Source organism: Schistocerca americana, chromosome 2 (genome assembly GCF_021461395.2).
Source record: "Schistocerca americana isolate TAMUIC-IGC-003095 chromosome 2, iqSchAmer2.1, whole genome shotgun sequence".
NCBI classification, from domain to species: domain Eukaryota; kingdom Metazoa; phylum Arthropoda; class Insecta; order Orthoptera; family Acrididae; genus Schistocerca; species Schistocerca americana.
The window spans coordinates 955,151,789-955,728,504 of record NC_060120.1 but is presented as its reverse complement, the minus strand read 5'-3'; the positions used below and the strand labels follow the sequence as shown (position 1 = coordinate 955,728,504).

The window sequence follows — 576,716 nt, the reverse complement described above, 5'->3', positions numbered from 1 at the left end:
CATTTACACAGATTTCATAACTCTTAAAGTACGATTCTCAGCTTATTGATCATAAACATACCTCAACAGCATAATACACATTGTCATCATAACAATATCATAAAAACTCAGCAAAATCTCAAAAACGTCATAGCTTTCTGCAATAATTTCAAAACCTAAAGAAAATACTCTGCTCATTTCAATAGTGTCATCTACCTCAAACGTACATTAAAATCATGATCCCATACCAAACACATCATTCAAAGCTCTTATACTATCACAATGTTTCCGAAAAAATATGAACAGTTCACAAAGTACAGACAAAATACAATTTCATATGTGTGAAGTTATCCAACTGTGTAATTATGCAAACATGTGTCACTGACGTAGTAAAAAAAATTTTGTTTCTCTGTTAAATTATCAGACAGCTGTGTAATTCTGTGATAGAGAAATATGGTACCGATGTGTAAAGTTGTATAAGCAAATACCATATTAGCTAGGTCTCTTTGTGCTTGCCAGACACACGGTACACAAAGTAAGCATGTACTCCCTGAGGATTAATGTAATTATACCCTCAGGTGTTACAGTTTACAGCAATGGAATGAAATGTATCACAGAAACCTTTGTATCATTGTAATTCAAAAATCTTTAAAAATAAATGTTTTAAGTACAAAATCAATCACTCAAATACGTGTACTGTAGGGCTAAACTGTGCGTCTTGTTGTAAGATAATCTCTGTCACTACTTAACGGTAAAAATGTGCTAAGTGTAGTAATTATCGTCGTCCGTAAGTAAAGTTCTGTAGAAGTCAATGTACTTACCTCGTAATAAACAAAAGTGAAATGCTATGCGTATAGATATCGTAGTTATTACATACAGTACCGTGACAAGAAAGTACTATACTGTAATGTACTGTTGTGCTACGAAAAAGGCTGTCTCATTGTAGCTATACCACAAAAGTTACTACTAAAACATGTTTTACTTTCCAGAAGAATTCAGAAAAACTGTGCAGATATAAAACAGATACAGCGCAAAAGCAACAATGTAAATCGTGTCACATATTAGTAGCATCGTGATACAATCGTGTAGCTGTAAAAGAAACCAAATACTAAGTCATCGGTAATTTCACATAAAGTACTTTAAATAAAGAATGTCTTTTCAAGTAAACCAAAATGTTGCATTAAAATCTCATTAACAGTATATGTTCTAAGTATGTAAGCTGTATATTCGTTATGTAATCGTGCAACTAACAAGGAAGAATGTACAAATAACAACACTGTGTCGTCTGTTCACTACAACAATGCATTTGTAAATACTTGTCTAAGTTCCCTAGGTTCTTGGCTGGATAGTTAACTTTAAAACATAGTTACATGTTAACAGTTTGTAAGTGTGACAAAGAGTACCAGTAACGTGAAGTGAAAAATTTTATAGCAAAGACTAAGTTAAAAAACAGATTATCATTCAAGAAACGGTTTTACATGTGAAATGTGGTGTAAACCTTTACTCTTCCTAGTACGCAGAGTTTCAACTTCAACGCAATTATCATGTGGTATTTGTCGGATTCTGTAAGGTCCATTGTAAACTAGAAAGAATTTGTGACTCAAGTGTTTCTTCTTATGTGACAATGAATGAGCCTTAATGAGAACTTTCTGACCAATATATAATTTCTTTGCATGTACTTTACCATATAGTTTTCTCCTTTTGTCTGCTGCAGATTTTATATTTATAATAGCCAAATCAATTATGTCTTTGTGTCGAAGTTTACGTGTTTTCGGGAAAGGTACAAGCTCTCTGATTCTGTTCGGTGGTTCTTCATTCTTCAGTACAAGAGTAGGTGGTAAAGCAGTGGAGTCATGAGGCATTTCATTCAGCACGTTATGAAATAAGTGTAAATAGCTGTCCCAGTGCTGATGCTTTTCTGTGACAATGAAGTCTGCAAAGCTTATTGATTTCTTTCATAATCCGTTCGGAGAGGTTACAATGTGGTGAGTACAATGAAATAAAAACAGGTTTGATTTTATGATTCCGAAGCATGCGTGACCAAACAGCAGATCTGAATTGCAGTCCGTTATCTGAAATGACTTTACGAATGTGTCCCATTCACATAAGAAATTTTTGACAAAGGCGTTGGATACAGACCGTCCAGTGGCTTTACGTAACGGTGTGAAAGAAACAAATTTTGAAGTAAGTTCAACAGCGACTAGAACGTACGAAAATCCATTAGATGTTCTGACAAGCGGTCCCAAGAGATCAACAGCAGCAAATTCTTTTAATTTAGAAGGAATGATAGGAGACAGTGGAGCACGATGGGAGATAGTAGATGGTTTAGCCTTTTGACAAAGTTTACAAATAGACAAGACTCTTCGTATTCTCTTTTCCATATTATTAAAATAAGAAGTCGTTCGAAGAATATGATAACATTTTCGTGGGCCCAAAATGTGCATAGCTGAAATGAATATACCTAATGAGCTTATTAACAAAATCGTCAGGAATGCAAAGTACCCATACCTTGTCATCAACAGTGCAGCGTTTGAACAGTATGTTGATTCTAACCAGATAATAATGCCAAATCTGCGTGTGTGACTTTTCATGCCATTTGCTTTAGATGTCTTTCCAAATCGGATCTTTATCTTGTTCATGAGCAATGTCCTTTAAAGATGTGGTGATGAAGTTTTCAAAGGCGACTTTCTGAATGTAAAGAATACCGAAATTTTTTTCGAGGTTGCCTTCTGTGTTACTTTTCTCAAGCCCAGCCGGTGCGCGTGACAGTGCGTCCACAACAATGTTCTCCTTGCCGGGAATGTAGACTATTGTGAAGTTGAATTCTTGCAGAAACAAGCCCAACGTTTCAACCTGTCATGATTTAATTTTGAAGACATAAGAAATTGTAATGCACGATGATCACTGTATACTTTTACGTGCTTACCAGAAAGAAAGAAACGGAATTTGTTAAATGCCCAAACGATAGCTAAAGCTTCTAATTCAGTAACGGAATGATTTTTTTCAGATTTTGTTAGCACTCGGCTAGCAAAAGCAATGGTTTTCTGAACGGTAGTGTCATTTTCTATAGCTTCTTGAAATAAATGGGCACCAAGACCGACTTTAGAAGAATCCGTGCTAAGGCAGAAATCTTGTGACAGATCTGGATGAGCTAGTATTGGCGCGTTAAGTAGCGATTCTTTCAAAGAATTTAATTCCAACTGTGCTTGTTCGTCCCAGTTCCAAATAATATATTTCCAGTGAGAGAACAAAGTTTTGGTGTAACTAGAATTTGCATATTCAGAAAACGACGGTAAAAATTTACGAGACCTAGAAAACTGCGGACTTGTTTTTTTGTGGATGGAACTGGAATGGCTCTGATTGCTTCTAACTTTTCAGGATCCCGCTGAATTCCTTCAGAAGAAATAATATGTCCCAAAAACCTCACCTTTGACCTACAGAATTCAGACTTTTCCAAGTTAACAGTAATTCCAGATTCTTCAAAAATACGTAACAAACTGTTGAGGATGCGATTATGTTGTTCCCATGAAGCTTCTGCTATTAGAATATCGTCCACATATAAGGTGATGTGACGTTTTAAGAACTCAGGTAATGTGGAATTTAGCCCGCGAATGAATGCTGCCGAAGAAATGTTCAAACCAAAAGGAAGTTTCCGAAATTGATAACAAACGCCGAAACAAAGAAGAGTTGTGTATTTTCTACATTCTGGATGAAGTTCGATCTGATAAAAGCTGGATCTGAGATCAATAGAAGACAACACTTTTACCCAATTAAAATTTTGAAGAAGTTCTTCCATCGTTTGCCGCCTGTCTGTTTCAAGAATAATGATAGTATAGGTTTGTCTCGAATCTAAGACAAGCCTGATCGATCCATTTTTCTTCTCAACAACATGTAATGGATTGCTGTATGAGCTTAATGCAGGCTCAATAATGCCCTCGTCAAGCATAGATTGTATTTCTGTTCTAACACAGTCGCTATAATGTGCCGGAATTACGTATGGTCTAACACAAAATTTAGTATGCTCACGAACACGAAATTGGTATTGTAATCCCTTCATTGTTCCTGTTTTGTGAGTGAAAACTGTGGAATGTGCTTGTAAAATCTCAAAAAGGTCTTGCCTATCAGTGTCATTACAGTTCTCAATTGTTTGAATTTTATTCTGAATTAACTCATTAGTATCAAATGCGCCGTCGATATCATCCCTGTCAGTACTTGCAGAGTGATTGTTAGTGTCAAGTTCCGTCGAAAATCCGAACTGTTGTCTAACAGGAGGTAAAGCCGATTAATATCTTCGTCATGGTTTGAGAGCCAATCTTCAAATTTTAAATCTATTGATTTACCTTCTTTCTCTAAACCTATTTCAGCATCGTTAAAGTTTAAGATTGCTTTGTATTCATTCAAAAAGTCTACTCCCAATATAATTTCCGTCGACAATAATGGAACAATAAGAAAATTCATAGAGAAGCGGTGGCTTTGACAAGAGAATCCTAAGCTGGTTTGTTGGCGTACATCTACACTTTTTCTAAAGATTGCACCTTGTAATTTAATCTTACGTAACGGAAGTGTAGAGCAATCGTTCGATTTGTTGCATTTGCTACAGGCTGTTTCACTAATTACTGAAATGGGACTGCCAGAGTCAAGTACTGCCGTAAATGTTACGTCATTTACTGTTTTGTGAATCACAGGATATGCAATGTTGTTATGTTTTACGTCGTGTTCCTGGAGTAAGATGTTCCTAGTGTCTTCCACTTTTACGTAATTACTAGCTACGGCAGCTGCGTCGTCAGTTTCATAAGTACGTTTTGTGGCTCCCAGCGGTATGAGTCATTGCCTATTGTGTCTTTCTTGGCGTGCGTCGTTATTGGGATTTGGAGACTACAAACTCACCTTGTCAAGAGGGTCCTGCCCTGTTTGAAACCCGCCAGTTCTGATGAAATTCAGGTCTGTCGTTACGATTATATCGTCTGTCGTCATGTCGGTAGATTCCATAGTTTCTTTCTTGTTGGTCACGTGGGTGAGAATTTCTCCCTGAATCGTAACTGTGCGCTGGACCGTTGCGTCTGAAGTTATTCTGTCTCCCTTCATAGTAATTATTTTGGATCCCATATTGTCTGTTTCTCTGATTGTCTCTGTGATAGTCATTACTGCGGAGAGGCGATCTTTCCCTGTAATTATTACTACTCTGCCAACGGTTGTCATAAGGGTGGTGTCTGTTTTGGTCACGATTTGTGTTGTGAGAATAGCCTTGTCGTGTCCAGTTATTATTTCTTTCATCGCGGAATTGTGACGGATGTGACCTGTAATTGTTGTGTTCCTGTTTTCGCGTTCCACGATTGTCAGTGTCAATTTCTAATTCTTGTAAGAGTCCCTGAAAAGTTTCAAAGTCGTCTTTGGAACGTCCTGCCAAAATAATGTGTCGTAAATGTACAGATAGTCTGATTAAGCAAATGCGGATGAGTTCTGAGGGGCTGTATGGGTTTGACAGATACTGATTCTTATGCAACATGTCTTCAAAATATTTCACAAGACTGGAAAATTCAGATTGTTCGAAATGTTTCATCATTATGATGCTATGTTTTACTCGGTCTTGTGTAGCTTGAGACCAGTATGCTGAGAAGAAGGCATGATGAAATTCTCCTTCACTGCGGCAATCGTGAATGACCGATCGCATTCTTACAGCTGGTTCATACTCTAAATAGCCACATATAAATTCTAATCTGTTCTCTAATGACCAGTTGGGGGGGAAACAATGAGAGAATTGATGGAGCCATGCTTGTGGATGAATGTCGTTGCCAGAATTCTGAAATGTTTTGAATTTGCGTGTAGTAATGAACAGCTTATAGTCAAAATCATCGTGTCGGCGAGTCGCATGTCGGTCATTGTTGCGTCGTTTCGGCGGCTCCATTTCAAAATTCGGTGCACCTTGCCAATTTCTTTCATAATTTCCGAAATGCGCTGTGTTATTATTTTGCGGCTTTTCCGTATTTCTAAGTCCCTCTTCCCGTGTTGGAGCACGAGTGTCCTCTGAAATACGTAATTCTTGTATTACCTGTGTCAGCTGATCTTGTACTTCTCGGATTTCTCTTTGGTGTTGTGTATTAATTTGATTCTGATTTTGTTTGAAGTTCCTAATTTGTTCATACTCTTCTCTGTCATTAAAGACTACCGGTCTTGTGTCATTCAGATTATCATCTACCTTCGTAGATAAATTATTTAGCTGATCCGAAAGTTCAACTACTTTCTCTGATAATGAGCTAATTTCCTCCATGTGTCTTTCTGAACCAATTTTCAGAGTATCTACTGTGTCCTGTAAGTTTTTCTGAGTTTTTGCAAGTTGCGTAACCATATCAGTAGATGCAACTGAGTCAATTTTAGCTTGCAAGGTCTCATGATTTTCATGAACAATAGTTTGCAGTTCTTTTATGGCTGCTTCGTGATTCTGTAATGCATTTTCATGTCGCGAAAAAATAGGTTGAAAATGCTCACAAATTTGTGTTTTTACGTCATTACAGACTTTTTGACATTTCGATTCAATGTTATGTAACTCAGTAGTTAAATCTTCACGTGCTTGTTCAAGTGTGGTGTCTAACTTTTGAAGCTTTTGCTGTGTTTGTCTCTGATTTTCTTCCATTGTGTCTAACTGTTGCTGTGTTTGTCTCTGGTGTTGTTCCATTGTCTCTAACTTTTGAAGATTTTGTTCTATTGTGTCTAACTTTTGAAGATTTTGTTCCATTGTGTCTAACTTTGGAAGGTTTTGTCCCATTTGTTTCTGATTTTGTTCAAGCGTTGTGTCCAACTTTTGTAGCCTTTGTCCCATTTGTTGCATTAACTGTAATAACAATGCACTAGTGTCTGAAACATGTTCCTCGGTGCTTTTCAGCAGTGAAGTTGCACTGACAATATTCACATTCTGACAAGCAGAAAATGTGTCTTGACTTATTTGAGAAAACGGTGAGGACCCAAAACCTGAATCTGCAGTATTTGCAAGATTGTGTCCTGTCATTCACGGTTCCTGAGGTGGGCTGTTGCCCAGCGATCGATCGATTATGCTTCCCTGTTCACTAATTGTTTCATTGTCTACACCATTGTTTGCCACCTGCTCCATTTCCCTATGCACAATTACCAAATTACTATGTTGAACATTAGTTAATTCATTACACGTTTGCGTTAACACACTGCTTTCGTCTTCACTGCCATTTCTCAGTTTGCTTTGGAGCCTAGTATTACGTTTTTCACAGGCCATTATTGTCACAATATTTCACACGACAACACAGAAAAGCACAATTTGAAGAGCAAAATAAGAAAACACATTAACATAATACTGAAAATAATATCTCGTTAATTGCAAGTGCAGCTGTGAAATACTTTGTGCAAATCTACATGCATGCCACAACTGTTTTACTGTACAACAATGAAAAACTACAACTACAAAAGAAATTCTCTCTATAATTACGTGCTAGCAATAAACAATAGCTATACTAATTACACAAAGTACAAGAAAAAATCAGAAGATTCCAGGGAGGTATCCTGGCAGGGTCGCCATATGAAATGTCCCCTTGGAAAAATTAGTGAAGACTGTGCTTAACTGACACACAATATTTTTGGCGAAACGCGATCTGACTTTCAGTAATCCCTACAAAAGAATGACCCTGACTAACATTAACCTATACGTTTCACAAATCACTTACCTCACAAAAATCTTTGTTACTCGAACTACTGCAAAACAGCGAGCGCCACTACTGCCAGCTAAACAAAAGATTCAAACTACAGAAGGCACTAACTACTGATAGGCATAGTTAGCAAATGAAAGATTTTAATAGAGAACAAAAAATGTATTTACCTTAATAGTCATAATATATATAGCAGTTCATGACATCCATGCTTACAAATCTACTGTTTCCGATGGACACACCTCCAGATTATCCATTCTCAAAAATCCGCCATCTCACTTCCCCACATCCACCACTGCTGGCAGCTCACCTCCAACTGCGCAACACTATGCGCTGTTAACATCCAGCTGCCCAACACTACAATGGCAGACAACAATGCAAACTAGCCACAGACTGCACACAACACAGCCAGAGATTTTCATACAGAGCGCTACGTGGCGTTACCAATATAGGAAAACATAAACAGCCTACTTACACAAGTAAATGAAGAAAGGCAGCGCGTTTTTGTTATCAAATAACGTCTTCATCAATTACTTTAGTTTTAATGTAATCTACGAGTAACTGCTGATGTTTCATATTAACATGAAAAGGATTCTGTAGACAGGGAAAGAACCGTGTTGGGTTTGTATCTCCGTCACAGAACTTCACATCATGCACTTCATCTTTAAATGCATGCACACTTTGTTACTTCAGAATAGAGGTATATCAGACATCTTTTGTGGTTAATTAATAGGGACGAATGGGTCTTGACAGAAGTCCCGGTTTATTACAAAAGTTGTTTTCTTTTATTTTCAAGTTTAGATCTGGTTACTGGTATTGGCAAAAACTTCGGTAACTCATGACTCTTCATGGCTAGTCATCCATATGATATGATTAGATTAGATTACATTAGATTAATTCTTGCTTCACAGATCATGAATACAGTATTTCGTAAAGATGTGGAATGTGTCATTCTAATAAATGATTTCTTTACATACCATGATTCAATTTCTTTACAATTCTTTACACTCTCTCTCTCTCTCTCTCTCTCTCTCTCTCTAGCCGGCCGGTGTGGCCATGCGGTTCTAGGCGCTTCAGTCTGGAACCGCGTGACTGCTACGGTCGCAGGCTCGAATCCTGCCTCGGGCATGGATGTATGTGATGTACTTAGGTTAGTTAGGTTTAAGTAGTTCTAAGTTCTAGGGGACTGATGACCATAGATGTTAAATCCCATAGTGCTCAGAGACATTTGAACCATTTGAACCATCTCTCTCTCTCTCTCTCTCTCTCTCTCTCTCTCTCTCTCTCTCTGTCTCTCTCTCTCTGTCACACACACACACACACACACACACACACATACACATTCTTTTGTTATTTTTATTTGTTTGTTGTGCTCGACTATCGGCGAGGCACGAAAACGTCTGTGAATGAGCTTCTTAGTTTTGAGTACACTTACGAAAGAAATATAAAAACAGTTATGAGAGTTATTGATTTATGATGCTTAGTTTGCAGTCAGTTCTGGGTATTATTATCATCTAGCTACTGCCGAGAAAATGCGATATGTCAGGAATGACTGTTAGTTTGCGTCAGTCACGAAATCTTTGCTTAGCCTGCATGACCTGGGTTTGAATCCAAATGCAGAACGAGCCGGTTCGTCGTGTCATTTGAAGTTCATACATATTCTCAAGTAGCTGCTCATGACTAACTTAAATTTTTAATGTCATGTTGTGTTAAATAATAAGTACGGTATGTTACTTTGTAGAGGAAATCATGAATACGAAGAACTTAATAAATGCATTACCCATCTGACGTAATAATGAGAGAGGTAACATTTCAGGTATGTCATTTATTGTAATGAATGTGAGCTTACAAGCCTTAAGGACAGTCTTATCTGTGATAAGATTTTCCCTGATCTTTTTAATATCGTAGTATTACTTTACATCTTGAGTTATTGGAATACAGAATAGTGTTTTCTAGTGTTGACTTGTTGGCACCATTTTCAATAGTCAAACGACTGTACCAAGGAGAGATTAGAGCACCTGCTAGACAGCTGCGTTATGTGGGTTGCATGCGAATCAGGCGAAATGCAATTCAGGTCGTTCGGATACTTTTGAGCACGACTGTACATGGTGAAAGACCCCCTGGATATGGTACAGTTAAAATTTACTTAAAAGAAAAGATGAAACAGCAATAATGGTGGAAGCAAAGATCGACCATAAGCGTTGGAAAAGACATTAATTATGAATGCGCGGTAAAGAGCAGGCAAATGAACAAAATACATCATTCACTTTTTATTTGTACCTGATTTTGTTTCTCTCTCTCTCGTATGAAGAAGGATGGTTAAGACGTATTGCTCGAAGTATGGCGTGCTACGAGTGTTTTATATTATATGCAATTCTAGATAAGAGTATTACAGTATTAAGCATTTTTATTGAAGTGAAGTGGAGCCAAGTTGGGAGGATTTCCTTCATCTTGAAAGGCACTGGTGTCCTTGGAGTGAGCTGCCTGCATCTACAATTGAAATGTAGGAGAGAACGTCCGTGGTCCTATTACATAAGATTAACAGAAGTATAAGAGCTTTCAGAAAACGACAAATATGTTGTTGTTGTGGTCTTCAGTCCAGAGACTGGTTTGATGCAGCTCTGCATGCTACTCTATCCTGTGCAAGCTTCTTCATCTCCCAGTACGTACTGCAGCCTACGTCCCTCTGAATCTGCTTAGTGTAATCATCTCCTGGTCTCCCTCTACGATTTTTACCCTCCACGCAGCCCTCCAATACTAAATTGGTGATCCCTTGATGCCTCAGAACATGTCCTACACTCCATACAAATACTTTCAGAAACGATTTCCTGACACTTAAATCTATACTCGATGTTAACAAATTTCTCTTCTTCAGAAACGCTTTCCTAGCCATCGCCAGTCTACATTTTATATCCTTTCTACTTCGACCATCATCAGTTATTTTGCTCCCCTAATAGCAAAACTCCTTTACTACTATAAGTGTCTCATTTCCTAATCTAACTCCCTCAGCATCACCCGAGTTAACTCGACTACATTCCATTATCCTCGTTTTGCCTTTGTTGATGTTCATCTTATGTCATCCTTTCAAAACACTGTCCTTTCCGTCCAACTGCTCTTCCAAGTCCTTTGCTGTCTCTGACAGAGTTAGAATGTCATCGGCGAAACCAAAAGTTTTTATTTCTTCTCCATGAATTTTAATACCTACTCCGAATTTTTCTTTTGTTTCCGTTACTGCTTTCTCAATACACAGATTGAATAACATCGGGGAGAGGACACAAGCCTGTCTCATTCCCTTCGCAACCACTGCTTCCCTTTCACGTCCCTCGACTCATATAACTGCCATCTGGTTTCTGTACAAATTGTAAATAGCCTTTCGCTCCCTGTATTCTACCCCTGCCACCTTCAGAATTTGAAAGAGAGTATTCCAGTCAACATTGTCAAACGCTTTCTCTAAGTCTGCAAATGTTGGAAAAGTAGGTCTGCCTTTTCTTAATCTACCTTCTAAAATAAGTCGTAGGGGCAGTATTGCCTCACGTGTTCCCATATTTCTACGGAATCCAAACTGATCTTCCCCGAGGTCGGCTTGTACAAGTTTTTCCTTTCGTCTGCAAAGAATTCGCGTTAGTATTTTGCAGCCGTGACTTATTAAACTGATAGTTTATATATAATTAAAATATATATAGTGATGGACACACGCACAAAAAAAAAGAAGCGACTCAAGGTAAAGTGAATGAAGAATAGCACAATTTCGTACACACAGAACATTTATTAATAATGCAATTTTATTACCCTTAAATTTTTTTCATTTTAATTATATGTCATCATTTTTTTGTTATTATAATACAGACTCCTTCTTGGTGCTGCAATTTTTTTCCTGCCAGTGTATCTTTTATTCAACTAGATGCTGAAGAACTGCTACGCTGTTCACAAATTGTAGCGGCCGTGGTTAGCTAAACAGCCCCGACACGGGCGTGTGTTTGTGTACATTGAACACTTGCCTGTAGAGCTAGCTCCTAATAGACTGATGTAATGTTCGGCACCAACTAGCATCACGGAACTAATCTCGAATTATAAAAAGATTCCCAGGAGACGGCGGCATATAAAACCGTCCTGGTGGTCTTCACTGGTTGGCGGGCTGGAAGCTCTTCATTGGTCATGGCGACCTTCAAAGTCCCCCTCACGGTGCTCGTTCCGGCTCCAGCATTATCGATAAGTTGCGATATTACAGCAGCGAACAAGTCTGAAAGGACAGCCATATACAGAAGCAATTAGTCAGATTGTGACAGCAGTTAAACCATAGACTTCATCAAATTGAAACAGGTGTCTCGATCAGCTGATATCAGGCGTCTGCTGGAAGTATCATCGTCATCATTATCATCAATGTACAATCCCAGTTTCCTGGGGACCGTCAGTCATCCTCTTTCATTTCACTCCATCCACATACACCCTGTAAGGACGAGCATTATCCACCTATCCTCTAGCAGCGAAGTCGTTCTTGATCGTCAACCAATGGGTTCTGGGTCTTCCTAGAGGACATTTCCCTTCCATCTCTCACAGGCTCCTATCTCATCACGTACCCGTATCCACCCTTCCTCATTCCCCCCGCCCTCCCTCCCCCCCTCCCCCAGGTACTAAGCCTTGACGTCTGTGGAGTCTCTGCACGCATTGTTCCAGACAACCCTTTGATCATATTTCACCATCATATGCACAGCTTTCCTCGCTGCACACAGACAAGTGCAGAGATTTTCATACCCACCGTTTTCTCTACTGTTTTATCAAAGTACACTGTTCCTCATATCTCTCTTGTCTGAACAACGTGGCAGAAACGCACCTTCCCATCGTAGCAAAATCCTCTATGTCCTACTCCATCCTTCAGCCACTTTTTCGAAGTTCTTCTCAGCAGAAACCTCACTCTGAGTAACAACGCACACTATGTTACAGAACACAATAACATCTCGAGCTTCAGAAGACAGTCAAAGACATATCTACTGAAGCAACAATACTGATTACCACTGTCCCTCTATGCACTAGTTATCTTTCCTTGTACACCCTTCTTTCCAACCAGATCTTCCTCATCTCCCAGTACTGTTAGCTGGTGTAGTCTCCTTAAATTTCCTTTCCCCATAACTCTTTATACTAGAAAACGTCTATTTTATACACCTATAAATTCTTTTTATATCTGTCACTATCATCATTATTATAATTCTTTCTGTATTATTATTATTATTATTATTATTAGTGACAGCAGCAGAAGTAGAATCACTGCTAGTACTAACTTTATTTGTTCATAGTCAGTATTACTTACTCGAAATGTCCCTACAAACTTTCATTTCAATACTATCTGCATATTAAAATTGTTATTTCTTAGGTAACTACGATGTAAAAAGGTATCTTATGTGTAAAACCCTGGTTAGGCGTAAGAAAGGGTTTGATGGCCCTGGTGAGATCAGGTTAAGTAAATAAACTCTCCCAAGAAAAAAACTGTGGCCCTTTGTTTCCAAAATTAATTAGGTGAATTTGCAGGTGAAGCAAAGAAGTGACACCATTACCATGCAGATGTGAATAGCTTTCCACGTCAGCCCAATCAACGGAGACCAAAACAGGTCGAATAGAGGCCATGATTTGCACAGTCGCAAATTTTTACTCGGTAGTAAGAGGGAAGAGACAGGGGATCCAGTATCACAATCAGAATTTAGAAGAGTTTTAGAAGACTTAAAATCAAATAAGGCAGAATGGATAGATAACATTCCATCGGAACTTCTAAAATCATTGGGGGAAGTGGCAACAAAACTATTATTCAGGTTGATGTGTAGAACGTATGAGTCTGGAGGTATACCATCAGACTTCCGAAAACATCATCCACACAGCTCCGAAGATTGCAAGAGCTAACAAGTGCGAGAATTATTGCACAATCAGCTAAACAGCACTTGCATCCAAGTTGCTGACAAGAATAATATGGAGAGGAAAGGAAAAGAAAATTGAGGATCTGTTAGATGACTATCAGTTTGGCTTCAGGATGGGTAAAGGCCCCAGAAAGGCAGTGCTGACGTTGTGGTTGATAATGAGAGCAAGGCTGAAAAAACAGTCAAGACACGTTAATAGGATTTGTCGATCTCGAAAAAGCATTCGATAATGAGAAATTGCGCAAAGTGTTCGAAATTCTGAGAAAAATCCGGGTAAGCTATTGGAAAAGACGGGTAATGTACAATATGTACAAGAACCAAGAGGGAACAATTAGACAGGAAGAAGAAGAATGAAGTGCCCAGATAAATAAGGGTGTAAGCCAGGGATCTAGTTTGTGGCCCCTTCTGTTTAGTCTATACATCGCATCAGTAATGACGGAAATAAAAGAAAAGTTCAAGTGGTGGTTTAAAATTCAGGGTGAAAGAACATCAATGGTAAGGTTCGCTGATGACATTGCTATCCTCAGTGAAAGTGAAGAAGTATTACATGATCTGCTGAAGGAAATGACAGTCCAATGAGTACAGAATATGGACTGAAAGTAAATCAAAGAAAGACAAAGGTAATTAGAAGTAACAGAAATGGTAGTAGCGAGAAAGTTAACAAAGGAAATTGGTGATTGCAAAGTTGACAAAATTAAGGAATTCTGCTGCCTTGGAAGCAGAATAACCTATGATGGACAAAGCAAGAATAAAAATCTGAGTAGCACAGGCAAAAAGGATATTACTGGCCAGGAGAAGTCTTCTAGTATCAAACATAGGTCTTAATTTGAGGAAGACATTTCTGAAAATGTAGGTTTAGAGCACAGCATTGTATGGCAGTGAGACATAGACTGTGGGAAAACCATAATAGTAGAGAATAGAAACGTCTGAAATGTGGTGCTGCAGAAGAATGTTGAAAATTAGATGTACTGCTAAGGTAATGAATGAGGAGGTTCTCTGCAGAAATATACGGAAAAAACTGACGACAACAACAACGGACAGGATATAGGACATCTGTTAAGACATCAGGGATTAACTTCCATGGGACTAGAGGGAGCTTTTGAGGGTAAAAACTAGAGAGGAAGACAGAGATTGGAGATGCAGCCAGTAAATAATTGAGGATGTAGGTTTGAAGCCCCACTCAGAGGAAAAGGTTTGCACAGGAGAGGAATTCGTGGCGGACCGCATCAAACCAGTCGCAAGACTAATGACTCAAAAAAGGGGTAGTGTCTTGAACAACATACTAAAAATACTCATCGGATAAGGCTGAGCGAGGAGTCGAAAGTGGAGTGTTTAAAGATAACCTTTTCTTGTTTTCTAGGAATAATTCCAAAGTCGTAGGCTCTAGCGAAGACACTTTCGGTACAAAACTAAAAGTTATAACATTTTCTACAAAAAATATCTTATTCATTTTTTCTCAACGATTTATTGTGTGGCGTCGATAGTTACGATGTCACAACGTAGGTGCAAGCTCTCGTAAGTTGGCACTACGAGAGAAGACTAACTACGCCGACCATAGCGCCCCCTGGCCGACGCTGTGGAGCTGAGCGAGTGCCGTCTTCATTTATGGGCATTTCATCAAGAAGAGACGGCCTGGAAATATCGCTTCTACTATCGAGTGGGCTAGCTTGCTATTGAGACTTTGTATTAGTTGCGTTCAGTTAAAGTTTGGACAGCAACGAGTATTTGTTAGTTTTGAGATTATACAGAAAAGTCATCCCAACTTCACAGGGATTTAGACATGGAGTACGGCTTCACACCTACGTGCTCATCATAGCCAAAGTTCTGTACACATTTGATATTTACTTGTGTTTTTTGACTCTATTAAAACCGTTAAAGTTACCTGCAGTACCAAAGTGCTTCACCTCTCCTGATCCTACTCGCTTCCTCCAGTCTCAGCCTATATTACAGAAGCAGTTCACAGGAGCAGACCCACGCACCGCCTATCCAGGCGGGATAGAAAAAATTGTCTGCGCAAGGAAGGGATTTAAAAATCGTAGATTGTCGAAAATAGCATTTTAATGGTATAACGTTATTCTTCAAGCAAAATGAAGTGGGTTAAGACGTAATATTAAATGTCTGTAGGACATCTGGGCAACGGCTTTGCCATAGTGGGTACACCGGTTCCTGTGAGATCACCGCAGTTAAGCGCTGTCGGGCGTGGTCGGCACTTGGATGGGTGACCATCCAGCCGCCATGCGCTGTTGCCATTTTTCGGGGTGCACTCAGCCTCGTGATGCCCATTGAGGAGCTACTCGACCGAATAGTAGCGGCTTCGGCCAAGAATACCTTCATAACGACCGAGAGAGCGGTGTGCTGACCCCACGGCCCTCCTATCCGCATCCTCCACTGAAGATGACACGGCGGTCGCATGGTCCTGGTAGGCCACTCGTGGCCTGAAGACGGAGTGCTGTAGGACATCTAAGTGCAATATGGCCGTATTAAAGGATAAATTGTACTCTCGGGATGTAATTGGCTGGAAGAGGAAGCGGTGGAGGGTAGAAGCGTGAGGGAAGGAGGTCGTCTAAACGTGGTCGAATGCTTCCGACACTAACACCCCATCTACAGTATATCACAATAAGCAACCACGCTCTTTCACAATCGTACCGACGCTTCCGCAGCGCACCTTGCAAATCACTGGCGAGCCAGTGTGTAGACAGGCGCGAGGAGTGTTTTATTTCCACAAAATGCGTTCACCCTATGCGGGAGACAGATATCAGTTACTTATAAAACTAACGTAAAAAGCGGATACGGGCAGAACTAAGTAATCTCCGCATCTTGCTCTGCACTGTTAGAGGGAAATTTAGTTTTATTCGTCCTCTATGGAAGCAGTAGCCTTTTTTCCGCACCAAAAGCGCTTCTCTCTCTTCAGTTTACAGATAGGCTATATCACCCCAGCTTTTCCTGTCCAGTTCTCTTATGTGAGCAGACAAAATATCTTTATTGTACCCGTGTTTATATCGCAGAGTTATTCTCAAATTGTTAACTGAATTCCTATCTGCATTGCTAAGTGAATTTTGATATAAAATAAGTTCCTGTAAACAAAGGACGTGAAATGTTAAAATCGTGAGTGTGATGTTCTCAGTGACCTATTCAGGGTGATTTAGTTGCCCCTATCTAGAAGTTTTATGCGACCCGCAACGCCTTCAATAACCATGCACGAGTTTTTCACACTCTCTCCCTCGCTACGCGCAAACTATTAGCCCCACAGAAAAAGTGATCAGAACTCTTTCGTAGCATATTTAATGTAATTAAATTTTGCACTAGGATATGTTTCCGCTGCACGGTTTTCTAGCTATTCAAGTAAAACGCTCTTGAAGGTGTAATGTTTCCATAAGATGAGGTTCAAAAGCGATAAAGTATTTTATATTCCGGGCGAGAAGGAGTGCCACGTCCCCGGCACGAAACCGGATTCGTGCCGACGTGCAATGAACCGGCCAGTCTGTGATGGTTTTTAGGCAGTTTTCCGTCTGCCTCGGCGAATGCAGGCTGGTTCCCCTTATTCAGCCTCAGTTACACTATGTCGGCGATTGCTGCGCAAACAAGTTCTCCACGTACGCGTAACCACCATTACTCTACCACGCAAACATAGGGGTTAACACTCGTCTGGTGTGAGACGTTCCCTGGTGGGGTCCACCGGGGGCCGAACCGCACAGTAACCATGGGTTCGGTCTGGGGCGGCGGAGGGGTGAAGTGGACTGCGGTAGTCGTCGTGGGGTTGTGGACCACTGCGGCTGCAGAGGGGACGGAGTCTCTCCGTCGTTTCTAGGTCCCCGGTTAACATACAATACAATACAAAGTCTTGAATTATGTTTGATACCCTTCTAATTGCAAAGACAAACAAGCACAAGTGTAGAGAATCATCAGCGTAGCTTCGACAATACACTTGAAAGAGCCGGCCGCTGTGACCGAGCGGTTCTAAGCGCTTCAGCCCGGAATCGCGCTGCTGCTACGGTCGCAGGTTCGAATCCTGCCTCAGGCATGGATGTGTGTGATGTCCTTAGGTTAGTTAGGTTTAAGTAGTTCGAAGTCTAGGGGACTGATGACCTCCGATGTTAAGTCCCATAATGCTTAGAGCCATTTGAACCATTCTTGAAAGACATTGAGTAATCACTTATGATAATCTTGTTTTGCCACCTTGTGAGAAATTCTATAATTGGGCTAAAAAAACAGTACTTTGAATACCCCGTGTCCTCATCTGTTGCATTTCAGTGAGAAAAGGGACAAAACTGAAAAGAAGTTGCAATCTCACAAGCCATCAGTGCTGCCTAGTCCCCTCGCTCATTCATATTTCCTATCCTACATGCAACCTCTCTCTTCATTCGCAGGAAGTTGGATCAAAAAATCTGTTTTATATGCATTTGACTGTGGATTCAGTGGAACTTACTTTGAAACTCAAGAGCTGGAGCCATCAAGTGTCTATCGCACTGAAGAGTGTAACATTCTTTCATTATCTATTCGACAATTCGATGTCAGTGTCTCCACTATCGATGAATGGAATATTTTTCACATTATGGAAGCATCAAACGTGCCGGGTGATCAGTCTCTTAATGCAACCGCCAGGCGCCGGATTTTGTTGCCCGACCGACAGCCAGCTGGAGGTCGCTCATGTGTGGAATGTATTACTCCACGGCTACGGGGCCTTTGTTTGATTTGATTGCACGAGTTTATTAGGCGATGCAGTACATGGTATGGAATGAAAAGTTAAATGGAGAAATACAACTATTCAATTCGGTAAAGAGTATTCATAAGTGGGTACAGAAACAGCGTTTGCAGTAAGGAGATTATTTCAAGAAGAATTTCCTGATGTTAAGTTTCCTAATCGGAGTACGATTAATCGACTGATAAATAAATTTCGTGAAACGGGAAGTTTTCTTGACAGGAAACATAGACATCCACGTACAGTACTCATGGAACAAACTCTGGATAATACTGGGCATGCCGTCCGGGGTGGCCGAGCGGTTCTAGGCGCTACAGTCTGGAACCGCGCGACCGCTACGGTCGCAAGTTCGAATCCTGCCTCGGGCATGGATGTGTGTGATGTCCTTAGGTTTAATTAGTTCTAAGTTATAGGGGACTGATGACCTCAGAAGTTAAGTCCCATAGTGCTCAGAGCCAATACTGGACATGCTCTGGAAAGATCTCCTGGAAAATCAGTTGAGTGTCTTTCTCAGCAAATGGGAATTTCCTATGGCTCTATTCAAACGGTCACAAAGTTACTGAAGCTACAGCCATACAAAGTCACTGCAGTGCAAGAACTTAAATCGAGTGGCCCTGCACAAAGGTTGCAGATTTATTTCTTGAATAGGGTCCATGGCAGAGAAAATTACCTTCACCTAACTTTTTTTTGGATGAATCATGATTCCATCAAAGAGTATATGCTAACTCACAAAAACGGTTTTTGGAGTTGTGAAAGGCCTAACGTAATAAACGAGGCCCGCCTGCATGATAAAAAAAAAAGTGTGTGCTGTGCTATTAGAGGTGACAGAATAATAGACCCTATTTTTTATCCCAGGAAACAATTAATAGAGAGAGATATGTGGAAAACATTTTACCGTCTCTTTTCAGTTATTTAACTGAGAGATGACGCGCTTTCACGATCTTTCAGCAGGACTCTGTGACAGCATCTACAGCCAACTTCTCTTTGCAGGAAATTCATCAACTGTTTCTTTTGAAAACCCTTGTCGCCAGTTTTGTAAAGACCCTGTCGCTACTGCTGTGGAGACCGAGATGCCAGTGTTGTTACGGTAGGCCGAGTTTGTAAGTTCGTGAAACGGCTTCTTGTAGAGTACACCGCTAAGACCATTTCTTCCTGCCGCTATTACACAGCTGCGCCTCAGGGTCATATAACCTATAGGAGAATGAAGGTTCTACAACACTGCAACAAATTAGTAACAAAGTCACGCAAATGAGTTGAAAAGGTTTACTTATCTTTGTGACTTATTGAATGAATATGTCTGCGACTCTGCGAGTAATATATCACAAAACGGTCCTGAATAGCTGTGTGCAAATAATCATAGCTAAATTTCTCAGTGCACAACAAATGAAATTACAACAACTGTCTGTTTACTTCTAAGAGTTCACTAAACGACGTATCCCGGTCTAACTCAGCCCTCGACGATGACATTTAACCAAGTGGGCTAGAGCTGCTCCTCTGTCTTCCGAGTAGGCCTCTGTCCGTTGTCGTCCAGTCATTGGCGGATAGTATTCGGCCGGCAGTTTGTCGAGGTGAAGTCGATATTTTCACCTTCAGCGCCGCCCGTGGCGCTGGTGGAACTCGGGCAAGTGGCGAGTCTCTATGGCACTGGCATCAGCTCGCATATTTACGCTCGTGACGCCTTTGCCCTGGCTATGTCCTGTTCGGACGACACAGCAGTATCAGTATACAGTTATCAGTAACAATATATAGTCGTTCCCCCGATTTAACACCCCTGAGATTTTTATCGCCGCGCGGGGTAGCCGCGTGGTCTTGGGCGCCTTGTCACGGTCCGCGTGGCTCCCCCCGTCAGAAGTTCGAGTCCTTCCTCGGGCATGGGTGTGTGTGTTGTCCTTAGCGTAAGTTATTTTAAGTTAGGTTAATCAGTGCGTAAGCTTAGCGACCGATGACCTCTGTAGTTTGTAACCTCCCCAGAAAAATAAAAGATAATATTCAAATGTAAATGGACATAGAGCCAAGTGTAACCTTCCCACAAAAATATGAAAATGAAAAGAATTGAATAGAATTGCAAATAGTGCCAAATGTTAGCTTCCCACAGTAATAAAACTCAATGATAATAAAAATGTGCAAAAATGTTAAGTCCGCACAAAATTAACGTTAAGATGAACCTGAAAAATTTTATAAGGGCAGCTGCGCTGACCTTAGGCACTGTGCAATAATTATCCTGATAAATTGATTCTGGGAGGAAAAGCCTAGGAAATATTGTTTCAATTGGAATGATTCCTTTTTTTTTAAAAAAAAAAAAAACGATTGCTTTGAAAACAAAATTATTATTGGGGCATTTCTTGAACAAATTAATTACAATTGACTGATGTTATTGGCTGAGCGCAATGCTGCTTCATTACCTTATTTAACAATATACCTCGTCCCGAACCTTGACCAGAGACCCATGTCGACGCCCGTCGACTCCTCACACACGACTCCGACAGGCAACTCGCAACTGAACTACATGCTCTCGCGACTCGCTACGTACAACTACTGCACTCACGCGCGGTCAAGCGCAGACTAGCAACGATAAACAACTCTCTGGTCAGAGATTCTGTCATGCCTCGCCATCGCTGGTTGAAGCGTACGCGTTTCATAACCCTCCACTGGGGGGGGGGGGGGGGGGGGGTCAAAAATTTGGCAGCGATGGTGAGTCATTTGGACTTGCCATGAGCAACAAATTTTTTCAGAATTAATTAACTTTTACAATCACAGAATATTCAGGTGTAGAACATGAATTAAATGTGGTGCACATGCACCGAGTACAAAACATATTAGGCAATGACAAAATGTGAGTACAAGACATATTAACAGATGACATAAGTGCAGACGCACTGAAAAACTCTTTAGCATTTTCACAACAAATAAACATAATGGCAAAAAATCATGTTGACAAGTGACATAAGTGCCCATGCACTGCAGTTCAGAACATATCAGCAAATCAAAATGTACATACAATGAGTAGTAATCATGTTATAAAATGACAAAAGTGCACACGCACTGAAATTCAGAATATATCAGCAAATCACAAAATGTATATACAATAAGTAGAAATCATATTAGAAAAATGACAAAAGTGCACTCGCACTGTAGTTTAGAATATATCAGCAAATCGAAATGTACATACGATGAGTAGTAATCATGTTAGAAAATAACAAAAGTGCACTCGCACTGTAGTTCGAAAAAAATGTATAGGCCATGAATACAAATGATGTTGGCAAAAAAATGATTTTCACTATGTTACAAGAATTAGGATAGGAAAGGGAAGGATTGCATCATGGTTGTAGCACTTTAGGTTGTACGCAGCTGCACTGAAAGTCCATATCTTTCCACAGAAGTACAACACCAAGTGAGACAATCTGAAGTTCTTTTCCCAGAAGTATTTATCAGCGTACCCAAGACACTGAAATGTCGTAGTAATATTCCATGTTATCATTTTGGCAGTACATCAGGTACACCAAACAGTGCGACCATAATAACGTCTCCATCGCTCACGGTGGTGGACAGCATGTCGCGTCAACACCACGCTCTTACAAGGCACACCAACGTAGAATTAGTGCAAAAACCAAAATATAGTGCTCCATGATCAAGAGGATATACAGGACAAATGGATATTGCAGTAATTCAGGGTAGTTAGGTCAGAAGGTGAAGGACATTACGTCACATGCAAGTCTTCATTGGGAATTACATTAGTAGTTTGCGGCATTCATAGCCCAGTTATTGAACATTTCTGTACCATGTATGTAGTATTACAGAAAAATTTTCATTAATTGATTTACAGACAACATTGTCATTGGTCATTTCAATACCGTAATCAGTAGCGTTCATTTCCCAGTTACAAAGCATAATCAGTAGCATTCATTTCCTTGTTACAAAGCATTATTAGTAGCATTCATTTCGTAGTTACAAAGCATTATTAATCATTGCTCATTTAAATACAGTAATCATCTCATTACAGTAATCAGTAGCATTCTTTTCCCAGTTACAAAGCATAATCAGTAGCATTCATTTCCTTGTTACAAAGCATAATTAGTAGCATTCATTTCCTAGTTACAAAGCATAATTAATTAATCATTGGTCATTTAAATACAGTAATCATCTCAACACAGTAATCAGTAGAATTCTTTATTCAAGTGACATATTATCCATAGCTGATCAGCATTACTCAGAACTCTCTTAAACTGGTATCATTATTTGGGACTGGTAATACATTTTTTTGTTAGCAATGCATTGCGTTGGGTAATTATAGGGGAAAGCAAGAGAGAAAAATTTGCTTCTGGGTTGTTGGTGTAAATGAAAATGTGTAATGTCATTCGTCATGAGTCCGCTGTTGCAAGATTATGAAACAAGTAGAGTATATGTAATCACATTCATAAATGATATAGATTTAATGGACAACTGCTTATAGCACATTAATTTCATAAATAATTTCTCCTGCGAAAATATACAAAAAATGGATTATTAAGCTGAAAGAAGAAATGCATTTTATGCTGAAAAGTAGTGAACTTCGAATTAACAGGTAGTGAAATGTGTATAAAAATGTGTTCCATAGCTGTCCTTTCCAAAACCTTCCGTCATTATACTATGCAATATAACACCTGCTGTCAAAGCAAACTGCAACAAATACTTAAATAACTACATAGCATAAATACATAACTTCAACAATATCCTCATCTGTAAAGAAAAAACTTCATTATCCATCACTTCATTATCATAACTCCATTATTATCATCACCTGTAAAGAAAAACTTCATTATCCATAGTAGCATATTCTTCATCATTATTCATCAGCATTCATTATCATTTGCAAAAAAATCACTTCATTACTCATTACATAACTATTCCTTATCTCTAGCATATTTCATCGCTAAAACTAAGATGTGTAGTTCTGTCTGACAGCTTGCATCAATCGCCTTGTATTCTGAAAGAAAAAATTAGTTAAGACTGCTATTCTACGATGTGTATAGTATATTCTTGTTAATGCTTGTTAATCCTGATCCATTTACTCTTCATCACGAGGTTTGCATCTTCTTTCGTTCATTCCGAAGATGAAATTCCCATTTCTGTTTAATTTATTTCTTTCTGAAATTGATGAACAAAGATTAATGTCTTGCATTTACATCATATACTCATTAAATAATGACTGGTTTATGGTAGCATAATTAAGCATACAGCATAACATGACAGAAAACGTAATATGAAAAAAAATAGACAGTATTCAAATGCAAAAATGTACACAGAATATCACAATGCAGCAGCAAAAAATGTAAAACAGTCACGATTTTGAGTTATCATAGGGCAAAAATGTCAAAGTCAACTGGTGTGTGTTATATCTTAATTATTTCACAGTGCATATGAAAACAATCGTACATACATAAAAAAAAATGATGACAACAAATGTGACCTTCTTTGAGTTCACCTTGTATGTTGTGTGGTTAGTAGAGGCGAGAATTAAAGACTTTAATGGAGAGAGAATTTAATAAAATTAATATGTCACTAGATAAAATTGCATAATTATTCATAAGATACGTAAGTTTCTTTGGAAAAAATGTGCACAGTCTGATATGTAACGACAAGAAGAACGACCTGCTAACCTTACCTTGCCGGGCACTTGCCAAGAAAAAATACGATAATCATCAATAAGTAGTCACATAAATATAATTGCAGAAATAGTCATAAATGTGTAAATTCATCTGGAAAAATATGCACGGTCTGATGTGTAACGACAAGAAGAGCGACCTGCTAACGTTACCTTGCTGGGCACTTGCCAAGAAAAAATACGATAATCATCAATAATTAGTCATGTGAATATAATTGCATAAGTGAGCATAAAAATTAGTAAATGGCTTCATAGTATGTTAAATCATAAAGTGTCTTCATTCAATAAAGGGTTTAATATTGGAGACATGGTGGTTGCCTTTACTTTTTCTGGTTCTCAAGAGTTTCGACGTATACAACATTGGGGTGAGGAATGCTGCGAATCCGATATGGACCTGCGTATAGAAGTTCAAATTTACTGCACTTACCTTTTATTCTGCTGGATAAATAGTGTGTACGTACTAATATCTTCTGTCCAATGTGAAAGTCACGCCGTATACAAACTTGTTTTTGTTGTCTTCTCCGGCGCTCTGCGGCACGTTTGATGTTGCTCAGCGCAATGTCAATTATTTCATGGTGTCGTAGTCGACGACATGTAGGAAAGTTTACTAATTCTGTAATTTTGTTAGGTGGTTCTACATTTTTCAGTATAACAGACGGGGATAGCATAGTAGATTCATTTGGTATGGAATTAATTACATCTTGGAATGAGAATATGTGAGTGTCCCAATCAATACGTCTTTTGTGGCAGTATATTCTACACAGTTTACCAATTTCTTTCATTAATCGTTCACAAGGGTTCGAAGAAGCATGGTACCTGGATATATAGATCGGAGAAATGTTTCTAGTTCGCAACATACGTGTCCATATAGCAGAACGAAATTGTGATCCATTGTCAGAAATTACTTTCAACACATGCCCTACATGAAATAGAAAATGCTTTAGAAATGCTTTCGAAACGGTTTTAGCAGTAGCTTTGCGTAACGGAGTGAAAGTAACAAATTTTGAAGTGAGCTCAACAGCGACAAAGATGTAGCAGAAACCTCTATTAGTTCTCGGAATTGGACCAAAAATGTCTACAGCAGCCATATGTCTCAATTTAACGGGTACAATGGGATATAATGGAGGAATATGTGATGTTGTGTCTGACTTAGCTTTCTGGCAGATTTTACATGACGCTAAAACTCGTCGTATACGTTTCTCCATGTTGGTAAAATAACATTTCTGTCTCAGTATAAGAAAACATTTTCTGGCTCCGTAATGTGCGTAACTTAAATGAGTATACCAGATTAATTTGTTAACCAGTTCGTCAGGAATGCATAATAACCAATTGTTGCTGTCAGGATGAGAGCAGCGAAACAGAATGTCATTGCGTACAGTGTAATGGTTTCTAATGGTAACATTATTCCTATCTTGCCATAGGTGTTTAATTTCTTTCCACACGTTGTCTTTACTTTGCTCTCGTGCTATGTTCTGTAATGATGATGAAATAAAATTTTCAAATGCAACTTGTTGAATGTACATCACGCTGAAATTTGCTTTGCAGAAGTTGGTTGCGATGTCTTGCTGATTGTTGCCGAGAAAACGAGATAGTGGGTCTGTTACAACATTTTGTGTGCCGGGAATGTGAACTATTGTAAAATTAAATTCCTGTAAATAAAGCTTCCATCTGCTTAATCTGTCGTGTGTCAATTTAGCTGAAAGTAAAAATTGTATCGCTCTGTGGTCTGTGTAAACGGTGGTATGTCTGCCATAAAGTAAGTGCCGAAATCTCGTAAAAGCCCATACAACACATAATGTTTCCAGTTCTGTAACGGAATAATTTCGTTCAGCAGGTGACAGAATGCGACTTGCAAATGCGATGTTTTTAATTATTGTAGAGCCATCTTCTTCAATTTCCTGAAAAATATGTACGCCTAAAGCGGTGTTAGAACTGTCGGTGGCAATGGAAAAATTTCTAGTAAGATCTGGGTGCGATAAAAGTGGTGCATTCAACAAAGCATGTTTCAGGTTCATAAATTCAGAATGTGCTTGCTTATCCCAGGACCAAATAGTGTTTTTACCTGTCAATTGGCATAATCTAGGTGTGTCTAAAGCAGAGTGATGAATAAATTTACGAAAAAAGTTAATTAATCCCAAAAAGCTGCGTAGTTGTTTCTTCGTTGTAGGAACAGTAATGTCACGTAGAGCTTGAAGTTTTTCCGGATCAGGCGCAATGCCTTCTGCTGAAATTACGTGTCCAAGAAATTTTATAGAAGTTTTGCCAAAGTGCGATTTACTGAGATTAACTGTGAGTCCTTGTGCATGAAAGGTTTGAAACAGTTGTTCTAAAATCAGATTGTGTTCAGACCAGTTAGCTTCTGCAATAAGAATGTCATCTACATACGTCATTAAGTTCTGTCGGAAGTATTCTGTTCAAACCGCGAATAAAAGCAGCAGATGAAATTGTTAAGCCGAACGGTAATTTACGAAATTGATAACAATCGCCAAAACAGAGAAGAGCTGTATACTTTCTGCAATTCGGATGAAGCTGAATTTGCCAAAACCCCGATTTTAAATCTAATGTAGAATAAATAGCAGTACCATGAAATTTTTGTAGAAGTTCTTCTAGTGTCTGTGGTCGATCTGTTTCATTAATAATAATGTCATTGACGTGACGTGATACCAGTACGAGGCGAAGTGACCCATCTTTTTTCTGAACAATATGTAGCGGGTTTATGTACGGACTAACTGCTGGTTCAATAATTCCTTGGTCAAGCATATCCTGCAATTCTTTCTTAACCTGTTCTCTATGAATATATGGAATGGGATAATGCTTTGCTTTAAATGTGTCGTGCTGTTTGACTTGAAATTCATACATAAAACCGGACATAGTACCAGGAATGTTGTCGAAAACTGGAGCTTGCTGTAAAAGAATTTTGTGTGGTTGCGTGCGTTCGTCGTCTGTACTTGCACTGCTTTGTTTAACTTTATCAAAAATCATCTGCATTACGTCGTAGTCAGCTTCGTCTGGAGTGTTATAGTTATGTACGTACGTATCTGTGAACAATGTGGAATTGCAGTCTATGCTACGTGATTCGGAAATGACCTCTGTGCGATTAATTGTTTGTTCTTCTGCAGACAAAGAGTGCTGAAATTCTAAAGCCAATTGTAGATTTTCATCCTTTAGCATTAAATAGGAATTTTGAAAATCAATAACTGCGTCGTGTTGTACCAGAAAATTCGTACCTAAAATAACGTCTGTCGTCAGTAACGGAAAAATCCAAAAATTTGAGTGAAATGTGAGCCCAGCAATGCAAAATGATAAATGTGTCTGTAATTTAACGTCTACTCCTTTATTCGATACTGCTCCTTTTACTTTCGTTTTGCCTAATGGTAATGTAGGATAGGTATTCTCTTTGTTACACACGTTAAAAGTTTCTTCATTTATTACTGACAGGTGATCCGGATTCGATTACTGCTGAAAATTTCGATGAACCAATTTTAATTTCGATGACAGGATGTGAAATGGTTTTCTGAACAACTGGTCTTTCCTGTAAAAGAGTGTCTCGGATGTCGTCAAAAGTAATAACATTTTCGTGAACAACATTCTGCGCGTCTAAAGTAGTGCTTGTGTTACTGGAAGATGCGACCTGTACAGTATCTAGTCATATTCCATCTGACGTGCCATTATTGTCAGGACGATTCTGTGGCATTTCGACTATTTGAACTGTTCTATTGTTTCTTCCAGACGTATTATGCTCTGGATGATACCTACTGTCGGGTTCATTCATGAGAATATGTTCTTGCGGATGATTTTGCTGTTGGTGAGACCGACTGTTGTTATATGTACGCTGAAAATTTTGCTCATTATTTTTATGTCTGTCGTGATAGTCATTCCTATACGGTGCATTGCGATAGGAATTGAAGTACTGTGTTTTCTGCACGTAGTTATTTCCTTGCTGGCGTGCGTTACTATTTGTTGTACCTGGGACTATACGTGCACGCGGCGAAACATTAAAGCTTGGCTGACCTTGTGCATTACATTGTTGGTTAGGCATGCCAACCGGCTGACCTTCATGCTGTTGTGGTGGAAAACGTCCATTGTTACCAAAATGTGGTTCCTGTTGCTGATAATTTTGACGATATTGATAATTAGAATTTTGTCTCTTATTAAAGTTCTGATGGTTGTCGTTCCTAAAGCGTCTGTTACTTTTACTATTGTAATTACGTGACTGATTGTAATTACTGTAAGTTTGTTGGCCTTGGTTATTATATAAAAAATTTTTGTTTATAAAGGAATAATCCGATTGCTGTACTTCCAGAAGCTGTAACAGATCTCTGAATGCCGAAATGTTTTCCTTTTGCTGACCCGTTAGAAGCGACACTCTTAATAATCGTGGTAATTTAGAGATACATAATTGAATAAGTGCAGATTCGCTATAAGGTTCGCTTAAATACTGATTTTGTTGGACCATGTGCTCAAAAAATTGCGTGACAGTAGAAAAATTTGAGTTTTCATAATTTGGTAAACTAATTAATTGATCTTTTTTTTCCGCACTGTGTCGTCTTCGACCAGTACGCTGACAGAAAAGCACTCTGAAATTCTTCTACCGAATAGCATTGCCTCGTGATCAGTCTCATACGAGTTGCCGGTTCGCCTTCCAAAAAATTGCAAATAAATTCAAGTTTATGCGTTACGGGCCAAGTCGGTGGAAAAGCAAAGCTATATTGTTGTATCCAATCTAGCGGATGAATCTGTGTTTTGTCATTTTTAAACACTTTAAATTTTCTCACTGACAGAGAATGTTTGTAATCAAAATTATCGTCTCTGTATGACGGAACAGGTTCTGTATTGTAAGAGAAACTATTTGTCTGTGTCTGTTCTGAATCTAAGTCCCGTACTCTCTGCAGATTACCCAAGTTATACGCGCTGCGTGAGTCTGACAAATGTTCACTAAGTGGCGTCTGCTGTAATGTGTTGAACGTTGAGATATTTTTTATCTCTGTTACTTCTTGCTGTAAACATGACAATTTTCTACGTAAGGTGTTATTAGGTGAATCAATCTCATTGATTGTCTGTTGTAGATTTTGAAATTCAGGTGTTTGATTAAATGAAATCGGTGCAGTATCGTCTGATTTATACTCATTATTACTTTCAATAACATCAATATGACTGGCCAGTTCATCATATTTTTCAGTCAGTATTTTTACCTGATCATCAGTTTTAGTGTCAGAGGCATTAATCTGTTTTTGCGTTTTACGTGTGGTTTCGTTCAGTTTTTTAACGTCAGCTTTGATGTCATCGGAATCCTGTGTTAGTTCTAATTGTTCGAGTCTGTCGGTCACTGTTTGAATATCTACTGTGTGTGTATCTGTTTTTGATTTAAGATCAGAAATTTCTTCACGTAATTCGGTGTTCAACTGTTCGCTGGTATTAATTTTGTCCGATACTGTAGCAATATTGTTGTCCACGTATGTTTTTGCCTTCGTGAACAATTTACGTTTGTCTTCTTGTCTCTGTGCTGTGATTGTTTCCATTACTTGTCGTTTTACTTTATTTTGATCCTGTATGAATTTGCGGAAACGCATATCACTGTTTTGTATGTGGTGATTAAAACGCTCGTCAATTTGAGTGTTCTGTTGTTCGAATTTCGCGTCTGTCTTTGCGTCCATTGTGCGCGAAAGTTCTGCTGTCATTAATTTAAACTCGTCGCATAATTGTGTAGCTTTTTCAGAGCATTGTTTACCGACTGTACTAATTTCGTCTCTGAGTGATTCTGCTGCAGCTGTTTGCATATCCCTTAATTCTTGAGCAACAGATCTAATTTCTTCGCTACTTTTTCTTGAACAAGCCTCAATTTCCTCACGTAACTGTTCCTTAGTGTCATGACACTGCGCGGCAACGGCTCTAATCTGTTCACTAAGCTGTCTGGAATTGTTGTCTAATTTTTCATTAAAGTATTGTTTGAGTTTTTCGTTATCTTGTTTGTTATCTTCACTCTGTTGTCTGACCTGTTCACTAAGTTGTTTGAGATCTTCATTATTATTGTCTAGTTTTTCATTCCGTTGTTTGGAATTGTTATCTAGTTTTTCAATACGTTCATTAATTCGTAGCAACAATGCCATAATTGGATCCGACACAAAATTAGCATTTCTATTCTCTGTGCTGTTTAATGGTGGATCTGGAATTGTCTCGCTTTCTGTAACCATTTGGTTATTCTGAGATTTACAGAAAGGTTTGCCAGTCGAATGTACACTGTCAGTCACTATTACGGAATTAAATAAATCCGTCGTACTTTCAGTACACTGTCCATTTTCATTAGAAAAATTTGTCTGTACGTTACTTGAATTTTCCAAACCGGGTGTGTTAAGCTGGGCAGCGCTCATTACAATAGAGCGCCCCGCGTCATCAATTGTCGTCAAATTAACAGAGGAGACAATTGAGTTCGTTTGTTCATCATTAAGATAAAGATCATCATTAGTGGTTGGAACGCACTGAATGTCCGTGAACGAAGGGTTGTCATCATTACACTGCGTGTCACAATTACTATCGGTCAAGTTGTTTAATTCGGTTATTTCACTCATTATACCTCGCGATGCACTATTAATAGACTTTCGCGGGATTTTTACACAAATCACACTTATTCACAAATGAAACAAAGACAATGCAAAATTCAACAAATACAAGTACAACAAAGAGCAACGAATTGCCTATGACCTGTGAAAGAAAGTCATAAAATTAGTAAAAGCGTTGCGCCAAATGCTAATTATATTTTAGTAAATAAGAGCAGATATCTGGCTACTTTTCAGAAGATTCTCAAAGAAATACGATCCTGGACCGGATGTCGCCAAGTGTAACCTCCCCACAAAAATAAAAGATATTATTCATATGTAAATGGACATAGAGCCAAGTGTAACCTTCCCACAAAAATATGAAAATGAAAAGAATTGAATAGAATTGCAAATAGTGCCAAATGTTAGCTTCCCACAGTAATAAAACTCAATGATAATAAAAATGTGCAAAAATGTTAAGTCCGCACAAAATCAACGTTAAGGTGAACCTGAAAAATTTTATAAGGGCAGCTGCGCTGACCTTAGGCCCTGTGCAATAATTAACCTGATAAATTGATTCTGGGAGGAAAAGCCTAGGAAATATTGTTTCAATTGGAATGATTCCTTTTTTTTTAAAAAAAACGATTGCTTTGAAAACAAAATTATTATTGGGGCATTTCTTGAACAAATTAATTACAATTGACTGATGTTATTGGCTGAGCGCAATGCTGCTTCATTACCTTATTTAACAATATACCTCGTCCCGAACCTTGACCAGAGACCCATGTAGGCGCCCGCCGCCTCCTCACACACGACTCCGACAGGCAACTCGCAACTGAACTACATGCTCTCGCGACTCGCTACGTACAACTACTGCACTCACGCGCGGTCAAGCGCAGACTAACAACGATAAACAACTCTCTGGTCAGAGATTCTGTCATGCCTCGCCATCGCTGGTTGAAACGTACGCGTTTCAAGTTTGGTCCCATAAGACCTTACCACAAAAAAAGATCTCTGGTGGGCATTAAAAGACAAAGTGTCCAAATAATTTCACAGTCTTTAGATGAAATTAAAACTAACTTCATCAACAAATTACTGCTGTTTCTCAGAGGGAACTGCAGAGTGTAATGAGCAGTTTCCTAAATAGGTGTCAGCGCAACTGGAGCAACAAAGGGAGGCAGTTTCAGTAACTCCTTGCTTAATACAGAGGGGCCCAAAAAAAATGTATCCACTGTTTAAAAGTCCATAACTGGCAAACTAATTGATGGAGTTGTCTCATCTTTGGTAGTGTAATAGTTTGTAGTTCCGGCAATCGCCATACAAGCGTTGTATTGCGTTGTTTTGTTTTGTCAGATGACAGTCGCCAGATAGTCAATGTTTTGTTTTTAGTTGCACCTAGTTACTCGAGTAAACATGGCTGACGCAAGGCTCACTTTCGATGAAAGGAAGTCAGTTTTGAAGTGGTATTTTAAGTACGAAAACATTAATGGGGTTCAACGGAAATGGCGAAATGCGTATCAAATAGAGCCACCGACACGTTTAACGATTCGTCGCATTCGAGACAAATTTGAAGCCGAAGGCTGTGTTAAAAATGTACACAAACAACGATCTGGACGACCTGTAACAGTAACAAGTCCAGCTAACTCCCGTCGTGTGTTACAACAATTCACTCGCTCACCACAGAAGTTGTGAGACAGTGTGCCCGTGAAACTGGAGTGAGTCGCTCAAGTGTTGGGCGAATTTTGAAGACAGCGGGGTGAAAGTGCTGCATCCCACGGTTGCTACACGCAATGAACGAGGACGATCCAGATCGTAGAATGGAGTACTGCTTGTGGTTTACTAACATGGTGGCCAACGATGAAGAGTTTGCAGAGATGATTGTGTGGTTTGATGAGGCACAGCTCAAACTCAGTGGTACAGTAAATCACCACAATTGCATCTACTTGGCCGCCGAAAGTCCGAACGTCCATGTAGACAAAGCCGTGAATTTTCCAGGAGTAAATTTGTGGTGTGGGTTGTCTAACCGGGGCTTGATTGGGCCATTCTTCTTTGACGGCACAGTTACCGGTGAGGTGTACCTTCAGAAGCTTCAGACATCCATTTTACCTGCCATCCGAGACTTGTATGGAGACGGAAGAGTTTAGTTTCAACAAGATGGTGCCCCAGTCCACTACCAAAATCGTGTTAGGGCTTATCTTGACGAAAATCTACCAGGAAGATGGATAGCCCATAGAGGTGCTGTGGAGTATCCACCACGTTCCCCAGACCTAACTCCTCTGGACTTTTACCTGTGGGGAGCACTAAAGGACGTCGTTTATCGACAAAATGGTTCAAATGGCTCTGAGCACTATGGGACTCAACTGCTGTGGTCATAAGTCCCCTAGAACTTAGAACTACTTAAACCTAACTAACCTAAGGACAGCACACAACACCCAGCCATCACGAGGCAGAGAAAATCCCTGACCCCGCCGGGAATCGAACCCGGGAACCCGGGCGTGGGAAGCGAGAACGCTACCGCACGACCACGAGATGCGGGCTATCGACAAAAGCCACGCACATTGGATGAACTTCGAGAATCCATCGTACCTTCATGTGCAAATACCCAACTGAACACGTTGCAGTCAGTATTTCGTGCTGCAGTTCGGCGGCATCGTTTGTGTGTGGATGTTAATGGTGACCATTTCGAACACCTACAGTGAAATCTTTAAGCTGGAGTTTGAGCTACACTTTCACCAAACATGAGACAACTCCGTCAATTAGTTTGCAAGTTATGTACTTTTAAACAGTGGATACATTTTTTGGACCCTTCTGTATATGTCTGTAATTTACTTTTCTTTTTAAGTCTTTATGTTATGTATGTTAGAAATAACTGACACGACAAACTGTACTATATTCGCTGCGGGCGTCCTTTCACCGGCGCCCTGGGAACAGCAGCTGGGCTCGCCGGCCGGCCGCACGCCGCGAAAATTATTCCGGTAACAAATGATCACCCTATCATCAACTAGCCCACCACTAGAAGAGGTGCAGGTGCTTAAATTGCCTCCCTCCGTCACAAAAGTAAGCTACCTAGGTGTTAAGGAACTTCGGATATTTGAACATCGTACAAGCAATGCATTGCGCAGTTTACTGTTCTTGACTTTAACATGAACAGTCCCATTTCAACCAACACATTGACACTCCCCTTGCAAGATATGCTGTGGCTCCTCTTTTCGCAGCTCACTCTGCAGGTGCCATCAAATCCGTGCAGATGCTGTGTGGCACATGCTGGGGTACGTGTACGAACTATGCACCAATACCTGATCTCCAAAATGATGGCCGACGCTTGTGGCCGCGGGGTTCTAGGCGCTTCAGTCCGGAACCGCACTGCTGCTACGGTCGCAGGTTGGAATCCTGCCTCGGACATGGATGTGTGTGTTGTCCTTAGGTTAGTTAGGTTTAAGTAGTTCTAAGTCTAGGGGACTGATGACCTCAGATGTTAAGTCCCATAGTGCTTAGAGCCATTTGACCCATTTGAACCAAAATGATGATGACAGTCACGATACAGTTGTTGATTATAGAAATGGGCACCTTCAGGCTAAGATGATTTTTTACAAGAAATAATGGTGATTTACTGTTAGTTCAAGGTACTTGTATAATTGAAATTAAACGTTAATTTGATACCGTTCACATATTATTTTCAATAATCAGTGATTTATTTTTATTAATCCCAAAGAAAAAAATGATACATATTTTGTAGGAAATCTGATATACACTGAGGTGACAAAAGTCATGGGATACCTTCTAATATCTTGTCGAACAGCCGAGCGGGGTTTCCGCGCGGTCTGACGCCCCTTGTCACGGTCAGTAGAGCTACCCCGTCGGAGGTTCGAGTCCACCCTCGGTCATGGGTGTGTATGTTGTCCATAGCATAAGTTAGTTTAAGTTAGATTAAGTAGTGTGTAGGCTTAGGGACGGATGAACCCAGCAGTTTTGTCCCGTAAGACCTTACCACACATTTCCATTTTTTTTTTCTTTCCGGACAAGTGGTTGAAAGTCCCCTGCAGAAAAACTGAGCAATGCTGCCTCTCTAGCCGTCCATAACTACGAAAGTGTTGCCAGTGCAGAATTTTGTGCACGAACTGACCTCTCCATTATGTCCTAGAAATATTCGATGGGATTCATGTCAGGCGATCTGGATCGCCAAATTATTCGCTCGAATTATCCAGAATGTTCTTTAAACCAAAGGAGAACAACTGTGGAACAGTGACATGGTGTATTGTCATCCACAAAAATTCCACCGTTGAATGGCTGCAGAACGTCTCCAGGTAGCTGAACATCACCGTTTCCTGTCAGTGACCATTTCAGTTCAACTTGAGGATCCAGACGATTCCATGCAAATACAGCCCACACCACTATGGAGCCACCACCAGCTTGTTGGCAACCTGGGTCCATGGTTTCACCGGGTTTGTGCCTGACTCGAACCCTACTATCAGCTCTTACCAACTCAAATCGGGACTCGTCTGACCAGGCCACGGTTTCAAGTTGTCGAGTGTCCAACCGATATGGTCACGACCCAGGCGAGGCACTGCTGGCTATGTCGTCCTGTTAGCGAAGGCACTCGGGTCGGTCATCTGCTGCCATAGCCCATTAACGGCACATTTCGATGCAGTGTCGTAACGGATTCGTTCGTCGTACGTCCCACATTGATTTCTGCGGTTATTTCACTCCGTGTCGCTTGTCTATTAGCACTGACAACTCTGCGCAAACGCCGTTGCCCTTTGTCGTTGCTCGTGATGAAAGGTAAGGCCCGAAATTTAATATTCCCGCGCACTCTTTACACTGTGGATCTCGGAATATTGAATATCCTAACGATTTCCGACATGGAATGTCCCATGCGTCTAGCTCCAAGTACCACTCCACGTTCAGAGTCTGTTAATGCCCGTGTGCGGTTATAATCGCGTTGTAAAGCTTTTCACATGTATCACCTATGTAAAAAGACAGCTCCGCCGATACACCTCCCTTTTACACCTGTTGCACGCGATACTACCGCCATTTGCACAAGTGCATATCGTTACCCCATGACATCCATCACCTCATTGTAGTTTAATTTTGTACTCGGACACGTTTTCTCTGGAGGTCGCAGATTTCGAGATATTCAAGAAAAATGTAAAAAAATAACCTTTAAACGCATTTCCACTCTAGTGTTCACCCTTAACCGATCAGGATTCTTAGTACCTTGTTCATGACGCTCTCTGTCACCACTGTACAAAAACATGCGACGACACGAATTACTTCCCATATTTTCCATCGTTGACTGGGCTGTTTGAGAGAATTTTTGTGTCTAAATGTTACGAACTGAATGATAAGGCTCATTATACAGGGTGGCCAGAAACAGCCAGCACAGGTCGTAGAGGTGTTGTAGGGTTGGTTGTGCTGAGAAACAATTATTCAGGAAAAAATTCGGTACACTGCGCCACTATAGAGTTAATTAGCACTGAGGTTAGCCAATCAGGTCGTTGCACGCGCAGATCCAAACGGCCCTCCAGAGATAGTGTGGCCAAACGTGACGATGAGGGGAGAGGTGATTCGTGTGACCCGTCAACCAACAACTCTTACAGAATTGCATGAACAACTCGGTCAGGCGTGGCGTAGCGTTTCTGAAAACAGTATTCGCCATATATACGATCAGCTGAATGCCAGAGACAGTGCCTGCATTACCACCTGTGTAGGTTACACCACGTACTAAAATGCGTGTTTCCATATGGGTCGATGCCCAGTAATGCAGAATTGCTTGAGCTTTTGACCTGTAAATGTAATATTTCATATGCTCCGTATGCACTGTTGCAACAATAAATCTTGAGTGAAGTGGAAACCTCTGTAAGAGTTTACTAATTTTTTCCGGAAATATACACGGTGATTTTTTCCACCGTGTACAAACTCAAGGGGTTGGTCGATGAGAAGATACGGAACAAAAAATTTCTAATGATGTTCGGAAATGTATGGTTTCCTTACTGGAGACAATTTATTCAGTCATACTTTGTTACAGAAACTGCCACCTAACATCCGCTGTACCACGCAGCTACGGCTACAGTATGCATGGTGTCCACCTAGAGGGTGGTACTGTTCCTGATACGTCATGCCCCAGCGCTCTCTCCTGCCGTAGTAATTGGTAATGTTGCGTCCGATTCACTTCCCTTGCTGACACACTTTGTGGTGTAAAGCGTTGTACATAATGGTTCCGTATTCTAATAGAGAGCTTGCCGACATGGTGTTTACGTACAGGAAGGCGAATGGCAACGGGTGGCAGGCAACAACATTGTATCGGAAGACCTATTCCCGCCGACAACAATCACAGCATTCATTGTTTGCAAACAGTGTTTCGCCGTTCGTCTGGTACAGGATCGTTTCAGGAAGCAGGAAATCATGAAGGACGTACCCGGAATGTTGGGTCACAAGACTTGCAGGAAAACGTGATTAACGCTGTGGAAGCCGACCGTCGTGTCCGTACCAGGCAGGGTAAGCCACACGACCGTGTGTAACATTGGTTCAAAATGGTTCAAATGGCTCTGAGCACTATGGGATTTAACATCTGAGGTCATCTGTCCCCTAGAACTTAGAACTACTTAAACCTAACTAACCTAAGGACATAACACGAGCCGTTTTGTCACTGGTTTCTTCACCAGGCAACCAATTCTAGGATTTGTGTCATCCATCCTATTCACAGATGAGGCCACGTTTACGTGAAGTGGTATCTTCAACTTTCACTAAAAGTCATCAGTGGGATAGTAGGCAGAACCCGCACGGTATGGTGACAGCGAATCACCAGCATCGATGCGCTCGGAACGTGTGAGCTGGGCTGATTGGCGACCGTATTTAGGCACCAGTCTTCCTCCCACGTCGCCTAACAGGCCGGAACTATCGGCGTTTCTTGCGGGTGGCTTTGCCTCTCCTGCTGGAAGAAGTGCAATTGATGATTCGAAGGATTATGTGGCTGCTACATGATGGTGCTCCAGCCCACTCCGCCGTTAAAGCCCGGACGCATTTCATCCGTGTCTTCCCTGGTCGATGGATCAGATGACGGGTCCAGTTGCATGGCCTGCTCGTTATCGGATACTAACCCGTGCTATTTCTGGTTATGAGGCCATCTCAAAAGTATCGTGTTTGCAGAGCCCATTCCATATGTAGAGACAATGAAGCAGCGCATTCATGCTGTCTGGGAACACTGTTCGGATGCAGCCTGGCCGATGTGAACGTGTGAGACAACATGCTATGTCGCGTAAACGCATGCCCTGAGGCATATGGAAACCATTTTCAAGACATACTGTAACTGTGGCTGCATGTTACAGCGTATATTAGATTGCAGTCTCTGTAACAATGTATGATTGAATCAATGGTCTCCAGTGTGGAAACCATGCATTTTCGGATATAAGTTCATTAGACCTTTCTTGTTCCGTATTCTCTCATCGATCAATCCCTAGAGTCTGTACACGGTGGAAATATCACCCTGTATACACAAACAGTAGTCAGACCTGGAAGAGAACTGTGGTGTCACCGCCAGACACCACACTTGCTAGGTGGTAGCCTTTAAATTGGCCGCGGTCCGGTAGTATACGTCGGACCCACGTGTCGCCACTATCAGTGATTGCAGACCGAGAGCCGCCACACGGCAGGTCTAGAGAGACGTCCTAGCACTCGCCCCAGTTGTACAGCCGACTTTGCTAGCGATGGTTCACTGGCAAATTACGCTCTCATTTGCCGAGACGATAGTTAGCATAGCCTTCAGCTACGTCATTTGCTACGACCTAGCAAGGCGCCATTATCATTTGCTATTTATCTTGTGATGCATGTACCGTCAGACCGATGTTTACCAATTATGGATTAAAGTTAAGTATTCCAGAAGCTACGTACTTTTTTTACTAGACTCAACTCCTTTAACTGTTCCAGACCTCACGCCAGCCTGCGTGAGCTTAAACGCGTGCCTTTCGGCTATCTCATAGTGGCTTGGCTGTCTTGCCAAGTCACAACAAGAACATTCTAGCGAACTGAGTTACATAGACCAATCTTCAGTTCGTTTTCTGGCAACTTTCAGTAATTACGTTATGACATCAGTTAATGCAGACGAAAGAGGAATGTCACAGACGTATGGCAGGTGCTGGTACGACGGAAGCAGGATGTACGTGTAATTGTGCGGAAAGTCAGTAACACTTATCATCTTATCACCTTTAGGCCTTGCAGATGTCTGAAACGCAGTTACCGTCCCCAAGATATTACGCATTAAAACCAATAAAGCTGCAGTTCATCCCACCAGTTGATGATGATGACGAGGTCCCATACTCCGAGGAGCGTAGGAGACGATGCGGGAAATGAAATCGACAAAACAACACCCAGACAACTAGAGGCAGGAAAAATGCCCGACCCCGCCGGAAACGAACCCGGGACCCCGCGCACGGGAAGCGAGAACGCTACCGCAAGACCACGAGTTAGTAATAAGAATAACTTTCAGAATAATTACCATTAATGTCGAATGATTAAATTCAAAAAATAAAATTGCAATATTGACTCTGACCTCGAACGTTTAGTTGCAAAGTAAATATTGTTGCGTAAAGGTATAGCCACGTGCAGCTTGTCACCGTAAAGTTTTACCCGCAATGTCAATATTCTCGCAGGCTACATACAAAGTAATATCGCCATTGGATAACTGCAGGGAAAAGTTAACAACTTTTCCACTTACTTTCCACTTGATATGTTCCAGGGGAAGAGCGAGTCTAACAAGGGGCAAGGACAGTATTTTTGTGAGCTACCTGTTTCTGGGGGTACGTTGACGCTACGTTTATGGAGCGACCACATGGACTGGACGCCTCCAGCCGTTTGTTGGATCATTTTAATTGACTTCAAGTCAGCATCAAGTTCGTAATTCAGGACGAAAGGAATGGGTAGTTTCCTTTTCTGGGCGCTTTGGTCTACATAAAAGATGATGGGAGTCCGGGAAACAGTGTTTATAGAAAATCAATGCATACGGCCTGCATCTACATGCGATGAGTTGTGGTCGACCGTACCAACACAAGGGGGTCCTGAAGACGTTTGTAAGAAGGACTTATGCCATCTCGAGTGCAGAAACGTTGACATAAGAAATAGAACATCTCGAGCACACGTTCAAGTAGAATGGCTACCCTGACAATCAGATCCGTCGTGATTTGTAGTCCGGAACTTTGTCGGAACCAATGGAAGAGGTATATTGATCCGTTGCTTTCCTTCCTCAAGTTATTAGCGAGTCCTCCAATATGCGAAGGATTTTAAAATGATAATATAAACGTGTGTTTGTCCCCCTGCAAGATTGGGGCTCTCCTTGGGTAGGCTGAAGACGATCTACGAATGAGGAAACTGAGTGTTTACAGAATCCCTTGCCATTATGGGAAACCATACCTTATTGGCCAACTGGTTCGCCCGTTAACGACAGATGTTTTGAGCACCATCACCACACCTGATCACTCAAGGTTGGGTAATCGGCAGTGGCAGAGCATTATCCTACCGTCCGCCCCGATAGCTGAGTGGCCAGCGTGATGGAATGCCGTGCAAAGGGGCCCGGGTGCGATTCCCGGCTGGGTCGGATATTTTCTCCGCTCAGGGACTGGGTGCTTTGTTGTCCTGATCATTATCATCTCGTCTCCATCGACACACAACTCGCAGAAGTGGCGTCAACAAAAAGACTTACATCACACGACATTACATTACATTGTTCTACCGACGGACAGAGAATGATGTATGATGGGAGACGGACAGTCAGGCAGATCCCAGATTGAGATTCATTGGAAAAATCCTCGGGAATGCGGTCCATCAACAAAGAAAGTAGCTTACAAAACACTCGTTCGACTAATATTTGATGAACGATCGTCTGTGTCCGATGTGTACCAGATAGCTTTTATAGAAGAAATAAAAAACATCCATGTTACAGTCTCGTTTAGTAAGTGCCAGAGCGTCACTGAGATTCTCCGATGGCAGACGCAGCAAGAGAATCGTTCTGCGTACGTTATAGTCTACTCTCAAAACTCCGAGAATGTATGTTCCTAGAAGCGACAAGAAATACACTACTGGCCATTAAAATTGCTACACCACGAAGATGACGTGCTACCGACAGGAAGAAGGTACTGTGATATGCAAATGATTAGCTTTTCAGAGCATTCACACAAGGCTGGCGCCGGTGGCGACACCCACAACGTGCTGAAGTGAGGAAAGTTTCCAACCGATTTCTCACACACAAACAGCAGTTGACCGACGTTGCCTGGTGAAACGTTGTTGTGATGCCTCGTGTAAGGAGGGGAAATGCTTACCATCACTTTTCCGACTTCGATAAAGGTCGGATTCTAGCCTATCGCGATTGCGGTTTATCGTATCGTGACATTGCTGCTCGCGTTGGTCGAGGTCCAATGACTGTTAGCAGAATATGGAATCGGTGGGTTCAGGAGGGTAATACGGAACGCCGTGCTGGATCCCAACGGCCTCGTATCACTAGCAATCAAGATGAGAGGCATCTTATCCGCATGGCTATAACGGATCGTGTAACCACGTCTCGATCCCTGAGTTAACAGATGGGGACGTTTGCAAGACAACAACCATCTGCACGAACAGTTAGACGACGTTTGCAGCAACATGGACTATCAGCTCGGAGACCATGGCTGCGTTTACCCTTGACGCTGCATCACAGACAGGAGCGCCTGTGATGGTGTACTCAACGACGAACCTGGATGCACGAATGGCAAAACGTCATTTGTTCGGATGATTCCAGTTTTTGTTTACAGCATCATGATGGTCGCATTCGTGTTTGGCGACATCGCGGTGAACGCACATTGCAAGCGTGTATTCATCATGGCCATACTGGCGTATCACCCGGCGTGATGGTATGGGGTGCCACTGGTTACAAGTCTCGGTCACCTCTTCTTCGCACTGACGGCACTTTGAACAGTGGACGTTACATTTCAGATGTGTTACGACTCGTGGCTCTACCCTTCATTCGATCTCTGCGAAACCCTACATTTCAGCAGGATAATGCACGACCGCATGTTGCAGGTCCTGTACGGGCCTTTATGGATACAGAAAATGTTCGACTGCTGCCCTGCCCAACACATTCTCCAGATCTCTCACCAATTGAAAACGTCTGGTCAATGGTGGCCGAGCAACTGGCTCGTCACAATACGCCAGTCACTACTCTTGATGAACTGTGGTATCATGTTGAAGCTGCATGGGCAGCTGTACCTGTACACGCCGTCCAAGCTCTATCTGACTCAATGCCCAGGTGTATCACGGCCGTTATTACGGCCAGAGGTGATTGTTCTGGGTACTGATTTCTCAGGATCTATGCACCCAAATTGCGTGAAAATGTAATCACATGTCAGATCTAGTATAATATATTTGACCAATGAATACCCGTTTATCATATGCATTTCTTCTTGGTGTAGCAATTTTAATGGCTAGTAGTGTATTTAACTCGCGAAAAGACCATGAAGATAATATTAGAGAGATTCGTACGAACAGGGGCGCTTACCAGCAATCTTTCTTCTCGCGAACCTTACGCGACTGGAGTAGGAACATGTGAAGCGCCGAAGGTACACAAAGCACTCTCCCCTATGTACCGTAAGGTGACTTCCGCGGAATAGTTGTAGATGAAGAAAAGTTGTTCCTGCATCTCACTGTAAGGGACTGTTTCTCAAAGTAATCGATTGAAATTATACTGGCAGATAATATTATAAAAAGAAAGAAGTGGTTCCCTCAGCTAAATCCGGCCGTAGTGGCCAAGCGGTACTCGGCGCTACAGTCTGGAGCCGCACGACCGCTACGACCGCAGGTTCGAGTCCTACCTCGGGCATGGATGTGTGTGATGTCCTTAGGTTAGTCAGGTTTAAGTAGTTCTAAGTTCTAGGGGACTGATGACCTTAGAAGTTAAGTCCCATAGTGCTCAGAGGCATCTGAACCATTTTGAACCTCAGCTAAGCCTGAAACCACGTTTTATCAGATATCAAAAAGTAACAGTCGGTGACTCGAACGCAGGGCCGGCTGAAGAACATTTTTCCACACAAGTGACTTACCTTGGTGCCCCCCCCCCCCCCCCAAAGCCCATTTTTTCTTGTACACTTTGACACGTGTCGGTTTTCGCTAATTGTGATACACACGGTCACTGTATACGTATCTTGCTTTTCGGTCCCCTTGTGCACCAGCCGGCGTGTTGTGTTGGACTGAACTTAAACCGACCCTACTCGCCTGTGTACTTCGTAGCGAGTCAACTTTTATGCCAACTTTCGCCAATGGGGCACTCTTTTTATCTTCACTTTGCCTTCTGGGCTAATAGGCAACAGTCTCTCTGGCAGGCATTTCTGTTCTCCGCGCAATATTTTTCCCGCTCTTTTAGCGAGTGGTTGTCCATGAAGATGAACGTAATGGCTACTGATGTAATGGCTAAATATGGCTACATTTGTGATTCTAAAAGTTCTTTAAATCACACAAAGCGTTCTTGATGCTGGAGCCGGTTTGGGAAGGAGCACGTGACTTAGAAACCGACGTGCTGTACTTATGGCGAGTGGCCTACACGTGAGTCCACCTCGAAATGATCCTTATCAGTTACACGCAGGTAGAGTGCAGAGGTTAGATTACGAGCAGTGATCTATTCCAAGTGAACATTGCACCCCCGCCCCCCCTGAAGCGATGATCTTACTTGGCCCATAGACCATACTTATACCACGACAAATATTGTAATGAATTACCCTGATTAATTAGACTGGCTTGGCTGCCTGTACAGATAAACGCATGGTAATAACTGCAACAAAGAAGACGAATTCGTTTTCATCCGATTAGAGGATTCTGGTAAGCATATAGAGCCCCTCGACACATCGGTCAAATACCTTGTGGCGATAGCAAGAAACAGTTGTATCGATACACTTATCCCATCCACCAATCCGTTCCGTGTAGCCTCAGCAGCATTGCACTCGATCCTTCCTACAACAAAGACGAAGCTACAGGCAGCTCAGAATCCTCCTTATCACCTGGTCAAACTATGCACGTTGTAGTTGCCATGTAGGGAAATTGAAAGACATTTTGATTTTCAATCATACGACGAAAAGCGGATACACACCATCAATAATCGACTTGGCCACCGTCATATTTACACTATGGGTAACACTGTCGGCTGTCACCCACCTTGCAGCAAAATTTAATGTAATTGCTGCCGTTTATTGTTCTGTGTTGTGTGCTGTTGTGACTTTTTTTAAATTATGGATAAGTTTGAAACGAGAAAGAAGTGGAAAATCGATTTTGATTCACACATTAGCGTTATGGTGCGTAAAAATATGTGGCACTACTATAATAGCCTGCTTACCTGTCTAAAGCAGTTTAGTGTTAGGACTGGAGTCGTTATTTGGAGGCGGGTGGACTTATGGGTTTGTAATATTCCAGTATTTCACAAGGCAACGGAGCGGTAAAGAGCATTACAAATAACATTACATTAAAATCAGCGCATAATAGTAGACGTGGATTTGCCTGTCTCCTAAATATCGATGGTTGAGTTTCTATAAAAATAATTCGCTCAAAATTGTATCAGCAGTAGCCCAAATGGCAAAATACTGCCCAATCTGGTCACCCGGGAAATACCCAGTTATGAAAACCATTTCCGATGCGTATCGATGGAGAGGGGTTTGTGATGAGTTGAAGGGGTATGCGATGACAGAACATTCTGTAGTTAGTTCATTTCTAAAAGTTTACTTTAGCGAGCCGACTGCACACTGCATTCACGCCGCCCCCCGCCCCCCCTCCCCGCGCCCCCTCGCCTTTCGTCAAAATGGACGCTCGTCTTACACTATAGTAACTGTATCCAGGAATTCCACGCATAATTAAATCTTAAAAATATCATGCACTATCAAATGACCAAACATGCACAATTAAAGAAAAACATGCAATATCAGAATTTCTTCTGCTATTGTGATGCATTTGATTTTATTTTAAAACAATGTACAACAACCAGTTTTACACAATCACCACCGACTGTGATAGGTCTGCGCGTTGAGATGCTGAGCTGCCAGTCCCTGGATTCGGGAAGAGAGGTGGTTCGAATCCAACCGCCGACAACCTTGAAAATGGGTTTCTATGGTTCCCCATTTCCAATTTAGCCAAATGCTAGGGTTGGTACATTTCTATAGGCCACAGCCAATTCCTTCTCAATTCCTTTCTTTCCTGACAGATTACAATTCCCTTGAAGATGTAGCCTGTCTGCTTAAATCAAAAGAGCTGCATCAAAGGCGAGCCGAACATCTCTTAGGAGACTCCCGGCACTAAAAGCCGTACGACAATTAAATAATAATCAAAATTATCCTCACTGAGGCTCATGCATTTATCTGCCGGGATATTCTTTACTGCAGTAAATCATCTTTCTACATGTTAAGAAGTGATAGATGCCATATAAATGAAGAAATTTGGGAAATTGTAAGGTTGAATACTTCCACATCCTTTGCCTTTTGACTCTCTGTCGAACAGAATAACATCAGAACTGTTTAATCCAGCAGCCTGTCGGTAATATAACGGAGTTCCAAAAATATACGTTCGTCCATTCCTCATCACTTCCTCAGCTCAGATCCAGACTGAAAGAGGCAGAGTGTAATATGACCTTGGAGGATTAAGAGAAATTAGAGCATGACTACTTCTTGTTGGTTTGCCAGAATAAGGCACTCCCAACTAACGAGATTATGCTTTTGCTTCGTGAAAACTCCGTATCATTGTCGAATAAAATGGTTTATCGTTCTTTATGGAAATTCCATATTTTGTGGAGCAAAATTCAGGAAATACGCTATTAGGCACAACAGCGTTATATTATGCACTAAAGACAAAAAAGGTGAGCTATATTCAGGATTAAAGTGTAAAATTTATCATATAAAGTATTAAAAAATCAAAATATGCAATATCCGTAAATTTATAATCATGCAACAAAAAATTATGGTTATTTGGTATTATTAAGACATACCAAAATCCTGTAGTTTTTCTTTGCGTCTTTGTACATTTTTATGTTATAGAAAATGAATGATGTAAGAGTTTGAGAAGTCTACGTAACATATACAAGACACGCATTTAAATGAATATCCCGGTTCTAGTAATAACTAACTGAAGTAAGCTTGATTGCAGGTTACACTGTACATACGTTCCTTTTTTATTTTTTTATTTTTTTTTTTTTTTGCAACAATCTATCGTACATGAATTTTAAGCACTATTTCTGCAATTCTGTTATGTAAATGGCCAGCTGACTCGATGATGAAAAATGTAGGAGAAAAAATGATTTCACTATTACGGGAACGAAGAAATATCCAACTTACCGCTTTGCCACCAACATTTTCAACTGCCATCACCAGTCAAGGTAGTTGTGCAGTGTCGTTTAACAGGAAACAAATATTGCGTATCGAAAACATGTGACCAGTTACAGTCAAACATCAACTTGTCACGGCTGTGGATAGATACTAGGGACACTCTTGTACACTATTATGTTAATATTCAAATGATGATGTATTTGTTATATGCATGACAGTACATTATTCCTCTATGGACATAAAGTGCGAAAAATCTTCACTCCAATGGTGTATTTTAGAACTAACCGAGGGATCAATTTTCGCCATATCACAATGGACTTTTAGAGCTTAAAACCGATGTATTGTTGGTAATAGATGAGAATACACCAAGAAAGAGGGGTAGAAGCTGCACTTCATGATAAACTGAAGTTTTATCGGATTGATGGTATAGACAACCAACGGATATGAACCCGAATAATACAGAAAAGTGTACTTAGCAATTTAACCAGTGTAGTCCAGGAGCAATGTTCTGACTCGGTTTCCCCGAGACCCAGTCGTAGATCCACTATTGTTCCTCATGTATCTTCTGTATAATACACAATAGACAGATATTCTTCTTTTTTTAGATGACACTAGTACTGTAATAACCCAAGCATACATGCAGTAGCAGAAGAAATGGTAAACAGTACTCTTAAAAGCATTACTGGCTGTTTTCTGCGAATGATCTCATCCTCAATTAAAAAATAAAAAATAAATAAAAAGGCATTCAGCTTTGCACTTCCAGGGGTACTACGACAAAAAGTGTAACACACAGCGAGGAATTAACAAATAGGGTGGAGACTTCACAATTCTTAGGTGTCCACATCTATGTGAATTTAAACTGGAAAAAGCACGTTTTGGAACTCCTAAAACAACTTAGTTCAGCCATATTTGCACTTTGAATCATTGCAAATCTTCGGGAGAGACAAATCAGGAAAGTGACGTATTTTACATTCGATAACGTCATATGGAGTAATGTTCTGGGGTAACTCATTTTTAAGAAAAAACGTCTTCGTTGCTCAAAAACGTGCTGCCAGAATAACATATGGTGGTCACCCAAGATTATCCTGTAAATATCTGTTTGGGAAGCTGTGCATTATGGCTGCTGCTTCACAGCATAATTATTCCTTCATGAAGTTAGTTGTAAATAACCCATCGAGTTCAAAACGAATGATGGTATACATGTTTACAATACGTGCAGAAAAAATAACATTCATTACTCCACGTTAAGAATGTATTGAACACAAAAAGGGATGCACAATACTGCAGCTACAGCAGAGAGCAAAGCAAAACCCGGAAAAAAACTGAAAAAGTTTATCCTTGAGAATTCCTATTCCACAGAAGAACTTCTATTATTGTAATGTGTAAAAGATTGTGGGTACGAATTGCTATCTCACATCTGCGGATTTAATAAAGAAAATTTGTAAATGTTCAGCATGTAGCCATTTGCACAAATTAATTAGCAATGTGAATCTAAAATGATTTGGTGCAAATCATTACGGTTTACCATGCAAGTGATCCATGAAACATGAAACTCCTTAATAATGCAAACCATTTAGATAAAGTGAAGTGGCATGTGGTACTTCGCTTCCAGCAGCAGTGGTAATGTCTGAGCCATGTGCGACCAATCCATATGGCGAAAGTAGTCACCTAGACTGGACTGCTGCAGCTGCAATACTAATTACGTAAATTTATTATTCAGATGTGTTAATTAAAACTTAATTACTACTCTGAAAATGACCAACAGATTTGTAAGGTGTCAGGCAAATCCAACACCTTCCATGAAAACCCTGACATGATAAGCAAATCCAGTAGTATGTCACATAGCTCCGAATAAATCGTGACATTAAATTAACCAAAGTAATACGAGTACCCAGTGAGCAAATGGAATACCACAGACTAATACAAGAATGCTTAAATGCATGTCATACCTTCCCACCGTGAGACAGACGCAGTTCCGAGGGGAGAAACGAGAACAGAAGCCGAGAGCAGAACCGTGTTAAGCTGGAAGGCCCTACGATACGGGACGGACACCCAAGACGCCAGCTAACCGCTAGGACCACACCCCAGCTGCAAGTTTTAGTGTGAGACTTTCTCGCATCTCTGTTACGTCAGGACCACCCCCCAGCCCATGTTAAAAGATAGAGCCCTCCAGAAGAACAGTATAGATCTTACGATAATACAAAAAGGGCCACCCCAACCGCAAGTTTTAGCGTGAGACTTTTTCACGTCTCTGTTACGTCAGGACCACCCCCAGCCCATGTTAATAGATAGAGCCCTCCAGAAGAACAGTATAGATCGTACGATAACGCTAAAAGGACCACACCAGCTGCAAGTTTTAGCGTGAGAGTTTTTCGCGTCTCTGTTACGTTGCAAACTTTAAAAACATTGCCCCACCACGAAAAGTATAACGTTTCTCGTTGGATGGACAGAATTTTTGTAGGCAGAGCTTAAGGTTAACATTAAGACCCTGGTTGGTCAGATGAAAACACAGCCAGATAGTTTTTTTTTTAACCAACTTCGGTAAATTGTAGTAAGGAGAAGTTAGGAGGGAGTTGCTTCCGAGACGGCGAGGTGAGCGGAGCTGTGCTGTCCGCCGCCCCCTGACGAACACCGACGATGTAATGAACGCACATGATGCCACATAACAGCGCATAAAGCTTCACTCAGAACTGCAGAGGTCTCATCTGTTACACCCCCTTTTTACGTAATACTAGAGTCGATCGTCAATTAAAGCTCATGGTGTTCACATTTGCCACTTGAAGTAAAAGTCTGAAACGCGATGATTTTTCTGTTATATAGATATTGAGAAGCCACATCAGCCACTGTAATTTACGACAAGTTAGATAAGTAATTAAAGATGATTGAGGGTCACTGTAGACCATTTTGATAGTTTTCTCGTTTGTGAAAGTTAATTTAAACCTAGATTATAGATGTGATATGGCATAGGTCAATCTTCGATCCATTGTAGAACTTGGAAACCCATTCAGGGAATATTCGTTCACATTTTTGTTGAACGCAGTTGGTTTTTACCATCCTGTATTAAAACATCTCCTTTTATCAATAGTGCAATTTATAAACAATGTTTTGTGAGTAGAATAAAACTTCCAGTGGTAAACCTAATTGCTTTTTCGACGTTATTTTACCAGCTAACTAAAAATAGGAAAGCCTTGAACCCCTTCCACTAAATTTAGTTAGTATTAAGATTCTTTTACAGGGAGTGCAGTGGAGCTGATGCTGAAATCATTAAATATTTGGTTATATCATCGCTAGTCTCACTGAACTCTTCTGAACTCTACATGTCATGTGTGGTCTGGCGTCTCCTTACCAGCAACAGGTCCCAGGTTCAAACTAGTCAATTCCCTAAAAAACACGCTCAGAGTGTCGTTGCGCGAAAGTGGTAGGGAGACACGACTTAGAACAAACAGACACCACGCAGAATGTTAGAGATTAAAAGCAACTTTTGAAATCACTGAAGGGATTTGACACAAGAACTGATGTACCTCATTTAGCAAGTGGAAGCCAAGGTTTCATACCCTCACAACTTTGAATTAATACTGTATACACACTGGTGTGAAAAACGTAAAGATGAAAGTAAATTTCGCATGTTGTGTCACTGCCAAGAAACATAGCTCGATGAAATTTGGATGATACATAGAAAGAACTGCTACAGTATAGAAAAAAAAAGTAAAGGAAAGAAACCGTCTATGAGACGAACAGAAATGACACTCTTATTTAAAGACAGTAAGTACACTGAAATATCCACGATCCATGATTGTACCCTGGATATTACAGAAGGTGGGGCATAGTTCTTAATAGGGTGCGTCATCACCATGGACAGCATTGCATTTGGTGAAACATCCTCCCACGCTAGCCACAAGGTTGGTAAGGAGTTCTTGCGGTGGGGCTTTGTATGCCTCCACCAGTGCAGTTGATAACTGCCGGCTGGTCGTTGGTGCTGTCGTCGTGCTGCAGTACACCTTGCCAATGCGCCCCTCATGTGCTCTCTGCTTAATGGGAGTGACGTATTGGGATTGAGGCTTGACACTGGTTTTATCCTGCCCACCTATACTGGTTGAAAATCATCCCTTGTGGACTCTGTGATCAGGACACAGCAGTGGCGGATCTGAACCACGTCATACTGGCATGTACCAAGTACTTGCAAACTATTTAAAAGTTGCAGATATCCAGGTCTGACTTACAAGTTGTGCGAATCCGGTCCTCCGATGGAACCAGCCTGGATCGATTACTGGCACATCTGTTTGCGTTTTTACTTTCCATTTTAATTAAGAAACACTGGAAAGGTCACTCTCAGCTACAAAAATTTGAAAAAAAATGTTACTCACGTAAATATCACTTGTTTACTTCTTTGTAATATATACGACACTTTCATTTTAGGAAAAAATTTAAACCCTGTAGCAGTTTTTGCAGTTGCGTCATTTAAATTCTCTAATGTACTTTTAAAAGCAGCTTAAACAACATATAAAATTAGCATATTGTAAGTAGGCTGTATAGGTTTTTTATTGGTAACGCCACCTCTGTATGAAAATCACTGACTGTGCTGTGTGCAGTCTGTGGCGGCTTTGCATTGTTGTAATACTCGTCATTGTAGTGTTAGGCAGCTGGCTGTGAACAGCGCGTAGCGTTGCGCAGTTGGAGGTGAGCCGCCAGCAGTGGTGGATGTGGGGAGAGAGATGGCGGAGTTTTGTAATTTGTGATGAACTGCTATATATATTATGACTTTTGATGATATCAAGGTAAATACATTGTTTGTTCTCTATTAATATCTTTCATTTTGCTAACTATCCCTATCAGTAGTTAGTGCCTTCAGTAGTTTGAATCTTTTATTTAGCTGGCAGTAGTGGCGCTCGCTGTATTGCAGTAGCTTGAGTAGCGAAGATTTTTGTGAGGTAAGTGATTTGTGAAACTTATAGCTTAATGTTAGTCAGGGCCATTCTTTTGTAGGTATTTTTGAAAGTCAGATTGCGTTGCGCTAAAAAAAAATATTGTGTATCAGCTTAAGGACAGTCGTGTATAAATTGTTCAAAGGGGACGTTTCATAATTTAAAGTGCTTTCTGAGAGATACCAGATGACACAGAGGTTAGTTTATGTGACAGCTACACGATTTTTATCACGACGCTACTAATGAGTGACAATTTACAATGTTGCTTTTGCGGTGTATCTGTTTTATATCTGCACAGTTTTCTGAATTCTTCTGTAAAGAAAAACATGTTTTAGTAGTAACTTTTGTGGTATAGCAACAATGAGACAGCCTTTTTCGTGGCACAACAATACGTTACTGTACAGTACTTTCTTCATCACGCCAATAAGCATAATAACTACGATATCTATACGCAAAGCATTTCACTTTTGTTTATCATGAGGTAAGTACATTGACTTCTGCAGAACTTAGCTTTCGGAGGACGATAACTACGACACTTCCACAGAGATTATGTTACAAGATGCACAGTTTAGCGCTACAGTACACGTATTTGAGTGATCAATTTTATACTTAAAACATTTATTTTTAAAGATTTTTGAATTACAAAGAAAGTTTTCCGTGATATATTTCATTCCATTGGTGTAATCTGTAACACCTGAGGGTATAATTACATTAATCCTCAGGGGGGTACACGCTTACTTTGTGTACCATGTGTGTGGCAACCACAAGGAACCCAGCTAATATGGTATTTGCTTATACAACTTTACACATCGGTACCATATTTCTCTAACACACAAATTACACAGCTATCTGATCACGTGACTGAGAGATAAACTTTTTTTTATTACATCAGTGACAGATGTTTACGCAATTACACAGTTGGATAACTTCACACTTATGAAATTGTACTTTGTCTGTACTTTGTGAAATGCTCATATTTTTTCGGAACCATTGTGATACTATGAGAGCTTTGAATGATATATTTGGTAAGGGAGCATGATTTTAAAGTACGTTTGAGGTGGATGACACTATTGAAATGAGCAGAGAATTTTTTTAGGTTTTGAAATTATTGGAGGAAGCTATGACGATTTTGAGAATTGACTGAGATGTTATGATATTATTACGACGACGATGTGTACTATGCTGTTGAGATATGTTTATGATCAATAAGATGATGCTACCGTATATGAGGAATAAGAAGTATGTTGGAAACCAAGAAGCGTACTTTAAGAGTTATGAAATGTGTGTAAATGCGTGACTGTATCACAATGCTGACGAATATTCTATTTGGACACTTATATTTATAGGGTTTTGTTTCTACACATTTGCAACGCAAATTCTCGACCCGTGAAATTTTGTATATGAGACTGTCACAGTAGCGGAAACTGCTGTCGTAAATATTTCCGTAAGAAAGTTAAGTGACCACCTGCACGTAATGCGTCGTGGGCACGCAGCTGTGTCAGACGCCGGGAGAACAAGTCATTAGTGAGTGCCTCATCAGAAGCACAGGAAGAATAAAAGAAAGGGGAGGCCATTGTCCTCGCTATTGACATTTCCTTGTTGAAAGCATACTGTGGAGCTCGTAATTTGTGATATACACTAAAATGCCTAATGAAATGATTAGAAACATTTTACATCTATTTTCTTTGTAGTTAAGAGATTGCTCATTTTGTTTAATATCTGGTTTCCAGCTGTGTTGCAGCATTGGTTTTATAAAATAAACTTAAATGCATCTGCTAATGTGAACACTTTCTGTCAACAGATTTATTAAATAAGTATTTTCTGATCTACATTCTTCGAAAAAGGAGTTCTTGGAATGGAGAGAACAATAAGAAGGGACTAATAACAGTAACTGCATCTATAATTTTCTTTTCAAGTACTTGGTAATTTCTTTTGTAGAATAATTTGTGGTGCACCACTTTAATTACATAGACATTAAGATGTGAATATACATTTCCCTTATCTGCATTGTTGTTTTTACTGTAATATTTTTTCTGCTTGAGCTATGTCATGTTTAGGTATACGGGTAAGTTACTGCTGTTTGCCAGGCATAGTGTTACTGAATTTGACTTTGTGTTACTCTGCTAAGCCAGTTTACTACTGATTTATTTTTCTTGTTGCTGCACATTGGCTCATATTAGTTGTAATGTTGCATTGCTTGGTAATTTAGATTTACTGTAGCTTGCTTTGCAATTTTCCATTTTTTTGGTCATTGCTGTTTGTGTTACTTATTTTGTGCTGCTGCATTGCCTCGTCCCTTAGTTTAGCATCTGAGCTCAGTAGATTTAAGTTAGCTTAAGAGGGGGTAGACTATATAAGAAACTGACTATGGAGAATGGGTAAAGAATGCATTGCGAAGTTATATGAAAAAGATTTGTGCCCAAATGAGTATTGTACAATCAGAAATAATTATTCTGAAAGAAATATGAACAGAATACAGAAAGCAGGCTTAGATAGGACTTTTTGGGAATAATGATGAACAAAGGGAGATCTCCATGCAAAATACTGCAGTAAAACAAAGCCTGTCCTTTCCTTTTGTGTTATCCCACTATATGTTTGTGTACCCTTGTGTATTTGTTTTCTTCCTGTCTCTGTGTACTGTTTCATAGAACTTTTTTCTCTTTTAATATTAAGCTACATTCACTATGATGAGGAATACTGTTATCCTCGAATATAATTGGCATTAATAATACGTTATTTACTTTGTAAAGATGTTAGACATTATTAATTCTGTTCTGTCTAATGCTCATGTGTGAAGTTGATGTTTCAAAAGTTATTGTGATCTTTTATGTATGTACTCATGTCATAATTCCACTGATGTATATGTTAGTTCGATTCTTTTGTAAAGCCTGTACTACAAATGTTATCTGTATTGCTATGTTTTTAATGATGTATTCTGTACCTTTGTTATTGTATTCTCATGTTATAAAATTGTAATTGACACCAGTTTATCAAACTAAGTAACTTGTAAGCATTCATTTCACTGCACACATTTCCATTGGTCATAGTATATGGACAATATGTGAGAAGTAGGGACTGATAGTGTTTGCACGTGTGTTAATGATTCAGCAAGGGACTGGATAACAGCATTGCTGGTTCTAAGGACAATTCCAAAAACTTTGTGAGTGCACAAGTGGTGGTTTATGGACTTGCTACATTATCCGCAAGACTCTTCAGTGGTGATTGTGCACCTGCACAGTCACAACAGATGGCTGCTGGCCATGTCTACCAGGACTACAGTGGGTCTGCTCTGTGATGACCTACCCACCAATATTCTTCAAAACTTCGACTGACTCTGCTGTGGGTTTGCTCTGTTGTGGCGCATTATCTGTCAGCATGTCAAGAGTCAGCACTGTCTTTTCGTTGGAAGGACAACGCTATTTCTTCAAGACTGCATGGAAATCCACTACTTTCTTCTACTGCTCAGACTTTGAGAAAAACACTACTATTTTACAGTAATGAACGATCAGGACTGTCTTTATGGACTGTGAGAAAATTTTAGCTTTTGACCAACATTGTATCAATAAGTGTGTGCATTTGATTTCTTTGTTATTGTAATTATGAAATTTTTTTTTCAAATCTGTATTGGCCACTGCCCAAACCAATTTGTAAAATTTTTTGTGGGGAGCATGGGGGCTATGTAAGTAGGCTGTATAGGTTTTTTATTGGTATCGCCACCTCTGTATGAAAACCACTGACTGTGCTGTGTGCAGTCTGTGGCTGCTTTGCATTGTTGTAATACTCGCCATTGTAGTGTTAGGCAGCTGGCTGTGAACAGCGCGTAGCGTTGCGCAGTTGGAGGTGAGCCGCCAGCAGTGGTGGATGTGGGGAGAGAGATGGCGGAGTTTTGTAATTTGTGATGAACTGCTATATATATTATGACTTTTGATGATATCAAGGTAAATACATTGTTTGTTCTCTATTAATATCTTTCATTTTGCTAACTATCCCTATCAGTAGTTAGTGCCTTCAGTAGTTTGAATCTTTTATTTAGCTGGCAGTAGTGGCGCTCACTGTATTGCAGTAGCTTGAGTAGCGAAGATTCTTGTGAGGTAAGTGATTTGTGAAACTTATAGCTTAATGTTAGTCAGGGCCATTCTTTTGTAGGGATTTTTGAAAGTCAGATTGCGTTGCGCTAAAAAAAAATATTGTGTATCAGCTTAAGGACAGTCGTGTGTAAATTGTTCAAAGGGGACGTTTCAGATACACTCCTGGAAATGGAAAAAAGAACACATTGACGTCGGTGTGTCAGACCCACCATACTTGCTCCGGACACTGCGAGAGGGCTGTACAAGCAATGATCACACGCATGGCACAGCAGACACACCAGGAACCGCGGTGTTGGCCGTCGAATGGCGCTAGCTGCGCTGCATTTGTGCACCGCCGCCGTCAGTGTCAGCCAGTTTGCCGCGGCATACGGAGCTCCATCGCAGTCTTTAACACTGGTAGCATGCCGCGACAGCGTGGACGTGAACCGTATGTGCAGTTGACGGACTTTGAGCGAGGGCGTATAGTGGGCATGCGGGAGGCCGGGTGGACGTACCGCCGAATTGCTCAACACGTGGGGCGTGAGGTCTTCACAGTACATCGATGTTGTCGCCAGTGGTCGGCGGAAGGTGCACGTGCCCGTCGACCTGGGACCGGACCGCAGCGACGCACGGATGCACGCCAAGACCGTAGGATCCTACGCAGTGCCGTAGGGGACCGCACCGCCACTTCCCAGCAAATTAGGGACACTGTTGCTCCTGGGGTATCGGCGAGGACCATTCGCAACCGTCTCCATGAAGCTGGGCTACGGTCCCGCACACCGTTAGGCCGTCTTCCGCTCACGCCCCAACATCGTACAGCCCGCCTCCAGTGGTGTCGCGACAGGCGTGAATGGAGGGACGAATGGAGACGTGTCGTCTTCAGCGATGAGAGTCGCTTCTGCCTTGGTGCCAATGATGGTCGTATCCGTGTTTGGCGCCGTGCAGGTGAGCGCCACAATCAGGACTGCATACGACCGAGGCACACAGGGCCAACACCCGGCATCATGGTGTGGGGAGCGATCTCCTACACTGGCCGTACACCACTGGTGATCGTCGAGGGGACACTGAATAGTGCACGGTACATCCAAACCGTCATCGAACCCATCGTTCTACCATTCCTAGACCGGCAAGGGAGCTTACTGTTCCAACAGGACAATGCACGTCCGCATGTATCCCGTGCCACCCAACGTGCTCTAGAAGGTGTAAGTCAACTATCCTGGCCAGCAAGATCTCCGGATCTGTCCCCCATTGAGCATGTTTGGGACTGGATGAAGCGTCGTCTCACGCGGTCTGCACGTCCAGCACGAACGCTGGTCCAACTGAGGCGCCAGGTGGAAATGGCATGGCAAGCCGTTCCACAGGACTACACCCAGCATCTCTACGATCGTCTCCATGGGAGAATAGCAGCCTGCATTGCTGCGAAAGGTGGATATACACTGTACTAGTGCCGACATTGTGCATGCTCTGTTGCCTGTGTCTATGCGCCTGTGGTTCTGTCAGTGTGATCATGTGATGTATCTGACCCCAGGAATGTGTCAACAAAGTTTCCCCTTCCTGGGACAATGAATTCACGGTGTTCTTATTTCAATTTCCAGGAGTGTATAAAAGTAGCACATGTTCTGCAAGAATTTAAAAGCAGTTTTTGTTGTTTAAAGTACTATGTTCTTGTGGATACAAAAAAACAAGAAATACATTACTGTAGCCTGCCTCATAACAATAATAATAATAATAAAATAAATTGTTATAATACTGGTAATAATAATAGTAATAATAATTATAATTATTAAAATTATTATTATTTCTCTTTCCTCTCTCAGATATAATGTCTGGTTAAAAAGGGAAAGTGACGCAGACTTTGATCAAGCGTGACTTCCTTTTAACTGTACGGTATATGTTACATTGCATTTAGGAATTGCATTTAGGTATTGTAATTGAACATGTATCAATAATTACAGATTTCTGTAGTCATATATATACGTTTGGATGTAGCTGTATTACGTTGATGTACTGGTGGATATTGTGTGGTATGACTCCTGTAGTTGACAGTATTATTGGTAGGATGTCAACTTTATCCTGATGCCACATGTCTTTGACTTCCTCAGCCAGTTGGATGTATTTTTCAATTTCTTCTCCTGTTTTCTTCCGTACATTTGTTGTACTGGGTATGGATATTTCGATTAGTTGTGTTAATTTCTTCTTTTTATTGGTGAGTATGATGTCAGGTTTGTTATGTGGTGTTTTTTTATCTGTTATAATGGTTCTGTTCCAGTATAATTTGTATTCATCATTCTGCAGTACATTTTGGGGTGCATACTTGTGTGTGGGAACGTGTTATTTTATTAGTTTATGTTGTATGTCAAGTTGTTGATGTATTATTTTTGCTACATTGTCATGTCTTCTGGTGTATTCTGTATTTGCTAGTATTGTACATCCACTTGTGATGTGATCTACTGTTTCCATTTGCTGTTTGCAAAGTCTGCATTTATCTGTTGTGGTATTGGGATCTTTAATAATATGCTTGCTGTAATATCCGGTGTTTATTGTTTGATTGTGTATTGCAATCATAAATCCTTCCATCTCACTGTATATATTGCCTTTTCTTAGCCTTGTGTCGGATGCGTCTTGATCGATGTGTGGCTGGGTTAGATGATATGGGTGTTTGCCATGTAGTGTTTTTCTTCTCCAATTTACTTTCTTTGTATCTGTTGATATGTGATCTAAAGGGTTGTAGAAGTGATTATGAAATTAAAATGGTGTAGCTGATGTGTTTGTATTGAGTGATTGCTTTGTGTATTTTGCTAGTTTTTTCTCTTTCTATAAAGAATTTTCTTAAATTGTCTACCCGTCCATAATGTAGGTTTTTTATGTCGATAAATCTCCTTCCTCTTTCCTTTCTGCTTAATGTGAATCTTTTTGTTGCTGAATGTATGTGATGTATTCTACATTTGTGGCATTGTGATCGTGTAAGTGTATTGAGTGCTTCTAGTTCTGTGTTACTCCATTTCACTACTCCAGATGAATAGGTCATTATTGCTATAACATAAGTATTTATAGCTTTTGTCTTGTTTCTTGCTGTCAATTCTGTTTTCAGTATTTTTGTTAGTCTTTGTCTATATTTTTCTTTTAGTTCTTCTTTAATATTTGTATTATCTATTCCTATTTTATGCCTGTATCCTAGATATTTATAGGCATCTGTTTTTTCCATCACTTCAATGCAGTCGCCATGGTTATCCAATAAGTAATCTTCTTGTTTAGTGTGTTTTCCCTTGACTATGCTATTTTTCTTACATTTGTCTGTTCCAAAAGCCATATTTATATCATTGCTGAATACTTCTGTTATCTTTAGTAATTGGTTGAGTTGTTGATTTGTTGCTGCCAGTAATTTTAGATCATCCATGTATAGCAAATGTGTGATTTTGTGTTGGTATGTTCCAGTAATATTATATCCATAATTTGTATTATTTAGCATGTTGGATAGTGGGTTCAGAGCAAGGCAGAACCAGAAAGGACTTAATGAGTCTCCTTGGTATATTCCACGCTTATCTGTATTGGCTGAGATGTGATATTATTTGAACTTGTTTGGATATTAAGTGTGGTTTTCCAATTTGTCATTACTATGTTTAGGAACTGTATCAATTTAGGATCTACTTTGTATATTACCAATATCTGTAGTAACCATGAGTGGGGTACACTATCAAAATCTTTTTGGTAATCAATGTATGCGTAGTGTAGTGACCTTTGTTTCGTTTTAGCTTGATATGTCACCTCTGCATCTATTATCAGTTGCTCTTTACATCCTTGTGCTCCTTTGCGGTAGCCTTTTTGTTCTTAATTTATAATTTTGTTCTGTGTTGTATGTGTCATTAATTTCTGTGTAATGACTGAAGTCAGTATTTTGTATATGGTTGGTAGGCATGTTATGGGGCGATATTTTGCTGGGTTTGGTGTGTCTGCTTGATCTTTAGGTTTCAGATAAGTTATTCCTTGTGTATCAGGGACTGTGTATGGGTCTGCAATGTAACTGTTAAATAATTTAGTTAGATGTGAATGTGCTGAGGTGAACTTCTTTAACCAGAAATTTGCTATTTTATCTTTCCCAGCGGCTTTCCAATTGTGCATAGAATTAATTGCTCGGGTGACTTCATGTTGCAAAATTATCACTTCAGGCATTTGTGGTATCATCTTGTATGGGTCTGTTTCTGCTTGTATCCATCGTGCATGTCTGTTATGTTGTACCGGGTTTAACCCTATGTTGCTCCAGAAGTGTTCCATGTCTGTTATGTTTGGTGGATTGTCTATTTTGATGTGTGTGTTATCTATTGTCTGATAAAATTTCTTTTGGCTTGTGTTGAATGTTTGGTTTTGTTTCCTTCTATTTTCACTTTTCTTGTATCTTCTAAGTCGTTTGGCCAATGCTTGTAATTTCTGCTTCTTTTCATCTAATTGCTCTATCGTTTCTTGTTGTGAGATTTTACCTAACCTTTTCCGTTTTTTGTCTGATATTTCATTTCTTATGAATTGTGTTAGCTGTCCGATATCTTTTCTCAGTTTTTCTATTTTGATCTGTAGCCTGTGTTGCCATGCCGGTTTTGTGGTTTTTTTCTATGTGTTGGTTGGTTCTGATCTCTGCCTAGTGTGTATATTTAGTGCAGTGAGTGCTCCTATATAAACCAGTAGTGGTAACTCATCCATAGTTGTATTTTCATTTATTTTATTTTGTATGATTGTGTTGATAGTTGTTGTTGTTTCGACTTGTGGGTTATTTGGGGGTCTATGCAAGAATGGTCTAATGTCTGTATTTGTGTCTTTGTATTCTATATATGTCAGCTGAAATTTTTCTTCTATATCTAACATGTGTGTCACTTCGTGTTCTACTTGTGCTTGTTCTGGTGGCTGTCTTAAGATTTCGTTTTCCTCTGATTGTTTAATTGATGCTTGTTGTTCTTTGTTTGTTTGCTCTGGGATGTTTGAGTCCATTACTGTATTTTCTTCTTCTTCTGATTGCACATTATTTTGTTCCAGTATTTGTTGTACTTGTTGTTTGATGTTTTCTGACTGGGGTATTCTGTTATTTTTGATTATTACACGGATCTGATCAGCTAGTCGTTGTTCTGTTAGAAATTTTAATTCTGGGTATCTGGTAATAAATGTTGTGTATACTTGTGACCTGTATCCAGTTTTGTTGGTTCCTAAGTTTGTTGCTTGGTAATAACAGAACATGAGGTGTTGCCTAACTTCATCTGACCATCTCATCCTCTGTCTTTGTTTTCCTTCTAGAGTGGTTGCCGGAAGCATATCCTGCAAAACACCTCTATTTGGATTTAAACCATTTGCCGTGTGGCTAGCAGTGTCGTTAGCATTGTGGATGGGCACAGGGTTCAAGTGTCGTCCCCGACCATGACAGCGCTTTTCCGAGGCTTCATTAGTTCTGTCCTGAACCAACTACTCACACTAAAAGGGAGGTTAGCCCTATTAGTGGTTTGTTCTTTTCGTCGCCTTTTACTACTGGCAGAAAATACCGGAGGCCTATTCTTTTCCCGGGCCTCCACGGGGTTTATTATTATTATTATTATTATTATTATTAATTCCTTCTTAACGTAAATAACTTGAAGGATATGTTGACAGTGGTGAAGCTATGTATCAACATATGTAAGACACTGTAATCCATTGTAAATCAGTACAATAATAGATCTAGTTAAAAATATTATAGCTCAGTTTGTGGAACACTTGTCCCATGTCCCAAGTTCCAAGTCGAATACCACCCCATTCTGCACCAAATAATTTGGCATACTCTGCCATTGTATTTCACACGTATGTGTGGCACTCACAGGGGCAGCCTTCCATAAGCATGTACTATGGTTTACCTGTACATCTTCTCCACATTTCTGAACCAATCACAGGTAGTTTCTGGTTGCCTATCTCAGGGGCAGCTGTAGTTCATGGAGAATAAGCGAATCCTGAACTCGAACCTGATAGCCATGCAGTATCTTCTTCGACCAGTGCACACCTGTGGGGACAAAATACGGTCAAAAGGTATGTATGGGAGTTGTAGCCCAGACAGTAAGTTAATAGATTCTTCATCAGAAAATATGTAGCCTCCTTTATAATTTCCCCAGCTTATAGTAACTGATTCAAACAGATTCATTGAAAAAATAGGTTACCGTTCCTCCTCACTGGCTGGGCTGTAAGGACCATCCATATTTCGTCTCTTCTAATAGTGAACTGCACGTCCAAAAAGCAGCTGAAAATACATGAACTTCTAAGTCTCTCTAACCTAACACCAACAACTGAATACATATGGGCTGTTAAGTCTCTCTCTCTCTCTCTCTCTCTTCAACACTGCAACAGCTGAGCTTTAATGTTACGTCTGATGTAAAATATGCTAATTATTTTCGATATAGCAATAAACTGACTGTTAAGTCTCTGACACTGCAAATGCATGAACTGCTGTGACTCTCACAAATGAACAGTCGCGTTTTATGGGAAATACGTACGATGGAATAAAACATATTACAACTTAATGTTGCAAAATAACATGTATTATTGTACATATTTTGATGCAGATTTCATAAATTGTCGCCGTGCGGGATTAGCCGAGCGGTCTAAGGCGCTGCAGTCATGGACTGTGCGGCTGGTCCCTTCAGAGGTTCGAGTCCTCCCTCAGGCAGGGGTGTGTGTGTTTGTCCTTAGAATAATTTCAGTTAATTAGTGTGTAAGCTTAGGGACTGATGACCTTAGCAGTTAAGTCCTATAAGATTTCACAAACATTATAAATTGTCAATATATGTTTTATCCCCTATTCATTGTCCAAAGCAAAGTCATCCTTTGTTTTTCCTCATCGACCCCAATCATCACCTTGCATATTTTTCAAATAACTGCATTTTATATGATTTAAATTTGGCATGTATTACATGCCAACAAACTAGAACAGTATAGATGCGGTTATGCCACCTACAAACACAATTTGTCTGGACTTCCTGTTTATAGAGCTAATACTAGCAGACTTAAGTATGTAACACACATACACACACTAAAACGCTTTTCCATTTCCTTCTCCTCATGAACTTTATGTTCCAACACATACTCACGAAAGAGCACTTTAACATTTGTGAAACCTTTAGAAAAGAGATTGGGAACCAAAGGCAACCTTTGGAGCAGGTCAGACTTTAACACAATGGTTCAGATGTGTACATCCCCTGTGTACCTTGATACAATATTTATTTAAGAACTGTTTTATCTTACAGAGGCACAGCCGAGCATGAATTCAACACTGTCCACTGAAATACATGGGACGCCGGTCAGAAGCACCTTGGATATATATAGCCGACAGCTTATAAACATGCAGCAAAATTTTTGGCAGATTTGAAGTTACTGCATTAACACAATTTTTAACAAATTCTAATAAGTGAATCCTTTAAAACCAAAATGAACACGGATAGACAAAATTAATATATGGGCAAATGCCCTATTATCAAAATACTAATAACCTTGAAACTGGTGAGCGCAGCGAGTGTAGCTCCCAGCTGAACTTACCGGAGACCTTGGGCACTGCCCCTTTAGTGATATTGTTTTTGTACATAAATAGACCAATACAGAAAAACATGCAGAATTAACGAATCTTAGCCTTTTTAAAATCATACAACCATCTAAATACTACAACATCTTAATCTTTTCAGGCTTGAATTTCATCTGAAGGTAGGAAAAGTTTCCCATATCTGGTAATGCTCTTAGGGGATCTTTTAATGATTTTAGATGCAAGATTTATACAAAAATATGTACTCGTTTTGAAAGCATACTTTGTACACTTGGCTTCATTTTATGGACTGAAGTAACTACTTACGAAATATTCTCTATTGTTGTGAATAGTAAAATGATCATTCAATAATCACAATGCAAAATAACAATCACAATATTCAATTATACAATGGAACATAGCGAACCAACCACATCTGTGTATTCTGCTGGTCAGACGTTGCTGCACAGTGCTACATTGACTTGCTGATAATTTTATAGCGATGTCCAAAAGTTGGCAACACTTGCGCCTGATGAAAAGCCTGAACATTCGCTTATGTGTACATCAGGTTTACATTGGGAAAAAATACTTCCGTTGGAGTCGAGACACAATGAAGTTGATGTAAACATTTGTAGCCAGAGGGTCTGAAAGGGTTAATCTGCTACATAATAAGCAACTTAGTGTCTGTCGCCGTTTTTCTTTAAAACACAGTCCACACCAAGCTAGGTGTCGAGCACTGCACTAGTTTCAGAAAAATAGCCATAATATACAGAAAGTACCAAGTATGTTAAGCCTCTATCAGTTACGTCAAACAAGTAATTCACAGGCGTATAATTAATGAATTTTAACGAGTGTCACGCACAGGGAAAGCACCAGCTCCAAAACAAATTTAGCAAACTATGCACAGTGGTAGGAAACCCAAGGAAATCCGGACATGTTACAGAATGGGCTTTACGAATCCGCTACTGAGTAAATGCATTTCAGTTGTCCTGATGCTGAGCAAGCGCTTAAAGAACACTTTAGGTAAGTTTCCACAGCACCGACGGGCTACAGGGGCCCCACGCAGTACGTACAACCACAGAACTTAAGCCTCGCCTGTTTCCTGACTCCCTTGCATCATGCCCATGCCCAATGCCAACAATTTTCACAGGCGTCCACAACAAAAGAAAGACAGAGTTGAAGACTATGCAGTTTTAATGTTCCCTGAGAGCCCCTCAACAAGGGTACCTCATGCACACAAATAACTGCCTGTACTAATTCCACCATATGCAAACAGCACTCGCGCCACTTTTTTTGAAAAGGAAAAAAAGGACACGTAAGAGAGCGCATGCGATCCTGCAGGATCATAAGGGATCCCCAAATATTATAGTCTGGCAGTGAGTAACCCAAGGAGCTCAGCCCAAAAATACGGAACGAATAGAATCAAGTCCAGCCCACAAGTCCACGGGTGCAGCTTATCACTACACGCCCGGCCAGGCAGCAACGCAGCGACCTGCCGATCCATAAGCGACTCGGCAGACCATTTCGGAACTGCCACCTGCTTGACAACACGAGCCTAGCGATCCAGCACGTGACCTCAGCGACTCCAAAATGCTTGCTGTTGAGCTTAGAGTCAATGCCCGCTGTGTCCAGCGACTGACCTCTTGCCTGATCTGTGAAGCCTAAAGTACACTACCGGCCATTAAAATTGCTACACCAAGAAGAAATGCAGATGATAAACGGGTATTCATTAGACAAATATATTATACTAGAACTGACATGTGATTGCATTTTCACCCAATTTGGGTGCATAGATCCTGAGAAATCACTACCCAGAACAACCACCTCTGGCTGTAATAACGGCCTTGATACGCCTGGGCATTGAGTCAAACAGAGCTTGGATGGCGTGTACAGGTACAGCTGCCCATGCAGCTTCAACACGATACCACAGTTCATCAAGAGTAGTGACTGGCGTATTGTGACGAGCCAGTTGCTCGGCCACCATTGACCAGACGTTTTCAGTTGGTGAGAGATCTGGAGAATGTGTTGGCCATGGCAGCATTCGAACATTTTCTGTATCCCGAAAGGCCCGTACAGGACCTGCAACATCGGTCGTGCATTATCTTGCTGAAAAGTAGAGTTTCGCAGGGATCGAAAGAAGGGTAAAGCCACGGGACGTAACACATCTGAAATGTAACGTCCACTGTTCATAGTGCCGTCAATGCGAACAAGAGGTGATCGAGACGTGTAACCAATGGCACCCCATACCATCACGCCGGGTGATACGCCAGTACGGCGATGACGAATACACGCTTCCAATGTGCGTTCACCGCCATGTCGCCAAACACGGATGCGACCATCATGATGCTGCAAACAGAACCTGGATTCATCCTAAGAAATGACGTTTTGCCATTCGTGCACCCAGTTCGTCCTTAAGTACACCATCGCAGGCGCTCCTGTCTGTGATGCAGCGTCAAGGGTAACCTCAGCCATGGTCTCCAAGCTGATAGTCCATGCTGCTGCAAACGTTGTCGAATTGTTCGTGCAGGTGGTTGTTGTCCTGCAAATGTTTCGATCTGTTGACTCAGGGATGGAGACTTGGCTGCACGATCCGTTACAGCCAAACGGATAAGATGCCTGTCATCTGGACTGCTGGTGATATGAGGCCGTTAGGATCCAGCACGGCGTTACGTATTACCCTCCTGAACCCACCGATTCCATATTCTGCTAACAGTCATTGGATCTCGACCAACGCGAGCAGCAATGTCGCGATACGATAAACCGCAACCGCGATAGGTTACAAATGGTTCAAATGGCTCTGAGCACTATGGGACTTAACATCTGAGGTCATCACGCCCCTAGAACTTAGAACTACTTAAACGTAACTAACCTAAGGATATCACACAAATCCATGCCCGAGGCAGGATTCGAAACTGGAACCGTAGCGGTTGCGCGGTTCCAGACTGTAGCGCCTAGAACTGCTCGGCCACTCCGGCCAGCGATAGGCTACAATCCGACCTTTATCAAAGTCGGAAACGTGATGGTCTGTATTTCTCCTCCTTACACGAGGCATCACAACGTTTCACCAGGCAACGCCGGTCAACTGCTGTTGTGTATGAGAAATCGGTTGGAAACTTTCCTCATGTCAGCACGTTGTAGGTGTCGCCACCGGCGCCAACCTTGTGTGAATGCTCTGAAAAGCTATCATTTACATATCACAGCATCTTCTTCCTGTCGGTTAAATTTCGCATCTGTAGCACGTCATCTTCGAGTTGTAGCAATTTTAATGGCCAGTTGTGTAGTTTTCGCAGGGGTACACACGCATAGCATCTAACAAGAGGCTAAAATCTTTGCGTCAGCGGTGCGCTGCTGGATCGTATCGATACGACCGTATCAATATGTACATCATATATTGAGTCTGACCACAGTGAACCATACTATAGAGTACATGAGGCACAGGCTCACAACACTTGGATGCTTTAAATACAGAGTGAACATTAATAAAACCGACAAACTGCAGGGGCAGATTCGTGACTGCAAGTGGAGGAAAAATGTTCTTATGAACACGTGTCGGAAAATGCATCAGTAGATGGCGCTGACGAACAAAGGTTCCTCCGACCAAGTAAGGTGTTTGTAGCCAACATATGACGATTATGTACATGGATGATGCCAGTCTGGTAAAGGTTACTTCTTCGGTAAAGAGGACTGATGGCAGATATCCCATAATTGTAATGGTCTGGTGCAAAAACTATCGAAACAATCCTTTACGTACAGGGAAGTCCGCTACTGATAATCCTTGCACCCTTTGCATGTGATGTGGATGGTAGCAGTTGTCATGAAGGATGCAGATAATAGTACTCGAAACTTCCTGGAAGATTAGAACTGTGTGCCGGACCGAGACTCGAACTCGGGACCTTTGCCTTTCACGGGCAAGTGCTCTACCAACCGAGCTACCCAAGCACGACTCACGTCCCGTCCACACAGCATCAATACCGCCACTACCTCGTCTCCTACTTCCCAAACTTCAAAGAAGCTCTCCTGCGAACCTTGCAGAACTAGCACTCCTGGAAGAAAGGATATTGCGGAAACATGGCTTAGCCACAGCCTTGGGGATGTGTCTAGGATGATATTTTCACTCTACAGCGGAGTGTGCACTGATACGAAAATTCTTGACAGATTAAAACTGTGTGCCGGACCGAGACTCGAACTCGGGACATTTGCTTTTGCCGGCAAGTGCTCTACCAACTGAGGAATAGTGCTTCGGCTTACACCATGTTGGCGTGCCACTTGCCTTGAGCTTGTATTAGGATGCATCTCAATATCCTGTAGAGGTTGGTCCTCCAAATCTGGTGTGCGCACAGTCCGCCACCTCACTGCCCGTTAGTCTGTGTGAAAAGACCCTTGATCACCCAAATGCCCAAGAAGGGCTCGAAATATTTTGTGATATGGTTGGTGTCTCTGATGATACTTGTTTTGGTATAGGCATGCTGCCTCTCGACCGTTTCCATCTGCTAAGCCGTACGCAAACACTGATCTCGGATTGTTCTCGGCATAAGTACCAGACCATTCTGCTGCTTACAGTACGCCTGCAACACACAAGTAACGTTCGTCACGTAGTCAGAGGAACATTCATTTGTCAACGCCTCTGCCATGGCAACGATGCTTGTCCAGACTGAGGTCCGTAGGACCTTTTTTCTTGCGTTTACAGTCAGGAATCCATCCCCGCAGTTTGTCGGTTTTTTAATTTCCACCCCGTATATGCACTGAGCTGTTTCTTGAAATGTTGACTACAAATTAGCCCCCTATGCAAGTTGATAGTGGATACACTGTTGCTCGTGTTGCAGCTGGAGACGTCGATGTCCTGGAGGAATTGATGGTAGTCGGTTGTCATCCAATCCTCGGTTTATTTGAGGCCGCTGCTCAACTGGTTGTACTCCATCTAAATGAACTGCCCCGCAGTATCTTGCCAGTGTTTCTACAGTTCTACCACAACTTCAAATTCTACATTACGTGCTGTAGCGACATTACCACAATTAAGTCTGCTGGTGGACATTTGATACATAAAGGTGGGCAGCAACATTCTGAAACGATTTAACTTGATGGCTGAACTGTCAACACACACACACGCGCGCGCGCGCGCAAGCACACACCCAAGTGAGCTGTGGTGTCAGTGAAATGGGGAGGGCGATAGCGGCACTATGGAAACTAGAGCTTCACAACTACACTACTGGCCATTAAAAAAGTTACACCACGAAGATGACGTGCTACAGACGCGAAATTTAACCGACAAGAAGAAGATGCTGTGATATGCAAATTATTAGCTTTTCAGAGCATTCACACAAGGTTGGCGCCGGTGGCGACACCTACTACGTGATGGCATGAAGAAAGTTTCCAACCGATTTCTCATACACAAACAGCAGTTGACCGGCGTTGCCTGGTGAAATGATGTTGTGATGCCTCGTGTAAGGAGGAGAAATGCGTACCATCACGTTTCCGACTTTGATAAAGTTCGGATTGTAGCCTATCACGGTTGCGGTTTGTCGTATAGCGACATTGCTGCTCGCGTTGGTCGAGATCCTTGACTGTTAGCAGAATATGGAATCGGTGGGTTCAGGAGGGTAATACGGAACGCCGTGCTGGATCCCAACGGCCTCGTATCACTAGCAGTCGAGATGACAGGCATTTTATCCGCATGGCTGTACTGGATCGTGCAGCCACGTCTCGATCCCTGAGTCAACAGATGGGGACGTTTGCAAGACAACAACCACCTGCACGAACAGTTCGACGACGTTTGCAGCAGTATGGACTATCAGCTCGGAGTCCATGGCTGCGGATACACTTAACGCTGCATCACAGACTGGAGTGCCTGCGATGGTGTACTCAACGACGAACCTGGGTGCACGAATGGCAAAACGTCATTTTTTCGGATGAGTCCAGGTTCTGTTTACAGCATCATGATGGTCGCATCCGTGTTTGGCGACATGGCAGTGACGCACATTGGAAGCGTGTATTCGTCATCGCCATACTGGCGTATCACTCGGCGTGATGGTATGGGGTGCCATTGGTTACGCGTCTCGGTCACCTCTTTTTGGCACTGACGGCACTTTAACCAGTGGACGTTAGATTTCAGATGTGTTACGACCCGTGGCTCTACCCTTCATTCGATCCCTACATTTCAGCAGGGTAATGAACGACCGCATGTTGCAGGTCCTGTAAGGACCTTTCTGGATACAGAAAATGTTCGACTGCTGCCCTGCCCAACAGATTCTCCAGATCTCTCACCAACTGAAAACGTCTTGTCAGTGGTGGCCGAGCAACTGGCTCGTCACAGTACGCCAGTCACTACTCTTGATGAACTGTGGTATAAAGCTGCATGGGCAGCTGTACCTGTGCACGCCATCCAAGCTCTATTTGACTAAATGCTCAGGCGTATCAAGGCCGTTATTATAACCAGAGGTGGTTGTTCTGGGTACTGATTTCTCAGGATCTATGCACCCAAATTGCTTGAAAATGTAATCACATGTCATTTCTAGTATGATATATTTGTCCAATGAATACCCGTTTATCATCTGCGTTTTTTCTTGGTGTAGCAAGTTTAATGGCCAGTAGTGTATATGAGTACGGAAAGGAGGTCAGGTAACCATGTAGACTGTGTCAATGAGATCCGACGTCACAGGCGAGGCGTCCTGGAAGTAACCTGGCAATGTGTACTGCCAGAAACAGCTCCAGCAACCACTACAGTAAAGCCATTACATTCCTAAAACAGCATACTTCTGTGTTGCTCCATTCCTGATTATGGAAATAACAACAAGCGTGTGTGACTAAGACATAGACGGCCTGCGTGCGTTTCGATTGGTCAGCGGCGATTGTGAAACTCGGACTGTGAAATAAAGATCTATAACAAATTTCTGTGTTAAATCACAAGCTCAGAAGTGAACGAAGATATCGCTGAACATCTTATCTATTTTATAAAAAGTGGTGAGACACATGACTAAGAGAAACTTTTGTATGTCTTCCTCAGTCAAAGAATATAAGACCATCAGACTCGGAGCTATAATACACAGCCGCAGAATAGATCCCATGTTTGACTCTGTGGAAGACTGTCTAACTGTATTAAACATTGACAAATAGTATTTAAAATGTACGAATCACTTCTAAGCCGTGCACAATACGGAACAGTTGCTGTGTTTTTACATTCTGGCTACAGAAACAGTAAGAATACCTGGAATTTGACGTGTAAAACTTGCCGAAAGAGAAAATATTACAAAATGTGTTCTGTCTATCTACAGCTTTAATTATTTAGGTGTAAAATGTGTGGGGACCCCAAAATAGGTATAAGTGTTATATTAAAGCATTTTGGACAGTTCGAGTGAATGGTTTGGCCTCCCAAATCGCCCGACATAAATGCCATTAAACGTTTATTGGACATATCGAGAGATCAGTTCGTGCAAAAATCCTGCTCCGGAAACACTTTCGCAATTATGGTCAGCTACAGAGGCAGCATGGCTCAGTATTTCTGCAGGGGACTTGCAACGACTTGTTGAGTCCATGCCACGTCGAGATGCTGCACTACGCCTGGTGACACAGTATCAGGAGGTATCCCGTGACTTTCGTCATCTGAGTTATAATATTATTGGGCTTACTGTCGTATGAAAGCTATTAAGTACCCTTGGAAAGGCATTCACTAAGCTACGTATTAAATGATCAGCTTATAAGACGAGACATTTGGTTTATATAATTTACGTAAATGTAAAGATGCGCATCTAGCGCAAACGCTAATATATCGACTGCGCAGTCAGAGAAACATTTTAACAGAAGCTGAACTGAGCGTTCCGCTTCGATCTAAATAAAAAATATGACGGTAAAAACTTTTGTAGATCTTCAGTTTTTATCGCACTTCTCCTTGTAATGTGAAAGGGTAAAAAATGTCGATTGTGAGCCATAAAAACGAGCGGTCTTGCCAGCGTGCAGACAGCAGTTATTAATTGGTCAACTTCAAGTAATTTATGTTCGATACTGTAAATCGGCAAGTTATTGTTATTATAAAAGTGTTAAACAGTGAAAGAATTGCACCGAAAGAAAGAGAAAGATAATGAGTGTAATTTTTTATATAGTCGTGAACCAAGAAGCGATCACAAGACGGGCTGAAATCTTATCGCACCAACATAGTCAGAAAATTACTTATGTAAGTTATACTGTTCATAAATAAGCCTTAACTGCTTGTGAGAATTATTTCAATATATTTAGGGTTTACCAGAATTCTTATTCTATTCTTTTCCTTTTTTTACCTCAATGTCAGATTATTTTTATAACTGTCAATCAGCCTTTACTACAGCAGAGAATACTGCGGCATTCTGGTCGTAGACAGAAGGCCGATCCTTGTTTTCTATACAACTCATAGCCGCCCCATTTATTAATGATTTCATTTGCGAATGCAGTTTGTATTGTTCACAGTTAAAGGTCCCTTAGGTAATTATAAAATTCATACTGATTACGTAATGGAATCCGGGTTGTTCTTTTCCAAATAATAGAAGCCTTTGCGTAATCAGAACTAGCCTCCTTCTGTGAACGGTCAGGAGCCGACCAAAAGACGGACGTCTTCAGCCTCTTTCGTATTTCCCGTGGCAAAGCTGGGCCAAACTGAAAACACGACATTCTAGTATGAAATACAACACCTATATAAGTGTTAGATTAAAACTGAAAAAATTGTAATATATCAGTATTTAATTTATTTTTTCATCATACCAGAGAGTGTACAACAAAACTCAGAGACGACGAAGTGGCGTGGAGCGGGAGGGATAAGTAACGGCACAGTCCCACGAGACTGGAAGCTCGTAAGCCGTCCACCGATCAGAAGCAAAGCGCCGTTACGTCGCAGTCTCACGAGGTGATTTGCTCGTGGGCAGCAGCGTGAAGATACTGAAAGCGATGCCTTCGGGAGCGGCTAACGGGAGTGTAGCGTCGTACGGGGCTCATGGCGAGAGCGAGATGACAGTTTGACGAGCAGTGGCAGGAGTATGGTCCGTTTCAGAGACTCTTAGCGGCTGATCGCCGGTCGGAGCTCCGAGAGTAACTGGCTTTTGAAGGGTAGAGCACCGACCTAAGGAGACGTCCGCGGAAGGATACATGAGCGCTGCCACGTTTGCTTGTGGCCGCGCGGAGTGGGTGCCTGCCGCTGCAGCAATGTGTACGATGATCCGCACTGCACGCTACATGGGGCGCCCACGGACGCTGTGGCCTCTGCATTTGATTTGACGGTACTCACGTCAGTGACTATGAAAGTAATGTGTGACACTTGTTTTGACATCGAAATATGTACATATCAGTCCAGGGCAAGTGAACTGTGCTAAAATTTAGTTTAGAATGGAAATTTGTGGAACTCAAACTACAGGATGCGAAACTCAGGCGAGCAGCAACGAACAATTCGTCTGCGAGAAAGCAATCCTTTTTCAATGAAATTTACGTATGCTATCTGACTGTAGTAGATTAAAACTGAAGAAAATGCAAAAAGGTGGGAATTTAAGGAGATGGGACCTGGATAAACTGAAAGAACTAGAGGTTGTACAGAGTTTCAAGGAGAGCATAAGGGAACAATCGACAGGAATGGGGGAAAGAAGTACAGTAGAAGAAGAATGGGTAGCTCTGAGAGATGAAGTAGTGAAGGCAGCAGAGGATCAAGTAGGTAGAAAGACGAGAGCTAGTAGAATTCCTTGGGTAACAGAAGAAATATTGAACTTAATTGATGAAAGGAGAAAATATAAAATTGCAGTAAATGAAGCAGGCAAAAAGGAATACAGACGTCTCAAAAATGAGGTCGACAGGAAGTGCAAAATGGGTAAGCAGGGATGGCTAGAAGACAAATGTAAGGATGTAGAGGCTTATCTCACTAGGGGTAAGATAGATACTGCCTGCAGGAAAATTAAAGAGATCTTTGGAGAAAAGAGAACCACTTGTATGAATATCAAGAGCTCAGATGGAAACCCAGTTCTAAGCAAAGAAGGGAAAGCAGAAAGGTGGAAGGAGTATATAGAGGGTCTATACAAGGGCGATGTACTTGAGGACAATATTATGGAAATGGAAGAGGAGGTAGATGAAGATGAAATGGGAGATACGATACTGCGTGAAGAGTTTGACAGAGCACTGAGAGACCTGAGTCGAAACAAGGCCCCGGTAGTAGACAACATTCCATTAGAACTACTGATGGCCATGGGAGAGCCAGTCCTGACAAAACTCTACCATCTGGTGAGCAAGATGTATGAGACAGGCAAAATACCCCCAGACTTCAAGAAGAATATAATAATTCCAATCCCAAAGAAAGCAGTTGTTGACATATGTGAAAATTACCGAACTATCAGTTTAATAAATCACAGCTGCAAAATACTAACGCGAATTCTTTACAGACGAATGGAAAAACTGGTAGAAGACGACCTTGGGGAATATCAGTTTGGATTCCGTAGAAATATTGGAACACGTGAGGCAATACTGACCTTATGACTTATCTTAGAAGATAGATTAAGGAAAGGCAAACCTACGTTTCTAGCATTTGTACACTTAAAGAAAGCTTTTGACAATGTTGACTGGAATACTCTCTTTCAAATTCTAAAGGTGGCAGGTGTAAAATACAGGGAGCGAAAGGCTATTTACAATTTGTACAGAAACCAGATGGCAGTTATAAGACTCGAGGGGCATGAAAGGGAAGCAGTGGTTGGGAAAGGAGTGAGACAGGGTTGTAGCCTCTCCCCGATGTTATTCAATCTGTATATTGAGCAAGAGTAAAGGAAACAAAAGAAAAATTTGGAGTAGGTATTAAAATTCATGGAGAAGAAATAAAAACTTTGAGGTTCGCCGATGACATTGTAATTCTATCAGAGACAGCAAAGGACTTGGAAGAGCAGTTGAATGGAACGGACAGTGTCTTGAAAGGAGGATATAAGATGAACATCAACAAAAGCAAAACGAGGATTATGGAATGTAGTCGAATTAAGTCGGGTGATGCTGAGGGAATTAGATTAGGAAATGAGACACTTAAAGTAGTAAAGGAGTTTTGCTATTTGGGGAGCAAAATAACTGATGACGGTCGAAGTAGAGAAGATATAAAATGTAGACTGGCAATGGCAAGGAAAGCGTTTCTGAAGAAGAGAAATTTGTTAACATCGAGTATTGATTTAAGTGTCAGGAAGTCGTTTCTGAAAGTGTTTGTATGGAGTGTAGCCATGTATGGAAGTGAAACATGGACGATAAATAGTTTGGACAAGAAGAGAATAGAAGCTTTCTAAATGTGGTGCTACAGAAGAATGCTGAAGATTAGATGGGTAGATCACATAACTAATGATGGAGTATTGAATAGAACTGGGGAGAAGAGGAGTATGTGGCACAACTCGACAAAAAGAAGGGACCGGTTAGTAGGACATGTTCTGAGGCATCAAGGGCTCACAAACTTAGCATTGGAGGGCAGCGTGGAGGGTAAAAATCGTAGAGGGAGACCAAGAGATGAATACACTAAGCAGATTCAGAAGGATGTGGGTTGCAGTAATTACTGGGAGATGAAGATGCTTGCACAGGATAGGGTAGCATGGAGAGCTGCATCAAACCAGTCTCAGGACTGAAGACCACAACAACAATAACATCTGACTGTAAAACAAATGACTAGATTAAAATGTTGACCCTGAATATTTCCAATCTTTATGTTTAGTCTTGTAAACAACATAAAAATTAACGAATCTGACTTTCTGAAAAACTGCTTGAAAATTCACAAGGTAGGACTTTACTGAAATCTTTTACTGGTATTGATCCTCAGAACCACTGCTAATATTTTCACAGACGCACTTTGGCAGTCGCTGTACATTACAGTGGACATCAGCTTTGACGGTAATTAAATTTATTGGCACGGAACGCTCATCTGTTCTGCAACCTGCTACTATTGAAATAATGATGATACTCAAAACTCAGGTTTCATAAGCCATACTTGCTATCTGCATTGCAAGACGGTATATTACCAATTTTTAAAAACTGCTCCTCAGTACACAACTCGCGATGAGCAATGCGACTATGCGGGGTCATGAAAATAATGAAAATGACGGGCTAATATTAATGGCAGGTAAATGAGAACAAGACTCCAAGGTAAATTATGCTTCATTAAGCCATGACAACAGTACATCTTCTCTTAAAGTTTTTACACTTACACAAATTAGCAAAATATTCCTTAATAACTTTCCCTTGTGCAATTACTTTCCTTAACAATTCTTTCGACTGTAAGACAAAATCATATGTTGCATTACAAAATTTCTACAGTAAATTAGAACCATAGCAATGTTCTAATAACAAGAAATTATACAGCTACAAATATCTAAAAAAAATTGAATTACCGTTGTTTTATCGGTCTTCCACTAATATAGTCTCTTTTTTTTCCTCAGAACAATTTAGAACAACGTTGCCGGACTGTCCAACACACACTGCTACTCTCTTCAAAAGAAGTAACCTCTCTGACTAACATCTGTGGTCTCAAGAACAGACTTACTAAGAATATGATTATATCGATAGTACACAGGTTGACCGCATTTATCAAATTCGCAACTTCATTCACATTTATGGGCAAAACTTCTTAAAAATCGTCATAGCAAATTCGACAGTCCCCGTTCAACTCTTCTATTGACAAGATCAGTGACTCTTGTATTGAGAAACATCCTCCAGGTTGACGCACGGGCCGGCCCGCCACGCATATTCGTAACTGTGGAGGCCTAGCATGCAGGGGGGTAGCTCCGTCTATTCCACATTAAACATTCAAGTAATAATTATGTGATAGTACTTTAAACTTAGATCAACTGAGAGGGGGGGGGGGTGAATTGCTTAAACATTAAATATGCCATTTTAAACTTAGTGACACTAGGGTCGCCGTTTTAAACTTAACACAACTGGATTTTTTTTAAATTTCACATCATATATATCTTAGGAAAACAGTTCTCATCCCACCGTCTTGGATTTTCTAATTTCTTACCGTTTAACCCTCCTGCCACCAGGTTTATTTTTTCTCATTGAGTACCAATGGCGTCAAACAGATCGCAAGTAAATTTCAGCGGATGTAATGCCAATATTTTAATGAAGTAACATGAAAACATACATTACAGTTGTTCATTGCAATAGTAAAGACTTTATTTTCATAAATATTACTTTCAAGAAACAGTAAGGGATTTAGACTGGAGTCGTATTGACCCCAGTGGTAATAGGAAGGGTACAACAACACCTCATGCAAGAAACCCTAACAATTGGTACAAAAATAAGCGGTAAATAATATTTTCATTGTTGCATGTGTTTTGTATAACAGCAGCTGTTCAGCATAACATTCATGAGTCCATTTCCAAACATGTTACATTCTACAAACAAACAACATCAGTTAGGGTCAAACTGATTCCAGTGGTATCCTGTGCAAAAATCATTAATACATTTTCATGTGTGGCAAAGACAAAACGAAACATCACTGGATATAACCGACTCAGAGGGAGAAGCTCATATACACTGCTCAAAAAAAGTTTTTAATACTCTCGTAAAATGTAGTCTATAATACTAGAGGTCTCACTGACCTAGGCACTTCATGCATTATCCAGTTAAAGCACGTACATTGGACGGTATTTACTACTGGTATGCTGTCTGGTCGTTTCCCAGTTACGTTAACATACCGCTGCCGCAGCGGCACATTGCGAGCAGTCAAATATCAACAACAGCTTCATTCAGTTTGTGTTCAACAATGCAGTAACATGCCACATAGAGGCATAGAACACTTTGATAGAGTCGGGATAGTGCCTTTACTTTCAGTAGGCCACACAGCAAGATGTCGATCGGCTACATGTCACTCAAAGTGGTGTATCTAACGTGTGGGAAAAGTATAGAGAGACGGAACTGTGAACGATAGGCCTCGCAGTGGTCGTCCTCGTATGATAACGCCAATGCAGGATCGCTTCCTCGAACTGCCGGCTCACAGGTGCCCAACATCAGCTGCCAGAAACAATGAAAATTACTTCTCCCAGGCAACAAGGATTCGTATTTTAGACCAAACAGTGCTCTAAAGATTGCATCAGGGTGGTCTTCATTCCAGAAGACCAATGAGATGTTTTGCACTAAACCAACATAACCGACGTAATTGAAGAACCTGGGTTCTTGCACGTCAACATTGGGCCATTGCTGAATAGAGTAATGTCATGTTTGCTGAAGAGACCAAAATTAGTTTGGCGAAGTGCTAGACCACACTAGGAACCCTGCCTGTTGTTTTCAGTTTGCTGGTGGAAGTAGAATGTTCCGTGCGGCAATTATGATTGGACGGCGAACCCCTCTAATTCCCACCGACGGCAATTTAACTGGTCCTCTATACCTTCAAGAGGTCCTACAAACGATTGTAAGGCCCTACACAAGGGAAGTTGGTGACAACTTCATCCTAGTCGATGACACTGCAAAACCGCACCGCATTCCAGCAGTATCTCGGTATCTGCAAAGATGCAACATCAACCGAATGCATTGGCCAGCACTGTCCCCAGACATGAATACAACTGAGGATGTATGGGACCTGTTGAAAGTGGCCATTGCACAATGTACGAATCCACCTGACAATCTTCAGGACCGCACTGTACCTGCCATTGACCTGTGGGACCCCAAACCCTAAGATAAACTTGATGGTCTCATCCAGACCATGCCTCACATAGTAGAATAACCTATTCGTGTGCAGTGGTTATATACTCACTGCTAATGACTGATAATCATCATGATGAGATAAAGATTTCCGGTGTTTTTGATTTCTGGGTGTACACTTAGGAGAGAGCCTGCTTTGTTTTGTAATGAGTTTTTGTAACTAACCAAAATCATTCTTCTTTTCAGAATGCATTCTTCTTCTTCTTCTTCTTCTTCTTCTTCTTCTTCTTCTTTCGAATGGGCCAGCTAAGGGCCACGATATTCAGCTTTTCAGCCTGGAGAAGGACTTGATGTTTGCCCAGTAATCCCGCATTCTCTGGCTGTGTTTCTCCTTTCTCTCCTTTGTCCAAAGGGCGACGGTCTTTTTACGGTGTGATCTGTCCTGAAACCTCTTTTCTTTTAGTATCCTTCTGAGAGGTGCTCGGTGTCACTTTCAGTTATGTTCAGTTTTTGAATGTCTTTCTTGACTTCTATCAGCCATGGTGTCACGGGCTTTCTGCTCTTCCAGTAGTTGAGTAGTCGGTTGACTAGTCTTGTTTGGTCCATCCTTGTGATATGTCCACAGAAAGCGAGACGTCTCTTCCTGGCTACATCTGTGATTTTCTCAGTATGATTGTATAGCTCCTGGTTTGTTTGTCTTCTGTACTCATCATCTATTTTGACCGGTCCCAGAATTTTTCTCAGGATCTTCATCTCCTGAATCTCTAGTTTATCTGTCAAGCTTTTCCTGTTCAGATTCAAGCATTCTGAGGCATATAGGGTTTCAGGGCCAAAAAGTGTTTGGTAGTGTTCTAGTTTGGAATTATGAGACAGGCATTTCTTATTATAGATGTTCTTGGTTAATCGATATGCTAATTGTAACTTACACTACTGGCCATTAAAATTGCTACACCACGAGGATGACATGCTACAGACGTGAAATTTAAGCGACAGGAAGAAGATGCTGTGATATGCAAATGATTAGCTTTTCAGAGCATTCACACAAGGTTGGCGACGGTGTCGACACCTACAATGTGCTGACATCAGGAAAGTTTCCAACCGATTTCTCATACACAAACAGCAGTTGACCGGCGTTGCCTGGTGAAACGTTGTCGTGATGCCTCGTGTAAGGAGAAGAAATGCGTACCATCACGTTTCCGACTTTGATAAAGGTCGGATTGTAGCCTATCACGATTGCAGTTTATCGTATCGCAACATTGCTGCTCGCGTTGGTCGAGATTCAATGACTGTAGAATATGGGTTCAGTGGGTTCATGAGGGTAATACGGAACGCCGTGCTGGATCCCAACGGCTTCGTATCACTCGCAGTCGAGATGACAGGCATCTTATCCGCATGGCTGTAACGGAGCGTGAGGCCACGTCTTGATCCCTGAGTCAACAGATGGGGACGTTTGCAAAACAACAATAATCTGCACGAACAGTTCGACGAAGTTTGCAGCAGCATGGACAATCAGCTCGGAGACCATGGCTGCAGTTACCCTTGACGCTGCATCACAGACAGGAGCGCCTGCGATGGTGTACTCAACGGCGAACCTGGATGCACGAATGTCAAACCGTCATTTTTTCGGACGAGTCCAGGTTCTGTTTACAGCATCATGATGATCGCATCAGTGTTTGGCGACATCGCGTTGAACGCACATTGGAAGCGTGTATTTGTCATCGCCATACTGGCGTATCACCTGGCGTGATGGTATGGGGTGCCATTGGTTACACATCTCGGTCACCTCTTCTTCGCATTGACGGCAGTTTGAACAGTGGACATTACATTTCAGATGTGTTACGACCCGTGGATCTACCCTTCATTCGATCCCTGCGAAACCCTACATTTCAGCAGGATAATGCACGATCACATGTTAAAGGTCCTGTACTGGCCTTTCTGGATACAGAAAATGTTCGACTGCTGCCCTGGCCAGCACATTCTCCAGATCTCTCACCAAAACGTTCAAAACGTCTGGTCAATGGTGGCCGAGCAACTGGCTCATCACAATACGCCAGTCATTACTCTTGATGAACTGTGGTATTGTGTTGAAACTGCATGAGCAGCTGTACCTGTACACGCCATCCAAGCTCTGTTTCATTCAATGCCCAGGCGCATCATGGCCGTTATTACGGCCAGAGGTGGTTGTTCTGGGTACTGATTTCTCAGGATCTATGCACCCTAATTGCGTGAAAATGTAATCGCATGTCATTTCTAGTATAATATATTTGTCCAATGAATACCCGTTTAGCCTGGCCGGTGTGACCGTGCGGTTCTAGGTGCTTCAGTTAGGAACCACGTGACAGCTACGGTCGCAGGTTCGAATCCTGCCTCGGGCATGGATGTGTGTGATGTCATTAAGTTAGTTAGGTTTTAGTAGCTACGTTCTAGGGGACTGATGACCACAGATGTTAAGTCCCATAGGGCTCAGAGCCATTTGAACCATTTGAATACCCGTTTATCTGCATTTCTCTTGTTGTAGCAATTTTAATGGCCAGTAGTGTATTAATCAGAGTTGTTAGTGCTGTTCCTTCTGATAGATTAGGTTCCAACCATTCTCCTAGATACTTGAATCTGTCAACTTTCTCAATTTGATCTTGTTCCAGCTGTAGTTCACTGGGAGTATCACTGATATTGGTGCGGTATTTTGTCTTTTCGAGTGACAACTGAAGTCCTACCTAGGCAGCCTGGAGTTCGAGCATGTTGAGCTGCTTTACTGCTACTTCCACTGAGCTTGCTGTAAGTGCCAGATCATCTGCGAAAGCTAAACAGTCTACTACTAGTCCCTTCCGTTTATGTCCCAAGTAAATACCGCTCGGTATATTTTGTACTTCCATTTCTTTTCGCCACTCTCTGCTCACCTTGTCCAGTGCACAGTTGAAGAGAAGAGGTGAAAGTCCATCTCCCTGTCTACCTCCTGTATTTATTTCAAAGCTTTCTGAAAGTGTTCCCCTGAACTTTACTCGTGACCTAGTGTTACTCAGGGTCTTTTGGATAAGGCTGTGGGTTTTCGGAAGGCATTATGCTTATTCTTTAATAAGGTATTGTAAAAACCGCAATAGGTGTACTATAAGAAGTCATCGTAGCAAACTCCATGATATTCCGAACCTTTGTTGAGGTGTGTATTTTGAAAATAATAATTTTGAAAAACATGGAGATACATATTTCCAATGTGCTTATGGGATCACACAGACCTCAGTGGTACTAGTAGGGTTACACATAGGTCATGTGACCTAGCTGCACCAATCTGGATTCTAAACTTAGCGCAAGTGACATGAGTAGTCCTGGCAATCATGCAGTCTACAGAAAATCCAAATGGCTCTGAGCACTATGGGACTTAACTTCTGAGGTCATCAGTCCCCTAGAACTTAGAACTACTTAAACCTAACTAACCTAAGGACATCACACACATCCAGGCCCGAGGCAGGATTCGAACCTGCGACCGCAGCGGTCGCGCGGTTCCAGACTGTAGCGTGCACCACTGAACTGTGATGTCAGGGAAGACGCAGAGTTTTTTATTTTCCCATCGTTTTAAACTTAGGTCATATGCCTATGCCCATCATCTAGGATTTTAAACGTAGCGCAAATTGGGGGAGAAATGGGAGGCAGAGGAGGCGGAAATCTGGAATGTCTGCATGACGTCATTGGGAAACATATCAGAAATTGGCTAATCACTTTCTGCATTGGAATCATATAGCACAACTGAAAATTTAGTTCACTCGAAATTAATTTAAAATAATCTATCGTATTCGACCTTTGGTGCCGGCCGAAGTGGCCGTGCGGTTAAAGGCGCTGCAGTCTGGAACCGCAAGGCCGCTACGGTCGCAGGTTCGAATCCTGCCTCGGGCATGGATGTTTGTGATGTCCTTAGGTTAGTTAGGTTTAACTAGTTCTAAGTTCTGGGGGACTAATGACCTCAGAAGTTGAGTCCCATAGCGCTCAGAGCCATTTGAACCATTTGAACCACCTTTGGTCCCTCGACTTTACTTTAAATGTTCTTGTGGATAAACAATATCAAAACACCTAGCTTTGGGTTCCTTAATAGTATAAAATTTTAGTAATTATTTCACGAAAATTTGGGCATTCCGTAATAATTCATACGCCCACCACATGTCTGTGTGAGATCACGTTTCTAACCATGCATAAAAGTGTGACGACAACGACGCCACGTTGATCGCAGTATCGTTCATACTTGACAGGTTGTAGTTAGAGTGAGCTGTAAGCTTTTATCATGACGTTTCTCTTTAAAAATACGAAATACATTGTTTAAGGGAAATATTTGCACAAAATGGTGTCCAGCCGCTTTACTCTTCAAAAGAGTACAAGAATGTGAAAAAAGTAACACGAGTATTTAACTACTCTGACGTTTCATTAGCATACTGCCCGTAGAAGAGACGGATCTGTATGACTGTCCCACACAGTTCATCGTTCCAGATAGCTCTGCAGAAGCACAACATTCCCCAGTGGCGCCGTATTTTTTGGAGCCATCCATCAGTCAACCGGACAGTCTCGCAGCAGACTCGGAAACGTGCTGCAGTAATCCCATTAAGAGAGTCGGAGAAAATTTCCTGTTTTTCTACTGGCCTCAGAGTGCACTAGCCACCAGTGAGGTCCAAGTGCGCGCGATTGTCGCGAAAATTTAATTATTCCCTATAATTGCTGAACGCAGATGTGTAGAGTGACCATGAACTATTGTTAATCGAAAACAGCGAAAGGAACATAGACAAAAACAAAGACCAGCTGCATGTTTTTCTGACACAACACACACATCAGTTTTAAGAGTAAAGATTTACGGTTCGTGTGCTCGGGCCTCTGTAGTTCTTTCGCCGTGATTTATTCCTAGGAACTTGTCTATGTCTCGATTATTTCATTACCCTATCGCTGTGTAAGTAGAAGCCATATCCACACGGCTTCTCGTCGAAGTGAAGTCCAGAAGTCTCATCGTATTATCAGCGGAGTATCAGTAGTGTCTTCGTATTACATTTCGACAAGTTAAGTACTTGCCAGAAGGTGACAGGTAGAAACTTGTCGAAAGTTCGCTTTACAATGACTTTATTGATGGCCTGGTTAGCCGAGAGGACTTCGTCAGACTATATGCTAACTCACTTTCTCCTCGAATATATCACAGATTTCAAAGAACCAGCTTTCGGAGAGGAATCAGTGGTTAATCTTCAGACTGCTGCATAGTGCTCTTGTAGGGAATATGAACATAAAATTACACCAATATTATTACAAGCAAGGTATTAACCAATACCTTGATGGCAAGATACATTTAAAAAATTGTACAGCTCAGTCAAAAATCTCAGTTACAGTACAAATAACATCTACATGTGACGAGAATTTCTTCACTTGAAGCATGTTTTTCATTTTGCGTTAGAAGACAGACAAAGCGTTTCACGAGACAACATGTGGAGGTTAGGACGCCGAGGAAACTACACTGGCGGAAAAAAATCACAACACCAAAAAATAATTAATGTAGATTAATGAAAATTTGGGAATACATTTGTCTAGGTAACATATTTAAGTAATTAACATTGGAAGATCACAAAGATACACTGATCAGCCAGAACATCATGACCACCGACTTATTATCAACATAAACCCGTCCAGGCGATAGCAGCGTCACCTGGAGAGGAATGTATGCTAGTCAGACACACGCACGGTGCATGTCGTATCAGTGAGCGTGCTGTCCGTGTGTAGGATGGGGAAGCTGCGCGATCTATTTTGTTTCACCGAGGGCAGACTATGATGACCCGGAGGCTCGGTAGAGCATTTCGGAAACTGCACGAATTGTCGGGCGTTCGAGGAGTGTTGTGGTGTCTACAACACGTGGCGAAACCAAGGTGAAACCATGTCCTGACTTCGTGGGGCTGGGCGGTAACCCGTTATTACAGATGTCGGAACTGTGGCAGAACTAACATCAGACTTTAATGATGCGCAGAGATAAGTGTGTCTGAAGATGCAGTGTACTGAACACTAACGGTGGACCTCCACAGTCGACGATCGATGTGTCTGCCAATGCTAACAGCAGCGTTGCATGGTCTGATGAATTACTATACGATGCTCATCAAGCCAAGGGGAGGGCGCGAATCCGTAGTCTTCCAGGGGAACAACTTCTTGACACCTGTACTGCGGGGTGGAGACCAGCAGGCGGCTCCATTATGCTTTGGGGCGCATTCACGAGAACATGCATGAGTCCAGTGGAGTTCGTGCAAGGCTCCATGACGGCCAAAGAGTATCGTACATTGGTTGACGACCACGTACACCCGTTCATAACGATCATGTTGCCCAACGGCTGTGGAATTTTTCAACAAGATAATGCACTTACACATTAAAATATGCACAAAAATACACTAAATATACACTAAGTGAAGTGATTGTACTTGTGTTTCTTGTAGTAAATTATTAAATATGTATCCACGTCTTTCAGAAAGGTCATCCTTACGTCTGTCAAAATAATTTCCAAATTTGAAAAAAACCCTCTGTGTCACATCTTGGTACGAAGCAGAAATTCATTGCTGGAATGTCGCTTGCAAAATAATCCTCGAAAAGTGCGTCCGGAATCATAATGTCTGATATAATGTTTTCCTTTAACCCACAAATTTAACAGCAAGCAAGCATATGGCGATTTTGAAACGTACTAAAAAACTTAATTACAGTATTTCATATAAATTGAGGGAATCACACATTACTATAGATATTGCAACGGCTTTAACGACTGAGCGTTTCATCTTAAATTTTGCTTTTTAAGAAGTGATAGCGGCTGGTTCCAAGCTGGGTTTCAGATTGCGTGAAACATTGATCCGTTTTTACATTCAAGTCACGCAGCCAGTGAGAGTTGTCGTAGAAATAAACTCTATTTGTATGCATTCTTAAATTTTGTTCTCACTGATGACCACATCTTAGTAATAATTCACAGTGCAGCTGATCCCGGCGGAAGTTCGAGTCCTCCCTCAGGCATGGGTGTGTGTGTTCGTCCTTAGGATAATTCAGGTTAAGTAGTGTGTAAGCTTAGGGACTGATGACCTTAGCAGTAAAGTCCCATCAGACTTCACACACATTTGAACATTTTTAATAGTTCACAACAGTTGCGAGAGAAGCCCAGCTGACTTGATATTACTATCAAGTCAATTACTAACCATGCAAGATTAGGCATATAATTTAATACATTCTATCCAACGATAAACAAAACGGGGACAAGACAGTTTAATTGCAAAAGCATTCTTTTAAAAATCACTCTCCTAAATCTTCATTTTCTTGCATTTTGAGGACCAGAGACATTCACCAGTTTCTCCATGTCGAGCGAACATTCATGTCTTTTCGCTGCTATTATGACAAGACCACTTACCCGCTCGATGCTCATTGAGAATGTGAGATTTTTTTAAATGATGCTTAACTTGTAAAAGCTACGTTCTGCAGAAGCTAGAGACAATGGCACGGACAAAAATATTCTTAACGCAATTGTTACATTTAGGAAAACGCCTTACAAGTTCATTTCGAAGATGTACTGAATTACTTTTAAACATGTCTTCGCAGTTTGTGGAAGCATAGTTGACAGCAGTTCCTATTCGTTTGCAAGATCCTGCGAATTTATGTCTCCTGAATGGATTTCATGATCTCTCAAAGCTTCTGCAAGTTTTCTACATCCTTTGTTGAAATATTATTTTTTGTCGCCAAGCTCTTAACGTCAAAAATAACACTGAACACATCACAGCAGTAATTCAGATGCTGAGACCGTTCCTACAAAGACATAATAGCGGGGTTTTCAACAACATAGAAGTTTACCCTCGTACTGTTCTCTTTCCCTGGAATGGGTTCATCCTTATTTTCGTAAGAAATCTGCCTATAATTCATCTGGATTCTGTTAACCCAGCGACATTTCCTAAAGATACAACCAATTCCTCCGTTCTTTCTTTTCCTTTTCAAAATCTTGGCTCTGTGTTCTTCATCTACATCTACATCTACAGCTATGTCTACATGGTTCCTCCGAAATTCACACTTAAGTGCCTGGCAGAGGGTTCATCGAACCATTTACATACCACACTTCTCTACCATCTCACTCTCGAATGGCGCGTGAGGAAAAGGAACATTTAAATCTTTCCGTGCAAGCTCTGATTTCTCCTATTTTATTATGATGGTCATTTCTCCCTGCGTAGGTGGGTGTCAACAAAATATTTTCGCATTAGGAAGAGAAAGTTGGTGACTGAAATTTTGTAAGTAGATCTCGCCGCAAAGAAAACCGCCTTTGTTGCAGTGACTGCCACCCCAACTCGCGTATCGTATCAGTGACACCTCACCCCTACTGCGTGATAACACGAAACGAGCTGCCCTTCTTTGCACTTTTTCGATGTCCTCCGAATCAATCCTACCTTGTAAGGATCCCATACCGTGCAGCAGTATTCCAGCGGAGAACGGACAAGAGTAATGTAGGCTGTCTCTTTAGTGGGTTTGTTGTATCTTCTAAGTGTTCTGCCAACAAAGTGCAGTCTTTGATCCGCCTTCCCCACAAAATTATCTCTGTGATCTTTCCAGTTTAAGTTGCTCGTAACTGTAATTCCTAGGTATTTAGTCGAATTGACAGCCCTTAGATTTGTGCGATTTATCGTATACCCAAAATTAATCAGATTTCTTTTAATACCCATGTGGATGACCTCGCACTTTTCTTTGTTTATTACCAGTTGCCACTTTTCGCACCACACAGAAATTCTCTCTAGATCATTTTGTAATTGGAATTGATAGTCTGATAATTTTACTAGACCGTAAATTACAGCGTCATCTGCAAACACTCTAAGGGGGCTGCTCAGATTATCACCTAGATCATTTATGTAAATCAGGAACAGCAGAGGGCCTATGACACTACCTTGCGGAACGCCAGATGTAACTTCTGTTCTACTCGATGATTTGCCGTCTATCACTACGAACCGTGACCTCTCTGTGAGGAAATCACGAATCCAGTCACACAACTGAGACGATACTTCATATGCACGCAATTTGATTAATAGTCGCTTGTGAGGAACGGTGTAAATTACACTGAGTGTTGATTTTATTAATTTGACTGTAGTGTCTAATTGCATATCTTCTCGCTGAACTGCTTTATGGACTCTGTGACATGGTAAAGGGCATTATGCCATACCTACAGCACACAAAGAAAAATTAAATTTTGAGATATCTTTCAAGAGGTTAGCTGCTTCACTGAAGCACAATGGATTATTTTCGCATCTGTTCGTTAATTCTGTTAATGCAAGTATTATGTTATTAAGATCACATCTTACAAGCCCACACTTTCAATCCTAGCCTCCCATCTTGTATCACGCAGCGGCTTCAGAGTCAGGTGTATGTGATTCTTGACTGCTTCCCAGCGCTTCAAAAAGGCAGAAAATAATGTAAACTATACCAAAAGTGTAGCTCGACTATAGATAATTTAACTGCATCACTAACAACCAAGTTAAAGCTATGAGCAGCGAAGGATATAATGAGCTCTTGGAATTTCTTCGATGATACAAGCTTGAGTACCACTCTTCTTGCCCTTCATGTTGCTCCAGTTGTCACACGAGGAAGTACAGTACATACTGACGAAACTAAAATGAGCTCTATATATATATATATATATGTACTCGATTCACCGCCAGTTGGCCCAATTGAATAGCGTTCTCGCTTCCCACGCCCGGGTTCCCGGGTTCGATTCCCAGCGGGGTCAGGGATTTTCTCTGCCTCGTGATGACTGGGTGTTGTGTGCTGTCCTTAGGTTAGTTAGGTTTAAGTAGTTCTAAGTTCTAGGGGACTGATGCCCATAGATGTTAAGTCCCATAGTGCTCAGAGCCATTTGAACCATTTTTGAACCCAATTGAAGGAAGGTAATGTTGACTTCGGTGCTTGTGTTGACATGTGACTCATTGCTCTACAGTACTAGCATCAAGCACATCAGCACGTAGCATCAACAGGTTAGTGTTCATCACGAACGTGGTTTTGCAGTCAGTGCAATGTTTACAAATGCAGAGTTGGCAGATGTCCATTTGATGTATGGATTAGCACGGGGCAATAGCCGTGGCGCGGTACGTTTGTATCGAGACAGATTTCCAGAACGTAGGTGTCCCGACAGGAAGACGTTCGAAGCAATTGATCGGCGTCTTAGGAAGCACGGAACATTCCAGCCTATGACTCGCGACTGGGGAAGACGTAGAACGACGAGGACACCTGCAATGGACGAGGCAATTCTTCGTTGACGATAACCCTAATGTCAGCGTCAGAGAAGTTGCTGCTGTACAAGGTAACGTTGACCACGTCGCTGTATGGAGAGTGCTACGGGAGAACCAGTTGTTTCCGTACAATGTACAGCAGCTGATTGGCCTCCACGGGTACACTTCTGCGAATGGTTCATCCAACAATGTGTCAATCCTCATTTCAGTGCAAATGTTCTCTTTACGGATGAGGCTTCATTCCAACGTGATCAAATTGTAAATTTTCACAATCAACATGTGTGGGCTGACGAGAATCCGCACGCAATTGTGCAATCACGTCATCAACACAGATTTTCTGTGAACGTTTGGGCAGGCATTGTTGGTGATGTCTTGATTGGGCCCCATGTTCTTCCACCTACGCTCAATGGAGCACGTTATCATGATTTCATACGAGATACTCTTCCTGTGCTGCTGGAACACGTGTCTTTACAAATACGACACAACATGTGGTTCATGCACGATGGAGCTCCTGCACATTTCAGTCGAAGTGTTCGTACGCTTCTCAACAACAGATTCGGTGACCGATGGATTGGTAGAGGCAGACCAATTCCATGGCCTCCACGCTCTCCTGACCTCAACCATCTTGACTTTCATTTATGGGTGCATTTGAAAGCTTTGTCTACGCAACCCCGGTACCAAATGTAGATACTCTTCGTGCTCGTATTGTGGACGGCTGTGATACAATATGCCATTCTCCAGGGCTGCATCATGGATTCCATGTGATGGAGGCTGGATGCATGTATCCTCGCTAGCGGAGGACATTTTGAACATTTCCTGTAACAAAGTGTTTGAAGTCACGCTGGTCCGTTCTGTTGCTGTGTGTTTCCATTCCATGATTAATGTGATTTGAAGAGAAGTAATAAAATGAGCTCTAACATGGAAAGTAAGCGTTTCCGGACATATGTCCACATAACATATTTTCTTTCTTTGTGTGTGAGGAATGTTTCCTGAAAGTTTGGCCGTACCTTTTTGTAACACCCTGTATGTATATATATATATATATATATATATATATATATATATATATATATATATATATGTGTGTGTGTGTGTGTGTGTGTGTGTGTGTGCTTAAATTTAACTGCCTGAATCATAGTCCACATCCATTGCTTGTATTGAAGATGAAAATGAGTAGTAAAGTTACCCACCAATGAAAGAACGTAAATAAAATGAGGCTTCTATGCAACATATATGTGCAGTTAATGGTTTGAAATCGATTTTGGTATAACTAAAGTCATCAGAGCAAAGTTATTTCAAATAATTAATTTTATGCCACTGCACAACTGGCATTATTCAAGGCAAGATATAATTTAATTAAGTAGACATCAGGGCCAAAAGTTGATTTTTCAGTACCATCTTAATGCCATTGCACAAACGGCACTATTCTCTTAAACTTGATTGCTGAGTCAAATACATGTATCATTACTGGCAAAAATGGAGGAGCGCAAGAAACAAGTTCACAGACGCAGTCAGATACAGGTTTGTTGAATAATTAATTTGGAACAATTTTATCTTTGATATTTTCACTAATTAAAAAGGAAACAATTTTGGGTGAGATACTTTCACTTTTAAAAACAATTTTATCCATGATACTTTCAATATAAAAGCCACGTTCACTTAACTTTTACATCATTTACAGCATGACAAAACCAATGGAAAACAATAAAACACGTTCTTGTCTCTCCATCCACAGCAGATGTGACACCTTTTTCACTGACACCTTGCGGCCGTTCTTAGTTGCCCTTATCCTAAAATTCAGTATCCGAGATCGCAAACATCGTCGACAACCTAAAAGCCATTACCTTTCTTTGATGATTTTCTTTCGTCTTGGGGATCTACGCCTGCTCTGGTTTCTTCCCCAGTAAAATTATCATTTATTTCCGCTAGTGGAACAGTTTCATCAGCCACTATTTCTTGCTTGCACTAAGAGTACGATTCTTCTGCACTGTCGACTGTTGAATCTTTAGTAACACTACATTATTTCACATTACACTGAACATTGACTTAAACACAATGAGATCGATCTAAAAATTTAATAAACCTATTTACCACAGGTGCTCTCTTAGAGTGTCATACCTACGCTTTCCTTTTTAGCAGCCATCTTATGATATAGCATAAAACAAATCACATGCTCCAATAGCACCAGACACAGACCACAAAATGCATTCGTACTTCACACCTGAGTAAGTTGCTGAACCAAGACACCGGAAACATTAGGTCAATTTACTCAAAAGCTCCTGCCTGTGAATTAGGAGTGGAAATCCCAAACTACTTGCTGGCCTAAACGGTGCCACTTTGCCCTAGCTGGCACGGCGTTCCGCGCGGGTCAGCGACAGCAAACGTTTCTGTTGTTTCCGTAGAGGCCGGCTACCGACTGAGACAAGGAAATCCCTATTTTCATCGGTTCACTGCCGCAGTATTCGTCAAAACTGTCCGGTGTAAGAAAAAATAGAATCAACAATAAGGGTGACGTTGCAGGGAATATACCGAATGAATGAAAAGACGTGGTTGTGCGCCTGTAGAGTATCCTATGACGTCCTTGGAATATGTCCACATGACTCTTCAATGCCCCTGAAAAGATGTTACGCAATTTCGTGCAAAGAAACATTCCCTAAATTTTTGAGTAATGGTTCGGGATGGAAAGAATCTTTTACTGTTTTTCAATACAGATCATAGTCAGTCATAAATTTTCAATATGAAGTTCGTGGGAGCCAAGGAGCACGTTTTATCTAATCCGTGTACTGATCATACGAATCTTGGACATATCTCGTAGCGCAAAAAAATGGTTCAAATGGCTCTGAGCACTATGGGACTCAACTGCTGTGGTCATAAGTCCCCTAGAACTTAGAACTACTTAAACCTAACTAACCTAAGAACATCACACACATCCATGCCCGAGGCAGGATTCGAACCTACGATCGTAGCGGTCGTGCGGTTCCAGACTGTAGCGCCTTTAACCGCTCGGCCACTCCGGCCGGCTCTCGTAGCGCAACTGGGCACCAGAGACTGCCGTCTTCCAAGATGACTTCCGAATCCTCACCTAACTGCGGCTGTGCGTGAATGAAGGAATAAATTGTACTCTGAGTAAGCTATACTAGACAGCTAAATCGTTATCAAAACAGTACTGTCCAATGGTGCATAATTCCTCATTTCGGTCATAATCAGTGAATAGTTCTATGAAACAGACACTTGAGTAACTGATTTAGAGATGGCAGCTGTGTCGAAAGGAGGGCGTTCCTGCAGCCTCCACGAACGGAATTATGTGACGTGTCACGTGAGTGAGGTGACGTCAGACTTTCTTCTGGTCGACGCCATGACAGTCGACCGAACGACGGGCAGTACGCACGATATCGGGGTATTTCACCGCAGCCTGATCGAGGTGGTGTGCAGACATTTTCAAGTGCCCAAGTGTCAAGGACGTACAGTGAGTACCTTGCAAAGGAAGAAACAGCCGCCGACAGAATCGGGAATTGTAACAGCACGTAGACTGGCCTAACTACAGAAAACTTCACGTCAGTTCATTTCTCGTGACAACAAAAACGACATGCGGCCACCCGTATCATACAAAACCACCATCCTAGCGGTACAGAAGTAGCTATCCCACAAATGAGTAAATGTAGCAAATACATAAGACAACATAATCTAAGTTTATTTGTTATCATGCTGCCCCCAGTAGCTGATGGACAGACAGCACGGTAGCTCAGCGTGTTCGGTCAGAGGGTTAGCTACTCTCTGTAATAAAAAAAACTGAGTGAATGGATCAACAAAGAACGTAAATGGGTGTCTTCGGACATCCGCCCTGAACAAATTCCACGAACAATATACACTCCTGGAAATTGAAATAAGAACACCGTGAATTCATTGTCCCAGGAAGGGGAAACTTTATTGACACATTCCTGGGGTCAGATACATCACATGATCACACTGACAGAACCACAGGCACATAGACACAGGCAACAGAGCATGCACAATGTCGGCACTAGTACAGTGTATATCCACCTTTCGCAGCAATGCAGGCTGCTATTCTCCCATGGAGACGATCGTAGAGATGCTGGATGTAGTCCTGTGGAACGGCTTGCCATGCCATTTCCACCTGGCGCCTCAGTTGGACCAGCGTTCGTGCTGGGCGTGCAGACCGCGTGAGACGACGCATCATCCAGTCCCAAACATGCTCAATGGGGGACAGATCCGGAGATCTTGCTGGCCAGGGTAGTTGACTTACACCTTCTAGAGCACGTTGGGTGGCACAGGATACATGCGGACGTGCATTGTCCTGTTGGAACAGCAAGTTCCCTTGCCGGTCTAGGAATGGTAGAACGATGGGTTCGATGACGGTTTGGATGTACCGTGCACTATTCAGTGTCCCCTCGACGATCACCAGTGGTGTACGGCCAGTGTAGGAGATCGCTCCCCACACCATGATGCCGGGTGTTGGCCCTGTGTGCCTCGGTCGTATGCAGTCCTGATTGTGGCACTCACCTGCACGGCGCCAAACACGCATACGACCATCATTGGCACCAAGGCAGAAGCGACTCTCATCGCTGAAGACGACACGTCTCCATTCGTCCCTCCATTCACGCCTGTCGCGACACCACTGGAGGCGGGCTGCACGATGTTGGGGCGTGAGCGGAAGACGGCCTAACGGTGTGCGGGACCGTAGCCCAGCTTCATGGAGACGGTTGCGAATGGTCCTCGCCGATACCCCAGGAGCAACAGTGTCCCTAATTTGCTGGGAAGTGGCGGTGCGGTCCCCTACGGCACTGCGTAGGATCCTACGGTCTTGGCGTGCATCCGTGCGTCGCTGCGGTCCGGTCCCAGGTCGATGGGCACGTGCACCTTCCGCCGACCACTGGCGACAACATCGATGTACTGTGGAGACCTCACGCCCCACGTGTTGAGCAATTCGGCGGTACGTCCACCCGGCCTCCCGCATGCCCACTATACGCCCTCGCTCAAAGTCCGTCAACTGCACATACGGTTCACGTCCACGCTGTCGCGGCATGCTACCAGTGTTAAAGACTGCAATGGAGCTCCGTATGCCACGGCAAACTGGCTGACACTGACGGCGGCGGTGTACAAATGCTGCGCAGCTAGCGCCATTCGACGCCCAACACCGCGGTTCCTGGTGTGTCCGCTGTGCCGTGCATGTGATCATTGCTTGTACAGCCCTCTCGCAGTGTCCGGAGCAAGTATGGTGGGTCTGACACACCGGTGTCAATGTGTTCTTTTTTCCATTTCCAGGAGTGTAGAACAAAATGAGATTAAAAAGAAATGGTCAGCGCGACAGAATGTCAATCCAAAGGGCTCGGTTTCGATTCCAGGCTGTGTCGGATATTTTCTCCGCTCAGGGACTGAGTGTTGTGTTGTCCTAATCATCATCATTTCATCCCCATCGATGCACAAGTCGCCAAACTGGCGTCACATCAAAAGACTTGCACCTGGCGAACGGTCTATCCGACGGGAGGCCCTAGTCACACATTTACATTTTGCCTGGCGCAGTGCTGCTATTTGACATGACATGGACTCAACAAGTCGTTGAAAGTCACCTGCAGAAATATTGAGCCATGGTGCCGCTATAGCTGTCCAAAATTGCTGAAGTGTTGCCGGTTCAGGACCTGACCTCTCGGATTATGTCCCATAAATGTCCGATGATATTCATCTTGGGCGACCTGAGTGGCCAAATCATTCACTCAAATTGTCCAGAATGTTCTTCAAACCAGTCGTGAACAAATGTGATCTGGTGATGTGGAACGCTGTAATCCATAAAAACTCCATCGTTGCTTGGGAATATGAAGTCCATTAATAGTTGAAAATGGTCTCCAAGTAGCCGAACATAACTATATCCAGTTAGTGATCGGTTCAGTCGCATCTGAAGACCCAACCCATTCGATGTAAACACAGCCCACACCATTAAGGAACAACCACCAGTTTGCACAATGCCTTCTTGACAACTTGAGTCCATGGCTTTGTGTGGTCTGCACCACACTCGAATCCTACCATCAGGCCTTACGAGGTGCACTCAAGTTCTAAGGCCTCGGATTTTTTTTCTCCGGACTGGAAAGAGATAGAAACATGCGCATTGTTTTAAAATGAGGCCGCGTTCATTGTCAATACGTCCCAGAGATGGCAGCACCGTACGTCAGATGGAATTTTACCGCCAGCGGCGAGAATGAGAACTGTTTTAAATACTTAAAATGGCGACGTTTTCCTTACTTGAACAGGGTGCAATCATTCGTTTTCTGAATTTGCGTGGTGTGAAACCAATTGAAATTCATTGACAGTTGAGGGAGACATGTGGTGATGGAGTTATGGATGTGTGGAAAGTGCGTTCGTAGGTGCGACAGTTTAATGACGGCAGAACATCGTGTGACAACAAACCGAAACAACCTCGAGCTCGCACAAGCCGGTCTGACGACATGATCGAGAAAGTGGAGCTAATTGTTTTGGGGGATCGCCGAATGATTGTTGAATAGATCGCCTCCAGAGTTGGCATTTTTGTGGGTTCTGTGCACACAATCCTGCATGACGACCTGAAAATGAGAAAAGTGTCATCCAGGTGGGTGCCACGAATGCTGATGGACGACCACGTGGCTGCCCGCGTGGCATGTTGCCAAGCAATGTTGACGCACAACGACAGCATCAATGGGACTTTCTTTTCGTCGGTTGTGACAATGGATGAGACGTGGATGCCATTTTTCAATTCAGAAACAAAGCGCCAGTCAGCTCAATGGAAGCACACAGATTCACCGCCACCAAAAAAATTTCGGGTAACCGCCAGTGCTGAAAAAATGATGGTGTCCATGTTGTGGGACAGCAAGGGCGTAATCCTTACCCATTTCGTTCCAAAGGGCACTACGGTAGCAGGTGCATCCTATGAAAATGTTTTGAAGAACAAATTCCTTTCTGCACTGCAACAAAAACGTCCGGGAAGGGCTGCGCGTGTGCTGTTTCACCAAGACAACGCACCCGCACATCGAGCTAACGTTACGCAGTAGTTTCTTCGTGATAACAACTTTGAAGTGATTCCTCATGCTCCCTACTCACTTGACCTGGCTCCTAGTGACTTTTGGCTTTTTCCAACAATGAAAGACACTCTCCGTGGCCGCACATTCACCAGCCGTGCTGCTATTGCCTCAGCGATTTTCCAGTGGTCAAAACAGACTCCTAAAGAAGCCTTCGCCGCTGCCATGGAATCATGGCGTCAGCATTGTGAAAAATGTGTACGTCTGCAGGGCGATTACGTCGAGAAGTAACGCCAGTTTCATCGATTTCGGGTGAGTAGTTAATTAGAAAAAAAATCGGAGGCCTTAGAACTTGAATGCACCTCGTACCAACTGAAATCCGGACGCATCTGATGAGGCCACGGCTTTCCACTCGTCTATGGTCCAGCCGATATGGTCACGAGTGTAGGAGAGGCGCTGAAAACGATGTGCTGTCAGAAAAGACACTCGCGTCGATCGTCTGCTGCCACAGCCTATTAACGCCAGATTTATCCGCATTGTCTTGACGGTTATATTAGTCGTACGTCTCACATTGATTTCCGCGGTTATTTCACACAGTGTTGCTTGTCTGTTAGCACTGACAACTCTACGCAAACGCCGCTGCTGTTGGTCATTAAGTGAAGGCCATTGGCCATTTCGTTGTCCCTGGTGGGAGGTAATGCCTGAAATTTGGTATTCTCAGCACATTCTTGACTCTGTGGATCTCGTAATAATGAATTCTCTAACGATTTCCGAAATTGAATGTCCCATGCGTCTAGCTTTAACTGTCATTCTGCGTTGAAAGTCTTTTAATTCCCCTCGTGCGACCATAATCATGTCAGAAACCTTTTCACACGAATCACCTGAGTGCAAATGACCGCTCCGCCAATGCAATGTCCTTTTATACCCTGTGTACCCGATACTTCCGCCATCTATATATGTGCATATCGCTATCCCACGACTTTTGCCACCCCAGTGTATGTATCGCCAGGTTCAAGTAGCTTATGATCTATCGTGTCAATATGCTACAAGTGGTATTCCAAAATGAGACTTATTTAAACATGAATTAAATATTGTTATAAGTCTCTTACAAGCATCTGCTGTATCTTCAAAAAAAAAAGCATACCTGAACCTTCTTTGAAAGCAGCAGAAATTCCTTTTCTGCCCCTCATTTCACTTACGCTCGTCATACTCTAAATGCAGTCCAGGTACTTCTTAAGAGGCTAAACTTTATCATCACAGAGTGCGGCACTAAGCAGGAAATCGTCTGTACGACTTCTACTCAGAAGAGGTCCACAGTCTAACTTTCCAAAAATGCTTTTAGATCGTTTTCCTGTGAAATTCCACTTGCATCACTTATACTCTGAGGGCCTCAAATATTATTTATTACATGTTGGCACCTTTAAGTACGAATTTTAGGTTGCGATTTTCAAAACTATAGTGACAGTCTAAGAAGATGTGAATTGAATTTGTGTTAGGGAGGGCATTGGACTTCGATAGTCCGTGCAGCTATGTTAGCTATAATGGCTAGCACGCCTGCCTAGTAAATAAGGAGATCTTGGTTCGTTCAAGTCCCGGCCATGGTATAAATTTTAATTCATTTCTTCAATTTTCATCACTATCGTGCAATTTTTTTTTTGTCAGTACGCCAGACATAAACTTTCTGCATATACACTATTTGAGAATGGTCTGTAAGGCCAACGCCAACGGCCTTGCCTCAGTGGTAACACCGGTTCCCGTCAGATCACCGAAATTAAGCGTTGTCGAGCTGGGCTAGCACTTGGATGGATGACCATCCGGTCTGCCGAGCGCTGTTGGCAAGCGGAGTGCACTCAGCCCATGTGAGGCAAACTGAGGAATTACTTGATGAGAAGTAACGGCTCCGGTCTCGGAAACTGACATACGGCCGGGAGAGCGGTGTGCTGACCACACGTCCCTCCAGATCCGCATCAGTGACGCCTGTGGGCTGAGGATGACACGGCGGCCGGTCGGTACCTTTGGGCCTTTATGGCTGTTCGGGAGGAGTTTGGTTTTTTTTTAGTTCTGTAAGGCCGAAACTGACCAGCTGTGCCTAATTAAATAAAGCAAGTACTTGGGTACAGCAACCGATGTGGAAACTGTCTTGGGAAACTGGTTCGACAGTCCACACTCAATGGAAATATTCTAAACCTTGGAGCTTCAAACGGGCTTGACAATATCGACGGTGTCAATATCGAGACAAGGATTAGTGTTCAAGATGTCATCATGGCGACGACGGTTACAAAAGTTAATAAATCCTTCAACAAGGCTAGGATAGGATTTTTGCTAGAAAGCGAAGATAAGCGGTTGTTAGGGTCCCACTTAGAAAATTAATGGACATCTTTTAGTTCCAGTATGGTAGACGTAGAAGAATTACGGGCAAAGTTTAACCAGGTTAAAAATCGCACCCTGGAGAAATATGTGGATTAAGGACGGAAAATGACCACCATGGCTTGATAACAAAATTCGGATATTGTTGAGGAAACAGAAAGTGTGGCATACTCGGTGTAAAAAAGAACGCGCAAACGGTGGCAGGCAAAAGTTAATAGAAATCTGTGCGTCCGTAAAAAGATCGATGGGCGAAGCATACTACTGCCACCGTCATACCTCAGCAAAAAATCTGGGCGAGAACTCGAAAAAATTCTGGGCCTACGAAAAATCGCTAAATGGGTCGAATGCTTCTAACTAGTCAGCCATTGGTCAATCTGGTGTGACAGTAGAAGACAGCAAAAAGAAAGTCGAAGTTTTAAATCTCGCGTTTAAGATATCAGTCACGGATCAGGATCATACAAACATACCGTCTTTTGACCGTTGTACAGACTTCCGAATGGAGGACATATAGATGAAAACAAGTAGGTCGCCAGGTTCGGATGCAATCCCAGTTCGGTTGTACAGAAAGTACTCTGTGGCGTTAGCCTCTTACATAGCTTTCACGTACCGCGAATCTCTCGCCCCGCTGAATGTCTCACGTGACTGCAAAGAAGGGAAGGGTGAAAAAAAGGGCCACAAAATTACAGACTAATATCTTTAATACTGTTCTGCAGTCAACACGTAGTGCATAGTGGGGCTATCACACTATTATAGAAACAATTCAAAAGCCAACATCGCTTAAATACTGTTTACTGGATAACCGGTTTCAGCACACTAAAGCTGCCATCATCGGATCTGTGAAGATACAACATGACAGGTTTGAGGGAGGGCTTACACCACTTACACTATATACATTACTATTAGTACAGTACCACATACCTGAATGTAGATTAACATTTGTAAACCATTTGGATATAACGATACATGAGTCAGACCAGCTGATATAAAATCACTGTCACAAAAAATAAAAAACAATTGTTCTCATGGTCATCCTTTCCATAAGATACGTAAAACTGCAGCCACAATATAAAACTATTTGGTACATGATCGTATGTATAGTATGTACAGTAAGTGTATGCGAAAATGTTCTTTGCATGGGTATTCGATTAGCAGTAATAGTAAGGTTGTATTGTAGTAGTAATGAGTGGTTATACCGTGGGACTGTGTGTGCACTGCTTGGACAGCGCTATCTAGTGGCCGGTTGTGAAACACTAGAATCGTAGCAGGTATACGAGCGCGGAATAGGGCAGTGTGGTGCCGACCGTTGTTAGTCGAGTAGGGTCATGTATCATATACTTTCATATTGTGGCTGCAGTTTTACATATCTTATGGAAAAGAATGTCCATGAAAGTAGTTGTTTTCTATTTTTTGTGACAATGATTTTATATCAGGCTGGTCTGCCTCATATATCATTACATCCAAATGGTTTACAAATGTTAATCTAAACTCAGGTATGTGGTACTGTGCTAATAGTAATGGAGTGTGACAGGACCGCTTTTATTCCCTATTTACATAAATGAACTGATGGATCGTGTCAGCAGCACTCTCTGTTTGCTGATGACGTTGTGGCGCACGGGAAGGTGCCGTCGTTAAGTGTTTGAAGAAAGATACTAGACGCCTTCCAAAAAATTCCTAGTTGGTGTGATGAACAGTAGCTTGTTCTAAATGTAGAAAAATGTAAGTTAATGCATATGAGTAGGAAAATAATCCCGTAATTAGTAGTGTAGTGCTTGACACAGTAATCTCGACAAATTATTTACGTGGATGTTGCACGGCGATGTGAAATGAAACTTGCACGTAAGGGCGGTAGCAGTGATGTCGAATGGTCGACTTCGGTGTATTGGAGGCATCTTAGTGTTGCTCATATTTAAAGCAGTCCACGCATAGAACACTAGAGTGTCCCGTTATTGAGTACTATTTAAGTGTTTGGGATCCCTATCAGAACACAGCTTAGTGCCGCTGTGGCTTGCGGAGTATGTATGAAGATGTGCACGGTCCAGTCACGTTATTGTGACCACCGCCTATGTTCGTCGTCAACGTGCAATTAACACTCACAAACGGCAGGTGGTACCACTAGCAGTGGAGGGTATATAAAGCGTGTCGGGGGGATGCGACAGACAGTGCAGTCGCTGTCGTAACGTGGAAACGGAGCGATTTATCTGAAGGCCAAATCGGCAAATTGTTATACCGGAGCCAAGATAGCCCCAGAGGGTCGGCAACCCATATTACACCACAGAGGACAAGGTTGTCTATGACCAAGGCGTACCCAAAAGCACCGCGGTAAACACTGGCTGTTTACATACATGATAATGGAAACAGACATTCCGAGCACTACCTCCTGCAGGGGGAGCTCGAGCCACGGCCTGCAGGAAGTATCACTACGCCAAAAGCTTATTGGCTGGAGACAGCTATTTAGCGGCTAGAACCAGCCCCAAAGCTCAGTTCACGCCAGATGCCGACTTCGTGTACTGCGACTGTTGGAGATTACGTCTTCGTCTCTGAATTGGACTGTTACTAGTGTGTGGGTGTTTTACCATGAACCTTTGTGGAAAATTAGAAATGAACATTTGTTTGGCTCAATTAGGAGACTTTTACTGGCATCGTTATTGTTACCTTTCGATTGTTGTTCAGTCATCAACTTCGTGAACGTACGTCAATAAAAGTTGTGTTTGTGAAAAATTTCTAATTGTCAGTCACAAGTCATTGGCTTTCGGGCCAAGGGTGGAAGCGTTTTCGAAACGGCGAAGTTTGTAAACTGTTTGCGTGCCGCTGTGTTCAGAGAATGCCGCGCATGGCAAAATGGCGCTATCCTTAACCGACGCCAAGACAACTGTGGTGCATCATGGACCATAATGCCAGGTGTGAACGGTGGCTGTAGATATGTGTACGGGTGAATAGACTGCAACTGTTGAGCAGCTCACCGGCCAGATAAACCAAGGTGCTACCAACAGTGCCTCATTGTCTCCTCAACGACCGTTCAACGAACGTTGCTGGGTATGGGCCTCCGAACCAGGTGCCTCGTTCATGAACCTGTGATCACTGCTGTTCATCGGTGATGAAGACTGTAATTTTCACGCCAGTACCTCAGCTGGACGTCTTCTGAATGGCGACAGGTGGCCTTTTCAGATGGCTCACATTTTATGCTCTATCGAACAAGTGGCAGTTGGCATATACAGCCCTATAATAATCATCGGAAGAGTCCAGGCCGGAGGAAGGTGCGTTATGGTCTGTGGAATGTTTTCGTCTCAGGGTGATCTCGTTGTTATAGAAGATACACTAGGTCAACACAAGTATGCGTCTGTCCTTGGAGACCATGGTCACCCCTGAACGCGCTGAAGGCACAAAGGATCAACGCAAGTATGCGTCTACCATGGAAAACATGTTCATCCCTGAATGCGCTTTGTTTTCTTCCTCAGCACGTAGGCATCTACCAGCAGGAGAATGGAATATGTCACACAGCTCACAGTGTACATGCATGGTTCGATAAGCAGCAGGAGGAGTTTACTATACTCCCCTGGCCACCAAACTTCCCGGATTTAAACACAGTCGAGAATCTGTGGGATCACGTCGATCGGGCTTTACACGCCATGGATCGACATCCGAGAAGCGCAGAGCAGCTGGCCACCCACTAAAGTTGGCATAGTTCCACATCCCTGTCGGTACCTTGCAGTACCTCAGTGACTCTTTCTTCACATTTCGCAATGGCCCGGGTTGCAGAAGGTGGTTATTCAGGTTATAACAGGTGGTCACATTAACGTAGATGTATGACAGGACAGGTCTGTCGACAAATCTTTATGAACAGACACATAACGACTACCGTCATCTGCCCCCCGATCAATGAATCGCCTCCTCGCTTCCGTCAGCTGTGCATTCTCAAACAACTGCCAAGTGGCTACGCTCCCCTCCTCTCAGACAGGCAGGTGCGCTTGCGTACGCGACTTCCCTCGGTTCCCAGAGGACTATACTGTCATCATATTAACAAATTTCTATTTTTCGCTTGCTATTGTCAGTCTGCTTTTTATGTTGTTTCTAATTCTACCGACGTCATGAATTTTTCCTGCTCAAATAACGAAACTCATTACTATTTAGTGTCACTTATTTCCTGGTCTAATTCCTTGAATAATACCTGATTTAATTTCACTACGTTCCATTAACCTTGTTTTACTTCTGTTAGTATTCAGCTTTTACCCTGTTCTTGGAGCCACTAGTCATTCAGTCCAACTGCTCTTAGGCAGTCGATTGCCTTCTCTGACAGAATTAAAATTCAGCATCAGATCTGTGTATTTTTATCTTTCCTCCCTGAAGCTTAACTCGTTTACCAAATTTGTCTTGGTTTATTTTACTACTTTCTCATATGTGCAGACTGAATAACATCGCGGGTAGGTTGCAGCCCTATCTCAGTCGTTTCTCAACTGCTCCTTCCGTTTGATGCCCTTGTAGTCTTTATAACCACAGTCCGATTTCAGTGCAAGTTGTAGATAAAATTTCGCTACATCTGTTTAATCGCTGCTTGTGTCAGCATTCCGAAGAGGGTGTTCCAGTCAGCATTTTCAAAAGTTTTCTCTATATCTGTAAATGCTATAGAAGTAATTGCGTATTTCTTCATTCCACTTTCAAAGGTAAGTTGTAGAGTCAGCATTGCCTCGCGTGTTCTTGCATCTCTCCGAAAACCAAAATGATCCTCCCCGAGGTCGGCTTCTACTAGTTTTTCCATTCTCCTATAAATAATTCGTGTCAGTATTTTTCAAACATGCTAGCTAGGGCATAATCACCTATGGCAAGATAACACACACCAACAAGCGACAAACTTCAGCAAGCCCCTGCATATCAGCAACGTTGACTGGAAATACCAGCTGCTACTAAAGCCGACCAACAGGCTACAGCAGGGAAAACGACGAGCTCATCCACTGACGCACAAACAAATCACCATTATTACCCTACACTGTGCATCTGATATATGGCATATCGGACATAAAACGATGATGAACCTACTGTTACAGGTTTGCTGACGCTGACCGAGAGATCAACACCGGCACCCAGCAGCAGCCGCCGAGTAACAGCACCGCACAACGTCAGAGGTATCGACCTGCATGATACCCACTACTAACAAAGCCTACCCTTGCATGACCTGTCGCAGGTAGCAAGACATCCGATAGTGCCCTTTCCACCCGACCTAACTATCGCAGATGTTATTTTCCCTTGGCTCTTGCCTTGGCACTTTTCTTCCTCTTCCCTTCAAATCGCTACCCTTCGTTCGACTTTCGACGCAATCTATCTACAGATGAGCGCGTATTAATGGTTAACCTTAACCAGACGTACGCAAACATCGCAGTACCCACATCTTGCGACACCACACTTTAGTGAAAACTAACTCTTGTGCAGAGATGGCAGTAGACCTTTTGAGTTGGCCATCATGCCGGTGTGGGCGTGGAGGCGCTCCACCTCTTCTAAAATTTTTCAAACATGACTTATTAAACATCGTTTGGTAATATTCGTATCTGTCAACACCTGCCTTCTGTGCAACTGGTATTATTACATTCTTCTTGAATTCTGAGAGTATTTCGCCAGTCACATTTACCTCGTCTACCAAAAGGAATAGTTTTGTCGTGGCTGGCTCTCCCATGGACTTCGGTAATTCTGAGGGAAAGTCGTCCAGTCCAGAGGCACTAGGTATTAAAGTGCCTTGTCAAATTTTTCACACAAGATCGTACCTCCCACGTCATTATTATCTGCTTCCAGTTTGATAATGCTGTCTCGTATTTGTTTTCCTCGAAGTAATAACAACTGTTCTACAGAATTCGGGGACGAGCCAGGTAAAGTAACACAACATATTAACTGCTTAATGGAAATGACTGAAAGTGCGGGATCATGTTGCCAGAGGTCTACCAGTGCTGCACAGGAAATTGGTCATTACAAGAGGTGAAATCATCGTGGCCGAATGAGGCTGCCGAAGACGAGAAAAGACAGTGTAAGACATGCGGCGAGCAGTTTCGGTGCACTGTGGTAATGTTCTTCATTACAACACGGCCCGGAGACAACGTTTGGACGGTTTCATATGGGGAAGAATCATGAGGAAACTGGAAAAGGACAACTGTGAGGAGTATAACCCAGGAGTTTGGCACTGATCACACATTTTATCACGTGCGTGGGAAGCATTCGGAACCACAGGTACTGCTACTCAAAGGAGAGGAGGCGGTGACCATGGTCTGTTGCGGCATCAGAAGATCGCTACGTTTGTTATCTGAGTCTGTTGTCTACATCCACATCAACGTCTACATACATACTCCGCAAGCCACATTTCGCGATTACTAAATGATCCTGTGACGAAGCTCGCTGCTCTCTGTTGGATCTCTCTCTCTCTCTTCTATCAACCCTATCTGGAACGGATCCCACACCGGTGAGCAGTATTCGAACAGTGGGTGGACAACTGTACTGTAACCTACTTCCTTTGTTTTCGGATTGCATTTCCTTAGGATTCTTCCAATGAACCTCAGTCTAGCATCTGCTTTACCGACGATTAATTTTATATGGTCATTCCATTTTAAATCACTCCTAATGCCTATTCCCAGATAATTTATGGAATTAACTGCTTCCAGTTGCTGAGCTGTTATATTGTAGCTAAATGATAAAAGATCTTTCGTTCTATGTCGGATATAAGAGGACTCGACTCACTCAGAGAGGAGAGTGAGTACACGAGTTCGCAAGAATAACTACTGACTCGTGGCATTCCCGCTTCGTACGCAATCGTTTTGAAAGAAGTTTTCGCCATTAAACTATAAATGACTATTCATTTATTTCACAAAAAAAATGTGTTTGGCTTTATAGCTATTCTCAAGTGCAAGTTGAAATGTTATAAAACGCCCGACCTGCCTAAATGACAGACGCAAGTTGTATACCAATACAACGACTCATCGATTAGCAGTAAATATTATTGTTTACACATACATTTCTATAGATACAACTTTTTCGAAGAGTGCTGTAAATTTATTTTAATACCTCTACATAGGATGTCTAACAATGATGATGACATATACATACTTTCGAGACACTACCGAGTCTGTAAAAACAGTGCCATAAAAGATGACATGAAGCTTAAGTGCAGTTTCTCAATGATGAGTCATTGATAAAATAAATTGTAGAAATGAATGATAGGTTACTGAAAACTCGCTATTAACCCATACACGCAACTTGCCATGACCAAATGAAAACAGAAATAGAGTGTTTTTTGTCATAGTGATGTAACAATGTCATTGCTCTGTGCCCAGTTTTCGTATGCCGCAGCAGGTACACCGCTTGACAATTGCTAAGGAACAGAGACATTGTTGCTAGACAGGAATAATCTCAGGCAACGTTGGACGACATGAAACACAGTACATACGTAACAGAGGTGGAGTGGTATATTTGTAATGAAGAATGGTACAGATTTCACCACATTGAAAAGCAGGATAACAAGAGATAAATAACTTTCATGTACGACGCAGATCAGACTCCCAACGCAAAGGTCGATATCGGACTACCATCCCTGGGCACTAACGTACATTTTGTACCTGCTATTTATTCTGGCTGCCAAAATGTTGAGGAGTCCTTGAGGGACATTGTCCCACTCTTCTCTCAAGGCGGTTTTTCACTTTTTGGACGGTTATAGGTGGGGCTGTTCGTTGAGGAACACATCCGCCAAGAGCATCCCAGGGATGCAAGTTTAGGACCGAGCGGCATGCAGCCATTGTATACGTTCATTATTTTCACTTTCCAGTGTGTCCGACTTCTCACTAGTCCTGTGTAGGAGGGCATTGTAGTCCATAAACAGAAAATTGGGACCTATCGCGTCCTTAAACATATAGACATGATTCAGAACAATCTCCATACAAAAACCCTGTGCTGTAATAGTACCTCGTGCAAAGGTAGGCAGCGGTGTTCGGCCATTGTTCATAATACCTGCCCAAGCCATAATGCCTAGGCCACGCCGAATTCGTTCATGATCATTCTGTGGTGTGTAACGTGTTTGCGGCAGTGCCAAGAGCGTAGGGGCTGGACCAGCGAGGAATGGGATCGCATGCTCTTCTCAGATGAGAGAAAATTCGGTCTCAGTCGTTATTCTGGACGTACCTTCACATGGTGGGAAGTAGGAATACGTGATGTACCTAGGAACTTGTCGAACATGATAGTTTTGGTGGTTCATGTGTTACGGTGAGTGGAGGCATAATGTTGCGTGTGAAGACCGGCCTCCAAAAACTTTGAACACGGTACATTCACTGATCAAAGTTGTTTTGACACTGTACTTCTTCCCCATGTGCTTCTTTCCAGGGATGTATTCATCCCAGACTTCGTTTTTATGATTGGTAATACGGGACCGCGTCGAACAGCGCAGGTGGTGGAGATCTTGGAACGAGAGGATGTTCAGCAAATGAGTGACCTGCCCCCCACCCCAGGGGGACTTGCCCCGAGGTACCGACCCAAACAGACGTGTGCTGCCTCAGCGGCTGGTAGCAGATGACAGAACTGGCAGCGGTTGCGTTGGCTGAGGAAGCAGTGGCAGTAGCAGACAAATCAACAAAAACGAAGGCAGCTCTACGGGAGTCCCCGAGACCAGCGTCTCTGACTCAGACACCCCTTAGTTGTTTTTTCTCGTTCACCCTTTGCAGCACGCCTTCATCGGCTATAATTCACCAGAGCGACTCTCCCGGTATTTGGTAGGAATCTTCGATGTTAAGGCCCCGATTCACTGGCGGAGTGGTCCGCCGGACTGGTGCATGGACTCATTTGTCTGTGTGTGGTCACTAGCGATCGTCTGCAGACTCTACCTGGCATCCATACAGCCACAGACCAGTATAATGACAGAGTGTTGGTTTGCATTCAGAGGTCGGATTAAGTAGGTAGCGGCCACCCGTATGTAGCACACCGACCATATACGGGCAGTGTAACGCAGCAGCACTGACAACAGGTGAGTATACGATGTTACTGTAATAAATCGACAAGGCCAACACAATGTTGTCAGGCAGGTTAGCTTGCTGCAGCAGTGAACTCAGTGGTACTGCACAGACTAATGCAGCAAGGGGCAAGGCATATTTCCACACTGATAGTGACAGCAGTGTTTTAGGATACGTGACTGGTAGTGGCACGTAAGGACAAGTGCAATGATGCAGGCATAACTACTCGACATTGTTGTAATGGAGTTATTCTTAGCCTCACAGCCTAAGATGATAGGACTGTGCCGGTGAAGGATGCACATGGACCTGTCAGTAGAGGTCACCGGTTCAACGCCACAGCAGGGCATGAGCTCTAGGCACTAGGGCCACCATCGGGTACACGCCACTGTAGCGGGGACCACGCAGCTGGCTTACGTAACGAGGCCACTGGCAGGGTGGGGTACCGCTTCAGTATCACGGGGTGAACAGCGGCCAGTTCAGTGGAGTTTAAAGACCATCTGGACACTGAAGCGGTGTATCAGGCAGCGCAGATGTGTCAGTAAGGAATTTGTTACATTTGCAGCTGAATTCCTCTGGAGTCTCCTGGGCTCCCACCTCAGCTCCACTACCCACTCACACCATTGTGACTCATAGATGCTCTGCACTGAGGGCGCTGTAGGTGGAACAGACGGACATAGATCGGTTTTGGAGAGAGTGGAGAAAATGAGTAGATGAACAGGAAAAACTGTGAAGTACTGGAAATGGAGGAAACGTAAGCAGACTTGGCCGAGCGATTCTAGGCGCTTCAGCCTGGAACCACGCGGCTGCTACGGTTGCAGGTTCGAAACCTGCCTCGGGCATAGATGTGTGTGATGTCCTTACGTTAGTTAGATTTAAATGGTTCTAAGTTCTAGGGGACTGATGACCTCAGAAGTTAAGTCCCATAGTGCTCAGAGTCATTTCAACCATTTGAAAGCTGACTGGATGGAACATACACTACGAGGAGAGGAAAACGAACCATATCAATAGCTATCGCAGGTAGAAGGGAAGAACAGAATAAAATAGGACGAAGAGAGTAAAAATGCTGGATGAAGTGAAAAGAGGAAGATACGATACTATGGAAGAGTTAGTTTGGAACAGGATCCGGCGGAAACAGCAATTGTGTCAGAAATCTACCAGTAGGCAGAGCAGCTTGTGATGCTGGGGGCCTAAGAAAACCTAGCTGCTTGATAGCCGTTACGTCACGTAGACTTGAAGGTAAAATTAGGCTGGTGACCCTCATATACGTTCTTCGAGGATAGGAGAGAGCTAGACAACCTTAAGAGGGTTTGCTGGTTTAGTGATGCCTGTCAGTGGTGTCTAAAGATAAATTGGTGTTTAGAAAGACTGCGATTCATGGAAGAAAGGATACTTTTCTTATGGACTATAACGAAATGGAAGAGCACATTTGCGACAAAATTAAGGGTGTCATGGTTGAAATATTGTAAACAGCACAGCGGTCAATGGGCTGCTCCAGTGCAAATTGGACACAGCGAGATGGACACCAATATGGAACAGTACTTTCAAATACTCATGATCTGATAAGGCGCTGCTAAAATGCAACTGGTGTTAGATCCGATTCTGTCAAGAAAATGAATTTTGTCTACTACAGTCGGCTTTGTAGAAAGTTCGTTTTTCTCTCTGGCACCCTCATTTTATGATGATGGTGATGATGATGATGTGATCTGCCCATCAACCTGGTCCATCACTGCCAGTCCTGCATTCTGCAGTCCTCCCAGTTTCCCTCCACCCTCCTCGTAGCTGTGGACCAACTACTTATTTTGATGTTGTCAATTAACCGGTACATTCTCCTACCTCTGATCTTATTCCCAGTCACCACTTTTTCTTGTGTATCCTTCATTACAAAGTCTCTTCTCATCCAGTGTCTTAGCCAATTTCTTTTCCCTCTATAAACTGTTTACAGTATTTGTCTTTTACCGATCACTGTTCGTAACATACTCTCAAAATGGTTCAAATGGCTCTGAGCACTATGGGACTTAACTTCTGAGGTCATCAGTCCCCTAGAACTTAGAACTACTTAAACCTAACAAACCTAAGGACATCACACACAACCATGCCCGAGGCAGGATTCGAACCTGCGACTGTAGCGGTCGCGCAGTTCCAGTCTGAAACGCCTAGAACCGCTCGGTCACACCGGCCGGCAACGTACTCTCATTCCTTACTTTATCAGCGCATTTCAGACCTTCGATTTTACGTCAGATCCACATATCAAAAGCCTCTCAGCGTTTCTGCTCACCCTGAGGCAGTGTCCACGTTTTGACACACTCCATACAAAACACTTCACTAACCCTTTCCTTTAGTGTTTATTTAACGGACCACAGATAATACTCCTCCTTTGTAAAACATTTCTTTTTGCAACAGCTAGCCTTCTTGTTATTTCTTCATTACATGTCATGTTATTGACTGTTTTGCATCCTAGGTACCTGTAGTAGGTACCAGTACTCCATCAGCGACTAGGTAAGGCGTTATAATTTAATTAACATATTTTTGGAAACTCAGGGATACCGCCTAGCATTTTACACACAAGTGGGACACCTGTTTAGGTGGTCATCTTCTCTGTTTTTATTCTTGTCGATCTGAATCATTTTTATATAATTTTAGTTTTATTTTCTAATTACTTTCAATTCCCTTTCTCTGAGAGATAGGGCCGAGCTGTTTGAGAACGTCTTGGTTGCTTATTTCACCCCTTGTTATTTTCTATATATACAGAAGATCTGGCAAAGAGGGTGGGCAGCGACCTGCGGCTGGCCGGCCGTCGTGGCCGAGCGGTTCTAGGCGCTTCAGTCTGGAACCGCGCTACCGCTACGGTTGCAGGTTCGAATCCTGCCTCGGGCATGGATGTGTGTGATGTCCTTGGGTTAGTTAGGTTTAAGTAGTTCTAAGTTCTAGGGGACTGATGACCACAGATGTTAAGTCCCATAGCGCTCAGAGTCATTTGAATCATTTTTCGATCTGCGGCTGTTTGATGATGGTGATGATGATGCTGTGGTGTATGGGCAGGTGTCGTCGTTGAATGACTGTAGGACAGAAGATGACGTAGACAAAATTGTTACTTGTTGTGATGAATGCCAGCTAGCTCTAAACGTAGACAAATGTAAGACATTGCAGATGAGTAAGAAAAATAATACCGCATTAGTAGTATGTTGCTCGACACAGTCACGTCAAATATCCGTGCAGGACGTTGTAAAGCGATATGAAATGGAACGAGCATGCAGGACTGTAGTAGGGAAGGCAAATGGTTTATTGGGAGAATTTTAAGAAAGTGTGGTTCATCTATAAAGGAGGCCGTGTGTAGGACACTAGTGCGATCTGTTCTTCAGTACTGCTCGAGTGTTTGGGAACTGCACCAGATCGCATTAAAGAAAGACGTGAGAGCACGGGTTGCTATATTTGTTACTGGTAGCTTCGAACAACACGTTACTATTACAGAGATGTTTCGGGTACTCAGATGAGAATCCCTGGAGGGAATCATCGAGTAAAACAGAAGTAATATCCGACTTTCCCCAAGGAGGTGTTACAGGCCCTCTATTGTTCCTGATCTATGTTAACGACATAGGAGACAATCTGAGTAGCCGTCTTATATTGTTTGCAGATGATGCTGTCATTTACCGTCTTGTAAAGTCATCAGATGATCAAAACGAATTGCAAAATGATTTAGATAAGATAGTGGCAATTGACACTGAATAAGGAAAAGTGTAAAGTTATTCACATGAGTACTAAAAGAAATCAGCTAAATTTCCATTACACGATACATCACACAAATGTGAAGGCTGTAAATTCAACTAAATACTTAGGGATTACAATTACAAATAACCTAAATTGGAACGATAACATAGATAATATTGTGGGTAGAGCAAACCAAAGACGACGATTCATTGGCAAAACACTTAGAAGATGCAACAGGTCTACTAAAGAGACTGCTTACAACACGCTTGTCCGCTCTATTCTGAAGTATTGCTGTGCGGTGTGGGATCCGCATCAGGTGGGACTGACGGATGACATCGGAAAAGTACAAAGAAGGGCAGCTCGTTTTGTATTATCGCGGAATAGGGGAAATAGTGTCACAGACGTGATACGTGAATTGGGGTGGCAATCATTAAAACAAAGGCGTTTTTCCTTGCGACGGGGTCTTCTCATGAAATTCCAATCACCAGTTTTCTCCTCCGATTGCGAAAACATTCTGTTGGCACCCACCTACATAGGAAGAAATGATCATCACGATAAAATAAGAGAAATCAGGGCTCGCACAGAAAAATTTAAGTGCTAGTTTTTCCCGCGTGCCGTTCGAGAGTGGAACGGTAGAGAGACAGCTTGAAGATGGTTCACTGAACCCTCTGCCAGGCACTTTATTGTGAATAGCAGAGTAATCACATAGATGTAGATAGATGCAGAAGCTGACTTTCTGTTTGAGGAAACCTGTTGAGAAAATTTAGAAAACCGTCACTTGAAGCTGACTGTGGCACGATTACACTGCAGCCAACGTAGATTTCGCGCAAGAACCGCGAAGGTAAGTGCAATTAGGTGGGCATATAGGCAGTCGTCTTTCCATCTCTGTGTTTGCTGGTGGAGCAGGAAAGGAAATGACTAGCTCTGGTACCCTCCGTCATGCACCGTACGGTGGCTTGCGGAGTATGCATGTAGCCGTAGATGTATGTTATGTATTTTCCTTTCCTGTATTGTGCTACATTTCATATTGGATTTTATTTAACATTTAAGCATCTTAAATTTATATATATCTTACACTTACACATTTTAATTTATTACGTATAATGGTTTCATATACGTTATAGCCTTATATGTCTTGTTATGCGTTTTATTGTTAGTGTCGATGTATTTGATATTTAATTGATTAATTTTTACTATGGAGATTTCTCTATTATTTAGTGTTATTGTGTTATGCTAGGTCACATGTTTTCAGTGCTGTGTGGTGCAGGGAAATTGGGTTTGCACTAATCTTAGCTTCTATATTGTTTGCCGGCCGGTGTGGCCGTGCGGTTCTAGGCGCTTCAGTCTGGAACCGTGTGACCGCTACGGTCGCAGGTTCGAATCCTGCCTCGGGCATGGATGTGTGTGATGTCCTTAGGTTAGTTAGGTTTAAGTAGTTCTACGTTCTAGGGGACTGATGACCTCAGAAGTTAAGTCCCATAGTGCTCAGAGCCATTCTATATTGTTTTTATTGTCGTAAGGTTGTCGTACGGTCTCTCAAATAACAACGAAGCAGCTTCAATCGTATTAAACAGCTGGAACAGAAGAGGTAAAGTGAAATACGGGTTAGGCGGACTCCGTAAAGAGCGAGCGCTCATTGAATTTAGTGTTGAGTTGCGGGAAGGTGCATTACGGAAGTAGTATTTCTGAAAGGCAGCTCCTTTGACAAACTTGCGGTTCAGAGACAAAAGACGTCTCCCGCCGTTGATTTCGCTTGCGCCCGCTCACAAAGAGGCCAGAGAGCCAAGTTTCGATTCCTCTTCCTAACTAAACTTTACCGGGCTTACTCGTTGTTTATCCCCTGTGAAGTTTTCAGAAAAGTTCGTAGTTCAGCGATTTCCTCACCAGTCCGGAGAATGTTTCTCCGCGCAGCGATTTGTCATGGAGGGCGGACTACGTTTCTTGCCCGCTAGAGTGGGCGAGATACGAAGAAAATGACGCACTCTATGTTTACTTTCTGGTAATGGCCTGTCGTATCGCAGTATAAGAACTGATGCAGGAAGGTGACTTCTGTTGAGGGTAAGACGTACGGAGACCATAAATCACCAGAATGATATTGTTACCAGTACAGTATAAGAGAGGTCAACACCAAAGTTTTCATTCTTAAACCACTCGCAATTTCTTTGATAGTTTTCTGTCAAACTTGGGCTGGTCGAATAGTTTCAGCCCCCCCCCCCTCCCCTCCACGCTCCACACGCTCCACAAAGCCCCTCATTTCTTTAATGAATCGAACTCTAATGTATAAAACTGCTTAAAACGTCTGATTAAAAATGAGTTAAGGTGTTAAATATTTGACGTAAGGCATGTGAAACCTTTATGGTAGAAAACATTGTAGTTCTTTATGCATCTCAGTGTTTACGACGTCATATCTCCTGAACTAATTGTCGTACAGTGATATATTTTGCGTATATAATCAGGGTTATACGTGGATCGTGGATACTGCCAACAAAATTTGTTGCGAATACAATTAGTATAAAGAAGGAATGAATTAGAACTTCATGCCTGATGATGAAGTTTTACTGCGTCGATTGCGAAAATGCAGCAAGCGGTAAACTTTTTTCTTTCATCATTCTGGAGTTGGTTTCAGAGAGAAAAAGTTTCGAAAAGGTTTGACGTTATGTGTAAAGGTTATTGGAAGTCGCTAAGTCCTCTCAGTTTCAAATACTGAATGAATACAGTCTGGCTAATTTTGTGAACCATGAATTATACTGCCTCTAGAAATGTACCGGTACACACTGCCTTACTTTAATACTTCACTTATTGTGTTAAACCTTTAATCTAAGATTATACCTCTTAGCGAATTGATTATGACAGCATTTTAAAATTTTTAATTTCGGTATGAAGTACTGAATAATTAGATTTTGGTTGCTCCTGGAAGTTGTTAGATAGACAACCGAGCTGCGCATTCTCAAACGTGGAAAATGGTGGGATAAAAGGGTAAAGCAGCCGGTAACGCATCAGCGGAAGCATTCGCCGAAAAATCAAGGAGAGAACCCGAAGACAAAACAAAGTTACTATCAGAAAATGATGCCTACACATTTCCTTGGGTGAGTCTGGTGACAGATTAAGAAGAGCAGCTGAGAGGCTAACAACCTTTGTTTTCCAGTGCGAGGTAGTATTAGACATAATGAGAAGACTGCTGTTCATTGTACAGTGAGGGGTGCCAAAGGTGGACTGAAGTCTGGGTGCTACGAATTGCAAAAAGGTTTATTTCTTTGACCCTGGAATGTTTGGTTTTGGAATTTAAGTTCACATTGACTTTGTAAATTGTGGTATTTATGGTTTGGACTTGTGTGTGGTGCTTGGAGGGTCAGAGTGCAACGTAGTACACAGGAGAAGGGAGACTGATGTAGTTGGTTTCCAGCACATGCTTACAGAGGAAGATACTGTGAAGTGGCTTCAGCAAAAGTGTGATGGTGTTACTCTTGCTGGGAAAAAGAATTGAAAACTGAAATTGCATCTGTCTTTCAATTCAAATACGTAAAAAAATAGTTAAACAGAAGCGGACAAGACCGTTAATACAGACCTGTGAGGTGGTGCACGACTCATAAGTAGCCAGTTCGATTCCTGATGGTGGGAAGAAATTTTCTCCAACAATATTTGGTCATCAAGGGGATATGGTGGAGTAAAGTTTATAGTAATGGACGTTATACTAATCTGATGTATGAAGTTCCCAACATCTCCGGGGTGTCTCATGTAATAATGGCTACTGACACTGTTGATTGTGATCAGATGGGGTCATTAATCTCGGTGGTCATATTGGTGTTGCTCAAGTTGAATATGCTATCAGACGTCACTAGCTTTCACCCTTTCCCTTCCTTCATCATACAACAAACAAATCTCACTACACACACGCACACATATACACACAGTACAATCACTTACAATCAACAGAAACAGTTAGGACAGAACTGCCACACACCGCGAGGAAAAGGGCCATTGAGAGGGGATTAGCCGGCTGAAAAACCCTTTGGTGTCTCCCTGTCAGCAATGCAGTACAAGTCTTCTCTTTTAGAGTAATTCTACGAAGGGCATTCAGTAAATAAGACATCACATTTTTCTCCACCATCTCCAGTTAAAAACATGCGAATTTGTTGTGGGACATCGTGGAATATTGCCGCGTCAATCCTTACAGTTTCACGAAATTCCGATTGGTGACGGCGCTACATGTAGTCTTCAAAGTAGCGTTTGTAATGGAGATGCATTCGACGCACAGAGCTGCCATTGCGCTTCTTTTGGCAGAAACCAGACCGTCGCAGGTATTCATAGGCGCTTCCAGAATGTTTACGAAGTCCTGGAAGTGAACAAAAGCACGATGAATCGTCGTGCGAAACATCTGCCATCATCTCACACCTGTCCAATCTCCTGCATGCCACCTGGCCTCAAACAGTTATCACTCCTCCATGGCATCCATCGCCAAAAAAATGCAAACGAATTTCTGCTTCTCCACGACAAAGCAAGGCCTCACGCAAGCCCGTGCACCCGAGAGGAGCCCTCAAAACTTCATTGGACTGTTCCTCCTCATCCACCCTACAGTCTGAATCTCGCACCTTCCAGCTTCCATCTGCTTGGCCCAACGGAGGATGCTCTATGCGTGAATCAGTACGTGGGTGATGGGGAACCTATTGGTGCAGCAAGACCTTGGCTCTGGCGTCTACCAGCGGAGTGGTACAACGCCGATATACAAATCCTCCTAGTAAAGTGGCGTAAGGCTGTCGCATTGAACAGAGATTATGTGGGAAAATAGGGTTTAGTAAGCAAAAGAGTGGGGAATAACGTGATGTATTGGGATGCTGAATAAAACCAATCTGCTTTCAGAAAGAAATGTGTTGCATTACTTACTGAACGGCCGTCATATTTTACACATACCTCTGCATGTATGTCTATATGCAACACACCAGTACAAAACGTATGAGAGAAGAGATTTCTGTGGAATGGGACAAACACTATCTGATCAAAAGTATCCGGACCCTGTGAGTGGATATTAATACAGGGAACGTCCACACTTCGCGTTTATGACGGGTTGAACTCTGCTAGGGACATTTTCAGTGACATGTCTGAATGTCTGTGGAAGAATGACAGGCGTCAAGAGCCAAACCCAGACAAGATAGTGACGTTGAACGCTGGGATATGGAGTCAAGTCATCATTCAAATTCATCTCGAAGGTGTTCCATTGGGTTCAGGTTGACTCTGGAGAGGCCAACCATTTTCAGGAATGTCTGCCTTACAGATAGTGTTTTATGACAAGCAGGGTTGTCATGCTGATACAAACCTCATTGTCTCTGACCTGATTCTTTACTGTGCACAGTGCAAATGTGTTCATATCCTTTCTAATGCTGGGTTTTATTAATCATAATAAAGTGACCACATCGTAACCACAAAAGTCTCCCTCGTATTGTAACACCACTTCCTCCAAACTTCGCAGTTGATAATATATATATATATATATATATATATATATATATATATATATATATATATATATATATATATACCGGTGGTCCATTGATCGTGACCGGGCCAAATATCATACGAAATAAGCGCCAAACGAAAATACTACAAAGAACGAAACTTGTCTAGCTTGAAGGGGGAAACCAGATAACGCTACGGTTGGCCCACTAGATGGCGCTGCCATAGGTCAAACGGATATCAACTGCGTTTGTTAAAATAGGAACCCCCATTTTTTATTACATACTCGTGTAGAATGTAAAGAAATATGAATGTTTCAGTTGGACCACGCTTTGTGATAGATGGCGCTGTAATAGTCACAAACATATGGCTCACAATTTTAGATGAACACTTGGTAACATGAAGGTTTTTTTAATTAAAATACAGAACGTAGATTGGTTCAAACTCGCCTATCGCATCCATCTCCCCTCACCCACACGGATCCTGTACGACCTCATTCCGTTCCCCCACCTCCTCCTTTTCCTTGAAAGAATACGGATCCTCTACACCTCCCATAAACTCGATCCTCCTCACCCGCTTGTCTCCCCCATCCTCTCGCGCCCCCGCCCGCTGCCGCACCTGTATTCCCACGTCCCACCCGGTCTCCATCTCTCCACCCTCCTTACCCTCTCCCAAGGTGGTTTCCGCCAGCTCCCCCTCCCTGATGATGCTCTCCTCCCCACCATCTACCCCTCCTATCAACTTTGATCCTCCCCTCCCACTTCCTGTGTTTTTTTTCCTTTGGGCACCCTCCCTCCCTTCTCTGTCCTTTTCCCCCCGATCCCCCCTCCTCCACCCCCCTTCCCCTGGGCTTCCCTCCCCTTTCCTCCCTTCCTTCTTCCCCCCTCTCTCCCCCGCCCTTGGCATCTCTGCTCTCCCCTCTCCCTCTCCCACCCGCCTCCTCCTCTCTTGGCAGGTCCCCGGACTCGTACACGCTCAGTGGAAATTCGCGCGCCGGAGATCATCGCCATCAGTGTCTCGTGTGTGTGTGTGCCTTCGTTTTGTGTTTAGTGTTCTTTCGCTGTCACGCCACCACTGTTCACCTGTGCCGTCGCAGTCGTCCGAGTTTTGTGCGCCGTGTCAACAGGTTTTAGTGTTTTTTCTTGTCCAGTGTGAATGGCTTCGTGTATATTGTTTTACGTGTCTACAGTTTTTGCCCACCATTTTTATTGTATTATCTGTACCTCCTTTATGTCATATATATTGTACCACTCGCAGCTGCAGAGCAGCGTACTATGCTGCTGACAGCCCACCTTTGTACAAGGTGATTAAAATAACAATAAAGAAAAAAAAATTGGTACAAATGGCTCTGAGCACTATGGGACTAAACATCTATGGTCATCAGTCCCCTAGAACTTAGAACTACTTAAACCTAACTAACCTAAGGACATCACACAACACCCAGTCATCACGAGGCAGAGAAAATCCCTGACCCCGCCGGGAATCGAACCCGGGCGCGGGAAGAACGTAGGTAATTTTGAACATTTTATTCCGGTTGTTCCAATGTGATACATGTACCTTTGTGAACTTATCATTCCTGAGAACGCATGCTGTTACAGCGTGATTACCTGTAAATACCACATTAATGCAATAAATGCTCAAAACGATGTCCATCAACCTCAATGCGTTTGGCAATACGTGTGGCAACATTCCTCTCAACAGCGAGTAGTTCGTCTTCCGTAGTGTTCGCACATGCAGTGACAATGCGCTGACGCATGTTGTCAGGCGTTGTCGGTGAATCACGATAGCAAATATCCTTCAACTTTCCCCACAGAAAGAAATCCGGGGAAGTCAGATCCGGTGAACGTGCGGGCCATGGTATGGTGCTTCGACGACCGATCCACCTGTCATGAAATATACTATTCAATACCGTTTCAACCGCACGCGTGCTATGTGCCGGACATCCATCATGTTGGAAGTACATCGCCATTATGTCATGCAGTGAAACATCTTGTAGTAACATCGCTAGAACATTACGAAGGAAATCAGCATATATTGCATCATTTAGATTCCCATCGACAAAATGGAGGCCAATTATCCATCCTCCCATAATGCCCCACCATACATTAACACGCCAAGGTCGTTGATGTTCCACTTGTCGCAGCCATCGTGGATTTTCCGTTGCCTAATAGTGCATATTATGCCGGTTTACGTTATCGCTGTTGGTGAATGACGCTTCGACGCTAAATAGAACGCGTGCAAAAAATCTGTCATCATCCCGTAATTTGTCTGGTGCCAGTGGCACAACTGTACACGACGTTCAAAGTCGTCGACATGCAATTCCTGGTGCATAGAAATATGGTAAAGGGTGCAGTCGATGTTGATGTATCATTCTCAACACCGACGTTTTTGAGATTCCCGATTCTCGCGCAATTTGTCTACTACTGATGTGCGGATTAGCCGCGACAGCAGCTAAAACACCTACTTCGGCATCATCTTTTGTTGCAGGTCGTGGTTGACGTTTCACATGTGGCTGAACACTTCCTGTTTCCTTAAATAACGTAACGATCCGGCGAACGGTCCGGACATTTGGATGATGTCGTGCAGGATACCGAGCAGCATACATAGCACACGCCCGTTGGGCATTTTGATCACAATAGCCATACATCAAGACGATATCGACCTTTTCCGCAATTGGTAAACGGTCCATTTTAACACGGGTAATGTATCACGAAGCAAATACCGTTCGCACTGGCGGAATGTTACGTGATACCACGTACTTATACGTTTGTGACTATTACAGCGCCATCTATCACAAAGCGAGAAAAGTGGTCCAACTAAAACATTCATATTTATTTACGTACTACACGAATACGTAATAAAAATGGGGGTTCGTATTTAAACAAACGCAGTTGATATTCGATTGACCTATATATGGCAGGCAAAGTTCTTCACACTTTTACAAAACCCAAGTTCTTAAATCAATCTGTCGTCCACTATCGGGTGACATCACTCTTCACCCCACCTCAAGTGTCATATAGCGTCTACTACAGAAATGAGTTTCTTGTGAGGATATGCTCGACCATTGCGCCCCATTCTTTTTAGCTACCTATACACAGTCACTGCGTGCATGGCGATTCTTGTCTGTCAGTGCAAGAGCTCTGCCAGGTCTCGGTTTAGCTGTCGTTGCTCCTTTGGGTTTCCAGTTCACATTTCCACCAGCAACAGTCGACTTGGGTAGCTTTAGAATGGCTGAAAATTCCCCAATGGATTTACTACTCAGGTGATGTCCCATGATTAGTCCACATTCACAGCCAACGAGTTCTCCAAACCAACTCATTCTTCTTTCACTGCCTCTCCTTTTATACTGCCAAGTCCACCTCTCAAGACACGTAGTGGCCAATTCCAGGGTACATAGGGGTGTCTGGATGTGTCTGATAAGACGGTAAATGGGTTGTATAAAAACTTGTCAGAACACTGTTTTAATTCAGACTCTATTGTCACACGTTCACCTTGTAACACGCCCTCAATATGGTCGCTCCGCATCTAAACCAATTTCCCCCACACAAATCGAAGGTGTCGTACGCCGTCAGCGCGTCCATCTCCGTCAGTGTCTCGCAAGGATTGCCCTATGGCACAGGTGACGTCTTCTCTTCTGTTGTAACGTGTGTGCCATGAAGAGATTCCCTGATTTTAGGGAACAGGTCGTAATCACATGGACTCATACAAGGTGAATACTGTGAATGTTCCAGAATCTCCCATCCACATGTACGCAGAAGCGCCTGCATGGGCTTCTCCATGTGGCTTTTTCGTGGATGATGAAGATGTCTGGTTTTTGGGGCGCTCAACTGCACGGTTATCAGCGGCTGTACAAATTCCCAGTCTCTCCACTGTTCAAGAATGATGATGAAATGATGAAGACAACACAAACACCCAGTCATTTCGAGGCAGGTGAAAATCTCTGACCGCATTTTCACTGAGGATGATGGATTCACAATATTCATGACCTAACCATACATCACTGAATAGTGAGCAGATGGTCACTGCAGCTTCCTACTGAAATTTCTTGCGACATCATATTCGTCCTACACTGAGAAGAAATCGACAGTACGTTCTGGCACTGAATCCCATCATCCTTCATGACAGTGCACTATGTCATATGGCAAACCTTGTGCAGGAGTTCATGCATGTGTGGGGTAAGAGATACTGGAACATCCACCATATTCACCCAATATGAGTCCATGTGATTACAGCCTCTTTGCGGCACACACTACACTGCAAGAGAAGGTATCAAACACGCCATGGGGTGGTTCTTGAGAGACACCAACAGAGATGGACGCACTGATGGTGTACGATGCCTTCCATTCGTGTGGGGGAAAGTGATCAAGATGTGGGACGTTTATATTGAGGGCATGTAATACGGTGAATATCTGTCAATAAAGTCTGGAAAGAATTATAGCAGTGTTGCCACAACTTTGTATCTAACCCATGCATAAACTTGATAAAACTCTTTCATTTTAATTAGCAGCCTGGGGATTCACAAAAATTGTTCTCATTACCGTTGCGACTTCTTAGCAGGTCGCCATCAGCTGCTAGTTGTCATTATTTTGTAATTTAGTTTCTAATGTACTAATCTCCCACTTTTTCTCTCATGTTAAACAGATCATCTGATTTTGACTTTCTATTTAATCTAAACCAGTAGCGTAACGTTTCGTGTAAACAAAATAACTTATTTTCTTGCAATATGGTCGCTGTGCCCCTTCAGTCTGTGTAAAAAGCGTAACATTCTCGATCTTGTGTCACGCTGCGTGTAGAGAGAACCAATACATACATTCTTTTGGCAGTCTTTCGGAACTTGGTGGAGACGGCAAGAAAAGAGTTTTTTTTTTTTTTTCTTAAAGGAAGTGATTTTCAACACACAGTTGTACTAATTACCTTTCACTGCAACCAATTCTGTTCTGCATCTAACATATTCATTGTAGATAAAACATCACACATTAACTGAATATCATGTTACTTTGTGGTTCCAAGTGATATTTTACGTCTTTATGTTTATTTTTCCTTAGATCATATTACATGCTGTCAGACACAAGTCTTAAACACGCAGGAACAGGCAGGTTCTTGCGTTACTGGACTGGTTAGAGTTGTACACAGATATACACACATATAAAGAAATATTTATACTATGTATAAAAACAAAAAGTACATAGAATTACTTTTGCACCCACATATATGGCTAAATATACATTCAGAGTCGGCCTTCATGGAGATTTATTCCTTTGTTATACATGTTTTCCTTTTTTCATTACAGTACTGTTTCATTTTTTCTAATGTGCGGATTGCCCTGGTCTTTGTGTAATCTACCCCAACACTTAGTGTGCAAGGAGTGGTCTAAAAGGAAAATATTAAGCCTCTGAACCCAAGCCCTGTCAGGTAGGGAGATCCCGGATATTCCCACTGTTAGACATCAGAAGAACAACTGTTATCGGTGTACCTAAAATACGCCAATGAGGAAGGGGGACCACTATTTTGGGATAAACAAATGGTCTGTTCCCTGTACATAGAAATTTTTTATTACGTTAATTACTACACACTTTCGGGTTCAGGGTGCGAAAATGATAATCTTAGGAAAATCCTATACAGTCTAAGAAGATCCCGTGTCAAAAATATAAGGCAAGAAAAGTATATTCATCAAATTTAACAAAACTTAACACGAAAAAATGTGACGAAAGTGCAAGTAGAAATCTCTACTGAAATTTCCGTCAGATATATTCAAGTAGTAATCTCAGCTGAAATTTCCGTCAGATATATTCATTCTGACAGCGTAAACTAAGGTACTGAAGCTGGGCAATGTTCCATATCGCCTGTATGACTTATCCGAATTTAGACTCCACGCTGACGTGGCTGTCACCAGTACGAAGGAATTCTAGCTATTACTCCAATCTTATCTGAAGTGAAAGCACTTCAACATTCAGTGTCTCAGCAATGCGTCATTTAACTTCCGAAGTGTGCAGCAACAGTGGCGGCGGTGGTCGGCTGTAGCGTGCGGCGTGTCTTGTTGCCGTCAACCTAATAACAGTATGCTGGCCTCTGACTAAATTTAACCAGTCGGAAACTTCCCTAAGTTTCAGTGACGTGGAAGACTGCATGTGTTCCTAGGCTAAGACAAACTGGCTCTGTACACTCCCCAATGCTGGGAGATGTGCACAATACTGCCCTCAAAGTTCTCGTAAGAATGTTAACTTGAATGAATCGTCTCGTTTTCTCCGCTTTGGGGATTTACGAGGTAATCAGCACAAATATGACTGAAACAGAGCCTAGTGAACCAAAAAAGTTCACAGAAAAATCTCTTTCTGCGTCAACACAGGGCGTTAAGCGTCCTCTATATCTCTTTTGTTACACAACCTTCCCTTCTACAATAACCTATGAAACATTCCCTTAGAATTTCTATCTCTTGCTTAATAATAACAAATGAAATCTTCCCTTTGAAATTAATTCTCCTTCTCAATAATAATAAGTGCAATCTTCGCATACAAATTTAAATGATGCTTATTAAAAGTGATTTGCTGATTATTTCGACGAAACATAGAATGTGTCCCTGTCGTGGCCCTCAGTCGTTGCCTGCAATAACCCACAACTGTTCCTTACCTTTTTTTCTGTTACTGGATCGCCGTCTGACTTCTACATCGAACTGCGACATGAAAATACTTACTCTGTTTTACTATACTCTATTAACTGCTGGTGGGCTGTCATAATAAGTGGCTGTATTTATTACCAAAGCTGAGGGTATTCTTTAATAGCAAAGGTGACGTTATTCTTTAATTAATTTGACTCAAGTTCTGTAATTCATACTTAAATTTTTTCTTGACAACAATAAAATTTTGCATAGTTTTACGTTGATGGTTATTGGGATGGATTATAATCAGTAATGCAATATTGCTGGCAAAAATTTATTATATTCTGAAAATGATTCTTCAGATATTTACTGTTGGTAATGAAATGATTTTACAAACATTCAAATGGGACTTACTTTTTACAATAATCTTACAACTAGCATTGCGCATACATACCTTCAGTAGTCTTGAGTTTCCCAAAAAAAAAAAATTCAATAATATTAGTTCCTCTTCTGATAATAGTTAGCTGATGTCTCTGTATATCCGTTTATAATCCCCTGCAAATCGTAGCTGGTGGCTGGCAGGCACACCGCTCCTCTAAACCTCTCGCTTCAGACCTGCTACCGACTGGCTTCACATCTCGCTTACTAATGACTTCCTACGAACGCTAAAGTGCGGTCTCTCCCGCCAACAATGCCTTCTGGTGCAGACATCCCTGCTACCATTACAAAACGTATCAATGCGCGGTCTTTCCCGCTCTTTTCTTAAAATGTATCCATACGCGGTGTCTCCTGCCCTTTTTAAAATTGTATCAATGTGCGGTCTCTCTCGCCAACAGTACTTTGGTGCAGACATTCCCTGCTACCACAATTATTTCCAAAATGACAAATATTAATTATACCTACTTAACCCTATTAATAAAATATAAACATCTTTCATAAATTGTGGTTTGACAAGAGACAACAGATATACACACGTCTTACAACTGTCGTGAACTTCCCCGGCTGAACCGCGGTCTTGCCTCACACCAACACCGGTAGCGGCCAATGGCAGCGCTTGGTACATTCCGTATTTGCTTGTTCGAGCCAATCAGAACTTTCCTAGTAAACTTCTAAGTCACAATAACGTCACCTTCTCTCTCCTCGTCTTCCTTTCGTTCAATCAGCGTCCGAGGTTTTGTTGTTGAGTTTAAGTTTCGTCAGAGCAGGTGTCTTTAGATGTGAAGCCCACGCGCTATTCATGACAGGATTACATGATCCGAGTGTTTACAAAAACTCCTAAGCAGAGGGTTTTTTGCACCTGCCTTAGATACACGCAGAGGCGAGATCCCAGACCACTGTCGTCTTATATTAGGTCCCTGCAATGTGGGTCGGTTTGCTGCGCCTCGCAAATGTTTCTTAAATTTCCATGTCGCGCTTTTGATTCCTCACCTAAGCGACTGGCCCCTTTCACTTCAGTTACACGTTACTATAAAAATGTACGCATTTACCTGCATGCAAATTAAGAAGGGACCATTAATACCATGTACACGAAATCCACGTATGTGTCCATTCCCCATTGTACTCCTCATTATGCAATTTAAGCTAACTACATCAGAAGTACTGCATGTAACATATCAATCGAATCGGCATGTCGTGGAGAATCACATGTGAGGCGGTAAAATAACCTGCCACCTTACAGTTTGTCTACTAATAATAACAGTATTTAACAAAAAACAAAAAAACTCACATTGCCAATATCGTAGTATAACTGCTTTTACAGGGTCCTTCTTTAGTAGATACTTGTCATATAATAATCATTCCTTTATTCAAGGATACCGAACAACGTTTCTTTGTGTGTGTGTGTGTGTGTGTGTGTGTGTGTGTGTGTGTGTGCGTGTGCGTGTGCTGAAATTCTTAACATTTTGGCCGCTCTAACTTTTTCTCAGCTAGATTCTCTTGGCTGTAATTTTAGAATACACTTTACAGCTTTCTTTTGGAGCTTAGTCAGTATTTCTGTGTGTTTGCTGGCAGCACCACCCCAAACCAGCACACAGTATAAGTACAAACCTGTGGCACCGTAGTATGTCCTTAATAATGTGCCCCGAATACTGTGTTAGACATTTTGGTGATTAGGGATATGTCTGAACTCATTTTAGGACATAAATTATAACCGTATTTTATCATGGACAAGTGGTTGTCTATTACCACACCAAGAAACTTGTAACTGCATTTCCTTTGTCTGTCTGTATTCTCAACTATGAAGCTGATATTTTCATTGTGAACATTTCTCGTGACATGGATCTGTGTGTACAGTGTCTTTGTTCATTTATGAATAAATTTTAAGTGCTGAGATACTGGGGATGCATTTTCCACATTCGGGGCAACTCTTCTCCCCATTTCATTCCTAGTGCCACGACTAGCCAGAAGAGATGTATCATCAGCATACAAGATGATATTTGCACCCTCTGGTCTACTCACATCGTTTAAGTAAAGAACGAAAAGCAGTTGATCAAGCACTCCGTTCTTTATTTTTATTTTTACCTTTGGCCTTTGGATATGATCCATTCAGCCACTCTGTCACACAAGCTATGCTACAGATTAAATGACTCATACAAACTTGCACACACACACATGTTAACCATCACTGATACAGAAAACGTATATTGGCTGTAAACGTAGTAACTGTGCAAGGTTCAAAATGGTTCAAATGGCTCTGAGCACTATGGGACTCAACTTCTGAGGTCATTAGTCCCCTAGAACTTAGAACTAGTTAAACCTAACTAACCTAAGGACATCACAAACATCCATGCCCGAGGCAGGATTCGAACCTGCGACCGTAGCGGGCTTGCGGTTCCAGACTGCAGCGCCTTTAACCGCACGGCCACTTCGGCCGGCTACTGTTCAAGGTGAATCACCTAAAACTTGCACTGCAAATATTGCGGAAATTGAAAGCGCTACTGACGCGTGGTTTTCACAGAATGGATTGGTAGTCAGGTGCTTGTTAAGCAACCAACGGATTGTAATAATACTTAGAAAGTGTATTTTCGTGCTAATATACTCTTTTTAGTTGGAATAGTGCCTATTGATATCAACAAACTGAAAGTAGGGTAAATTTGAATGTCAGTGGTGTCTGTCGCACGATTCTAGTGCGAGTCGTTTACGAGATATCAGACTTTGAGAAGTTCCCACACCAGCACTTGTACAATATCTGTGGTAGCACACACTAAAGAACAACACAAGTGCATACACTAGTGATGTGGATTCTGACCAGTAAAGAGACAACTGATCATCACAGGTTGTGTGTAAAATGACTACCGGCAGTAGCAATACGCGCTAGCAGTATGGTATGGAGATACTGCTGCGCACGTGATAGCATATTAGCCGAAATGTTCGAGCAGGCTGCAGTAATACTTGCTGCATATCATCAGGAGTAGTTGGTATGTTCTCGTAGACAGCTCTTTTTGCTTTCCCCATAGAAAAAATTTACATGCGTAAATCCAAGGTACAGGTCCGGTGTGTCCAGTCCAACGATTTGCAAACAACTCTTGAAGACATGGCACAGTACTTCGTGATACAGGCTGGACAGCCATCACGTTGGTATCGCAGGTTCCTTATAATTTGCAGAGAACGTCTTCTAACAACCGCGAGAGATGGTCTGTTAGGAGGCTGTGATACTTGTATGTGTTCAGTGTTCTGTCTATGAAAAATGGACCTGTGAGCTGATGGTTCACTATACCACACCAAACGTTCAGAGTCCACGGGCGCTGACGTTCCACCTGACCAAAGCATTGGGAACTGTCAACAGACCAATAGTGCATGTTTCGGCAATTTACCTGGCCATGATTGGTAAATGTGGCTTCATCACTAAACAAGACACATGTTACGTCTCAAGTATCCTTTCTTAATGCCCATGTATAGAAGTTAACAAGGGTCTCATAATCGTTTTCCTGCAGCTTTTAATGGGAGAGAAGTGATACAGATGGACCCTACGTCGATGGAGAACGCGTAGGGTAGAATGCAGATCAACTGCAACTGCATCAAGAACATTAATTTTCCCTTCTTCTGTTGTCACTTGTGTCTTTCTGTTACGTCGTCTAGGTGTTACACTACCACTTTCACGTAATTCTTTAAGGAGGTTGATAAATAACTGCTGAGGTGGTTGACGTCTGTTTGGATGCCTTGTTGGAGCCGGCCAGTGTGGCCGAGCGGTTCTAGGCGCTTCAGTCTGGAACCGCGCGACCGCTACGGTCGCAGGTTCGAATCCTGCCTCGGGCATGGATGTGTGTGGTGTCCTTAGGTTAGTTAGGTTTAAGTAGATTTAAGTATAGGGGACTGATGACCTCAGATGTTAACTCCCATAGTGCTCAGAGCCATTTGGATGCCTTGTTGCATACACGCTTCAAGAGCGAACTACATTCTACCGAACTCTCCATACACCATACGCACAGTGGCTTTTTCTGCATTGGTAAATCCCATTGTCCACTCACCACCTACTGCTTGAATTGTCAGACACTAACTGACTAGCAAGTCACAATGCACTCAAGGAACGCACAAGCACACTGTAAGCGAACATAACGACGTCATACCCACCAACGACGCAAGCTGAACGGCAGAAATAAGCGTAACTTCTCAGAATACGATATCTCGTAAAAGACTCGCACTAGAATCCTGCAACAAACACCACTGACATTCTAATTTACCTAACTTTTAGTCTGTTAATATCAATAGCTATTGTTCCTTTTAACAAAATGTATGTTTGCACAAAAATACACTTTCTAAGTATTTTACAATTTATTGGTTAACAATACTAGCTCCTGACTGCCAGTTCATTCTGCGAAACTCGCATATCAGTAGCACTTTCCATTTCCGCAATATCTGCGGTGCACGTTTTAGTTGTTTCACTCTGACGTGCTTAGCCGCTGTAAAGTTATATGTATCTTTATACAGAGTCACATCATCACTACTATACCCCAGAATAAAAACGACAGTCAAAGCAGCTGATTTTCCGCCACCAAAGAAAGCAAAGACAATTCCTTCGGTGGGAGAGGTCATTGCATCAGTGTTCTGGGATGCGAAGGGGATTCTGTTTGCGGGTTATCTCCCCACTGGGCAAACAGTTACTGTAGAATACAATGCTAACCTCCTGGACAAACTGCAACAAAAGATACGCGAAAAAAGGCCAAGTTTAGTCAGGAAGAAAGTCATCTCCCATCAAGACAGTGCGTGCCCTCACACAAGTGCCGTCGCCATGGCAAAATTATACGAACTAAGGTATTAATTGTTGCCACACCTGCCTCATTCACCTGATATGGCTCCGTCAGACTTCAATGCGCGGTCTTTCCCGCTCTTTTCTTAAAATGTATCCATACGCGGTGTCTCCTGCCCTTTTTAAAATTGTATCAATGTGCGGTCTCTCTCGCCAACAGTACTTTGGTGCAGACATTCCCTGCTACCACAATTATTTCCAAAATGACAAATATTAATTATACCTACTTAACCCTATTAATAAAATATAAACATCTTTCATAAATTGTGGTTTGACAAGAGACAACAGATATACACACGTCTTACAACTGTCGTGAACTTCCCCGGCTGAACCGCGGTCTTGCCTCACACCAACACCGGTAGCGGCCAATGGCAGCGCTTGGTACATTCCGTATTTGCTTGTTCGAGCCAATCAGAACTTTCCTAGTAAACTTCTAAGTCACAATAACGTCAACTTCCCTCTCCTCGTCTTCCTTTCGTTCAATCAGCGTCCGAGGTTTTGTTGTTGAGTTTAAGTTTCGTCAGAGCAGGTGTCTTTAGATGTGAAGCCCACGCGCTATTCATGACAGGATTACATGATCCGAGTGTTTACAAAAACTCCTAAGCAGAGGGTTTTTTGCACCTGCCTTAGATACACGCAGAGGCGAGATCCCAGACCACTGTCGTCTTATATTAGGTCCCTGCAATGTGGGTCGGTTTGCTGCGCCTCGCAAATGTTTCTTAAATTTCCATGTCGCGCTTTTGATTCCTCACCTAAGCGACTGGCCCCTTTCACTTCAGTTACACGTTACTATAAAAATGTACGCATTTACCTGCATGCAAATTAAGAAGGGATCATTAATACCATGTACACGAAATCCACGTATGTGTCCATTCCCCATTGTACTCCTCATTATGCAATCTAAGCTAACTACATCAGAAGTACTGCATGTAACATATCAATCGAATCGGCATGTCGTGGAGAATCACATGTGAGGCGGTAAAATAATCTGCCACCTTACAGTTTGTCTACTAATAATAACAGTATTTAACAAAAAACAAAAAAACTCACATTGCCAATATCGTAGTATAACTGCTTTTACAGGGTCCTTCTTTAGTAGATTCAGTCTTTTACTTGTCATATAATAATCATTCCTTTATTCAAGGATACCGAACAACGTTTCTTTGTGTGTGTGTGTGTGTGTGTGTGTGTGTGTGTGTGTGTGTGTGTGCGCGTGCTGAAATTCTTAACATTTTGGCCGCTCTAACTTTTTCTCAGCTAGATTCTCTTGGCTGTAATTTTAGAATACACTTTACAGCTTTCTTTTGGAGCTTAGTCAGTATTTCTGTGTGTTTGTTGGCAGCACCACCCCAAACCAGCACACAGTATAAGTACAAACCTGTGGCACCGTAGTATGTCCTTAATAATGTGCCCCGAATACTGTGTTAGACATTTTGGTGATTAGGGATATGTCTGAACTCATTTTAGGACATAAATTATTAACGTATTTTATCGTGGGCAAGTGGTTGTCTATTACCACATCAAGAAACTGGTAACTGCTTTTCTTTTGTCTGTCTGTATTCTCAACTTTGAAGCTGATATTTTCATTGTGAACATTTCTGGTGACATGGATCTGTATGTACATTGTCTTTGTTCCATTTACGAATAAATTTTAAGTTCTGGGATACTGGGGTTGCATTTTCCACATTCGGGGCAACTCTTCTCCCCATTTCATTCCTAATGCCACGACTAGCCAGAAGAGATGTATCGTCAGCATACGAGATGATATTTGCACCCTCTGGTCTACTCACATCGATTGCGTAAAGAACGAAAAGCAGTTGATCAAGCACACCGTTCTTTATTTTTATTTTTACCTTTGACCTTTGGATATGATCCATTCAGCCGCTCTGTCACACAAGATATGCTACAGATTAAATGACTTGCACAAACTTGCACACACGCATGTTACCCATCACTTACACAGAAAACGTACATTGGCTATAAACGTAGTAACTGTGCAAAGTGAATCACCTAAAACTTGCACTGCAAATATTGCGGAAATTGAAAGCGCTACTGACGCGTGGTTTTCGCAGAATGGATTGATAGTCAGGTGCTTCTTAAGCAACCAACGGATTGTAATAATACTTCGAAAGTGTATTTTTGTGCTAATATACACTTTTTATATGCAACAGTGCCTATTAATATCAACAAACTGAAAGTACGGTAAATTTGAATGTCAGTGGTGTCTGTTGCACGATACTAGTGCAAGTCGTTTACGAGATATCAGACTTTGAGAAGTTCCCACACCAGCAGTTGTACAATATCTGTGGTAGCACACACTAAAGAACAACACAAGTGCATACACTAGTGATGTTGATTCTGACCAGTAACGAGACAACTGGTCATCACAGTGTGTGTGTAAAATGACCACCGGCAGTAGCAATACGCGCTAGCAGTATGGTATGGATATACTGCTGCGCACGTGATAGCATATTAGCCGAAATGTTCGAGCAGGCTGCAGTAATACTTGCTGCATATCATCAGGAGTAGTTGGTATGTTCTCGTAGACAGCTCTTTTTGCTTTCCCCATAGAAAAAATTTACATGCGTAAATCCAAGGTACAGGTCCGGTGTGTCCAGTCAAACGATTTGCAAACAACTCTTGAAGACATGGCACAGTACTTCGTGATACAGGCTGGACAGCCATCACGTTGGTATCGCAGGTTCCTTATAATTTGCAGAGAACGTCTTCTAACATCCGCGAGAGATGGTCTGTTAGGAGGCTGTGATACTTGTGTGTGTTGAGTGTTCTGTCTATGAAAAATGGGCCTGTGAGCTGATGGTTCACTATACCACACCAAACGTTCAGAGTCCACGGGCGCTGACGTTCCACCTGACCAAAGCATTGGGAACTGTCAACAGACCAATAGTGCATGTTTCGGCAATTTACCTGGCCATGATTGGTAAATGTGGCTTCATCACTAAACAAGACACATGTTACGTTTCAAGTATCCTTTCTTAATGCCCATGTATAGAAGTTAACAAGGGTCTCATAACCGTTTTCCTGCAGCTTTTAATGGGAGAGAAGTGATACGGATGGACCCTACGTCGATGGAGAACGCGTAGGGCAGAACGCAGATCAACTGCAACTGCATCAAGAACATTAATTTTCCCTTCTTCTGTTGTCACTTGTGTCTTTCTGTTACGTCGTCTAGGTGTTACACTACCACTTTCACGTAATTCTTTAAGGAGGTTGATAAATAACTGCTGAGGTGGTTGACGTCTGTTTGGATGCCTTGTTGGCGCCGGCCGGTGTGGCCGAGCGGTTCTAGGCGCTTCAGTCTGGAACCGCGCGACCGCTACGGTCGCAGGTTCGAATCCTGCCTCGGGTATGGATGTGTGTGGTGTCCTTAGGTTAGTTGGGTTTAAGTAGGTTTAAGTATAGGGGACTGATGACCTCAGATGTTAAGTCCCATAGTGCTCAGAGCCATTTGGATGCCTTGTTGCATACACGCTTCAAGAGCGAACTACATTCTACCGAACTCTCCATACACCATACGCACAGTGGCTTTTTCTGCATTGGTAAATCCCATTGTCCACTCACGACCTACTGCTTGAATTGTCAGACACTAACTAACTAGCAAGTCACAATGCACTCAAGGAACGCACAAGCACACTGTAAGCGAACATAACGACATCATACCCACCAACTACGCAAGCTGAACGGCAGAAATAAGCGTAACTTCTCAGAATACGATATCTCGTAAAAGACTCGCACTAGAATCCTGCAACAAACACCACTGACATTCTAATTTACCTAACTTTTAGTCTGTTAATATCAATAGCTATTGTTCCTTTTAACAAAATGTATGTTTGCACAAAAATACACTTTCTAAGTATTTTACAATTTATTGGTTAACAATACTAGCTCCTGACTGCCAGTTCATTCTGCGAAACTCGCATATCAGTAGCACTTTCCATTTCCGCAATATCTGCGGTGCACGTTTTAGTTGTTTCACTCTGACGTGCTTAGCCGCTGTAAAGTTATATGTATCTTTATACAGAGTCACATCATCACTACTATACCCCAGAATAAAAACGACAGTCAAAGCAGCTGATCTTCCGCCACCAAAGAAAGCAAAGACAATTCCTTCGGTGGGAGAGGTCATTGCATCAGTGTTCTGGGATGCGAAGGGGATTCTGTTTGCGGGTTATCTCCCCACTGGGCAAACAGTTACTGTAGAATACAATGCTAACCTCCTGGACAAATTGCAACAAAAGATACGCGAAAAAAGGCCAAGTTTAGCCAGGGAGAAAGTCATCTCCCATCAAGACAGTGCGTGCCCTCACACAAGTGCCGTCGCCATGGCAAAATTATACGAACTAAGGTATTAATTGTTGCCACACCTGCCTCATTCACCTGATATGGCTCCGTCAGACTTCCATCTCTTCCCAAAACTGAAAATTTTTCTTGGTGGACGAAAATTCACTTCAAACGAAGAATTGATAGCCGGAGTTGACACCTATTTTGCAGGCCTGGAGAAAACTCATTTTCAATATGGGATCAAAGCACTGGAACATCGCTGGACCAAATGCATTAATCTACAAGGAAACTACATTGAAAACAAAAAAAAAACTTTCAGTAGTGTAAGTACTTTTTTCTGTTCCGTTTCGAGAATTTTCAACCACAATCGTATAATCCGGCACACCAAGTAACTGTTAGTATCATCCACAAAATAATTCAGTATGAGCAGCAATGCTGTCAGAATAATGGCTGTATCTTTATCAAAGCCGTCAGGACATACAAGTTCCGCTATTACTGCAGTGAGCTCCTCTGTAAGTACCGAGGCTTCCGGAGGAAGTTGGAATTGGCAACTACACCGTGTCTGTTCGTCGTAATATGCGCCTCCAGCGCCATCTGAAGTATGTGATCCGTCTTTGCAGAGATCGTTTCCATGTTCCTATCCGCTTATGAAGTTCTGTAACAGTTGCGGGCTCCATATTACGCTCCACGCATCGCGTATCCGTCCGAATGACTAACTCTTTTGCCGTATTCCTGTATTCCATCATGAAACAGCGATGGCGCAGGACTGTTGCAGTTGGCTGACATAGTTGTTACAAATCCCAAAGTAATATGTTATTAATGGCAGATTGTTAAAAAATCGTAGTCTACTACTGAAGCATTTCTCTGCGAACATCCGAATTCTCGAAAACAAAGGATCTTGCACAAATTATGCGCATTTGGGTAGATACGAGGGGCGTTTGAAAAGTCAGAGCAAAGTCAGAGAGATGGCACCACCGGCGCGTATCGAGGTCATGTTTAGTTAGTAGCATCTTTGGAAAGAACGCACGCCAAATTTCAGCCATATTGGTCTATTTCTTTGTGTTTGACATTCGTGTGAATCAAGGAAGTCGAGTGATTGTCAAAAAATGGAAAAAAGAAGAATTTCGTGTGGTGATTAAACATTACTTTATGAAAGGCAAAATACCTCAGGAGACTAAAGAGAAGCTTGATAAACATTACGGTGACTCTGCACCCTCGATTAGAACAGTTTATAAGTGGTTTCTAAATTTTTAGAGTGGCCATATGGGCACAAGTGATGCTGAACGTTCTGGACGCCCTGTGTAGGTTACGATTCCAGAAATCATTGATAAAATCTATGATATGGTGATGGATGACAGAAGAGTTAAGATGCGTGAGATTGCTAGTGCTGTGGGTATCTCGAATAAATGAGTACATAATATTTTGCATAAACATTTGGACATGAGAAAGCTATCTGCAAGATGGGTTCCGCGACTGGTCACGCTTGATCAAAAACGGAATCGTGTGAAGTGTTGCAAGGATGGTTTGCAGCTGTTCAGGAAGAATCCGCAGGACCTTAAGCGTAGTTTCGTCACTGCGTATGAAACATGGATACATTACTGTACTCCTGAGACCAAACAACAATCTAAACAATGGGTTACCAAGGGAGAATCTGCACCAAAAAATGCGAAGACCAGTCCTTCGGCCGGAAAGGCTATGGCAACTGTCTTTTGGGATTCGCAAGCGATAATCCTCATCGACTATCTGGGAAAAGGTAAAAATATTACAGGTACATATTATACATCGTTAATGGACCGTTTGAAAACCGAGCTGCAAGAAAAACGCCGGCGATTGGACCGCAAAAACGTCCTTTTCCATCACGACAATGCACCAACACACACCTCAGCAGCTGTGGTTAATTAATGGAAATAGGATTCCAACTCGTTTCACATCCCCCCTATTCTCCAGACTTGCGTCCCTCGGATTACTATTTGTTGCCCAATTTGAAGAAATGGCTGGCGGGACAAAGATTTTATTCAAACGAGGAGATGATTGCAGCAACTAACAGTTATTTTGCAGACTTGGACAATTCCTATTATTCGGAAGGTATCAACAAATTAGAACAGCGTTGGACGAAGTGTGTAAGTCTAAAAGGGGACTATGTCAAAAAATAGGTTTACCCCTAACACCTAAGTAGTTTTTATTTTTGCACGGACTTTTCAAACGCCCCTCGTATTTGGAGCCAATGTACTGTCTTCTGAGTTGAAGTGAAGGCGTATTAGCTTCGGCAAGAAGAACATTCGTGGGAGTTGACCGAAGAGCACCAGTGGTTAACACACCGGACTCGCATTCTGAAGGTCGACGGTTCAAACCCGCGTAGGACCATCCAGAGTTAGATTACCCTAAATGCCGGGATGGTACCTTTGAAAGCCCACGGCCAATTTCCTTCCCCATCCTTCCATAATCCGAGCTTGCGCTCCGTCTCTAATGATCTCGTTGGCGACGAGACGTTAACATTAATTCCTTCTCCTCCTCCTCCTCCCCTCAACAAAGAGCACCCGAGCAGCAGCATATGATCGCTTCATATTGGTATTTGTCAAGCGTTTGTAGGACAGGATCAGTGGCCGAACCATAGCAAATGCGGTCATAGTACATATACCGCCGGATACGATATGCAGCTACAAATCTCTGCTGCCGTTTTGTTTCCTGTGTTCCCTGTGGTCGAATAGTGGGCGACTTGCATTCGCACTTTCGGTAAGTTCACCGAACATTAATATTCGTGTTGATTCCACCAACTTTCGACCGGTGGCGCTTCGCTGTTTCAGTGCTCGGCTGACCAGAAAGGTCAGTCAGGCGTATAAGTAGGCAGTGCACTGTATGTGAGCGATGGAAGTTGTGATGACAAGTGAAAAGGGCAGGAAACTGTTAGGTACAGATGGTTACAAATTCTGTTTCCGTCGATGATGTTGACAGATACAAGTGTACGAGCAGAACATGTAAGTGTTTTGTGAAATGAAATTCATTAAACTGTATTGTTCGCCCCCACTTGAGGCCATAATCACGAAAAGGATGGCTCTGGTATATAAAACCGACAAAGATTCAGTAACATTGTGAAGAGAAAGGCTGAAGAAAATTTGTGTGAGCACCCTTCCAAACTTATACAACTGGAGTTAGCTAATATGATACTGACACTGTCACAACTCAGGATCTGGTTCGAATAAGGAAATATATTAATGCCATTCGATCACGCAGTTGCTCAATAGCTTACTGTAACTACATGATGCTCACGCTAGAATTTTTTTTCCATGCACAGAGGAGAACGTTTTTTTCTTCGTGAAAGACACTGAAATCAATGTTGTGGGTTTCGTGTCAAAGTAGTTTGAATTTTCTGAAACAGTAGAGAATTTTATTTACGGATGGTATCTTGGGACCTCCGACAGCGACCCTAAGCTGTTCCGGTAAATATTTATAATACGTGGGATAAATGAAAAACTACTTCCCGTTTTTATGACACATAGAAGGAAGGTCCTTAACTGCAAATAACACCAATCCGGACATTATAAACGTTAACTATGAGACGGCAATCGCTTACGTTTGGCCCCTTTGGCCCCAAACGAATATAAAGGGCTGTAGATTTCACCTCGGGCAGATTCGAGGTCTATTAAGAAGTTCCAGAACTTTGTTCACAAAATTTTTCCTCGCTTACCTTTTACTTATTGGGCATGGTCTGCTTCGAAATACTCCTCTCGGCAATTGATACATAGCTCTGAATGCCGTTTCCACTTCCGGAAGCATTCTTGGTACGCCTTATGACGGGTCGCGCGAAGCACCGTCTGCGAATTTACTTTTATCTCGCCTGTCGTTGCAAATCTTCGTTCTTTCGGCGGGGTTTTCAACTTTGAAAATTAAAAAAAAAGTCCGCATTGCCCACGTCTGGAGAATACATAGGATGGAACAGCGTAGTGATTTCGTTTTTTGTGCAGTAGTCACGCAACAATATAGATGAATGTTTGGGTGCGTATCGTGACGCAAGAGCCATGAATTGTCTCTCCACATTTCACGCCGTTTCCTTCTCACATTTTCTCGCAGGCGCCGCAACAGGTCCCGATAGTACCATCGATTAACAGTTTGTCCCTGTGGCACGAATTCATAGGGAACCAATCCTTCAAAGTCAAGGAAAACTATCAGCATGGCTTTCACATTTGACCTGCCCTGACGAGTCTTTTTTTTTGGGAGTGGGGGGTGGGGGGGGGGGGGGGACCTTTCCCGACCTATTGTGAAGATCGAACTCACGTCTCACCACCAATTACCCACCAATTACGATTGTCTCGTAAGGAACGTCTCGTTCTCATTTGCGCGGTAAAAAAAAAAGCTCTTCACAGATTGCGAGGCGAAGGTCTTTCTGGTCTTGACTCATGAGCCGTGGGACGAACTCGGCAGCAACATGATGCATTCAAAGTTGCTGTGACAGGATTTCCTGACATAATCCAACTGAAATGTTACATTCATCTGCAACCTCGGACAGTCGGTCCTCCATTGGCAAGCACAATTTCGTTGACGTTCATGACATGAGCGTCGTCGGTCGAAAGGCGTGCTGAACGAGGGTCATCTTTAACTTCCGTTCTGTCTCCAGCCAGAAGCTTTTAGTCAATGCCCAAAGGGTAAACACTGCTTTACCCACATCGACTGATATTCAAGCTGCGCGAGGAACGGCCATTGTTAAACCGTGTGAACCATTCGTAACACCGAGTACGGCTTAAGCACTCATCACCGTAGGCTTCATGCATCATTTGGTGAGTGTGTTTTCTTGAGTTTCACACAAAATTTAATGGAGATGCGCTGCTCCTCTAACGCTGTCATCTCGAAATTTGCAAACTGTGCGACACACCGTTCTACTCAATACAGCACTGAACAATAACTAATATACATACAACAATGAAACTTCCGTCAGTTCCACATTAAACACACGCGTGTGCAGTGATGCCAACCGCATTTCGCTCCAACACGCCATTGGCGCGAAATTACGAATGTTCCGAAATGTTTTGAACAGACGTCGTATGGTGGGGGAATATCCAATCAATGGGAATGTCAAATGATTTTAATTGAAAAAGATCTGAAATCGGAAAACTTAACTTTATTTGGACCGCCTTTCCTGCCCCCTGACCAAAATGAAGATTGCTTCGTCGAAGACCTAATGTCCTGCAGATCTCTGAATGTCTTTTTTTATGATTTACAACATACCTACATTCTTGCCGACAGCGACTTTCCACCCATTATGTGTGCCGACGTTAGCAGTACTTTTGAACGAACGAGTAACTGCTGTGAGGCATTCCACTCTAAACTGAACGCTCAATTTTACTCTTCCAATCCCCACATATACCATCTGCTAGAGACATTGAAGTTTGTTCAAAGTGAAACATACATTAAAATGAGAAGCGAAAAGAAAACTACTCGCAAAAAAATATGTGAGACAAAAAAACTGTATAAAAGCGTAAGGTGGCAGTATTTTGCACCTTACAGTGTTCGATTTACACCCCGTGCCAAGTGATTAATTGGGAAATTAATGATTCATGATTAATTAGGAACTATTTGAAGGGTTCTGTATCTTTTATGAGGACATTTGAATGTGACTGACATCGTCAGCTACACTTTACCACTAATCCTTAACGTGCAGTGCATGATGGGTGGTTGGTTGTGTTGTCAAAGATCGTGAGCTCAGAGGAAGTGGTGTGGGGTCGCTGCGGCACGGCATTCAAAGGCGGTTTCCCAGTCCAGCTTTCTGCGAGAGGTCCCACAGGGACATGCGGGGCGCCTCATTATCCTTTCATTCTAGAGCAGTCAGCAGCCTCACAGACAGGATCGCGAGAGTGCGGACACAATGTGCACCTCAGCCCGGTCGTGCCTTGCAGTCGTGTCTGGAAATTTCGTTGAACAATAGAGAGGAAGTTTGGAATTTTGTAAGCAGCCGTTTGCTCGTCGGTCATGTAAGCTAGGCTGCTTTCGGCGAAGTTTTCACTGAATGGCCTCCTAGTAGTGGAAATTTGTTTATGTGGTAAAGTAGGGATAAATTCTAGAAGTTTCGACAGGAGAAACCAAACTGAGGTCGGTTGTCGGTCGGCGTTCAGAAGAATGAGCAGACAGAGACTATATACAAGGAATTCTGTGATAGCTATTCGCCGCTCGCACGTAAGGGGCAGGAAATCAGACGTCTGCTCGAGAGTTTTGGCAGAGGGTCTTCCATCTGGACGCTCGTGAGGAACGGACATCTTCCGTGACAGACTACAGAAGGATTTGTTGTTTTTTCGACCTCAGGCGAACTTTATATTTTTGGCGAGCAGTTAGGCCGCATCACTTGCTATACACTTAGACGATCCTGAACTTCGCCTTTCTGGCTGCGAGTTCTCGTCTACTACGCAGCACGCGCTGATCTTCAGACAACTTCTCTTGTTATACGGTACTTTCTCGCAGAGATGTTTCTGAACTTCGCCGTTCTGGGTGGGAGTTCACGTCTCTCGTCTTTTGGGTGCAGCGGAGCTACAAGCCAGTATTCAGATTTAGAAGTTTATGGAACGCAGTCTGCTGTCCATGGTCTTGTATTTTAGCTTTCAGAATATTCTGAAGGGCCGCCGCTTCGCGGACTGCGCACATTTCTTCGAGAATCGTCACTCCGTTTCACTATCATTCATGGTGACGATGTGATTTCGCTCTAGCATTTTACGGCTGTTAAAGTAAATTGCTGTGTTCACTATTAACGTATTTATCTCCACTGAGGTTTCGTACCAATTGTTTGGGAGTTCTTTGGTTCAAATGGTTCAAATGGCTCTGAGCACTATGGTACTTAACTTCTGAGGTCATCAGTCCCCTAGAACTTAGAACTACTTAAACCTAACTAACCTGAGGACATCACACACATCCATGCCCGAGGCAGGATTCGAACCTGCGACCGTAGCGGTCGCGCGGCTCCAGACTGTAGCGCCTAGAACCGCTCGGCCACCACGGCCGGCGGGAGTTCTTTCTCCAGGAGTTTTGAACTAAGGTGATATCAGTCATTTCCCATTTTATTTCACAGATCACGTACCCAAAAACAGGACAGAACAAGGCATTTGATCGCTCTGTTAGTTTAGAGTGACTTTTATTTTGTTTTATGTGTCAGTTGGACGATTATGTCATTGTATCATCTTCATTCAAATGAGTTCTGTCTTAAAATAAATTTGTACAGTGCAGAATTGCTTTTATTTTTTTAGTAGAGATTAGTTTCGCTTCACCATTGATTTTTTTTATATTGTGCTATTTTTTCTATTAATAATGTTCAGATCCGACAGTTGATTTGGATGAGCTTAGGGACGAGAATAAAATCTGAATATCCTAGAAAATAACTGAACAATCAATGGAATATACTTTAGTCCTAGGATAGTTAACGTGATAGAACTCTTCATTGTTGTCGGTTAGGTATTGTTTCTAATGACTACCTCCATGAGTATTTATAAGTGAGAGGGCGACTCTTCATATCGCGTTAGCTAAATCCGATGCGCAACTTCAAACCCTTGTAGGTACCTTTGGATTGTCTGCCTCCATCTTTACCGAGATAAGAGGTGTATAACACACACCCACTAAACCCACAAACCAGGAGAGATGTTAGAAAAGAACAAATGGAAAATCTGTCAAATTTAACTATTACGCAGTATGAATATCTTCAAAACATCTGCTTCAAGTTTCTACCACATTTTATTACTCATACTCGAAAATTGCAACTCTGCTTGCACTATGCTTACATTATGAGAATATCAAAAAGCCAAACATTTTTAACCATACCTACCGCATGTAGACAGTTCCAAGTGTGTGTAAAACGGGAAGGGAAACGTTATGGCACTGTTGATAGATTATGGGAATCAACACGTACGCTATGGAAAATTTGATGGGATCTAATTGGAATCAACACGGTCGCTGTAGGATACGCACGGTTACAGCTAATGGGAACCAAGCGTCATCCACCTGTTTCAGAATCAGTTCTGGGTCAGCCCAACACACACACTTTAATCAGCATCCACCTATCTCCTGTAATTGAATGCAAACTTCCTTTGTTACTCTACACTGCCGGGGAATAACGAATACTCAGTGCGAATGCTGAACATCAACATTTTTGTTTCTGAGTCATCAGTCTTCTAACTGGTTTGATGCAGCCAGTCACGAGTTCCTCTTCTGTGCTAACCTTTTCATATCAGAGTAGCACTTACAACCTACGTCCTCAATTATTTGCTGGGTGCATTCCAATCTCTGTTTACCTCTACAGTTTCTACCCTCTACAGCTCGCTCTAGCACCATGGAAGTTATTCCGTGATTTCTTAAGGGATGTACTTCCATACTCCCCCTTCTTCATGTCAGTGTTTTCCATATATTCCTTTCCTCGCCTTTTCACCGGAGAACCTCCTCATTCCTTACCTTATCAGTCCACCTAATGTCCAATTTTTCGCCCAATTTTCAACACTCTTCCATTGCACCACATCTCAAATGCTTTGATTCTCTTCTGTTCCGGTTTTACCACTGTCAGTAGTTCACCGTCACACATTGCTGAGCTCAAAACGTACGTTCTCAGAAATTTCTTCCTCAATTAAGGCCTATTGTTGGTACCAGTAGACTTACGTGGCCAGGAGAGACCTGTCTACTTCTACTAGTCTTCTTTTTATGCCCTTCTTGCTCCGTCCGTCATGAATTACTCTGCTGCCTACGTACCAGAATTCCTTAACTTCGTCTTCTTCGTGATCACCAATCCTGATGTTATGTTACTCTCTGTTCTCATTTCTGCTACTTCTCATTACTTTCACCGTCCTTCGATTTTCTCTCAATCCATTTTCTGTACTCATTGGACTATCCTTCTATTCAGCAGGTCCTGTAATTCTTCTTCACTTTCACTCAGAAGACCAATGTCATCAGCGAATCTTACCATAGATATCCTTTCACCTTTAATTTTAATTCGACTCATAACCTTTCTTTTATTTTTGTCATTGCTTCTTCGTGTATATGAGGGGCGTTTGAAAAGTCCGTGCAAAGTCGGAGAGATGGTTGATTCAAATGGCTCTGAGCACTATGGAACTTAACTGCTGAGGCCATCAGTCCCCTAGAACTTAGAACTACTTAAATCTAACTAACCTAAGCACATCACACACATCCATGCCCGAGGCAGGATTCGAACCTGCGACTGTAGCGGCCGCGCGGTTCCAGACTGTAGCGCCTAGAACCGCTCGGCCACTCCGGCCGGCTCCGAGAGATGGCAGCACCGGCGCATATCGAGGTCATGTTTAGTCAGTAGCATCTCTGGAAAGAACACACAACAAGTTTCAGGCATATTGGTCAATTTCTTTGTGCCTGGCATTCGTGTGATCAAGGGAGTCGAGTGATTGTCAAAAAATGGACGAAAAAGAATTTCGTGTGGTGATTAAACATTACTTTATGAAAGGCAAAACGCCTCAGGAGACTAAAGAGAAGCTTGATAAACATTACGGTGACCCCGAACCTTCGATTAGAATAGTTTATAAGTGGTTTCAAAATTTTCGCAGTGGCCATATGGGCACAAGTGATGCTGGACGTTCTGGATGCCCTGTCGAGGTTACGACTCCAGAAATCATTGATAAAATCCATGATATGGTGATTGAGGACAGAAGAGTGAGATTGCTAGTGCTGTGGGCATCTCGAATGAACGGATACATAACATTTTGCATAAATATTTGGACAAGAGAAAGCTATCCAGAAGATGGGTTCCGGGATTTCTCACACTTGACCAAAAACGGAATCGTCTGAAGTGTTGCAAGGATGTTTTGCAGGTGTTCAGGAAGAATCCGGAGGATTTTAAGCGGCGTTTCGTCACTGTGGATGAAACATTGATACATAACTATACTCCTGAGACCAAAGAACAATCTAAACAAAGGGTTACCAAGGAAGAATCTGCACCAAAAAAGGCGAAGACCATTCCTGGGTCCGGAAAGGTTATGGCGATTGTCTTTTGGGATTTGCAAGGAATAATCCTCAACAACTATCTGGAAAAGGGTAAAACTATTACAGGTGCATATTATTCATCGTTATTGGACCGTTTCAGAACCGAGCTGCAAGAAAAACGCCGGCGATTGGACCGCAAAAAGGTCATTTTCCATCACGACAATGCACCAGCACACACATCAGCAGTTATGGACGCAAAATAGTCTAAATAGGATTCCAACTCGTTTCACATCCCCCCTATTCTCCAGACTATTTGTTGCCCAATTTGAAGAAATGGCTGGCGGGACAAAGATCTTATTGAAACGAGGTGATTTCAGCAGCTAATAACTATTTGTCAGACTTGGACAATTCCTATTATTCGGGAGGGATCAACAAATTAGAATAGTGTTGGACGAAGTGTGGAAGTCTAAAAGGAGACTATGTCGAAAAATAAAAAAGGTTTACACCAAACACGCAAGTAGTTTTTATTTTTGCACGGACTTTTCAAACGCCCCTCGTAGGTTGAACAGTAGGGGCAAAATCACTGTCTTACACCCCTTTTAATCCGAGCACTTCGTTCTTGTTTTTGCACTCTTATTGTTGTCTCTTGGCCCTTATACGTACTGTATATCACCCGTCTTTCCCTACAGCTTACCCCTATTTTTCTCAGAATTTAGAATGCCAGTTGACATTGTCGATCGCTTTTTCCAGGTCGACAGATCCTATGAATGTGTCATGATTTTTCTTTAGTCTTGATTTCATTATCAACTGCAACGTCAGCTGTGTCTCTCTGGCGCCTTTACCTTTTCTAAAGCCAAACTGCGTGTCATATAACAGATCCTCAATTTTCTTTTCCTTTCTTCTGTATATTTTTCTTGTCAGCAACTTGGATGCATGAGCTGCTAAGCTGATTCTGCGATAATTCTCGCATTGTGGGAATTGTGTGGATGACGCTTTTCCGAAAGTCAGATGGTACATTGCCAGACACACATTCTACACGCCAACATGAATTGCCGTTTTGTTGCCACCTCCTCCGATGGTTTTAGAAATTCTGATCAGATGTCATCCGTCCGTTATGTCTTAATCGATCTTAAGTCTTCTAAAGCTCTTTTAAATGCTGATTCTAATACTGGATCCTTTATGACTTATATATCGACCCCTGCTTCTTCATCACGTAATCAGACAAGTCTTCTCTCTCGTAGAGACCATGAAAAGTGGCTACACTGAGCCACAGCGCCAGAGATTGCGCCAAAGAGTATTATTCAGCCGCCTCCACTGGCAGTGTCTGTCGAGGTCTCGTAGTAGTCAGTGCTTGGGGAGAGCTCGTAGTGTCAGTGCCTGTCAAGAACTCGTAGTAGTCAGTGCTTGGGGAGAACTCGTGGGAGTCAGCGCTTGCTGAGATGTGATACTGAAAAGTTCTTGTTGAGATGTGCTAGTAGAGAGTCGGTATGGTGATATATTGTAATGTTTAGAGTGCTTTTCATCAATATAAACGAAGGTAAAAAAAAAAAAAATTCTTTTCTCTCTCATTATTTCAGTGTCCTGAATAATGCGTCATTACAGGTTCAGTCAACAAAGCATCTGGCGTGTGTTCTTGTATTAGAGTGTAATTCTGGGTTTCTTGCGCAATTATAGTATTTCTATTTTTTTTAATTACTTCAGTATAAATGATATTTAAAATTTCTTGTCTTTTTGAAGAAGAACCGTGCCAGATGTGTACGTTGAGTCACACTCCCACACACAGAACAATTACACTTGTGCTTTGGTTTCGTAGGTTTTATAGTTGCTGGGGACTTAATTAATTAATTGTGTTAACAGAAAATTTTCATTTCATTCCTTGTTGTTGTTCTATGCAGTCAGATTGCGTAATAATACTAGTCAGGGCCAACCGTTTACGAGACTTGCGTAATCGGACTTACAGCTACCAAAAATTAAAATTATTTGCATTATATTTAATTAAGCCCCCATGCACGTGACGACCGCTGCTTCGGATCGTCCCTTGGAATTCTTCTGATTGTAAAAATAGTAGACAGTAGTATTGTTGTAGTAATTTGTAGTTAGTAATTGTAGTCTATTTTGCATGTGTAGATTCTTCTAATGGTATTTTCCAAAATTTAAATTTGTTGTCTTGTCTATGGGTTTGACAATTTAGTGCAATTATTTCAATTGTTCGTTAATCGTGTTTGAGAGAAACATCTCGTGTGAATGGTATTGTTGGAGATGAGGAGTCATTGTGTGTAATTTTCGTACAGTGACGAGTTTTGTATGTTTTGTAAATGATTACGCGATCGATGAAAAAGGCGAAAATGATGAATAGTGAGAATGACGAAATTGTTGACATGGCGAACTCGCCAACACAGGACAACAGTATGATGAATAATGGAGTTGAAAACAAAGTAATAAGTCGGGAAAATAGTCCGGAGCCATTTCAAAAATTTTCTCAATCAGAAAATTCACAGAATACGAGATTAACGATAGAAGATTCTGAAATAGTATCGAACAGAGATAGCTTTATGGCTATGCAGAAGGAAGTTAGTTTTGCGGGAAATGTTAGGGGCGAAAAGAATTTCGAACCGGGTAATATGGAGCAGTTGATGGGTGCTATATTATATTTGGGATCACAGATGGGAAATTTGGGATCACAAATAGGAACAATTAAAACTGAGATGGGAACTTTGAGATCTGAATTAAAAACAGAGATGGGAACAATGGGATCACAGTTACGATCTGAATTTAAAACAGAGATAGGAACAATTAAAACAGAGATGGGAACTTTGGGATCTGAATTAAAAAATGATATGGGAACAATGGAAACACAGTTTAGATCTGAATTAAAAATACAGATGGGGACAATGGAAACACGGTTAGGATCTGAATTAAAAGCAGTGGCAACACGTTTAGAAACAGAGATGGAAACAATGGAAACACGGTTAGACTCACGAATAGGGACATGTTTCAAAAATATGAAAGATGAATTAAAGAAAGAAATCAGAGAAGAAGTACAACCGATTTTGTATTCTCACAATAATAGATTAATTGCAGTAGAGATTAGACAAAAAGGAACAGGATAGAGAACAGGAGGAAAGAGATCGCGTGATAGTACAGAAATTTTGAGAGTTAAATTTACAACGCGTACACGATAAGGAAGAAATATTTGAGAGAATCGAGGAATCCATACCAAATGACAGAATAAATAATCTAACACAACAATATGAACAGTTAACTACCAAATGTGTCAATACTGACACCCGAGTCGCGACACTTACGGAAGACATAAATAAACAGAAATAAAAAATAGGTGACTTATCGGAAAGAGTTGAGGAGATTTCAGATAAATTGACAAGTCTTAGTTTAAATGGGGACAGAGATTCGGATGATACAGCTCCATTACCATTTGCAGAAACCGAAGAGTACCAGAACATAAATAGACATGTTGAAAATCAGGGAAAATTTAATGAACGCGTTAAAAGGGAAGTTGAGGCATTACGAAAGCAAGTCAAACAAATTGAAGGCGAAATCGTAGGAAAAGACAGCAAAAGAAATATGGAATCACAGATAGCAGAGGGGTTTGAAGAAAGTAATTTGTTTCATGTACGGGATCCAACAAGAGAGCGCCAGGCGCGTGAATTTAACAATAATCGTCATTGTGACTGGGACAGACGCGGTAGGTCTTTGTCGCCACGAGGCGAAAACTTTGACTATAAACACTTTTTGACTGTTCGGAAATTTAAGATCTTCCGCAATTCTAAGAATGACATACATCCATGTGTATGGTTAGATCAATTTATGTACGCACTTCCACTAAATTGGCCATTAAGACACAAACTGGAAATTATGTGCGGCTATTAAAGTCCTCAGGGGATTCACTACACTAAGTGAATATGTGCCGTAGCGTGCATAGGGCCCCGAGCTGTAGTGGTGCAAATTTCCCTTTTAGTTTTCTGCACCGCTGCCTACTCTTTTACTATTCATTGCATCTGTCAAACCAACTCTTCGACTATCAATCTATCTAGTGAGTATGTAAACAATAACCGGATATGACTAATTTACCCAAAAGTGACTTCGGAAATTACCGTTTGGACTTACTATATTTTCTGCAGCATTCATTCGTAGCTTAAACGAAATTTTACCTGTTTATCTTCGTAACAATATTACTTCATATGTTGACGATATTCTTATTGCTAAACGTTCTGGGAGTGAGCACAACAAAATTTTGGATTCATTATTACGTATCTTTGCAAGAGTTGGCATTACTGTGAACTTGGAAAAATCTGAATTTGGATGTTCACAGGTGAAATTTCTCGGTCACATTATTTCTACAGAAGGTATTCGTCCTGATCCAGAGAAATTAGATGCTATTCGTAATTATGCTGTTCCTACCACAAAACGTGATGTTCGTAGTTTCCTTGGTGTCTGTAATTTTCTTAGACACTTTGTTAGATTGGACGATTTGGCCACACCTCGTTTTTGCGATCTATCTGGAAAGTTCTTTTTTTAAACGAAAATCGGTCGACAGCTCTGTTTGGTTAGTTTGTATTCCTGATGAGTGGGTTAATAAGCTGATTTGGTATACGCATTTCAGTTATGCACACTTTGGTCCCAGAAAATGCTTTCAAAAATTACAGGAAAATTGCTACTTCAGTAATATGGAAAAACGTATTCGATCTGTTCTGGCCAAATGCAAATTATGTCAAAAGGCTAAGCCGCCAACAATTTCTCACAGAGCACCGTTGTTTCCTATCATTCCAGCGAAATTAAAGGACATGGCTGCAGTCGATTTGTTCGGTCCAGTGGTTCGATCTACTAATGGTTTTGCGTACATTTTCGTAGCAGTGGAACTGACATCAAAATATGTGTGTCTTACACCTTTACGCAAAGCAACAGCTCGTTCAGTATCTAACGCTTTCATCAAACAATTCCTTAAAGAAGTTGGTCATGTTGATAAGGTTATATCAGATAATGGATCACAGTTTCGTTCTAAAATTTGGCTTCGTACTCTACGGCGTCGTAAAATTAAACCAATTTTCATTTCACTTTTTCACCCTCAATCTAACGCTTCAGAGAGATGGATGAAGGAAATCAATAAATTGTGTCGACTTTATTGTCATCAGAATCACAGAACTTGGGATCAGTATCTTCATATTTTTCAAAACATTCTGAATGAACTTCCTAATGACTCAACTTCTTTACCGCCAATACTGATATTAAAAAACAAAGCACCGACAAATCGCATTTCTGAAATCGTTCCTTTTCCGCCTTCACGGAAACTGCGGCATTCTGAAGTTGTCAATCTGGCTCTACAAAATATTGCATCTGCGGCTGCTAGAAGAGAGAAATCAGCTAAACATCCTGGTCGTTTAAAAATTTTGTCAGTTGGTCAAAAGGTGTTAATTAAGTCTCATCGTTTATCTCACAAAGGAAAAGGCTTGTGTCGCAAATTTTTTCTGCTTTATAACGGTCCATATAGAATTCGCAAAATTATTCATGATAACACTGTTGAAGTAGAAACTCTTAAATCACGACGCTCTAAGGGAATACATCATATATCAAACGTTAAAATTTTTGTGGAATGACATACTTGTGAGAAACTAACAGCTACGTGTAAACACGCAGAGAATACAAGGATACCGCGCTGTGTTTTGGCGGCGGCATATACTCAAAGCAACAGTGAAGTCTGCGCGCCGCACAGGGCAGTCGTTGACCGCAAACAATTGCTTCCTACGTCACGCGCCTACAGCTGATCGAGCGCTCAGTGCGAATGCACCGACAGCCGTAAACAAATACACAGTCTAATCTCTTCGACTAAATTCAGTATAAAGCTATAGTGACTTGATGAATTATGTTATTAACATTCAGTATTTTTCAGGATACGGTTCTATAAAATATTTAAGAACTTCAGGTAAATTCTGTGTGTCTCCGACGTTAAGAGGACTTGCTATCGAGAAAATTTCAGAAAGAATGTAATTTCCAAGAAGAAACTAATAAACTAAAAAGGTAACTATTAATTGAGTTTATTTTTCAGGTAACATATTTCCACTTAGGTACGTACTTTAGACGTAATTTGCTGCTCGCGATTACGTGATTCATACTTTGTGCTAATTTCATGTTCTATGAATTTACTTGTGAAGCGACGTGCTTGCGTACGTTAACTGATTTTGACAATGATTATTAATGAACTGGGTTGTAACTTGTGTATATTATGCATCGCTTGGCTGCACTGCTTTTTCACTGATGTCATATTCTTTAATTATGTGCCTGCTGTGCTTATTTATTTAAATTATAATTGTCAACTGATTAGTTGTGCTGATATGTATGTAAGTTATACTTTGTGATTTATCTACTTGCGCCTTCATGTTTACTTATTAAGATTACATATAGCCGGCCGATGTGGCCGAGCGGTTCTAGGCGGTTCAGTCTGGAACCGCGCGACCGCTACGGTCGCAGGTTCGAATCCTGCCTCGGGCATGGGTGTGTGTGATGTCCTTAGGTTAGTTAGGTTTAAGTAGTTCTAAGTTCTAGGGGACTGATGACCTCAGATGTTAAGTCCCATAGTGCTCAGAGCCATAAGATTACATATGAACATTTATTTGCTTATGCTGATATGATGCTAATGACCTGTTTATTACGTAAGATATATGTTTACTGCTATGCGTATGGATTGCATATTTATACATTTCTGTTTGTTGTCACAACTACTCTTTAATTTGGTATATAGCAATGCTGATGTACAGTGTACGAACATAGAGTTTAGGTCACACTATTGTATTAATTATAGATTGTTCGCTTGGCAGAGCCTCGTTGTAAGAATTGTGCTGCATCCACTTGTTGACATTCTGTTCTCTACTGGTGTATTTACTCGCTATTGCATGTTTTGCTTACGCTCAGTGCCTTATATTTTTAAGATAGGAAAATGAACTGCTATAATTCGACATCAACGACATTAGTACAAGAAACTTCATAGAAGTCACATGAGCTGGAGGTTTTATGAAAGCTGTATAAATGTATGCTAATAGGAAGGAAGCTAACGACATGACATACCAAAACTAGGTTTAGACCATTGACAGTTATTACACTGCATTTTTCGTGAGCAATTGAAATAGGACGTGACACTTGACACAAGAAATACTCCACATGTTTGCTTCTGTTTGCCATAATTCTTGAAGTGGTGTACACACTGTGAAATATTATGATCATTCACACTCCGTAATCGTACTTAATTACTGAGAATTATTCGAACTAAGTCTGTTAGAGGTCATGTATGCATTTCTTTTGTTTATAATTCATAATGAGTAGAAGATTTGGGTCAGATGGGTCATTCACACTCCGTAATCGTACTTAATTACTGAGAATTATTCGAACTAAGTCTGTTAGAGGTCATGTATGCATTTCTTTTGTTTATAATTCATAATGAGTAGAAGATTTGGGTCAGATGGATTACACAGAGGTTGTGTGTTGACAGTGTGTCTTCGGATTGTATGGGATGATGAGGTTTGCATTAGGATTTTATCTGTACTTGTTCGAGGAGACTGACTAGAGGAAAGAGTTGTTATGGAAGTGAAATGATATTGGCGATAAGGTTTATATGTGTCGACGTATTGAAGAGGTATTATTGAGGTATTGAGATTATATGAAGTTGATGATTATTGGAGTTTTTGTGGACAAGAGGTAAGGTAAATGATATTGATGATAAGATTTATATGTATCGACGTAAGAGGTATTATTGAAGTATTGAGATTATGTGATGCTGATGATTATTGGAGTTTTGCTGTATAAGAAGTAAAGTAAGTGAGGAGCATTTTTTTTTTTTTTGTTGGTCTATATGGAACAAGGAGGATGAAGATAGTAGACTAGAACACTCAAGTAGGAGGAAGATAGTCTATACACACACTGTGTTAAATCACTAAGCAGTATATACTTTTTTTTGGAGAGAGGAAGTAATTGCATATCTTGGCTCACTGACAGTTGTTCAGCAACAGTACATTTGATCTGGCCTGGCAAACATTGGTCTTGACGTGATGACTATGACGTTGACTTAAATATTATTGACTGTTATACATTGCTGCCACTACTACTTGATACACATGATGAACATCAGATTTTGACAGAATTGCATTTACACAGTTAACACTATTCAGTTACACAGTAGTACTTAATGTGGATGAAAGATGAGTGAGTGTGTTTTGTGTGTTTTCCTTTCCTAATCCTACCCACCTATCTCCTAAATATTATTTTATTTGTATGTAGTGGCTTGCACTGACACCCATAAATATTATAGGTTTACTGGTATTTGCGTATTTGTAATAGTTAATATGACAATTATCTGACATCATTTGTGTGTTTGTTATGATTTGTATGTTTAGTGTAAAAGCATTTGTATGTGGATTCAAACTATTGTTCATGCCTGAACTCTCTGATTAGTGATGGTGAATATTATGAACTGTTACCTGCACTTTTTCAACATAATGGGTGACACTTAGAAATGATTAATTTCTGCTGATGAACTGTGTGATTAGGATAGTGAATATTATGGACTGTTACTTGTACTTCTTCTACATGATTGGTGCCACTAGGACATGTTTAATTTGTGCTTATAAACTCTGATGAGCAGTGTGATCAGTGATAGTGAATATTATGGACTGTTACTTGTACTTTTTCTACATGATTGGTGCCACTAGGACATGTTTAATTTCTGCTTACAAACTCTGATGAACAGTGTGATCAGTGATAGTGAATATTATGGACTGCTCTCTGGACCTGCTCATCATTGCTAGATGCAACTGATGGACTGCTTTTACTGAAATAATGTCACTTGTTGGTGTCTGCACCTGCTCAAAATTACTGGGTGCCACTGATGAACTGCTTCTACTGACATAATGTCACTTGTTGGTGTCTGCACCTGTTCAACATTGCTGGGTGCCACTAATGGAACTGCTTCTGCTGAGAAATGTGACTTGTTGCTGTGTGCACCTGTTCAACATTGCTGGGTGCCACTGATGGCTGCTTCTACTGAAATAATGTCACTTGTTGGTGTCTGCACCTGTCAACATTACTGGGTGCCACTGATGAACTGCTTCTACTGAAATAATGTCACTTGTTGCTGTGTGTACCTGCTCAACATTACTGGGAGCCACTGAAGGACTGCTTTTTACTGAAATAATGTGACTTGTTGCTGTGTGCACCTGTTCAACATTGCTGGGTGCCACTAATAAACTGCTTCTACTGAAATAATGTCACTTGTTGGTGTCTGCACCTGTCAACATTACTGGGTGCCACTGATGGACTGCTTCTACTGAAATAATGTCACTTGTTGGTGTCTGCACCTGTCAACATTACTGGGTGCCACTGATGAACTGCTTCTACTGAAATAATGTCACTTGTTGCTGTGTGTACCTGCTCAACATTACTGGGAGCCACTGAAGGACTGCGTTTTACTGAAATAATGTGACTTGTTGCTGTGTGCACCTGTTCAACATTGCTGGGTGCCACTAATGAACTGCTTCTACTGAAATAATGTCACTTGTTGGTGTCTGCACCTGTCAACATTACTGGGTGCCACTGATGGACTGCTTCTACTGAAATGATGTCAGTTGTTGGTGTCTGCACCTGTTCAACATTGCTGGGTGCCACTAATGGAACTGCTTCTGCTGAGAAATGTGACTTGTTGCTGTGTGTACCTGTTCAACATTATTGGGTGCCACTGATGAACTGCTTCTACTGAAATGATGTCACTTGTTGGTGTTTGCACCTGTTCAACATTGCTGGGTGCCACAGATGGAACTGCTTCTACTGAAATAATGTCACTTGTTGCTGTCTGCACCTGTTCAACATTGCTGGGTGCCACTGATGGAACTGCTTCTATTGAAATGATGTCACTTGTTGGTGTCTGCACCTGTTCAACAATGCTGGGTGTCACTATTGGAACTGCTTCCACTGACATAATGTCACTTGTTGGTGTCTGCACCTGTTCAACTTTATTGGGTGCCACTGATGAACTGCTTCTACTGAAATAATGTCACTTGTTGGTGTCTGCACCTGCTCAACATTGCTGGGTGCCAATGATGGACTGCTTCTACTGAAATGAAGTCACTTGTTGGTGTCTGCACCTGCTCAATATTGCTGGGTGCCACTGATAGACTGCTTCTACTGAAATAATGTCACTTGTTGGTGTCTGCACCTGTTCAACATTACTGGGTGCCACTGATGGAACTGCTTATACTGAAATAATGTCACTTGTTGGTGTGTGTACCTGCTCAACATTACTGGGTGCCACTGATGAAACTGCTTTTACTAAAATGATGTCACTTGTTGGTGTTTGCACCTGTTGACCATCGCTGGGTGCTACTACTGGAACTAATCATTGAAAGCATTTTATGTGAACATTTGTATAAACTGATTTTTTGTGTATTGTGTGAACTATTATGTAAAGTCACATGTAGAAAAGAATTTGTATTGCTTACTGTATTTTATATAGTAGGTTATTGAAAGGTCAGTGCAAAGCCAAAATTTTATCTAATTATGTGATATTTAGGTATTAATATTATCTTTTATTTTTGTCCGTATTTTTGTGGACGAATTTGGTGGTATTTTCACCACCAATGCTGGCAAAAATACCATCAAATTCTGGCCCGTGGAGGAGGGGCATATGAAAGGTGGCTACACTGAGCCACAGCGCCAGAGATTGCGCCAAAGAGTATTATTCAGCCGCCTCCACTGGCAGTGTCTGTCGAGGTCTCGTAGTAGTCAGTGCTTGAGGAGAGCTCGTAGTGTCAGTGCCTGTCAAGAACTCGTATTAGTCAGTGCTTGGGGAGAACTCGTGGGAGTCAGCGCTTGCTGAGATGTGATACTGAAAAGTTCTTGTTGAGATGTGCTAGTAGAGAGTCGGTATGGTGATATATTGTAACGTTTAGAGTGCTTTTCATCAATATAAACGAAGGTAAAAAAAAAAAAATTTCTTTTCTCTCTCATTATTTCAGTGTCCTGAATAATGCGTCATTACAGGTTCAGTCAACAAAGCATCTGGCGTGTGTTCTTGTATTAGAGTGTAATTCTGGGTTTCTTGCGCAATTATAGTATTTCTATTTTTTTTAATTACTTCAGTATAAATGATATTTAAAATTTCTTGTCTTTTTGAAGAAGAACCGTGCCAGATGTGTACGTTGAGTCACACTCCCACACACAGAACAATTACACTTGTGCTTTGGTTTCGTAGGTTTTATAGTTGCTGGGGACTTAATTAATTAATTGTGTTAACAGAAAATTTTCATTTCATTCCTTGTTGTTGTTCTATGCAGTCAGATTGCGTAATAATACTAGTCAGGGCCAACCGTTTACGAGACTTGCGTAATCGGACTTACAGCTACCAAAAATTAAAATTATTTGCATTATAATTAATTAAGCCCCCATGCAACCATCACCGTACTGTTTCCAGCTGGCTGCTCTGTCCTCTCCATTTAACAATTGAATTCCAATTGCACTCTTACTGTTACAGCTTTTGCTTTCAATTTCGCCAAGTTTGTTTTGCTTTTATATATTCCCTCTGACAGTCATTTCTTTTTTATATTTTTTTCACAATTTTCATGCAGCCGTTTCAACTTAGCTTCCCAGCGCATCCCACTGCACTGAATTTGAACATTTAAAATCAGATTCTTAAAGCTGAGCCGCGCACGATGTAATATTTCTTAAGAGCTTGCGTTGTATGCGCCTATCACTTGGATCTCCCACGCCCACAGGAGGTGGTGGCAGCCGGCTGAAACGCTACGCGCAGGCGCATCGGTCTGACGCGTGATTCCGCTGCACCGGGGACGGACAATGGCACTCCGCGGGTTCCGGATTTCCTGCACCTGCCTTTGGGCCGCACTAATTGATGGAACATGTTTCCGGAGCGCCGTTGTTTGTAGCTAATAGCCTGTCTCACGGGCAGTGACTCCGGACAACGGCTTCGTAACTAACGCACCTACCGCTTGTCACCGCCAGACACCATACTGCATTTATTGCGGTATCAGTGGTAATAAGCCTGTGGTCCCTAATTGTAAGGGCTGGGATACACATGCGAGTTTTTTGCTCCCAGACAGTTCGGTACTCTCTGTTATTACTCGAAAAATTGTTTACACTAGGGGCGAATTTTCGCAGGTAATACACTACCAGCCATTAAAATTGCTACACCAAGAAGAAAGGCAGACGGTAAACGGGTATTCATTGGACAAATATATTATACTAGAACTGACATGTGATTACATTTTCACGCAATTTCGGTGCATAGATGCTGAGCAATCAGTACCCAGAACAACCACCTCTGGCCGTAATAACGGCCTTCATACGCCTGAGCATTGAGTCAAATATAGCTTGGATGACGTGTACAGGTACAGCTGCCCATGCAGCTTCAACACGATACCACAGTTCATCAAGAGTAGTGACTGGCGTATTGTGACGAGCCAGTTGCTCGGCCACCATTGACCAGATGTTTTCAGTTGGTGAGAGGTCTGGAGAATGTGCTGGCCAGGGCAGCAGTCAAACATTTTCTGTATTCAGAAAGGCCCGTGCAGGACCTGCAACAAGCGGTCGTGCATTATCCTGCTGAACTGTAGGGTTTCGCAGGGATCGAATGAAGGGTAGAGCCACGGGTCGTAACACATCTGAAATGTAACGTCCACTGTTCAAAGTCCCGTCAATACGAACAACAGGTGACCGAGACGTGTAACCAATGGCACCCCGTATCATCACGCCGGGTGATACGCCAGTATGGCGATGACGAACACACGCTTCCAATGTGCGTTTACCGCGATGTCGCCAAACACGGATGTGAACATCATGATGCTGAAAATAGAACCTGGATTCACCCGAAAAAACGACGTTTTGCCACTCGTGCACCCAGGTTCGTCGTTAAGTACACCATCGCAGGCGCACCTGTCTGTGATGCGGCGTCAAGGGTAACCGCAGGCATGGTCTCCGAGCTGATAGTCCATGCTGCTGCAAACGTCTTAGAACTTTTCGTACAGATGGTTGTTGTCTTGCAAACGTCCCCATCTGTTGACTCAGGGATCGAGACGTGGGTGCACGATCCGTTACAGCCATGCGGATAAGATGCCTGTCGTCTCGACTGCTAGTGATACGAGGCCATTGGGATCCAGCACAGCATTCCGTATTACCCTCCTGAACCCACCGATTCCATATTCTGCTAACAGTCTCTGGATCTCGACCAATGCGAGCACCAATGTCGCGATATGATAAACCGCAATTGCGGTAGCCTACAATCGGACCTTTATCAAAGTCGGAAACGTGATGGTACGCATTTCTCCTCCTTACACGAGGTATCACAACAAAGTTTTACCAGGCAACGCCGGTCAACTGCTGTCTGTGTATGAGAAATCGGTTGGAAACTTTCCTCATGACAGCACGTTGTAGGTGTCGCCACCGGCGCCAACCTTGTGTGAATGCTCTGAAAAGCTAATCATTTGCGTATGGCAGCATCTTCTTCCTGTCGGTTAAATTTCGCGTCTGTAGCACGCCATCTTCGTGGTGTAGCAATTTTAATGGCCAGTAGTGTAACTGTCTGATAGTTCCTTGCGAATGCTTTCTGCAAGTGTCTCAGCGTCTTGCGGGAGCAGATGTCGGAAGCATTTGGTCACATCAGGGTGACAGTGTCTGTGAGAGCTGAGTGATCACTCTCCGCGAGATTCTGCTGTCGTGGTTCTGTGCATGAAGGAAGAGGTGGCGATGGAAGAGCGTCGGGCTGCAGACGCACTTTTAACACTTTTAGAGGCAAAACAAAAAATAAAGTAAACGACACTGTTCGTGTTGGGTAAAAGGGCGGATCACATAGTTGGTTGGTTGGTTGATTCGGGGAAGGGACCAAACAGCGAGGTCATCGGTCCCATCGGATTAGAGAAGGATGGGGAAGGAAGTCAGCCGTGCCCTTTCAAAGGAACCATCCCGATATCTGGCTGAAACGATTTAGGGAAATCACGGAAAACCTGAATCATGATGATCGTTCGGGAGTTTGAACTGTCGTCCTCCCCAATGGGGGTCCAGTGTGCTAACCACTGCGCCACCTCGCTTGGTCGGTCATATGGCCAGATGAATTTGGAGCACGCAAGAATCTCATTGTAGAGCTTTTGATGGGAAATCCACGTCAATATCGTAAGTTTACGAGAATGACAGCGATGGAGAAGGAAGAAACACTCTTTATAATTGGACCCAAATTTAGCAATGTAAATACTACTATGCGGAAAGCCCGTTACTGTTAAGGACAGGTGTGTTCTGACACTAATATTTCCAGCATCAGCTACGTTTATTCTCTTTAATATTTCGTAAAGTAACAGTTACGATGAAATAACAGGACACCAATTTCGTCTTGACATCCATAGACATTCAAAGCCAAATAGGGCGAATGTCTGATAAATGAAGTGTTTGCGGACAGATATTTATTGGCACGTTTTTGCTTGTATTTACTTAAGAACCTACTCATGAATTCCTGAAGATCTGCCCTTCAACACTCAATACACAAATATAATCAATAAATCCCAAGTCATATAAAATTATAGATACCGCAGTATTTCTCGAAGCTAAATGACGATTTTTCGAGTTCCAAAACGATTGCTTTCAAACACATCTTAACTTGTTTCTCTTTTCATAACATGTAAGCTTTCACGACCGGCGTCTTCATTAATTAAAACATCCGAGCTGAATTGCCGTGGTCCATATATAAAACTTCTTCTCCTTCCTGACGTTTCGTTCCCTACTGCGGGCAACATCTTCCGAGGTGAGTCGGCGACTGGCTGCTAGGCGCTGGAGGTCCCGCTTATATAGAACGCTTAGATGGCGCCACCACTCATCACGTGCTTTCGACTTTTAAACTATCTCTGGCTAGTGCTATCTCTTTCGATTATAGGTAATCGATTGTCACTTCGTTGGTGCAAAGTCGACCGCCATATCTTGTCTAGTTTTAATCCTTCTTCTTTTTGTTCTTCTTTCCCTTTGTTAAGTACTCAACGTCACAATACTACTTTGCCTGATTCCTTGAATTGTAGATATTCTGGTAAATTTCTACTGAGGAAGTTAAAAACTGTAGCCATTTCAGCCAAAAAAACTTTGCATCTTATCTCAATTCCTGTACCCAGTAACTGTACATTCCACAACGGTGGCTTTCCTGCGTAGAAACTAATTAAAGCACATTTTATCCTGAGTCCATTTCCTGGTAGCTTTCTTCATTCCTTTTTTTACGGTACAGGTTTGTAGAGCAACTTTTTGCAGCAGTGATGTGGTACACTGGGCAGCACACTACTCTTCCGTATGTATTTCCTTATTAACGTGGGATCGAGTCACTTCAGTAACAGATTTCTTTTATTTTTGATGGTTTTTTTTCTATATTATATATCTATGATGTTTTTATATGTTATTTGCTGGGTAGCGTTGTTTAAGTCTCAAACTATCGAAATAGACTAACTGCTAGTGCTGTTCTCTTAGGAGGTAAAACGGGCAATTTCTTCGCTCAGAAACGCGCCACGGCCACAAATTATGGTTAAAAACACGCAGTATCGAGGGTAGTGTTATTTATTGTTTGCATGGGTGCGGTGAAATATTTACCAAGATGTGGTAATGTATAAACTTTGAAATGTGGCACAAATCTGGGAAACAATGTGGCCCCCTAGCACTTTCAGAGTACTCTCAGCTCTCTCGACAATGCCGGTATATTTTTTCTTGTCTGACAGTTACGGCGAGCAGCTTTCGAGCGGTGGAGGCTGTCGTCTACATGAGAGGTCTGAACTCGCAGAGCGCAACATTTGGGATCATCCCCAACTCTAGGACACAACCGTCGAACTGAATCACGACGCTTTTTACACAGCAAGCATTACTCGCTAAAGCTTTGTGCGAGGGAGAATTCTCACGTGTTTACCGAGCTTAAACTCGCCAACTTCCTTCCTATGTTCTCAAAATATTTTGAGGGAGTAGCTTGTGTTGTTGTGGTCTTCAGTCCGAAGGTTTGTTTCATGCACCTCTCCAAACTGGTCTCTCCTGTATAGCCTCTTTATCTCTGAACAAATACAGCAAACTACATCCGTTTAGAGCTTCATTTGTGTGGACATATTGTCCGTAGCTGCTTTAGAATTCCTGTGAGTATTTTCGTTCTGTCGTTAGAAATACAAAAAAACGCGTGTTTTTATCACAAGGGGTGTTTCGTTTTATTAAGGTAAAGCATCGTCAGTGGTCTGTAATTAAAGATATTTGTAATTTCATTTGTTTCTGAGATCGAAAAAAAAATTCGTTAACGATGTGTCGGTCTTTAGTTAGGGCGGTTTCCACTTTGTTTCTCGCCTACATCGGGAGATGCCGTCTGCTTGCACATCTTTGGAGTGTTTTCTTCGTTAGACACTGATACCTGTTGTCTAATTTTTAGCTGCTCTGCATAAATATGCGTTTCTCACGTTTTACACAGCACACCACTGTTTTCTTTTTTTTATACTTCTAAGTATGTTTGTGGTTTGTGTTTTGTAGTGTTGCCAACATAACGTTGCCACCAGTTTGCCTTTGATCTATACTCTTTTTTCTGTTTTCTCTTATGGCAAGCATTACATGGGCTTACGGGTCTTATTCGTTGAGCTCCATTATTTAGAAAACTGACGCATTTTTCAAGATTTCCTCTTGCGTTCACGAACCAGTCCCCTTAAAACTTTACGACAAAACGAAGAGGTGGCCAGGATATATGAACGTGCCATATGGTTCAAGATGGACAGGATTAGCGGGCCTGTAGCTCGATCTCAAACATCTCTGACCTCAATCTCCTGGTTTTTTTTCTGGATTCATGCAAAAAAGTGGAGCGAATAACACTCCCATTTTACGGTTGTAGAACTGCAGCTGCTAACTGTACGACTTTCTCGAGATTTACAAGATGATCCTGCACTGTTGGAAATAATTAGTTTTGAAATAATTCGTAATCCACCACAGTATCGCATCCAGATATGGGGACGAATGCATGGAACACCTCCTTTGACTGGTACACGTGTACAGTAATTATAACATGTTACGTGCTGAAGCAACATTGTATTTCTTGTTAAGGTAGACCATAGTAAAATATGAGCTCAATTAAGTCGGGATCACATTTCGAATACAGTGGTAGTAACAACTGTATTTCATACTGATGTCAGTGGCGGTTCGCAACCACATATTCATAGTTATCTTGCAAACGACTGGTTTGCAGACCCCTGTTATTCGCACATTGTTGCTTCTACTAATGTAAATTTTCACATGTCTCAGTTTTCTTTATTAATTAGATACATGCTGTTGGTAAATATGGCGTAAAACGCGTTTCTGTCGGACTCATCTTGATCATTAAGCAGACATGCAGTAAATTTTGACCTCTTAAACAACATTCATGAGCTTGCTTCTGTGAGCACGGCGAAAGACTGACAGATAATTTTATGCAAATTGAACGTAGAGGGAAGAAAGAAAAGGAAAGGGACAGAACTAATAATATCAGCTGCAACCGGGTCTTATGCGAAAACAGGAGCGAGCAGTGAAAAGCTCTGGCAGATGGGGACTCGAACCCAGTATCTCCCATTCACTGGGCAGTTGTGTTAATCACTGCGCCACTCGGACACGGTGTTCATTACCAATGTGTGGGCTATCTCAGCACGCTTCCTGGCCGACTTACAATCCTACCCAGCACCACCTATCTGCAGTCCTTGATCATGTCCCGCATGCTCGCTTATTTTGGATTACCGCTGGAGGTTGAACATAAATGTGCTTCCTCACGAAGGTTGTGGATTCACTGGTCATTGATCCGAACCGGTTATACACACATCAAAAAAAGTTTTGCATCATCCCGGTTCCCAGACCTCCTGAAAATAGAAGTTGACTGTGGATATTGTCGCCGGCCGCTGTGACCGAGCAGTTCTAGGTGCTTCAGTCCGGAACAGCGCTGCTACCGTCGCAGGTTCGAATCCGGCCTCAGGCAAGAATGTGTGTGATGTCCTTAGGTTAGTTAGGTTTAGGTAGTTCTATGTCTAGGGGACTGATGACCTCAGATATTAAGTCTCATAGTGCTTCAAGCCATTTGAACCATTTGTGGATATTGTATCAGAGACACAATCCTTTTGACTGTCCAGAGATGTCACTAAACCCGCCCAAAGATGTAAACAACCATGCATGAAGACAGCGCCTATCAGACGGAAGGGGTCCGACACCCGGTAAGTTCCAGTCATTCCACCAGGAAGGAGGTACACGGCTTGTGTTCTCTGTACTTCAACCAAGCCTAGACGGTCAATACTGCGGTTCGATCGCGTCCGCATTGTTACTTTGTGCCAGGAAGGGCTCTCAACAAAGGAAGTGTCCAGGCGTCTTGGAGTGAACCAACATGGAGGAGATACAGAGAGACAGGAACTGTCGATGACATGCCTCGCTCAGGCCGCCCAAGGGCTGCTACTGCAGTGGATGACCGCTACCTACGGATTATGGCTCGGAGGAACCCTCACAGCAACGCCACCATGTTGAATAATGCTTTTCGTGCAGCCACAGGACGTCGTATTACGACTCATACTGTGCGCAATAGGCTGCAACTTCACTCCCTACTTCCATGGAGAGGTCCATCTTTGCAACCACTACACCAAGTAGCGCGGTACAAATGGGCCCAACAACATGCCGAATGGACCCTTCAGGACTGGCATCACGTTCTCTTCACCGATGAGTGTCGCATATGCCTTCAACCACACAATCGTCGGAGACCTGTTTGGGGGCAACCTTGTCAGGCTGAACGCCTTGGACACAATCCAGCAAGTGCAGCAAGGTGGAGGTTCCCTGCTGTTTTGCGGTGGCTTTATGTGGGGCCGATGTAGTCCACCGGTGGTCATGGAAGGCGCCGTAATGGCTGTGCGATACGTGAATGCCATCCTCCGACCGATAGTGCAATCATATCGGCAGCATATTGGCGAGGCATTCGTCTTCATGGACGACAATTCGCGCGCCCAAATGGTTCAAATGGCTCTGAGCACTATGCGACTTAACCTCTGAGGTCATCAGTCGCCCAGAACTTAGAACTAATTAAACTTAACTAACTTAAGGACATCACACACATCCATGCCCGAGGCAGGATTCGAACCTGTGACCGTAGCGCCTAGAACCGCACGGCCACCCCGGCCAGTCTCGCGCGCCCATCTTGCACATCTCGTGAATGACATCCTTCAGGATAACGACATCACTCGACTAGAATGGTCAGCATGTTATTCAGACATGAACCCTATCGAACCCGCCTGGGATCGATTGAAAATGGCTGTTTATGGACGACGTGACCCACCAACCACTCTGAGGGATCTACACCGAATCACCGTTGAGGAGTGGGACAATCTGGACCAACAGTGCCTTGATGAACTTGTGGATAGTATGCCACAACGAATACAGGCGTGCATTAATGCAAGAGGACGTGTTACTGGGTACTAGAGGTACCGGTGTGTACGGCAATGTGGACCACCATCTCTGAAGGTCTCACTGTATGGTGGTACAACAAGCAATGTGTCGTTTTCATGAGCCATAAAAAGGGCGGAAATGATGTTTATGTTGACCTCTATTCCAGTTTTCTGTACAGGTTCCGGAACTCTCGGAACGAAGGCGATGCAAAACTTTTTTTGGTGTGTGTGTGTGAATGCATGGCGTCTGTTCTTTCAGACATGTTCTAAAGAACAGACACTACGCGTTCATATGACAGATAAGTTTTTATTTATGCTGTCCACATAATGTTTGCATGTGGTAGAAAGCTCCCAAAATAACGTGATTCTTCATGTAGGTTGATGAAGTTTCAGACCAAGAATTATCGACGAAGTAATGGGGATGATTCATCACTCGAACAGACTTAGCCATTGACCATTTTACGCGAGTATCTGACTGCAACGAACTTTAGTGGTAGTGTACAGTTCTATGTCGCTATACACTAATTCAAGACAGGCAAACGCGCTCGCAGTTCCCAGAGAAACACATATGAGGGGCGGATCGAGGATATGCACACTGAACGTTCCCAATGAGATGAGTAGCACGGGACTGCACAGTGTTCTGATCCGATTTTTCCTTTGTGCTGCCCATTAGTTAAGGTCCATTGTACAAAAAGCTAAGTTCACTGTAATTTGGACTCTGTAGGGAAAAAGGAAGCCGCGCCCCTAGACCCCTCCTTTTGGGGAAAAAACAAGAAATCGCACAACACTCTTATTTTTTATCTCAAAAATTATTGTTTAAAAATTTGTGATTAGCCGATAATTCCTCCACTTTCAGTTTAATTCTTCACACTGCTTTATTAATTGTAATAACACAATCTACAAAGCTACTACATACAATGTTTGTGAGGCAAATAGGACGACAAAATCAGATTTGCTCCAAAAATTCTCGTTCTTTGAAAAGATCTCTTCTTATGCCCTGGACACTTAAGACAATTCTCATGTACAACGTGAAGATAGCGGGCGTTGATTGTTTCTGGGGGAATTATTTACTGTACTCTTCAATGAGCCTAAGGCACCTCTCGACTGAATCAATTACACCTTTCAGTTTAATATCTAGTGTTGATAAAATATTCATTTCCGTACCACTACGAATGATCTGTATTAAGAAACTCGGCAGTCGAATCAAATATAGTCAAAAATTAACCACAATTATGTTTTAAAAGCTACATTTTTCACATTGTTTACAAAATAACCTTTCCCCTTTAAAATATTCTCCATTACAGCTAAAACATTTATCGCACCGGTGCTTCCACCGTTCGAAACTTTTTTTTTTGTTTGTCATCCTTAGAAATGACTGACAGCTCCTCCTTCGCTTTTGTCCTGACTTCTTCAATTTTGCCAAATCGGTGTCCTTTCATGCCCCTTTTCATGCGCGGAAATAAGAAAAAGTATACCGAGGCAGGTCAGGCGAATAAGGCGTGTGGGGCAGCAGAACCATGTCACTTTTAGCCAAAAACGATCAGAGATGGCTGTTTGTGCGGCTGCGTTGTCGTGTTGGAAGAACCAGCCTCCTGTCTGCCACAAATCGGATCTTTTTCGACGAACATCGTTGTACAGTATTCTTTAAACTTCCGAATAAAAGGTTTGATTGACCATCCCTCCTGGGGAAACAAACTCTGAATGAACTACGCCCTTGGAGTCAAAAAAGCAAATCAGCATTCTTTTGATGTTTGATTTGACTTGACGACATCTTTTTGGATGGGGCGACGATGACGTCTTCCCGGCTGGGGTGGCCGAGCGGTTCTAAGCGCTACAGTCTGGAACCGCGCGACCGCTACGGTCGCACGTTCGAATCCTGCCTCGGGCATGAATGTGTGTGATGTCCTTAGGTTAGTTAGGTTTAAGTAGTTCTAAGTTCTAGGGGACTGATGACCTCACAAGTTAAGTCCCATAGTGCTCAGAGCCATTTGAACCAATTTTTGATGACGTCTTCCGTTGGCTTCACATTTGCTTTGTTCCTGGGTTGTAACCATAGCACCATGAGACATCACCAGTAACGAACTTTGACAGAAAATCTGGATCAGTTTCAAGCTGTTGTCCAAAGCACGACATTTTTCAAATCGACTTTCCTTTTGATTGTCAGTCAGACCTTGAGGAACAACCTTGGAGGCAACCCTTTTCATTCCCAAATCTTCCTTTACTATTCACTGAACGGAGCTCCAAGATGAACCATTAACGTCTGATAGTTGACAAATTATTTGTCGACGGTCTGTGAGCACAAGCTCTCGATTTTTTTCAATATTTTCGTCGATTCGTGCAGATGATGGACTTGTAGAATGAGGTTTGTCATCAATCGACATGTGGCCATTTTTAAATCGAGCAAACCACTCGTAGTCTTGATTTTTTCCCATAGCGTAATCTTGGTAAGCTGTTTTCAACATTACAACAGTTTCGGCAACTTTTTTACCGAGTAGAAAACAAAATTTCACAGCTGCACATTGTTCAATTAAACTTACCACTATAAAAAACGAAAGAAGAGCACAACAGTGCTAACAAAAACAATCACTGCAGATGAACAGAACAAGCAAGGTCGACAACACAGGCGCACTGAAGTAGCAATGAGTTGGGTTATACACGCCTAACGGCAGAAATGCGTAGTACACAAGCCACGCCCACGGCAATGTTATTCCGGTTTTTTTTTATCCCCACGTATAAAAATTCTCTCATTATAAATAGAGTCGTATGGCATGGATGACTGGGAGATCGAGAAGGCAGGTTCAGCGGCCTAATCGGAAAAGTTTACCCTATCCTTTGCGCGCTTTCCTTCGCGAAGTGCGACAGCTGTATGCATAAGTGTATCTGTTAAGTGTAAATATTTTGTGTTTATGTGTGTGTGTGTGTGTGTGTGTGTGTGTGTATGTGCGTGTATGTGTGGGTGCAGCGTGGCGTCATGTTCGTGTCGGAGACGAGAAAAGGGAGAGGGTGCCGGCATATAGCCTGCTCCTCTCGAAAAGCACCAAGAACCCTGCCAAGCTTAACGTCCTCTTCCAATAGACGGATCACCATCAACAGTGTCGCATGTCATCAGTTTATGAGATACTGCGGAGATGTTTGGAATTTAATCCAGGACATTGGCTCAAACCCCCCCCCCCGCTCCCTGTCCCTTCTGCCGCAAAGGCAAGGGGAAAATTGTCAAAAGGGAGCGGTGTATCCAAATAGTTTCCATCCAAGTGCTGGTCACGACTGACGGTAGTTAACTTCGGTGATCTGACGGGAACCGGCGTATCCACCTTGGCACGGAACAGCAGACACGACCACCGAGACTGGTGGTCTTTGAGCCAATGTCCTGGATTAAATTCCAAACATCTCCGCAGTGTCTCATTAACTGAGGACGTGCGACATTGTTGACGGTGGTCCGTCCGTTGGATGTGGATGTAAAAGCTTGGCCGTCCTCTTTGTGCTCTTCGAGAGGGGCGGGCTGTGGGCTCTCATTACGAAACAATGGCTGAATATTATGTGGGTAACTTGCGCTCCGTTTTAAGACAAACTAGTTTTTCACGCACCTCAGTGTTTATAAAGTCATGCCTCCTGAAATATGTGTTGTAAAATGATATAATTATGCAGGTATATTCAGTGGTACGCGTGGGTACCGTCTGCAAAGCGTGTTGCGAATAGAGTTAGCAGTAAAGAAGTAATAAATTGAAACGTCATTCCTGATAGTGAAATTTCACTGCTAAAACAATCAAAAATCTAGTAAACGAGAAACTTCTTTGCTTTCAATATTTTGTGTGAATAGCTGGAGGGGAAGAGCGGCAATGGTGTCAGTGAGAAAGAGTTTCGAAAAGGTCTAAAATTATCTGCAAAGTTTGCTGGAAATCACTAAGAGCTCTCATTCTCAAACACTGGATGAAAATAGTCTCGGTAGTTTGCCCGCCATGAGTTACACTGCCTCAAGGTACGAGATACACACATTTTCTAAGGTTAATACTTGACCTATTGTGCTAAGGATTTAAAGTAAGACTGTATCTCTTAATGAGTGAATTATGATAGCATTTTAAATTTTTAATTTCGGTCAATAATTAAGTTCATCTTAATTATTGAAATTTTTGTTGCCTCTGGAAATATTTGAAGAGCCACGTGACTTTAAAAAGAGAGGAACAACAGCGGAAATTCTGCGTGTTGAATAAAAAGCTTCGGCTGTTAAAGTCCTTTATTGATAGGTCACTATCGGTTTCGCACTCTTAAAATGCATCATCAGATAATATTATCTTTTAAATCATACAAGAAAAACAGCTATAGCCAAGTTCCATTGTTCACCCTCGAAGCAATATAAATAAGTAATTCGCTGTAAAAAGGTGGGCCCGAAAGACTGCCCAGGAAGCTAACACGACTCGAAGCCCAGTGTTACCTCCCTGAGTAGTCTACAGACAAGATTAACCACTCATTTTAACTTGTACCAGCGAACTACAGTTGTTAATATTTGGTTTAGGACTAAAGCAAGAGCGATTATTAGAATGAAAATATTTACTGACAAAAATAATGAAATAATCCCTCTGTCTTTAGTCCCAAACAACTGTCATGTTTGGATACAGACTGAGATACTTTATAGTTGCACTATTCTAAAATCTTTGACCCTATAAAAATTTCACAGCCTCATATATTTATCTTTGAACACGACGATGGCGTAATATCCAAAAACAGGTTTGTAAAATAATAAATGTTACAGAATAACACACCAGTTTTCCATTCATAATGTATAAAATTTTCTACCAAAAATAACGGAATAGTCAATACGAAAACCTCCACTCTTTTAAGTGAAAGCATTCCATGCACGCTGCGACATTATCTATTGTTTATTTATTTATTCGTTCGGGTCATCTAGGACCACATTAAATCTTGCTGCACTTAGCACTGAGCTGGTTTTTTTCTGAGCCCAGATTTCCGTCAATTGTTGTGAGTGGGCCTATTTGCACTCTTCTGTCCGAAGAACTCAGTGTCTTCTTTTCGGTTGCTCGTCTCGGGTTATTTATTCCGTATTTCACTACCTTCTTTCGGAAAAGAACTCTGTCAAAAGCATCTTCGGGTTTCGTATATAGCATCTGGAGGTCTTCTTTCGTGTTTTTAAATCATAGCGTCGTAGTTTTTGGTTTTGAATCAAAAAAGAGCAATATATTTTTGATTAACCTATTTCCGCCCATTCGTTTGAGGTGACCGTAAAATCGTGCACCCCTTTTACGAATTGTGTCTGCAATTTTTCCTATTTTACTGTAGACTTCCTTGTTGGGTCTGTTTTGATGGATGCCATTCTTGTACTTAGATCCTAGGATTCTTCTAATGATTTTGCGCTCTTTCCTCTCCAACTCTTCCAGGAGTCTTTTATCACCGTTTAGGAATAAGGTTTCGGCTGCTTACAAAACTACTGGCTTCAAAATTGTTTCGTAGTGGCGTATCTTAGTGTTACGGGAAAGGCATTTCTCGTTGTAGATCGTGCGGGATGTTTTGTAAGCTGTTTCTAGTTTGCGTATCCGTCCCCTAAGCACTTCCTTGTCCAGTCCATTTTTCATGATGATCTCACCCACGTACTTAAATTTGTCTACCCGCGCGATGACCCCAAATTTCTTACGGAGTTTTGGTGACGTGTCTTTAAAGTTAGTCATGACTTTTGTTTTCTCAAATTATATTTGCAGACCAGTTTATTCAGCGATATCTTTTAACAGCTCGATTTGAGCTCTAGCGGTGTCTACGTCGTTTGACAGAATGGCAATGCATCGGCAAAAGCCAAACAGTTTACTTCGTTTCCCTTCGATTTGATTCCAATTCGGAACGGGCTATAGTTGGTTTCCATTAATCTTTCGCACCAGGTTCTGATGATTCTTTCAAGGACGCAGTTGAAAAGCACTGGAGACAGGCCATCACTTTGCCTGACCACTGTTTTGACATCAAAGGAATCCGAGAGACACCCGAGGAATTTTAATTTGGATTTTGTATCTCTTAGGGTAGCTCTAATTAATGCGTGCAGTTTAAGGTAAACTCCGAACTCATTTAGCATGTTCAGCAAGACCTAGCGGTCTATGGAGTTGTATGCCTTCTTGAAGTCCATAAGACTCACACGTAATGGTTGGACCTTAGAGTGTAATATCTGACTATTATCTGTTATATATAACATTCACTTGTTTTCTACGACACAGATAACCTGACAGATATTTACTTTTCTCGGGTTTATTTTCATGCACACCTGTTGATATAGCGAATCTTTCCATATAACTGAACTCTACATAAACCATTTTGACAGGGCCTTATGATCTAAAACCAGCTTGTATGAAGTATTCTCCCAGGAGAAAACGTTTCTAGCAAAACAGTGGCAAAACAGCAGTATTTTACAAGTATAGTTAGAGATCAATTATCTGCTGTACTTATTTGAAACTAGCAACATGAGTTTAAGTTGTAATTTTCGTGTTTAGTATTCCCGTATTTCAGCCTAAATTGTGCACAATTCGTCACCTAACTCCATTTCAACAAATATAAGTTAATAAACGTGTATTCAGCAGGAACATGCAGCCATAAAATTTAGGTTGTGGTCGAGGTAAATGCGCAAGGCTCGCTTCTGCTTCTGTTTACTTTCGCATAAACGACTTGCTAGGAACATATTGTGGTTAGAGTTACGAACGCAGGCGGCGTGCTCTGGGAAAGGCAGTATTGCATTCCTAAAGGTGCACGGCGGCTTCGACATGCTCTTGTAACGACTATAGTGTATTGCTGAGGTCTGACAAAAACCTCCTTTTTGTGCTTTGTGCATGAAGGAAGTCTTTTTTTAACTACACCTCTCCCTTCTTTATGTATCATTTATCGCTTAACGCCACGAGAAGCCATAAATACATGCAACAAATCCAACAACTGCATCGGTAGTTTGGAGAAGGGAACAAGCGCCAGGAAACTGACTTTTTTGCACCAATCGTGTGTTAGCATGTAGACGCAGATTGTGAGATATGAAAAAGCCTTAATCGGGCTTGGAACTATTGCTGGTTTGAAGGCGGAAACAAAACCCAGTTTCAAATTCGCTCACACTTGTGGTCGTATCTGCTGTTCAGCTGTTTAAAACCTCGGGTTTGCACTGTATCAACTTAATTGTCTGATGTTTAATGTCGGACGTCTGAATTCATGTATTTAACATCAAAAGTAAATGCATAATATTTGTTGATATAAAAGATGTCCTAAACGCTTTAAAAGCGACATAGTTTGGCGCTTCTAACGTGTTGTCATGTTTTTTGTTGTAGGCCTATGTTTCCTGACGAAGTATGTAGCAAGCTGTTGTTGAAAATAATCATTATGGATCCTAAGATTAAAGAATTTCACGTTTTCATAATCGCAACAACACTTCAGTGCATTTCCTCCTTGCATTGGTTGCTCTTTGTCGATTTACGAAAATAAATTAGTACTTCCCATTACGAGAGCACTTCTTTCTTCAATATGATCGCAGTATTTGGACTGCGAAGAAGGAAATCAAACAACTCGACAGAATTTAAACACCACATCAACACACTCATTTGATTCAATCCTCAAGAAAGACAAGATTCAGTTTTAAATCCGTGCTTAAAGTATGCGGAACTTCAAGAACTGGTGGCCTAAGTTCCAAGTAAAATCAACAAAGTTTCTGGAAAAGTCATCGTTTTCGATTTCCATGAAAAGGTTGTTAGAATGCTTCTTATCTAAATGTTATTTAACCGTATCTTTCAGCGGTGAAAAATACTTTCGTGCTGCAAAGGAACAGCACAGGAGTCCCTCACATTCCGACAGAAATAGCGTACAGTGGAATAATTCAGATATAAGGCAAGAAGATCCAGGATGTACGTAAGATAGTTACATATTTCCATATGAGTACAGATCATTTTATGGAGAGCTGTTGATGCGACCAACAACAGCTGCTGCAGAGGATGGAGAAAGTGAAGGGCAGTGATGACTTTCATAGCAAATTTCATAGATCATGCTTTCAAAACGTGAGAAGTGTCGACATTTCCTGTAAATATTATGAACTGTTTCTGATGTTGTAACAAGAAGTTTCAATGTCTAAGTCATAACCAGTTTTAAGAACGGAACAAATCCTCAGCTTTTAATGTCGCTTCAGAACAAACCAATTCTTATTTCCAAGGTACTGACGTAAGAGGTTAATGTAAAGAATCTTATATAACTGTTTGGTTAACACAAAATTAAAAGTATAAACAGGAGCAAGTCGTTTTATATTTCCATTAAAAAAGAGGTTTCTGATTCGTTCCCTTCTTCAATTATAAAGAGTGTTATTAGCTAAATGGTTCGTTACCGTGACGGTTAAAGTTTACACTTACAACGATCTTCAAAACGCATCTTCACGTCGGATGTACAAAAGGTAGTTAAACTCGTCCACCTTTATTCGAGAATCCTGTTGTAAATGGACAAAGCGCTCTCGAGAAGCTACGTGAAATAATACATACATGAACACTCAATTGAAATTCCCGCCTCTGAGCTGTTTGCAGGCTGCTTCTGCCAGGGACGGACAGATGGCGCACACGTCCAATGTTGCTCGGGGAAAGTTCCCGCAACTGCCGCGAGATGCCGTTGACTACGAAGTACGAATGTTTCAGCTTAAAGCTGCTGCAACTGTTCGCAGACGAATCAGTAAAAAATCATTATAAAACAATACACTGAGACTATAAAAATAAAATTTATTTACTTATTGTATTAGTGTCTGGACTATGAAATAAAAGTTCAATGCGGTTGATTTAGGAATTGCAGTAATGTATCTTACATGAATGTGCAATTGTCACACCAGTTTCAGTCTAGTTAATCATTTGCGGCACAGTTTGCTCTGCCGCCGATTTTCTGACTATTTTCAGGTTGCTCATCGCTAGCGCGCTATTACTGAATTGAACAAAGAAGTGACCGGATGCAGTCACCAAAGTTCGGTTTGGTCGACTTAAATGTGACAGGATGGTCTATTATCTACTTTTTTTTTTATAAATGAAATGCGCTAGTTTGCTTTTGTTCTACAGTATTACTTTTATTGTGTTAACCGGTTTTCGGCTTACAAGGCTACCTTCAAACATTTTCTGAGTATTGTCACTAAAGAAATTATAATGTTTGTAAACAACATTGGAATAGAAGTTATACGCGCAGAGTTAACATTCGGCGCGGTGTCTGGTGGGAGCGACTGTACATGGAAAATGCCTTTACGATCGCTCCCAGCAGCCACCGCGCCGACCGTCAACTGTGCTTGGGGATACAAAATACATGTCTAGACTAATGTACAGTAAATAACAGCTTTGACACTGTGGTGGTAAAGCAATGTAAAAAGTAAAAAAAAATTAAACTTTTTTTTGTTCTAAATTGTTCGATTGGTAATCACTTGCTATCCTCAGGTAAATAATTTTAGGGCCACCATTGGGAAGCTGTTCTGTGTCTTAGTTAACCACAATTTGGTATGTCTATGCCGTCTTTATTGCGAGTGCTGTGATGATGAACTTCATTTACTTTCTGTGGAATTAACGATTTGCCTGTGTGAACAAAGTAACAGAAAAAATATTGGCTGAAAACAGTCGTAATTTCTAATCTGGAAAAAAATTGGTTTACAATGGTCAGTGTTTTTGTTTGCGATAATGATCCTCGCTGCTTTCTTTTGCAAAAATAGCATATTCTCGGAGCCAGCATAATGGCCTCACAACAATAGCCCCACATCTGATGTAGCTGTGGAACACTGCATAATAAGAGGCGAGGTAAAAAAGTAACGAATTTTTTTTATTTCACGGGCTTTTACATCCGATTTTTCAAAAAAGAAAAATTGTCTTGTTGGCACACATATTCCTGATCTATGTTTGCATTTCCAGGTGCTTTGGTATTTAGTTTATTGTTAGTTCAAGTGCTCGGCGAATTTTAACGTTCTAAAAAGATAGATCAAAGAATTTCCAATAAATTTTACTTGAAAAATGAAATAAAGAGCAGCGCCGTATTCGAAATGTTGACTGGCTTTTGGCGATTCTACTATGAGTAAGACAAGAGCTTTTTCGGATATTTTGCGCATGAAACGTGCAACAACAAAGTTTGTTCCTAAATTGTTAAATTTCGACCAAAAACGACGTCGCGTAGACATCATTCAGAAATTACTAAATGAAGTCGACAACGATCCAGAACTTCTAAAAAAGGCTCTGACAGACGACGACACATGGATATACGGATATGACGTCGAAACCAAGGCCCAATCGCCCTAATGAAAACTGCCTCAAGAACCAAGACCGAAAAAACTTCTACAGGTGACTCACATGTGAAGAATCTTCTCACTGTTCTCTTCGATTACTATGGGATACTGCTAAGTGAATTCCAGCCTTTTGGTCGCAGGCCGCAGCTCGCGGCCGTGCGGTAGCTTTCCCGCTTCCCACGCCCGGGTTCCCGGGTTCGATTCCCGGTGGGGTCATGGATTTTCTCTGCCTCGTGATGACTGGGTGTTGTGTGCTGTCCTTAGGTTAGTTAGGTGTAAGTAGTTCTAAGTTCTAGGGGACTTATGGCCATAGATGTTAAGTCCCATAGTGCTCAGAGCCATTTGAACCTTTTGGTCGTAGTCACGTGGAAGTTACACGCCACTCACGTGAAGCAATTCGAACACGTGATTTTTTGACCAAAAAAAAAAAAAAGGATATGTTGCCTCAACCACCGCATTCGCCGGAAAATGGGGCCCTGCTACTTCTTTCTTTTTCAGAGGCGAAACAGAACCACGAAAAGATATCGTTATGCTGCCACTGACGAGACAAAAACAGTTGAACGAGCTGAACACCATAACGAACACTCAGTTCCTGAAGCGCTGCCATAAGTATACTACACTGAAGCGTCAAAGAAACTGTTATAGGTAGGCGTATTCAAACACAGAGATACGCAAAGAGGCAGAATACGGCGCTGCGGTCGGCAACGCCTGTATAACACAAGTGTCTGGGGCAGTTGTTGGATCGATTACCGCTACTACAATGGCAGATTATCAAGATTTAAGTCAGTTTGGACGTGGTGTTATACTCGGCGCACGAGCGATGGGATACGGCACCTCCGAGGTGGCGACGAAGTGGTGGTTTTCCCGTACGACCATCTCACGAGTGTACCGTGAATATCAGGAATCCGGTAAAACATCAGATCTCCGACAGCGCTGCAGCCGGAAAAAGATCCTGCAAGAACGGGACCAACGACGACTGAAGAGAATCGTTCAGCATTACAGAAGAACATCACTTCCGCCAAGTGCTGCAGATTTCAATGTGGACCATCAACAAGTGTCAGCGTACGAATCATTGATATGGGCTTTCGGAGCCGAAGGCCTACTCGTGTAACCTTGACGACTGCACGACACACAGCTTTAAACCTCGCCTGGGCCCGTCAACACCGACACTCGACTGTTGATGACTGGAAACATGTTGCCTGGTCGGACGGATCTGGTTTCAAATTGCAGCGAGCGGGTGGACGTGTACGTATGGTGACAACCTCATGAATCCATGGACCCTGCGTGTCAACAGGGGACTGTCCAAGTTGGTGAAGGCTCTGCAATGGTGTGGGACGTGTGCAATCTACATCTACACCTACATCCATACTCCGCAAGCCACCTGACGGTGTGTGGCGGAGGGTACCCTGAGTACCTCTATCCGTTGGGATGATATGGGACCCCTGATACGTCTAGAGACGACTCTGGCAGGTGACACGTACTTAAGCATCGTGTCTGATCACCTGTATGATCCATTCATGTCCACTGTGCATTCCGGCGGACTTGGGCAATTCCGACAGGACAATGTAACTCTCCACAATTCCAGAATTGCTTCAGAGTGGCTGCAGGAACACTCTTCTGAGTACTTCCGCTGCCACCAAACTCCCCAGATATGAACGTTATTGAACGTATCTGGGATGCCTTGCAGCGTGCTGTTCAGAAGAGATCTCCAACCTGTCGTACTCTTACGGATTTATGGACAGCCCTGCAGCATTAATGGAGTCACTTCCCTCCAGCACTACTTCAGACATTAGTCGAGTCCACGCCAGTGTGTTTTGCGGTACTTCTGCGTGCTCACAGGGGCCCTACACGATATTAGACAGGTGTACCAGTTTCTTTGGCTCTTCAGTGTATACCTGAGGGGGATGACTTTGAAGGCGAAAAAGCTTATGTTGATGAATAAACAAAGATTCCTTACGAAAAAAAAAATTCCATTACTTTTTTATCACACCTCGTATGCTGCTGGTATGTACTGTTCTGATATTAGGCTTCTTAGTTTCCTTAAGGGGTATAGAACCCATAAGAGCTTGGAACATACATGTTTAGTGTGCTGTTGCCAGGTTAACATGGTATCAATGTAAAAGCCCAGAAGCTTAACAGCTGCTGCGTCACCCAGCGCTCCAGTTATCACCGAGGCTGCATATCATCCACTGTGTTTTGTCTTCATTAATTTTCATCTTCTTCGTCACAAACAAGGCCTTGGACTCGCCGAATAGGACTCCTGCTTGTTGAATATGGCTCAAATGGCTCTGAGCACTATGGGACTCAACTGCTGTGGTCATCAGTCCCCTACAACTTAGAACTAATTAAACCTAACTAACCTAAGGACATCACACACATCCCTGCCCGAGGCAGGATTCGAACCTGCGACCGTAGCAGCAGCGCGTCTCCGGACTGGAGCGCCTAGAACCACACGACCACCGCGGCCGGCGCTTGTTGAATAGCCTGAACTAAGTTCTCCCCTTTTGAGAACACAGTTGTATCATCTGAAAACTGCAAGAAGTGCCCATTGGAGCTAACCTATGTCACTAATGAAAATTAAGATCGACAGAAGCCCTGTAGCAGCCTTTGTTTTAACTACATTTCACCCGAGTCTGATCCTGGAACAGATACGATCTCTCGTCTGTTATTTAAGTAGGATTCGATAACTTGTAGAATAGGTCCCCAATATGAGAACGAAGTCTCTTGCGATGGTTCTGTTCTGTAAAACAATGTCGGACTTCTTTCCGCGTCCATTCAGGGTAAAACCTCGAAATTTCGACGATGTCCACCATCGTCTTCATCAGGACTGTCAAAATTGCTGCCTTGGTGGCCTTACATAGGCCAATGACGGCTTCTGATTGGTCGGTCGTTTTGTGATGCTGTCGCAGATGGTGTCAACGTCTGCGCTGGTGGCATCATAGCTCCAACCATAGCGTAAACATTACGACGAATATCTCTGGCTCTTCTCTGCATCGAGAGCTCGCTCCTATGCATCGCTATTATTATATCTGCCACATCTGAAGGATTTCTCACACGTTCTTATTTCTACAGCCTCTTTAATTATAGAGTCCCAGTATGTGGGAGCCTGAGACAAAATTTTTGTTTCTTCAAACAATATTTTATGTGTTGATGTTCTGCACAGCGATCGGAAACGGTGCGGATGATCTTACCAATGTTATCTGCTTCCGCACTCACATGGTGCGTTGTAAACCCCAGGAATCCTGAGACCGATACCGTCCTTAACAGGGCGTAGTACCTGCTTTATCTTCTTAGGGGATCGGAAAATACATATGATTCCTCGTCTTCCCAGGACTCTCCCTATTTTGCTGGATGTAGCGCCGTAGAAGGGAAGGAACGCAGTCGGTGGTTACCCCAACACAACATGATTTTAACTTGCTTAGCAGGGACTAATGTAGGATACAATCAAATGCCTTACTAAGCGCACAAAGTACAAGTGCTATAGACCCATTGTCTTCAAAATCATGACTATTATATGTAACTAAGTACTGCCGTTTTTGTCGACTTGCCCTTCGAAAAGCTGTGCTGCATGTTATAAAAGAGATTATTTCCTTCACAGTAACTTAACGGCTCATTATGGATTCCACCACCTTAGCAAGCACTGGTATCATAGATGTGGCCCTCTAGCTTGACACTTCATGTGGATTACCTTTATTGCAAACTGGTACTGTGCATGCTACTTTCAGGAAGTCTGGAAGTTCCTTGGCATGAAAGCATTTATTTATCACTACTGTCAGTGGTTGAGCAATTTCATAGATTATGGTTTTTAATGGAGTACAGTCCGCCCCTGGAAGCTGAGTGGTCAGCGCGACGGAATGTTAAACCTAACGGCCCGGGTTCGACTCCCGGCTAGGTCGGAGATTTTCTCCGTTCAGGGACTGGGTGCTGTGTTGTCCTTATCATCATCGTTTCATCCCCATCGACACGCAAGTCGCCGAAGTGGCGTCAACTCGAAAGACTTGCACCAGGTGAACGGTCTACCCGACGGGAGGCCCTAGCCACACGGCGTTTCCATTTTCAATAAAGTACAGGACATCCCATAAATATCAGGGCTTCCTGAGTATTTGTAGTGTTTTCCAATTTTTTGTTATGTCTTTTGAATACGCTCTTTCTCATCCACATTGCCATGCTGCATTTAATCCCAAATTTCGCAACAACTGCACAGCCTGTTCCAAAGACAGAATTTACATATACTGTGATTTCCACTGCGTTTATAAAATGTTCATTAAATTCATCTGGACTGCAAGAATTAGAACAAGAGGTGGGCTTTTGCCTGTGTTCATTAACCAGATCCCACACTACTTTGCAACGATTGTGTGCTTCTTCAATAAATCTCGTATTGCTTTCCTTCTTTGCTTTCTCTACTCTTTTATGTACATCTTTATGGCCTTCAAATAATTGCTGTATAGTCTTCCCTTTATGCCAATACCTTTAGTGGCTTTGATTTTATGATGTAATAGTTGCACAATGCGTTTTATTTCAGCTGACCTACGGGTATATCACTTCCTTACTCTGACAGTTTTCTCTGTGTGTCTAGATTCGGATTTTGGATGTCTCTTGCTTTTCAGTGGAAAAATTTCATGAAATTTGGCTTTAAGCGTCTGGAACATGGAACTGAATATATCACTTGATACCAATTCTTCAGACATTTGATGCCAATGTGTAGAAGACACTGTAGTTTTGAAATCATCTAAACATTTTTTTGTAATAATTCTACTTGTAAAGATATAATTTGAATAACAGCTGGTAATTTGTTGTGTACTTGCTGAGTTTGCCCATAGCTTTATGACTACCGCACTGTGATTTTGTGCAAGCATAGGGTCAACCACCTTTACTTGCTAGTTCCAGTTATTTGGGTGTGTGACAGTTGTACAGCGACTGACATCTCGTCTTGTTGGCAGATGACTTGCCAAAAACAATCCGTAGCTGCTTACTAAGTTCATAAAAACTCTTTCTTTGTAAACGATATGGATTTTGAAGTCCCCTCATTAGGCAATTCTTGCTCACAGACGCACTAGATGACAAGGACAGCTTTCCAATTGGCTGATGAAGTTTTCAAAATGAAACTACAGTTAAGTTAGCATATGTCAGTCCCGAAACAGCCAATTCTAAGTCCAAGTCCACACAGAAGTCATTTATGTCAATTTTATTGGCACTGAACTTACTATTTGCATACACAGGCATGCCACCATAAACAGAAGTTCCTCTGCATCATGCATTCACTATTTCCAGATATTCAGTACATCTGTAGCATTCTGTTTGTGGTTGATCCAGCCAGTGTTCACACGCACAAAATACATCGGGTCTCACTTCCTCAACAAACAATGGCAATGTGTCGAGTTTTGTTCTACGGCACTGCACATTTGCACTGACTGTGACTAAGTTTGCGTTTTTTCCAGTTGTGATATTTCCTTTTCTATTGGAATACTCTTGATCTTGGGATTTTATCGCACTGGAACACTTGTCATCCTCCGGAATAAAAAGCGTCTCATTACAATGTTCTTGTGCCATACATTGTTTTCCACTATTTTATCTTTTAAGTCGAGATGAACGCCAATTTTGAAGCTATTGTTTAATCCCTTCGTTTACAGTCTTTCAAATGAATAACTATTGTGACTCGGGGAAGTGTTCTGTAAGAAAATAGTTACTGCACCAATTGTCGTGCCACCTTTTAGTTTACCAAGGTGGAACATGGTTCATTTTTCGCCATACAACATTCCATTTTCGTCACTAGTACGTAATATGACTTTGCTCTTGTTTTTACTTACTGGTATTTTCAAACGTTTGCGCTGTATTCTTGAAAGTAGGCCTACACTGTTCACCAGATTTTCCATTTTGTAGCACAGTCTTCTACGATAGTTCACTGCCTTGAATTTTCTCATGTTGAGAAATTAGAATGAGGAGCAATCCGTTTCACTTGATAAAATATTGTCAATAGTTAAAAAATCGCATAAATTCGTCTTTATTTATGTTTGACAACCAGTTTCTATAGATGTGTTCTGCCCCCTTTAGCAGAGTGGTCAGCGCGGCGGAATGCCACGCCAAGGGGCCCGGGATCGATTCCCAGCTGTGGCAGGAGATTTTCTCCGCTCAGGGACTGGGTGTTGTGTTGTCCTCATCATCTTTTTATCCCCATCTCCGACGCACAAGTCGCCCAATGTGGCGTCGAATGCAATAAGTACTTGCCCTCAGCGTCTGAACTTCCCCGAATGGGGGACTCCCGGCCCACAATGCCGTAAACTCATTTCCATTTCTACAGATATGACTGTCATCTTCTGGTCTGTAGTATTTAAGCGAACTTGGACACTGCAAATTAATTACATCGTTTATATCCTTTTGCTGTGTTGCAGTGGTTTCGGCTAGCTCGTCCTATATATATATATATATATATATATTTTTTTTTTTTTTTTTTTTTTTTTTTTTTTTTTTTTTTTTTTTTAGTCGAATTACTTCTTCCTCAAATTTTGATCTTCAGCCGGCCGAAGAAGTGGCCGTTCGGTTAAAGGCGCTGCAGTCTGGAACCGCAAGACCGCTACGGTCGCAGGTTCGAATCCTGCCTCCGGCATGGATGTTTGTGATGTCCTTAGGTTAGTTAGGTTTAACTAGTTCTAAGTTCTAGGGGACTAATGACCTCAGCAGTTGAGTCCCATAGTGCTCAGAGCCATTTGAACCATTTTTTTTTTTATCTTCATGGAATGCCAATCTGCTGTAGCTTGCTAACTGGTTCTGAGTGCGTATTTCATTAAACAGAGTTTAGGAATGTATAAAATGTTTGTTCGCATGAGTATCTTCTGCAACAAACACATGTTATCAATTATTTTTGGTTTATCCATTTTAATGTACTTCAGTTAATTAGAGAGTATTTTACACCAGGTGCATTTCGCTTTTATTTAAGAAGCATCTTCCGTCGTCATTCTGGAAATATGGATGTGTAATATGTTCGCATATTTCAGTTTTTGTAGGTGAAAAACTGTGTTTTTGTATGAAGTGGGGTACAATTTACCTACGGTGTTTCTGTCTCTTGTCCATACATTCTGCAAACGCAGCTTTTCCAGACTGAGTTTCCAAAATTCCCCCAAAGCAGAAAAAAAAATTTACCAAATGGTATAGTTTCGGTACCTTTTCCCAAATATCTTAAACCGTTATTTGTTATCAGCGTTGGCAGTTTGATGAGGTAGAATTATGTGTTCAGGGCCGTAAAATTATCGAACGTATCCAAAAATTATAGTATATAAACTAAAATTTTTAATTGTAAATAAAAATAATAGCCTGACCAGAAAACATAAAAAACCTTCTCTAGGGATGCCATATTTGCTTTCTTCACTATTCTGTTGATTTGCCATTAGCGCAACTCTTAAATCTCACTTTGCAACTCGGCATGTCTATCCATTATGCTACTGTCGGAACACAAAACCCGTGTCTGCGTTTCTTTACCTAACCGCCGATCTGTCATTACCTTAGATTTAAATACAACAAATCATATCAACACCTACATGTTTTCAAAAGATCCTCAATATTTGAAACTGCATATACGAATAGGATATACATTATAATGTAAAACTTGTCAAATACAAGCTTCAACTAAAACGACCAAATCCAGTGTGGCGTTTCTTCAGAACTCGATACACCCGCGGAAGTCGATAGAAATCTCACTCGGTCGAAACTGGGCATGTGCAAATCATAGTGACGTCACGCAAAGGTATCAATGCGGTGAGCTTAACGTCTCCCACAAAACGAAAGGTGGGTCGATCGATTTGACAAGATAATACCATCTAGTGAATTTCTATACAACTAAGTATGTGTTGTTTGAACTAAAATATCAGAGATGACATTCATTAGTAGTACGGCTAGGCAGATAAAATACTTTCCCAATTTTCCCGGTATTGAAATTTCCTTCCCTAAGCGTCCGTTTCCCCAAAAGTTCCCCCCAAAAAATATTTTTCCCCAAAATTGCAAAAAGCACCCCAATCCGAAGTCGCTATGCCCGATCGTTGTTAGCGGAGGTTGAAGTTGAAAGAAACTCACCGTGCAAGGAAGTTTCTTTCGGCGTTACTCTCCGTTATTCAAGGAAGGAAAAAGCAGTGGTTTGCATAACATGTAAACAACACAGCCCACATTTCGTGTCTGAGAACATCGGCCGATGCGACCGAAGAAAACAAACAGATTTAAATTCCATCCACTGTCGTCCAAAGTCGTACGAGCTCTGAGATCGGTTGTATTGTGACCGAGCATGTACTTGTGTACTGATTTGAAAAGATCGCCCGACGTCGTCGGCGGAATCAACCGATGCCGGTGCCGGTGCCACTGTGGCCGCAGTGTACGAAACGTACATAAAAAGAACCCCTTGATACTTATTGCAATCAAGCATTTCAGTATAGCATGTTGGCCCGCCTTTGGCGGATGATCACCAGGTAATCGCGGTGCCAGAGGGCGCGGCGCCGCCTCTGTCTCTGTGCCATTCCAGCCATGCTGCGGCGAGCGACCCACGTGCCACGCTTGAGGCGGCTCCACTGCGCTCGCCACACCAAAGGCAACCGCCAGACCGCGCCAGCAGCGGACGCCAACCGCAATCCATGCAGGCCGCTGGCTGGTGGTGGTTCGTGGGACGCCGACAGATGGCAACACCAGTTTACTCCGTCCCGCAAATATTTGAAAACCGCTCTCGTGCGGTCGTTTTCGAATATCAAACACCACTCGCAACGCTCTAACAACGTAGCGAACCAATTCACACACATTAATATCGAAGTAGGGGTTTATTGGTTTTCAGGAACGGATTTTCCCTCCCTCCCTCTCTGTCTCTCCCTCCCCCCTCTCTCTCTCTCTCTCTCTCTCTCTCTCTCTCTCTCTCTCTCTCTCTCTCTCTCGGGTTTTCGTGGCGTAATTGATTAATGGAGTGCATTTGAGGTGTCGAGTCGAGTTGTTGATTCCTTTTCTTGCTGCATACTTTGACCGATCTAGTCGTCTCCCTCATGTGGCGCCAACTGAGTTACGCGTACTCACCACCTGGACTAGGGGGCAGTATGGATAATAGAACATCTCGCAGCACCTGAAGAAGACTCGCAGAAAATTACTGTCAGCGACTCGGCTGAACACCTGAAAACACACCATCATATACAACCGTTCGCTCGACGAAAAATCCGTACCCAAAGACTGGAAAGTTGCACAGGTCACACCAATATTCAACGAAGGTAGTTAGGAGTAATCGACTAAATTACAAGGCCATATCATTAACGTCGATATGCAGCAGGATTTTAGAACATATACTGTGTTTGAACATTATGAATTACCTCGAAGAAAACGGTCTATTGGCACACTGTCAACATGGGTTTAGAAAACATCGTTCCTGTGAAACAGTACTATCTCTTTGTTCACATAAGTGTTGAGTGCTACTGACAAGGGATTTCAGATCGATTCCGTATTTCTGGATTTCCGGAAGGCACTGTACCACGCAAGCGGCTCGTAGTGAAATTGCATGCTTATGGAATATCGTCTCAGTTATGTGACTGGATTTGTGATTTCCTGTCAGAGAGGTCACAGTTCGAAGTAATTGACGGAAAGTCTTCGAGTAAAACAGAAGTGATTTCTGGCGTTCCCCAAGGTAGTGTTATAGGCCCTTTGCTGTTCCTTATCTACATTAACGATTTTGGAGACAATCTGAGCAGCCGTCTTCGGTTGTTTGCAGATTACGCTGTCGTTTACCCACGAGTAAAGTCATGAGAAGACCAAAACAAACTGCAAAACGATTTAGAAAAGATATCTGAATGGTGCGAAAAGTGGCAGTTGACCCTAAATAACGAAAAGTGTGAGGTCATCCACTTGAGTGCTAAGAGGAACTCGTTAAACTTCGGTTACACGATAAATCATTCTAATCTAAAAGCCGTAAATTCAACTAAATACCTAGGTATTACAATTACGAACAACTGAAAATTGAAATGAACACATAGAAAATGTTATGGGGAAGGCTAACCAAAGACTGCGTTTTATTGGCAGGACACTTAGAAAATGTAACAGGTCTACTAAGGAGATTGCCTACATTATGCTTGTCCGTCCTCTTTTAGAATACTGTTGCGCGGTGTGAGATCCTTACCAGATAGGACTGACGGAGTACATCGAAAAATTTCAAAGGCGTCATCTGCACGTTTTCTATTATCGCAAAATATGGGAGAGAGTGTCACAGAAATGATACAGAATTTGGGTTGGACATCATTAAAAGAAAGGCGTTTTTCGTTGCGACGGAATCTTCTCACGAAGTTTCAATCACCAACTTTCTCCTCCGAATATGAAAATATTTTGTTGACGCCGATCTACATAGGGAGGAACGATCACCAAGATGAAATAAGAAAGATACAGCTGTTCATTCCTTCTTCGAGCTATACGAGATTGGAATAATAGAGAATTGTGAAGGTGGTTCGATGAACCCTCTGCCAGGCACTTAAATGTGATTTGCAGAGTATCCATGTAGAGGTAGATGTAGATGTGTAGTCCACTATGCACTGGCGCCCGTTGTAAATCAGTAAAGGCTTTCCTTTAGCGCTCTCGGTGAATTCCATGATCTCAGCACTAAAACATGGAAAACTACTTGCCAGTCAGAGGTCAACAGCAGTACTGAACTCTGGGAGAAAGCCACGCACACTACGAACTGGTGCAGGGACAGGGAACTTCGTAGGAAATATGCTTTGGCCTTGCCCAGAATACGTCGCAGGTAGCGGCTGACACGCTGGTGTATCTTACTTCTGGAACACCATGTCCACAACCTACAGTGTCCTGAGCTCCGTACAAATGTCAGCACATTCCTTCTCCGTACAAGTGTCACTCCGTGCAAGTGTCACAAATTCCATTCACTTACCTCAGTGTCAAGATCAACCAACAAAACCTTATAAAACAAAACATCGCAACGAAAATTCAAGCCGGCGTAGGTTGTTGGCTGGTGATGTAAACGAGGAGGGAGTACGTGGACAGAGTGCTCGCAGCAGACTCCAACTAGCTGTGGATACGGTGTACAGTCACACCAACAGCAAAGCGGCTGATTGTATTGGCTGCGAGTTTAAGACACTTGCTAAGTGCACCATTATAAGCTCTGTCCAGCCATACAGATTCACTTTTTCTGTGGCTTCTAAAAATTGCATGAAACGAATTCTTGATTGGCCCCACGACCAATTTCCTTCCCCCTTCTAGCTAGTTCTCCATCTCTAATGATCTCGACATTGACGGGTCTTCGAACTTGGCTGTAGAGTTTGGGTGTCCAACTTCATGAAAAATATATATTATGTCTTAGGTGAGCTAGTTACAGCAGCTCTGTCATTATCATTAGGTTTTCAACTTTGAATGCACGGATAATAACGAATAAATAGCGCCAGTGACAAATCTTATCTTGTTTTACGTTTCATCTAAGCATCGCATTACCGTCATGCCCTCGTAAATTAGATTTGATTTATGAATTTTACCGTCACAATAAATGCTCGTGTTATAGTATCATGGTGCAACATGAATTGGGTCCTGTAACTGTCGTAGCAGTACAGCAGCAGAAGCAGCAGCAGTTTTCTTCATCCGTGGATCACTTTTGCGAGGATATTGTGGAACTACAATTTAAGAACAACAAAAACAAAATAATCCTTACATTCGTTTCATCCCTGGTGTACAACACTCGTTTGCAGATAAGACATTTAATTATGACATTGCTCAGTCTTTGTTCACTCCCAGTCACTACACAGACTACATATATTATTTCATAACGTAACACTACACATACTCTGTGTTGACGTCAGGACTTTGGGGATGCCTAGTTAATTCACGTCAGAGAACAGGGCTAATTAGCATACTTTAAGATTAGACAACCGAATGTCCCGTTGCAACCCCACCAAAAGATATACAGGGTGTCCGAAAAGTCTTTCCCTGATTACATAAATTGATAACTTAGGCTAGAAGTAAGATATAAATATGAAACTGGTGTCTAATTATTTACAAAATATCAAAGTTTTTTTTCACACATCAGTAAACTCCCACATGAGCACCCTAGGTAGCACGTAGCACATCTAGGCGATATTCAGTTTCCGTACACACATTAGCCAACATCACTGGAGGGATCGATTCAACGACTGTGGTTATCCGTTGCCGCAGGGTTTCAAGATCTGATACACGTGTTCGGTAGACCTCTTCCTTGACATAACCCCATAAAAAGAAGTCTAATGAGGTTATGTCAGGAGAGCGTGGAGGCCAAACCGTTGGCCCATCACGACCAATCCACCGCCCAGGAAAGGTCATATCGAGATAGGCACGGACGTCCAAACCCCAATGAGGCGGTGCACCGTCTTGCTGAAACAACACATCGGGCTGATACTGAAGCAGCTGAGAAACAGCATACAGTTGCAACTTGTCCAGATACACTGCAGATGTGATGGTAGCCTTAGCGAAGAAGAATGACCCTATAATTCGATCGTGCAATAGCGCGCACCAAACATTCACTTTTGGACTGCTTCTGGTGCACTCCATGACCTCGCCAGGGGGTTGTGAACGCCAAATGCGCACATTATGGCGATTCACTACTCCACTGACAAAAAAGGTCGCTTCTTCGGAAAAGGAAATTCGTCTGAGATAACCATCACCGTCCTCAAGACGTGCACTTTGTATGCACGAAACAATAAACGTTGGTGTAAAATGTCATGGAGAGAGCTTTTGGCGTCTGTAATTCACGTGAGGCCCTGCGCACCGATTTCTTCGGACTTCGCAGAAAAGACTGCCTTACAGTTTCCACCCTGTCTGCTGAGGTTCTTGGTCGACCAGACCTCGGAAGGTCAGCAACCGATCCTGTGTTCTTGAACCTATCATACCAGGCTTTAATGCTCTTGACATCAGGTGGATTCCCTCCATGTTGTCTGGAAGTGTCTCTGCACTGTGGTTGATGATCGTGTCTCATGGTATCACAGGACACACTGTGCCTTCTCCTGATTAGTTAACATGGCTTCTTGGGCACTGCACCTCATCCACTACTCACTTACTGCGAACCTAAAACAGAAAAAAAACTTTGATAGTTGTAAACAGTTCGACACAAGTTTTTAAAAAAAATGGTTCAAATGGCTCTAAGCACTATGGGACTCAACATCTGAGGTCATCAATCCCCTAGAACTTAGAACTACTTAAACCTAACTAACCTAAGGACATCACACACATCCATGCCCGAGGCAGGATTCGAACCTGCGACCGTAGCCGTCGCGCGGCTCCAGACTGTAGCGCCTAGAACCGCTCGGTCACAACGGCCGGCCTCAAGTTTCATATTTGTATCTTACTTCTAGCCTGAGTTATCACTTTATGTAATCAGGGAAAGACTTTTAGGACACCCTGTATTATTATTTTTTTGTTTCTTTTGAGAGCAAACAATAAATATTTGGTGGTAACACAGACAGTCATTGTTTTGCATTCATCTTAGAGTGCTGGGTTAGAAATATATGCCAGGCTAGGGCAACTGCAGTTGTTATTGATTAAGCCTATTAGAAGAATTACAGTGCTGGTAATTTGACTGGAAAAAATATATATGTTTCATCCTCAGTAGTCAGTCGTTTTCTTTACAAAATGGATTAGCATGAAATATACTTAAAATAATTTTGTCTAGTATGCAGTTTTTAAATCGTGCGCTGAGCTAATATCTTACTTCCTTGTATTAGTCGGAGCAATGGGACATTTCTATTGCAGGCAGGTGCTTAACTAGGGCCACAATTACTGATTGTACGCAAGTAACATAACTTTCCTTGGAGATTTTTGTTTAGGCCCTAAATGGGGTAGTTGGGGTAGTTCACTCGAGCCACATTATTAGAACAAACTTACAATATTGATGGACTTTAGTACTCGCACTTGGAGATTGTCAAATAAATTATCAGTAAAATCCTCCTTCTTTTCAGAAAGGCTGCCGCCACATAGTATACTTGAAGGTAAAGAAAGAGAAAGAAACCACACTGAAATACCATAATAAACAAGTAATATTAATGTGACTTTATGGTATAACTTTGCGTGTTTTCAGAATTAAAATCCCACTGAAGATGGCAAAACGCTGTTCAAGCTGGTCTCAGACAAAATAGTGTTATACACAAACGCAGGCGCTCAAACCCCACATGGTTTATTTGCAGACTCTGAACATTCTACAGAGAAGAAAAAACGTTCAGCGAGTGCTAAACTGTAAATGTCTCTTCCTGTCTTGCACAAGTGCAGAACTTCAAGGGAGCTCTCTGCAGGAAACCCAATTTTTTGAGCCACTGCCATTACAGTGACGTGCAACTCATCATACAGCATTATCTTATTTCTTGAATCATGGCCAGGTTTCGACTCGTTGTGGTCGCTTCGGGTCATATTTTCCTCGCGCGACTCATTCCGCTTGCAATTTCGCAATACGGCTTATCATTAACACTTTGGTCGTTACTGTCACTGACCGTCCGTGGTTTAGCTGTGTGCCACTAACGTTTCCTGCTGACTGACAAAAAGCATGCAAAGTTCAGAGGGTCTCCTTAACGCTACAGTTCCACCCATTATCTATTATACGTTTCTTTGCGTGTCCTATAATTGCCAGGTCTTTCACGTTCTCTCCACAGTTGCATTACTGTCTATGGTATAAATTAAAATCTTAGCGGATAGCATTAGTTTCGGGACCTTTGCCTTTCACGGGCAAGTGCTCTACCGGTAGAGCACTTGCCCGCAAAAGGCAAAGGTCCCGAGTTCGAGTCTTGGTCCGGCACACAGTTCTAATCTGCCAGGAAGTTTCATATCAGCGCACACTCCGCTGTAGAGTGAAAATTTCATTCTAGCATTAGTTTCAATTTCTGTTTTTTACAGGTGATGCGGTTGTCTATGTTGTGCTACAATCCGTTCCAGCTGTGTTATCGCTGTCCTCAAAAACTGACTGTATCCATGGTTCCCGAGTCTTCCGTGTCAACTTTTTCTCGTATTCCTGTTGCTGTCACATACTACTTCCCATGTACAGCTGCACTACAATTGGTTCAAATGACTCTGAGCACTATGGGACTCAACATCTGACGTCATCAGTCCCCTAGACTTAGAACTACTTAAACCTAACTAACCTAAGGACATCACACACATCCATGCCCGAGGCAGGATTCGAACCTGCGACCGTAGCAGCAGCGCGGTTCCGGACTGAAGCGCCTAGAACCTCTCGGCCACAACGGCCGGCTAGCTGCACTACATGTACAAGCAATTTTAGAATACGTGGAGAGAAGTGATGTCATGAAACATGAGCAGAAGTGACATAAAAAGGGTAAAATTACTAAAATTGACGGAAAGTACACATAAATTGAGGGAAAATACGCCAAAATGCGGGAAACTGAGGAAGAATGACGGAGTGCTTGGTGCAGGAAAATTCTTGCGTATGGGAACGAGTACGTGCCAGCAAGAGGAATACGAAAAAAAGTTGACACGGAAGCACAAGGAACCGGGGAAACAGTCATTTCTCTTGGGCAGCGATAAGAGGGCTGGAATAGATTACTTAAAGTGGATGACCACCAGATGTAGAGTTAAATTTATATATGTCGGATCACAATCCAGGCGTGATTCTAAAGTTATCGGCAACCACCTTACAGATTTTTATGAAGTGTCCTTAACTAAAGAGCACTGTATTAGGAACTTGGGGTCCTCAGTATGCAAATACAGAACAGATCGCATGTTTGACCCTGTGAAAGACTGTTTACGTGCTTTTAGCTCTAACAAAGAGTATTTACAATGTGCTTCTCTGAACTCTCTGCCAATCACAACCACACGGTGTCAGTTAAAAAATACCTTACAGAGCAGTTGCTGCGTGTTTTGAACAACATTCTGCTGTATTTCTATTGAGGTAAGAGGGATATATACAACTGACTGCTGTCTTTGTCGCTTTCGTGGAAAAGAAAAACATCTGCTTCTAAATTGACATCTGCGTTAAATTATGATAGAAAGTAGATGGAGTAATCGGTTGAGGGGGGTTGTAACGAGGTATGATTTAATAGTAGACTGATGACGCATTCTAGAAAGAGGGAGATGTTGCGGCTGGCCGTTTATCACACATTTAACTATTTTTTTTCCGTCGTTCTGCGTTCGACACGTATACAACTGCGTGTTCTGTGTGTGACTTAGAGCGCTATCTACCAGTGTCTCGCTGCCTCACTGTCAAATGTCACCAGATTGGCGGTAATATTCAATTATGATCACACTGATAAATATGTGGCTGGTTTCGCAGGATGGCTCTGCCTGGCATGTGGGTGCGTTGTGGAGGTAGCTGGAATGAATTGGACATATCTGGCTTAAGGCACAAGCCTCTGCTGAGCCTCCTGAAGCAGTTAGGCAGGGCATGGGGATGCAGTTGACCTCGCCTTGTCCCATTCTGGGCAGGTGAATAACGAACTAATACTCAGTACGTGTTGGGTGCCCTCATGATCGTGTGTGTTGTGAGTAGTCTCCGATTTTTATGTGTATATTTGAGAATATTGAAACGTCCCCTTAGAAAAGTTAATGAATTACTGTGCTGATAAACCTCTTACATTATTTGATTTTCAAACAGCTGAGCAGAACTGAACGTACTCAGACATTTCGCTCTTTACCTATCCTGATGAACACTAAACTGACACACAAATATTTTTAGCGCAACGCAACCTGTCTTTCAAAAATCCCTACAGAAGAATGGCCCTGACTAACAATAACCTATACCTTTCACGAATCACTTACCTCACAAAAATCTTCGTTACTCCTAACTACTGCAATACAACGAGCGACCCTACTACCAGCTAAATAAAAGATTCAAACTACTGAAGGCACTAACTACTGATAGGCATAGTTAGCAAATGAAAGATTTTGATAAAGAACAAAAAATGTATTTACCTTAATAGTCTTCAAAAGTCATAATGCGAGGTGTGGCTAGAAAAAAACCGGACTAGTACTGGTGAAACAATAAAACAAATGCAATAAGGCTGAAAGTCGCGTGGCCTGTCACGTGACTCCCGCTCCGCCTACTGCTCGAGTTTCATCTGCCTCCTGCACTCAGTCTGCCCGTGGCGTCTGTTTTAAGTAGTTGACGTTTTGTCTGTGCGTCGGAAAATGTTGAGTGTACAGAAAGAACAGCGTGTTAACTTCAAATTTTGTTTCAAACTAGGAAAATCTGCAAGTGAAACGTTTGTAATGTTACAAGTGTACGGCGATTATTGTTTATCGCGAACACAAGTGTTTGAGTGGTTTAAACGATTTAAAGATGGCCGCGAAGACACCAGTGATGACACTCGCACTGGCAGACCATTGTCAGCAAAAACTGATGCAAACATTGAAAAAATCGGTAAACTTGTTCGACAAGATCGCCGTTTAACAATCAGAGCAGTGTCTGAGTTAACAGGAGTTGACAAGGAAAGTGTTAGGCAGATTCTTCATGAAAGTTTCAACATGAACAAAGTGTGTTCAAAAATGGTTCCAAAGTGTCTCACAATTGAAGAGAAGGAACGCCGAAGAATGATTTGTTCTGACATCCCGGAAAACATTGAAAGTGATCCCACCTTCTTACAAAATGTTATTACTTGCGATGAATCGTGGTTTTTTACTTACGATCCCGAAACTAAACGCCAATCGATGCATTGGAAAACTCCTGGTTCTCCATGACAAAAAAAAGCACGAATGTCAAAATCGAAATTCAAGGCAATGATGATTGTTTTTTTTTGACATCAAAGGGATTGTGCACATTGATTGGGTACCAGAGGGACAAACAGTGAATCAGCATTACTACATTAGCGTCCTGGCTACCCTACGTGAGCGAGTACGGAGAAAACGGAACGATTTGTGGAGAAAAAAGTCATGGATCCTTCACCAAGACAATGCCCCAGCTCACAGTGCAGTGCGTTGTCAGTGAAGACGTTTTTGGCAAGACACAACATTCCCATCTTAGATCATCCACCCTACTCACCTGATTTGGCCCCCTGTGATTTTTTTCTTTTCCCTAAAGTCAAGTCAGCTTTGAAAGGAACTAGATTTGAGACTGTTGAAGCAGTAAAAGGAAAAGCGACGGAAGTAATGTATGGACTTACCGAAAATGATCTGCAGCATTGCTATGAACAGTGGAAAATTCGTATGGAGCGGTGTAGAGACCGAGGAGGAGAGTACATTGAAGAAGATAACATGAAATTGTAAATAATTGTTTTTTCCAGCATCAGTCCGGTTTTTTTCTAGCCGCACCTCGTATATATAGCAGTTCATGGCATCTAGTCTTACAAATTTTGTGTCTCTGATGGACACACGTCCAGATCATCCGCTCTCAAAACTCCGCCATTTCTCTCCCCAATTCCACCACTGCTGGCGGCTCACCTCCAACTGCGCAACGGTACGCGCTGTTAACAGCCAACTGCCCAACACTATAATAGCAAATTCCAACAATGCAAACCAGCCACAGACAGCACAGTCAGTGATTCTCATACAGTGCGCTACATGGCGTTACCAACATAAAAACCTAAACAGCCTACTTACAATATTCAATATCGATTACTGTAAGTGTTGGAGCTGGATATATTGATAACATCCGAATTCCTACCACTTCATTCATCCTGGACACCCTCCATGGCCAGGCATTCCTCCTGGCGGGTTGGTTCTAGCTGCAGATCTGGCGTGATCACTGAGATGCCTGTCCATGGCGGCAACTTGCGCTGCACGATCTCTGGCCTGGGGCACTGTGTGTGGTCATCGGGACATGAGCGCATGGGATGTATGAGTGCTTCAGTGATCTCTGACATCTAACTGTGACAATTACTACTACAGAATGGAATGTGGTTTTAGTGTCGAGTGATTAATGCTTTTGAATACAGTTCAATGGCCTCTGTCTTGCAGCAGAAAGATGGGAGTGGTTTGTTGTTGCTACTGTTCCACAATGTGGTAGACTCTTCCTCCTCCTACTCCTCCTCCTCATCATTCTTCATCCTGGTGGAGCTTCCTGGTGTAGCTGAGAGAACGAACTAAGGGATTATATAGTGATTTCCAAATCCAATCATGACATCAAATTCCTGATTGATCAATTCATTTTTTTGCATAGGCTTCCGTGGCCAGAGTCAGTCGATATAAAAGTTTTCTGGGTATGGTACCGCGTCATGATCTATAAAACTACTGCTGCTGGAGAAAAACCAACGTTTCGGCCACGGTTGCAGCGCCCTTGACCCAGAAGAAGGCCGCTGCAACCGTGGCCGAAACGTTGGCTTTTCGCCAGCAGCAGTAGTGTTTTACATTATGACGCGGTACCATACACAGAAAACTTTTATGTCGATCAATTTATTGTTTCTGATAGTGGTATTGTGAGCAGACACACCAATCCGACCCTATGCCCAGTCTCCTGCAAATTGTTTAAGGAGATTGCTTTCAATTGAGCTGAAATTTGAAATTTTCAGCTACCTCCAGCGTAATGGATTCCCTGCCAAACGACCTACCTGTGCCAGTATCTAACAGAGTTTGGAAACGGGATGGTTGCAGGCTCGAATCCCAGAATTTCCCACAACATATACCAGTTCTAGCATCCACCAATAGGAAACAAGGAAAAACTATCCCACCCAGAAGGTATAGATTTAATTAATTGGCGGATCAATTTCATAAAGTGGGGGTAGTGCAAATGGACTGTTTACAAGACATCCACAGCTGGGGATTTATCAGATATCCATTCCATTTTTCAAGACAAAAGAGGGATTAGTGCGGTACATGACAGATGCTCACAGAGAGAGAGGGAGAGTAAGAGAGAAAGAGAGCATGTGTTTCGACAGGAATTCTCCAGGTATCAATATGAAAGAGTTCTGAGTCCGAAATTCCACACCCCAAGTCTTAGAACGTTACACTTTCGTTTTTTATTCAGTCTTCCTCTCCAACACTGATTGAGTCTTTCTCCCACCAATTTCCAGTTGGAGGATGAGAGAGGGCCGGGGCAGAGGGGAGGGCAGTATGATTTCCCAGAGGGGTAGGGATTAATTAATTTATCGATTTAATTACTTAGTCAATAAGTTTTATATCAAAAGAGTGCTTGTATCGGCGAGGCTGAAGGGGGAGGAGATGGCGATTTCCCAGAGGAGTAGGGGGGATGGAGGGGGAGGGGTGAGGGGTTTCCCATAAGGATGAACTATCCCCATGGGGTCACAGGTAGCTGCTCTATGTGCTCACCCTGCTGCAGAGATACTGACTGAGTTACTTCATCATACTACTGGCAAAGCACACTGGGAAAGGCAACGTCAGCATCCCTCCTCTCTTCAATCCCCTCCTCCCCTCCCCTCACCCCTCTCGTTACTTCCCTTCAGACAAATCATCAGGTGGCAGCAAATAGTGGGTCATACAGCCATTAACAGAACAGTTGGGTGGAAGGGGGAGAAGTGGGGGGGGGGGGGGGGTCAGCCATCTTAAATAAATTCATCTACAATGCAGTGTGAGGCAGAACCACTTTGCCCTACTACTGGCATGTATATCTGAACTACTGTTGTTGGTGTAGGTATGCTGTCCTTTCTGATGAGAATAACCCTGTCACCGAACTGTTCACAGTAACACACTCTGTGCCCCACCTCCCTATTCATAACGAATTCTACCGCTGTTGTACCATTTTGTGCAGCTGCTGATATTACCCTATACTTGTCTGACCAGAAATCCTTGTATTCTTTCAGTTTAATTTCACAGACCCCCCACTATATTTAGACTGAGCCTTAGCATTTCTCTTTGTAGATTTTCTAACTTCTCTTCGGCATTCAAACGTCCACCATTCCACGCCCCAAGTCTTAGAACGTTACACTTTCGTTTTTTATTCTGTCTTTCTCTCATGGCCACGTCCCACTTGGCAGTTCACTCCCCGAGATCCGAGTGGGAGACTAGTCGGGAATCTTTTCAATGGAGAGATCAACATGACACCTTTTTCAATTACAGGCCACATGTCCTGTGGGTATACATTAGGTGCCTTTAAAGTAGTAGTTTCCATTGTCTTCTGCATCCTCATGCTGTTGATCACTGCTGATACCTCCGTCTCTTAGGGACAGTTTCCTATCCTAAGGGCAAGAGAGTGCCCTGAACCCCTGTTCGCTCCTGCGCCTTCTTTGAGAAGGTCATTGGCAGCACAAGAGTGACTTCTTATGCTGGAAGTCTTCGGCCACCATTGCCGATCACGGAGCCAGTTTTCGATGTCGTTAAAAGATTTGAAGTGTTGATCTGAAAGGCCATGCTGCATGGACCGAAGCAAATGGTAATCGGAAGGGACGATGTCTGCTGAATGCGGCGGGTATTTCTTCAAGGTTTCCTTCACTTGATTTGCAACGTTTAATTTGGCATTGTCATGTAGCAGAATGACTTTGTCACGTCTCTGAGAATACTGCGGGCGTTTGTCTTGTAACTGCGCTAATCAAATTGAGCAATTGTGCTTCGTAGCGTTCAGAATCCTAACCCGGTTGAAGCGGTGCACCACACCGGCCAGGTCACATTTTGTCATTCACCTCAAAACTGTTGTCTTTGAATCGTCGAAACCAATCTCCGTGCGTCGTTACCGTCAGAGCGCGTTCCCCGTACGCTTCCACTAACAAACGATGACTTTCCGCAGTAGATTTCTTGAGATGAAAGCAAAAGATTAACACTTGGTGCAAATGCTATATTGTATGTACAGGGTGCCAATTATTGAACTATATGAAAAAAACGTTAATGTTTCAAACTACGGTGTGCACACTCTTTATTGAACTCGTAAACGTCACTACAGATATTCGGATTTGGGTTATGACGTGTTCGATATACCTGCCATCATTGGCCATGATGTGGCGCGCACGAATTCGCTATTCGTACGCCACACATTCTGTATGGGCCAATGAAATGTCGGAACATCGATGACCTTCTGAATGGCTTTTCTCAGCTCAGTAAAGGTTCTAGGGTTATTTCTGTACACCTTGTCTTTAATACAGCCCCCCCCCCCCCAAAAGGAGTCGCAAATATTCAGATCCGGAGAGTATGGCGGCCAATCGAGGCCCATGCCTGTGGTCTCTGGGTACCCCAGAGCCAGAATGCGGTCCCCAAAGTGCTCCTCCAGGACATCACACACTTTCCTGCTTCGATGCGGTCAAGCTCCGTCTTGCTTGAACGACATGTTGTCGAAATCAGGATCATTTTGGATAATTTAGATGAAATTATCTTCCAAACCTTCACGCACCGTTCGGTAGTCACCGTGCCATCAAAGAATATCCACCGATTACTGCATGACTGGATATTGCACACCACACAGTCACTTGTTGAGGTTGAAGAGACTTCTCGACCGCGAAATCCAGATTCTCAGTCCCCCAAATGCGTTACGCGACCCTCCACGCAGCTGGATCATCATCAGGTAGGAGAAGATACACATTGAGTGAGCTGACATGACTAAGTTCGATTCTCGGTGGAACAACATGATATACGTGAAGACATACCTGGATGATGAAGCGTAAGGAGAGTAGCGACACACCCTTCTGCATCCTGTATGAAGCATTTTTTTTTCGTTTTCCCCATATACATTACCTCGGTGTAGGAACGTGCCGAGATATTGTTTTCTTTTTCTCAGAGCACGATGCGGTGCTAGATACATTTATTTTTGTTGCGGTATAAAGTAAAACCACATTAAGAATGTATTAAAAACAGTAAATAAAAATAAATAATAATTCCCACAAAAGATTTCCCCTTCCCATCCCTGATTCCTTGACGGACGAGGGGGACACTGCGACCAGGCCTCGGGTTACGACCCCTGATCGCTCTGCCTTCCCCGCCCTCCCCGAAGATTTTCTAAAAAAAATAAAAATAAAATAAAAAAATGCGCCAGTTATGCTTATTGTCGAGCCCATACAAATGAAAGTTGGCTTCTTTGCTAAACCACCACGCTAATCAGCATCAAGCCCCGCGGTCAACAGTGCGGTTTGAACGCCATAACGCTAACCGTTCAGAAGTTATGACGATTTTATTTCATATAGTTCTGTAATTGTCACCCTGTACAAAAGTCGGCAAGTTCAACGCACCTAACAGGTGGGAAGGGAGTGCGACAGGGTTGTAGCCTCTCCCCGATGTTATTCAATCTGTATATTGAGCAAGCAGTAAAGGAAACAAAAGAAAAGTTCGGAGTAGGCATTAAAATCCATGGAGAAGAAATAAAAACTTTGAGGTTTGCCGATGACATTGTAATTCTGTCAGAGACAGCAAGGGACTTGGAAGAGCAGTTTAATGGAATGGACAGTGTCTTGAAAGGAGGATATAAGATGAACATCAACAAAAGCAAAACGAGGATAATGGAATGTAGTCGAATTAAATCAGGTGATGCTGAGGGAATTAGATTAGGAAATGAGACACTTAAAGTAGTAAAGGAGTTTTGCTATTTGGCGAGCAAAATAACTGATGATGGTCGAAGTAGAGAGGATATAAAATGTAGACTGGCAATGGCAAGGAAAGCGTTTCTGAAGAAGAGAAATTTGTTTACATCGAGTATTGATTTAAGTGTCAGGAAGTCATTTCTGAAAGTATTTGTATGGAGTGTAGCCATGTACGGAAGTGAAACATGGACGATAAATAGTTTGGACAAGAAGAGAATATAAGCTTTCGAAATGTGGTGCTACAGAAGGATGCTGAAGATTAGATGGGTAGATCACATAACTAATCAGGAAGTATTGAATAGAATTGGGGAGAAGAGGAGTTTGTGGCACAACTTGACTATAAGAAGGGATCGGTTGGTAGGACATGTTCTGAGGCATCAGGGGATCACAAATTTAGCATTGGAGGGCAGTGTGGAGGGTAAAAATCGTAGAGGGAGACCAAGAGATGAATACACTAAGCAGATTCAGAAGGATGTAAGTTGCAGTAGGTACTGGGAGATGAAGAAGCTTGCACAGGATAGAGTAGAATGGAGAGCTGCATCAAACCAGTCTCAGGACTGAAGACCACAAGAACACAACAACAGGTGTGTTCTTTACACTCAGTTGGAAAATCACTCACAGATCTGAAAGCCTAGTATTTCTACTGTTAAACAGGTCTCGTCTCGCTGTTCGCTATGCTGCACCAGTACAACCACTGCTCCCTCTTCGTTAACATCGAGGTTCATTCAATACCCAATACCGTACCTTTGGTACACAGGGATATTCCGTGATGATGTTACAAACTTTCAGGGTTAGTGGAGAAGGATAAATGTACCAATCTGAGGTAAGAGATCGTAATGTGCAAACGACTAAGTTGAAAGCTATAAGCGAAGGTCGCGTTTACACCTTTGACAGTGAAATACCTGTACCGGTACTGTTGTTGATAAGACTGTAGTGCAGGAAACCTTCAGAGGTGGTACTATGGAACAAAACAAAAAAGGAGTTTCTAGTAAACATGGGCACTAACATACTTGTCTTAAGAGGTATGAGCACCTGTTCATCTTCTTTACTGTGAAACGTGACTCCTCTGTTAAACACGTGCCCGTATCTCTCAAATTATACATTTCAGGGCCCATATTTACCGGACGTCTGTCCCTTGTTTAGGTCGATACTACCGCCTCCAAAAATATGATTTGTTCCGCAGTATCGAAGATCAGCAAGCATTCATACCTCTCAAGGTATGCATTTTAGAGCCTATGTTTACCAGATTTTTGTTTTGTTTTGTTTTGATCCATACTGTTCTTGTCGGGGTCCTCATTCTGAAGACTGGTTTGATGCAGCTCGCCATGCTGCTCTAGCCTGTGCAAGCATCTTCATCACCAAACGACTACTGCAACCTACAGCCTTCTGAATCTGCTTAGTATATTCATCTCTTGCTCTCCTTCTACGATTTTTACCCTCGCACTTTCCTCCAATACTAAATTCATGATCCCCTGATATCTCACAATGTGTCCTACCAACTGATCCCTTCTTCTAGTCAGGTTCTGTTGCTTTTCTGATCAGTTCTATTCAGTACCTCCTCATCAGTTACGTGATCTACCCACTTAATTTTCAGCATTGATCTGTAGCACCACATTTCGAAAGCTTCCATTCTCTTCTTCTCTGGCCGGCCGCGGTGGTCTCGCGGTTCTAGGCGCTCAGTCGGGAGCCGCGCGACTGCTACGGTCGCAGGTTCGAATCCTGCCTCGGGCATGGATGTGTGTGATGTCCTTAGGTTAGTTAAGTTTAAGTAGTTCTAAGTTCTAGGGGACTGATGACCTCAGATGTTAAGTCCCATAGTGCTTGGAGCCATTTTTTCTTCTTCTCTAAACTGTTTCTCGTCCATTTTTCGCTTCCATACAAGGCAACATTCTAGGCAAATACCTTCAGAAAAGACTTCTTAATACTTAAATCTACATTCGATGTTAACAAATTTCTTTTCTTCAGAAACGTGTTTCTTGCCGTTTCCAGTCTACTTTTATATCCTCTCTACTTCGACCATCATCATTTATTTTGCTACCCTAATAGCAAAACTCTTCCACCACTTTAAGTGTCTCATTTCCTAATCTATTTCTCACAGCGTCAACTGTTTTAATTTGACTACATTCGGTTATCCTTGTCTTGCTTTTGTTGATATTCATCTTATAGCCTCGTTTCAAGACACTGTCCTTTCCGTTTAACTGCTCTCCCAAGACCTTCGCTGTTTCTGACAGAATTACAATGTCATCGGCAAACTTCAAAGTTCTTATTTCCTCTCCCTTAACTTTAATTCACATTCCTAATTTCCCTTTGGTTTCCTTTACTCCTTGCTCAACGTACAGACTGCGTAACATCGGTGACAGGCTACAACCATGTCTCATTTCCTTCTCAAGCACCTCTTCGCTTTCGTGCCACTCGACTCTTATAACTGCATAAGTCGAACAAAGCCTTTCGCTCCGTTCCCTATATTTTATCTTCAGAATTTCAAAGAGAGTCAACGTTTTCAAAAGTTTTCTCTAAGTCTGCAAATGCTATAAACGTAGTCTTGGTTTTCCTTAACCTATCCTCTAAAGTAACTCGTAGGGGCAGTATCGCTTTGCTGTTCCTGCATTTATCGATATTATCACCTCTGAAAGTTGCCTACCAACATTACCAGTACATACAGGGTGATTCACGAAGATACGCAAATATTGTAATATGTCATTCTACAAGTAGAACTAAAGAAAAAAGTTCATATAAACACAGGTACGCAGTGTATAGTTACGGAGTTACGACTAATAAAAGGTTTTCCCTGAAATTTAGCAAAAAATGATTCTAATGGCTCTGAGCACTATGGGACTTAACATCTGTGGTCATCAGTCCCCTAGAACTTAGAACTACTTAAACCTAACTAACCTAAGGACTTCACACACATCCATGCCCGAGGCAGGATTCGAACCTGCGACCGTAGTAGTCGCGCGGTTCCGGACTGAGCGCCTGGAACCGCTAGACCACCGCGGCCGGCGAAATTTAGCAACTTCGCTGATATGAAGCCATCGCAAAACTGTGCGAGGTTAAAGTAAAGCATGATTTCCATTTATTTTGTAGTTATTGGTCTGGTGAATTTAATAAAACATGTCCCAGACGTGTACCTGCAGTAGTTTTCCAGAACATCCAGACAAGCGAAGAATAATTTCATAAAACCTCTTAATTTATTAACTACTTGGCCCAATTTGTTTTCTAAATTCCAGACAATTGCACAAAGTTTTCAACAGAAGTTGTAGAGAATTTAATTTTGAAAAAGTGATGGTAATAAAGTTAACTGAAACTGTATGACTGTGTCAGATAATCTGCTTTTATTAATACCATATCACACGTGAATTCGTGTTAAACCGGAAAAAACAAGGCTCAGTGTTGAGGAAGTTGTACAGTGTACATACAATTTTACAATACATTCACAATAAATGTCTAAAAATGTCTCCACCGAGTTCAATGCATTTAGCTGCACGTATATGAACAGATTTTGTTCCCCCTTTCAGTTTCACAGGGTTGTTCTTAATTTCGTCTATTGCATTCATAATGCGAGCAAGTAATGCCTCACGTGTGTTAACTTTGTCCTCATAAACTACATCTTTCATCCATCCCCATACACAAAAATCCATCGGTGTGGGGGACGTGGGTGGCCACAGACGTGTAGCACCACGACCAATCCATTTCTGAGGAAAATGCTCATTTAAATGTGTAGTAACGGCGTTGGTGAAATGTGGAGGCGCGCCGTCATCTTTAAAATACATTTGCAATCGCGTGGCAAGTGGAACATCTTCGAGCAAGCGGGGCATTTCTTCTTGAAGGAATTGTAAGTACGTTTCGCGAGTTAGACGTCCTGGGAAATGAATGGTCCAATGAAGTGTGTTTTAATTATACCATACCACACATTTATGCTAAATCGCTGCTGGAAATTGCGTTGCACTGCTGCATGTGGGTTTGCTTCAGACCATACTTGTTCATTACGTGAATTGTTTATACCACCTCGAGTAAACTGTGCCTCATCAGTAAATTAAATGTATTTGTGTAACTGCCGATTAGTATTTAACCAGTTGCACAACTCCAAACGAAGTGCAGGATCTCCCGGATGTAAATGATGCACTTTTTGTTTACGGTAAGGACACAGGTTACTGTACTTCGGTGCCTTACCTTAGACTGTGAAATGCCTAATCGTTGAGAGATACGTTGTGTACTGGTACCTAGGCTACGTTGAACAGCATCCATAATATTCTCATCATCGTCTTTATGTATTGAGCGCTCGTACTGATTATGACGCTAGGTAGAGGACCCGTCTCCCGTAACATTCGAAATACTCCGCTAAGGCCGCTTTCACACTATACGGTTTTGACCGTACGGCAAAAAGCCGTACGGCTGTAGGTGTGAAGAAATGTATGGCGCCTTTCACATTATACGGCGACGGCAAAATGCCGCTGCCGTGCCGTGCTGCAGCCGTGTCTTGCCACTACAACAGACGGTCGCCGTACGGCAAGTTCGACAACAGTGGCCTACGTGACTAAGTGCATGCTTTCACACTGGACGGTTTTGAGCCGTACGGCGTCGACTAGTTCGTTGTAGTGTCGTTTTATTCATTTGTGTTTATTCTTGTTTACTGAAAAGTGTAGAAGAATGGATGAAATTGATACTGAACTTTTGATAACCTTGGTGGAAGTAAGACCTGTTCTGTGGGACAAAACTCTAGATGCGTATAGAGATCGTATTGCTACAAAGAATGCTTGGCGGGAAGTTTGCGTAGCACTGAAGCAAGATTTTGATGAGATGGAAGACAAAGATAAAAATGCGTTTGGTAAGTATTTATTTAATATATTAATATTACATTTAATACGTTTTAAACAGTTTTTATTTAACGTTATAAATTTTATTCTAAAAGTAAATCGTTTGTTTATAAGTAAATTACTGCTACCAGTCACGTTTTTTTTGTTTTGTTTATATTTTGCACGACGCGTTTCGGGAAATAATTCCCATCCTTAAGTGCGTTTTTCTCTAAGTTTTCATCATGTGTGGTGTCTTTTTATGTGTCAGGTCTTGCATTCTGTTTTCTTTACTGTAATTTATAAGAGAAACACGCACAAGACCTCACAAATAAAAAAACACTACACATAATGAAAACTTAGAGAAAAAAACGCACTTGAAGATCGGAATTATTTCCCGAAACGCGTCGTACAAAATATAAACAAAACGATTAAAAACGTGAGTGGTAGCAGTAATTTATTTATAAAGAAAACTATTTACTATACAGTCGCAGGCTTTCACAAACAATCTACAAAAAGGAAAAGGCTTGTTAATTTATATCTTTGACATCTGCCATGACACGCTTCCAGCATTTGTCATAAAATATTTACAAAGAGTGTTCCTTATGGCGTTGGCTGTCAGTCCTCCTCTTATGTTGGCATCTTGGGCTAAGTCTTCCAAACCAGTGAAGGATGTGGTGTCTTCAATTATAAATCCATCTCTCTGACGTACAAAATTGTGTAAAACAATGCAAGCTTTAACCATTTTTACTGCAAAATCTGGATGAACATTTAAAGGTCGGTGAAACAACCGCCACTTATTGGTGAGGATGCCAAAAGCACATTCCACATACCTCCTTGCTCTGCACAAACGGTAATTAAATACACGTTTCTCAACTGTCAAGTTTGTTCCCCCAAAAGGCCGGAGCAAATGCGTGTGTAGGCCAAATGCTGCGTCTCCCACGAAGAAGTAGGGTACTTTTGGACCTTCCGTACCAGGCAGACATTGGACGTCTGGAAATTCCAGGGAATTACTTTCTATTGACTTCCATAAACTGGACCGTCTGAACACTGAAGAGTCACAGTCTTTGCCATAACTTCCTACGTCGACATAAATGAACCTGTAGTTGGAATCCGCTACAGCCATCAGAACCACAGAAAAGTATTCTTTGTAATTGAAGTACATTGATCCGCTATTAAATGGGGCAGTAAGACGGATATGTTTTCCATCCACCGCTCCTAAGCAGTGGGGGAAATTAGCAGTACGTTCAAATCCAGCCGCTATTGATTCCCATACCTCTTTGGTCGGTCTTTGTATACATTCTTCCCGCAGTGATGACCAAATTGCTGTGCATACATCATTAACCACTTTACTTGCTGTAGAAATCCCAATTCTGTACTGGAAATGTAAGTCAGTGAAGGAACAACCGCTTGCCAGATACCTGAACAAAACGAAAAAAAATCAGTGACATTTAGTTTGCAGTGGACATTTTTTGTTACAGTTTTGCTTTTTTCTATACAAAATTAAAATGTTTTCATACAGTTTTGTTTTCTTTTGATGTAGGTATAGAAGTAATACGGAGGTGGACCAATCTACGAGACTCCTTTGTGAAGTCAAACATAAAAATTCAAGCTGCGAAAAAAAGTGGCTCAGCAGCAAAGAAAATGAAAAAGTATGTATATTCTGATCAGCTGCAGTTTCTAAAAAAGCTGTATGATGCTCGAGAGACGGAGGACAGTTTTCAATCGGAACGCACCGCCAGACTGGAAGAAGATATAGAAACGCAGGGCTCCGTCGAAAATACTGAGAATGTTTCTGGGCCATTTGATACAGCACCCACACAACAAACATCCAAAAGCGAGTGCCATACAAACAGAAAACATAGAAAACCTGATGCAATCGAAATGAAAATATTACGAGCTCTGGAAGAAGACAAACCTTGCAGCAAAATGTCATTTTTACTTAGTCTGAAGCCTCATCTGGAAAAATTTGATGAACAGGATTATCTTCAGTTTCAGATGGGAGTCCTCAAAGTTATAGAAAATATATATGAAAGGAGAAATATATTGACAGCTCAACCTCCTCCATTTACCCATTACACACCTCCCATGCCCTATAATAATAGATTTCAAGCTTATTCTTATTCACCTATGGAAAATGCTGCTCCAATATCCTCTTACCATACGCATCAGATTCGTCCTCCTCCAGCTGCACCAAACCCAACTACTTTTCTCGAACAACCATTACAGACTTCTCAAGGTCGCAGTTCTTATCAACGAATTAATAAAGTGCCACCACCATACCCTTCGCCTTCCACAAGTAGCCATGAAGGCCCACCATCAACAACGCAGTTCTACAACGTTTTTGCAGAGAGCCTGTCGCCACAAAGTGACAGTACAGTCAGTCCTGCTACAAACTCTTTGGTTTCAACTGCTGATATTGATATTGACTTTTCTACTTCATAATCTGAGCGTAATAAAAATGTAAAACACAAATAAATAAGTAAATAAACAGAACTAGTTTTTATGTATTAAATTACCTTAACGTGATAGCCAGCATTTGAACAGGTTGGATGCAATTGCGGAATTGTGTGTTTTGTCGTTGTAACACATCCTTTAGTTTTCTATGTAATTCGTCAAACGAGGTAATAGACATTCGGAAATAGTTAAAGAATTTATTTCCGTCGTTCCTCAAATCTTCAAAGAGTGTATAAAATAAACCCACTTCGTCTCTTCTCTGGTTAATGGGGTGTACCCACAAAAGACGACCTTTTCTTTTGCGGCGACGATGAAGCAACCACAAAGCAACAACTCGTTTACGGTTCATCTTGATACACACATTAAGCAAACTGAATAGACACCAACAACTGGTCACGTCAAAAAGCCGTGTAATGTGAAAGCAACACAGGCACGGCTAAAACTCGTACGGCTTTTTGCCGTACGGTCAAAACCGTATAGTGTGAAAGCGGCGTAACGGTTCAGCATTCGGAATCCTCCAAAGTTGGATAACGTACGCGATATTCGTTAACTTCAACTGTAGCATTACCATCAAATTTGCCGCAAATAAACACCATTTCGGCGTATTCCTCTGTCGTAAATTTGAAAGGCATCCCTATTTCATAAATAATCTACAAAATACAACAGTTACTATGTGGTTTCACTTTGACTGAACAATACATATAACTAGCTCGTTTCAAGATTAGGAAACAACTGAAACAACTCACCAACGGTTTCCAACAATGACGTAAACGTTTCTACATTCCGAATGGAAAGTAAACAAATTTACTTGTATAATAATCTTTGCTTCTCTGGATGTTCTGGAAAACTACTGAGATATACGTCTGGGATAATGTTTTATTAGATTCACAAGAGCAATAACAACAAAATAAATAATAACTTCGTACAGTTTTGCCATAGCTTCATATTAGCGAAGTTGCTAAATTTCGGGCAAAGTCTTTCATGAGCCGTGACTCCGTAATTAAACATTTGCGGACCTATGTTTAAATGAACTTTTTTCTTTAGTTTTACCTGGAGAACAGCATATTAAAATCTTTGCATATCTTCGTGAATCACCCTGTATATTCCACTGTCAGAGGTATCAGAACCATTTACGCTCCTAACTTTCGACTCTGTCGTTTCTGCTCCAGGGTGTATTACCTCGAATTGATACTTTTACCTTCCTCCATCATCCCTGCCAAGTTTGTAAGATCTTCACGGAATCAGCCCATATAAAGGGTTCTACAGCCCATATAAAGGGTTCTAATATACATCAGGAGTTTCAGAATTTTATTTTATTATTTTTATTTTATTTTTTTAAATGGTACTGTATATTCTTTTGCGGACACTCTGTTTAATATACACTATGTGATCAGAAGTGTCCCGACAGCTCCAAAAACATACGTTTTTCATATTAGGTGCATTGTGCTGACACGTACTGCCAGGTACTCCATATCAGCGACCTCAGTAGTCATTAGACGTCGTGAGGGAGCTGAATGGGGCGCTCCGCGCAACTCATGGACTTTGAACGTGGTCAGCTGATTGGGTATCACAAGTGTCATAAGTCTGTATGCGAGATTTCCACACTCCTAAAAATCCTTAGATCCACTGTGTTAGTGAAGTGCAATTGTGAAGGGACACGTACAGTACAAAAGCGTATAGGCCGACCTCGTCTATTGACTGACAGACACCGCTGACAGTTGAAAGAGTGTTTTAATGTGTAATAGGGAGAAATCTGTCCAAACCATCACACCGAAATTCCAAACTACATCAGGATCTACTGCAGGTATTATGACAGTTACGCAGGAGGTGAGAAAACTTGGATTGCATGGTCGAGTGGCTGCTCATAAGCCACATATCACGCCAGTTCAAATGTGTGTGAAATCTTATGGGACTTCTAAGGTCATCAATCCCTAACCTTACACACTACTTAACCTAAATTATCCTAAGGACAAACACACACACACACACACACACACACACACACACACGCGCGCGCGCGCATGCCCTAGGGAGGACTCGAACGTCCGCCGGGATCAGCCGCACAGTCCATGACTATCACGCCAGTAAATGCCAAGCGACGCCTCGCTTGGTGTAAGGAGCGTAAACATTGGACGACTGAACAGTGGAAAAACGTTGTGTGGAGTGACGAATCATGATACACAATGTGGCGATCCGATGGCAGGGTGTGGGCATGGCGAATGTCCGGTGAACGTCATCTGCCAGCTTGTGTAGTGCCAACGGTAAAATTCGGAGGCGGCTGAGTTATAATGTGGTCGTGTTTTACATGGAAGGAGCTTGCACTCCTTGTTGTTTTGCGTGGTACTATCACAGCACAGGCCTACATTGATATTTTAAGCACCTTCTTGCTTCCCACTGTTGAAGAGCAATTCGGGGATGGCGATTGCATCTTTCAGCACGATCGAGCACCTGTTCACAACGCACGGCCTGTGGCGGAGCGGCTACAAGACAATAACATCCCTGTAATGGACTGGCCTGGACAGTCATGACCTGAATCCAATAAGACACCTTGGGGATGTTTAGGAACGCCGGTTTCGTTCAAAAATGGTTCACATTGTTCTGAGCACTATGGGACATAAAATCTGAGGTCATCAGTCCCCTAGAACTTAGAACTACTTAAACCTAACTAACCTAAGGACATCACACACATCCATGCCTGAGTCGGGATTCGTCGACCGTAGCGGTCGCACTGTTCCAGACTGAAGCACCTAGAACCACTCGGCCACAGCGGCCGCCTGTCAACTTCGTGCCAGGCCTCACCGACCGACATCGATACCTCTCCTCAGAGCAGCACTCCGTGAAGAATGGGCTGCCATTCCCCAAGAAACCTTCCAGCTCCTGATTGAACGTATGCCTGCGAGAGTGGAAGCTGTCATCGAGGCTTAGGGTGGGCCAACACCATACTGAATTCCAGCATTACCGATGGAGGGCGCCACGAACTTGTAAGTCGTTTCCTGCCAGGTGTCTGGATACTTTTGATCACACAGTGTATAACCAACGTCTCATCTGACAAAGCCAGAAAACACCAAGTGGTGAGGTGTTTCAAAGAATAACAGTAGCACACAGTACGACTGGAGTCCATGCAACGAGTACATATGCATCGACATGTGAAATGTGTATGAGGCTAGGGCCTCCTGTCGGGTAGACCGGTCGCTAGGTGCAAATCGTTTTAGTTAAATCCACTTCGGCAAACTGCGTGTCGATGAGGATGTGTTGTTGAAGACAACACGACACCCACTACCCGACTGAGAAAATCTCCGGCACGGCCGTAAATCGAACTCGGGTCCCCGCACGGCATTCTTCCGCGCTGACCACTTACCGGTGGAGGTGGAGTCGCCGAAATATTAGGCTCGAGAATAGGGTGGATGCCCTGGCTGTACGCACGAAAACATTCCAGCAGTGTTCCCAGGATATTGGGCGCCCAGCCTAAGGAGATGCAGCGTGCAATCTGACCGGCCGGCCGAGACGGCGGGTAATTGGAACCCAGCGCTGTGGCTGATGAGTCACGACCCGCTGGTCGCGTGTCAGGGCAGCGGGTCACGCCCCGCCAGTTGACCGCTGCGGCCGCGTCCACTCCACCTCCGCCTCCGCCCCCACCACCGCCCCCGCCAGCAGCCACCGGACACCGCTGCGAGGCGGCCAGCCTTTGTTCTCGTGGCTCGACTCGGCGGATGGCCTTCCGCTGCTGTAACCAGCTACCAGACACCACCTGTTATAGTGGCTGCCGTTCAGTAGCTGCGCCTGTTTCGTACAAGCTCTACACTCGTTTGCTAAACAAGTAACAAGCATAATTATGTTATCATATGCCTTCTTCGTCACATCAGACAACACACCCACAAGGAAGAGCGATACTTTCTCATTTCTTAATTCTACATCTAAAACTCCGGCCGGCCAACATATATATATAAGTTGGCCGGCCGGAGTGGCTGAGCGGTTCTAGGCGCTACAGTCTGGAGCCGCGCGACCGCTACGGCGCAGGTTCGAATCCTGCCTCGGGCATGGATGTGTGTGATTTCCTTAGGTTAGTTACGTTTAAATTGTTCTAAGTACTAGGGGACTGATGACCTCAGAAGTTAAATCTCATAGTGCTCAGAACCATGTGAACCATATATAGGCCGGCCGGTGTGGCCGTGCGGTTCTAAGCGCGTCAGTTTGGAACCGCGTGACCGCTACGGTCGCAGGTTCGACTCCTGCCTCGGGCATGGATGTGTGTGATGTCGTTAGGTTTAAGTAGTTCTAAGTTCTAGGGGACTGATGACCTCAGTAGTTAAGTCCCATAGTGCTCAGAGCCATTTGAACCATTTGAACCATATATACAAGTTTTAATTAATTGCGGAAAATGAGAAGGATGAAAGTATACGAGTAAAAAAATTGTGTATTTTTACAAAATGAGGCTTTTACTACTTCTGAATATAACCTCCACTAATAGTAATACACTTGTCCCAGTGATAAACTAGGTTTTTTATACCTGAAGCAAAGAATTCTTTGCCTTGTTGTTTAAGCCACTTCCCATAGATCATTTCACCTCTTCGTTGTTGCTGAACATTTATCCACGTTTCCGTATTTTACGGACTACATCTACATCTACATGGATACTCTGCAAATTACATTTAAGTGCCTGGCAGAGGGTTCATCCAACCACTTTCACAATTCTCTATTATTCCAATCTCGTATAACGCGCGGAAAGAACGAACAACTATATCTTTCCGTACGAGCTTTGATTTCCCTTATTTTATCTTGGTGATCGTTCCTCCCTATATAGGTCGGTGTCAACAAAATATTTTCGCATTCAGAGGAGAAAGTTGGTGATTGGAATTTCGTGAGAGGACTGCGTCGCAACTAAAAACGCCTTTCTTTTAATGATGTCCAGCCCAAATCCTGTATCATTGCTGTGACACTCTCTCCCATATTTCGCGATAATACAAAACGTGCTGCCTTTCTTTGAACTTTTTCGATGTTCTCTGTCAGTCCCATCTGGTAAGGATCCCACATCGCGCAGCAGCATTCTAAAAGAGAACTGACAAGCGTAGTGTAGGCAGTCTCCTTAGTAGATCTGTTACATTTTCTATGTGTCCTGCCAATAAGACGCAGTCTTTGGTTAGCCTTCCCCACAACATTTTCTGTGTGTTCCTTCCTGTTTAAGTAGTTTGTAAGTGTAATGCCTAGGAATTTAGTTGAATCTACGGCTTTTAGATTAGACTACAAGATCACTTACAAAAAAAAAAGACTCCAAAATTGAGTCGTGCCTTACACTCGAAATTAATATGAAAATGTCGAGTGTCTGATTTAAAATTCCCGCAAGTCTTAAAAACGGCCATGAATTCGGTGTTACGGGCAACTTATCTCTATTTGACAACATTGGATTAAACTGGCAGCAGCTGTGCACCGATGCGACGAACATGAGTTGCGGGGATTCACCCGCTTGCTGACAGTCTTCCTCCCGCACCGCCGTCACAAACACATAACAGTGTCTAGAATATGATGAGTCATTGCAGTCTATGGTGCCAATGAACTTGAATTGAAAGCGATTTGTGTTATCGGTAACAGTACAATATTTTTGTTAGCAGCTAGTCTCGTAATGGAAAAATATAAAAGGTATCCGTATGATGACGGCTATAAATTGAAAGTAACAGCATATGCAGAAGAACATCGAAACAGAGTAGCTGAGCGACATTTCGGCCGTCCACCGACAGAGAAAACCATTCGCGGGTGGCGGACTAGTAAAGAAAATCTTTAAAAAAATACGGAAGGCTAAATGTGCAAATAGAGAACTGAAAGCAAAATGGCCAAAAGTAGAGGATGACGTATGGAAATGGGTTCAAGGACACCGTCCAAATGGCATTCGAATTAATACAAAAATGATTCAAATATATGCCCGTCAGATAGCGCTATAGTGGAACTTGACAGACCTTAAGGGTTTCAAAATGGTTCAAATGGCTCTGAGCACTATGGGACTCAACTGCTGAGGTCATTAGTCCCCTAGAACTTAGAACTAGTTAAACCTAACTAACCTAAGGACATCACAAACATCCATGCCCGAGGCAGGATTCGAACCTGCGACCGTAGCGGTCCCGCGGTTCCAGACTGCAGCGCCTTTAACCGCACGGTCACTTCGGCCGGCCTTAAGGGTTTAGACGGTAGGTGCCACGATCATGGACTTAGCATCCGAACCAAAATTAAAATATCTCAGAAAATGGAACAAGAGTATAACGAGAATAAATTAGCTTTCCATCGATTTATTATTCAACATCGAAAGAAAACCTGTGGAACTAAACCAAATAGCGAATATGGACGAAACTCCTCTGACATTTGATGTGCCAAGTAACAGAACTGTCGCCATGAAAGGTGCTAAAACTGTAACTATGGAAACAAGTGAACATGAAAAAATGCACTACACTGTTGTCCTTTCTTGATGAGATGACAGTCCTAAATTTAATCCAGTGATCATTTTCAAGCGCAAAACAATGCCAAAACCTTGTTAAATACCACAAGGTGTTGCTGTTCTGCCTCGGACATGGATGTGTGTGATGTCCTTAGGTTAGTTAGGTTTAAGTAGTTCTAAGTTCTAGGGGACTGATGACCTCAGAAGTTAAGTCCCATAGTGCTCAGAGCCATTTGAACCATTTTTGTTGTTGTTCACGTACATGACAATGGTTGGATGAACGAGGCTGGTATGAAATTATGGATTAACGGAGTGTGGCAGAGAAGCAAAGGTACTTTATTGAAAAAGAGTTCTCTTTATTGAAGGAGAGTTCTCTTCTTCTGCTAGGTCAGTTTAATAGTCATTTGAAAAATTTTGCGAATTAGAATTTGAGACGGAAATACAGAGCTTGCTGTTATACCAGGATGACTGACTTATCAATTGCAAAGTCTTGATGTCCAGCCGCGTGGTCTGGGGCGTCTTGTCGCGTTGTGCCCCCCCCCCCCCCCCCCCCACCTGCCCCCTGCCCCGTCGGGGGTCGAGGCCTTCCTCGGCCGTGAGTGTGTGTGTGTTGTCCTTAGCGTAATTTAGTTTAAGTTAGATTAAGTAGTGTGTAAGCTTAGGGACCTCTGACCTCAGCAGTTTGGTCCCGTAACATCTTACCACAAATTTCTAAATTTCTTGATGTTTCGATAAATAAACAATTTACAGCGTGTATTAGAGAGGAATGGAACAAATGGCTGATGGATGAAACCCAACATGAATACACGCTGAAGGGAGTTTTAAAAAGACCTACAATCAAACAAGTGTGTCAGAGGACAAAACCGTCTTGGTCTAGAGTGAGAGAAGATATTCGTAAATCTTTGAAGAAGCATAGTAACACTCTCGATGGCAGTGAAGATTATCTTACATATGATGGGGACAACGATGAAAACTTAGAGAAAGAAGAAGAAAAAAGTTCAGATGACGATTTTCAGGGAATTTGTAAACTATTAAATTTTGTTAGTCTGTTTTTGTGATCGAATAAAAAAATTTAATATTTTTAAAAAATGGATTCTAGAGTGAGAGAAGATATTCGTAAATCTCTGAAGAAGCATAGTAACACTCTCGATGGCAGTGAAGATTATCTTATATATGATGGGGACAACGATGAAAACTTAGAGAAAGAAGAAGAAAAAAGTTCAGATGACGATTTTCAGGGAATTTGTAAACTATTAAATTTTGTTAGTCTGTTTTTGTAATCGAATAAAAAAATTTAATATTTTTAAAAAATGGCTCTGAGCACTATGGGACTTAACATTTGAGGTCATCAGTCCCCTAGAACTTAGAACTACTGGAACCTAACTAACCTAAGGACATCACACACATCCATGCCTGAGGAAGGATTCGAACCTGCGACCGTGGCCGTCGCGCGGTTCCGGACTGAAGCGCCGAGAACCACTTGGCCACCGCGGGCGGCAAATATTTTTAAAGAAGTGCTTAAAAATTAAGATGCGACTTATAGTCCGTAGCGTCTTATAATCCGTAAAATGCGGTATGCCTTCTTGTCCAGACCAAACAAATGAAAATTCGAGAGAGCCATGTCTGGATTGTGGGAAGGATAACATGGTGTCTCCCAAACCATTTTTTTCCAATGCTTTTTGGGTTAGCGCGGCGGTGTGAAGGCGAGCATTGTCGTCTAGCAATATCATGCCTTTTCTTTGAAATCCAAATCTTTGTCTCTCACTGTTGGCTTTACTTTGTTCAGCAGCATTGTTATCAGTAGTCTGAACCATTTATTGTACGCTATTCTTCCAAGAAGACACAAAAGACGATACCTTGGGCGTCCCTACAGGCGGTCGCCATGACTTTTCCCGCTGATGCTTACGTTCTCAATTTCTTTCGGACAGGTGAGGTGGTGTGCTTCCATTTAGTACTTTGTCTTTTGGACTCTGGCTCAAAATGGTGTATACAAGTTTCATCACACGTTAAAATCTTGTTTAGAAAAGTGTTTTTTAAAGTCGATACACACTTGTGTCTTGTTTTCTTGTGCTGTTGCGTTAATTTTTTTCAGGACCCACCTTGCACTTGTTTTGCTTTGCTTGAGCGTGGCTCTGATAACTTTATGAATTGTGATAATACTGACTGCAACTGTTTTTGCTGTGTGCTCAACTGTAACACGTCAGTCTTCCCAAATAATATCATCAATGCGGATTTCAAGCGGAGGAGTTGACACCTCAAATGGCCGGCCAGAAGTTTACTCGTCAATCACTGAGGTTCGACAGTTTTTGAACTGTTATACCCACTTATAAAAATTTCTGCGGTTCATACAACTTTCATCATACTGTAAAATAATTCGAGAGAAAGTTTCATGCGAATTTTCACCTTCAGAAAGCAAAAACCGGACCACAGAAGGTTGATCAACTACTATGTAAGTTTCAAGTGGACGAGCCATCATAAAATGCAATATGGGGTTATTAACGAAGTAATTGTTATCCGTCAGCTGTTTCGAGCTCATCCCGGTGATATACATCTACACTACTGGCCATTAAAATTGCTACACCACGAAGATGACGTGCTACAGACGCAAAATTTAACCGACAGGAAGAAGATGCTGTGATATGCAAATGATTAGCTTTGCAGGTTGGCGCCGGTGGCGACACCTACAACGTGCTGACATGACGAAAGTTTCCAACCGATATCTCATACACAAACAGCAGTTGACCGGCGTTGCCTGGTAAAACGTTGTTGTGATGCCTTGTGTAAGGAGGAGAAACGCGTACCATCACGTTTCCGACTATGATAAAGGTCGGATTGTAGCCTATCGCGATTGCGGTTTATCGTATCGCGACATTGCTGCTCGAGTTGGTCGAGATCGAATGACTGTTAGCAGAATATGGAATCGGTGGCTTCAGGAGGGTGATACGGAACGCCGTACTGGATCCCAACGTCCTCGTATCACTAGCAGTCGAGATGACAGGCATCTTATCCGCATGGCTGTGACGGACCATGCAGCCACGTCTCGATCCCTGAGTCAACTGATAGGGACGTTTGCAAGACAACAACCATCTACACGAAGAGTTCGACGATGTTTGCAGCAGCATGGACTATCAGCTGGGAGACCACGGCTGCAGTTACCCTTGACGCTGCATCACAGACGGGAGCGCCTGTGATGGTGTACTCAAAGAAGAACCTGGTTGCACGAATGACAAAACGCCATTTCTTCGGATGAATCCAGGTTCTGTTTACAGCATCATGATGGTCGCATCCATGTTTGGCGACATCGCGGTAAACGCACATTGGAAGCGTGTATTCGTCATAGCCATACTGGCGTATCACCCGGCGTGATGGTATGGGATGCCATTGGTTACACGTCTCGGTCACCTCTTGTTCGCATTGACGGCACTTTGAACAGTGGACGTTACATTTCAGATGTGTTATGGCCCGTGGCTCTACCCTTCATTCGATCCCTGCGAAACCCTACATTTCAGCAGGATAATGCACGACCGCATGTGTGCAGGTCCTGTACGGGCCTTTCTGTATACAGAAAATGTTCGACTGCTGCCCTGGCCAGTACATTATCCAGATCTCTCACCAATTGAAAACGTCTGGTCAATGGTGGCCGAGCAACTGGCTCGTCACAAGACGCCAGTCACTACTCTTGATGAACTGTGGTATCGTGTTGAAACTGCATCGGCAGCTGTACCTGTACACGCCATCCAAGCTCTGTTTGATTCAATGCCCAGGCGCATCATGGCCGTTATTACGGCCAGAGGTGGTTGTTCTGGGTATTGATTTCTCAGGATCTATGCACCCAAATTGTGTAAAAATGTAATCACATGTCAGTTCTAGTATAATATATTTGTCCAATGAATACGCATTTATCATTTACATTTCTTCTTGGTGTAGCAATTTTAATGGCCAGTAGTGTACATCTAGATAGATACTCTGCAAGACACCGGAGAGTACACTGTACCACTAGTAATCCCTTTCTTTCCTGTTCCACTCTCAAATAGAGCGAGGGATAAAGGACTGTTTATATGCCTCCATATGACCCATAATTTCTCGTATATTATCTTCATGGTTCTTACGCGCAATGTATGTTGGCGGCAGTAGAATCGTGTGGCAGTCAGCTTCAAATGCCTGTTCTCTAAAATTTCTGAGTAGTGTTTTTCATACAGGGATTCCCATTTGAGTTCCCGAAGCATCTCCATAACACTCACAAATTGTTGGAACCTACCAGTAACAAATATTCCAGTCTGCCTCTGAATTGCTTCAGATGTCGTCCTTCAGTCCGACCTGGTAGGGATCCGAAACACTCGAGCAACACTCAAGAATAGGTCGCCCCAGCGTTCTACATGCAGTCTCCTTTAGAGGTGAACCACTATTTCCTAAAATTCTCCCAATAAACCGATGTCGACCATAGTTCTCACATGCTCGATCCATTTCATAATCGCTTTGCAACGCTGCGCCCAGACATTTAAACGACTTGACTGTGTCAAGCAGGACACTACTGATACTGTATCCAGACATTACAGGTTTTGCCTTCCTACTCATCCGCATTAACTTACATTTTTCCAATTTTAGGGCTAGCTGCCATTCATCACATCAACCGGAAATTTTGTCTAAGTCGTCTTGTATCTTACTACAGTCACTCAGCTTCGCACCTTGCCGTACACCACAGCTTTATCAGCAAACAACCGCAGATTGCTGCCCACCCTGTACGCCAAACCATTTATGTATATAGAGATCAACAGAGGTCCTATCATACTTCTCTGGGGCACCCCTGACGATTCCCTTGTCACTGATGAACACTCACTGTCGAGGACAGTATACTGCATTCTATGAGGTGAGACAATAAAGTAATGAGACTGATTTTCTTTGCAAGATGTGGCAACCCTGCAGGATTGCGTAGGCACAATATCTTTGACCTTGGTCTGTAAGCTGCTTCTAGTCCAAGCGGCACATCGATGCAACTGCACAGTCGTGGGTTGTACTGTAATGAGTTAACACGTGATTGTGTCTGGAAATGGAACCGTATAATATTGCACAATGGTATGCCATTTCTTTTTGCGTTAAATTGGGTGACAACGCGGCGACAACTCACAGTAAGCTTAGAAGGCTTTTGGAGAGGAGGTTATGTCAAGAGCTCAAGTTTTTCGTTGGCAGAAAATGTTTAGTGAAGGCAGAACGAATGTTGAAGATGAAGACTGCAGTGGACGACCATCAACCTCACGGACAGATGTCAACTTGGCCAGGGTGCGTGAACTCGTACGATCTGATCAAAGATTATCCGTGAAAATGATTGCAGCAGAACTGAACATCAGTCGAGAAACGGTTCGTCTAATAATAACTGAACATCTTGGCATGAGAAAGATTTTTGCAAAAATAGTCCCCAAAAATCTAACACCGCAACAGAGAGAAACACGGAAAAAATGTGGCAGCCGATCTGTTAGAAGAAACTGAAATCAATCCAGACTTGTTGAGCTGTGTTATGACTGATGATGCAAGTTCTTTTTTTTTTCAGTACGATCCAGAGACAAAACACCAAAATTCGCAATTGTGCTCAAAGGGATCACCCAGACCAAAAAAAGCTCGCATGTCAAAGTCAAAAGTGAAATGCATGCTTGTGGGCTTCTTTGATTCCAAGGGAATTGTTTATAAAGAGTGGGTACATCCTGGACAAATAGTTAACTAGTATTACTACAAAGAAATTTTAGAAAGACTTCGTGTCTGTGCCAACGTTGCTGATAATTGGATTCTGCATCACGATAATGTGCCATCCCATACTGCTCTGTCAGTACAACAGTATTTAACCTCAAAACAAATTTCAAAACTACCACAGCCACCTTATTCACCAGATATCGCTCCGTGCGACTTTTTTCTATTTCGAAGAGTCAAAACGGCGGTCAAGGGACACCATTTTCAAACAACACAAGATGTCCAAAAAGCTTGGAGGATATTACAGAAGATGAGTTCCAGAAATGTTACCATCAATGGCAAAAGCGCTGGAAAAAGTGTGTGCAGTCAGAAGGGAACTACTTTGAAGGAGACAACACTAAACTTGATCAAAACGGTAACCAACATGTTTTTCACGTCAGTCTCATTACTTTATTGTCGCACCTCGTATTACTTAAGAAGTCTTCGAGCCACACACATATCTTTGAACTTATTCCACATGCTCGTACCTTCGTTAACGGCCTGTAATGGGGCACCGCGTCAAATGATTTCCGGGAATCTAGAAATATGTCAGCCTAAACTCAAGAAAGTACAAAACTCCTCCTATGAACTGTTTCATTTATACACCAATTTGTCTCTTTAATTTGATGCCTCTCGTAGAAACAAAAGGAGTCCAGCAAACATTTGCCCGTTTGCGAGATAACTGAGAACTTTTATTTGCGAGACGCCACTGACGTAAGCATGAAGTACTGTCCTTATTAGTGCAAACTGTTTTGAAATTTTAACTTTTCAATTAAGCGCCTATCTAATTGGGCTCAAATTTCGCCCCTTGCAGCACAGAAACTGCCGATGGCTGAAATTTGAATGTACACCATGTTACGCAAGCGTGTACATTACTGGTCATAAAGGAAAAGAACACTTTTAACTGTAAGTATAATTCAGGACTTACCTATTAGTACGAAGCATGAGCGCTCTAAAGATCCACAAGAAAATATCCTCCTTGTCATTCGAAGGATTTCAGACGTAGAAAAGACAATTGGTGCTGTCGATGGCAAAACAAAAGCAAGAAATACCTGATTACCACAGTATCCACTGTAGTGTACCTACCCGTCGTCAGACGGGTAAGCCTCCGCACGGCTGCAAAGTACCGACAGAATCCCACTTACAGCATTTAATTTTTGTTGTCGCTGCTTTAATTTGTTTAATCTACAGAAACCACGAAATCAAAAGAATGGACAGTGCACAGTTCTGAATACGGATTTTTCCGCCTTCAAAAGAGCTCAGCATATGGTTTCCTTACGACTTAACACCTCGTCCGAAGGCCTTCCACTTCAGTCGCTACAGGTAACCTGCGAAGAAATAAGTCTACGAGGTGAATAATAAATCTCCAATTTTCTGACACCTACGCAGGATAGGTGACGTAACAAAGATAATCTCTAGTTCTCGACTAGAGGTTGGGCGAGTTTACTCGTATGGTCTCCGCCCATAAGTTTTCAATTTGGCTGAGAACTGGTAAAAAATGAGACCAGTCAAGAAGAAAAATCTCACTCTGTTGTGCAAACCTCTTCTGCACTGCAGCTGACATATGTATTGGAGACAGATCCTGCTGGTTACAAATTAACTACTCGGGATATAGATCACCCACTGATGGGATCGTAATATTATCGATAATATACTGAAGCTTATTTTGTGGCACTATTACAGGATAATCCACACATATTTAAAATGGATGGACGTATATAGGTAGGTTCCACATCGTCTCCTAAACCACTGAATCGATTTCCACCAAAATTGGTACACATATCACTTACTGTCCGGAAGTCATCGCTATGGGTGTAAGAACCATCTACCTATCAGAGGGGTGGGGCTACAGGTGTGAAAAATCGTTGTAGACGACGACCCCCGAATAGCCCTATGTCATCATCGAGTAGTTGAGAATGACAGCACCTAGCGAAATGCAACAACTTTGTACGTAATTTCATGCCTTTACGAAACACTTTCTCGCTGACAACCCCACAAAAGGATGAAAAGAAAAATAAGCTTCTCTCTCACTACTTTTCGCTGTTCATGCAATAAAACTGCAGCATAAAGCATAACATTTTACTTTATCACTTCTTTACGACTAACTGTACTCGCGACACATTTTTCAGACAGTATTCACATATATCACTGCATGTACAAGCAAAAATATATCATTGTACGACACATAGTTCAGGAGATAAGAGATCAAAAAACGATACGGACGAAAAACGGCGGCTTCTCGTATGACGTATTAGTTTAATATTTCTTTACTACTAACTTTATTCGCAACACATTTCGTAGACAGTATCAACATATGCTGTTGAACGTACCTACTCTGAAGAGCCAAAAAACTGGCACATCTGCATGCAGAAGTGCCGTAAAACGACGTAGCATGGACTCGACTAATGTCTGAAGTCGTGCTGGAGAGAACTGGCACCATAAATCCTGCAGTGCTGGCCATAAATCCGTAAGAGACCGAGATGGTGGAGATTCCTTTCTAACTGAACGCTGCAAGGAATCACAGATATGCTCAATAATGGTGATGTCTGGGGAGTTTGGTGGCCAGTGGAAGTGTTTAAACTCAGGAGTGTTCCCGGAGCCACTCTGTAGCACTTCTGGGCGTCTGGGGTGTCACATTGTCCTGCTGGAATTGCCCATGTCCGTCGGAGTGCACAATGGACATGAATGGATGCAGGTGATCAGGCAGGATGCTTACGTACGTGTCACCTAACAGAGTCGTCTGTAGACTTATCAGGTGTCCCATGTCTCTCTAACTGAACATGCCCCACACTATTACAGAGCCTCCACCAGCTTGAACAGTCCTCTGCTGACTTGCAGGGTCCATGATCTCATGAGGTTGTCTCCATACCCGTATACGTCCATCCACTCGATAGAATTAGACGAGACGCGTAATACCAGGCAACATGTTTCCAATCATCAACAGTCCAATGTCGGTGTTGACGGGCCCAGGCGAGGCATAAAGCTGTGTGTCGTGCAGTCATCAGGGGTACACGTGTGGGCTCCGAATACCCCTGTCGATGGTGTTTCGTTGGATTGTTCGCACTCTGGCACTTGTTGATGGCCTAGCATTGAAATTTGCAGCAATTTGCAAAAGGGTTTCACTTCTGACTCGTTGAACGATTCTCTTCATTCCCCTTTGGTCCCGTTCTTGCAGGATCTTTTTCCGGCCGCAGCGATGTCGGAGATTTCATGTTTTACCCGATTCCTGATATCCACGGTACGCTCCTGAAATGGTCGTACGGGAAAATCCCCACTTCATCGCTACCTCGGGGATGCTGTGTCCCATCTCTCGTGCGCCGACTATAACACACGTTCAAACTGACTTACATCTTGATAACATTCCACTTTAGCAGCAGTAACCCATCTAACAACGTCGCCAGACACTTGTCGTATAGGCGTTGCCGACCGCAGCACCTTACTCTGCCTGTTTACATTTCTGTATTTGAATACGCATGCCTATACCTGTTTCTTTGGCGATTCAGTGTAGAAGCCGCCCGGTGTGGCCGTGCGGTTCTAGGCGCGTCAGTCTGGAACCGCGTGACCGCTACGGTCGCAGGTTCGAATCCTGCCTCGGGCATGGATGTGTGTGATGTCTTTAGGTTAGTTAGGTTTAAGTAGTTCTAAGTTCTAGGGGACTGATAACCTCAGAAGTTAAGTCCCATAGTGCTCAGAACCATTTGAACCAACCATCAGTGTAGAAAAATATATCATTGTGCGATACGTAGTTCAGCAGATATGACGTCAAACACTGAGACTCGTGAGAAACTGCGCATCACACATGACGTTTGAACTGTAGAACCTACTTCTTAATTCTTTCGTTTGTCATTTTTTTGCATTATTGTCTAGAGTGTTGAACGTCTGTGACTTTTTAAGAAATAAGGTAATTAGCGACTATACTTAATTTTACATTTTATGGGGAAAATTTCAAGAAGAAATATAAAATTTACCTAGAACTTCGAACGGGACAGTTCTGACCCCTTTGCTGCAGCCGCTGTAACAGTCGCATTTTTCGTGCAGCTTCATGCTTATTGTTAGATTGTGTTCGGTCAACAATCGCAAAACTCCCTTTCATCTCACTGCCTTACGACGTTGCAGTTTTCCATCGGGGGGAGAAGAGGGAGAGCAGAGTGAAACACGTCTGACTGTGTATGCAAGTACTGTGCAGCTAGTGCTTTATTTCATAAAATACGATTTTACGAGTGCATTCTATGTAAATAGTGCTTGCAACTTACAAATTTATTGTGGCCAAACGTCTACAAACAGAAGAGCACATTACAAATGCGCTAAATGAGACTTTGGATCATGAAACTGAGGGCGATCCGCTGGGGTCTTCAACTGGAGAAGAATTTCCATCACCAGTAGTTCCAAACTTTTCATCAGAAGATAATGTTACTCCTCAGGATGTTCCACTTAATACTGATGAGGAAGGTATGCATGTTTATGGATTTGTTTTCATAATAATTATTGTGTATGTGTGTGCTGCAAAGACCTAAATTTCAATTGGAACACTTATGATTATACACTGTCGCTTTCTTGCGTTTTTACAAGTCTTACATTACATTTAGTAGTAGTAGTAGTAGTAGTAGTAGCTTTATTCATCCGTAGATCTCTTTTTACAAGGATATAGGACATGTCAAAGTATTTACAGGTTTAGATCAATCTGAAATAAGCTAATTCGTATACACATATATTTACAGACTTCTAGTTAGAGGCAATCATTAGTTTTACTCCTGGTATACAATACTTTTTTTTACAAATATCTTATTAAGTAATGTAATGCCACACTGTTCACTCATATCTCACTATCAGTCACTGCACACACTATACACACATTGTTTCATAACACTAAACTCACTACACTCACAAACACAGACACACACACACACACATACACACACACACACACACACTGGTGATCTCTGGGCCATTTTCTGTACGGCAACTTCCCATATGCTATAATGAAAAACTGAGTCACCATCCCTCCATAATGAGTGAGATGTTGAACTCAGAAAGAGGAAGAGGTGTTAGTTTTGTGCCATGCATGGCTTGGGGTTAAGTATTTCTAGAAAGGAAAAAAGAAGGAAAGAAACATAAAGTGAAGGTGTTATGTGGAATGCTGGATGTTTTATAATCATTGCTATTATTATTTATTTGTATAACATTTTTATCAAACCTCAAGTGTTTTATCTAAGTAATCTTTCAGTGTATAAAATGTATTGCATAACAGGTACTTTTTGGCTGCCCTTTTAAGTAAATATATTTTTGCAGTTTCTTTAATCTCTTTCGGTAATTTATTGTATAGTTTTATTCCTTGGTAGGAAATGCTGTTTTGAGTTTTATGTTTATTTTTTTCTTGGTAAATGTAAGTTGAGTCTATCTCTTGTTGTACAGTCATGGACAGAGCTGTTTGTGCAGCAATTACCAACGTTTTTTTGATGTGTACAACTGACTGGTAAATGTATTCACATGGAGCAGTTAAAATCCCCAGTGTTTTGAATAGATCTTTACAATGAGCTCGACTAGTATTTTTGGTTATTATTTTTATGGCTGTTTTCTGGTGTTTGAAAATTGTGTTCATATTTTGTGCGTTTGTTTCCCAAACATGAATGCCATAGCTAAGAACTGAATGTACATATGGATAATATGTAACTAAAAGACACTGCATGTTGCACACTGATGACAGGATTCTAAGGTCATAACATGCTGATGACAGTCCACAATAAACTGAATAACAGTACGTGTTGTAATACTAGTTACTACTATTACAGGAACAGCTGCCGAAAAGGCGAGGTGAACTCGTGGCCATGAGTGTCGTGGACAACGAAATGTCCAAGGTTGTGAAGTATTTTAGTTTCCTTCAGGTAGAGATATTGTAGCACCAGATGGAACGACCTGGATAGTGGGGGCTATAGATGACTGCTCAGCTGGCAGATATGGACGACAGAATGTTGTCAAAGACAGTGCAGGACCGTCTCCACGTGCAAAACGAAACGTGAATGGGACCTGCTACAGAACTTGGCATCTTATGATAAAGGACAAAATTTTGAAACACGTTGTAAAATGTATTGAGACTGAAGGACGTCGAGTATCAGGTTCGGATGAATGGACTATGAACTTTACAGAACTGGAAGCTTTTTTAGGTATATTGTATGTCCGTGGTGCTATAAGAGCGAAGAGCTTAGATGTAGAAACATGTGGTCAATGAAGTGGCGAACAATTTTGTAATGTGTTTATCTGACATGTTCCACACCCAGGAGGATTCCCTCTTTTATGGGTCTATGGAATGAATAATTAATCTAATCTAATCTAATCTAAAAAAAACCAACAATTGCTGACGTCAGATTCAGAGAGACAATGCGTCATCTCAGATTTGACATTAGATTCCCAAGACCAGAACGGCTGAAAGAAGACAAGTTTGCATTGGTAGCAGGAATCTCTCATGAATTCATTGCGAACGCACAATGTACGCTATGTGGTCAAAAATATCCGGACACCTGGTAGAAAATGACTTAGAAGTTCGAAGACGCTCTCCATCGGCAATGCTAGAATTCAGTATGGTGTTGGCCCTCCCTTAGCCTTGATGACAGCTCCCACTGAAGAAGGCATACGTTCAATCAGGTGCTGGAAGGTTTCTTGGGGAATGGCAGCCCATTCTTCACGCAGTGCTGCGCCGAAGAGAGGTATCGATGTCGGTCGGTGAGGCCTGGCACGAAGTCGGCATTCCAAAACATCCCAAAGGTTTTCTACAGGTTTCAGGTCAGGACTCTGTACAGGCCACTCAATTATAGGGATGTTATTGTCGTATATGCACTCCACCACAGGCCGTGTATTACGAGCAGGTGCTCGATCGTGTTGAATGATGCAATTGCCATCCCCGAATTGCTCTTCAACAGTGGGTGCTTAAACATCAACGTAAGCCTGTGCTGTGATAGTGCCACGCAAAACAACAAGGGGTGCAAGCCCCCTCCATGAAAAACACTACCACACCAAATACCACTGCCTCCGAATTTTACTGTTAGCATTACACACGCTGGCAGATGACGTTCACCAGGCATTCGCCATACCCACTCCCTGACATCGGATTGCCACATTGCGTACCAAGATTCATCACTCCACACAACGTTTTACAAACGAGGCGTCGTTTGGCATTTACCGGCGTGATGTGTGGTTTATGAGCAGCCGCTCGACCATGAAATCGAAATTTTCTCACCTCCCGCCTAGCTGTCATAGTACTATCAGTGGATCCTGATGCAGATTGGAATTTCTGTGTGATGATCGGGATAGATGTCTATTGCACATTACGATCCTCTTCAACTGTCGGCGTCCTCTGTCAATCAACAGACGAGGTCGGCCTGTGCGCTTTTGTGTTGTACGTGTCCACTGACGTTTCCCCTTCACTATTACATTGGAAACTGTGGACCTAGGGATGTTCAGGAGTGTGGAAATCTCGTGTAAAGACATATGACAGAAGTGACACCCAATCACCTGAACACGTTCGAAGGCCGTGAGTTCCGCATAGGGCGCCATTCTGCTCTCTCACGATGTCTAATGTCTACTGAGGTCGCTGATATGGATTACCTGGCAGCAGGTGGCAGGACAATGCACCTAATATGAAAAACGTATGTTTTGGGGGGTGTCCGGATACTTTTGATCACATAGTATAGCCACATATCGGGTCCATATATAACAATCGACGAAGTTCTTTTTCCTTCAATGTGGCGTTGCAGATTCACACAGTTCGTGACCTCAAAACCGGACAAATATGGGCAAAAGTACTGGATGGTAGTAGATAAAAATTCCAGGAAAGGATAACGCCAGGCTAGTGGTGAGCGTCTTGGCGATTGTATTGTGAAAACATTTATGCAACCTTGCCTCAATAAGCGAAGAAATGTCACATGTGACAATTTTTCACCTCCTCGGCTCTCTCTGGACCTTGAAAGCAAATGCCACAACTTTAGTGGGCACCATAAATCGATCTCACAGGGAAAATCCAGTCTGTATCAAGAAGGCAAAAGAAGTGTTATACTGCCCATTATTGTTGAAGACTAATGATTCCATACTGACAGTTTACCAGGGAAAAAGCAATAAGAATATCCTGATTCTCAGCACTATGCTGGTTTGAAAAAGAAGCCAGATATAGTTACACTTTACAACGGCTCTGAATATGGAGTGGACGTGGTCGACCAAATGGCTCGCAAATACTCTGTCTAAGCCCCCTCGAGACATTGGCCTGTTCACGCAATTTTACAATTCGCTGGATTTGGCTGGGATAAATGCCTGGGTATTGTACAACGCTCTAAACGAGAAAGAGGTGGAACGCAGAGACTTCATACTGCAGTTGGGGGAGAAGGTTGCAGAGAAATACGCAGCAGCCAAGCTCCATCACACCCGAAGACGTTCCGGAGAGCCAAGAAAAACGAACACGTTGCTTTTTAAAGTCTAACTGTGAAGGAAACAGATGCCGTATGTGCAAGGATATTGTCTGCAACAAATGTACATCACAAGATTATTATTTGTGATCATTATGTGAGGGTAGCCAGTAAAGGCACCCAGCAAACGTGTGTACGTCTTTTCTAAAAAATAAATGATAATTAGTGAAAAGATACTTCATTTTTGTTGCTGTCGTAATACAATTTCCAGCACTTCAAATAATAGATTCGTTAGTAGTAACAATAACCCATTGATACAGGGTAATAAAAGGGAAAGATACGCGTGTCATTAGTGACCCAGCCGCGGTTCAGATATCTCCAAGTACCAGCAGTTCTGATGTTAATTTATTGCTTCGTTACTACTAACTCTATTCACAACAAATGTCACAGACAGTAGTCACATATACCGCTGTATGTACTTGTGTGATCCTACAGAACATAATTTAGGAGATATGACGACATAAAAACTAATTCGCTAGAGACATGGCTCAAATGGCTCTGAGCACTATGAGACTTAACAGCTGTGGTCATCAGTCCCCTAGAACTTAGAACTACTTAAACCTAACTAACCTAAGGACAGCACACAACACCCAGCCATCACGAGGCAGAGAAAATCCCTGACCCCGCCGGGAATCGAACCCGGGAACCCGGGCGTGGGAAGCGAGAACGCTACCGCACGACCACGAGATGCAGGCACTAGAGACATGTGTGAAATATATATACAGATACATGTGGAATGTGATAATTATATGTGAAATATATTTGTCATCTGCATACGTGGGGAAAGTCATGGGCGAAAAGCTCATCCTAAATTCCTGGAATAACATGAAGAGAGAAAAGTAAGATTAGGTGATGGACAGACAGGGAACAGGGAGGAGAAGAAGGACAGAGTGCGAAGAGGGGAAGTGGAAAGAAAGAGGAGAGGGGACGAGAAGGACACAGAAGTGAAAGAGGAGGAGTTGGACAAAGACAGGGGGGGGGGGGGGGGGGAGAGGAAGATATACTCAGGGAGAGGGGGGAAGAGGTAATGAACTGAGATAAGGGAGGAATAAATTATAAGAAAAAGGGAAGAGAAAGGAAAGAGCAGGAGATGAACAGGCGGAAGGGGGAGGAGATAGAGATAGGGGAAAGAGGAGATGGACTGAGATTGAGTGAACGGTGAGATGGACAGACGGAGGGGGAAGGAAGAAATGGACTAATAGAAGAAAGGAATAAATAGAAACCCAGGCAATATATGGTATTAGTATTCAAGCAGCCTCTTACCGTTAACCAATCAAGCACAGACGCGTCTTCATTAATATAATCCAAGTTTCTTTCCGTTGACTATTAGATAAAACGACTATGCATGCGACAAATATCTCTTACTTGATATGCGTCGTATATTTGTGTGTTTTGAATGCTTTTGTCACGTTAGCCACCTGATGCAGTGTCAAGACGGAGTTCCGGATGAGATTACCTGAACTGTAGTACGAAACGATTTGCGTGGCGGTTAACGCTTATTGATCTGAGATCTGCTACAACAGTTACTCTTAAGTGATCCCCAATCAGTGTATTAAAACACATGGAAATCGGTCGGTCGTTAGGTGTAGCCGCGCCGTGCAATAATCCAGTAACACAACGTATAATTAAAAGAAAATCATACTGTTCGTGTTGATGCTGTTGATAATAGGCTTTTGATAATCTTAGTCTTTCCGAGAGACTGTGCTGGAATTAATATGTTATTACTAGTTATTACAATTTTTTGCAGAAGTCAGAGCTACCCAGCCGGCCGCGGTGGTCTTGCGGTTCTAGTAGCGCTGCAGTCCGGAACCGCGGGACTGCTACGGTCGCAGGTTCTAATCCTGCCTCGGGCATGGATGTGTGTGATGTCCTTAGGTTAGTTCGGTTTAAGTAGTTCTAAGTTCTAGGGGACTGATGAGCTAAGTTGTTAAGTCCCATAGTGCTCAGAGCCATTTGAACCATTTGAATCAGAGCTACCCCATAAGGTTATGTATTATTATATTACCTTATAATTGTGGCATAAAATAATCTTTATTTTTATTACATTGAATTAGATGGCCGATTTGATACTGCCCGGTGTATTTATATTATGGGTAACGTTACGATGCCTCCAACTTGACTACGATTATCTCGAGCAATATACAAAGGACCAAATTAAAACATTTAGTTAAGGATCACAATCTGGTACTTCACCCACAAGTCAGACGATAGGGCGTAACCTTTACGGAACACACTGTCGACGGAATTTTAAATCCTTATCTTCCTCCTTTCTTGAATTTGCTGTTGCCTACATCTGATACACGCCTCTCCTTTCAAAAAAAAGGTATCGCAAAAGACGCCAACCTTTGCGTTTCAAATTACCTTCCAAGCAGAAAATCATTACTTCCAAACAGAAGCGGAAAACACTTTTTTGCACTCCCTCCCTTTTTCAAAATGTGTGTGAAAGAGACCAAACTGCTGAGGTCATCGGTCCCTGCACTTACACACTACTTAAACTAACTTATGCTAAGAACAACACAGACACCCATGCTCGAGGGAGGACTCGGAACCTCTGGCGGGAGGGGTCGCGCAGTCCGTGACATGGCGCCTCAAACCGTGCGGCCACTCCTCACTCCCTCTCCCCTCCCTCCCTTTTTCCCTATTTTATTCATACTGTTGGGAAATTGAGTTGAATCTCAGATGCTGATTAACACTATATGGTACTCTACTTCACACTGTGCATTAACTTTACTCATTCGATACCAAACAGATTTCAATAACGAGACGCCCTGTTTGAAAACTTGGTGTGGAACGAGGACCGTGCCTGGTGTAATCTGATGCATGACAACGATATGAGAAATTAATGTATATAGTTTGTTTTATTTTCAAGTACTCCTTCGTGCCGTGCCATCTTCTATATCAGAAGGTGCACGTTGGAATTCTCATATCTCTCTCAAGCGCAGTATTTTGTACGTCTGAAATTTGATGGAAACACACCATTCAAACACACCATTCAAACACACCATTCAACACTGTGATGTCGCTCCATATTCGTTGCCTAAGGTTCTTTTATTATTTGTAACAAACATCTATCAGTGGGCTAAAATTTTCTACTTTGGGTTAAAGATGTAGCCGGTTTCACTTCTTTTATACTTCGCAGTTTAGAACTGCTTCTCTGTATGACATCACGCGACAGATGTCCTTAGCTTTTTCCTTACGTAACTGCAGCAAACTACGAGCTATTAAATGTCACCTTGTTAGCAAGCTCTCCGGTCAACGCTTGGCTGCAGCTTCCGCAGAAACAGAGCTTCCGTCCTCTCATAATGAACTTCGCCAAGTTCTTGTAAAGATGAGACTGTAACATTCATTAACCGGAAATTTTATAAATAAAAATTGTTGAGGGCTTGGAAAACAAACTACTGGAGAATAAAATAATAACCTTTGAACGAGGTGCGTGACACAAGACGTCGTTTCATTAAATAAGCACTTAATGACGTAATTCAAAGCACGTTGTTAACTGTGTAAATGGTTACGAACGTTCCGTTTATACGATATTCGCATCATCTTACTGGAGAAGGTCAGTGAAATCCAATCATTACGCATTTGAACTGTTACTGACTATCGAAACCAACCTAAAAGTTCTCTTATCTCAGAAGAAAACATACGTTCTGGCTGAAAGCTACAACTTTTTATTTTACAGTATCTAGATTTCGGGTTACAAGCCCATTTTCTAATGTTATGTATTCAACGATGCTATACGATCTGGTATAGTATGGAATAACCACATACGGACTGATACCAAATGGTGTGCTGTAATAACGAATGAGGCCCACAGTTGATTTTCTACCAAGGAATATATACTGTTAAAACAATAGGTCTGAACAGTGGTTATCAGTCCACCCTAATTGACAGCATTCTCCCGAGGAAGAAAAGAATACATGCAAGCGCACTGATATGACGCGCCAATAACTTCACTTCCGCTAAGGAAAAGTAAGAGCTGCCATAAATTCATTGCAAACTTATCAGACACGAGTAAAAAAAAAAAAAAAAAAAAAAAAAAAAAAAAATCATTATTTAGCTTCGTACTACACCACTGAGGCCGTATACAAGAATTTATTTACCTACAACGATATGAAGTCTTTGGCGCATCTCCGTACATTTGCGGGAGTAACATACGACTCGTGTTCATTTATGTCTTAGCAAATTCGTATCTTGTTAACGGTTTTATTACTTTGTAATAAATTTTTTTACATGAATGTGGTTATGTTTTATACTTAACAATTTGGTTTTAACGTCATCTGTTGATGGCTTATGTAAAAGCGAGTTTAGCATTTCAGTTACTTTTATCATCTGATTGTTGTTTGCCACTCACCCTTGCATTGTTGTTTCCCTGGTTTCTTTGTGATTAATCAGGGCATTCTGGAAACAAGTGTAACGAATAACTCTATAAAAAAAAATAAGCATTTCTTTCGTTGGCTTATGCAGCACCATTGGTCAGCTCGCCATCTGGTGCGTGCAATTATTAATCTTAATTGTTTGGTGGCAACATTTCCTTCAAGTGTGTATTGACATCGGTCTTGTTCACTTCGCATTAGTAGCTTATAATTGTGATTTTGTGCCTGCCACAGTGACTATGTTTAAAATTATTTCATCCGCTTTGTTGCTTGGTATGTATCATTTGTACTATCTACACTCAAATGTGTGACATATAGTTCTGTATCACTTCTTAATATGGATCACCAAGTGCATAATTTTTTTTATAAAATATTTGTTGCCAGATTTTCTGAAACGCGTAATGTAAGTTCAACTAACATCTGTTCACTGTTATTAGTGACCTACCAGCATCGATTATAATTTTCAAATATTCCAACATGGTAGCAAGGTTCATGGAGGACTTTCTGTCGTATTTAAAAAGATATGTATATGGAAATTTCGTAAATTTGTGGTAAGGACCATGGCACCAAACTGCTGAGGTCATCGGTCCCTAGGCTTACGCACTACTTAACCTAACTTAAACTAACTTACGCTAAATACAACACACACACCAACGCCCGAGGGAGGACTCGAACCTCCAACGGGGGGAGCCGCGCGAACCGTGACAAGACGCCTCAGACCGCACGGCTAACCCGCGCGGCTGCGGATAGTGTAAGGTCACTTGGCCAAGAGCGCGGCTCGTACCTATACTGATACTGATACTGTTTAAAAGACTGAAGGATTAAAGGAACAGCATATATGCTGGTATTTGCATTTTTAGTTTCCACCTTTCCCCAACATTGTTTAGCAAGTCACTATAATATTCCATATGTGTCGAAATACTGCACTTAATGAATAGGGGAAATGTACACAATTTAAATGAGACATCACAAGAACCACGCAGAACTGCCACTTACGGGTCAGACGAATTTTGCTTTCTCATCACTTATGGTTACTTGCAGAAGAGCTAAAGGAAAACCTGCTTGATCCTTCCTCCCCCTCTCCAATGCTGTGTTGTTTAATTATATAATTTGTAGTAAATATCCTGCAGTATCGTAAACATAACTAAACATCGTTGACATTCTATTGTGAAGTAATGAGCATCCTACGGCCATTATTGTGCACTCAGAGAGTCCCTTAATCCATTAGATAGTACATAATCAATTACCCATTTCATCTTCTGGATTCTTTCCACATTTTGCAAGGCCTTATGCACAGAGTGTTGCATGTACGACACGAGCGCCCTGCCTGCGATGCGCGGAAAACAGTGTCAGGGAAGCAGGCCCAGACCTCTCTGGTAGCCGGAATACTGGTTTTAGCGCAACTCTTGGGGTTAGGAGTCAGGGGGAACCTTTGCGCCATTTGGTATTTCAGACTGGTGTACCAGTAACCTCTGTTCACAGAATCCTGCAAAAACTCAAACTCAAACCTTCAAATCAACGAGAGTGAATCGACTGAGAGCTTCAGATACCGATACTCTGAGTCAATAATGCAACTGGCTGCTGCAGCCTGTCCTTGAAGGAGAGGTCGATCCTCAAATGATGTTTTTATCTGATGAAGCATGACAGTATTTACTGAAGTACTACGAGGTAACAAATGTCATAGGATGTCTCCTCATATCGTACCAGACTTTCTTTCGCCCGGCGTAATGCTGTTTACACGACCCAACAAGTCGCTGGAAGTCCTCTGCAGAAACTTCGAACCATGGTGCCTCTATAGCCGTCCATAATTGCGAAACTATTACCAGTGCAGGATTTTGTGTACGAACTGACTGTTCAATTACGTCCCATAAATTTTATGCAGGATTCATCGTTGTTAGGGAGCATGGCTGCAGATGGTCTGCAAGTAGCCAAACGTAAACATTTCCAGTCAATGGTGGGATCAGTCGGAGCAGAGGACCCAATCCATTCTCTGTAAACACAGTCCTCACCATTATGGAGGGACCACCAGCTTGCAGAGTGCCTCGTTGACAACTTGGGTCCATGGTTTCGTGGGGTCTGTGCCGCCTTTGAACCCTGACATCAGCTCTTACCAAGTGAAATCGGGACTCACCCGACCAGGTCACGATTTTCCAGTCGTCGAGGGTCCAACCTATATCGTCACGAGCCAAGGAGAGGGGCTTGTGATATTATTGGATTTCAGACATTTTGCATATGAGAAAAGGACAGCCATCGAGCTGTAGTTTGTAATGATACTAAGCATGACAACGCGAGAGTAAAGAAACGAAATCTGTTTATAATGTGCGCCTATACCAAGACGCGCGGCCAGCGTTTAAAAGGTACTTTTAAACACTATGACTCGCTGGGCGCAGATATTTACAATCATTGCCGCAGCGCTTGATAGCAAGAAGCTGCGAAACAGAAGAAAGAACAATTTATCATTTGTTAGGAAAGTTCTAGAGTCTTTGTAGTTAGTTGTACTTCTGGTCGCCGACTTGTTAAGACGTGTTGTGTAGCGCCGCTACAAGTTATATTTTATTTAGTGTGAAAAACCACGTTATCACCAAGAAAAAAAACCGCTTTTGTAAACCTTGTGACGATAAAAAATACTTACGAGCACGCAAGGACATTTAATTTTTACAAAATATCACACATACAAAAGCAGCGATTGTTGGACTGCTCCATGTATGAGAAAAACATAAAAATGTAAGTTCTGTATTCATTGTAAATTTGTTAATGTTTATAGTTTAACGCCTTTGTTCTTTGAGAATATATTGATGCTTCACTGTACAGAAAATCTATGCTTATTCTTTTCTTTAAATTAACCACAAATAATGTTTATGTTTAAATGAACTTTGTTACAGGTTCGCTCTTTATCGCGGTGTCTCCATTGTATTTGGGAGACCATTAATGTGTTCAATTTCCGATCTGACAACTTTTTTTTACAAAATTTCACTGTTTTGCATTTATTTCCAATTTTTTTTTATTATTCAAATAGGTCCCTTAGGTAATTTCATTGAAGAGTCTGATTGCGTGAAAGCAATCCGGGTTAAGAGGTCATTTGAGAAACTATTTTCGCGCATTCAATCTGTACGTCTCCTGAACACAATCGAGAACCGACGCATCGGCGATCATTCACTAATTTTTCTCTCGTACCAAAAAACGGCCAAGGAGAACTGCCGTGAATACGCAATCTAGTATTAAAGGTTGCATTCTTTATCTTGTCGGCAAACATTGCCATAAATTATCATCATCAATGTTAACGCTAGAGGCTGCAGGCGATGTCGTGCTGTTGGCAAAGGCACTCGCGTCGGCCGTCTGCTGCCACAACGCCAAATTTCGTCGCACTGTCCTGACGGATACGTTCGTCGTCACCCCACATCGATTTCTGCTGTTGGTTCTCGAACTGTTGCTTGTCTGTTAGCACTGACAACTCTGCACAAACGCCGCTGCTCTCGGCCGTCAAGTGAATGCCGTCAACCACTGCGTTATCCCTGGTGAGAGGTCATTCCTGAAACTTTGTATTCTCGGCACACATTTGATACTGTGGATTTCCGAAATGGGGTGCCCCATGCATCCAGCTCCAACTACTGTTCCCCGTTCAAAGTCTATTAATTCCCGTCGTGTCGTCATAGTAACGTCGGAAACCTTTTCATATGAATCACCTGAGTTCAAATGAAATCTCTGCCAACGCACTGCCCTTTTACATCTCGTGTACGCGATACTACCGCCATCTGTATATGAGCATATCGTTATACCATGATTTTTGTCAGCTTAGTGAACGTGTATTCGCAGAGCAATCGACGCTGAATGTCGAAAAATCTTCATCAGTTACGTGAAGAACCTCTTTATGTTGTAAAAACATTCTCTATACATTTAATTCAACACGAATTATTAGACTCACATTTTTCGGTCAAACGGTATCTGCGGTTGTTTCACACTGGGGAGGAGTACCTTCGCTAATGCGTCTATGACCGTACAGGACGATAATTTCTTCCTGGCCATATTCAAATTGAGAGTTAGTGGCACTAATTTCTTTTTTTCTGTTTCCTTTCAGGTGAAGAAAAAGATCAAAATTTGCGAAATTTATTGGTGCAAGACGGGAAGCGGAAGTGGTATTTTACTTCACAGCAATTACCTAGCTATTGTCGCTCAAAGAAGGTTTCGCTGTACGTTTCGTGTGCGTGCACGTCGTTCTCGAAAGTCAGTTCTGCATGTTGAGTTTCGTAGAATCAGTGGCATTGCAATTTGTGCTAAAAGAATGGCTAGGCGTAGATGCCTATGCAGTGACGAAACTGTTGAATGGGTGAGTAGCTATTGCAAATACCCCAAAGAAATCTGTAAGATGGTTGAGACAAGAAATTGATACCGATTGAGGTGGCGCAGTGATTAGCACACTGGACTTGCATTCGGGAGGACGTCGGTTCAAACCCGCGTCCGAACTCACTGATTCTGCCACTGTGCCAACATCCAGTGCCGATGGTCACGTGCCCATTTCAGTCGTAATTGTCGATGTCGTGGTGTTAACATTAGCAAATGCATGGGTCGTCAGCTATGGAGGCCCATCGTTCGGAGTGTTTAGTGTACTGTGTATTCAGACCCACTTGTACTTTGCCCAGCATTAAAGTCTGATGTTAGTTCCGCCACATTTTGCTGCCTGTCCTCTTTTACCAGTCTTCCCAGTCTACGACATCCTACATCTGTAATGAGGGGTGGCCGCTCAACCCCATGACGCCTGGACGTCGTTTCACCTTGGTTTCGCCACGTGTTGAAGACACTCACCATAGCACTCCTCGAACCCCGACAAGACGTTCAGTTTCCTGAATGCTCGTGCCCAGGCTCCAGACCATCACAATCTGCCCTCGGTGAAACTCAGATAGCCGGCCGCGGTGGTCTAGCGGTTCTTGGCGCTTAGTCCGGAACCACGCGACTGCTACGGTCGCAGGTTCGAATCCTCCCTCGGGCATGGATGTGTGTGATGTCCTTAGGTTAGTTAGGTTTAAGTAGTTCTAAGTTCTAGGGGACTGATGACCACCGATGTTAAGTCCCATAGTGAAAAAAAAAAAAAATCAGATAGACCGTGAGCCTTCCCCATTCTACAAATGGACAGCACACTCACTGATACTACATGCAACGTCCACGTGTCCGACTACCAGTCTTTCCTCGCCAGGTGACGCTGCTATCGCCGGGAATGGTTTATATCGATTGTAGGTCAGTGGTTATAATGTTCTGGCTGATAAGTGCCCACGAAACACAATGAATGTGAAACGACAACTCGTGCAGTCTTTAGAGAGAGTGATAATCAGAAAAACCGAAATGAATTCTGGGAACTGGGACTCACGAAAGAAAGTAGGTAGCCATCACGTAATACGAACATGTAGGCAGGGGTAATGCTACAAAACATACTGCGTTGATATGGATGGAATCATAACGCTGAATGCTCGTGGAGCAAATAGTGTATTTGAATCTTTATCACGACCACGATCGTTCTACTGCAAAACAGCTTAACTGTAGCTGATTAAAGTTACACACAGTTGCTTTCAAAGTGATGGAAGAAATATCATGTATAATAAAATGGCGGAAACTATCACACTGCTACTAATAGCGAAGTGAAGCCGACCAAGAACTGCAACGAAATGGGTCAGGGAGAGCGTCTCTCCTTAATTTTGTATCCTCAGACGCAACAGTGTACTTCCTGCCGCTTTGAGCCATGTGCGCATCATAGCCCCCTGCCACTCCCGTTGGTGACGCTTCTGCGTTGTTGCCAGATGTATCCAAGATGGTGGCGATGTCGTCATCCAAGATGGCTGCCTATATACTTGGCAACAGCGCATGACATTATCCAAGATGGCGGATTTTGGCGGGAAGATAGGTCAATTGGGCTACCCCTTCTACAGACTCGGGAGGGACTAGTGTCCTCATGCGTCGAAGTGGCATTAGCTGGAATATAAAGTAATGGTTCTGAACATCTGCAGATTTCCATCATCTTGTGAATTTTCTGAATTAACTGATGGTTGAATATGAAAAAGTCTCTGCCCCCACCATTCGACGGTTCTCTACTCAGAATGAGCCATCTGCAGTTTCAGTTGGGGAGGAAAATTGACTTTAATTTATGAATCAGCTGATCAGTTTCAACTACATTTTAATTAGTTGATTTATAGGACTTTGACTATCACTAAACTCATGATTATCTCAGTATTATTAGTCCGCAAGTGGAAATGTGATTTTATTTTAATTCGACTCTCTTTCCTTGTAAGGGGGCTAGACTGGACGGGACAGCTCCTGAGTCTCCATGATGGTCCATTAACATGTGACATCAGTACAGTTATCGCCTACGAGGTATTAATCGTGAAATTCTAGCCTTATGTGAGCCATGGCGGCTTTAATTTTGGCAGGCATGGCGCTCTGCTGGCGCCACTAAGTACTTGGGCTGTCAAATGGTTCTGAGCACTATGGGACTTAACATCAGAGGTCATCAGTCCCCTTGACTTAGAACTGTCCGGCCATCCTGATTTAGGTTTTCCGTGATTTCCCTAAATCGCTCCAGGCAAATGCCGGGATGGTTCCTTTGAAAGGGCGTGGCTGACTTCCTTCCCCGTCCTTCCCTAATCCGATGAGACCGATGACCTCGCTGTCTGGTCTTCCCCAAACAACCCAACCCCCCCTCCCCCCCTAACTATCCTAAGGACATCACACACACCCATGCCAGAGGTAGGATTCGAACCTGTGACCGTAGCAGCAGCGCTGTGCCGGACTGAAGCGCCTAGAACCGCTCGGCCACAACGGCTGGCCTTGTCGATATCGATCCTGATCACACGTCGGGAGCTAGGGTCTTCGGTCGAGGCGTGTGTTGTTGACTTTGGCGGGCCCTGGTACTGATAGCTGGAGGATACGTAGCTGGCAAGTTGTCAGTTTTTGGGGACACCTGCTGTCCGGTATGGGCCTCGAGAAGCCGCGAGTCGTTAAATCGGTCGGAGGCCGTCCTTGCGAGCTGAATTAAGCATTGATAGCGGCGAGTTGCGGGAAGAGTAGTGGACGCCTCGTGCAACCCGGTCGGCAAGTTCCCGGCCAACTTTGCAAGTTTAAATTTTCCGCCATCTCGAAGACCACCTGTACGGATTGGAGACTGCAACACCCCTGCTTGGAATCCTGGAAGCCACGGTCTCTTCACACCAGAGTCAAGTGTTGTATTTTTATTTCTACTTGTTGTCGTAAGTCCACGTCTGTGTTAATGTGGAATTGGACCTGCCATATTAACATGCCTTCGAGTGATTTTGTGCGTGGTCATCGATCCGAGTAACTGATGATAGTTTGTTTTTCCAGGCCATATTCCATGCAAGTATATGACCATTCTCTGTTACAAACCGAGTTGATGAAACTGCAGTTGTAACGTAGTCTGTGTCGAAGACAAGGCACCCTTTTATAGATGAGTTTGCCCTAGTAATTGAGTTTACAGGCGCTGATGTTTCACTTTGTTAATTTTCAAGTAATTTTAAGGAGTGTTTAGCATAGAACTTGTATGTGTAGTTGCGTCCAGAATAAGTTAATATTACCTACATCGCAGACATTCTCGTCTGTGGCCTTTTGTGGGCACATTGCGGTTCTCTTCTGGTGTGTGTTGACAGGGTAGTTTTGGCAGCGGACGACGCATTCCTGTTTCGTAGGCCTGGAGCAGAGACGTGTTTTTTTTCCACTGCAGCGATCTTCCGTCGTCGCACAACGCCTAGTGTGGGCTGCAGTCTGGCTCCTCTACCAGCCGCCTCATGTTGGCCCAAGTTAAGTAAATCTGATTGTTTGATATGTGCGACGGCGGAGTGTCGCCAATTAATCCGGAACTCTTGCTGTATTCAATATTGTGAATTGAGAAAGCGCATAACTTTGATGCGCGCACTGCAAGTCCGAAGTTCGTCATCAGAGCTCTTTAACTACTGCTTTAAACATTGCACCATTATTGTTAGTTCTGGAGCGTGTTAAGTTTTTACTTATGAGTATGAACTGGTGAGTTTTTCGTTTTGATCCACAGTCTTTAGGTAACTCCACTCATTGTAAGACTTGCCTCTTTGTTGCCTGTTTGCTGTGATAGCTGCCTGCTACACTTACCAGCTTATCTTGTATTTTGAGAGATTGTATATTTATTTAAGCGTCAATGTCAATGTTTCTGCTGTGTGTACCAGTTGGGAGTCACATTTAAATTGTATGTCTTTCCAGCTTATCTTGTAATTTGGGGGAACTGTATATTTATTTAAGGGCCATTGTCAATGTTTCTGCTGGTGTGTACAAACTGGGAGTCAAACTTTAAATTGTTTGCCTTCCCAGTTTGGTAGTATTTTGGGAGATTGCGTATTTTATTGCTTAAGGGATTTTATTAAGACTTATAGATTGTTAAGGTCTTTCCAAGAGCCACAATCAATGGCGTGACTTGTTATCCTTCCTGTATTTTGGGTGGGCGTTGTCTATTTGATTAAGGTGTTATCCATGCTTGGGAGCTGATAGTACTTTTACTGGCAGTCATTTGTAATTCATTTTACTGGTAGAACTCAGTCTGTTGAATCCCCTTGTTCAAATGGTTCAAATGGCTCTGAGCACTATTGGACTTAACTACTGTGGTCATCAGTCCCCTAGAACTTAGAACTACTTAAACCTAACTAACCTAAGGACATCACACACATCCATGCCCGAGTCAGGATTCGAACCTGCGACCGCAGCTGTCACGCGGTTCCAGACTGTAGCGCCTATAACCGCACGGCCACTCCGGCCGGCCAATCCCCTTGTAGCCACATGTAGTTAGTGTGACTTGTTACTTATATTTGGGGATTGTATATTCTTTGTTCAAGCTCTGTTAGTTAAAGTTATTAGAGTTTGTTATTAATGAATTGATCCTCTTTAAATTATTGTGAGCATTGTTATTCTTTTGACAAGGTTTTTAATTTGATAAGGTAATGACTGTTGTTAAGTAATAAAGTGTCTTCCATGAAATAACAAATGACGAAATATGTGGGTCTACTTTCCATGTGTTTTTCTTTAAAATTATCCCAGTCATTGTTTTCAGATATCTGTTGTATGTCAACCATACACTACTAGTACAAGTCGATTACTCATATAAACAAACGAGACATCATAAGGCAGTACCAATGTGTATTTAGAAGAAGATAATCGAAGCGTTGGAGCTGCAATGTTGCCAGAGGATGTTGAAAATTTTGTAGACTGATAAATTAAGAAATGAGAAGCTTCTGCGAAGAATCAGCGGGGAAAGGAATATGTGGGATGCGTAAATTAGGAGGGTTGGCATGGTAGGTTGTGTGATACCACAGAATAACTTTCGTGGGACTAGAGGGAGCTGTACAGGGTTAAAATAGTAGGGGACGATAAACATTTAAATACATGCAACAAATAATTGAAGACGTACGATGTATGTGCTACTCTGAGATGAAAGTATTGATAAATGAGAGACAGTTTTGGCGGCCCGCATCGAACCAGCCAGAAGACTGATGACCCGTGAAAAATAATGGGTAATATGAAGCCTGTTGCGATGTAAGATCGGCCATCTTGTAGTTATGTCATATAGTTATTAGTGCCATTTTCGGCAAAATACATAGTAACCCTACATATTTTTTTTGGGAAAGCAGGTTGGTTTCATTCGTGATTATAATGTACCATGTTGTTCCCCACACTTGCGGCTGTAAAACCCTGTTTCACAACATAAGCTCTGTTCAGCGAGACGGCCTTACGCCACCTTATTCGGAGGGCTTGCATGTCCGCATGATATCACTTTACTGGTCGACGTTGGAGCCAACGCCTTGCTGGATCAATAATCTCCCAATCATCCGCGTACTGATTCCCGCAGCGTGTCAGACAGATGGAAGCCGGGAGGTGCGATATCCGGAACGTAGGGTGCATGACCAATGAAGTTTTGTGCGCTCCTTTCGGGTTCGCAGACTTGTGAGAGACCTTGCGTTGTCATGGACAAGGATTAGTTTGTCTGCAGTTTTTATGGCGACCATCATGCTGAAGACATTCCTTCAATTTGCTGAGTGTAGCACAATACACTTCGGAGTTGATCGTTGCACTATGAGGCTGGGCATCAAACAGAATAACCCCTTCGGGGTCCCTGAAGTCCGTCGCCATCACATTACCGGCTGACGGCGTGGCTTTGAACTGTTTCTTTGGAGGAGAGGTGATGTTGCACCACTCCATGTATTGCCGTCTCATTTTCCGTTCGAAGTGAAGAGCACATGTTTCATAGTCTGTGGCGATGTTCGACAAGAAATTGACACAATCAGCCTCGTAATGCGCAAGCAATTCTGCACAGATAGTCCTTCCTTGCTTTTTGTGATCTTCTGTTAGGCGGCGAGGAATCCAGCGGGCACACACTTCTGAGCACGCCAACTGGTGGACGAGTGTGTCAGCATTAACAACAGAGACATCTAGTTGAGCAGCAAGATGTTTGACTGATGCTTCGATCACCTCGAATGAGTGTGTCCGCACGTCCCTTATATTACAAGAGTCACAACTGTGTATGGCCGACCGGCACACGGGAGATCGGACAGTTCTGAGCGATCTTGTTGCGACGATGACACGCCACGCCCGACAACTCACCGTGCTTTTGTTCACTGCCAAGTCTCGTAGACCAGTGGTTCCCAACAGGTGGTCCGCGGACCCCCAGGGGTCCGCGAGCTATGCCAGAGGGGTCCGCAAGATGCTATTAGAATAAAAAAAAATATTAATATATTTCGTATGATAACAGATTTTTTGTTTTGGCCGCTTCCTGCATGAGCAGAGCTTTAGCGAACGCTAACTTCTGCGTATAGCGTATTCCTAGAGCCAACTGGCACTAGCACACTCTAGCGCAAAACTAGAATTAGATAGAGGCAAATAGTTCTGCTGCGCGCGCGCTGCCTCTTTGCAGCTGACAACTGACAGTCACTTTACACAGAAACTCACGTTTCAGACGACAATCGGCCATTGTTAATTTACTGCCAGTGTTTTCACAGACCGTGTTGTACACATATTCAATATTCTGTATTAAAACAGTAGTTGTAAAGCGTTGCTTTTCGCAGAAGCTACAGTTCGCGTAGTTAAAAATGGACCGTTGGTTAAAAAGTGGTTCGTTAAAACAAAAAAGGCCTACAGATGAAGAGGAATATAATGCATTTGATGTTCAAGCAAGTAAGTCAGTGACTCTCGAACCGAAGTTGTCAGTGTCCATTGAACCTAAATCGTTGGCGTCCCTTGAACCTAATCCTTCCCAGATCAGTGTTAAGCTTACTGGAAAAATTAGAAAATATATCTCTGATTGCTTGGAAATCGGTTTTACGTTCACTGGACCTGAGCAATAGCCTAAACCTCAATGTGTAATTTGCTATGAAAGCCTTTCGAATGAATGTATGAAACCAACGAACTCCGGCGACATCTTGAAACAAAGCACAGTACAAAAGTAAGTCATTAGATGTTTTTTTCAAAAATAAATTAGGAGAGTTGAAAACATCTCGTAAAACAATTACCAAACACTGTAGTGCAAATGAAATTAAAATGCAAGCCTTGCGTCTTACGAGATGGCTCAACTTGTTGCTAAATGTGGGAAAAACCACACAAGTACTGATGAACTTATACTGCCATCAGCAATAATACTTTGCAAGAGAATGTTAGGTGATGCAGCTGCTAAGGCAATAGGAACTGTCCCGCTCTCAAATAATACTGTTCAGAGACGAATACTGATACAGCAGTTAACATCGAAGAAACATTGCTGGCTAGACTTTGCATAAGTGACATGTACGCTCTACAATTGGATGAAATCACAGACATATCAAAAAAAGCTATAATGTTGGTTTTCGCACGATTCTTATGGGACGACCAAATGTTCGAAGATTTTCTTTTATCATGCGAATTAATGCATACAACAGCAGACGATATTTTTACTGCATTAAATAATTATCTCAATGAACACGATGTCACCTGGAAAAAAATGTGTAGGCTTGTCGACAGATGGAGCAAAGTCAATGGCTGACAAAAAAACAGGACTTCTAGCTCGTATCAAAGCAGTAGCCCCTGAGGTGAAAAGGACTCACTGTTGTATCCTTCGTGAAGCCTTAGTAGCCAAAAGATTGCCTGAACCTTTGCAAAAGATACTTAACGAAGTAGTTCAAATCATCAACTACATTAAAACTCGACATCTGCAATCCAGATTATTTTCTTTGTTGTGTAAAGAGATCGGCAGTGAGCATGAGCAACTTCTTATTCATACGGAAGTAAGATGGCTTTCTCAAGGTAGGATCTTGTCAAGATTTTTTGAACTTAGAGACGAGGATCGTGTCTTCCTTCTTGACACAAAATACGCGGATTTTCTCACTAACTTCTCTTGGCTTCGTTCAGTTGCGTACTTAGTTGATGTGTTTGAACACTTGAATGTGTTAAACTTGAGTTTACAAGGAAAAAATGTAGACATGTTCAAAGTTGAGGATAAGATTAGTGCTATGGTCAAAAAGTGTCAGATCTGGGCGTCAAGGATAGAAAATGAGTCACTAACTAACTTTTCCACTTTAAAACAATTCTTAGAGTCATCAGGGGAGAGTTTGCCTGACCAGATCAAGATCAATGTAGCCGAGCATCTACGCAGCCTAGCCACCACTTTTAGAGAGTATTTCCCTGAACCTGACCCTGACGACAGATGGATTCGAAATCCCTTCAGCTGTGAAGAAATAGACAAAATCCAAGGCCTCACTAAAGAAGAGGAAGATCACCTTGTGGATCTGTCCAGCTGTGGTACGATGATAAACATTTTCATCGGTGATAAAATTACAGACTTCTGGGCATCAGCACGCAAGGACTACAATAAACTTAGAGATAAGACAATGAACAAGATCCTTCCTTTTGCAACCACATATCGGCAAGAATTTTCTTCCATGTGTTTCATGAAAAACAAATACCAGAATTGGCTCGACATGCGGTCGGATTTCAGAGCGAAAGTTTCAAGTCTGGAACCTAATATTTCAGAAATAATGTACTCAAAGGTCAGATTGAACTCATCTCATTAAGAACTGAAAATTAAAAATAACTGTATACTGAAGGAGTACTCTGTTGTAACTGTATTTTTTCATATAAATAATACCATGTATGAAATTAGAGTTTTCTTATTTTTCACATATGTCTACTCAATGCAGACTCAAGTGTAGTACACTTGAAAGACCAATACACTCAGTTTTAATTTTTTCCTGTCATTTTCAGTTCATACTCCATTTTTATTTTTTTAAGGAGTTTGTTATACTAAACACACAGAATTGAAGACAAAGATTTTGAGCAATAATCAAAATTTTAACAATAACAATGATGGCTAAATTGAAAAATTTTTAAGCTCAATATTTTTTCAATAATGAATATGTCAATGTTTTTTCTAAGTGCCAAAAATAGAAAACGTATAAAAAGACTCTTAATTTGGCTTTTTAGGTACTTGGTACTCCAATATGACAAGGTACCAATCATGATCGATGAGGGGGTCCTCGAGAAAATTTTGTTGGAAACCTCTGTCGTAGACGTTCTGCAGTCACGTAAGAATATCTTCGAAGTTCTGGTTTCCCGCCAAAATAAACTCAGTGATTGCTCTCTGTTTCGAGCGCATTTCCTTTAAAGACGCCATTTTGAAGGCTATTTGAAGTTCCGCCATCTATCGGAAATTCATGAAACTATACGGAGTAAAGCAGGAATATTTTACCATGTTCGACAACAAATTCTACTTTTTTTTTTTTTCAACCGAAATTGGCCGAGAAACAATGCACCTTGAGATATATAATGTTGCGCCCATTGACTTTATCAGTGAGATGCGAAGAAAAGTAAGTAGCTGGAGCGCCTTTTAAATGATTTAAGAGGAACCTGCGACCTTGGGCGCATTAGTTACCGTGCGCTCAAGCTGTATCAGTTTTCTCGTGCGCCGGTCACGTGCCAGTCTCTCTCATCGTGAGTAAGGACCTCAGGAATTCTCATTTAGGCGCTTATTAGCCCTCTTGCTCCCGGCATCTCCTTGCGAATGCGTCACGAGCGCGGCGCCTTACTCACTAGATCGCCAGCTCACGCAGCTTCCGCGGTAATTACGAACTATGTTCATTAAGCGTGCGCGAACCTCCGCCCACATCCGGCTCCAACCTAAACTTCGGCGCCTGTTCAGTCTGCTCATCAGCCTCCATCACCAGTCACGGTATAGCGGTGTTAAATTGTGTTTCTCGACTGATAATGCGAGGGTTGCCAGGTCCCGGTGTTCCGGGACAGCCATGGTTTCAGATTAAAGAAATCGGTGACTCGAAAAATATGCATCTCATCGAAAGTTTGGAATATCATAGAGTTTACTACAACGACTTTTATAGCACAATCCCTTATTAACTAAATAAACTTAACTGCTTCTGAAAACAAGAACGATATTGGTTAGTTATGAAAAACATTACAAAACAAAGCAGGCTCCTAAATGAAAACAAAAACAGTGGAAATCTTCATCTCATAATGATGACTATTACTCATTTGTAGTGAATACGTCCTCTCCGAACATGAATGAGTTCTTCCACCCTGCGAGGCATTCCCTGGATGAGATAATCAAGTTTATGAGGTCTCACTCCTTAAGGGCAGCTTCAGGAGGTCCTGAAGATTGTCATGTGGATTTGGACGCTGCGCAGTGGCCAACTTCAATGGGTTGAATTCATGTCTGGAGACCGCGCTGGCCAAGGCATCCGGTTGACGTTGCGTCTCTGAAGATATGAAGATACCGAGATACTGCCAAAGTACGGTGCGGTCTTGCATTGTCATCAACTAGGAAGAAGTTGTAACCGACTTCACGTCTGTAGGGCCGCACAACCGTTTGTAGAACCTGTGGGAAGTATCGGGTACCAGTCACATTGCCATAGATGGGAATTAGAGGGGTCCGCCGTCCCGTAATTATTGCCCCCCAGAACATTACACTTCCACCTGCAAACGGATGGACTTCCTGAACGTATCGGTGTTCCTGTTGTCGTCTAGCGCTTCTCCAAACCCTGAAAAGTCTAGTGTCCAGTCGCAAACCAATCCCGGTCTCATCAGCAAACATTACATTACTCCATTCTGCAATGGTCCAATGTTGATTTGGAAGACGCCAGGTTTTTCGATCTGTTCCGTTGGTTCAGAGCAGAACTTCTCATTGGTCTTCTAGAATGAAGAGCACCCTGATGCAATCTTCTACGCACTGTCTGGTCTGAGATACGAATCCCAGTTGCCCGGGAGAAGTCATTTCCAATATTTCTGGCAAGTTGATGTTGGGCACCTGCCAGCCGACCGTTGGAGGAAAGGATCCTGCATTGGTGTTGTCATACGAGGACGATCACCGCGAGGCCTATAGTTCACATTTCCCATCTCTCTGTACCTTCTCCACGCCTCAGAGACACCACTTTGAGGGACCTGTAACCGATCGGCAACATCTTGTTGTGTGTGACATCCTGAAAGTAAGGCCACTATCTTGACTCCATCAAGTGGTTGTGTACCTCTGCATGTCATGTTACTGCAGTGCTGAACACAAACTGAGTGAAGCTGTTGTTGATATTGGACTGCTCGCGGTGTGCCGCTGCAGCAGCGGTATGTTTATATGACTGGGAAACGACCGCAAAGCATGTCAATACTAAACACCGCCCAGTATATGGGCTCTAAACGAATAATGCATGAAGTGCAAATTTTTGTTGTGCAGCATACTTTCAGGAAGACTTTATCTCGGATTTCGGATTTCTCATACTAGCTTTTCTATCCAAATTCTTGCGTGAATGTGTATTTAAACTCCAGCTGTTAAGTTAAATATTTGAAGTTTTTGTTATCGCAAGTGCCTGAGTCCCTTAAGGAGTATTAGGTGGCGGTAACGTTGCTCCGTTTCCGTTATTGTCCCTTACGTCAGTTCACTCATTATAAAATTCGCAGCACTGTGTTTATCTGAGTCATATCGCGGTTAATTTGTTATTACAGCGTTTGTTTCAAGTGAATTCAAAAGCCGGCCGAAGTGGCCGTGCGGTTAAAGGCGCTGCAGTCTGGAACCGCAAGACCGCTACGGTCGCAGGTTCGAATCCTGACTCGGGCATGGATGTTTGTGATGTCCTTAGGTTAGTTAGGTTTAACTAGTTCTAAGTTCTAGGGGACTAATGACCTCAGCAGTTGAGTCCCATAGTGCTCAGAGCCATTTTTTTGAATTCAAAATGTCAAAGAAGACGTGGTCATTTCAAGAAAAATAGCCAGAAAAATGATTCTTCACAGAACGAGGGAGAAGTGACTATCAAGTACAATGCTTAGTTTGTGTTATGTTTCCATTGCACTTAGGGTAAAAGCAGATCTTAAGGATCATTTAGCCAGCGTAAAGCACAGATCAAACGTGTGCTCTGCAAGCACTTAAAAAAATTATTTCGTTTCAAATTCATTTGAACAGCGCAAATTAGTAGCAGCAGCGGAATTACGAATGCTGTATAATACCTTTAAACATCATACATCTTTGAAATCAGTGAAGTGTACTTCTAGGCTGAGCTCCAAACTGCTTAATTAATCCAAACCAGGGCGGAAAAAAATCAACACCAATTGTGAGATGAGTGTTAGCGTGGTACAGTGCCAAATATCCGATGATCTTTAAAAGGTCCGTTATTTCGGTATAGCTACAATCGGAAGTAATCACAAAGGAGAGAAAATATTTCCATTAAATAATTCACTTTTTTTAAAATTCTGAAAAGTGTCCTGGTTTCTGCTTCCCAAATTACGCCCATTATTAGTCAGTTTAAGAGAAATGTCCCGGTTTGTCAGACAGAAATTATGGCAGCCTCAGTGTTTGTAATGGACAAGCTTCCTACACCCATGTGCTATTCTTGATGCGAAACATCCATACTTATACTATAAAGGGCGTCAATTGAATGTTCGACATACGAGAAACGTTTTCCTTCTCAAAAAGCAACGACCTTTTGATTGCTTCGAGGTAAAACGCACAAGATGGTAGGGCACCATATTCGTAACATTGTGACAGTGAAAATTTCTCTAACAATTTTTTTATCAACTTCTTCACTTCATATTTCAACTTAACATGACTTTGTAAAAGGTAGAGCCAAGGTTTCGTGGCACGCTTCTTGGAAAACATTAAAACAAGTTTTTTATAAATGACTGAATCTATTTCATAAATCGACTGTAGCTACTTTAATTGACACTTACATATAGTCAAAAAGTTTTGAATTGCTGCTGTCTCACTTCATATTTCTGCCGCGAGAGCACAGCAGGGAAAAATTAGGCAAAATGGCGACAGGCGCCGAGAAAGTGTATGTTGTATTTGAAATGAATTCACATCAGCATGTCGTAACACTCTTCTTCTGCAAATGCGACTTCAATCTGACGTCACGCGCAATATCGACAAGTGCAGCTTTCGTTAGCGTTCAATATGGGCCTCTCACAAGACTTCACGCACGCTTATCAGAGATTTCTAAAAACACGTCGTTCTTGGTAAGATTTATTATAATTATTGTTATCAAGAGTGACTTGTTATCGTGAATAATTTACAAATTAACATGCAACACGTTTGTATCACAATGAGGTGACAAAAATCATAGGGTAGAGATGTGCACATATACAGATAGCGGTGGTCGCGCGTACACAAGGTATAAAAGGACAGTGCATCGGTGGAGCTGTCATTTGGACTCAGGTGATTCATGTGAAAAGGTTTCCGATGTGAATATGGCCGCACGGCGAGAATCAACAGACTTCGAATGCCGAATGGTTGTTGGAGATATACGCATAGGACGTTCTATTTCGGAAATCTATAGGGAATTCAATATTCCGCGATCCACAGTGTCAAGAGTGTGCCGAGCATACCAAATTTCAGGCATTACCTCTTACCATGGACAACGCAGTGACCGACGGCCTTCACTTAACGACCGAGAGCAATGGCGTCAGTGCTAACAGACAAGCAGCACTGCGTTAAATAACTGCAGAAATCCATGTGGGACGTACGACGAACCTATCCATTATGACAGTGCTGTGAAATTTGGCATTAATGGGCTGGCGGCTGACGAGAGTAACTTTGCTAAGAGCACGAGATCGCCTGCATCACCTCTGCTGGGCTCATGACCATATTGCTTGGACCTTAGACGACCGGAAAGCCATGGCCTGGTCAGCTGGTTGGTAAGAGTTGATGATAGGGATCAAGTGTGACGCAGACCCCATGAAGCCAGGTACCAAAGTTGTCAACAAGGCACTGTGCGAGCTTGTGGTGGCTCCAGAATGGTGTTGGATGTGTTTACCTGGAATGGACTGGGCCCTCTGGCCCAACTGAACTGACAATTCGTTGGAAATGATTATGTTCGACTACTTGGATACGATGATGAACAATGATGAAATTTTTATGGATGACAATGCACCATGTTACTGGGCCAGAATTGTTCGTGTTTGGCTTGAAGACATTCTGGACTATTCGAGCGAATTGTTTGGCCAACCAAATCGCCGGACATGAATCCATCGAACACGGGAGGTCAGTTCGTGCACAAAATCCCGCACCGGCAACACATTCGCAATAATGGACAACTACGGAGGCAGTATGGGTCAGTATTTCTGCAGGGGAGTTTCAACGAGTTGTTGAGTCCATGCCACGTCGATATGCTGCGCTACACCAGGCAAAAGAAGGTGCAATACGATATTAGGAGGTATCCCATGACTTTTGTCACCTCAATGTATTACCATACATCGTATTCATTGGCGCACTCTAGCTATGTTAAACAGCAGTTAATAATAGATTCAAGAGATCCTATGGTAACCAAGAAAGGAGAGTAATATCACATGATGAAATGCTAGTGGCCGGCCGCTGTGGCCGAGCGGTTCTAGGCGCTTCAGTCCGGAATCACGCGGCTGCTGCGGTCGCAGGTTCGAATCCTGCCTCGGCCATGGATGTGTGTGACGTCCTTAGGTTAGTTAGGTTTATTAGTAGTTGTAAGTCTAGGGGACTGATGACCTCAGATGTTAAGTCCCATAGTGCGTAGAGCCATTTGAATCTTTGAAATGCTAGTGTTATGGATAATGACGTGGTATCTTGTGTTGAAGAATGTATGTTCGTATCCCACTATATGAATTATTTTTCTTTGGGCATTGCTAACACATTCTAGAACTTTCTTACGAATGTAATGCAGGTACGTTCCGCAATATTCGAGTTACATATCTGTCTGATCAGAGAAGGATGGATGAAATGAATATTTGGCGATTTCTGAATGCGTGGTTACTCAGGACCCTAAGAGTACAGCTTAAATTGTTGCGAATAAAACGAAGAGCAGTAATATTCATAGGCCCATACTTCCTTATCACGAAGTCGATAGCAATTCCTGTGGTTGTCGATATAGCTCGTGACGTCAAAATGACATCACATTTGCAGAAAGCCTTGTGAAGTGACTGATACCTGAACGAAGTTCAAGGAAGACCCACCAGCTGCCAATTCCATCGGCGAGTGTATGCGCAGTTTACGGCTTCGGGATGCCTCTGCAAGGGGAAATCAGCGGATCGGCCTGCAGTTAGTGAAGAAACAGCTGACCGCGTGAAGGTGAGTTTTGCACGTAGCCCATAGAAGTCTACGAAGGAGCAAGCAGAGAACTGGATATACGACAAGTGACCGTTTGGAAGATCTTAAGGAAACGACTGAAGCTATCGACGTACCGCTTGCATTACTACAAGCTCTGATTCCAGGCGACAAAGTCATGCCGGCCGGTGTGGCCGTGCGGTTAAAGGCGCTACAGTCTGGAACCGCGTGACCGCTACGGTCGCAGGTTCGAATCCTGCCTCGGGCATGGATGTGTGTGATGTCCTTAGGTTAGTTAGGGTTAATTAGTTCTAAGTTCTAGGCGACTGATGACGTCAGAAGTTAAGTCGCATAGTGCTCAGAGCCATTTGACCAATTTTTTTGACAAAGTCAGACGCTTTGAATTTTCGGCACATTTATAACAGCTTACGGAAGAGGCTGTGTTTCGTGAGGAACTCATCATTAGTGATGAAGCAAAAATTTTCGTGAATGGCGCAGTCAACAGACACAATGTGCGAATCAGGGGTACAGAGATTCGTGCAGCACACTCACGGTTCACCAAAAGTTAATGTACTTATATGGATATGGACATGTCCGAAAGAACAGACACCATATCCATATAAGTATATAGTTCTGGCGATATCGGCCATGACCTCCTTCTTCTGTGCGGATGCACACATATTCCCCGAACTCTTACGGGACTTGGAAGAATGTCTTCCTCAAGAAATGTGTGTGTTGGGATGGGACACGACGAATGTAGTGTGAGGACATACAAGGTGAGAATGTGAGTCTCGTGGGAGGCGTGCGCGAGATAGTCCCTGCAGTCGCACTCTCATCTGTGCCCTCGGTGGCTCAGATGGATAGAGCGTCTGCTGTGTAGGAAGGAAATCCCGGGTTCGAGTCCCGGTCGGGGCACACATTTTCACCTGTCCCCGTTGATCTATATCAACGCCCGCGCGCAGTTGACGGTATTAATATAATTCTAATTTCGTTCTAAAAAAGTTAATGTGTTCTGTACGGTCTCCCGGTTTCAAATTTAAGATCCTTTTTTCATCTGCGAAAAGACCGTTACTGGATACGCTTGTCTGGACATGATGGGAAATTGGTTCGTGCCGCAGCTGGAGACTGACAATGTGGACTTAACCTATAAAAAAGATGGTGCTCCACCCCACTTCCATCATGATGTTCGTGACTTACTAAACAGCAAATTGAGAAACCTATGGATCTGTGGTCAGAGAGTTGATGATCAGCAATTCATGCCATGCCCTCCGCCCTCTCCCAACCTAATGCCATGCAATTTTTTTGTGTGGGGTTATGTGACAGATTCAGCGTTTACGCCTCGTCTACCAACAAACCTACCAGAACTGCGAGCTCGCATCGGCAGTGCTTTTGAACAGGTTGACAGGGACATGCTGCCCTCAATGCCGGAAGAACTTGATTATCGATTTGGTACCTGCTTAATCAGTAGGGTGTACATATGGAGCGCTTGTAATATGTGGAAAGTAAAACTTTTTGAGTTTTGCTATGTGTGTGCAAAGCCCTGCGACAATATGTCAAATATTGTAGCTACATCAAACCTATGAAATCGCTTCAGTCATTTATTATAACCTTTTATATTGATCCATCATGAGTGATCAATTTCGCTCATAGAAAAGGAAGGAAGGAAGGTTAGAGTTTAACGTCCTGTCGACGACAACGTCTTTAGAATCGAAGAACAAACTCAGACACGCTGTACATAGTCTTATGTAGAGCATTTAGACATTTTGGTGTCATGGCAGCAGCACATTTCAGTGACTTTACGATAATTAGTTACGAAGACTCTTGGTGAATTTTGGTCACATGAAGATTTTCATTTAGAAAGAAAACGGTTGTGAGGTAATGAAAGTACCTGAACTGTAGCTGTGCTGGTTTTTATTAACATTTACATTGTTCAGCTGTAGAGCACAAAATAACAAAATTAATTTAAAACTAATAAAACGAACATGTGGCGCTAAGAAGTGAAAGATTAAATTTTCTGGATCCAGACAGAGTGGAATGATGATCTGCCATATCATAGCAAAACCTCATGAAATTTGTACGAGTCCCTAACATAGAAATACATCATGAAGTACGTACAACACCATATTAAAGGAATATATCATAAAACTTGCAAAACTCCTTTCAATCTGAGGAACATCACCTTATCCCAAAGTGACATCTCGACACATAACACCTTCTCTGTGATCGTGCTGTGTATGATCGGGAATAAGTACGCATCAGCCATCAAAGGAGCGAAAAACCAAGTGCAACTGATAAACAGATCTTAATACTCTTGAGTGATCACTTTTTTTTACAAATTGTTGATGGTGTACAGCAGTTAGTCACAAATTGTTTTTAGCTTACGTTATTCAAAAATAATCATTACCAGTTTTGAATTTATAAACTGGTTGATACTTATGCATGCCACAGTTATATTTTAATATGTGTCGTTACTATTACTATGCTGTGTCTACATGACTACCTATAGCGCATTGACGATAGCTGCGCTGTTAGCCGAAAAATAGATCTGCAATAAAATGCAGGTGATATTACGATCCACGCTGACCTCTCTTGTGTCCTGGATTACGCCACCCTCGTTAGGCACAACCATTCCCATGGAATCAAACCTGACTTGGTAACATGACGTAACATTTGATCATGCGATTACTTCACGGGGGGATGGGGAAGAGGTGGTGGTAGGGGGAAGGGTAGGGGGAGGGGGAAGGGCGGTTGGAGGGGGGGGGGAATAGAACTGCCATACCAGTGAGGACTCGACATTGGCTGAGTGAAGGACACCGGATGGGAAGGAAGAAAGTGTGGCGTTTCCTCCATTGGTGGCACACATCCAAGAGTGCTACCGTACTAGTTGTTGATATTGGCCATGTTAGCACACATAGTTGATTAGCTACAGTTAATATAGTAATGAGTTGGATGACGCTAAATTACTTACTATTTTTCCAGTTTATTAACGCAGTGAAATCGAAGTGATGTATCTTGCATGCCATTGGTAAATATATCTACCTTCAAGCTATTGACAACCACTCTTTTAGACAGTTAATAACTGTTAGCATAAATAACAAAAAGAAAAAAAAAACGTGAAACAACACGGCTCGGATAACAAAGGAACTTCTTGTCTTCTTACTTTGTTGTAAGTATTGGTGCAATCGATAAAATCATTTGCTATGGACAAGCGATTTATTACAGACGCTAGTTGCGCTCCGCCGTAAAATCTAATTTTGTGCACCTACCAAATACGTTCATTTAGTGGTGGTCATCTACAAAACAGGATCCGTTTGACTCCACACATGTCTGCATTCGTTCTTTCCACTGCTCAAAGCAAATATACATGTCGTCCTCCGTTAAACTGGAGCCCCAGAATACCCCTGTAATAAAATACTTGACAACTGTCACTGAGTTCATGGATTTTGATGAAACTTGCTAAGAAAACGGAACGGCAAAATATGGAAAAATAGTAACGCTGAAAAAGTCTAGTAATTGAAGAGTTATCGATTCATTTTTATCAGTATATGTATGTTCAACAACATTCTAATGAAACAGCGTTGCGGTATAAGAATGTGGCCTCCTAATGCGACGTCTATAACAAATCTGCAGGAAATCACCGGAAAATCCGAACGGGAAATATTGCCAGAAGACTGCAGAATAACCAGTCTAGTGAATTGTTCATCAAATGTGCCCCGAGACGGCGAGAAGTTTGAGGACAACAGGTTAATTGGAGCAAGAAGGGTGAAGCCCGCTAATTAGACACGCGACAGTTAACTGAAGCTAGCCCGACCTCATTTTCTCCTCACGGCAGTCGGCAAATTATTCCTTGTCGCCAACAGCGACCAAGTGCCTGCGGAAAGCGGAACCTTATGCAGTTCATTCCAGAACCATCTTGAACGAAGAACTTGTTTGTTTCGTAACGAAAGTTCCAGAGACTATTGCTAATGTTACGATCGGTAACGATAGTAGCTTCCCATTGGCGGATTGATTCGTACCAAAACATACCCACAGATTCCCTCCATCTTAATCAGATTCTCGATTAAAATGACACAATCAAAACTATTCCCATCAGATGACAGTCCTCTCTCATTAACACATCAACTACACTCCTGGAAATGGAAAAAAGAACACATTGACACCGGTGTGTCAGACCCACCATACTTGCTCCGGACACTGCGAGAGGGCTGTACAAGCAATGATCACACGCACGGCACAGCGGACACACCAGGAACCGCGGTGTTGGCCGTCGAATGGCGCTAGCTGCGCAGCATTTGTGCACCGCCGCCGTCAGTGTCAGCCAGTTTGCCGTGGCATACGGAGCTCCATCGCAGTCTTTAACACTGGTAGCATGCCGCGACAGTGCGGACGTGAACCGTATGTGCAGTTGACGGACTTTGAGCGAGGGCGTATAGTGGGCATGCGGGTGGCCGGGTGGACGTACCCCCGAATTGCTCAACACGTGGGGCGTGAGGTCTCCACAGTACATCGATGTTGTCGCCAGTGGTCGGCGGAAGGTGCACGTGCCCGTCGACCTGGGACCGGACCGCAGCGACGCACGGATGCACGCCAAGACCGTAGGATCCTACGCAGTGCCGTAGGGGACCGCACCGCCACTTCCCAGCAAATTAGGGACACTGTTGCTCCTGGGGTATCGGCGAGGACCATTCGCAACCGTCTCCATGAAGCTGGGCTACGGTCCCGCACACCGTTAGGCCGTCTTCCGCTCACGCCCCAACATCGTGCAGCCCGCCTCCAGTGGTGTCGCGACAGGAGTGAATGGAGGGACGAATGGAGACGTGTCGTCTTCAGCGATGAGAGTCGTTTCTGCCTTGGTGCCAATGATGGTCGTATGCGTGTTTGGCGCCGTGCAGGTGAGCGCCACAATCAGGACTGCATACGACCGAGGCACACAGGGCCAACACCCGGCATCATGGTGTGGGGAGCGATCTCCTACACTGGCCGTACACCACTGGTGATCGTCGAGGGGACACTGAATAGTGCACGGTACATCCAAACCGTCATCGAACCCATCGTTCTACCATTCCTAGACCGGCAAGGGAACTTGCTGTTCCAACAGGACAATGCACGTCCGCATGTATCCCGTGCCACTCAACGTGCTCTAGAAGGTATAAGTCAACTACCCTGGCCAGCAAGATCTCCGGATCTGTCCCCCATTGAGCATGTTTGGGACTGGATGAAGCGTCGTCTCACGCGGTCTGCACGTCCAGCACGAACGCTGGTCCAACTGAGGCGCCAGGTGGAAATGGCATGGCAAGCCGTTCCACAGGACTACATCCAGCATCTCTACGATCGTCTCCATGGGAGAATAGCAGCCTGCATTGCTGCGAAAGGTGGATATACACTGTACTAGTGCCGACATTGTGCATGCTCTGTTGCCTGTGTCTATGTGCCTGTGGTTCTGTCAGTGTGATCATGTGATGTATCTGACCCCAGGAATGTGTCAATAAAGTTTCCCCTTCCTGGAACAATGAATTCACGGTGTTCTTATTTCAATTTCCAGGAGTGTATTACATACTGCGAAGAAATATCCAAGCTATCAGTGTTACCTGGTGTATAACGCAAAATGCAGAAATACAAGGGTTGGACAAAAATATGGAACCATAGCGAGAAACGCATACCGGTCAGACCAGTGCTCTTTGTAGTTGTGAGTGCATTACGTCGAAGTGGCCATGTTATTGGTGTCCGTGTGATGCGTGCTTCCATTACTAAGGTAGCTGAAGCTTTTGGTGTTTCAAGAGGCACCGTATCGAAGATTTGTACCGCATGCATGGAAAGCGAAAAACATCATCAGCTAAGTCACAACGCGGATAGAAGTGTGTGTTGAGCGTTTGTGACAAAAGGTTATTCAAGAGAATTGTGACGAAAAATAAGATGACGACAACTGCAGAATGCTGTCAGCATCAAAACAAAACAAAGGGAGTTCCATAAGTAGGGAACTGCAGGGTTAACAGGAACTCCAAAATCTCTCGTCAGTGATGCGAATGCCTGTTACAGGAAAACGTGACGCCGAAGTGATAAAACCAGGACTATGGAGCGATGGAAGAATGTTATTTGGTCGTATGAATCTTCCTGCACACTGTTTCCAACTTCTGGCCGAGTTTACGTCCCAAGGCTGAAACACGGCGCCGATTCGGTAGTAACTTGGGCAGCCATTTCCCGTTATTCCATGGACCCAATGATTATTCTGCAAGCTTGCATTACTACCAAGGATTATGTGATCATTTTGGTTGATCAGGTTCATCCCACAGCACGGTGTTTATTCCCCAGTGGCGATGCTGTGTTTCAATACGGCAGATCCTCTGTCCACACAGCTCGCGTCGTCCAGGACTGGTTACGTGAACACGAGGACGAATTGTCGCGTCTCCCCTGACCACCACAATCACCAGATCTCAATACCTTTGAGCGTTCGTGATCTCCTTTGGAGAGAAGGATGCTTGATCGCTATCCACGTCCGTTATAGTTACCTGAGCTGGCCATTAATTTGCAGGAATAATGGTATGACATTCCACTGAAAATTACACAGGCCCTGTATTTATCCATTCTGATACGAACGGAAGCTGTTTTGAATGCCAATGGGTTTCCCACAACGTATTAGGCATGCTAATCTGTTGTCTTTTGGTGTTTCAGCATTTTTGCCCCCCCCTGTAGTTTCCTCTACTGATGACTGGAATAATCATAACGAGATCTGTCACACCCACCAACAGAACATTTGCTAACCGAAATTGTCAACAGATGTTCTGTAAACAGATTACCCCTTATCTTAAAAGGCGCATACTGTTGTACGCAGGACATGATGCGCCATAAATTTAAAAAAAAGTAAGCCGATAAGGCAAAACGTAAACAAACTATCAGAAGTTCAAAGTGCGGTTTCTTATATGAACGTAAAATGTAAATTACTTATTAATGTTTACCTAAAACGCCTACAATCAGTGACTTCTGCTTTTCTGATGAACGCTGATACAAGTATCAGAAGTTAACTTTCTTTCTTTCTTTCACTTACGCCCTAGTCCCGCAGCGATCGCAGGGTCGGCGTGGTTACAACGGATTTGGCAATGTTAGTGTTAGGGATGGCCGGATGCCCTTCCTGCCGCCACCCCGTACCCCCCAGGACGGAATCAGTGTACCCCAGCTGTCTGCAGCTAGTGTAAATCGTGAAAGAGTGTGGACGTGTTTCAAATGTCTGCGACGCGTGTAACTGAGGCGGAACGTGGGGACCAGCCCGGCATTCACCTAGCGGGACGTGGAAAACTGCCTAAAAACCACGCCGGCCGAAGTGGCCGTGCGGTTAAAGGCGCTGCAGTCTGGAACCGCCAGACCGCTACAGTCGCAGGTTCGAATCCTGCCCCGGGCATGGATGTGTGTGATGTCCTTAGGTTAGTTAGGTTTAACTAGTTCTAAGTTCTAGGGGACTAATGACCTCAGCAGTTGAGTCCCATAGTGCTCAGAGCCATTTGAACCATTTGAACCTAAAAACCACATCGAGGGGAACGGCACACTGGCCCTCGGCGTTAATCCGGTGGGCAGTTTCGATCAGGGGCCGGCGCGCCTACCCGAGTCCAGGAAGCAGCGCGTTAGCGCTCTCAGCTAACCTGGCGGGTCAAGTAACAGAAGTTGACATTGTGGGGCAAATAAGCCAAAAGTATACGTCAGAAAGTGCTCAACACAGAAAAATAAACAAAATTTAGTTATGTACATCCTCAAAAGTCATAAGAACGACTGCTTAAAAAATACTCATATTAACAATACTTGACATTACGATCAATGAAGTTTCGGGTAGTCTCTGAAAAAATCAGGGAAGGGTTGTGACAGCATTCATAAAATTTCACTTATCAGTGATTACACCGAAAAATTTTAGTCTATGCACCTTACAATACGCTTCACTTGCACCGATCTTTTTGTAAATTATTGCTCACAGTTTGAAAATGACATGCTAGGAAAAAAACTATGCTAAGGAAAAAAATATCTTCATTGTTCAGAATGTAGCGCAATACAGGAAGTGTCAACATGACTGTGTGTGTGATAACTTTAAACGTAAGATTAGGAGCACAAGTCACTCATACATATGGTCAATATGTGATACATACGTTATTTTTTCAACGACGTTGTTGCTTGTATAAATAAAGGCTTCCTTGGCGTTTATTATTCTGGTTTCGATAGCCAACAGATTTCTATAAATCAAGAGATATGAGCGGAAAAATGTTTCTATTGGTGCACAAAAAATGCGAATTGCTAATGTTCAAAAAACTCTGACTAAAAGTTAGGTACCAGCTGCCTTGTTCTACCTTCATAGGAACCTTTAAAAACTTACCAAAAAGTTTTGGCTTGCAAACATAATCGCGCTCTTTTTAACATGCAATTCGCCTCTCATTTCCACAAGCTCTCCTTAATGCAACTCTCTCACACTCACTAGCTCATCGCTGTAAGTCGCTTATATCCATTCACTCCCACTTGTCCACTGTCACTCACTCTTTCAGTCCAACGTGTTGTGATTATCTCATTGTGTCTCTCTAACTGTCCGCTGTCTCACAACCACCGTCCCTTAGTTCTGTCCTACTACTACTGTCTCCCCTCACGGTCGCTCTCTCCCTCTTGCTCTCTCTTACTGCTACTGTCTCATTCATTCCCTCCCACCACTGTTGTTTCTTATCACAGTCATTATCTCTCTCTCCCTCACTGTCATTATCATAGACTCTGTCTCTCATTATCACTGGCTCTCGCCCACTTCCTCTTTCTCCTTCTCTTTATTTCTCTCCCACTGGCACTGTGTCCTCCATTCTTTTCCTGGCATTTTTCTGCCACTATCAACAGTGTTCCACTGCCACTGTGTGCCTCTCTTTCACACTGCCATTGTCTCCTTTGCTGTTTCTATATTACAACCACTGTCTCTCGTTTTCTAGTATTTATTACTTTTCCATCTCTTTTCCACTGCCACTGTCTCCTTCTCTCTCAGCATAAAAAAACCCGCGAATATGTTGACATGCCACAATTTTTGGGGAAACTTTTAAAGTTGCTGAGGGAGGCAGAATGAGGGCAACTAGAGAGCATTTTTCGGCTGGTTCCCTTCATTTCTGTGCTGCAGCGGGTATGTCACTCATATGAAAGGAACTTTATGGATAAGTAAAATTATGGTAGTTTACTTACGTGAAACTGAAATAATGCAAAATTAATTTTACTGCTCAGATCGATTTTCATGTGAACAAAAATTTTTCACATGCTTTAATACTAGAACATGGGGTTCCCAGAACACTTCTGATGATAACGGAGGTACTTAACAGCACATTTCTCCGTGATAGGCCACTTTATAAACTACGTTTTCGCCTCTCACTGCATTTTACGCTCGTATTTTACTGTACATACAGAAATAGGGTAAAACTGAATCTCTGTAACTCGGAAACAAATAAACATATCAAGAAAATTTTCAAAATTATTTGAGAATGGGATCTTAGGAACATATCGTAAAAATTTCAGGCATTTTATGTGCTTAGCCGTCTTGAAATTCGCGGCTCGGTTTTGGTGGGAAAAAATCGTAAAAAAACCCTTTTCTTGAAGTTTTCTAAGGAACCACCAGTGAACTAACGGTGCCTTAATAAGTCCCTTAAGGCCCGCAATAGATCACATCAAATGCAAAAAGAATCAGCCGTATTGCTCCATTTGCCTAAACAGGAGGAAGCTTGTAATATTCATGCCTTGACCCTGTACTGTACGATAGTGATACTAAGACGGTACTTCTGTTGGATATATAAATGGTGCCTATCTCAAGGGTTATCCAACACACTTGACCCTACCTTTCTATCACCAACAAAGCCCGAGGTATGATACCATGAATAATCCCGTTTTTATGCGCTGCATTTTAGAACATACCAGGATAGCGCTTGCTGTCACATGCAAACTATTAAAGCTAATTTCGAGACCATTTACCACGGTGTGGTGAAACTACAATTATTTAGGTCATACCCAGACAAACATGCAGTTAATATCTTTTGTACTCTATTACTATTTATAGGAAATTTTTCTGTAGTAAGTGCTTGGCGAAGAAGCCTACATAAATATCTATTCTGACCTTATCCAGTGTCCCAGGACCAGAAAATAACTCCAAGTCCAAAGAGCCTTGAAATTACGAACTTCCATTAAAGTAAATATTGTGTCATAGATGACCATTCAAAAGAAATCACTGAAATATATTTTTGTTATATGTAGATCCATTCGTAGCTGTCACATTTGGATTGGCTTACTGCAACCACATGGCTGTACATGACGGTTCTGGACCTTAATGACAAACTTTGATGGCTCTCTGACGTATGTTTAAGAAAAAGGTATAACATCATTTGGTCTATCCTGAGATATGTTGTCTTGGTTGACTAACTACCTGTTATTCATTACATCTCTAAAAGGAGGTATGTGAGCAGTAGGTGTACTGACTCGCAGTCAGTATATCCCACTAAAACAAAGCGTGGCTGAAAACTCGACAGTTGGCACTCACAGAGCACTAGCCGAGAAGTGATGGCATCACTTTGCAAAACGTAACTAAAGTACCCCATTCCCCCTCCCCCACCAGCCATGGACCTTGAAGAGGTGAGGTGGCTGACATGCCTAAACGATACAGATAGCTGTACCGTAGACTGTAGGTGCAACCCCAATGGAAGAATATCCGTGTACAGGCCAGAATAACCTACGCATCATTAAGAGGGGCGACAGCATTTCAGCTGTAGCGGCCGAAGACGTCTGGCATATGGGGTCACCCTCATTATCCCAATGGCCTTTTCAGACGCGGTAGAAGAGTAGACAGAGGTCTGAGTCACCCTCTTGCCCATAGGGTGGGAAACTGCCACTAAAAGGCAAAGATCAACGGCATGAAGATGCAGAAGGAAATGGAAACCACTATTTTAAAGACACACAATGTGTGTACACGGGACATGCGACCTGTAATTTGAAAAGTGTCATGATGATTTTTCCATTAGCGAAATATTCCGGATTAATCCTCCATTTGGATCTTCAGGAGGGGCTGCCAGCGGGAAGGTAACCACAAGAAAATGATTGAATAATCGATCGAAGTGCAACATACTTCGAGTCAGAGTGTGGAATATCAGAAATCTGAACGTGGTAGGGAAGATAGTTAGAAAATCTGAAATTGGTCAGTTTTATGCTGAAATATGTGAATATTGTACCGAAAGCATCTAATACAATGGTACTTCTGCGTGACACAACCTCTTTATAGGTATCCAGAGATATGTAACATCGGTTGTTAGAAAATTTATGTCTGATCCAATTCGGTAGTTGTGATTTTTGTAAACATTCAGGCAGAATGCTTAGTAATCTCGAAAGTTGGAGAAAGGACAACAGTGAAATATATTTTTTTTTTTGACAAAAACACAGGTAGCGGAACAGGTGTAGTTCTGACATGTGGCAGTACTATCCATAGAATTATCACATTAAGAGTGTCTCAGTTTCTACCACAGATTCAAAACCACCACAACAAGGAAGCTAGAAGGTCAACAGATTTTTCTGATGAACACTTGTCTCAACTGCTTTAGTGTGCTGGATATACATCTATGAGCACAATATAAACATATCATGTTTCGACAAGACCTGTTAATCATTTCTGATGAATGCAGATGTGATTCCTTCTACAAGGTACTTGTGTGGGAAGTCTTTTACTGACCAAGGATGAGCATGACCATCACAGAGCGTCCTCTATTATATCTTACATTAATTTCAATACGATGGCTAAGGCTAGGGATCGATAGCAGATTGAGCGTGGTAACAAACCAATGCTACAATGGATTCTTACAGGTTTTCAGAGCTGCATGGCCTTGCATGTTTTACGCAAAGCCCTAACGAGACAGCACATCAGACAACAAGGGATGCTATGTGGAGTAAGATGAGAAGACGTGTGGAAGAACTAAATACTTAGGGGAGCAGGTGCCAATAGTACAATAATTTCACACATTTAGTGGTACCTCTCTCAAGTACATTATCACTACACAGTGTTCACATATTTCAAATAGCCTTTTGGCTTGAACCAATACCTAAAGTAAGCTGGCATCTTCTCATTCCTCATGGTTTGTTATCAGCTGTACTTAGAAAAAAAAAGACTGCTATGAAGATACATCACACAGTCTAACGTGATCGAAGTGAACTCCACGACAGAAATCAAACTGTACAGGGAAGCAGCACTACATTTTTGAACTTGACAGTATGCTGCTGATATTATACTAACTTCATGAACAGAGCAGACACAATAGCTATCAAACACATTGTTACGGAAATTTGTGCATAGTGCTGGTGTAATCTTAATAATTCTTGTCACTATCTCAGAATCGATACAGCTTTTAAACCAAACGATTTGGTATATGTTCAAGGAGCTTACAACCATACAACTTATATGACTATTCAGTCTTACACCTCATAGAGCTAAAAGAGTGTTTATGCAGGAAAACGCACTTCAGTAATTCTCAAAGATATGTTGTCAAATATTTTCTCTACATCAATATCAAATTTCCATCACAACAGAGTTACTTTAATACAGTCATCTATCAAATGGTGTGGTCATTGCAGTACTGCTAGTTGAGAATTTGTGGTATGAATCTACTGTTATTTCAGTCTATAGTATAAGTCTACTTGTACTACAATGCTGAATTTGCCGTCAGCCCTACTGTTTGAATGTGTGGAATGAAGGTACTACTACAGAAACCACCTCTAGTACACTACCAACTGAGCCACGTTGAAAACATGTCTTTAACAATTACTATATTGCGTTTTCCTGCACAAACACTATTAGTAACAAAATTTGTTTAATACTTAAATTGTTTAGTTAGCAAGATGTTTCAAGGCTAGCCCTAATCATCAGGCTGCAGTGGCAGCACAAAAAACATTTAACCCAAATGTTCATATATATTTGAGTTCCTTTAAAACCCACTTTAAAGAACACATCGACTGCTTTAGACTTGATGAAGCTAACAAATCAGCTATAGCGAAACATACGAACAAAACAGGACACAGTGTTGCAACAGACAAATGGAATTCTTGAAAGCGATAGAAATTACATCCATAGATAAGGCAGAAAAACCAGATATCAAATGAAATGAGAGAGTTTAAAAATTCAAATTTCTTCACCAGTTTCAGGTTAGTTCTCTTAAAATAGAAAAAAACATTATACACACATCAAAAAACGTTTTGCATCACCCTGGTTCCCAGAACTCCTGAAGATAGACGTTGTATCACAGACATAGTCCCTTAGACCGTTCAGAGATGTCACTAAACGCGCCCAAAGGTGTAAACAACCACGCACGAGCAGCGCCTGTTAGACAGAGTGGGTATAATAGCCAATCAGTTCGAGTCATTCCATCAGGAAGGACGTGCACTGCTCGTGTTGTCTGTAGTTCAACCATGTCTAGACAGTCAATACCGCGGTTAGATCGCATGCGCATTGTTACTTTGTACCAGGAAGGGCTCTCAACAAGAGAAATGTCCAGGTGTCTCGGAGTGTGCGAAAGCGATGTTGTTCGGACGTGGAGGAGACACATGGAGACAGGAACTGTCGATGAAATGCGTCGCTCAGGCCGCCCAAGGGCTACTACTGCAGTGGATGACCGCTACCTACGGATTATGGCTCGGAGGAACCCTGACAGCAACGCCACCATGTTGAATAATGCTTTTCGTGCAGCTACAGGGCGTCGTGCTACGACTCAAACCGTGCGCAATAGGCTGCATGATGCGCAACTTCACTCCCGATGTCCATGGCTACGTCCATCTTTGCAACCACGACATCATGCAGCGTGGTACAGATGGGCCCAACAATGTGCAGAATGGACCGCCCAGGATTGGCATCACGTTCCCTTCACTGATGCGTGCCGCATATGCCTTCAACCAGACAATCGTCGGAGACGTGTTTGGAGGGAACCCGGTCAGGCTGAACGCCTTAGACACACTGTCCAGCGATTGCAGCAAGGTGGAGGTTCCCTGCTGTTTTGGGGTGGCATTATGTGGGGCTGACGTACGCCGCTGGTGGTCATGGAAGGCATCGTAACGGCTGTACGATACGCGAATGCCACCCTCCAACCGATAGTGCAACCATATCGGCAGCATACTCGTGAGGCATTCGTGTTCATGGACGACAATTCGCGCCCCCATCGTGCACATCTTGTGAATGACTTCCTTCAGGATAACGACATCGCTCGACTAGAGTGGCCAGCATGTTCTTCAGACATGAACCCTACCGAACATGCCTGGGATTGACTGAAAAGGGCTGTTTATGGACGACGTGATCCACCAATCACCCCGAGGGATCTTCGCCGAATCACCGTTGAGGAGTGCGATAATCTGGACCAACAGTGCCTTGATGAACTCGTGGATATTATGCCACGAAGAATACAGGCATGCATCAGTGCAAGAGGTCGTGCTACTGGGTATTAGAGGCACCGGTGTGTACAGCAATCTGGGCCACCACCTCTGAGGGTCTCGCTGTATGGTGGTACAACATGCAATGTGTGGTTTTCATGAGCAATAAAAAGGCGGAAATGATGTTTATGTTGATATCTATTCCAATTTTATGTACAGGTTCCGGAACTGTCGCAATCGAGGTGAAACAAAACATTTTTGATGCGTGTATTAATTTCGCATATGAGTCTAAGTCCCAGCAAAATATTTGTTGTTCTTAAAATAATGCTTTTATGCAGTAATTATAATTATTAAATTGTCGCAATTTGCTCGTTTTGTAATATATTTCACCAACCAACATCAATGATGCGATAGCATGACGTCATTTCCTAGTCTGGCTGCTGTTAGTCTCCGACCTATGGGACAGAATGCTGTAGGCAGTCTACTATTTGTTCTCCGCAGGTGCAGATGTGTAGGTATTAAAACGCCTTTTTGCAGATACGGCGATCCCCCATTGTGGTGGTCAGAGGTAGTTGACCAGAACGTTGACGATGAGCGTGTCTGCTCTCATGGTTCCATGCAGTCCAACATCAGGACCACTGTTGCATTCGAGTCCGCAGCTCGTGTCCTCGCGGTCGCGTTCTCGCTTTCCGAGCACGGGGTTCGATTCCCGGTGGGTCAGGGATTTTCAGCTGCCTCGAGATGACTGGATGTTTGCGTTGTCCTCATCATTTCATCATCATTCATGAAAGTGGTGAGATTGGGCTGAGCAACGGTTGGGAATTTGTACGGGCGCTGGTAACCGCGCAGTTGAGCGCCCCGCAAATCTGTAAATTGCACTATTCGACCATCTGGTCGATAGAGACACACAATGAAGCCCCTTTCAAACTGTGTCAGGTACTGATAACGCTGTCTCAAAGGGGTACGCTCACAAGAAGAAGAAACTCCTGGTCGTGACACAAATTTACTGTTGCTACTCCATATGGAGTGATACAATAAATATAATTTACTTCTATGTAGAACAGGGGCTGGAATAAAAGTCAGTGACTAAGGTAGAACAATTAATTTTTATAAAATTTCTCTTTCCTTCTACGATAAGATTCTAATTGACATGAGTTGCTATTGTCACCCCGGGGGTCATTTTGAAGGTAAAGAACGTTTGTTTCTCCAGGCATTTTTATTCGAGATAATGAAAGAAAACTTATTTTCTAGCATATTTTGCTATTTTAGCTACCTACTACCACGTAGACGACGTTCGGATTTAAACATATATCAAGATGCCCTACAAGTATTCTTCTGCATACTCAATTGCCGCCAAGTTGTGGAACCAGAATTACCAGACTCTTCCAGTTCGTTGTCAGTTCCATAGTGTTTCCCGCTCATAAATGTACTTCAGTTTCGGAAAAAGATGGTACTCGCACGAACAAGAACCGGGCTATGAAGTGGATGTTCATACACTTACCACTTAAATGGCCGAAGTATATCCTTAATCAATGTAGCAGAATGCTCCTAAGCGTTATCGCGAAGATTAACAATAAGTCTGATTTTCTTTAAGAGTATTACTAGATTTATCTTCTGTACTACTTAGATTTCGGCTTTTATGCCATTATCAAGTACATTGCTAAAAGTCGTTAGAACATTTGTTTCTTTGACAGTTACGTCTTAGATATATGTGTTAGTCTTATTTACCTGTTTTGGACTTCCTTAACAGATATGACATAATAATGGTCTCACAACTTTTAGCACTGAACTTGATGATGGCGTAAAAACCGAAATCTAGATAGCACAGAAGATAAATATAGCAAAACACAGTCAAATGGCGATTTATTCTTTCAAAAAATATTGCATAACTGTGGCTCAGCACCATCGAGTCTGTGGTTCAAAAACTCTTCGCCATCATCGTCGTACCGAGTGAGAAAAGACAATTCTACTCCCACTCGTCGTTTTTTGTGTTCATCTTTAGAAAGTCGAGGAACCCACCTGGCACACAGGTTTCTGTAGCCTGAATCACCGCTGACAGTTCGATAAAGAACTGATCGCAAAATTTCAGGGAAGTAAAAGCTCACACCATGACTTGTGAAACGTCTTTCGTGCTGAGTTTTTCCCACGATCCTCGATTTGAGTTTTAAGTCGCTACTGAAAATCGTGAGCATTCGTTTGTCTGACATCAGACATGACGCACCATTTCCGAACTGAAGCTTCAGTCATTACATTTCCACAAATTTCGGTTATTTGCAGGGAGGATACGTCAAACATTCCAAAGCGCCATATTTTCACAGAACGTGCTTTTAGTTCCGTTCTGTTCACGGTACTCTGTTGCAAGTCCATAGACTTGTTCCAAGTGCCAAGTCATGGTCAAAACGTTTCGTACATTCATTACTAGATGGAGCATGATAGATGGCAGGTAAGCAAGTCCTTTTTTCCCCAAGATTTAAAAATGGCTCAGCTAAAACTATGAACCCATTCCTTGTAATTACAATTTATACGACTGATTTCTTTGGTTTTAAAAATGTTACTGAAACATTACATTTAAGGCACACGTGTAAAATCTCCAATTGCAGTATGACCGAAATACCTCTTACTCATCCATTTGAAATAGCTATAAAAAATTCTCACACTGAAATGGATAAAAATTTCAATGTGTTCAAAAGAGCCAAGACCGTGGATGATGCATGCTATGGCGTACTTCATTCAAAAGACCAGTCATGTTTCTCAGTTGCTCGTCAACAGCACAGGAGTTCTACAGCAAACTTCGCAAATTCTGATACAGGAACGCAGTTATGTCAGAAACAGAAGTCAATGCGGATGGACTTTTTCCATGAATTTAGTTTTCTTATTCTCTTATAAGAATTTAAAAGATATTTTTGTTGACTACAGTTCTACTAGTAAAACATTACTTATACCCTTCTATAATTGTATTATTAAAAACAAAACTTAACACTTTTTTTTAAAAAAATTAACACACCAAAGCTACCCATTCTTCCTCTGCTGTATTTTTTTACCCTGTATTTTTCAATCGTTTCCTAATGCTCTCTCGGAAACTCTCACCAGCCTCTGGATTTTTTTTAAGTTTATCCAGGTCCCATCTCTGTAAATTCCCACCTCTTTGCAGTTTCTTCAGTTTTAGTCTACATTTCATAACCAATAAACTGTGGTCAGAGTTCACATCTGCCCCTGGAAATGTCTTTCAATTTATAACCTGGTTCCTAAGTCTCTGTCTTACCATTATATAATCTATCTGAAACCTTCCAGTGTCTCCAGCCCTCTTCCACTTATACAACCTTCTTTCAAGATTCTTAAACCACGTGTTAGCTATGATTAAGTTAGGTTCTGTGTAAAATTCTACCAGGCGGCTTCCTCTTTCATTCCTCACCCCCAGTCCATATTCACCTACTACTTTTCCTACCCTTCCTTTCCTTCCATGAATTCCAGCCCCCATGATTATTAAATTTTCATCTCCCTTAACTATCTGAATGATTTCTTTCATCGCATCATACATTTCTTCAATCTCTTCATCATCTGCGGAGGTAGTTGGTGTATTAACTTGTACTACTGTGGTAGGAGTGGGATTCGTGTCTATCTTGGCTACCATAATGCGTTCACTACGCTGTTCGTAGTAGCTTATCCGCGCTCCTATTTTGTTTATTCATTATTAAGTCTACACGCGCATTATCCCTATTTGATTCTGTTTTTATAACCCTGTATTCACGTGACAGAAGACTTGTTCCTCCTGCCACCGAACTTCACAAATTCCCACTATATCTAACTTTAACCTATCCAGCTCCCATTTTAAATTTCCTAACCTACCTGTCTGATTAAGGGATCTGACATTCCACGCTCCGATCTGTTGAAAGCCAGTTTTCTTTCTCCTCATGACGACGTTCTTCTGAGTAATCCCCGCTCGGAGATCCGAATGGGGGACTATTTTACCTCCGGACCATTTTACCAAGAGGACGCCATCATCATTTAACCTTACAGTAAAGTTGCATGCCCTCGGGAAAAATTACAGCTGTAGTTTCCCCTTGCTTTCAGCCGTTCGAATTCCAGCACAGCAAGGCCGGTTTGGTTAGTGTTACAAGGCCAGATCAGTCAATCATCCAGACTGTTGCCCTTCCAACTACTGAAAAGGCTGAGGCCCCTCTTCAGGAACCACACGTTTGTCTGGCCTCTCAACAGATACCCCTCCGTTGTGGTTGCACCTACGGTATGGCTATCTGTATCGCTGAGGCACGCCTCACCCCACGAACGGAAGGTCCAAGGTTCATGGGAGGGAGAGGGCGGGGCTTATAGACAATATTAATAGTAAAATCAGGTTTTTTGCAGGTGAAGCAGTTATCTATAATGAAGTACTATTTGAGAGAAGCTGCATAAATATTCAGTCAGAGCTTGATACACTACTGGCCATTAAAATTGCTACACCAAGAAGAAATGCAGATGATAAACGGGTATTCATTGGACAAATATATTACACTAGAACTGACATGTGATTACATTTTCAAGCAGTTTGGGTGCATAGATCCTGAGAAATCGGTACCCAGAACAAACATCTCTGGCAGTAATAACGGCCTTGATACGCCTAGGCATTGAAACAGAGCTTGGATGGCGTGTGCAGGTACAGCTGCCCATGCAGCTTCAACACTATACCACCGTTCATCAAGAGTAGTGACTGGCGTATTGTGACGAGCCGGTTGCTCGGCCACCATATATCAGACGTACACAGTTGGTGAGAGATCTGGAGAATGTGCTGGCCAGGGCAGCAGTCGAACATTTTCTGTATCCAGAAAGGCCCGTACAGGACCTACAACATGCCGTCGTGCATGACCCTGCTGAAATGTAGGGTTTCGCAGGGATCGAATGAAGGGTAGAGCCACGGGTCGTAACACATCTGAAATGTAACGTCCACTGTTCAAAGTGCCGTCAATGCGAACAAGAGGTGACCGAGACGTGTAACCAGTGGCACCCCATACCATCACGCCGGGTGATATGCCAGTATGGCGATGACGAATACACGCTTCCAATGTGCGTTCACCGCGATGTCGCCAAACACAGATGCGACAATCATGATGCTGTAAACAGAACCTGGATTCATCCGAAAAAATGACGATTTGCCATTCGTGCACCCAGGTTCGTCGTTGAGTACACCATCGCAGGCGCTCATGTCTGTGATGCAGCGTCAAGGGTAACCGCAGCCATGGTCTCCGAGCTCATAGTCCATGCTGCTGCAAACGTCGTCGAACTGTTCGTGCTGATGGTTGTTGTCTTGCAAACGTCCCATCTGTTGACTCAGGGATCGAGACGTGGCTGCACGATGCGTTACAACCATGCGGATAAGATGCCTGTCATTTCGACTGCTAGTGATACGAGGCCGTTGGGATCCATCACGGCGTTCCATATTACCCTCCTGAACCCACCGATTCCACATTCTGCTAACAGTCATTGGATCTCGACCAACGCGAGCAGCAATGTCGCGATACGATAAACCGCAATCGCGATAGGCTACAATCCGACCTTTATCAAAGTCGGAAACGCGATGGTACGCATTTCTCCTCCTTACACGAGGCATAACAACAACTTTTCACCAGGCAACGGCGGTCAACTGCTGTTTGTGTATGAGAAATCGGTTGGAAACTTTCCTCATGTCAGCACGTTGTAGATGTCGCCACCGGCGCCAACTTTGTGTGAATGCTCTGAAAAGCTAATCATTTGCATATCACAGGATCTTCTTCCTGTCGGTTAAATTTAGCGTCTGTAGCGCGTCATCTTCGTGGTGTAGGAGTTTTAATGGCCAGTAGAGTAATATTTCAACATGGTGCAGAGATCGACAACTAGCTCTACATGTTCAGAAATGTAAAATTGTGCACTTCACAAAACAAAACGAAAAAACGCAGTATCCTATTACTATAATGTCAATATGTCACTGCTGGAATCGGCCAAGAGATACAAATACCTGGGTGTGACACTTTGCAGGATAAGGAATGAAGTGATCACATAGGTACAGTCGTGGATAAAGCACAAGCTAGACTTCAGATATTGGTAGAATACCGGATATGTGCAATCACTCTGCTAAGAGATTGCTTACAAATCACTCTTGAGACCCATCCTAGAATATTGGTCAAGTATGTGGGAACCGTACCAGATAGGATTAACAGAGGATATTGAACGTATTCAGAGAAGGGTAGTACGAATGGTCGCAGGTTTGTTTACTCCATAGAACGTCTATTAACAAAGTTTGAAGATTCGGCTTTAAATGGTTACTCTAGGGATATGCCATAACCACCTACCTATTCTAGAATGAAATTTTCACTCTACAGTGGAGTGTGCGCCGATATGAAACTTCCTGGCAGATTGAAACTGTGTGCCGGACCGAGACTCGAACTCGGGACCTTTGCCTTTCGCGGACAAGGGCTCTACCAACTGAGCTACCCAAGTACGACTCACGCCCCTTCCTCGCAGCTTTAATTCCGCCAGGAGAGCTTCTGTGAAGTTTGGAAGGTAGGAGACGAGGTACTGGCGGAATTGAAGCTGTGAGGACGGGGCGTGAGTCGTGCTTGGGTAGCTCAGTTGGTAGAGCACTTGCCCGCGAAAGGCAAAGGTCTCGAGCTCGAGTCTCGGTCCGGCACACAGCTTTAATCTGCCAGGAAGTTTCATATCACCCCTACGTATTACTCGTACAGGAATAATGAGGATAACATTTGAATAACCACGGCACGCACAAAGGCTTTCAAACAATCATTCTTCCCGCGCTCCATACGCGAATCAAACAGAGAGAAAGCCTAATAACTGGTACAATGGGACGTACCCTTTGCCATGCACCTTAAGGTGGTTTGCAGAGTACAGGTGTAAACTGCTTGTGACGTAAAATCGATGCCGCCACTCATTCGCCACGTTCCACTCCGCGAGGCAAAACTCTTGACAAGCTATATTCTTCACTTCGCGCTTCGCAATGTAGTGGGACGTGGAACTGCACGTTGTGACGTCACTAACTCTTCGTCCGTGCACGCTTGCACTCCCGTGAGAGGACGCCTCAAGTACCGAGAACAGTGTCAAAATACCTTCTGTCAGGGTCAGTGAACTGGTCGCGGGGTCAGCAGCCTGCAGAGGCTCACCTTGACCTTGACCTTGACTCAGAGGTCGCGGCGGCGAAGGAGCGATCAGCGGACGCTGCTTTACGCAAGCACAGTGCGCACGTGCAGAGGGTACGTCTGTCTGTTATGCGTCTGTCCTCCCTTTCTCTCTTCACTCGCTAATGCCTCTGTAGGCGCAGTAATCTCTCCCGTCTTCCTACAAAATATGTTGAGAAAGTAAATGAGATTTCCATTTTTTTTAGAAAAACTTTATTTGAAAAAAAAACCTGGCGATTCACTTGTTGACTATTTTCCACTTAATCGCCATCCCGTTCAATGCATGTAGTGAGCTGTAGCACGAGTTCCTTTGCGTCCTGCTCGATGAACTCTCGCTGCAGCTTCTTCCCTTCCTCTGAACCTCTTTCCCCACCTGCTCGTCCGTTGAAAATGTAATACTAGTCATGTGTGCCTTCAGGGTGGTGACAAAATAATAATCTTTCTGATAACATTCCCCTGTTAGGTATTCGTATAACCTTACTGCTATTTAGTCATAAGGAGGTGTTTACCACAATGAGTATGTGGTTAGCTGGTACCTAGGATGGATGAACAGTTTTACAGACACAGCGTTATGAGTGTTACCCCCCTCTAGATTTAATGATATCGGTAAGCATAAATTGGCAGTGACTTATATTTCAACTTTGGTCCAGGTCACCAGTGATGTACCAGCAAAATTACTTATATTCTCATAGAATGGCCCTACACCTGGTATTATCGTCTCGGGTGCAATTTAGTGTGGCAGCAGGAGCACCCTCGTGGTTATCCCACGCATCTTTGAATGCAAATCTGTTCGTCAATTTGATGATTCGACCTGTTGAGCTGCCATTCATGAAAAGCATTCCAGGTGGTGTTTTCCAACGGGATAACGCTCGCCAACCTACCGCTGTTGTGACTCAATATGCTCTACAGAGTGTCGATATATTGCCTTGACCTGCTCGATCACCAGATCTGTTTCGAATGGAGCACATATGAGACGTCGTTGGACGACAGCTCCAGTGTTATCAGGAAACGGCACTAACCGTCACTGTATTGACCGATCAAATGCTACAGGCATGGAACTTGTAATATGACCAGTTATAGGGAAGTTAATGAATGCTTCGATACCAGATCGAGCAGATCGTGTATTAACCGATGCACAATATGTAGCGGACGAAAGTTAGAAAGTATGGTTCTTTCTTAATTTCTATCAGCATATTAAACTGTACGGGTCATTTATATACCGAATCAACATCATTAACGTTATTTCATATCATTTCACTGTAATTAACAGTTAGAAACCTAATGCTGTGAACTAACGTACTGTCGTAAATTTCTGCAAAAGTGCATTACTACATTCCCACAGAAATTTTAGGAGAAATATCTATGTTATGATTAAACCTATTATTAATCAGCAAAATTCGTAAATTTCAACTTACCTAAAACAGACTTTTGGAACATTTATCAGTCATCTGATGTATTTAACGTGACTTGTACTCTTTATGTGTTGTTGTTGTTGTTGTGGTCTTCAGTCCTGAGACTGGTTTGATGCAACTCTCCATGCTAGTCTATCCTGTACAAGCTTCTTCATCTCCCAGTACCTACTGCAACCTACATCCTTCTGAATCTGCTTAGTGTATTCATCTCTTGGTCTCCCTCTACGATTTTTACCCTCTACGCTGCCCTCCAATACTAAATTAGTGATCCCTTGATGCCTCAGGACATGTCCTACCAACCGATCCCTTCTTCTAGTCAAGTTGTGCCACGAACTTCTCTTCTCCCCAATCCTATTCAATACCTCCTCATTAGTTACGTGATCTACCCACCTAATATTCAACATTCTTCTGTAGCACCACATTTCGAAAGCTTCTATTCTCTTCCTGTCCAAACTATTTATCGTCCATGTTTCACTTCCTGACACTTAAATCTATATTCGATGTTAACAAATTTCTCTTCTTCAGAAACGCTTTCTTTGCCATTGCCAGTCTACATTTTATATCCTCTCTACTTCGACCATCATCAGTTATTTTGCTCCCCAAATAGCAAAACTCCTTTACTACTTTACCTCTTCCCTCTTTTACCTCTTATGTATCACATCGATAACGAAAAATTTATTAGATCAGTTCAAAAATGGTTCAAATGGCTCTGAGCACTATGGGACTTAACATCTGTGGTCATCAGTCCCCTAGAACTTAGAACTACTTAAACCTAACTAACCTAAGGACATCACACACATCCATGCCCGAGGCAGGATTCGAACGTGCAGCGTAGCGGTCACGCGGTTCCAGACTGAAGCGCCTTTAACCGTACGGCCACACCGGCCGGCATTAGATCGGTTGCAGTTAACATTTTCACTAACGATTCTCGAACATTCTGATGTAAAAGCTAATGATTTTCAGTCATTTTGATACTACTAAATTATCACACAGATATTTATCCTGAAATTCCGCTTTGACATTTTGTACTGTACCTCAATGAATGTTAGGAATAAAATCCAACGCGAAGTCAAGATGCAATTAATGATTTTAAGATAGGTATTGTTCCTGTAACCTAATAATCAAATTTCTACATAAACGTCAAAAGAACAATAGTTAGAAATGTATTCAGAACTAATCATCATTTATTGCCTTTAAAACCATACTAACAGGATGCTGTAAACCATTAACTTTTCATTATAAATCAGTAAATGTAACTGGTTTTGACAACAGTTCAAAGAACATATATTGTTAAAATAGGGTATATATACTGAGCGGTGCAAAGCACTCGAAGTCAGTCACAGTTTGGCCAATGTTACGACGGCAAGTCGGTAACAGTAGTCGTTTTGTCAATCATGTTGGTAGAAGACAGTTTATGTGTGAATATCTTTGTAAATGCTTACGAAAAATACATCTGCTGTTAAAAGGATTCACCAGTGTTTTTGTAAAATATTTTTTCAACATCCAAGTTTTCATCACATTCGAAATCCCAGCAAATCTGCAGTATACATCGCCTAGTGGACTCTATTGATGGAGTAGATTTGACAGGTCAAAGCTAAGTATTACACTGTAGAAAACTACATCAATCACACAATACGATGAATCATCTGTAATGAGAAGTACTTTAGAGAGAACTGCATTTCGAGTACCATTACGAACTCCATCCCACAATCTGACATCCATCACCTGTACAACACAATGCATGCAAGTTTGCATGCTTGCATTCAACTTTCTGACGGTTACACCGGTTACTGATGTACCAGCATTTCTTATTTGCAATGGCTCATCTAGCGCTTACATTAATTAACCTGTGATCTTGCAATATTAATCATTTAAATACACTACTGGCCATTAAAATTGCTACACCACGAAGATGACGTGCTACAGACGCGAAATTTAACCGACAGGAAGAACATGTTGTGATATGCAAATCATTAGCTTTTCAGAACATTCACACAAGGCTGGCGCCGGTGGCGACACCTACAACGCCATGACGAAAGTTTCCAACTGATTTCTCATACACAGGCGCGCAGTTGACAGCCGTTGCCTGGTGAAACGTTGTTGCGATGCCTCGTGTAAGGAGGGGAAATGCGTACCATCACGTTTCTGACTTTGATAAAGGTCGGATTGTAGCCTATCGCGATTGCGGTTTATCGTATCGCGACACTGCTGCTCGAGTTGGTCGATCTCCAATAGCTGTTAGCAGAATATGGAATCGGTGGCTTCAGGAGGGTAATACGTAACGCCGTGCTGGATCCCCACGGCCTCGTATCACTAGCAGTCGAGATGACAGGCATCTTATCCGCATGGCTGTAACGGATCGTGCAGCCACGTCTCGATCCCTGAGTCAACAGATGGGGACGTTTGCAAGACAACAACCATCTGCACGAACAGTTCGACGACGTTTTCAGCAGCATGGACTATCAGCTCGGAGACCATGGCTGCGGTTACCCTAGACGCTGCATCACAGACAGGAGCGCCTGGCATGGTGTACTGAACGACGAACCTGGGTGCACCAATGGTGAAACATCATTTTTTCGGATGAATCCAGGTTCTGTTTACAGCATAATGATAGTCGCATCCGTGTTTGGCGACATCGCGGTGAACGCACGTTGGAAGCGTGTATTCGTCATCGCCATACTGGCGTATCACCCGGCGTGACGGTGTGGGGTGCCACTGGTTACACGCCTTGGTCACCCCTTGTTCGCATTGACGGCACTTTGAACAGTGGACGTTACATTACAGATGTGTTACGACCCGTGGCTCTACCCTTCATTCGATCCCTGCGAAACCCTACATTTCAGCAGGATAATGGTCGACCGCATGTTGCAGGTCCTGTACGGGCCTTTCTGGATACAGCAAATGTTCGACTGCTGACCTGGCCAGCACATTCTCCAGATCTCTCACCAATTGAAAACGTCTGGTCAATGGTGGTCGAGCAACTGGCTCGTCACAATACGCCAATCACTACTCTTGATGAACTGTGGTATCGTGTTGAAGCTTTAACCGTACCTGTACACGCCATCCAAGCTTTGTTTGACTCAATGCCGAGGCTTATCAAGGCCGTTATTACTGCCAGAGGTGGTTGTTCTGGGTACTGATTTCTCAGGATCTATGCACCCAAATTGCGTGAAAATGTAATCACATGTCAGTTCTAGTATAATATATTTGTCCAATGAATACCCGTTTATCATCTGCATTTCTTCTTGGTGTAGCAATTTTAATGGCAGCCGGTAGTTTTTGTTACCCAGACAAATGTATTCACAAAATTTCATTACTCTTTAGGGACCGCGATTTTTTTCCGTCAGAGTATCTAAACTCCAGAGAACATCAAACGGACGTCGTCGTTCCTCAAATCTTTATTCGATGTTTTTATTGATTCAGTCTTCATTAAAATTGTCTTACACTCCAGCCTACAGTTTATGACACTAATTGACGGAGCCTTATTCCCTACACTATAAATAGTAATGGAAGGAAATAGGGAGCGAATTCATAATGCGGATGTACTAAGGCAATCTCCCTTTATGCAGTCTGTGGTTGCTGGCACAGTACCTATGTACATACAATTGTATAATTCTATACAGAAGCCGCATCTGTTCTAAAGTTGCCCGCCTTTGCATCGATATGTGTTGTTCAATAAATGCTAAACGGAAGTGACATTACTCAAAGTGCACCGACAGATTCGTGCTAAACATTTCTGTACTTTCTTTTGGGTACGATACCGCAACAGGAAAACAGCAGCTGGCCACGTCTGATGCAGACCGGACGTAAGGTCCCCAGCGCCGCCACCCATTGCCATGGGAGACCCTTCAATTAGCCAGAGGTCAGACTCGTAACGCGCTAATAGACTCCTTTCCCCATTTGTCTTCAGCGGTACCTTTCAGTCCGCCGAAAAAAGGAAGTTTCATTTCATTTTTTTACCTCTTTCGAAGAGCCTCTTGTGCCCAACATCTCCTTTACCTTATCGCTTCCTTAGAGCCAATATTGCGCATCTCACTTTTGTGGCTATGTCGAGGGGTATGAAGCCATAGTGTCTCCAGGCGCACCTAAGTCATTCTAAAACGCGCCCGTCAGGCGTGGAAGTGCACTTCTATGTACACGTCAAGAGTCTGTGCTGACGTTGTAATTTCTGGCTCTATGAACTCGCCCCGTTGCTCTCAGCAGCTATCAAGACTGCATTGTCATACGTTTTATTAAACTTGTAGGCATCTGAAAGCTTCTTTACCAAATGGTGCTACTTCATTCGGGATTTTAATGTCTTTCTGGCAAACGATTTCCACGTCTGCATAAAACTTAAAATTTTCAGCGTTTTTTATACCAAGCTACAAACTTGTACACACTATTTTCTCTTCGCACGCTAGTCATTTATTCAGACTGTGCAGTTTCTCGATCTTTTTCTCTGCCTCTGCCTGTGACAGAGATAACTGGGGCAGTCTATCTGCTTCAGTCTTTTGAACAGGACAAGTCGCCATAGTAATAGTATATCAAATCCGAGAAGCACTCTCTTAACTGTCTTTTTTTTTCTGGTAGAAGTCACAAGGCATCGTACGAAGAAGTTACGAATGTAAACGGGGTCAAATGGCTGGTCTTAAGTAGGGCTGGACAAACTATACTCGCACTCGGACTGGCTCAAGATTTCACGACATACTGCGGCGCTCGATACAGTATCGAACAATTACGTGACATTTGACACATGCGACGTGTAAGATAAACTACAAACTAGCCACAAATATAAGCTCTCTAGCCACAACAACAAGCAACAGCTCTACTTAACATTTGACAGTGTAGTGAAACTCGGAAGGAAATAACATTAAATATTAGCACCGCACAAACTGCTGTTGTATTTGAACCAATCTCCAGTACAAATTCTCACACAGTACAGTTACGTATGGATATACACTGAAGAGTCAAAGAAACTGGTACACCTGCCTAGTGTCGTGTAGGGCCCCCGCGAGCACGCAGATGTGCCGCAACACGACGCAGCATGGACTCGACTGTCCGAAGTAGCCCTCTGGCTAGCCGCGCGATCCAACGCGCTGCTTCCCGAGTAGGAAGGCGTGCCAGTCCCTGGTACGAATCCGCCCGGCGGATTAGTGTCGAGGTCCGGTTTGTGCCGCCCAGCCTGTGGATGGTTTTTAAGGTGGTTTTCCATCTGCCTCGGCGAATGCGGGCTGGGTCCCCTTATTCCGCCTCAGTTACAGTATGTCGGCGATTGCTACGCAAACACTGTCTCCACGTACGCGTACACCATAATTACTCTACCACGCAAACATTTGGATCTACACTCGTCTGGTATGAGACGTTCCGGAGTTCAGCATGGGGCGGCGGTGGGGTGGGTGGACTGCTGCAGCCTGTTGTGGGGTTGTGAACCACTGAGGGCTACGGAGGGACGAAGCCTCTCAGTCGTTTTTAGGCCCCCAGTTTAATACACAATACACACAATGTCTGAAGTAATGCTGGAGGAAATTGACACCACGGATCCTGCAGGGCTGTCCATAAATCCATAAGAGTACGAGGGGGTGGAAATCTCTTCTGAACAGCACGTTACAAGGGGTCCCAGATATACTCAATAATATCCATGTCTGTGAGTCTGGTGGCCAGCCGAAGTGTTTAAACTCAAAAGAGTGTTCCTGGAGATACTCTGCAGCAATTCTGAACGTGTGGGATGTCGCATTGTCCTGCTGGCATTGCCCAAGTCCGCCGGAATGCACAATGGACATGAATGTATGCAGGTGATCAGACAGGATGCTTACGTACGTGTCTCCTCTCAGAGTCGCATCTAGACGTGTCATGGGTCCCACATCACTCCAACTGCACACGCCCCACTCCACTGCAGAGCCTCTACAGTTTGAATAGGCCCCTGCTGACATGCAGGGTCCATGGATTCACGAGGCTGTCTCCATATCTGTACACGTCAGTCTGTTCGATACAATGTGAAACGGGACTCGACCGACCAGGCAACACGTTTCCAGCCATCCAATGTCGGTATCGACGGGCCCAGGCGAGGCGTAAAACTTTGTGTCGTGCAGTCATCAAGCACGCTGACACTTGTAGATAGGCCAGCATTGAATGTGCACCAATTTGCGGAAGGTCTGCTCTTCTGTCACGTTGAACGATTCTCTTCAGTCTTCGTTGGTCACGTTCTGGCACTCACAGCGATGTCAGAGATTTGATGTTTTACCGGATTCCTGATATTCATGGTACACTCGTGTAATGGTTATACGGAAAAATCCCCACTTCTTCGCTACCTCGGAAATGCTGTGTCCCATCGCTCGTGCGCCGACTATAACACCACGTTTAAACTCACTTAAATATTGATAACCTATCATTGTAGCAGCAGTAACCGATCTAACAACTGCACCAGACACTTGTTGTCTTATACAGGGTGTTACAAAAAGGTACGGCCAAACGTTCAGGAAACATTCCTCACACATAAAGAAAGAAAATATGTTATGTGGACATGTGTCCGGAAACGCTTACTTTCCATGTTAGAGCTCATTTTATTACTTCTCTTCAAATCACATTAATCATGGAATGGAAACACACAGCAACAGAACGTACCAGCGTGACTTCGAACACTTTGTTACAGGAAATTTTCAAAATGTCCGCCGTTAGCGAGGATACATGCATCCACCCTCCGTCGCATGGAATCCCTGATGCGCTGATGCAGCCCTGGAGAATGGCGTATTGTATCACAGCCGTCCACAATACGAGCACGAAGAGTCTCTACATTTGGTACCGGGGTTGCGTAGACAAGAGCTTTCAAATGCCCCCATAAATGAAAGTCAAGAGGGTTGAGGTCAGGAGAGCGTGGAGTCCATGGAATTGGTCCGCCTCTACCAATCCATCGGTAGCCGAATCTGTTGTTGAGGAGCGTACGAACACTTCCACTGAAATGTGCAGGAGCTCCATCGTGCATGAACCACATGTTGTGTCGTACTTGTGAAGACACATGTTCTAGCAGCACAGGTAGAGTATCCCGTACGAAATCATGGCGGTAAATCGAGGAAGTACAGTACATACTGACGAAACTAAAATGAGCGTTTCCGGACACATGTCCACATAACATCTTTTCTTTACTTGTGTGTGAGGAATGTTTCCTGAAAGTTTGGCCGTACCTTTTTGTAACACCCTGTATAAGCGTTGCCGACCGCAGCGCCGTATTCTATCTATTTACATATCTCTGTATTTGAATATGCATGCCTAAACCAGTTTCTTTGGCGCTTCAGTTTATAAACATTTATGCTGATTTTTAAGCGAAGATAACCGACAGACGGTCCCCAAAAAAGTTACTTTACTGAATCCAGCACAATGTTTTATTTGGTTATGAGAGAATAATGATTTACCTAGTGGGTTGCAAAGTTGCATTTCAACCCCTGTTTACAAATTATATGATTAGGTAAAAGTGTTCTTAGCTTTTAATCTGCTTTAAAACAAGTTGGAAATATTCAAATGAAACAAAGACTAAAATGAAACGTGAACTAAATGCCAAACAAATTAAATATATCGTGGTTAACTGACTGTAATTGCTACCGCGAGAATACAATGACAAGGCCAGTCTTGGGGATCGTACCATCAGGCGCCACAAGATTGTAGGACAATGAAAGCTAGAGAAACAGACAGGTTCATCATTCACTCGAGGTATGAACTAGTCACAATTTTTCGTGTTTCATTCAGCACACGATGCATTTCGGACCCTGTGGGTCCATCTTCAGGTGCAATTCGTCTTAATACATGCTTTAATTGTTCTCTTGAATGAGCTGAAATGTATATTTCAAATAATCCAGCAAAAGCGTTTTAGCAACAGCATAAGTTTTTTCCTCCATCGTTTTCAAACGTATCACTTCATTCAAGAGCCATATCCGCAAACACATGTCTGTAAACACATTGCATTGTAATTTATATTTTAGTCCGTGTTCCAAAGTTATTAAAATCCATAGAGCAATAAAACTATCTGGCGGGTGGTGGATGTATTGCCACAGACGGTCACTGGATCGCCGGCCAATCGAAAAATGGAACAGAATACGAGATTTCCCGCAGTTCGAATCGTGCTGTAGTGAAGCCATAGTCTTAAATGCGGATCTGTCCGGAAAGGTCTGTTATTCACATCTGTACTTGAACTGCAAGTCTATCGTCATTGCCGGCCGAAGTGGCGGTGCGGTTAAAGGCGCTGCAGTCTGGAACCGCAAGACTGCTACGGTCGCAGGTTCGAATCCTGCCTCGGGCATGGATGTTTGTGATGTCCTTAGGTTTGTTAGGTTTAACTAGTTCTAAGTTCTAGGGGACTAATGACCTCAGCAGTTGAGTCCCATAGTGCTCAGAGCCATTTGAACCATTTTCTATCGTCATTATTGTGTATCAGTATGTTTCTTTTTTATTACTAAAATCCATAGACCATTAAGGGCGATTTGGTGGTATATTGCATGTCTACCGTCCGCATCTTATTGTTTCATTGTTTATCAGTCTGTCACTTTTTTATTATTAAAAATCCATAGAGATATCACAGCGGATCCTGGACATACTACCAACATCGGTCCCTGACCAGTCGAAAGATGGAACAGAACCCGATATATCTCACAGCTCTTGCAGTACTAACAGTTCGTCATCGTAGTGAGCATAGTTCCACTCACATGAGACTGCCTTCCAAATCACCGCATTTGGCGGATCTTCTTTAATGGATTGCTATCGCCCAATTTCAATATACACAGTTAAGGATTTCGGTTATTTTATATACCATGATGAATTAAAGTGCCTGCGAGAGAAAATATTGCTGCTAGCCCGTTGTTGTTGTTGTTGTTGTTGTGGTCTTCAGTCCTGAGACTGGTTTGATGCAGCTCTCCATGCTACACTATCCTGTACAAGCTTCTTCATCTCCCAGTACTTACTGCAATCTACATCCTTCTGAATCTGCTTAGTGTATTCATCTCTTGGTCTCCCTCTACGATTTTTACCCTTCACGCTGCCCTCCAATACTAAATTGGTGATCCGTAGATGCCTCAGAATATGTCCTACCAACCGGTCCTTTCTTCTTGTCAAGTTGTTCCACGAGTTCCTCTTCTCCCCAATTCTATTCAATACCTCCTCATTAGTTATGTGATCTACCCATCTAATCTTCAGCATTCTTCTGTAGCACCACATTGCGAAAGCTTCTATTCTCTTCTTCTCCAAACTATTTATCGTGCCTGTTTCACTTCCATACATGGCTACACTCCATACAAATACTTTCACAAACGACTTCCTGACACTTAAATCTATACTCGATGTTAACAAATTTCTCTTCTTCAGAAACGCTTTCCTTGCCATTGCCAGTCTACATTTTATACCCTCTCTACTTCGACCATCATCACTTATTTTGCTCCCCAAATAGAAAACTCCTTTACTACTTTAAGTGTCTCATTTCCCAGTCTAATTCCCTCAGCATCACCCGACTTAATTCGACTACATTCCATTATCCTCGTTTTTTTTGTTGATTTTCATCTTATATCCACCTTTCAAGACACTTTCCATTCCGTTCAAGTGCTCTTCCAAGTCCTTTGCTGTCTCTGACAGAATTACAATGTCATCGCCGAACCTCAAAGTTTTTATATCTTCTCCATGGATTTTAATTCCTACTCAGAATTTTTCTTTTGTTTCCTTTGCTGCTTGCTCAATATACAGATTGAATAATATCGGGGAGAGGCTACAACCCTGTCTCACTCCTTTCCCAACCACTGCTTTCCTTTCATACCCCTCGACTCTTATAACTGCCATCTCGTTTCTGTACAAATTGTAAATATCCTTTCGCTCCCTGTATTTTACCCCTGCCACCGTCAGAATTTGAAAGAGAGTATTCCATAAGTCGTAAGGTCAGTATTGCTGAGAAATAATGGTTAGGAAAACATTCTATCGCTGAGCCTTTAATTAGCATTGAAGTTATGCGTGGAAATGCAAATGGTTTGCCAGATCCAGTGTCGCTTAACATGATCTCCGTTTTAATTGCTAAATCCAAACAAGAGAGCAGTACAAAAATTGGACATAGGACGACAACAAGGATCGAAACAGAGCCAAAGGATGAGCAGTGTCGTACGCTACCACCTACGCTATGAGACCCACTGACACTAATAGTATCTGGCGGGACGCTTGCATTTGCGCGCGCAACTGCCTAATTGGCTAACTCCAGTGCTAATTACCTCGGAAATGACTCTTTCCATCGACACTGGGCGCTGCGTGAAAGACCTTGTGAGCAGCATTTATTTGGGCCGAATCGAACTACACAATGCAAGAACAAAAAATGCAAACCTCAGCCGAAATACCAGAGAAAAAGTGGCTGACGACTCTTATGAGGGACACCCGATGTGTAGAAAGGTGCAAAACAAGTAGTAGCTAAAACAGAATGAGATTTTCACTCTGTAGCGGAGTGTGCGCTGATATGAAACTTCCTGGCAGATTAAAACTGTGTGCCAGACCTAGACTCGAACTCAGGATCTTTGCCTTTCGGGGACAAGTGCTCTACCAACTTTTTTTAATCTCATTTTGTTCGTTTTCGTTCATTGCATCTGGTCGGGGTGGACGTCGCAAGACACCCGTTTCAGTTCGTCGTTGATCCATGGACTCCGTTTTTTCTATTACAGAGGGCGAGCAGCCCTCTGACCGAACACGTTGAGCTACCGTGTCGGCTGAGCTACCCAAGCACGACCAACGAGCCATCCTCACAGCTTTAATCTCCCAAGAAGTTTCAGTAGCTAAAATAGGTTGATAAAGCCATTCGTCGTCGTAGCTGGATATCCAAAGGCTACAGCTAGTTGATTGCTGCAGGTGTGTTGTCTGCTAAGTGTTTCCATGTATTCATGAATGTTCTTTTAGGGCAGTCATGTAAAGTATGGTCCAGTGTTGTTATGATTTTCCGCATTTGCTTTTATGTTTTACACATTACACTTTTTCGCACACCACTGTTTTCTGATTATTTTTATGCTTCTGCGTGTGTATTGTGATTTGTATTTTGTAGTGTTGCCAACATAACATTGCACACTCCATCACACATCACACTACTGTACACTTATGATCACTCATCATGGCTTCTCCCTCCTCCACCTAAAAAAAAGTCCATCACTGTTCCTTCATTACTCTTACACAGTACACAAATACATAGCAACAAAATTAAATAGAATTACACATCTACAATTAATTTAAAGAAAAAATAAATAAACAAGTTTAGGTGAAAGGCAAACTAATGACAATGTCATGTTGGCAATGCTACAAAATACAAACCACAATACATACTCAGAAGTATAAAAATAGTCAGGAAGCTGTGGTGTGCGAAAAAGTGTGCTGTCTAAAAATAAGAAATGCATAGTTCAGGAGAAAAACTGAAAATTAGGCTACAAGTATCAGTGTTTAACGAAGAAAACCACCAAAGATGTGCGAGCAGACGGCATTTCCCGATGTAGGCGGGACACCAAGCATCAATCACCATATTTAAAAAGCAAATTGTAAATATCCTTAATTACAAATCTCTGATATTGCTTTACCTCAATCAAGCGAAGGATGTCTGGTGGATGAATAAACGCGCATTTTGTTGTAGTTGCTATGAAGAATTTAGTTTCTGGATGTTTTGAGTTTTGTCCATCCACATGTTATTGCTCTTGTCGTCGGGGATTTGGTGGAGTCATATTGGCGAGTACTGACAGCTGAGGTAATGGGTGCGTGTTTAAGGGTTCCCGTCGCGATCTTTATTGCTTCGCTTGGATGGATACCTATTTTATTGACATGGCTACTTCTACTCCAAACGGGAGAACAGTATTCGGCGACAGGATACAACTGCCTACGGTAACAACGAAAACTTAAATTTGGGTATCTGGAAAAAGACATAACACCCAGTCAGCCTCTCCACCAGCATTCCAACTATGAAGCGTGCTAGGCATGAGTCTGATGGGTACGTATGCAGCATTGACAATTCGCAAGCTTCACTTAGGAGTCGCATCGTGTATTCTCGCAAGTCTGTACGTGCACAGACTACATACCCCCTTTTTTGGTTCGTTTCAGTATTTGAAAGACCACCTATCTTACTTTATGTGGATCCATGTTTGCCACATCCATAAGTACGGTCCTTCGTACGTTTTGGAATGTCGAGTACGGGATGTCGAGTCATATAACAATTTATATTTTGATTTTATTTGCGGTGCTTCCGCTCCTTAAATTTGAAGACCTATGCTTTTCATGTTGGCCCTACTCTGCGAGAGAATTTCCGACAGCCTAAGAATTGAGATGTTCAAGGAATATACTTTTTAACCCGATTTAACCAATGTTATTCGACTTTTAAGGACTCACATTTTATGTGGGCACATGTGGTATTCTCTTAAGAATTTTAGTATAAGTTGCATTTTGGTTACTTAATGCTAACAATATGGAAGGCATCATTACCCTGTGATGACAAAAATCATGGAATGGCTCCTAATATCGGCACCGACCTCGTTTTGCCCAGTGGCATAGAGTTAAGTCGTTGGAAGTCCCCTGCAGAATTATTGAGCCATGCTGCCTCTATATTCGTGTTGCCGATGCAAAATTTTCTGCACGAACTGACGTTTCCATTATGTCCCTTATATTTTTGATGCGATTCAAGTAGGGTGATCTGGGTGACCAAATCATTCGCTCGATATGTCCAGTTGTTGTTGTTGTTGTGGTCATCAATCCAGAGACTGGTTTGATGCAGCTCTCCATGCTACTCTATCCTGTGAAAGCTTCTTCATCTCCCAGTACTTACTGCAAGCTACATTCTTCCGAATCTGCTTAGTGTATTCATCTCTTGGTCTCCCTCAACGATTTTTACCCTCCACGCTGCCCTCCAGTACTAAATTGGTGATCCCTTGATGCCTCAGAACGTGTCCTACCAACAGATTCCTTCTTCTGCGCAAGTTGTGCCACAATTCTCCCTTTTCTCCACAATTCCACTCGATACCTCCTCTTTAGTTACGTAATTTACCCATCGAATCTTCGGCATTCTTCCGTAGCACCACATTTCGAAAGCTTCTGTTCTCTTCTTGTCCAAACTATTTATCGTCCATGTTTCACTTCCATACATGGCTGCACTCCATATAAATACCTCCAAGAAAGAATTCCCGGAACTTAAATCTATACTCGATGTCAAAAAATTTCTCTTCTTCAGAAACGCTTTCCTCGCCATAGCTAGTCTACATTTTATATCCTCTCTACTTCGACCATCGTAAGTTACTTTGCTCCCCAAACAGCAAACCTCAGCTACTACTTTAAGTGTCTCATTTCCATACTTTCTCAGTATACAGATTGAATATCGTCGGGGATAGGCTACAAATCTGTCTCACTCCCTTCCCAACCACTGCTTCCCTTTCATACCCCTCGCTCTAATAACTGCCGTCTGGTTTCTGTACAAATTGTGAATAACCTTTCGCTCTCTGTATTTGACCCCTGCCACCTTCAGAATTTGAAAGAGAGTATTCCAGTCAACATTGTCAAAAGTTTTCTCTATGTCTACAAATGCTAAAAACATAGGTTTGCCTTTCCTATCTTCTAAGATAAGTCGTAGAGTCAGTATTGCCTCACGTGTTCCAAATTTTTACGGAATCCAAACTGATCTTTGTCAAGGTCGGCTTCTACCAGTTTTTCCATTCGTCTGTAAACAATTCGTGTTAGTAATTTGCAGCCATGTCTAATTAAACTGATAGCACGGCAATTTTCACATCTGTCAACACCTGCTTTCTTTGGGATTGGAATTATTATATTCTTCTTGAAGTCTGAGGGTATTTCGCCTGTCTCATACATCTTGCTCACCAGATGGTAGAGTTTTGTCATGACTGGCTCTCCCAAGGCTGTCAGTAGTTCTAATGGAATGTTGTCTACTCCCGGGGCCTTGTTTCGACTCAGGTCCTTCAGTGCTCTGTCAAACTCTTCATGCAGTATCTTATCTCCCATTTCGTCTTCATCTACATCCTCTTCCATTTCCATAATATTGTCCTCAAGTACATCGCCCTTGTATAAACCCTCTATATACTCCTTCCACCTTTCTGCCTTCCCTTCTTTGCTTAGAACTGGGTTTCCATCTGAGCTCTTGATATTCATACAAGTGGTTCTCTTCTCTCCAAAGGTCTCTTTAATTTTCCTGTAGGCTGTATCTATCTTACCCCTAGTGAGATAAGCCTCTACATCTTTACATTTGTCCTCCAGCCATCCCTGCTTAGCCATTTTGCACTTCCTGTCGATCTCATTTTTGAGACGTTTGTGTTCCTTTTTGCCTGCTTCATTTAGTACATTTTTATATTTTCTCCTTTCATCAATTAAATTCAATATCCCTTCTGTTGCCCAAGGATTTCTACTAGCCCTCGTCTTTTTACCTACTTCATCCTCTGCTGCCTTCACTATTTCATCTCTCAAAGCTACCCAAGTTTGTCAATCGTTCCCTAATGCTCTCTCTGAAACTCTCTACTACCTCTGGTTCTGTCAGTTTATCCAGGACCCATCCCTTAAATTCCCATATTTAGTAGTTTCTTCATTTTTAATCTACAGTCCATAACCAACAGATTGTGGTCAGAGTCGACATCTGCCCCTGGCATATCTTACAGTTTAAAATCTGGTTCCTAAATCTCTGTCTTACCATTATAGGAATATATGAAACCTTCTCGTGTCTCCAGGTCTCTTCCCGGTGTACAGCCTTCTTTCATAATTCTTAAACGAAGTGTTAGCTATGATTAAGTTATGCTCTGTGCAAAATTCTACCAGGTGGCTTCCTCTTTCATTCCTTAGCCCCATTCCATATTCACCTACTACTTGTTCCTTCTCTTCATTTTCCTGCTATCGAATTCCATTCTTCACGACTATTAAATTTTGGTCTCCCTTCACTACCTGAATAATTTCCTTTATCTCATCATACATTTCTTCAATCTTTTCGTCGTCTGGGGAGCTAGTTGGGATATAAACTTGTACTGCTGTGGTAGGCATGGGCTTCGTATCTATCTTGGCTACAATAATGCGTTGACTATGCTGTTCGTAGTAGCTCACCCGCACTCCTATTCTTTTTATTCATTATTAAACCTACTCCTGCATTACCTCTATTTCATTTTGAATTTATAACCTTGTATTCACCTGAACAGAAGTCTTGTCCAGAAAGTTCTTCAAACCAATCGCGAACAACTGCAGCCCGGTGTCATGGCGCATTGTTATCCATAAAAATTCCATCGTTATTTCGGAATATGAAGTCCCCGAACGGTTGAAAATGGCGTCGAAGTAGCCGAACAAACCCATTTTCAGTCAAAGGTCGGTTCACTTGGACTAGAGTACCCAGTCCATTCCACATAAACACAGCCCATACTATTACGGAGTCGCTACCAACATGTACAGTGCGTTTTTGACAATCTGTGTCTTGGCTCCGTGGAGTATGCGCCTCATTCGAATCCTACCATTAGCTCTTACCATCGGAAATCGGAGCTCATCTGACCAGGCCGTGGTTTTAAGTAGTGTAGGGTCCAATCGATATGGTCACGAGCCCAGGAGAAAAGCAGCAGGTGATGCCGCGCAAAGGCACTCGCCTCGGCTTTTTGCTGGTATAGCACATTTAGCACTCCATATTTCGCCGCACTGTCCTAACAGAAACGATCGTCGTACGTCCCACATCGATATCTGTGATTATTTCACGTGGTGTTGCTTGTCTGGTAGCACTGACAACTGTATGCAAACGCTGCTGCTCTCGGTCGTTAAGTGCCATCGACCACAACGTTGCCTGTGATGAGAGGTAGTGCCTGAAATGTGGTATTCTGGTTTCACTCTTGGCATTGTGGTTCTCGAAATGCTGAATTCCAATGGAATGTCCCATGCGTCTAGCACCAACTACCGTTCCACATTAATGGGGATTTTCGCCTTGTTATACGCAGTAGGTTACACTTACTAGCCATCGCGAGAGCGTTACAAATCTCATACAAAGTTTGAAGTGGGACACACTTGCAGACAGACGACGGGCTAAACGGAAGAGGCTGCTCACTAAATTCCGAAATCTGATCTTCGCCGAGGATGAAGAGTATATACGAGGCGTGTTTTTTTAAGTAAGTACCGTTTTGAAATTTAAAAAAAGACGTGCTAAGATATCTCAATAACTTTATTTTTGCATGAAAGCCCGTACCTTAATCTACTTTTTTACATAATTTCCGTCAATATTGAGGCACTTGTCATAACGTTGTACCAGTTTTTGAATACCCTCCTCATAGAAGGCTGCCGCCTAACTTGTTAACCACTGCATCATCGACTTGAAGACGCTGAACGGCCAGGTATTTCTTCAAGTGCAGGAACAGATGGTAGTCACTGGGCGCAAGATCGGGGCTGTACGGAGGATGATCTAGAGTTTTCCATCTAAAAGATGTGATGAGATCTTTCGTCTGATTCGCCACATGCGGACGGGCATTGTCTTGCAGCAAAACAATGCCCTTGCTCAACTTCCATGGACTGTTGTTTTGATTCTGGTGTGATGTAGGCCATCCATGTTTCATCGCCCGTAACAATTTGGCTTAAGAAATCATCACCGTCGTTGTGGTACCGCTCGAGGAAAGTCAATGTACTGTCTAAACGTTTGGTTTTGTGCACATCTGTCAACATTTTCGGTACCCAAAGCGCGCACAATTTTCGGTAATTCAAGTGCTCGGTCACAATGCCATACAATACACTACGAGAAACATTAGGACAGTCATCCCGCAAGGAGGAAATCGTAAAGCTTCTCTCACCTTACTGTCCACTTCCTGCACCAGACTTTCATTAACGACCGAAGGACGCCCACTCCGTTGTTCATCATTCACATTTGTCCGGCCATCTTTAAATGCTCTCACCCACTTTCTTACCATTCCATCACTCATGTTGTTTCCTCCGTAAACTGCACAGATCTCACGATGAATATCGATTGCTTTTAGGCCTTTAGCACTGAGAAATGTTATAACAGCCCGTACTTCACAGTCGGCGGGACTCACGATTATCGGAGGCATCTTAAACACACAGTACACAACGTACACACAGAAGAATCAGACTGTAATGGCGTCAGTGCGTAAATTAAGGTACAGGCTTTCATGTAAACATAAAATTATTGAGATATCTTAGCACGTCTTTTTTTCATTTCAAAATGGTACTTACTTAAAAAACACGCCTCGTATTATTAGCACCAACTGTCAAATCGCGCAGTGATCACCATTCAAAGATAACGGAAATTAGCGTTCGTACTGAGGCGTTCAGATAGTCATTTTTCCCTCGCGCGAACTGTGCCCTCCGCCACGCACCGCTTGGTGGCTAGCGGAGTATATATGTCGATATGTAGAAAGCCTGTTAATGCCGTCGTGCGACCATAATTGTCGAAAACCTTTTCACATGAATTTCCTAAGTCTAAATGACAGCTCGGCCCATGAACTGGTCTTTACCGCCATCTATGTTCGTGCATATCACTGTCGCAAGACTCTTGCCATCTCAGTGTTTTATTTATAACTTTAGAGACGCACCTGAACCTGGGACATAGGTCCCGAAACCGGGTTGTGGTTTCGTTTGAGAAAATGAAGAAAAAAAGATTAGAACTGTTGCGGATCTTATCATTGGTAAAGGTCTTCCGAGTACGATTCCGGTGCCTTAAACACTGTGGCGCTTCTGTCAGTAACGGCTGCGGGGGCGGTAGGACGTCAAACGGGCCGACTTGGAGCGGGAGAGGCTCCATAGGACATTTTATTTTCTACTTTTACAAATAAATTCATAAAACTTTGTCAGCATGATCTGGAAGGATTCAGGATTCACACTCATAGCAGTGGAAGTGCAAAAACATAACAAAATAAATTTTTTTTAGATATGAAATTTCATCATTTTTTCACTTACTGTTGACTGCATTTGTTGCTATAGGTACATTTTTCTTCAGAAGTAAGAAATATTCATTGATGAATTTTGCACAGCATACAAACCATACTTACGGGCGTATGAAACTCTAGAATTTTCCAAATGTATTAAAAACTGTGGTAAAAATTGAGATAATTAACGACAAAATTTGATTTGTTTCTAAACATAAAGTTTAAAACGTAACAGCTCATTCATTTTTTCATAAATTAAATAGATTCTAGAGTTTCAGACACCTGTAAGTATGGTTTGTATGCTGTGCAAAATTCATCGAACAGTCCCTCTTACTTACGAATAAAAGTGTACCTATAGCAACAAATGCAGCCAATAGTAAGTGAAAAAATGATGAAATTTCACTTGCAAAAAAAAAATTATTTTGTTAGGTTTTTGAACTTCCGCTGCTACGAGTGTGAATCCCGAATCCTTCCTGGTCATGCTGACAAAGTCTTATGAATTTCCTTGTAAAAGTATAGACAGTGGAAATTAAAATGTCCTGTGGTGCCTCTCCTGCTCCAAGTCGTCCCGTTTGACGTCCTACCCCCCTTAAACGAACTTATATAAGTGAATTATCCTCTAATGCTCTGGCTAGGTAGGCTGAAGTGTGCGTCCAGTGGGTGGGTTTCTTTCAGCAGCTCAGTGGACAATAGGCAGTAACGCAGACTCTCGGACCTCCGGAGCAGCCGGACGTCGCCGGCAGCCGCTGGGTAGAGTGTCGCATTGCGACCTACTGGCGAGGGAGTCGTGGGCGGTATTGCGGCGCGTGCGCGTGCTACCTTAACACGCTAATGTCCGCCCACCACTGGAGGGGCGCCGTCTCGGTTTCTGGGCAGGCGGCGTCGCGGCCGAGGGGGGTCTCCGGCGGCACTAGTCCTCCGGGCTCTGCACGCGACACACGGCGATGGCGCTCCCCAAGAACGGACGACTCCTGCTGGCAGCCTGCCTCATCGCTGCAGCCGCAGCCGCCGCCTACGGGGACCACGGTGAGTCGCCGAACACTTCTCCGCACAAACGTTGATGCAGAATTATGAAACATTAGTGTCCTCACGGTTTAAATAATATTTGTCAAATCCATGCAGAAGAAATAAAAACTTTGAGGTTCGCCGATGACATTGTAATTCTGTCAGAGACAGCAAAGGACTTGGAAGAGCGGTTGAACGGAATGGATAGCGTCTTGAAAGGAGGATATAAGATGAACATCAACAAAAGCAAAACGAGGATAATGGAATGTAGTCGAATTAAGTCGGGTGATGCTGAGGGAATTAGATTAGGAAATGAGACACTTAAAGTAGTAAAGGAGTTTTGCTATTTGGGGAGCAAAATAACTGATGATGGTCGAAGTAGAGAGGATATAAAATGTAGACTGGCAATGGCAAGGAAAGCGTTTCTGAAGAAGAGAAATTTGTTAACACCGAGTATAGATTTAAGTGTCGGGAAGTCGTTTCTGAAAGTATTTGTATGGAGTGTAGCCATGTATGGAAGTGAAACATGGACGATAAATAGTTTGGACAAGAAGAGAATAGAAGCTTTCGAAATGTGGTGCTACAGAAGAATGCTGAAGATTAGATGGGTAGATCACATAACTAATGAGGAGGTATTGAATAGGATTCGGGAGAAGTTTGTGGCACAACTTGACCATAAGAAGGGATCGGTTGGTAGGACATGTTCTGAGGCATCAAGGGATCACCAATTTAGTATTGGAGGGCAGCGTGGAGGGTAAAAATCGTAGAGGGAGACCAAGAGATGAGTACACTAAGCAGATTCAGAACGATGTAGATTGCAGTAGGTACTGGGAGATGAAGAAGCTTGCACAGGATAGAGCAGCATGGAGAGCTGCATCAAACCAGTCTCAGGACTGAAGACCACAACAACAACAACAAATGCGCTCCTCAGCTTATATTACGCTGGCGCGTAAGTTTGTATCGTATTTGTTTCTCGTATTGGTATTCCGGTTCCGGTGGTTGTATTTCATCTACATCCATACTCCGCAAGCCACCTGACGGTGTGTGGCAGAGGCCTTGAGTACCTCTATCGGTTCTCCCTTCTACTCCAGTCTCCTATTGTTTGTGGAAAGAAAAATTGTCGGTATGCCTCTGTGTGGGCTCTAATCTCTCTGATTTTATACTCATGGTCTCTTCGTGAGATACAGGTAGGAGGGAGCAATATACTGCTTGACTCCTCGGTGAAGGTACGTTCTCGAAACTTCAACAAAAGCCCGTACCGAACTACTGAGCGTCTCTCTTGCAGAGTCTTCCTCTGGAGTTTATCTATCATCTCCGTAACGTCTTCGCGATTGCTAAATGATCCTGTAACGAAGCGCGCTGCTCTCCGTTGGATCTTCTCTATCTCTTCTATCAACCCTATCTGGTACTGATCGCACACTGGTGAGCAATATTCAAGCAGTGGGCGAACAAGTGTACTGTAGAATGAAATTTTCACTCTACAGCGGAGTGTGCGCTGCAAGGTTCGCAGGAGAGCTTCTGTAAAGTTTAGAAGGTAGGAGACGAAGTACTGGCAGAAGAAGGGCTGTGAGGACGGGGCGTCATTTATACCGCATACAAGGAAAGTGGCAAAACATTATTCGCAAAGTCATAACTCGGACAAAATTGTGTTCAGGGATCGCGATGGATGGTCATTGAAGAGAACTACGGAGAAAAATAAGAGGGCAATAGCTAGTAAGGTCACTGCAGAACTGAATGTCTACATCTACATCCATACTCTGCATGCCACCTGACGGTGTGTGGCGGAGGGTACCTTGAGTACCTCTATCGGTCCTCCCTCTATTCCAGTCTCGAATTGTTCGTGGAACGAAAGATTGTCGGTATGCCTCTGTGTGGGCTCTAATCTCTCTGATTTTATCCTCGTGGTCTCTTCGCGAGATATACGTAGGAGGGAGCAATATACTGCTTGACTCCTCGGTGAAGGTACGTTCTCTAAACTCCAACAAAAGCCCGTACCGAGCTACTGAGCGTCTCCCTTGCAGAGTCTTCCACTGGAGTCTATCCATCATATCCGTAACGCTTTCGCGATTACTAAATGATCCTGTAACGAAGCGCGCTGCTCTCCGTTGGATCTTCTCTATCTCTTCTATCAACCCTATCTGGTACGGATCCCACACTGGTGAGCAGTATTCAAGCAGTGAGCGAACAAGTGCACTGTAATCTACTTCCTTTGTTTTCGGATTGCATTTCCTTAGGATTCTTCCAATGAATCTCAGTCTGGCATCTGCTTTACCGACGATCAACTTATACGATCATTCCATTTTAAATCACTCCTAATGGCTACTCCCAGATAATTTACGGAATTAACTGCCGCCAGTTGCTGACCTGCTATATTGTAGCTAAATGATAAAGGATCTTTCTTTCTATGTATTCACAGCACATTACACTTGTCTACATTGAGATTCAGTTGCCGTTCCCTGCACCATGCGTCAATTCGTTGCAGATCCTCCTGCATTTCAGTACAATTTTCCATTGTTACAACCTCTCTATATACCACAGCATGATCCGCAAAAAGCCTCAGTGAACTTCCGACGTTATCCACAAGGTCATTTATGTATATTGTGAATAGCAACAGGTCGCGCGGGATTAGCCGAGCGGTCTATAGCGCTGCGAAATGGCTCTGAGCACTATGCGACTTAACTTCTGAGGTCATCAGTCGCCTAGAACCTTCAGAATTTTAGAGCATTCCAGTCAACACTGTCAAAATCTACAAATGAGGTGCCACTTACTGTCTAAGACAGGTCATGTTTTCACAATATTAAATTATATAATATAAAACATATTTGATTTCTTAAAGCTAAAAAAAAATCTTTAACATAGTTATAGCTTTACATACTTGGAAACGTAAGACTAATTAGGTAATGGAAATGCTTAAAATTAGAGATTTATATAGCCAGAGGATAGGAAAATTGGTAGATAGGAAAGTGTTGAGATTTGTAGAATTGCACCACCGATGCTGTCCAAGAGGGGTCACCTCAACGTCTCACTCCTGGGCAGCACACAACCTATCTACTACTTTTCGTGATAGGGCGAGGACCTCAGTAATACTTTGAGCCTCTCGCACTCAGATGGCGTGATACACGCCTAATTTAGGTTACTCTACGCGGCAGTTTGAGCTGTCCTCTACTTCTACATTTGTCTTACAATCTAATATTACCATCTAACGAAGGCTTCCTTCCCCGATACTCTGGTGACTACGCATTTAGTCATTCTGCGTTTGCCCGTCTCTGCCTGTCTCGCTGTCGTCTGATCTGCTACCACTAAACTACCGTAGTCTGTTTACTAGACGAGGACAATGGTACGCTGTGCCGGCTGGGGTGGCCGAGCGGTTCTAGGCACTACAGACTGGACCCGCGCGACCGATACGGCCGCAGGTTTGAATCCTGCCTCGGGCATGGATGTGTGTGATGTCCTTAGGTTAGTTAGCTTTAAGTAGTTCTAAGTTCTAGGGGACTGATGACCTCAGAAGTTAAATCCCATAGTGCTCAGAGCCGTTTTTGAATGGTACGCTGTCTGATGATCACTGGGTGCGCGTGTAATTTAACGGCCTCGGTTAAACCGTTGAAAAAGAATCAGCATCTAGATTTACGATTAATGGCAAATACAGCTTGCTGAGAATTGAAAGTAATATGGAATTTCGCAGAAATCACTTCACTGTAATACGGCCTTTTGTTTCGGGAGAAACAGCTGATTTACAACTGAGTCAAGAGAACCGAATGAACACGAACGAAAGGGAATTCTCTCTGGTGTAAACAAAAGGCCAGCACATACGAAACTGCATTCGCAAGTGTTCGCACTGTCGGTCTATTTCGTGTCCTCTCCGCTTAGGCATTAACAGTACAGAATGATCTCCTCTGCTATCTCGTCTAATTTTGTTGTTGACGTGAGTAGCAAGCGCGACGCAGTGCCCTGAAAACAACGTAGTGCTGTTTATAGAAGAATATAGGTATCATAGGTGCTTCTGGGCTCCAAGGGATCCACAGCGAAAATGGCGAAGGAAAAGACTGCGATTGTTAGAAAAAAATCTGAAGCTCTTTAAGAGCTAGTTGGGACGTGAGGAAGACGTTAAATTCACTAGGCGCTTGCATCAGGCAGGGACGGAGTGAATAAGTACAAACTTCATAGATTTTTGTTAAAAAGGAAAATTTCTTGAAAGTAAACATGTGCGAAAATATATCTGCTACGCTCATTAAAACTGAAAATATACGGAAGACGTGATCATTCTCATTGCTTCAGTTCATGCCAGCTGTAATTAAATCACTAATGTATCAATGTTATGTTAGAGATTTTTGATGATAAATAAAAAAATGTTTTACACGAATCTTGCACTACATATCCCACTAAAAAAATTATAGCAGAATTTGTGAGGTAGCCTATGCGACAGGTCTAAAATGTATTTCATGTTTCATTAATAATATTTTTTTTACATTATATTCCTCATAAAAAATCCTTAAAGTGCTTCGCGTATGTTACCGCAGACGTCAGAAAATAAGATGTACTGTATCTAGCACTTATTGCTCACTGAGATGCGAAAGAGTCACTAAACGCAAGTATCTCCACTTCCTCATAACCAGAATGCGCATGCTATCTTTTTCAATTATAATGAGAGGCCAGCGAAATGCACGAAGCAGCAAATGTACAAAGTTTTGGGATAGTGCTACGAATAGGTAAGCTGAAGTTCGGTGTTAAGGGCGCTGAATCCAGGCGTTTCACGCTTACGAACAGATTCAGGCACCTAACTCGTTCTTTTCCTATGTCAGTTTGCTTACTTCGTCAAAAACAGTGGCCTCGGCACGAAAAAATTCCTTTTATGAATATCAAAGTTTTGCATCGTGGCTCTAACTGTATACTGTTGTATCCTGTGTGCCAATTATTACGGCCAAAAAAACCAAAACGGGGTGTTCATTGGCTATACTCGATAATTCGTATTCTCTTCCGTTCCGTCTCGTGTAAGCGCTTGTTCGCAGATACAAGCGAATGGTATAGTCAGCACTGGAGAATCATCTGCGAATGTTTGTTCGCATGTGTTCGCTTCCATTCGCTCCGGCGTACGATGGATTGCACCTGTCATGTTGTCATTTGATGCTGTACGCTGCACGAGGTGCGGAGACCCTTCAAAAGTAAGACGACGTCACTCCACGCTGCTCACGAATAGTATCTTCTCATATGCAATTGGAGTAACGGCCTTGCCGCAGTGGATACACTGGTTCCCGTCAGATCACCGAAGTTAAGCGCTGTCGGGCGTGGTCGGCACTTGGATGGGTGACCATCCGGGCCGCCATGCGCTGTTGCCGTTTTCGGAGTGCACTCAGCCTCGTGATGCTAATTGAGGAGCTACTCGACCGAATAGTAGCGGCTTCGGTAAAGAATACCATCATAACGACCGGGAGAGCGGTTTGCTGGGCCCACACACCTGCTCTCCGCATCCTCCCTTGAGGATGACGCAGTGGTCGGATGGTCCCGGTAGGCCACGCGCAATTGGCGTAAAGCCTGAGTTGTATAGTAAGTAATAAAATTCCTTGTGGCTCAACGGGCTGGTGCCAGTCTTTCGATTGGACGCCGCTTCGCTCACCCCACTAATCCTACCTGGGAAAGGGGACCTACAGTTTAACGTTGAGTCCGAACTATATGTCGTCCCTGTCGAATCGTCACATCACTGAGACGTGAAGACGAGGTTAAAGACAGACTCAAAAATTTCAGTGTCTGACCAGGACTTTAACAAGCGACCTTTTTATTTTCGGGCACGATCCTCGCCACTAGATCGGCAAATAATACAACACAACCAGGAAAAATGTCCGTCGTTGCATCAGGAAACGATCGCGCGACATCTCAGTTTCCAGGTAAGGTCTTTTCCGGTTCTTTTTCTTCCCAGCTCTCCGAATAGCACGCCCTCTTCAAAAATGCTTTCTATGGCTTGCTTATTACATTACAGTCTGCAGTGGTTTTCTTCCTTTTACTTCATCTCTTCTTTTTCTTTTTTAATCTTAATTCTTGAAATTAAATTCAACCAGCTTAAAATGGAAAAAAAGACTTTCCTCAGGATAAGACCATTAGCACTCCAAGAGCGTCGACGCCCATCGTTGAATTAATACTTGCATGTGCCAATCCGACCGAAAAATGACTTTCAAGTTTCTAGTGGTAGGGCTCATTCTGGTTATTAACGCCAGTCCTCTCTTGTCCACGACCACATTCCATTTTGTTCTAAACAAATGACTCTACGAGCGAGCGTGTCCTGTAACGGAGACTTCCTGCAGAGAGGGTTGGGGTTTGAATGACGTCGTGTAACTTCAATCTAGTGGGAATCTTCCCATAGATTACATCCAACCAAGTGGATTTAAAGTCTGATGGCAGGAATTGTGATGGCCATTTCGCTATATTCTGAGGGTAACTCCTGTAAGGCAAGTGTACTGATGGCAATGCTTGTTGGTATGAAAACGGTGGAGGCGGTCCTTCCCATTAGACGACCACGCCCGACGTATAGTGACTGACCGATGTGTATCTCAGTAGTTTAACGACAACATGTGCTCTCGTATTAGTAAGTGACACCTGACGCAACCCTCCGCCCTCTCGCATCTAATCCCCACAGCCACGAGCGCACAGTGCGTTGCATGGCTTCTTCACGGATTAGAGGATGTAATGTGAGAGCACAGACCGAAAACTGGAGGCGCTGGAAGCCGCTCTTAGGAGGAGGAGGAAGGGAAAATCGTAACGGATGACGAGCTGTGGGGCAGACTGCAACTCCCTACCGCTTCGTCCGCACAACTACCCGGGGATTGTAACCACTCACGAAGGGCCAGTGTCTGCTGTAATTATCGTATCGCAACAAAACGTTGTAGACATTGTAATGCGTTATTCGGTACCGATGTACGCTGGAAAAAGATTAGGTCCTATTTTGCCCACCAGATGAAAATCTGGCGCTGTGCAGAATCTCGTCGACGTCTCCGGCGAACACAATTAACAAAGCGTATAAGTGGCAGTTAGTATACAATTAGCCTTATGTCTGTCTCACTTCATCAGGTTATCTTCCATTCAGAAAGCTGTTGCACTCAGCGACTGTTATATTGACTTGTAAATTATAGATGGCAGCGATAGGCGTCCTTTTTAAATTTTATTTGGCAGAAATTTCAGCTAGAAGCTAGCGATTCTCAATTATATCACTATTATTTTCGCTCAATGCATGTAATGCCTGTTGGTCGGGCTTCATCCACAGTTCATTGAATATGTATTCACTGAGAATGGCTAGCTTCTAGCTGAAACCTAGATCTGCCAATAAAATTAAAAGGACGACTGATCGCTGCAATTTATAATTTACTAGTCTTTCTCACTTGTTTGACCTTCTTTGCCTACATCTCGTTTATAATCCACTATACATCAAAACATTTCTGTATGTCCTTCTTGCATTCACGCCGACAGGTTTGCACCTGGTGGCTAAATTTAGAACTCGTAATTTTGTTCTTGCGTAAATCGATTCCGAAATGAAGCATTACAATATTTACCACGTCTCGCTGCCACATGATAATTATTGGCCACATTGGATCTCTGTGAGTAGCTGCACTTTACTTATAACCACTCGTTTCTATGCTTTGTTCATTCTGAGTTGATTGGTTGGTTGGTTGGTTGGTTTGGGGAAGGAGACCAGACAGCGTGGTCATCGGTCTCATCGGATGAGGGAAGGATGGGGAAGGAAGTCGGCCGTGCCCTTTCAGAGGAACCATCCCGGCATTTGCCTTGAGTGATTTAGGGAAATCACATTCTGAGTTGAACCCCAAGGTGAAAAAGAAAAGAAAAAGAAAAAAAAAACACTCGGCTATGGTTGTGGGTAGTAGTGCACATCTACCTCGTGTTGTGATGTCACTGCAAGTAGGCTGATCTTATGCATAGGGTTGGCCAAATGTAACTGGCCCGAAAAATATTTGTAAGACTGACGCGGAAGGTACACTAATGTATAGGAGAACTAACCGTAACGGTAAATGCTGAAGACCGTGGTACCGATGCATGAATCGGTTGCTGTCACACGTCTGTGCGTACACATCTCACACGTGGTCTATCCTGAGTACACAGCTGTCGCATTACATTTACGGAGTGACGATATTAGGCGTTTTTCATGATCAGCCGAATGCAACACGAAACGGTGCTCATGACAAAAGAGCAGGTGTTCATTGTCGAGTGTTATGCGAAGCACATTTCGTGGGGAACGTGTACAGAAATGTTGGTGCAAGTGTTTAAGACTGGAAGTGTTTTGGCAAAACTTCCAGCTAAATCTGCAATGCAAAACTCAGTGGCAAAATGGCACGATGCGGGCTCTGTGGGACATAAAATCTGTAAGTACACGGACGAAAAAAAATTAAAAAAACAAAAAAATAAGAGAGAGAGAGAGAGAGAGAGAGAGAAATTCCAACTCCGAGAAGAAGTTGTACGAGAAAAACGATAGTTGGTAGGACAGTTTTTACATCTGAAAGGTGACGTTTATTCAGATTTCGCGCCAGTCGCATAAGTAGCCCTAATATGAGGATGCAAATCAGGTTCGCTTTAAATACGAGGGGCGTTTGAAAAGTCCATGCAAAGTCCGAGAGATGGTACCAGCGGCGCGTATCGAGGTCATGTTTAGTTAGTAGCATCTTTGGAAAGAACGTACACCAAGTTTCAGCCATACTAGTCTATTCGGTCGGCCGGAGTGGCCATGCGGTTCTAGGCGCTACAGTCTGGAACTGCGCGACCGCTACAGTCGCAGGTTCGAATCCTGCCTCGGGCATGGATGTGTGTGATGTCTTTAGGTTAGTTAGGTATAAATAGTTCTAAGTTCTAGGGGACTGATGACCTCAGAAGTTAAGTCCCATAGTGCTCAGAGCCATTTGAACTGGTCTATTTCTTTGTGTTTGGCATTCGTGTGAACCAAGGAAGTCGAGTGATTGTCAAAAAATGAACGAAAAAGAATTTCGTGTGGTGATTAAACATTACTTTATGAAAGGCAAAATACCTCAGGAGACTAAAGAGAAGCTTGATGAACATTACGGTGACTCTGCACCTACGATTAGAACGGTTTATAAGTGGCTTCAAAATTTTCGGAGTGGCCATATTGGCACAAGTGATGCTGAACGTTCTGGACGCCCTGTGGAGGTTATGACTCCAGAAATCATTGATAAAATCCATGATATGGTGATGGATGATGGAAGAGTTAAGGTGCGTGTGATTGATAGTGCTGTGAGCATTTCGAATGAATGGGTACACAATATTTGGCATAAAAATTTAGACACAAGACGCTTGACCAAAAACGGAATCGCGTGAAGTGTTGCAAGGATGGTTTGCAGCTGTTCAGGAAGAAACCGCATGACTTTAAGCGTCGTTTCGACACTGTGGATGAAACATGGATACACTACTATATTCCTGAGACCAAACAACTATCTAAACATTGGGTTACCAAGGAAGAACCTGCACCAAAAAAGGCGAAGACCAATCCTTCGGCCGGAAAGGTTATGGCGACTGTCTTTTGGGATTCACAAGGGATAATCCTAATCGACTATCTGGAAAAGGGTATAACTATTACAGGTGGATATTATTCATCGTTATTAGACCGTTTGAAAACCAAGCTGCAAGAAAAACTCCGGCTATTGGGCCACAAAAAAGTCCTTTTCCATCACGACAATGCACTAGCACGCACCTCAGCAGTTGTGATCGCAAAATTAATGGAAATAGGATTTCATCTCGTTTCACATCCCCTCTATTCTCCAGACTTGGCTCCCTCGGACTACTATGTGTTCCCCAATTTGAAGAAATGGATGGCGGAACAAAGATTTTATTCAAACGAAGAGGTGATTGCAGCAACTAAAAGCTATTTTGTAGCCTTGACAATTCCTATTATTTGGAAGAGATCAACATATTATAACAGCGTTGGACGAAAAATAAAAAAGGTTTACCCCAAACAACTAAGTAGTTTTTTATTTTTGCACGGACTTTTCAAACGCCCCTCGTACGCGCTGTAACTGTCGTGAGCGTTCGTTATTTTTTATACTGGACGTAATGAGTTTATGTTAGTTAAGAATGCATATAAGGCGGCAAAAACGCCATTATCAACACCTCACTGAATTTGAACGAGGTCGTGGAACAGAGCTACGAGAAGCTGGATGTTTCTTCTGCTGGGTTGCAGAGATTCCTGGCAGGAACGTAGCCACTGTACATGATTGCTGGATGCGGTGGTAACAAGAATGTACTGCCGCAAGAAGACTGGGCTCCGGACCGCCACGTGGCACTACCGCCACCATCGTGAACGGTGTAAGGCTCTGGTGCATCATGTTGCGTCTTCACCAACAGCTAGAGCAGCAGCTGGCACCACAGTGACACAACGAACTGTTACAAGTCGATTACTTCAAGGGCAGCTTCGAGCCAGACGCCCTGTAGTACGCATGCCATTGACCCCAAACCACCGTCCCTTACGTCTTCAGCTGTGTCAATAGAGAGCTCATTCAACCAACATGTCAGCGGCCCTGACACACTGTACATACACCTCTAGTTACGGCATGGGGTGCGATTTCATATGACAGCAGGAGCACCCTCATGGTTATCCCACGCACCCTAACTGCAAATCTGTACGTCAGTATGGTGATTCGACCTGTTGTGCTGCCATTCGTGAACACCAATCCAGCGTGTGTTTTCCGACAGGATAACGCTCGCCCACATAGCACTGTTGTAACCTAAAATACTCTACAGAGTTTCGTCATGTTGGCTTGGCCTGCTCGATCACTAGATCTGTCTCAAATCGAGCCCTTATGGGATATCATCGGACGACAAATTCAGCGTGAACCACAAAACCCTGTAGTGACCGACCAAGTGCAACAGTCCACCTACTGACATCCATTACCTATACAACACAATGCATGCACATTTTTACGCTTGCATTCAACATTCTAGAGGTTAAATCGATTAGTAATGTACCAGTATTCCACATTGGCAATGGCTTTCCTCGCGCTTACAACGCGCTCGCTATGTTTATCACGTAAACATGTTACCTAGACAAATGTACTCCCTAAATTTCATTGCTCTTCATTAATTATTCCTTGGTGTTGGGATTTGATCCCTAGCACTGTATCTGAAAACACTTCGAACCCAGAAAACAAGCCTAGCATGGAGGAAAACCCAGAACACAATCCGATAAAATTTCAACGCCTTTTGTCTGTGCGAGAGGAAAGAAAGAAACATTATCAAAAAGAACTTGCACCTGTGTAATTACAAATTTACTGTTGTGCATGAGTTAAAGCGTCTAGACGAGTTTTCGCGTGTTGAGTTCTGCTCGTGGTTTCTAAGCGAAGTGGAGTCAGAACTTTTGGATCCAAAGTTTCTCATTTCTTTAAACAAGGACTGGTTCAGTCTGTGAGCGTACGTGAACTCACAGAACAAGCACCATTGTCCATCATAAAATCCCCATGCGTACTTCAGAGAACATTGCGTGGTCCCAGGTTTCGTGTTTGGTGCGTATTGTCTGTATCCGCATAACACGTTTCCTTCACCAAACTTTTAATGATAACTGATATGCCCAGGAACAGTTTAATCCACATATAGGTCAGCTCACAGAAGATGAACGACTGTATGGATATTTTCAACAAGACGGGGCAACAGCACACACTGTCTTGGCAAGCTTGTTACGAGTGCGTGAGATGCTTGTTGAGAAGAGGACGATCAATAGAGGCAGTGCAATCTCTTGGCCACCTCGATCTGCTGATCTCTCTGTCTCTGATTTTTGCCTGTTGGCTAAATTAAAGAGCCAAGTGTACTCAAGTAATCGTCACACACTGGAAGAGCTACAGCGGAAAACAAAAACAAAAAAAGCGCCATATATGTTATCCCTCAGATAGAGCGTGTTTCACAGTTTGATAAGCCGATCACAACGCTGCCTCGAAGTCAACGGTGGCCATTTCTTGGCTCTTCCGTGCCGCCCATTAACAAAGGTCGAGTTGTGAATAATTTCTCGTCAGTTTCGGTTTCCCCACCCCATATATATTCGTAGTACAATCATTAAGATCTGAGACTGGGCGCATAACGACAGTATGGTGAACTAGAGCGCGATGTTGATTCCGTGGTATGGTACCTTGTCAGTTAGTGTCTCGTCCCAGCGAGAGAGAGTGGAGTGCATGCACGTAAGCATAACTACTCTTGCTGTTCTGCCGACGATTTTTCTGCATCGGAAATCGACTATGTCACTGTTGGAACAACGGGAAAACATCAAGTTCTGTCAGAAATTAGGCAAAGCCGCCACCGAAACGTTTCAAATGGTGCAGGAAGTTTACGGTGACAACGTAGTGAATCGCAGTCTTATGTTTCGGTGGCGCCGGACGATTTTCGCGAGGAACATTTTGGGGGATGATGTGTGTTCTGGTCGGTTACAAACGGTTCGAACTGAACGCAAGACTGAAGAGTTTGCAATGTTGGTAGGTGCAAACCGTTCCCAGCTGGTAGACGACCCCGCAGCAGCAGAAGGGGTATGTGCTACAAAATTCTGACTGATGACCTGGACATGTCGCGTGTTACCCTGCACGGTGTGCATCCTGACGCAAGACTAATGTGGTGATCGCATGACGAGTTGTGAAAACCTGATCAGTAGTGCTGACGATGATCAAAACTGGAGACTAAACAGGGTTTATCCGTACGATCCCCAACTGAAGTGACAACCTATCACCGGGAAAACTCCAGAACCGCCACGACAGAGAAACACCGCGACAAGACAGGTCAAAAGGCAAGGTGGCGCTCGAGCTGTTTTTTGATTCAGATGGAATTGTTCACAAGGAATTCATCAAAGATGGCGCAAAGGTAAACAAAATTTGTTACAATGAGATCTCGGCCGTTTATGTAATTCATTTCGTCGTTAGCGACTTTAGCCATGGTATGGAAACACTTGGCTGTTGCTACACGACAATGCCCCTGCACATCAGTCTGCCCTTGTCCAAGAGCAGCTTGCAAGCCCGCAGGTCACCGTTTTGCCACATCCTCTGTGCTCATCTGACCTCTCCCAATGCAATTTTTGTCTCTTTCCTCCCATGTACGCACTACTACGTAGGTGTAGATTTCATTTGGTTGAAGAGGTCATGACTGTCACAAGAGAAGCCGTACGGAACTTTCCTGCCAACATAATTCATTGACGCTTCCCGCATAGCAGCCAACGGCGATTATTTCGAGGGAGGATATTGATCTGCTTAAGAGTGCGCCGTGGCTGTATGGCATTGAGGCCAGAAGCCATGTTATGTGGCGTCTTTTGAGAGTTCCAGATTCTTGTGGATGCCTACTGTCCAGGCGTCAGTCTCAAAATTTAATGACAATAGTAGTATATACACGAGTATTACAAACAAAAGCGACCCTTTAACACTTTCTTGGGCTCTTTCCGTATCTAGTTTTACATCCGTCGATTTCGTCCCGTTAAGAGCGACGGTTTGTTTTCTATCTGGTAGGACGTCCTGAAACCAGTCAAAAATATTGTCCAATAGTCTGTAAACTCATATTTTCTTCGTTAAGACAGTGTCTTCCAGAATTCAAGAAACGTAGGTACGTTTCTGTACTGCGCTCTACACCTCACGGACGAACAAAAGCGAACTTAGTTTGGATTGCCAGTCGCAAAATGTGACGATTCCGATATGCAACCTGTTACTGAAAGTGCTTCTCAGTTACAGCTAAAGTGGCAGTTTAAAAAAAAATTATATAATAATTAGCGAGAAAGTCTAAGAACTGTGCACTGGATGTTTGTGAACTAGGTTTTTTTTATACGCATCGTATCTGGTGGCCTGCAAATATTGTTCTCGATATTGTTTAAAGAATGGCATCTGGAAAACACAAAAATTGCTGTGATGTGTATTTATTTCCGCACAACCGTCTTCGGTCAAGCGACTACGTCCGAGTCACGAGTCACGAATACCATTACATTAGGATAAAGGGACATAATTATTAAATTATTATCAGTTGCAGCATCTGTCACTTACAAGTGCGTCCATTCTTTTATACGTATCCGTTTTCTTGGTTTTTTTTTGTTTTTTTGTTAGTGAGTCCACTGCATTGTTCCACAGACTGTGTCACCAAAACTATATCACAGTTCCTATTATTCTAATAGAAAAATGAATACAACTTTCTTAACGATTTCATTACCAATTTTTTTCGGAGTGAAAGATATTATTGTACGGGTATTTTAATTACTGCCATAGTCAGAGGTAATAATATGAATAAAATGTTCCCTCCATGTTGGGCAGGTGTAGGACACACAGCGCTATTCGTAAGCTCCTCTGGGATTTCAATAAATGACTGCACAAAAGCCTCACGACGAATGACACACATCAGTGGAGAGAGCATCTCTCTACGTTTTTAGCTCGCATTACAATTAGGCACCGTTTGTGACGAGGCTAACGTCAATACGTGCGTGCAATTCATTGGCACGAATTACCCAGGAAGGCGCAACTGCAGCCCGCTTCGCAACTCTGTTCACTGGCTTTCTATCTGCAGGGACGTTCTGTACTCTCCAGTCACATTAAACCTGAGTCACATTAAACCTGAATAACCACCGTTTACAGCGCAGAGCCCTAGGAGATATGCAGGAACAGAGTCAATGACGTTCTGGAAGACACCGACAGGGATGTGGGACGGTGATGACTTCAGTGCCGTCGCCAGCTGGGCTACATTTCTCGCTTGAGGATCCATGGCGAGAACAACCCCATCGAGGTGGTCCCACAGAGTCTCTATTACGTTTAAATCCGGGGAGTTTGGCGGCCGGTGGAGTACAGTAAACTCATCATGGTACTCTTTGAACCACCAACGTACCTTGCAAGCTCTGTGATACGTTGCATTGTCCTGCTGGTAGATGCCATCGTGCCGAGGAAAAGCAAACGGTAGACGTGGTCCCAAAGAATAGATGCATACTTATGTTGATCCGTTGTGCCTTCCACAATGCTGAAGTCACCCAGGGAATACTACGAAACCTTTCACCAGAGCACAATGGTCCATAACCCAACCTGGACTCTTCAGCCTTGTTGCAGGGCGTTTCTTTCAGACATTTCATGCTTTAGACGGCAATGGTCATCCGTCCGATGGGGCGTACAACGTGATTCATCTGAAAAGGCCACCTGTCCACACTCAGTGGACGTCTACTTGCGATAATGAAGTGCACACTCCAGCCTTCGTCACCAATGAACAGCAGTCAGTGTGAGTGCAGGAACCAGGCACCTGCTGCTGAGGCCCATATCTAGCAATGTTCGCTGAACGGTCGTTGAGGAGATACTGTTGGTAGCCCCTTGGTTTATCTGGGCGTTCGGTTGCTCTACAGTTGCACGTTTATTCAGCCGGATACATCCCCGCAGCCATCGTTCACCCCTGTCATCTATGGCCTGTGGTATGCCTCAGTTGCCCAGCTGACAGTTCTGCAAAGCGCAGTTTTGACATGAACGGTATACCTTAACCATGGCGGCACGCGAACAGTTTACAGACTTTTACCCTTGGCCGAAAGCGAATGATCACGTCCTTTGGACGTCAGGTAAACCGCTCCGTTTCCGCTTTATGACAACGAATGCACTGTTTTCCACGTCCCCGCTCTCCCCTCTCAAAAATGGTTCAAATGGCTCCGAGCACTATAGGACTTAACATCTACGGTCATCAGTCCCCTAGAACTTAGAACTACTTAAACCTAACTAACCTAAGGACAGCACACAACACCCAGTCATCACGAGGCAGAGAAAATCCCTGACCCCGCCGCGAATCGAACCCGGGAACCCGGGCGTGGGAAGCGAGAACGCTACCGCACGACCACGAGCTGCGGACTCTCCCCTCTCCCAACGTGCTTGATATAACCTAAATGCTAGTGCTGCCACCTGCCGTCTATGACTGGGTACTGCACGTTGACGTCGAACACGGGCGGTAGTCACAGTAATGAAACTTCCTGGCAGATTAAAACTGTGTACCGGACCGAGATTCGAAATCGGAACCTTTGCCTATCGCGGGCAAGTCCTCTACAAACTGAGCTACCCAAGCACGACTCACGCCCCGTCTTCACAGTTTTACTTCTGCCAGTACCTCGTCTCCTACCTTCCAAACTTTACAGAAGCTCTCCTGCGAACCTTGCAGAACTAGCACTCCTGAAAGAAAGGATATTGCGGAGACATGGCTTAGCCACAGCCTGGGAGATGTTTCCAGAATGAGATTTTCACTCTGCAGCGGAGTGTGGGCTGACATGAAACTTCCTGGCACACAGTTTTAATCTGCCAGGAAGTTTCATATCAGCGCACACTCTGCTGCAGAGTGAAAATCTCATTCTGGAGTCACAGTAATGTGACTGGACAAAGTTTTTCAGTGCGACAATAGAGAGGGATGATTTGTCTACATGTTCTAATGTGCCTGCCCTTTAGTACAAACTACGTCACGCCACGTATTACAAACCAAAACTTGGGGAGATTTTCTGTCCACTGAAACGCGTCATATTTGTGTCTGGTAGTTTTCATGTAATCGTCTTTCAAAACCCCAAAGGTTCTTACTGATAACACCGTATGTGTCCCACGGGTAAATGGGCAGTCAAACGAAAACGAAAAAATGTGAGAAAGTAAGGCAGCTGTTTATTGTTTCAAAAGTGATCCCCATAATTGTTAATACACTTATCCCACTGTGAGAGGAGATGGTCATTGGCTTCATGGAAAAACGTTTTGGCCACGAATTTCTTTCTTCAGGGCTCCAAAAATATGGAAATAGCATGAGAAGAAATCGGGACTGTATCGAGCATGTGTAAAGGCATCTCAGCAAAACTTGTGTAGCATAGTAGAAACAACCTACCAACCATTTGCCCGCCCACGTTACCAAGTTATTTTCCAATACGCTGCAGAAGTTTCGCATGGAAGCCCTTACACACGCCCCATACGGTCTCCCCATGCGGTTTTCATATTTTTGGAGGCCTGAAGAAAAATAAAAGTGGCTGTCGATTCGCTTCGGTTGAAGAGGTGCACACTTGGGTACAATGACGGTTTCGCAGCAACCACAAACAATTTTCTTTGAAGGCACTGACCGTCTTCTCTCACAGTCGGTTAAATATATTATCAGTCACGGTGATTAGTTTTGAAATAGCAAACAGCTGACCTAGGTTTTTCTTATCTATATCGTTTTCATTTGACAGCCCCTTATAATTTGTCGTACGACCTACACTATGTGATCAAAAGTATACGGACACCTGATTGAAAATGACTTACAAATTCGTGGCACCCTCCATCGGTAATGCCGGAATTCAGTATGGTGTTGGCCCACCCTTAGTCTTAATGACAGCTTCCACTCTCGCAGGCATACGTTCAATTAGGTGCCGGAAGGTTTCTTGGGGAATGGCAGCTCATTCTCCACGGAGTGCTGCACTGAGAAGAGGTATCGATGTCGGTCGGTGAGCCCTTTCACGAAGTCAGCGTTCCAAAACATGCCAAAGGTATTCTATACGATTCAGGTCAGCACTCTGTGCAGGCCAGTCCATTATTGTCGTGTAATTACTCCGCCACAGGCCGTGCATTATGATTAGGTCCTCGACCGTGTTGAAAGATGCAATCTTTGCATCTTCAACAAAGGGAAGCAAGAAGGTGCTTAAAACATCAATGTAGGCCTGTGCTGTCATAGTGCCACGCAAAACAATAAGGGGTGCAAGCCCCCTTCATGAAAAACACGACCACACCGTAACACCATCGCCTCCATTTTTTTACTGTTGGCACTATACATGCTGACAGATGACGTTAACCGGACATTCGCCATACTCACCCTGCCATCGGATCGCCACATTGTGTACCGTGATTCGTCACTCCACACAACGTTTTTGCACTGTTCAATCGTTCAATGTTTACATTCCTTACACCAAGCGAGGCGTCGTTTGGCATTTACCGGCTTGATGTGTGGCTTATGAGCAGCCGCTCAATCATGAAATCCATTTTTCCCACCTCCTGCGTAACTGTCATACTATTTGCAATGGATCCTGATGCAGTTTGTAATTCCAGTGTGATGGTCTGGATAGATGTCTGCCTATTACACATTACGACCCCCTTCAACTGTCGACGATCTCTGTCAGTCAACAGACGAGGTTGGCGTGTACGCTTTTGTCTTGCACGTGTCCCTTCACGTTTTCACTTTACTGTCACATCGGAAACAGTGGACATACGGATGTTTAGGAGTCTGGAAATCTCGCGTACAGACGTATGGCGCAAGTGACACCCAATCACCTGACTACGTTCGAAGTCCGTGAGTTCCGCGGAGCGCCCCATTCTGCTCTAAATTGTTAAAATGGGTCTGAGCACTATGGGACTTAACATCTGAGGTCATCAGTCCCCTAGATCTTAGAACTACTTAAACCTAACTAACCTAAGGACATCACACACGTCCATTCCCGAGGCAGGATTCGAAACTGCGGCCGATGCGGTCGCGCGGTTCCAGCATGAAGCGCCTAGAACTGCTCGGCCACGCTGGCAGGGCATTCTACTCTCTCACGATGTCTACTGCCTACTGAGGTCGCTGATATGGAGTACCTGGCAGTAGGTGGCAGGACAATGCACCTAATATGAAAATGTATGTTTTTGGGGGTGTCCGGATGCTTTTGATCACATAGTATATATGTCACAGTGGTAATGACATAAATAATCATGTCTTTCCATTTATGATATATATTTTCAGAAAAGCATTTGGACTATACTTATGTTCACAAATATTTGACATTTCGGTAGATCACTACATGCAAATTCGAGAGTCCCCTGTAATAGACACATCGATCCTCGTAGTTACGATAAGCGTGAAACAGTTTTTGCACGAAGTAATTTAACATATGCTATGTAAGGTCCTTGTTCTAATTTCCCTCTTCCCCTTAGCACACCTTAATGTTTATTGCGAGACGTCTAGGTAGCAGAGGGTTAATAATGAAACTTGAAACCTTTAGGTGCAGTCTTTAATCATGCGAATTCTCCAAAACTTCAGCTGGCTTCCCATTACCAGTGGGACACTGCATTACAGTATTGTTGTTGTTGTTGTGTCTTCAGTCCTGAGACTGGTTTGATGCAGCTCTCCATGCTACTCTATCCTGTGCAAGCTTCTTCATCTCCCAGTACCTACTGCAACCTACATCCTCCTGAATCTGCTTGGTGTATTCATCTCTTGGTCTCCCTCTACGATTTTTACCCTCCACGCTGCCATCCAATACTACATTGGTGGTCCCTTGATGCCTCAGAAGATGTCCTACCAACCGATCCCTTCTTCTAGTCAAGTTGTGCCACAAACTTCTCTTCTCCCCAATCCCATTCAATACTTCCTCATTAGTTATGTGATCTACCCATCTAATCTTCTGCATTCTTCTGTAGCACCACATTTCGAAAGCTTCTATTCTCTTCTTGTACAAACTATTTATCGTCCATGTTTCACTTCCATACATGGCTACACTCCATACAAATACTTTCAGAAACGACTTCCTGACAGTGAAATATATACTCGATGTTAACAGATTTCTCTTCTTCAGAAACGCTTTCCTTGCCATTGCCAGTCTACATTTTATATCCTCTCTACCTCGACCATCATAAGTTATTTTGCTCCCCAAATAGCAAAACTCCTTTACTACTTTAAGTGTCTCATTTCCTAATCTATTTCCCTCAGCATCACCCGACTTAATTCGATTACATTCCATTATCCTCGTTTTGCTTTTGTTGATGTTCATCTTATATCCTCCTTTCAAGACACTGTCCATTCCGTTCAACTGCTCTTCCAAGTCCTTTGCTGTCTCTGACAGAATTTCAATGTCATCGGCGAACCTCAAAGTTTTTATTCCTTCTCCATGGATTTTAATACCTATTCCGAATTTTTCTTTTGTTTCCTTCACTGCGTGGTCAATATACAGATTGAATAACATCGGGGAGAGGCTACAACCCTGTCTCACTCCCTTCTCAACCACTGCTTCCCTTTCATGCCCCTCGACTCTTATAACTGCCATCTGGTTTCTGTACAAATTGTAAATAGCCTTTCGCTCCCTGTGTTTTACCGCTGCCACCTTCAAAATTTGACAGAGAGTATTCTAGTCAACATTGTCAAAAGCTTTCTCTACGTCTACAAATTCTAGAAACGTAGGTTTGCCTTTCCTTAAGCTAGCTTCTAAGATAAGCCGTAGGGTCAGTATGGCCTCGCGTGTTCCAATATTTCTACGGAATCCAAACTCATCTTCCCCAAGGTCGGCTTCTACTAGTTTTTCCATTCGTCTGTAAAGAATTCGCGTTAGTATTTTGCAGCTGTGACTTATTAAACTGATAGTTCGGTAATTTTCACATCTGTCAACACCTGCTTTCTTTGGGATTGGAATTATTATATTCTTCTTGAAGTCTGAGAGTATTTCGCCTGTCTCATACATCTTGCTCACCAGATGGTGGAATTTTGTCAGGACTGGCTCTCCCAAGGCCGTCAGTAGTTCTAATGGAATGTTGTCTATATTATAGTATTAACATGCACCAAATTCCCACTAGTTCTCTGATAACCTATCGTGGGACACATGCGCCCCAATGGTGGTGAAATTGTTCGTCTCATGTAACTGCATGGATGATCTGAAGTTGTAGACAAAAAAATCCACATTAAAACTACTTTTCATGATTTCGTGATGGTGTCCTTCAAGGATACTAAAGTTGTGCAGTACCGCTTACAAAAAACTGTTTCCTCAGCATTGTGCTTTTGTTGACATTAGCACTATTACGCCTGTAGTAGTGTACCGTAACTATAGAAAACGTAAACCAATGTGGCCTGGCGAAGATCTAAGTCCCGATTCTTGCGGCTGCGAGAGGCCGCTGCGTACTTTTCTTGATGCCGCACACAAATTCTCGCTATGTGTAACCGTATGTAGGGTCGCTACAGGTGGGGGTCCCTCTAGCAAGTGCGTCAGAGCAGCTACGTTATCAACCTCAGAAACGCGACTGTTTGCTGCCCTCGCCCGCAAGCCACGCAACACCGCGGTAGCTTACGGCACAGATTTATGGCCCACCTCGCGATAAGAGCTTCGCCCGTACGTAGCCTTTTCTCTCCGCAAGCGCAACAAACGCCTCGGGAACATTTGCGAAATGTAGCGGTTGCGTGGATGCACTTCACAGCCGCGCGGGTTACCTTTTGTGTTAGTTTAGTATCTGCAGTCCCAGGAACAATGTTGAAAACGAACGTCTATGCGAAGGAAGAAGCAAGAACGTAATACTACATTCGCGAACTATCGTTTCCAGAGCGCCTACAAAGCTTCGTCTGTGCGGAATAGGCTCCCAGATGTGTAAGTGGCTAGAAGACTTTAAGAAATGTAACCCAGTACGTTATCTTGAACGGTGAGTGTTCATCGGAGACAAAGGTGTCGTCAGGACTGCCCAGGAAAGAGTGATAGGACCGCTCATGTTCCTTGTATACATAAACGACCTCACGGTTACAGTGTACAGCAATCTGCCAATGTTTGCTGATGACACTGTTGTGTACGGTACAGTTTCGTCCTTGAATGACTCCAGGAGGGTACAGGATGACTAGGATGGAATTTCTGTATGGATTGATAAATCGCAGCCTTCTCTAAATGTGGAAAAATGTAAATTAATGAAAACGTGTACGAACAACAATACTATAATGTTCCACTGCACCCCTGAAAAGGCGGACATACTGGTGCAAAATGACGTCCCGATACACCTGACCTGTTACAGTTCCTCTGTCAAAGACATGCAGGGGTGTACGTGCACCAATCATAAACCCACCCCACACCATCAAACCACGACCTCCATACAGGTCCCTTTCAAGGGCTTTAAGGGGTTGGTATCTGGTTCCTCGTTCACGCCAGATGAAAACCCGGCGAGAATAACTGTTCGGACTATACCTGGACTCGTCCGTGAACATAACCTGGGACCACTGTTCCAATGACCTTGTACTGTGTTCTTGACACCAGGCTTTACGGGCTCTCCTGTGACCAGGGGTCAGTAGAATGCATCTTGCAGGTCTCCAGGAGAATAAATTATGTCTGTTCAGTCGTCTGTAGACTGTGTGTCTGGAGACTGCTGTTCAGTGGCTGCGGTAAGGTCCCGAGCAAGGCTACCTGCAGTATTCCGTGGCCGTCTGCGGGCACTGATGGTGAGATATCGGTCTTCTTGTGGTGTTGTACACTGTGGACGTCCCTTACTGTAGCGTCTGGACACGTTTCCTGTCTGCTGGAATAGTTGCCATAATCTTGAGATCACACTTTGCGGCACACGAAGGGCGCGTGCTACTAGCTGCTGTGTTTGACCAGCCTCCAGTCACCCTAGTATTCTATTAATTTATTTTTATTTATTTATTTATTTATTGTTCCCTGGGACCAAATTAAGGAGAAGTATCCATGGTCATGGAACGAGTCAATACATGGAATTGTAACACGATAGTAGAAACAGATAAAATGAAGTATTAAAAACATATTCAGGCGATAAGTCTTAAGTTTAAATAAAGAAAATCAACAATGAAACACTGGAACCCGCTTAATTTTTTAGCTCTTCCAGGATCTCCTCGACAGAATAGAAGGAGTGACCCATGAGGAAACTCTTCAGTTTAGACTGGGCTACTGCTAAGATTTTTGAGTTCTTGTGGTAGCTTATTGAAAATGGATGCAGCAGAATACTGCACTCCTTTCTGCACAAGAGTCAAGGAAGTTCATTCCACATGCAGATTTGATTTCTGCCTAGTATTAACTGAGTGAAAGCTGCTAACTCTTGAGAATAGGCTAATATTGCTAACAGCAAACGACATTAAAGAAAATATATACTGTGAGGGCAATGTCAGAATTCCCAGACTATTGAATAAGGGTCGACAAGAGGTTCTCGAACTTACACCACATATAGCTCGAACAGCCCGTTTTTGAGCCAAAAATACCCTTTTTGAATCAGAAGAATTACCCCAAAAAATAATGCCATACGACATAAGTGTATGAAAATATGCGAAGTAGACTACTTTTCGTGTTGAACTGTCACTTATTTCAGATACTGTTCTAATGGTAAATAAAGCAGCATTTAGTTTCTGAACAAGATCCTGGACGTGGGCTTTCCACAACTGCTTACTATCTATCCGAACGCCTAGGAACTTGAACTGTTCCGTCTCGCTTGTAATATGCCCATTCTGTCTGATCAAAATATCGGTTCTTGTTGAATTGTGAGTTATAAACTGTAAAAACTGAGTCTTACTGTGATTTAGCATCAAATTATTTTCCACAAGCCACGAACTTATTTCATGAACTACATTATTTGATACTGTTTCAATATTACACACAAGATCCTTCACTACCAAGCTGGTGTCATCAGCAAACAGAAATATTTTTGAATCACCTGTAATACTAGAAGGCATATCATTTATATAAATAAGAAACAGCAGTGGCCCCAGCACTGACCCTTGGGGAACGTCCCACTTAACAGTGCCCCATTGGGACTGAACATCACTACCACTCTCAATATTGCGGAGAATTACCTTCTGCTTTCTGTTCTTAAAGTAAGAGGCGAACCAATTATAAGCTACTCCCCTTACTAGATAATGGTCCAACTTCTGCAGTAATATTTTGTGGTCGAGACAGTCAAAAGCCTTCGTTAAATCAAAGATAACACCTAGCGTTCGCAACCTTTTATTTAATCCGTCCAAAACCCCACAGAGAAAAGAGAATATAGCATTTTCAGTTGTTTAAACCGTTTCTACAACCAAACTGTACATTTGACAGCAAATTATGTGAATTGAAATGCTCCAGTAACCTTGTATATACAACCTTCTCGATAACTTTAGCAAACACCGATGGCATAGAAATAGGTCTAAAATTGTCAACATTATCCCTGTCTCCCTTTTTGTAAAGTGGCTTCGAGTACTTTAATCGGTCAGGAAACCGACCACTCCTAAAGGAAAAGTTACATATATTGCTAAGTACTGGGCTAACATACACAGAACAGTACTTCAGTATTCTGCTAGATACCCCGTCATATCCATGAGAGTTCTTGGTCTTTAGTGATTTAATTATTAACTCAATCTCCCTCTTGTCAGTATCATGGAGGAGCATTTCAGATAACAGTCTCGGAACACTTTTTTCTAAGAGCGCTATGTGATTCCCTGTTGGGACTAGGTTTCTGTTTAGTTCACCTGCTATATTCAGAAAGTGATTATTATATATTGTACATGTACGTGACTTATCAGTAACACGGACATTCCCACTACGCACTGATTCTATACCCTCGACCTGTCTCTGCAGACCAGCCACTTCCTTTACGACTGACCATATGGTTTTAATTTTATCCTGAGACTTAGCTATTCTATCTGCAAACCACATACTTTTTTACCTTCCTAGTAACATTTTTAAGCACCTTACAATACTGTTTGTAATGGGCTGCTGCATTTAGATTTTGCCTGTTTCTAACGTTTTGATATAATTGCCACTTTGTTCTACAAGATATTCTTATCCCTCTAGTCAGCCACCCAGGCTGCCTGTTTGTGCTAGTATCCTGTTTTGAACGTTCTATCGGAAAGCAACTTTCAAAGAGCACTAGAAAAGTCTTCAGAAAAGCATTATATTTATCATCCACTGTATCAGCGCTATAAACATCTTGCCACTCTTGTTCCTTGATAAAGTTTACAAAGGTCTCTACAGCAACTGGATCAGCTTTCCTAAACAGCTGATAACTATATTTAACATGTGTTGCAGCACAAAAATCTTTTAGAGTTAAAATTTGTGCATCATGATCCGAAAGGCCATTCACCTTTTTGCTAACAGAATGCCCTTCTAGTAATGAGGAATGAACAAAAATGTTGTCTATGGTTATTCTACTGTTCCATGCACTCTCCTTGGGAAGAATACGGTTTGCATAAGATTATATGAATTAAGGAGGTCTACCAACATTCTTTTCCTTGTACAATCACTTATACAATTAATGTTGAAGTCACCACATATAACTAACTTTTTGTATTTCCTATAAATTGAACCAAGAACCTCCTCTAGCTTTAGCAAAAATGTTGTGAAGTCGGAGTCTGGGGATCTATAAATAACAACAGTTAGAAGTTTAGCTCCATTAAATTTAACCACACCTGCACAACATTCAAACACCTTTTCAGTGCAGTACTTTGAAACATCAATTGACTCAAATGGGATGCCGTTTTTCACATACATGGCTACTCCCCCACACCGCAAAGAGCTTCTAGAAAAGCTGCCAGCCAACCTGTATCCTGGTAAGGGAAGCCTCTGAATTATCTCCTTATTTAAGAAGTGCTCAGATATACCAATAATTTCAGAGTCAACATCTATAAGCAGTTCACTAACTTTAATACCTTGTATATTTTGATGAAATATACTAATTACCTCATTACTCGGATACCTAAGCTTTGTCAAAAGTGGTTCCTTTGTTAGAGAGATTTCCCTTAAGCAGGAATACCTATCAGCTGACTTCAATCTAAAAAAGGTGCAGCTCTAACACCCACTACTGCAGGAATTTTCCCATGAGTGATCCCACCAACCCCACCTATGCTGTCACCTATAAGCTTTGCCAAACTCCCCTTCCCATACCTGTTGAGGTGCAGGCCACATCTAGTGAAACCCGTCCTGCTGATAGACTCCACCGACACCACTGAAATGTGACTCATGCTTTCTGTCATCAGCGCACCCCCAAGTCTCATGTTATTACGCCTGACGGCTGTATTAAGATGAGGCCGATCGTGACGCTGAAACAGTTCCACGAAATGCACATCCGTGTTGCCAGTCTGAGTGGCAATCTTTTCCAGGTCACCATCTACGTCATACTCCCCATTCCTATCAATACTATTACCAGCCCCACCCACAATCACTACCTGATCCTCTCTTGTAAAATCCCTACATACTACATAGCCCCCCTATGTTAACAGTCACCTGAGCCAATCCTGCATTAGGCTTCACAATGCTGGTGACCTGGTACTCACTCCCCAGCACTTCCTGCAACTGCTGGCCTACACCTCTGCCATGAGAACTACCTAACTGCAGAACCTTCTTCTTTCTCTTCGACTTTGCAACTGTGCTAGCCACCGTAACTGCCCCTCATAACGTCATCAATATGTGTTCTTGGAGCCATTTTCAACACGCAGCCACCATTAGCACGTCTGAAAGCGTCTGCACACTTACTCGCTGCACCGTACTCTGACATGCACCAACACACCTCTGCGTATGTGCACTGCTGCCAGCGCCACCGTGCGACGACCGCAGGTCAGATGCACTGCATGGTCACACCCCGAGGTGATTTAAACCCGCAAACCGCCCACCAAAGCGTTGTTTCACTATGTATCACCATTATCTTTAATTGATGAGCATTAGTGTAAATGTAGATATTGTAGCAGATTCGAATATACAAGGTTATTACAAATATTGAAGCGATTTCACAGCTCTACAATAACTTTATTATTTGAGATATTTTCACAATGCTTTGCACACACATACAAAAACTCAAAAAGTTTTTTTTTTGCATTCACAAATGTTCAATATGTGCCCCTTTAGTGATTTGGCAGACATCAAGCCGATAATGAAGTTCCTCCCACACTCGGCGCAGCATGTCCCCATCAATGAGTTCGAAAACATCGTTGATGCGAGCTCGCAGTTCTGGCACGTTTCTTGGTAGAGGAGGTTTAAACACTGAATCTTTCACATAACCCCACAGAAAGAAATCGCATGGGGTTAAGTCGGGAGAGCGTGGAGGCCATGACATGAATTGCTGATCATGATCTCCACCACGACCGATCCATGGGTTTTCCAATCTCCTGTTTAAGAAATGCCAAACATCATGATGGGAGTGCTGTGGAGCGCCATCCTGTTGAAAGATGGAGTCGGCGCTGTCGGTCTCCAGTTGTGGCTTGAGCCAATTTTCCAGTATGTCCGGATACACGCGTCCTGTAACGTTTTTTTCGCAGAAGAAAAAGGGGCCTTAAACTTTAAACCGTGAGATTGCACAAAACACGTTAACTTTTGGTGAATTGCGAATTTGCTGCACGAATGCGTGAGGATTCTCTACCACCCAGATTCGCACATTGTGTCTGTTCACTTCACCATTAAGAAAAAATGTTGCTTCATCACTGAAAACAAGTTTCGCACTGATCGCATCCTCTTCCATGAGCTGTTGCAACCGCGCCGAAAATTCAAAGTGTTTGACTTTGTCATCGGGTGTCAGGGCTTGTAGCAATTGTAAACGGTAAGGCTTCTGCTTTAGCCTTTTCCGTAAGATTTTGCAAACCGTCGGGTGTGGTACGTTTAGCTCCCTGCTTGCTTTATTCGTCGACTTCCGCGGGCTACGCGTGAAACTTGCCCGCACGCGTTCAACCGTTTCTTCGCTCACTGCAGGCCGACCCGTTGATTTCCCCTTACAAAGGCATCCAGAAGCTTTAAACTGCGCGTACCATCGCCGAATGGAGTTAGCAGTTGGTGGATCTTTGTTGAACTTCGTCCTGAAGTGTCGTTGCACTGTTATGACTGACTGATGTGAGTGCATTTCAAGCACGACATACGCTTTCTCGGCTCCTGTCGCCATTTTGTCTCACTGCGCTCTCGAGCGCTCTGGCGGCAGAAAACTGAAGTGCGGCTTCAGCCGAACAAAACTTTATGAGTTTTTCCACGTATCTGTAGTGTGTCGTGACCATATGTCAATGAATGGAGCTACAGTGAAACTATGAAATCGCTTCAATCATTTGTATTAGCCCTGTACACTGATCAGCTAGAACATTATGACCACCTATCTGACAGCCGGAGTGTCCACCTTAGGCACTTCGTGGCATGGAAGCAATGAGACCTTGGTAGGCCGTTAGAGGGACTTGGTACCACATCTGCACACACAAGTCACCCGATTCCTGTAAATTCTGGGGAGGGGGACGATGGGCTCTGACGTCACGTTCAATCACACTCCAGCTATGTCCTAGAGCTCAGATCTGGCGAGATGGGCGGCCAACACATCAACTGGAACCCGCCATTGTGTTCCTCCAACCAGTCCATTACACTCCTGGCCTTGTGATACGGCGCATTATCTTGTTGCAAAATGCCACTCCCGTCGGGAAACATGATCTTCATGAAAGGGTGTACATAGTCTGCAACAAGTGTGCTGCACTCCTTGTCCGACATGGTTTGTTGCACGAGCTACACTTGACCCACAGATGCCCACGTCAATGTTCACCAGAGCGTAATGGAGCCTCCGCCAGCTTGTATCCGTCCCTCAGTGCAGTTGTTCGGAGCTGTTCCCCTGGAAGGCGACAGATTCGCGCCCTCCCATCAGCATGAGGAAGAAAGTTTCGGGATTTATCAGACCGTGCAAGCTCTACCACTGCGCCAACATCCAGTGCCGATGGTGCCCATTTCAGTCGTAATTTCCGATGTCGTGGTAGTCGGCTGGGGAGGCCCATCTTTACAAGTGTTCCGTGCACTTTGTGTTCTGACAAACTTATGCTTTGCCCAGCATTAAAGTCTGATGTTACTTCCGCCACAGTTCGCCGCTTGTCCTGTTTTATCAATCCGCCCAGCGTAGGACGTCCGACATCTGTAATCACATGCTGTTTCCAAAATGCTCGTGCCGAGCCTTCGGGCCATCACAATCCGCCCTCGGTCAGACACAAACAGATCGCGGGCCTTTCCCGTTCTACACACGAGCAACACACTCACTGACACTACATGCACCGAGGGTGTGTCTGACCAGCAGACATTCCTCGCCAGCTGACGCTGCTATCGGCTGGACGGGTTTGCATAGTCATAACGTTCTGGCTGATCAGTGTACAGCTGTTATTTACAGTCGTCAGTTCAAGTTGCCACCGTAGTTACTGCACTGACGTCACTTATACACCTCGAATAAAAAGAGTCTCGGAAGTTTTTGGACGGACTGTGTACAGGCGTAGTAGCTGCGGAAACGTGCAATAAGGATAAAGTGCTAGAGTCTACAGAGACTATTCCCCAAGTACAGAGAGATTCATCGCTCATACATGATTACACCAGTATGGGCACAAAGAAATTCTCACCAACTAGCTGAGAGGATTGGGTTGGGTTGTTTTGGGGGAGGAGACCAGACAGCGAGGTCATCGGTCTCATCGGATTAGGGAAGGACGGGGAAGGAAGCCGGCCGTGCCCTTTCAAAGGAACCATCCCGGCATTTGCCTGGAGCGATACAGCGAAATCACGGAAAACCTAAATCAGGATGGCCGGACGTCAGATTGAACTGTCGTCCTCCCAAATGCGAGTCCAGTGTGCTAACCCCTGCGGAACTAGCTGAGAACCTGAAGTAACCTAGGTACGGCAGTAGGCAGGTCTGTCGAACTTTTTTAAGAATCATTTATTTATTTTCGTTATTATCTTCTTTAGCAGGAATAAAGAGAAACAGGTGTTGCAGTGGTAAGACACTTGAATAGCATTTGTGAAGGGGACGGTTCAATTGCCCGTCCGGTCATCCGGATTCAGTGTACCGTGATTTCCCTAAATCGCTTAAGTCTAACAGTGGATGGTTCCTTTGAAATAGCAAAGTCTATTTCCTTCAGCATCTTACCTATCCGAGTTTATGTTCCGTCTCTAATGACGCCTTTGTCAACGGGATGTTAAACACTAATCTTCCTTCGGCATCTTTCGTTTGGGAGATTTCTACAGCAATCGTCGTCACTAACAGTGACCCAGTACTCAAAAGAGCCATACCGACGTTTTGTACGCGGTCCCGCTCTCTGAGTATATGGTCCCTCCATGTCGCCATCTAGGTGCATTTTGGTCTCACTCCAGCTGAAGATGCTCTTCCTGTAATTTATCTTTTACATTAAAAGTAGGTCACTCGGTAAGAATGGATAATTATAGATACACGTCAGATGAGTTTAACAAGTCATTTGTAAAAATATATCTTAAAATCGCCAAAACTTGTTAAATTAATAGCTGTTATTATTTTCGACTAATTTTTGTCTTAAATTATCATCAGGTACACAAGTTTTTTGTCAGTCTCCTGAAGGTCTGGCGCGATCCACCGCGAATTCGTCTATTGTGTCAACCTTGCACACAACGTCCTCAATTCTCTGTTAAATGCATTCCAGTCTCTGTCTTTTAGCACAGTTTTTGCCCTCAGCAGCTCTCTCTAGTACCAATGGAAGTTGTTCCCCTATGTCTTAATGCATGTCCTATCATCCCGTCCCTTCTTCTTGGCAATGTTTTCCACATGTTAAACTTCTCGACGCCTCTGGAAAGAACCTCCACATTTCCTGTCTCATGACTTCACATACTTTCTGGCATTCTTCCATAGTACCACATCTCAACCATTGGACTTTTTTCTTTTTCGGATTTCTCATAGTTCATGATTCACTACCACACAATGCTGTTCTCCAAATATACACTCTCAGAAATTTCTCTCTGTAACTACATTTTCTCTAGAAAAAAATAGGGAACCAACCTTCGTATTTCGTGAACGTTTGAAGATGCTTAAACGAGGTTTCCGGAAAATGAAAGTAAGCAGAGTGGTACGTCGTTTTGGTTATTTGATTAATAATCCAACTCTTTCATCAACCGAGATACTGAAGGAGGCATTATTTTAATCGGACAGTAAAGGAAGATTACTCCAATGATATTACGCTTGTTAATTTTTTTCGTTCACATTTTTCGCAAAATAATCTGAAAAATATGTTAAAATTGAGAGACCAGGCGCCAAGCGGCTGAAATCGACGGCTGCGATGCAAACCTCTACTCTTCTTGCTGCATGTATGGCACTTTGAGGCGTTTACGCTACAATAGCAGACACCCGGTTGCCTCGGCTCTCAGTTTCAACACATTTTACACATTTTTTTCGAAATGCTTCAACTTTTGCAGGTGTTATTTCACTGTAATAACATTGTCCGTAGCTTTCAAATGATTTAACAAGTGTACGAATATATCCGTCCCACAGTCAGGAAGTGAGCGTTAGGGACATATGCGGGAATCCTAAACTGCCATTCTGAGCGAACATGCAAAGGAGTTTTGCCGTTGGCGTCCTCCGATCAGTTGTGAAATATCGCGTGTGTGTCCGTGCCGTGCGTGCTTGTCGCGTGTAGTGGCTGTATTCTAATGAGTGAATGGAAAGGTTAAAGGGTCAAACTCGCAACTGCTCTCGAAGTTAGCAAGGGGCCACCAACCTTAAGATTCATCACCTTCATCATTGCCACTGCGGTGAGGTTCGGAATTTAATCCATGATGTTGGCGCAAATTCTGGTGATCAGGGACTGTACACCATCAACCGTCCTCCACTTCCCGACCGAATACTGGCGTTGAAAATTTCTTCCAGCACCAGGATTCGAACCCTCACAAGCGTGCGTTAGCGACCTCGGCTATGAAGGTGGCTGTTAAGAATTATACCGCTCTATTAAAAGGCAGTGTTTACGCAGTTGGTGCAAGAGTCACGAGTATTAACCATGTAACGCAATTACGTGGCCCTGTGCATTCTCTCAATTGACGAAAATCTCGCTTCGACGTCTTGAACCGTGTTTAATCAAAAAAAAAAAAAAAAAAAAAATGGTTCAAATGGCTCTGAGCACTATGGGACTTAACAACTGAGGTCATCAGTCCCCCAGAACTTAGAACTACTTAAACCTAACTAACCTAAGGACATCACACACATCCACGCCCGAGGCAGGATTCGAACCTGCGACCGTAGTGGTCGCGCAGTTCCAGACTGAAGCGCCTAGAACCGCTCGGCCACTGCGGCCGGCGTGTTTAATCATGTAGGTGTTTTTAGCCAATACTGGTAGGATTCTATTCAGAATCATACGTTCGAACAGTTTATAAAGGTGACTGAAAAGGCTAACTGGTCTGAAATTCTTGGGGTGATTTGCTTTCTTTCCAGGTTTCAGAAGAGCTATCACCCTGCTCTTTCGCCAGATCTTTGGTATTTGGCACTAGCTCATGCAGTTGTTGAAAAGCTGCAGGATCCAAAAAATCCCGCAGTCCATAATCAATACCGTGGAACGATAAAGGCTATTTCGCAAAGAACCACACGAACAATGCTTCGTTAGAGGTGAATCACCATCTTGGAGAGCCTATTATTGCAAATACAGTCGGCGGGAACACGAAGTGGAGATCTGCGATCGAATCACGAAATCCAAAAGGTTTAACCGCCAACACCAGCATTCCAGAACGACGTTAATAAGGGCGGGACGCTGCATCGTCGTCCAACCGAGATCGTGGCCGAGCTGTTCTAGGCGGTACAGTCTGGAATCGCGCGACCGCTACGGTCACAGGTTCGAATCCTACCTCGGGCATGGATGTGTGTGATGTCCGCAGGCTAGTTAGGTTTAAGTAGTTCTAAGTTCTAGGGGACTGATGACCTCACAAGTTAAGTCCCATAGTGCTCAGAGCCATTTGAACCATTTAAACGAACCGTGATCGGAAGAGAGTGTGAACCTCTCCAACAACACCCCACGTTCATGTACGGCTGACGTTCCAAGAACCTGCTGTGTCCTACTGAATACTCCGCACAAGCAAAAATTGGTCTAATTGAGAAATCCCCAGTTCCATGATATTCCGTCCGTCCTGTTATTTTATTCCAAGCGTCATTGCGATGACACCAGAGTTACCCGTTTTAGGCACGTAAAGGAAGAGAATGGTATAGATGCTCTCTAACAAGGACACTATTTACCTAGATTTCAGTGCACCAATCCACATTGCTAGTTTTTAACATAACACGTTTGTCTAAAATGCGAAGGAATATCAAATTTTCTCTCGCCCCCCCCCCCCCCCTCAAAAAAAGAAATCAAATGTCGACGTTTCTATATTTGCTTTCCCAAAAAATGGTTCAAATGGCTCTAAGCACTATGAGACTTAACATCTGAGGTCATCAGTCCCCTAGAACTTAGAACTACTTAAACCTAACTAATCTAAGGACATCAGGATTCGAACCTGCGACCGTAGCAGCCTCATGGTTCCGGACTGAAGGGCCTAGAACCGCTCGGCCACAGCGACCGGCATCTGCTTCTCCATCGCTGATGAAAAAAATTAGTGGATCACTGCATTACGACTATAGCAAAATTTATCTGGACAAAACGCATGACTTCTGTAAAACGATCCTGTGACGATACACAGGTTGAAACGTCCCCTTTGAAAATTAATGAATGGCTGTGCTGGTAAACTTTTACGTTATTTGATTTTCAAACAGCTGAGCAAAACTCAACGCACTCAAACAGTTTTCTCTTTACTTATTCTGATCATCACTAACCTGACACACAATATTTTTAGCGCAACGGAATTTGACTTTCATTAATCCCTACAAAAGAATGACCCTGACTAACAATATCCTATACCTTCCATGAATCTTTTGCCTCACAAAAATCTTCGTTACTCGAACTACTGCAATACAGCGAGCGCCAATACTGCCAGCTAAATAAAAAATTCTGACTACTGAAGGCACTAACTACTGAAATGAATAGTTAGCAAATGATAGATTTTGATAGAGAACAAACAATGTTTTTAGCTTAATAGTGTTCAAAAGTCAGAATATATATATCATTTCATGACATCCAGTCTTACAAATTTCATTTTTCTGTCGGACACACGTCCAGATCGTCCGCTCCCAAAATTCTGGCATCTCTCTCCCCACACCCACCACTGCTGGCGTCTCACCTCGAACTGCTCAACGCTACGCGCTGTTCACATCCAACAGCCCAACACTACACAAGCAAATATTCCAACAATGAGTCCAACAAGCCACAGACTGCACACAGCGCAGTCAGCGATTTTCATACAGAGCACTACGTGGCGTTACCAACATAAAAACCTAAACAGCCTACTTACAAGGTCTTGGACTTCGGACTCGCAAGCTATTGCGTTGGCATCCAACACCTGAAACCACGATTACATTAGACTGCAACAAGCGCCCGAAAGACGCGCTGGCTCGATGAGTGGCTAAATGTAGTCTTTATGGCAAGATCTAGTTCAACCTATCCTAGCGTAATAGCTGTATAAGGATAAAATTGTTGAGAGGCACAGCTCGCAGCAGCATGGTGGCTTGGGATTAGATCATCATTATCAGACATTTAACATCCAATTCTGGATGTAGAAAGCCTCCTCTAGTCCTTTCCATGCATTATACGAGTAGTCTTCAACTCTACATAACAATGTTCCTCGTTCTTGTTTTCCAACGTGATCTACATCGACGCATACATGTGCCCACCATTAAGCGCACGCTATGCAGTCTGGAGCCCAGCGGTCTGCACCGCAAACGGCCCCGCTTCCCAAAAATTTAAAATAAAAAAATATCCTCGTATTAATAACATCAAATGAATTCGAAATTACGAATAAGGGCTACCACCAGCTGTAGAATGGAATGACGACAGTGAAAATTTGTGCCGCACCGGGACTCGAATGCGTGTTTCCCGCTTATCGCGAGCAGTCGCCTTACCACTCCTTTTATTTTTTTTAAATCTCATTTTGTTCGTTATAGTTCGTTGCAATTGTTCGTGGCGGATGTCCCCTGACGCCTGTTGACGTTCATTATTGGTCCATTCACTCAGTTTTTTATTACAGAGGGCACCTAACCCTCTGACTGAACACGCTGAGCTACCGTGCCGGCTACCACTCGGCTATCCGTGCACGACTCCCGGTCAGACCCAAACTTCCCAACCACGCGTCTACTACCTGTACTCGTACGTCCAATATGTACATTCCCCCACAGCTCAGACGTTGTGCATGAAAATCACTTGCCCAGTATCGGCAGACAAATACGATATTTCAGTTTCTGTGTTATTCTGATTACAATGAAAAGTTCATCTGGACACCCGTGCAAGTCCATCGAACTTTGCATCGTAATCAGAATACCACAGGCACTGCAATATCGTACTATTAATAATGTCGTGCTGACCCTTTGTAATCATGAACTTTCTTTCTCGGGGCCTTGTCGCGCTCCAACGCGGGGTCAGCTTTGTGTCAGCAGAGTGTGGCCGGATGCCCTTCCTTACACCACCCCGAACCCCGTGGGACGGAAGTCGTGCAGCCCAGCTGTCTGCGTCCAGTGTAAGTCTTGAAATAGTGCGAGCGTTTTCAAATGTCTGTGAGTCGTGTAACTGAGGCGGAACTTGGGGACCAGCCCGGTATTCACCTAGCGGGATGTGGAAAACCGTCTGAAAACCACATCCAGGTTGGCCGGCATACCGTCCGTCGTCGTTCATCCGCCGGGCGGATTCGATCCGGGGTCGGTGCACCTACCCAAGTCCAGGAAACAGCGCATTAACGCTCTCGGCTACTCTGGAGGGTCCCTTTGTAATCATAAACGACACAGATTAATTATTTTGGACAGGTTTATAGTCGAATTCTTCAGCGGACACCTGATATGAATCAATTCACGATGCGCCCCACTTCTCACACCTCGTGCACCTTCGTGTCAAGGGGTTGGAACTCTGTGCGGAATGGCAATTCTGCAGAGAGATATTTTTACGGAGATCGCGGCTCTTGGTAGGAAAAGTGGATTTTTGCAAGTAGTCTGTAAGATAGCGAAGCCAACGCACGTGAAAGCAATAAATCTGGTTGCTACAACGGAATAATCTGAAGCTTAACCAGAAATCTAGATGAGAATGGAATGTAACAGTTTGGTTGTCAGTTGACGAAGACAACGAATGTAGAAGCAAAACACTGCCTGGCGTGTCTTGGTATCCGCATAAACAACAACACTTTCCACCTCCGCACAGGTGTCACTCAGCAGAACTGTCACCAGCTCGCGTCAAATTGCCAACGGAAGTCAAGCAAGTGGCACTTCAGAATGAAAAATTGCTACTGTTTTCAAAATACTGTTTAGTGGAAATTTGGTAGCTTGAAAATACACACATAAAAAAAGAAGGATTTGCATCTCCCCGGTACCTAGAACTCCTGAAGGTAGACATTGCCTGTGGACATTGTATCACAGACACAGCCCCTCTGACTGTTCACAAATGTCACTAAACCCGCCCAAGCCGGCCAGGGTGGCCGAGCGGTTCTGGAACCGCGCGACCGCTACGGTCGCAGGTTCGAATCCTGCCTCGGGCATGGATGTGTGTGATGTCCTTAGGTTAGTTAGGTTTAAGTAGTTCTAAGTTCTAGGGGACTGATGACCTTAGATGTTAAGTCCCATAGTCCTCAGAGCCATTTGAACCACTTGAGCCAAATCCGCCCAAAGACGTAAGCAACCATGCATGAGCAGCGCCTATTAGACGGAGGGGGGTCCGGCAGCCGGTTAGTTCCAGTCATTCCACCAGGAAGGAGGTACACGGCTCGTGTTGTCGGTAGTTCAGCCATGCCTAGGAGGTCAATACCGCGGTTCGATCGCGTCCGCATTGTTACTTTGTGCCAGGAAGGGCTCTCAACAAGGGAAGTGTCCAGGCGTCTCGGAATGAATCAAAGCGATGTTATTCGGACATGGAGGAGATACAGAGAGACAGGAACTGTCGGTGACATGCCTGGCTCAGGCCGCCCAAGGGCTACTACTGCAATGGATGACCGCTGCCTACGGATTATGACTAGGAGGAACCCTGACAGCAACGCCACCATGTTCAATAATGCGTTTCGTGCAGCCACAGGACGTCGTGTAATGACTCAAACTGTACACAATAGGCTGCATGAAGCGCACCTTCACTCCCGACGTCCATAGCGAGGTCCATCTTTGCAACCACGACATCATGCAGCGCGGTACAAATGGGCCCAAAGACATGTCGAATGGACCGCTCAGGATTGGCATCACGTTCTCTTCACCGATGAGTGTCGTGTATGCCTTCAACCAGACAATCGTCGGAGGCGTGTTTGGAGGCAACCTGCTCAGACTGAACGCCTTATACACACTGTCCAGCGCGTGCAGCAAGGTGGAGGTTCCCTGCTGTTTTAGGGTGGCATTATGTGCGGCCTACGTACGCCGCTGGTGGTCATGGAAGGCGCGGTAACGGCTGTACGATACGTGAATGCCATCCTCAGACTGATAGTGCAACCATATCGACAGCACATTGGCGAGGCATTCGTCATCATGGACGACAATTCGCGCCCCTATCGTGCACATCTTGTGAATGACTTTCTTCAGGATAATGACATCGCTCTGCTAGACCGGCCAGCATGTTCTCCAGGTATGAACCCTATCGAACATGCCTGGGATAGATTGCAAAGGGCTCTTTATGGACGTCGTGACCCACCAACCACTCTGAGGTATCTATTCCGAACCACCGTTGAGGAGTGGGACAATCTGGACCAACAGTGCATTTATGAACTTGTGGATAGTATGCCACGATGAATACAGGCATCTGTCAATGCAAGAGGACGTGCTACTGGGTATTACAGGTACCGGTATGTACAGCAATCTGGACCACCTCCTCTGAAGTTCTCGCTGTATGGTGGTACAACATGCAATGTGTGGTTTTCATGAGCAATAAAAAGGATGGAAATGATGTTTATGTCGATCTCTATTTCAATTTTCTGTACAGGTTCGGGAAGTCTCGGAACCGAGGTGATGTAAAACTTTTTTTGAGGTGTAGTTAGATTTCTCGAAAAGTTGATTTCTGTCATATCTCATGTCATCCAAAGCAAGACCCACTAACACGTCGAAGGCGTTTTCCTACGACATAGATCGCTCTAAAAATAAGCAGCTAACTTATGATTTCAAATAGGAGTGCAAATAGATAATTTTCTAAATTGAAGTTCATCAGAAATAGGCTTACGACATCCATGTTAGAAGACAGGCTCAACATCATGTCTTCGCTCGTTATCGAAAATAATATTTTAAGATGACTCAGTCATGGAGATATTAGAAGTAGCTTCATTAGTATGAAGTGTAGGACCAAACCAATTCGCTAAAGACATTACGTTATACTTTCATTTTATGGGTGATTATTTATGATAACATTTTATTTTAATTAATTATAGGTAAATTTTATTGGGTTGGAATTTTCCTTGTGTTAAACTGCATTTTACTAATATAGATATTTGCTTATTGTCATAATGTGTTTCTTTATTTAACTGAAATGCTGATATTTCCATAGATGTGAAACTAAACTTTTTCTTCTTTCTTTTTCAAAAGATGTGGTTGCTCGTAGCAATGTTAATACACTATCTCTAAAACCTTAATAACATCAAGTCTTCTCTTTTTCTAATATTATCAACTCATTAAATCAGTATAGTCAAATTTTATACAATTACATAGTAAACCTTGAACGCTATTCTATAAACTTCTAGTTCGGAAATTGCTCTAGAATGTTATTTTTGCGAGTTACCGCAAAATTTCCCCTGGTAGCACACATGCAACGTGTTCAGCCGAGTGGTCTGTATAGCCTAAATACGGTCCTGCTATCCTCTCGATGTTTTCTTATCTGTTGGAGTACAGGAAAGATCTTCCCTCGCCCACCCGCATCCTTCTGCCTGACCAAGTGTCTCTTGCGCTACAATTTCATTTTTTTGGAATCATAATTCTTACATATTTTACGTCAGTCTGCCCCGTTTCCGTATCTGTTCAAATGTGTGTGTGAATTCCTAAGGGACCAACACACACACCCATTCCCGAGGGAGGACTCGAACCTCCGGCGGGAGGGGCCACGCAGTCCGTGAAATGACGCCTCAAACCGCGCGACCAATCCGCGCGGCCATTTCCATATCTTTCTTTATCTCTCTCTCCTAGTACTTCCCAAAACACGCGTAGCTGAACAAGGCTGAATTATTGAATGGTTTTCGTATTAAAAGAACATGCCTCACGCCACGAGTCACGGAAGTTATAACACTCATTGACTTAACACTTTTCAAACCCATCAGAACCTCAGTTTTGTCAAGCCTAGATAGTTTACTAAATGCACTCCATGGCATTTTTACTATTTAGTTTACTTCTTTTGCTCTTCACTCAGTAGTTGTTTCAACTGACCTAAATGAAAATTTTTTGTATTTATTTTATGACTTAAAACTATTTTCTGTTCGATATGTGAGTCACATAAGTCTTGTAGTAATAGGTTCCCAAGATTAATTTCAGTCCTGCTGCGTTAATACCTCCCATTGCGCGTTAAAGTTTATTCTCATTATTGGCAATGTCATCAACAAACCACTGTGTAATATCTGCTTCATTAAGTCATATACTCAACTTGTTTTCCCTCTTTAAGAATCAGAAAGCTTTCTCAAGAGCGGCTGAGAGTAACTACTGTTGATAAAGAATCTCCCTGAATGACTCCTTTTTCTGAATTTCGAACTATCCAGATAATATCAAACGCAAGATCACTGAGGTATATATTCTTCAGACACGGGAGGAGAATAGTCCTAGGGACGACAGACGCAAATGGGAAATTCAGTTGTCGTAAGTGATCTCGGCAAAGGGCGGATTGTTGCGGCCCGGCGGCTGGGAGCGACCATCTTGGGAACGATGAAGCTGGTCGGCCATTCGCGAGCGACTGTAGTAAGCAATGGTGGAAAGTGTTTGAAGGACTGTGAAATAACCGGTAGGCAACAGAGCCTGGGGCATCCACGCCGCATCACATAAAGTATAGGTCTGAAGGCTGAGTGTTGCCCTCTCTGTAATGCAGGGTATCCAGCGATCTGAGTCAGATCTGACGATGCAGTACAATGCTGTGCGAACACAAGTGTTTCCGATTACAGAGTTCAGCACACATTGTTGAACAGAAGGCAGCCTCCATATGCTCCCCTGCTGACCCAGAAACTATGTGATTTACGACTACAGTGAGTACGAGAATATCGAGATCAATGGAAACATGTCGCCTGATCAGGCGATCACGTGCCTTGTTACGCCAGTTGGATGGTGATGCGGGATGCGCCGTCATGCTGACGAATGGTTGCTCGTAACACATCTCCATAGACGCAGGCCGATGGGGCTAGTAGTACTATGCCATGCGAGATAGTCACCTGGTCTTCCATGGGACTTGCTATAGTACCCGAAGACACCATGGCAGCTGCGAACTACTTTGAACATTATTGCGGACCACGTGTATCCCTTCCCTAGTGGCGATGGCACCTTCCACCAGGATAACCCTCCAGATCACAAGGCCAGAATCGTGCAACAATAGGAGCATGACACTGAACTCACGTTGATGACTTGGCTACAAAATACACCTGATCTTAACCCGATGTGACACATCTGGGATTCTATCTATTCCAATGAACTATCGTCGAATCCACACATCACAGAATCGCTGCAGTACTGCGTCCCATAGGTGAACCAGTACGCTATTTAGTATGTAGGCAGCGCTCGGCAGACGTGAAGTAAATGAAATTTACTCTATTTTCGAGTCACTGTTCAATGCGCGACCATTTCGCAGCTTATGAAAAGTATTTTCGTCCAGTACAGCACGTACTGATAGCATCTGACCAACAATCGCTACATCAAAGACATTTTTAAGTCTGAAGTAGTGGTCGTACTCTAGGCAGCTCCACGTGCCATGGTTCAGCCGGACAGAAAACGGTATTCTTCCAAGAACAACGAGTATCTCACCTTCGCTGGCCTGAATAGTCGGCTGCCATCCCACCCATCGAAAACGTTCGTCAACGTGTTCGTCGTGATCTTGAAGTTAGCACTATTGATGCTTTCTACTCTCGCATGCAGTACAAGTAGAGACAGATCCCTGGGGGTGACATCGAGACCGTTTTTAATTCCATGCTTTGTCGTTTAGCCAATGGGAATAAGGTTCTGACTCGGTTCACGAAACGTACCCGGATGACATCAGTGGTAGAGCAGGGAAACCAGTTTGAATCCCGGCCTGTCACACAGTTTCAACATTCACGTATTATCAGCGCACAGTATGAGAATACGAGAGTGTGCCCCCGAGTATTTTATGTGTAGACTTTTAAATCTTTTTAAATGAAACAAACTTTATTAACATTCTGCAAATTTACTCTCCATGTTTATATATTTATTCCTCAACATAGTCACCCTGACGATGAACAGATTTCTTGCCGCGCGTGGTAGCCGCGTGGTCTGTTGCACCTTGTCACGGTTCGCGCGGCTGCCCCCGTTGGAGGTTCAAGTCATGGCATGAGTGTGTATGTTGTCCTTAGCGTAAGTTAGTTTAAATCAGATTAAGTAGTGTGTAAGCCTAGGGACCGATGACCTCAGCAGTTTGGTCCCATAGCAACGTACCACAAATTTCCAAATTTTCCAACACATTTCTTCTGACGAGAGACCAGTTTGTTGATACCGTCACTGTAAATTGTTTCACTTTGTTGACGGAGCCACAATATCACTTCTGCTTGTACCACTTCATCACTATCAAACTGAAGTCCTCGAAGGCATTTATTAAGGCTCGGAAAGATATGAAAATTTGATGAAGCCAAGTCGGAACTGTACGGAGGATGATCGAAGATAGTGGACCCAAGGCGTAGGATTGATTCAGATGTCGCAGCGTTCGGTGAAGTCCGTCATCGTCATGCTGAACAAGAAGGTGCTGTATGCGCGGACGAACTCTTCGAATTCGAGCTTTCAGTTTTCTAAGGGTCTCGCAGTACACCGACATAGCCACGTTACACACCGCAGTGCTATCTGATACAGTTCACAGCCCTCTAGTGGAAGAAGGTTGCAACTTGAACAATTGTAAATTTGTATCGTACTATTTGTAATCGAACTTGTATAAGCCGATGTCCTTACTGATTGGACTTGGTACTTTCCTTTTTGCCTGATAGTATTGTCACAGCTCATGAAATTTTTATTTATGTGTACTACCACAAAACAAGGTGACTCGTATATTGAAGCGCCAAAGAAACTGGCATAGGCATGCGTGTTCAGAGATATGTACACAGGCAGAATACGGCGCTGCGGTTGGCATACCGCGAACACCATCGTTCGTTCTCAAGTGGACAAATGTTTATACAGTATTAGTTTTCTCAACTTCAAAAAAAAAAAAAACTAAAATTGACCATTCGCGTTCCAGGAAGAAAGTATATGTTTTGTTTAAATTAATGTTTCAAAGATACTAGGGCACTCTTTTACACCCTGTCGTTAGTAGGTACGTCGTAGAAGTCTAAATCTGTCCCACATTCATCAGTTATCGGTGGCGACGGTAAATACTCCTCCACTGTTATCCTCGATAGGTTTCTAAAGGAAGTAATTTACAATTTGGTCTTCTCCAATCTGTTACACTGCGTCAAGAGAGTAACTGCATTGCGAGTGTAATCCTGATGAATGCTGCTACAGCGTGATGTACTTATCTGTTATAATACATGAGCGTGAAATGAAAAGAAAGACGAGGCAGAAACCTGGTGGCGGCACGTAATGATTAATGCCCCATCCGAAGATGGTATCACAATAAACATTGTCACACGCCTTTACTCCACGCAAATCTTTTGATACTCGCTGCCGGCCAAATCCCTGACAGGAAGACATATTCTGCATTAGGAAATTTTTAAAAATGAGCTGCATAGCTCACAGCTCAGTGTGGATATATATCATTGAGTAGGGTTTGACAGATTGCTAGTGGCTCGGTTTGTCTCCGTGGCTGGTGGCAGATCACAGAAAATTCGAAATTGTAGGATTGTCTGAAGACAGATGTATGTAGTACGCGATGTCCAGGGAATAAGGAAGAATTTGAATTTTGTCATATGAGGGTTTGCAGTCTTTTTTTTTTCATGTTTGTCATGTGCGATCCTTGCCATTAGCGCCTGATACCTTTTATGTTCAAAATGGCTCTGAGCACTATGGGACGTAACTTCTGAGGTCATCAGAGTTCCCCTAGAACTTAGAACTACTTAAACCTAACCACCCTAAGGACTTCACACACACCCATGCCCGAGGCAGGAATCGAACCTGCGACCGTAGCGGTCGCGCGGTTCCAGACTGTAGCGCCTAGAACCTCTCGGCCATCCCGGCCGGCAGCTTTTATGTGGTGAGCATTCTTGTTTGATGTTTCTTTTTGTTATGGAGCAGATGACAACTGAGCAACGTGTCCAAGCGATAAAGAGTTACTACAAAAACAGTGTTAAGTCCTACGGCAACCGTTCATGCATTACGTTGACACTCAGAGGTAATGCTGCTCCAACCGAAACATCAGCTGGTAAGTTTATCCGGAAGTTTGAGGCCACTGGTACTGTTTCAGACGTTAAGAAAACAGGACGAACGCGTTCTGTTCGAACACAAGAAAACATTGCTGTTGTGCGTGACAATGTTACCGTCAACTCCAGAAAATCGGTTCGCCGACGAGCTCAACAATTGAATTTATCACCAAGTTCACTGCATGAAATCCTTTCAAAAAATTTGAAGAGGCATGCGCACAAGAATCAACTTACACAAGAGCTGAAGCTAACAGATCATGGAAAGAGACATCGATTTGCTAAGTGTGTCTTGGCTCGGCAAGCGGAGGGCGAGGACTTCACAAAAAGAATAATTTTCTCAGATGAGGCGCACTTCCACCAGTGTGTACGTCAATAAGCAGAACTGTAGAATTTGGGGTAACGAAAATCCGCGAGTGACTGTGGAGGGCCGGCCGAGGTGGCCGAGCGGTTCTAGGCGCTACAGTCTGGAACCGCGCCACCGCTACGGTCGCAGGTTCGAATCCTGCCCCGGGCATGTATGTGTGTGATGTCCTTAGGTTAGTTAAGTAGTTCTAAGTTCTAGGGGACTGATGACCTCAGAAGCTAAGTCCTACAGTGCACAGAGCCATTTGAACCATTTTTGAACTGTGGAGGATAAGATGCACCCACAACGCACGACTGTGCGTTGTGGGTTCTGGGCAGAAGGAGTGATCGTCCCGCACTTTTTTTAATGATGAGGGAGCTGCCGTCACTGTGAACTGCGACCGTCACCGAAACTTGCTTTTTGATTGGTTTTTCACTCTTATTGATGAAATTGTCAATTTTTGGTTTCAGCAAGATGGTGGGACATGTCACACATCCCCTGAAACGATTGCTCTGCTGAATTAAAAGTTTCCTAAAAATATATCTCTTCGCGTGGCGACCTGGAATGGCCTGCCAGATCATGCGATCTTACGCCTTGTGGCTTTTTTGTGAGGATTTGTGAAATCAAAAGAGTACGTGAACAAACCACAAGCAATAAACCAATTGAAGGTTGGAATTAAAAGAGTTATTAAAGGCATCCCACCAGATGTTTGTGACCGCGACATCGAGAACTTCAATGAACCCATTGCTCGTTGTCGCGAGGCCTTGGTGGTCATGTGGAAGATATAATTTTCCATAGATAAATGGGAGAATTTACTTAATGTGTTCTTGAGAAAATACACTACATTGTCAATAAATTTTGTATGCTCTATAGCAGTTTAATATTCATCCCTAGTTCCCGGACGCCCTCCGCAGTAATAGTAACTGTAGTTTTCAATTTGGTTTGAATGTGTTGAAAGGTGGCTACACTGAGCCACAGCGCCAGAGATTGCGCCAAAGAGTATTATTCCGCCGCCTCCACTGGCAGTGCTTGTTGAGAACTCGTAGTAGTCAGTTCTTGTCGAGATGTGGCAGTAGTCAGTTTTTGTCGGGAGGTCGTGGTAGGGAGTGCTTGTCGAGAACTCGTAGTTGGCAGTGCTTGCTGAGATGTCGTAGTGAAAAGTTCTTGTCGAGAAGTCGTAGTGGAGAGTGCTTGTTCCATGTTTTATGCGGTTGTTTGATGGGCTAGACAGCAGATGTTGTTCTAATGGAGATGTTGTAATGATTAGAGTGCTTTTCATCAATATATATGAAGGTAACAAAACTCGCTTTATTTCTCATTATTTCAATGTCATGAATAATGCGTCATTACAGGTTCAGTCAACAAAGCATCTGGCTTGTGTTCTTGTATTAGAGTGTAATTCTGGTTTTCTTGCGCAATTATAGTATTTCTATTTTTTTTAATTACTTCAGTATAAATGATATTTAAAATTTCTTGTCTTATTGAAGAAGAGCCGTGCCAGATGTGTACGTTGAATCACACTTCCACACACAGAACAGCTACACTTGTGCTTTGTTGGCTTCGTAGGTTTTATAGTTGCTGGGGACTTAATTAATTAATTGTATTAACGGAAATTTTCATTTTATTCTTTGTTGTTGTTCTATGCAGTCAGATTGCGTACTAAAACTAGTCAGGGCCAACCGTTTACGAGACTGCGTAATCGGACAACTACAGCGCTAAAATTTTAAAAATTATTTGGATTATATTTAATTAAGCTCCCATGCAGTGTTTCTTCTATCACACAGCTTCTTTTTGCTCCATTCATCAGGATTATATTCGCGATACAGCTACACTCTTGACACAGCATAACAGATTGGAGAAAACCAAACTGTAAATTACCTTCTTTAGAAGCTTGGAAAAAACTGGAAATTTGTGGTATGGACTATGGGACCAAACTACTGAGGTCATCGGTCCCGAGGCTTACACACTAATTAAACTAACTTAAACTACCTTACGCTAAGGACAACACACACACCAATGCCCGAGGGAAGACTCGAACCTCCGAAGGTGGGAGCCGCACGGACCGTGACAAGACGCCCCAGACCTCACGGCTACCCCGCGCGGCTTCAGAAACTTATCCAGGAGAACAGTGGAAGATTAGTTACCGTCGCCACCTATAACTGGCGAATGTGGGACAGATTTAGAATTATACGACGTACCTACTAACGACGGGATGTATAAGAGTTTCCTAACATCTTTGAAGCATTAATTTAAACAAAACATAAACGTTCTTCCTGGAACGCGAAAGGTCAATTTTAGCTTTTTTGAAGTTAAAAAAAACTGATGCTGTATAAACATTTGTCCACAAGAGAACGAACGATGGTGTTAAAGACCTTACTGGGTTTTTCATTTATTTATTTTTCGAGCGCGAGAATAGAATGCGCTGCACTATCATGGTGAAAATGGCGTTAATATTTTCCCTAAAGAACTGTTAAACTGTCAAAGAATGCAGTGCTGCTATACGCGGTTGGAGTTTCTACAGTAATTCTGTAATTTCTTCACGACAGTTAGACAGCTGTGCCTCGCAGTAGACGCCAAAGCGTTTCGCAATTTGTTGTCACGCTGCAGCCAACAGTTGAGCGGCGTTCCCGTGAGCGTGCCGAGTGTTTTGAGGAGTGTGTGGGGCGGTCGTTACTCCTGATGCAACGGTTATGCGGCGGCAGCGCTGCCCGTGCTGCGAGAGCGACGACCCCGCTACGAGTGGTATTCACCAGAGCTGAAACTGCTGCCGCTGCATATCGCAGCGCCATTGTGGAAGTCGCTGCTTTCCGGAAGCATCTGCAGGCTGCCGCAGCGCGCCGGGGAATATGACTTTTTACTTGTTCGTCACTGAATACGAGGTTAATATACATTGAGGTGACAAAAGTCATAGGATTCTGACATCGAAATAAGTGTCCAAGGAATAGAAAAGCAACAGGAACCACTCAACAGAGGACAGTTCACTGGACCTGACGGGATACTAATTCGATTCTACACAGAGTACGCGAAAGAACTTGCCCCCCTTCTAACAGCCGTGTACCGCAAGTCTCTAGAGGAACGGAGGGTTCCAAATGATTGGAAAAGAGCACAGGTAGTCCCAGTTTTCAAGAAGGATCGTCGAGCAGATGCGCAAAACTATAGCCCTATATCCATGACGTCGATCTGTTGTAGAATTTTAGAACATGTATTTTGCTCCCGTATCATGTCGTTTCTGGAAACCCAGAATCTACTCTGTAGGAATCAACATGGATTCCGGAAACAGCGATCGTGTGAGACCCAACTCGGTTTATTTGTTCATGAGACCCAGAAATTATTAGATATAGGCTCCCAGGTAGAAGCTATCTTCCTTGACTTCCGGAAGACATTCGATACAGTTCTGCACTGTCGCCTGATAAACAAAGTAAGGGCCTACGGAATATCAAACCAGCTGTGTGGCTGGATTGTAGAGTTTTTAGCAAACAGAACACAGCATGTTGTTCTCAATGGAGAGACGTCTACAGACGTTAAGGTAAGCTCTGGCGTGCCACAGGGGAGTGTTATGGGACCATTGCTTTTCACAATATATATAAATGACCTAGTAGATAGTGTCGGAAGTTCCATGCGGCTTTTCGCGGATGATGCTGTAGTATACAGAGAACTTGCAGCATTAGAAAATTGCAGCGAAATGCAGGAAGATCTGCAGCGGATAGGCACTTGGTGCAGGGAGTGGCAACTGACTCTTAACATAGACAAATGTAATGTATTGCGAATACATAGAACGAAGGATCCTTTATTGTATGATTGTATGATAGCGGAACAAACACTGGTAGCAATTACTTCTGTAAAATATCTGGGAGTATGCGTACGGAACGATTTGAAGTGGAATGATCATATAAAATTAATTGTTGGTAAGGCGGGTACCAGGTTGAGATTCATTGGGAGAGTCCTTAGAAAATGCAGTCCATCAACAAAGGAGGTGGCTTACAAAACACTCGTTCGACCTATATTTGAGTATTGCTCATCAGTGTGGAATCCGTGTCAGGTCGGGTTGACGGAGGAGATAGAGAAGATCCAAAGAAGAGCGGCGCGTTTCGTCACAGGGTTATTTGGTAAGCGTGATATCGTTACGGAGATGTTTAGCAAACTCAAGTGGCAGACTCTGCAAGAGAGGCGCTCTGCATCGCGGTGTAGCTTGCTGTCCAGGTTTCGAGAGGTTGCGTTTCTGGAAGAGGTATCGAATATATTGCTTCCCCCTACTTATACCTCCCGAGGAGATCACGAATGTAAAATTAGAGAGATTCGAGCGCGCCCGGAGGCTTTCCGGCAGTCGTTCTTCCCGCGAACCATACGCAACTGTAACAGGAAAGGGAGGTAATGACAGTCGCACGTAAAGTGCCCTCCGCCACACACCGTTGGGTGGCTTGCGGAGTATAAATGTAGATGTAGATGTAGGATAGCAATTGCACATATACAGATGGCGGTAGTATCGCATACTCCAGGTACACAAGGGCAGTGCCTTGGCTAAGCTGTCATTTGTAGCCGGCCGGTGTGGCCGTGCGGTTAAAGGCGCTTCAGTCTGGAACCGCGTGGCCGCTACGGTCGCAGGTTCGAATCCTGCCTCGGGCATGGATGTGTGTGATGTCCTTAGGTTAGTTAGGTTTAATTAGTTCTAAGTTCTAGGCGACTGATGACCTCAGAAGTTAAGTCGCATAGTGCTGAGAGCCATTTGAACCATTTGTCATTTGTACTCTCGTCATTCATGTAAAAAGGTTTCCGAAATGACTATGGCCGCAAGACGGAAATTAACTGGTTTTGAACGTGGAATCTAAGTTGGAGATAAACGCACATGACATTCCATCTCGGAAATCGTTACGGGATTCAATATTCCGAGATCTACAGCGTCAAGAGCGTGCTGGGAATACCGAATTTCAGGCTTTACCTCTCAGCGTGGACAATGCAGAGGCCGACGGACTTCTCTTAACGACCGAGAACAGCGGCGTTAGCGTAAAGTTGTCAATGTTAACAGACAAGCAACACTGTCTGAAATAACCGCAGAAACCAATATGGGACGTACGACGAACGCATCCGATAGGACAATGCGGCAAAATGTGGCGTTAATGGACTATTGCAGCAGAATACCGACGCGATTGCCTTTGCTAACAGCAAACGACATCGCCTGTAGCGCCTTTCCTGGGCTCGTGACCTCATCAGTTGGACCGTAGACGACTGGAAAACAGTGGCCTGGTCACGTGAGTCCCGATTTTAGTTGGTAAGAGCTAATGATAGGGTTCGAATGTGGCGCAGTCCTCACGAACCCATGGACCCAACTCGTCAAGAAGGCACTGTCATTCTGGTGGTGAGTCGATAATGGTGTGGGGTGTATTTACATGAGTGGACTGGGTCCTCTGGTCCAACTGAACCGGTCAATGACTGGAAATTTATGTTGCGCTACTTACAGGCCATTTGCAGGCATTCACGAACATAATTTTTCCAAACAACGATGGAGTTTTAACGGATGACAATGCGCCATGTGACAGAGCCACAGTTGTTCGCGACTGATTTGAAGAACATTCTGGGCAATTCGAGCGAATGAATTGGCAACTAATCGACGATTTACGAGACTTAATCGAGAGGCCAGTTCGTGCGCAGACTCCTGCACCAGCAACACTTTCGCAATTAGGGACGGCTGTAGAGGCAACGTAGCTAAGTGTTTCTGCAGGGGACTTCTAGTAACTTGTTGAGTCCATGCCACGTCGAGTTGCTGAACTACGCCGGCCCAAATGAGGTCCGACACGATATTAGGAAGTATCAAAATGGCTCTGAGCACCACGAGACTTAATTTCTGAGGTCATAAGTCCCCTAGAACTTAAAACTACTTCAACCTAACTAACCTAAGGACATCACACACATCCATGTCCGAGGCAGGATTCGAACCTGCGACCGTAGTGGTCGCGCGGCTCCGGACTGTAGCGCCTAGAACCGCTCGGCCACCCCGGCCGGCTAGGAAGTATCCCACGATTTTTGTCAGCTCAGTGTACAGGGTATCCCAGAAATGTTGCGACAAGCTTCTAGGAGCAGTGGGGCTCATCACAAGGATTGACAACTGCATAACAACCCATGACCGCTAACGTCAGGGGTAAGTGATAACTGCAGTTGAAGACTGGAGGCATGAGAATGATTTACTTGACACATTTATTGGACATAATGAGTACACATGATGTACGACATGAATACAGCTCTAATGTTTCAAAAGTTTTGAGCATCAGACGGCAAGCGTGCATGACACCGACGGAGCATTGACTGCCGAACATGCTCGAACTGACGGAGGGTTTCTTTGATAGTAGCAGCTGTGCCGACGATTCTTGCAAAGAGATCCATTTCAGACTCCACAGGATCGCGATACATGAGACATTTCATGACTCCAACTCCACAGAGAAAGAAATCAAAGCTCGATAAATCTGGTGAGCGTGTGGTCAGGGAACCGGTGCACGACGCCCAGTCCATCGATGTGGGGATGACCTGCTCAAACACCTACTAACAGCCAGTCCAAAGTCAGCACGCACCCCATCATGTTGAAACCACATGCTGCGCCTCACATTTGCTGGAAAATCTTTGAGCAAGCTGGGAAGAACCTGTTCAGTAAGGTCTGATAATTCGCGTTGGTCAACCGGGATGGCAAAAGGTACAGCCTGGCTAAGCAGGCATCGACCAAACACGCCTACACATTAACTGTGGAGCGATGTTGTGCTGCAGACCCTGGGGGTGTTCTGCTGTTGCTTGTCTGGATTTTTGCGTGTGTTCGCCCCAGTCAAACAACTTACAGAGAAACTGGGAGTGGAAATGTATGCAACAATGGATAACGCTAGATTTAAATGTCGCCCTGTCACCCCTAATTAATCTGTGGCGGTAGTGTTGACGATAAATCACATCTATTTTTAATTCCAAACATGAACCATAACGAACACTTAGGGGGTTCAATGATACCAGACAATTACAGAGAAATAAAATGAAGCAAAGGGTGAATTCAGGATCAAATTACTGAAAGTAAAAGCTCTACTGAATCAATAAATTTATTATCAACTTCAGACCAATGCTGAATAATAACACAAATGAACCATTTACAAATTACCCTCCTAGCTGGGGTTGGTACTGAAATGTGTCAAAATCGGTGCAAAACGCGACCTCTTATAAATTGGCTGACCGACTGACATCGACACAAAACGAAAAATAAGAAGAATCACTACACCACAAAGTATCGAGAAACCTCAGTGGAAACAGCAATTGCACGTGATCCAGCTATTTAACGCTACTCCTAACGTAGGCCGAAGCGGGAGCGACCTCACCGTACCACTGCTACCGTGGCTGCGGTCTCCGGTGGGCCACGGCACGGCCATGGAATCCGGGTGTGTCGCCTCGGAAATTACACTCCTACAATACTTGGACAACAGACTGCTGTCCGTAAACTTCTCAAATTGCGACAATCTTCCCATCAGCAAAGAGCTGACATGGCTCACGTTCTCTCAGAGCGAAAGCCCAAGACGGAAGACCTCGACAGAGAGTCGAGCAGGATGGCTCTTTGCATCTGTTTTCCCCACCAAAACTTTACCGAGCTAATCACATCACTAGAAACGCTCAAAATAACCAGTTTCCCTGGGCTGACCAATTTACGGCCTGGGAATCGAACTATTTTCCGCAGTTCTTCCCTTTCTATCAAATTTCACGAGTAAACTCCGCCCAAGCCACCTGGGAAGATCCACAGCTGCGGCCAACAACAATTTTTCCAGAATTTTTAATTACTTAGGGACTCCTGGATTGCCCCACTTCAATTACTCGAAGGCGTAAAGTTAGTGGAACGTAGGCAATAGCACGCCCAGCAAGCCACTGCTTTGTTTTGTAAACACTTGAGGTTACACACCTGGAGACGGCTGTCAGGCTGCTGGCTGAGCACTGTCCTCAGTGCCTCGCTTATAATGCATTGATGCAAAATCTGATAATTTACAAAATCGCATAATTCTCCCTGTATAGCCAGCGTGCCGATGCGTTTCCACAGACATTTCATACACCGTAATCGAGAGTATTACTCCAACAAACAACAACTACTTACCTACAAAGCGATTGCGCCGCTGTCAGTCGTTTTTATTGACCTAAAGTGCTCGCAAAGTGATTCTAGTCACGTTAAATGGACTCATGTAAGGGGCAAGACCGTTGCCACCTTACACTTGCATCCACAACACCTCACTGTGACGATGGAATACGCCATCCCTAATGAATGTGGCCTCGTCGGTGAACAACACAAAAGCCGGCAAATGCACATCTGCGCCACTTGGTTGCAGAAACAACTGTGCGAAGCGCACACGTGCGGGATGATCATCAGGGTGCAATAAATGCTTCCTTTGGAGACGAAAGACGTGTAAGGACTCGGCGTTCAAAACACGCTGGTCACTGCTACGAGACATTCTTAACCCAGAGGCAACGGCACATATGCTGGTGCCTGGATTAATCTTCACGACATCCAACATACTTCCTTTCGTAACGACCGAACGCACCGATCGTGGCCTGCTCTCACTATCCCCGCACTTCTTAATGATCCGTACTCGCAAAATTTCGATGTGGACCTACAAATAAACTGTGGTGCGGCTGATGTCCATTGCAGTCAGCAATTCCGTACATTAAGTACATGTCTTCAAGCTCACCGTTCATATACCGTTCCGTGCTTCTCGTATGCTGGCTAGCGATGGAATGAGGAAATCCTCACGTTCTCCTTCAGCACTTTCGTGTACAGCACCAGTTAGTGGTGTTCCTCTCCAATTCTCTCGTGTACAGCAAGACCTAACGGCGTACGACGACGTTTGCAGCCATGGGTTGTTACGTAATGCTAAGGGCTTATGATGTGCCCCACCTCCCCAAGATATTTGTCGCAATATTCTTGGGACACCCAGTATTTTCATAAAATCCTTATCTCTTACTTTGGAATAAAGAAAGCGAACACACTAAATACGCGGTTTCATTTACTCGTATTTTAATACACCATGTTATATGACCCTCAAGTCCGATACTTCACAAAGATGGACCGTTACGAAATACACTGCCTGACCAAGAAATCTGGAGCACTGAGAAGACATGGTCAGATGTACACATCATCGGTGGGTGTGTAAATGATCAGAGTTGGAAACCTCCCTGACAGGTTAAACGATCACCAAAGTCCATTAGTGTTGTTCATGTTTAGTGTTGTTATTAGATGGTTTCACCTTGGTTTCGTCACATTTCGACAGCACTAAGGGACTTAACATCTAAGGTCATCAGTCCCCAAGAGCTTAGAACTACTTAAACCTAACTAACCTAAGGACATCACACACATCCATGCCCGAGGCAGCATTCGAACCTGCGAGCGTAGCGGTCGCGCGGTTCCTGACTGAAGCGTCTAGAACCGCTCGGCCACTCCGGCCGGCTTGATATATCGATAAATCGATATTTTCTTCCACGAAATACCGATATACAGGATGTTTATAAATGAATATCGGGGTTTTAACGCTTTATAATATTTATAACATTAAACTTGCAGTTATAAATGATATGTCAAATGAAAGAGCAACACAGTTGTGTTTGGCACCAGTGGGCATGCGCAGCGCGCAATGTTTTCGTAACAATTGGTTGAACTTCACTGTACCCAAGCGCTGGCTAGGCCGCAAGGGGCCCAATGACAGGGCTTGATTTGCTTGGCCTCCACGTTCACCCGACCTAACGCCATGCGATTTTTTTCCTTTGGGGCTTCATCAAGGATCGTGTGTACGTGCCTCCGCTAGCAGCAGACCTCCCTGAATTAAGAAACCGGATTGAAGGAGCTGTTGCTACAATCACTGAAGACACTCATCAACGTTTGCGAAGAACTCGGCTATAGACTTGATGTGTGCCGTGTGACAAATGGTGCTCACGTTGACCATTTATAAGGTTCTTGGTAAAACTCCTCTTTCATTTGACACATCATTTATAACTGTAAGTTTAACATAATAAATATTGTAAAGCGTTAAAACCCCGATATTCATTTATAAACACCCTGTATATTGGTGATATCTTTCACTCCGATTTATCGATATAGCAGCGTCGAGAACCGATATTTTCATTTTATATAATATTTTCTTGCAATTTTCGGTAAATACTTGAAATTGTTCATTAAAACTGTAATAGAACATAGTTGTACTTTCACTGCGTGAAAGAATCTTACTACTTTTTGAGCTTTAATCACGTCCAATCTTCCTCTCTGCTGTGTGAAGCAAGTATAGGTGGTTCCAAGAAGAAGTCCGATCGCACCTGGAGGGGCGGGGGCGGGGGAGGGGGCGGGGGAGGGTGGGGGTAACCGAATAATAAGAATTGCGATGTGAAGAAATAGCACATTAGTGTGCTATTTCTTCACATCGGCATTCTTCAAAATCAGTTGCTGAAAATGATGAACCAAAATCTAAATGACAAGATTTCTCTTTGCGGTGGGCGGTGACATGTGAGGGAGAAATACTGGCGTAATTGGCGCTAAGCGCTGCCGTCAGAAACTACAACGTTTAACTTCAGCACGCAATTTTGACACTACAGCTGCTAGTTGCCCAGCGTTTACAGAAATAAAGGAATTAAAAAAAAACAGAGAAATAGATATGAAGTGTTCCGGACAAATCCGATATGTGACGAAGCCAAACGACCGACCAATAGCATACAAGCAGTCACCGTTGTTAGCAAAGTGCTTATCGTGAAACGTTTGCGTTGTACAGACGTGGCGGACAGGAACTAGCTCGTTTTCATCAGCACCTTAATGAGATTAATTTGAAGATGCTGTTCACTATGGAGGAGGAGGTAGACGGAAGATTACATTACATTGACGTGCTAGTACCTTGGGCTACACGATGCAGCGAAAACCAACATACACGATCAGTTACCACGAAAAAGCGAGGTGTTATAAAAACGTTAGCGAGGAATCTCTGTGTACCGCAGCTACTCGAAGCGAAACTGTAATATCATACCAATGCGTTCCTCAATAATGGGTATTGGCCCGCTGAGATAAAAAGAGCGTTAAGATTGGTTGGTTGGTTGGTTTGGGGAAGGAGACCAGACAGCGTGGTCATCGGTCTCATCGGATTAGGGAAGGATTGGGAAGGAAGTCGGCCGTGCCCTTTCAGAGGAACCATTCCGGCATTTGCTTGGAGTGATTTAGGGAAATCACGGAAAACCTAAATCAGGATGGCCGGACGCGGGATTGAACCGTCGTCCTCCCGAATGCGAGTCCAGTGTTTAACCACTGCGCCACCCCGCTCGGTAAAGAGCGTTAAGACAGCGATAAAAAAATCGTAGTGATGTATAGGTGTCTGCAAGATACAAGGTTTCCCTGCCATTCATTACAAACATTTCTAACGGCACAGGAAATATATTGACAGTACGGAATATAGCTGTAAGCTACGACCTCAGCCCTAAGATACATGAACACCTAAAATCGGACAAGGATGCTCGCAAACCGCTCAACAAGCAGGAATTTACAGGATACCGTGGAACTGGGAGAGGAGCGTGTGGGTATTACTAAAAGAACGGTCGAAAAACAGCTAGAATAACACAAGGGCAGCTGCAGAAGGCAGAAACAGACAGATGAACCGTTGCGGAAGGCGCCTTGAAGCCAGCAGATCACTGGGGTGGATCTGAAGCACTAAGGTAGACGAAGTAAAGGAATTATGCTACCTTGCAAGCAAAATAATACATGGCGAGCGAGACAAGAAGCACACAAAGACCAGACTAACACAGACGCAGATACCTTTTACGGGCAAGAAAAGTCTGCTAGTATCAATGGAACGTCGCTCTAATCTGAGAAAGATATTTGTGTGAATGTACCTTTGGATACGATCATTTTATGACAGTGACTCGTGGAGTCTAGGAAAACCGGAACAGAAAAGAATCGAAGCGTTTCAGATGTGGTGCTGTTGAGGAATGTTGATAATCTGGTAGACTGATGCAAGAAGGAAAGCGGAGATTGTCCGCAGAATAGGTGAAGAAAGAAACATACGGAAAATGTTGACAAGAAGAAGGCTCGGGGTAATGGTAATTGTGTTAAGACCTTAGGGAATAATGTCATATGGAATAATGTTCTGGGGTAACTCATCTTTAAGAAATAAAGTCTTGTTTGCTCAATAACGGCTGTAAGAGTAATACACTACGTGATCAAAAGTATCCGGACATCTGGCTGTAAACGACTTACATATTCGTGGCGCCCTCCATCGGTAATGCTGGAATTCAATATGGTGTTGGCCCACTCTTAGCCTTGATGACAGCTTCCACTCTCGCAGGCATACGTTCAGTGAGGTGCTGGAAGGTTTCTTGGGGAATGCCAGCCCATTCTTCACGGAGTGCTGCACTGAGGAGAGGTATCGATGTCGGTCGGTGAGGCCTGGCACGAAGTCGGCGTTCCAAAACATCCCAAATGTGTTCTATAGGATTCAGGTCAGGACTCTGTACAGGCCAGTCCATTACAGGGATGTTATTGTCGTGTAACCATTCCGACACAGGCCCTGCATTATGAACAGGTGCTCGATCGTGTTGAAAAATGCAGTCGCATCCCCGAATTGCTCTTCAGCAGTGGGAAGCAAGAAGTTGCTTAAAACATCAATGTTTGCCTGTGCTCTGATAGTGCCACGCAAAACAACAAGGGGTGCAAGCTCCATCTATGAAAAACACGACCACAGCATAACATCGCTGCCTCCGGATTTTATTGTTGCCACTACACACGCTGGCAGACGACTTTCAGCGGGCATTCGCCATACCCACACCCTGCCGTCGGATTGCCACATGGTGTACCGTGATTCGTCATACCACACAACGTTTTTCCACTGTTCAGTCGTCCAATGTTTACGCTCCTTACACCAAGCGAGGCGTCGTCTGGCATTTACTGGTGTTGTTCAAATGTTCAAATGTGTGTGAAATCTTATGGGACTTAACTGCTAAGGTCATCAGTCCCTAAGCTTACACAGTACTTAACCAAAAATATCCTAAGGAAAAATACACACACCCATGCCCGAGGGAGGACTCGAACCTCCGCCGGGACCAGCCGCACAGTCCATGACTGCAGCGCCCCAGACCGCTCGGCTAATCCCGCGCGGCTTTACCGGCGTGATGTGTGGGTTATAAGCAGCCGCTCAACCAAGAAATCCAAGTTTTCTCGCCTCCCACCTAACCGTCATAGTAACTGCAGTGGGTCCTGATGGTGTTTGGAATTCCTGTGTGATGGTCTGGATAGATGTCTGTCTATAACACATTACGGCCCTCTTCAATTGTCGGCGGTCTCTGTCAGTCAACAGACGAGGTCGGCCTGTACGCTTTTGTGCTGTACGTGTCCCATCACGTGTCCGGATACATTTGATCACATAGTGTATATGGTGCTCACCCAAGATCATCTTGTTGACATCTGTTTAATAAGTTGGACCTTGTGAGTACCAGTTCACAATATATGTATTCCCTTATGAAGTTTATTGTAAAAAGTATACTACAGTTCAAAAGGAACAATGATGTACGTAATTACAACGCCAGAAGTAAAAACGACATGCGATGTGAATGAAAAATGGCTGGTTCCACATCATTACGATTTATCGTGCAAAATGATACATTTGACATGAAAGTAAGTAATTAACCCCACATAAAGGTTGTCTTTAGTACAAAAATTGGTGCTCAATGTTGTAGGAAAAGTGTTTGATCACCTACCCACTGACTGACAGACAGCTAAGTAAAATTTGAAAACAAACTGAAAAAGTTTCTCCTTGATAATTCTCTCTGTTCTGCAGAAGAATTTCTGTTACAGTCATTTGTAAACGGTGGTGGATAGGAATTACCAACTCCCGTCTATATATTTACAAAAACTTACAAATGTTCAGAATTTAGCCATATTTACAAATCAATTTGCGATGTGAATGAAAAATGATTCGTTCCACATCATTACGACATATCGTGCAAAATGATCCATGGAACATGAAGCTAACTAACTACCCTCCATAGTATTGGAGGGAGCTACACAGGATAAAAACTGTAGAGGAAGACAGAAATTGAAGTACTCCGAACAAATAATTGAGGACGTAGTCAGCAAATACTACTCTGAGGTGAAGAGATTGGCACAAGAAAGGAACTCGTCGCGTGTCACATCGAACCAATCACAAGATGAAATACTGAAAAAAAAGGCTCAGGTAATGGCAGCCACAAGCGAATACTATGAAAGACCAAGAGATTACTAAAACGCCCCAATAATTCGGTACTGAATATGATGTGTACTAGTCTTTCACCATGGGGTGATAGCTGTAGGGGACGACAGCAAGCGAACAACAGCAGATTGCGTCCGCGTTTTCAAAACGTGTGACGTCACGCCTCTGCAGGGCACCACACGGAAACGGAATTTTACTTCAGTCAGTAGCGAGCTGGGATGTGTATCTGTCATCCTACAAAGGTACAATCCCCGCCCCCTTGACAATTTCTTCCGCAGATGGGGATGAAAGGCTGGGTTTTAACAAAAATTCTTCCGGCCGCGGTGCAATATCCCAGAATAGTGTAATAACTGTAATGCCACTGCGCCACACAGCCCGCTAGTCTATTATGGGACACTCTTCTGCCAAGACGAGTACCAGCAAGCAAGAGATTGGTGGCCGGCAGACGGCGTGCTGGAGATGAATCACACGGGTCACACAGTGTCAGGGCAGGCAGGCAGGCAGGCAGGCTGCAAGTGCAGTCAGCCTCCGGAGTGAGCCCCGAGAGGACGGATGCAGGCGGCACTTGGGCCCAGCCAGCGCCGGCTGACCTGTGACCGCCCCAACTGCCAGAGAGAGGTAAGGCGCCAGCTGCCGCGCCGACGGCGGAAGCGCTTCGGCCCGCCAACACTTCTCGTCTCCTACTGCTACCACTACACAGCCACTGAACCCACCGACACCGGCCGGCATCTTTGACTCGTGACGTGATAACGTTGTGGCGTAGGACATCTCAAGTGTGGGAACAGGGCCAGCACAGAACATTTGCAATATTTCATTTGCACGTGTATTAATATTTGCTGATCTGAGGCGTAACCCGAGGTATAGATTAAGATGCAAAATGATAGTGTGGCTGTGATTTGGTGGGGCCAACGTACATGACGTCATGAGAATTATTTAATCGTCGTGGCGCCTATTTCATGCGAACTGGATATCGATGAGCTTTTATTTCCGCTATTTTACGAGGCGTGTTTTTTTAAGTAAGTACCGTTTTGAAATTAAAAATGACTTGCTAACATATCTCAATAATTTTATTTTTAAATGAAAGCCTGTACCTTAATCTACGCACTGACGCCATTACAGTCTGATTCTTCCTTGTTTACGTTGTGTACTGAGTATTTAAGATGCCTCCGATAATCGTGAGTCCCACCGACTGTGAAGAACGGGCTGTTGTAAGATTTCTTAGTGCTAAAGGCCTCAAAGCGATCGATATTCATCGTGAGATCTGTGCAGTTTACGGAGCAAACATTATGAGTGATGGAATAGTAAGAAAGTGGGTGAGAGCATTTAAAGACGGCCGCACAAATGTGCGTGATGAACAACGGAGTGGGCGTCCTTCGGTCGTTAATGAAAGTTTGGTGCAGGAAGTGGACAATAAGGAGAGAGAAAACAGACGCTTTACGATTTCCTCCTTGCGGGATGACTTTCGTAATGTTTCTCGTAGTGTTTTGTATGGCATTGTGACCGAGCACTTCAATTACCGAAAATTGTGCGCACGTTGGGTGCCGAAAATGTTGACGTATGTGCACAAAACCAAACGTTTAGACAGTGCATTGACTTTCCTTGAGCGGTACCACAACGACGCTGATGATTTCTTAAGCCAAATTGTTACGGGCGATGAATCATGGGTGGCCTACGCCACACCAGAATCAAAGCAACAGTCCGTGGAAGTTGAGCAAGAGCATCGTTTTGCTGCAAGACAATGCCCGTCCGCATGTGGCAAATCAGACCAAAGATCTCATCACACCTTTTCGGCGGGAAACTCTAGATCATCCCCCGTACAGCCCCGATCTTGCGCCTAGTGACTACCATCTGTTCCTGCACTTGAAGAAACACCTGGGTGGTCAGCGTCTTCAAGACGATGACGAAGTTAAAACAGTGGTGATGCAGTGGTTAGCAAGTCAGGCGGCAGACTTGTGTGAGAAGGGTATTCAGAAACTGGTACAACGTTATGACGAGTGCCTCGATATTGACGGAAATTATGTAGAAAAGTAGATTAAGGTACAGGCTTTCGTATAAAAATAAAATTATTGTGATATCTTAGCACGTCTTTTTTAATTTCAAAACGGTACTTACTTAAAAACACGCCTCGTATGTTATGGCTCAAAGCAGACCTGTGGTATCGGTAGTTTAATGTTGTTCCGTTACTAGAGTAAGCAGGTAAGTGCAGAAAGTACTGCATGTGTAACTTGGGACAAGTGCTGAGAGCGAATGAACGGCTACCACCTATTTCTGCGCTTGTTCCATCGCCCGCTCGAAATGCCAAACTACAATATGCATATAGTACAGACCGTTCTGAGGAGAAAATATTGCATCAGCATTTCTTCTATTTACCAATAATGCAAACATGCCTGCGTCTACACTGACGTACGTATTCCGCAAGCCACCATATGGTGCATGGCGGAGGATACAATGCATTACTGTTAGCCATTCCTCTTCCTGTTCTACTGCGAATGGAGCGAAGGAAAAACGACTATCTATATGCTTCTCTACGAGCTCTGATGCCTCTTATTTTGTCTTCAATATCTACATTTACATCTACATTACTACTCAGCAATTCACAAATAAGCGCCTGGAAGTAGGTTCATCGAACTAATTCAAGCTACTTTTCTACCATTCCACTCTCGAACAGCTCGCGCGAGAAAGGAAAACATAAATCTACACGATCATAAGTCTTTGGCAAAACCTGTAGTAATTCATCCTACCAACCAGGCCATGGTACGGACTCATTAAACTATGGGAAAGGCGACTCAGCATAGTTATTACCATTACCAGCACACCAAGTGCAGCCTAATATAGAATGTGATAGCAACTATAAGAGCCTTCGTTGTAATGATTGCCATCCCAACTCTCGTATGATATCCGTGACACTCTCTACACTCTTTCCCCTATTTTGCGATAGTACAGAACATGCTACCACTTTTTGAATTCTTTCGACGCCCCCCGGTAACCCTACTGATACGGAGCCCACACCGAGCAGCAGTACTCCAGAAGAGGGACGACAAGCGTGGTGTAGGCACTATCAAAGTAAACCTATTGTTATTTCTAAGTGTTATGACAATAAATCGCAGTGTTTGGTTAGCTTTTTCCACAATATTATTTATGTGATTGCTCCACTTTAAGTTATTCGTAATTGTAATCCCTAAGTATTTAGTTGAATTTATAGCCTTTAGATTTGTTTGATTTATCCTTTTAATACCCATGTGGACGACTTCACAGTTTTCATTATTTAGAGTCAATTGATATTTTTATTACCACACAGACATCTAGCGTAAATCATTTTGCAATTGATTTTTATCATCTGATTTCTTTACAAGACGGTAAATGACGGCATCATCGGCAAACAATCGGAGAGGGCTGCTAGGGTCGTCTCCTAAGTCGTTTATACGGATTAAGAACAACAGAGCGACTATAACACTTCCCTGGGGAACGCCAGATATCTCTTCTGTTTGACTCAATGATTTTCCGCCAATTAGTACAAACTGTGACCTTTATGACACGAAATCATGAATGCAGTCGCACATCTGAGACGAAATTGCTAGGCACACAGTTTGGTTAGAAGTTCCTTGGGAGGAACGCTGTGAAAAACCTTATGAAAATCTAGAAATATATTATCAACTTGAGGTCCTCTGTCGATACTACTCAGTACTTTTGAAAATAAAGACTTAGTTGTGTTTCACAAGGAACGAGATTTTCTCAATCCGTGCTGTCTGTCAATAAATCGTTTTCTTCGAGGTGATTCATAATGTTCGATCACAGTACACGTTTCAGTATCCTACAGCAAATCGATGTCAGTGATAGGGGTCTGTAATTCAGCAGATTACTCCGATTTTCCTTGTTGGGTGCCGGTGTGACCTTTGCAACTTTCCAGTCCTTGGGTACGGTTCTTCCGTCGAACAAGCAATTGAATGTGATTCTAAGTATGGAGCTATTTATCAGCATACTCAGAAAGGGACCTAACTGGTCTATAATCTAGACCAGAGGACTTGCCTTTTTTAAATGACTTAAGATGCTTCGCTACACCGAGGATATCTACTTCTAAGTTACTCGTGTTGGTAGTTTTTCTTGATTATAGCTCTAGGACATTTGCATTGTCTTCTTTAGTGGCACTGTCACCGATAATATTGTCGTTGCTATCGCACAGTCAAGGTACTGATTGTGTCTTACCGCTGGTGCACTTCATATACAATATGGATTTTCTGCCAGATTTCGAGACAGAGTTTCGTTGTGGAAACTATGAAAATCATCTCGCATTGAAATCAGCGCTAAACTTCGAGCTTTAGTCATTACGCGAGACGAACATTGGCTGTAGGAGAATCGTTCTACGTCTGCCGCAAATGCCGATTGTCTAAACTGTCTTAGTAATGCTTCGAGAAAAGAATCTCTTCTCGCCTCCAGAGATGTCAATTTGTGTTCACGGAGCATTTCCATAATAGTCTTTCTGGATCGAACGTACCGATAAAAAAAATCAACCAGCACGCCATTGGAACACTTAACTGTCTTTCTTTAATCTGACCTGGCGGGGATTCCAAACACTCAGAAAGGGTCGCACAAGTTCGCAGTTTCTGTTCTAGATGAACTGCGCTTCCCTAGGATTATCTCAATAAACTATCCGCCTCGGTAGCGTAGCGGTAGCGTTACCGCCTACCAAGTAGGAGGTCTGGGTTCGATCCCCAGCAGGGGAGTGGGTCGGCAAGTCGCCGATGTGTTGTCAAATTTGCGATACGGGGGCCGAACTCCCCCGAATGGGGTCTCCGGGCCAGCAATGCCATACGCTCATTTCCATTTCTTCAGGCGGTTTGCTTGAACATGCCGACTGATTCTAGTGACCGGTTGCCGATCGTGTAGTCAAGCGATATCGGTTTCCCAGCGAATATGTTCAATATACGGTTCTCGCGTCTGCCACCGAATCTCATTTCATAGATACAAGAATTCCTTTTTTAAAAAATGATAAACGGTTATGGAACCTATATATCAATGTGTCTTAGGAGTAATACTAAAATTTTTCGTTTTCAAATAAAACTTTTTCTGAAAACGAGTTTGGTAGGAACTTCTGTGGCTTCTAAAATACTGGTATCATCTTCAAATGATACTGTTTCTGATGAAATGAGTTAACTTATAGGAAACACATTACAAAACGATTATGAACAGATTGGAGAATAAAAATTGGCCAATGCATTAATTCCTTATTGAAACTTTAACTGTTGTCATGTATTTGTTCGTGGTAAATGTTATATTTTCCTTGTAACCAAACTTATTCATCTGAATTTTTTGAAAGATCATTTTTGATTCAGTCAGTAAAAAAATTCCCATTAAAAAGATATATATTTGACTAAAACATGGGTATGTCATTCACAATAATTAAAGAAAAACAACGCTACAAATTCCTTGCAAAAGCTTATTATTTGTCTGCCATTTCTAAGAAATAATAAGAGTGAAAGGAAATTATGGGAACAGTAATAAATCAAAAACTTAACAATCCATTCATAGTTTGTAAGAAAATTAGAAAGTAGCTGGTATGTTGCCTGTATCTGCATAATATGCCTTTATCTGCTTGTAACCTTTGAAAACAGACCATTTAATACGAAAAAATTTAGTCCTCCAACCTCAGTTTTCATCGATAAGCACGCAAGCCGTCGCTTGCTTTAATCATAAATAATTGCCTGAGTGATGCTAAATGTTATTATTTTTACGTAAAGAAAAGTATTATCTTCTCAGTAACCTTCAAATAGCGAGCTACATCCTTAATTATTATGTATGAATTAGTGAATTTACTCATGGCACTTATGTTACCTAAGTCTGTGGTCACTTTCAGAACTCAAACTAATAATCAAGTTAATTAATTTAATAAGACTGGGCTTTAAATTGCTAGTGTACCCATATAACACCACAATAAAATAAAATCAGTGAATAATTGAGGGAGTATGATTGAGAACAATGGCGTATTTAAGTTTACAGAATAATGACAAGTTTTATTAATCCTTTTCTACAACAAGCTGATAAATCTTACATGAAAATGAGAAACACAAATCAGAAAAGAAACGGTGTTTGATTGTGAAAGCGTACATTGGGGTGGAAGCTACACAAATTCTCGCCTGAATTAATACCTTTTACAACTCAATCTGACTTTGAAACCTCCTGGCAGATTAAAACTGTGTGACAGACCGAGACTCGAAATCGGGACCTTTGCCTTTCGCGGGCAAGAGTTCTACCATCTGAGCTACCCAAGGACGACTCACGACCCATCCTCACAGCATCAATTCTGCCAGTAGCTCGTCTCCTACCTCCCAACTTGACTTTGTTTGCACAAATCCTCTGTGAGGCCCGTCTCTATTCGAATGGAATCAACTACGACCAAGTATACCAGAAACTCTGGCTCACCTGAGGACAGGGATCTGTGAATATCATTTAACAACCCTACCCTGGTGCAACAGTATTTTACCCTTTCACCTTGATTCAGGTGGCCGCAGGAAACGGCGTACTGTGCGTGAAGGGAGGTGCGCCGTAGCAACTGTAACGTTCTGACGTGTTCACGATAATTTGCAAACTACTGTCGATCTGGTTATTAGCACGTGGGAAAGTTCCCTATCAGAGCGTTGAAACCCTGGCAGATTTTAATTTGAGGTACACCCGTTTGCTGGTCTGGCTATACCGATTTGACTCACAGGCAAGACAGTGCGTGGTGAAATTGTCAAACGTCAGATGGACGACTCAGGAGGAATACGTCCACCCTCACGACACACGGTATGTCCAAGATGATATGCAGTTCCACTGTCGATATAACTGGAAACTGCCGCTGGTTCTTACTCTACCACAAGATGCACACCACAAGTCTCATTCACTAGAGAAAGACCCAAAGTTCTCCACCAGGGAAGGACCAGTAGACGAAGAAGGCAAGAATCACCTCCTCTTCCCACCAAACCTCGCTATGGGAGCCGAATTAGCAGAAACGAAACCGCCCACAACTCTGCTCATTGAATCTCCCCTCTTGACTGTGGCCTGGTAGTCAATCTATACGTAGCACAGGGGTTCCCATGCTGGGGCAGCAAGCCTCCAGTTTGCATATCCTGAGGAGAGCCAAACAGCCACTCCAAATCTCTCTTGTCTGAAAAAGAAGATTTTAGACTAGGGAGGTGTCGTTCTCAGGTAAGCATGGCCATGTTTCGGTAAAAAAAGAATATCTACGTAGATAGTACCACAGTCCCTCATTTAAGGGGAAATCTAATCTTTCCAGGCTGACCATTTCCTATTTCTGAAAGGAGGGTGTTAAGCTTCCCAGATAGTCGTGCTTATCAAATATATGTTTTTGCCACTCAATAAAAAACCTGCCGACTTCCTGCCTCCGGGGGGTTTAGTCTTGGCTCCACTAGCACCAGCGCTCTGTCTGTATTGTCCCAGCTTCTAACATGAAAATACTCGGAGTTTTACGACTTTCCCACCATTTGCACAAAGGCTCAGTTTACAGCAGCCTCTCTTCAATTGCTTTTCGCTAACTGGCCTTCCTCACGATGAACTGCTGGGTGGCCCAGGTAAAATGTTTTGCGAACTGGCAACCTTCTAACTGACCCTAAGTGGAAGGAGAACACAGCCTCGACCAGAAGTCCTCCAGGTACGATCGATTGAGCGCTGCTTCCCAGAACCACTCACACAGCCCGGTCGCTGCCTTCAGGATTTGTGGCCCCCGTTTAGCTCTCTCCATCGCCTCCACTGCGGCCCGTCGGGTACATCTAAATCTACATCTACATATATACTCCGCTAGCCACCAAGAGGCGTGTGGCGGAGGGCACTATTCGCGCCAAAGTCAAATTCCCCCTCCCACCCCCTCCCCCCCCTGTTCCACTCGTGGATCGCGCGAGGGAAAAACGACTATCTGAACGCCTCAGTGCGAGCTCTAATTTCCCTTATCTTTGAATGGTGATCATTGCGCGATTTGAAAGTTGGTGGTAGTAATATATGCTCTACATTCTCGGCGAAGATCGTATTTTGGAATTTAATCAGCAACCCCTTCACTTTAGCGCGTCGTCTATTTGCAAGTGTGTCCCACTTCAAACTTTCTATGAGATTTGTAACGCTCTCGCGATCGCTAAATGTACCAGTCACGAATCTTGCCGCTCTTCTTTGGACCTTCTCAACCTCTTGAATCAGACCCAACTTGTAAGGGTTTCATACAGATGAACAATAGTCTGAGACTGGACGAACTAACGTATTGTTAGCTATTTCCTTTGTTGAAGGACTGCATCGCTTCAGGATTCTACCAATAAACCGCAAACTAGAGTTCACCTTACCCGTTAACAGTCAGAGTCAGATACTTGACGGATGTTACCACTTCCAAAGACGGGGCATTTATTTTGTACTCGTACATTAATAGGGATTTTCGCTTTGTTATACGCAGTAGGTTACACTTACTAATATTGAGAGATAACTGCCAGTCATTACACCACTCATTTATTTTCTGCAAATCCTCATTGATTTGTTCACAACTTTCTTGTGATATTATTTTCCTGTAGACTACAGCGTCATTGGAAAACAGTCTAATGCCGCTGTCTATACCATCAACCAGATCGTTTATGTAAATTGTAAAAGACAGCGGACCTATTACGCTGTCCTGGGGCACAACTGATGTTACGCTCTTTTCTGTTGAAGTCTCCCCATTCAGGAAGACATACTGTGCCCTGTCTGTTAGAATAGTATCTATCCAGCCGCATATGTCATCGGATAGGCCGCAAACGCGCACTTTTTGGAGCAAGCGACAGTGCGGAAATGAGTCGAACGCCTTTCGAAAGTCGAGCAATATGACATCAACCTGGGAGCCGGTATCTTAGAACCTGCTGTAAATCATACACAAAGAGAGCCAGCTGTGTCTCGCATGAGCGCTGTTTCCTAAAACCGTGCTGGTTTTCGGCAGATGAGCTTCTCAGAGTCTAGAAAGGTCATTATGTCTGAACACAAAATATGTTCCATGATTCTACAACAAATCGATGAAGTTCTCTATGGATTATACATGCAGATATAAGAATTTTCTGCCCACAATTTCATATTGTAAAAAGGTCATAAACCACACATACCAAATGTAGTACTGGGGAACACTAAGATCATGACCTAAAATATTTGACTAATGGCGTTGTAAAGTGAGAGAGTGGTGTGCCGGCTCTCAAGCACTGACTATTTGTAACCCTAAATAGTAGTATGATCCTCGATTACAACATGATCTTTGAGCGGAAATTGAGGAGAAGATGAGTAGAGAGACAGGGAGGAGGTGATGGACAGAGAGAGATGGATGGAAGAGAGATTGACAAAGATAGGGAGAGGACGAGACGGACAGAGGCAAGGGGTAGAAGGAGATAGGACATCCAACTCCCATACACATTAGGAAACGTGTGCTTTCTCTTTTCTATCTTTCCTATTTAACCAGACTGAGTCACAGGAGTGCGACGTCGGGAACAGCTGGTCTCTGGAATAAATTTTGTTGTAAGCACATATTTCCTTCGCTTTACAATTTGCATAAACAGTAGTGTAGTTGGTTCATTCTTATTAAATTTTAAATCACTGTGCTATCTGGCAACATTTAATTGGTCAGCATGTAGCTCAAAAATGATTCAAATGGCTCTAAGCACTATGGGACTTAACATCTGAGGTCATCAGTCCCCTAGACTTAGAACTACTTAAAACTAACTAAGCCGGCCGGGGTGGTCGAGTGGTTCCAGGCGCTACAGTCTGGAACCGTGCGACCGCTACGGTCGCAGGTTCGAATCCTGCCTCGGGCATGGATGTGTGTGATGTCCTTAGGTTAGTTACGTTTAAGTAGTTCTAAGTTCTAGGGGACTGATGACCTCAGAAATTAAGTCCCATAGTGCTCAGAGCCATTTGAGCCAAACCTAACTAACCTAAGGACATCACACACATCCATGCCCGAGGCAGGATTCGAACCTGCACCCGCGGCAACAGCACGGTTCCGGACTGAAGCGCCTAGAACCGCTCGGCCACAACGCCCGGCTCAGTATGTAGCCATACTAACAAACATTCCATGCATATGTGCACTGACTCACCCCAAACCATTTCGATAAAATCGCTCGGTTGATCTACGTAACGTGCAACTGATCTACTAACGTAATACGGTTTTCATGGTGACGATCTTTGTGTATTCTGAAATTCTGCACTGATTAGCACTACAGTAGTGGAAATCAGTAAAAAAACAGCGTTCCACGAAACCAACAGTACAATGTATGAATCATACGCGTATGGAAATTTCTACGCAAATAGTAGATACATATAAGCCGTAAACAGTCATAACAGAATTAGAAAGTTTCTTTCATAACACGAGTATCAAAATAAGGCGTTAACATTTCTTGGATGGAAACTGGTATAGAGGCATTTACTATCTGTCCAACTTCTGTTGTTCCTAATTAGCTCAGAAATTATTTTTGGGGTTGATTTTGTTAGGGTTTGTAGTTCTTTCAGTGAAACTGTCACCCATTCTTCCCGTATCGCTCATTTCAGCCCACATGCGGCCTCCAACTGCTTTCCATTGCGATAAACGCGCCTTGCAAGTATTCCACAAATATTTTCCACGGGGTTCAAATCCTGACTACGTGCAGGCCGGGGCAACACAGGTATCTTTATCTTCAAACCACTTTTTGGTTACAGGGGAATCATACACAGTTGCATTATCTTGTTGAAACATTAGACTTTCGTCCCCTAGGTCTTCACACACACTAATAAATTCTGCCTCTAGCATCTTAGTGTGCCGGCCGGGGTGGCCGAGTGGTTCTAGGCGCTACAGCCTGGAACCGTGCGACCGCTACGTCGCAGGTTCGAATCCTGCCTCGAACATGGATGTGTGTGATGTTCTTAGGTTAGTTACGTTTAAGTAGTTCTAAGTTCTAGGGGACTGATGACCTCAGAAGTTAAGTCCCATAGTGCTCAGAGCCATTTGAACCATATCGGAGAGCACTCTTAGTGTTCGGTTAAGCAATGCGTGATTTACCTTCAGCGCAGAAGTCTGCTCAAATCGTAACACTTCCATCACCAAAATATCTCTTCATTCTTCCCTGCCGCTTTGTTTTCAGATCATGCCAATAATACTGAAATATCTCCTGCCCATCACAATTTAACTTCCTCTCATCAGTTAGAATCACTTTACCCCATTCTGAAGTCCATATCAGACATATTTTTCAGTAAACTCCCATCTACCCAGTTTATGTTTGAGCGTTAATGCTGGTTTCTGCAATCGTTTCGTGAATGCAAGATGTTTGTCATATGACGAAATTTTTCGTAGACGTATGACAGTTACTGGCAACAGGTTGAGGAGAATAACGGTTTCTGGCCCTTGCTTTGCCCAAAAGCAACCCTTCCTATGCCTTAAATAATTTCCTACTTTGCTTATATTTTCCATTCTATCCACATCGTGCGCCCAATCTAACGAAAATATCTATCACTGTACATGAAGGGTTCAACTTATTGGCAGTTTGACGATTAGAGAGTCCCATTTCCATGTGCCGATTTTTGCTTTTTCATCACATAATAAGTTTTCCGCATGGCATTGTCACAGTCGTGGTTTATCTACACAACATCTACGGTCCCTAATGGTGTCTGTTTCCCACCTACAGTAGAGGAACGTACACATACAATAACACCACACAGAGCCGACTCTCTTTATACCGGGTTCACCCTCTAACATCTGAATCGTTTCGTTGATGTCTTCTTACATGCTGCACTAGTCGCATCAAATCGGATACCATTTGACTATATTTGTCGATATAGTGGTTCAAATGGCTCTGAGCACTATGGGACTCAACTGCTGTGGTCATAAGTCCCCTAGAACTTAAACTACTTAAACCTAACTAACCTAAGGACATCACACACATCCATGCCCGAGGCAGGATTCGATCCTGCGACCGTAGCGGTCGTGCGGTTCCAGACTGTAGCGCCTTTAACCGCTCGGCCACTCTGGCCGGCCGGTCGATATAGTGGATTTCGTACTATTGCGCCGAGCGGGATTAGACGAGCGGTCTAAGGCGCTGCAGTCCTGGACTGAGCGGCTGGTCCCAGCGGAGGTTCGAGTCCTCCCTTGGGCATGGGTGTGTGTGTTGTCCTTAGGATAATTTAGGTTAAGTAGTGTGTAAGTTTAGGGACTGATGACCTTAGCAGTTAAGTCCCATAAGATTTCACACACATTTGAACATTTTTTTTTTCGTACTATTGCAGATATGTTGTGTACAACTATTTCAAACAACAATGTTAATTTTCCTGCAAATATCCATGGCTTTACTTTGAAATTCACTACTGTATACTACTGTACACTGCTGACGACTACACAGCAGCCGGCCGGAGTGGCCTAGCGGTTCTAGGCGCTACAGTCTGGAACCGCACGACCGCTACGGTCGCAGGTTCGAATCCCGCCTCGGGCATGGATGTGTGTGATGTCCTTAGGTTAGTTAGGTTTAAGTAGTTCTAAGTTCTAGGGGACTGATGACCTCCGATGTTAAGTCCCATAGTGCTCAGAGCCATTTGAACCACTACACTGCTATACACTACTGTATATACTAAAGCCACACCCGTCACCGTGTGTTGCAGAAGAGAAGCGGCTACGCTGCTACCACTGTTCGTCAGACCACTACCACCACAACTGCGATGACCCGTTCAACAGCACCGGCATCGAGACCGTCGACTGCATGGAGCAGCTGCGCCGTAGGACCGACCCACGAGAGATTCCCGTCTGCAAGAAGATCAAGCAGCGCAGTGAGTACCTCTATGCAACTCTATCAGGCGTCTAAACACACACTGGACTTCACAGCTCAAGCCCGTCAGTCTCGTGTTCGAGGAAGTACAGCTAAGTGCAGCGAAAAGAGAAAGTTCGTACACCTCATAGTGCTGAAAAGTGTCAGCTCTCTATGAAACCTCCACGGCACGTTTCTTCCTTTATTAATTATCACTTTTTCTTATTCTTTAGCAGTACAGTACATAGAGGATACAAGCCTTCTTAAGAGTTTCATTCATAGGATGGATAAATAAGTTTGTAAATATTCTGACAATTTTTTAAACTATTCAAATCTTCTACAGAAACTTCTGGTACCCGCATTCTTGAAAGGAGGATAAAAGATGAACATCAACAAAAGCAAAACGAGGATAATGGAATGTACCCCCCATGAACTATGGACCTTGCCGTTGGTGGGGAGGCTTGCGTGCCTCAGCGATACAGATAGCCGTACCGAAGGTGCAACCACAACGGAGGGGTATCTGTTGAGAGGCCAGGCAAACGTGTGGTTCCTGAAGAGGGGCAGCAGACTTTTCAGTAGTTGCAGGGGCAACAGTCTGGATGATTGACTGATCTGGCCTTGTAACACTAACCAAAACGGCCTTGCTGTGCTGGTACTGCGAACGGCTGAAAGCAAGGGGAAACTACAGCCGTAATTTTTACCGAGGATATGCAGCTTTACTGTATGGTTAAATGATGATGGCGTCCTCTTGGGTAAAATATTCCGGAGGTAAAATAGTCCCCCATTCGGATCTCCGGGCGGGGACTACTCAAGAGGACGTCGCTATCAGGAGAAAGGAAACTGGCGTTCTGCGGATCGGAGCGTGGAATGTCACATCCCTTAATCGGGCAGGTAGGTTAGAAAACTTAAAAAGGGAAATAGATAGGTTAAAGTTAGATATAGTGAGAATTACTGAAGTTCGGTGGCGGGAGGAACAAGACTTTTGGTCAGGTGAATACAGGGTTATACTCGTAAATACAAAGTCAAATAGGGGTAATGCAGGAGAAGTTTAATAATGAATAAAAAGATAGGACTGCGGGTAACCTACTACAAACAGAATAGTGAACGCATTATTGTGGCTAAGATAGACACGAAGCCCACACCTACTACAGTAGTACAAGTTTATATGCCAACTAGCTCTGCAGATGATGAAGAAATTGATTAAATGTATGATGAGATAAAAGAAATTATTCAGGTAGTGAAGGGAGACGAAAATTAAATAGTCATGGGTGACTGGAACTCGAGAGAAGGAAAAGGGAGAGAAGGAAACATAGTAGGTGAATATGGATTGGGGGAAAGAAATGAAAGAGGAAGCCATCTGTTAGAATTTTGCACAGAGCATAACTTAATCATAGCCAACACTTGGTTCAAGAACCATAAAAGAAGGTTGTACACATGGAAGAATCCTGGAAATACTAGAAGGTATCAGATAGATTATATAATGGTAAGACATTTAGGAACCAGGTATTAAATTGTAAGACATTTCCAGGGGCAGATGTGGATTCTGACCACAATCTATTGGTTGTGAACTGTAGATTAAAACTGAAGAAACTGCAAAAAGGTGGGAATTTAAGGAGATGGGATCTGAATAAACTGAAAGAACCAGAGGTTGTACAGAGTTTCAGGGAGAGCATAAGGGAACAATTGTCGGGAATGGGGGAAAGAAATACAGTAGAAGAAGAATGGGTAGCTTTGAGGAATGAAATAGTGAAGGCAGCAGAGGATTAAGTAGGTAAAAAGACGAGGGCTAGTAGAAATCCTCGGGTAACAGAAGAGATAATGAATTTAATTGATGAAAGGAGAAAATACAAAAATGCAGTAAGTGAAGCAAGCAAAAAGGAATAAAAACGTCTCAAAAATCAGATCGACAGGAAATGCAAAATGGCTAAGCGGGGATGGCTAGAGGACAAATGTAAGTATGTAGAGGCTTATCTAACTAGGGGTAAGATAGATACTGCCTACAGGAAAATTAAAGAGACCTTTGGAGAAAAGAGAACCACTTGCATGAATATCAAGAGCTCAGATGGAAACCCAGTTCTAAGCAAACAAGGGAAAGCAGAAAGGTGGAAGGAGTATATAGAGGGTCTATACAAGGGCGATGCACGTGAGGACAATATTATGGAAATGGAAGAGGATGTAGATGAAGATGAAATGGGAGATACGATACTGCGTGAAGAGTTTGACAGAGCACTGAAAGACCTGAGTCGAAACAAGGCCCCAGGAGTAGACAACATTCCATTAGAACTATTGACAGCCTTGGGAGAGCCAGGCCTAACAAAACTCTACCATCTGGTGAGCAAGATGTATGAGACAGGCGAAATACCACCAGACTTCAAGAAGAATATAATAATTCCAATCCCAAAGAAAGCAGGTGCTGACAGATGTGAAAATTACCGAACAATCAGTTTAATAAGTCACGGATGCAAAATACTAACGCGAATTCTTTAAAGACGAATGGAAAAACTGGTAGATGCTGACCTCGGGGAAGATCAGTTTGTATTCCGTAGAAATATTGGAACACGTGAGGCAATACTGACCCTACGACTTATCTTAGAAGCTAGATTAAGGAAAGGCAAATCTAGGTTTCTAGCATTTGTAGACTTAGAGAAAGCTTTTGACAATGTTGACTGGAATACTCTCTTTCAAATTCTAAAGGTGGCAGGGGTAAAATACAGGGAACGAAAGGCTATTTACAATTTGTACAGAAGCCAGATGGCAGTTATACGAGTCGAGGGACATGAAAGGGAAGCAGCGGTTGGGAAGGGAGTGAGACAGGGTTGTAGCCTTTCCTCGATGTTATTCAATCTATATATTGAGCAAGCAGTAAAGGAAACAAAAGAAAAATTCGGAGTAGGTATTAAAATCCATGGAGAAGAAATAAAAACTTTGAGGTTCGCCGATGACATTGTAATTCTGTCTGAGACAGCAATGGACTTGGAAGAGCAGTTGAACGGAATGGACAGCGTCTTGAAAGGAGGATATAAGATGAACATCAACAAAAGCAAAACGAGGATAATGGAATGTTGTCGAATTAAGTCAGGTGATGGTGAGGGAATTAGATTAGGAAATGAGACACTTAAAGTAGTAAAGGAGTTTTGCTATTTGGGGAGCAAAATAACTGATGATGGTCGAAGTAGAGAAGATATAAAACGTAGACTGGTAATGGCAAGGAAAGCGTTTCTGAAGAAGAGAACTTTGTTAACATCGAGTATAGATTTAAGTGTCAGGAAGTCATTTCTGAAAGTATTTGTATGGAGTGTAGCCCTGTATGGAAGTGAAACATGGACGATAAATAGTTTGGACAATAAGAGAATAGAAGCTTTCGAAATGTGGTGCTACAGAAGAATGCTGAAGATTAGATGGGTAAATCACATAACTAATGAGGAGGTATTGAATAGAATTAGGGAGAAGAGATATTTGTGGCTCACCTTGACTAGAAGAAGGGATCGGTGGGTAGGACATTTTCTGAGGCATCAAGGGGTTACCAATTTAGTATTGGAGGGCGGCGTGGAGGGTAAAAATCGTAGAGGGAGACCAAGAGACGAATACACTAAGCAGATTCAGAAGGATGTAGGTTGCAGTAGGTACTGGGAAATGAAGAAGCTTGCGCAGGTTAGAGTAGCATGGAGAGCTGCATCAAACCAGTCTCTGGACTGAAGACCACAACAACAACCCGCATTAGCTGTTAATAGTTTCTTTATTACAAGATCACACACAACTGGTTTCGCGATGATTTAATCGCATCCTTAAATGCATACGTCTATGAAAAATATGATAAGAATTTGAAAGTATAACAATGGGGAAGAAATAAGGCAATTAAACCAGAAAGATAGGGAAACAAATTCGTATAATTAATTTAACATTGGGTCTCTGAAGATACGGGGTCTACCGACGTTTGGATGGCGTTCGAATTGTCAGAACGTCTTACACTGAGGCGACAAAGTCATGGGATAGCGATATGCACATATACAGATGGAGGTAGTATCACGTACACATGGTATAAAACGTCAATTCATTGGTAGAGCTGGCGTTTGTATTCAGCTGATTCATGTGGAAAGGTTCCGACGTCGTTATGGCCGCACGTCGGCATTTAATAGACATTGAACGCAGAATGGTAGTTGGAGCTAGACGTATGAGACATTCTGTTCCGAAAATCGTTTGGGGAATTCAGTATTCCGAGATCCACAGTGCCAGGAGTGTGCCGAGAACATCAGATTTCTAGCATTACCCTTTCACCACGGGCAACACAGTGGCCGACAGGCTTCACTTAACGACCGAGAGCAGCGGCATTTCCGTAGAGGTGTTAGTGGAAACAGAGAGCAACACTGCTTGAAATAACTGCAGAAATCAATGTGGGACGTACGTTGAACGTATCCGTTAAGGGAGTGAGGCGAAACTTGGCGTTTGTGGGCTACGGCAGCAGAAGACCGACGCGAGCACCTTTCCTAACAGCACGACATGTTCTGCAGCGCCTTTCCTGGGCTCTTGACCACATCTGTTGGAGCCTAGTTCAATGGAAACCGTAGCCTGGTTAGTTGAGCCACGATTTCACTTGGTCAGAGCTGATGGTAGGGTTCGAGTGTGACGCAGACCCCACGAATCCACGGACCCAAGTTGTCAACAAGGCGCTGTGCAAGCCGGTGGTGGCCCCATAACGATGCGGGCTGTGTCTCCATGGAATAGCTTGGGTCCTCTGGATGTTCAGCTACTTGGAGACCATTTTCAGTCCTTCATGGACGTCATGTTCCCAAACAACGACGGAATTTTTTATGGATGAGAATGCGCCTATGCCATACAACCGCAAGTCTTCGCGATTGTTTTGAAGAACATTCTGGACAATTCGAGTGAATGATTTGGCTACCAATATCGCACAGCCCGCATCCCATGGCAAATTTATGGGACATAATCGAGAGGTCAGTTCGTGCACAAAATCCTGCATCGGCAACATTGTCGCAATGAAGGGCGGCTATAGAGGCAGAATAGCTCAATATTTCTGCAGGAGACTTCCAGCGACTTAATGAGTCCACGCTACATCGAATTGCTGTACTACTCCGGGCAAGATAAGGTCCGAGACGGTATTATGAGGTATGGTAGGACTTCTGTCACCTTAGTGTACACTTGGGAGATCACAGAATAAAACATCAAAAATTTCAGTGGCTAGCAGGCGCAGGCAGTGTACATAACCACTGGCAGTCACGGGTATGGACCTAAGAAGGAGTTCAAATAAGACCTCGGAAGAAACCTATGACGAATGAACCTGCGTTTGAACAGAAAAATGCAAATACCCATTAGTGATGAAAACTGAACAGATGATCGCAAAACCCACCTGGTGGAGTCATGAATATGTCTGAAGTAGGAAGCCAAGGTCACCAAAGAGTCCAACTGACGCTTCAAGATGCTACCCCTAGTGGGTGTAAAATGCATGTTCGCAGCGGAAAATATTGAGCGCTAAAATGATGATCTGGCCCTGTCTGACTACCCTTTGAAGCAGATCTTAGGATCTCTTAATGCTATTTAACATATGTATTACAACCTCAACATAAATGAATGATTAAGGCAACTAATACTACGAAATGATAAACGTTGTTTCTTATCATACTTTATTGTAGACTAAAAAACAACCCTTTATATTACAATTGTGTATATTTCCTGACTAAAATTGCTGATCAATTGCCCAACTCTTCCCCTTTTTATGGCCGCGCGATCTAACATAAATAACGCGAAATGACTGACATCATCTGCGTACCAAAAACTAGAAGACACTACTTTCAAAGATAATCTACGGTGGTGTGAAACCTCAGTGGAAATAAACTAGCTTGATCACAGCCCTAATAAGCCGAAGCAATTAGCAATATCACCGTATGTACTGCGTCTTATTCGTCGAAGTAATGGTTCTCGTACACGCCTGCGACGATGGAAGAACTCCAGCCACAAAATAAAACTCTTTCAAACACTAGCACGGCCGAAGATGGTCCTCTGACTGATACAATCTAATACTGTCTTCTCCTCTCTGTGTTCTGCAGACGAGAAACGCAAACTCCCAGCCACAAGGACGGAGTTCAAATACCGTCTCTACGTAACTTTAGGAAAAAGAAGTGCTCTCAGTCACTGAACGCTGCATACTCAACGACGACTTCCAACCCGGAGTCGAAGTCCAGAATCGTGTAAGTTCGCAACAGTACAGTGCCTACCGTTCTAACTACAAACCCTCATAAGAGCAAAGACAGCAAGTCCGTCTGTACCAATAAAGCTGATACTGAGCGACCGTCACACACTGGCCCTCAAAAACGGAAGACCTCTTCCTCTTCATCACTGGCTTCCCAGCAAGACTCGGCTCCCCCCCCCCACCCCCTCCCCCGCGTAACCGCAGAAGGCGAATCATCATCACGAAACCACGGAATATTCTCCCTCTCTACAAATTCTTCCGAACGCCAACCAATCATACTTTAGTCTTTTGTCGTCCAGTACGGAAAGCTTGCTAGGAGATACCTATACTCATACAATGGTAAGCTTCTGAGTAAAAATCCTTAGAAATAACCCAACCTACTATATTTCCGAGGTGAAGCTTCCTCGTTCCTCTCAGCTGCATCCAAGATTTGCAGAGATCCCGGTTATCCTTCCGGCCTAGCTATAACACCGAACAGCCGCCGCTGTATTGTGTTTCCGCGCCCAGGTGTCCAGACTGTCGGTCTTGGCACTTCCTGTGTCAGGCAGGACCACCCAGGGCTTGAGTTCTGCCTGCCGTTTCATCTCCACTGGCGTTCCAACCTCTACCAGTATAGACAATCATTCAGTACGCCGTTTTGATAATAAAGACACTCCGTCACCTTTCATGCAAAAGCGTTAACAATTATTTACAAGGTGTATGTGACAATGTTAGTTTTCTTTAAATATTCATATATACGATGTACAACCCATCAAAAAATGGTTCAAATGGCTCTGAGCACTATGGGACTCAACATCTGAGATCATATCATAAGTCCCCTAGAACTTAGAACTACTTAAACCTAACTAACCTAAGGACATCACACACATCCATGCCCGAGGCAGGATTCGAACCTGCGACCGTAGCGGTCGCGCGGTTTCTGACTGAAGCGCCTAGAACCGCTCGGTCACACCGGCCGGCCCCATCAAATAATACCTAATTGTGGTTGTAGATCACGGCAGAGTATGTAGATCAGTGCTTGTAAGGTGCAAAATTATAGCCACTTTACAGTGTAACATTGCTGAAACTGCCGGCGCTTAGTATGCCCGTATGCCCATAGTACAGTACAAGTAATACAATTCAAACAGTTAACGTTATTGATACTTCGTAAAACTTTACATAACTCATGCAACAGGATACTTTCCTATTCATACCTTGTACTTTGCGTTGGACGCGGATTCGTGGTACGTTGATATTTACATATTCCGTGAGCAAAGAAGATGTTATACGTGCGCCATTGCCCGCACCGAACAGTGCAGCGGCTGTAGCTGCGTAGACACATTCGCTACAGTCACCGTAACACTTCGCTCGGCTCGCATTATTAGCGCCGCACGGTGTAGCCGTGTGGTCTGGGGCGCCTTGCCACGGTTCGCGCGGCTACCCCCGTCGGAGGTTCGAGTGATCCCTCGGGCATGCGTGTGTGCGTTGTCGTCAGTGTAAGTTAGTTTCAGTAGTGTGTAAGCCTAGGGACCGATGACCTTAGCAGTTTGGTCCCACATGAACTTACGACAAATTTCCAAATTTTCACATTATTAGCGCGCCGAAGGCGCAGGCGGTGATTCGCGTGCATTACATCATAATGCTAAAGTTTATAAAGAAAACAGGCAATAAAAAGTATCTGAATAAACCGTATGAGAGCTTACTAGTGAGGGACAATGCTGTCAGTGTCACTCAAATCTGAATACAGACATGAATAAACGTTAATAAATGAAAAACACTTCTGTACCTCACTCCACCTCTTACGTCATATACGAGCTAACATTATCCTTTCTCAATCACGAAGTAAGGTTTGGGAGTGAACGCAACGGTTTCCAGAGTCAGAAACGGTACAATATGTACCGGTGCATTTTCTCTGGTGTTCCGACAGGTACTCGCAATTTCGTTTGTTCATTGTGTAGCAGGAGTCAGCCCAAACAATTACTGCTCGTCACGTCTTTCAAGCGAAGCCCAGTGTCAACAGAAAGCGTTGGTCTGTATCTCATAACAAACAAAATTATTTTTAAGCCGGAATTTACGTGCACATTCGATGGAACGTTCCGAAATCAGTCTAGCCAGATATTATTTTTATCGTCGTGTATTAGCAGGGACAATAAAACAACAAGAATAAACTGCAATCCACCAGTGGCTCAGTAGTGCTGCATGCTTGGCGATAGCGGTCAGTGCGAGCCAGGGCAGTGGTATAGCTGCTGGAGTATTCGTTACACTTCGTGTTTACCTGTTCCTGCTAATGCGTATCGATAAAACAAATATCGCACTGGACGAATCTCGGACCCCTTTACCGAATAAAAACAGACAAACACCATCAAAATAGGCCTTGAAGGCCTAACGGTATCGACGGCCGAAGTGGCCGAGCGTTTTTAGGTGCTTCAGTCTGAAACCGCGCGACCGCTACGGTCGCAGGTTCGAATCCTGCCTCGGGCATGGATGTGTGTGATGTCGTTAGGTTTGTTAGGTTTAAGTAGTTCTAAGTTCTAGGGGACTGATGACCTCAGATGTTAAGTCCCATAGTGCTCAGACCCATTTTGAACTTAACGGTATCGACCGACCGCCGTGTCATCCTCAGGTCTTAGGCGTCGCCGGATGCGGATACGGGGGAGGGCGGGGAGGGGCGGGGCATGTGGTCAGCACACCACTCTCCCGGCCTTTGGCGGTTTCCGTGACAGGGGCTGCTACTTCTCAATCAAGCAGCTCCTCGCTTGACCTCACAAAGGTTGAGTGCACCCCTCTTGCCCACAGCACTCGGTAGACCCATACGGTGACCCATCCAAGTGTTAGCCAAGCCCGACAGCACGTAACTTTGGTGATCTGACGGGAACAGGTGTTTTTTTTTTTGTTATGATTTTAGGACGCAAAACTGCTACGGTCATTAGCGCCCGGTCTGTGGCTTAGGTAAAAAAATAAATAAATTAAAAAAAAGGAAATCATCAGCAATGGGAGCGAAACTCAAAATGTGGGGAAATTAAAAAAACAGAAGGAAAGCTTCGAAAACCACTACAGAATGGGGGGGTTGTTTTCCCCAAAAAGAGCTTCAAATGACCGACGTCATTTCACTGACATCAATAAACTCGAGAGTGCGATCGGCTGAGCGCTTGTCATCTCCTAAAATGGAAGATACATCAGGCGACAGCTGTAGACGAGCGCGTAACGGAGTAAAATAGGGGCACTCAAGTAAAATGTGTCTCACCGTCCACAGAAGAGAGCAATGGGGACAAAGCGGAGGAGGATCGCCACTTAAAAGATGTCGATGGCAAAAAAGACAGTGTCCTATCCGGAGTCTAGTTAAAATTACCATTGCGGCAATGCCGTTGGCCCTCTATCGAATAGGCAAGTAAAATTACACTTTAAACATCATTTTGTTTGTAACGGGAAACAAGCCAACGGCTTCCGTCGACACTGGGTGTCGTATGAAAGACTTCATCAGTACTTTTTTTTTTTTTTTGAGCTGACTCCAGCTACATTGCAAAAAAACGAAATTCCAAATGTCTACTGAAATACCAGAGAAGAAAACGTGCCTTACGACTCTTACGAGAGACGCCCCTTATAGGCACTCGAATACATTTTTTGTATGTGCGACTTTTCAATCACCCTGTATATGAAATGCCTATGGAACAATTAAAAACAGCATCAGAAACAGAAATATGTGTTTTGGGATCTCTAAAGCAACGGTGGTAAGACTACATCAAAAAATCATGACAAGTTATAGAACACGTGGTAGACATTAAACTACTAACTTAAGTGACTGATTGTCTCGAGTGATGAGTAGCTGTAAACAGAACCCACTGAAATAGCACAAAAAGTGTGGTGTCACCGCCAGACACCACACTTGCTAGGTGGTAGCCTTTAAATCGGCGGCGGTCCATTAGTATACGTAGGACCCGCGTGTCGCCACTGTCAGTGATAGCAGACCGAGCGCCACCATACGGCAGGTCTAGAGAGACTTACTAGCACTCGCCCCAGTTGTACAGCCGACTTTGCTAGCGAAGCTACACTGACCGATACGCTCTCATTTGCCGAGACGATAGTTAGCATAGCCTTCAGCTACGTCATTTGCTACGACCTAGCAAAGCGCCATAATCCTTTGCTATATATATTGTGGTTATAACATGTACCGTCAAGAGAGATGTTCTACAATTGTGGATTAAAGTTAAGTATTACTTCATCTACGTACTTCATTTGCAATTCTCAAGATATTGTCCTGTTCCAGACCTCACGCCAGTCAGCGTGTAATTAAACGCGTGCATTTCGGCCTCCTCTAGAAACACAGTGTTGGCTCTTCTGCCAAAACTACAGAAAGTACTGTAACATGTCAGGCAAAACAAAACTAATCAATGTCTTGAATATAAAGGTATTTCTCTCCAATTTCCATTTAAATGATACGCGACAACATCCAAAAGACGGATAGTTGAAACTTCCTGGCAGATTAAAACTGTGTGCTGGATCGAGACTCGAACTCGGGACCTTTGCCTTTCTCGGGAAAGTGCTCTACCATCTGAGCTACCCAAGCATGACTCACGCCCCGTCCTCACTGATTTACTTCTGCCAGTATCTCGTCTCGTACTTTCCAAACTTTACAAAAGCTCTCCTGCGAAACTTTGCAGAACTAGCACTCCCGAAAGAAAGGATATTGCGGAGACATGGCTTAGTCACAGCCTAAGGGATGTTTCCAGAATTAGATTTTCACTCTGCAGCGGAGTGTGCGCTGATATGAAACTTCCTCGCTGATTAAAACTGTCCAGCACACAGTTTTAATCTGCCAGGAAGTTTCATATCAGCGCACACTCCGCTGTAGAGTGAAAATCTCATTCTAGAGATGGATAGTTCCTAGTATCGTGTGTGTGAAACTCTTCCCCTTAACAGCAACCCAATTCAATTTGCTACATCTTTTATGTTCTGTTTGTACTTTCTACGGTTCAGGAGGTCTGGATATGCGACTATGTTCAACAACAGCTCCTTTCATTGTGCTACGTTACTGTCCAGAAATGACTAGTTCAGTATCAAGTTCTCTGACACGGTCAAGTGTCTCACACAATTAGGACGGAGGAACGTGCCGCTGCTATTACTCGCTCGTGAGTCAATTACTTCATTAGAGCTGGCAATCAGACCGCTCTTGCCCTGAGCTGGTGACCCTGGAGGCCTGCGAGGTCGCGAACGTGGGAGGCCCTTGGAGACGGCTACACCCACCTCTCCAGTTGAGATCCTCAGGTCCCTGCGTTAACTGGAGGTTTTCCAAATGGTACGCACCGAACGCGGCGGCACCGCGGCCAAGTTCTCGCATTCAGGCTGTTCCACTGCTGCTGCCTTCGAGGTGCACACCTTAAAAACCAATCTATGTCAGAATGAACCGTGAGAGAGGAGCAGTGCTAAATTAAATGTTCACAACACACTGATTTAACACTTCAGAAATTTTCAGCCCTAGCAGTGAAACTTAAGTTGGGATTGTGGTGTCACCGCCAGACACCACACTTGCTAGGTGGTAGCCTTTAAATCGGCCGCGGTCCGTTAGTATACGTCGGACCCGCGTGTCGCCACTGTCAGTGATTGCAGACCGAGCGCCGCCACACGGCAGGTCCAGAGAGACGTCCTAGCACTCGCCCCAGTTGTACAGCCGACTTTGCTAGGAAAGGTTCACTGACAAATACGCTCTCATTTGCCGAGACGATAGTTAGCATAGCCTTCAGCTACGTCATTTGCTACGACCTAGCAAGGCGCCATTACCAGTTAATATTGAAATTATAAAAAATGTACCGTCAAGAGCGATGTTCTCCGATTATGGATTAAAGTTAAGTATTATATCAACTACGTACTTTATTTGCTACTATTAATTCCCTTAACTGTTCCAGACCTCGCGCCAGCCTGCGTGAGCTTGAGCGCGTGCCTTTTGGCTTCCTCTCATAGTGACTTGGCTGTCTTGCCAAGTCACAACAGGGATATTCACAATACTTTTATACAAGAACATAGATTGACGATCAAATTATACTGTGCACAATAGTGCTGCCACTGTAGCCGTAACTGATTAACGCTGCATTTCGTTTCAATGATAGGTAGCTCATAGCAGTGAGTATCATTTGTGCATAATACTTTACACCACTGTTTACTCCCTGATCTGACCACAAGTCTTAACCATTCACTCTGGGAAGGTTCTCGGCTGATGGAATCACTGTTTCATCAGAAGTCGAAAAACTGTATATGACGCCGGACTGATATTCCACATCTACATCTATGTGATTACTCTGCTATTCACAATTAAGTGCCTGCCAGAGGGTTCAATGAACCACCTTCAAGCTGTCTCTCTAGCGTTCCACTCTCGAACGGCGCGCGGGAAAAACGAGCACTTAAATTTTTCGGTGCGAGCCCTAATTTCTCTTATTTTATCGTGATGATCATTTCTCCACATGTAGGTGAGTGCCAACAGAATGTTTTCGCAATCGTAGGAGAAAACTGGTGATTGAAATTTCATGAGAAGATCCCGTCGCAACGAAAAACGCCTTTGTTTTTAATGATTGCCTCTCCAATTCACGTATCATATCTGTGGCACTATCGCCCCTATTTCGCGATAATACAAAACGAGCCGCCCTCCTTTGAACTTTTTCAATATCATCCGTCAGTCCCTCCTGATACGGATCCCACACCGCACAGCAAAAGTCCAGAAAATGGCGGACAAGTGTACTGAAAGCAGTCTCTTTAGTCGATCTGTTGCACGTTCTAAGTGTTCTGCCAATAAATCGCAGTCTTTGGTTTGCTCTACCCACAACATTATCTATGTGATCGTTCCAACTTAGATTATTTGTAATTGTAATTTCTAAGTATTAGTCGATCTGTTGCACGTTCTAAGTGTTCTGCCAATAAATCGCAGTCTTTGGTTTGCTCTACCCACAACATTATCTATGTGATCGTTCCAACTTAGATTATTTGTAATTGTAATTCCTAAGTATTTAGTTGAATTTACAGCCTTCATATTTGTGTGACTTATCGCGTAATCGAAATTTAGCGGATTTCTTTTAGTACTCATGTGAATAACTTCACACTTTTCTTTATTCAGGGTCAATTGCTACTTTTCGCATTTGTTTCCAGTTATTTCCAGTCTCAGCTTTCTATAGTGTGTACAAAGACTATCTCAAATCATTTGAGGTTCAGTTACATGTAACATTTCCGTGATCTTTAACTGTTCATTTTATATCTGTTTTCGTTTCTGAGTAAATAGATGCAATGGACAGAATATTGCCAACTCTAGCAGCAGATACAACCAGAAAGACATTGTCCATCACGGTGTAGCTGTTAAAATATCGAGTGTGTACGCTACTGGAGTTAACCAATACATTGCTTCCTACTACACATATCTCGCAAAAAGACAACGAAAGCTAAATTGGACAGATTCGAGCGGGCACTGGGGCTTGCGAACAATCTTTCCTGCGGTCCATTCATAACTGGACCAGGAGAGGGGGTAAGTGACAGTGGTACAAAATGGTCCAAATGGCTCTGAGCAATATGGGACTTAACTGCTGAGGTCATCAGTCCCCTAGAACTTAGAACTACTTAAACCTAACTAACCTAAGGACATCACACACATCCATGCCCGAGGCAGGATTCGAACCTGCGCCCGTAGCGGTCTCGCGGTTCCAGACTGTAGCGCCTAGAACCGGTCGGCCACCCCGGCCGGCTGACAGTGGTACAGAAATACCCTCTGCCACACATCATATGGCACCGTGCAGAATATAGATGTTCATGCATATGTAGCACTGGTCCACAATGAGCACCTTAATATTTTGTATTGTGAAGTCAAAGTCTTTACATCAGTAGCCTGTTTGACTGCTATCCTCACCGGCCGCTAGATCCAGTACAATGGACAAATATTGTCACGAACCCTCTGCGTATGTGTGATATTATCCGATATACACGCTGGCAGATATTTTCCTTCTGTAATTTAGCTTAATTGCTCCCTCTGCTGTTGAAAAGCGTCAAGCCCATTTCGGCGGGGTCTCTTTTCTTTCATATTGGTATGTGGATCTGGTTTCACATAATTAAACTTATACATATCACGCAAACAAATGTTTGATGTTGGGTAAAGCGGTGGCGGCGATTGTAAGGGGCGATTTCATTTCCTTTTCTTTACTTTAATACAATAAACTTAGTGCATGCTGTTATAATGATTTCTTTGGGAACACTTTCAAACTGTGACGTGCTGCTGTTCGAGGGACAGAACATTCAGAGTGTAACACAAGCTGAACGGAACCTGCAGATAAGGGAGAAGGTATTCTGAAGAATGGCAAGTGGCCGACTCAGGTAAAGTGGCTGGGGCCAGAGGCATTGTGTGTGTGAAAGAGAAGGACCGCATAGTTTCTGCAGCACTCACTAGCACAGCCAGTGACTCGATAACAATGTCAAATGGGATGGAACACACCTTGAAAAGGAGAGGTCGAGTTGGGGAACTGTTTTCTTCGTAGCCTGTGCCCTGTTAGAGAAAGGTACACTGAAAGCATTTGCTTTGAAACGAAGGATTCGGCAGACATCTCTTGGCTCTCCTGAAATATACAGAAACAGTACTCCAAAAATTGTAGCTTGGTGTGGCCAGCAAGCTGTTTCAGGAAACGAAGTTACTTTTTTCTGAGAAGGAAGTCTGTCGCGACGGCACTGTTGTATAAAACATTCTCGGACTTCTTGTCTCATCAGTTCAGGGTAAAAACCTCGAACTTCCGACGGTTTCCACCATCGTCATCGTCAGGAGAAACTATCAAAACGCTGCTGTGGTGGCTTTATACAGCAAAAAGACGACTTCTTATTGGTCGGTAGTCCTGACTGGTTGGTAGACGACTTCTGATTGGTCGGTCTGATTAGTCAGTAGTTGATGGTGTCAATATTTCAGATGATTGATTTCGGAGTCCAAGTAATCCTCCTCAGAAACGGTCTTTTTTCTGTGTACCAGTGTATTTATAGCCGCTCTTTTCTGTCCTGGGTGGTTAAAACTCTGGACGCTCAGATACTAATCAGTGTGAGTCGGCTTGCGGTACACTGAATGTCCGAGACGTTCATTCAACTTTCGTTGTACCAGAACATCTAAAAACAGCAGCCTTCCCTTTCCCTCGGCCGCTTTTAGATGTTCTTGAACAAGGAATGTCAAATAGACGTCTCGGACACTGATTTGTATCTGAGCGTCCAGCGTTCCCACCACCCAGTACAGAAGAGAGCGCCTATAAATACACTGGTACACAGAGAAAAAACCTTTCCTGACGAAGACTATTTGGATGTTTTGCGGAAGAACGGCTAAGCGCCAAGTGATATCAAGTCAGCATGCACCAAGAAAAGGAAACGTGGAAGTACTGAACATTCACGTGATGACCAAAGATGGCATTCCTTCCCTTCTGGGGCGCTACATCCAGAAAAATAGGCAAACAATCGTGGGAAGACGAGGTATCCGATGTTTTCCAGCCTTCTAACAAGATAAAGCAGGTGCTACGCCCACTTAAGGACTGTCTCGGCCTCAGGATTCCTAGAATTTACAACATCAGATGTGAATGCAGAAGCAATTACATCGGTCAGTCTATCAGAACCGTTTCCGACCGCTGTGCAGGACATCAACGGCATATTGAAAATCGTGCGCTGGAGAAATCTACAGCTGCTGAGCACAGCCTCACAAACAAACATAAAATACTATTTGACGAAACAGAAGTTTCGCCCCGGGCTCCCACACACTGGAATTCTATAATTAAAGAGGCTGTAGAAATAATAATGTGTGGGAAAACTTTCAACTGTGACGGCGGACGTAAGCTTAGCGGTGCATGGAAGTGAGTTCTCGGTACAGAGAAGAGCCAGAGATATTCGTCACAATGTTTTGGCTACGCTGGGAGCGGTGGCGGCATCAGCGACGACGTTGTACCATCTGCGACAGCTTGACGTAACTACCAATCAGTAGCCGTGTTTGGGCTGTACAAGGCCACCCCAACAGTCAGTTGCTCCTGACGGTGACGATGGCGGAAATCGTCGAAAGCTCGAGGTTTTACCCTGAACTGACGCGGGAAGAAATCAGAGGACACTTTTTTCTCATTTTTCTTTTCCCACAGTTAGAGCAAAAAGCACAAGCAGCTAAAAAGACCATTGTTGACAGCGGGAAGAATCAACACTTTAGCATTTCTAATTACAGTGATTTCTAGCGATTCAGTTCTAGGGAATCGAGAAGGAAGAAGATGTGGGTACACTATAACAGGACTGAGGATACGAATTGCCCTAGCACAAACACGAAAGCTAATCCACCTTACTTAATTACACGCAAGGAAAAACGAGAATTTCAAATTCCATTTCGTGCCGTTTTTGAGGCGTCTGTGGTTTAATAGGCAAATAAGCTTTCTGACACGAGAAAAACAGCTCGTTGTTTGACATTCGTCTATAATTGTTAGGAATTCTTATCAAGTGTATTATTTGTTATATATACTTGGAAAACATATGTTTCAAGGGACCACGGTGACATACTCCACTTCTCAAACAATGCCTGTATGTAAACAACTTTCAGTCTAATATACGACAACCAGAATTAGTTCTTTTTTCGGATGATACCAGTATTGTAATCAATAGAAACGTACATATAGCAACAGAAGAATGGTAAACAATGCTCTTAGAAGTATCATCGATGGTTTCCTGCGAATGTTCTCGCCCTCAGCTTTAAAAAGATACAACATATTCAGTTCTGCACCTCTAGAGGTGCTATACCAATGATCAGTATAACACAGCGAGAAGAAATAATAAATAGAGTGAAAAGTTCAAAATTCTTACGTGTCCCTATTGATGAGAATTAAGACTGGAAAAAACATATTTTGGAAGTCGCAAACAATATATTACTGTCACATTTACATTTTAGAATCATTGCAAATCTCGAAGAGAGAAAAATCACGAAGTTCACATGCTTTGCATATTTGCATTGAACAATCTCATACGGACTAATGTTCTGCGGTAGCTCATATTTAAGAAAGAGACTCTTAATTGCTCAAAAATATGCTGTGAGAGTAATGATTGGTGCTCGCACACAGTCATCTTGTAGACACCCGTTTAAGGAGTTAGACATTTTGACTATTGCTTCACAGTACATTATTCCCTCATGAAGTTTGTTGTGAATAATTCACTACAGTTCAGAAGGAACAACGACATACATATTTACAATAACAAAAGAAAAAATAACATTCATTACGCCACATTAATGTTCTCTTTAGCACAAAAATGGATGAACACTGCTGCAACCAAACTTTTTGATTATTTCTCCAGTGACATAAAATGTCTGACGTACAGTAAAGTAAAATTTGGAAACAAACTGAAAAAGTTTCTCCTTGACAACTCTTTCTACTCCGTAGAAAAATTTCTATTATTGAAATAAGTACAAAGTGGTGGAAAATAAAAAACTTTTAAATCATCACCATGTAGTCATATTTACAAGTTAACTTGTGATGTGAATATAAAATGGATCGTTCCACATCATTACGATTTACCGTACAAACGATCCATAGAACATGAAACTAAGTAACTAACTAGCTAACTAACTAACTATAGAAAGCAGAGATCATTCGTCATGAAAACGTCGTACAAGGCTGTATAATTTGTAACATTCCGATTTTGTTCCAGTTACAAAACATATACAATCGACGCAATTCCAATACAAACTGCCTCAGAACAACTTGATAAACTGTTTGTATGGCAGGTTCGGAAAGTCTGATTACCCTGAATACAACTGCATGTCCGAGATCTCTATGTTCATTAGATATATGTGCCACTGAGAATTTATATTATGCATCGGCAGAAAGATGTAATCGGCGGATTGGCGGAACTCATATTGCTTACCTTGTGGTTACTGTCGTTGCTCCGTGTTCTTCATTTCACTGTTTTCTTAAGAGTTTGCTGACTGTGGGTCGACGGAATCATGTTGCTCGCCAGTCGTCCCGCCTCAGACTATTGCTAAGCAACGGCATGGGCTGCTGCCGGGATGCCTGCATTGTTGAGAACTGCGTCACATAGCCACACTTTGTTTAGTCTAAGAGCATATGCGGAGAATAATCGCCGCACAATTAGGGAAACTATCCAGCGATAATAGCAGGGGCGTAACTATTCTGGGACATCCGCGGCAATGCCAGCGACGGTAAGGTGCTGCTGGAAAGGAAACAAATTGAAAAAAAAAAAAAATCCAGATGCGAGTAGGAGCTATGAGGCCTCTGTACAAACTTATTTGTGTGTATTGGCAGTTCATTCATCCCGGAGTTCGAGAATATTGACGATTTTTGCACATGATCGACACTGATATTGTCAAGACATCATTCCCGGGAATGCCAAGACTTTCGAGAAAGTATTAATTTTAAGCATGAGATCGTATAATAAATGACAATTTTTGTTCCGTGTGACATAAATAAAAATTAATAATTTCGGTTTTTTCCTTTACTTGTGTCTTATCAAATTTCATGACTCTAGGACAGCTGGAAGCACCCTATAGATTTTGATCGGTGAGTCTGCGAGTACCAAAATGTGTGACATAAATGGTCGTATCTCGCAATGACTTAAAAGCTAAAGTTTTTTACGCCAACAAGTGTTCGTAAACCTTAGTATGTGCCATAAATTTTATCTTAATACATCTATCGCTTCCTGAGCAAAATTTTCTTTACTCACGGACAGGAAGACAGACAGGCAGAAGGACAATAAAGTGATCTTAATAACGGTTCCGTTTTTATCGACTGAGGTACGGTTCAGATGTTCATATGTGTGTGAATTCGTAAGGGACCTAACTGCTGAGGTCATCGGTCCCTAGACTTACACACTACGTAAACTAACGTATGCTAAGAACAACACACACACCCATGCCCTAGGGAGGACTCGAACCTCCGGCGGGAGGAGCCGCGCGATCCGTCACATGGCGCCTCTAACCACGCGGCTGAGGTACGGATCCCTAAAATTAAGGAAAACTGAAATGAACAGGAAAAGTGGCAAAATTTTGCACTCAATCAGTCAAGAGAAGACTTTCGCTTTGCTAAAATAATGAAAGATTGTTCGGGAAATCACCCTGTCGTAATGATACTGGAACATTTTCCTTCCTAGGAAAGATCAATCTGCATAAGGATACCGATATCACTTAATTCATTAATTGAATATTGAAACGCCCCTTAGAAAAATTACAAATGACTGTGCTTAAACTGACATACAATATTTTTAGCGCAACGCAATCTGACTTACGGAAATCCCTACAAAAGAATGGCCCTGACTAACATTAACCTATGCATTTCACAAATCGCTTACCTCACCAAAAATCTTCGTTACTCGAACTACTGCAATACAGCGAGCGCCACTACTGCCAGCTAAATAAAAGATTCAAACTATGGAAGGCACTAACTACTGATAGGGATAGTTAGCAAATGAAAGATATTAATAGAGAACAAACAATGTTTTTACCTTAATAGTCATAATATATATAGCAGTTCATGACAAATTACAAAACTCCGCCATCTCTCTCCCCACATCCACCACTGCTGGCGGCTCACCTCCAACTGCGCAACGCTACACGCTGTTCACATCCAGCTGCCGCTGCCCAACACTACAATGGCAGACAACAATGCAAACTAGACACAGACTGCACACAGCACAGCCAGTGATTTTTATACAGAGGTGGCGTTACCAATAAAAAAAACCTAAACAGCTTACTTACAATATACATACTTAGGAAACGAAAGGGGCTAATGTGAGCATGTGTTCGGGCAACACAGGAGTGGTGTATACAATGGTGTACAAAAAAGAAACATTTGTACCCGGCAAACCACTGTGCACTGCATTGAAAAGAGTACTTGTCATTGTACAAGCGATAGTCATAAGGCTTCGATTATCCCCTCTAAAAATATGAAGTTTGGTAATTAACAAACTACATCTACGTCTACATCAGTACTCCACAAGCTACCTGGCGAAGAGTACATCTGGGACCACTAACTGATCCACCCTCTTCTCACTTCCACACGCAAATGGCGCGTGGGAAGAATGACAGCTGATAAGCCTCTGTATTGACTCTAATTTCTCGAATTTTCTAGTCGGAGTCATTTCCCGAGAGGAATGTGGAAGGAAGTAATATGTTGCCCATATCTTCCTGGAAAATACTCTCTCGAAATTTCAGTATAAAAGCACTCCGTGATACTCGACGCTTGTTTTGCAGCATCTGCCACTGGACTTCCTTGAGCATCGCTGTAACGCTCTCGCGCCGACTAAACGATCCAGTGACGAAACGCGCCGCTCTTCGTTGGATCCCCTCTGTCTCTTCTATCAGTTCCACCTGATAAGTGTCCCAGATTGACGAACAATACTCAAGAATCGGTCGAAAAAGCGCCTTAAGCCACCTCTTTCGTCTATGAGTTGCATTTCCTTTAGAACAGATTCATCCTATGAATCTCGGTCGGGCATCTGTTTTTCCCACTGTTTATTTTGTGTGGTCATTCCACTTAAGGTCGCTCTGAATAGTTACTCCTAGAAATACGAGGTCAAGTCAATTATTACCCGAAAAGTAGTTATAAAATTTTATTGTAATCAAATAGGAAACTTACAAGAACATCATTTTTCGACATTGTCTCCTTGCGTTTCAACGCACTTGGTCCATCGTTGTACAAGCTTCCTGATGCCCTCATAAAAGAAGGTTCTCGGTTGAGCTGCGAGCCAGGAATGCACCGCTTCTTTCACTCGTTCGTCCGGGGCAAATCGACGGCCCCTTACTGCCTGTTTGAGTGGACCAAACAAGTGATAGTGAGAAGGGGCGGTTTCGGGAGTATATGGAGGATGATCCAGTACTTCAAATTTGAGTTTCTGGAGTGTTTCAGCAGTTTAGGCTGCAGTATGCGGACGGGCATTGTCGTGCAACAACACACCACCTTTTGACAGCAATCCTCGGCGTTTGCTTCGATTGCAGGCTTTAGCCTGGCAGTAAGCATCTCACTGCAATGTACACTGTTTATTGTTGTGCCCCTTTCCCCATAATGTTCCAGTACTGGACCCTGTGCGTCCCAAAAAACCGTAAGCATCAGTTTTCCTGGTAGGGTCTTGAACGTTTTCTTGCACGGCGAATTTGGACGTTTCCATTCCATTTTCTGCCGTTTACCCTTCGGCTCGTAATGATGGACCCATGTTTCGTCACCATTAATTATCCTGTCTAAGAAGTTTTCCCCTTCGTTACCATAGCGATCCAAATGTTTTTTGCAGATGTCCAAGCGCGTTTGTTTATGCAACTGTGTGAGTTGTTTTGGGACCCATCTTGCACAAACTGTATGAAACCCAAGTGTGTTGTGGATGATTCCGTAGGCAGAACCGTGACTAATTTGCAGACGATGTGCTACTTCGTCAATAGTTAATCGTTTGTCTAAGATAATCATTTCACGTGAACGCTCAATGGTTTCTTCATTTGTGGCGGTAAATAGTCGTCCGGCTCCTTCATCGTGCGTAACACTTGTGCGACCATTTCGGAATTTTTCAATCCATTCGTAGACACTCCGTTGTGGCAAAACATTGTTCCCGTACTGTACCGAAAGTCTTCGATGAATTTCGGCCCCTGATACGCCTTCCGACCACATAAAACGGATCACTGAAAGTTGCTCCTCTTTGGTGTAAATAGACAGTGGAGCAGCCAAGATTAACAGCACGGTAGCGATAACGAAACTAACCTAGCAGCTTGAAAATTTCAAAGATATAACAACAAATAAGCAAAGTATGCGCCATCTACGTATAACGACAATACTACCAAAACAAACAAAAATATAACTGAATTGCGTATTACGTTACACACTGTTTTCAGCAATTTGTCATCAATAGTGTAGTTATACAGAATGGATTTCTTTTCCTATGTATAGGCAATATGTTACATTTATTTACGTTAATCTGCACAATTCATCAATCCTCCTTAGGTCATTCAGCAAATCGATACTGTCTTCTGGCGTTGCTATTTTCTTATCGACAAGCGTACCATCCGTCAACATTCTTACAGAGCTTCCGACGCTTTTTTCTAGATCATTTATATACAATGTAAACAGTAACGGTCCTACATTGGAGGAATCCGGAAATTAACTTCACACCTGTCGATTTTGTTACGTTAAGGGCGACATGTTGAGTTCTGTCTGCAAGCAAGTCTAGTACTCAGTCGCAAATCTGGTGCGATACTTGGAAAGGTCGTACTTTTTCACTAAACAGCAGTGCGAGACGGCGTCCAGCACCTTCCTGAAGTCAAGGAACACAGCATCAACCTACGCTCAGTTGTCCACAGCATTATAGATCTCGAGGAGGAACGGAGCGGCAGCTGAGTTTCTTTAATCTTTTTTTCCAGTTGTGTCTGCAGTCCAGCTGCACGTTGAAATCTTCGCTTTACAGTCACGGTTGCCAGGCGTTGTATTTAGCCAGACGTTTTCCCCTAAAAGCCGGACTACTTATTTTAAATAAAAAATTGAGTCAGTTGGACATTTTCAGTCGCTTACTGCAAACTGGTACAGCAGCTGTATGAAGATTATTTTTGAATAAAATAGTCTTAGTTGTGTAAATATTACTTCAATGACGCGTTTTGCCTTCGTAGGGCGTTATCAGAGTATCTGCAAAAGAATAGAAGGAAAATATTAGTTAAACAAAATAAAAAGGTATCTGTAAACAGCCTTACAATTTGTCAATTATGAGAGTAACTAAATGTTCAATCTTCTTAATTGTTGTCTTCTTCCTGAGATAATCTTACGTGAAGATAAACTAAATGTCCTTCATTAAAGAAAATAAACATTATCTATTCCGTTGTAATGGAAAATGAAATGATATTCAATAACTTTGGTTATGTCATATACACTTATAAAGAAATAATAATAATCTATATTTAAGTATTAAAATTTCCCAATTGAAATCCCTCTATCAAGAACGTTTATTTTTCTTAGAAATCATTTCTTAGAACTTTCGTCTAAGTAATTTTAAATTAGATAACTACTGCATCAACTTTGTGATTGTGTCGTTTTGCAGTTTATTGCTTGCCTTTGTGCAATGGGCGTTTATGAAAGAGAACATTCTTTCCATGTTGGCATTATGGCCTGGAACTGCAAAGGAATATTGTGCCAAATTCAACATTTCCGAATAAAATTATTCATTATGCACGTACGTGTCTCAACACGGGTATGACTTACGCGCGAAAGAGACGAGGTGGGGCGGTTTGCCATAGGCTGATCATCACATTCTACTTTACCTTGCTCGCACTATGCGTAGCGTGGTTGCGACACGGTGTGCTCTTTCGGCCTGCAAAGAAAAACATAGTACACAGACAGAAGAATGGTACTGCCTGGTAAATCTACGACTGGCGATCAGTAAGTAAAGCAACACATTATTCTTCTCGGCCAGTTTCGTTCGAAAACATGCGGAATATGTTGTGGGACATCGTGGAATATTCCCGCTTCAGCCCCTATAGTTTCATGAAGATCCGATACGTCGCGGCGCTACACGTAACCTTCAAAATGGAGTCTGTACAGGGTAGAGAGCTGGCATGGGGTTTCTTTTGGAGAGAAACCAGAACATCGCAGATATTCATAGGCGCTTACAGAATGTCTACGGAGACCTGGCAGTGAACAAAAGCACGGTGAATCGTTGGGCGAAGCGTCTGTCATCATCGCAACAAGGTGGTGAGCTGCCATGGAGTTTCTTTTGGCGAGAAATCAGAGCATCGCAGATATTCATAGGCGCTTACAGAATGCCTACGGAGACCTGGCAGTGAACAAAAGCACGTTGAATCGTTGGGCGAAGCTGTCTGTCATCATCGCAACGAGGTGGTGAAAACTTGTCCGATCTCCCGCGGGCCGTCCGCACACAGCTATGACTCCTGCAGTGTTGTAACGTGCAGACATTCTCATTCGAGGTGATCGACGGATCACAATCAGACAAGTCGCTGCCCGACTGGACGTCTCTGTTGGTAGTGCTGACATACCCGTCAACCAGTTGGGGTTCAAAAATGGTTCAAATGGCTCTGAGCACTATGGGACTTAACATCTGTGGTCATCAGTCCCCTAGAACTTAGAACTACTTAAACCTAACTAACCTAAAGACATCACACACATCCATGCCCGAGGCAGGATTCGAACCTGCGACCGTAGCGGTCAACCGGTTCCAGGCTGAAGCTCCTAGAACCGCACGGCCACACTGGCCGGCACCAATTGGGGAACTCAAAGTTGTGTGCACACTGGACCTTCGCTGCCTAACAGAAGACGATAGAGAGAAATGAGTTTTGTCCAATGAATGATGCATTCCGCGGCAAGTAGTTCGTGGATGATGAGGAAGTCATTGATGCAGCAAGGAGTTGGCTCCGACGTCGACCAGTAGGATGGTACCATGCGAGTATACAGGCCCTCCCAGTAATATGGAGTGAGGCCACCGCATTGAAGGGAGGTTATGTTGAAAAACAGTTTTGTAACCAAAAGAGTAGAGAATAATATGGTGTTTTGGAATCCTGAATAAAGTCAACCTGCTTGCAGGAGGAAAATGTGTTATTTTTTGAACGTCCCTCGTGCTTATCGTTACGCTATATCTCGTTGTTCCTCCTTATACTATTTAACGCTCTTACGTCATTAGCTTGCAACTGGCCTTAGTTGAGCGTTCTGTGCTCCATCGTTAAAAATCCTAATTAAAGCTGGAAAAGTCGGACTTACATTTATTTGGGCGGACACGACCGTAAAAAATCTGAACACACGGCTGGATAAAGCCGGTCACCTAGTAACCATAGCTACAGTACCCTAGCAAGCCGTTGGAGCAGCCAAAACAAGACGGCGCAGCCCAGTTCCGTGGTATCAATGGGTTGCACCACATTTGTCTCCCCTAATGGCGTGCTACAGTACCGTGGCGCGAAGATTTCAGCGTGTTCCTGGACTACATCCGCATTTCTTAACAAACTGTTGATAACGTAACTTTATATTTTTAGAGGAGATAATCGAAGCTTTATGAGTACCTCTCCTACAACATATCACGGTTTCTTTCTGTTCAGTTCGCGTTTGGAGCGCGGAAAGAATTATTGCATTAATACCTCTTTGCACGGTGTAATTGTATCCCGATTAGAACCGTTGATATTATCAAAACTATCGGGAATCCAATATATCAATATTTAAAAAAATATCGGCATGGACTATCGATATATCGAGAAAAGGTATCGCTGTATCGACGGAAAGCGTATCGACGTACCTCCCTATAAAATATCGGCTGCACATTGTAAACATATTGCCGGTTTTAGAGCTGTATATTTAAGTATTGATTTATTATTAGACATTCTGTACATCAACAAGCTAGCAGCCTGCTCATCCCCTTACTGCAAGAATTGAAACGAAAACGATGCACGTTCACGGTTGGTGATAACCGCTTTGGTAGCAATGGTAATTGCATGTAAGTGGCATTAGAAGGGGTGTCCAATGGGTCCGTTGTTCGGTTTCGTCACATAGCGGATTTATAAGGAACACTTCATGTCGATTTCCCCATTTTATTTCGTTTATGCCAACGCCAGAAACCTAGCAGGTGTAGTGTCAAAATTGTGTGATGAAGCTAAACGTTGATAGCGCCAAGCGAAGATTATGTCAGCATTTCTTCTCACACGTCTCCACCCCGCCTAAAGACCAATCTTGTAATATAGATTTTTGCTCATCATTTTCAGCAACTGTTTTCGAAGAATGCGATTTGAAAAAAATAGCCCAGTGCTATTTCTTCACATCGGAAACCTTGTTATTCCATTCACACCGCAACCGCCGGTGGAATCGGACTTCCTTTTGTGCCACATATACTTGCTTCACACAGTCAAACACAAAGACTGGACGCGATGAAAGCTCAAAATGTAGTAAGACCCCTTCACGCAGTGAAAGCAAGATTATGTTCTATTACAATATAAAAAAATTCTAATATTTACCAAAATAGTGAAAAAAGTATAAAATAAAATATCGAGATTCGATGTTGCCACTCTGATATCGATGTATCGATAGACAGGGGACCAAATATTCCCAATATAAAACTTCCTGGCAGATTAAAACTGTGTGTCCGACCGAGACTGTGAGGACCGGGCGTGAGTCGTGCTTCGGTAGCTCAGATGGTTGAGCACTTGCCCGCCAAAGGCAAAGGTCCCGAGTTCGAGTCTCGGTCGGGCACACAGTTTTAATCTGCCAGGAAGTTTCATATCAGCGCACACTCCGTTGCAGAGTGAAGATCTCATTCTGGAAACATCCCCCAAGCTGTGGCTAAGCCATGTCTCCGCAGTATCCTTTCTTTCAGGAGTGCTAGTTCTGCAAGGTTCGCAGGAGAGCTTCTGTAAAGTTTGGAAGGTAGGAGACGAGATACTGGCAGAAGTAAAGCTGTGAGGACCGGCCTTGAGTCGTGCTTCGGTAGCTCAGATGGTTGAGCACTTGCCCGCCAAAGGCAAAGGTCCCGAGTTTGAGTCTCGGTCGGGCACACAGTTTTAATCTGCCAGGAAGTTTCATATCAGCGCCCACTCCGCTGCAGAGTGAAGATCTCATTCTGGATTCCCAATATATATTGTTATTTTGGAGATAATATAGCTATTTTATCAACAGCGCTAATCCAGATCGAATGTCCACCCCAATAAATGCTCCGAGGTCATCGCTATGCATTCGGACGACAGTTTCCTCGAATTACAATGAAGTAATCGTGTTAGCCACTCATTCGTTTCAGGTCTTCGTCGCAAAACTGATATCAGTAAAAACCACAAGTTTTCCTTTCTCGGCCAAGTTTTCCTGTTCGGCGGGGAAAAACGGTGACACGTGTGTGTGAAGTCACTGTTAATAGGGGGCAAAATATTCCCAACGTGGATGAAACGAACGTGCAGATAATCCGTAGGCGGTCGAGAGAAGAGCTCATTGGCCACAGGAAAGCTGCGCTCGGTAAAAAGAGAAAGAAGCGAGGAAGTCGACTGGCGGCATACCTGCATACAAATGAACGCGTTGATACCCAAAGATACGCGCTGGCGAGCCGACACGCCCTGCGTTACTCAACGCATTGGAATGAAGGTTGGCTGCCGTATGCCATGACCAGCATATCGATACTTCAAGACCAATGTCCAGCTGTAGACTTCGATTACACTTGTTAAAGGACGAACATCAGAGACAATACACAGAATTTATATTAGCCATTGATGGCAGATCACCAGCTATTGTTGGCTGTTACAAAATAGTTTTATTTGCAGTAACAGTAGCAAAAATACTTAACATTAGGACCAACTGTTGAAGTTTTGGACGATTGTGAATGTAAATAAAGCTGTCTTGAAATGTACAGGAATTACGTGAAGTGAAACAGTTGTACAAGGTACAACCCATAGTAAGTTAGATCTATACCGATTCTGTGTGAGTACTTAATGATGAGCTTGAAGATGTTAAACCTTTGAGTACAACGTACACTCCAAGACAAAAGGACAGTTACGCACCACGCCGGCCGGAGTGGCCGAGCGTTTCTAGGCGCTGCAGTCTGGAACCGCGCGACCACTACGGTCGCAAGTTCGAATCCTGGATGTGTGTGATGTCCTTAGGTTAGTTAGGTGTAAGTAGTTCTAAGTTCTAGGGGACTGATGACCACAGCAGTTAAGTCCCACAGTGCTCAGACCCGAGCCAATTACGCACCAGGAAGGAGCTACGCAGCAAATTGCTCATTTTGGCGACCGATTGATGAACGTGTTGGCGCCGCAGGACAATATCACCGCGCAACTGGCAAAGACAGTAAACAGGTGGCATGCCGATAGCAGAGCATAAAGTCTTTGCGAATTTGTTTGCTTATACTCAGCTGGGCAGTAACTGTGCCTAATAGGCAGGCGCGTCAATAATACATGCAGATATCAGCATTTGCAAGTGGACGAGTACTTGGGTTCAAAGAAGCCGCTTCGAGTAACCTCCGTATCTCTCGATATTTGAGTAGGTGCGATGCCACGATTCGACGATGCTCGCAGGAACAAGTGAACCATGGCCGAACACAGTTGTCAAGAACGAAATGGTAGACCTAGAGAGACGACAGAACGAGAGGACCGATCAGTTGGCAGAAGGCACTAAAAGCCCCGGATTCATCATTATCACCGACCAGTCGTGTAGCTGGTGCTTTAATGACCACAAGGAGAATTAATAGGAGGCTCACAGAAAAGGGGTTGAGCTCAAGTCAGCCCTCGCAACGACTACCATGGATCTCTGTACACAAACAAGTCCGTTTGCAGTGGTGTCCGGCACATTCAGCCTGGAACCTCATGAATGGAGTAAAAGTGTCTTGAGTGACGAGTCCCTCTTCGAACTGAACCTTGACGACCAGGACTTCTTTGGTTGTCATCCGTGGCACCCTTAGGCCGGTATTACACTATCAAATTTCTTTGTCAAAGATTTGATCAAAGATGTGATCAAATATTCCGTCAAATATATTTGACAAAGATCTTTGACATAGTGCTAGAAGGGGTATTACACTGTCGTCATATTTTTCGTCAAAGTTCAAGATGGCTGACAACAACAACTTGTTATTAACCGCAGCAGATGCATATACCACAATTGCACTGTGTGCACATGCAGAAGAGAAGCGGGGGAGGAAAAGGAAACATACCTGGGTGATGCCGTGGATTTTACGACGACACGATAAAAGCATTCAACAAAACTTGTTACGTGAGCTTATAGTGGAGGACGTCAAGTCGTATATCAATTACTTAGGAATGGATGAGCACACATTCCTGTATGTGCTCAGTGAAGTGTATCCTCATATCACAAAGCACAATATTCACTTAAGAGCTGCTACATTTGCAGAAGACAGGCTAACTGTAGCACTCCGATTCCTTGCTACAGGAGAGGGTTAGGTTAGGTTAGGTTAGGTCAGGTTAGGTTAGGTCAGGTCTCCAATCTTCGTAATCTATTTTTGTATTCAGCAACCTCACGTTGTAAAGCGCCTCATCAGTTTCATACATCTCTATTAATTTTGTAGTTGTCAGCACACACCAATTGTATTTACTGGCGATGTTTATAAAAACACTACAGACGATAGAATGCAGCGATGCTAGCGCTCCATGTGGTAACATGTCACACTGAGTGAACAGAAGACAAGCGATTTATTTGATCAAATATACGGCGAGGGCCTAGATTTGATCAAATATTGGACGACATTTGACAAAGTTCCCTATTACACCATCAAATATCTTTGACAAAGGTATTGGACAAAGATATTTGACAAAGAAATTTGGTAGTGTAATACCGGCCTTACAGCACAGCAGTATATTGACGATATTCTACGCCCCGTTTTGTAGCCTTTCATGGCAAACCATCCTGGGCTTTCACTTCAGCAAGATAATGCCCGCCCGCACACGGCGAGAGTTTCTCTGCTTGTCCTTGTGCTTGCAAACTCTATCTTAGCCAGCAAGGTCGAAGGATGTCTCCCCAACTGACAACGTTTGGAACATTATGGGCATGGGATTTTGACAATCTAACGCGTAAATTGGGCGGGATTTGGTACGATATCCCAATAACACTGTCAATCAATGCCAAGGCGAATAAGCACTTACATAAGGGCCAGAGGTGAACCAACGCGTCACTTACTTGCTCTATTTGTGAACCTCTTCCTCTTGAATAAATCACCCAATTGTTTCTGAAATTGTAATTATTTATCTGTACATGTACATCACATATTCCAGTTTCCGTTCTATTTCGGTAATTTCTTCGTGGTGCGTCTTGTTTCTCGTCTTAGAGTTTATTTCATGAATTTTCAATTCCATTTTTTTGGTAGGACGAGCATGCAAGGTAGCTGAGTATTGAGAAAATGGAGAAGAAGAATATGGAGTGGAAATTTTCTGAATTAGTCTCTCACTGGTCGAAGCACAGATGCTGACGAAGTTTCAGTACCGGGGAACGCCAAATTTGACTGGCGGGGATATTAATCAAGTATAGGGGTTGGAGAGAAATATGGAAACTGTGGTGTCACCGCCAGACACCAAACTTGCTAGGTGGTAGCCTTTAAATCGGACCCGCGTGTCGCCACTTATCAGTGATTGCAGACCGAGCGCCGCCACACGGCAGGTCCAGAGAGAGACTCACTAGCACTCGCCCCAGTTGTACAGTCAACTTTGCTAGCGATGGTTCACTGCCTACATACGCTCTCATTTGCAGAGACGACTGTTTAGCATAGCCTTCAGCTACGTCATTTGCTACGGCCTAGCAAGGCGCCATATTCAGTTACTATGTATCCTGAACAGAAAATATTGTGAATTGTGTACCGTAAAGAGCGACGTGCATCATTAATGGATTAAAGTTAAGTAACAAACTAATTATGTCCGCTTTCTGAATTCTAATTCCTTGTCATGTTCCAGACCTCACGTCAGTATAGTTCTTCCCTCCTCACGCCAGCCTGCGTGAGTTAAAACGCGTGCATTTCGGCCTCCTCTAGTGACACGGTGTTGGCTCTTCTGCCAACACAATAGAAACACCGTGAGACATGCATGCATGAGCATAAATGCTAATGCTAACTATGCCTGCACATAGAGCTATTGTATTTGATCACTAACGGAACCTGTGCAGTGTCCTCACCATGTTCATTGCGCCGGCCGCGGTGGCCGAGCGGTTCTAGGCGCTTCAGTCCGGAACCGCGCGACTGCTACAGTCGCAGGTTCGAAACCTGCCTCGGGCATTGATGTGTGTGACGTCCTTAGGTTAGTTAGGTTTAAGTAGTTCTATGTTCTAGGGGCCCGATGACTTCTGATGTTAAGTCCCAAAGTGCTCAGAGCCTTCGAACCATGTTCATTGCAAGTATCAGTCGTGGTCACAACAGTGTTCTATGTAGTCGTGAGTGCATTATGTCGAAGCTAAGTTAATTCGAACGTGAGGATATTGTTGGTGCTTCCATAACCAAGGTAGCCGAAGTGTTTGGTATTTTAAGAGGCACTGTAAAATTTGGAAATTTGTGGTAAGGTCTTACGGGACCAAACTGCAGAGGTCATCGGTCCCTAAGCTTACGCACTACTTAATCTAACTTAAACTAACTTACGCTAAGGACAACACACACACCCATGCCCGAGGGAGGACTCGAACCTCTGATGGAGGGAGGTGCGTGAAACGTTACAAGGCTCCCTAGACCGCTCGGCCACCCCAAGCAGCAAGACGCGCCGTGTGAGCGTGTGGGTGCTATTCTGTCATTCTGCACAACGGATTAATCTGAGATGTGCACTTTACCCTGTGGCTCCTGCAAGACACAATTTCCACCCCCACACTACTACAGAAGTCAGACAGACGCTCCTAACGTTCTAAAGAGAAATGCCTGAAAAACTTTCAGCAATAAATATCTTCTGGAGTTGTCCGCTGTAAGGAAATGACACAAAAATTCACAAAATTTCTTACGTGGGATACTTGGTTACTGGAGTAGTGCTAATTAGTGTAAGAAAAACATGAAACTAACGAAAATTATTATTTATTTTGCAAAAGTTCTGAGAAATAACAATGGCACTTTTAGTTAAAATCTGAACAAGTTATTTCCGGGTTCTTTTCGGAATGTGAAGTTACCTCTCAAGGATAGGATTCGCTAATGAAATTACTATACACAGTTTAAGATTGTTATTGACTTGGCAGAATGGCCGAGAGCCGCGCCTACTCAACTTGAATAATTATCCATTAGAATGTTGCTAGGTACGGTCGAGGCTATCGCGCGAGAAATGCAGTGAAATGTAGTGTTGTGGAGGAAATATGGGGCTTGCAAGAGCTGTAGCGCACAATACCGAAAGCTGTGATTACTGCTGTCGGCGCCACTCGCTGCTGACAAATAAGATAACTCTCGTTCTGTCTGGATTGACCTTCGCCAATCATACTCTCCCTATGCCTTGATGAAGTCAAGGACTCCTATTCGCCCCTAGTCTAACTATTGGCATTGTACACCGGTCAGATAATCAGTCCACCGCGATACCACTCAAAAATTCGCTCGCAGGTGTTTAACTATAACTCTGTCCATTCAAACCGCACGATAAGTGTGTCAGCCAACACAGCGAACAATGCTTAATCGCAAGGATTCAACATAGAGTCGCACTTCGATTCGCTCTCGACACAGGTGCTCTCATAGTGAAGTACTGAGGAGAGACTTGTTCCTCACTCCAAGAGCGACAACGGAACGGCGCCTCTCCACGCCAGACGTGAAGGGGTATATCTTTCGGTCTCTTCCATTACTCCTTCAGCTCAAGGCGTCAGAAATATCGTCTGCCAATCAGCATTGCTCTTCTAAAATGGGAGAATGAAGTTTCGTTTAAGGCGACCAATCCAGAAATCTGTAGTATCGGTGTTTGGCGTTTGCTGTCTCCCTGCGAAAATCTCTGAAACTGTGTGCTATATGTAAAGAACGCGTAGGTTGGACGCTCCCACACAATGTAGCGGAATTGGCTTTTAATCCGAACACAGGGTCGTTCCTCCTTTCCTTCGGGCAAACGCTGTCCGCTCCACGGGAGGCCGCTGGCCGACGTAGATAGCTCCCTGTGAAAACCTCTGAAGGGACCAGCGGCCTGGCGTGTGGTGATTGCCTCTCCCGACCGTCATGTCTTGAACGTGTGTGTGTACGCCAACCTCGAGTATTTTAACCACGGTGTGCTTACTTGTTATTTGCATATCGTTTACATGAATTCATACAACATTGACTTTATCTTATCGAGTTTGGGTTCGAATGAAGCGTCTTGATGTGCGAAATATGATTGAGAGGGCGGAATATGTAAGCAATGAAGGTCAGGAGACCGCGACATCTTACAACCGTATCGAACGTTTATATCGCCTACATGGAAAGCGAAAGAACACTATCCGCTAACGCGGACGAAAGAGTGTGTTGAGTGGTACGGTCATTGAAGAGGATTTTGACAAAAAATAAGAAGATAACAGCGGCAAAAGTCATTGCAGAACTGGATACCGCACTCGAAAACCCTGTCAGCACCGCTATGGTCGCAGGTTCGAATCCTACCTCGGGCATGGCTGTGTGTGATGTCCTTAGGTTAGTTAGGTTTAAGGGGGCTCCATAAGATGGGAATTGCAGGACGAGATGGAATGCCAATCCCACACATCAGTGATGTAAATGCCCGTAAGAGGAAAACGTGGAACCGCAGCCATAAATTGTGGACTGTTGACCTCGGGCACGGATCTGTGTGATGTCCTTAGGTTAGTTAGGTTTAAGTAGATCTAAGTTCTAGGGGACTGATGACCTCAGCAGTTAAGTCCCATAGTGCTCAGAGCCATTTGAACCATTTTGGACTGTGGAGCAATTTAAAAAAGTCATTAGGTCGGATGAGTCTTGTTGCACAGTTTCCAACTTCTGGCCGTGTTTGTGTCCCAAGAGTGAAACTTGGCATCAGTGATGATCTGGGCAACTTCACTCCCATGGATTATGCGACCATTTTGACTGATCGTGTCTGTGTCGTGGTACAATGTTTGCTCTCCAATCGTGATACTGTGTTTCAGGACGTCACGGCCCTATTAACACAGCTTCCATAGTCAAAGACTGGTTGTGTGAGAACGAGGATGAACTGTCGCACTTCCCCTCGCCACCACAGCCACCAAATCTCAATATTAATGAGTCTTTGGGGTTATTTTGGAGGAAAGGGTGAGTGATCGCTATCGACCTCAATCATCGTTACAGTAACTTGCCATTTTTTTGCGGGAAGAATGTTATAAGACTTCCTTGAAAACCATACAGGACCGCCAGCCGGGGTGGCCGAGCGGTTCTAGGCGCTACTGTCTGGAACCGCGCGACCGCTATGGTCGCAGGTTCGAATCCTACCTCGGGCATGGCTGTGTGTGATGTCCTTAGGTTAGTTAGGTTTAAGTAGTTCTAAGTTCTAGGGGACTGATGACCTCAGAAGTTAAGTCCCATAGTGCTCAGAGCCATTTGAACCATTTTGAACCATACAGGACCTGTATTTATCGTTTTCGAGATGACTTGAAAGCGTTTTCAATGCAATCCGTTTTCCTACATCGTATTAGTCATGGTTACTTGAAGCATTTGTAGTGTTTCCATATATTTGTCCACCACCTGTAGATCCAAGATACAACTGGGTTTATAAGTGTTGCAGCACTGACCTTGAAAAAAGCTGAACTTTCTTGACGTAATCATGAATTGGTACAAAGATTGGAAAATCAAAATTAACCACGACAAACGTATTACTTTCAAATTAAGCAACAAACCATAAATTTTATACCGGTGGTAGGAATTTGAAAAGAATTACGCGTTTTTTTAGTCCTTCGGGTAGAAGGGAGGCTTACAGTTTTACAAAAAAAGTTGTTGTCTATAGGGGTAGGTGCGTAACATAAAGGTAGTAGAAACGAAGTCCTTGTCCTGTGACAAGGGCATGTGGACCTGGCCTGTTGGTGCGCCAGCTACCTTCTTCACAGGGCAACAACTCTAAAATAGAATCACTAGTGGCAACACAAGAACACAATAACAGTAATTTATTAAAAGGACATACGTCACCAAATAGACAATGTCCTTCTAATTGTTGAGAATGTGTGGCACTGATGAACCTAATCTAGCCTAACACAGTAGATATCTGACTATCTAACTGTAGTTGAGAAAGTTCACGTTCAGCCTCTCAGTAGGTAATCATTTTAACTAAACAAACAAACACCGTCCGAACGCCCTGAAGGGCAACGGTACCGAGAGGCCGCCGTGTCAGCCTCACCCCTTAGGCGTCACCGGATGGGGATACGGAGGGGCATGTGGTCAGCACACAGCTCTCTCGGCCGTATGTCAGTTTTCGTGTCTGGTGCCGCTACTTCCCAGTCAGGCAGCTCCTCAATTTGCCTCACAAGGGCTGTGTGCACCGCGCTTGCCAGCAGCACTCGGCAAACCCAGGTGGTGACCCATCCAAGTGTTAGCCAAGCCCGACAGCACTTAAACTTCGTCGATCTGACGGGAACCGGTGTTACCACTGCGGCAAGGCCGTTAGCAATCAGTTTGACTACCACTTAAATAATGTTTGATACTGCAGGTACAGTCCAACGACTAGACTGGTCTCCACTGCAGATAACTTGTATGCAACTGTGGAGAACTGCAGCATTGACTGCTGCAGCTGCTGGGTAATAGCTGAATGATGACTGTCCGAGAACTACTGGAGTTGGCCTGTACTCCAGGAACTGTTGGAACTGGAATTGGGCGAGAACTGCCGATGATTGGAACTGTTAGAGCTGGAACTGTCCGAGGACTGTCAGTGACTGGAACTGTTGGAAGTGGACTGTCCAAAAACTGCCGATGACTGGAACGGCTGGAACCGTCGATGATTGGAACTGTTCCAATTAGAAATGGACCTGGACAGCTGTTGGCGTGCAATCGCTGAAAGCGTGTGCTCAGCATACGAATGCCATTATGTGAACCATTTAGCGGTTGGATCAAATAGTTTCAGGTTTCAGCGTTCTCTGTGCTGGTAGACGTAACTATTCCTTGTACGTGCGCCATCTAGGAGGTGACTGACCCCACTAAATATAAGGCGTCATGCTGTTACTGGCTTGTGTGTGGCCCTCTCTGAATATGTAGGTGTGTAGAGCGTCTGGCAGAGACACAGCAAAAATAACAGAGTCGTAGAATAATTTTAATTATTCTGTGCATGATCTATCTGCTTCTTAATGGTGATAGATAACCAGCAAATATTTATCTTGTGGTTCACATTTCCACTGCAGTGGACACCTGATACTGTCGCTTCTGCGTCGTTTTCGATCAGGCCTGAGGCGAGGCTTCAAATGCACTGAGGACACAGCACCAGTAGGGAGTGTCCACTCGAGTGAACTGTGTGGGTTTTCAGCCTCAGCACTCAGTGAGAACGACAAAGAAGCGACATTATCAGCTGTCCACTGCAGTGGACAAGTGCACAAGGTTAAGTTACACCTTTAAAGAAAAGCAGTTTTCCAACAAAGAGATATGAATCTGAAGTACGGCCATGTCAACACGTATGAAAGGGCTATACTCACAGAAAGAAAAGGATGTTGCATACCACAACGATCACCAGCCAATACACTACAAATCCGTTTATTAGGGGCCTTTTAGATGACCCGATCACATGTAACAGCATAAAAAAAAAGAAATCAGATGGTCTCTAGACAAAGATTCCATTTCGCCCAATTAATTCATTATGTACATATACCAAGACGTTTCGAATTAAAGACACAGCCCTTCGCTAGCGGGTCAGTACGATTTTAACAGTACGAATAAGATTCCTAGCTTCAGCACAATACAAACTACGTTACAAGAAACCTTGAAAATTCTAAGTTAAATTAGAAGTCTGGCAGGTATAGGCCAGATTGATTCTGTGTGTTAAAACCAGACATTCAAAAGGAGAAAATTGTGGAATTCAATAACGAAGAGTATGACTGAGGGTCGAAGGCTATCACATCTCAGACAAAAGTAAAAAAAAAGTCATAGATGACTAAAGAAGGTTCACAGATTACCGATGAAAGAACGAAATTCAGGAATGCAAATGATGAAATGGGAAGACTGTCGTAAATACCGCTAAAAATGAATTCAAGAGAACGTAAAAATAAGTAAGACCTAGTTTATAAAAGAAATATGTGACGACCGTAAACTCACTGCACAGAGAACGAAACTCAACTCCTGGAAATTCAACTACGTGTTAAATTAAACTTTGGGCGTGTACTTTTAGCATACTCAGACGGTGGTTCCTCCAGGTGATAAAGGTAATGTCACTGTTTTCTCGTCACTGTTGTCTCCTGACGACTACTGTGATAAAATGTGTCGCTTATTGATTGATAGCATATATGTGAAGTGCGGTAGGGATCCTACTGACCAAGTTCTAAGGAGGACAGCTGCGCTTCTAAATGATTCATTGAGACTGAACAGTTCTGATTTATTAGTTGGCTTTGATGCTGTTCCCTTACTCATCAAGGTACCCCTTTCAGAATCTTTATCTCTTATTGTCAGTAGTTTTGATAAAGGGGTTTCAGATTCGTTCATACACGTTTGTGGATGCCCACATGAATGTTCCCCAGAGCATAATGGAGGCGCCGCCAGCTTGTCTCCCTCTGACAGTACATTTCTCAAGGAGTTGTTCCTCTGGAGGAAGACGGATTCGCGCCCTCCCTTCGGCATGATGAAGAAAGTATCGTAATTCGTCATACCATGCAACGCTCTGCCATTGCGCCAGCGTTCAGTGCCCATTTCAGCCGTAGTTGCCGATGTCGTGGTGATAACATTGACACATTCATGGGTCGTCAGCTGCTGAGGCCCATCTTTAGCAGTGTTCGGTTCACTGTGTATTCAGACACACGTGTGCTCTGCCCAGCATCGCCGCGAACCCCATGACCTCTGAATGTGGTTTCATCTTGGCTTCGCCACGTGTTAAAGACACTCACCACAGCACTCTTCGAACACCTGACAAGTTCTGCGGTTTCCGAAATGCTTGTGCCGAGCCTCCTTGCCATGAAAGATGTGCGCTTGGTCAAAGTCAGATCACGTACCTTCCCCGTTCTACACACAGACAGCTCGCTCAATAATACTGCATGCACCTTGCGTACGTCTTACTAGCAGTCATTCCTCGCCAGGTAACGCTGCTATCGCCTGTACGGGCTTATATCGATAGTAGTTCTGTGGTCATAATGTTCTGGCTGATCAGTGAGCATTTACATGCAAATTCTGCCACCATCGTTATCAGACTATGAGTGTTTTCAGAACTTCCGTTGACAGAGTACACAGCATTGCTGACGAAAGCAGCGTGCACGACAACATTCTACACCTGAAGGGAGTTCTTGTAAAAAGTAGATACTCTCCACAATTGATACGTAAGGCGCTATGAATGAAACCTAACGTGGACGTAAGGAACAAGGTAGGAGGCATAGGGAGGTTTAGATCCGTGGCTTTCCTACCATATGTGAGGATCCTGTTGACAAAAACAGGACGGCTCTTCACCAAGCACAAAGTTAAAGTGATCTTTCGCTCTCCTCCAAAGACAGTAGCACATTTGGGTTCCGTCAGAGACGACATGATACTGCGCCAAGGGTACAGTTTGCAAGATTCCATACAAGTGTGCAGTAACGTACCGTATGGCTCGTACACCAGGACAATTTAAAATAATATAACCCCCCCAAAACTGTTACAAATCCAAATTTTAAAAGTAATTATGTTCTACACCTACAATCGTAATCCAATTATTTCTCTAAAGTCATTATTGCTTACCCGAAACTGTAGTAGTCTATCGGTATCAAAACAAGTATAACAAAATAGGGAAGCGAGTAACTTAATTACTAAGCTTAATAATTCTAAAGTTGTCCGTGTAAAAATGTTCTCTTTGAGAGTGAACTTCTTTAAATAAAGAAATGTGGCATCTAATACGATATACTTCAGTAACCATGGCTAAGGCATTCAGTTCGGAATATTTTTCACATAAATGCAATATTTCGAACAATGAATTCACCTTTTACTGCATCTAATAGAAATTGAATCTGAAAGGAGGCAAGAAGGTCATGAAGTATATTTATTTGTAACGTACGTTGTTCCTAATTATGATGATAGCTTATCTATTGCCTCAATCTCTTCCTAACGAGTTTTCTGAATTTAATTGAAGCCGTAGCTGATACTTTATCACCATATATTTTCTTTAGTCTTCCGATTTTTCTTCCTGTTGAAATGTCAGATAGATACCTTATCTACATGACTCTCTCAGATCGTTTTGTGACTAGAGGACCATGATTCCCTCAGAAAACAGTCAAACCGTCAGTGCTTTCAGCTTTTACACATTGATCAAGCCGAAGCAGTCTTTCTTGTAGGAAAGGAATGTAAAAAAAGTAAATGTCACAATTTATTTTAACAAAAACTGCCTTCATCTCCTTGGCTTTCTGGAGCTTCTTCTCATCATTCCTCAAGAGTTCCGAAGTTTCTCTTATGCTTTTAATGTGATCAGGAAGCAAATGTACAGATTCATGCTTTGAACTCCATCTTGATCATAGGACCACCTAACATTAATTGGAACATGTTGTTCAACAGCCGGCCGAAGTGGCCGTGCGGTTAAAGGCGCTGCAGCCTGGAACCGCAAGACCGCTACGGTCGCAGGTTCGAATCCCGCCTCGGGCATGGATGTTTGTGATGTCCTTAGGTTAGTTAGGTTTAACTAGTTCTAAGTTCTAGGGGACTAATGACCTCAGCAGTTGAGTCCCATAGTGCTCAGAGCCATTTGAACCATTTTTTTGTTGTTCAACAACATCTCCTCTACTTCTAGACCGTGAGAAAAATGTGATCATGTTTCGCATAGTGCCAAAACTTCACCGATTTTGTTCCAACAGTAACTGCAGATGCTCCAACAAGATTGAGTAATTGTTGTAAGGTACAAACAATGCTTTGGTGTTTATATCCAAAATATGCCTCTGAACAACGCTAGTGTGGTCGCAGCATTGTCATATAGTTACCCATTATAGCGCTCAATTTTTAGACCGTCTCCTTCCTACTTATCACAAATTTGTTTTGTAATTTCGTTACCTGGTTACCTATGTAATAGAATGAAGTCTATAAAGTATTCCTCTGTAGGTACACCCCGCTCTTGCCGTCCAATAAATCGATTGTGGCCTAGCACTGAGCCGACGTTCTCATTATCAAGTTGTAGAAGAAATGTCAACACTTCATAACCGAGAATGTTCACGGTAATCTCAATGGATGGGCTCAAATCATAGGATGAAAAACACTCCGAAAACGCCACGGAATCAACTCCGTCCTGAACCACACACTGTGGGTTAAACGCCTCGTGGGGACGTCAGGACACTCGATGCCTTGCATCTTTTGAAATTCGGCAAAATCATTATTCTTCAGAGCATACTAAATGGCTGCAGTCACGTACTATTCAGTTTGTGGTCTCTGTCGGCTACGAACTTTATGCGATCTCTGTTGTTACACGGTGTTACATGGAGCGAATGATACAACACTCCCTGTACGAACGTCAGTAAGTCCACGTTGATATGTCAATAAATTGGGCAACTTCATTCACGGTGTGGTCATGGCAAATACCGTAACTTCTTCCAGCCATTCCACAGCGGCTCATCTTTCTGCTGATTCCACGCAACCGACAGGTGCATGCACATCAATTCAATGCCATGACTTACGTCAGAAGTGGAGGGTCACATGACTTCCTGGTACCAGTTCTAATCCATCTGTAGCTCTCCAAAGCGGCCAGTGTGAAAGAGAGTGACTATTATTACGTTCTGTGAGCTTAAGTTCGCCCGTTGAGGTCTTTTTTTTTCATTTGGTTTTCTGGACGTGCCCACACAACCATCTTAACAGTGGAAGATACGACGGTGTGCTTCGACAATTCAGAACATTCTTTAGGGCCAAAACGTACCCTGGTACGGATTTGCATAGGCTTAGACTTGTCATGACATGCAGGCGATTTTAGTTTCAGTTACGACAGTATAATAAAGACAACACAACACCCAGTCTCTGAGCGGAGAAAACTCCGACCGGGCCGGTTCAAAATGTTCAACTACACTCCTGGAAATTGAAATAAGAACACCGTGAATTCATTGTCCCAGGAAGGGGAAACTTTATTGACACATTCCTGGGGTCAGATACATCACATGATCACACTGACAGAACCACAGGCACATAGACACAGGCAACAGAGCATCCACAATGTCGGCACTAGTACAGTGTATATCCACCTTTCGCAGCAATGCAGGCTGCTATTCTCCCATGGAGACGATCGTAGAGATGCTGGATGTAGTCCTGTGGAACGACTTGCCATGCCATTTCCACCTGGCGCCTCAGTTGGACCAGCGTTCGTGCTGGACGTGCAGACCGCGTGAGACGACGCTTCATCCAGTCCCAAACATGCTCAATGGGGAACAGATCCGGAGATCTTGCTGGCCAGCGTAGTTGACTTAACCTTCTAGACCACGTTGGGTGGCACGGGATACATGCGGACGTGCATTGTCCTGTTGGAACAACAAGTTCCCTTGCCGGTCTAGGAATGGTAGAACAATGGGTTCGATGACGGTTTGGATGTACCGTGCACTATTCAGTGTCCCCTCGACGATCACCAGTGGTGTACGGCCAGTGTAGGAGATCGCTCCCCACACCATGATGCCGGGTGTTGGCCCTGTGTGCCTCGGTCGTATGCAGTCCTGATTGTGGCGCTCACCTGCACGGCGCCAAACACGCATACGACCATCATTGGCACCAAGGCAGAAGCGACTCTCATCGCTGAAGACGACACGTCTCCATTCATCCCTCCATTCACGCCTGTCGCGACACCACTGGAGGCGGGCTGCACGATGTTGGGGCGTGAGCGGAAGACGGCCTAACGGTGTGCGGGACCGTAGCCCAGCTTCATGGAGACGGTTGCGAATGGTCCTCGCCGATACCCCAGGAGCAACAGTGTCCCTAATTTGCTGGGAAGTGGCGGTGCGGTCCCCTACGGCACTGCGTAGGATCCTACGGTCTTGGCGTGCATCCGTGCGTCGCTGCGGTCCGGTCCCAGGTCGACGGGCACGTGCACCTTCCGCCGACCACTGGCGACAACATCGATGTACTGTGGAGACCTCACGCCCCACGTGTTGAGCAATTCGGCGGTACGTCCACCCGGCCTCCCGCATGCCCACTATACGCCCTCGCTCAAAGTCCGTCAACTGCACATACGGTTCACGTCCACGCTGTCGCGGCATGCTACCAGTGTTAAAGACTGCGATGGAGCTCCGTATGCCACGGCAAACTGGCTGACACTGACGGCGGCGGTGCACAAATGCTGCGCAGCTAGCGCCATTCGACGGCCAACACCGCGGTTCCTGGTGTGTCCGCTGTGCCGTGCGTGTGATCATTGCTTGTACAGCCCTCTCGCAGTGTCCGGAGCAAGTATGGTGGGTCTGACACACCGGTGTCAATGTGTTCTTTTTTCCATTTCCAGGAGTGTGTGAATTCCTAAGGGACCAAGCTGCTGAGGTGATCGGTCCATAGACTTACACACTACTTAAACTAACTTTTGCTAAGAACAACACACAAACCCATGCCCAAGGGAGGACTCGAATCTCCGGCGGGAGGGGCCGCGCAATCCGTGGCATTTCGCGTCAAACCGCACAGCCCCTCCGCGCGGCGACGCGGCCGGGCTGGAACCCGGGGCTTCATCAGTTAGCTATCTAGCGCGCTGATCCACAGCGACGGAGGCGGATATCACGTTGAGCATAAGTGGAAGAAGATGAAGGCCTAATATTAAGCACTGAACATTTGATACAAGAACATTTCGATATTTCGTGGGAGAAAGAGATTTCATGTGGTATACTGAACGGTTTTATCCTTGCATGTTTCCCTTGCAAAATAAAATCCAACATGAAATAAAACTTTCTGGACCCATGTACGTATAACAAGTATTCTTCTTCTATTTATGAGGAGTGGCTTTATGTTTTTGTTATATACTCTAATGATACTGCTATTCTCATTGGAAATGAGAATGAATTGCAGCACTTGCTCTCACTCTATACTTTGTACTCATTAAGCAGTCCTCTTCACTGAGCAAAACAATCAAAGGCGAAAGCATTGAGAAGTAACAGAAATGAGATGTGTGTCAAACTTGACATCACAGTCGAGACCACGTAGCAGACGGAGTTGAGGAAATCTGTCACGTTGGAATAATATACTACTGGCCATTAAAACTGCTACACCAAGTAGAAACGCAGATGATAAACGGGTATTCATTGCACAAATATATTATTCTAGAACTGACATGGGATTACATTTTCACGCAATTTTGGTGCATAGATCCTGAGAAATCAGTACCCAGAACAACCACCTCTAGCCGTAATAACGGCCTTGATACGCCTGGGCATTGAGTCAAACAGAGCTTGGATGGCGTGTACAGGTACAGCTGCCCATGCCGCTTCAATGCGATACCACAGTTCATCAAGAGTAGTGACGGGCGTATTGTGACGAGCCAGTTGCTCGGCCACCATTGACGAGACGTTTTCAATTGGTGAGAGATTTGGAGAATGTGCTGGTCACGGCAGCAGCCGAACATTTTCTGTATCCAGAAAGGCCCGTACAGGACCTGCAACATGCAGCCGTGCATTATCCTGCTGAAATGTAGGGTTTCGCAGGGATCGAATGAAGGGTAGAGCCACGGGTCGTAACACATCTGAAATGTAACGTCCACTGTTCAAAGTGCCGTCAATGCAAACAAGAGGTGATCGAGACGTGTAACCAATGGCACCCCATACCATCACACCGGGTGATAAGCCAGTATGGCGATGACGAATACACGCTTCCAATGTGCGTTCACCGCCGTACAGACGAGGAAACGAGAATGTACCAGCAAAGACAACGTTACTCGCCAAAAGAAGTCGACGAGTACGAGCTTATGCCCTGTTTTGAGAAAGAAATTCCTACGATTGTGTGCCTGGCACACGGAATTGTATGGTAGTAAATAATAGGGTGCGGAAAACCGAAAAAGAAGAGATACGAAACGTTTCGCTGTGGTGTTACAGAAAGAAAGGACATGTGATAAGACATCAGGGAATAACCTCTATTCCGCTAGAGGTAGTCGTAGAGAACAACGTTTGCAGGGCAAAACAGAGGCTGGCATATGCAGAGGCTCAGGAGGAAATGATAACAGTTCAGGAGGACTGGAGAAACGGCTATGTGAAGCAAAAAACTTCATGTGGACATATGCCCTGTTCGGAGAGTTTCCAAGACAGGACACATTTAAATTAAATTGTTATTAATTGTATGTATTATTCCCTATATTATCAGGTTTATATGCGTACGTATGTACAGCAGTTAGTAAACTTTACAACATACGTTTTACAGAGTATCAATTGAAAAAAAAGTATTTTTACCACATTCACCTCTAAGCATTGTCGTGTACATCACATTACAGCTGTTGACTAATTCGAATATTCCTCTTTCAAACCACAGTACATATTTTTGCGCTCTTATTACTGAGGATGTTGTGCGTCAGAGCTACTCTGAAAAGAAGATTTTGACACAGGAGAGGAAACGTTGGCCCGCCGCTTCAGATCACTGATGAGATGGATAATCCAAAGAAGAAAAAAAAACTGAGATGTGCGTGTTTAATATTCCATCCCCGTCAGTATGTGACAAAGTTAAAAGTCAAACAAAGTAAGTGCAGTTTAGATACAAGTTTTCACCACTGTTGCACTACTTAATTCTTATTGCGGAGGATTAATTACAATCAAAATATGTTTTGTCTTCCTTCCTACTCGTCGTCTAGGGTCGGGTTTGTTACACTACTGGCCAATAAAATTGCTACACCATGAAGATGTGCTACAGACGCGAAATTTAACTGACAGGAAGAAGATGCTGTGACATGCAAATGCTTTTCAGAGCATTCACACAAGGTTGGCGCCGGTGGCGACACCTACAACATGCGGACGTGAGGAAAGTTTCCAACCGATTTCTCATACACAAACAGCAGTTGACAGACGTCGCCTGGTGAAACGTTATTGTGATGCCTCGTGTAAGGAGGAGAAATGCGTACCATCACGTTTCCGACTTTGAGAAAGGTCGGATTGTAGCCTATCGCGATTGCGGTTTATCGTATCGCGACATTGCTGCTCGCTTTGGTCGAGATCCAATGACTGTTAGCAGAATATGGAACTGGTGGGTTCAGGAGGATAGCACGAAACGCCGTGCTGGATCCCAACGGCCTCGAGTCAACCGATGGGGACGTTTTACAAGACAACAAACATCTGCACAAACAGTTCGACGGCGTTAGAAGCAGCATGGACTATCAGCTCGGAGACCATGGCTGCGGTTACCCTTGACGCTGCAGCACAGACAGGAGCGCCTGCGATGTTGTACTCAACGACGAACCTGGGTACATGAATAGTAAAACGTCATTTTGTCGGATGACTCCAAATTCTGTTTACAGTATCATGATGATCGCATTCGTGTTTGGCGACATCGCGGTGAACGCACATTGGAAGCATGTATTCGTCATCTCCATACTGGCGTATCACCCGGCGTGATGGTATGGGGTGCCATTGGTTACACGTCTGGGTCACGTCTTGTTCGCATTGACGGCACTTTGAACAGTGGACGTTACATTACAAATGTGTTACGACCCGTGGCTCTACCCTTCATTCGATCGCTGCGAAACCCTACATTTCAGCAAATAATGCACGACCGCATGTTGCAGGTCCTGTACGGGCCTTTCTGGATGCTGAAAATGTGCGACTGCTGCATGGCCAGCACATTCTCCAGATGTCTCACCAATTGAAAACGTCTGGTCAATGGTGGCCGAGTAACTGGCTCGTCACAATATGCCAGTCGCTACTCTTGATGAACTGTGGTATCGTGTTGAAGCCGCATGGGCAGCTGTACCTATACACGCCTTCCAAGCTCTGTTTGACTCAATGCGCAGGCGTATCGAGGCCGTTATTACGGCCAGAGGTGATTGTTCCGGGAACTGGTTTCTCAATATCTATGTACCCAAATTGTGTGAATATGTAATAACATGCCAGTTCTAGTATAATATAGTTGTCCAATGAATTCCCGTTTATCATCTGGATTTCTTCTTGGTGTAGCAATTTTAATGGCCAGCAGTGTATTCAGCGACTCGAGCATGTTTATTCACCTTTTACGTCATGTATTAACATCAGATCAGGTTTTCACGACGTAGCTTTTACAGACCGTTGAGACACATGTCAAACATATTCCGATGGACATGTCCGAAAGAACAGACACCAAGCACTCATATAAATGATTCGCCTAGGTGGGCAATGGACCCACCTCCTTCCGTGCGGATGCACACCGACGTCCGACCTCCTGCGGCAGTCTCAGAGTAGGGAGCACGGAGGAAATATGGACAGGAACTCCGGATAGATGGCGTTCAGTGGGAGCACGGGTCAGCCGTGAGGCGTGACGAGATAGTCCGCACTGTGTCCCGAGTGGTGCAGTAGTTAATGCATCTGCCCAGTAAGCAGGAGATCCCGGGTTCGAAGCACTATTCGGTACACATTTTCACTCGTTGCCGCTGAGTCCGCGTAACGTCCCGATGCAGGTGACATCAGTAATCTCTCCCCTTTCCTTCCCCCCCCCCCCCCCCCACCTACAATTTATACATCTTCAGACGAGTTGCATAGTATGTTTCAGTCAGGAAGTTAATAACAGACTGAATGGCATAGTACCTTTACAGGTTAATCACTTAACAGACTCGCACAAGTGGTGAGCAGTGCCCATACGAAAAAAAAAAAGGGGGTTCAAATTGCTCTGAGCACTATGGGACTCAACTGCTGTGGTCATAAGTCCCCTAGAACTTAGAATTACTTAAAACTAACTAACCTAACGACATCACACACATCCATGCCCGAGGCAGGATTCGAACCTGCGACCGTAGCGGTCGTGCGGTTCCAGACTGTAGTGCCCATACGAGGCAGATGCACATTTCCCACTACAGTTTTACGAATTATAAACTTGTTAATTTCAAAAATGGTTCAAATGTCTCTGAGCACTATGCGACTTAACTTCGGAGGTCATCAGTCGCCTAGAACTTAGAACTAATTAAACCTAACTAACCTAAGGACATTACCCACATCCATGCCCGAGGCAGGATTCGAACCTGCGACCGTAGCGGTCGCTAGGTTCCAGACTGTAGCGCCTAGAACCGCACGGCCGCTCCGGCCGGCATGTTAATTTCAATAATTTTATGATTATTGTTATTATTTACTAATTTTGACTAAAGTACGAAGTTTTAAAAACCTGAGAATTAGAATTACAGAGAAATGCTAGCAAGTAACAGATTTTGTCGTAAATTATTTTTCAAACAAATTATTTTTGGAAAAAGAATACTGTCTTTTCCAAAACGGAGAAAAGGAGGTTCCAGTATAGGTACGCCAAGGGCAACACATATAAGTTTCACTAGTGTAGAAATTTTGGGTAGTACATGCTTTGTAGGTATCACAAATTTATTATAAATATCTTCAACATTTCGCGTCCCTGTCAGCAACTGTACAAATATTAATTTTAATTTCAATAATCAACAGCCTCAGTTGCACTGTTTACCTAGAATTTACCTAGGTTTCAGTCGGGATAACCCAACCTTCTTCAGAATAACAGTAACTACCGTATGTCCATAGTAGACATCGTCAAGCTAAAACTACAAATTCATAAATTATCGTCAGACTGTAAGATTTATCTGGAACTGCCTAGGCCCCACTTCGCGACTGCGAACTGCAGTTCCATTACAGCACTCGTGGCAGCCACATCGCGGTCGCGAAGTGGGGCCGAGGCAGTTCCAGATAAATCTTACAGTCTGACGATAATTTATGAATTTGTAGTTTTAGCTTGACGATGTCTACTATGGACAAACGGTAGTTACTGTTCTTCTGAAGAAGGTTGGGTTATCCCGACTGAAACCTAGGTAAATTCTAGGTAAACGGTGCAACTGAGGCTGTTGATTATTAAAATTTTTAAAAAAATTAATAATGTTATCATATTTTTAAATAAAATGTTTTTAATAAAACTAACTACAGTATTACAATCAGGATACTGATAAATCCCAAATAATGAACTTTTATGTCAAACAGCTTTAATAAAATTTCGGCAGTTTCTGCAACATACTGATTAAAAATTACGTAGTCCGCAGTTCGTGGTCGTGCGGTAGCGTTCTCGCTTCCAGCGCCCGGGTTCCCGGGTTCGATTCCCGGCGGGGTCAGGGATTTTCTCTGCCTCGTGATGACTGGGTGTTGTGTGATGTCCTTAGGTTAGTTAGGTTTAAGTAGTTCTAAGTTCTAGGGGACTGATGACCATAGATGTTAAGTCCCGTAGTGCTCAGAGCCATTTGAACCATTTTAAAATATATGATGTAATTTGGAAACCGTATTACCATTTATTGTCGGCCGGAGTGGCCGTGCGGTTCTAGCGCTACATTCTGGAACCGAGCGACCGCTACGGTCGCAGGTTCGAATCCTACCTCGGGCATGGATGTGTGTGATGTCCTTAGGTTAGTTAGGTTTAATTAGTTCTAAGTTCTAGGCGACTGATGACCTCAGAAGTTAAGTCGCATAGTGCTCAGAGCCATTTGAACCATTTTACCATTTATTAATCATACCTGCTGAGCTTGACTATAGCTCATTATTTCACTGGTTACAACACATCCTGAATAAATTAATCGACTACTACAGTAATGAAACTTTACCTACCCTCTTCTTCCCCCCCCCCCCCCCCCCCCCACGGCCCCAGGTAAATAATTTCAAATAATTTCACTTCGTAATAATAAGTTACCTAAATGCGAGTGCTCGAAAATTAGTTGGAGTGACCGGTGTCAGCAGAGGCATAGACACAGGAGTTAACACTGTGGAGCGGGAACGCGTCAGAGTTGCTCTCAGAGGTGGCGGCCGCTGAAACCGTTATGACGACTCGGAATTCTACCTGCTCACCACACCTCACAGCATATTAGGCGAGCGGAAGCGGGGGAAAGGGTTGGGAGCAACGTAATGGCCCACAGAAGGGATGACACGCCTGCTCGTCATCTCGCATTCCAAGTCTTGCTTGCCGATGGAGCGTGGCCATTCCAGCGAGGCAGTTACACTAAAGCTCTAACATTAGTAAATATCTTGTTATTGTTGTTGTGGCCTTCAGTTCGAACAGTGGTTTGATGCAGCCCCGTACCCTATCCTGTGTTGAACCTCTCCATGTCTGCGTTACTCCTGCAACTTCAGCGCACTTGAGCCTGCATACTCTATTCAAGCTTTCGTTCTCCTCAACAACTTTTACCCCACCTCACACTTACCCCATTTACCAGATTGACAGTTTCTTGACGCTTCAGGATGTGTCCTGTCAAATGGTCCCTTCTTTTAGTCAAACTTTGTCACAAATTTCCTTTTTTCTCCCATTCTATACAATGCCTCCTCATTAGTTAGTCGATCTATCCACCTAACTTTCAACATTCTTCTATAATACAACATATTAAAATCTTCTCGTCTCTTCTTCCCTGAGCTGCTTACCGCGAATATTTCACTTCCGAATATGGCTATATTCTCCACTTACATTTATATTCGACGTTAACAAATTTCCTATTACAGAAATGCTTTCCTTGCTATTGCCTGTATGCACTTTATATCCTCTGTACTTCGGCCATCGTCTATTATTTTGCAGCCCAAATAGCAAAACTCATCGACTACCTTCGGTGTCTCATTTCCTAATCTAATAATATCGGCATCCCCTGATTTAATTCGGCTAAATTCCATTACACTTGTTTAACTATTATTGGTATTTACTGGCCTTTTAAATTGCTACACCACGAAGATGACTTGCTACAGACGCGAAATTTAACCGACATCAAGATGATGCTGTGATATGCAAATGATTAGCTTTTTAGAGCATTCACACAAGGTTGGCGCCGGTGGCGACACCTCCAACGTGCTGACATGAGGGAAGTTTCCAATTGATTTCTCATACACAAACAGCAGCTGACCAGCGTTGCCTGGTGAAACGTTGTTGTGATGCCTCGTGTAAGGAGGAGAAATGCGTACCATCACGTTTCCGACTTTGATAAAGGTCGGATTGTAGCCTATCGCGATTGTGGTTTATCGTATCGCGACATTGCTGCGATGACGAATAGACGCTTCCAATGTGCGTTCACCGCGATGACGCCAGACACAGATGCAACCATCATGATGCTGTAAACAGAAACTGGATTCATCCGAAAAAATGACGTTTTGCCATTCGTGCAGCCAGGTTCGTCGTTGAGTACACCATCGCAGGCGCTCGTGTCTGTGATGCAACGTCAAGGGTAACCGCAGCCATGGTCCCCGAGCTGATAGTCCATGCTGCTGCAAACGTCGTCGAACTGTTCGTGCAGATGGTTGTTGTCTTGCAAACGTCCCCATCTGTTGACACAGGGATCGAGACGTGGCTGCACGATCCTTTACAGCCATGCGGATAAGATGCCTGTCATCTCGACTGCTAGTGATACGAGGCCTTTGGGATCCAGCACGGCGTTCCGTATTACCCTCCTGAACCCACCGATTCCATATTCTGCTAACAGTCATTGGATCTCGACCAACGCGAGCAGCAATGTCGCGATACGATAAACCGCAATCGCAATAGGCTACAATCCGACCTTTATCAGAGTCAGAAAAGTGATGATACGCATTTCTTCTCCTTGCACGAGGCATCACAACAACGTTTCACCAGGCAACGCCGGTCAGCTGCTGTTTGTGTATGAGAAATCGGTTGGAAACTTTCCTCATGTCAGCACGTTGGAGGTGTCGGCACCGGCGCCAACCTTGTGTGAATGCTCTGGAAAGCTAATCATTTGCATATCACAGCATCTTCTTCCTGTCGGTTAAATTTCGCGTCTGTAGCACGTCATCTTCGTGGTGTAGCATTTTTAATGGCCAACAGTGTATTTCGCGGCGAGGAAACCAGCTGTCACACACTTTTGAGTTCCCCAACTGATGCACCAATGTGTCAGCGCTAGCAAAAGAGATGTCCAGTTGAGCAGCGAGGTGTCTGTTTGTGATCCGTCGATCACCTCGAATGAGAGTGTCCGGGCGTTCCAGCACTGCACGAGTCAAAGCTTTGTGCGGCCGTCTGGTACGCGGGAGTTCGGACAACTTTGCGCGACACGATTCACCGTGCTTTTGTTCGTTGCCAGATCTCCGTCGGCACTGCTATGGTGTTCCGCCAAAAGAAACTCAATCACATTTCTCTGCCTGGAACGCACCTCTGTTACAGAGACCACTTTGAAGGCTACACATAGCGCCGCCACGTATTGGGACTTCATGAAACTACCGCGGCTGAAGCGGTAATATTCCATTAAGTCACACTACTAGATCCATATTTTTTTCAACCGAAATTGGCCAAGAAAACAAATGTGTTGGACTACTTAGTGAGCGCCCTCTTAGAAGAAACTAAAAAACGGCGGGAATCACAGAAAAGTTACTGTATTCGTACTGATTGACACTAAAATGAAGATGTTTATAATCTCAAGAAAAAATCCGTAGAAAATTTTGAGAACCGATTTCCGGAAAGCCGTCTAAGACTTCACCGCAGCCCGTCATAAAATCGCACCTGTAATGTAGTCGCTGGACGTTGTGTTTCAAGTATAGCGAGGAAGCCAGCTTGCCAGATCCACCTGCCGCCACTGAGTCCTTTTCTGTGTCGCAGACGCTTCCGGTAGGTTCTCGTGAAGAATGGAGCGGGAGGGAGGGGACACTCGGCATTGAGTCTCAAGAGGCGACGTGCGTGAAATACCCTATCTTAGCGGCTATGGGTCCTTTGTCTGGCTCCCCACACCGAACTGGTGGCGCGCTATTCGACATAGTGTTTCAGTTGGTTAACGTTGTTCTTCATTCAAAACTATCTCTTGCCTGCTAGACTGAACGTCCACGGTAAACTGGTAAGTACATTGATTACTAGTCGCCTACTGTTTTCTCCTGTATCGTTCCTTCTATTTCGAAATAAACAAATCCTGCATATTTCAACGCATTTTCCATTTAATGTTTGTGTATTGACTTATTACTCATAAATTAATAAAATTTTAAATCACAATGGAAAGAAAACAGCCCTCGGTCACCAATTTTTAACGGATTAACAGGGTTTCAACACTGCTAGGAGTGTCTTCCTCAGAATTTAAATCAAAGAATGGTCTATAACATGGTCACATGTTATGACCATGTTATAGACACTCCTAGCAGTGTTGAAACCCGGTTAATTCGCTAAAAATTAGCGACCGAGGGCTGTTTTCTTTCAATTGTAACTGTTCACTGTCTCTGAACGTGCAGCCATGTACAAAAATTTTGCAAAATTTTAAATATTTCTGCTGTATGGAATGTGTAATACTAAAGAAGACTGTGTAACTTCTTGAATGCCGGAATATCCTTCATCAGGATAGAGTTTACCATTCAAGTTTTGAATTTTCAGTCTGTCCGTAATCCGAAAGAGAATTTTGCCGCAAATTGCAGCTCTGTTCGGCTCCGTGCCACCGATGTTCCTACGTGGTTGGTAGGTTCATTTGGGGGAGGGGATCGAACAGAAAGCTTATCGGTCCCATCGGATTAGGGAAGGATGGGAAAGGAAGTCGGCCCTGCACTTTCAAAGGAAGGATCCCGGCATTGGCCTGAAGCGATTTAGGGAAATCAAAGAAGACGCAAATCAGGATGGCCGGGCGCCACCTCGCTCGGTAATGTTGCTAGACTCCAACGTTCTGTATTTGTACATCTTCGCTATAGACAGGCGTGACTACGAGGTACGTGCAGTAGTACACTCAGATAATCGTCGAATGCTAGCGTCAGATTTGGGGGAAAATTACTGATAAAATTAAAACAGTTCCGTTGAAAGAAGACCTATTCCCATGGAACTGGACTGTGTGCAGTCTCGAAGCGGCACTCGTTTAAGAAGGGAGTCGACTATCAATGCGCATACATGTGAACACTTAAACATTCCAGTAAGGTTCGTATGGAATGAAAAATGGATGACCTCTTCATGAACTTTTATTTATTTAATCGTCTTGCAGCGTTTACTAACATTTAATTACATTTAAGCTGACATTTATACGCCTTAGCGCTTAAACAAACTTCTATTTTTAAACAATATCGCATTGGCGGCTCTTCAACAACAGGAAAATTCCCGCATACGCCTCCATGTCTATTCTCGCCATCAGCTGAGGACAAAAGTTACAATCCCAATTATACCTCTTCTCCTTGTTCCAATAACTTCTCAGAATTCTCCACATTGCAGAGAGCTTCTTTCTTGCAGTTGATAATGTTTGTTGTCAGTTACGCAAACATCGTTGTCCATGAGCTCAGCGCTTAATTCGTTTATCTACTGTTCTTACAAAAAATATTTAATAAAACTGACACAATAATATTTCATGACAGTAGCACTTCTCATTGTCAACAAGGAGATGTGTTATTACCTCCAGTAAAGGCTTCTCTCAAACAACTGTCCTCTTCTGTTCCGCAAAGGTAGGCTACTGTAACTTAGTCTGTAGAGAATTTGCCCTCGACAAGCAAAAGACCCAGCCTTGAGTCACGATCCGCCAGGAAGTTGCGAATCATGCAGAGTGAAAATTAATCCTGCAGACTTACTATGGGTGGACAAACATACGGAAACACCAAATACACGGCACATCACCATGCCCAATATGGCGCAGTGAAACAGTTGGCATTCAAAACAGCTTCCAGATGTTTCGGAATGGATAAATAATACATCTCCTGCACGGTTTTCAAGGGAATCTTATACAATTATTCCTGAAAAATATTGGAATGGTCAGGTAATGATGATGAAGGTGCATAACAATCACGTACCATTCTCTCCAAAGTAGATCACCAACACTCTGGCGACGGTGATGGCAAGGGAAAAAGGCGCCAATTCATACTCGTACTCACAATACCAATCCGGGACGATGCGAGCCGTGTAAGCAGGGTCCCTGTCGTCTCGGAACTCAGTATCACTATTTGGGAACAAAGACAGTACCATGGGATGGACCGGATCAGCGATAATGGTCACATAGCCCTTCGCCGTAATGCGACCTTGCATGGTACTGTAAGTAGGCTGATTATGTTTTCTCTATGTAAGTAGGCTGTTTATGTTTTCTCTATGTAAGTAGGCTGTTTATGTTTTCTCTATGTAAGTAGGCTGTTTATGTTTTCTCTATGTAAGTAGGCTGTTTATGTTTTCTCTATGTAAGTAGGCTGTTTATGTTTTCTTATTGGCAACGTTACGTAGCGCTCAATATGAAAATCACTGGCTGTGCTGTGTGCAGTCTGTGGCTAGTTTGCATTGTTGTCTGCCATTGTAGTGTTGGGCAGCGGCAGCTGGATGTGAACAGCGCGTAGCGTTGCGCAGTTGGAGGTGAGCCGCCAGCAGTGGTGGATGTGGGGAGAGAGATGGCGGAGGTTTGCAGTTTGTCATGAACTGATATATATATATTATGATTTGTGATGATATTAAGGTAAATACATTGTTTGCTCTCTATTAATATCTTTCATTTGCTAACTACCCCTATCAGTAGTTAGTGCCTTCAGTAGTTTGAATCTTTTATTTAGCTGGCAGTAGTGGCGCTCGCTGTATTGCAGTAGCTTGAGCAGCGAAGATTTTTGTGAGGTAAGTGATTTGTGAAAGGTATAGTTTAATGTTTGTCAGGGCCATTCTTTAGTAGGGAGTTTTGAAAGTCAGATTGCGTTGCGCTAAAAATATTGTGTGTCAGTTTAAGGACAGTCATGTATAATTGTTCTAAGGGGACGTTTCAGTACCCACGAGGAACGCGCAATAGCACGATATAACTACCCAAATAGTAACAGAACCACCGGCGTGTTTCGCTGTTGGTACGTAAACTCGCCAAAGGTTGGAAAGAGTGCGCAACAAGACTCATCCTACCAATAGACTTTCTTCCATTGCTCCGTAGTCCAGGTTTTGTGACTTCCGCATCACATTTCCAGTTGCGAGCATTTGCATCACTGATGAGTGGTTTTGAAATTTCAGTTCGCTCTGCAATTCCCTGCTTATGGAGCTTCTTTTTTGTTGTTTTGGTGCTTAGAGTGTGCGATAGTTCTGGAGTGATTTTTGCAGCTGCAGTCCTCTTATTTGTCGTCACAACCTTACTCAGTAACAGTCTGACGCGATCGCTCAACACCAAGTTTCGTCCGCGTTATGACTTATGGATGCTGTTTTACCGCTTCCAGTGTATGCGGTATAAATATTCGATTCGGTGCCTTCTGAAACAACAAACATATTGGCAATATTTGGTTACAGGAGCACCAACCACACGAGCACCAATAATTTGCCCACGTTTGAATTCACTTAGGTCCTACATAATGCACTCACAACTACACGAAGCACCAGTCTGATCACGATTTACACTTGCAACGAACGTACTGAGAACCTTTCACAGGTGCTGTTCGCGAACAAATACAATAGCGCAACCTGCAGACTTACCGTCTGCATTTATGTTCAGACATGCATTTTTCGCGATCTTTCCATATTTTTGTGCAACTCCTATATAGTAACCGCCACACATACTTCCACTGGTAGGATACCAGGAAAATGGCGGCAGACTACAAACTAGACTAGTGTGACCCATTCAAGGATAACCCTGAAATGTGTAGCACCTGTACCAACTAGGAGTAACACGTAATATGATACGTATACAGAGATGGATAAAGATGATCATAATTTTGTTCAACCCATGTAAGACCTTCATGGAGAAACTGAAAGAACTGGACTGGAACACGTTTCAAGACAAACGCCAAGTATTTCGAGAAAGTCTACTTGTAAATTCGAGAAGCAGTATGAGGCGAGGAATTGCTAACGTATCGGTCCCGTAGTGCCCTCGAAGACAAGACAAGATTAGACTATATACTGAGCGCACAGAGCTATTTAAGCAATCATTCTTTCCGCGCACCAAACGTGAGTGGACCGGTAAAAGGCCCTCGGAGATACCACACATCATGGGAACTGAGAAACTACGATACAGTTTACTATCAGGAGTACCCGTTAAGACCCCTTTACACAAGCGCGAGTGTAAACGGACACAAACGAACGCGCATACGCAAACAATTCTCCAGCGTCCACCACCATTCGCTTGTATCTGTGAACAAGTGTTTACACCAGAGGGTGCAGAAGAAATATGAGGTAGCATTGATGATTGGGCTGTTTTGGGGGAGGAGACCAGACAGCGAGGTCATCGGTCACGACGGATTAGGGAAGGAAGTCGGCCGTACCCTTTCAAAGGAACCATCCCGACATTTGCCTGGAGGGATTTAGGGAAATCACGGAAAACCTAAATCAGGATGGCCGGACGGGGATTGAACCGTCGTCCTCCCGAATGCGAAACCAGTGTGCTAACCACTGCGCCATATGAGGTAGCCTATGAATGCTGCGTTAGAGACTTTTAGCACCAGTAATCGGCACTCACAATCCAACATTTTATAGTTAGTACCACGATGCAAAACTCTGATATTCAGAGAGGCTTAGCCTGCATGGCGAGCGCAGTGTTTTTGACGAAGCAAGAAAAATGGCTTAGAAAGGAAGAATTTAGATGCCTCAAAAAATGGTTCAAATGGCTCTGAGCACTATGGGACTTAACACCTGAGGTCATCAGTCTCCTAGAACTTAGAACTACTTAAACATAACTAAACTAAGGACATCACACACATCCATGCCCGAGGCAGGATTCGAACCTGCGACCGTAGCGGTCGCGCGGTTCCAGACTGAAGCGCCCCGAACCGCTCGGCCACACTGGCCCGCTTAGATGCCTCGATATATGCGTATACGTGAAATGCCTGAAGCTAGTGCACTTAAACCTGAAATGGAGCGCCTGCTCTCCTTAGCATTGATCCAAGACTTAGCATTTACGTCGCTTCCCACTACAGGTGAGCAAAGAAAAATAAAAACAGAATACTAATTACCGACGACCAACTTAACTTGAATACAGCACTCTCGGTATCAGCAGCGTTTGTGATTGCTTCGCGTTCCAATAGCTGCTGTATCTCAGTTTCTGAAATCTGCAGCGACGCATGCGAAGCATGTCAAGTATTTTATTAAATTACGCATAAGGAAGAAAGCCTCAATACAATATGATTAAATAAATGGAAATATTACACTGAAGGGCCAAAGAAACTGGTGCACCTGCATAATATCGTGTAGGGTCCCCATGGGAACACTGAAGTGCCGCAACATGACGTGGCATGGACTCGACTACTGTCTGAAGTAGTGTTGGAGGGAAGTGACACCATGAATCCTGCAGGGCTGTCCATAAATCCGTAATAGCGAGTGGAGATCTCTTCTGAACTGAACGTTGCAAGGCATCCCAGATATCCTCAATAATGTTCGTTTTTGGAGAGTTTGATGGACAGTGGAAGTGTTTAAACTCAAAAGAGAGCTCCTGGAGCCATTTGTAGCAGTTCTGGACGTGTTTGGTGTCGGATTGTCTTGCTGGAATTTCCCATGTCCGTTGGAATGCACAATGGACATTAAAGCATGCAGGTGATCAGACTGGATGCTTATGCACGTGTCATTGTCAGAGTCATATCTAGACATCAGAAGTCCCATTTCACTCCAACTGCACACGCCCCACGTCATTACACAGCCTCCACCAGCTTGAACAGTCCCCTGCTGACATGCAGGGTCCATGGAGTCATGAGGTTGTCTCCATACACGTACACGTCCATTCGCTCTGTACAATTTTAAACGAGACACGTCCGACCAGGCAACATGTTTCCAGTCATCTACAGTCCAATGCCGGTGTTGACGGGCCCAGGCAGGCGTAAAGCCTTGTGCAGTCATCGGTGGTACACGAGTGGACCTTCGGTTCCGAAAGCCCACATCGATGATGTTTTGTTGAATGGTTCTCACGCTGACACTTGCTGATGTCCCAGCATTAAAATCTGCAGCAATTCGCGGAAGGATTGCATTTCTGTCACGTTAAACGATACTCTTCAGTCGTCGTTGATGCCCGGCCGTGATGGCCGAGCGGTTCTAGGCCCTACAGTCTGGAACCTCGCGACCGCTACGGTCGCAGGTTCGAATCCTACCTCGGGCATGGATGCGTGTGATGTCCTTAGGTTAATTAGGTTTAAGTAGTTCTAAGTTCTAGGGGACTGATGACCTTGGAAGTTAAGTCCCATAGTGCTCAGAGCCATTTGAACCAATCGTCGTTGATCCCTTTCTTGCAGGATCTTTTCTGGCCGCAGCGATATAGGATATTTGATGTTTTAGGGGATTCCTGATATCCACAGTACAATCGTGAAATGATTGCACGGAAAACCCCCCCTTCATCGCTACCTTGGAGATGCTGTGTCCCATCGCTCGTGCGCCATCTATAACACACGTTCAAACTCACTTAAATCCTGATAACCTTTCACTGTAGCAAAAGTAACCGTTGTAACAACTGCGCGAGACACTTCTCTTATACAGGCTTTGCCGACCGCAGTGCCGTATTCTGTCTGTTTACATATGTTTGAATACGCATGTCCAACAAGTTTCTTTGGCGCTTCAGTGTATATAAGACTTGTCACAAAAGCTACTTGATAAAATCCGCCATATACTGTGTCAGAGGGCACAAAGGGTGATCCCGGGTAAACCATTTTTATTTGTAACAAGGGTTTTCTAATATAACAGTGATGCATCAGATACGTAGTTACACACACATGACATAAGCAAAGAGAATGAACACGTTTTTTTGGGTTCCGTGCCGGCCGGAGTGGCCGAGCGGTTCTAGGCGATACGGTCTGGAACAGCGTGACTGCTACGGTCGCAGGTTCGAATCCTGCCTCGGGCATGGAAGTGTTTGATGTCTTTAGGTTGGTTAGGTTTAAGTAGTTCTAAGTTCTAGGGGACTGATGACCTCAGAAGTTAAGTCCCATAGTGCTCAGAACCATTTTGAAACCATTTGGGTTCCGTACCTCAGCTGGGAAATCGGCCAGCTGGAGCATGGGGACTATTGAAAACATCTCAAGGACCACACATATAGGCTAACAGCACTGGAAATCGTAAGTAACACGGAATGACAATTTCAACTCACGAAATTTGTGTTACAGGGCACTGAAGATGCTTCACAAAAAAATGAGCGAAACGTACATGGAAGTAAACAAACTGCCTTTCATTTAGTTGCATAGACGGAATATACCTCCGTGAATCTTATTATCCTTCCGGATTTTAAGCAACAGATCCAAACTCAGAACGTCTTTCATTAAATTATTAGCTAATGTCTCACTGCTAGTATTAGGTGTTGGTGTAAACATTACTATGTTGTGTTGCTGAGCTACAGAGCGGCGGTGTACGGCCGCTGCCTATTGATGATAGCGAGCCACGCTCAAAGTTAATGCCCGAACATTGCCCACATTCTGGCAGAATTTACTACAACGTCTTAATTGTTTGGATCAGAAGGGATGCACGACGTCAGGAGTAGGAACAAAAACCTGGAGATTAACGTCGTACATCCTCTTCGGACCACGCAGCCAGTAACAGCAGCATCAACAAAAGGAGACAAGATAGCAGACGAAAGGCTTTCTGTACTGCTAGTATCGAAGTGGAGAGGAGGCGAACTTCCGTTGGCGACAGACAATGGAATGCGAGCGAACGCAATTGAATCCGAACCGAACACGACCGAATGCTGTTTGCTCGCGGACACCTAGCTCTTACACCAGAGGGAATTCTCGTTCGTTGCTGCAGGTTGGCTTGTGTTCGCTTCGGTGTAAACAGGCCTTAGCTCTTACCCCGCCCTTGTTTGATACGTGGCAAACCAAGAATCCTGCGAGTTTCAAATATCTGCATGGAAAGTGTTGAGAATAGAGCATCCGTAACATTTACATAATCTTTTAACGCAAGTCCTCATCCTAATTAAGTATCCAGTATGAGACAGTGTACTGTGTGCGTTAAGTAGAATATACAAGAATGTAGACGACAGAACAGCCCAGACGGTAGAGTCAGGGAGCGCTTTGTTCAGCTGTTGCTACTAACGAGTGTGAACGCTGCTAACACGCATTACGCGTCTAACGGGACGCGAGAAAGCAAAGCGGATCTTCGAGGCGACTTTCTTGCCGGCGTCGCCAACACTTCGCTCCATGGCGCCTGACTCTCTGCTCAGAAACCTCACAGCTCCGTCGAAACATAATGTGAATCGTTTCCACACTTTCAAAATAGAGGACGCGTGTTTCAGTTTACGACACACTTCGCTAATGAGATACTTAGTTAAATGCGGGCTGCTGCATTCTCCGTTGGTATTCTCATCCCGTTCACATTAAAAGCACTTGCGAAATTCCGTCACCTCATATAGACGCGGGTGTTACAAAGATGAAATAACGTCCACGACCGTAATAGCGTGTATTTAAAGCAAATCTGATATTCAACCTCTTGGTGTTGCGATTTTTTTTCCGTCACTGTATTTTCTTCTAAGTCATGTATAATCTCCCAACAATGGCAATCCTACAAGGAATTCTGAAGTTAAGGAGTTTGAAATACGAGAGATATGCTGCCAGATGTAACTGAGGTGGGTCCAGAATTGTGTGTGGATAACTCAAACAATAAGAGAATTCCTCACTAAACCTAAGGGTGAGCGTTGGAGTCCAGGTCCGCCAGACATTTTCAATGATTCATACAATTCCGAGAAGGTGTATTTACATTGTGCTGACCACCAAGATTGCACTGAAAAGTCGTCTTCAAATAATTCTTGCTAAACTGAAATGGGGAAAAGAAAGTCATAGAAGCCACGTTCTATTGACATTAGATGTACAGGGTGTTACAAAAAGGTACGGCCAAACTTTCAGGAAACATTCCTCACACACAAAGAAAGAAAATATGTTATGTGGACATATGTCCGGAAACGCTTACTTTCCATGTTAGAGCTCATTTTATTACTTCTCTTCAAATCACATTAATCATGGAATGGAAACACACAGCAACAGAACGTACCAGCGTGACTTCAAACACTTTGTTACAGTAAATGTTCAAAATGTCCTCCGTTAGCGAGGATACATGCATCCACCCTCCGTCGCATGGAATCCCTGATGCGCTGATGCAGCCCTGGAGAATAGCGTATTGTATCGCAGCCGTCCACAATACGAGCACGAAGAGTCTATATTTGGTACCGGGGTTGTGTAAACAAGAGCTTTCAAATGCCCCCATCAACGAAAGTCAAGAAGGTTGAGGTCAGGAGAGCGTGGAGGCCATGGAATTGGTCCGCGTCTACCAATGCATCGGTCACCGAATCTGTTGTTGAGAAGCGTACCAACACTTCGACTGAAATGTGCAGGAGCTCCATCGTGCATGAACCACATGTTGTGTCGTACTTGAAAGGCACATGTTCTAGCAGCACAGGTAGAGTATCCCGTACGAAATCATGATAACGTGCTCCATTGAGCGTAGGTGGAAGAACATGGGGCCCAATCAAGACATCACCAACAATGCCTGCCCAAACGTTCTCAGAAAATCTGTGTTGATGACGTGATTGCACAATTGTGAGCGGATTCTCGTCAGCTCACACATGTTGATTGTGAAATATTACAATTTGATCACGTTGGAATGAAGCCTCAGCCGTAAATAGAACATTTGCACTGAAATGAGGATTGACACATTGTTGGATGAACCATTCGCACAAGTGTACCCGTGGCAGCCAATCAGCTGCTGATAGTGCCTGCACACGCTGTACATGGTACGGAAACAACTGGTTCTCCCGTAGCACTCTCCATACAGTGAACAGTGACGTGGTCAACATTACCTTGTACAGCAGCAACTTCTCTGACGCTGACATTAGGATTATCGTCAACTGCACGAAGAATTGCCTCGTCCATTGCAGGTGTCCTCGTCGTTATAGGTCTTCCCCAGTCGCGAGTCATAGGCTGGAATGTTCCGTGCTCCCTAAGACGCCGACCAATTGCTTCGAACGTCATCCTGTCGGGACACCTTCGTTCTGGAAATCTGTCTCGATGCAAACGTACCGCGCCACGGCTATTGCCCCGTGCTAATCCATACATCAACTGGGCATCTGCCAACTCCGCATTTGTAAACATTGCACTGACTGCAAAACCACGTTCGTGATGAACACTAACCTGTTGATGCTGCGTACTGATGTGCTTGATGCTAGTACTGTAGAGCAATGAGTCGCATGTCAACACAAGCACAGAAGTCAACATTACCTTCCTTCAATTGGACCAACTGGCGGTGAATCGAGGAAGTACAGTACATACTGGCAAAACTAAAATGAGCTCTAAGATGGAAATTAAGCATTTCCGGACACATGTCCACATAACATCTTTTCTTTATTTGTGTGTGAGGAATGTTTCCTGAATGTTTGACCGTACCTTTCTGCAACAGCCTGTATATGTTAATAAAAACCACCACAGCTGTAGGGCTATCGTATTTAGCGCAGCGCGTTGTCATGTTCCCTGCAATTACTGTTGGCTGTGCTTGTGCCAGGAGGGCAGCGAAGTGTGTCAGTGTGCTCATCTTCTTTTAGTGTTATGTATAGCGATCAGACATTTCTGAGTCATAACACCGGCCCATACCTGCTACTTTATGACAAATTGTTACAAAGACTGTTGGTGAGCCGGCTGGAGTGGCCGCGCGGTTCTAGGCGCTACAGTCTGGAACCGAGCGACCGCTACGGTCGCAGGTTCGAATCCTGCCTCGGGCATGGATGTGTGTGATGTCTTTAGGTTAGTTAGGATTAATTAGTTCCTAAGTTCTAGGCGACTGATGACCTCAGAAGTTAAGTCGCATAGTGCTCAGAGCCATTTGAACTGTTGGTGAACTGTCGGTTCCCTGAAAATGACCATTTACCACGAACCCAATTCTGGTGTAATAAACGTATCCGAAATACACGTGGCTCGTCAAAGGGTAACTCCGAAAATTAGTAAGTTTTCTTTTTCGTGTGTGTCTGTGGACAACGCGACACTTCTGCTTTTTGGTGAGTGGTTTGATCGAAAAGTACACTACTGGCCATTAAAATTGCTACACCACGAAGATAACGTGCTACAGACGCGAAATTTAACCGACAGGAAGAAGATGCTGTGATATGCAAATGATTCGCTTTTCAGAGCGTTCACACAAGGTTCGCGCCGGTGGCGACACCTACAACGTACTGAAATGAGGAAAGTTTGCAACCGGTTTCTCACACAAACAGCAGTTGACCGGCGTTGACTGGTGAAACGTTGTTGTGATGCCTCGTGTAAGGACGAGAAATGCGTACCATCACGTTTCCGACTTTGATAAACGTCCGATTGGAGCCTATCGCGATTGCGGTTTATGGTATCGCGACATTGCTGCTCGCGTTGGTCGAGATCCGATAACAGTTAGCAGAATATTGAATCTGTGGGTTCAGGAGGGTAATACGGAACGCCGTGCTGGATCCCAACGGCCTCGTATCACTATCAGTCAAGATGACAGGCATCTTGTCCGCACGGCTGTAACGGATCGTGGAGCCACGTCTCGATCCCTGAGTCAACAGATGGGGACATTAGCAAGACAACAACCATCTGCACGAACAGTTCGACGATGTTTGCAGCAGCATGGACTATCAGCTTGGAGACCGTGGCTGCGGTTACCCTTGACGCTGCATTGCAGACAAGAGCGCCTACGATGGTGTACGCAGCGACGAACCTGGGTGCACGAATGGCAAAACGTCATTTTTTCGGATGAATCCAGGTTCTGCTTACATCGTCATGATGGTCGCATCCGTGTTTGGCGACATCGCGGTGAACGCACATTGGAAGCGTGATTTCGTCATAGCCATACTGGCATATCACCCGGCGTGATGGTATGGGGTGCCATTGGTTACACGTCTCGGTCACCTCTTGTTTGCATGACAGCACTTTGAACAGTGGACGTTACATTTCAGATGTGTTACGACCCGTGGCTCTACCCTTCATTCGATCCCTGCGAAACCCTACCTTTCAGCAGGATGATGCACGACCAGATGTTGCAGGTCCTGTACGGGCCTTTCTGGATACAGAAAATGTTCCACTGCTGCCCTGGCCAGCACATTCTCCAGATATCTCACCAATTGAAACGTCTGGTCAAAGGTGGCCGAGCAACCGGCTCGTCACAATACGCCAGTCACTACTCGTGATGAACTGTGGTATCGTGTTGAATGTGTATGGGCAGCTGTACCTGTACACGCCATCCAAGCTCTGTTTGACTCAATGCCCAGGCGTATCAAGGCCGTTATTAAGGCCAGAGGTGGTTGTTCTGGGTACTGATTTCTGAGGATCTAGACACCCAAATTACGAGGAAATGTAATCACATGTCAGTTCTAGTATAATATATTTATCCAATGAATAGCCGTTTATCATCTGCATTTCTTCTTGGTGTAGCAATTTTAATGGCCAGTAGGGTATTTACAATCTACAAGAACTTTCCTACAACGGGAAATACATCTCTGGTGATTTGTTGTTAATATGTACATTATTCAGCTTTTGTGTACATAGTGATCAAGATGTTATGGCTTGGTTTTATTTTAACAGCACGTTCGTCGGAGGTGGTATAACTGTTAAGTTCCAGAGAGCACTTCTATCACTCTCGTTCCATCTGACGATGATGGTTGAGCCTCCCGTTTAAGTAGAGTGCAGAAAAGTTCGTCCTGCGAGAATACCGAAAATACGTACTCTATTATGTTGGTGTTCAAGTTCGTATCGTTTCTGTTTTGCATGCTGTTATTCCGGTTGCTATGTGTTTATCTATAGATCGTCATTTTTTTGCTTGTAGTTCACTGTTGCTATTTGAGTTTATGTATTTTTTTAGTTCAGTGGAGGTGTGATAGCAGCGTTTGCGCCGTGTATAGGATAGCGTCATTAGACAGAGCATAGCAAGAAAATGGTTTTACCGTTTTAAGGACCGTTTTGACATTAGTGATTCTGCACGTCCAGGAAGACTTTCGGGGCTTGATGAAAGTCGTGTTAACACAGTAATCCGCAAGGATCCACGTCAGCGTACTCGAGAACAGACAAATTTGTTGAACTGTGATGTCCACCATTTGCATGCAATGAGGAAGGTTCAAAAATCTGGTGTATGTGTACCGCATGCTCTAAGCTAAAATGACAAAAATCAGCGAGTGGCCATATGTGCATCTTGCTTGCTCGTCATCAATTGTCTCGTGTACAACGCCGACCATTCCCATGCTGTATAGTTACTGGTCACGACAAATGGTGCCTTTGTACTAACATAAATAAAAGAAAGGAATGATTGTGTCGAAGCAAGGCAGAAATTGCCCGTCCAGAGACCTGCGCGTACACACGAAAGATAATGTTATGGATCTGGTGGATGATCGACGGTATGGTGTACTTCGAATTACTTCCCCTAGATGGAACCATCACTGCTGACATTTGTCAACAACTGAGTCATCTTGCAGATACAACTGAAAGTCTACCCCTTGTCTGTTAATGATTAATTCTTATGTAAGAAGGATCTCCCTTTAATATGAGCGGACGCAGTGCTCCATGGTTCCCATTTCTATCGCTATGTGTCTAATTCTTTCAATTAGGCCCGATAAATTGAGATATGGGTAATTATACCCGCTAGAAAAGATAGTATTCTAATTTAAAAATGAAGCAACGGATAACGCAACATCGGTGAATGGCCATGGAACAATACGTGAACATTAGGAACCGTAAGACTTTCCTTTTCTGATGCTATGAATTCAGTTAGTCCGCATGGAGTGCATAATGCATACAATGTATATGCCTGGATTGAAAATTCATAGAATATAGTCGTTATCTCAGTGGTATGGATGAAGGATATTAAATAACGCTGAGAGAGAATTTCAATTGTCATTCTGATTTATTTCGATAATATTTAAGAAAACTATTACTCTCTGTGATAAAACATTCAAGGAAACTATTACTCCTTCTGACAAAACATACATGAAATCTATTATATTTAAGAAAACTACCACTCTCAGTGACAAAACCTACATGAAACACTCACTATCTCTTGCATCTCGTCATGCCGGAAACATAGACAACACTTCGTCGCCAGTTACATCTACTAATGATTAAAATGGGTAAAAATGAATGTGACTGAATGGTGGCCTCTTAACACCATTTAGTTATTGTCACACCTATTTAACGCGCGGAGTAGGGAAGGATATTACCTATCACTCTCTCAAACATTACTTGTGTTACTACACATGCAGTACCATGCGGATAAGTTCATGTTGAAACCGCGTATTATGCAAGCGCAATGCAACGTGAGCAAACCAGCCCAGTCTTCATGACTCCACATTATTCATATTATGATTAACGAATGGCAAATCCAGTGACTATCGTTATGAATGCTGGCAACACGTGGCCAAGTTCGACAACAAAGAAACGAGTAAAATAAACCGTTGAATCATGAAAAATTTATATTACTTATATCCAGAACGAAACTATACAACAAATGAAAAATTAATGAACCTAAGAACAAGAATTGTCTCTCAGAGTTAATTGGTATCCTTCATCCTTACCACTGAGATAATGGCTATATTCTATGAATTTTCAATCCAGGCATATCCATTGTATGCATTATGCACTCCATGCGGACTAACTGAATTCATAGCATCAGAAAAGGAAAGTCTTACCGTCCCTAATGTGCACGTACTGTTCCATGGCCATTCACCGATGTTACGTTATCCGTTGCTTCATTTTTAAATTAGAATACTATCTTTTCTAGCCCGTATGATTACCCATATCTCAATTTATCGGACCTAATTGAAAGAATTAGATACACAGTGGTAGAAATGGGAACTATGGAGCACTGCGTCCGCTTATATTAAAGGGAGATACTTCTTACATGAGACTTAATCAGCTTAACAAACAAGGGTAGAGTTTCACAACCACAAAAAACAGTCAGGAAGACTGCATGATGCGATGCTACTATACGATAACGCCAGCCCGCGATCTGCTAGAGTTCAAATGTGTGTGAAATCTTATGGAACTTAACTGCTAAGGTCATCAGTCCCTAAGCTTACACACTACTTAACCTAAATTATCCTAAGGACAAACACACACACCCATGCCCGAGGGAGGACTCGAACCTCCGCCAGGAACAGCCGCGCAGTCCATGACTGCAGCGCCTTAGACCGCTCGGCTAATCCCTCGCGGCGCGATCTGCTAGACTGACAATAAACACATATAGGAGCTGGTTTGGGAAGTCATTCAGCAGCCACCTTACTCACCTAATCTTGCGCTCTCAGATTTTCACTTTTTCCGCTCTCTATCGAAGAACCCTCAAGGAACTTCCTTTCCGGATGAAAATACGTTCCGATGATGACTTGACGAGTTTTTCGCCTCAAAGCAATATGATTGCTACAGGCGCGGAATCAAGAAGTTACTCCAGCTTAGGCAGACTGTTGTAAAGAGTGAAGGAGAATATATTATTGATGACTAAAGTCTATTGTGTTTATTAAACTTATGGAAAAACTCTACGAATTAACCAAATATATGTCAGTGAAGTTCGCTCATCGCATTTCGTTTCATCTGAATGAGGCAAAGGCTCAGACAAGGTGCTTTTTCATACTAACGACTGCCCATTTTCATAGCGGCTCTATTCCTACCGCTCGCCTTACTGTAATCACATGTGTTATCGTTTGAGAACGAGCGAGAGCGTCTAACGACCGCGCGCAGGCACGCTGGCACGCACGAAATACATTTCCAGAACGGCCTAATGCAGGAGAGGTATGCGCCTCTGGCTATGAGTGGCTGTAACGGGAAGGATTGCAGTCCACGCTAGCTTTTTCACTACCGCCTGAGTCAGCGGTCGCTGTCGCAATACGCCGAGTGCAGCAACACCCGTCAGTTGGAGAGCTGCTGATTATTGAGTCTTCACCAGGGGTGCTGAGGTAGGCGCCCGATTACCGGTGACTGGGCGCGCCGTGTCGCCACAGGCTGCGACACTGTCAGTGACACCACTAGCTGACGCAGCCAAAGGGCTTAAGGAACGGCGAGGCAACAGCTGTTTACCTCGCGCCTTTCGTCGCATACTTCACTCGAAACACATGGCTAGGTGGCTAATGGTTCAGATGCTGGTCTCGTATTCCCCAAAAACTGGTCCAAGAGGTCAGATGAACTCCCGAGAACGAATTAATCGGGTATGGGTGTACACTCACAAGCCTTTAAATACGACACAGCAATTTTCGAGAACATTTATCGGCAGTATGATAAAATATTTTAAAATACTAGGGCGTTCATTAAGTGATGCAACAGTTTTTTTTTTTCGAAGCAGGCTGGTTTTATTCAGAATTCCAATACACCATATGTTTCCCCATTCTTCTGACCACAAAGCCCTATTTTTCAACATAACCTCCGTTCAGTGCGACGGCCTTACGCCACCTCACTTGGATGGCCTGTATGCCAGTATGGTACTAGTCGGCGTCGAAGCCATCGTCTTACTTCTTCAATAACCTCGCCATTATCCAGTACTGCTTCCCGCCAAGTGCATCCTCCATTGGGCCAAACAGATGGAAGTAGGAAGATGCAAGATCCGGGCTGTAGGCGGATGAGAAAGAACAGTCCATTGAAGTTTTGTGACCTCCTCTCGGGTGCACAGAATTCTACATCTACATCTACGTCTACATCCATACTCCGCAAGCAACCTGACGGTGTGTCGCGGAGGGTACTTTGAGTACCTCTATCGGTTCTCCCTTCTATTCCAGTCTCGTATTGTTCTTGGAAAGAAAGATTGTCGGTATGCCTCTGTGTGGGCTCTAATCTCTCTGATTTTATCCTCATGGTCTCTTCGCGAGATATACGTAGGAGGGAGCAATATACTCCTCGGTGAAGGTATATTCTCGAAACTTCAACAAAATCCCGTACCGAGCTACTGAGCGTCTCTCTTGCAGAGTCTTCCAGTGGAGTTTATCTATCATCTCCGTAACGCTTTCGCGATTACTAAATGATCCTGTAACGAAGTGCCCTGCTCTCTGTTGGATATTCTCTATCTCTTCTATGAACCTTATCTGGTACGGATCCCACACCGGTGAGCAGTATTCAAGCAGTGGGCGAACAAGTGTACTGTAACCTACTTCCTTTGTTTTCGGAATACATTTCCTTAGGATTCTTCCAATCTCAGTCTGGCATCTGCTGTACCGACGATTAATTTTATATAGTCATTCCATTTTAAATCACTCCTAATGCCTACTCCCAGATGATTTATGGAATTAACTGCTTCCAGTCTGACCTGCTATATTGTAGCTAAATGATAAAGGATCTTTCTTTCTGTGTATTCGCAGCACATAACACTTGTCTACATTCAGATTCAATTGCCATTCCCTGCACCATGCGTCTATTCGTTGCAGATCCTCCTGCATTTCAGTACAATTTTCCATTGTTACAACCTCTCGATGTACTACAGCATCATCCGAAAAAAAGCCTCAGTGAACTTCCTATGTTATCCACAAGGTTATTTATATATATTGTGAATAACAACAGTCCTACGACACTCCCCTGGGGCACACCTGAAATCACTCTTACTGCGGAAGACTTCTCTCCATTGAGAATAACATGCTGCGTTCTGTTATCTAGGAACTCTGCAATCCAATCACACAATTGGTCTGATAGTCCATATGCTCTTACTTTGTTCATTAAACAACTGTGGGGAACTGTATCGAACGCCTTGCGGAAGTTAAGAAACACGGCATCTACCTGGGAACCGGTGTCTATGGCCCTCTGAGTCTCGTGGACGAATACCGCGAGCTGGGTTTCACACGATCGTCTTTTTCGAAACCCATGCTGATTCCTACAGAGTAGACTTCTAGTCTCCAGAAAAGTCATTATACTCAAACATAATACGAATTCCAAAATTCTACAATTGATCGACGTTAGAGATATAGGTATTTAGTTCTGCACATCTGTTCGACGTCCTTTCTTGAAAATGGGGATGACCTGTGCCCTTTTCCAATCCTTTGGAACGCTACGCTCTTCTAGAGACGTACGGTACACCGCTGCAAGAAGGGGGGCAAGTTTTTCGCGTACTCTGTGTAAAATCTAACTGGTATCCCTTCAGGTCCAGCGGCCTTTCCTCTTTTGAGCGGTTTCAATTGTTTCCCTATCCCTCTGTCATCTGTTTCGATATCTACCATTTTGTCATCTGTGCGACAATCTAGAGAAGGAACTACAGTGCAGTCTTCCTCTGTGAAACAGATTCCTTGCGTTACCATGGAGAAGGAGAAGTTTGTTTTGCATTTTTCTGGCGACGAACATGCTGAAGTCGTTCCGTCATTGCAGGAATCACAGCTGTTTTGTGCGACCGGCCAGCACGCGGGAGATCGGAGAGATTTGCGCGACATTGTTGCGATGACGACAGACGCCTCGCCCAACGACGCACCGCGCTTTTGTTCATGGCCATGTCTCCGTAGGCATTCTATAAACGCGTTTGAATATCTCCGATTCTCTGGTTTTCCGCCAAAAGAAAATCAATCACAGCTCTCCACTTGGAACGGTCCGCCCTTACAGACGCCATTTTGAAGGCTGTGTACAGCGCCGCCGCCTGTCGGAACCTCATGAAACTATAGGGACTGAAGTTGGAATATTCAACGATGTCCCAAACAAATTCCCCATCTTTTTCAGCGGAAATTCGCCGAGAGAAAAACGTGTTGCTTTACCTATTGAATGCCCCTCGTAGAATTAAAAATCGTCTTGACCGCAGTAGTACATTTGTTGTCTCTGGTAAATGCAGATGACGTTCCTTGATCCACGATACTTGTTTTTTCATCGCCATCGCCTGCCACCATGGTCTAATATGACCTGTAGATGGTCTCATTTTGTCCGAAACCGGTTATCATTACCAGTAAATATTTCATTGCAGTCAAGACTGTTTTCAGTTCGATTTTAATATTAAATACGAGGCATTAACTCTGCAGCTCAATCGTCAAGCACAACAAAGACGGTTGTCAATAACGTATGTTTGATCCACTTTTATAAAGCGTTTACATAACACTAGACGCAGACGTATGGAAGTAAGGAAGGAAGATTATAGTTAAAGATCGAATATGAACATAAAAATTATGTTCACTAATTTCTCTTTTTCAGAAATGCTTCTCACGCTATTGCCAAACTGCATTTTATTTTTCTGTCTACTTCAGCCATCGTCACTTATTTTGCTGCACAAATAACAAAAAGCATCTACAACTTTCTGTTTCTCATTTACTACTCTAATTCCCTCAGTATCGTCCATTTTAATTCGACTAAATTCCACTATCTTTCTTTTACTTTTATGATATTCATCTCATATCCTCCTTTCAAGACACTATCCATGACGTTAAACTGATTTTACAAGTCTTTTGCAGTCCCTGATAGAATTGCAATGTCACCGGCAAACCTCCAAGTTTTTATTTCTTCTGGCTGCCTCTCAATTTATCTTTTAGAAGAAAGCACACTCTGTTTAATAATAACCACAGGACCAGATTTTTACAACACTCGGAACCATGACAAAGTTTAAAGGAAACATTACTCACGAATAACATACCTAGGGGCACTCGGACCCATGGCAAAGTTTAAAGCAAACTTAAATCACGGTTAACATACCAACGGGCTCACACGTGATTCTGAAAGACTGGTAATACTGCAATACGCGCAATGAGAGCACCAATAAGCCCTTCTACATTGCTAAAGCGTTACACTTTTCCAAGCGTGAGTGAAACTACCCTCGCCTGCTCCCTGCCTTTGTCTCTTCAGCAGCAAAGCTTTGGGCATTCCGGGAATCCCGACTGCACGGTGGAGATCCGTAACGGAACCCAGAGTGCTGTATTGCTCCGCTCTCTGGTAGCAGCTTGTTTTCGTTTGTCGGGTCTCCATTCTGAGAAACGTTGTTTCGCTTTTCGTGTCTGAGCCAATATCACCGAGTAGCTCTCGAGTAGTTGTCTGTCGCCGAACCCGTAGGTGCACACTTCAAAATGAGTTTCCTTCTGGGAACACACTCCCCATACAGTCGACATAGTAAATAAGCATGTCCGCTGCAGTGAAACAACTGAAAAATTTGAAAGCAAATAAATCACCAGGTCGGATGGAATCCAAATTCGTACAAGGAGACTCTACGGCATCGGCCCCTTACCTAGCTTGCTTTCATCGTGAATCTCTCGCCCAGCAAAAAGTCCCAAGAAACTGTAAAAAAACTCAGGTGACTCCAGTATATACGAGTAAGAAGGGCAAAAGAACGGACCCGCGAAATTTCAGACCAACAGCTCTAACTTGGATTTGCTGCAGAATCCTTGAACATAATCTCGGTTCGAATATAATAAATTTTCTTGAGACCGAGAAGCTTACATCCACGAATCAGCTTGGTTTTAGAAAGCATCTCACATGATACACTGCGGACTATGGATGAAGGGGCAACACTCAGATTTCATACTTCTAGGTTTCCGGAAAACATCTGACACGGTGCCCCATTGCAGGCTTAACGAAGGTACGATCATAAGAAATAAGTTCACAGATATGTGAATGATTCGAGGACTTCTTTAGTAATGTAACCTCCCCACAAAATTTTTTGAAGGACAAAAATTTGAATGACAATGAAAATCGTGCTAAGTGTAACCTCCCCAGAGGAATTTGAAAGGACAATACTTAAATGTTAACGAGAATAGAACCTAGTGTAACCTCCCAGCAAATAATGTATGTCAATGACAATAAATGTGAGAACTAGCAATCTGAGCCATGTGTAAGCTCCCCACAAAAATGAAAGTCAATTCAATAAGAATCTCAGTGACAATAAAAACGCAAATAGACCGAAATGTCGATCTTAGGCCCTGTTCTTACCTCAGTAAAATTGCATCTGCTCTTATTTTTCGCCATAGCTTGAAGGAAATGCATCGCAAAAACTCTTTGAACTTAAGTAAATTTTTTCTTTAAAGAAATGCATGGGAAACTTTCTTTCAATAAAATGTTTGTTTTGTTAAAATGCTTGGTTTGAAAACAAAATTATTATTGGGGCGATTCTTGAACATAATTACACTTAAGATGCATTACATTATCAGATGAGCGCAATGCTGCTTCATTACCTTATTTAGCCGGCCGAAGTGGCCGTGCGGTTAAAGGCGCTGCAGTCTGGAACCGCAAGACCGCTACGGTCGCAGGTTCGAATCCTGCCTCGGGCATGGATGTTTGTGATGTCCTCAGGTTAGTTAGGTTTAACTAGTTCTAAGTTCTAGGGGACTAATGACCTCAGCAGTTGAGTCCCATAGTGCCCAGAGCCATTACCTTATTTAAAAAAATATACCTCGTCCTGAATCTTGACCAGAGGCCCATGTCGACGCCCGCCAACTCCTCACACACAACTCCGACTGTCTCTCGCGCGCAAGTAGCACTGACTGAGTGCTACTAGCAACTGCTACTACTGACTCCCTACATGCAACTGCCCTCTCGCGCGGTCAAGCGCAGACAAGCAAAGATAAATAACTCTCTGGTCAGAGATTCTGTCATGACTCGCCATCGCTGCTACAGAACATACGTGTTTCAGTAGTAGAACGCTGTATATTTTCCTCGATGGCGAATGTGCATTAGAGACAAGGGTATCGTCAGGAGTGCCATAGGGAAGTGTGATAGGACCTCTGTTGTTCTCTGTATACATAAATGATTTGGCGGTCAGGGTGGGCAGCAGTGTGCGGTTGTTTGCTGATGATGCCGTGGTGTACGGCAAGGTGTCGACGTTGAGTAACTGTAGCAAGGTACAAGACGACTTAGACAAAATTTCTAGTTGGTGTGATGAATGGCAGCTAGCTCTGAATGTGGAAAAACGTAAGTTAATGCGCATGAGCAGGAAGAACAAACATGTAATGTTCGGTTACAGTATTACTAGTGTCCTGTATGACACAGTCAAGTCGTTTAAATATATGGGCGTAGCTTTGCAAAGCTATGTGAAATGGAAGGAGCATGTGAGAACTGTGGTAGGGAAGGCGGGTGACAGACTTCGGTTTATTTGGAGAATTTAAAAAAAATAATGGTTCTCCTGTAGAGGAGAACACATATAGGACGCTGCTGCGACCTATTCTTGAGTACTGCACGAGTGTCTGGGATCCGTACCAGGTCGGATTGAAGAAACACATCGAACCAATTCAGATGCGGGCTGCCAGATTTGTTACCGGTAAGTTCGAACAACACGAAAGTGTTACGGAGATGCTTCGGGAACTCAAATAGGAATCCCTGGAGGGAGGTCGACGTTCTTTTCGAGAAACACTGTTGGGAAAACGCGGAGAAGAGGAATTTGGTGATAACTGCCGAATGATTCTACTGCCACCAGCATACATTGCTCGTAAGGACCACGAAGATAAGATTCGATAAATTAGAGCTCATACGGAGGTATATAGACAATCGTTTTTCCCTTATTCCATTTGCGAGTGAAACAGGAAAGGAAACGAATAGTAGTGGTACAGGATATCCTCCGCCACGCACCGTACGGTGTAGATGTCACCCGCGTCCGTGGAGGAATCCCTCCACCGTTCCACAATGTTTTCTCCGGCACACCCACTTTACAGGTGCTATCCATCGACAGAATCGAGCAGAGTTTATAGGAATGTTCGTCACAAATTCCTGCCGCTAGACTTCAGATCCAATTGGTTGGATGTTATCTAAGGGGCGGTTACCACTGCACAGAAGTTAACACATCAGTTGAACATCAGACCCCCCTCTGTAGAAAGTGTCAGTTACAGGATAAACCTCGGACATAGATTCATTTGTTCAGATAAAAATGCAATTTGGTCGTGGACGAGGAAGAAATTGTCTTTAATTACCAGAACGAGCCCTGGCACCAGAGGGATTAGAACGCTTCTGCGGAGTGACATTTCTACAGAGTGAAACTTCTATTGAACCTTGGGCGCTTGCTGGGATATGCGGCTTTTCGCAGGTACAGGCACACTAAGACGCCGAGCAGTGTAGCACAGCGTGATGTAGTCGACGAAACGTGTTCAGACGGAGAGAGGTAAATGAATGTAATGGCATGTCATTTGGCTGTGTCTCCGCTCAACGATTATTCATACACTACTGGCCATTAAAATTGCTACACCAAGAAGAAATACAGATGATAAACGGGTATTCATTGGACAAATATATTATACTAGAACTGACATGTGATTACATTCTCATGCAATTTGGGTGCATAGAACCTGAGAAATCAGTACACAGAACAACCACCTATGGCCGTAATAACGGCCTTGATACGCCTGGGCATTGAGTCAAACAGAGATTGGATGGCGTGTACAGGTACAGCTGCCCATGCAGCTTCAACACGATACCACAGTTCATCAAGAGTAGTGACTGGCGTATTGTGACGAGCCAGTTGCTCGGCCACCATTGACCAGATGTTTTCAATTTGTGAGAGATCTGGAGAATGTGCTGACCAGGGCAGCAGTCGAACATTTTCTGTATCCAGAAAGGCCCATACAGGACCTGCAACATGCGGTCGTGCATTATCCTGCAGAAATGTAGGTTTCGCAGGGATCGAGTGAAGAGTAGAGCTACGGGTCGTAACACATCTGAAATGTAATGTCCACTGCTCAAAGTGCCGTCAATGCGAACAAGAGGTGACCGAGACGTGTAATCAATAGCACCCCATACCATCACGCCGGGTGATAGGCCAGTATGACGATGACGAATACACGCTTCCAATGTGCGTTCACCGCGATGTCGCCAAACAAGGATGAGACCATCATGATACTGTAAACAGAACCTGGATTCATCCGAAAAAATGACGTTTTGCCATTCGTGCACCCAGGTTTGTCGTTGAGTACACCATCGCAGGCGCTCCTGTCTGTGATGCGGTGTCATGGGTAACTGCAGCCACGGTCTCCGAGCTGATAGTCCATGCTGCTGCAAACGTCGTCGAACTGTTCGTGCAGATGGTTGTTGTCTTGCAAACATCCCCATCTGTTGACTCAGGGATCGAGACGTGGCTGCACCATCCGTTACAGCCATGCGGATAAGATGCCTGGCATGTCGACTGCTAGTGATGCGAGGCCGTTGGGATCCAGCACGGCGTTCCATATTACCCATATTACACACCGATTCCATATTCTGCTAACAACCATTGTATCTCGACCAACGCGAGCAGCAATGTCGCGATACGATAAACCGCAATCGCGATAGGCTACAATCCGACCTTTATCAAAGTCGGAAACGTGATGGTACACATTTCTCCTCCTTACACGAGGCATCACAACGTTTCACCAGGCAACGCTGGTCAACTACTGTTTGTGTATGAGAAATCGGTTGGAACCTTTCCTCATGTTAGCACGTTGTAGGTGTCGCCACCGGCGCCAACCTTGTGTGAATGCTCTGAAAAGCTAATCATTTGCATATCACAGCATCTTCTTCCTGTCGGTTAAATTTCGTGTCTGTAGCACGTCATCTTCGTGGTGTAGCAATTTTAATGGCCAGTAGTGTATATGGATCTGGTGGGAGATTTCACCCGAAGCTATGCAGCCCACATAACATAAGTGTCATGCGTTTCTTTCTTCAAGACAATTTTCAGTCGCATTCTGGAGGGACAATGAAGACGCTCCTGCAGCGTTTCGATGGTAAGTGTTTAAGTGTTAGATCACCCACAATACAGCCCTCAATTGGATCCCTCCGTTGTTCATCTCTGCTCACATGAACCGCTTGCTACCACGACAACATTTTGGCACAAACAACAAAAGGCAGACCAGCGTAGAGAATTGGCGGGAAGCACAGGCGGCTTCTTTCTGTGACGAGGGTACTGCAAAGTTTGTAGAACGCCACGACAGGTGTGTGAGTCGGAGCAGCGACTATTTAGAGAGGTAGCTGGAAAGTGTGGCTAACTGTTGTGAACAAAAATTTTTTGATTTTCACTGTGGTTTTCATTTCACTACCGATGGGACCTTACTTTCCGAACAGCCCTCATACTATGCGTCAGTTAATAAAAGCGTGTGTAAAAACACCACTTCGTTATCCTGATATGGCATTTTTCATACTTTACATTATGTTAATTATGACACATGTGTCATAGGAGGTATTAAACGTAGTATGGAATATAAAAATGAGAAACAGCTACGACAGAGAGAAAATGAAAAGAAGTAAAAATACGTAAAGGTTTTTTTTTAAGTAACCGCTACGTCACAAACTTTGTCAACTATTGTATTACTTATTTATTTAGCACATGTTTCGAGATAATACCTCATCTTCAGGCTAAATGGCATTCCAAAAACAGCGTTACAATGAGGCCATACTGATGTTACATAGTCTTTTCGTAAATGCTGTGGTCATCTTTTTTCTTCTGGCGTGGCAGTCTCGTTGTGGGTCACTGGGGTGCCTCCATTTACGTTGATTTTGTAATTAAAAAAAAAAACTTTACATAATTCTTGAGACAGTCACGGTCGAAAAATAGCCAAAAAGTAAAAATATGCAGCTTACCTTTATTTGTGAGAAGCAGAAAAGTAATGATAAATTGCAGGCAGATTGATTGAGAGTATGAGCCACAAGAGATTAGGAGACTAAGCTGGTAGAACAAAACTAATTTATTTAATCGTATGGCTAGTGCCCCCGTCGGGCAGACCGTTCACTGGGTGCCGGTCTTTCAATCTGACGCCACTTCGGCGACCTGCAGTCGATGAGGATGATAGGATGATGATGAGAACAACACAACACCCAGTCCCTGGGCGGAGAAAATTCCCCGACCCAGCCGGGAATCGAACCCGGGCCCAGAGGATTGACAATCCGTCACGCAGACCATTTTTTTTTTTTTTTAATCTCACTTTGTTCGCTTTTGTTCGTTGCATCTGCTCGGGGCGGACGTCGTAAGACATCCGTTGAAGTTCGTTGTTGATCGATTAGCTCAGTTTTTTTATTACAGAGGGCTGCTAACCCTCTGACCGAACACGCTGAGCTATGGTGCCGGCTTTCTAATGGCAACAGCGCATGGCGGCCTGGATGGTATAAATAAATGGCTCTGAGCACTATGGGACTTAACTTCTAAGGTCATCAGTCCCCTAGAACTTAGAACTACTTAAACCTAACTAACCTAAGGACATCACACACATCCATGCCCGAGGCAGGACTCGAACCTGCGACCGTAGTGGTCACGCGGTCCCAGACTGTAGCGCCTTTAACCGCTTGGCCACACCGGCCGGCTACCATTCAGCTACCAGGGGCGGACAACAAAACTAATGAAGAGAGGAGAAAAAATGAACGGCGTCATTCTGTGGGAAACGAAAAGAGGGAGAAACTGAGACAAGAAGTATACCTGGAAGAAGAAGCGAGCATTTATTTCACTGTTTGACAGGGAGAAGTGGACGCACTTGTTAATTTATGAGAGGATAAGTTCTGAAGTTAACAAGAGATAATACTTGAACTTTTTTGAATGCTACAGGGTATTCAGCTACCGGCATGCTTAGAGCGCTGGGTAACTTGTTCCACAGGCGGACAGTAACAATGGGAAATGAGTTTGAAAATGTTTTTGTTTTATGGATAAGTACAATTACGGTACTTGTCAAGTCAGGTCTTATGTTTCAGTTATGATGATATGAGAGGTACTTTATCTGTGACGCAATGTACTGGGGTAAGTGCAATATGAGGAGCTGATGAAATAAATATTGAATATGTTAGCCCAGTTACATATCTGGCCACAGTGATTCTAACAAGACTCTTGAAGTACTGGCATGGTTTAACAGACAAAATTAGACGTAACGCACAAATACGTACTTGGTTGTAACCACCCAGAATTTTCATTACTCGTAACTTGTTGAATTACACTGCAGCAGTAGAAGTCGGGTCCTACTGTCCAGCGCAGCGCCTTTTGCTAATAATAACAACGTTCTAGGTCAAAGGTTCGAACCTCGCCACTAGTTAGAACTTCAATAAAAATCATCAGCAATAGAGGTCAAAGATTTCCGGTGTAATTATTCCACCATCAGTCTGCCAATGGTGTTTCGATAGAGGGCGGTAAATAGACAGAGGTTTAGGGCACCAACTTTCCCTTGGGACGGGAAACTATCCCTAAAAGGCAAAAGAATCAACGTTGATCAACGGCAAGAAGATGTCCAAGCAATGGAAACTACTGCATTAAAGACACATAATGTGTCTCTCCATTATCACTTATTTTGCTCCCCAAATAGCTTAACTCATTTACTACTTTAAGCGTCTCATTTCCTAATCTAACGCCCTCAGCATCACTCGACTTAATTCGACTGCATTCCATGATCATCGTTTTGCTTTTGTTGATGTTCATCTTATATCCTCCTTTCAAGACACTGTCCATTCCGTTCAACTGCTCTTCCAAGTTCTTTGCTGTCTCTGACAGAATTACAATGTCAGCGGCGAACCTCAAAGTTTTTATTTCTTCTCCATGGATTTTAATACCTACTCCGAATTTTTCTTTTGTTTCCTTTACTGCTTGCTCAATATACGGATTGAATAACATCGGGGAGAGGCAACAACCCTGTTTCACTCCCTTCCCAACCACTGCTTCCCTTTCATGCCCCTCGACTCTTACAACTGCCATCTGGTTTCTGTACAAATTGTAAATAGCCTTTCGCTTCCTGTATTTTACCCCTGCCACCTTTAGAATTTGAAAGAGAGTATTCCAGTCAACTTGTCAAAAGCTTTCTCCAAGTCTACAAATGCTAGAAACGTAGATTTGCCTTTCCTTAATCTTTCTTCTAAGATAAGGCTTAAGGTCAGTATTGCCTCACGTGTTCCAACATTTCTACGGAATCCAAACTGAACTTCCCCGAGGTCGACTTCTACCAGTTTTTCCATTCGTCTATAAAGAATTGGCGTTAGTATTTTGCAGCTGTGACTTATTAAACTGATAGTTCGGTAATTTTCACATCTTTCAACACCTGCTTTCTTTGGGATTGGAATTATTATATTCTCCTCGATGTCTGAGGGTTGCGATAGTAACAATATATATCTTAAACAGTCAGCGGCGACTATGATGTCTTTTAAGAAAAAGTAAATGTAGATTGTCAAAAGTTTTCTCTAAGTCTACAAATGCTAAAAATGTAGGTTTGCCTTTCCTTAATCTTTCTTCTAATGTAAGTCGTTGGGTCAATATTGCCTCGCGTGTTCCAACGCTTCTACGAAATCCAAACTGGTCATGATACATTTGTAATTATAATACGCGTAATTGGATGATGACCTAGCCGCGCCACTTGCTGATGGTACCTCTTCCCAGGTACAACAGGAGGATGTATATCAATTTCAAATGGATAAATAGTGCACTCGACAGAAAGAAATGGAAGAGGCTCTTAGAGAAGCGTTTGGTCGATGAGGCCGTTGTCACATGCAAAGTAAAGTAAGACTCCCGCACGATGATTCGTGCCCTCAACACAGGAGAAAGTGCGTGGCGTCCCGTGATGTGACTATTGTGACGTTGACTATGTCCCGTATGAATGGACCTGCACGGAGAAGGGGCGCTTTGGATACAGAGGTGGTGAGTTTCCCGCCTACCCGTGCGGGCGCGTCAGGTGTGCTTCGGTGGCGGCGCCGGCCGTTATACCTGCGGCTGGCCTCGACTCACGGCTGCCTCCCCGCCGGTGGCGCGCTCTGTGGAAGGCCGGCTGGCCGAGGCGGTGCCTGGTTGCCTGGTTAGTTAGTTGTTACCTTGCCGGCTCGCGAGGCAGCGGCAGCGGCGGCGGCGGTGGCGGCGGCGGCGGCGTGAGGACCGGCACACCTGCTAACATCGTGGCGCGGGCAACCATGCGCAGGTAAATTACCAGACCGGCTCTCCCTGCAGAGCGCCGCTCCACCATTCAGGTGCGGGCTCCGTGACAGAGCGCGCGTCTGCTGGCTTTCTTTGTCCCGCGGCGAGTCAACTTCTTTTTCTAGCGGTGGCTGCGTGTTGCTTGCCGGTTCACCTGTACAGCCGTCCTCTTCCAAACATTGTAAAGTGCATGGCAGAGGGAACTTTGCAGAACTCCTTCGTATTAGTGCGTCACCATGGTACATTCGCGGGAAAAATGCTTGAATGTCTCGTTGCGCTCTCTCTGGGGTTACCACTTCTAACCTGGACCTCGTCGGGACGCTCTGAGAAGGGGTTATAGAAATAAAGTAAAAGAATACTTAATATAAATCCTTTTTATTTATAGCACTGTTTCACGGAACTTGTTGCGGCAGAGGAAGTTGGTACACTAAATTTTTCGGAACATTTCATCTTTCTTAGCAAGTCTTTTTTAGAATGAAATTTTCACTCTACAGCGGAGTGTGCGCTGATATGAAACTTCATGGCAGATTAAAACTGTGTGCCGGACCGAGACTCGAAGTCGGGACCTTTGCCTTTCTCGGGCAAGTAATCTACCAACTGAGCTACCCAAGCACGACTCACGCCCTGTCCTCACAGCTTTAATTCCGCCAGTACCTCGTCTCCTACCTACAAAACTTCGCAGAAGCTTTCCTACGAACCTTGCAGAACTAGCACTCCTGGTAGAGCACTTGCCCGCGAAAGGCAAAGGTCCCGAGTTCGAGTCTCGGTCTGGCACACAGTTTTAATCTACCAGGAAGTTTCAAGTCTCTTTTTCCCCATTTACGTATTTGTGAAACTATGAATTCAGATTGTAGTTAAACGGGCACTGTAAGAGTGATTCCACAGCTCCTGACAGCAGTCGATTTCTTTCTTCAGACCACTGGGCCGACATCAGCGAAAATATTCTTTCCACAGTGGCACTGTATGCGGGAATAGAAAATACTCGCATAATTTTAGCAGTTGGAAATTGGGACAAAACTGGGTCTTTTCGGGGTGTCGGGACAAGAAAGTCCATAATAGTGGCGGTCCCGATGTATCGAGGCGGATGGCGACCCTAGCTATGTAATTAATTTTCGCGGTCCCTGCAAGGGTAATAGGCAGGCGGCTGAACATTGCAGACAGCCTTTGTCTGCCGTTTCAGCTCATACATTTTCCTGAGGGGCACTCCTCAGTCAGACAAATCTCTGTCTATATTTATATCTGCATGATTACTCTGCAGTTCACAATTAAGTGCCTCACAGAGGGTTCATCGAACTACCTTCAGACTATTACTCTACCGTTTCACTTTGGAACAAAGCGCGGGAAAAACGAACACTTAAATATTTTCATGTGAGCTCTGATTTATTTTGTATATTATGGTACCGGCCGCTGTTGCAGAGCGGTTCTCGGCGCTTCAGTCCGGAACCGCGCTGCTACTACGGTCGCAGGTTCGAATCCTGCCTCGGGCATGGATGTGTGTGATGTCCTTAGGTTAGTCAGGTTTAAATAGTTCTAACTCTAGGGGACTGATGACCTCAGACGTTAAGTCCCATAGAGCTTAGAGCCATCTGAAGCATTTTCTATGTTGGTGGGCGCCAATAAAATATTTTCACACTCTGAGGACAAAGTTGGTGATTCAAATTTCAGGAGAAACTCCCGCCGTAGCAAAAAACGCCTTTGTTGTAGTGACTCTCCCCAGTTAACTTATCATATCCGTGGTAGTCTCTCCCATATTTCGCGATGATATAATAAGAGCTGCCCTTTTTTTAATTTTTTCGATGTCCTCCGTCAGTCCTATCTGATGCGGATCGCAAACAAAGCAGCAATACTCCAGAAGAGAACGGAAAAGCACAGTGGTATTTTCTAACTGTTCTGCCAATAAATCGCAGACTTTGTTCGATTTTCCCACAGCGTTATCTATGCCATCATTCCAAGTTAAATTATTCGTAATTGTAATCCCTAAATATTTTGTTGGATTCACGGCCTTTGGATTTGTGTGATTTATCGTGTAATCGAAATCTGGGGAATTTCTTTTAGTACTCATGTGGATGACACCGTACTTTTAAATATTTAGAGTCAGTTTGCGCTTTTCGCACCATACAGGCACCTTGTCTAAACGATTTTGCAATTGGTTTCGATCATCTGATGACTTTATAAGGCGGTAAATCACAGTGTCATCTGCAAACAATCTAAGAGGGCTGCGCAGATTGTCTCCTAAATAGTTTCTGTAGACCAGGACCAGGAGAGAGTCTGTAACACTTTCTTGCTGAACGCTAGATATTACCTCCGTTTTACTCGATGACCTTCCGTCAGTTACTACGAAATGTGGTCTTTCTATCAGGAAATCACGAATTAAATCGCACAACTGAGACGATACTTCGTAGGAACGCCACACACTTGAACATTATTTCAGGCTAGTTCGTACAAGCGTTTTGCAACCTATCTCCTATGTAGACCGTATTTTCGCTGCACTCAACCAAAGAGCCAAAGGGCGGCACTTCCTTGACTGAGCCTATGTGATCATTCCATTTCAAATCTCTACAGATTGTTAATCCAGATAGTTGCATAAGTTGATTCCTGTTGTGATTCATTAATATTGTATTAACAGAATACTAGAGTTTTTCGTTTTGTGGAGTATGTAATTTTACATTTCATAAAATTTAAAACAACTTACCAACCTTTGCATTTTTCAAATCTTATCACATTGTGGATATTTGCAAATTTTTTTTCAGATAGTATTTCATTATAGACAGGTGAATGATGCGTGAGAAGTTTGAGGTTATTGGTTCAAATGGCTCTGAGCACTATGGGACTTAACTTCTCAGGTCATCAGTCCCCTAGAACTTAGAACTAATTAAACCTACCTAACCTAAGGACATCACACACATCCATGCCCGAGGCAGGATTCGAACCTGCGACCAATGCGGTCGCGCGGTTCCAGACTGTAGCGCCTAGAACGGCTCGCCCACTCTGGCCGGCTTTGAGGTTATTAACATTGTCTGTTAGGTCATTAATTCACATGAACAGCGAGGGTCCGGACACATTTTCCTGGGGCTAATCTTAACTCATTCCTACATCTGTTGTTGACTCTCCAACCAAGATAACATGACGGTTGGGCCGATGTGATCATCCCATTTCATATGCTCACAAATTGTTTCATCCAGGTATTTGTATAAGTTAAGTGGCTTCCGTGGTGAATCATTAATATTGCAGTCATAGGATACGACGTTTTGGCCTTTTCTCAAAGTGCACAATTTTACAGTTCGAACTTTAAAGTAAGTCGTCGTTTTCTGCCATACTTCGAAATGTAACCAAGATCTCATGGGGTACTGGTGCTGTGTTTCTCCCTAATAACCCCTGCAACTCCCTATCGCTTGGTAAGATTTTTATTACTCTTGCTTCGAGGATGATCTGCGGGCAATACTCAATCCCAGTTGCCGCCGCAGTTTGGAACCCGCGATGAATTCAAGGCCTGCTGTCCTGTGACTGACGGATGAGCTTCTTCATATATCGATATCTACATTATTGGACTTTTTGTAAAGTGCTCGGTAGAGTGTACCTTTCACTTCAAGGCACAAGGTGTTACAGGAGTAATTATGAACGCTCGGAAGGAAGCTCTTTCACGAAAGGAACGAGGAAAGAATGAGTGATTACATACTTCTGTGAAACCCGTTATTAGTCCACGCGCACTCTCCATTGCGATAAACATATTTCCGCTGGTAAAGGACATTCGTAGATTCCGCTCTGAAAACTGTTGACGTATCCCATGCATTTTTTTGGAGCGCCTCCATGTCTTGCTTTAATCCAGAAAGCTAGGGTTCCCAAATAGAAATCTAGTTACAACGAATTTGTTACAAATCTCAAACCAGTAAATGGTGGGATGAAAGTTTTCTAAACTACCTCTGCGGATTCTTCCTATTAATATCGATCTTGTATCTGTCTTCCCCAAAACTAGATATCGCACCGAACTGATACATAAATATTTGACGCTTATGACTGGTTACACTGTCAGATCGTCGACTGTATTGTAAAACAATATCTGAACTTTTTTTTCTAATGTTCGAATTACGCATTTTTTATTGATCCTTAGTGTCCGATTGTTCCATGTTCAAGCCTCCCTTACAACTGAAGTAATTTTTAGGAAAGTGGACAATAAATCGCTATACTCAGACGCCGGTGAATTATGAAAAATTCTCGAAAATATGCTCTGACAATGGAGTAAGGTTGCGAAACTTGTTCTAAATATAGGATATGTTACTTCATGAAATGTAAAGTTGTAGTAGACCTTCAGGGAATGACAATTACAGCCAGTCGGATCATACAAGGAAGTATGTAATACAAATAGCCACTTGTACTTTTTGTCCATAACGACCACCTAGGCAGGCCTATTCTGCCTTGTAATACTTAATAAAAATAAAACAACAGTTCCAGTTGTAAGACAGAGTTCTTGCCACTATCGCTTTCGATTAATGTTTACGTTCGTGGTTTCCACGACATGTTCTATGTACGTGCAAAATGAACATCCAGCTCTTATTTGCACTTACTTAGCTATAATTTGCATTCTTATATGCTAACTGTGTACGTAGGTAGAATACTTTTCGGGACAGAGGTCGATAATTATTCACTATTCGCAACCAGTCTTGCCAATAAAGCTTCGTGGAAATGGAGCTGCTGTTTCATTCCTGTAATCACACTCGTAATTGGATCGAGAACTTCCTTTACTGTAGAACGCAGTCGGTGGCCGTCAAGGAAGACTCATCGACAGAAATAAAACAAACAGGTAGCATTCCGCAGGGACTCTTAACAGCGCTGCTGTAATTCACGATGTACGGGATTTAGTCCGCAATACGAGGAGAGTGTCTGCGAAAGATTCTGTCACATTTTTAAAAGCATCCGACATGAGAAACGTTGATGTTCAGGGGTGTTTACAGCTATTTTTAAACTCAAGCAAAGACAAAGGAATAAAAATCACCAACAAAAAGCGTCTTTTTTTTATTAAGTCCTTGCTAGTTTCCCTCTTGTATCAAGTCGAACTGACTGAAGAAACCGAAGAAGTTGAATGAACATGTGCTAGATTTTTTACAACTGTATCGATCTGTATAACAGCGTTACACAGATGCACAATAAAGCGAAGTGGCGTAAACTTGTAGAGAGATTCGTGAAGGCCTGCTGTTAAACTTTCCAGAAGTATTCACGGAATATTCTATGTACTTCTCCTACAAACGGATATACGAATCGCACAGATACTGCTAAAGTATGCGACCTTAGGGCCAAGAGTGTAGCCAGTAACTGAGTTGGGAGGGAGGCTTTATTCATATTTATTTTCGCGGCAAATGACGAAATAACTCTGAGATTTAACAAAAAAATGGTTGTGGGTGCACTTGTAACCAGTCAGCATCCATTACCTGTTCCAGCAAACTGTTACGTCTGTGAGGTGACGCAGGTTGCGCGTCGGTTCGTATTCGTAAAATTCATTTTTATCCTGCGTGTGTGTGTCTGTGTGTGTGGGGGAGGGGGGGGGGGGGAGGGGGGTGGAGAGAGACATGTCCTCCTCCCTGCTGAGTGCGCCTACGATTCCAGCATCTATAGAATCGTTCTCGAATACAGGGGGAAAGCAGCACGCTGTACTGGAACAAGGTACTCACTATCATTAAAAACACGATAGATTTACACTCATATTTTGATCAGGTTAATTCACTGTGGAGAAAGTAAGTGACTAACTTTGGTTTATTTTGAGTTTTTTTGCGGTGCGACAGTACTTCTCCAAGACGAAGAGTGTATACTTTTATTTCAGCTACTCTCATCTATGCAGAACGTTGCATCGATCAGTACCACTTTACCAACTAGAGACAACCCATGAGCTTCTTGAGGAAAGAAGCGTATCTCGCAAATTCGAGAATTCAAGAACCCCGTTGCTCCTGGGGCACCTAGAAGTACACCGCAATCCGCGATATGTTACCATTTAGGGATATTGAACGCCTGATTACATTAATTACAGTATGATATCTTATATGTGACTTCTTTGCAGCCGCGAAAAGAGTAACATGTTGGATACTGCTCTAAGATTTCTTTGAGTTCCTGAAGAGTTTACGGCTAAGTACTGTTTTCCCAATTCGGTCACTTTCTCTTGGGTTTCAAACAAAGTTACAGTTGGGATAATGTCAGTCCTTAGCGGTACAGCAGAGGATTCCTTTCCAGAAATACACTTGTCAGAACGATAACTGTTAAAAGTTCGGTTCACAGCCACACCAACGGTAAAGGAATACCTTCCGAAGGAGTCCATTGAATGCAGCATGAAACTAAAAAGTATACCAGACTTACCTATACTAACGAATCAGAGTTTAGTAAGACAGCTAAGACTGATCATCTAGTTTTTTTCTGAATCTATCCTGCATATATACTGCACTGGTTTGATGCGGCCCGCCACCAGTTCCTCTCTCGTCCCGACCGACCTCTTCGTCTCAGAGCAGCACCTACGTCCTCTATTTTTGGCTGTATCTATTTCAATCTTTGTTTTCCTCTACGGTTTTTACCCGCTCCAGCTCCCTCTAGTACCATTGAAGGAATAGCAAATTTTTTGGCACTGTTCCACAATTAGGCTCACTGCTCATAAATGGCAGTAGTATTAGCACAGTGGTGTTGTTTCCTTGAAAGACCGAGATTTACTTTTCTCCATCCTGCACATCAAAATAATCTCGTGAACCATGTGAAATACTGTATTTTTTACTTGATTGGGGGAGTATTAAATGAAAACGTTTCAAGCGTATGTATAAAATTCACATCAATTTTTGGGTTGAGTCGTTAGGTTTTATATTATTATTATTATTCGACTATTAAGTTACTTGCAGAATGTATAAGAGCTTGTCCTTTATTCGCGACTCCTTTTTGCACGTGTTACCACATCCATTTACCACAGAGAGCATTACGGATAAACTATCTCCCATCAGGAAACGTGTCGTTGTTTTACGTAATATGGAGGAAACGTCGCCACAGTGAATGATTTGCCAGAAATTTAGGCAGCATAATAAAAGATAGGTGCCATTCACATTAACAATGCTGTGTCGCGTCTCTGTCCAACACAATGCGGAACACTGAACGCATCAGCGAATTTGTATAAAAGGTCAGCAATTTCCTGTTCGCCACAATCGCTCTGCCCGCAGTTAGCGGGAAGTGGAACACGACGCTGCAATCCCCATTCGGTGTCGACGACCGCGCCGCGACTCGACAGAAAGCGAGGGAAACGAACTGCAAGGTCGATTATTGCATGCGAGAGTCGATTAGTAGCGCAAGCTGTGGACTGCCGTTCCCACATCACATCAGTCACTCACCGCCTTTTTCATACTGTGTTTCCAACCGTTCGAAATTAGTCAGACATTAACTACAGGTAGCCAAATCGTTGTGTACGCACAGCCCAATCAAAAATCTGCTCGGTTTGTCCCTGGCCAGCGAACTATGCAGTCAACAGAGTTAACTCTGTCATCTGCACGCTGTTTCGGAAAAACGACAGCAATTTAAGACATGGGCCATATTCTTCACTTCGTTGATACTTTGATACAGCTAACGGCGGATCGATATATGAAACCCCACAACTGTTATTCACTGGGACTCTTCTGTCCGTACTATGTATTTTTAACTGTAATTGATAGAGGGTCAGCCGGAAAATCGTGTCCCGTGCCCTTTCTGTGTGGATCTTGTTTCATATACTATTTAATTAGACTAGTCCTTAAATTATTAGTACACTTAATTATTAATATATTTGATACTAGCCTAATTTTATAAGATTACAAGTACTTAATCTTTCAAGTTCACTCAGTGGTACTATTTTCTGTGTTCCAGCTACTTTTCAACGAAGCGGGTGGGTTTATGTTCTAGTGTATTCATACAAATCTACGTACTGACAAGAAACATTCGACACGCACTTGAGTGACCAAAACCGTAGTGTACGAGCGTCTTTGAATAAGGTCCCGAGCTACGGTAACTGTTGTTACTGCTCCTTTTTCTGTCTAATCACTGTTGTACGTCATACAAATATTTTCCAGTTGGTGTTTCTTCAATAAATAGTTTAAAATCAACAAAACAGGAAGAAAAAACTTTAAAAGTAATTTTAATAGGACGTCTATACTTTTTAATTCCTTTAGGCGTTATATAACCATGGACTTAGTCTCGCTACACCGTAGGAGTGTTCGTTCATCTGTACTTCATTTACGAACAGAAATGCATCAGTCGAAAAGAGAATATATCGTTTCTTGCGTCAGAACAGAGGAAAACTTCTTTGAAAACTCAATGTGTGGAGAAGGTCTCCACTTCGAGGAAGTTGATCTTGTCAAACTCTGTGGGGTGAAACACAGAAGCCGGCCGCTGAGGCCGGGTGGTTCTAGGCGCTTGAGTCCGGAACCGCGCTGCTGCTACGGTCGCGGGTTCGAATCCTGCCTCGGGCATGGATGTGTGAGATGTCCTTAGGTTGGTTACGTTTAAGTAGTTCTAAGTGTAGGGGACTGATGACCTCAGATGTTAAGTCCCATAGTGCTTAGAGCCATCTGAACCATTTTGAAACACAGAATAACATGCTGTCATATTTGTAATCTGTGGAATTTTTGTTCAAAATCAGCAGGAATTGACCAAGGTTTCTGATATCGGAAACGGCAATATCACAGTCTTTTCTCCCTTGTATAAATTTCTGCGGACGCCGGCGGCCGGTGTGGCCGAGCGGTTCTAGGCGCTTCAGTCTGGAACCGCGCGACCGCCACGGTCGCAGGTTCGAATCCTGCTTCTGGCATGGCTGTGTGTGATGTCCTTAGGTTAGTTAGGTTTAAGTAGTTCTAAGTTCTAGGGGACTGATGACCTGAGCTGTTAAGTCCCATAGTACTCAGAGCCATTTTTTTCTGCGGACGCCGATGCTCCGTAGAGTCATTATTTGTTGCAATCAGCAGGTGTCGTATCTACACAAAATGGCGGCAGTATATTGAAGTTGCACCACACGGAGGAACGTGGCTTCAGTGTAGCATATGGTGGTTGTAAATAAATTTACGCTACTTGAGAGGACCTCTATGTAAAACGACTGATCGTAGAATAATGAAATTTGGTCGAAACATCTGTAAGGACATGCGGAAGAGAAATAACGAATAAACTACCGAAAGAAACGCATATTAATTTCCACATGAGGGGGTATCATTCGTCACTTGCTCACCGTGTTTACGTTCCAGGTTACAAATGTTGCTCAGTATGGCGACCGTCTGCATCCACGACAACCTTGAACCGCACTAGAGACTGCAGGACAATTGTTCGCAGCACTTTAGAACAGTGGAATGTTCAGCTGTGTGAAATCGTGCACTGCTTGAAGATCGCACGTTGCATCTAGCATTCACAGCCATAGCAACAGCAACTCTTCAGCAATTCGTTGCGCGATTGGTCGTTGCCCTCTCTCAGGAGCAGTTCGAAAATCGCCAGTTAATTCGAACGTCGGAATCATGTTCTTCAACCCCAGTGCGGAAAGAGGATCTCTGTGTATTCCTTTAATGCGTCGATACTCGCGGAGAGCCTCAGCGCTGTTGCTGTTGTTTTGCTAAAACAGCTTTACGCGTAAGGACCTGCTCACCTTGCCCTGACCCATGTTGACTATCTGCAACTATAATGCACACTGAAGCTTGTCTTTCGACTATACGTCGCCTAACTGCAAGTCATGGCACTGAACTACTAACAACGCAAATCCTGCAACGCACAGACTGAACATCGTTCGTATAAAACTGGTACTCACACGATAAAATGTTTTGCGCAGCGAAAGGTTAATTACAACCGGCCTGTACATAAAGGTTCAACGAAGTTTGCGATGCTGGCGAAATGCGGACGCAGTTGATTCCACGTCAGGGAATCCATTCACGCTGCAAAGCAGGCGAGGCAAGGAAAAGTAAAAAGCCCTGGTGTTTTTCGCGCTGCAGTAAGCACGAAGGGCGTTCTCGGAGAAACTGCGGCCAGCTATTCAGCGGAACAGCTTGCAGAGCTAGCACCTCCAAACCGTGACGTCGACATCAGTCTGTCGTCGCTCTTCTGCCTCGCACGCACCGTTCTCTTCCTCATCGGTTCGGCACGCGGCGTGCGCTTTCACCTGCAAGGTATTCCCAGCGCTTCGGTACTTGCTGGGTGAAAGCTGGACAGGAGCAGCACGCATGCAGTAGCTAGGGACATGAAAAAATCGGTGTTATTTTATGGCCAAAATCGGTGTTATTTTTTGCACGTTTCGGTGTTATTTATCGGTGATATTTTCTGGCAAGCTTTTTCTATTATCAATTATCTATTTTTGTCATATTTAACCATTTTTAAATGCTATGTTGAAAATGGAACTATTCCTAAGATAGGGTGGGCCAAACATGAGACAAGTGTAGAGAAAAATTATTTTACCAAAAAATTTTGACACAAATAATTATTTAAAAACAAATACCAAAGGTAAAATTTAAAATAACGGTAGACAATTTTTCTCACTGACTTACATATTTATTGTTACATAGTAGAATTTTTCATGCCGCCATTGCTTTGAAACGGCATACTGCGACACATACACTGCAAAAGAAATAAATACTCGAAAATCACACAATGGTCGTTCGTACGCGATCACAAAAGTCGATAGTTGAAAGGCCACTAGTGACGTCACGACTGCTAAAAGTAGTGCGACAGTTGAACATGGAGCATTTCAACATTAAATATGTCACTGACATCATTAGCTTTACGACATTTCCTACGAAGACAGAGAAATTTTGTTGAAAAACGCTGATTTTGCGTTACTTCCTTAAAAACCGCCGAATTCACGTTACTTCCTTAAAAACCGCCGAATTCGCGTTACTTCCCTAAAAACTGTTGAATTCGCGTTATTTCCTTAAAAACCATCAAAATCGCGTTATTCGTCGCGTTATGGTTTAAACGAATTTTTCCGGACCTTAGCAATAGTGGATGGTGACAACTGTCAGAATCTGTCGGGGCTACTACTCCACTATGGTGCGCTAATGTCAGCTTCTTTCTGTGCTATACTGTTAAATTTCTGTCACGACACTGCGACAATCATTAATCCGTGTTTTTCTTTCTATGTCGTTTTAAGATATGGCACAGTTTCCATATGTCACATACAATTAGTATTCAAGTATGTTCTCGATTATGTTAGCTGTACTTACTAGGGGACAGCGACTACTGGCCATCGTTAATTTCGTTCATATTTATGGGATATGCGAGGCTCATACTAATCATCAACCTCGATTTGAGGAAGAAATTTCTGAGAATGTACATTTGGAACACACCATTGTATGGAAGAGAATCATGGTCTGTGGAAAAAGTGGAGGAGAAGACGACCGAAGCGTAGAAAATTATGTGACTTGATGAGAAATGAGCGGGCCGGCCGCGGTGGCGGTTCTAGACGCTTGAGTCCGGAACCGCGCTGCTGCTACGGTCGCAGGTTCGAATTCTGCCTCGGGCATGGATGTGTGTGATGTCCTTAGGTTAGTTAGGTTTAAGTAGTTCTAAGTTCTAGGTGACTGATGACCTCAGATGTTAAGTTCCATAGTGTTCAGAGCCATTTGAACCATTTTTTTGAGAAATGAGCAAGTTCTGTGCAGAATAGGCGAGGACAAAAACGTATACAAAAATGGTTCAAATGGCTCTGAGCAGTATGGAACTTAACTGCTAAGGTCATCAGTCCCCTAGAACTTAGAACTACTTAAACCTAACTAACCTAAGGACGTCGCACATATCCATGCCCGAGGCAGGATTCGAACCTGCGACCGTAGCGGTCACGCGGTTCCAGACCGTAGCGCCTTGAACCGCACGGCCAACCCGGCCGGCAAAAACGTATTCAGAAAACTGACAAGAAGAAGAGACAGGATGATAGACGTGTTTTAAGACATTGGGGAATAAAGTCGGTGGTACTAAAGAGAGTTGTAGAAGGAGAAAACTATTGGGGAAGACAAAGATTGGAGTGTATCCAACAAATAATTGAGGACGTGGGAGAGTTACTCTGAGATTTAGAGGTTAGCACGGGAGAGGAAGTCGTGGCGGGTGGCATCAAACCAGTCAGGAGACTGACTCCGCCCCCTTCTCCCCCCAAAAAACAGGCCTCATCATAGAATCATAACTTGAAGAATAGTAGAAAGTTTGAGAGTAAAGTATTAGAAATACATCAACACATAGGAGTTTTTGCTGCTTGTTTTGCAGTGAGGAAAGAAACGTGAAGGTCAAAAGAGAGAAACTGAAGTGTGGTTGGTGCAGATTCTTTTACGTGATGACGTCTAGTAGTTACCGTGTATCGCAATCCTGAGTATTGGGTTGCGTTGTTTGGGGAAGGAGACCAGACAGCGAGGTCTGGGGGAAGGAAGTCGGCCGTGCCCTTTCAAAGGAACCACTCCCGGCATTTGCCTGAAGCGATTTAGGGAAATCACGAAAAACCTAAATCAGGGTGGCGGGACGCGAATCCTGAGTATTGCAAGCGACTGGAACCCCGGAAGAAAAAGAGACTAAGAAGACCAAGAGAGGGTCTATGTTCTATACTACAATTAGAAGGTAACGTTGCAAACGTTAAACACTAACCCCTAATATTTGGGTCGTGGACTGTGCAGTAAGTACCAAGCATAAAGACGTTGTAGTTTTTCGAACTGAGATTTTCCTAAATAAAGAACGTGCGCTGCCTCAGGTACTGTAGCATAAAGTTGAGACTTCGAAAATTATCAGTCTGCGAGTAATGAAATTATTATTGCTTTTTCATACGCTTTATGCTACACACTGCCCTGTCTCTCTTTTGTCTGATTCATTCTGTTGTCTTCTTACAGGAAAACTATGTGATGTTCAAATGTTCGGGAAATTTTATGGGACTTAACTGCTAAGGTCATCAGTCCCTAAGCTTAAACACTACTTAACCTAAATTATCCTAAGGACAAACACACACACACCCATGCCCGAGGGAGGACTCGAACCTCCGCCGGGACCAGCCGCACTGTCCATGACTGCAGCGCATTAGACCGCTCGGCTAATCCCGGGCGGCCAAAACTATGTGATGTAGTCAATACGATCCATATTTGTCTCTCACAGTTTTCTTTCTTTCATTGTACTGCCGCCGCTCGCATACCTTCTCAAACCTCAGTTTTCGTAGTGCGTAGTAAGTCATATGAAAAAAAGAGACTGATACGAGGCAGACATGGTCCGTGCCTAATTAGATACCACATTGTTATAATTAAAGTGCATCTGTTCACGAAGGTCGAGTATGGGCTGTAATTAACTTGGTAGATATGCTAAGGCGTTAATGTGGAATCGATTTACATTTGGAAAAAAGTAGTTCCAGTTTTTGCCACCATTTGCAAATCTGGCGCTGTACGGTATCTCGCCGACGTCTCCAGTGCCCATACTAACTAAACTGTGGAAACAGCAGTTAACAATAAAATCAACACTATGCGTCTCTAACGTGTTTGACCTTTTCCGTCCACGTCCCGTCCCCAGTTTATTACATATGGAAACATTTCTATATGCTTTCTTGTATTCACAGCACCAGATTTGTACCTGGTATCCAAAATTGGAATTACTTTTTTTTCTTTTTTTAGGGTAAATCAGTCCCACATTAACGCTTTAGAATAGCTACCAAGTTTTGCTGTCATACACGAATTACAGCCCATACTAGACGTTTATGAGTACCTGCACTTTAAATATAACCACAAGGTAGATGATGTTGACATGCTGCTTTTAGGCACCTGTGTAGTCACGAAATACCGGCCATTTTCGTACCATGACTTGACACAGCATTATTAGTCACATCACTGTCACGGGCATGAGTTGGCGCTGCGTTGGGAAACTAGACCGCAACGGATAACGAACTCGTCATGATTACGCCTCCCAGTAAGGAATGGCGGAACAGAGCCATTAACGACGTTGCGACTGGTCACGGGCGCTTAACGACCACGTTTCACGGAAGTAAAGCGGGCTTCAGACGTTCCCCGAGTATAAGTGAGCAGAGACGCGGAAACCTCGACAAAAGAATCGAATACGCTCGCGTTAGTGACGAACTATTTGTCGTGGTGTATTAGTGCGCTACTGTGTTTTCGACCGCAAACTGTGTCCTTAGGATGTCACACGTTTCGTTAGAATCGGCCAATTCATTGGCAGTGTTGGAGCAGTTCACCAAGCAGGCCGATATTCTGGATCTACAGACGGCTACGTTTCGTGAAAACTAGCCCGTAAAAAATACTGTTTTAGAGCTGCGTTCAAAAGTCTTTAACGCATTATTAAGAGATTATTATTTGACTGCATAAAACATTACTGTGATTTACGGCTTAATGAACTGAGAAAACGTCAGTGGCATACATTTCATATAAGAAAAGAACAGAATCACATTAAATTTCGTGCTGTAGAAAAATGCGGAATATCAGACAGATAGATCGAATAACAAATGCGGAAACATTGAAACGAAATGGAGAAAAACGAAATTCAAGGAACAAATTGAGAAAACGAAGCGATCGGTTGACAGGAGACATACTATGGCATCAAGGAATTTGTCAGTTTGGTAATTTAACGAAGTGCTAGGGGTAAAAACTGTGGGGAGAGACCAAGGTTTGAACATAGAAGACGGGTTCAAACGGATGTAGGTTGCGATAGCTACGCAGAGATGAAGAGGGTTTCACAGAATAGAGTAGCGTGGAAAGCTGCACCTGACCAGTAGTCGGACTGAATACAACAACCGGAGTCGACGAAAATTTAAAAAAAGTTTCTAATCGTTAAGGTATTCAACATAAACTATAACACCGCTACGAGGAAATATTCAGGGTGGTTAGAAACAGTTTGAAAAAGCTTGTAAGGCATGTTGCATAGAAGGTTGTGCTGAGAAATAGTTTTTACAAAAATTTCGACACGTTGTGCCGTTTCCGAGTTAATTAGCATTGAAGTTAGCCAATCAGGCCGTTGCGCGCGCAAATTCAAGCGGCCCGACATATAAAATTAGTGTCAGTTCTCATGGCGTAGATGATAGCACACGAGAGTGCTCAGCCTTTGGCTCGGGTTCGATCCTTACTACTGTCCCATGTCAAGTTTTTGTATCGCTCTGTTGTCCCATTTTAGGAAACCAAACGATGAACCCGTTTGGCAACACCGTCTCTGGAGGGACGCTTGAATTTCACGCGCAGCGGTCTGATTGGCTAAATACAATGCTGATTAATTCGGAAACGGCGCCAAGTATCGAATTTTTTTCTTAACAATTATTTCTTAGCACAACGTACCCTGCAACACTCTTACAAGTTTTATAGACTATTTGTGGCGATCCTGTACAGCACACAAATATTGAGGCACTCTAATATTGGAAACCAGCCAGCAGGTTCACAACCCGGGTCTTTAGCACGTGCCTCGAGTTTTGGCCGAACAAAGACCGCGGCGGGGAGCAGTAGGTCACGTTTCGCCTCGGCACGTGGAAGGAATTAGCAGGACCGGCCCGCATTGTTCAGCACCCGACAGGTAGTTTGAGTCTCACTGGCCGTGCCGAAAGCAGCGACTGCAGGCAGGTGGGCGAGAAGAGGGAGACTGGGCGAACAGAGCTTCTCCTCCTGTTCTTCTGTGGTTAAACGTGATCACTGTCAAACGAAGTAGATTTCTACGACCTCCTTGTGCGTTAATGGGACATGAGATGGCAAAGTACTTTGGTTAGTTAGTTTGGTAGCGGGTAACAGTTTCGTAGCATGTCGATCAGTGCAGGTGTTATACTCAGAAAAAAACTTCTCAGATTTCTGCGGTCTTTTATAAAATTTACAGTAGCGTTGACCGTGCCTCTGGCCCAACTCCAAGAAGTGCATATGGTTATGCACACTCTGGTCTAGGCCTTTGCACGATATTTTTGAGTTGTTGTTAATATTTATTCCTAAGATGTTGAAAGTTTCTCTAGAATGCACTGCAATATCGTAACTAACTGGATAAACACGATATTGTAATGCCTGTGTTGCTCAGAAACACGATGCAGTGTCCCTTCGGATATGCATGCTTTCCCAAATGAACAGGCACTGCGGCGACTACAGCCGTTATGAGATACATGAATTGTATTAGCAGTTGCGAATATGAACAACCACCAGTTATACAATGGAATGATGGCAGTGAAAATTTGTACCAGACTGGGACTCGAACCCCGAATTTCCTGCTTATCACGAGAGGTCTCCTTACCTTTAGGCTACCCTAGCGCACTTCGCGGCCAAACATAAACTTACTCGTATACTTATATGGATATGGTGTCTGTTCTTTCAGACATGTATGAAATAATAGACACCATGACCTGCAGCCGTCTAGAACGAAATTAGAATTATATATTAATACCTTCAGCTGCTGACAGACGTTGATATATATCAACGGGGACAGATGATAATGTGCGCCCCGACCGGGACGCGAACCTGGGATCTCCTGTTTACATGGCAGACGCTCTATCCATCTGAGCCACCGAGGGCACAGAGGATAGTGCGACTGCAGGGATTATTCGCGGGCGCCTCCCGCGAGACCCACCTTCTCACCTTACATGTCCACACTCACTACAGTCGTAGTGTCCCTACACAACACACTCATTACTCGTGGAAGACATTCCTACCAAGTCCCGTAACGGTTCGGGAAATATGTGTGCATCCGCACAGAAGAAGAAGGTCATGGCCGGTATTGCGAGAACTATATACTTATATGGATATGGTGTCTGTTCTTTCGGACATGGATAGAGCGTCTGCCATGTAAGCAGGAGATCTCGGGTTCGAGTCCCGGTCGGGGCACACATTTTCACCTGTCCCCGTTGATATATATATCAACGCCTGTCAGCAGCTGAAGGTATTAATATATAATTCTAATTTCGTTTACACTTATTCGTGTCGTCAACCATGTTCCTACAACCTGTGCTCGTAATTTGCCTGTGTCGCTCAGAAATACGACGCTACGTCCCTTCAGACATGCATGCATGCATGCGTGCAACTCGCTTGCCCGGTGTCGGCGAATAAAAACTTCATTGCAGTGACTTTCCTGTCCAGAAGGACATGCATGCATAGAAAATGTTAAATTGCCAACCATTCTTTACGGCCTCTCTAAACTGAATGCTTTGCTCATGTGCATGCCTGGAATTCCCCGATCTAAAACAAGCGCCGCACAAGTGTTCGATGTCATTCGAGTGGTTCCCTGGTGCGCCCGCCGAAATCACTAGGTTTCAGTCAGTGAGCCAGTTGTGATTTCTGCGACGCATATAAAGCCGATGTTATTCCGTTCAGAATGAATTTGTATCAAAACTTCTACAGTGCGGATGTTAAGTAGAATGTCGACAAGTCAAAACAAACCGACAGCAAGAAGTTGGTCGTTTGTGAAACAAAGCTAAGCTGAAGTCCACCGACAAGGATACTCTCAATGATGCCATAAATCAACACATTGAAAAGCTATTTAACTATACAATTGAAAGGAAGGTGCAGACAATGTTGTCTTTCATCAGCAAAGTAAAGCTTAAGTCAGGTTTAATGTAGATAGTAAAAGCGGTCAGTTGTTTAGGGATCCGTCAGAATGGTGAATACTATTTTACCGGAGCCTTCCTCTCCGTCTGTCTCTGCGTGTCTGTCCGTACAAATACTACTTACGATTGCCATGTTTAAAATAAAATGTTTTTAATCTCGTGTTAAAAACATTTTAATACACTTTCTAAATCTAGGTACGTTTTCCTTGAAATTAGAGGTGAAAATGGTAACTAAGATCCACTGTACAGAGTTTAACTTGGAAGCTGCCAAATAGCGGAGAATATTCTGACAATATCCATTATTATAACGGATAACATTTATGAAACGTCCCCTTTGGAAATTTATAAATTACTGTGCTGCTAAACCTCTTACGTTATTTGATTTTCAAACAGCTGAGCAAAACTGAACGTGCTCAGACATTTCTCTGTTTACTTATTCTGATCATCAATAAACTGACACACAATTTTTTTTAGCGAAACGCAATCTGACTTTCAATAATCCCTACAAAAGAATGGCCCTGACTAACAATAACCTATACCTTTCATGAATCACTTACCTCACAAAAATCTTCGTTACTCGAACTACTGCAATACAACGAGCGCCAATACTGCCAGCTAAATAAAAGATTCTAACTAATGAAGGCACTAACTACTGGTAGGCATAGTTAGCAAATGAAAGATTTTGATATATATATATATATATATATATATATATATATATATATATCAGTTCATGACATCCAGTCTTACAAATTTCCTTTTTCTGACGGACACACGTCCAGATCGTCCGCTATCGAAATTCAGCCATCTCTCTCCCCACTCTACCACTGCTGGCGACTCACCCCCAACTGCGCAACGCTACACGCTGTTCACATTCAACTGCCCAACACTACAATAGCGAATATTCCAACAATGCAAACCAGCCACAGACTGCACACAGCACAGTCAGTGATTTTCATACAGAGCGCTACGTGACGTTACCAACTTACAAACCTAAACAGCCTATTTTCCCATTCTGTTTTGTAAAATTAATTCCGAGATACCTAATATATGTTTTTAGACGGTGCGAAGCAAAAACATGACCACATCTAATAATTTTAATTATTTAAAAACTGTAGAGTATACGTCACGGGATGGGGAGGAAGAGGTCCCAACACATCTCACCAAGGGAATGGAGGATGCAAATTTTTCGAAAAAAGGCCTACGTCATTAATGGACGTCCCCTCAGCAACAACGGTAGTTCACGATCAGAAGTATCAGAATGATTTTCGCTTATACATTTCTACTCGGTCGTTTCCGGACCAGGGTCTCTAACCTCAGTTTGATACGTGTAACCCTCCTCCACCATCCCTGAAAAATTGTAACATCAGCACGGAACCACCTTGCATAGCGAAGCAATATGTGTAACTACAAAAAGTGGTAAAGAGCATCATAGACTATTGTGAAAAGACGGAGACGGGAAAAACATCTCGGAGCAATCTGAGATCGAATTTCATGTTGACATACACGTCATCCACCAGCTAAAGATGACTCAAAGCATGATCTACCCTTAAGTTTGGAACGTCGTACGGATAACGACGGCTTTCCGTGGTTGTACATAAAATAGCTAGAGGATGATTGTCGCTGGGTGTGTCGGTGGTATTGTGCAAAATAAATATTTGTCGTACCAGGAGAGTGCCTGCTTCCGCAGACGCCTCGAGCCCCGAGAACACGGGCCGCCCACGCCCGCCACTGGTGTACGTAAGAAGGCTGTTGCGACAGCTGTCTCGTTAGGCGCCACTCGTCCTTCACCTGTTAATAATACAGAGACGCACGCCGACTCTGTGGCGACGTGAATATTACAAAGGGGGCACAGCTAATAGATGAGTGTATGTGGCGATCGCAGTCGTGAGCCCACTGCAGTACTAAAAATGTATTCTGTCGCTCTTACTTTCTTCTGTTTCCTCACTAGTGCCTTCCCGCTACTTTACTTCGGTGGTAAAATTGCATTCACAACACTTAAGAATCATGCATATGCACAACACTGGACACTTGTAAACTTGTGCTTCAGCAAAATCAAATAAATATATCAACTGTCCAGTTAATTTCGCCCCCGAATTTCTTTCTAATGTATTTATTTATTTTTTACGTAAGACAGGGGAGTATTTAGACCTTATTTCCCTTCACGCTATACTAACTCGTCTGTTTCATCATTCTTAAAACGACCGCTGTTTTCCAGGACACTAGTGATATACACTACTGTCCATTAAAATTGCTACACCAAGAAGGAATGCAGATGATAAACGGGTATTCATTGGACAAATATATTATACTAGCACTGACATGTGATTACATTTTCACGCAGTTGCGGTGCATAGATCCTGAGAAATCAGTACCCAGAACAGCCACCTCTGGCCGTAATAACGGCCTTGATACGCCTGGGCAATGAGACAAACAGAGCTTGGATGGCGTGTACAGGTACAGCTGCCCATGCAGGTTTAACACGATACCCTGTCGTTTTAATACACATAACATTATAGTATTCCTTCTTCTTGGCGGTGTTTTCCATATATTCCTCTTTTCGCCGAATTTGCGGAGAACCTCCTCATTTCTTACCAGTCCACCAAATTTTCAAGATCCTCCTTCTACAGTACTATATTTCAAACGCTTCGATTTTCTTCTGGTTTTCCCACAGTTTTCACTATCATATATAGCTAAGGCCGATTTTTAATACCAGTGGATTTCTCTTGACCAGTGTTTGTCGGAATTCTGTTATAGCCCTTTACAGAGCTATCCATCCCTCTTTAACTGAACTGTCTACTGTGGTATTTATTATTGTAGTTCAAATGTTCAAATGTGTGTGAAATCTTATGGGACTTAATTGCTAAGGTCATCAGTCCCTAAGCTTACACACTACTGAACCCAAATTATCCTAAGGACAATCACACCCACCCATGCCCGGGGGGGGGGGGGGGGGGGGGGACTCGAACCTCCGCCGGGACCAGCCACAGAATCCATGACTGCAGCGCCTTAGACCGCTCGGCCAATCCCACGCGGCTATTATTGTAGTATCTACAGTGATAGGTAATTTCAAACGCAAACTCATCTCATAGTTTCTCATTTCTTCAATATGCCACTTTTTTCTACAAGGATAAATTTCCATGTGCTCTCCATCATTACTAAATCGTGACCGGAATCAATGTTTCTCGTGGTGCGCCTTACAATCAGATAACTGATTTCGAAATCTCTATATGACCGTGATGTAATGGAGCTGGAATCTCCCTGTATTTCCAGGCCTTTTCCGAGTATTTCTCAACCAATTGTGATTTTTGAATAGTGTATTCGCTATTACGAGTTGCAATTTATTTCGGAACGTCCTGGTACCTCTTTCTTATTCCTCCTACCAAGCCCACATCCGCCCGCAACTCTTACTTCTTTTCTTTCTTTCCCCTACCACCGCTTTCCAGTCTCCCATGATTATTAGAATTTCATCGCCCTTTACATACTGAATTGTCTACTCAATATCCTCATATACTTCTTCTATTTCCTCATCCTCCGCTTGTGACGTCAGAAAGTACTGCATTGCCGAACTATTGTTGCTAACGTTGGTTTGCTGTCGATTCTGATGAGAACAACCATATCACTGAACTGTTCACTCTCTGCCCTACCTTCCTATTCAGAAAGCATCCTACTCCCACTGAACCAGTTTCTGCTGGTATTAATACTGCCCTATATTCATTTACATTTAATAACGAACTGCAGTTTCAAATACTGAAATTTATTCCTGAAACTGGACTTAAATGTAATAAGTAAAGGTGTACTAGATGAAGCGACGTATGAAAATTTGTGCTGCACTTTGACTCGAACCCGGATTTCCTGCTTCTGGCAAGTGGTTGCCTTACCACTATCCCAGCACGCCCCGCAGACTGACCCAAGCTGACCCATGTTACACATCTACCTATTTCTTCTCAGATTATTAACTCGATTACTCACACTCGGAGCCGGCCGCTGTGGCCGAGCGGTTCTAGGCGCTTCAGTCCGGGACCGCGCGACTGCTATGGTCGCAGTTTCGAATCCTGCCTCGGGCGTGGATGTGTGTGATGTCCTTAGGTTAGTTAGGTTTAAGTAGTTATAAGTTCAAACGTGTGTGAAATCTTATGGGACTTAACTGCTAAGGTCATCAGTCCCTAAGCTTACACACTGCTTAACCTAAATTATCCTAATGACAAACACACACACCCATGCCCGAGGGAGGACTCGAACCTCCGCCGCTAATCCGGCGCTAAGTTCTAGGGGACTGATGACCTCAGATGTTAAGTTCCATAGTGCTCAGAGCCATTTGAATCCACACTCGGACATCTTGAGATTCCTGTAGAGATTTCAGAATCAACACAACGAGAAGTCAAAGACTGTAGTCATTATAGTCACAGGTTTTTGCTTTATGTATATTTCTATTTAATGACGAACAACAGTTTCAAATATTGAAATGTTGGATAGATGTGACATATGGCAGCTTGAGTCGGTCCGGGTCGCGTGCCCAGGTAGCCTAAGTGGTAAGATGATCGCATGCGATAAGCTTCTCTCTTCGCATCCGGGTTCGACTCCCAGCCTGGCACAAATTTTCATACGTGGCTTTAGGTAGTAACTCTATACCTATTACAGTTAAGCTGAATTTCAGGAGCCGGCCGAAGTGGCCATGCGGTTCTAGACGCTGCAGTCCGGAGCCGCGAGACCGCTACGGTCGCAGGTTCGAATCCTGCCTCGGGCATGGACGTGCGTGATGTCCTTAGGTTAGTTAGGTTTAACTAGTTCTAAGTTCTAGGGGACTAATGGCCTCAGAAGTTGAGTCCCATAGTGCTCAGAGCCATTTGAACCATTTTGAATTTCAGGAATAAATGTGCCCTGTATTCGTTTGACCACAAATGGGTATCCTCTTTCCATTTCGCTTCACTGAGCTCCACTAATGTAGACTCGGCCTTTGCGTTTCCCTTTTCAGATTTTCTACCTTGCCTACCACGTTCAAACTTCTGACATGACTCCCACAATACTACCATTTCGTTCGTTGTACGTTTTTCTAGTGGTCATCCTTGGCAGTCCCCTCCCGCACATCTGAAACATTTTACCAATGGAGAAATCATTATGATACTTCTTCAATTACAGGCCTCATGACTTTCAGATCCTAATTACAACTTTCACTACTCCCCTTACGTTTTTTGGCTTTGTCAGGTAACGAACGCTCATATATCAGTGGAACTTACAGCAGCAGGCCTAACATGGGGTTCCGTAAAGAACGCAACGTAAGCCTGGTTTTGCACGACACTCGTGGCCCCTTATACAGGGTGTTACAAAAAGGTACGGCCAAACTTTCAGGAAACATTCCTCATACACAAATAAAGAAAAGATGTTATGTGGGCATGTATCCGGAAACGCTTAATTTCCATGTTAGAGCTCATTTTCGTTTCGTCAGTATGTACTGTACTTCCTCGATTCACCGCCAGTTGGCCCAATTGAAGGAAGGTAATGTTGACTTCGGTGCTTGTGTTGACATGCGACTCATTGTTGGTGATGTCTTGATTGGGCCCGATGTTCTTCCACCTACGCTCAATGGAGCACGTTATCACGATTTCATACGGGATACTCTACCTATGCTGATAGAACATGTGCCTTTACAAGTACGACACAACATGTGGTTCATGCACGATGGAGCTCCTGCACATTTCAGTCGAAGTGTTGGTACGCTTCTCAACAACAGATTCGGTGACCGATGGATTGGTAGAGGCGGACCAATTCCCTGGCCTCCACGCTCTCCTGACCTCAACCCTCTTGACTTTCATTTATGGGGGCATTTGAAAGCTCTTGTCTACGCAACCCTGGTACCAAATGTAGAGACTCTTCGTGCTCGTATTGTGGACGGCTGTGATACAATACGCCATTCCCCAAGGCTGCATCAGCGCATCAGGGATTCCATGCGACGGAGGGTGGATGCATGTATCCTCGCTAACGGAGGACATTTTGAACATTTCCTGTAACAAAGTGTTTGAGGTCACGCTGGTACGTTCTGTTGCTGTGTGTTTCCATTCCATGATTAATGTGATTTGAAGAGAAGTAATAAAATGAGTTCTAACATGGAAAGTAAGCGTTTCCGGACACATGTCCACATAACATATTTTCTTTCTTTGTGTGTGAGGAATGTTTCCTGAACGTTTGGCCGTACCTTTTTGTAACACCCTGTATAGCTGCGGACGAGGTTGCTATACGGCAGGTATGTTGGGCGCGCTGGCGCGCTGAGCTGCTAATGCTTGCGAGCCGCGTACCACGCCGAGACGTCGCGCAGCGCAAACCAGCCCAGGCCGGCCGGTGTTGACTCGGCGCGTCACGTACTGGACGCAGCCAGGCACTGGCAAACCGGCTCCGGCGCGCCTTCCCACAGCCGCTGCCGGCTTTCCACGCTTCGGCAAAACTTCGCTCGCCTTCTGCTGATCGAAGCCTTTAGCGGACGGCTTGTGGTGATACACCACGCCTGAACCCACCCCTCCCTCCACCCCTCAGATTTAATGGTAAAATGCCCAGTGGATAGACCATCAAAAACTGAACACAGAGCAAATTTGAAAACAAGAAGACGGTGTACTGAACTGTGAGAAAAGATGCAAAATAGAAACAGTGAACGGTCCTAGCTTAAAATGTGCAACATCGAGCGAATAATAAGCACCAGGTCTTCGTGGCTCTATAGTCACGGCGTTGGTTTGTCAAGCGAATTTTCGTGTTCAAATCTCCCTCGTATCCCCCTTTTTTTCACAAATTTATGAACTATCCGTCCGCTCAATGACGTGTGTGCTCTTCTTCTGCAGCCTTGGAAATTGTCATACTACTCATTGGTTACGGAATATGAGTCATGTGGTAGGAATCTACAGGGTGGTCCATTGATAGTGACCGGGCCAAATACCTCACGAAATAAGCATCAAACACGAAAACTACGAAGAACCAAACTCGGCTAGTTTGAAAGGGGAAACCAAATGGCGCTATGGTTGGCCCACTAGATGGCGCTCTGCCATAGGTCAAACGGTTATCAATTGCGTTTTTTTAAATAGGAACCCCCATTTTTTACTACATATTCGTGTAGTACGTAAAGAAATATGAATGTTTTAGTTGGACCACTTTTTTCGCTTTGTGACAGATGACGCTGTAATAGTCACAAACGTATAAGTACGTGGTATCACGTAACATTCCGCCAGTGCGGACGGTATTTGCTTCGTGATACATTACCCGTGTTAAAATGGACCGTTTGCCAATTGCGGAAAAGGTCGATATCGTGTTGATGTATGGCTGTTGTGATCAAAATGCCCAACGGGCGTGTGCTATGTAAGCTGCTCGGTATCCTGGACGACATCATCCAAGTGACCGGAGCGTTCGCCGGATAGTTACGTTATTTAAGGAAACACGTAGTGTTCAGCCACATGTGAAACGTCAACCACGACCTGTAAGAAATGATGATGCCCAAGTAGGTGTTTTAGCTGCTGTCGCGGCTAATCTGCACATCAGTAGCAGACAAATTGCGCGAGAATCGGGAATCTCAAAAACGTTGGTGCCGAGAATGCTACATCAACATCGATTGCACCCGTACCATATTTCTGTGCAACAGGAATTGCATGGCGACGACTTTGAACGTCGTGTACAGTTCTGCCACTGGACACAAGAGAAATTACGGGACGATGACAGATTTTTTTCACGCGTTCTATTTAGCGACGAAGCGTCATTCACCAACAACGGTAACGTAAACTGGCATAATATGCACTATTGGCCAACGGAAAATCCACAATGCCTGCGACAAGTGGAACATCAGCAACCTTGGCGGGTTAATGTATGGTGCGGCATTATGGGAGGAAGGATAATTGGCCCCCATTTTATCGACGGCAATCTAAATGGTGCAATGTACGCTGGTTTCCTACGTAATGTTCTACCGATATTACTGCAAGATGTTTCACTGCATGACAGAATGGCGATGTACTTCCAACATGATGGATGTCCGGCACATAGCTCACGTGCGGTTGAAGTGGTACTGAATAGCATATTTCATGACAGGTGGATTGGTCGTCGAAGCACCATACCATGGCCCGCACGTTCACCGAATCTGACTTTCCCTGATTTCTTTCTCTCGGGAAAGTTGAAGGATATTTGCTATCGTGATCCATCGACAACGCCTGACAACATGCGTTAGCGCATTGACAATGCATGTGCGAACATTACGGAAGGCAAACTACTCGCTGTTGAGAGGAATGTCGTTACACGTATTGCCAAATGCATTGAGGTTGACGGACATCATTGTGAGCATTTATTGCATTAATGTGGTATTTACAGGTAATCACGCTGTAACAGCATGTGTTCTCAGAAATGATAAGTTCAGAAAGGTACATGTATCACATTGGAACAACCGAAATAAAATGTTCAAACGTACCTACGTTCTGTATTTTAATTTAAAAAAACCTACTTCTTACCAACTGTTCATCTCAAATTGTGAGCCATATGTTTGTAACAATTACAGCGCCATCTATCACAAAGCGAAAAAACTGGTCCAACTAAAACATTCATATTTCTTTACGTACTATACGAATATGTAATAAAAAATGTGGGTTCCTATAAAAAATCGCAGTTGATATCCGTTTGACCTATGGCAGCGCCATCTAGCGGGCCAACCATAGCGCCATCTGGTTTCCCCCTTTAAGCTAGACAAGTTTCGTTCTTTGTAGTTTTTTCGTTTGACGCTTATTTCGTGAGATATTTGGCCTGGTCACGATCAATGGACCACCCTGTATTATTGTCGCAAGTAAACGCGTGATTAAGAGTGAGAGCAGGCGATATGGCGTAAAAAGATCTCACGGAAATCAAAACAACAAATAAACGGGCGTGAACTTACAACTAAGGAATTCAAGAGCCAGAACTTGCAGAACGGAACGCAAGAGTCATAACGTGTAGTACTTGTGTAGAACAAAAAGGAGGTACATCTGGAGGTCCCTTCGTTAACATCGCTGTTGCAAACGATCGTTACATCACGACACAGACTAAAATTTGACTACGGCGAACAGACACGTCAATGACCGGACGGACAATTCATGAGAGAGAGAGAGACGGCCAGAACAATATATACAATCTTTGGCAGGCTCTATCGAGATATCAATGTTGTCGTTCGATTTGAGTTACGAGTCTGTTGTAGTATGGTCTTTGGCTCAACAGATGTTAGTACTTTCATCTCGGCATTGAGAAAATAAGATGGCTGGAGCACGCTTGACATTCGAGCAACGAAAATGCATTGTGGAGCGGTTTTTCAAGTTTGATAACGCCGTTGAAGTGCAACGTCATTGGAGGCTGGAGTTTGAAACAGAACCGCCAACCCGCCTAACAATTAAACGCATCATTGACAAGTCTGAATTGCGTGGAACGATTTGTGATATTCACAAAGGAAGATCAGGAAGACGGCGTACAGCTCCAAGTCCCGCTTCGTCGGCTCTCGTGTTGGAAACGTTTGTTAATTCTCCATTGAAGTCGGCTGCGCAATGTACACGTGAAATGGTCGTAAGCAGTATACGTGTACGAAGAATTCTGAAAGCTGCAAAGTGGAAAGTTTAGATTCCACGATTACTGCACGCGATTAATGACGTCGATCCTTACTGCCGAATTCAATTTTGCGAATGGTATCAGCAAATGGTAACTGATGACGAACAATTGGTGACGAAGGTAGTTCGGAATGACGAGGCACAATTTAAACTTAATGGAATCGTCAATCAGCATAACAGTGTGTACTGGGCACCGGAAAATCTGCATGTTTATGTGGATAAATCTGTAACCTACCAGGGGTTCATGTGTGACGCGGACTATATCTAGGGGTCAGTAGGACCCTTTTTCTTTGATGCTACTGTCACTGGAGAAGTGTACCTGGAAATGTTATGCACATCAGTTTTGCCAGGTATACGTGCGCTTTAGGGATCTGATGAAGAGGTCTTCTACCAACAGGATAAGGCGCCACCACACTACCACCTAGCCGTACGAGCTTTTCTGAATGACAATTTGCTGGGACATTGGATTGGGCGAAGAGGGCCCATTGAGTTCCCTCCACGGTCGCCAGATCTAACACCTATGGGCTTTTACTTGTGGGGAACTGTGAACGATAAGGCTATCGACGTAAGCCACGCACGCTGGAGGAACTTCGCGAGGAGATTACAGCGACATGTGCCGGCCGTTGTGGCCGAGCGGTTCTAGGCGCTTCAGTCTGGAACCGCGCGACCGCTACGGTCGCAGGTTCGAATCCTGCCTCGGGCATGGATGTGTGTGATGTCCTTAGGTTAGTTAGGTTTAAGTAGTTCTAAGTTCTAGGGGACTAATGACCTCAGATGTTAAGTCCCATAGTGCTCAGAGCCATTTTTTTTACAGCGACATGTGCAGCGATCTCCACTGTAACATTGACTGACGTTGCGGCGACTGCTCGTCGTTCTACTATGTGTATAGCCGCCAACGGTGAACATTCTGAACATTTAAAGTAACCATGTACTACATTGAAGGTTGTACAACATATATGATCAATTATTATATGTAAAATAAACACATAAGGAATACTTTTCGTTCCTTAAAGTGTGTATACATTTTTCTGGCGGACCCTGTATATACACTGCTGGCCACCGTAAATGCAAGACCCTGAAGGAAGCATCCGAATCAAGTGCAATTTACACCATGGGTTTGCAGCGATGAGATATGCAACTGATTAGAATTTCAGCGCAGACGCACATCACGCGCGGCTGTGGCGCCACCTCATAGCGCCATTTAAAGCTTGGCGATTTCGACGAGTGTACGATCGGCGCGTGTGTTTACCTTGTGGTTGTTTCACAAGACGATCAGTTATGCCTCGTAGACAACAGCGAACATCGTTTGATCAAGTATCCGAGTTCGACAGAGGAAGGATAGTGGCTTACCGAGATTGTGGATAATCATACAGAGAAATCGCTAGTCGTGTTGGACGAAACCAAACAACTGTAATGCGGATATGTGACCGTTGGATGCAGGAGGGTAAGACGGACCGACGTGGTCGATCGCATTCACCTCGGTGCACCACTGCACGTGCTGATAGGCAAATTGTGCGCATGGCAGTGACGGATCGCTCAGTGACATCCCGAACCATAGCACAGCACATTGCGTCTGTAACGCATCATCCAGTGTCTGCGCGTACCATTCGACGCCGTTTACAGCAGAGTGGTCTGTCCGCAAGACGTCCATTGCTTCGTCTACCATTGACGCAGAACCACAGACGTCTCCGTCGCCAATGGTGTGATGACAGACGGATGTGGACGGCAGAATGGAATGACGTTGTCTTTACTGACGAGGCACGCTTCTGTCTGCAGCACCACGATGGTCGGATTCGAGTGTGGAGACACCGTGGAGAGAGGATGCTGGACAGCTGCATTATGCACCGCCACACTGGTCTTGCACCGGGTATTATGGTATGGGGCGGTATTGGATATTACTCTCGCATGCCTCTAGTACGCATTGCCGGTACTTTAAATAGCCGGCGCTACATATCCGAGGTGCTGGAGCCAGTTGTCCTTCCTTAACTTTAGGGCTCGGCCACAGCCATATTTCAACAGGATAATGCGCGACCACACATGGCACGCATTGTCCAAAGGTTCTTCGTCAATAACCAGATTGAGTTGCTTCCCTGGCCGGCTCGCTCTCCGGATCTTTCGCCGATAGAAAACATGTGGTCCATGGTTGCTCAACGAGTGACCCAGATTACATCCCCAGCTGCCACACCAGATGATCTTTGGCAACGTGTGGAAGCTGCTTGGGCTGCTGTACCCCAGGAACACATCCAACGTCTCTTTGACTCAATGCCGAGACGTGTGGCAGCGGTGATCTCCAACAATGGCGGCTACTCTGGCTACTGATTCTGGCAGGAACCACATGTCACAGACGTCTGTAAACGTAATCATTTGATACTTGGTCAACATGTTATCTACAAAATAAATCTTGTTGTGCTACCTCTTGTCTTTCTTGGTGTTGCATTTACGGTGGCCAGCAGTGTATATACCGATCTCCCGCTTCGTTGCACATCTTGAGCTTGGATCTTTCACTGTTTCTATTTTGCTTCTTTTCTCGTAGTTCAGTACACTTTCTTCCTATTTTCATGATTGATCAGTGTTCAGTTGTTGTCGGGCTTTCCATTGGGCCATCTTACTAGTAAATCTAATGGGGCTGCTATCGGGAGTTTCCCTTGTTAGAACCCAAATACTTTCAGACGTCAGTCAAGCAGTCTATTTGAACATCGGTTAATCAGAACTTGCCACGAGGATGTAGGTGAAGAGGAAAGGTCGTACCACAATCGTAACAATGGAAGGAGCCCAAAATTTACTCATTGTAATGTATTCTGCATTTAAGATTCACAAATGAACAGGAAAACGAATACTAAGCACTGAAATCGGGGGGGGGGGGGGGGGGGGTTCAGTGTAACGACGTAAGTTTTGTATAAATGATTTTCTTTTGACATATGACCATGTGCAGACTTCGTCACCTACGTCAGTTACAAAACACTTCAAAATTATTTAAATTCTTTTTAAAGTTGTCTCTGAATGGTTCTTGAACGCAACTAATTAAAACATCATCATCTGAGTCGTATGCGCAGAATTACGTCACTCAGTCCAATTGGTTTGCGCAAACTTTTTTCAATTTAGATGTCGTTTGTTTCTTCTCAGAAATTATTTTAATGCAAGTTATCTGCTTTAATAAATATTAAAACCACATTGAATAAACTTTTAAGACTCAAACTCGCGATGAACGTTGTCAAAGATTAATAATCTTGTCAAATAAATCAGTAATACTTCTTCCTTAATATAATTCTTCGTAAATAAATTCTCGGAACACGTATTTAAACTTTTGTAGTATACACTAGTTTATTATCTTCATGTATACTGCATATAGACGTGAACCTGAGCCTTGACAAGATAGGACTGAACATTTACAACCTGATTAAACTTTCTATGACGTCATTGTTGTAGAAACATTACAAATTCTTATTTTTTTCAGTTTTTTGAAGCACGACGCAACAACTCGGTTTCAGAATCTTCTGTTGTTCTTTGGCTCTTTTACGTATAGTGGCCAGCAATTTTCTCTCTGGTCCCGGCAGTGAAGATGCTGTCTCCGTTGATTGCACCGCCCCCTCCGTACATGAAACATAAAAAAATACAAAACTTTAGATAATTCACAACCATTACAAATATTACAAAATACATAAGCAAAATACTAAATTAAACTTATATTCACCTGCAAACTGGGCTGACACTGGTGGATGGGTGACGCTTCAATTTCGCGTCCCACTACAGGGGGAGGGCAAGAGTGCACTAGAATTCGACATCAGGTTTCACATGTGACCAAGCATCAATGCAGACGGCGGTCCACTGTTGTCTCTCGATCGCGTGAATCACGGAAGTCATTTACGTCTCATACTCGATTTCCATTGGGCCTCACTAATCCTGCGACTGCTGAGGCATTGCAGTAAGACTTCCGCCATCATGACCCCTACCGGGAGGTTCTCCGTTATGGACACTGACTATGCGGACACTGAGCGTCACCTGCTACAGAACACTGACGAAAGCGAGGCTGACTGATCCTGCTGGTTCCTATATAAAACCCGGTTCCAGCAATAAAACAGCAGACTGTCAGCGTAGGCACTATTTTCTGTTGCCATTCGAAACGATCGTTTAGCAAGTTCTGAGACAACTTTCCAGATCTGTTAGACTGACACTGTTTGGCTGGTCCTAACCGCCGACTACTGTCCCTGCGCTCCTGGCGTCCTGCTTCAAACAAAGGAACCTCTCTACCGGTCATCGCCATCTGGTTACCACCAATGATTACAGTTTGAAAGACTTTGCGTTAAAATTAACCTGGTCCAGACTTGCTCCTGTACAAGGGGACTGATGATATGTCATTTCAGATTCTCTCTCTCGTCTCGGGGAGACATAGTAAATCGGGGAGAAAACCGCTTTTTTAATTTATAACTTAATTTCCTAATTAAATGTAGTACCACAGGCTAAGACCCACTCGTCCGTATCTATGACTAATCACGTACTCAGTTACTGAAGCTTTCGCGGCCACTTCTTACCATGACGTCCGTTGGCGCTCGTCTCGGAGTTATCGCTAGGTTTTCGTTTGGTCGTCTTTGTAACAGTTCGCCATCACGATTGGTTAACACTGTCAAAGATTGTTCCTCCATTTCTCGTGCCACCAGCTGCCAACGTCACAAAATCCACTGTGGAAGATCTCGAGACTAGCACCACTAGGCAGCACTTCCATCAGGTATTCCTGTGTGCTGGAACAGCTATTTTGCCACCTTAACTAAAGCGAGGTAAAAGGAAGGAAGAGTAAGATCTAACGTATCGTCGACAACGATGTCATTACAGAAGGGGCGCAAGATCAGCTTTAAAAACAGTAAAGCAAAGAAATGGAGAACAGTATCTACGGATGTTGAGGATGCTTCTCAAAAAATAAAGGGGAAAGGCCTATGGCATGATCGTCAGACAATAGTGGTAAAGCACTGTTCATGCAGCCATCTTTCTCGGTCTCTCGTCAACTGTGCCATTTGGCTGCAGTTCATTCCGCTGATAACACTTGGTAATATGGATGTTCTGGGCCTGCCTCTTCGTTTTATTCCCAGGATTTTTCCTTCCAGGATATTTTTTTATGAAAGTGTTATCTCGAATTAGATCGACAATTAACTTATTCTTCTCTGTATCGTGTTACTCAGTGTCCTTTTCTGTTTATTTTCTTTTGGTTTTTCTAGAGCCATTGTCTAGCCTACATTAGCACCATATTTAAAAACACTTGGCGCACTTTTCCTCATAAAAACTAAAAGTGCAAGGTAACTTCAGAAAACGTATATTAGGTAATGGACAATGTTTCGCGAATATTTTAATGAGTATTATACACATATATTGTAAATAAACTACGAAAAATGCAGGGGGGGGGGGGAATCCATTATATTACTAGGTCTACATCTTTACTTCCGCCGTATTTTCTCGAAGTTCGGGGCTTTAGTGTGAAAAACTTACAGAAAAATTATGATTCGTAGTATTGTCCACCGCTGGCCACTGCATTCTCACATCTTTCGGATAGCATGCGAATCCCGTGGCGGAAAAACTGGGCGTCTTTTGTGGGGATCCATGAATCGATTCAACTTTGTACTTGTTCGTATGATCGTGCTGGTCAGCCAGACTGTATGCCACTGATCGAAAAAGGTGGTAGTCAGAGAGAGCAACGTATGGAGAATACGGCTGGAGGGATAGGACTTCTCATTTGAACGTTTCCGTGTATATTTTGACGGGCTTTGCGACATGGGGTCGAGCACTGACCTGCTGCAAAATTACCTTTACGCGTCTATCGCTGTCTTGTGGCCGTTTGTGTTTCATTGCTGGGCTCGAACACATCAGTTGCTTTCGATAATGGTGTCCTGTGACTGTCTTCGTCTGTTTCGGTAGCTAGGATAACGTTCTGTCTTCCACCGCCAAGCCGGTTTTCGACTTCAAAACCAATGTTCTTAAGGCGTTGAAAAGGTTTCAGCACGTTCTTCCACTAATAGTTTCCCCACCATTGGTCTTACCCAGCATTTTAAGAGCCACAGCCGCAGATTTATTCATGTTAAAGCAGAAAATTAAAACTTCCCGCAAATGGAGAGAATTGGGTACGTAAGTTGACGTACCTAATCGAGAATAACCTTATAGTGCAATCACAAATCGACTAATATTTTTATGGCATTATGTTTACAGATGCCTAAGCTTATTGTATTACACCCATGACCAACCACCTGACCCCACTTGTCGCTACTGCCGTCTATTGCAAAACGGTGGAAGCAAAGTTGTAGACCTAATACTTCTACCAAAAGTTTAACAGTAGCTTTTACAGAAGATAGATATTTTTTCCCGTAATACAAGAGACAGCTAAACTTCGTGTGTATCTTCAAGTATTGCAGTTAAACTAGTCTCAATGTTAACTTTTATCTGGAAGATCTGTACTTTCTACTCTTTTCACTTGTATATCACCAATCTTAAAACATATAACCAAGTCCTTACCTGTAGGCCGGCCAGAGAGGCCGAGCGGTTCTAGGCGCTACAATCTGGAACCGCGCGACCGCTACGGTCGCAGGTTCGAATCCTGCCTCGGGTATGGATGTTTGCGATGTCCTTAGGTTGGTTAGGTTTAAGTAGTTCTAAGTTCTAGGGGACTGATGACCTCAGCAGTTAAGCCCCATAGTGCTCAGAGCCATTTGAACCATTTTGAACCTTACCAGTAACTACTTGGCGTGTGAAAGCGCTTTCACCCCTTTCAAATCATGTAATGGCTTCAAGACACACTCCTGAAAAAAACTCAGTTTTCATACTTTACAGGCAAGAACATATCACATCCGGTTCACTGAAAAAGTTCACCTGGCCAGAGATACCAGCTAGCAGATAAAATTATACTTGCCAGTGGTGACTAAACATAGTGTAACTCCGCGGTGCTAAACCGCAGAATTCGCATTTTGACGTTGGCAGAATGCGGAGGGATACAAGTTGTGAATTCGTGAACTGCCACTTTAACTGTGACAAATCGCAACTAAAAATAGCAGTTATTGAGAAGTAGCATTCACAGAAATCGCTGATATTGCGGAGTGACAGTTTAGCTGTACCGTGTGGTAGCCTCGGACGCTTGGAAACGGGCAGGCAGGCTGGCCGCGCCTCGGTCGCGGGGTACCGTTACCCCGTGGAGCGCGGCACGACGGAACCCGAGAACGGGAACCGGTCCGCGTCGGTAACCATCCTCGGCTGGCGCACGGGCGAGCGCCGCCGCGAGACAAAGGAAAAGGCGCCACCTCACTCCACTCTGCCCTGTCTGCTCACGCTTCTCACTAGCATTTGTTCTAGGACTCCGAAAACGGAGCTCGTATGCTGCTTTCACACTAGCAGTCGATGAAACGTTCACATCTGAAATGGTCCCTTGCCGGGGCAGGTTTACAGGCGGCTGCGCCTCAGGCCAGCGACTTTGCGCCATTGTATTCGTCGAAAGCATGGACATCACCGCTGGGAGAACAGGAGGACGTGCCCCCCCCCCCCCCCCGCCACCCCATCTACTTCTACATCTACATGGTTTCTCTGCAGTTCACACTTAAGTGCCTGGCAGAGGGTTCATCGAACCATTTTCGTGACCGAGCGGTTCTAGGCGCTTCAGTCCGGAACCGCGCTGCTCCTACGGTCGCAGGTTCGAATCCTGCCTCGGTCGTGGATGTGTGTGATGTCCTTAGGTTAGCTAGGTTCAAGTAGTTCTAAGTTCTAGGGGACTGATGACCTCAGATGTTAAGTCCCATAGTGCGTAGAGCCATTTGAACCACTTTCAAACTACTTCTCTACCATTCCACTCTCGAATGCCGCGCGGGAAAAAGAAACACCTAAATCTTACCGTTCGAGCTCTGATTTCTCTTATTTTATTATGATGATCATTTCTCCCTACGTAGGTGGGTGTCAACAAAATATTTTCGCATTCGGAAGAGAAAGTTGCTGTTTGAAACTTCGTAAATAGATCTCGCCGCAAAGAAAACCGCCCTTGTTTCAGTGGCTGCCACCCCAACTCGAGTATCATGTCAGTGACACACTCACCCGTATTGCGCGATAACACGAAACTAGCTGCCCTTCTTTGCAGTTTTTCGATGTCCTCCGTCAATCCCACGTGGTAAGGATCCCACACCGCGCAGCAGTATTCCAGCAGATGAGGGACAAGTGTAATGTAGGCTGTCTCTTTAGTGGATTTGTCGCAACTTCTAAGTGTTCCGCCAACAAAGTGCAGTCTTTGTTTCGCCTTCCCCACAACATTATCTATGGGGTCTTTCCAATTTAAGTTGCTCGTAATTTTCATTCCTAGGTATTTAGTCGAATTGACAGCCCTCAGATTAGTGCGATTTATCGTATACCCAAAATTTATCGGATTTCTTTTGGTACCCATGTGGATGACCTCGCACTTTTCTTTGTTTAGTGCCAATTGCCACTTTTCGCACCATACAGAAATTCTCTGTAGATCATTTTGTAATTGGAATTGATCATCTGATGATTTTACTAGACGGTAAATTACAGCGTCATCTGCAAGCAATCTAAAGGGGCTGCTCAGATTGTCACCCAGATCATTTGTGTAAACCAGGAATAGCAGAGGGCCTTTCACACTACCTTGCGGTACGCCAGATATTATTTCTGTTCTACTCGATGATTTACCGTCTATCACTATCACTATGAGAATTGTGACATCTCTGAGAGGAAATCACGAATCCGGTCACACAACTGAGACGATACTCCATATGCACGCAGTTTGATTATTAGTCGCATGTGAGGAACGGTATCAAAAGTCTTCTGGAAATCTAGGAATATGGAATCGATCTGAGATCCCTTGTCGACAATGTTCTTTGAAAATTTCAATTTTTCGAGTCTTAGTTGACAAAAAATGACACAATTGAACGAATATATTACACATACTAAAAGCTGTCGTGCGGTAAGAATTAATAGTTTGCAGGATTTACTAAAGCGCTAGTAAATCAAATGCACTTATATTATTCACAAATACAATATTTCAACTTTTAATGAATTGAGTTGGTTCAACTAATAACCTCATCGCACTCCCCTCAGATTTAGTGTTAACGTGGCCCATTGCATAGCACGTCAAATACCGAAGACAGATCAGGCATGAAAACAGGAAGTAGGTGTAACAAATTTTGTAAATTTGTGGGAAGATCTTATGGGACCAAACTGCTTAGGTCATCGGTCCCTAAGCTTACACACTATTTAATCTAACTTAAAGTAACTTACTCTATGGACAACACACACCCCCATTCCCGAGGGAGGACTCGAACCTTCGACAGGAGGAGCCGCGTAGACCGCGCAGCTACCCCGCGTGGCGAAGAAGGAGTACTGAACTGTGGAAAAAGAAGCAAAATAGAAACAGTGGACGCTCCAACATTAAAGTGTGCAGCATTGAGCGACGCTGAATAACCGTGGCGTCGTGGTGTTGTGGTAACGGTGTTGGACAGTGAGGGGGAGGTCGGGTTCCAAATCGCCGTCATGCCCCACTTTTTTTCACAAAATTATAAACTCCAATGATAAAATACCAACAGCTGTTATTTTGTTTTGTATCCCGCCTGTATAGGCGGTGCGTGCGTCTGCTCCTGTGAACTGCTTCTGTAATATTGGCCGAGAGTGAAGGAAGCGAGTAGGAGCAGGAGAGGTGAAGCACTTCGGTACGGCATGTAGCTTTTACACTTTTAATAGAGTCAAATTTTTTTTTTCTTTATTGTATTTCAGTTCCTCATCGGGGCGGGCTGGCAGCAGCATATGCGCTGCTCTTCAGCCGAAAGACATAGAACAAACAATAGAAGACATTTAAAAAATAACAAAGGAGAGAATATGGTGAACATAGATATAAAAAAAGGGGGAACATCATGGAAGGCAATAGACAAAAAAAAGGGGTGACTGTAAAATGGAGATAAAAACTGGTTAAAAGTAGCACACACAAAAAGCCACACACTGCGAGAATTAAAAGAACACAAGGCACAGTATGACTGGAGCATAAAAGGTATCGACGGATGGCGTAGCACACAACAAACACTGACGGTGAACCTCAAGGCAGTACACAATTAAAATCACACCTCTTGACGCACAGGAGAAACGGCACTAAACACAACACTGATGTGGCACACTGACGATGATCAAAACAGAGGATCTGCCAGGCGCAAGAATATGAGGGAGACCGGAAGAAGGGAGGGAGGGGAAGAGATGGGGGAGAAAAGCGGGGGGCGCTGAGGAGGGCCAGGTTGGGAGGGATGTGGGAAGGAAAGAGGCAAGTAAGGGGTGCAGGGTCTCAGGGGGGGGGGGGGGGAAGGAGGAAAATCCGCTCTGGGAGAAGGAGGAAGAGGAAAAAGGGGGCCTTGGGGGGGGGGGGGGGGGACAAAGCCAGGTTATAGTTGGAAGGAAGGGTAGATGTCACGGCGAAGTTCAAAATAGAGTCAAAAACACAAGTAAATATTAAATGCATGCGTAACTTTGGCTAGGCTGAGCACGTAGGTGTGAAGCCGTAGTCAATGTCTAATCCTGTGAAGTTAGGATGACTGTTCTGTGTAATCTCAAAACTAACAAATACTCGTTGCTGTCCAAACTTTAATTGAAGGTAAATAATACAAAATCTCAATAGCAAGCTAGCCCACGCAGTAGTATAAGCGATATTTCCAGGCCGTCTGCTCTTGATGAAATGGGGTAAAATCAAGACGGCACTCCCTCAGCTCCACAGCGTCGGCCAGAGGGCGCCGTGGTCGGCGTAGTTAGTCTTCTCTCGTAGTGCCAACTTACGACAGCGTGCGCCTACGTTGTGGCACCGTAACCATCGACGCCACATTTTGGTTTTATTTGTTAGGCCAGCCAGTTTCGACGTTACATAAAACCAAAATAACCGTTGTTGGTACTTTATCATTGGAAATCGACCAGCCGAAGTCCCGCACTCCAGACTTAGGGTGGAGCTACATGTATTATTTAAATTGTGGACTAGTCGTCCGGACATTGACATCTTGTTCGCTGTATTCAAATTTGTGTCTGTATCGTGCTGTAACGCCCGTTTGCAACAGCGACGTGTAACGAAGGGACCTACAGACTTACGTATCTCCTATTTGTTCTACACAAGTACCACATGTTATACCTCCTGAGTTCCGTTTTGGAAGTTTTGACTCTAGAATTGTTTCGTTGTAACACAGTTCACAACTGTTTATTTGTTGTTCTCATGTCTGTGGGAGGTATATGCGATATCTCGCCCACTCTCACTGTTCATCATTTACGAGGGCAGTTCAATAAGTAATGCAACACAATTTTGGTTGAAAAAACCGGAAATTTCTTGTGGAATATTTTCAAACATTCCCGCTTCGTCTCGCTATAGTTTCATTGACTTCCGACAGGTGGCAGCGCTGTACGGAGCTGTTAAAATGGCGTCTGTAACGGATGTGCGTTGCAAACAACGGGCAGTGATCGAGTTTCTTTTGGCGGAAAACCAGGGCATCTCAGATATTCATAGGCGCTTGCAGAATGTCTACGGTGATCTGGCAGTGGACAAAAGCACGGTGAGTCGTTGGGCAAAGCGTGTGTCATCATCGCCGCAAGGTCAAGCAAGACTGTCTGATCTCCCGCGTGCGGGCCGGCCGTGCACAGCTGTGACTCCTGCAATGGCGGAGCGTTCGAACACACTCGTTCGATATGATCGACGGATCACCATCAAACAACTCAGTGCTCAACTTGACATCTCTGTTGGTAGTGCTGTCACAATTGTTCACCAGTTGGGATATTCAAAGGTTTGTTCCCGCTGGGTCCCTCGTTGTCTAACCGAACACCATAAAGAGCAAAGGAGAACCATCTGTGCGGAATTGCTTGCCTTGTCAAAGATTGTTACAGGCGATGAAACATGGGTTCATCACTTCGAACCTGAAACAAACCGGCAATCAATGGAGTGGCGCCACACCCACTCCCGTACCAAGAAAAAGTTTAAAGCTATACCCTCAGCCGGTAAAGTCATGGTTACAGTCTTCTGGGACGCTGAAGGGGTTATTCTGTTCGATGTCCTTCCCCAAGGTCAAACGATCAACTCTGAAGTGTATTGTGCTACTCTTCAGAAATTGAAGAAACGACTTCAGCGTGTTCGTAGGCACAAAAATCTGAACGAACTTCTCCTTCTTCATGACAACGCAAGACCTCACACAAGTCTTCGCACCCGAGAGGAGCTCACAAAACTTCAGTGGTTATTGTTCTTCCTCATGCACCCTACAGCCCCGATCTCGCACCGTCGGATTTCCATATGTTTGGCCCAATGAAGGACGCAATCCGTGGGAGGCACTACGCGGATGATGAAGAAGTTATTGATGCAGTACGACGTTGGCTCCGACATCGACCAGTGGAATGGTACCGTGCAGGCATACAGGCCCTCATTTCAAGGTGGCGTAAGGCCGTAGCATTGAATGGAGATTACGTTGAAAAATAGTGTTGTGTAGCTAAAAGATTGGGGAATAACCTGGTGTATTTCAATGCTGAATAAAACAACCCCTGTTTCAGAAAAAAAATGTGTTGCATTACTTATTGAACTGCCCTCGTACTTGCGACAGTAATATATTCTTACCATATGACGCATAATATATAATCAATGTATAGTATGACAGTTTCCAAGACTGCAGAAGGAGAACACACACATGAATGACCGGACGGACAGTTCATAAATTTGTGGAAAAAAGGGGCACGAGGGAGGCTTGAACACAGACCGCCCGCTTTGCTGACAACCACCGTGACCACATAACCACAACGCCAATGTTCTTGCAATTCGCACTATGTCGCACGTGTCGGACCATTCACTGATTCTATTTTTCCTTCTTTTTTCACAGTTCAGTACACCGTCTTCTTGTTTTCACGCTTGATCTGTGTTCACTTTTTGACGGGCTATCCACTGAGCCATTTGACCACTAAATTTGAGAGGGATGCGATGGGGATTCCCCTTCCAAGAGTGATGACTCAAGCACAACTTAGTTTGAAAAGCTACTCAGTTTTATATAATTTTCACTGTCGTTTAGGATATAACACACAATTCTCATATACACTGTTGTGTCTAGGCAAGACAGCCTAGACACAATGCGAGGAAGCCGAAAGGCACGCGCTAAGCTCACTCACGCAGATGGGCGTGAGGTCTGAAACAGGATACGTAATGAATGCTGTAAAGAAAAGTACGTAGCTGCTGGAATACTTTAATCCATCCTTGTGGTACATCTGGAGATTGTGGCGATACAAGTGAGACTCTTTAGATACATGCAATGTTACTAATGGCGCCTTGCTAGGTCGTAGCCATTGACTTAGCTCAAGGCTATTCTAACTATCTGCTCTGCAAATGAGCGAGGCTTCGTCAGTGTGCATCGCTAGCTACGTCGTCCGTACAACTGGGGCGAGTGCTAGTACGTCTCTCTAGACCTGCCGTGTGGTGGCGCTCGGTCTGCTATCACTGAAAGTGGCGACACGCGGGTCCGACATGTACTAATGGACCGCGGCCGATTTAAAGCTACCACCTAGCAAGTGTGGTGTCTGGCGGTGACACCACATACACACTATTGATAAACTTAAATATTATTATTGTGTAACTTTATTAAACCCGGTAATCGCATAATATGTTTTAATCCAGGCCTAAATTGACATGCTTTAGGAGTTTTAAGTGCCGTTGAATTATGTGGTCTGGGGCATCCTGGAATGATCCAAAAAGTGGTTTTAGGCCCAATTTTTTTTTTCAATTGCATCACCCGTTCAGATCCCTTTCTGATCTATACCCTGTCTATTGAGTCGTCCCCCTCAGTACTTTGGTGTTGGTGAGGCCCATGGTGGAAAGATGAAGTTTTTGCAAAGCGACTGCCTGAAGCATGGTTCGGTAATTTATTCTACTATCGGTTTCCGCCTAGTCGGCCATGTTCTAGGTGATTATGCTGCTGCTTAGCGTCTGTCTCAGCTAAAATGGAACAATCAAGTTCTCAAATGTTTCGCAACGTCAATAATCATTGCTTGATACCCTTCTCGGTCCTGAGCTTATATTCTATGAATGAAAAGATTATATTGGCGATAAATGGACTGTTGTGGGACAAAATAAGACTAAAATACTAAACTTAAAAAATCTCTGTGATTTCCCAAAATCCAAACTGAATAGTGTTTATGTTAGAAAAAGCTGTAATATTTGCTATACTCAGAAAACTAAGTACTAAACATCTAAAAATTATGAAAACAGTGGTATTGGAATGCGAAGGGATAGGTCGTTGCTGAAGGAAGACTCTGTTACATGGGACAAAATACATCGTTGTATAGTTGTCAGGAAACAATAACTTATTCGGTAGTTTGGATTATGTTAGCTTATTATAACATATTCTTAACACACTCTAATTCGAAATTCTGAAAACAAACAGAAACTTCGTATATTTGTAAAAGACATGATGGCACTGCGATAAACAGCTGTCTTCAAGCAGGTACTGCCACAAAGTGGGAAAATACAGAAACTAAAACAAATGATGCACAGAAAGCACGTGGTGTAAAGTGTATGCTACAATGTGGCACAGACAATTTAGTTTATGGCCTTAGCTAGAAAAAAAATTGAATGAGGCATATATGCTATATGAGGATTGAGGAGGATATATAAAGGAACATCAGTTAAAGCGGGCAGTGTACGCTGTCTTCTCCCGTAAACTGTTTCCACCCGTCCAAAAACAGAAAATAACGCCAGTATGATAACGTCACCCGAGAAGATGCACTACTCGCACTAAGCGAAGTTTATCTATACAATAATGTGCAAAGAACAATCGATCTCTCAAGCTTTTGACAAAGCTTGAGAGATCGATTGTTCTGTTTTAGCTGTGTTTATGCTCCAAGACTCTTCCCAACCACATGAAAATGAACGCCTAGTAGAAACTGGTAGTCGAATAGATTTTCGTACCGTAGACAGTCGTTTGGCAGAAATGTTGTCTTTCCATGTGTGTCTCATAATTTAATTGTGTCAAAGGAAAAAAAATGAATTGAGAAAACTAACAAATGAGAAGACAGAATTGTTGATAAATCTGTATCTTCAGGAGACGAAATGTGTATTACTGCAGATAGGCACATATAAAACTAAAAGATACACACTGCCTATTTTTCGGAAATAAGTAATTCCTTCGTCGGAAGGACAGACGGATAGGTTGGGGAAAGTTAACAAGGGAAGGGCTGGTCACTTTGGGCTTTTGAAAGAAAAATCCTGCAAAACTTCGTGGGCATGTGAGAGAGGCAGAGGGATGGAGAATAAGGTGCAATCATGAAGCACAACACCTTTTTAAAGGGAAATGTGTTGTAAAAGTTATTAAATCTGTATACGGTAGTTACGACATGTGGAGAAAACGATTGATGACAAGGTATCCAAACAAGGAAGGAAAGAAGAGCGTACCAAGAGATAGATGGCTGGACAATGTGTTGGCTAACCTTACCAAGATAGGACTCCGAGAATGGAAGAGAAAAGAAGAAGTGTGTGGAGTCAGGGTGCTGAATAGGCCGAGGGTCATCAAGGGCGGTAGTGAAGAAAAAGAAGAAGAAGAGGAAGAAGAAGGGGGCCTCTCAGGCCTGATAATGAGAGACCGATCTGTAGTGAGGACGAGGATAGATAGATGTAATTCTGCTGCATTTCTTCGTTAGTGCTTTGATAGCTTACTATCGTTGGCTCACCGAAAGAAGTAGTGAAGCAAGGTGCGGAGAAACCTGGCAGCACAACAGCTGGGTTCTCCAGTTCACGCAGTTCGCTTCTGCAGTTCCAGAGGAGCTGCCGTTGTGACTTGCCTGGAATGTCGCCGCGGTAGCTGCAGCAACGTACTCCGTCTGTCGCAACCGCAGTGAGCTTACGTCACAACAGTAGTTACGAAGCCACGGCGGGGCTCTGCCAATAAACACGCTACAAGGAGGATCGTATGTTATGCAAATATATCAACATCACTGCACTCGATACCACCCACCCTGTATGTTGGCGACTCGGATCCCAAAGTAAACTGTTGTCTCATCCATCCGTTCGCCTCAAAATTCGCAAGGAATGTAACGTGTTTGGCGCAAATCGGTGTTGGAGGACTGAGGAACTTTGTCAGTGATCTTATTGCTCACTTTTATTAATTTTTGAAAGGGTTATTTTATTAGCGAAACCTCTTCATGCCTTGCCATATACTGACGAAATATATATAATAGAATGGATAAACTGATAGAGGCTGATCTTGAGAAAGATCAGTATAGCTTCTGGAGAGATGTTGGAAGATGAGAGGCAATATTGACCCTACGACTTATGTTAGAAGATAGGGTAGTTAAAGAATAACCTAGGTTTGCTGCATTTGTAGATCTAGAAAAAGCTTTTGACTGAGATAACTGAACTATACTCTTCGAAATTTTCAAGATAGTAAGGATAACCTAAGGTGAGTGAAACAAATCGGACTGCAATTATAAGAGTCGAAAGACATTCAGTGTGAGTAATAAGTAAGAAAGGAGTGGGACATGGTTGTAGCCGATCCCCTTTGTTATTCGACATCTACCTCGAGCAAGCAGTAAAGGACACCAAGTAGAAATTTGAAGGTGGAAAAGAGATATAGACTTTGATGTTTGCCAATGAAACAGTAATTTCATCAGAGATGAACAAAGGACTTTGAAGAGCAGTTGAACGGAATAGATCGTTTCTTGAAAATAGATTATAAAATACCATCAATAAGGGTAAAACAAGGGTGGTGGAATATAGTCGTATTAAAGAACGTAATTCTGAGGGAATCAAATTGGCAACTGGCAAGGAACCCATTGAGTGCGAGATCACAAGTTCACTCTTTGGTGAAGCTCATTTGGAAACACTGTGTTAACAATTACAACAGGAAAAATATTAGCTGCTAATAACTCATCCACTACGTGCATCAGGACGACGACAGAAACTGAGTGTCCGGGAGGAACAGAGATCAGCCTTCTATGCGATGTGTGTACTACACTTCACAAAAAGGATATCGTCGACTTTCAAGAAATGTTCAAAACAAACGATTATCTTGCATCATGAACACTGAATGAAAACTGGCGTGCCGCAGTGATCACAAAGGTTCGCACCATCACGGTCAAAGACGAATTCCTTGGGAGTTACAAAGCGTTTAGGATTTTCAGCTAGGTATCCACTCTTAAAGAATACATATAGAAACATACTGGTGTAATGGGGTGATGAGAACTGATGGAATGTCGTGGCATGCAACCGAATGCGAAACAGTCTGACGTGGAGCTTATCGTAAAACTGGCAATCCTTTAAGGAGTAGTTGCAGATAATGCGATAATATGTCTTATACGCACGGAAAAAAAATCCAGAAGCCGAATTTGTCCAGTGGTTCCAGGTGGTATGAACTGCAATGTCACACACTTTTCAGGAGGGGTAGTTTGTTCTGCAGGAGTATGATTTTTATACGCTGACCAGGTGTCAAGAAAAAGAAAGTTGTTTTGACCAGCTACCGGCCAAAACAGTGCTCATAATATGGTTGTCTTACGCCCATTTTCCCATTGTTCGTTGCTGTGATTCAAATATTCCCTATTGTGCTTGGAAGATCACGATCGCGAGACAGAATCTTAGGAGTCAAGCACCCCCAATTTCTCGCAGCACAATGGAAAACTTCCCAGTCAGTTTACCATCCGGATTAGCAGTCGACATAATTGTATACAAATGCTTTAAGGCCTTTTTGTTAGTTGATCTTGATAGAACTCTCTTGCTACCTATAATTTCCTCTTCAAATCCCAACTGGTCGGAGTTGAAAACGAATTCTTTACTGAACGATAGGATACGTTTCTTTGTCCGCAGCTCGTGGTCGTGCGGTAGCGTTCTCGCTTCCCGCGCCCGGGTTCCCGGGTTCGATTCCCGGCGGGGTCAGTGATTTTCTCTACCTCGTGATGACTGGGTGTTGTGTGCTGTCCTTAGGTTAGTTAGGTGTAAGTAGTTCTCAGTTCTAGGGGTCGAGCGGTTCCAGGCGCTTCAGTCTGGAACTGCACGACCGCTACGGTCGCAGGTTCGAATGTTGCCTCGGGCATGGATGTGTGTGATGTCCTTAGGTTAGTTAGGTTTAAGTAGTTCTAAGTTCTAGGGGACTGATGACCTCAGAAGTTAAGTCCCACAGTGCTCAGAGCCATTTGAACCATACGTTTCTTTATCTCATCTACACATTTTCAGACCGATTCCGCAGTTTGCTGTGCATCGTCAGGTCGAGGCTTTCGTTATCTCACGTCTTTCAGTTCTGTAACACTGTTTGAAGTTATGCAACCATCCACTGCTTCCCTTGAAATCACTGTAATCTATGTCGCACGCAAACTTGACGTGCGTAACATAGTAGGTCACTATCATGCACGTCCTGTAAATTGTATCGAGATCCTTGAAACTCGCAGACACCACTTTTTGTAACAAGTGCAGCTTGTCCTCCCTTGACTATCCGTAGTTTTTCTTAAGCAGTACACGGTCGTATTGCTGTGGACTTACTCGAAATCTGTTCATAATTGTTTTTTTAATTGCTGCAGATGATCTCCCGCGTTTCACTGGAGACGGGATTTGTGGTTCCCTGTCCGACATGGATAATGAACTACATGGCTCGACGCATGTCTCAATGCTACTTTCACTTGATAACAAGTGTCATCTTCACTGTGCTTCTCATCTAAACTGTCCTGACAGTCGAGCGCGTGCAACACCTCATATTCCTCTGACACATCTTGCAGAAACGCTAATATTTTATCTGCTACTCCTTTCTCACTCTGCTAAATTCCTTGGGTTCGTTTGTGACGAAATGTGGACTTCAGTATCTGTTGTTTTAGATATAATGCAATGTTTGCTTTCTTTACCGTTTTCATTGCTCTGCTTTGTATCAGTACCACTAGCACTGTGGCACTGTTGTGAGTTACTAGTCGATTAAGCAGTTCAGCTACAAAAAAAAATGGTCCAAATGGCTCTGAGCACTATAGGACTTAACTTCTGAGGTCATCAGTCCCCTACAACTTAGAACTACTTAAACCTAACTAACCTAAGGACATCACACACATCCATGCCCGAGGCAGGATTCGAACCTGCGACCGTAGCGGTCGCACAGTTCCAGACTGAAGCGCCTAGAACCGCTCGACCACACCGGCCGGCAGAGATTGGGGGGAGGGGGGAGGAGATGAACAGAGGGAAGCGGTAGGAGGTGACATTTCCGCCTAAGCACTGCCCTTTTATACCTTATGTACACGATACTACCACCATCTGTATATGTGCATATCGCTATCCCATGACTTTTGTCACCACAGTGTAAATTTCAACTTTCGACGCATTTTCTGAATGAATTTATCTCGAATATGTATGGAATTTTGTTGAAGATTAAATGGGTATTTTTTAAAAGGCATCATATTCTCCGTTGGGTGTAGAAGTTAACGGGGAATATGATGTCCTTTAAAAAATTCTACTTGATTGTGAATCCTGACCATCAGAAGTTAATAAGTTAGATGGGGAAATAGAATAGTTGATGAGGAGGTTGTAAGTCGAAATGAGGGAGAAAGAAATTTATGGCAAAACTCGAGTGAAGCGAAGGATGGGTTCCAATGGCTCTGAGCACTATGCGACTTAACTTCTGAGGTCATCAGTCGCCCAGAACTTAGAACTAATTAAACCTACCTAACCTAAGGACATCACACACATCCGTGCCCGAAGCAGGATTCGAACCTGCGACCGTAGCGGCCGCTCGGTTACAGACTGCAGCGCCAAGAACCGCACGGCGACTCCGGCCGGCCCGAAGGATGGGCATCAGGGAGTTGTCAGTCCGGAAATGAAGGAAATCATAGTGGGTAAAAATTATAGCGGAAGACTAAGGCTCGAACACAGTAAGCAACTCCAAATGGATGTATGTTGCAGTAGTTGCAAATTCCAAATTTATACTACGTGTCTAAAATAACATCGACTTGCCTCTAATTAAGAGTACTAAACGTTCGTCTCTCATGAAAACTTTAGCCTCATGACTAATTGTGGAACAAGGATAAATAAAACGCAAGGCGACTAGCTGCTGTTTCGTATTCAGTTGCCATGACCGCAAAACAAACAGGTCCCGTAACTCCTCCTCGTAGCTATGCCCGACCCTGAAACGTGGCTATGTGGAGCAAGAAAGCAGACCGTGACACTGGCCCAGGCAGTGATTCAGTTACGGGCCCGCCCAGTCAGAAAGGCCTTTCTCTCTGCCGCTGCTGTAAGTCAACCGCATTCGTGGCGCAGTGTATAGTTCTGCTCCTCTACTTCCTGGTTCTCGTCCTCTGCTCCCGTACGCCCGAAGTCGTCCGCTCGCGGTGGAATTGGCAGTGTCATCCGCGCTTACCAGTCATGATACTGGAGGCTTTGACGCTGAACGATGCCACTTGGGTTGTTACAGAAAATCACGCTACTGGAAGAGAACAGCGCCACCGCTGCAATCTTGTGGTTTGTACGAGGGGCGTTCAGTAACTAACGGAACACATATTTTCCCTGAAAGCAGGTTACTTTTATTCAGGATTCCAATACACCGTATTATTCCGCACCATTTTCCCTACGGAATCGTATTTTTCAACATAATCTCCGTTCAATGCGATGGCATTACGCTACCTTACTGGGAGGGCCTACATACCTGATCGACGTCGGAGCCAACGTCTCGCTGCATCAATAACCTTCTCGTCATCCACGTATTCCTTTCCGCAAAGTGCAATCTTCATTGGGCCAAACAGATGAAGGTCGGAAGATGCGAGATCCGGGCTTTAGGGTGGATGGGGAAGAAGAGCACTCCAATGAAGTTTCGTGAGCTCCTCTGGGGCGCGCAGAGGTGTGTGATTCCTTGCGTTGTCATACAGGGTAACAGTTATTGAAATATTTGAAATAAAATCGTCATAACTTGCGAATGGTTTGCGTTAGGACATTCAAACTGCGCGGTTGGCCGCGGGGCATGATGGGAATTAGTATGCGAGTGCACATGCGCCTTGTTGCTGTCGGCCATTTGCACCTGAAATTGTCACGGTGCAGCCGGCCTGAGCGTATAGCCCAACTGCGACCGAGTTCAAGCTAAGACAACCGGTCCAAATGTGCTAATAATGAAGAATTTGATTCGCCAGGTTCAGAGAACCGGTAGTGTTCATGATGACAGTGTTGGCAAAGTTGGTCGTCCAAAAAGGGTGAAAACGCCAGAAAAAATCGAGGAGACACGCGCTGTGTTTCAAACCAACCCCAGGGAATCGATCGGACGTCCTCACAACAGGTAGGAATCAATTGGGAGACACTGCGACAAATTTGTTGTGAAGAGCTGCATCTCTTTGCATAAAAAATTCGAACCCATCAGCCATTAAGCCCCATGGCCACGGAACAGTCGTTGTGTTTTGCCAATACTATTGTCCACAAAATTGACGAACACGACTTTGATGTGAATATGGTTTGGTTTAGCGATAAAGACCACTTACCCTCCGCCACACACAGTCAGGTGGCTTGCGGAGTATGGATGTAGATGTAGATTTGGATGGGTTCGTCAATAAGCAAAATTGGTGCGTTTGGGGGACTGTGAATCCGCATTTCGCGATCGAGAAGTCTCTTCACCCTCAACAGGTGATTGTATTGTGTGGAATGTCCAGTCACTGAGTAATGGCTGACTACTGAACAGTACATGAAGGTTCTGGATGATTAGTTCACCTCATTATCCAAAGTGACCATGATTTCGACAAGATGTGGTTCATGCCAAACGGAGCTCGATCCCATCGAAGAAGGAGACAGTTTGATGTCCTGAAGGAGCAGTTTGGGAACCGCATTTTGGCTCTGGGATATCCAGAGGCCACTCTCACGGGCCTCGATTGGCCGCCATATTTTCCGGATCTGAACGTGCGCAAGTCCTTTTTGTGGCGCTACACTAAACACAAGGAGTACAGCAATAACCACAAAACCATCGATGTTTCGACACTTCGGCGAGTCATTCGGATTTCGCTATTTGTCTACGCCACATCATCGCCAAGGATGGCAGGCATTTCGCACATGTATTAACCTAAATCCGAATATATGCAGTGACGTTTACATGTTGAACAAGGTGTGTGCACTCCGTAATTTGTAACTAATTAACGTTTTTCTCATGCAGGGCAATAATTGTCACCCTATATTTACACGATCTCAAGCGGCGCTTAATACTGAGCGCAGGAATGCGTGGCTTCGAAGAGCTGCTCTATCATTGTAGCCCATTCTTGTCAGGTTCATACGAGCAGTCATTGTACCACCTGCGCTGCTGATAGTACTTTAGAAGTCACGAGTGAGTCCTTTGGCTGGTTTCATATGAGTTTTTAGAACCATCCTCTGCAGTGCCCAAAACTCACAGTACGTTAGTAGAAGAAGTCTGCCTGGCCTCGGTTTGGGTGTGGTTGTTCTTCGCGTTTCCACTTCATAGTCACATCACCTAAGTCGACATGATCAGCTTGAGAGGAGTTGAAATGTTTCCACTTCACAATCATATCCCCAACAATCGACCTAATCAGCTTAAGAGGGGTTGAAATGTTTCTAATCACTAGTTCACGTTCGGAATCACGCTAAGCTCTCTTGACCGACCCACTCTTTTATTTACTACGTCTAGTGGCTACATAATACTCACAGCCGCCATTTATAGTGGCTGGTCTACCTTTCACAACATCAAATATGCAGGTCCGCATTACATGTTTCATTCGGTAGTACGCTCAACAAGACAAAAAAAAGACGCATCACGAATGCATTACACGAACGAGACGGAAATCGGTAGATGTGACGTCCACGTACCGACAAACAAATGACTACAATCTCAGAAAAATTGGATAATTTTTTACAGAGAAAGAGTTTCCCAAATTGAGCAAACCAGTAACGCATTGGTCCACCCCTGTATCTTATACAAACAATTATTCGGTTTAGAATTGATTGACAGAGCTGTTGGATGTCCTCCCGAGGGATATCGTGCCAAATTCTGTGAGGTAGTTTGTCAAAATCACAAGATGGTTGGACAGCCCTGCCTGTAAAGCTCCAAACGTTTTCAACTGGAGAGAGCTCCGGCGACCTCGTTGATCAAGGTAGGGTTTGACAAATACGAAGACAAGCAGTAGACACTCTCACCGTGTGCGAGCGGGCATTATCTTGCTGAAAAGTAAGCCCAGGATGGATTGCTACGAAGGGCTACAAAACGGGGCGTAGAATCTCATCGACGTACCGCTGTGTTCTGTGCCGCGGATACCAACCTAAAAAGTCCTGGTATAAAGTGAAATGACAGGCCACACCACCAGTCATGGTTGTCGGGCGATATGACGAGGGCAGTCAGGTTGGTATCCCTCTGCTGTCTGGGACGGCTTCAGACGTGTCTTCGGCCTGGACTCCCACTGGGTGGAGTAGAGATAACTCCAGTGATGAGTTCCGCTTCGAACTGAGCCCCGATGACCAGCGAGACGTGTCTAAAGACGCACCGGACGGAAGTGGGATACCAACCTGATTGTCACCCGCCCGACAGCCAGGACTGATGGTCTGGGGCGCCATATCCTTTCATAGTAAGACCCCTTAGGCTGTCATCCGCGGCACCTTTGCAGGAGAGCGGCACGTCGACGATATTCTATGACAGTTTTGTTGCCGTTCATGGCAAGCCACCCGTGCTTATATTTCAGCAAGATAATGACCGCTCGCACACGGTGATATTTTCTACTGCTTATCTTCGTACTTGCCAAACCTAACTTGGTCAGCAAGGTTACCGGATCTCTCCCCAATTGAGAAGGTTTGGAGTATTAAGGACAGCTCGGAATTTTGACAGTCGAACGTGCCATTTTGTCAGAATTTGACACGATGTCCCTAAGGAGGACATCCTACAGCTCTGTCAATCAGTGCCAAGCCGAATAACTGCTTGCGTAAGGCCCAGGGGTAGACCAATGCGTTATTGACTTGCTCAGTTTGTGAAGTTCTTTCTATAGAATAAATCAACCAATTTTTCTAAAATTGTAATGATTTGTTTGGCTACATAAGTACACCACATCTGCTGCTTTCCGTCCCATTCGGATAATACACTACCGGCCAGTAAAATTGCTACACCACGAAGATGACGTGCTACAGACGCGAAATTTAACCGACTGGAAGAAGATGCTGTGATGTGCAAATGAATAACTTTTCAGAGCATTCACACAAGGTTGGCGCCGGTGGCGGCACCTACAACGTGCTCACATGAGGAAAGTTTCCAACTGATTTCTCATACACAAACAGCACCAGACCGGCGTTGCCTGGTGAAATGTTGTGATGCGTAGTGTAAGGAGGAGAAACGCGTACCATCACGTTTCCGACTTTGATAAAGGTCGGAGTGTAGCCTATCGCGTTTGCGGTTTATCGTATCGCGACATTGCTGCTCGCGTTGGTCGAGATCCAATGACTGTTAGCAGAATATGGAATCGGTGGGTTCAGGAGTGTAATACGGAACGCCGTGCTGGATCCCAACTGCCTCCATCCCTAGCAGTCGAGATGATAGGCATATAGGCATCTTATCCGTATCGCTGTAACGGATCGTGCAGCCACGTCTCGATCCCTGAGTCAACAGACAACAACCTTCTGCACGAAGAGTTGGACGACGTTTGCAGCAGCATGGACTATCAGCTCGGAGACCATGGCTGCGGTTACCCTTGACGCTACATCACAGACAGGAGCGCCTGCGATGGTGTACTCAACGACGAACCTGGGTCCACGAATGGAAAAACGTCATTTTTACGGATGAATCCAGGTTCCGTTTACAGCATCATGATGGTCGCTTCCGCGTTTGGCAACATCGCGCTGAATGCACATCGGAAGTGTGTATTCGTCATCGCCATACTTGCGTATCACCCGGCGTGACGGCATGGGGGACCATTGGTTACACGTCTCGTTCACCTCTTGTTCGCACTGACGGCACTTTGAACAGTCGTCGTTACATTTCAGATGTGTTACGACCCGTGGCTCTACCCTTCATTCGATCCTTGCGAAAACATTTCAGCAGGATAATGTTCGACCGCATGTTGCAGGTCCTGTACGGTCCTTTCTGGATACATAAATTGTTCGACTGCTGCCCTGGCCAGTACATTCTCCAGATCTCTCACCAATTGAAAACGTCTGGTCAATGGTGGCCGATCAACTGGCTCGTCACAATATGCCAGTCGCTACTCTTGATGAACTGTGGCATCGTGTTGAAGCTGCATGGGCAGCTGTACCTGTACACGCCAACCAAGCTCTGTTTGACTCAATGCCTAGGCGTATCAAGGCCGTTATTACGGCCAGAGGTGGTTGTTCTGGGTACTGATTTCTCAGGATCTATGCACCCAAACTGCGTGAAAATGTAATCACATGTCACTTCTAGTATAATATATTTGTACAATGAATACCCGTTGATCATCTGCATTTCTTCTTGGTGTAGCAATTTTAATGGCCAGTAGTGTACCTTCGAGGTGCGTCGTTTCTTTCCCATCCCCCCGTTTTTGTCTTGGAGTGTAATTCTTTATTAAAGAAATGTTGATGTTCTTAAATTTTTGGGCGCCACTTTTCCAGTTCTTTCATTTCACAGCCGTGTCGAAATGTTATCGTATGACCTTCGTCAAGAAGATCCGTTATGAAATCTGCTATGGCCGTTAGTAAAAACAGTACTACTATTGCTATTCCTCATTTCCGCTACTGTATTCGAAGTCTTTGTACCACAGATTGATGTCATAGACATCTCTTTCACTATTCAGTAATCGAAGTGAAGTTTTGTTGCCGTTCCGTCTAGTGCGGACACATCTCCATCTCTCGATGAGTTTTTCTTCCGCTCTCTTCTGTACAAATCCATGGTGAATCGACTACAATAAATCCGGACGTCAGCCTTACTTTCCGCGAAAACGTGCTGGACTTGCGTTCTAGTTCAGTAGTCCTACGGACGGTTCGCAGAAGAGCCCAGAGCAGGCGGCAGGGAGGCAAACGCTTTATCGCCGGCGCAACAGGTTTGTGGCTCCCGCAGATTGCACTGACTCGGTGGGCTTAATGCGCGCAGCTCCCGTGGTTTATCGCTAACCTCCCGTTACTGCGCTGTTGAACTATCGCTGGCTGCAGTGTAGGCAACACACATGGGAACGATCAGTGAGGCGTGCGCTCCTGGAAGCGTTAACGTAACACGCTTCACCGTGTAAGTCCCTGCGAGCCGGCTAAAGGTCGATTCTTTCAAGATGGCTGCTGCACTTGGTCTCCGTTTGAAGCAACGTGCCGTCCTCCGAACACAGTCAAACAATCTGTAAAAGTTTGCTATGTTTGTCAAACATTTGACCGTGTTCGGCGCTGTTTGACGTCTTTATCAAACACAAATAGTTTTTGCGAGAAATTTTGATTGACGGAAAGTTGTTTGTGCCGACGTGTCGCCGCGTGTGTTTCGTGAAAAATAGTTTTATTACAATTTTTCTGACAGTATCGTGAGTTTCCACAGTCGTGGAAAGGTAAAAATAAAATATCACTGAGAGTTACCAAAATACTAGCGGTGTCGCATCTTTCCCAGCCGTATACTGTGCAGGAAGAGGTTAAGAAAAAAATCAATACTCTAACATATAAGCGGGAGTACAAGAGCAAAAGGAAATTACTTCTCTGTTCTTTCATGAACGGCGTGGGCTATATCTTTCCACGTTGTGGTATCAGAACTGTCATAAGAGCACTAAGTAGAAGAGAATAAATTTTTACATACTTTGTCTTCTTTTTCAGTGTGAGGGCGAAGCAATTCCAGACAAGTTATTAAAAGTTTCACTGCCCATCCGCAGAAAGTAGATGTAATCATCATGTTCTGAGTATAACATTTCCTTTAACACATTTCATGTGCATATTTCTCTCTCATTGTAAATCAATCCCTTCTTTTTGCTATTATCATTCTTCTTCTTTGAACACTGTTTTAGAAATGTTTTATCTGCATTTGTAGCCTATTCCCAACAGTGTGAAAATACAGTATACACGAAAAGCGTCTGCTTCAAAGTGAGGTTAAACTGACAAACTTTGTTTGTACGTGTACGGGTTTGTTTGACAAATCCGTAGCTGAACAAGGGCGAATTTCACATGCAAGTTGGCTCCTTTACTGGGGCCTATAGAGTTGCTGTGTTGTGAGAATGAGACGTTGGAAAACTTTCACAAGAGATTAATGAAGGTGCATGGCAGGGGGCCCCGACATTTTTTACGTGGTGCTGCCCTTTGCAATCCCAGAATATCTCATTCCCTAATGTTTATTCACTTTATTTATTAATTTTTAATGTTTTTGCTTCTTTCGAAAAACTTTGTCAGTAATTTGCCTTATTTAAATTAGTTGGCATCTGACATTTAAGATCCATAGTTGCGACGTTGCCAGTAGGGATTGGAAACATCATCCGGTTGAAACCGACATTTTGTATTGTGTATTAAACCGGGGACCTAGAGACGACGGTGAGGCTTCGTCCCGCCTTAGCCCTCAGTGATTCACAACCCCACAACAGGCCACAGCAGTCCACCCACCTCACCGCTGTCCCACACCGAACCCAGGGTTATTGTGCGGTTCGGCCCCTTGGGGAACGTCTCATACCAGACGAGTGTAAAGTGGCTCTGAGCACTATGGGACTTAACATCAATGGTCATCAGTTCCCTAGAACTTAGAACTACTTAAACCTAACTAACCTAAGGACAGCACACAACACCCAGTCATCACGAGGCAGAGAAAATCCCTGACCCCACCGGGAATCGAACCCGGGAACCCGGGCGCGGGAAGCGAATACGCTACCGCACGACCACGAGCTGCGGACGAGTGTAAACCCAAATGTTTGCGTGGCAGAGTAAAGATGGTGTACGCGTACGTGAAGACAGTGTTTGCGCAGCAATCGCCGACATATTGTAACTGAGGCGGAATAAGGGGGACCAGCCCGCATTCGCCGAGGTAGATGGAAAGCCGCCTTAAAAACCATCCACGGGCTGGCCGGCACACCGGACCTCGATACTAATCCTCTGGGCGGATTCGCGCCGGGGACCGGCACGCTTTCCCGCTCGGGAAGCAGCGCGCGCGTTAGACCGCGCGGCTAGCCAGGCAGGCTAAACCGATATTGGTATTTTAGTTCTGAATAACCGATATTTTTGGTATTTGTTTGCTCTCGGTCATAAAAGGTGTTTTTATTTTTCTACAAATAACAGATCTAAAAAAAACGAAATATCTCTTAGACACAGCAGCAGGGCTAAGATTTGTCGTCTTTAAATAAAACTTTTTTAAAGAAAAAAGTATTTTTAGTCGTAACATTTGCATTGCTTTCAGATACTGCGTTGTAGAAAATGGGAAAAGCGATCAGTGCCATTTTAATAACAATGCCGAGAGAAACGAGCATAAGAATTTGTACAGCACTGTTGAGACGATACTGTACCTGTTACCATAGGCGTGGCCTGTTGGTAGGCGTGTACATGCAGTGAGTAAGAAGCCCCAGCTAGTCGATATGGTAGTTTCTCACCGCCGTCGTCGGACACTAGTTGTATTACAGAATGGCACCATCCCTAGTTCAAATGGTTCAAATGGCTCTGAGCACTATGGGACTCAACTGCTGAGGTCATTAGTCCCCTAGAACTTAGAACTAGTTAAACCTAACTAACCTAAGGACGTCACACACATCCATGCCCGAGGCAGGATTCGAACCTGCGACCGTAGCGGTCTCGCGGTTCCAGACTGCAGCGCCAGAACCGCGCGGCCACTTCAGCCGGCACCATCCCTAGTCTGGAAGTATTTTACGATGTGCGGTAACAGTTAAGTACAACGCTCTATTTGCTTTAAAGGACTGAAAACTTATTAAAAAGTTCATTCACAGTTACAATAAAAATAGAAAGTAGCTGATCTTCTGCCTGTCTCCACAATATGCCTTTATCTGTTTGTAGCCCTTGAAAACGGACAAATTAACGCGAAAAACAGAGTTCTTCAACCTGTTTTCCAGCCTGTTTTCACCTTTTAGCAATTCCTAATGGTAATGCCCAAATAGTGCTATGATCCCCGATCAAAAATTGATTTTTGAGTAGAGTTTCAATAAATTAGAATCAATAGGGGAATACTGGTGGTAGTCGATCACTTGAAACTTTCCGAGTAAAGCAGCGAACGGTCGGCGGACTAAGTTTTCTTTTATTTGTCTGCTTAATTTAATATTTTGATTCTGCGTATGTTGGAACTGAGGAAGTCAAATTTTTTTCAATGTTTGTTCGATTTCTAGGTTTATTACAGGAAATAATAGGAATAAAAAACCTAAAATCGTTTACTTCTGAAATCGGTTACTTTAAGCGGTTTTAGCAGTCCGGTTCGAGGCCTACGAGAAAAACAGGCCGCGGCGCATACGTCACGTAGGTAGGCCTGCGCTCGCTCGCTCGCTCAACTCAGCAGACAAACTATGTTTCTGCACCCGTTAACTTGTAACTAGGTGTGTACATACAAAAGACAATTGCATATTCTACTGGAATCCGCTATTATGGAGTCTCACTGTTGTTAGTCCTACAATGATCGGAAGTCCACAGGCCTACCTATAATTTGTTATAGCTGTACTGGGGTACGATAAAATTAAAATCATGCCAAAATGACTTTCAGCCGTATAAGACACCACTTCTTGTATGAAATGAGAGCTGTCAAGCAGTAGAGACTAAATGCTATAAACAAACCGTTATGCCGCGCGCTATTAGCCGAGCGGTCTGAGGCGTTACGGTCATGGACTGTGCGGCTGGTCCCGGTGGAGGTTCGCGTCCTCCCTCGGGCATGGGTGTTTGTCCTTTGGATAATTTAGGTTAATTAGTGTGTAAGCTTAGAGACTGATGACCTTAGCAGTTAAGTTCCATAACATTTCACACACATTTTTTCAAGCCGTTATACCATTTATGTCGAGTATTAACCTTACATTAAATTTTGTTGTAGTATTGTCAATCAGTAAGACTTCATCATAGCGGATTCCAGTAGAAGATGGGATTCTAGTTAGTACGTAAGTGCCCAGCTGGGAGTTAACAGGTTTAGAAACGCATTTCATGTGCTGAGCTGAGCGAGCGAGCTCAGGCCTACCTTCGTGACTTGCGCGCCACGTCCTGTCTTTCTTGTGGGCCTCGCCCGGTCCCACTAAACTGGCGTTGAAAAAAGGACAACCGAAAACAGTTGTTTCAGTGATAACTGCCACCCCTAACCGGCAGCCCATACCACGACGGTAGAAAATCGTTATAAAGTCACTATCTTCACAAAAACCACTTAAAACAATGAAGGTCGGGTATGGTATGGGTTTATACAGTGTTTCTAAGAGTGTCAAAAATCTGTTCTTAGTTTTAGTTTGCGCCGTAGCTATAATTTTTTCCTCGAATAGGTAAAATTTTAGGGTTCGGAAAGTTTCCTAGCATGAGAACTGGCAAAACAAAACGCTTTTCGCAGCGAAACTGGCAACACAGTGGGAGCCAGCGAGGTCAGTAGAACTCCCATTGCTGTATTGCTAGCAGAGGTCACTCTACTCGCTTACTGACCAATGCCAAGCACTTGAATTCGAGCTCTACGCCTTACGTACTACGCTAACGGTTCTGCTGATCATTTCAGTGTTAGCCACACCTCAAAAAATCTGTCCGAAAGGTTGTTAAGTTGCATATCTGTAATATGTTCGAATCAAATGCCCTAACTGCTGGTAACCTCATCAACTTCGTTTCAAGATTGCTCACCAGTCGACCAAAAGTGCATCTGGCACAGCATTTCAAAACAATATCTGGTAATGTTCAATCGCAATCCAAAGAGTTTTTGCGCCGATTTCTGATTGCTGATGACACGTAGGTCAGTCATTACACACCAGAGTCCAAACGGCACTCAGAACAATGGACAAAGGCTGGTGAAAGTGCGCCGAAGAAAGCAAAGGCCATTTTGTCAGCTGGCATGGTGATGTCCACAGTTTTTTGGGATTCTCAAGGAATAATCCTCGTAGATTACTTGGAAAAAGGCAAAACCGTAAGTGGACCCTATTAAACTTCATTGCTGGATCGTTTGAAACGTGAGTTGGCTGAAAACAAGACTAAGGATGGCACGCAAAAACGTGCTGTTTTACCAGGATAATGAACCATCCTACACATCAGTGATAACAACGGCGAAGGTGCATGAATTGGGCTTTGAATTGGTTCCTCATTCACTCTGTACAATAGATGTACACTGCTGGCCATTAAAATTGCTACATCACGAAGATGACGTGCTACAGACGCGAAATTTAACCGACAGGAAGAAGATGCTGTCATATGCAAATGATTAGCTTTTCAGAGCTTTCACACAAGACTGGCGCCGGTGGCGACACCTACAACGTGCTGACATGAGGAAAGTTTCCAACCGATTTCTCATACACAAGCAGCAGTTGACCGGCGTTGCCTGGTGAAACGTTGTTGTGATGCCTCGTGTAAGGAGGAGAAATGCGTACCATCACCTTTCCGACTTTGATAAAGGTCGGATTGTAGCCTATGGCGCTTGCGGTTTATCGTATCGCGACATTGCTCCTCGTGTTGGTCGAGATCCAATTACTGTTAGCAGAATATGGAATCGGTGAGTTCAGGCTGGATCCCAACGGCCTCGTATCACTAGCAGTTGAGATGACATGCATCTTATCCGCACGGCTGTAACGGATCGAGCAGCCACGTCTCGATCACTGAGTCAACAGGTGGGGACGTTTGCAAGACAACAACCGTCTGCACGAACAGTTCGACGACGTTTGCAGCAGTATGGGCTATCAGCTCGGAGACCATGACTGCGGTTACCCTTGATGCTGCATCACAGACAGGAGAGCCTGCGATGGTGTACTCAATGACGAACCTGGGTGCACGAATGGCAAAACGTCATTTTTTTTTTCGGATGAATCCAGGTTCTGTTTACAGCATCATGATGGTCGCATCCGTGTTTGGCGACATCGCGGTGAACGCACATTGGAAGCGTGTATTCGTCATCGACGTACTGGCGTATCACCTGGCGTGATGGTATGGGGTGCCATTGGTTACACGTCTCGGTCACCTCTTGTTCGCACTGACAGCACATTGAACAGTGGACATTACATTTCAGATGTGTTACGACCCGTGGCTCTACCCTTCATTCGATCCCTGCGAAACCCGACATTTTAGCAGGATAATGCACGACCGCAAGTTGCAGGTCCTGTACGGGCCTTTCTGGATACAGAAAATGTTCGACTGCTGCCCTGGCCAGTACATTCTCCAGATCTCTCACCAATTGAAAACGTCTGGTCAATGGTGGCCGAGCAACTGGCTCGTCACAATACGCTAGTCACTACTCTTGATGAAGCTGCATGGGCAGCTGTACCTGTACACGCCATTTAAGCTCTGTTTGACTCAATGCCCAGGCGTATCAAGGCCGTTATTACGGCCAGAGGTGGTTGTTCTGGGTACTGATTTCTCAGGATCTATGCACCCAAATCGCGATAAAATGTAATCACATGTCAGTTCTAGTATAATATATCTGTCCAATGAATACCCGTTTATAATCTGCATTTCATCTTGGGGCAGCACTTTTAATGGCCAATAGTGTAGCCCCAATTGGTTTCTTCCTGTTCCCTCACTTGAAACTTCTAGGATGAATTTTTCATCAGTTAAGGAGGTGATAGTTGCAGTCAACGAGCGTCAACAAAGCTGGAGCATCGCTGGACTAAATTTATTTCTGAAACGAGGCTATGTATTTTTACGACTTATCGAACCCCTCGCATTACCTTGCGTCGCTGATGATCTCGGAATCTTCGAAATGTCACGATCTGCTCTTATGTAACATTTAACATATTGCAAGAGATGTTGAAAATTGTAGTTATCGCAGTGCAGAGATATTGCGAGACCTTGCGTCAACCTGGTCGTGGGATTTTCCCGCAACAAGGGAACAAACGGCTTTCCGCCACATGCTCACCAGCAGGAAACTGCGCGCTCGCGGTGTCCTTGGGAGGTTGCAGTACGTTCTGCCATCTGCGACGGCAATTGCGTCGCAACTCGTCGCGCCAGCGTTTCGTTTTACCTGCTTGCGCCCCTTTTCCTGTTTCCCTCAGCCCACATCACAAACTACCTGCATGACGTAAGACGAAACCAGACACAGAGCGAGGCAGCTAAAGCCATATATTCTCGAATGTTCACCAGCAGAGCGATGCGATATCGTCGCGAACATGCTATCTCCCAAAGGGATGTCCGCAGTCTGCTTAAATACACCACACTGAACAGAACTGCTGAAATCTACCATACTCGACAGGAGTGCATGTCATTTCTCCTGATAGGGTCGAGTTTTAGAAAGGCTACAGAGACAAAAAGGGTTAATAATCCTAGCATAACACCCGAAATGTCCCCTTTGAAAAATTTGAGGATGACAGTGCTGCAAAACCCCTTACGTTATTTGATTTTAAAACAGCTGAGCAGAACTCAACGTACTCAGACATTACTCTCTTTACTTATTCTGATCAACACTAAACTGACACACAATATTTTTAGCGCAACGCAATCTGACTTTCAAAAATCCCTACAAAAGAATGGCACTAACTAACAATAACCTATACCTTTCATGAATCACTTACCTCTCAAAAATCTTCGTTACTCGAACTGCTGCCAGCTAAATAAAAGATTCTAACTACTGAAGGTACTAACTACGGATAGGCATAGTTAGCAAATGAAAGATTTTGATAGAGAACAAACAATGTATTTACCTTAATAGTGTTCAAAAATCAATATATATAATCAGTTCATGACATCCAGTCTTACAAATTTACTCTTTCTGATCGAGACACGTCCAGATCATCCGCTCTCAAAACTCCGCCATTTTCTCTCCCCACATCCACCACTGCTGGCGGCTCGCCTCCAACTGCGCAACGCTACACGCTGTTCACATCCAACTGCCCAAGACTACAATAGCGAATTTTTCAACAATGCCAACCAGCCACAGACTGGACACAGCACAGTCAGTGATTTTCATACAGAGCGCTACGTGGCGTTACCAACATAAAAAACTAAACAGCCTACTTACACACCTATCTATAAATACTCGTTCAAACGTTTGTGAATTCCTAAGAGACCAAACTGCTGAGGTCATCGGTCCCTAGATATACACACTACTTAAACTGACTTATGCTAAGAACAACACACACGCCCATGCCCGAGGGAGGACTCGAACCTCCGGTGGATGGGGCAGCGCAGTCCCTGGCATGGCGCCTCAAACCGCGCGGCCGTTCCGCGCGGCCATAAATACTCGGTCATCCCAATGGCAGGCATGACAAAAAGGAGGCAATATAAAGACGTCACGCCACCGAGCGGTGCCGACTAAGAAGTATAGCAAAACAACCGCCTCTGTAAATATAGACAAGCATTCGACTGAGAAACGTACCACAGTGATTCTGCGCCTTTGGCAGATCTGACAAAAATGCACCTTCACCCCGTCCACACACACACACACAAACACGTGGCCCTAGCCACACAAAGCTTCACCAAGAAAAAATATGAAATATGGATATTCCGAAAATGCGGTTCATCCGTGGGAGAAACTGCCGACATGACTAAATTATCGCGGAATAATTGCAAGATGAAACCTAGTCCGAGAACTGAAGATTCTCCTAAATAACGACCAAATCGTGGGACTGAGCAAACGATGCAAGTTGCGGAATACTGACGAAACTAACGAAACGGAAGAACAAATAGTATAGGAAGCACAAACACACGCACATTCACACTGGGAAGCACGAATTCCAATTGACACTAAGCATATTTCACATACCAAGTTCCCACATTTCTAAGTTCTGATTAAACAACGTAGCTACCAGTCAAACCGAATAATAATAAAAAAAACATACTATTACACATTCCAAATGAAATATTCTGCATGATTATAAAGCTCTGAAGCTAGAAAGGAAATGGATTAAATCTTCGTCTAGGCTGAAACTTACACAGACTTAGTTACCAGATTCACTATAGGAAACGAGCTGCCATGAAATACCTCTCTGTTCAAAATCCCAGGAGTGAGTGTCCGGCTCTGTGACCTAATCGAGGTCCCCACACACAGGCAGGGGAAGTTGCCCGACAACATCCTTACCGCACCTTGCCAACTTAAGCACACTAGCGCTTCGACTAGAAGCAAATAAAACCTCTTTCCCACTCTCCATTGTTACACCAAAGTAGGCTAAACTGCCACAGTAGCAGACAAGTTTATCCGCCACCAAACATTATGAAAACTCAATATACGTACGCATTCACTCACTCTGTCATTCTATGATGGTCGGAATGGGAAAGAAGGATAGCGGTACAATATAAATACGTTGTAATTAATTGCTGAAAGGGTAGGAAGCACAGATGCGTAATACATCAATACATTGATATAAATCAGCATGAATTCAGCGAATATATGCGGTTGTGACTGATTGGAGCATGGTCAGTTGCCTATTATTTCTCCTGGTATGTTTATTGAAGTATGTATAATATGCTAAGGTACACTTGAAATGGCGTTATTTTTTATATAACCATTGTTGTTATTGTGGTCTTCAGTTTTGAGACTGGTATGATGCAGCTCTCCATGCTATTCTATCCTGTGCAAGCTTCTTCATCTCCCAGTACCTACTGCAACCTACATCCTTCCGAATCTGCTTAGTGTATTCATCTCTTGGTCTCCCTCTACGATTTTTACCCTCCACGCTGCCCTCCAATGCTAAATTCGTGATCCCTTGATGCTTTAAAACATGTCCTACCAACCGATCCCTTCTTCTAGTCAAGTTGTGCCACAAACTTCTCTTCTCCCCAATCCTATTCAATACCTCCTCATTAGTTACGTGATCTACCCAGCTGATCTTCAGCATTCTTCTGTAGCACCACATTTCGAAAGCTTCTATTCTCTTCTTGTCCAAACTGGTTATTGTCCATGTTTCACTTCCATACATGGCTACACTCCATACAAATACTTTCAGAAACGACTTCCTGACACTTAAATCTATACTCGATGTTAACAAATTCCTCTTCTTCAGAAACGCTTTCCTTGAAATTGCCAGTCTACATTTTATATCCTCTCTACTTCGACCATCATCAGTTATTTTGCTCCCTAAATAGCAAAACTCCTTTACTACTTTAAGTGTCTCATTTCCTAATCTAATCCCCTCAGCATCACCCGATTTAATTTGACTACATTCCATTATCCTCGTTTTGCTTTTGTTGATGTTCCTCTTATATCCTCCTTTCAAGACACTGTCCATTCCGTTCAACTGCTCTTCCAAGTCCTTTGCTGTCTCTGACAGAATTACAATGTCATCGGCGAACCTCAAAGTTTTTACTTCTTCTCCATGAATTTTAATACCTACTCCGAATTTTTCTTTTGTTTCCTTTACTGCTTGCTCAATATACAGATTGAATAACATCGGGGAGAGGCTACAACCCTGTCTCACTCCTTTCCCAACCAAGGCTTCCCTTTCATGCCCCTCGACTCTTATAACTGCCATCTGGTTTCTGTACAAATTGTAAATAGCCTTTCCCTCCCTGTATTTTACCCCTGCCACCTTCATAATTTGAAAGAGAGTATTCCAGTCAACATTGTCAAAAGCTTTCTCTAAGTCTACAAATGCTAGAAACGTAGGTTTGCCTTTTCTTAATCTTTCTTCTAAGATAAGTCGTAAGGTTAGTATTGCCTCACGTGTTCCAACATTTCTACGGAATCCAAACTGATCTTCCCCGAGGTTCGCTTCTACCAGTTTTTCCATTCGTCTATAAAGAATTCGCGTTAGTATTTTGCAGCTGTGACTTATTAAACTGATAGTTCGGTAATTTTCACATCTGTCAACACCTGCTTTCTTTGGGATTGGAATTATTATATTCTTCTTGAAGTCTGTGGGTATTTCGCCTGTCTCATACATTTTGCTCACCAGACGGTAGAGTTTTGTCATGACTGGCTCTCCCAAGGCCATCAGTAGTTCTAATGGAATGTTGTCTACTCCCGGAGCCTTGTTTCGACTCAGGTCCTTCAGTGCTCTGTCATACTCTTCACGCAGTATCTTATCTCCCATTTCATCTTTATCTACATCCTCTTCCATTTCCATAATACTGTCCTCAAGTACATCGCCCTTGTATAAACCCTCTATATACTCCTTCCACCTTTCTGCCTTCCCTTCTTTGCTTAGAACTGGGTTGCCATCTGAGCTCTTGATATTCATACAAGTGGTTCTCTTCTCTCCAAAGGTCTCTTTAATTTTCCTGTATTCAGTATCTATCTTACCCCTAGTGAGACAAGCCTCTACGTCCTTACATTTGTCCTCTAGCCATCCCTGCTTAGCCATTTTGCACTTCCTGTCAATCTCATTTTTGAGACGTTTGTATTCCTTTTTGCCTGCTTCATTTACTGCATTTTTATATTTTCTCCTTTCATCAATTAAATTCAATATTTCTTCTGTTACCCAAGGATTTCTATTAGCCCTCGTCTTTTTACCTACTTGATCCTCTGCTGCCTTCACTACTTCATCCTTCAGAGCTACCCATTCTTCTTCTACTGTTTTTCTTTCCCCCATTCCTGTCAATTGTTCCCTTATGCTCTCCCTGAAACTCTCTACAACCTCTGGTTCTTTCAGTTTATCCAGGTCCCATCTCCTTAAATTCCCACCTTTTTGCAGTTTCTTCAGTTTCAATCTGCAGTTCATAACCAATAGATTGTGGTCAGAATCCACATCTGCCCCTGGAAATAACTTACAATTTAAAACCTGGTTCCTAAATCTCCGTCTTACCATTATATAATCTATCTGATACCTTTTAGTATCTCCGGGATTCTTCCAGGTATACAACCTTCTTTTATGATTCTTGAACCAAGTGTTAGCTATGATTAAGTTATGCTCTATGCAAAATTCTACAAGGCGGCTTCCTCTTTCATTTCTTCCCCCCAATCCATATTCACCTACTATGTTTCCTTCTCTCCCTTTTCCTACTGACGAATTCGAGTCACCCATGACTATTAAATTTTTGTCTCCCTTCACTACCTGAATAATTTCTTTTATCTCGTCATACATTTCATCAATTTCTTCATCATCTGCAGAGCTAGTTGGCATATAAACTTGTACTACTGTAGTAGGCATGGTCTTTGTGTCTATCTTGGCCACAATAATGCGTTCACTATTCTGTTTGTAGTAGCTAACCCGCACTCCCTATTTTTTTATTCATTATTAAACCTACTCCTGCATTACCCCTATTTGATTTTGTATTTATAATCCTGTAATCACCTGACCAAAAGTCTTGTTCCTCCTGCCACCGAACCTCACTAATTCCCACTATATCTAACTTTAACCTATCCATTTCCCTTTTTAAATTTTCTAACCTACCTGCCCGATTAAGGGATCTGACATTCCACGCTCCGATCCGTAGAATGCCAGTTTTCTTTCTCCTGATAACGACGTCCTCTTGAGTAGTCCCCGCCCGGAGATCCGAATGGGGGACTATTTTACCTCCGGAATATTTTACCCAAGAGGACGCCATCATCATTTAATCATACAGTAAAGCTGCATGTCCTCAGGAAAAAGTACGGCTATAATTTCCCCTTGCTTTCAGCCGTTCGCAGTACCAGCACAGCAAGGCCGTTTTGGTTAATGTTACAAGGCCAGATCAGTCAATCATCCAGACTGTTGCCCCTGCAACCACTGAAAAGGCTGCTGCCCCTCTTCAGGGAGTAATAAGGAGACCATTTATCACCCTCATGCTCCGGGGGAAGACTGTGCAAGGAGTGCTCTTGCCATTCTAGAACAGTCCCAAGCAGTCTTTCTAAAGTCAAACCACTGGTATAATATCAATGAAGTGAAGCACGTAAATATTTAAAGTAAACATTCTGTAAAGTAGAATACTGGTAAGCCACGCATGTCGTGGTGTCTGTGAAATAATGCACAAAATATTTAAAGCAAAACTATGTAAGATGAGCTCAAGCACCCAGGATTATGAGTTAAATTTCTGTTTAAGATAAACTGTTTCTATCAGAAACGTGTCAATTTTGCGGCACATGTTTTAACTAATTACCTAGGTTAAGAAACGTAATTGGACACTATGCTGAATATTAAAATGAACTATAGGCTGTTATCCACATATAACCCCGTGCAAGAGTAAGCAAAGACACAGGCCATCAAAACTAAAAATATGTAGTATATTATCAACAGAGGCAAATGTGCCACAAAAAGGAATTTAAATAAACCATCAACTAAAGTAACACATTACAGAACATAATACAAACACCAATAAGTAAAACAAGACAATAATAGTCCACTGAACCAACAAATGATATGAGTCTTACTTGTCGCTTTAGAAAGTCGTTTCCCTCGTACCATGACAATTCACGAATGTAGATTTCAAAATAAACATCATCAAAAAATAAACAAAAATTAGAAAACAATATTACATGAAATACACGAACAGTTAAGGAAACATGATCGTAAAAGGCATATGTCAATATCATGAATAAGCAGAACGATCAATAATCGATATCAGATATGCAAACACTGAGATTTAACTAAAAACGTGTCAAAAAGGAAAAGTTAATAGTAGAAATGCTCTATAAACATGATACTTACGATGCAGCGTGAGAATAGAAGCAAAATATTACCGCGTTTGACTTCCATACATGGCTGCACTTCAGAAAAGACTTACAAACACCTATCTTTATATCCTGTGTTAACAAATTACTCTTTTTTAGAAACGCTTTTGTTTCTACTGTCAGTCTGCATATTATACCCTGTCTACTTGTACTAACGTCAGTAATTTTCTGCTCAAATAGCAAACCACATCTAGTATTTTTAGCGTCTCATTTCCTAATCAGTATCACTCGATTTAATTCGACTGCATGCAGCCGTTTCTACATTTTTTTGTATTAATCTTATAACCTCTTTTTGAGACACCATTCATTCTTTTCAACTGATTTTCCAAGTCCTTTGCCATCTTTGACAGAATTAAAATGTCATCGGATGACCTCTAATTCTTGTTCCTACTGCCTGAACTGTAATTCCATTTCCAAATTTTTCCTTGCTTTCCTTGTTTGCTCGCTCATTACACGGGTTAAGGAACATAGGGGATAGACTACAACCCTGTCTCACACCCTCCTCAGTAACAGTCTGTCTTAAAGCTTGTTTAGACGATGACGCTGGATTGCCCGAATGAGTTGCACACTGATGGTTTCGTATGTGGCTGTACGGCGCCTTCAGTGTACACTCCAGTTTCGTCGTTTTGGGAGCGCCGCAGTCATGTGTAAAATGAAAGTTATGGCAAGTATAAGTGGTGTGGAGGAATTCATGCATAAAACAAAACATAAAAAAATATGAAACGTGTTTGGATTCGTGATTGGATAAATAAAAGACGTCAGCTCGGTTGCTCAGCGATCTTGCTGAAAGAAATTTTTTGTGGAAGAGCCTAGAATTTATTTTAATCTTCTGTACTACAATTTGTGAATGGGAAGCACTGCTGTGACGGTTTAAATAAATGAATATTAAATAAATAATTCAGCTTCCCAGATTTCTCTAGGTTCTCCTCCTGTCAGCTGTTTTCCTTAAAAAATATTGGCCAATTCGAACCACGAGATTTTTATCTTTTGCGTGCCTGTATTTTTCTTAATTCATTTGTATGTGCACTCCTAATTGAATGAATTTTGCTCCGCAGCTCAGATATCGTCAACCATTCGATGTTCAGATCGCGTATGGCGGCCGATGCGCAGCATCACGCCACTGCTTGGTTCAAATGGTTCAAATGGCTCTGAGCACTATGGGACTTAACATCCGAGGTCATCAGTGCGCTAGAACTTAGGGCTGCTTAAACGTGACTAACCTAAGGACATCACACACCCATGCCCGAGGCAGGATTCGAACCAGCGACCGTAGCAGTCGCGCGGCTCCAAACTGAAGCGCCTAGAGCCACTCGGCCACACCGGCTGGCGCCACTTCTTGTTTTTGTTGTCGACATCATTCAAATCCCGTAAACAACCAATCAAAGCATAGCTACCCAAAAAGCGAACAATTTCCTCCGTTCCCCACTTCAAACTACAGTTTAGTTCACTCTGCCGACACACCTAACCACAGTAGTCGAGCAACTAGTGTCGCCAAAGTTGGAACAACCCGAAAGTGTTTTACCAACGAGCTGCGCAAGTTCCCGGTGACCAATAGCGCAGTTTCGCGTGCAATCTAGTGTCGTCATGCAAACTAGGTTTGAACACAGTCTTCGACTCTCGCAACTCCGGTCTGGTTTCGGTGCAGGCAAACGGCTGCTGCTGGACAGAGCGGTGTTTGGGACCCCGGTGTAACTGCTAGCAGCGGACGCCCACTGCGCCCCTCCCTTGCTCTCGCAATTGTCGCCGCTGTCTCCGTGTAGCGTGACGGCCCCGCCCACCCACTCCCTCCCAAAGAGCAGCGACCGCTCAACCACCGAGGCTGCCGCTCAACACAGTGGCCCTGCTCATGTCCGCTGGATGGTGGAATAGCTAATTACTACACTGATGAGCCAAAATACACTTAATCACAAAAAAAACTCGAATCACGAAGGAGTCATCCGAATTGGATGGAAACAGGTAGATGTGACGTACGTGTACAGACAAACAAATGGTTACAATTTCAGAAAAATTGGATGATTTATTCAAGAAAAAGAGCTTCCCAAACTGAACAAGTCAATAAAGCAATTTTAATGGCCAGTAATGTACGAGGACAGTTCAATAAGTAATGCAACACATTTTTTTTCTGAAACAGGGGTTGTTTTATTCAGTATTGAAATACACCAGGTTATTCCCCAATCTTTTAGCTACACAACACTATTTTTCAACGTAATCTCCATTCAATGCTACGGCCTTACGCCACCTTGAAATGAGGGCCTGTATGCCTGCACGGTACCATTCCACTGGTCGATGTCGGAGCCAACGTCGTACTGCATCAATAACTTCTTCATCATCCGCGTAGTGCCTCCCACGGATTGCGTCCTTCATTGGGCCAAACATATGGAAATCCGACGGTGCGAGATCGGGGCTGTAGGGTGCATGAGGAAGAACAGTCCACTGAAGTTTTGTGAGCTCGTCTCGGGTGCGAAGACTTGTGTGAGGTCTTGCGTTGTCATGAAGAAGGAGAAGTTCGTTCAGATTTTTGTGCCTACGAACACGCTGAAGTCGTTTCTTCAATTTCTGAAGAGTAGCACAATACACTTCAGAGTTGATCGTTTGACCATGGGGAAGGACATCGAACAGAATAACCCCTTCAGCATCCCAGAAGACTGTAACCATGACTTTACCGGCTGAGGGTATGGCTTTAAACTTTTTCTTGGTAGGGGAGAGGGTGTGGCGCCACTCCATCGATTGCCGTTTTCTTTCAGGTTCGAAGTGATGAACCCATGTTTCATCGCCTGTAACAATCTTTGACAAGAAATTGTCACCCTCAGCCACATGACGAGCAAGCAATTCCCCACAGATGGTTCTCCTTTGCTCTTTATGGTGTTCGGTTAGACAACGAGGGAGCCAGTGGGAACAAACCTTTGAATATCCCAACTGGTGAACAATTGTGACAGCACTACCAACAGAAATGTCAAGTTGAGCACTGAGTCGTTTGATGGTGATCCGTCGATCATATCGAACGAGTGTGTTCGAACGCTCCGCCATTGCAGGAGTCACAGCTGTGCACGGCTGGCCCGTACGCGGGAGATCAGACAGTCTTGCTTGACCTTGCGGCGATGATGACACACGCTTTGCCCAACGACTCACTGTGCTTTTGTCCATTGCCAGATCACCGTAGACATTCTGCAAAGCGCCTATGACTATCTGAGATGCCCTGGTTTTCCGCCAAAAGAAACTCGATCACTGCCCTTTGTTTGCAAGGCACATCCGTTACAGACGCCATTTTAACAGCTCCGTACAGCGCTGCCACCTGTCGGAAGTCAATGAAACTATACGAGACGAAGCGGGAATGTTTGAAAATATTCCACAAGAAATTTCCGGTTTTTTCAACCAAAATTGGCCGAGAAAAAAAAAGTGTTGCATTACTTATTGAACTGCCCTCGTACATTGTCTGAGTTGTCTCCCAACAGTCGCTCAAGGTTAATATCCCCACTCCTAGCACAGTACTAATGATTTAAAAAACATGCGCTTCCTCTGCCCCACCCTGTATCATCGGCTTGATTGCTTCATAATCTATATACGTGGAGGGCCACTGCAACTGTATATACTGTTCTGACGATTTACATTCGCTAATGACAGTGTTCGGTGCGCTGCTGCGTTGCCTCGTTTTTATTTTGCAAGTTGCCAGTCTTTAATGTGTGCCTTGTGTTGTGTCCGCAGTTAACAACGGGGACCTGCAGACGGTGCGCTCCTGCGCGTTCATACTGCCCGATCAGCCGTGCACGACGACGGACCAGTCCTCGTACATCCACGAGGAGTACTGCATCACCTGCGAGACTGACCTCTGCAACGCTGCCCCGCCGCTGCCCGCCGCCGCTGCCGCCACCGCAGCCATCATCACCCCTCTGGTGGCTGTTCTCCTCGCTTAACACCTCAGAGGACAACGCGCCGCACACCAGCCTCCAAACATAACACAACTCCAGTTCTCCGCCACACACACTGCCTGTCGAGCTGCCAGCTCCCACGTGACAACCCAGCTAACAAATGCTCTGCTGCCATGCGTTGTTGTTACCAGAAGGACCCGAGCCGGCGCTATTGTACGTCAACGTACGTCCCTTCCTGTATAGCAACTCACCACCCGTATCAAGTAAAAGTTGGAGGACAATCAGTTTACAACACAAGCTTTTCAGAGGCGTATCAACATGGAGCCTACCACCAGTACCTCCAAGTCTATACTGTTAAACATCTACAAGAATGTAATAAATAACAGAAAAAGAAGGAAAAAGCTTGCAATACCCAATTATGTACACGAATTTGATTATTACGCTACTATCGCCTAACAAGGTTTTCATGTAGATTTCTAACGAAGTATTTGTAATGGTAACTTACCGCTTTATAGTTGCTGTGAGGACTCCATAATTTTCGTAATTATCATACAAGAAATGCACTGCAGTGTAAGCTAAATATCACCATGGAATTTTGGAATACTTCCAAAGTTTTATCTCAAAGTCAGTGTCGTTTCTCAAGTACGTTTACGTCGGAGTAATTCTGTAGACGAACGTGCCGAACTTCTCTGAGTCCTGTCTCAACAATTTAAAATTTGTACCAAAGCTAAACTGCAACCAGTTCCGTCGGTGGAGTGTTAAGTGCCTGAATCTCGCCACAAACGAAAAGTTCCACTTGGTTCGAATTATTAATGCAATAAATCGTTGCTGAGAACACTATTGCTGTTGTTGATTAGTTGACTTCAACTTTGAGCCACAAATTAGCAAGCAGTTAATATTTCTGTTGGTTCGAGTTTATTAAATAATACATATTCTTTATAGCTTAAATTACTTGTTAAAATACACTGTGTGATTCGTTCGAAAAGTATTAAACACGATTACATCTGGTTGGTGTACATTTCTTAATCACACCAGGGACCAATAAATCTCGCATTTTAAAATAAAATGTAACTTAGAATGTAGGAATTAATGTCTGTCTGTCTGTCTGTCCCATTTGCCGCTGATGTGTATGCCTTTTACGGTAATTTAACTGTCCCAACGTTGACACATTGTTTAGAAAATTGTAACCAATGATATTACATGTACAATCTTCTACTTTGTTTGCCCATATGGGATATCTTAGCATATATCTTTTTATAGTTATAAGTATTTTGAAAATATTAAATCATGTCAGAATAGAAAGTAATTAATGTTATTTGGCAGTCAACTGCCTTTGTACTCTATGTTACACCTTACTATTACACTGTGTAATATAAAATAATGAGCCCTTTCTAATACAGCTATTTGAGTCTGATTTCTTTCACTCAGACTTTCAGAGTAAATATTTTCTACTCAGTAATTCTTAAAAATAATTCTAGAAATTTTTGTATGCAGTTACTGTGTAAATTTCTTTAAAATCTGAAATAATGATATAACTCAGGATGCAGCTGTCTCTGCAAAACAGTTTTATTTGTTTAACTTTTGTTAATACTAACCTTAAAAAAATGCTTGATTGCATATACATTGCCCTCAAGTTGCAGCTACTAGTTCTGTAAGCGTTTTAGTGTCCTTAGCTTGTTTTCTAGTACAGCATTAGTTTAGAAATTTTAGTACTAACTTATACTGCATATGTATTAACGATTTCCAATATGGCATCTATGAGTTGAGTATTATTTTTATATCTTTATCGTTTTTGTTAAAACTGTTACTTTTGCATAGAGTTTTTTATGTGTGCGAGTGAGAGAGTTATTTATGAATAAGTTGATTATATTTTGTTTGGCTGATTTTATTGTTGTGTTGTGAGAGTGTGGCTGTTGTAGATTATCGCTATACCTGTAGCTCCCGTTTTGTACATTGCTCTTCCCGCCCTTGTAGATGTAAGCGCCCGGACCACATCCGTAGGCCTCCGTAGCTTAAGTTCTGCGCGGCCCGCCACCCTGGCCGTGGCCAAAGCACTTGGCGCAGTCGGGGCTCCCGGGCCGGCAATGATCCTTATCACACGCTCCGTCCATTCAAGCAGTAGAAGCGCACACACCTGTACGGCGTCAGCCTGCGCCGCCAAAGTCCCTGGCCCGCTCCTTACGTTCGTGGTTGTGCCTAGTTTGCCTAGTTTTTAAGACCTCTCCTGTTGTTTTCATGTTGGCTTTATTAACTATTATTTGTAAGCTTTATGTAATATATTTCCTTTGAGAGACACTGTATCCTGTAAGAATCGACATATCAAAGCAATACTTGTAAATAAAGTGAACAACAGCACACTCTCCTGTCTACAGTTATGTTGTCATGAACCCTTCACTGACGAATCCAGCACTTTTCTTCCTCAACTTCCTCATATCACCACCTGAAAGTCAGAGGAAAGACATACCTGAGAGAGAAACAATGCAGTACTATCAAAATATCACAAATTTTGAAATTTATGTTCGAATTTTTAGCAAGTGGTAGGGCTTACTTCAAAGTCACATGGTAGTGGTGCAACATGTGAAGGCACATCTGTTAGTTACCACTTAATGTGTGTTTACTTCATGCCTTTTAGTCCTTTGATTAACAGTAATAAAACCTTCCTCCAAATTATTGTTTTTTAAACACAGGTAAGATCAATTACACAGGGTGTTAGTGGTATAAGTGCATATTTTGTGGTCATTAGTGCTTCAGTATGTACCCACTTTGGTGTGTTAGTTGTTTTTTCTCAGTGTCTAACAGTCTTCCCACAAACACATCACATAATTTGTATCTGATGTTTGCGTCATGATCATCATTGCACTCCTAAATAGAATTTGCCTGTCAGTGTAGATTAACCATTTTGCTTTCATGTGTCTACACTTCAACACTTGACCTGTTGCCCAGTGCAAAATAAACATTAATGGCTTACTCTTTCCACACATAACTGGTGGTACCAAGCAACCTAAAAGGTACTACTTCTAACACCTATAATTATTACTCTGCAAATGAAGTAAATGTTGATATAATGTTGTTCAGTACACTGCTCTCAGTCACCAATAAAAATATCTGCATTTATATCCCTAACATCCCATATATCAAATTAACACAAGTACGTGTATTTTCAGAATAAAGTTTCACAGTAATATTATTGTATGTGGTTTTACAGCGAAACTACTGATAACTTGGAGATTGTTCCCTTTTTGCCTCACTTCACGAAACAGTTCCTATTACAGTCATCTTCATAAAAAGAACTGCACCCAGAAGGACAAGTCAGATTGCTCTCATTGTTGGCAGGCAGGTACATAATACGATACAAATGCAATGATTACACTTTTAGCTTGGAAGGACCAACATGCACTGTACTACATGGCCGCAAAACGTGTTAGTGTGGTATCGGGGTCCATGGTTGTGTATACAAGTATAAAGGTGTTGGTTTCTAATCTACTCCTGTGAAACTCCAACCAATGCCACCTGCACCTGAGTGCACAGATCTCATAGATTGGTGGGCTGAGGGGGAGTCCTGATGAAATGCCCCATGGCGGCCCACACATTCTCAGTTGGGGAGATGTGGCTGGTGATGGAAGAGTATCAACAGCTGCAAGACATGCTTCGATGCTTGGGAGATGACAGTGATATGAGGTCAAGAGCTGTCCTGTAGAAACATGCCATTTGGTGGAGGGGGGGGGGGGAAGAGGGTGAGCATTCATAAACACCAAATCTTTCACTTGCAGGACCTCAACGATGAACCATGCAGCTATCATGGAGCCTCTTGGTACATTAACACTGAGCAGGCACTGTAGAATATTTCTCCCATCACTGTCACACCAGAGTTGTGAGATGTGTGATGGGAGATCACAAACCACTCCTCTTGGTGCTTTCCACTGTACCACCATAGTCCCAGTGGTCATCACCTCCAAGGCATAAGCAGCACTCGTCACTAGAGACAACTGCTGTAGGTCTGCAGGGCTCCATGTCCATCGCTGTTGACACCAAGCAAGTCAAGTGCAATGCTGTGTGGTTGACAGTGGCAGGCATCGCAACAGTCAGTGTTTAGGAAGCCCTGCATCAGGCAAACGCCTGCCAATGGCACTAGCACTTGTGTGATGTTGCATAAAGGCAGGATGGACCACTGAATGGCACCTGTTACTGTTGTTCAGTCTGTTGGTGTGTGGCAGACAATGTCAGTATTCATTGTGGTGCATGTCAGACATCCGGAACCTACATGTTATGCATGAGTACTTTCATGTATCCACTGCCACCAACAATGGGCAATGGTGGTGTTGCATGACGAGTGATGCATGCAACACGACGATAACATCACTCAGTCTCCCACAGCCCCACCATGTGGCACCTCTAGAACTCGTCTAGCTGGGCAATCTGCACTCAAACATATTGACTAAGCATAATGTACATTCATGTGGAGCTCTTGTGATGCTGTCCACTGTCCTATTAGCTGGCACAGTCGTTATAGGGTTCTCTTGTAACAATCGATGGGCATAACATCATGGCCCCACTTGTGCTTGCCGAGAGCATGGCCGTGGATGGGTACTTCTAGGTGTATCTTTTTTATGATGATTATGAAATTAACTCAAGTATATGTTTCTTCAGAATAAAGTTTTACAGTAATGCAGACACTGTTCGTATTTTATAGTACTTTATAAAAACAGTTCTTATTGTTACTGATGCAGAATCCAGCGCCACATATCTGCTATATCCATTTGATACAGTGGAGATGTCTGACTGTGCTTCACACTGCACAAGTTCTTGATGTTTGCTTTGCAGTCCTATATGTTGGTTCATTTCATTTACATACTTATCTGGTGGAATGCATGGTTCATAACAGCTGATGCATGCTGGTTTGTTTGCTCTTTTTATTGCCAGACATACTGATATCCTTGATTGCAGTGACAGCAGCTCTAAACTCATTCTGTCATCTGAATTAATTTCCCTGAAGACCACAGCCACACTTAGAAAATGCAACGTGATGATGCGCCACCACTTCATTTTCCGTGTGTCTGTCAGAGGTTACTGACTTCTGGTCACTTCATAACTCATCAGGTCGTTGATACAGCATATCAATGATAAGGTCAGCAGCACATGGACTGTCTGATTTCGTTGCTGAGAATAGGAAATGATTTGACCATTACTCGCTAATGGTTACAGACTGGAATCCGGCGTTGTAATCTGGTTTAGAACGAAGGCGGATTAGTATTAGTAAAATGTGGCACGCACAACGTAGTTTTAAAAAATCGTTAACACCTACCATCGATAAAAACTGAACTGTATGATCACAAACATGAGCTAAAACGACAGTCCCATAGCCAGAAAAGGCTGAAAATGTGTACTATTACATACATTGTACTGGAGGTGGATGCTAATAGCTAATAACTGCCAGTAAACGCCATGATTCTATTATACACAACAAGGCGGAAGGTAAGTAGTCAAACTAAAAAAATGTGGTTTCAAACAGTATCCAATGGTAAACAGATTCTTAATGTAGGAACGGCCACCACGATACTGTCAGTGTGCATGAATGGACACAGAAGAGCTGCCTGCTTTGGAGACATTCAATACTCAGCTGCTGATGATGCTCCTCAATGTGACTCGGGAAACCTCTGTGCCTGCTGCAGCGCATGGGCTAATACAAGTCTTCCCACTCACTGCTGAACTGGTGTAGCCAAGAAGTTCATTCTGCTATGTAGCATACACTTTGAGATGCATTGTGGTCTTAGTTACCACTGCCACAAAACAAACATGACACTTCGAGATGCATTGTCGTCTTAGTTACCACGGCCACAAAACAAACATGACAAGTATTTTGTTAGAAATAGGTGACGTTTTCTCGAGAATATACATTTATCAAGGAAGAATCAGAAGCAGGGACAGTGGCCACTACCTCAGCCTTCAAGTTATTGGGGTAGGCAACTGCTGGAGTGTGTGGCATGTGACAAAGACAGTGAGCACACAGGGGGGTCGCATAGTGTCTCGAGACAGAAAGCGTCACCCCCTATTGCTTCCCTGACACCAAACAATTTTACTGACCCTCTCCTCCTTGTTGATATTCCGCAGCCAATCCCTCTTTCCCCTCACGGGAAAGAACATGGAAGTTTCCTAAGCTAGGAACAAAAACTTAAGCGTTTCAGTTGCTAATACTTGGGATGTCATCAGAATATCAGTACTGGTCAGACATTCTGTCTCTAGTAACTTAGTAGACTTCTCAGTTTAATCTTTCTGTTGATGTAGTTAGTTACTTTCTTTGAAACTGATGTGAATTAGTAACCGTTTGAGTTCCAAAACAAAAACCTATCGGCACTACCCATACGTCACAACAATAAACAACTGTGCATGTTATGCAACATTCCATAAATAATTTGGCCATTGCACACAATGGAGGCATAATCACATTCAAAGAACACCTTACTATATTCTTGATTATAGTTTGTTAAATAAAGGTTGCTTAATCATGGAAGAAATTGGAGGAAGTAAAATTCATAAATATAAGTCGATTTCATAAATTACGAAATTTCATTCAAGAAAGACAATGAATCTTACTCAAATGTTGCTCTTGGAAAACAAAACACAGAAAATTAACTTGAGAAACTGAAGCTAATAATGCGGGACAGCATCGTTACGAAGACTGAGAGAACAACAAAACAGAATTTCTCAATCTTCTCAACTCACATTTAAAAAAAAAAAAGGCAAAGAACACCACTGCCAAGATGCACAAAAAGCGAGCTGTTCAGACTACAGACTTGGAGATGTGAAACTAACGTCTCATTCTTTTGAAAAGAGCTAGACTTACATTTCCAGACTGCACCGACAGCCAGTTACGACGGCCAAGAAACAAATGATAGTCGGCATGGAATGACTCCCATGAAAAGAATGCTCAGAATACAAACTACTCTAATCTCAATCCGAACTCCCTTTGGAGGGAGCTTGTCGCCCATGTGACGAACATGAATGTACGTCAAAGCATGAACGTAGAAGGGAACACTGCAAAAGTTTCCATGACTCTGCGTTCAAATACAATTTCCTAGATTGGTAGCAAGTTTGACCAGTTTCCACTGTTCGAGGATGTAGCACACACAGAGTCTAGAAAGGGAAACAGTACATAGGATTGGTCAAACAAAAATGCTATTGAGACGGAGCTAAATTCCTCATGTTTATTGTAATGGAAATGCAGTATTCTTGATGACTTCCGTGCTGAATAGGCATTTGCTACGTATGACTTGAGGGCTAAGGCACCGTTGTGGCCGCAGATCAGGTATTAACTCCCGGAAACGGCAATTCCAGCAGGCCTTGGGAACCGCACTGGAATGTCACCCAACTCTTCAGCAAAGTTTCGCTGTCCTACGCTACAGTGACAATGGGAGTGGAATCAGCTTCCTTCCTTAAGAACATTTCAGCCACCACAGAAAATTTATACTGACCATGTACTCCATTCATACATATCACAAAAGTGGAGGTACTCGTACGTAAGTATGTCCCATACCTTCTTCTAAACCACTGTATCACTTTTAACCAAATTAGGTACACATGCCACTCACTGTCTGGGAAGAATCATTGAGGGGATAGTAACTACCTACCTGTCAAAGGGGTGTGTGTACGGATGAAAAAGACGCACAGCTCACTTCGCGCGTTTACATTATGCAGATATTAAATTTGACCTGCTGGGCAGAGTATTTTATTATATATATCATGAAATTAACACTGTATTCATCAAATACAATAACATTGCACAAAGTACAATGAAAGGAATACATTTAAAAATAAATTTTCATATTTTTGGATACAATCATTCACATTTTACATTTGTATTAACAAAAAATCGGTGAATCCATATAAAATAAATTTACATTAGAACCAAAAACGGTGAAAGTTACGTGCTGAAACGTGGAAACTCTGTGTGATGAGACCTCTTCTTATTACCATTACTGTGTCATTACTATATATTTTTTATACTTCAGCACCAGAGTAGACTTTCATTGTTATGATTTTACAAGAATGTAGTGTCCCACTGTATTGCTAGGAATGAGAAAGCAAGCGCTCTAAATTCCGATTACAGTGTTGCCCATTTATTCTGATCTAGAAAGGCCTTTGCTATTCTACTTTGGAGTATGAACATTAACTGTGTAAATTACTTTCGATGTGTGTGGTGCCACTTGCTCCAAATTGAATCCGATATTCGTAAATGGAATTGAATAGGTATCAACAGTACCAGAATGGCTTCCTCATCAACCATAACACAATAGGTAACGGCCGGATACTGGCATTGGGCTCTGTTAGAAAATGCACCTACTGAGTTACGTAATAAATTTGCAAATGAATACTATTTCCTAACTTCATCTCTGAGAGTTCGTTTTGGCCCTACAATTGTTCCTTACCTGCAACAGATAACTCAGCTTTGCTATGTCTGCTTAACTGTATAATATGAACTGTTGAACTGCATGTACCTGAAATAAATTACTGCACGGATAATTGCCTTAGTTCACCACCGGTCATTAAAATTGCTACACCACGAAGATGACGTGCTACAGACGCGAAATTTAACCGACAGCAAGCAGATGCTGTGATATGCAAATGATTAGCTTTTCAGAGCATTCACACAAGGTTGGCGCCGGTGGCGACACCTACAACGTGCTGACATGAGGAAAGTTTCCAACCGACTTCTCATACACAAACAGCAGTTGACCGGCGTTGCCTAGTGAAACGTTGTTGTGATGCCTCGTGTAAGGAGGAGAAATGCCTACCATCACGTTCCGACTTTGATAAAGGTCGGATTGTAGCCTATCGCGATGCGGTTTATCGTATCGCGACATTGCTGCTCGCGTTAGCCGAGATCCAATTACTGTTAGCAGAATATGGAATCGGTGGGTTCAGGAGGGTAATACGGAACGCCGTGCTGGATCTCAACGGCCTCGTATCACTAGCAGTCGAGATGACAGGCATCTTATCCGCATGGCTGTAACGGATCGTACAGCCACGTCTCAATCCCTGAGTCAACAGATGGGGTCGTTTGCAAGACAACATCCATCTGCACGAACAGTTCGACGACGTTTGCAGCAGCATGGCTATCAGCTCTAAGACCATGGTTGCGGCTACCCTTGACGCTGCATCACAGACAGGAGCGCCTGCGATGATGTACTAAACGACGAACCTGGCTACACGAATGGCAAAACATTTTTTCCGGATGAATCCAGGTTCTGTTTACAGCATCATGATGGTCGCATCCGTGTTTGGCGACATAGCGGTGAACGCACATTGGATGTGTGTATTCGTCATCGCCATACTGTCGTATCACCCGGCGTGATGATATGGGGTGCCATTGGTTAAACGTCTCGGTCGCCTCATGTTCGCATTGACGGCACTTTGAACAGTGGACGTTACATTTCAGATGTGTTACGACCCTTGGCTCCACCCTTCATTCGATCCCTGTGAAACCCTACGTTTCATCAGGATAATGCACGACCGGGTGTTGCAGGTCCTGTACGGGCCTTTCTGGATACAGAAAATGTTCGCCTGCTGCCCTGGCCAGCACATTCTCCAGATCTCTCACCAATTGAAAACGTCTGGTCAATGGTGGCCGAGCAACTGGTTCGTCACAATACGCCAGTCACTACTCTTGATGAACTGTGGTATCGCGTTGAAGCTGCATGGGCAGCTGTACCTGTACACGCCATCCAAGCTCTGTTTGACTCAATGCCCAGACGTATCAAGGCCATTATTACGGCCAGAGGTGGTTGTTCTGGCTACTGATATCTCAGGATCTATGCATCCAAATTGCGTGAAAATGTAATCACATGTCAGTTCTAGTATAATATATTTGCCCAATGAATACGCGTTTATCATCTGCATTTCTTCTTGGTCCAGCAATTTTAATGGCCAGTAGTGTATTTGTTTTAATGCTCGAGAGGGCTCGCCGTTCTTCATAAGACGAGCAGGCGCGCGACGCACTTTGTACACATATAAAGAATGCCTGTCTTTATGTCAGAAAGATAAACATGTATCACCAAAATCACGGTTTAATCTAATTAATTTAATTAAAACAAAGATAAAATAAAGTTCAAGTATATGAGATAAATCACTGTTTAATAAAACAATAGCAAAATAACACTTTTCATTATATCATTGTGCTGTCGCATACAAGTGTTATCCCATAGTCAAGACCGACACTAAGCATTAAACGGCGCAGTTGCATCAGATTGCTGCCAACAGCGTATTTGACTGCTTATTATGTAGTAGGTACTTGTGTCATTGTGAAATTCTGCTGCTAGCTCGGAATCTGGGTCATATTCTTGCACGGATCGTAAATTTTTTTATCACCTATCTCGATTTTATATTACTGCCGCTCACTACGACGAATGACAACACAGCTTGTTACTGTGTTAGATGAAGCAATAATGAAAGGATAGGTATGGGCTCGTAATTGCAAAAGAACAATGGAATGGTACAAGGCAATATTATTTGTGATTGGAGCACTTTACACGTAAGTACACGCGCTCGATGGTTAAACTACTTTGCCGAATGAAAATTTTAGTGTCGTTCTGGTCTTCAGTCCAGAGACAGGTTTGATGCAGCTCTCCATGCTACTCTATCCTGTGCAAGCTTCTTCATCCCTCAGTACCTCCTGCAACCTACATCCTTCTGAATCTGCTTAGTGTATTCATCTTTTGGTTTCTCTCTGCGATTTTTACCCTCCGCACTGCCCTCAAATACTAAATTGGTAATCCCTTGATGCCTCAGAATATGTGCTACCAAGCGATCCCATCTTCTAGTCAAGTTGTGCCACAAATTTCTCTTCTATCCAATTCTGTTCAGTACCTCCTCATTAGTTACGTGGTCTAAGCATCTAATCTTCAGCATTCTTCTGTAGCACCACATTTCGAAAGCTTCTATTCTCTTCTTGTCCAAACTATTTATCGTCCACGTTTCATTTCCATACATGGCTACATTCCATACAAATACTTTCAGAAACAACATCCTGACACTTAAATCTATACTTGATGTTAAAAAATTTTTCTTCTTCAGAAACGCTTTCCTTGACATTGCCAGTCTACATTTTATATCCTCTCTACTTCGACCATCATCAGTTATTTTGCTCCCCAAATAGCAAAACTCATTTACTACTTTAAGTTTCTAAATTCCTGATCTCATTCCCTCAGCATCACCCGATTTTATTCACCTACATACCATTGTTCTCGTTTTGATTTTGTTGATGTTCATCTTATATCCTCCTTTCAAGACACTGTCCATTCCGTTAAAATGCTCTTCCAGGTCCTTTACTGTCTCTGACAGAATTACAACCTCCAAGTTTTTCTTTCTTCTCCATGGATCTTAATACCTCCTCCGAATTTTTCTTTTTTTCCTTTACTGCTTGCTCAATATACAGATTGAATAACATCGGGAAGACGATACAACCCTGTCTCACTCACTTCCCAATCGCTGCTTCCCCTTTCCTGCCCCTCGACTCTTATAAGTGTCAGCTGATTTCTGTACAAATTGTAACTAGCGTTTCGCTGCCTGTATATTACCCCTGCCACCTTCAGAATTTGAAAGAGAGTATTCCAGTCAACATTGTCAAAAGCTTTCTCTCAGTCTACAAATGCTAGAAACGTGGGTTTGCCTTTCCTTAACCTACCTTATAAGATAAGACGTAGGGTCAGCATTGCCTCACGTGTTCCAACATTTCTACGGAATCCAGACTGATCTTCCCCGAGGTCGGCTTCTACCAGTTTTTCAATTCGTCTGTAAAGAATTCGCGTTAGTGTTTTGCAGCCGTGGCTTATTAAACTGATAGTTTGGTAATTTTCACATCTGTCAACACCTGCTTTCTTTGTGATTGGAATTATTATATTCTTCTTGAAGTCTGACGATATTTTGCCTGTCTCGTACATCTTGCTCACCAGATGGTAGAGTTTTGTCAGGGCTTTCTCACAAAAATGCAGCTAGTTTTCCACGCAATAGTGCAAGGCGTGACAGTACAGTAATGTTACGATTTTCATTCAGACTCTGAGGATAAACTTAATGAAATGTCTATAAAGGAATGAAAAGATTGTTCTAAATTGAAATTGTATTGGGAGCACACACAGAAAAGAATCTGAAACGTCCCCTTTGAACAATTTATACAGGACTGTGCTTAACCTGACACACAATATTTTTAGCGCAACGCAATCTGACTTTCAAAATTCCCTACAAAAGAATGGCCCTGACTAACATTAAACTATACCTTTCACAAATCACTTACCTCACAAAAATCTTCGCTGCTCAAGCTACTGCAATACAGCGAGTGCCATTACTGCCAGCTAAATAAAAGATTCAAACTATGGAAGGCACTAACTACTGATAGGGATAGTTAGCAAATGAAAGATATTAATTGAGAACAAACAATGTATTTACCTTAATATCATCACAAGTCATAATATATATCAGTTCATGACAAATTACAAAACTCCGCCATCTCTCTCCCCACATCCACCACTGCTGGCGGCTCACCTCCAACTGCGCAACGCTACGCGCTGTTCACAGCCAGCTGCCTAACACTACAATGGCGAGTATTACAACAATGCAAAGCAGACACAGACTGCACACAGCACAGCCAGTGATTTCATTTTCACATAGAGCGCTACATAACTTTGCCAATAAGAAAATATAAACAGCCTACTTACATAGAGAAAACATAAACAGCCTACTTACATAGAGAAAACATAAACAGCCTACTTACATAGAGAAAACATAAACAGCCTACTTACATAGAGAAAACATAAACAGCCTGAGAAAACATAAACAGCCTACTTACATAGCGAAAACATAAACAGCCTACTTACATAGAGAAAACATAAACAGCCTACTTACATAGCCCCCATGCTCCCCACAAAAAAATTTTTACAAATGGTGTTGGGCACTGGCCAATACAGATTTGACAAAATTTTTCTTTTCATAATTACAATAACAAAGAAATCAAATGCACACACTTATTGATACAATCTTGGTCAAAAGCTAAAATTGTCTCACAGTCCATAAAGACAGTCCTAATCGTACATAACAGGAGAATAGCAGTGTTTTTCTCAAAGTCTGAGCAGTAAAAGAAAATGCACACAGAAGTAGTGGATTTCCATGCAGTCTTGAAGAAGTAGTGTTGTCCTTCCAATGGAAAGACAGTGCTGACTCTCGACATGCATGCAGGTAATGGGCCACAACAGAGCAAACCCACAGCAGAGTCAGTCGTAGTTTGGAAGAATATTGGTAGGTAGGTCATCACAGAGCAGACCCACTGTAGTCCTGGTAGAGATTGTGGTATTGGTGGGCCACCAGAGGTGCAGACCCACTGCAGTCCTTGTAGAAATAAGGATACTGATGGATCATCAAAGATGTAGACCCACTGTAGTCCTTGTAGAGATAGCCAGCAGCCATCTGTTGTGACTGTGCAGGTGCACAATCACCATTGAAGAGTCTTGCGGATAATGTAGCAAGTCCATAACCACCACTTGTGCGCTCACAAAGTTTTTGGAATTGTCCTTAGAACCAGCAATGCTGTTATCCAGTCCCTTGCTGAGTTATTAACACATGTGCAAACACTAACAGTCCCTACTTCTCATATATTGTCCACATACTATGACCAACAGAAACGTGTGCAGTGAAATGTAACTAACAAGTTAATAATGTCATGAACTGGTGACAATTACAATTTTATAACATAAGAATACAATTACAAAGGTACAAAATACATAATTAAAAACATAATAATACAGATAACATTTGTAGTACAGGCTTTACAAAAGAATAGAAATAAACATATACATGAGTGTTACAAAAATAGTGACATAAGTACATACATAAAATAATGAGAATAGTTTTCGAAACATTAATTTCACACATGAACATTGAAACAGAACAGAATTGTAAACAACTTTACAAAGAAAATAACATATTATTAATGCAACTTATATTTGAGGATAACAGTATTCCTCCTCATAGTGAATATAGCTTAGTATTAGAAGAGAAAAAAATTCTGTGAAACAGTACACAGAGACAGGAAGAAAACACATACTCAAGGGTACACAAACACATAGTGGGATAACACCAATAGGAAAGGACAGGGTTCGTTTTCAGTGTAACATTTGGTACTGCAGTCCAACCCAAAACTTCATATATCTTTCCTCTTATTTCATCCTTTGTTTCCACCAAAAAAAATTCTATCTAAGCATGCTTTCTGTATTTATATGTTCACACATTTCTTACCTCAACATTTATTTCCAAGAAAATCCTACCTAAACCTGTTTTCTCAATGCATTTCTTCCAATTCATCGCAACTCATTCTCTTAGAGGCTACCCCCTCTTAAGCTAACTTAAATCTACTGAGCTCAGATGCTAAACTAAGGGACGAGGCAATGCAGCATCACAAAACAATTATTATAAACAGCAATGAAAAAAATGGAAAATTGCAAAGCAAGCTACAGTATAAATTAGCAAAAGTCAAATTCAATAACACTATGCCTGGCAAACAGCAGCAACTTATACCTAAACATGACATAGTGCAAGCAGAAAAAATATTACACTAAACAACAATGCAGATAAGGGAAATGTATATTCACATCTTAATATCTATGTAATTAAAGTGGTGCACCACAACAACTTATTGTAAAAGAAATATTACCATGTACTTGAAAAGAATATTATGTATGCAGTTACTAGTTCCTTCTTATTGTTCTTTCCTTTCCAAGTGCTCCTTTTTTAAAGAATGTGGATCATAAAATAATTATTTAATAGATCTGTTGACAGAAAGTGTTCACATTAGCAAATGCATTTAATTTTATTTTATGAAACCAATGCTGCAACACAGCTGGAAAACAGATGTCAAATGAAATAAGCAATTACGCAAACCAAAGCATAAAAACATCATTCAATAGCTATGTGGCATTTCGTAAGTTAGTAGAAATTCTCTCAACTCTCTTAGAAAGACGCTTGTCATAATCAGGTGTGCAGATGTAAAAATATTTCTTGTCATTTTATTAGGCATTTCAGTAAATATCGTAAATTAAGAGCTAGTGTAATCATATGTTTTCAAGTTCGACCGTGTCGTTTTTGCGATGCTTTCTCTAAAGGAATGACAATGGCCAGGATAATGGCCTTCCCTTTCTTTTTTTTTCTTCCTGTGCTCTGAAAGGCACGCGCTAATGACTTTTTCTCCAGGCGTCTGACACAGCTGGGTGCCCGCGACGCATTACGTGCAGGTGGTCACTTAACTTTCGTACGGAAATATTTACGACAGCAATTTTCGCTAAAGTGACAGTCTCACATAAAAATACTTCACAGGTCAAGAATTAGCGTTGCAAATCTGTAGAAACAAAATCCTATGAATATAACAGTGTCCAAAAAATGTTCAGTGGCATTGTGATACATTCACACATGATTCACACATGTCATAACTCTTAAAGTACGATTCTTGGTTTCCAACATCCTTTTTCACAAGTCAAGAGTCCCTACCCACTATTCATTACTCCTTACCTCATTATACATATACGTATTCGTCGACACTTCTTCAATATTTCATCATGAGAAATACGTAGCATAATAAACATTCCTCAACAACATAATACACATCGTCGTCGTAATAATAACATCATAACACCTCAGTCAAATCTCAAAATCGTTGTAACTTCCTCCAATAATTTCCAAGCCTAAAAAAATTTTCTGCTCATGTCAAAAGTGTCAGCTGCCTCAAACGTACTTTAAAAATCATGAATCCATACCAAATACATCATTCAAAGCTCTCATAGTATCACAATGATTCCGAAAAAATATGAAGAGTTTACAAAGTACAGACAAAATACAGTTTCATAAGTGTGAAGTTATCCAACGGTGTAATTGCGTAAACATCTGTCACTGATGTAGTAAAAAACATGTTTATCTCTCAGTTAAATGATCAGATAGCAGTGTAATTTGTGTGTTAGAGAAATATGGTACCGATGTGTAAAGTTGTATAAGCAAATACCATATTAGCTAGGGTTCCTTGTGGTTGCCACACACATGGTACACAAAGTAAGCGTGTACCCCCCTGAGGATTAATGTAATTATACCCTCAGGTGTTACAGATTACAGCAATGAAATGAAATGTATCACTGAAAACTTTCTTTGTATTTCAAAAATCTTGGAAAATAAATGGTTTAAGTACAAAATTAAGCACTCAAATACGTGTCCTGTAGCGCTAAATGTGCAACTTGTTGTAAGATAATCTCTGGGAAGTGTCGTAGTTATTGTCCTCCGAAAGCTAAGTTCTGCAGAAGTCAATGTACTTACCTCATGATACACAAAAGTGAAATGCTTTGCGTATAGATAACTTAGTTATTACGCTTATTGCCGTAATGAGGAAAGTACTGTGCTGTAACGTATTGTTGTGCTATGGAAAAGGCTGTCTCCTTGTAGCTATACCACAAAAGTTACTAATAAAACATGTTATGATTTCCAGAAGAATTCAGAAAACTGTGCAGATATAAAACAGATACACCGCAAAAGTAACATTGTAAATTGTCACTCATTAGTAGCGTCGTGATAAAAATCGTGTAGCTGTCACATAAACTAACCTCTGTGTCATCTGGTATCTCTCAGAAAGCACTTTAAATACAGAACGTATTTTCAGGTAACCAAAATGTTGCATTAAAATCTCATTAGCAGTACTGGTAAATGTTCTAAGTATGTGAGCCTTATAGTCGTTACATAATCGTACAACTAACAAGCAAGAATGTACACACACAATAACACTGTGACGTCTGTTCACTATAACAATGCATTCGTCATTTCTGTTTAAATAAGTTCTCTTGGTTCTGGATTGGATATTTAACTTCAAACATTGTTGAATGTTAACAGATTCTAAGTCTGACAAAGCATATTAGTAATGTGAAGCGAAAAATTTTATGACAAAGACTAAGTTAAAAAGCAGATTATCTTTCAATAAACGGTTTTACATGTGAAATGTGGTGTAAACCTTTACTCTTCCTAGTACGCAGAGTTTCAACTTCAACGCAATTATCATGTGGTATACGTCGGATTCTGTAAGGTCCATTGTAAACTAGAAAGAATTTGTGACTCAAGTGTTTCTTCTTATGTGACAATGAATGAGCTTTAATGAGAACTTTCTGACCAATATACAACTTCTTTGCATTTGCTTTACCGTGTAGTTTTCTCCTTTTGTCTGCTGCAGATTTTATATTTTTAAGAGCCAAATCAATTATGTCTTTGTGTCGAAGTTTACGTGTATTCGGGAAAGGTACAAGCTCTCTGATTCTGTTCGGTGGTTCTTCATTCTTCAGTACAAGAGTAGGTGGTAAAGCAGTGGAGTCGTGAGGCATTTCATTCAGCACGTTTTGAAATAAGTGTAAATATCTGTCCCAATGCTGATGCTTTCTGTGACAATAAAGTCTACAAAGCTTATTGATTTCTTTCATAATCCGTTCGGAGGGGTTACAATGTGGTGAGTACAATGAAATAAAAACAGGTTTGATTTTATGGTTGCGAAGCATGCGTGACCAAACAGCAGATCTGAATTGCGGTCCGTTATCTGAAATGACTTTACTAACGTGTCCAACTTCACGTAAGAAATTTTTAACAAAGGCGTTGGATACAGACCGTCCAGTGGCTTTACGTAACGGTGTGAAAGAAACAAATTTTGAAGTAAGTTCAACAGCGACTAGAACGTACGAAAATCCATTAGATGTTCTGACAAGCGGTCCCAAGAGATCAACAGCCGCAAATTCTTTTAATTTAGAAGGAATAATAGGAAACAACGGAGCACGATGTGAGACAGTGGATGGTTTCGCCTTTTGACAAAGTTTACAAATAGACAAGACTCTTCGAATTCGCTTTTCCATATTGTTAAAATAACAAGTCGTTCGAAGAATATGATAACATTTTCGTGGGCCAACATGTGCGTAGCTGAAATGAATGTACCAGATGAGCTTATTAACAAAATCGTCAGGAATGCAAAGTACCCATAGCTTGTCATCAACAGTGCAGCGTTTGAAGAGTATGTTGTTTCTAACCAGGTAATAATGCCGAATCTGTGTGTGTGTCTTTTCATGCCATTTGCTCTTGATGTCTTTCCAAATCGGATCTTTATCTTGTTCATGAGCAATGTCCTTTAAAGATGTGGTGATGAAGTTTTCAAAGGCGACTTTCTGAATGTAAAGAATACTGAAATTTTTCTCGAGGTTGCCTTCTGTGTTACTTTTCTCAAGCCCAGCCGGTGCGCGTGACAGTGCGTCCGCAACAATGTTCTCCTTACCGGGAATGTAGACTATTGTGAAGCGGAATTCTTGCAGAAACAATGCCCAACGTTTTAACCTGTCATGATTTAATTTTGAAGACATAAGAAATTGTAATGCACGATGATCACTGTATACTTTTACGTGCTTACCAGAAAGAAAGAAACGGAATTTGTTAAATGCCCAAACGATAGCTAAAGCTTCTAATTCAGTAACGGAATAATTTTTTTCAGATTTTGTTAGCACTCGGCTAGCAAAAGCAATGGTTTTCTGAACGGTAGTGTCATTTTCTATGGCTTCTTGAAATAAATGGGCACCAAGACCGACTTTAGAAGAATCCGTACTAAGGCAGAAATCTTGTGACAGATCAGGATGAGCTAGTATTGGCGCGTGAAGTAACGCTTCTTTCAAAGAATTGAATTCCAACTGTGCTTGTTCGTCCCAGTTCCAAATAGTATTTTTTCCAGTGAGAGAACAAAGTTTTGGTGTAACTAGAATTTGCATATTCAGAAAACGACGGTAAAAATTTACGAGACCTAGAAAACTGCGGACTTGTCTTTTTGTGGATGGAACTGGAATGGCTCTGATTGCTTCTAACTTTTCAGGATCCGGCTGAATCCCTTCAGAAGAAATAATATGTCCCAAAAACTTCACCTTTGTCCTACCGAATTCAGACTTTTCCAAGTTAACTGTAATTCCAGATTCTGCAAAAATACGTAACAAACTGTTGAGGATGCAATTATGTAGTTCCCATGAAGCTTCTGCTATTAGAATATCGTCCACATATAAGGTGATGTGACGTTTTAAGAACTCAGGTAATATGGAATTTAGCCCGCGAATGAATGCTGCTGAAGAAATGTTCAAACCAAAGGGAAGTTTCCGAAACTGATAACAAACGCCGAAACAAAGGAAAGCTGTGTATTTTCTACATTCTGGATGAAGTTCGATCTGATAAAAGCTGGATCTGAGATCAATGGAAGACAACACTTTTACACCATTAAAATTTTGAAGAAGTTCTTCCAACGTTTGCGGCCTGTCTGTTTCAGGAATAATGATCGTATTGATTTGTCTCGAATCTAAGACAAGCCTGATCGATCCATTTTTTTTTCTCAACAACATGTAATGGATTGTTGTATGAGCTTACTGCAGGCTCAATAATGCCCTCGTCGAGCATAGATTGTATTTCTGTTCTAACACGGTCCCTATAATGTGCTGGAATTACGTATGGTCTAACACAAAATTTAGTATGCTCACGAACACGAAATTGGTATTGAAATCCCTTGATTGTTCCTGTTTTGTGAGTAAAAACTGTGGAATGTGCTTGTAAAATCTCAAAAAGGTCCTGCCTATCAGTGTCATTACAATTCTCAATTGTTTGAATTTTATTCTGAATTAACTCATTAATTTCAAATATGCCGTCGATGTCATCCCTGTCAGTACTTGCAGAGTGATTGTTAGTGTCTAGTTCCGTAGAAAATTCCGAACTGTTGTCTAACAGAACGTAAAGCCGATTAATTTCCTCATCATGGTTTGAGAGCCAATCTTCAAATTTCAAAGCTATTGACTTACCTTCTTTTTCTAAAGTTATTTCAGCATCGTGAAAGTTTAAGATTGCTTTGAATTCATTCAAAAAGTCTACTCCCAATATAATTTCCGTCGACAATAATGGAACAATAAGAAAGTTCGTAGAGAAGCTGTGGCTTTGACAAAAGAATTCTAAGTTGGTTTGTTGGCGTACATCTACACTTTTTCCAAAGATTGCACCTTGTAATTTAATCTTACGTAACGGAAGTGTGGGGCAATCGTTCGATTTGTTGCATTTGCTAAAGGCTGTTTCACTGATTACTGAAATGGGACTGCCAGAGTCAAGTACTGCCGTAAATTTTACGTCATTTACTGTAATGTGAATCACAGGATATGCAATGTTGTTATGTTTTATGTCGTGTTCCTGGAGTAAGATGTCCCTAATGTCTTCCATTTTTACGTAATTACTAGCTACGGCAGCTGCGTCGTCAGTTTCATAAGTATGTTTTGTGGCTGCCAGCGGTGTGAGTCATTGCCTATTGTCTCTTTGTTGGCTCGCGTCGTTATTGGGGTTTGGAGACCTAACTTCTACAAATTCACTTTGACGGGAAGGCCCTGCCCTGTTTGAAGCTCGCCAGTTCTGATGGAATTCAGGTCTGTCGTTTTGTCGGTAGTTTACACAGTTTCTTTCTTGTCGGCCACGTGGTGGAGAATTTCTCCCTGACTCGTAACTGCGTGCTGAACTGTTGCGTCTGAAATTATTCTGCCTCCCTTGACAATAATAGTTCTGGTTACCATATTGTCTATTTCTATGGTTATCTCTGTCATATTCATTTCTACGGAAATGCGATCTTTCTCTGTAACTATTATTCTGCCAGCGGTTGTCATAAGGGTGGTGTCTGTTTTGGTCACGATTTGTGTTGTGAGAATAGCCTTGTCGTGTCCAGTTATTACTTCTGTCGTCACGGAATTGTGACGGATGTGACCTGTAGTGATTGTTTTCCTGTTTTCGCATCCCGCGACTGTCTGTGTCAATTTCTAATTCTTGTAACAGTCCCTGAAAAGCTTCAATGTCGTCTTTGCAACGTCCTGCTAAAATAATATGTCTCAAATGTTCGGGCAGTTTGATTAAGCAAATGCGGATGAGTTCTGAGGGGCTGTATGGGTTTGACAGGTACTGATTCTTGTGCAACATGTCTTCAAAATATTTGACAAGACTGGAAAATTCAGATTGTTCAAAATGTTTCATCATTATGATGTTATGTTTTACGCGGTCTTGTGTGGCTTGAGACCAATACGCTGAGAGGAAGGCATGGTAAAACTCTCCTTCACTGTCGCAATCGTGAATTACCGATCGCATTCTTACAGCTGGTTCATTCTCCAAGTAGCCACACATAAATTCTAATCTGTGTTCTAACGACCAGTTGGGAGGAAAACAATGAGAGAATTGATGGAGCCATGCTTGTGGATGAATGTCGTTGCCAGAATTCTTAAATGTTTTGAATTTACGTGTAGTAATGAACAGCTTATAGTCAAAATCGTCATGTCGGCGAGTCGCATGTCGGTCATTGTTACTTCGTTTCGGCGGTTCCATCTCAAAATCCAATGCGCCTTGCCAATTTCTTTCACAATTTTCGAAGTGCCCTGTGTTGTTATTTTGTGTCTGTTCCGTATTTGTATGTCCCTCTTCCCGTATTGGGGCGCGAGTGTCCTCTAAAATACGTAATTCTTGTACTACTTGTGCCAACTGATCTTGCACTTCCCGGATTTCTCTTTTGTACTGTGTATTGATTTGATTCTGATTTTGTTTGAATTTCCTAATTTGTTCATACTCTTCTGTGTCAGTGAAGGCTACAGGTGTTGTGTCATTCAGATCATCATCTACCTTTGTAGATAAGTTATTTAGCTGATCCGAAAGTTCAACTACTTTCTCTGACAATGAACTAATTTCCTCCATGTGTCTTTCTACTGTGTCCTTTAAGTTTTCCTGAGTTTTTGCAAGTTGCGTAACCGAATCGGTAGATGCAACTGAGTCAATTTTAGCTTGCAAGGTCTCATGATTTTCATGAACAATAATTTGCAGTTCTTTTATGGCTGCTTCGTGATTCTGTAATGCATTTTCATGCCGCGAAAAAATAGGTTGAAAATGCTCACAAATTTGTGTTTTTACGTCGTTACAGACTTTTTGACATTTCGATTCGATTTTATGTAACTCAGTAGTTAAATCTTCACGTGTTTGTTCAAGTGTGGTGTCTAACTTTTGAAGATTTTGTTCCATTGTGTCTAACTTTTTAAGATTTTGTTCCACTGTGTCTAACTTTTTGAGATTTTGTTCCACTGTGTCTAACTTTTGAAGCTTTTGCTGTGTTTGTCCCATTTGTTGTATTAATTGTAATAACAATGCATTGGTGTCTGAAACATGTTCCTCAGTGCTTTTCGGCAGTGAATTTACACCGGAAACATTCACATTTTGACAAGCAGAAAATGTGTCTTGACTTATTTGAGAAAACGGTGAGGATCCAAAACCTGAATCTACAGTATTTGCGAGATCGTGTCGTGTCATTTCGGCTTCCTGAGGCGAGCTGTTGCCGACCGATCGATCGATAATGATTCCCTCTTCACTAATTGTTTCACTGTCCACGCCATTGTTTGACGCCCGCTCCATTTCCCTGTGCACAGTTACCAGATTACTACTTTGAACATTAGTAAATTCATTACTCTGCGGCGCTGATAAGCTACGCTCGTCGTCACTATTATTTCTCAGTTTAGTTTGGAGCCTAGTGTTACGTTTTTCACACGCCATAATTGTCACAATATTTCACACGATAACACAGAAAAGCACAATTTGAAGTGCAAAAATAGGAGAACACATTAACATATCACTGAAAATAATATCTAGTTAATTGCAAGCGTAGCTGCGAAATACTTGGTGCAAATCTATATGCATGCCACAACTGTTTTACTGTACAACAATGAAAGACTGCAACTACAAAGGAGATTTTCTCTACAATTACGCGCTAGAAATAAACAAAATCTACACTAATTACACAAACTACAACAAAAGATCAGAAGATTCCAGTGAGGTATCCTCGGCTAAGGGTCGACATATGCAACGTCCCCTTTGAACAATTTATACAGGACTGTGCTTAACCTGACACACAATATTTTTAGCGCAACGCAATCTGACTTTCAAAATTCCCTACAAAAGAATGGCCCTGACTAACATTAAACTATACCTTTCACAAATCACTTACCTCACAAAAATCTTCGCTGCTCAAGCTACTGCAATACAGCGAGTGCCATTACTGCCAGCTAAATAAAAGATTCAAACTATGGAAGGCACTAACTACTGATAGGGATAGTTAGCAAATGAAAGATATTAATTGAGAACAAACAATGTATTTACCTTAATATCATCACAAGTCATAATATATATCAGTTCATGACAAATTACAAAACTCCGCCATCTCTCTCCCCACATCCACCACTGCTGGCGGCTCACCTCCAACTGCGCAACGCTACGCGCTGTTCACAGCCAGCTGCCTAACACTACAATGGCGAGTATTACAACAATGCAAAGCAGACACAGACTGCACACAGCACAGCCAGTGATTTCATTTTCACATAGAGCGCTACATAACTTTGCCAATAAGAAAATATAAACAGCCTACTTACATAGAGAAAACATAAACAGCCTACTTACATAGAGAAAACATAAACAGCCTACTTACATAGAGAAAACATAAACAGCCTACTTACATAGAGAAAACATAAACAGCCTGAGAAAACATAAACAGCCTACTTACATAGCGAAAACATAAACAGCCTACTTACATAGAGAAAACATAAACAGCCTACTTACAAATCATACTAACATGAGACTATGATCATCCTTTGCACTATCATAATCAGTGAACAATGATTCAGACAAACAGTACTGAAGTTGCGAAGTTCAATGTCTGCTTATCTTATAACATAGTTTTAGCTGAAAGTAGAGGGTAACGAACAGTAATTAAAATTTTAAACACAACCGATTTCCCTGGATATTAAAACTCAGATGTTGTTGGAATCTTTACATTACAATAATTACACAGCTAGGGCTTGCAGCAAATAAGAACTCGTTTCACGTTACGATTTTTTGAAATGCGTCGTCACTCAATGAAATCATCTTAAAAATATACTCTGTCCTCAGTCTCGCCAGGGAGCAATTCAAATAGAATTCGTTCTCTATCCAACATGTCCGTCATCAAAGTTTCTTGTTCACTGACCAATCTCGCAGCAGACTCTCTTCCTCTGTCTCCCCTCTCTCCCTCTGCATCTAACGTAACCTGTCGTAGCCAAAGAGTAACATATCACTCATGCGTTCATTTATCCAAAGACTGACATGATGGCAAACATTCCAAACAAACTGCCATTTCTCGATAAAAAAAACCTTTCAACAATTAACAAAACAAAAATTACTGTCGAATTAACACTTAGCAATTATACATGTTGTTTGACAATTCATGCTACGCGCTTCTAGATGTTGTAGAGGGGACTTAGTAGATCAGGTTTTACGCAGGACAGAAGCATAATAAAACGACGCTACATAACGTCAAAGTTATAGGCGCCGGCACCTGTAAATGTAGGTATACACAGGGTGATTTCGTGATGCCGTTACGAACTTCCTAGGGATAGAGAAGGATAAATGTATCAATTTGAGGTGAGGGTCCCTGTACTGGAAACGAATGAGTGCAACGTTACACGCGAAAACGTACCGATACCTCTGAGAGCGGAATTCACGTACCGGTACTATTGCTGCAAAGACTGTAGCGTAGGCAACTAATAGAGGTGGTGGTATGGACCACAAAGAGGAAAACATGTCCAGTAAACATGGAATCTAAAATGCATACCTAAGGAACTATGAGGACTTGTTCATCTTCGCTACTGTGGAACCCATCTCCTCTTTGCACAAGTGCTCAAAGCCCTCAAGGTAAGCATTTTAGAGTACATCTTCACCAGACATTTTTTCTTGTTTTGGTCCACACTACCACCTCTGGAAGTTGCCTACGCTACAATCTTAGCAACAATAGTACCAGTACATGTATTCCACTCTCAGGGATACAAGGACTGTTTTCGCTTATAGCTGCCGACTCCGTTTCCGTTACAGGGACCCTCGCCTCAAATTGATACATTTGACCGTCTCCATCACCTTAGAAACTTTGTAACATCATCACAGAATGACCCATAAGATACACACAGGCGCCGATAAATCTGACGCTCTGTAACGTCGTTAGATGCTGTTTCCCGACGTGGGTTCCCGCGTAAAACGCGATCTTCTAAGTTCCCCCTACAACCTCTAGAAGTGTGTAACAAGAATTGTGAAATGCGCTGTATAAGACGGAAATCTCCGGCACAGACTGGAACAGGAGAGGGCGAAGTGATAGTGGTGCACAAAGTACACTCCGCCACATACCATGACGACACTTCCGGAGTGCAGATGTGGATGCAGATGTAGAAGTAGATGTGTTGTTGACGACTGGCAACTGCTGAGAGGCAACTCTTTTAGTATTTTGTTTCTTACGATAGTGGACGAAAGCTGCAATGACGTCTCTGTAGCGTACGCTATTTTGGCGGGGAACTTTCAGTGCTGGCAACCCTTTTCATCGTAAAGCGGCGATGCGCTCATGGTCTTAGCGTGAAGTGACTGAATGTTGACAGCCAGAACACTGTACACAAGCCGCATTGTCCCGGTCACGATAAGAGAAAGATCGCGCCCTATTGTTCTACAGCCAGAGTGTAGGGTTTTCATTTACTTACAGTACACTGGTGGCCGTACGAAGTGATTTCCTGAGTTCTAAAGAGTTCTGAGAATCACGTTTCTTATAGTAAAATAAAAAAAGACAACCACGAACTAGGCACAACATCAGGATGGTGTAAAACATTTTAGATCGCTTGGATACGCAAAAAACTACCATCAGAATGTGGTTTTGAGAAAAACTGAACAAAGCTCTGGGACGCGATAGAATCACTATCAGATTCTGTACTGAATGTGTGGCCGAGCTAGCCTCTTTTTAACTGTAAAGGGTGATCAGAATGTTACATGAAGATGGTATCTTTTCATTCGGATACCATCGGTGACCACGCAGCTCTCTTAGAATGAAATGATAATTAAATCAAGACCCTAAGCTGTCGACAGGCGTTGATATACATCAACGGGTACGCTTGAAAATGTGCGCCCCGACCGGTACTCGAACCCGGGATCTCCTGCTTACATGGCAGATGCTCTATCCATCTTCTTTTCATTTTAATCTCATTTTGTTCGTTATTGGTCGTTGTATTTGTTCGAGGCGGACGTCCCATGTAGCGTGTCCAAGTTCATCGTTGATCCATGCACTCAGTTTTTTTATTACAGAGAATCCATCTGAGCCACCGAGGGCACAGAGGATAGCGCGACTGCAGGGACTCATCCCTTGCACGCTCCCTGTGAGACCCACATTCCAAACTTAATGTCCACACACTATATTCGTAGTGCTCCTGTCCGAAAGAACAGATATCATCTTCATATAGTTAAGGCTAACCGGCCATTGACCTTCTTCTTCTGTGCTGCATGCACACGCATTGCCGAACTCTTACGGGACTCGGTAAGATTGTCTGCCGCGAGTAATGAGTGTAATGGGCAGGGGCACTACGAATGTAGGGTGTGGACATTAAGCTGGGAATGTGGGTCTCACGGGGAGCATGCAAGGGATAAATCCCTGCAGTCGTACTATCATCTGTACCCTCGGTGGCTCAGACGGATAGAGCCTCTGCCATGTAAGAAGGAGATCCCGGGTTCGAATCCCCGTGCGGGCACACATTTACAAACTGTCCCCGTTGATGTATATTAAAGCCTGTCGACAGCTTACTGTCTTGATTTAATTATCATTTCGATCAGAAAGTTCGTCTTTGAGGGAGCTGGTGCAGAGTACATGCAACGTGGCGCAACACCGATACGGGGATTTAACCACCGATATGTAGGCAAGAAACTAGTGTGGCATTCGTGTATTTACCACGTGCATGCGTAAATACGCAAGCGTTAACTATGGCGACGTTATTACTAAATGAGTGCAAACAGGACTAAAGTGTTGTTATTCTTTTCTTGGCTGCGAAATGTCGATCTCTGGTGGACAGCCACCGGAGAATGAATCATGTGCACGGGGCAGCATGTCTGTCGAAAACCACGCCCAGTGAAACTCCGACAAGGGCTGCTGCTGCTTCATGATGACGCACGTCCACATATGGCAAATGCCGTAAGGCAGAAGCTATGCGAACTCAAGTGGGAGACACACAGCAGCCGCCCTATAGTCCTGATCTCTCCCCATGCGATTACCACGCATTCGGTCCCTTAAAAGAGACCTTGAAGGTCGACGATTCCTGTCGGACGAGAACGTGCAGCAGGCAGTTACGGACTTCTTCAAGCAGCAGAACACGGTCTTTTACCAAATACCTGGTGCATCCGTTGAATGATTGCCTCAGCGCTCACGACGATTTTGTGTGATAGGCATACCGATTCTCGATTACACGGCCTTCGAACAGAAACTTTTTGATGGCCTCATATATACAATCTATCGTAGATCCCACGAACAAAATACCATATTCAGTAGCTGAAAGCAAGCACAGGCAGCTCTCGTCTACAAGAAGTATAGCGGAGGTGATCCACAAAACTGCAGCCCAATCAAAAAAAGTTTTACATCACCCCAGTTTCCAGAACTACTGAAGATAAACATTGACAGTGGATATCGTATCACAGACACAGTCCCTTTGACTGTTCAGAGATATCACTAAATCCGCCCAGAGATGTAAACAACCATGCATGGGCAGCGCCTATTAGACGGAGGGGTCCGACAGCCAATCAGTTCCAGTCATTCCACCAGGAAGGAGGTACACGGCTCGTGTTGTCTGTAGTTCAACCATGCCTAGACGGTCAATACAGCGGTTCGATCACGTCCGCATTGTTACTTTGTGCAAGGAAGGGCTCTCAGCAAGGAAGTGTCCAGGCGTCTCGGAGTGAACCGAAGCGATATTGTTTGTACATCGAGGAGATACAGAGAGACAGGAACTGTCAATGACAGCCTAGCTCAGGCCGCCCAAGGGCTACTGCTGCAGTAGATGACCGCTACCTACGGATTATAGCTCGGAGGGACCCTAACGCCACCAGGTTGAATAATGCTTTTCGTGCATCCAGAGGACGTCGTGTTACGACTCAACCTGTGGGCAATAGGCTGCATGATGCCCAGCTTCACTCCCGACGTCCATGGCAAGGTCCATCTTTGCAACCACAACACCATGCAGCGCGGTATAGATGGGCCCAACAACATGCCGAATGGACCGCTCGGGATTGGCATCACGTTCTCTCCACCGATGACTGTCGCATATGCCTTCAACCAGACAATCGTCGCAGACGTGTTTGGAGGCAACGCAGTCAGGCTGAACGCCTTAGACACATTGTCCAGCGAGTGCAGCAAGGTGGAGGTTCCCTGCTGTTTTTGGGTGCTATTGTGTGGTGTCGACGTATGCCGCTGGTGGTCATGGAAGGCGCCGTAACGGCTGTGCTATACGTGAATGTCATCCTCCGACCGATAGCGCAACCATATCGGCAGCATACTGGCGAGGCAATGGGTTTCGGCATTCCATTACGCCATCATCAGGCCCTCTATGGTAACAGAGTGGCTGATCTTGTATTTCTAGAGAAAATACAATTTGTTAAGTAAGACCGTGGTCGGGTTAATCAGTAGAAAAATGTATTTGACAACAAACTAAAGCTCATAAACACAAAAGAAAAATGTAGTTACAATTAACAATACGTCCAGTCGCCCGCAGTGTCGATACTTGCTTGGCATTTCCGAGGCATGCCTGAAACCGCGTATCCACTTGGAAGAGACCTCTAAACGCGTCGAATGTGAGTTGATAGCTGTTTCAAATTGAAGATCTTTCTTCCTTGCAACTTCGTTTCATATAAGGCCATATATTTTGAATAGGATTAGCGTCAGGCGACTGTGAGAGCCAATGCGTTATATGCACACCTCTCTCCTTTTTCCAGTCGCTGCAAACCCTGGCGAGGTGCTTCGGATCATTGTCCTCCAGCAGTATCCAGTCTTCGTTTTTGTCGATGAATCAACGTATAGTAGTCGACACCAAATACTGCTGATAAACGCGACGCGTAACCTGCACTCCTGTTTCTTCTTGTGTATTTCAGTCAAGAATTCAAAGTAAACTAATGTTTTATGGACACTGCATGAAGGCAAAGGTTCCCTCTGATGGGTTGTGAAAGAACTAAGACGATATCTTTTACCACTTACTTACTTAACACATGCTTCTACTACACACTCTGTATCGTCCAGAGCGAACCAGTGTCCGCTCCAGCGGATGAACACGGCTATACACTGCCGGCCAGTGTGGCCGAGCGGTTCTAGGCGCTTCAGTCTGGAACCGCGCGACCGCTACGGTCGCAGGTTCGAATCCTGCCTCGGGCATGGATGTGTGTGATGTCCGTAGGTTAGTTAGGTCTAAGTAGTTCTAAGTTCTAGGGGACTGATGACCTCAGATGTTAAGTCCCATAGTGCTCAGAGCCATTTGAACCATTTTTGAACGGCTATACACTAGTAAACAATCTGAAGGCCCAGGCGCTCAGATTGTTTACAAGTGTGTAGCCGTGTTACATCCGCTGGAGCGGACTCTGGTTCGCTTTTGCGTGACATTTTGTATGCAGTTTAAGCTAAGCCACTATGTTGCCACAGAGCGCCTGATGATGGCATAACGTAATGCCAAAACCGGTTGCCTCTGGAATAAACCGGAGATGAAAATGCAGCTGTTGGTTTATTTACTGCCGGATACAACACGGCTCCAATTCGGACTGTTCTCATGTGACATCTTGGTACTCAAGGATCAGGATGGTCAGATAGATTGCAGTATTTCTCGATTTTCGAAAAGCTCAAATGGTTCAAATAGCTCTGAGCACTATGGGACTTAACATCTGAGGTCATCAGTTCCCTAGAACTTAGAACTACTTAAACCTAACTAACCATGCCCATGGCAGTTCCAGACTGAAGCGCCTAGAACCGCTCGTCCATACCGGCCTTTCGAAAAGCATTTAACTCAGTTTCACATCTACGGTTATTATTAAAAGTACAATCGTGTGGTGTATGACGTGAAATTTGTGACTGAACTGAGCATTTATTGATAGGGAGGACGCAGCATGTTATCTTGGATCGAGAATCATCGACGTATAGAAATAGTTGTGGTGTAACTCAGGGAATTATGTTGGGCACCATTTTGTTCATGTCGTATATTAATGACATCTACATCTACATCTACATCTACATGGTTACTCTGCAATTCACACTTAAGTGCCTGGCAGAGGGTTCATCGAACCGTTTTCATACTACTTCTCTACCATTTCACTCTCGAATGGCGCGTGGGAAAAAGGAACACCTAAATCTTTCCGTTCGAGCTCTGATTTCTCTCATTTAATTATGATGATCATTTCTCCCTACGTAGGTGGGTGTCAACAAAATATTTTCGCATTCGGAAGAGAAAGTTGGTGACTGAAATTTCGTAAATAGATCTCGCCGCAAAGAAGACCGCCTTTGTTTCAGTGACTGCCACCCCAACTCGCGCATCATATCAGTGACACTGTCACCCCTATTGCGCGACAACACGAAACGAGCTGCCCTTCTTTGCACTTTTTCGATTCCTCCGTCAATCCTACCTGGTAGGGATCCCACACCGCGCAGCGATATTCCAGCAGAGGACGGACAAATGTAATGTACGCTGTCTCTTTAGTGGGTTTATCGCATTCTCTAAGTGTACTGCCAACAAAGCGCAGTGTTTGTTTCGCCTTCCCCAGAGTATTATCTATTTGGTCTTTCCAATTTAAGTTGCTTATAATTGTAATTCCTAGGTATTTAGTCGAATTGACAGCCCTTACATTTGTGCGATTTGTCGTATACCCATAATTTATCGGATTTCTTTTAGTACTCATGTGGATGACCTCGTACTTTTCTTTGTTTAGTGCCAACTGCCACTTTTTGCACCATACAGAAATTCTTTCTAGATCATTTTGTAATTGGAAATGATCGTCTGACGATTTTAGTAGACAGTAAATTATAGCGTCATCTGCAAACAATCTAAGGGGGCTGCTCAGATTATCAGCTAGATCATTTATATAAATGAGGAACAGCAGAGGTCCTATGACACTACCTTGGGGAACGCCACATAACACTTCTGTTCTGCTCGATGATTTACCGTCTATCACTACGAACTGTGACCCCTCTGAGAGGAAATCATGAATCCAGTCACATAACTGAGACGATACTCCATATGAACAACTGAGACGATACTCCATATGCACGCAATTTGATTAATAGTCGCTTGTGAGAAACGGTATCAAAAGCCTTCTGGAAATCTAGGAATATGGAATCTGAGATCCCTCGTCTATAGCACTCATTACTTCATGGGAATAAAGAGCTAGCTGTTTTGCTAAGAACGATATTTTCTGAATCCGTGTTGGTTATGTATCAATAAGTCATTTTCTTCAAGGTGACTCATAATGTTCGAGTTCAGTATTTGCTCCAAATCCTACAGCAAATTGAGGTCAGTGATATGGGTCTGTAATTCAATGGGTTACTCCTATTTCCTTTCTTGGATATTGGTTTGACCTGTGCTACTTTCCAATCTTTAGGAACAGACCTTTCGTCAACTGAGCTGTTGTATATGATTGCTAAGAAAGACGCTATTGTGTCTGCATACTCTGAAAGGAAACTGATTGGTATACCATCTGGAACGGAAGACTTGCCTTTCTTAAGTGATTTGAGTTGTCTTGCAACACGTAAGATATCTACTTTTATGTCACTCATGCTAACAGCTGTTCTGGTTCCGAATTCTGGAATGTTTACTTCGTCTTCTTTCGTGAAGGAATTACGGAAAATTGTATTTAGTAACTTCGTTTTAGTGGCACCATCATCGGTAACATTTCCATCGCCGGCCTGAGTGGCCGAGCGGTTCTAGGTGCTTCAGTCTGGAACCGCGCGACCGCTACGGTCGCAGGTTCGAATCCTGCCTCGCGCATGGATGTGTGTGTCGTCCTTAGGTTGGTTAGGTTTAAGTAGTTCTAAGTTCTAGGGGACTGATGACCTCAGATGTTAAGTCCCATAGTGCTCAGAGCCATTTGAAACATTTGAACATTTCCATCGCTATCGCGCAGTGACTTTGCAGACAATGTTAATATTAACCTCAGACCTTTCACAGATGACGCACTTGTGTATAATGAAGTACTGTCTAAAAGAAGCTACGCAAATCTTTAGTCAGGTCTTGATGAAATTTTTAAATGGTGCATATATTGGCAACTTGCTTTAAATGTTCATAAATGTAGCATTGTGTACTTCACTAAATGACAAAAACGCAGCATTCTTTGAATACAATGACGACATTACGATATTGCAGTGGTTGTTTTATTCTGAATAAGATTCAAAGTTCCTTTGGGCATGCATGCACGTCTCAGCTGTACCGGAATATACACTCCTGGAAATTGAAGTAAGAACACCGTGAATTCATCTTCTCAGGAAGGGGAAACTTTATTGACACATTCCTGGGGTCAGATACATCACATGATCACACTGACAGAACCACAGGCACATAGACACAGGCAACAGAGCATGCACAATGTCGGCACTAGTACAGTGTATATCCACCTTTCGCAGCAATGCAGGCTGCTATTCTCCCATGGACACGATCGTAGAGATGCTGGATGTAGTCCTGTGGAACGGCTTGCCATGCCATTTCCACCTGGCGCCTCAGTTGGACCAGCGTTCGTGCTGGACGTGCAGACCGCGTGAGACGACGCTTCATCCAGTCCCAAACATGCTCAATGGGGGACAGATCCGGAGATCTTGCTGGCCAGGGTAGTTGACTTACACCTTCTAGAGCACGTTGGGTGGCACAGGATACATGCGGACGTGCATTGTCCTGCTGGAACAGCAAGTTCCCTTGCCGGTCTAGGAATGGTAGAACGATGGGTTCGATGACGGTTTGGATGTACCATGCGCTATTCAGTGTCCCCTCGACGATCACCAGTGGTGTACGGCCAGTGTAGGAGATCGCTCCCCACACCATGATGCCGGGTGTTGGCCCTGTGTGCCTCGGTCGTATGCAGTCCTGATTGTGGCGCTCACCTGCACGGCGCCAAACACGCATACGACCATCATTGGCACCAAGGCAGAAGCGACTCTCATCGCTGAAGACGACACGTCTCCATTTGTCCCTCCATTCACGCCTGTCGCGACACCACTGGAGGCGGGCTGCACTATGTTGGGGCGTGAGCGGAAGACGGCCTAACGGTGTGCGGGACCGTAGCCCAGCTTCATGGAGACGGTTGCGAATGGTCCTCGCCGATACCCCAGGAGCAACAGTGTCCCTAATTTGCTGGGAAGTGGCGGTGCGGTCCCCTACGGCACTGCGTAGGATCCTACGGTCTTGGCGTGCATCCGTGCGTCGCTGCGGTCCGGTCCCAGGTCGACGGGCACGTGCACCTTCCGCCGACCAATGGCGACAACATCGATGTACTGTGGGGACCTCACGCCCCACGTGTTGAGCAATTCGGCGGTACGTCCACCCGGCCTCCCGCATGCCCACTATACGCCCTCGCTCAAAGTCCGTCAACTGCACATACGGTTCACGTCCACGCTGTCGCGGCATGCTACCAGTGTTAAAGACTGCGATGGAGCTCCGTATGCCACGGCAAACTGGCTGACACTGACGGCGGCGGTGCACAAATGCTGCGCAGCTAGCGCCATTCGACGGCCATACCGCGGTTCCTGGTGTGTCCGCTGTGCCGTGCGTGTGATCATTGCTTGTACAGCCCTCTCGCAGTGTCCGGAGCAAGTATGGTGGGTCTGACACACCGGTGTCAATGTGTTCTTTTTTCCATTTCCAGGAGTGTACATAATGGATGTACGAGTACAGGTTGTAGACGCATGGCTGACGACACATGAAGTCTGGCTCTGGCTGTGAGTTGTGCACGGATAGCCAAATGGTAAGGAGACCGTTCGCGATAAGCGGGAGATCTGTGTTCGAGTCCCGGTCCGGCACAAGTTGTCATTGTCGTCGTTCCATTCTGCAGCTGACGGTTGTCTATATCCTCAATTGCCAATATTTTTAAAGTACAATAACAATTATTCAGAGTTGGAATAAGTCAACTATACAAACAACTGTGTGTTAAATTTTGCAGGGACAACAAATGGAACTACCGTATAAGATCAGTCGTATGTAAAGCAGGTGGCAGACATATATTTATTAGTAGATTAAGAGGACATAGGTTTATTGGTAGAACAGTAGGCAAATGCAATGTCAACAAAGGAGATTGTTTAAATCACACATGCGACCCACCCTAGAACACTGCGCAAGTGTGTGGGACCCGTACCAAATTGGCCTGACGGAGGATACTGAGCGTAGCATTTATAGAGAAAGACAGCAAAAAAGGTCACAGGCTTGTCTGACCTGTGAGAGGGTGTCACAAAGACGCTGAAGAAACTGAACTGGCTGACACTTGAAACGACAGACGTAAACTATCCTATGAAAGCCTACTTACGAGGTTTCAAGATCCAGCTTTAAATGATAACTCAGGGGATACAGTACAGTCAACTATGTGTCGCTGCCCTATGGACTGTGAGGACGAGATTAGATTAATTACAACACACACGGAAGTATTTAAACAATCATTCTTCCGCGCTCCTTACATGAATGAAAACGGAAAAAACCCTAATAACTGGTGCAATGGGAAGTGCTCTCTGCCATGTACTTCACAGTGTTTTGCAGAGTATTGATGTAGATGCGGAATGTTCCTTAGGAAAAACGAGTTTACGACAAAAAACAGTTTCAGAAACTAAACAGAATTTCCTAGAAAATGACACCAGGATATTTTTACAAGATCTTCCTGGAGTTTTAGTCAACTAGTAGCTATCTACGCCAAGTTTCCGTCGAGAATATGGAACATTAGACACCGACAACAATGAGAACTGCCTATTTCCGAAACGTAATTGAGTTTGATCCAACAAAAACAAAAGACTACTATTCGAAAAATACGTGCCAAAACCGAATTAAAAACTACCGATACAACAGGAAACATCCATTCACTTCATAAAAATAAACCCCTCAAAGAAGAAGGTATTACTACAGGAAGATAGAACTGGAGATAATTTGATAAAGAAAACATGTACTTAACAGAAACCTGGGAAACTAGAACAATAGCCCGAAATTGAAGAAGTGCGTTGGTTCACCCACTGCGTAAGAAACCCGATAAGGTGAATCCAAACAAATGCAGAGGCGTATATCCTTTTCCCAGTCACCCAGGAAAAGCATTCAAATGCTTTTCGAAATCAAATAGAACAACTAATGGGCAATACAGCTAGTGAGTGCGAAGTGGACATCAGGAAATTTTATTTTGTTCGCAACAGATATGCAACGTGAAAACAATATTAAGAATATGACAATGTAGCACCATAATTGCGACCATTATGAACTCTTCGAAGACCTGCGAGAATGGACTACAGACAGTTCTTGACACTCTGGCACAGTGGCTCCCAACTTGGGGATAATTACACTCTGACGGATAAAATGTAGTTTTCTGAGCGATGAGAACATAAAGATTCAGTTGTATGCCGACCACGAAACTAAATTGTTTTTTGTAGATCATTACCATTATCACTATTTTGTAGGACTGCAATGCCGACTATACAAGTTACCAATAATTACACTTTTTTTCAAATACTAGCATTAAAGTCTGACAGAATGTGGCGGAGATTGTAGTTTGTGTAACAACTGTATGAACAACATCTTCCTCATGTTGTACACCCCCTAGGTACATATTTGTACGATGCATTTAGAACAGTAAAATTGACACATAAACACTGATGAGCCAAAACATTATGACCACTGCCCACCGCGAGGTTGCATGCTGCCTGGTGGCGCTAAGGGCAAGTGACGCGGTAAGAGAAGTACACTATGTGATCAAAAGTATCCGGACACCTGGCTGAAAATGACTTACAAGTTCGTGGTGCCCTCCACCGGTAATGCTGGAATTCAGAATGGTGTTGGCCCACCTTCAGACGAGATGACAGCTTCCACTCTCGCAGGCATACGTTCAGTCATGTGCTGGAAGGTTTCTTGGGGAATGGCAACCCATTCTTCACGGAGTGCTGCACTGAGGAGAGGTATCGATGTCGGTCGGTGAGGCCTGGCACGAAGTCGGCGTTCCAAAAAAATCCCAAAGGTGTTCTATAGGATTTAAGTGAGGACTCTGTGCAGGCCAGCACATTACGGGGATGTTATTGTCGTGTAACCACTCCAGCACTGGCCGTGCATAATGAACATGTGCTCAATCGTGTTGAAAGATGCAATCGCCATCCTCGAATTGCTCTTCAACAGTGGGAAGCAACAAGGTGCTTAAAACATCAGTGTAGGCCTGTGCTGTGATAGTGCCACGCAAAACAACAAGGGTGCAAGCCCCCTCCATGAAAAACACGACCACACCATAACACCACCACCTCCGAATTTTACTGTTGGCACTACACAAGCTGGCAGATGATGTTCACCGGGCATTCGCCATACACACACCCTGCTATCGGATTGCCACATTGTCTACTGTGATTCGTCACTCCACACAACGTTTTTCCACTGCTCAATCGTCCAATATTTACGCTCCTTACACCAAGCGAACCGTCGTTTGGCATTTACCGGCTTGATGTGTGGCTAATGAGCAGCCGCTCGACCATGAAATCCAAGTTCTCAAATCTCCCTCCTAACTGTCATATTACTTGCAGTGGATCCAGATGCAGAATGGAATTCCTGTGTGATGATCTGGATAGATGTCTGCCTATTACACGTTACGAACATCTTCACCTGTCGACGGTCTCTGTCAGTGAACAGACGAGGTCGGCCTGTACGCTTTTGTGCTGTACGTGTCCCTTCACGTTTCCGCTTCACATAGGGAACAGTGGACCTAGGGGTTTTTAGGAGAATGGAAATCTCACGTACAGACGTATGACACAAGTGACAGCCAATCACCTGATCACATTCGAAGTCCGTGAGTTCCATGGAGCGCCCCATTCTGCTCTCTCACGATGTCTAATGATTACTGAGGCCGCTGATATGGATTACCTGGCTGTAGGTGACAGCAAAATGCACCTAATATGAAAAAACGTATGTTTTTGATGGTTTCCTGATGCTTTTGATCACATGGTGTACATGAACGTAGCAGAGACGAATGGGGACTCATTCTAGCGATGACAAGTGGCGCAAATCAGGAAATCCGCAGACTTAAGTGACTTTAACAAAAGTCAGATTGTTGTTGCCCAGTGCCTGGGAACTAGGAACTCGGAAACGGCGAAGCTATTCGGCTGTTCCACTGCTGCTGTCGTGAGCATCTGTGAAAAGTGGTTGAAGAATGCTGAAACCATGTGCGGGCGACAAGAATTCGGCCGTCCATACCTCATCACAGAACAAATGGACAGAAATCACATTATTCACACTAACACCCCGTAGTGACTTCATAAGCTGGCACCCATAATAACACAGTATGCTAAATGAACAAACGCCACAACAAGAGTCACACTCTGCATAATATACTGACAAAGGGCAACAGTGTAATAAAGAAAAAAGGCATATCTACACACAATGATTAAACCATGACCTCCACGTGCATACAAAATACACTACTGGACATTAAAATAGCTACACCACGAAGATGATGTGCTTCAGACGCGAAATTTAACCGACAGGAAGAAGATGCTATGATATGTAAATAATTAGATTTTCAGAGCATTCACACAAGGTTGGTGCCGGTGGCGACACTTACAACATGCTGACATGAGGAAAGTTTCCAACCGATTTCCATACACAAACAGCAGTTGAGCAACGTTGCCTGGTGAAACGTTGTTGTGATTCCTCGTGTAAGGAGGAGAAATGCGTACCATCACGTTTCCGACTTTGATAAAGGTCGGATTGTAGCCTATCGAGATTGTGGTTTATCGTATCGCGACATTGCTGCTCGCGTTGGTCGAGATCCAATGACTGTTAGAAGAATATGGAATCGGTGGGTTCAGGAGGGTAATACGGAACCCCGTGCTGGATCGCAACGGCCTCGTATCACTAGCAGTCGAGGTGACAGACATCTTATGCGCATGGCTGTAACGGATCGTGCAGCCACGTCTCGATTCTTGAGTCAACAGATGGGGACGTTTGCAAGACAACAACCATCTGCACGAACAGTTCGACGACATTTGCAGCAGCATGGACTATCACCTCGGAGACCACGGTTGCGGTTACCCTTGACGCTGCATCACACACAGGAGCGCCTGCGGTGGTGTACTCAACGACGAACCTGGGTGCACGAATGGCAAAACGTCATTTTTTCGGATGAATCTAGGTTCTGTTTACAGCATCATGATGGTCGCATCCGTGTTTGGCGACATAGCGGTGAACGCACATTGGATGCGTGTATTCGTCATCTCCATACTGGCGTATCACCCGGCGTGATGGTATGGGGTGCCATTGGTTATACGGCTCGGTCACCTCTTGTTCGCATTGACGCCACTTTGAACAGTGGACGTTACATTTCAGATGTGTTACGACCCGTGGCTCTACCGTTCATTCGATCCCTGCAGGATAATGCACTACCGCATGTTGCAGGTCCTGTACGGGCCTTTCTGGATACAGAAAATGTTCGCCTGCTGCCCTGGCCAGCACATTCTTCAGATATCTCACCAATTGAAAACGTCTCGCCAATGGTGGCCGAGCAACTGGCTCGTCGCAGTACGCCAGTATTGATGAACTGTGGTATCGTGTTGAAGCTGCATGGGCAACTGTACCTGTACACGCCATCCAAGCTCTGTTTGACTCAATGCCCAGGCGTTTCAAGGCCGTTATTGCGGCCAGAGGTGATTGTTCTGGGTACTGATTTCTCAGGATCTATGCACCCCAATTGCATGGAAATGGAATCACATGTCTGTTCTAGTATAATATATTTGTCCAATGAGTACCCATTTATCATCTGCATTTCTTCTTAGTGTAGCAGTTTTAATGGCCCGTAGTGTACTAAAACACTGTCTTATACTCTCACGGCCACGCCGTGCAGTGTAGATTTTACAAGTTGGGACAATTATACCGTGTTTGCAAACGTAACTGCCACTAGCTGTCTCCTCTGTTTTCAGTCCCAGCTGCACATTAATTTTACCCCGACAATATCTGTTAGCTGCCCATGAGTAGATATGACTTATAAAGACACAACGCTTAATGCTCTGTGCAATATCGCAGTAACTAATCCCCACCGTTCGTCGTTTCTGGCTGTGGCTACAATCTTCATCTTCCCATCCCCGCTGCACTCCACACTCCAGACTCCTCACGTTTCCGTCTCGCTTGCTGGCCACTAAAGATATCCTGTTCGCTGCGCCACGCCACGAGAGAGCGACCGGACAGACGCTAGCAGCACTGAAGCCCAAACAAAGCCAGACTGTCCGCCTGCTTAGCTGAGTGGTAACTTGTTTGCCTACCATGGAGTGGGCCCAGGTTCGATCCCCGTCCGGGTTGGAGATTTTCTCCGCTCGTGGACTCGGTGTTGTGTTGTCCTCATCATCACCTCATTATCACCAACACGCAAGTCGCCAAATGTGGCGTCATCTCAAATAAGACTTGCAACTCGGCGTCCGAACTTTCCCAGATGGTGCCTCCTGGCCATGAATGCCACACGATCATTTCTCGTAGCAAGAGCCCTTTGACGAAACTCGCCACCAAAACACGCCAGGATCTCCGGATCGACGGTGGGAGGCACCTGTACAGAGGTAAACTGTAACGGAGTCCTAGACGCCTGTAGGACAGGCAACCCCTTGACTACCCACCGATTTCACATGCCTACTATCAGGCGCTAGAGAATCAGTGCAGCTTGCCTCTAGGTGTCTAGGACTCTCCGATCCCTACGTAAGCAGGATAGGCGACGATCTTTTTAGATAGAGATGGGGCCCCTCCACGCCCGCACCTACGTGGTGACCAAACCAAAAGTTCTACTGTCACCTCCGTCAACATGTTAGTTATTTAATAAGTGGATCACAGGATGCTGGGCTGTGATGTTAATCCGTGCGTCTGGGTAAGATTATGCATTAACACAGTCCATCAGGTGATAGATAGTGGACGAAACGTGAATGAGGGTAGCAATTTGAAGAGCAAAGGGAAAAAGTGCCAAGGCTCGTGCAGTGGGAAAAAAACCTCTGCGACAGAGTAGTGGCTTACAAGCTGCGATAGTTCATGCAAGGTTGGGTTTGTTAGTATGGGTATCATGCATCATTACCGTGGCAGGCGATGGCGATCTATCCGAGTTTGCTGCAGCTGCTGCATTCCTGGAACAATCAGGATCGTTATATATTAGTGGGAGATCGGCCATAGATCGTCTCACTGTGTGGAGGGTGTGTGGAGCTTATCTGCATATAGTGTACGGTATGGAATGTGTGGTGCCAGTTATTCGGCAAGTGTGTTCCAACTGGATATCCAGTAATGGTGGCTGATTAACAGGGGCTCACCTGTACCGTTGTGTTTGCGTGTACTTGGCCATAGATGTTAGGTCCTTACAAGTATGTCTTTTGGTCTTTTATGTTTCCATCTATGGTTGTGGTCATAGTTCCCCAGATTCAGAATAAACGGCTTCTGCGAATGTCTGGAGTTTCTGTATAGTCTTGTGGTGAGTTTGTGGACTACCTCCGTGAGAGTCTCAAGTCGGTATTCCCGGTGAAGGCCCGCGATGCGTGTGTATCGTGGAGCATCTGTGGCAGGTCTGGCGACCGAGTACAGTTCTGCCGCAGGGACAAGTGCTTTGGAGCACAACGCTAAGCGGCAAAGTGTTGAAAATGGTGCTCCGCAGCAGAGGACACCTACATATTCCCATGATGACCCAGCAACATCGACTATTATGGTTACAGTGGGCTCGATTCTCGAGGTTGGATCGCGAATCGATGGAACCGTGTCGCCTCACCGTATGAAATTGTCAAACCAAGTCGATGGTCATGTCCAGATTCGCTGTCATCCAGGCAAACGGCTGCACGAAACATGCAGCGCGCCACGGCCGAAGGCCGGTGGGAGCTGTATTATGGAGGACATCGAAGTCATAATGACAGCTGTGGACTACGTGAATATTATTAGGGACCACCTGTAACCTCTTAGCTTGATGTCTTTCTCAACAGTGATGGCATATTCCAGCAGGATAAATGTGAGTATCACAAGGCCAGAACCGTGTTGCAAAGGTTTGGGGAGCTCGATAGTGAACGCACGCTGATGCCTTGTCCATAAAATTCGGCTTACCTGTATCCGATGTAACCCAACTGGGACGCTATTGGGCGCCAGCCCCGCGCCCAAATTCCAACCGCCCGTAAGTGTGTGACCTGTGCGTAGGCATCTGTTGCCACAAACTTCTGAAAAGTAACAAGTGTTTGTCGAATCCATGGCACACAGAATCACTGCTGAATTGCATTCCAGAAGTGGACCAACGTGCTTTTAAGTAGGCTTTCATAATGTTTTGGCTCATCAGTGTAGATCACATATGCTGTCCGCCCCGATAGCTGAATGGTCAGCGTGACGGACTGCCGTCCTAAGGGGCCCGGGTTCGATTCCCGGCTGGATCGGGGATTTTCTCCGCTCAGGGAGTGGGCGTTATGTAGTCTTCATCATCATTTCATCCCTATCCGGCGCTCAGGTCTCCCAATGTAGCGTCGAATGTAATAGGACCTGCACCAACGCGGCCGGACGTGCCCCGTAAGGGGCCTCCCGGCCAATGACGCCAAACACTCATTTCCATTTCCATCACAGATGCTTAAATATGTCATGAAAATGCCTTCTCCAAGATGTACGTAGTTACCAGCATTGAATAGATATTGCTTCATTATTCGTTCCAGAGCAATAAACAAACTAACTGACAGCAGAACATAACAGGTACTACACTGCAGTAGGGCCTACACAGTTATGTTATTATTATTACTATTATTATTAGTGTCAGTGATCAGACACGAAGCATTGCTAGCCAAAAGTCTTCAACTTTCTGCCACTGCAGAAGTGATTTACAAAGAGAAGACGTAAGTATTGCGCTCACATTTTAATTTGGTTTATTTTGAATGTGATGGAGAGTATGGATGAAACAAATGTCGGTAGGGAGAGAAGTGGTTATTGTTGCAAATATCTAGCACCAGCATGGATCAATTTCTGTTTTGAGTAGGAGTTGTAAGCATCCCTCGTGATGCAGTGAGAATTGAGTCACCATTCCGTAAAAAGAAGATTGTTGGATAGAAACAGTACACCTCACTGAGGCATTGGTTCGTAGTTTAGTAAAACATCTACGAAAACGAACTATAATCTGTCTTTCGTCGTTTTAAACGTAAAAGTGTTTAAAGGAAATTTGTTCTCATTCTAAACATTAATCATGATGGTGGGGGTCGGAGTATGGGGAGGGGGAGGATGTGTACCTGCTATCAACTGATTACACTCAGAAAGGTTACCCCACTGTTGTAGATGAAGTTATCAGGGAATAGGAAAAAAAAATCAGAGGTATGAACATCGGAACTTATGAGTGCAAAACCAATCTTATATGTTTTCGTTCACTTAGATCAGCTTGGTCCTTCAATTCTGATAGTATTTTATCTACGAACGATCCGGTAAGGTTTCTTTGCAGCATTCTTACCTGGCTTCTGATAACTATATTTTTGTCTCTAACTCGTCTAGGTGCACTGCCGCTAACACACCTTTCCATGCTTGAGGGGTGTAGCGATAACGGACATATAGAGAATTTGGTATCAGATGACAGGTGTGACGATTGATTGTAGTCTTTTCCCTTACTTCATTTTGTCAGGGTACTGACAAACGATTAGACGGGTGCGCTCAGCAAACTCAGATGAAAATGGCTCCGAGCACTATGGGACTTAACATCTGAGGTCATCAGTCCCCTAGACTTAGAACTGCTTAAACCTAACTAACCTAAGGACATCACACACATCCATGCCCGAGGCAGGATTCGAACCTACGACCGTAGCAGCAGCGCGGTTTCAGACGGAAGCGCCTAGAACCGCTCGGCCACAACGATCAGTTAAAGCCAGCTCTGCCCTCGTCCAGCAGAAACAGTAAACCGACTCTGATGACCTCGAATTGGATGATACATGAAATACTAACTGTCCTTACTCCAGTACAAAACACAAAGCAGGTACTTTGGTTTGGATTCCATTCTGTATTACCATGTCCACTTGCAGTCGGACCGCTCTTACCTACCTTCCGAAATAAGAGGAAAATGAAGAAAAATTGCTTGCTCTACGTAGAGGCGCTGATGTTTTCGAGCCATTTTTGTACACTACTGGCCATTAAAATTGCTACACCAAGAAGAAATGCAGATGATAAACGGGTATTCATTGGACAAATATATTGTACTAGAACTGACATGTGATTACATTTTCACGCAATTTGGGTGCATAGATCCTGAGAAATCAGTACCCAGAACAACCACCTCTGGCCGTAATAACGGCCTTGATACGCCTGGACATTGAGTCAAACAGAGCTTGGATGGCGTGTACAGGTAATGCTGCCCATGCAGCTTCAACACTATACCACAGTTCATCAAGAGTAGTGACTGGCGTATTGTGATGAGCCAGTTGCTCGGCCACCATTGACCAGACGTTTTCAGTTGGTGAGAGATCTGGAGAATGTGCTGGCCAGGGCAGCAGTCGAACATTTTCTGTATCCAGAAAGGCCCGTACGATATCTGCAACATGCGGTCGTGCATTATCCTGTTAAAATGTAGGGTTTCGCAGGGATTGAATGAGGGGTAGAGCCACGGGTCGTAACACATCTGAAATGTAAAGTCCACTGTTCAAAGTGCCGTCAATGCGAACGAGAGGTGACCGAGACGTGTAACCAATGGCACCCCAAACCATCATGCCTGGTGATACGCCAGTATGGCGATGGCGAATACACGCATCCAATGTGCGTTCACCGCGATGTCGCCAAACACGGATGCGACCAACATGATGCTGTAAACAGTACCTGAATTCATCCGAAAAAATGAGGTTTTGCCATTCGTGCACCCAGGTTCGTTGTTGAGTACACCATCGCAGGCGCTCCTGTCTGTGATGCAGCGTCAAGGGTAATCGCAGCCATGGTCTCCGAGCTGATAGTCCATGCTGCTGCAAACGTCGTCGAACCGTTCGTACAGAGATGTCCCCATCTGTTGACTCGTGATGGTACGCATTTCTCCTGCTTACACGAGGCATCACAACAACGTTTCACCAGGCAACGCCGGTCAACTGCTGTTTGTGGATGAGAAATCGGTTGGAAACTTTCCCCGTGTGAGCACATTGTAGGTGTCGCCACCGGCGCCAACCTTGTGTGAAGGCTCTGAAAAGCTAATCATTTGCATATCACAGCATCTTATTCCTATCGGTTAAATTTCGCGTCTGCAGCACGTCAGCTTCATGGTGTAGCAATTTTAATGGCCAGTAGTATAGTACCATTTTCGACCGAGCGCGGCAGCACAGTTGTATGGCACTCGACTCGTAATCAGCAGGACCACGGTTCAGTTCTCGCTCCGGTCATATAGACTTTATGTTTCTTAATCTCTTAAGGCAAACGCTGGGATAGTTTGTTTGCTAGGGACACGGTCCATTTCCTCCCCCATTCTTGCGCAATCCGAGACTGTTCGCACACTCTGACGACCTTATAAACTCCAATCTTGCTTCCTTCCTTCGTCCCTTGGGCCTACACTACGATGAGCACCCGTCTCCGTCATAACTTAATATAGTACATCGTACTCTGCGCTTAGGGAGGAATCTTTATTTCACTTGGTACACACAAGAGCCTGCGTGACAGCTGAAGAAAAGACGCTTCTCCCGGTGACCGGTGACTGACGTCCACGTCCTTGGTGACACAGGCGCACCAGGACTGTTAATTAGCAATAATGCGTCGCCAGAGCTTGGGGGGTGACGTGAGTTCCTGGTGCGCCTCGTAACGAGTGGCTCGTTACGAGGTTGGCTGGCGTCGTGTCACTTAGTGCCGCTTCACGCTGCCGATTCGGACTCGGTCCTCCACCTCCAAGTCCTTGCGCGTGCGCAGTGACGTACCTGAGAAGGTCCATCTGGAGTCTGTGTAGTGTCACTTGGTATGACGTACTCGAGACTTACGTTCTCTGAACACGATCGCCAAAGAGCAAAATCTTTAGAAACCGCAACGTTGTATTGTTTCTCCACTCCCGTGGCATGACATCTACATCTATTGTGAGTGGCGGGTGCTACTCTGTCATTCTGCGCAACGCATTAATCTGAGATGTACCCTTTACCCTGTGGCTCCTGCAAGATGCAATTTCCACCCCCACACTACTACAGAAGTCAGACTGACGCTCCTAACGTTCTAAAGAGAAATACCTGAAAAACTTTCAGCAATAAATATCTTCTGGAGTCGTCTGCTGTAAGCAAATCACACAAAAATTCACAAAATTTCTTACGTAACTAGTGGGATACTTGGGTACTGGAGTAGTGCTAGTTAGTGTAAGAAAAACATGAAACTAACGAAAATTATTATTTGTTTTGCAAAAATTCTGAGAAATCACAATGGCACTTTTAGTTATGAACTGAACGAGTTATTTCCGGGTTCTTTTCGGAATGTGAAGTTACCTCTTAAGGATAGGATGCGCTAATGAAATGTCTATACAAAGTTTAAGATTGTTATAGATTTGGCTGAATGGCTGAGAGCCGCGCCTACTCAACTTGAATAATTAGCTGTTAGAATGTTGCTAGGTACGGTCGAGGCTGTCGCGTGTGAAATTCAGTGAAGTGTACTGTTGTGGAGGAAATATGGGGCTCGCAAGAACTGTAGCACACAATACCGTAAGCTGCGATGACTGCTGTCTGCGCCGCTCGCTGCTGACAAATAAGGTAACCCTCGTTCTATCGGAATTGACTTTCGCCAATCAAACTCTCTCTACGCCTTGATGAAGTCAAGGACTCCTATTCGCCCCTAGTGTAACTATTGGCGTGGTACTCCGGTCAGATAACCAGTCCACCATGATGCCACTCAAAAATTCGCTCGCAGGCGTTTAACTATAACTCTGTCCGTTCACACAGCACAATAAGTGTGGTGGCCAACACAGTGAACAACGCTTAATAGCAAGGACTCAATATAGAGCCGCACTCTGATTCACTCTTGACAGAGGTGTCCTCCCAGTGAAGCACTGAGGAGAGACTTGTTCCTCGCTCTTAGTGTACACATACTAGCGCACACGCTCTCGTTACGTGTTCTCGCTCCAAGAGCGAAAACGGAACGGCCCCTCTCCACTCCAGATATGAAGGGGTATATCTTTCGGTCTCTTCCATTACTCCTTCAGCTCAAGGAATATCGTCTGCCAATCAGCATTGCTCTTCTAAAACGGGAGTATGACGTTTAGTTTAAGGCGACCAATCCGGAAATCTGTAGCATCGGCGTTTGGCGTTTGCTGTCTCCCTGTGAAAATCTCTGAAACTGCGTGCTATATTTGTGAAGAATGCGTAGGCTGGGTGCTCCCACACAATGTAGCGGAATTTGCTTTTAAGCCGAACATGGGGTCGTTCTTCCTTTCACTCGGGCAAACGCTGTCTGCTCTATGGGCGGTCACCGGCTGACATAGATAGGCTGAGTCGTCCTCTGAAGGGACCGGCCTCCCGGCCTGCGGTCTGCCGCTCTCGAACTAAAAACTCCTGTGACCATCATGCCTGGAATGTGTGTGTGTGTACGCCAGCCTCGAGTATTTCAACCTCGGTGCACATTTGCGATTTACTTGTTATTTGCATATCGTTTACATGAATTCATACAACATTGACTTTATCTTATCGAGTTTGGGTTAGAATGAAGCGTCTTGATGTGCAGAATATGATTGTGAGCATGGGTGTGTGTTTTTGTGCTTAGGATAATTTAGGTTAAGTAGTGTGTAAGCTTAGGGACTGATGACCTTAGCAGTTAAGTCCCGTAAGATTTCAGACACATTTGAACATTTTTTATTATTGTGAGGGCGGAATACGTAAGCAATGAAGGTCAGGAGACCACGACGTCTTACATTATGTACATACACCGTAAGCCACCGTACGGTGCGCACTGGAGGGGACCCTGTACTACTTCTAATCATTTCCTTTCTTGTTCCACTCGCAAACAGAACGAGGGAAAAACGACTATCTATATGCCTCTGTATGAACCCTAATTTCTCCTACCTTATCTTCGTGGTCCTAAGGCGAAATGTACGCTGGCGGCAGGTGAATCCTTCTGCAGTCACCCTCAAATGGTGGGTTTCTTAATTTTCTCAACACTTGAAACGCCTCTGTGAAGTCGTTTCATAAGATGCTTGTCGAATTCGGTACAACTTATTCCCTTCACTACCTGATTTTAGCTCAATTCATGAACTCTTCCAGAAAGACTGAGCACTCAGATAAGGCCTATTGAATATTATATGTGTGTTTTAATGTGGGGTTTCGGTTTTGTTCTGTGGAAACGCTGTTGGTCATTGTCTGCTGGGAGCAGACGATGTTGCTTCTCGTTCGAAGGAGAGAACAGGATGACTAACTTAGGTTTCCAATATCTGAACAGAGAGGTTTACCCATCTTAGGCGAAGGCTGTTTTGTGTGTGATGTTGGTAACGGAGGGCTACCCCTCTGGTAGCTTCCGCTGCACGGGGAGCTACGTAATCTCGAAAGAGAAAGCGGCACTCTTCGGTGAACGCTTGGTGAGTACGGATCGTAGCTCTTAAGGGGGGTTTCAGGTGATAGGAAGCAGGTTGAGTTAGGACTTCGTTGTGTTCAAATACTTAAGAACTTCAGCTTGACTGAAGCGTGTGAAGAGAGTCATTTTTCCGAATGTGCCATAATTATATTTCTTTAAATAGGCGGTTTTTGGGTGTTTCAGTTACAAGTGTGGAAGTTACAACGATGAACAACGATGAAGTAGAAGTTCAGACGGTAAATCTGATTAGGAAAAGCTGGTTAGGATCACTTGAACCGTACGTGGGTGTAATACTGTCTCGAAGCGAGTATGATTTTTAATGATCTTTAATCTCATATTTTGTGGAAGTTGCTTTTGTCTTTGTGTGTCGATTTCGTGCCAAGTGTGTGGTAATCAATGGCCCTTCTGGTCCACCACGGCACCGCAATAGGCTTTATTTTAACAGTTTGCTTGTTTAATGAGCTATAATTTCCGCAAGAATATCTGTTCTTTCGTGCGATTTCTAAAAAGCAGCAGAACAGTTTGATTCAGAATGCTCCACGTGCTCTAGTTCGGCCGTTTGCAAGCAGCAGACGCAGTTAGTATGTTGAATAATTATCGCACAACCTCGTGCATTGGTTAAACCTCTGTCCAGAATAGTGCATGCGTAGAATCGTAATGCGAATCTCACTGACATATTTTTATGGTATGAATGCAAAGGAGATGATAGTATCATTGTCTCACACCCCCGTTTTCTGCGTTTCTTCTTGTTGTAGTTAAATTGCGCTCCGTTACATTCTCACGTAATTCTTACTCAAATATTTCTAGTCAGGCACCAGTTATGTGTAGTTAGTATGTGCTACCAAATACTTAGATACAATAAATAATCTAGGTGAAAGATAAATTCTGTGGTGTTGATCTTACTGACTTACTCCGATTTCCAATCCTGAATTAATCAAGTTGCTTCATGCACGACATGGAGTGCTATTTATCTGGCTACTTAAAGAAATTTGCATACTTGTAATTAAATTATTAAAGTAATTAAACTAATAATTTTCAAGCTCCGTTTTTTTCTAAATGGTTAGGAAGAGCTTGGTCTGGTGGTGACCCTGAATTTCTGAATTTTTATCATTATTTGTGTGGGAGAAGCAGCTAGAAATGCGAGAAAACGTATATGGCTCGATGAGAAAGATAGTAATACGTTACACACTGTTCCTCGAAAACGTAGACTTACCCCCAAGGATTCCCATTTGACTTCCCAAGTCCGCAGCTCGTGGTCGTGCGGTAGCGTTCTCGCTTCCCGTGCCCGGGTTCCCGGGTTCGATTCCCGGCGGGGTCAGGGATTTTCTCTGCCTCGTGATGACTGAGTGTCGTGTGATGTCCTTAGGTTAGTTAGGTTTAAGTAGTTCTAAGTTCTAGAGGACTGATGACCATAGATGTTAAGCCCCATAGTGCTCAGAGCCAATTTTTTTTTTTTGACTTCCCAAAGTATCTTCATAATACTTGCATGTTGCTCGAACCTACTGGTAACAAATTTAGCAGCCCGCCTATGAATTGCTTCGATATCTGCAACGGGTATGTGGAGACAGTCTTTACACAGCAATCGCCCACATAATGTAGCTGAGGCGGAATACGGGGGACCAGCCTGCATTCGCCGAGGCAGATGGAAAAACCACCTTAAAAACCATCCACAGGCTGGATGGCACACTGGAGCTTGACACTAATCCACTGGGCAGATTCGTGCGGGAGACCAGACGCTCCTTCCCGCTCGGGAAGCAGCGCGATAGACCGCGTGGCTAGCCGGGGTGGGGGGGGGGGGCGGGGGGGGGGCTAATTATTACCTTAGTTCGTGTAATTTTGCCACGGCGACGACACATGTTTTTCATCAAGCTTCAAGAGTCGCGGACCCATCTTGCAGATAACTTTTTCATTTCTAATTCTTCAGTTAAAATGTGATATGTCTTTTCAGATGACATCTAGCAAGCGTGAGCAATTTCACGCACTTTCAATCAGCGACCCTCCATGACCATTTTGTACACTTTTGCAATGATTTCCAGAGTAGTGACACATCTTGGCCGACCACTGCACAGATCATCATCTAAGCTCTCCCGACCAAATTTAAATTCATTTGTCCACATGGCAACAGTTGAATATGAAGGAGCAGAGTTCCCCAGTGTATTTTGGAAATCGGCACGAATATCCTTGCTTTCATACCTTTCTTTACGAAGTTCTTAATCTCTGCTCGAATCTCGACTTTTTCCGTCTTCGCAAATCACTACGCGGGAACAACAACAGAGCCACGTCTCCGCCGCAGCTCTCTTCCAAGAGCACTGACGTGGCACATGTTTACAGGAACAGTCCAATGAATATACAGGGTGTTTCAAAAATGACCGGTATATTTGAAACGGCAATAAAAACTAAACGAGCAGCGATAGAAATACACCGTTTCTTGCAATATGCTTGGGAAAACAGTACATTTTCAGGCAGACAAACTTTCGAAATTACAGTAGTTACAATTTTCAACAGCAGATGGCGCTGCGGTCTGGTAAACTCTATAGTACGATATTTTCCACATATCCACCATGCGTAGCAATAATATGGCGTAGTCTCTGAATGAAATTACCCGAAACCTTTGACAACGTGTCTGGCGGAATGGCTTCACATGCAGATGAGATGTACTGCTTCAGCTGTTCAATTGTTTCTGGATTCTGGCGGTACACCTGGTCTTTCAAGTGTCCCCACAGAAAGAAGTCACAGGGGTTCATGTATGGCGAATAGGGAGGCCAATCCACGCCGCCTCCTGTATGTTTCGGATAGCCCAAAGCAATCACACGATCATCGAAATATTCATTCAGGAAATTAAAGACGTCGGCCATGCGATGTTGCCGGGCACCATCTTGCATAAACCACGAGGTGTTCGCAGTGTCGTCTAAGGCAGTTTGTACCGCCACAAATTCACGAAGAATGTCCAGATAGCGTGATGCAGTAATCGTTTCGGATCTGAAAAATGGGCCAATGATTCCTTTGGAAGAAATGGCGGCCCAGACCAGTACTTTTTGAGGATGCAGGGACGATGGGACTGCAACATGGGGCTTTTCGGTTCCCCATATGCGCCAGTTCTGTTTATTGACGAAGCCGTCCAGGTAAAAATAAGCTTCATCAGTAAACCAAATGCTGCCCACATGCATATGGCCGTCATCAATCCTGTGCACTATATCGTTAGCGAATGTCTCTCGTGCAGCAATGGTAGCGGCGCTGAGGGGTTGCCGCGTTTGAATTTTGTATGCATAGAGGTGTAAACTCTGGCGCATGAGACGATACGTGGACGTTGGCGTCATTTGGACCGCAGCTGCAACACGGCGAACGGAAACCCGAGGCCGCTATTGGATCACCTGCTGCACTAGCTGCGCGTTGCCCTCTGTGGTTGCCGTACGCGGTCGCCCTACCTTTCCAGCACGTTCATCCGTCACGTTCCCAGTCCGTTGAAATTTTTCAAACAGATCCTTTATTGTATCGCTTTTCGGTCCTTTGGTTACATTTAACCTCCGTTGAAAACTTCGTCTTGTTGCAACAACACTGTGTTCTAGGCGGTGGAATTCCAACACCAGAAAAATCCTCTGTTCTAAGGAATAAACCATGTTGTCCACAGCACACTTGCACGTTGTGAACAGCACACGCTTACAGCAGAAAGACGGCGTACAGAATGGCGCACCCACAGACTGCGTTGTCTTCTATATCTTTCACATCACTTGCAGCGCCATCTGTTGTTGAAAATTGTAACTACTGTAATTTTGAAAGTTTGTCTGCCTGAAAATGTACTGTTGTCCCAAGCATATTGCAACAAACGGTGTATTTCTATCGCTGCTCGTTTAGTTTTTATTGCCGTTTCAAATATACCGGTCATTTTTGAAACACCCTGTACCTGAACTGTTAGTTGCGCTAGCACTGACCTCTCGTGGTGATTCTGAGAACTTTTCAAACCACCCTCGTACTTAAGAAGTCTTCGAGCAGCTCACAGTCCGCAGCTCGTGGTCGTGCGGTAACGTTCTCGCTTCCCGCGCCCGGGTTACCGGGTTCGATTCCCGGCGGGGTCAGGGATTTTCTCTGCCTCGTGATGACTGGGTGTTGTGTGATGTCCTTAGGTTAGTTAGGTTTAAGTAGTTCTAAGTTCTAGGGGACTGATGACCATAGATGTTAGGTCCCATAGTGCTCAGAGCCAGAGCAGCTCACATATCTGCGAACCTATTCTGTACGCTCGAACCTTCGTTAACAGTCTACAGTCGGGCACCGTGGCACATGGTTTTGGAAATCTAGGAACGTGGAATCTGCCTGTTGCCCTTCTTCCATGTTCGTAGAAATGGCAAGCTGAATTTTGCACGAGCGATGTTTTCTAAAACCGTGCTGATTCGTGGACAAAGTTTTTCTGTCAGAAGGAAATTTATTATATTCGAATTGAGAATATATCCAAAAATACTGCAGCAGACCGATGTTACGGTCTCTGATTTTACGGGTCCGTTCTTACTTAGGAGTCACCTGCACTTTTTCCCACTTGCTTGGACTTCGCGCAGGGCGAGAGATTCACGATAAATGTAAGCAAAAAAAGAGGCCAATGCCGTTGAGTACTTGTACTGAACCATGGAATGTCCTACTAAAATCATTTGGAACAATACTTTCCACGCAAAAGTAATCACCGAAAGAGAAAACTTACATAAAAATAAGACAGTCTGATAGAATGGGGAAAATGTGAGGTGAACGATATCTTTATTGACAGTACTGTTGTAGATAGTGAATCGTGAAACATCATTATTGCTTATGAAACATGTGGAAGCTCGGCGTGGCCGAGCGGTTCTAGGCGCTTCAGTCTGGAACAGCGGTGCTGCTACAGTCGCAGGTTCGAATCCTGCCTCGGGCGTGGATATGAGTGGTGCCCCTAGGTTAGTTAGGTTTTAGTAGTTCTAAGTCTAGCCTCAGATGTTAAGTCCCATAGTGCTTAGAGCCATTTGAACCATTTTGGAAGCTCAGCATATTGTATGTTCCCTTATAACCAGTTTCTTGTACAAAACGCATCAGTCTAGCGCAATTGAAAGGTGACTAAGCTCCATACGATCACAGAGCTACAGAACGATGTCACATGTCCATCTGGGGCATATTCCCGATTCAGAAACTTCACACTTCACTCTTTCAACAAACACCTATGCCTCGAAAGTTCGCCACATTCCCAAATCAGGAATCCAGTCTTCACTCTGAAAGATGCGCGTCAATCAGCACTTCCATTTTATTCATAGTTTTGTTTTCTTAGATCACGAAATAATAAGAGGGTCATTTAAAAAATTCTGCACAGTGTAAGACAGAAGTGTATAAAATAATCTATTTTACAAAATACCTTTACAGGTCTTCAATACAATGTCCATTCTTCCTTACGACACCTTCCCAACATTTTGCCAACTTCTGTATTCCGGATAGGACACCTTGATTGTTGAGCTGACCGATTACTATGGTCACTTCACTGGAAGCTTTATCAGTTGTATCAAATGTTCTCTGAGGAACTGTTCCTTCAATTTGGGAAATAAATCGATGTCTGGTGGGCTCGTACCAGGACTGTATTGTGGCTGAGAAAGTATTCCCCAGCCATACGTGTCGAGCGTTTCTCTCACTGGTGGGGCAGTATGCGGTCTTACATTATCGTGCAAAATGAGGAAGTCAGCTGCAGCATGTCAGGCCTTCTTTGATCAATTTTAGGGCGCAAAACAATTTGTAGAAACAGCTTATAGTATGCACCTGTCACAGACGTCCCAGAGGCATTCTATTTGTAGCTATGACTCCATTTATGTCATACGCAAAAGTCATGGGTCAGTTTCACGTTTGATTGTTGGCGGAGGATATGTTTTGGGAGTGGAGAGTCGGAACTTTTCCATTGTGACAACCGAGGCTTTAGTTCTGGCTCACAATATCGTATCCAGGTTTCATTAAGTGCAACAATCCTATTCAGAAGCTGTTCTCCTTCTGTACGATAACGTTGAAGCGATTCTTCTGTGATTCATTTGCAGCCTGCTTTCTGCTCTTCACTCAGATCATGCAGAACCCAACTGGCAGCAACTTTTCATATCTTTAACTTTTCAGTTATGATTCTGTAAACTGAAGTGACAGACATTCGGCCTCATATGCAATTTATTCACACATTTCTCGTCGATCTTCTCTCAAAATGTCATTAACAATAACTTGTGGTGTAGTACGTTGCAGTTGATGGCCTTTCACTTCTTGGGTTGTCCTCAGTGCTTACCCGACCTTCACGGAAACGAGGAGATCACCGTGATACTGTGCTACGATCCACTGCACTGTTCTCACACACTTCTCTCAAAGTGTTGTAAATTTCCATTGGGTTCTTTCCACGAAGGGTTCGATTTTGATGTAGGAACGCTGGTCACTACATGTAATCCGACATGACTCGGTTTCAGCTCCCATTTTAAAACTGAATTACTCACGAAATGGCCACGCGGACCAACAAACACACTTACGACCGTCACACCTAAAGTCTCCCTCACAACTGATACGAATTTCAACTTGTTCACATTAACGGTCACGCATGCGCAGTGTGCAGGACTTTTGAAATGAAGTATTTGCATACTTTCCGCAAATATATCCTGTGATCGGTATTGATAGGACATGCAAACTCTTTAAGTTGAGAGACACTGCAGTGGTAGTATTTCATCTTTGGCGAGTTCCGCTCAGCTCCAGCCAATCAGGCGTGAGGCACTGGAGAAGGCTATGCGGCTGACTGAGTTTGAAATCGCACTTTTGTTCTGGACGTGGAGGCCTTGAGTTGGAAGCTGTTCAGAGCTGGAAATTGCAGATGTTTGCAGTGGCTGTTAATATTGCTGCGGCTGTTAATATTGCAGTCGAGTGGGATTACTATTTACACGTTTAAACTGCTGTTACTTCGCGTCCCGAATTCGCGATGAACTATGATCGTAGTCTTCTACTTAGTTGTGTGGTATTATACAGGCTCAGAGATCGATTGTTTTTCTTAATCTGAAAGGTGATTAAATGACTGTGTCATAGTTATTCATTCTAATGGATTACGCACTCAATTTCATCATTCTCTCGTGCACTTAAGGTTATTGAATACATTACTGGAAGCTGTGTGTAGCAAACTTGTGTTTCTGTGATTGCTAGAAATTCGATTCATGTTCACGTGTGTACTGAGGCCCGCCTACTGCACAATTACTGTTTGATTATTTTGAGGTTAATATATAGTATCAATTTAATACTGTGATTATTCATGTATTCTCTCCTTAGCCTACTATTTTATTTTGTATGTATTCTTGATGCACGTGTTATATGACTCCATCTTTGGCATATCTGTTGCTAATATTCCCTTTTGTTACTTCAGTGCTCATATCCGATGCAGACATTGAAGTAATTCGGCCATATACATTTTCTCCCACACATTAGTAGAAATATCCCGCTCTTTGCATGTATAATTTTCAGATTATGGAAGGTAACTTTCGTCGATGACGCAGGGACGGACATTTGCTGAGACAGATTTTTGTAATGTGTACACTGATGTTTCCATGGAATAATTTCTGCAGAACATACTAGTGAGACATTCAGATTTTGCAGTAGTATATGTAGATTTACTTCTTTTGCTACATCATTTCTGAGTTACTTCATGAGGTGTTCTCTACGCTAGACCACCCTCAGATGAAGAAACTATGATCACTTTTAAGGGAAACCATTCCATGGTACTGTATTTAGCCGGAAGCTGACCATATTTACACTTGGTAATTTTGAGAGGCCAAGTGTAAATGTGGTCAGCTTCTAGGTTGAGAGGCAGTCTATACACAAACATCGAAATTGTTGTAGATATGGGAAATGTAATCACAAAGCCAAAAAAATGGTTCAAATGGCTCTGAGCACTATGGGACTCAACTGCTGAGGTCATTAGTCCCCTAGAACTTAGAACTAGTTAAACCTAACTAACCTCAGGTCATCACAAACATCCATGCCCGAGGCAGGATTCGAACCTGCGACTGTAGCGGTCTTGCGGTTCCAGACTGCAGCGCCTTTAACTGCACGGCCACTTCGGCCTCACAAAGCAATGAACACAAACAAGGAAGTACGACACAATTGCTGTGTTGCTCCAAGATTCTTCAGCATACACACATATATGAAGGGATCAGTTCATGGAAAAAGCTGAATAAAAAAGAAGTATTTCAAGATTTTAAACATGGCTGAAACAGCAATTGTTGAAATTCTTCGCGGTATACGATAACAGCCAAACAGTTGCACGATAAAGATTTATTAAAATTCTTGACCACGGTTTCGGTATATCTAAATATACCTTCATCAGAAGTAAAATACACTAAAACCACATCCTGCACTAGAGATACATAAAACAATTGTGCCAAAGGCGTCGTCAGTAGTTAAAACATTATCTCCATTTATACAACATAATTATCAACCCTCTGTCCATAATTATGTTGTATAAGTGGAGATGATCCCTCTGTCCATAATTATGTTGTATAAATGGAGATCAAATAGGGGTAATGCAGGAGTAGGTTTAATAATGAATAAAAAAAATAGGAGTGCGGGTTAGCTACTACAAACAGCATAGTGAACGCATTATTGTGGCCAAAATAGACACAAAGCCCATGCCTACTACAGTAGTACAAGTTTATATGCCAACTAGCTCTGCAGATGATGAAGAAATAGATGAAATGTACGACGAGATAAAAGAAATTATTCAGGTAGTGAAGGGAGACGAAAATTTAATAGTCATGGGTGACTGGAATTCGTCAGTAGGAAAAGGGAGAGAAGGAAACATAGTAGGTGAATATGGATTGGGGGGAAGAAATGAAAGAGGAAGCCGCCTTGTAGAATTTTGCACAGAGCATAACTTAATCATAGCTAACACCTGGTTCAAGAATCATAAAAGAAGGTATCAGATAGATTATATAATGGTAAGACAGAGATTTAGGAACCAGGTTTTAAATTGTAAGACATTTCCAGGGGCAGATGTGGATTCTGACCACAATCTATTGGTTATGAATTGCAGATTGAAACTGAAGAAACTGCAAAAAGGTGGGAATTTAAGGAGATGGGACCTGGATAAACTGAAAGAACCAGAGGTTGTAGAGAGTTTCAGGGAGAGCATAAGGGAACAATTGACAGGAATGAGGGAAGGAAATACAGTAGAAGAAGAATGGGTAGCTCTGAGGGATGAAGTAGTGAAGGCAGCAGACGATCAAGTAGGTAAAAAGACGAGGGCTAATAGAAATCCTTGGGTAACAGAAGAAATATTGAATTTAATTGATGAAAGGAGAAAATATAAAAATGCAGTAAATGAAGCAGGCAAAAAGGAATACAAACGTCTCAAAAATGAGATTGACAGGAAGTGCAAAATGGCTAAGCAGGGATGGCTAGAGGACAAATGTAAGGATGTAGAGGCTTGTCTCACTAGGGGTAAGATAGATACTGAATACAGGAAAATTAAAGAGACCTTTGGAGAGAAGAGAACCACTTGTATGAATATCAAGAGCTCAGATGGCAACCCAGTTCTAAGCAAAGAAGGGAAGGCAGAAAGGTGGAAGGAGTATATAGTGGGTTTATACAAGGGCGATGTACTTGAGGACAATATTATGGAAATGGAAGAGGATGTGATGAAGACGAAATGGGAGATAAGATACTACGTGAAGAGTTTGACAGAGCATTGAAAGACCTGAGTCGAAACAAGGCCCCGGGAGTAGACAACATTCCATTAGAACTACTGATGGCCTTGGGAGAGCCAGTCATGACAAAACTCCACCATCTGGTGAGCAAGATGTATGAGACAGGCGAAATACCCTCAGACTTCAAGAAGAATATAATAATTTCAATCCCAAAGAAAGCAGGTGTTGACAGATGTGAAAATTGCCGAACTATCAGTTTAATAAGCCACAGCTGCAAAATACTAACGCGAATTCTTTACAGACGAATGGAAAAACTGGTAGAAGCGAACCTCGGGGAAGATCAGTTTGGATTCCGTAGAAATGTTGGAACACGTGAGGCAATACTAACCTTACGACTTATCTTAGAAGAAAGATTAAGGAAAGGCAAACCTACGTTTCTAGCATTTGTAGACTTAGAGAAAGCTTTTGACAATGTTAACTGGAATACTCTCTTTCAAATTCGGAAGGTGGCAGGGGTAAAATACAGGGAGCGAAAGGCTATTTACAATTTGTACAGAAACCAGATGGCAGTTATAAGAGTCGAGGGGCATGAAAGGGCAGCAGTGGTTGGGAAAGGAGTGAGACAGGGTTGTAGCCTCTCTCCGATGTTATTCAATCTGTATACTGAGCAAGCAGTAAAGGAAACAAAAGAAAAATTCGGAGTAGGTATTAAAATTCATGGAGAAGAAGTAAAAACTTTGAGGTTCGCCGATGACATTGTAATTCTGTCAGAGACAGCAAAGGACTTGGAAGAGCAGTTGAACGGAATGGACAGTGTCTTGAAAGGAGGATATAAGATGAACATCAACAAAAGCAAAACGAGGATAATGGAATGTAGTCAAATTAAATCGGGTGATCCTGAGGGAATTAGATTAGGAAATGAGACACTTAAAATAGTAAAGGAGTTTTGCTATTTAGGGAGTAAAATAACTGATGATGGTCGAAGTAGAGAGGATATAAAATGTAGACTGGCAATGGCAAGGAAAGCGTTTCTGAAGAAGAGAAATTCGTGAACATCGAGTATAGATTTAAGTGTCAGGAAGTCGTTTCTGAAAGTATTTGTATGGAGTGTAGCCATGTATGGAAGTGAAACATGGACGATAACTAGTTTGGACAAGAAGAGAATAGAAGCTTTCGAAATGTGGTGCTACAGAAGAATGCTGAAGATAAGGTGAGTAGATCACGTAACTAACGAGGAGGTATTGAATAGGATTGGGGAGAAGAGAAGTTTGTGGCACAACTTGGCTAGAAGAAGGGATCGGTTGGTAGGACATGTTTTGAGGCATCAAGGGATCACAAATTTAGCATTGGAGGGCAGCGTGGAGGGTAAAAATCGTAGAGGGAGACCAAGAGATGAATACACTAAGCAGATTCAGAAGGATGTAGGTTGCAGTAAGTACTGGGAGATGAAGAAGCTTGCACAGGATAGAGTAGCATGGAGAGCTGAATCAAACCAGTCTCAGGACTGAAGACCACAACAACAGCAACAAATGGAGATGATGTTTTAACTGCTGACGACGCCTTTGGCACAATTGTTTTATGTATCTCCAGTGCAGGATGTGATTTTAGTCTATTTTACTTCTGATGAAGGTATATTTAGATATACAGATACCGTGGTCAAGAATTTTAATTAATCTTTATCCTGGAACTGTTATCATTTACCGTGAAAAAGAAGTATGTTTAGATAGTGACACTAGATTAAACGTGATTTTATATGCAGACTGCAGAGAATGAAGATGACCTTGAGTTGGTGGTGTTGCAGCGGTTAGCTCAAATGGTTCAAATGGCTCTGAGCACTATGTGACTCAACATCTGAGGTCATCAGTCCCCTAGAACTTAGAACTACTTAAACCTAACTAACCTAAGGATATCACACACATCCATGCCCGAGGCAGGATTCGAACCTGTGACCATAGCAGTCACGCGGTTCCGAACTGAAGTGCCTAGAACCACACGGCCACAGCAGCCGGCGCAGCGGTTAGCCTCCGATTATAACCCAACATTGTCTGTAGACAAATAGAAAGTGATAGAATTTCAAGGCATACAACGAGGAAGATCTGAAACAGCCTTGAATAATAAAATCTTGGAGCAAGTTAAACATACTAAATATCTAGGCTACGTTACTTAAGAATATAAGCATGAAGTGGGCAAAACTTAAATATATCTACAAAATTGTTAAGGTTTTCGTGGCCACTTGTTAACAAACTGCCAATTGGCTTCTGTCTCGGTTTCTTCGGCCGACGTTCATCTAATGATTTTACTGACGTTTCGCTAGCACGAGTGGCTGGCATTGTCAAAGCTTCACCCTCCATTGCCGGTGGTGAACTGGAGCCGAGCTAATAAGAGATGGGGACCCTCCACGCCCGCACCAACGTGGTGACCAAACCAAAAGTTCTACTGTCATCTCCGTAAACATGTTAGTTATCTAGTAAGTGGATCACAGGATGCTGGGCTGTGATGTTGTCCGTGCGTCTGGGTAAGACTACGCATTAACACGGTCCATCAGGTGATAGATAGTGGACGAAACGCGAGTGAGGGTAGCGATTTGAAGAGCAGAGGGAAAAAAGTGCCATGGCTCGTACCGTGGGAAAAAAACCTCTGCGACAGTGGGATGGGTAGTAAGAGCAGTAGTGGCTTACTAGCTGCGATAGTTCATGCAAGGTTGGATTTGTTAGTATAGGTATCATGCATCATTACCGCGACAAGCGATGGCGATGTGTCCCAGTTGCTGCAGCTGCTACATTCCTGGATCAATCAAGATCGTTATACAGTAGTGGGAGATCTGCCATAGATCATCTCACTGTGTGGGGGATGTGTGGAGCTTGTTTGCATGCAGTGTACGGTACGGCTTCCCTGTGTGGTGCCAGTTATTCGGCAGTGTATTTCAGCTAGATATCTAGTAATGGCGTCTGATTAACAGGGGCTCGCCTGTGCCGTTATTTTTGCGTATGCTTGCCCATAGATGTTATGTCCTTACAAGTATGTCTTTTGTTCTTTTATGTTTCTATCTGTGGTTGTGGTAGTAGTTCCCCAGATTCAGAATAAACGGGTTCTGCGAATGTCTGGAGTTTCTGTATAGTCTTGAGGTGAGTTTGTGGATTACCTCCGTGAGAGTCTCAAGTCGGTATTCCCGGTGAAGGTCCGCGATGCGTGTGTATCGTGGAGCATTGCTTATGATTTTGAGTACTTTGTTTTGTATGAGCTGCAGACGGCGCAGGCGTGTAGGCGCAGCGTATCCCCAGACAGGAGCTGCGTATGTCATCGGGGGTCGGATAAGTGTCATGCACATGGACTTCGACACCCTTCTGTTCAGTGTGCTACGCCTGTTGAGCATAGGATAGAGCTGTTTGAGCCTCGCGTTAGCTCGGTTGGTCATGTGTTGCATGTGGTCCCCCCAGAGTAATTTCCGGTCCAGCCAGACACCGAGGTATTTGACTTTCTCGCGGAAACGTATTGGACGTACATGTAGAGTTATTGGTCTGCAGTAGCGGTGTTTGCGCAGTTGCTTCGGTCTTCTAGTGAACAGGACGGCTTCGCACTTGTCGACGTTTATTCTAACACGCCATTTCTCCAACCAAGGCTCAGCCACTCTGAGTGCAGTCTGTAGGCGTGACGTAATGTTTGATGGTTTCCAGTCTTGCGCAAGGATGGCTGTGTCATCCGCGTAGATTGCCATCGTTGTGTTGTGTGTGGTTGGGGCCCTAGGATGCTTCTCTAGGGTACTCCCGCGTGTATACCGTGTCGTGTTGATTGTTTTCCCTGCACGTCAGTGGTGAAACTCCTGTCTGTGAGGTATGAGTGTATTAGACGCAGCAGCCCGTCGGGGAATCCCGCATCGCTGAGTTTGCGGATGAGGCCGTTGTGCCATAGACGGTCGAAAGCCTTTTCGATGTCCAGGAACATCGCCCCTGTTGCTTTGTTTGTGTTGAAGCCACGTGTCATATGTTCAACGACCCGTAGGAGTTGTTGTGTTGTGGAGTGGTGATTCCTGAAGCCGAATTGCTCCGGTCTCAGGATGTCATTTGTTATGCAGTGCCTAGTGATGTGTTTGAGAATCACCTTCTCAACAATCTTGCTGAGCGAGCTCAGGAGACTGATGGGTCGGTAATTTTGTGGGAGGCTGTGGTCTTTCCCCGGCTTCCTGAACATCAGGACCTTGGCCGTCTTCCAAAAGGCGGGGAATTGTTGGTGTTTTAGCATGGCATTCGTTATGTGTGTTAGGTACTCAGTTGCTTTATCCGTGAACTCCTGGAGGACACGGTTTTAAATGCCATCATGACCAGGGGCTTTCCTAGCAGCGGAATGCATTATAGCCCAGGAGACTTCGGCTGTGCTAGCATGTCGAATGTCGTCGCGCGGTGGTTGGGCTAGAATGCGTGTAACCTCTTGGTCAGTAGCAAGTGTGAACACTGGGTCTGATGGTACCAGGTTCTGTGTGAATGACGCTGCGAGTGTTCGAGCCATTAGTTCTGCTTTCTCTTCCGCTCAGTATGCAGATCCGTCCGGCCCTTGAAGCGTTGGGGTGTATATTTTCTCCCTGGTGAAGTGTCGGGCTAGTTGCCACACGCCAGGTCGCGCGGTGTCCAGCCCTTCGAGTTTTTGGTTCCACTGTTGTGTTCTATGTGTTTGTATTTTATCGTGTATGATGCCCTGTAGCTTGTTAATGTGCCGTTTGAAGTACGGACGCCTGGTGCGCTGCCATTGTCTCCTGAGGTGATTCCTCATTGAGATTAGGCCCAGGATTTCCTGGGGCAGGGCCGCACTGCGTTGTTGTGAGGTGCGATCAGGTATGGTGCCTGCCATGGCGTCCTGGACGGCGTTAGTGAGGGTTTCTACTGTCAATTTGTGCTGTTTCATTAATTTCGCGTATAGGTGGGATGTGGCTGTCGAGCGTTTGCTTGAACAATGTCCAATACGCACGCCCGTAGTCCAACATCTTGCGTTGTTCCATGTGCTGCAGTGTTTCCTCAATGTATAGTATTACAGGTTGGTGGTTTGAGGGCAAAACCCTTGATGAGGGTCATGTCTATCACGTCTGGCCTGTGTCCCCTCTGATAGGGAATGTGCGTCGGTTCAGTCGGCGCTAGTATAATGTAGTTTCTGCCTAGTGAATGTTCGTACAGTTTTTTGCCGTTGGGATTTCGTATGCGTGAATTCCATTCTGGGTGTTTTGCGTTCAGATCTCCAGCGACTATTACTCGCGGTGAACTGTTGAGTAATGTGCTGATATCGCGTGTTGAAATGCCTACAGGGCTGTTGTATACCGATATCAGTGTGGTGTAGGCTCCGTTGAACTTGACTCTGACGGCCGTAGCCTCGATTTTTTCCAGTTCAGGGAGCTCTATGTTTGTGTGCTCAATGTCTTTGTGTATGACGATTGCAGTTCCACCTGCCACGGCGTCGCCCGGTCGGTCGGTACGATAGACACAGTAGCCAGGAAAGTTTAATTGTTTGTGCGGTTTGAGCTTAGTCTCGCTCAGTAGCGCGACAAGGATTCCGTTGCGCTCCATGAACGCTGCAAATTCTGCCCTTTTGTTGTGGATCGAGTCTGCATTCCAGAACAGGATCTGTGATAGTGTGTGCGGGTCTGTGTTATGGGCCGGGTGTGGTATATTATTCATGTAAGAGTGTGAAAGAGTGTTGTGATGGCAGTGTGTATGACAGCCCAGTATTGCCCGGGTTCGGCGCTCATGAGCTGGGCGATGAGTGTAGTGACGGCCGTCAGCACCTTGGTAAGGATTTGAACGGTCGTGTGTCGAGGGAATAGTGTTTCCAGTATTCCCCCAGGTGATGTGTTGGTGTTGGGTGTGGCAGCCTGAGGTGCTGTTGTGGCGAGCTCGCGGCCGCAGACTATATGTACCTGGCGCGCCAACGTCCGCGGGCTTCTCCGCGGTCATTTCCGGTGCGGTTCTTCTCTTACTACCTGCGACAGTCGTTCGTTGCAGTACGGGAAGCCAGGATCCGTTTACCTTAAGGCTTTCCTCTTTCTTGTTGAAGCTGTTCGCGTGTTTTTGTATTTCTACAGCTAATCTGAACAACCGCGTGTGATAGTGCTTCTCTACAGCCAGAACTTCCGTGTCGGCGAATTTTATTACGTGGTCGGTCTCACTCAGTGCATCCTCTGCCACGACCGATTTCTCCACCTGCCCCAACCTGCAATGTCGCTTATGTTCGTTGATACTGGTGTTGATTGATCGTCCAGTCATTCCGACATAAACTTTTCCGCATGTGCGTGGTATACGGTATATTCCGGAAATTGCAAGTGGGTCCCTTTTCTCCTTTGCCGATCTAAGACACTCTTTGATCTTCCTTGTCGGTTTGAAAATCGTCTTTACGCCATATACGGCCGATTATGTCCGTCACTCTGGGAATGATGGCAGAAAGGCCGTACCAGACATTTCTTTTACATAAACATACTTCCATACATGGAACGATCGTTAAATTTTGCAGAATGGAGTCAGAGAAAAAAATCTACTTTTATAAAACCATAGCAGCAACAGTACTTACTTGTGGAGCTGAAACATAGCAGACAACAAAACACTAATAAAGGGACGATCAAAAAGTTTCCATTTGAGGACGCTGCTGCAGTGTATGCAATATAGCATGGCTTCGATGCGGGTCTTTAAGCACCAATATGTTGTTGTTGTTGTTGTGGTCTTTAGTCCTGAGACTGATTTGATGCAGCTCTCCATGCTACTCTATCCTGTGCAAGCTTCTTCATCTGCCAGTACTTACTGCAACCTACATCCTTCTGAATCTGTTAAGCGTATTCATCTCTTGGTCTTCCTACCAGCCGATCCCTTCTTCTAGCCAAGTTGTGCCACAAATTTCTCATCTTTCCAGTTCTATTCAATAACTCCTCATTGGTTATATGATCTACCCATCTAATCTTCAGCATTCTTCTGTAGCACTACATTTCGAAAGCTTCTATTCTCTTCTTGTCCAAACTATTTATCGTCCATGTTTCACTTCCATACATGGCTACACTCCATACAAATACTTTCAGAAACGACTTCCTGACACTTAAATCTATACTCGATGTTCACAAATTTCTCTTCTTCAGAAACGCTTTCCTTGCCATTGCCAGTCTACATTTTATATCCTCTCTACTTCGACCATCATCAGTTATATTGCTCCCCAAATAGCAAAACTCATTTACTACTTTAAGTGTCTCATTTCCTAATCTAATTCCTTCAGCATCACCCGATTTAATTCGACTACATTCCATTATCCTCGTTTTGCTTTTGTTGATGTTCATCTTATATCCTCCTTTCAAGACACTATCCATTCCGTTCAACTGCTCTTCCAAGTCGTTTGCTGTCTCTGACAGAATTACAATGTCACACCAATATGTAGGCAACAGATTAGTGTGGTATTCGTGTCTTTCGATATGAGCGTGGTTCATATGGTTCAAATGGCTCTGAGCACTATGGGACTTAACATCTGAGGTCATCAGTCCCCTAGAACTTAGAACCTAACTAACCTATGGACGACACACACATCCATGCCCGATGCAGGATTCGAACCTGCGATCGTAGCGGTCGCGCGGTTCCAGACTGAAGCGCCTAGAACTGCTCGGCCATTGCGGCCGGCTATGAGCGTGGTAAATGCCGAAATGTGAACTATGACGACGTTATAACCAAACTGATCCAATCTGCACCAACATGCTGCTGTTCATTTCTTAGCTGACGAACGGCAAACACCGGTAGACATCCGTCGGAGAATAATGAATGTGTATGGGGCAGCACGTCTGCCGAAAACCACGTTTGGGAAAACTGCGACAATGGGTGCCGCTGCTTCATGACGACGCACGTCCAGATATTGCAAATGCCGTAAGGCAGAAGTTACGCCAACTCTAGTGGCAGACTACTCTACAGCCCTGATCTCTGCCTATGCGATTATCACGTCTTCTGTCCCTTAAAAGAGGCCTTGAAGGATTAATGATTCCTGTCGGAGGAGGACTTACTGCTCGCACTTACGGACTTCTTCACGCATCAGGGAACGACTGTTTACCAAAAGGGTATCTTCAACCTGCTGCGTCACTGGGATGATTGCCTCAATGCTCACGGCAATTTATGCCTGATTGGCTTACGGATTCTGGATTGTACGGCCTTCGAACGGAAACTTTTTGATTGCTCCTTATAGAATACAGGCTCAAGAAATGAGGTTTCCAAGAAGATTGTAGGTATTTACAAGGGGAGATAGCAAAAGAAATGAGGATATAAGGAAAGATTTAGGAATACGTAATCTAAAAGAAAACAATAAAGGAAAATAGGGTAAAATGGAAGGTACGTATATGTAGACTGTATGGATGGAAAAGAGTCCTAGCAAAGGCCCTCAATTACAAATTCACTGCAAGAAGAGCTTTAGGAAGATTACATAAGAGATGGTATACCGTAACAGGAAATTTGCCTAATACATAAAGCGAAGAAGAAGAAGAATTTTGACTTCTAAGACTGATTACACACTTTGATGTTCAGTTACCCAAGCTTAGCATAACAATTTCATATTCATCGTTTGTACTGTAAGTGTGTGCTATAGTAATTATTTATTTCGCATACTTTGTAGTGGAGTAACATTACAAAATTGGTTACTGAGTCATGAATATTCGTATAATAAGGCACAGATTCAAAAAATCAGGGCTTAGTCCAACTACTCATGTTAACAGACCAGTTCTTAAGACATTAGGCACCTTCCAACTTGAAATAACTGGGAACAGCAGTTTATTTATGGCAATTTGGATTTATCCTTCCGTTCCTCCTCGGAGCTTCCGTGGTGTCGCACGAAGGCCCCTATGTGCATTGCCAGAGACAGCGTAAGTAGGCTGTTTAGGCTTTTATGTTGGTAACGCCACGTAGCGCTGTGTATGAAAATCACTGACTGTGCTGTGTGAAGTCTGTGGCTGGTCTGCATTGTTGGAATATTGCTATTGTAGTGGCGGGCAGTTGGATGTGAACAGCGCGTAGCGTTGCGCAGTTGGAGGGGAGCCGCCAGCAGTGGTGGATGTGGGGAGTGAGACGGTGAAGTTTTGAGAGCGGATGATCTGGACGTGTGTCCATCAGAGAGAGTAAATTTGTAAGACTGGATGTCACGAACTGATATATACAGGGTGTTACAAAAAGGCACGGCCAAACTTTCAGGAAACATTCCTCACACACAAAGAAAGAAAATATGTGGACATATGTCCGGAAACGCTTGCTTTCCATGTTACAGCTCATTTTATTACTTCTCTTCAAATTACATTAATCATGGAATGGAAACACACAGCAACAGAACGTACCAGCGTGACTTCAAACACTTTGTTACAGGAAATATTCAAATTGTCCTCTGTTAGCGAGGATACATGCATCCACCCTCCGTCGCATGGAATCCTTGATGCACTGATGCAGCCCTGGAGAATGGCGTATTGTATCACAGCCGTCCACAATACGAGCACGAAGACTCTCTACATTTGGTACGAGCACGAAGAGTGTCTACATTTGGTACCGGGGTTGCGTAGACAAGAGCTTTCAAATGCCCCCATAAATAAAAGTCAAGAGTGTTGAGGTCAGGAGAGCGTGGAGACCATGGAATTGGTCCGCCTCGACCAATCCATCGGTCACCGAATCTGTTGTTGAGAAGCGTACGAACACTTCGACTGAAATGTGCAGGAGCTCCATCGTGCATGAACCACATGTTGTGTCGTACTTGTGTAAAGGCACATGTTCTAGCAGCACAGGTAGAGTATCCCGTATGAAATCATGATAACGTGCTCCATTGAGCGTAGGTGGAAGAACATGGGCCCCAATCAAGACATCACCAACAATGCCTGCCCAAATGTTCACAGAAAATCTGTGTTGGTGACGTGATTGCACAATTGCGTGCGGATTCTCGTCAGCCCACACATGCTGATTGTGAAAATTTACAATTTGATCACGTTGGAATGAAGCCTCATCCGTAAAGAAAACATCTGCACTGAAATGAGGATTGACACATTGTTAGATGAACCATTCGCAGAAGTATACCCGTGGAGGCCAATCAGCTGCTGATAGTGCCTGCACGCGCTGTACATGGTACGGAAACAACTGGTTCTCCCGTAGCACTCTCCATACAGTGACGTGGTCAACGTTATCTTGTACAGCAGCAGCTTCTCTGACGCTGACATTAGGAGAATTGCCTCGTCCATTGCAGGTGTCCTTGTCGTTCTAGGTCTTCCTCAGTCGCGAGTCATAGGCTGGAATGTTCCGTTCTCCCTAAGACGCCGATCAATTGCGTCGAACGCCTTCCTGTCGGGACACCTTCGTTCCCGTCTCGATACAAACTCACCGCGCCACGGCTATTGCCCCGTGCTAATCCATACATCAAATGGGCATCTGCCAACTCCACATTTGTAAACATTGCACTGACTGCAAAACCACGTTCGTGATGAACACTAACCTATTGATGCTACGTACTGATGTGCTTGATGCTAGTACTGTAGAGCAATGAGTCGCATGTCAACACAAGCACCGAAGTCAACATTACCTTCCTTCAATTGGGCCAACTGGCGGTGAATCGAAGAAGTACAGTACTTACTGACGAAACTAAAATGAGTTCTAACATGGAAATTAAGTTTTCCGGACACATGTCCACATAACATCTTTTCTTTATTTGTGTGTGAGGAATGTTTCCTGAAAGTTTGGCCGTACCTTTTTGTAACACCCTTTATATTATGACTTTTGAACACTGTTAAAGTAAATACATTGTTTGTTCTCTATCATAATCTTTCATTTGCTAACTATGCCTATCAGTAGTTAGTGCCTTCAGTAGCTAGAATCTTTTATTTAACTGGCAGTATTGGCGCTCGCTGTATTGCAGTAGTTCGACTAACGAAGATTTTTGTGAGGTAAGTGATTCATGAAAGGTATAGTTTATTGTTAGTCAGGGCCATTCTTTTGTAGGGATTATTGAAAGTCAGATTGCGTTGCGCTAAAAAGATTGTGTGTCAGTTTAGTGATGATCAGAATGAGTAAAGAGAGAAATGTCTGAGTACGTTCAGTTTTGCTCAGCTGTTTGAAAATCAAATAGCGTAAGAGGTTTATCAGCACAGCAATTCACTAATTTTTCAAAGGGTACGTTTCAACAGTAGATGTTCTGATCCATAGATTTACTGGGGGATGTTTATTGGCTGCCCTTGATTAATTATCGGTGTTACACTATTAAAACCAATCTAAATATGGACCACCAACCTTGTTTTGCCTGCTACAGGGGCTTGTTTATCATTTCTCCAAATTCAAGATTCCATGCCCGTCTTTGTAAGAAATACTGGT

The 576,716-nt window shown here is 43.3% G+C and overlaps 1 protein-coding gene and 1 pseudogene across 2 annotated transcripts; both read left to right on the top strand.

The window, feature by feature from the left end:
• The first annotated feature begins 287,085 nt into the window (after nt 1–287,085).
• On the top strand, nt 287,086–510,509 carry LOC124596132. Of its 2 annotated transcripts, XM_047135152.1 has the most exons (3): nt 287,086–287,217; nt 357,305–357,469; nt 507,991–510,509. In XM_047135152.1, exons 1-3 carry the CDS (start codon nt 287,136–287,138, stop codon nt 508,197–508,199), a joined length of 456 nt encoding a protein of 151 aa, XP_046991108.1. In that variant the 5' UTR covers nt 287,086–287,135; the 3' UTR covers nt 508,200–510,509. The 2 variants fall into 2 exon arrangements, 1 of the variants encoding a protein (XP_046991108.1); XR_006978284.1 differs by lacking the exons at nt 287,086–287,217; nt 357,305–357,469 and adding an exon at nt 437,538–437,699 and having other exon boundaries at nt 507,991–508,116.
• On the top strand, nt 292,412–292,529 carry LOC124597659 (annotated as a pseudogene).
• Nucleotides 510,510–576,716: the final 66,207 nt, after the last annotated feature.

What these genes read in the sequence shown, in the direction of transcription:
- LOC124596132 (XM_047135152.1), top strand. Translation starts at nt 287,136, where the DNA reads ATGGCGCTCCCCAAGAACGGACGACTCCTGCTGGCAGCCTGCCTCATC. An exon ending in CGCCGCCTACGGGGACCACG is followed by an intron (nt 287,218 to 357,304) that starts GTGAGTCGCCGA and finishes CGTGTGTTGCAG; the next exon opens with AAGAGAAGCGGCTACGCTGC. An exon ending in CAAGAAGATCAAGCAGCGCA is followed by an intron (nt 357,470 to 507,990) that starts GTGAGTACCTCT and finishes TTGTGTCCGCAG; the next exon opens with TTAACAACGGGGACCTGCAG.